Consider the following 440,796-nt stretch of genomic DNA (forward strand, 5'->3'; position numbering starts at 1 on the left):
TAGAAAGTCATACAGAGGCAAAGTACCATGTGTGAATTAAGAAATGGCTAAGAGACAGAAGACAAAGTTAGAATTAACGGCCAAGTTAAAAATTTAACAGTAGATGCCTTTAGATTTCATATTGGCACTGGCATTATTTAACATACCTGTTAACAGCTGGAACAGGAGACGAACAGTGAAGTATTTCAATGTGCAAATCACAATATATTATTTACATAAACGAGATCTGGCTACCATTTCAGGGATTCTCAAAGAAATTTAACATATACAGGTCTTAGCTTAATGAACACCAAGAAGTTCACCACTGAAAAATGGAAAGTAATACATATCAAACTGAAAGAAATTGAGTTACACATACAGCATACACTGTTTTAAACTATGTTAGGAAAGAGATTAGTTGCAATTGTGACCATGTAACAAAGACTCTGCTTGCAATTAAACAAGCAAATGCAATTTAATAACAAGAAAATTCATAATGCCAGTATATGAAATAATGATGTGCCATTATAATCTTGTATCCAAACAGACCCTGTTATCTCAAAAAAGTTATTAAAAATTACATGTTCAGAGACAGGTTGAAAATCATTAAGAGCACAGAGGTCACGAACGTAAAATCAGAATGAAAAGACTGGGATTGTTGACTTTGCAAATTAGAAGACCTAGAAAGCCTACACAAAAGCATATAAAATAATGAATTGCTCAAAAAGGCAGATTGCTAGCTCTGTTCTCCTTTGCCAATGAGACATTCAATGAAAATGAAAGATAATCAATTCAGAGCTGATAGAAAGTAATAATTTTTCATCCAGTACATGATAAGACTGTGCAACTCCCTGCAGCAAAGCAGTCATGAGATCAATAGCCCAGTAAAATCCAAAGAGGAACCAGCTTTCTTACTGACAACAAAAATATCCCTCCTTTTAACAAATTGACCAAGTATGCTAGAAGGATTAAATATTCCAAGGTTTAAATCAAATTCGGGTGATTATGGACTCCCTTGAACACCTCTCCTACAGCTTTCCTACATGGGGGAACATTGACTCAGCTGGCTTTGGCCCTTGCCAAAGACAAAGATGGTCTGAATGGATCCCAAGTCCAATCTAGAAGGGCAGTTCCATATATTCCCATCTTTTAAAAAATAAGATTAAAGAACTTGCCTACACATAAGTCCCTCAGTAGGACTCTAGCAAATGTGCAGTGTGATTACTTCCCAAGGAGCACTTTGGCATTTTGGGGTGCAGTCTCCATGATATGGCTCCTAAATAGTCCTTCCCATGCTGCTTCTTCCTTTACAAGTCAGACTGCAGCACCTAGTGAAGTCAGAAGTTTTTGTATTGTCAAAGAGTTCATAGGGTGAATTTCCTATCTCTTCTTCTCATTGTGATAGATAGCACAACTCTCCTTCCTCTCATTTACAAAGATTTTTCTCAAATGAACTATGAATAATTAAAATCTAACTCCATTTGTTCATTTTTTTCTTAATTGAAGAAATTAAAGATGCATGTAGTGTGACTTCAAGGACTGCATATGAAAAGATATACATTATTTTATTCAAGTATAGCACTTTAAATGGCACAGCACATATTTTTCTACTAATTCATGCCTCATTCAAGTTAAATATTTGCGCTATATGTGGCAAATTAAGCTAATAAAAGCAATTTTATTAGACACTGGTGTTTTTGTCACATCTGCAAACTCCAATTTTTCCATCCTTGTGCTCACTGAGCAGTAAAAATTTCTTTCCTACCCTTTGTTCTCCTTTTTTTAACCCCAACATTGAGTTATTGCATTTATATTATTAATGAGACTGTCCATAGCTAAATAACTGAAATACAGATTCATTATGGACATAAGCCCTCTTGCTGCAGGGCGCAAGTACAACGCTGACCATTTGGGGTTAAGCAGAAATCTCCCCAAAGGTCTGATTGTTACAGTTATTCATTAGGAGATTAGCTGCATCCTCCCTAGATGTATCTCATTATGATGGCTTTTGGAGTGTGGATACTGGAACAGACTAATAATTTAGCAGGTTCTGTGCTGCTGTTCCTCAGATCCTAACATGCCACTGTTAGAAAACTTATGGGAGACCATTACTGGAGGCAAAAGAATAAGCAAAACCTAACAGGAATTATTTTCCATATGGATCACTTGCTAATTAATTTGATCTGTGGATAATGAAATGATGGTAGACCATTAGATCATTGGATCATTGTAAAAATTTGTTTGCAATTCATTCTTAAAGACTTTTTTCTTTTTTTTTCCAATAAACACGTGACTGTTAGAATTTGCCTTTCATTCTATTCCATTCTATTTTTAAGCCATCAGCATATTTATTACAACTTCAGTTAATTACACAATACAAAACATAGAAGAATAAGGTTTGTTGAACAACGAATTTCACAGTGACGTTTCCAAAATCCCTCCCATCAGAATATTTGCTGTTCCTCCTCATCTTTTGAAACATACCCCTACCACAATTCCCCACCATTTCTTACAGAAAAAAAATCCCTCTCAATTTCCCAGAACCACCTTCAGACCCCCTTTCTCAACTTTGCTTGCCTAGTAGGCAGGTGAAAGTTGACTTGGGCTGTGATGAGTTCAGCATTTCTGCACAGGGAGTGGCCATTTGGCCATTGCCAGATGGAACAAATAAATCATGGATTGAATGGTCCTTGACACATCTTCAGCTGGAGCAATGATATATATCTACCAAGCTGTCGATTTTCACAGAATATGTAGGAATGTAGTATCTTTGAAACCTCTACTCCCCTGTCAAACAGAGCTGAAATTGGCCCCCAGGTTCAGAAGTTAGAAGGAGGGAGCTGACAGACAGCATGATGGCACCAGTCTCATTTCCTTAGGAAACTTTGCTAAAGATGCCAAACCTTAAAAGCAAGAAAATTAAGTGCAAAAGACATCATAAACTCTACAGTGCTCTCATGATAAACAATAATATGTTATCCTTGCCAAGCACAATGGAATGAGATTTCACCACCACATAACAGACTGTGAATTGCTGACTGCTGGTTGAAGTCAATGGTCCAATAAGAAAGTGACACACTAGTGAGCTGGCAACACACTTAACTGTTCTGCTGGGAGTTATCATAAATTAGTGTCTGTATGACCTGACATGAATTGTTGTTCTGATCCAGTTGCTGGCATTACAAATAGGAAATGCAGGTCAAAAGCTCCTCTTTAAGCCTGGCCTCAAAAACGTGAAGTCTTTGGTGCTATTCACCTGTCATGAAGTTAGACACTTTGCTGGAGGTGCTCAAGTTACAATGCTGGTCATCCAAGCCTCTCACTATTGATTCTGGAGAAAGACTGGCTATTCTGAAGGGAACCTCAAATCAGCTGCTGTGCAGATTCATCCTTTGAAGGAATTTCTAACTCTCTACTGGTCAGCAAAAAGAGGCTTTTGATATTCATCTCATAACTTAAGCTCCAAAGATTAGTGTCTAAAGCTAGATGGAAACACCACCAACCTTTAAAATGTTTGCAAAATGACAGGGGTTTATTGACACTTCCCCTTTCTACTTTTTCTTATCTCTGATGGCACATAGAACAAAACTTCCTCATTTATTTATTTCTTTATTTAACAACAGTATCACATATTCCTTTGCACCTTGAAGAAGGTCTATTAGTTGGCCACATTTCCTTTTGCTGGCTCTGTGAAAATGGAGATCAAGCAATGTTGATCCATGATTCATGAAAAGTGAGGTCTTATGTGCATCACTCAGGCTCAGCCTATATCTGTTACAGCTTTGAGGAAACAACAAAATGGTGGGCAACTCAGTGCCCAGACCAATTAAATTAAAATAATTATTTCTAGATCCTTCAGCACTGAAATGATTAGGGCCTGAAGTTTTTTCTGTGAAAGCAGTAGTTTAAATAAAATATTTAGACCCAGAAGAATGCATCTCACCAGTATAGAACAACTGCAAGGCTCGGTGCTCTAAACCCATTTTGAGTCTGAACCAGCAGACTGGATCAATTAAAGGGGCAATAACAAGAAGACTAATGTGTTGTGGCCAACCTTCTAGAGTGCTTATTGATATGAAGGGGGGTATGATAGCTGGGCTTCTATGTTCCCTCAGCAAAGTCTAAACCCCAATATCAAATGGCTGCATATTTTCAAAATTATCTCATGCATGCGTCAACAATTTCTTGACTTTTAGGCAAGCTATCTGACCAACAGGACTGCACCTAAGTGGTTAATTCTACTCAGATTCACAAAGGACTAAACTGCAGCTTCACCAGGAGCTCAGGGGAGGAACAGTGGGATAATTCACTGCCAAAGAGGGGAAAGGGAAACAGACTGTTTTTCAGAGGCCACAATCTTTTCCCCATTTCCCTCCAGCACAACCATCGCAGCTCCATTATTTTCAACAGCTTTTTTCCCCTCAGGCTCTTGCAATGCCCAAGCCTGCAGAGGTGCAGAACCATGACATAATCCATCACCTCCCTGTGTCCATGGGGAGGTTATTCCTTCAATGAAGTTGCTCTCTGCAATGCACGGGTCACGCCACAGCAGATGACGGGAGAAATTCTGCACATGTTGCATTAGAAGCCATGAATTAATGTGTTTAGGACAGTGCAAATAAAGATGAATGCCTCCTTTTTGCCTCCATGTTATTAAACAGTTTAGTTTAGGACAAACCAGGCTGATAGCCCTGAGGAAAACCCAGCACCGTGCCTGCGCCTTTAGAACAGACCAATTCTTAGAAACCATACATTCAGATCTAATCAAAGCATCCTAAAAGTCCAGCAGGTACCATCAGGATGCAAGTACATTTTGGCATTTCTACCTCCCATTAAAATCCTCACTTGCAAATGAAAAACAAGTGAGATTCTCATTTATGGAAAAGTCCCTTTACATTGTAGAGTGCTATGAATAGGTATCAAATATATTGTGTTGCATATATATAGCTTTGCATGTGTGCAGAATATCTTGTGTGAAAGGAAGCGCTTCAATATTTGCTCAGTATTTCATCTCCCAATATAATTTCAATATGTAAAACAAATGTTACTTATACAGCACACCCTTGAAAGTCATACAGATGCAGTTCGTTCCACCAGGCAGATTTTATTAGTCACAAATCCTAGCCAGCTTGTTTCTTTTTCTTGTATGTTGTAGTGTTCATAAGACAATTGAGTCTGGGGACCGGAAAACATCCTCATATGCAAATTTGCATATAAAGCATACCTTTTAATTTATTGTTTGGATATTAGGTGCTGTGACAAGATAAGTCATATGATGTGTAATTGGCCCAGTGAGGATTTGTTGGTGTGTATAATGTATACACTTTTATTAAAGTACAAGAAGAAAATTACTTTGTCAATCATTTCTAAGATAAAAAGGGCCTGGAGAAAGCATTAATTCTTCTGCTGTCACTTCTGGCACTGTAGTCCTTTCTATGCACAACTACATTTTAAAAAATATTGCTACTGTACTTTAATCTTAAATAATTCAGAAGTTTTTTGATTTCTGATTTGATGCGAAAGATGGTCAGATGTGTTCGCACAGGCATGCACATGCACTCACACAACAGGCACCCAAGATCTGAGTTAATAATTTATAATTAAAAATCCAAATAGATAAAACAGATGGGAATGATATTGCTGTCCCAATTTTGTCAGAGGAGAGGTAAACCCCACCAACAGGTAAAAATCAGCCCAAAGCAATACTGGCACTTGCAGCACACAGATGTTATCAATACACAAAACCATTCTGTATCTGTGTTCATGTTCTTCCACTTTGCTGGAAATAAGAAGACCTATTCAATCATCATCAGAAATAAAAGTATTTCCTTTGCTTTGGTTATATTCCAGCCTTGTCCACAACAATGTTATCTTGCTCACAAACATCTAAGGAAAATGAAGGGAAGGTAAGCCCTTTCCCCTTGAAGCACAGACCTGCTGTCCAAACCCTTTCATTTCCATCCATCACTGCAAGCAACAAGGTCTCTCTTCCTGCCTCCTTGCTTCATCTCCTCTGTCAGCTTTTATTTGATTCTACACTGTTCTTGGGGACTATGGCAAATTTTGTCACAAATTATCCACAAAAAAACCACACACACCAAAGAGGAAAATGTTCCATTTTTGGGCATACATGGAACAGATTAACCTACAGATTGACTGGAATATCTGCTGGGTTTTTTGTAAAGGAAAAGAAAAAAAAACTTGACTTTAAGAAAAGCTAAAGTCCATCTCTGGCTTCACAAGCTTCTATGTGGAAAGACCTTACAGTTAATAAAGTTTACAAAACACTGTTTCACACCATGCAATCCATCCTGAGCCACCACCTTTTTAGCACTCAAACCTAGTTCTCGTTAAACTAAACACCCATTTGGACTGCTCAGAAACTTTGAAATATAACATCTCTCCTCAAAGGCATTTCAATAATATAATGAGCCAGAAGATTCCTAGGATAGCACCTCTTTGGGTCAGCTCCCAACCGTGTTATTTACATGTGCATACACAATCAATTGTTGATCTGTGTGCAGTCTGGGGAAGGGCTTTGCAGAAGATGCCAAGCCAGTCAGTAACCAAATAACAACCCACTCATTTTATTGACCACCCATTTTGTGGTCCATTCACTCAGTGCCTGAAATAAGCCCTGCCAGGAGGCTGTGAGCCCATGCCAGCAATTCCAACAAAAAGCATGAAGCCCAGGGAGTTCCCCAGGTCCAGGTCTGCTCCAGGACTAAAGAGCTAGTGGCCAACACACCCATCAGACTTCTCAGGATGTCTCCTGAGGGCTGCAGCTCACAAAAGCACAAGCATTTGTCTAACTCTGCTGTCCTAGGGCAACTCTGACTAAATGGCAGAGAGGAGACAATCAGAGCCATACCAAACAGCCTGGCTTGGCATGGCCCCCTTTGCTCTCTCCTGCCACATCACCTCCCTTTTGCAGCCAAATACTCTTTTCCTGTGGGTTGCTTTTTTTGTATGTAACTTCTGAAGCATTCATGAACTTGAGTTATTTACAAGAACTGTAAAACAAGACAGCATCATATTGCCTCCTGTACTCTCTTCCAGGCTGGCAGAAACCTGGAGATCTGCTCCGTTTAGCATGCCAGCAGAGACAGGAGAGTGGCTGATGGTAGCCCCTCTCTTTCATCTTCTGGGTGCAGATGAAGGTCAATAAATGAGTTGGGTTTTTTTCCAATATGATTTAAAGACAGGCAGAATGGGATGGTTCATTTCAAAACAGCACACCTTCCCCACCACCCCAAACCCAGAGGCCTACACAAAAATACCGCTTGCAAACAGTCCCTGACACCAAGGCTAACACTGGGCCATGCCAGAACAACATGTGGCAATGTGGTGATTTATGCAGGCCGAAACTGCATCAGGGCCCAGGATAAAAAACATAACAAAATAAAGTACAGGGCTCCGTGTGCCCTGACGCTGACCTGCAGGTATAGCAGGCTGTCCTTGGAAAACAGGCCTTGGAGCAGCCTGGCCTAGTGGAGGTGTCCCTGCCCATGGTGGGGATTGCAATGAAATGATCTTTAATCTCCCTTCCAACCCAAACCATTCTGTGATTCTTTAAATCCACAATTCTACTGAATACCTCCTCCAGGGCTCCTCTACTGATTCCAGGTACTGTTCACACATCTTCCCCTTTTTTCACCAGGATTTTTCTACTTTTCTCCTCCATTTTCAAAGCACAGCTCCATCTCTGAGCTCCCAATCCCTATGGCTGTGTCTATTTTCCTCCTTCTGCTGAGTTTCTTGTCCCAGCCATTCGTGCTGCAGCAGAGCCCAGCTTGCCCCACATTCTCACCCAGGTTGTTCACTGGGATCAAAATCTTTAGGACCTAAAATAACTCTCCAGTGACACAAAAAAGCATATAAATATTTTTCAGAAACTAACAGTTTGGCCAAATGGAGGTAGCTGTATGCAAGGACAGCACTTCCCTGACACACAGGCAATCTATCTGCCAGAATTCCAGACCTCCTGAATTAATAGCTAAAAGCAGAACAGGCAAAAACTTGCTAATAAAACAACTGTAAGATTTTTGTTTTAATATTGGCAGAAAAACATATTTTCCCTGACCCAGTTTTAAAAAGTGCTGATTCATTTTTTTTAAAGCTTCCTAAAATATTCAGCTAAACACAGGCGCTTTTCACATTTTTGGAAAGTTTTAATCCAAATTATTACAGTCTGGCGAAGTTATAAACCACTGAAAACAGAACTCAACAATGATAAGGACTAAGAAACTTTAATCACAGGCTTTGCAATGGTGGTTAATCCCCAGAGGGGGTTATTACACCAATAATAATTTTTAAAGATTATGGAATTATTTATTTTTTTATTTCTTGACTTGGAGAGATTTCTGGTCTATAATTTTTTTATGTCTAATTGTGATAAAGAAATACAGCAGTAAAAGTTATTACAGCTCTCACATCATTTAGACTGCTAGATTTTGTTAAGTAAAAAAGCTTCTTGGTAGAGGGAACCATCGCAGAGTAGCAGAGACCTTACTATTGTTCCTAAGCCTGGATTTTCTTCCACAGGATAATGCAGTCACTAGTAAGCTGGTAACAAATTCACATTTCTGTACTGGAATACATTATTTTGTTATATTTAAACAAGAGAGGGGAAAAAATCAGGAAAAAAATATATGTACAATAATTTTATGGCTTTTAAGCATGATGCTGTGAACATCATCTCTTAACCAGTAGAAAGATGGGCTTCCCCACACCATTACAAAAGAACACACATTTCAGACTAGAAAGCAGAGAAAGTGATAAATCTCCCTTCTGAGTATCAGTCACCATTTTTTATTGTACCAGGCAAATGCATTCTGGTTTTTAAACCTTCACATTAGAAACAAGGAATATCTGGTTTAAACTTTGTTTTAAAGATGGCCAAGGTTATATTTGCTTATGTAAGCTTCATTAAGTTCCAGTTCCCATCTGCCTTTATTTTAATACCATTTCCAAATCCTAAATAAAAGCATTAGTCCTCTCTGCTAGTTATAAAAAACAACTCTTGTCAGCTATTGCTCTATCAACAAAAAAACCTCCACCCTTAAGACCTTAGCTGATAGCTCTTTAAAAAAAAGCAACAATACTACCAAAAAAAACACCAACAAAAAAGTCCCCAAAAACCCAAACTCCTGGCCTTTTCAAACAGGCCAATATATTTGTAACAACATCTTTACCGAGTTCATGTATCTTCTTTATTGCTCTTCATAAACAGGCTATTGGATCCTTCGGACTTCCAACGTGAAAAATGAAAGAATTTCCTCCCATTCTTGCCTCTCTTATCTCATAATTGTTTTGTTCAGAGCAGTAGGAGAGACCAATATAAATGTCTCTGCTATTTATTTGCCCTTTTCAAGCTCATTCATACTTTTCTTGAGGGCATTTTTTCTCTTTTCCTTTTGAATTTGTATCTGTTTATTGCTCTGTACACACAAGCAAACAAAATTGTTTGAGATTTTATTCCAGAGCCTTATGTAATGCAGATAACAGAGCAAAATATTTAACACTGAGACTTCACTGTGTTTTGTAATGATGGCAGAAGGTAAAAAATTTAGGGATATGTTCAGCCCCAAGGAATACTTGTACAACAGAACTTATGTTCCCAAACCTGTTAATCTTTTGAACATGCAACATCAGTCATCCTTCCAGACATCCTGGGCTATGTTGTTAGAGCCCTTGTTCTGAGCTCATAAAGAAAAGGATGCAGGAGACAGCTGGATGCCAACATCTGAAATCTCTGTCCTGCAGGAAGGGTTCACAGCTCATGCTTGTCTTGAGGTATGGCAAGTGTAACTAGAGAAAGCAAAGAGCTGTTTTTAGGAAAGACAGTGCTTTCTCATGACTTTAGGAATATAAATTGTGGTGTGGAGCTTCAAAGAAATCCCAGGACAGGGTACCAGTTGTGTGGGGTTTGCATGGCACAGCTTTTGCTAGTGGAAGTTTTACAGGGGTGGCTCCTATGGGGAGCTGCTGGAAGATTCCTCCATGTCCAACAGAGCCAGTGCCAGTCAGCTCCAGGATGGACCCACCAATGGCCAAGGCTGAGCCCATCAGTGATGATGGCAGCGCTTCTGGGATAAGAGTTAAGAAAGGGGACAAAAAACAGCTGCTCAATCACAGCCAGAGAAGTGAGAATGTGTGAGAGCAACAGCCCTGCAGACATCCACATCAGTGCAGAAGGAGGGGCAAGAGGTGCTCCAGGTGCCAGAGCAGAGATTCCCCTGCAGCCCCTGGTGCAGCCCCTGCTGAGGCAGCTGTGCCCTGCAGCCCATGGGGCACACAGGGGAGCAGAGATCCACCTGCAGCCCCTGGAGGAGTCCACAACAGAGCAGGGGGATGCCCAAAGGAGGCTGTGACCCCACGAGAAACCCACACTGAAGCAGGCTCCTGGCAGGACCTGTGGCCCCTTGGAAAGGGAAGCCCATTCTGGAGCAGGTTTGCTGGCAGGACCTGGGACCCTGTGGAGGGTCCAGGGAATGCTGGAGCAGTCTGTTCCTGAAGAATTGCACCCCATGGAGCAGCTCATCAAGAACTGCAGCCTTTGGAAAGGACTCAGAGAAGTTAGTGTAGGACTGTTTCCTGTGGGAGGGACCCCACACTGGAGCAGGGAAAGAGTATGAGGAGTCCTTCCCCTGAGGAGACAATGTGTGATGAACTGACCACAGCCCCATTCCCCATCCCCTTGAGCTGCTGCGGGGAGAGGAGGTAGAGAAAATCAGGAGTGAAGCCTCAAAAGAATGAAGGGGTGGGAAGGTGCATTAAGATTTGGTTTTATTTCTCATTACCCTACTCTGTTTTGATTGGCAATCAATTAAAGCAATTTCCCCAAGTTGAGTCCGTTTTGCCCACAACACTCACTGCCCCTAATTCACAAACCTTTTGTTATATTTTTCTCTGCTCTGCCCAGCCAAGGAGGGCAGTGATGGAGAAACTTTGGTGGGGACCTGGTGTCCAGCCAGGGTCAGCCCTGGCACTGGTAAAGGCCCATTTCCTGTGGCTGAGCCTTCTTGCTGTATAACTCTGTCAACCAAAGTAGACAAAATCTGCTCCTGCCTTCCTTCACATCCCTACTCATATCTAAGGAAAATCACTTTGGGTGCCTCTAGCAGGCAAAGGCTTAGACAAGACCATGAGTCCGCTTAGTCTTATGCATACATATATATATTTTAAAAAATATATATATATATGAATATATAGGTTAATAATTTGAAATTAAAATTCTCTACCTGACTCTAACATTCTCCCATAACCTTTTCCTAGCTGAAACTTAGCACAGCATAAAATCTGCGCCTGTGTTTTCAGATGACAGCCAGTAAGGTGTAAGACTGGTATGGGAATAAAGGTGATATGCTATTAATTATACAACAGAACTTGCAATGAGAATCTAGACGAGGAAGTGTGGAAATGATCTCTTAAGGGAAATTGTCATTTGGTGGTTTTTTCTCTCCTCTTTTTTTGCTCTGTAGGTTCTTGTACCACGCTCACATCTGTAGCATCCAGTGAAGCATTAAGCAATGTGACTAACATCTGTCAAACGTGTGCTGTCTGCTTGTGTGAATACTTACTTGGAGTGCTCCCGAGGCTTGGCAGCTGGTTGTCTTTTGTGATCTGGAAATCAATCAATGAGGACTTGTGCCAAATCAGAGATTTTTACATTCTTCTCTGTAGTAATCGCAGCAGACATTCCCTCGCAGCAGACATTCCCTTGCTGAGGTAAAGACCAGCAAGTTGAGGCACTGACAAACAGAAGTTCCCAGAGACCCACCTTGCTCAGGATGCTTGGACAAGGTATGTCTTCTGGGGACTGCTGGGGAGCAACACCCTGTGCTGCCTCATGAGATGAAGTGAAACTGCTTTAACTGGCCATGTTGTGAGGGTCTAGGGACATTTTTATTCAGGAGCTGGGAAAAATTGCCTGAAGTTTTTCATTACAGAAGTTGTCCAAAACTGACAATCCTGCCACTGCACGATGTGGGTGACAGCTTACATTCCCATGGCCAGCTCTTCAGTGATCATCAGGCTGCTGGGTACGGCAGATCAATAACTGCTTTAATAAGACAGAATAAGAAGAGGAACACAGATAAAAAATAAATCTTACATCCCTTTTGTGCCAGCACCCTGTGTTTGTGCAGCATCACACACACCCTGGCTGGAGTTTGCCATGGCCCACTGTGTGGAGTGGATCCCATCCAGGGAAATAAATATCCCCATTTTGGTTATTTCAGCTAATATGTAATTTTCTTAATAGAAAGCCTATTCACAAAGGATTTTTGCATGACAGCTTCTCACTGTACTGTTCGATAAAAGCAAGGCTGAGCAAGCAGTGTAATTGCTGGTAGCAGGGGGAGCTGCCTGTGGGATCTCTCTCACAGTGATCTGGCTGAGGCTGTCCTGTGAGCAGGGGATTTGTGCAGCACAACACAGCCTGGAGGCCACCCTGGCTGTGCAGCACAGGCAGCATGGCACAGGCTGCGCAGGCAATCGCTGTGTGGGTCACCAACAATCACAACATGCAACCATGTCCCAGTCAAGATTGATATATTCCACCCCTTGATCCATAGTTTTCCTGTCCCAAGTAGGTTATAACTTACAGAATATATCAGTAACATATGGATTTCTCAAGCCCTAAATACAGTGGCCAATAGATCCTGGCCTGGGCAGGATCACTAATTCCTGAAATACAACACCTTCTTGCACAACTCTCAGTACTGGCAGTAAGGGACGTGGGTTTGGGAGGTTCTGGCAGGGCTCCCCACAAAGGCAGGAGGGTTAGGTGGCTGGGTATAGCTGCTGCCCCAGGACAAAATGCTATCTCTTGTGGGTTGTTTCCTCCTTCCTGGTCTCCATTTCAGGTTCATTGTGAATCACAGAACAGATGCCTCTGCCCCAGACTTGCCTTTTACCATTGACAGCATCAAGATACATAACTCAATTTTAGTCACTTAATGGCCCTGCTCTCTGGTGAAAAGGTATCCACTGCCTTTTTATGGCAACATAACCTTGGTCAGCATTGCAGGAATGAGGATTTAGTCACCCCAGATTCCAGATTCAGAGCTATCTAAATCTCTAGTAACACTGTTGAGAGAGAGGAATCTGTGTGGGATCATATCAGTGAGAGGTCTCCTGACAGCAGTGCTGTTTCCTGTCAGTGTCTGCTGCAACTGAGCCTTGCAATAGGTCTCACACCATTTAAGCTCTTTACCCTGGGGCTCACAACCTCCCCAAGACAAGCAAATGCAGCTTGTGGCTAGCAATGTCAAACATAACAGAGGGATCCACAAGTATGAGAATGGATGTTTGTTTGCCTTCTGTGATGCCCGAGAAATTTATTTCAAAAACTGAACTAAACATTATATCAGATAAATTTGTTTCTATCATTTATGAAACACTTAAAGAACAGATACTGAAGTACACTTACATAATACAATACTGTAATAAAATACCTAATAAAAATTAGCTCAATTAGCTGAAACATTTTTCTTTCTACCACTAACCTAAGACATATGTAAAATTTTATTATGTTTAATGGCTGTCTGGGCTCCTGCTGTAATGACTTCAAGCAGCTCACTGAGCTATGATGTTTTTGCCACATGAAGTTTAAATGGAGGGCAAGACATTCAGAGGGAAATTTCAGAGAGAAACGCGACAAGGTGCTGGGCTTGATGGAGGCAGGGAGGTCAGGAGAGAACAGGTAGATTTGTAAGTCATTGATGCAAAGCAGATAGCTGAAGCCATGTGAGGCAGGAAGCTCACTGAGAGAAAGGTTTTAAATGAGAAAAGTGAGCCAAGGACAGTATCAATAATCTGCAAGTAATTGCCTGGTTTTACATGTCATGTCAGAGACACTGTGGGAGGTGCCTCCTGGGATTCACCTTAAATACTGTAGAGGAACCAAATGCGCAAGGAGACAGAGGGTGTTTCTACAGATCCACTTTAGCTCCATTCAGGACTGTGTGCTAGAAGTAAATCTGATAAGTAAAGAAGTAAACCTGTTGGCTCATAACACAAGTAATCTCAGAGGAGGCAAACTGGACTTTTGGATGGTTGGATTAAGCCAAAGGATGTGCACCAGGTGCAATCCAGCTGCCAACAAAAGTTCATTTCCCTGGGTGAGAGCAGATTCAGTCCAAAGTAAAGCCACCAAACCAATTTTAGTGTGGATGCCAGGTCTTCAGCACTGCTGCTCTGAGTGTTACAGCTCACTCCTGCAGTGCCCTGCTACTTGCTAATGTAAGCACTGGCATGGTGGAATTTTTTTACAGCTTTTCTGCAGACTTCCTGAATGGACTCACATAAATCACTACCCTTCTCACTGTCTGTGTCCTTCATATACGAAATACTCTTAATACCACATCCTGCGCTCGCTGGGACATGGAAAGGGTAAAATTGTCAACATACATCAGGCACTCAGACATGCTGGTGACAAGCATACCTCTACAAGGTAGGGAAAACACTCTGAAACAATATTTGACTAGTGTTCAGTAAATGAGATGGGGACCTTACCCTGCCCACTGAGGGTACACTTAGGGACCAGACTCCTCAATTCAGTGACTTCTTGGCATGCTCTGAAAAATGGGTCCTGAAAGAGAGCATGACATAATAAAAACAAGGAGCTGAAGGACAGTGCTACCAGCTGAGAGCTGTGGGTACCTCACCTTGCTGTCTGCACACTCTTTGGAGATACTCTGGGATGTTCCTCTGCTATGAAATTGCGTAATGTTTTGCCCCTGTTTCTTTCAGGTGGTCACAAAACCCAGCTCACTGTACAAGAGCAAGGGAAGTCTCTCCACATATTTATCAAAGGTCTCCCATCTAATCTCTTTGCTTAAATTCCCATCATCATTTTTTGTTGGTGTTCTTGAGGTTGATTCGTTCCTGTATTTAACCCAGCTGTGTTCTGTTGCAGAATCCATTGAATTCAAACCAGAAACACTGGTCTGATACCACACAACCTTGAAAGATTTTACTGAATAATTCTACACTCAGCAGAACTGCTACATTTATGTTCAGTAGCAATCATCAGCGCAAAGGCTACTGATTTAAATGTAAATCAACCTTTTCACAAAAGGAGTGCTATTCCCTCTTACTTCAACAGTATTTCTTCCTCAAAAACACCCAATAGTACAAACACCCCAACAGGTTCTGTTTCTCTTGCTGTCAATAACTTCACCACAGCTGCAAATGCTCACAGAGCTTTAGATAGCAAACTGCTCAAGCCCTATATTAAGAGGCTGTGCCCTACCTAGAGAGCTTCCTATTTAAATCAGTAAAACTCCTGAATTAACTCAAAAAGGACAGTTAGATTTCTGGAGCATTTTCTTTGACACACTTTACCAGCTTCTCTGGGAGAACAGTTACATTATCCAAAGATTTTCCCAGCTATTGAATTTATGTTTGTTTGCTTGTTTCTGCTATTTGCACACAAATATCTCTCCACTACACTTGAATGACTGAAAAGGGAAGATCCACACTCCCGACACCATGTTGTAATAGCATAAAACATTTTTCTGCTTTGCTGGCACATCACATTATATAGGCTGTCTGTAATCTTAGGAGAACAGACAATGAAAAAAACCTTCTTGCTTATATCAGACCTTGTTATTAAATTTATATCCATTTCTCATAATAACATACATTTTCCTTTATCAGAACTCTGAAAAATAACTCCTTGTGCAGGACTTCAGCATGGCATTTGATACAGTCATCAGAGGAATTCTGATGTCCCGTCTCAGGGCCATGGCAGGGGATTAGTGGGATTGAGAGAAGATGGCTTCAATCATTCCTCACAGACAATACTCACTGAGTCATGAAGACTTTCTACTTCCAAAGCTATCACCCATGAAGTTCTGAAAGAGTCCACCTAATTCAGTGTTTAGAAGGGGACCCTTAGTGTGAAATAGTTTGGACTAAAAGACAGGTAACACACCACAGGCATCCAGCACAAGCTGGAATTGCCTCTACAGCTCTGTGCCCAAGGTGGCACTGCTGGCTGAGGAGCTGACAGACAAGGGGACCTGGGCTGCCAGAAGGGAGCACCAGTGACCTCACTGCAGCCATTCCAACCAGGGACAGCCATCCTTTCCACTGCTCTGCAGCCCCAAAATCGTGGCACTGACTGTAAAACCCCATCTTTGCATGGCAAACAAGAAGGATCAGTCTCCAGTTAGAGGGAGTGCTACAGAGAGCCTCTAGCTTTGGCAGCTAGGGACTGCCAGATCAGCCTCCCTGCTCTCAACCCTGCCTCGCCTTCTGGCACCTCTTTCCTGAGATACGACTAAAGACATAAAAGCCAAGTGCTCAGTCACCACTCCACTGCTCAGAGGCCTGGAAATCTTTTTCCAGTCGAAGAAAACCCTCTGATCAGGTACCTTCTCCTCCTCAGCCCAAGTCTAGGAATATTTATGCAGAATATTAATATCTTCATTCACGGGGTTTGCAGATAATCCTCTGTTTTTTGTCTACAGAACTTCAAAAGCACGATTAATTTTAAATAATGTCATTGAAACAAAGACTCAAATGCATCTGTAGCAGGGAGAAAAAATGAAATTTCACTGCAATGTGTGCAGAGAAAGGCAGCTGGACTATCCATGTTCTGTGAGAGTGATCCCTTGGCATCCAATTGTCCAATTTACTGACTAATTAAAACTGGGATATAATTTCTTTCATGATACTGCTCTAAGATGAATGTTTTTAAAGACTTCTTCTTTGCCTAGACCTAAATATACGTCCTTCTCACTATTTTACGCAGCACAGCTATTTCAGAAACTCTTACTTGGAGTGCCATATATAATGTTATACCTACCAACACAAGAAAAAAAATTTTCTTCTTTGGAATAACTTGCATCAGGGATAATACATTCATGCTTTTTAGAGGGATCACATGGATGTATTTCTCTTTATTTTGCAGACCTGGTCAGCACAGTCTGGAGGCAAGGTTAGATACCAGAGACACAAAGCACTTAGTACTTTCACATTACTTTAGTAAGACCAAATAAAAACATATTTTTAAAGTATTTCTAAGAAATAATATATTCATCCAGACCAGCCTTTAGAGTTCTTTTTTGCTAGAGCTCTCTGGTGACACAAAAATTATTTTTACCAAAGACTTGCTTAGAAGGAAAAGGAAGAAAAGGCCTCCAGCATTCAGCTTGGATTTGTGTGATACTTTTAACCCTTCTGCATGTCAGAGGGAGTTCACATGCTTTCCAGTTTATCCCATGTGCCTAAAATTTGCACCCTGAGCTGCTGGGTTATATTCTGACTGTATTTTACCTTTTAGAGCTCAGCATAAGCAAGCCCTCTGGAACCAGGACAGTCTATATTCCTGATGTTTCATAACAATCCTGCCCAGTATCTCCAAGACAGGATAATGGTTCGTGGCCCTCTAACATAACTCTGTCACAAAAGGGATTGAAAAAAACTTACTTCTCTACACACCTTCCCACTCACATCTACAAAAGCTTTCATTAATCTTCCGAGTCTCAATTTCAAGATGAATCAGAGTAATTGAGACATCCTTTCTCCACTTCGCTTAAGATTTTAAAGTGGGGATTTATTCTTTAATATCAGGGTACTGAGCCAGTTGTCTGGATGGTGGAAAAGTGATGACACTGTTGCTTCATGAGCATTTGCAAGCAGACGGTCTGGCTTCCCAGTCTGCACGGAACTTCAGTAAGCCTAATAGGGTCATTATCTTTACTAGCCTAGTTAACACCTTGGCTAATTTAAAGACTCCAGAGTAAAATAGCTCCCATGACTCTGTAATAAAACTGCAGTCCCTTGACTATGAATGTTTGTGCAGCTTAAGTCAGTAAAAATAGCTAATTTACAATGACATCTCCTTTGCCTTATTCACTGTCCACTGAAGGAAGCTAAACTCCTCAAGCAAAATAGTAATCTCATCCTTAAATAGTTCATTCCTCACAGTTAAGATCAAGTTTTTAGAACAGCCACACTAAATGTGAACAGGTAGTCAAGGGTGGTCTCTGGGCTCTGAGTTTACAAAGCAGACCAGGTGAGAAAAGAAAATGTTACCCTCCACTGAGGGTAAAGTGAGTCTGAAATAAAGTGACTTAGCATGAGGAAGGATTCCTCACAGCCAGAAATTTAACTGAGATCTTCTAAGGTGCAGCTCAGCACCTTAATTACTGCATCATCTGTCTTGTATTCTCCTTGGAAGCAAAGGTTTTTCCATATTATAAAATTCTTCCTGCAGGTCTAAAAGGTTAAGCTATTTAAGAAATGTGACTTCTTAAACCTGGCAAGATTTGTCCACATAAAAAATATAAAATAACAGTAATAAAGCATAAGTAGTTTTTACATCTCCAAAGCAAAGCAGAAAATATTAGCTAATTCAACCTTACAAGACCCCTATGAGTTAAGTACAGGCTACACTTCTCAAATATGCTTTTTATCCCTCGCTCTCTCTTTCTCTAAACATGCAACCAAAATTATAAACAAGGTGAATAATCCTTCTGTGTGGTAACCATGGAAATCAGCTGTATCAACTACTGTAAATGGCAATATATCCAGCAAGTCTACAAAAAGCAGACCCACTCCACCCTCACAGAAGGTTTCCTACATGCAGCCACCTAATGTCCTAAAAACTACTTGAATATTTTTGCTGAGCAACCTGTTGCAATATTCAGGAACTGCCCTTTATAAGCTTCTTTTAGAGGTGAGTAACTAATCACGGATTGCTATGGAAAATCCAATCCCAGTGACTATCCATGCTTCAGACACTCTGGCCAACACAGCCCTGGCCTTTACCCTTTCAGACCTTGTACCCTAAACAGGACAGCCTGTTCCATCAAACTCTTTCTATCCAGATAAAATTAGCACCTAGACTGTTAATAAAGATTATGACTCAGAGAAGAGATAATACATAAATTAATGGGGCCAGAAGCACAATATCTCAAGGTTTTGGTTTCACCAAATTTTTGCATTTCCCTAACAACATTGTTCTCTTCATTTTAAGCAGATGTGGTTTCACAAGAAGTCACTGGGCATTCCCTTTAAGATACAAACATGATTTCCAGCCTGCTGCAGCTATAGCACATCTGTACAAGACTGAGTGATGCTCAATTTTTTTTATTACTTCAGCTGAAGAAATACAAAAGCCAGTCCTTTCCTCCGAGTACACTGATACAAGATTACAGGCACCTCTAATTCATATAACCTCTACCCTTTTATGTGTCCTACCTCAAACTTTTTTTATTAACCTTGTTTTCTTTCAAAAATCAATTCCTGCAGGTGCTTTCTGGCCACATGATGACTAAGCCTGCTTAGTTTAATAACATCAAAAACTTTTTATGTCCTTTTTGTCCCATGAGGTTAAGACTCCTCTTACCTGGAGATGTAATTTTTCACATAGAATCACACTATGGTTTGGGTTGGAAGGGACCTTAAAAATCATTTCATTCCAACTCCCTGCCATGAACAGGGAGAACTGTCACTATCCCAGGTTGCCAAAAGCCCCCTCCAGCCTGGACTTGAATACTTCCATGGATGGGACATCCACAGCTTCTCTGGGCAACCTGTTCCAGGGCCTCATCACCCTCACAGTAAAAAAATTTCTTCCTAATATCTAATCCAATCTAAACCTGCCCTCTGTCAGTTTGGAGCCACCTCCCTTGTCCCACCATTACATGCCCTTGTAAAAAGTCCTGCAGATTTCTTGTAAGCTCCCTTTAGGCACTGGAAGGTGTTGTAAAGTCTCCTTCAAGCCTTCTCTTCTCCAGGCTGAACAATCCCACCTCTCTCAGCCTTTCCTCATAGGAGGGATGCTCCAGCACTCTGAGCATCTTCATGGCTCCTCTGGACTCACACCCAGAAGTCTGTCCTTCCTAGTGGTCATCTGAGTGACCACTTCATAGTGGTCAGCCCGCTGTATCCAGCAGGTTGAGGAGGGACTTGGGCAAGCTAAGCAGAAATAATTTAAATCCAAACAAGAGTTTGTGACAGACAGAAATGGTTCTGCTGCCATTTGATGTGCCGAAACTCACCTTTTGGTCTCCAAAAGCTTGTACCAATAAATGCAGCATACCTGTCCGGTTCTGCAAACCCTCTTGGTATTTAGACAAGCATTACAGCTGATCTCAGTGAAAGCTCAGTCTGAACCTACACTGCATAGGTCTGTGCTCTCTTTCAAGCAACAATTTGCATAACCATGTTCATTCCAAAAAAAAAAAGCTTTACTGGCTTTATACCCACAAGGCCATCTCTGGATGGAGAAGACAGGAAAACAGAAAGCAGAATGTTGGCCACCTGCAGAAAGAAAGGAAGATTTGGACAGTACTGACATTTGGGACTGAAACCCTGGGTTTGTAGCACAAAGATCATTGGTAAAGAGCTACACAGCAATGTTTGTCATTGTCTGTGTAATTCTGAATCTCCAATTCTGATGAGCTGGGTACCAGACTGGGACCATTCTATACAGAAGTGCCCAAACCTCAGTATTCAGGTTTAATTCTGAAGATAAATGCAAAGTACTTTATTAACTGACCCATGAATCCTGGGAGATTCAAAGATTGAATTAAAGCTACTAAATATATACCTGCAATTCTAACAGTTGTTTGCAAACGGACTCTTAAAACACTTCCCAGCAGCTCCCTCATGTTCCCCCATTTCCCTAAACAAAGGGAAATTGGCACATTTTAATTCTGTTCTAGTCAAGGTAGTTTTGTACTGCCCCTTGCTCACCAATAGCACTACCAGTGACATGATAAATACTTCTCAGGTATCATTCATCTTCTCCTTCTTGTTATTAAGGTGAACTGTGTGTGCAGCATAACATTTTGTTTTAAAAGGACTTGGGATTTTCACAGGAGAAAGGAGAAGATTGATACAATTGTCCATTCTTATTTTGGAGAAGGCAGGTGAGAGAAGCCGGTGCCCAGGAAAATGGGAGGTGATGAGGTTTACAAAGGTCCTCAGTCCCTGAACGCCTTTATTTAGTATGGAAAAACCACACTGTAAACCCATTAGTGCCAGATGAACAGCAGGGCACGGGAGAGGGAGGCTCAGGGTGTCACTGGAATGATCTGAGGGATGTGTTCATGTCCCTAACGCTGAATCTGGGAAGGGACACGCTGAGATCAGCGCCCATGGGTGACGGGCAGTGAGTGGCAGGGATGGACAGCGGGAAAGCAGGGTGGACAGCAGGCAGGCAGGGATGGACAGAAGACAGTGGGGAGTCAGGGATGGACAGCAGGCAGGGATGGACAGCAGACAGGGACAGGTCAAAGGACAGAGGGCAGGCAGCAGTGCAGCAGGCAGGCAGGATGGACAGTGAGGAGCAAACAGGCAGTATGGACAGTGGGCGGGCAGGGATGGAGAAAGAACAGGGATGGGCAGTGGACAGGGATGGACAGTGGACAGGGGTGGACAGCGGGCAGGGATGGACAGTGGGTAGGGATGGACAGCGGACAGGGATGGACAGCAGACAGCGATGGACAGCAGACAGGAATGGACAGCAGGCAGGGATGGACAGAAGGCAGGGATGGACAGAAGGCAGGGATGGACAGCAGGCAGGGATGGACAGCAGACAGCGATGGACAGCAGACAGCGATGGACAGCAGACAGGGATGGACAGCAGGCAGGGATGGACATAGGACAAGGACGGACAGCAGACAGCGATGGACAGCAGACAGCGATGGACAGCAGACAGGGATGGACAGCAGACAGCGATGGACAGCAGACAGGGATGGACAGCAGACAGCGGTGGACAGCAGACAGGAATGGACAGCAGGCAGGGATGGACAGCAGGCAGGGATGGACAGCGGGCAGGGATGGACAGCAGGCAGGGATGGACAGCGGAGCAGCAGCAGCAGCAGCGCGGCGCACGCCCTCTGGCGGCCGCAGCCCGCAGTGCGCAGCGCGGCTCTCCCCACGTGCCGCAGGCAGAGGCAGAGCAGAACAGAGCCCAGCAGCACCAAGGACCATTCCAGCCTTTCTTTACTTACTATTTGACCCTTTTTTAGTTAAAACTCGGGCTTTGCACGCACTCTGAAATGCCCCCAAATTGTAACAAACACGAATCCTTTCATTCTCCTACTTCTGCAGAGCTGTAAGGTGTATTGATGAAGCCTAATTAAAGCAAACAGTGTTCCTCTTGATCACTTCAAGTTTATGCGTTTGAATTTCAAGCTTGTGACTGAAATGGGCTTTCTAAAAAGCGGATACTTATGACATCATTTAAATGTCACCGAATGTAGCAGAGATTAAGCAAGCAGAGTCCAGACACAGGCAGTGGTGACTGCAGCATGAAATGAGGAAAACAAAAAGAAAGAGGAAATTATAAACGCTGTATTTATCAAAGGCAGCAGCATAAGAGGGATCTAAAAATGAAAATTTTGGTTTGTCTGACAGTTTTATCTGAAATTAAAATATATTTAACCATTTATAAAAGGGAACTGACAGCACTTCTGCCTATAAGGGGAGATTTCAGAAACCTGAACATCATGTTTATGAAACAGAAAGGTGAGGGAAAAATCTTTTCCAAATCAGGAGCACTGTTTCATAAAGTATCTCGTTGAAAGAGAGACAGTGCCATATTGCTATAAACAAGGGGTATTACAAGGTGAGAATGCTGACCACTCTCATACTCCGCATTGTTATCTATAATTCAAATAAATATTTTAAAATACATCATCTTAAACTCTGTCAAGTTTTTCTGAACATTGAGCCCCGCTAACCCTCCAAAGACCTTTATAGGATCTGGAGAGATCAAGAAACCAAAAAACAACAAAAGCATAGTCCCTTAACTTTACTTAGATCCTGATTCTACATATGGATACATACAGAGACAAAAAAAAATTCATTTCAGAACTGTAAATATTCATGTTTGTGTGTCTCCCACAGCAAGTCCATCTCAGAAGGAAAGTTCTTAAAAATTGAAAGGCACATTAAAACCCAAGATGTTGCTTATACATAGTGAGGTTACAAGTTAATGCAAATTAAGGACCATTGATAGTGGGAGCACAGCTCTGCTGCTCAGAACTCCTTCACACAGAAAAGCAGGATGTGTCTCGTAGAATCCTGAATTCTCTTAAATTCAGTCATTTCCCTTTTCAGTACCTGCTCTATTCACCATGATTTCAACTAAAGGCATCTGATGTTAGACCACAATCACTGTCCCACAAAAAAATAATTCCAGTATTGACATTTACAACTCTATATAAATATACACTATTAAAGGCATTTGGGTAAAGGGTGGCAGGTAAATAAAGATGATGACACAATGGTGCATGCAGTGTTTAAAGCAAAAAGGGAGGAAAAAAAGCTGCATACTGGCTCTTGGTAAGATTAAACATCCTTCTCTTAAGGAAAGAAGTGAACCAGAACTGATCGGAGCTGGAGTCAGCGGAGTTTGGGAGAACTGCATGTCTGTGAGGAGGGTCATTCCAGTTCTTTTGGAAATCGATTACATTCCCCAGCCACCTACTGTTATATTGCACCAGGATATTATTGTACAGTCTTGCTACAGAGCCCTCCACTATAGAGCAGCTCTATTGGCATTTCAATGCTCAATGAAGGCTAGAATTGCCACAGAGGTTTCAATTAAAGAAAATTCAAAATGAAAATGGAGAAGGAAAAGAGAAGAAAAAAGGCTGGGTTGAAAGTTTCCAGCAAAGGTATTTATGGCTGTCTGTCACCTTCTCTTTTTTCTTCCTGTCTCCTGAAGGGAAGTCTAAAGCATCCATTTAAACTGACATGGGTTTTGCAGAATTTTTGGGAGGAACCCTAATGGCATCATTCCAGTGGTACAGTAATAAATAAAAAATAGATATCCTTGCCCATTTGGTATAAACTCAACATAGCCTGGGCTGGAAGGGGGTAAACTACATTTACTTGTATTCCCCCTTGGCTGCATCACTGCAGGATGCTACTAGGATATATCAAAAGTAGTTATTCCATCCATAGCAGGCTGTAATCACTATTTTTCCTAACTCCTAGTCTGGTTCAAACACCCCGTGGTACTCACCATAACCACACAGGACTCCATACATCCTTTTCTAAACTGAACAGCCCAGCAGAATGGGTGTTTACTGATTCCTTTATACACATCAACATACAAAACCAGAGCACTCCCTGGACTAGCAGAGAACATAACTGAATGAAAAATATGGCTTAGGTTTGCTTCTACTAAGGTTTGATATTTTTTACGTTTTATCTTTTGTATTTATGGTCTGAACAAATTGGGTTAATTGCTTTATTGGCTGTACCAGACCCTATATTTGAGTTCAAGATTAACATTGCAGCCAGTTTCCAAGGTGATGGCCATTTAATTATTGTTTATGTAGAAGTGATTAACTAAATGCCAAAAAAAATCCTAGTTAAAACTTGAAAACAAGGAGGGTCTGTAAAAAGCTGAAAAAAACCCTAAAGAATTCAGGCAAGCATGTGAGATCCTGTCTAAAGAGGGTTTAATTCCCTTAAACAATTTGATGTCAAGAACACCTTGCTGTTTACAAGGAATTTACAAATTTTTAATTGCACTTTCACCGTTCAGTTACATTCTGTAAAACTTTCCACAAGACAGGTCTGGAGTGAGAGGCTGTCGTGGAGGGCAACAGCCATAGCTGAGAGGGTTCTTTTCATGCACAGGTCTCTCTTTAATCCTTATTTTTACATCTTGATTGCATTTCACAATAGCAACCAGGCACTCCAGGCAGTGTTTTTAGGGCAATTACTACAATTCTTGGGTGGTCACTCTGCATTAGATTTCATGCCTTATAAAACAACATGAGGTGTGCCATAATGACTTAGAAATATACAGCCTTTCATGTCTTATTGCTTAATTAAGGAGGGTGTTTTGCAGTACAGATATTATTGCTAGTCTGTGGTTTTTAATTTTACTACACAGTAAAAGCCCCCTAATTCATACCAGGAATGGGCAAACCTGCAAATTAGTGCATTTTCTGAATTAGAAAATAAGTGAATAAAACTGCAGAAAGAAAATCTAAATGTGAACATGGCAATATTAAACCAAATGTGCTCATTTACCCTGGGAAATACAGCTGAGTCTCATTCTGTTGATATTTAATAGCCTAACACCTTGTATTTTTTTTACCATAATGACGCTTCAGACCCTAGACCTACAATGAGCTCCCTGTGTGCCAACTCCTGCACAAACACGGATTTCAGCAAGGCCTCCCAGGAGAGCTGTCTGAGCATCACTTGTGGCCGTGCCGAGAACAGGGTAACAAGATACTGGAAGGACTTGTTGAGACAGCAGGGTTTTGTGGCAATTATCATTTCTGTGAGGTGGTGAAATAAAAGCCAGTGATCTTCCAGTCACTTTTACATTAGAGTAAATACTGTAACTTTTAAAGCTATGCTTAATTTTTTGAGAGGCACTGATAAGCAGATAAATTGCAAAATTTGACCTACTTGAATAAATATCTATAATCTGACCAACAGTGTGCTGTAATCTCCATCTCCCTCTCCCTTCTTTATAAACCTACTGGCTCTTTTGCTGGCAATGTAAAATGACCAAATGCACAGACAACACATGGAGTAAGTGCACTCACTCACCTCCATTCTCCCTATGCCAGAAGTTAACAAAATATCGATCCAAATCTTCACCCCAAATTATTTTGACTCCAACAACTCTCAAGATGAGGACAACAAAAAGCACAGTTTCTAACAAACACCAGTGGTGCTGATGCCCTGGGTTCAAAGCCTAGGGTTTGAAGGCAGTGGGGCAGCAAGTAATGAGTAATGGGGCTGTGCAGGATTCTCCAGCTAAATCCAAACATTCTTTGTTAACTTGCTGGTCCTTGCTGAAGACCAGTTTTCTCCGTCACTTTCCACTGGCCTTGTCTGGGCAGCTCTGCCTGCCTCATCCCTCACATAAATGTACCCTAACCCACAGTACTTTTATGAGCTGGAGGAGCTGAATAACAACCACCTATTAAAGCTTTGGTCAAGTTAGCCAAGTTGGCCAAAAGAGATTGTTGGCCAAATTGTCCAGATGAGATTATCAGCCAAATTGACTGAAACACCTTTCAACCAAGGCTCTACACAGCTTTTTTGACTCATTCCAGCAGCATACTCCAAGAGCTCAGCCAGAATTGTAGATTTCATCCTGCCTGCAGAGAGTTTCAGCTCACCAAACACCTGTCTGCACCTGGCTAGCAATCATTAACACTGCATTATTGTCCCTAGTCTGGTGGAAGCACATCCAGTCAACAAAGAGCTAATTGCCTATCTACTGGGTAAGTTCATGGGGTCATCCTTACAGCTTCAGACAGGAATCCTAAACCATCCATAACTGCCTGGTTCCTGGTTTGCTGTTTCTTTCCAAGCAAATTATGCTGATATCACACTAGCCTGCACTGGCAACTTTTGCACAGGAAAGTGTTGTCCCATGGAGAATAAGGGAGTTTTTCACCTGTCTGGGAGCCAGGTTTCACCCTAGGGTCCTGAAGAAGTGTGTGATGTGCCTCCTGAGAGTGAAGAAAGACTGTACTACTGCCAGAAGAATTATTCACTGCTCTTCACTCTGAGACCTGACTATTTGGGACCACGAGCCCCAAAATTACTGAATACTTTTGAAAATTACTTTGTGTCTCTGACCCACAGCAGCCATTATCTTAACAGCCTGTCTACGGTGCAGTGTGAGGAAGTATTTCCTTCCATTGACTTAAAATTTATATGCAACCTACTTCAATGAAATTCACTTATTTTTCTCTTCCCCTTGGGAAAAGAATGGGGGGAAAAAAATAAATAGCTGCTCCAGTTTTATTTATGTTCTCTGTAATCATAAATATCTGCATTTAGTCTCTCCTTTACAAGCAAAACAACACTGCAATCTCTTATGCCAGGCCCACTTCTGCTGTCATTTCAGTCAGTGGTCAGAGTTCATATGGATCTCACAGGGAACCAGAGTAGGCTGTGTGTATAAGCTGTCCTTCTACATCTCACCATCTGCACTGAAGTAAACAAAAAATGCCATATTAACATAGCTGGAAACAGAAGGAGAGAAGGATATACCAGCATTTGCTAAATCTAAAGTGATAAACAGTTTTAAAAGGTGTTACAAATAATGCATGGCTTTAAAAAAACCACTACAGCTGCACTATATGTGACTTTCTTAAACAGGCCCATGTTGAGACTCTTGTTTCAGTGATTATTGCCTTTATTAATATATTGTAGCAAATAATCTATAATATTAACAGTATAGACAGCACTATAAAAAATTTAAATTATTGATAATTTTTCACTCTTGCAAGGAGAAAGATTTCATTACAGCCCCAGCCCTGTCATGAGCTTTGTGCATGCTCAAATTTGCACAGTTTCATTTAACAGAGAGCCACACAAGCCCTGGGATTTATCCCCAAAGATTTTGCTGAGGAGTGACAGGTTGAGAGTCTCATTCTACAAAACACAATGATGTGGCATAGGCTTTAAATCAGTAAAGTACCCCTGTTTAGGAAAATACACCTAAGAGAAGAAGCTGTAGGCATGTGCTTATGTGCTTCCACGAATCAGCCTGATTGCTGTACTTTCCCTGAGGCAGAGATAAGGTTTACAGACACAGGTCCCAAATTTGGGCCAACCCAAATATTATTTAAATACCTCTCTCTCCTCTACCTCTTTTTGCTGAAAGAGCTGGGCTTGCCACACATCTTATTCCTATCTGCCTCTATTAAGCTTTTTATAAATGTGCAAGAAAAAAAAAATTATTCAGCATCCCAGACATCTTTTTGGGTTTAAGATCTTAACAAATGAGGACACAGCTGGGCTACTTGGTCTGTGGATTTGCTAGCTGCAGGATTAAGTCCAGCTGAGCTGAAGTTTATAAACCAAGTTATTGACTTTAAAAATTCTCATACCGCTTATCAAAACACAGCACATTGAAAGAACACCCTTCCCAGAATCAAATGTGGCAAAGCTTTCTCAATTATAGACAGCCTCTCCCCATCCAGGAAGGCTCCCTCTCCCTCGCCCTCACCATAACCCTACTAGTCTCCTGCATCTATTTTATTTCAAGACTCACTCTCAACTTGCTGTTAAAAAATAGTCTTTTCTATCTCCTATCCTAAATAAGCAGGCTCTGGGCAGCAAGAGGTTGGTTGCATATAGCCCAGCACTGAAAGTGGAAACAAATAGTGCCCCAGCAGGCATCATCCTCCCCTGGCAAAGCCCAGGCTGCCATTAGGTGCCACTCACCTGAAAGGATTTGTCTCTAGTCTGAAGTCAGCACAGTGCCTTTGTACATTGCTTTTCACTAAAGGTCTGATCCAGCTGCCATTAAAATCAATGAAAAGGCTCCCATTGACTTCAAAGGAGTTGAGATACACAGTATATTGCAGCAGATGAAAAATACCAAAGCAAAAGAAAATCTGTCTTTTAGTATATACTTTCAATTTTTATATAGTCTTCATCAGAACAATGTTTTGAAGGAAAGGGATGGAAAATTTTCCAAGTCTGTCAATGCTGAAAACTAGAGGGGAAAAAAAGAAAGTTTTTGACAAAAAAAGATACTTTCCAATTCATTTCAAACTGCATTTTTCTGTCAAAAATTGTTTTTAGTAGCAAATATGTGACTAGTTTAAATTCTAAACAACCAATAAAGCCAGGGAAGTATTTTAAAACAGACCATCTTTGGAGCTATACACTTACTCATCAGTCACCAGACTTTCTGTGACTTTGGAGGCTTAATAAAAAGAAAAAGTGTCGAATATTAGTGCTTTTATTGCTTGTGTCTATAGGGAGGATCCCTGTGCCTGACTCAGCCCAGCACTCTGTGACAGACATAAGATGGGATAACACATAGAGGAAAGAGAGGGATTTATCTGAGTACAGAAAGCTGGGCCAGAAATCCAGCTATGAAGCTTTATAGATGCATATATTTAAAACACCTTTCAGCAGCTTTATATACCATTACAGTTATTGGATTTTTCATCTTTGATTTAAACATGAATTATTTAATTAGAAATTTCAATACCTGCATAACTTTGAAACCATTCCACTTATATTCTTACTTAAAATATATATATATATATTTGCACCTAAGAGAATTTTCCAGCAGTCAAAACTATGGAAAGCAGTAGTATAACTGAGGTAGGCTAGATTATTTAGGGAATTTGGATCAGGCCACACTTTGGTTCAGATTACAGCTGGCTTTCCTTAAATGTAATGACCCAATATTTGGTTATTGTTTTGTAAATACAATTTACTACCAAATTATTCCCTCTGGATTCTCTGGAATCCAACAGAAAACATCTTGAAAGCATACAGACATTTTAATTTTTTAAAAAAACTCTCATTGCAATTAATTCTCTGGTTTTAAAATATTTTATAACTCCAGTAGGTTTTTCTTTTTACCCACCCCTAGTAGATGACTTTGAAGGAACCACAAGCTGCTGAAACTACGCAGGGCATTTGTCCATTATGGAAAGGAGATCACAAAAGTATTTCACATCCCGCTGTTCAGAGAAAGAACAAGTCTATTTCTACCTCACATGGCAGGGTCGTGCACATGGTGGGTTCAAAGAAGAATGATGGAAAAATGCTCTGTATATCAGATACAATTATACAAGACTTATAATCGACTGCACAAATGTAACTTCCCCAAGGGAATCCTGCTGACCCTCTCACAGAATGGCTTCACCTGAGGGATTCCCATCCACCAAAGGGTTCTGCAGACAAAGGATCTTTCTTCTGGGGTTAACCCCTTGCACACACGGGAAACACAGCATCCTTCCAAAGCACCCCAACAGAGGAGCTGTGAATTTCTGACAAAAATGTGATGTGCCTGCATGTGGGATGCTGCTGGGAGGGCAACACATGTACCTGAAACACACATGGAGTTCCCCCCTTGCAACCACTGTGCCCCCATCTGTGCTCAGCAGGCCACTTAGATCTCAGGGACCTGATACAGGTCTACAGGATCCACTGTCTGTGCTCCAAGGGATCCCACATTTCACAGCTGATCGCTGGTCACCCTGTCCTCACATGGGCACCACTGGAATACACTGCACTGAAACACACTGGTTTGTAAAACATTTTATTTGTGACTACAAACCTACTACTTGGAGCAGGCAGAAAACATACTAGACTTAGCATTTGGAACAATTTAATAATTTCTTTTTCTTTTTCTTTTTTTCTTTTTCTTTTTTTTTTCACCCCAGAAGGGAACACACCTGTTTTATGGAAATGTATCCAGCTTGCCACCAGTCAGAAAAAAACCAAAGGTTTGGGTGAATGACTGAACAGCTCAGGGCCACAGTTAATGCAGTTCCCACAACAGCAGCCCTGGCACCAGGCAGGGAGGGAATGGCTGTGTTAAAGTGAAAAAACCCTGATGTGCCTGTTTGATTTGGAGTCTTGATAAATAATTAGTGTCACAAGGAAAGGTAACACAGTAGTTTTTTCACTAACGCTAATGTCAAAATGTTTGCTTTTCCAAAACTCTGCTTCGTGGTGGAGAAAGTATCGTGTTACCACCTCACTTTTACCAACAGCACTGTCCTGAGAAAAGCAGAAGCCGGAAGCAATTCATTTTGGGACTCCAGCCCCAGACAGGCTAACCCACGTGCCTAACTCCACATGAGTAGCTGAAGACCAAGGGATTACTCCTGAAAGTCAAGTGACAAATGTGTGCTTTTCTGGCTGAGGGTTTCTGACACAAAGGAATCCCAGCTTCCCAGGACAAAAGGATTAGGTTTCATCCTTAGTGCCTAACAAGGTATTGCTCTTTAAAAACAGTCATTGGTGCAGAGGAATGGGAAATATAAATGCCAGTTCTGAGAGAGGCAAAGATTTTTTTTGGTGTAGTAACAAATATCCTGAAATAGTCTGTGCTGATGAGTGAACAGAGGATTAGATTTAAATTCAACATCTTAATGTACATTTCTAATCCTAAATTTCAAAAATGATTAGCCATTTATAGTCTGAATAACAGCTTCTGCACTCATTTTAGCTAGTATAAAAATCATAAAGGTTAGCAAACTGTGTGGATCAGAATATAAACTAATCGGCATCTGGGATTAGGAACAAATCTCCTCCAATTCATTGGTAAAGGCTTCCTCAAATACAGAACAGAGCCCATTATTATTTGGCTGTTAATAACTCAAGTGACATTTGCCATATGCCATCAAAGAGCCCGGAGTCAATACGGATTTTATCTCTGTTAAGGTCTGCAGATTCAGCCTCAAATTGTGAGGCCACAATTCAATAGTGAGTCGAGCATTCCCATTTTAAAACAGTTTTTGAAAATGGTGGGGATTACTTGGAGATTGTGTGATGCCAAGGTGCAAGGGAAGAAGTCACAGAGGAGCAGAAGAGAAAGGAAAGAAGCAACACAACACCCAACCCACCCCCCACACACCCACCAAACCCCCCCCACCACACCCTCTCACCGGCCGGGGAGCCATAAGGCTAACTCTGGTTCGTCTGCTTCCACAACCGGCGGTGATAAAGGAGGCGAGGAGGGTCTATGCGTTGTGTCCATGGAAGATGTTTATTCGCATGGTGCAGCAGAGGCCAACGTCCTCTCGAGGGCGAAGGCCTCACATGCACAGCCACATGTGGAGCATAAACACACGTGGAGCATAGACAGCAAGATGGCGGAGGGTGAGGGGTTTTATAGGGAAACAGAGAGGGGCAGGGACAGCACACAGCCCCAGTGACCTCTGGGCACAGGGGAGGTACAGGGGTGGAGTTAGGGTACAGGAACCAATAGGGGAAACCCGAGGGAGTGGCCAGGGCCACGTGGGGTTAGGGTACAGGAACCAATAGGGAAAACTGGGGGCGTGGCTAGGACTATGTGGAGTAGGGAAGGCAGGACAATAGGTGACAAGTACAGTCGTTAAGAAAGGGGTGTGGGAAACTTGCAGCTATTACACAATATTTCCCCATTTTTTACTAAATTAAAGAGGGAAAGGCTTTTCCTAAAAACTTTCATAACAAATTTTTAAACAACAGGAAAATGGTAAAACAACATAATGTAAAGCAATAACAAAATTAGTTTTGCTGTGAGTATGGGGAAAACGATGATGCAGCTGGCTGATTTTGATGTTGGAATTCAGTACAGGCTGAATTTTCGGACTGCAGTCATGTTTGTAGTCTGTTTTTCTTTTGCTGAGGCTGCTAAGATGAAGGCAGGGTTTGCAGCAGCAACGGCGTTGTCACCGAAGTCTTTCTCAGCTTAGGAGAGGGAGAAAACTTTGGATGCAGCGCAGCTCCACTGGGTGACACACAGCTCTTCCCTGCTGTGGCTCTGCCAACACACACCCCACACCCAACCACACACCAACCCCACACCCACCCCCACACCCCACAACACCACCCCCCCACCCCCAACACCCCCCACAACCCCAAAAACAAAACCCCACAAAAAAACCAAAACAACAAAACCCCACCACCAACACAACAACACAACACCCAACCCAAAAACAAAAAAACAACACCCACACCCCCCAAAAAACACACACCCACACAAAAAACAACAAACCACAACCCCAAAACAAACAAAACACAACACCCCCAACAAACACACATTTCTGACAGAAAGAGAAACAAACCAAAAGGGTTTTCTTTTCGTAGTTAAAAGTACATTAAAGGCATGACCTTAAAGTAAGGCTAATATTCAAGATATTCTCCATAGTTTTCTTCTGGATTAAGTTTTTATGGCCTTATATAGGTAGAATTAAGCCTCAGTTTCATATGCTTTAAAACCTCTAGAAAAGTCACAGATTGTGCTAGAAGGGATCTGGAGGAAAATTTCAATATCTCTTTCTTAAGGGGCCATCTCTGCCACTTAGAAGTAATAAGATATCTTCAGAGGTGATGGTAGTCCTTTCCCAGAAGTATAAGCTTTTTTCTAGAGCTGGCAAGCATCCCAGCTAGGAACAACCCTCACTCCCTGATGTCTCTTGCTGAAATGTCTGCATCCCATGACCCTGCAGCACAGATCTACTGCCTTACCTGCACCTCCAGACAGCCTGTTCTGTCCTTGAGGAAAGCTGGTGGAAAGATTATAAAGTCATAAAATCACAGAATGGTTTGGGTTGGAAAAGACTTTAAAAGTCACCTCATTCCAATCCCTTGTCATGGGAAAGGGGCACCTTCCACCAGACCAAGTTGCTCAGGGCTCCATCCAATCTGGCCTTGAACACTTCCAAGGATGGGACATCCACACCTGGGTTGAAAAGTCACATTTTCCCCAGAAGAGTCCAAGCCCCAAAAGCTTTCCTCAGGCTTAGCTCACCATCTAAAATCAGAAGTCCAGCAGAGGCCAAGGGAGTATGCCTAGAGAAGAACACAGAACAGGGAGTTTATGCAGGAATACCTCACTAGCACACTTTCCCTCACTCCAGCTAATTGCAGCTAAAGGATTTCTTAAGCCAGTGACAATGCCTCTGTGTTCAGCATCTCTCAACTGACATTTTGCTTTCGGGAATTCACCCAAGCCCTTTCTGAGCCCAACAAACTGCTGGCACTGAGTGCACTCGGTGCTGAGAATGTCCTGCACCAAGAGGCTGCCCAGCACAAATCACGAGCACAGCTCCCTCGGGCTGTTTTGAAGCTGGCGCCTGCTGCTTGCCTGCGCTGGCCCCGAGTGCAGAGGTGACGCTGTCACACGCCTGGAAATGCTGCCAATCATGACGCCTGCCAGAGCAGCCGAACATGCTCCATTTTCAGGAATATCAGAGGTTATTATGGTTATTTCTTAACACTGACTGAGGGTCTGCAAGCCTACAGCCCCTGTACTATGGGAAATAAAGCATTCCCAGAGGTTCTTCCTTGGGCTCCAGCCAGCAAACACCTGCTCTCACACAAAACTCTCCATTCAAGCCAAAAGGACAACACCTGTGAGCACAGTCATGCCTGCCATGATACCTGCCTGGCTTTCCAAGCAAAAGGAAACCTGCTCTGAGCTGCACCAAGTGCCTGATGTATTCCTATTTGATTCACAAGTCATAAATCTGCTTTGCTCATGTGCATCTGGGGTAACAGTAAAACAACCACTGAAGGTGGAAACTGCCACAATTTCAGCCACTGACAATGAGTAATAAGTTACTGTAGTTTGAATATTTTATGCATTACTGAATCAAAACTTAAATTAAAGGCAACTTTTACAAGACACTAATATGACAGCTGAGCCTCTGGGTACCTTCTAGACCTTTCCTTTGAGCACTAAATTTTTAGCTGTAACATATACAGACCTGATGTTGTAAAATACAGAGAGTCCTGACCTGTGATTTCCAGTCACTATTGAGAGCTTTCTGCCTGGGCTTTACATCTACATGCAATCATTGCCAGAAACCAAGGTGGGTGTTCACAAAAATAATTTAGATTACTTCTGAAAATCCCTAAGATATTTGGGATCAAAGACAGATTCCTTATAGAAAATAATTATAGAATGGTTTGGGTTGGAAGGGACCTTAAAGATCATCTCATTCCAATCTCCCTGTGCTATGGGCAGTGACACCTTGCCCAGACTACTCAAATTCTCATTCAACCTGGCCTTGAACACTTCTAGGGATGGGGCATCCACAGTTTCTCTGGACAGCCTGGGCCAGGGCCTCACCACCCTCACAGTAAAGATGTTCTTACAATGTCTATTGTAAGACATGTTATTATTGTCTGCTTCTTCTAATGTCTATTACAGAAGTAAAGAGACAGATTTACATTAAACACTTACTCTAAAGCAGTGAGATTAGTAACAGACCAGACAGAAGGAAACTTAACATCTCCCAAAATACCCAGACAAAGAACAAGATACAAAGAAAAATACTTCGCAGAAATATTACTGCCTCTTTTTTGAGGAGTGTGATGGAGAATGCTCAGATAGGATGAGTCTGTCCAGCCACAATGCACAGAGAATGTAATGGAAAACACAACAGACAGAACTACTTGTTGGCAGCACTCATGCCTAATTTATCTGTATGTGGAACCCCTGGAATACATCTGCTTCCCCAATATTCAAATACAAAGGGTTTTAAGATGCAGAAAACTTGCATCCAAGTAAAACAGGAAGGAGGGTGTTCCCCTTGTCTTCACTGAACAGGCTATGGGATTTATTGCATTGTATTGTGCCATTTCAAAATGGTTGTAAAAGTCTGTCCCTAGGCATAAAACCTGCTCACTTACTTTGTAGCAGTGCATCAGCTAATGAGCTCTTATTTGCCTTTCCAAATTAAATTATTCGTTACAGGTAGAAGGAATTTTGCAGTGGTGGGTTAAAAGTGAGAGAGTGAAAAAAGCACATTAAGCAACTTTTCTAGTCTGTTCTAATTCAAAGGTACTTTACTGTTCTTCTAACACATAAGTACTAAACTCACACATCAAGAAAAAGTTGCTGGCAAACTCTCAGGAAAGGTGCCCTTTTCTTTCACCGTCGTTCAGCGGCAATGCTGCCGTTTTCCTCTGCCTCCAGTGGTTATGTCATCTCTGAGGTCAGTTTTCTGCTTCTTGAACATGACTTGGCTGTTTATGAAACGTGAAATCAGCATCAACAACCCATAGCATCTTCAAGAAAGAAGCCTTGGGCTAACAAATAATAAAAAAACTCCTATTTTTGCCCACAATGAGAAAAATCTACAGAGCCGCTACCTAAGGGCTTTCATTGCCTTCGGCACAGAAGGAATTCACATTTCGAGAGTGCAGCCTAAACATTTTCACTCTCTGAGCTCATCATTTATTTCAGTGGCAGATGTCCCTATGTGAGACAACCTCAGCAGTCATCAATCCCTCTTTAGATTAAACATGAAAGGGGGTCTATCCTCCCATCAACACAGGGGAGATGTACTAATATGGCCCAAATTAATGTCCTAATCATTCCCTGACAGAACAGAATTTAAAATATCCCAACTCTACCACTCCAAGATCATACAGCCTGAGTCTGATCATTTGAAAATCACTGTTGGTCATCAGGGATCTCAGATTTCATCTGAATTTTTTCAAGGTATTGGCCACAACCACACACATTATGCTGGGGGAGAGGGGAAGAGAATTGAAAGGGGAAAGTCAGGGGACCTCAGTGAAAATCCAAACACAAAGCAGTTCAGCCAAACCCCGACTTCTCCCCAGTTATTTAGTTACAGAACAGAATTTCTGTCCAAGAGAGCACTCACAGACAACACCATCTTTGCGCATACTTGCTTGAATACACACTCGCGTGGGTTTTCATTCTCAGTGTTTACTGGGGCCCTGGTTATATTCTCCAGACAATTTACTCATATAATGTGTTTTTTTCTCCCTCTGGCTACTGTGAAACAAAGCTTCAAAAGAGAAAAAAATTCCTCTCACTAATGTTTTTCTCTCCTAAATGCGGAGGAATTCTAGTTCCCTGGCACCATTCTCACTATTTACATGCGTGTAGCTGTGTACATAGCCCAGCTTACTAACCCATGCTCTGCACAAAGGATATAACTGAATAGGGTTATTCATAACCAAACCCTCATACAGCTCAGCCAGTGCCAGGATTTTAGTCTATGCTCACGGGGCTGTGATTAGTCCTAGAGAACATTATGAAAATCAACCTGGCTAATTATTACTCCAAATAACCGAGACAGGAATGCAATACAGTTTCCAGGAAATACTATAAGAGAAGTGAGATTTGGGTGTTTGCATTTGTTTGTTTGTAAATGTTCTCATTAGCTCATCTGTAAGATTTATGCTCCATGAAAGAATTACCAGGGGAAATTCTATAGACTGTTCAAAGAAAGAAGGCAGAGAGATCATCACATCACTCTTTTTGGATACAAAAGCCTCTGAATGTAAAAAATTTTGTGCAGAATATTCATCACAACATTGTTAATCACATCCTTATTGACTATACAAACCATTTATAGAAAATTTCACAGTATTTAAAAACAGAGCTGAGGGCCTGATCGCCTATATATCTCCAAGCAATATGTTTTATCCCTATTTTAAACCCCCAAATTAAAACACAGCAGTTTAGTCCTTGGGAGAGGACATTTATGTACAAAACAAAAAGAATCTGTCAACAATCTCAAGACCTCTACAAAAGCACAAATAGCCTAAATAAGAAACATCTAGGGGATCCCAGTATGTACAGTGTGCCTCATGCACTGGAGAAGCCTTGTAACCTTCAGGACCCCTCCCAATCTGACACGAGGCAAAGGACCCAATAAGTTTAACTACTGGAATAAATTTTACCATAAATATGAAAGGAAAATACAGCACTGAGACACCTATGATGAGAGGAAGGTGGGTTTGCACCAGAGCAGAGCAGTGGTAAAAAGCCATCCAAGGCCACCCATTCATCTCTGATGCTCCAGATGAATGCAGAAAAATGAAACAATTCCCAAATAACCAAGATAATATGTGGCCAGTTTCATCCAAGAGAAAAAAATAAATCCTTCCTGACAGTCTGCAAGACCTCACTAAAGCCACAAAATGAGAGAGTGATTATTTGCTAGTAATTATTCTCTTTTGAAACTGCAGGTGTCACGAGGATGCTGAGAGCAGCCCTGGCAGTGCTGGTCCCTGGAGCCTCACGAGGGACAGAGAAATAGCAGGAATAACAGGTTCTCAGAGTGTGAGACAAGGAACTCCCACCCACACATGCACAGAAAGATGTACAGATTTTTCCACAAAGCATATGAAAGGAAGTATTTAAAAATACATATTTAACATCCTCTTAAACATCGCTACCTGTGACAGCTTTTACAGGGCAAACAGTGTTATTATTTAGGGCTCTGCAGGCTAGGAAAACATTTCTTCTTTTAAAAGTGGATTTGTCTGACTTAAGCTGGCAAACACTGGGTCCTGTAATGCCTTTGTCAGGTAGATAAAGTGGCTCCCCACTCCTGGGTATCTTTTCCATGGGTCAGTATCTACCTGCGGTGACCAAGTCACTTCTCAGCTTCTTCCCCGATGAGCTAAATAAGCTGAGCTGCTTATGCCTCGTGTTGTCATGCTTGTTTTCTGAATCCTTTTTCATACCTTTCCTTTGAACTTCCCTTACTATTTCCACATTGCTTTTGAACTGCAAACACCAAAACTGGACATGGTTCCTAACAGTAGCCTTACCACTGTTGTGCATGCAAGCAACGTCAAATCCTCTTATCTGCTTGATTTTACTCTTTTTTACATCTCAGGATTGCATTACCCTTTTAGCCACAGAATAACAGTGAGATTTCATTTTGAGGTGCATATCCAGAAAGAATCCAAAATCTTTTTCGAAGTCCTTGTTTTCCAAAAAGAGCCCCTGCCCTGCATAGCCTCTTGTCTTCATACTTTATTACACTGTCTTGCACTAAGCTAACGTTCAGACTTTTTTCATTTTATTTTGACCTCTTCATAAACTGAAACAGGGTAAGTTTAAATTAGATATTAGGAAGGTATTCTTTACTGTGAGGGTGGTGATGGACTGGCACAGGTTGCCCAGAGAAGCTGGAACTGTTCAAGACCAGGGATGGGGCTTTGCACAACCTGATCAATGGACGGTTCCCTGCCCATGGCAGAGGAACTGGAACCAGATCATCTTTATGGCCCCTTCCAACACAAACCATTCTGTGATTCTATGATTCTATGATTAAGCAGTTCAGGTCACTCAGCAATAATAATTTGCCCCTTTATTACTTATGCTTCCATTTGTTCACCATTAACTTGCGCTATGCGTAAACGTGATTCTGTATAATTTCTTTGATAATTGATAGAAACACTTGGCCTTTGCTCAAAACTTGATTCCTAAAGAAGTCATTAAAAAAGAGTTTTATATAATGTTCAGAATCTGTGAAAAGCCTTAACCAAATAAAACTGGGAGGACCACTGTCATTTTAAACTGACTTTTACAAGACTTTAAGTAATTATTAAGTATAAGGGAGGAAGACTTCTTGTTATAATCAAAGTAATGATGCCACCTCCTTCCAGGGTGTTGCAGTGAAGCCCTTGAAGCCTGTAAGGTACTGAAGGGACAATCTGTTTGCCTCAAACACCTACCTCATATGTAAACTTTGGGGTAAATCAGTCCTTCTAAAATAGGTGTCGATAGATAAGTAACACCCCTGAGTGCCCCCAGGCTCCAAGGCATGCTGGCATGCCTCCTGTACCTCAGTTCTACTCCTAGGAAAGCCCAACATATCATCAACCTTCCTCTATCAAGTTTTCTATGGGTCTGAAGGGACCTTCTCTGGTCAGTCTGGATAGAAGGAAGACAAAGACTGTGGAGTGTGGCACTGTCTCCATCTTGCTCCAGAGCCTGGATGTGATTCCCTGTATTAATGGCAACTAATGCAGGTGGCCACTAAGTCTTCTGAGAGGCTTCAGCAGAACCTGCTTGTCTCATTTTCCTCTCTGGGAACCTGCTTCTGGATCTTTCCACAGTCAGGTATATGAGGTATTTAACATTTACAGGAAAAATGCAGTATTTAATTAAAGTGAATTACATCTCAGCATTGTGCTGATTTTTTTTGGAGGCCATCTAAATATACAGAAAAATTATGTGTAGCTGCTGAACTAAAATATTCTAGCATATATTTGGGTCTCTCTACTAAATAACAGAACAGCAACATCTATTCTTCATGTCCAGGGTGTGATAACACTGCTTCGTTCAGAGCTGAAATGAATTATTTACAATTAAAATTACCAGAATCACAGAATATTCTGAGTTGGAATTGACAAGAACGGGGGGCATGATGCCTCTCCTAAAGGAAATGTGACTGAGTCATTTATATTTTTTGTTCTCACTCTCTGTTCTAGTTATGCCACAGATGGCAGAAAATAGGAGTCAAACCAATTTAATACAGACATTCAGTTCAAAATGGCATGTATTTTAGTCTTCCCTGTATAATTATGAGGAATAGGTGGAAACATATTGTTACTGTTTTAGACAAACAAATCAAACAACACAACTCCCTCCAAAATCACCTTGAAAGTCCAATTCCTCCCACATCCTCCCTCATAAACCAGTGTAGTGGAGTTACTCTGATAAAACTCAAGCAGCTGATGCAATGACTTCAAGTGCAATGAAAATGCCTCTCCATGTGACTGAGTGGGACTAGAGGTGACTGGAAATAAAGTTGTTAAACAGAACCTTCATAAACTCTCAAAAAGTCCAACAAAAACCTGACTTCTCAGCTATCCCTAACCATTAGGGATTTTCAAATAATTCAAGACAGTGCTCTAGACTCTGCCAGTATAGTGAAATAGATCTTACTTTCATTACTGCCCATCAGAAATCACAATCACAACTCCAGCAGAACCCACTTCTGTCTTCTGGGGGAAGTTTTAGCAAATGGTTCTGTCATAGCTAAGAGAAATCAACTCAATATACTGCTTGCTCTTAGAGGATCAGACTCTTCTCATTCCCTTGACAAGTCAGGGACAAGGACATTTTGGCTCATACACCTAAAATCACACAAATCTTTATTTCACCAATTCCAAGCAAATGACTTCATAACCTCTGCCTGCAGAGCTGTGCGTGTGTCTGCAAACTGTTTGTGATCAGGTTAAAAACCTAAATGCCTGAGGGAATCAGGGATATGTAAAGTTGGAGAGTTATAACATAATCCTCTTGGGAAAAAAATACAGGAATACGGTCAGATATTAAGGAGATGAACACATATCTTCCTCATCTCTTGGTACAGTAATTTCAGTCCCTCTTATAGGTTATCAACCAAACAGTGATGATCTGACACTCCTCTTCTTGCCTGAAGGTTGATTCTTTCACAAGAATAGTTGCCTGCCTTGATGACTACCCTGTAAATGACACGGAGGTGGGCATGGTTTGGGATGCATGAAGGACAGAATCCTTTTCTAACCAGCTCCCAGTGACAGGACATTGTACCTGCCAGCTCTGCCTTCCCACCCCTGTTAGCAGCTTTGGTTATTTAGCAGAAGATAGACAATTTGCTCAGGGAAGGAGGTATTTCATTAAACATGGTGTGCCCATAGAAGTCAATGATGTTTTTCAACAACTTCCACAGGTTAGTAGTTTTAATCCATCTTAAATTCATATTTTGGCAATTAACTCAAGCTGCACATATAAAAATTACTTTGAATGTCGTTTCCTGCTTCCTTTGGGCATTATCTTTCTGTTAAATGCTAAGGCTGATTGTAACAGATATGTACATATGAATGCTAAAGTAGCAGCAAATAGTCTTTATACTTCAAATGAATAAAAACAGATGATTGAAAAACCCCTAAGATATCTCACAAATCTCCAATGACTTTTTCAGGACCCCTAAACCCTGTGAATATACAAAGTATCTATTACCATATTTTCTAGATATTCTACCAGATCTATTAACATTTTCAGATGGCAGAAAATTAATGCATTGACATTAGAATCTATGTTGTAAACCTGTAATTAAGGAGATCTTCATTAGCTGAAAGCAGAAGATAAACTTTCTGGTTCAAGTTTGGGTAACAGACATTCCTCTGTGGCTATGGCTTACAGAAATCTCATGCAACAATTTCAGAAACGAAATGTCCTTACCTTTGAAATGGCTTAGCCTGCATAAGAAAAAAAGAATTCTTTAGTAACAATCTAAAGAATTATATTTTAAATCCCTTAAAATAAATAAGATTTTCACTCTCTTAAGCATGTACAACCTTGGGGGATAAGTTTTACCATGAAGTGGGAAATATTTATAGGAACCCCTTTGCAAAATCCTGGTACCCAAATACTATGCTGGTCCCTGTGATACATGCCCACAGCTAATCTAATGCCATTGCCATCAAATATTTTCCAGACTAAAATGAAATCTCCAATAAGATGAATAGATCTGTGTGTCTTCTAATATTTTATCAGAAGATGGACTTGATGCTCTGACAATTCAGGATGCCATTAGTTTTGATATGATCAGCAAAGAAAGGGGAAGTTGTATTATTCTCATTCTAATACACGCCTTGTAACATCATGATCTATTGCTAAAAGAGGAAATCTCTTCTTTCAGAGGAGCAAGCTTTACCAGCCACCGAAGTCTTGCAGGCTATCAGCTGCCTAATCCAAAACTGGGACTCTTACAAACAATCCTCAGCCTGTCAAGCACAACCCTGTAATAGATTCTATTTAAAAAACCACAGCCCCATCCAAATAAACCTTTCACCCCAGAGTATTTGTTTTCCTAGAAAGAGATTGTCTGTTTCATTAGCACTCAAAGGATCCTTATTTTTGGTGTTATTATATGGACATAGGTTTGCCTCCCTTAAAACATGAGTTAAATAAGAGGAGCACAGGATTTCCTGAATACTGAGAAAGGATATGAGCTGCAATGGATCTTTTCCAGTGCCAGGAATATCATGCCAAACACCAGGGAATTTCTCCAGATCCAGGTATTAATCTTAATTTTTAAAAAACTTGCAGACTGTTACTTCACCAGGAGCAGGATGCCCCCAAATAACTTTTCAGCTCCCTGACCCTCTCTACAAAACCTGACATTTTTTTTCTCAGAATCAGAGCAGAAAAAAAGGAATTAAAAAAATAATAAAGTAGTTTCTTCTTAAACTACTGAAGTTACTAAAATAAAATTGGAGCAAGAAAATTAAAGTATAATGGTATATTCAATGTAATCAAATGCTTATTCTTCAGGAATATGAAATTGTGATGCTAATTCTGTGTCGAACTGGTTTAGATCTAGAGTAAAGTCACCGAGGATCAAGAAATTCTTTGAAATTCATTACCTGTAACTGAATGCAGATTCTGACCCTATGTCAGCATTTGTAAATCAGGTATTTGACAAAATTTGATGAGAGAACTAAAGTCAAGATTTGAACTCTATCTTCCTAAAGTGAAAGAGTACGACAGTACCTTCCTAAAATATAATATATATAATAGACATATAGAGCTTTATAGCTTAAAAGTGCTGTCCAAATATTAGCTAAATCCTCACTATAAACCTGTGAGGCAGATAAGATGGAAGCACTTATGCTAAAAATAAATAAAACCTAGAACTGTCTCATATAACTGTAAGATTTTATTAAAAATAAACAGGGCTGGTCAGTATCCTTAACCTCAAGGTCACAAAACAAAGTACTAGGCACTGGAGGATAGCAGCAGAAGCCAGTACTCCAAAATCACTGTGTCTAATTAAGGATTCCAAAGAATCTCTGCTTTATGCTCTCTCCTGTCTTGAAGCATTTGCTGCGAGAACATTCAAATGCCACCGGGAGACTGACATGCTACTTGTTAGGTCAACAGTCCCATTGAGACTCCTTCTCATCGGCTTCGTCAGATTCTGGGTCAACCATATATGCTGGGCAAATAACACTGCACCCGGGCAAATAACACCGGGCAGGGCTCTCCTGCTCAAAAGGGAGAAAACTGAGGGGGAAAAAAACCTGCGTGGAAATCAGAAGTGTGTGTCGTGTGTGCATGTGCTAAATAATTCAGATTTAAACTGTTCTGAACTTCTGACCCTCACACTCCACTGTGATGTACACGACTGGAGGTTTCAATGTTAATCCACGACGTGTTAACGACAAAAATGTATGGAGCCTGCCTGCTCCAGCGTGAGGCCATATTCTGCTAAAAGCATTCTAATATTAATGATGATGGCTGGGTTTAGAAATGTTTTAGTCCACTGCAATAATTTTCATTTGTTTACGAGGCTGGGAAGAGAGAAAATGAAATTGCTCCGTTAGTGCTGCACCCTGCTTCCTCCAGGCATTGGGCAGCGTGTGTCCCTTTTCCAATAAAAACATGGATTTGCCTATTTCTGTGGGTTGTGTGCTTCCCTCCCTTCCCTTTGCTGGCATTTGGCACAACTGCCTTACTTCCAACACGTTTGAGCCTAGATGCGGTTTTTTTAAAGCGGCAAAGTAAGGAGAAAAGAATTTGATTAAGCTTATTTTTATGCTTACAGGAAATATAAAAGACAAAGTGTTCTATGTTTAAAACTACAGCATATGCAGCTTGTGTGCACATCAGAGAGATCCCTACAAAGCAGCACACGCAGATACAAGATTATACAGAACAGAGAGACAGATGCAGATTTCCACGCGGAAAATCTCTAGTGACTCCAAACGCGATGGATATTGGAAAAAAAAAAAAAAAAGAAGTGTGCTGTTGGGTAAGAATGGTACCAACGTATTCCAACCCTCCTGTGGACTTGGAAAGGCCCGGGCTCACGCCCTCGGGGAGCGGAGATTGAATAGAGCGGGGCAGTATTTCTTCCCAAGTCCGCGCTACTTTCCCGCAGCGGCGGAGCGCGGTGACCCCGCCAGGAGCGCAGCTCCCGCCGGCCCTGCCGCGGCCCAGCGAGCTCCCGGGGCTCCGGCACCGCCCGCACCTGCGCCCGGCCGGGCAGAGCGGCGGGTCGGCCCCGCGGGGCGGCGGCGGCGCGGCCGGAGCTCCTGCCCTGCCTCCCTTCCTCTCTCCCTCCCGCGGGGGCGGTGCGGCGGACGGGGCGGGCCGGGCCGAGCTCCACCGCCTCCCGCCGCCGCGGTGATTGGCCCGGCCCGCCCCTCGCCCCGGCGCCCAGGCCGCCTCCCTCCCCGGCTAAAGCGGGCAGTAGGTGAGGGGAAGGCGGCCAGACGGGAGCATGGTCGCGGCTCCGCAGCAGCCTCCGCCGCCGCGCCGCGCCTCCCTGCCCGGCCTCCAGCGCGGCTCCCGGCGCCCGCAGCCGCGCGGGGCTCTGCGTTAGCGGCGGAGGCTGCGATGCACAAGCCGCCGCTGCCGCCTCCCGCCGCCGCGCATCCTCCCGCCGCCTGAGGACGCGGCCGCCTGCGCCCCCGCGGAGGGAGGTAAGCGGCCGGCGGTGCCCCGCGCCCGCCGAGCCCCCGCCGCCGCCCGCCCGCCGCGCCGGGCATCGCCGGGCTGGGGCTGCCCTGCGCCTGCGCTCGCTGCCCGCATTAAAAACTTCCTGCGTGCCTCCCGCCGCCTGCGGGGTGCCGCGCGGGGGCCGGCGGGCCCTCGCAACGCTGCCGTGATGGTTTGGGGTTTTTCCCCAGGGTTTTTTCATCCTGGCGTGGGGCTCCCCGCCCCCGCCGCGCACCCACAACTTCGGGCGCTCGCTCGGGGAGCGGCGGCGGCCGCGCGATCTCCCCCCTTCCCCAGTCCCGGGGACGGCGGTTCCCCCCGGACCCCATCCCTCGGGGCGGCTGTCCCTGTCCCGGCGGATCCTCCGTGCCATCCCCGGGCCCGCCGCCGCGGAAGTGGCTGGCGTGGCTCGGCGCGCAGCCCGCCGGCAGCCTGCTCAGCCTGCTTGCCTCGCTGCCTGCCTGCCGAGCGCCTCGGCCAGCCCCGTGCTCTCCTGTGCCTGCCATGCATCCCCGCTCCCCTTCTCGCTTCTCCACGCGTGATGCATACCAGCAACTTCTAGGCACGATATTGCTTGCTTAAATATATATATGCGTGTGTGTGTGTATGTATTAAAGCACTTCGTACGATTCCCATGCCGGTGACATGTCCTCGCCTGCGTGAGGTTTGTTTGGCTGCTACTGTGCTTTTCCGTTGATGCGTTCCTTTTTTTTTTTTTTTTTTCTCTTTTTTTTTTCCCCCCCTGAGGGCTGTTTTCCTGTAACTTACCTCCGAACCCAAGTGCTGCCTGGTCCCGTTCGGAGCACAGAGATGCATCCCTTGGGTACCGCTTTTCGGAAGGTCTGGCTTAGGCTGGGAGGGAAAAGCTACTTTGTGTTTTGACATTGAGTGGATGTGGCGAGCTGTCCTTGTCGTGTGAGGATGCAGGTCTGTGATCCCCGGGATTTTGGGTTCAGGTCTCTGTGCCTCCCTGGAGGGTGGAGAAAGCTCTGGAGGAAGGGACTTCTGGGGATGGATGGTGGTGTTTGTTGTACACTTCATAAACAGTGTGTGCTCATCGTCTGCAAGATTATTTTATTTTTCCTCCTCTGGTCTCATTTATTAAACTGAAAATATTCCGTGAACGCTGGAGATAAATCTATCTCCCCACCACAACCAAAAATGATGGAGTCCTGGTCATGTAGTTGGCTGCTTATTTTTTGTTACTGTATATGAAAACTGCATAGAAAAAAACCACAGCGTTCTGGTAACTAGATTAAGGGGGATTTAATCACTTTTCCTTCAGTGAAGGAAAAAGCCATGCATGTTTGCTGCAGGCTTATTGCTTGTTTAAATGGAAGATTATATAGAGTGTATTTCTGATAAATGAAGTAACTTTCTTTTTCCTCATAGTCCTGAAAACAACTGAGCAAGTGTGTGTGTGTGTGTGTAGGCACGTGTGAGTCCCTTGCACCGATTTAAACATATTTATCAGGCTCCTCTTTTGAGGTACTTAAAAAAAACCAGACCAACATAGCTTTAAGGTGACTGCAGATAGCAGTATTATAGTTTCTTATAATTAGCAATCTGCTGAAACTTTAAATCCTTCTTGAAAGATATGATCTGTGTGAGAAAAGGGATAGTATTCCAGCAAGCTTTATTCTCTTTTTATTGTTTGCCTCCAAACCAAAGCAACAGTGTGTCTTTCTATTATTGTTGTATTCTAGTTTAAACTGCTAATGGCTTCTATTTTTTTCCCAATGTGGGGAAAAATCAAGTACGGCAATATTTTACTTTGACATTTATCTGCGTCAAACTTTAGTTATGCTCGGGAGGTTGTTTAATCTTCTCTGAATAATGTTCAGGATTGGGGTTTTTTTGTTTGTTTGTTCTTATAACCTGTTCTTATCGTGTGTATTTCTGGAAGTTGTCTTCAATTTAAGATGATATATAGGAGCTATGCAAATAATTTAGTGACCCATCCAGAATAAGACTTAGCCTGCATATGTAAACTATGCTTTTCATTGCCTTGTTTTGTATGGCTGTTTCCTTCCATAACATCCATGTTGATATTTCCTAATAATGCTTATAGTATTTTAATTGAAAATTAACATTTGGTGTTTGAGTAACTAACTCTTTGAAAATAAGGGAGTATTATTGTGATTGATTTAAAAGTGGAAAAATATCCTGTCATACCAAGCAGTTGTCTTGCAAGTAATGACCTGTAACACTCAATTTGGATGAATTTTTGTTCGTGTTCATTTTGCTTACAATAAAGAGTCTTAAATGATCTCTGAAATACAAACTGGGCTCTTGGTCTCAAACTGCCTGACTTCCCTGCATTTGTTGCCTCCAGTAGCTTATGAAATGTGTGCACAGTGTGTCAACCTTTCCCTTAACAACAAAACCTATGAGCAAATGTTCAGTGTGAATTATATTACCGAAATAAAATATTCTATAGTTGTCATGGTTACAAATAGAGGCAGGGTTACTGGTTTTCATCTGCAAGCTGGGGAGGGGGATCTAGTTTTGTCACTTTTTAATTACGTTTCTGATGAGTGATGGTCATACTTCAGGTACCCAATGTATTAGATACATGGCACAGTGAATTAGATTTTGTCAAAGTCTTGCTGAAAAGAAACAAAGTGGTGGTGTGCAGGAACAAACCCTTGTTCATTTTTTTTTTCTAAGCAGAAATCTTGAGGGAAGAAAGTAACCAGCTCTGTTTTGTCTCCGATTCTAGATTAGCATGCTGCCAGGGTTGCTGCTCTTCTTCAAACAATAATAAAAAAGTATATAGTGTGTATGTTGACTGGAAATCTTCTCAATGAAAGGAGAGGAAGGCACGGATCTAGGAATTAGATGTGATTTTTGGGTTTACTGAGCCCTGTATCTGGTGCTTTAGTGCCTGTTTGCGAGGAGAATTCGCAATGCCCAGGTTAGCTGTGATAGTCTCTCCAGCGATGCTGCTCTGCTCCCACGCCTGTTCCTCTCCCCGGGTGTGATCCGTGGTGTCCCTGGAGCTGCTCAGGTTCACACTGCTCTGGCAGCCACCAGGATCGGGACTGTGACTATGTGCAGTTGTTGGTGCTTATCCCAGTGCTGTGTCTTTGCTTCTCTGTGCTCATCTGCAATTCAGTCTTGTCCATGCCTACTTGTTTTCCTGACCTTTTAATTTAGTTCCGAAACCTGATGCACCCAGTTCTTCTGAAGCACAAGGAGGGGAAAAAAAAAAAAAAAAGATTAAGGGGCCAGAAAATATTCTTTTTTTCTTCCTTTTCTGCCTCTGTGTGCTGTGGTGGGAACTCACACTTAGCATTAAGGTGGGAAAAGTACCCCTGGATCTGTAAATGGAGAGAGAAACTCCAGGCTGTCTCATCTTGTTTAACCCTTGTGACTTACATCATATCCCTTTTGTGCGATTTATTTTTTAATCTTAAAACACTTTTTGGAGTTTTTTGTTGCACTTTAAAGTTTTGGTCACTCTTTAATATTTTTGTTGGGTTTATCATCCCTTCTTTAGGTTGAGCATAGCCTTGAGTTCTTGTAATGACTTGTCCACTGAACTCCATCGATGCACTTGGATTTGCTGCCGTAGGCTATGGACCCAGGGAGCCCAGGCAGCTGAAGGCCTGATCCCAAAGCTGCTGTTTGCAGAGCCTCAACTTCATGGTGCAGCACTGAAGTCTACATCATTTTCACATCACTAATTCTTTGTGCCGCAGTCAAGACTTCTAGCTAGCTAAAAATCTCAGTATGGCTTAGTGACTTACTTGGTCCTTCTGCTTTTTTTTGTTTTCCCTCCAGACCTTCCATTTTGCAGAGTGTACTGATTCAGTTACCTTAAATATGACATAGTATCGTTAGATTTTGTGATTTATTTGTGTATCTAATCACTTTCTTAATGTACTCACTACTCTGCCGAAGAAAGACAGTGTAAAACCTATATCCTAAAGCCCATAAACATACAAATTATATAATCTTGCCTTGAATATACCTCCAGGTAACTGAATTACTGCATTAACCCTTTGTCACGTCTTCTAAAAATTTCTGTTCTGGTTTCATGCTGGCTTACCCAGTATGGGGAATGGGTTCAACATCCCTCTGTGCGGTTAACTCTTCCATAAAGTTACTTGCAGGAAGGTGGAGTCCCATGTGAAGGCTTAAGATGCTCTTCCCAAGAAGTAAATTGCCAATAGCAACTCCGGGTGTGAGGCTGTATGAAACATAAACAGCTTTGACATGCTTCTGTCACTTCTGTGTTTCCTTTGTTACCAGAAGTACAAAGAACTCCTCCTCAGCTATAAAGAAAGACATTAAAAGGAAATAGATTAGAAATCTCTTATGGGAACGCCTTTCTGTCAGGTTTTTGCAAGTCAACAGTGTTTCCCAGGGTTTGAATATGCATCGTTTACCTGGTATGGTGAAACCAGACCTGGTGCAAGCAGTGCCCAGAAACCTTCCCGGTGCTGTTGTTATGCAGCCACTTACCTCTGTGCTGTCTTGACCATCTGATAAATGACAGTAACTGAATTCCTAGTCACACTCTTCCATAAATAATTTTATGTTGTGGATTAGAATATGTGGAACATGGGACCGTTTTCTCTAATTTTTATGTGCTGCTTTCTTGTTTTTTTAAAATCCGTGATGCTTAGGTTTAGGTTTTCAGATATTCTCAACATGGATTTTGGCCATAATTGACATTAACATCAGAAAAACACAGGTTTTTGGTAGTCTTAAATTTCAGGTAATTTATAGTGCTTGCTTGCAATAATAATACTGATTGTGTGAAACAGTCTGCTGAAACTATAGACAAAGACGTAATTTGAAAATTAACTCAGTGTTCCTTTTGTAGCATTCTGTGATTTGTGTTTTTGTTTAATTCCCTGCCATCCATTACAATATGCTGTGTGGCGTGTGATGTTGGATGCTGGGATTTCTGTCCAGGTTTGGTTTTTCTTGGGTTGGTGTCCACTTTTAGAGCTAAACTCTGCATAAGTACAGGTAATATGCAATATGATTCAGAACCAGATTATATCTCAAGGTGTGCTTTGGAACTCGTTCAGTGCAGCAGTTTGCAAGAAAATCTGCCACTGATAAAATTCCTCTGCAGCATTGCTGTTAACTAAAATCTGTTAAGTGTGCCATGGTAGGAGTAGTGTTTCTTGGACTGTCAGTGTAGTTGAGAGATACTGTGAAGAATCCTTCAAGTTGATATAGAGGTATCTGAGGCTCTAACAGTGTCTGGTAGCAGGACTCAAATTCAAGATGGGCCTAATTTGTTTAGCTGGACTCTATTCATGTGTCTATTGATATTTTTAAATCTTGGAAAGAGACTCATTGTCAGTCTTCACTCCTGTTGTTTTTAGTTTTTTTTTTTTTTTTTAAAGCCCCCCCAAACAAACCCAAAAACCTGTATTCCAAAATTCATGATCTGCATGGTAGTGCAGACTTCAGAAATCCTGGGTTTAAAGTGTGATTTAAGGGCTCTTGCTTCAGAGACTTCTTGAAGTCCATGCTGATGAGTAATTAATATTTAAATCAGATAATTCTGCTCTAAGATATGCTTTGTCAGACCTTTTGTAGGATTTTGTTTTTGGTCTGCAAGAGCAATGTTGGTGGATTCACAGATAGCAGCATGCTGTAGCTACTCAAAGGTTTATTTTCTCAGTCTGATGCTTTTCCCCTTAATTAGACAGAAAAGAATTTAAATGCTGCTAGCTTTTCCAACCACAGGTAAACCCCAGATCAAAAGGAAAGGTGAAAGGGTTCAGGAAGTTCATTGCAATAATCACACAACATGGAATAACTTTAAAGTGGATGCAGCTGTGTTTACCTGTGCTTTGAAATCTATATGTATTGCAAAGTTTGGTTGATTTGTAGCTTGTTGAGCACCTGAATTCATTAAATGATTCCTAACATATTGTATACTTCAAAAACTTCATTTTTCACTTTCTCTTGATTTTTATTGTCTCTTGCTTGCCAAGGGTGGAACAATGCCAAATTGGAACACTTCATATTACAAAATGTTGTTGCGTATATAAATGTCTGGAAAATACTTCTGAAACTATATGAAATGCTACAGAATCAAGTTAAATGATATCTTTTTGAGCTTATTCATTAACCCTTTATGAAGCTTAGAAATACAGTGCCAGAGAAGCTGCTAATTCTGTATGAAGTTTCTTATGTTTTAGTACAAGCAGTAGAGCACAAAAATATACATGTATGTATTGACCTATACACAATGAAATGGCTCCTTTACACTGCTTATGTTTTTAAGTGTATCCTTAATATGGATATGGCTCAGCAGAGCTATTTAGCATGATGCTGTTGCTTGGATTATCCAGGCTAGGAACTCTGACAGTGGAAGTTGGTTTTTCTGGCAGATTTTTTTTTTTTTTTTTTTTAAACTTTTGCCCTCTTGCTTGCTTTTTAGTAGAATGAGTTGGAGGCTGTAAGGGCTATCTCGGAAGACTCCATGCGTGAAAGAAGGGAAAGGATAGAAGAAACTTTTTCTAAAATTTTGCTGGTAGTCACTGGAGTAGGTAGAAATTTCTGGAAGGTTGGAATAAGTGGCTGCTTGCTTATGTAATACTGATTGTATTATAAGGGTTTTATTTGAAAACTGGATCATATAAATATCTGCTTCAAAGATGCAGCTTGTTTCTTCCTTATCGTCTCTCCCAGTTGGGGATAGGAGTAGAAGCAACAAAGCTTAGCCAGATGTTCTTCATGACACTGGACTGCTCTGCAGTGAGACCCAGGCAGTGGGTTTCTCCCTGGTTGTGCAAACAGCATGATAGATTACATCTGAAGAGCCTCTGTACTACCACAGACACTTGGTAATCTGTCCTACTTGGAGTAGAGAAGTACCAGGTATATTAAGGATATTGTGTGATGAGAGGTTACGAAAATGAAAAATGTGGTGCTTTCTTCCTGTAGAAAAGTGCAAAAAGTGTGTGACTAACACTCCCAGGTCATCCCAACAGACATGCTAATGAAATGCAAGGCAAAATGTTAAATATGCTGCACTGCCCTCTTCATTATGCTATTTTTGGCTGATCATATGAGGAAAGTATGTATCATTTAAACAAAAGTCACTGCTCTGTCTTCCCTTCCTCTCTCCCCCACGTTGTTTCACATTTCTAAACATTGAGCATACCAATCAATATTCCATTAAGAGGAGAATTAACTTGGGAGAAGCTTGCATGTATTTGCATGTAGTAGCTTATTTCTTGGTCTGTGGCTTTTTGTTGCCTTTCCCCAGTGTCATATTTTTTTTTTTTTTAAAGAACACTCCAAATATTTGTGCAATTACGTCTAGCAGTGAGGTTTGCTGTGCCCCATCTTAATTTTGTCAATATGAACTGCTGGTCGAGCTGTCTGCAATGCCCTCCTTTCAGGCAACATCAGTTAAATGTTTGTAGTTACCTTTTTGCTTGCTTCTGTTTTACAATAGTTGGGCATCAAGGTACTAGGCTTCAGATCAAATGTTGCCCCCGGTTACACACATGTAGTTAACAGAAATCAATGTTGCATAGGCGTAAATGAAAGTTGGGTTTGATCTTTGGTGAGTTAACTCTTATCTCTTTTACACTGATGCTAGTCTGGATTTTCTGCAGGCTGGATTGAATGTCCATTCTCAAATTCAGAATTCGTGAGGCTTTGGCTGTCTGTGCCAACATTTTATTCCTTATGGTCTTTGCATGAGACTGAAAGTAAAAACCACCCGCTTGCTTTCTGAGGTCTGAGCCTTAGGACTGCAAACAAATGTAATGAGATGTGATTAAAAGCTGCCTGTAGCATATAAGAGTGTGGGCTGTGGCTGCGCAGGACCTCCTGGGGAACCTCTCAGTTGATCTTGATGTGTGAATTGTCACAAGAGCTGCTGAACTGTGGACCAAATCCTGATCTAGTTAACACCTGTGGAGCTGACATATTCCAATATGTATCTGATGTTGCACAGTGCTTCTCTACCCTGAGGAACAAATCACTTGTGAAATTCAACTGTGAAGGTCTTGAGGTCGAAGAAAAAGTCTGCAAATCTCAGTAGATGACAGCAAATGCAAGAGAGGGGGAAGGAAATATTTGCTAGTCTCTGGTTTGTATGGTCCAGGTGCTTCAACACTTTTCCTTCTTTCACCTTAGTTCTGCATTATATAAAATGGGCCAAATTTATCCTTGGCCCAGATCTGTGCAGTTAAATGAAGTTATATTTGGGTACCCTGAAAACATTTGATAAATGTTCCATCCATTCTTTAAGTTTATTGAATCTCCAAAAGTAAAGCCTATTTCCTGGTACATTTTTCTTTTTTGGAAGAAAACTGTGTAGTTTTATGATTAAACTTCTGGGCAGTTAGTTTTGCAACATCACAACCTTATCTCTTGAAGTTGTGGCCAATATTTGAGTTACTTGTGGGAGAAAAAACAGCATAGAAATGGTATAGGAATTAAGGAAATAAGGCTTGCCTGAAGTCCCTAAAATGTGAGACTGACTTTAAAAGTGGTGCTTGGGTACATAACTGCAGCCAGAGATGAAGAGGAGAATTATGATTGCCATAATACTCTTTATTTTGGTTTCTTTGTTTTTCCCCTGTCTCAGATAGAAATTTTGAAAGCCCATTTCTGTGTGTGTAGGGTATGTTCTTGCTAAAAAAGAAATTGAAGCAAGTTTTCCTTAAATTCAGTGTTTCAATATCACACTTGAACAGTTCACAGCAGCATCCTTCAAGCCTCCTAAAAACTATTCTTAGACAAATATTGTTGTTGCAGCAGCTAAGTTATTGAAGTATTGTATTTCAAGAATAATACAAGTAAAACAAAAAACCCCAACCTTTGTGCCATGCTGGCGTCTTTATTCAAAGAACTGCTCACAGCTGCAGAGTTAAGGTAGCCTGGGCTGGAGATCAAGAATGACACCCAGCTGGGTCAGGCTGAGAACCTTAAACACTGATTTATGATGGAAGTGCAGGTGCAGCTTAAGGTGATGGTTAACCAGGGCATCATCAGGCATTCGTCAGGAGGAACTGGAGCTGCTTAGACTTTGCTGCATGTAATCTGAGTGAAGTCCTCATTAACCATTTCCTTCCTACTTTTAGGCTGTACTGTTTGTCAGGCAGTTGTTCAGCTTCAGGAAAACATGAACAGGCTCAGATTTCCTCAAGGTATTTACTAAAATGACATCACATATGACAGCAGATTGTAAGTCTTTCCCTGTCTAGATACTAGCCTGTAAAATTAGAATCTATCAGTTCATGGCTTTCAGTAGACCAGTAATCTTTTGAATTTGACAATAGCCACTTCAGAGTTTAAGAGGACAGTTCCACCCTAGCAACAAAGCATGGACCCCTTATTTTTATATTAAAAATAAGGTTGGAAATTTAACAACAATCAGAACTGTACAGCCTTTGGCCATCTTCTTGGTTAGACAATGGAAAGATCAAAACAAAACCAGGATTAACCACCAGGATAAGATCCAAGAAATGTTGGTGCTCATTTTACCTAGGCAATGTTACTTTTAATTTTAGGCAAAAAATTAAGATTAATGCCTGGGCGTTGTGTGTATAACTATTACATGCACAAATAGACCATTTAGTTTTGGCTTGCTCTAATAAAAGAAACACTTTTCACTGTATCTGCAGTCAATATAGTGTCCAGAGATGCTTGCAAGAATGATGATCATAAAGTTTATGCAGGAGAACACCAAGTGACAGCATTGCTCTGTGAAACTCATGGCCTCTGTCTTCAGAAAAAAAGTGGTAAATGTAACTCTGAGTCTCTGGGTGGGCTGTTGACAAAGAGGAATTTTAAGCTAAAAATTTTCTGATCTTAACCAAGCCCAGAGCAGGCTTTAAGCATTGGTGTCTGACCTGGCTGCCACTAGAGAGGGAAGGAGCTCTATACAGAGCAGGAATGCAGGACTTGAAAAAAGGCACGTGTCAAATAAATGAGTGTGTTTTGACAGTTTTTGTTTTTCTTTCTGAGGGCAGAAAAAGAGGGCATGAATGTTAAATCATATAATGTTTTTATACCCAAGAACAGCTTCATGAGCAAAGTTTTGTTGCCCAGAAACATCTATAAAAAGACAGAAATGCTTCACATTCCATGTGTAGATGAAAGTTGCAAATATTTTTGACATAAAACAACAGTTGTACTGTGGAAGCTGGAAACAAATATCTAACCATCCTGGTGAACCGGGAAAGTGCCATATTCTGTATGAAATGGAAGCACAAAGACTTTCCAAAGAACTCTGGAAAGCAGCGGAATTCTTCCATTTTCCTTCATGTGGCCTCAGTGTTCTATTCTGCCTTTTTATTTAGCTGCCACTCCAAAGCTTTGCTGTTGCACAATTAAAAAAAAAAAAAAAATCCCCTAGAAACTGTGTGGGGTCAACTTGAGTTCTGTGTGTAACTGCAGCTTTTTTTGGCTGTGTTAGGGTCAGGCTCGTGCAGTCCCATCTGCCTGGTAGCTCTCTTCTTCCAGTGTCGCTGGTTTGCCAAAGCAGTCTGTTTTTATATATATATATATATATATATATGTATATTCTGTGAGTAGCTGTACATGCACTCTGCCCGCAAGTTGCTGCATTATCTCTTTTGTCACTGCATCTGAAACCTCAGCTCTCTCTTTTTGGATTTCTCATTTCAGATTAATGAAAGCACCACCCACAATTATTGAGTATCTGAAGGATAAAACACATCCTATTAACTTCAGTTTATATTTGAGGGGGTTTTTCCTGCTTTGCTTTTTCTGTTTAGGCAATAAACTCTTCTGGAACAAGGGCTGTTATTTTTTTCCTGTACAGTTAGTGCTGCCTCCCTAGTTGTGCCTGCTGCTTTAACAGGACAAAAATGATTCATAAGCTCTGAAAATGCTGTTCTTCTCCACCCCTCCTTTCTCCATTTCAGTCGACAAAGATTCTGTTATGCTGAGGCAAAGCAGAACTTAGTGCCACTTTCCCGCTTCTCTTAACTGCTTATTTTTAAAGATGAAAATATATCCTAGAGAGGTAAAATGAACATTAAAACATGTCATGATTCCTAAAATTATATTAATAGGATTTTTTTTTTTAGCTTTGAGATTTTTCTAATCCAGAGATACTTAGCAGTAAAATGGGCTTGGTAGTCAGGGGTGTATCTGTTTCTTCTGGAAAGCAAGTATGTGCTTTGTCTCACTCCATTAAAAATAGTAATCCCGAGAATATAGCGAAGGCTCCAAACTATTTCGGAGGTGGTTGTTGATGTAGAGGTCCACAGTCACGCCCACCAGAGGGCATTTTATCACCAGTTTCTTGGGGAAAAAGTTTTTTTTCTGAAGTCATGAGTAAAGTAGTAAATATTGGATGGGAAAGCAATGTATGAAACATTGTACAGATAGCTTTTTTGTTTATATATAAATACATATGCTTATTTCCTGGCTGTATTTATATGTAAATAAGTAATGATGTCGGCTTGAATGGTTGGGTTTCCCCTCTGCTTCCTGAATACTTTCTAATTTTGCTTAGGGATAATCTGGGGAGAGAGGAATTCCTTCAAGCTCTCCCACAGCTGGTATAGCCATCATTTACCAGGAAACTGCTGTCCCCAGCACACAAGTGCAGCAGATGCTCTGGATGATTGCAGTGTAGCCTTGCTCCCCCTTTGCAGGGCACTGGGAAGCAGAGGCTGCTGTTCAGAAGCCCTGCTCATTTAGGAGGCTGGAATTTGCGAATGTAGTTAATAGCAAAGCCCCTGGATCTAAAGGAAGCACTTGGCAGCTGGGGAAGTGTACATCTGCCAGATGGACCTGACATCTTGTGTTTGGCAGCAGTTAATGCTAAGGCATGATATGCAAAATCCAAGGATGACAGCTAGGAAATGAATTGATTTTGGTTTTTTGCTTTTTTTCCTCATCCGTCTTCTATTATGAAATAAAGCTCTGCAGGAAGGAAAAAAAATCTGCTCCTGAAAATACCTTTTCTGGCCAGTTGTCAGGGTGCTTCCTTGTGAAGTTGACATCTGTGCTGAAGGTTGGGCTGCCCTAGTTCAGATGTGTGACCTTCATCAGCCTGATACAGCACATACGATGTGATTAATTCCCTTCGATTCCCTATGGTTAAATATATTCTCCCCAGCAGAGCCCCTATGACTTGTTTGCAGCCTCAGCAGAGGCTTGGGGTCATGTGAGACCAAACTGCAAACCTGGGCAGAGCTCTGAGCAGCCTGTGCTCGGATGTGTGGGCAGAGCAGCCATCAAAGCCTTTCTCTCCATGCAGGACACTCTCTGCACGTGTGTGGGACGTGCTCTGAATGATTTGAGTGGAGATTTGGAGACTTGGTCATCTTTGAGAATCTGGCCTTTATCCACAGAGTATAATGATGTTGTTAGGGATGAAGGGAGGCAGAGATAGGGGCCAAGAGCAGTTCTTTGGAGCACAGCCCCTGGGCAGATGCCTGCAGTTACTATGGCTGCACTCTGGTTTGTGTGCTCTTAGTGGGGAGGCACAAGATGCTCTGGCTTCCCTTTATTCCAGGGGTTTCATGGTGCTCTGGTCTGAGCACTCTTCTATGAAAAATAGGGTGAAGACCCTCAACAAATGGTGGTTGGGGAACTGTGGGGACACAATTGCTCAGACCTTAAAATGACTGCAATGAAAAAGTGGGGTGAATGATTAATCAAGACTAGCTCTTGCCTGATCAGCAGCAGGCAGTCTCCTACTAAACAACCTCAATGTTTTTCAGCCTCTTTATTCAGATGATATATCCTTTAGCCGGAAAATATTTTTTTTTCCAGCAGAGCTAGTGTCTCTGCAAATAAATGACCTATAAAAGAATTTTATTAAATCTCTAGGACTGAAACTTTGAATAACATTTTTAGCTAGATAAATTTGCTTTCTAGAACTGTCCAGATGATTTGATAAAGACCTATGTCTTTGCCACCTTGTCATCTCTGAATTTAGTAGCTTAATATCACCAGGGGTTGTAAAAGATATATTGTGGTTAAGAGTTGAGGGAGTTGTGGGGTTTTATTAATATTTGAGGACTCAAGTGTAAATTAGTGTTAAAAGGACATCAGATGTAATTCTGTATTTTATTTCCTTTGGTTTTAATTTTGCCTGTGGTGATGAGCTGGACCACATATAGATGTGGGGACCCAACTGTAAAGACTTAAGTGAGAGAATGTTGTCTTAGTGGCTGAGTTAGTTTGCTAAGAACTTTGCTAGGATAAAAGACCCCAAACGTGTTAGGGTAAAAAAAAAAGTAGATGGCAGCACTAAGCTGTTCTGAAGGAGAGAGAATTTGAAGGTGAGAAGGATGAAAAAGCCTGTTAAATCTGCAATTATTGCAACAGTGCAAAGCTCCCGCAACATGATAGTAACTCATATTAGCAAAAGAACCTTGCAATCTGGTTTCCCTGCTGTTACACTGGGAGTAGATACTACTGTGTCTTCTCATTTCATTAGTAAGGACCGTATGAGGTCTCAATGCAACTCTGAGCTAAAACAAGCTCATATCTAGGTTTCCTGTGGAGTGACTTAAGGATTTGACCTGACTGCTGCTTGTATCTTGGTGCTAACTTATTAGCACTATTGTTATTGTATCAGAAACAATTCCTTTACTTCCGAAGTATGTGCAAAGACCTATCTAATTTCAATATATTTTCATTGTGGCATGTAGGTCTTTGGCAGAGTTCTGAATTATTTGTTCTGTTAGTAAGACCATATAGGCAATCGTGTTTTTTGACAGAAGTAGCCAATATCGGACTGAAATCTTATAAAGGTGCTGATTATTCTGTATTTGAATTAGTATTTAATATTAAAAAAACTACTTGTCGCCTTGCTTACTTTGCTGCTTTGCTCAGTCTGGTGTCAAACACTGATTAAAGGCACCTCTGGATGGGGGAGAAGTGCTTGCATTGGAAACAGGTGACCACCTTGCTTGAAAACCATTTTTGAGCAGTGAAAGACTGTCTTTGCATTTCATGAACTCCAAAATAAGGCAAACAGCAAACAAGTTCACTATTTTTGTTGTTGTACTTACGCTTTGAGGCAACCCATCCACCAATAAACAGAGGAGCTGGCAGCCTGTACGTGGGGAAGAAACTTGGATACATTCAGGACATTCAGCTTTGAACAGAATGGGGGAGAATCCATGTGTTTTTAATTACCAAACCAGCTGTTTCCAGCGTTTTGTCTGACCAGCCCTCTCCTTAGGGAGCAGGAGAGTCTGCAGATGGTGCAGAAGGTGAGCTTCTTGGACTCCTGTCAGGCTTGGTGCTGTGACAACTTCCCTGGGGAGCTTGTTTTGGTGCCCAGGCACCCTCTTAGTGAGGAACTTTTTCCTAATATCCAATCTGAACTTCTATTTGATCAATTGCAAATTAAAAACCAGTTGTGTGGGTGGATATTTGATGTAGCTAATGAGAAACCCCTCAAAATAGTGTAAGAACCAACAAATCAACAAAAAGAAAGCAAAACAAGCAAAAAACCCAACCAAAAAAACTCAACCCAGGAAGCTTTTACATAGGTTGGTTTGTAGCTTCTGCACTGAAAGTAACTAACTTTATATGGTGGTGATTGCATGTATTGTTTGTTATTATAAGTATTACAGGAATTTGGCAGAGTTTAAGACTGCTAAAATAAACAGTTATTTTAGGAAACAGCAAGTAAGTTCTGCTTCTGGAGAACTGGATATGTTTTGAGAATATAATTTTTAATATTACAGTTTTTGTACCTTCCTGAGGAGCTAAAGTGGTTAACTGATATACATTAGGAATGGAGAACATGTTTATCACATGGACCTTATTGGCCCAGTTGTGATCTCAGAAAGATAGGAAATGTGATAAATTTTTTTCTGAAGTTTCTGTGATACTCCTTTTTAAAAAAAATCACTTTGTGTTTTTCAGGAAAAAAATTCCAATGTCTTCAAGGGCTTACAAGTGTTGTGTCCAAGTGAAGCTTAAAAACAGGCTGACCATGGAGCTGCCAGACTTTCAGTCCATTTAATCAAGTACCTACTTCCAGCAGTTCTCAAGGCCAAGCATTTATAAAAGGAGAAATGATGTTTTGATTGGGCTGTTGTAATTATCTTTGTCTCACAATACCTTTCAGGGATTATCCCAGAAGTTAAATACCTTGTATCAAGATTTGTTTTATCATACACTCTTAAATCTATTGATGTTCTTAATCATATGTGTCTGCTTTGGGGTAATTCTTACTTTTTTTGGCCTTGACAACTTCTGGCTTCAAGCTCTGCAGTCTGGTTTGACATTTTTGAGACTATCTTATTTTTATCTCTTCTATAACTTGTAGCTTTTATTGAATTTCCCTTTGTTATGCGACCAAGAAGAGAGAAACTGAAGTTATGACTTCTCTCTGCTAGTCATGATTTTACATTTTTATTTCATCTCTAAAGTCTGCTATGCGGTCTTCAGTCTGCCTTCAAATAAACTTCTCCACATCCAAAATACTGTTGTTATGGTCCTTTGAGTCTTCTCTGAGTCTCCAGTATTTCCCATGGATTTGGGTGTCTAGCACAGAGTAAGGAAGCAATACTGTTGATTTGATAGTGGCACTTCAAAACTGCATTTTTCCTCAAACTAACACACTGAAGGTTTCTTGGTATTGTTTTCCCTGCCTCACTGAGCAGTTGTTTCAGGGTTTTCTGTGACCTCTCTGGAATGGTACCCATATGAATTTAGCTGAAGTACTCTAAGTCTGGACTGCTCTCCTTGAGATGAAATTACTTGATCTACTCGATTTCAATATAGGTTATCATTGATGTTTTTAAGGTTGGGAGTTTCCCTTTTGCTAAGATCAATGGCTCTTCTGAGTGGTTTTGCAGATCAGGGCATTTTGGGGAATCTGAATTGGATCTTATTCTATCTCTAGAGCTACACTAATGTCAGGAAATTCTCATTTCTCACATGTGTATCAAGGGTCCTGCAGTTCCACAGGTTTCCTTTCTTTACCAAGCTTTGCATCGGCAGGAGCTGGTGGCTTGCTGAAGTCTGGCTGTTCCCTTACTGTGCTCAGCATTAGACACTAAGTTTTGTCTCTTTCTGGTTTTCCTCTCAGGGATAGATCACGGAGAGGAGGGGAAGGATGAGCAGTGTGACTCAGTGTACAGCATGCCCTCTCTGTCTGACAAGCTGTGCAGTCCCTGAGGTTTCTGTCAGCTCGGGCCAGAGCAGTGGTATCTTTAGTGCTGACAGACTTGTGTTTGAGTCCTCCAGGTCTGCACATCCGTGTGTGTTGGATTCCCCCAGCTGAGCAATGCTCGTCTCTGCTTGTGTGTCTCATCCCCATCCCACCTATTTTTCTGTGTTGCCTTTATGAGTCAAGTTGAATTTCTTAAAAAAAACTTGATAAAAAACACCGCCTCAAACTCAACTTCCCTCTCTGGCTTTGGCTTCTGGCTATCATTTCTCAGGTGTCTGAACAGTTGCCTCAAGGCTTCTACTTCTCTGTTAGTTTGTGCTGATTTAAGCTGAACATGGCTGATTTATGAAATATGTCTTAAAGTTGGCTGAGTAGCAAGAATAGCAAGGTTTTGTTTCTTCCCCCCCCCCTTCATGGGAACTTAATTACTGGGGGGTAGAAACGATTTTGGTGGCTGGTATTTTTCTGTTTTTATTCAATTTTCATGAAAATTAGATCCAAACATAAGTACTGTGCATTTCCTTCACGCTGCAAATTCTAAGAAAATATCACTTATAAACACTGAAATAAACAAATAAAAATGTATCCATTGCTTGTTTGCTTTGAAGTAATACTTGTATATAATCAAATGACTCCAGAAGCTGGCAGGCAGCTTTAAGAACACCATCAAATGTGATTAAAGCAAATACTCAGCTGGCAACCATTGGACCTTTATCACAGTTAAGGCTTCTCAGCCTCAGACTTTCAGCACTCCTGACACTGCGAGAATGAACAAATAACCATCTTCAGAAAATCGGAGACGATCACATCTGTTTGGCCCTTGTCGTGCCATTTCTGCTCCGTGCCTTTCTGCATTTCTACATTCCTGCAGTGCCTTGTGTCAGGCTCTGGAAAGCCGTAGGAACAGGGGAGCTGAGATGCAGAGAGGAGAAGGGATTTGCCTGAGGCGCTCAGATCAAATGCGCTCCCAGTTCTGGTGGCAGAAATCGCGACTAGCACATTTCTCTCTAGGCTCCAGCGCTCTGTTGTCCTGTAGGGCAGCACTGTTTGTTTGTGTCAGGGCAGACTGAAGGTGACCTGTCCCCAGGGGTGGCTTGGTGGCTTTTGGCTGCCATGGGAGAAGTGAAGGCTTTGCCTGTGCTTTGAGCAGGTTGTAGTGCTGATAAGAAAACCATATCTGCCCCACTGCCAAGGACTTGGTTGGCCTTGTAGAGATGAAATTTACTGCTAGTGTGCCTGTCCATCCTAGTCATCATAGAACAGACAGAGACAAGACAATAGTATTTTATAATTTTTTTTTTTTACTCTCCAAAAGTAAAGTGGTCCTTCACCTCAAAAAGATTGAGAAATCTTCTTTGTCATATGCTGCCACAACAATGCCTGTGGCTTTCAGCACTTGAATTTTGCCACTTTATTTTATGAAATACTTTTTCTTTATTACGCTGGGCTATGGGATGTGGTAGGCTCCTGTAGCAATGCCTTCAGTCTGCCCCATTATGCCTCTGTGATGGCTGACAGTCCCAGAGACCTTGCCAGGGAGCTGGTGAACACAGTATGCAAAGAAGTAGCAAAAAAATTCCTATGGAATTGAGCCCTAGCAGGCAAAAAAATTATTTCAGAGCTGTGACTGAGGCAAATTTTTCTGAGCTTGGCAGAGGAGGCTGAGATGAAGGTTGCCTTGGAACTGTCATCATGCTGAAAGGGAACTCACGGTCTTTGGCTTGGGGATTATTGGATGTTAGCACAGATTAGAGCCACAGGGTCCTAAATGGTTTGGTTGTCTTAGATAATTTCTGCTAGTGTGAGTAGTTGAATTGGGGCAGCTACTCCCAACTGCTCGATTCTGTAAATGAGCTGCCTCTTGCAAGGAGTCAGCAGTGTTCTGGTAACCTGTGGGTGATGATCTGCAGTAAGTGCAAAGTCAAACCTCTGGCAGCAGCATTGTGCAGCAGCCCTAGCACTGGCACAGCAATGAATGGACCTGATGGACTTGTGTGCAGAGCCATGGTCTGTCAGAAGCTGTCCTGATGAGTAGTCCTCATCCCATTGCTGCTGGATGGCTGTGGGGATTATTCTGTATTGCCCAGAGGTGGGGTTTTTGCTTGTGAAAAGTGTGATACATGAGGTAGGAAAAGCCCTTCACACCATTCTGGTTGTCTGATGCCCAGAGACCAGCAGCAGCTGCCAGGAGTCTCTCTCCCCATAGCACAGAAAAGCCAGGGCTGTGGGGCAGGACTGAAACTCTTCAGCACAAGGGTGCTTAGAGCACAGAGCTGGGGCTCAGACCTGAGAGCAGCAGTAGCTAATTCTGCTTTGTAGATAAGGGATATTTAAGTGGGAGGTAGAGTGTTGGAAATCTGAAGCATTGTCCGGAAGGGAAACATCCACGAAAGGAAAGTGGGATGTGCAGGAAGGAGATGATAGAGCTTTTCTTGTTTGCACTTAAAGGAGAATTAAAAGGATAATTTGCTGCAACAGCTGCCAGGTGCCTCCTGCACTGCTGCCATAGTGATGCACCAGTCCTCGCCCAGCACCTGTGGCTGCCAGCTGCTGATGGAGGGATGCACCCATGGATGGCCCAAGTGGAAACACTACTCTTTTTGGAAGAAGGAAGAACTTGGCTTGTGAAGAATAGGAGAAAAATTACAGAGAGCAAAATGCTTCCTTTCTGCGTGGAGTAAGTGACTTCCAGTTAAAGATGGGCTGCAGTATTTCTTATGCAATTCTGAAAAGCTTCAAGAAAGGAAGAAGTAACAATTGAAGACATTTTTCATAACTAATCTTGTTGCTGAGACCTGTCAAGCCTTTGCATTACTTGAATTGTTTTATTTCCATATTTTAAAACCATCTGAGGAGGAGATTACTGTCCAGCTGTCTTCCAGCTGTATTTTCATAGTGGTTGACCCTGCTTCCAGCCTGAGAATATGTTGCCAATTACCTCCCTTTTTTTAGTTAGTTTCTTTAACTGCCTTAACTCCTAGTTCTTGACTTGATGGGTTTTCTCCCCATCAGTCATGAACATACTTAAGCAGGTGTTAGGACAAATCTTCAAGCTTGGAATGGTGGTTGTGGGAGAATACATTTAAAAGTATTGCACCCTTTTGTGGAAGCATGCTCTTTCTGAAAGACTGGGCCATCTTCTTTTACTCCCTGTAACCAAGCCAGCCCTGCTGTGGTCTGGCAGGACTTGCTCTGACCTGAGGATCCAGAGGTCATGAGGTCCCATTTCCCTCTGTGGCTCTTTGTATTTGACTGCCACTTGAGAACTAGACTGAGAGGCTGTCATAGGGCAGCATTTCATGAAGTGACCTACTTCTTTCATCTGGCAGTGACACCTCACCCAACCAGCAAAGCTGTATGTGCCAAATTATGTCTGTTTGGTAGCTCCAAAGTCCAGACCACAATCTTTTCACAGAACTGAGGCCAAACCCTGGCTTAATGGTCTTAAAAAAGTGCACCCAACATCTAATGTTAATAATTTGTCTATGCAAGCTTTCACCTTCATCTTATCTAAGAGACAAAGGTTTGTGCTTTCAACATGAGAAAGGTCAGGGTGTACACTGTGTATAAAAGCTTGTGGTTGTGGACTAAAGTCCTTGCTTTTGATGTAAAAAAAAAAAAATAAATCAACAAAGTAAAAACAGTTGTTCAACTCTCTGAGAAAGTATCCTTTAGAAACCTGTTGGCAGTCCAAAAAAAAGTGTGATGCACGCTTGAAAAAGAAAGTGCTGAGTGTTTTCAGAAATGTCGTGTGTTAGTGGCTTTGGGCATTTCTGGCAAGTTCAGTAGTTAAGCAATATTCTAAGCAGGGCAGCAGTTAGGAAACTCCCACAGATAGAGAGCTTGCTTAAACTTTCAAAAAACTTAAACTAGTCAAATCTTTACTTAAGTCAGAGGAAAATGTTGAAATGTGTTCTTTTACAGAAAAGGATTCCCTTTTGAACCCAGCTGGACATTTTTAGCTTGAAAAGAAAATCAACAGCACAGGTAGATACTAAATCTGTTTTGCAAAGACCTGTTAGTCCCACTGGAAAGATTCCTGAATGAAAACTTCTCCAGCACAATGACGTCTCAGTAGTGGATCCCTCCCTACAGTGGAAGTTCAGAAACAAAATGTGAAGCATCAGTCAAGCTATTTTCTTGAGGTCTTTTGCTACCTCATTTCTCATGAGAGAGGGCAGCCAGTGTTTGCTGTATCAATTGGTTTTAGGATGGATTTTTTTGTTCTTGTTTTGGTTTTTTGGTTGTTTTTTTTTTTAAATTGTGTTTGTTTTGTTGTTTTTTGGGATTTTTTTGTAATAGTAGCTCTGAGGAAAAGCATAATAACAATGAGAGTTCAGCAAACTTCAGCCAAATAGGCTAAGTACTCTGCTAGGAAGTATCATAATTAAAAGCAAACGGCATTTGTCAAAATAAATGAACAAAACACAGTTCATGGTACATTAACTTGTTTGCTTACTTGCACATAACCAAATTCTTTTGGATTAGCAATGGGTGTACCACTCATTAGTGAATGTTAATTAGATTCTATTGTGATACCTATTGGCAAATTTGAGAACAGGAAAAGAAAAGGAAACAAGTTATTGGGACCAGGCCCAGTAAACTGCTAAGCACTCTTTGGCTTGATTTGAATTTAAATCCATTATTTAAGCCTTCCTTAATAACCAGCTACCTGCAGCCCACCAAGACAGCAGCAAACTTGTGTTGACTGTCACAGCCCAGTTGCTCTGTGCTTCAGGTTTGATTTTTTGGAAGATGTCAGAGGTGTTGCAGACCCTCCTGTGTGGCCAAGCCTGGGCAGGGTCTGGCTGTCACCTCTCCCTGTCATGCTGGGGGTGAGCAGTGCAGCTCAGCTGCTCTTGTGTTCCACCCTTGGGAGCTGCAGCTGCCTCTCCTGTTAGCACAGCTTTTCCAGAAGGTACAAAGTGAAACTGGGGCGAGTCCTGCCAAATCCTTTGCTGACTCTGAGGCTGGGAATACCATTAGTGAAAACTGACTGTAGAAGAAATTCTCATGTTGCTGTTGGGAGAGGTAATGGCTGTGGCTGAAGCATTTCCATGCTACCGGCATGAGGAGCGAGGCACTGGTTTGTGTCACAGTCACCAGCCAAATCCCTGCAACAGAGGAGGTTTCTACATGTGTTTGAAGGTGGCAGAGGAGCTGGTTTGGCAAGTGCATTAATTCTTGGAGAATGATTAGGTGGGGTGGAGTTCTTCCCCCTCTGTGTCAAGGAGGTTTCTCTTGATTGTTTAATTTTTTCTGAGTAAGGTACAGGAAAGAAACTGCATAATTCGGTGAACTGTGTTTTAATCAGATGTTAGCACTTTGCAGTTTCATGTGTCGTCCTAGGTATCTCAGCAATTTTTTTGGGGTGACAGTAAAACATGAATCATGCCACTCTTATCTAGTCTTGCTTCACCAAGCAGGACTCAAATGAGGAGATGAGAACAGTGATCCTGAGCCAAGAGCCTCAGAGGTTTTTAGCAGAGCAAAGACTGCAGTGGCAAAGACACTGATGAGGTGAAGTAGCAGAAGTTCCTTAATGTTTTTAACAGCCAGAATGTCAAGGAAGAAGACATTTTTACTTATACCTGAATGTTTCTTCATCATAGGTAGCAGATAAAGAGCTTGCTGCTCTCTTTGAGAAGCACTTGTTGGTCAGTGTCTTCTGCAAGACATAGATGTCTGTAGCATCTGTGGTCAGGGGTGTATTCCTTTATATTGTCCTGGTAATCTCGGCACAGAATTGGTGCTTTCTTGTATACACTTAATTTATCTAATCTGAAGTGAGCTTCTAATAAAGTAATTCTAAGTTTTGTCACCAGACTCTTACTTCTGTTAGAAATATGACTGGCATATACATTCAGTGATATTTTTGGAAGAAGTTTCTTTATCTAGAGAATTACGATGAACAGAACCAGATTGAAGGAGTTGGTTATACTTGGTCTCTAGTGCACCGTTAGCTGCATGCTGCTGGCAAGTTTGGAAGATTACAAATAGCTATCTTTGATGCTGCACTCCTTATTTTCAGGGTATTACAACCTGAACTCTAAAATGCTGAAGTACTTCCAATGGTTTTAGAAGAGGCACAAGTTAATTTCAGAAGCTGTGGTAAAGCAGATTGATGAGTAGCTTGGGGTAGCTAGAGCACGAAGAACAATGGGATGTCATAACTGCCTGGAAGAGTCATCTAACTGAACTCAGGATGATGTCATACCTCAAGCCATTCTGTGATCACTGAAGTCTGCAGAGATAGATTTTCCCCTTTGTTGTCATGGGGAATCATCTGAATCAACTCCAGGCTGGAACTTGCTTGGACCTTCTGGTCTCTGGCTGAGAATTTTTTTCAGGCATACTGGAAACATGGTTCATTTAGCAAGGCTTATCAGCAAAGCCAAGAGCTGTGTTAAGGTTAATATTCCTGCCTAAGAGAAGGTTTCTTGCATTATTTCTATATGAGTGTTTTTATTTTGCTGTGGCTGATGGCCAGTGCTTAACTGGAGCATCTTGGGTTACACTGAGCTGAATGTTTGAATGCTGAGCTATTCAGGTGCATAGCCAGTGGTTTAAATACTAAGATTCAAATTAGATACCTTCATGCTGAATGCAATTCAAGGAATCATAGAATAGTTTGGGTTGGAAGGGTCCAATCCACCTGCCGTGGGAAAGGACATCTACAACTACATCAGGTTGCTCAGAGCCCCATGCAACCTGACCTTGAGTGTTTCCAAGGATGGGGCACCTCCCACCTCACTGGGAAATGTGACAGTATTTCACCACCCTCATTGTAAAGAACATCCTTATATCTAATCTAAATCAACTCTCTTAGTTTAAAATTATTTCTTCTTGTCCTATTGCAACAGGCCCTGCAAAAAAGTTTGTCCCCATCTTTCTTATAGGCGCCCTTCAAGTACTGAATGACCACAGTAAGTTCTCCTTGGGGCTTTCTCCTCTCCAGGAGGCTGAACAGCCCAACTCTGCTTTTCCTAAACAGGAGAGGTGTTCCATCCCTCCAGTAGTTTTTATGGCCTCCTCTGGACCTGCTTTAGCAGGTCTGTGTCCCTCCTGTGCTGAGTAGAGGGGCAGAATCACCTCCCTCTCAGTTCATAAGAATTCCTGAGCTCAAGTCCTTGAGATAAACTGGACACAGGAGCAGTTAAATAAGTTCTCTCATTGTGCTATGGAAACACTGGAAGTGCCTGTCTTGGTCCAGTCAGCAAGTGGAAAAGTAGAAGTGAGATTCTTCTAGGGTGTGGACTGGAGTAGCATCAGCCTTTTGGCACCACTTGGACTCAGCTGGGCTTTCATTTTTGTACCTGTCATTTAAAACTTAAACACTGAAGAAGGACATAATTGCAAGAATATTATATTAGATTTTTATAATAAAAGCCATTGGAGCTGGGATTCTTAAAACCCATTCACTAGGGGCACATCAGTTCTGTCTTGATCTAGTCTCTGGGATTTTTTAAGCTGACTTTATTCTGTGTAAATTAAAACCAAAACTGAGACCAAACTGATTTTGAGGAAATTATTAGACTCCATAGAATTGAGCATCGTGCTTCTGGTCTTGTAAAATTATGCTTTCAAATTCCATAGCAGGAATATCGAGCTGGGACTTTTCCACAGTCATTTAAATCTTGCTGTGTGCTTTGAGTTTATCAGCAGAAGTGCATCGTGTGTTGTTCCCTTTCTACCCTTTACCCCCTCCCACAACTTTTTATTTCTTCATGATTGTGCCCTATTGGGTATAAAATAAACACGCTGGCTCCAGAAGGCACTGCAATGCAAGGAAGAATAGATATCTGCTCTTCCCATGGTGACAGAATGCCTAAATAAATAGCTGCCACTATGAGCAAAGAAGCTAGAGCAATGGTAGTTTAACCATTAGGAAATGTGTTGAAAGAGCTATTGGTAGAAGAAGAAAATCAGAAAAAAATAAGTCTGCTCCTTCCTAATGTTGCATGGTCAGTAGAAGGGAAATATTTATCAATTTTCTATACTTTTCCCCCCATTATTTGAAAATTCTTATTCAATGGTGTAAGGGGATTGTCAACAACTAGGTGTGCAGTTATAAGGGTCTTTTTTCACCTAGTAAAACCACTTTTTTAATTGTGAAATATTGAATGTGGCTGCCTTCCTGCAGGAGGATGGAAAGTGCAGCAAAATGAGATCTCACTCGCAGAAAAATGTGTGCCTTTGTTTTAAAGACAGCAGTAAAAGGATTTGTTTTGGGTGTTAAATATGTCAGCATTGTAAAGAGCCAGCAACCCACTTTGTTTTTAAATGTTTAAATAATTGTTCGTATGCTATGCTGCCGTGAATTATGATTAATTATACAAGTCACAACTTGGTAAGAACCAACCCATGAATGAAATATTATATTCAAGTGTTTGCTTTTCTGCCCTTTTGTTTTTTTAATTTGTGTGGTTTTTTATTAAAAAAAAAAAAAAGGCTGGCTAAGAGAGGCCAGCTGGCACTATTATAGAGTGATAGGGGAGAGCTGTGAGCATCGAGGAGGCACAGCGTGACGGAAGGCAGCCAAAAGGATTAAGGTATCTTAGAACTTCTTTGCCGCAGGCTTAGTCTGATGGCAGAGGGAACGTGTAATTCCTGCTTTATTTTATTTGTGGCACAAGTGAGGGAAGGGGGTTGGAGTTTTGATGACACAGTTTGCAGGATGGAGCTGCTGCTGGGGCATCGTGGAAGTGCAGAGGGACAAAATGGGAAAGATGTTTTAGGTCACCTTTTATCTAAAGCTGCCTTCCTGTGGGTCTGTTGGCATAAAAGGATAGTGAACCGGGGTGTCCAAATGGCAGAGGTTTCAAGGGAGGATTGTGAGTAATAAAAGAGTGCTCTGCTTCAGTATTAATGCTGGGTTGGCAGTTCTCTGCAGATAATTTCAACTATTTTCACTAGACAGTCAGGGACTACAGGTGCCTCCTGTCTTAGACAAATGTCTGTTTTAAACTGGAAGAGAGTAAGCGACCTTTTATTTCTCCCCTTTTTTTTTAATAAGCAACTATGAAAGTAGTAGATATAAATATCTTTGAAACTTGTTTTTGTGAAAATTCAGGGACTTCATTTTACGTTCCAGAGACATCATTGATACCAGCTTGTATGTGAGGACATATTTGCATGTTTATATGTACACATACGTGTATTTATATGTACACATACATGTATTTATGGGTGTATATGAGTATAAGTATACACTGAACACCCACAAAATTAATGATAAATTTAACGAGGTCCAAATTCTAGTTTAAAGTTTTGATTTTTTTTTATTTTAAGGATCCAGGTGTGAAGTTGATGGTGTCACTTTAATACTTTCACTGGCAGTATCTCTTAAATACTTCCATATTCAGTTTTAAAACATAAGTACTTGTGCCTCTTATCTTCTGCGGCCACTGTTCTAGGAAAGAAAATCAACATTCTTTGTAGCTATTTTACTTTCAAGGTATTGAGCCCTTGTGCCCTAATCTCTCTCGGAAGGGATTGTAGGAAGTGAAGTGCTGACTTGCTGCCTGTATTTAAATCCTCTTTGAGAACTTTTAATCTTTTTTATTTAATATTTTCAAGTCAGTTTGCAGCACAAGACTGCTCACAACTGCAGGGAGACTGGCACTTTGGGAAGGTGAGAACAACCTGTTTTGTGATGATTGAGATCTGGACTGTGGCATGTTCAGCCAGCCCTCAGGGTAGAGCTTGGCTGGACCTTAGGAACAGCCCTTAAATACACACATTCACCTTGTGTAAAGCTGCTCATACTTCTGGAAGTACCCAGTGGCTGTGCCAAAAGGCTTATTGCTGGCACTTTGGGGTTGACTAACATCATTGCCTTAGCTGGGCTAAAGTGCGCTGAGCTAAATGCCACTCAACCCTTTGAATGCTATTTACAAAAGTAATTTGAGGAAACTTGAGAGCTGACAGAGATGGGCACATCTCAGAATGCTGGCAGGTGAATGCTGATGCAGTAGTTCTTTTCAATTCTGGGTTTGCAAATCCTTGGGGTTTGCCTTACTGCAATCATGCTTTTGGGAAGGAAATCTTTCACTTCTCCTACACTTCTGGGGCATTCCTGGATCAGAGCCTTCAGTGTTTTATTTAATATATTTATTTAATTTCTAGGTCTGGTTGAGGTTTTTGAGTTCTGGGTTACTCTTTGTTTTTTTTCGATTTGTGTTGGTTGTTAAGTGACAAAAGTACTTTTTGTTCTTAGTGTATGTGTACTTTATAGCTTCCTAATACAATCTAAGCACTCTTTAGTGCAACTTGACTGGCCAAAAACATAACAAACAGCAAATGCTTTTATTAATACTTTTTTCTCCTTATTAAATTGCCGTAATTGATGCAAGATGAGCCCACACCTTAGCAAGAAGTAGAAGAAAATTGCAGCTGCCATGGTTAAAGCCTAGTCTGAAGTGAGTGTTGATAAGATAGATGTGAAGAGGGAGGCCATGTTGTCACTGTGGCAGTGTTAAATCTCTCTCCCAAAACAATTGCATGTAAAGCTCCACCTATGTGGCTAATCATGTTTGCATTGTTGAATGTTTCGATAGCACAGCAGTGCCTGCATGCTGCTTTGGATTAGATTAGCTGCACACTGCGTTGAATTGATAGCGTTTTGACTAACTGTGTATCAAATGATACAGCCACTATGAAGTGACTAAAACAGCATCTTCCCCCTGCCCTACCCAAACCTGCAGGCTTGTCTCCATGAGGCCATTAAAAATCATTAGAGTCAACAGCAGAGTAGGGCTGACCAGAAGAGGGGATCTGAAAATATCTTTTTTTTTCTGTCTGTTGGAGAGGGAGACTGTTTTACTTGTAGAAGAATACTAATTTTGAAAAGCAATGGTTCCCAAAATCCACTTTGTCCCTTACAAAGGCAGAGCATCACCATTTCTGTTGCACGGCAATTTTGTGATCAATTCCTGGATGTACAATCCTGCATTGTACATAGACTAATATCTGGAAGTAGGTTATTAAAGAGAAGATATGTTTTTCTTACCTAGATGCTTAGGTCCTAATTAGAGGTTTTTGGGGTTGTTTTGTTTTTGTTTTTTTTTTTAATGTAGATAGCAAGGGAGGTGGTGCAGTATGAGCAAGGTGCACTTTAGTTCATGCAGTAGTAGCACATGTTCCTGTGGGTACAACTCTCTCAGAGGTGGCTGATGTGGGGATGTCAGTGTGTGCACATCTATCTTCAAAGTATCTCAGCAGTTTGTGGATGCCTGTTGTTGTATAGAGGCAAAAATAAATACACAGCTGTGGCAGTATGCCTTGCTTGACAAGGTGAGTTTGTTTCCAAAACAAAAGCCTCTCCATTTGCTTATTTTTAGTGGGTGAGGGCAAACTGATTAAAATTACTTTGGAGGAACAGAAGCCTTCTAGAGCACTTTAAAGCTCTACTGACTGCTGCTCGGATGGACAACTGCCACTGGTTTTCTTCTTAGTACATTCACAGTGTCATGACTCAGGCAAGCAGATACTCAATTATTAATGACTTATCTACAAAGAAAAATAATTAAAAACAAACCCAAAGCAATAGAGCACTTAATTAAGAGTTAGTGGTGGGGTTTCCGCTGTCTCTTAATGGAAAGCTTCCAAGAACAATTTACCTTCCAGAAAGAGTACCTGCATCAGCCTGCCTCATTAAAAATGCTTCCCGTGTAAACCAGAACTTGGATCATACTTTTAAGCAGGCAAATAAACTTATTGATTAGACACTAATTGGAGTTCTGCAGAGCGGAAGGGAGCCTGAATATATTTCAGAGACTTCATGTAGGAACTTGCATTGGTGTTGCATTGTTGATGATCCCAAGAACAGTTTATAGGAGCCTGAGGAAACTTTGTCCAAGAGATGAGTTTGAGGACATTTTGCTCTCTGTCTTTTATGGCAACTCTTGGTATTTGGTTGGCTTGGAACTCCCTTGGGCACTTGGGCACAATGTCATTGTTACTGTCCTTGCTTTGTGTAGTACCACAGATTCTGTTGTTGTTCATACCTTTTCCACGTCTTACAAAACAAACCTGTAGCAAACTTCTCCCCAAAACAGAAGGAAAATCTAAATGTCTTAAGTAGAATTAAGGTCTTCTGAAAATGCAAGTTAGCAGTACTTACTTGTGAGATGTAAATCTCTTGTGGAAGACCTGTGTATGCAGCATGTGCAAATGAGTCTGTTTATCTCTCCCAGAGGACACCTCCAGGCTGGCCTGCCTCCTGCCCTGTTTCCCTGGAATTCTCTCCCCCAGCAGGACTCTGAATCTACTCCAGTTTGGAGAACGCAGGCTTACCAAGTCTTAAAGCAGTAAGACTTGCATGAATAAAAAGCTGTCTTGGTCTTAGGAATTCAGTGGTCCCTGTTCGTGGGGCAAAAAGAATATTATTAAATAAAATCAACTAATTGCAGCAGAATTGAATTTCTGAAGGTATTTATTTCCTCACATCTCCATCTGGTTTTGTATGTTGCTGTATGCTTGCTCCTTTTAGGGTCCTAGAATGGTTCAGGTTGGAAGAGACCTTCAAGATCAGAGCTTCTTCCAGCCTGGCCTTGTCTTTGGTGTCTTTCTCCCTACCCTGTGTTTCTATGATTTTTTCTTTTCTCTCCATGCATCTATTGTAAGGTTTTCATCTTTGCTGCCCTGTTCTGTTCCTCTTCCATCTGTGAATGTGTGTCAGTAATTCCTGAGGATGCACAAACAGAAAGCAGGCTAAGTAAGTCTCTGATGCAATTTGGTAGCTGGAAATTAAGAGCAAAACCAGCAGGATGTGACCAGCAATGGCTTTGCAAACCAAAGGGGTGAGTGTTGTGTTAAATGAAGTCACAGTCCTTTCTCTATTTTTTGTTTTGAAGTGCTGGCAGTTTCATTGCTGGAGGGTTTTATTTCCCCTTTAGTCCCTCTGTATGCTGTGTTAGCTGACAGTAACTGGCTGATGAGGTAAATGATCTCATGACATTGCTGTCTCTGATGTTTTTGTTTTGCTTTTCCTTCCTCGAGACATGGTATGTGGGAGGAGGGCTTTAATTTAATTACGTGGAAAGAAGAGACAGTGAGTGGTCACTCAGGATCTTGCAGAGGTTTTTAACCTACAACTTGTTAGTGTGACTTGGTAAAAACCCCAGCTGGGCAGGCAGCCTTTTGCAATCAGTGTGATCATCTGCTTTAATTATGTTACTGTGTTTCCTATACAGAAGTAAGTAGCCAAAATTAAATTCTATAGGTAAGCTGTTAATGAATCTTTAGTCATTCAATTTCTGACTTTTCACTTAAATTACAGATAATAGTTGAAACTTTGACAGTGTTTGTTCTAAAACTGGTCTCTGGCTCAGCTGAGCTTTCTCAGAGAATTTGAGGAAAAATTCTTCAAGCTGCAAGTTTTCTGTCCTTCGTGTTTGAGTTGTGTGGGTAACAGAGGCTAGACAGTGGCAGGATGCCCTTTACATGGATGGGTCGAGAAAACAGTATTTGAGACATTGGTCTCCTGTGTTGCATCAGTGATGGACCCAAATTCAGTGGCACAGAGAATTGAGAAAGGAAGAGTTAAGGACATGTTAAGTGTCATCCCTACCTGCAAGATGACTTTGGCAGCAGTGGTGTCGTGGTAGTCATGCCCACGTTGCCATTTTTGTTCTCTGTGTTTATGTAGTAAAGTTTTGTTTTCTCGGAAGGCTCAGCTTACCATAGCCTTTTGGCACATGCAGGCTCTGGGTTGGCACAGCCAACAAAGCAGGCACCTTCAGCAGGGCTTTGTCAGAGAATGCTTTCCACAAGTGAAGATACTGAGATATTCTTTTGCTTTTTACTCTAGCTATTTCTGAAACTTATTGATCTATCAAAACCTGTATACTCTGAGTTTCTGTAAACCACCTATGATGGGAAAGCTGAACAGGGCTGCTTCTGCCAGCAGCTCATCCACTGAAATGTGGCCCTCTATTGAGAACATCATGTTCTCCCTCTCGAGACAAATAAATACCTTTTGACAGGTAACTTGCTAACTGTGTATTTGTGTATTGTGTTGCACATGATTCCTGACATACCTAATTGCCTTGAAATTACAGATGAAGGTCCCTTTATACTGACTTGACAGAAAATATTTTTGTTGCAACTTTTATTTACAAGAACGTGGTGCTTTTAAAATATATTTTTAAGTAAACCTAGTAATTCTGTAAGTGCAACTGTAGTACTGGTTTGAAAGAGGATTGTTGATAACCCTTAAAACTACAAGACAAATTTTGGTCCATTTGAAGAACTTTGTGTGCATGATAGAAAACAGTCCAGCTGAAAGCATGTGGAGTAGGTGCTCCTTTTCACATGTAGGATATTTGTCAGCAGGGGGTTGTTTGGGCTTTTTTTTTTGTCTTTGTGATTCTGTTACTAAATGTTAGAGGAAGCTTAAGGAAAATATCATCTGAATTTTTAACCTTGCTGAACAGCCAGCCTGCTCTGAAGCTCCTGATTAGTGCAGAACTTGATCACAAAGCATGATTGAGAGTAGCAGCTTGTCACTGTGTGTGATTAATGACAGCTCCACCTGCCATGGAGCTTCCTAAGTGGTAAAAGCAATCCAAACTGGAGTGTCCTCTTCACTCAGTCGCAATTTAGGTTGCAGATTTATTCCCTCATCTCCTCCCCCCTGAGCCCCCCCGATAGTGTGAAGCTGAAAGAAATGATCAGAAATACCTGCAAAGATTCAGGATTACAACAGGAAACTGCTGGCTGGTGAGGGGCAGTAGTGGCTCTGAGCAGTGCAGGTGTGTTGGTGCTGTTGGAGGAGGGTCAGTAGAATGGATAAATATGAGTGTGCTGTGCTGCTCCTGGAAGAGGTGCAGCTGGTGCAAGAGGCTGCGCAGGGCAGTTCAGGTACACTCACCTTGCCCAGGCAGGGTGACCCGCTGGGTATTGAGCCTGTTCTAACTAGATGTTCGCCATTTTTCAGGCTAGTTATGTACTAAGTGTCAATGAGAACTCTTGCTACTTTCTTTCTTCTTTTTAGAATTTTTGTAACATCTGCAACCTAGCACCTCTCCCCATCAAGCTCACGTTTGACCTCCACTGACCAAAACCTTCACAGCAGTAGGAGCAAGCCCGTATGTGCCCTATTTGGCATTTGAGAGCAAATCAATTTGGTACCATACCTGGAGAAATGAAGGTACCTGAAATATATTCCTCAGTAGTGAATGATTTGTGCAGGACACACCTAGTCATCCTGACTGATCTCACTAATGTCATTATGGAGCAGAGTCTTTCATGGGGCTGTGGTTTGCACCACAAGCACAGATTATAGGGACCTGCCTGGGGAAAGTGTGTATTTCTCTGTAATTGGCAAAGAAATTAAACTTCTACAAGAAACGAAGCTATCATTAGTGGTAAGTAATGTGCTTCAAAATTGCATATCAGCGAGAGCCTACTCCTTTGCTCTCCTGCCTCTGGTAAACACTCTACATAAATGATGCTTACAGTTTTATAGCTGACAGATCTGAAATAAAAACACATTAAAAAAAGAAAAAAAAATTTATGTTTTTCTGACATTCTGCCCCAGCTGCAGGTGGTTTGTCCTGGTAAAGAAAGCAGTTGTTGGTCACAGGGATGCCCAGGGCAGTGATGATGTCCCCTGATAGGAAGCACAGACAGGCATGGGGAGTCTGTACCAATGCTGGAGGTCTGGAGGAGAATTTGAGAGGTGGCCTTGGATTGTGAGAATGACTCAAGCACATTCTAGCACTGATCACCTTTCTTAAAATAAAAGCTGTTTGTATTTGAGGCAGTTGAGGGTGGGATTTGTCTCCCCTTACCTCAGACATCTAAGTTTAAGCTCCTTGCCCCAGGGTGCCTGCATGGACAGGAGAAAGAAATAGATTGCCCTGTCTGTGTGCCTGTTGTGAAGCTGTTGGTGCTGAGTTAAGCTGGCGTTAGCATCTGTCTCTCTTGGCCTGTTTGTGCTGATAACCTGTTCCCTATTGTTCACCTCATGGGGTTCAGCAGGGCCAAGTGCAAGGTCCAGTGCGATGGTCAGGGTCATCACCAGTGTCAGTGCAGACTGGCTGATGCCACCTGAGGGTGTTGGTCAGTGAAAAACTGGCAACATGTGCTTGCAGCCCAGAAAGCCCATTGTGTCCTGGGCTGTGTCAAAAGCAGCATGGCTAGTGGGTCCAGGGAGGGGATTTTGCCCCTCTGCTCTCCCTGGAGTGCTGCATCCAGCTCCAGGTCCTGGGTGCAAGACACACATGGAGTGCTTGGAGTGGGTCCAGAGGAGGGCTGTGAAAATGGCCAGAGGGCTGGAAGAGTTTTCTTTGAGGACAGCCTGTGACACTTGGGGTTTTTCAGAGCAGAGAAGGTTCTGGGGAGATCTTATTGTGGTGTTTCAGTGTTTAAAGGATGCTCACAAAAAAGCTGGAATGAGGCTTTTTACTAAGGTCTGTAGTGGCAGGACAAGGAGTAACAGCTTTAAGCTGAAGAAGGGCAGATTAAGATTGGACATAAAGGAAAAAAAATTATGATTCAGAGGAGATCAGAAAAAAAAAAGGTGGTTTAGAGAACACCACTCTGGTGTCAGTCTGTGGTCACACTGGAGGTAGGGCTGCTGCTGCATTTGGTACAAATTCAGCATGAAACTTTCTGCTCTGGCTGCCTCTGTGCTGCTGCTTGCTTCCAGCGAGCCTTCTCGGTGTTCTCGGCAGGGTAAAAGCTTGACACTTCATTTTAAACAAAAATATCAGTTTCCAGAGCTTCTGTTTTGAATGCAATATGAGAGAGTGTGTATATAAATACTTTCTCTGGCTCATGCCTCTGTCTGCAGTATGAATTAGCATCAGTGTTTTGTCTTCACAAAAATGTTACCACATTATGTTGTTGCGTGCCAGTATGACAACCTAATAGGATCACTGCTTCCAACTTTTCCCCTCTCCTTATTGCAGGAAATAATACCGATTTAGCTAATGAGGAACCCAAATACAGTAACTTGCAAATATTTGTATTTTGGCAGGCTGGTGTCTCTGCAATATATGGGCCTGTCTCTCCTAGTCCTTTTGTTGCAGGAGATGATACACCAGTTATTTCCATTTCCTGTCCTTACCACAGAGTCTAAAGAGCAGCATCTCTTAAAATGCAACATAGAACGTAATGTCTGGAGTAGTGTTTGATTTGATTTGCCTTAAAAATGTGTGTTTGTGGGCAAGGAAATACTAGGAGATGTTTGGATGATAGGGAGTTTTATAGTGCTTTTATTTATAGGTTGGCTAAGTGTGTGAACACATCAGCTCATCCTTTGAGGTGTTAAGGAAGTGTTTCTGTTACTTAATTTGGTTTGAGGCCAGCAGGGAGACTGTGGCCTGGCCCAAAATCCCACAGATCTTGGTAAGAGAGGCAGCAAGAGCCCAGTCCTGTGAGTTCTGTGATGTACAACATCTTGAGCGTGTAGAGGCTTTGAGACACCATGGGTATTCTTTGGTGCTGACACAGTGCAGGTGATCCTGCCTGTTACCAGGCCAGGTGACAGTATCATCTTGCCTGTGGAGTTCCATGTGCAACTTGCAGCATGATCAAGGGAATTAAGCTCAGAAGACAGCAGTTAAAGACTTACCTTATTCCCTGCAAGCTAAGAGGATACAGCTGGGAACCTGTCTTGCTGACATGTGGTGACTTGCAATGACTTGCACGAGAATCTGTGTGATTGGAGAAATTTAATAATTTATGCTGCAAAGCTAATGATATTTTTGTAAGCGGTATGAAACTGGTGGTAGTTGCGGGGTTTTATTCCTTTATGGGTATTTTAGTTTGAGCAGTTGTGCTAAACAAATTATATTTATTTGGCTGATACCAAAATATATTCCTGCTCTGTAATTTTGATCTGCTTCCTGATACATAATTCAGTTACTGCCTTAGAGGCAGAAAGAGCTTTAAGTGCACTGTTGTTTACTTCTATCAAAGCAGGAGTTTACCTGCTGACCTATGAAGGACTCTTAAAGTTAGCTTTGCTGTACACGGAATGCTATTCAACTTAGATAAATTTAAGCAGAGTGAATATGTATGTTGTGAAGTCCCAGTGATGTGCAGAAAATGTAGCATAAGTATATGTTAAAGTTGCAAAATAAAAAAAAATAAAAGCCCTTGGTAGAATTTCCTAGCTGATAACTCAGGAACCAGATGCTTAAGTTGTTCAGAAGCAAAAAAATAGCAGCTTTAATTTCTAGAACAAGTATTAACATAACTGCTGTGAGAAAGAGGATTGTAAAAAGGTGAAGTCTTGCTCGGCAGGTCTGTTTCTAGCCTGTATTTGAGAGTCTGTTCTACTTTTCCCCCTTCCTCCTGATGCATCTTTCTGCTCATGTTGGTTCTGCAGAGCTAGCACAGCGCTGATCCAGGGGGGCTGGCAGCTGCAGGAATTGGAATTACCAATGGCTCTGCCAAGCTGTGCCCCGCTGGCAGCTGTGTGACCCTGTGGGGACAGTGGCATGGGCAGGTGTCCCCATGCATGGCTTGGCCTGTGATCCCAGGGCTACTGGCAGTGATGGGCAGTGAGAAAAGACCCCAGCATGACTTGGGAGTGTACTGTGGGAACGTTGAGAGACCATCTTTTCCTTGTAGACTGAGACTTGAGAAGCCTGGAAGCACAGTAAATCTGGAATATCACATAGCCTCCTAAAGTCTTTTTTTACTTCCTCGTCCATGTAGACTCTAAAGAAATCTTGTTTCCAGCCCATTTGGAAGAGGGATACTTGCTTGTAATATGGAAAGAGAATAAGAAAAAAGCTGAAACTCTAGTTTCTTCTATGTGGAATGTTCCATTTTGTGAAAATTGCCTCCAATTGATAAGGCTGTGGAGCAAGTTCTTTGTGAATTCAGGCCATTTTGTGCCTTAAAGGCTTCTCCCTCAAGAAGCAAAAAAAGAAAAAAAAAAAAAGAATAAAAATAAATCCAACCATCCAATTAAATATTGGAATTTTGAAAACCCAGACATGGCAATTAAACACAGCCCCTTCCTGCTTTTATTTTTTCCGCCTATTCTAAACAAGCCCAAAGCACTTTGCAAGCTACAAATGGAGGTCATACAACACAACCTAGTCCCTGTGGTCATTAGCCAGAAAACTGAAATACAGATGTCTCTGGGGCAAAACCAAGTAGTTTTTAAGTAGGACACAACTTTAGGACAAGAAAAGAATGTCATCGAGCTGAGCTGAGATTTTTAAGGTAACTAAAGAAGTTGAGCCCTTAGGTTGTCATTTTAAGGGTCTGCAGACAGCTGGCAGAGGGACCACAGCCTGAAATATGTATTTATTGTTGCATTTACCAATGTTTTCAATGTCCTTTCTTGCCCCATCTTCCCCTTGATGCGTGAAGTTTAGTTTGTCGCATCCCATTTTAAAGTCATTACTTGGAAATTTTGTGGTTCTTCATTTAAAATGTCACAGGAAGGTTGAAGGACTTTCTCCTCAGCCAAAGCATAGGAAATTTTTTCTTAAGTTAGAATAATTTCACTGCTGTGGTAACTGGGGAAATAAAATAATCCTGCAGAACCTGCCAAAATGGAAGCATAAACAGAGACTTTGAAAGCCCACATTTCAAATGGAAAAAAGAGCATGTTCTCAAGCTGTGATGGTTGATAGATGTTTGCAGTATTTTGACAATAAATGCCCTAAATTCTACTTAAAAAGTAAAGGAAAACATTGCTTTTTTAATAACTAGTATTTTTTAAAAAGACACTATTTTGCTAGATTCCATCATCTCACTTAACTGTTTCATTAAATTACCAATATTCATTGTAGCAATTACAATTTTGTTTATTTGTTAACTTTAGCCTACAATGATGGTATCCTCGAGGTTGCAGAAGAGTGCCCAAAGACATAAGTCTAATCAGTGTTGTTGTGAACATGGGGTCTTTAACAGTCTTCCTCTTCTGTTCAAGGGTTTTTCAAAAACTATTGATGATTCCACCATCTGGGGACTCATAATAATTTTCTGAAGTGTGAGGAGTGGTCTCTTTGGTCCTTCTGCATAGAAAAACATTATGGGAGGTGTGGTGCAGCTCTTGTACTACAGCAGGGTGGTGGTGGGTTTACACGAATTTAGTGGCACTTTCTGGCAACAGTCTTTACAAAACTGGCATGAGACCCAGTTATGAAATGATAGATTTGCTTGTTGGGATGTTGATGAAGGCCATGCTGCCTCTTTCCAGAATGGGTGGTCAGACAGGATTCTTTGACTTGCTCTGTACAGGTGCCACCTTCTTGTATTTCTACCTCAGGCTGTGGTTTGGTGAGCAACCAGACCTAATATTTGGGAGCTGGGGTAGAGCATGCAGCCAGAGTCTTAATAATGAGGTGAGTGATACTAAATACTTCTTACAGAGCTAAAGTAATGCATGCTGGTAGTCCTGGAGTTGTATGATGTTATTTCAACAAGTGTCATGCCCCCAGCATAATGTCTGTGGGAGGGAATAATGATATTAAATGGGAAGAAGAAGTGGTACATGGTCTTCCTCCATAACCCACCTCCAAATATGGTGCTCACCATAAATCTCTGGCTGAGGTTGGTTCTAATATTAAGCAGGACTCTGCATTTTAATGGCATGAGCATACAGCTGAGACATTAGCTCATGAGTCTTAATCCACCACTGCCTATGATAATTCATTAACTTTTCTGACTGTCTGGCTTTGAAGCTGTGAAATGGGTAAGTTCATAATCCCTTCCAGAGGAAACTCTAGGAAGGGTTCCATGGCATTAAATCCTACCCAAGGAGCAACCCAGGGGAAGCTCTTGTTCCAAGGATGCTGCAGCAAGGTCCTTGGAAGTAACATGTTTTAAGAGAGAGAAAAGGACCAAGATCTGTATGAAGTTCACTATCCAGTAGAAAAGTGTGGAGGTTGTGGATAGATAAATACCTGGGGGTGGCCTCTCCCAGCAAGGGCTAATGGGAAGCTGCCTGGAAGCTGTGGGTTGGGAAGAGGGTGTTGCTCTGGAGTCCTTTCCTTTAGTCTTTCCACACAGATGGGAAGGCTATCTTTTTTTAACATGTTTTTTTTTTTCTGGCTGGCTATCTTATTAACATGGGTTTTACACCTTCCCTCATCCCCCCTGTTCTGTCTTTTTTTTTTCCCTGCCATTTTTGTTTTTTTCATTGCTTCAGGACCATCAAGACAAAATAAATCAGGATTTACAAAATGATGCCACCCACGTAATGCTTGTTGCCATTTGTTTTTGTAGGGTTTGCCTCTTTTTCTGCACCTGCTGCCATCCCTGCTATTTTGATGGGCTTTGCAGAGCAGGCAGTGCCAGTTGTGCATTGCAGATAAAGCTATACAGTGGTTTGTCCCACATTATTTTAACATGAAAATAAATAAGTGCATAGTATTAACTAAAATCTAAATAATCATGAAAAAACAAGAGGCAGGTCCTCTCAGGTGATGTTTGCCACTTCTCTGTTCAGCCTCTCCTACTCATCTGCAAGGTCGTTGGGGAGGTCCTGTGAATCCTGTGTTTAATTTGATGATTTAACTTTGTCTAGATGCTTGTTGTTCAGGTTTCTTGTTGCTGTGGCTGTTGAAAGTGATCCTGCTGGGTCTGTGAACATCCCATCTGTCTAACATGAAGTCTGAGTGGAAACATAGGTAGCAAATGTACAGTAAACCTGGCTGGTTGCTGGATATGTTTGTTTTTTTCCTCTAAGTTTGGGTTTTATGCATAAGGATATTGCAGTAAAATCACTGGAGCTCTTAAGGGCTATCAGTCTTTGACTTCAGTGTTTTAGATGAGCATTGTTTTAGGAGTGGTAACCCTTTACTGATCTTTCTGATTCTGATTTCTGATAAATAATGCTAATTTCATGTATATTTCTATTAATATATGTGAGGGGAGAGAGCAACTTCTCACCAGAAGCTCAAGCTGAAATGAATGTGTTGCACTGACATTGCACTGAAGAGAATCATGGGTTTGGTTTGGGTTTGGTTTGGGGTTTTTTTTAAAGAGGTTTTGACATAATTCTTTCAAAGACAGACTCTTTGTAATTTAATGTCTAGACTTTTTTTTTCCTTATAGAAATGGGAAAACTGTTCTTTCCTCCAGCTATTTTCAGTGAGCCAGTTCCTAGAATTTTATAGGGAAAGGATAATATTTAGGTCATAGGAAGAAGGCTGTTGGAAGTTGCCTTCAAATGTACTGTAAATATCATAGCAACAGTTATAAAAGAAGGAAAATTGTAACTTCTCACAGTATTAAAAATCAAGCAGCTCTGCTAAGCTATTAATTAAAACTATATGAAATGCAGTGTAGTGCCACATTGGACTCTGTGAATGAACCAGTAAGATTTTCTATGGAAGAGAAGTAACCATCCAAGAAAAGTAAAATCAGGGCAATTAAAGCTGGAATATTTTAAAATTTAAATAGAATAAACTAGAAAGGCAAAATAATAGTTCTGTTGTCCACCAAAAAAGGCTTATGTAGCTTTTCAGAGGACAGCCAAATCCTTGGGACTGAAGAGCTGCAGATGCCATCCAGGCATACCCATATCACAGTGCTGACAGATTTGCAAGGATAAATAAAAATTGAAGACCTGTGGATGTAAAAGCCTTCCTGAATGTAATATTTCTTCCTATAACTGAAAAGAGGTTTTTTAAAAGCCTGGGAATGTCTTGACAGAAATTGTCATAAATTAATAAGTTTGGAGGGTTTTTGATTGTTTATACTAAAGTTTTGCAGTATTAAAAAAGAATGCTAGAAACTGGCCTAGATAAGGGTTCAGTTGAGTACAGAAAGTCCTTCAGTGGCACCTGGTCAAATGAAGAAGTTAATCTCTTCTCTCTCACAGGCTATCAAACATTACACTTTGGCTCGTGGGTTAGTGCTCGTTAGTGACTGGGAGCTGCTGGTATTGCTTTTCAAGGGCCTGGAGAGACATTCTCTGGGGTGTTGTGCCTCTGTCAGCTCAGGGAATGCTCAGTCAGGCCAGAAGAGGCACTGGCATGGCTGTGTCTCCTCATCTTTCCCAAACAAGGGGGTTGCTTGAGCTGCTGTATGTCTCTAGGGCTGCTGATGTGGGGCTGTCCAGGCAGGATGCTGCAGCCTTGGAGCTGGCCAGGCAGAGAACATCATACAGGTGTCCTGGAAGAATGGGTACACAATAGGTTTTCCTTGCATTTTGCCTCAATCAAGCCCTAAGCATGTTCCTGAGGAAGAGCAGACAGTTGCTAGGAGTTTGGCCACCAGCCCAGCTTTCAGGCCACTCATAGAGGGGGAAGATGTCTTCTGTGTCCTGCAGGTGGACACTGTGATTTGTCTCTGGCAGTTGTATGGAACAGATACAAGCAAGGGCAGAGTGCTTGGGAAGTTACATTTCCCTGTGGATGGTCACTCTTTGGAAAAATGTAATGTGTGATGTGAGAGGTGGGAAGCAGAGGGGTTTTGCTAACCTTTGTTTTAATATAATCATCATTTCACATTAGTGTCATTACAGAGGGGTTGTTGAGGCAGTATGCAGTCTGCACTCTCACTGCTTTTTCCTTTGGAGGGGCAGAAGGAAAATGTTTGGTGTCCTATGGCTTGCTTTCATCTTGCCCGACTTGAGGCATGTGTGGTTCAGCACGGAGCTGCCTCAAAAACATCTGTAGCTGGGAAGTGGATTGTGGGTACATGGAATAGATGAAGCAGACTTGAAGTTCCTTGAAAAGCAATTAAATTTGCCTGTCACTTGCTATTTAAATGAGTGCAAGTGGTATGTTGATGGGTTGGTTTTGGCCTGAAGTGCTGTTTTGTAGAGGAAGATGCAGAGCTCTGGTTTGATGTGGTGGGGTTTTTTTGGTACCTGCTAAGAGTGCCCTAAAGTAAAAGCTTATGGGACTGAAAAATGGATGGGTTGAAGCATACCCTCAGTAAAGCAGATGTGTGAGAAACTCTAAAACAAAATCTTCCCTTCTTCTAAACAATCAAACTGAGGAAAGAATTCAGGAAAACCAGGATGGTCTGAAAATCAAGCTCTCATATCATAAAGTACCCAGTTGCAGCTTACCTTTCTCTTCCTGCACTGCAAACATTGATGGGACTGTAAATGGCTCTCTGTTAAATGTATGCAAACCAGATTGTACAAAGCAATGATTTAAAACAACAACTGTCTTTCATCTTTGGTGAAGACAACAAATATTATAAAATCTAAATTGTCTGGAAAAAGTAGTTTATCTTTGAATCCTGACAGCATTCAACAGCTGAAATATATAAATGCACTCAATTCTGGCTTTGGAGCCTAGATTTAATGAGATGCTCAGAGGGAAATCTTTGGAAGGGCTTATATAAATTGTAGAAATGGGCCACTGTGTTGTCACAGATAACTACTTTTTTTCAACTTTTGATCCATTTTTATAAGCAATCATTTTATCAGACAACACTTGGGTCTGCGCTTTACCTGTCCTGTTTTGAAAATAATTTTCAACAGTAACAAATAATCACAGGCTGGAAATGGAGTCCTGTCACTGATGCTACTGAATAACAATGGACAATGGCGAAGGGGAGTGTGAGCTGCTGGGCTCTGCATGGTGCAGGATGCACCTACCTGCAGCTCAAACCCAGTCCTCCAGTTTACAGCTATGGTGCAGGAAAAATGGAGGGGAAAAAGGGGAAGAGTGTGGGTTAAAGCAGAAAAGAAAGTACTTTTCTGTTGCTTTCTTACCCTAAAAAAAAAAAAAAGTATACCTGATGTTGAGAGGTTCCAGAGCTCACGCTTCCTCACAACTGACTTTATTCTAACACAACAGTAATTTCGTTGAGCAAACTGCCATTCTCATTTACCACTTGGTGTTGCTCAGTGATGAGAGATGTTATCTGGCTTCGTTGTCTTCCATTTAGTTAGGAAACGACCCAGGATGTTTTTAAAAAGAAAGACATTCTTACATTAACACGAAAACAAAATATGTTTTGGCAAAGATACCTTGGTAGGAATGGACACGTTTGGAAATGCTGAGGGTTGCATCAATCTTAGGTGAAAGTTATTAAATTTGATCTGGTATCTGCTCACTAATTTCAAACTGAAATTTCTGGGAGCCAAGGAATGCCCTTTCCATTTTCCCTGTTGTTGACAGCTTAAAATAAGTTTGGCTAAATTAGATATGTTCCTAGTTTCCCTTCCAGTGTGAATGTGAGCTATAGGTACTGGAGTCTGCTGCTTTTCCCTCAAAGGGCCATTGTTCTGGTGTGTATCAGAAGAGCAGCTAGGAACCACAACCAGCACTGAGTCCAGCTGTCCATTCTGCCTCCAGCTCAAGTTCCTTAAGGCAATCCTTCCCCCAAATGGGCAAATTAAAAGCATGGAGAAGGGAACCAGAAACCTACCACATACCTAAAGCTTCCTTTACATCCTTCTGGTGTGAATCTATTATCTGGGTTATCTAAGCTTGCTTCTTTTGTATGCCATCAAGGCCAAAATTCTTTGATGTGATCTGGTTTCGATTTGCCAAATAACAATCACTTCTTAGGTACCACAGAATTATTTTTATCAGCCACTTCTGCATTTTTCCACAGTGGCTTAGCCACCCATCTAGATATTGGCAGATGTTGTGGCCTTATCAATATGACAGATTTTAAATACTTTCATCCTTTCCTGGAAAATATCAATTTTGGTGACTCTTGTTTATTCATTGATTTCACTTACTTTAATACTTGATCCTTTCCAGGGGATTTGTTTTGAAGGTATTCATATGTCCAGTTGTAGTTTTAGATTTTGCCTTCATTGCCAGACAGTAAGCTGGAAATAACTTTAAAGTCATCACCCTTACCCCTCCTCCAGTGACCAGAACATGCCAGCATGTGTCCTGTCTGTGCTCCAGTGGTTTGTTTTTTCTTGATGATGAATTGTTTGTGCATTTGTATTCTTCTCCCTTCTTTCAAAATGTTTGACTTCAGCCTGAGCATTGTGTATTGCAGCCAATTAATGTTAAAAAAAATTCGAAATTCAAATACAAAAATAAATTCAGTTAATGTTGGATGGGTTCCCCTTCCCTGAACACTTCAGTGTTTAGTTCTGCATTGGCTGAGTTACTAGTCAGAGAAGATGCATGTATGAGTAAATTGCAGTCTTCTAATCAGAATCACAGATTGGTTTGGGTTTGAATGGACTTTTAAAGATCCAAGTCTTTATGCCTTTTATGTCTCAAGACTAGCCCAAGTCTTCTGTGAGCCCCTCCCACTAGCCCAGGTTGCCCAGAGCCCCATCCAGCCTGGCTGTGAACACTTCCAGGGATGGGACAGCCTGTGCCAGAGCCTCACTCAGTGTGCTATTGAGTGCAGTAGTGGCTAATTTTCATATATTTTGGAGTGAGGTCTGGGATAATAGTGCCTTTCTGGTGGGAGAAGGGTATGTTGGGGCTGGTTGGCTGTGTGGGTGTTAGGATTTGGCACTAGTAACTATTTTAACACTATTTTTAGTTTAACTGTGCAGGATATATGCATACTGTGGTATTTTACTTTTGTTCTATATTACAACAACACGAGGGCATCACAGGGTGTTATCCTGCCTCTGTTGCAGAAAAGAGGGAGTATTTTCCATTTTATATGCTCTTGTTAGATTTTGAGCTGGAAGACTGTGGGTTAACTATGGGCTTGCTGCTTCCTTTTCCAGTGGGAAAGATGATACTGGAGGAAACTTCTTGTTTACTATTGGAAGGAGCATAATATCTCCTTAGGTCATCTTGGGTTAATATTTTGAGTATAATTTAATTTTCCTGTTTTTTCTCTGTGTGCTTTTCCAGATCTGGAAGAATTTGGGGATTTTTTTTTTATCAGTCATCTCTTTATCCCGAGTTTCAACATTTGCTCCAGTTGGTTTCCACTGGCAGCTTTCCCTTAAGCTGCTGTTATTGTATCTTTCGTGCCATTGTCTGTGGTGTGAAATGTTAAGCAGCTTATCCATGACTGTTTAATTTCTCTGTTAAAGCTGATGTTTTTAAATAGACTTGGCCTGCTTAGCACCTCTCCAGAGCTAGTGGACATCCTCCCTTCCCACTTTAGGTGCAGGCTTTCACTTTGTAGGTGATGGCAGATTTCTGGGTCAGGCCCCTGAACTTTGAAGGCATTTTGTTTTAGGTTCTTTCAAAAATTACTAGTTTAGTATAGTTAACTACATAATTCTTATTTTCAGACTGGTTTTTTTTTCTTTTCAATTTATTCCTCACGTCAGCTGCTGATTTCCCTGAACCTGTGTGTGAGAATTTAAATGTGTTGTATCATCTTTCCTACAGAGATATCTCTTGCCTCTGATTTCTGCGTCTCCAAAATTCATTTCCATTGTGGGAAGTGATTGGTGTGCAGCCTAAAACATGTCAATTCTGAATTGTGTTGGATATGCATCTTGCAGTCTATAAAATCTTTTATTGATATTGATCTGAAATTGCTGCTGTAATCGTATTTAGTCCTCCAATGTGGATTTCTCTCAGTACTTTTTATTTTGCCTTTTTAAAGTTTGGGTTTTGTTCTTGCTTTGCATGAAGAGTAATCAGATCAGATGTCAGCTGCACTACACACTTTAATATCCTGGATAAGTTGAGCTACGTTTTCATTCCAGTAGACAGGTTTTTAATCTGATCTATGGGTGGATATCTTACTAGCGGAATGAATATTCCACCAACAAGAAACCCCAGAGTGATTCTGTCAGTCTTTTGCCATCATGACTTTTTTATTATTATTTTAATTTATTTATTTACTTATTTATTTCCAGGCATGCTTATGAATTTCATGCTGGTTGTTGTCAGGCCTCTCCAGTGTAAGCAGGTGTCGTGGCTGAGGACACTGTCACAGTTTGCAGCAAGCTGTGGGCTCAGCAGCACAGTCATTTGCCAGTGTGTGGAATCCTGTAATCGTTATTTGCCTGTATCACATGTAAAATGCGCAAGTTGGCTGTTAATTGGCTCCCAGTCCTCCAGCAGCATTTCAGCATTAGAAATCCTAGTTTAATGTTCTTTCTGCAGGGAGGGAGAGCCATTTTCCCATCTTGGTTCATCATGTCTATGATGAATTCTTATATTTAGTTACATCTTTTAACCTGCTCCTCAACATCAACATAAGCTGTGGATTTTGAGAACACACTCATCTGTTTTCTGTTACTTGGATAGCTTTTGACCTTGCTGATTTCTAGTATTCCAGAGAACTATAATTGTAGCTGGTAGAGAACCACTCATTTTGGAAATTGCTGTTGCATTTGGAATATGCTACCGCCACTCCTCTGTGCCTTCCCCAGCTGTGTGGTGCTGTGCTGCAAGTGAAAGGGGAGATGGGAGCACTCCAGGATCCATTTTTGTCAGCCAGCCTTGCCTGAGAAGTCATAGGAAGGGATTTGACTAACCCAGGCAAGGAGAGGCTTGCAGAGTGCAGTAGAGATGAAAACATTACTTGACAGGTAACTATTATGAGTGGCAGAGCACAGTGCCTGTCTTCAGCTGCTTCTGAACGTCCAAAGGCACAACTGACTTGTCAGAGCATCCCTATCCAGATAATTTCTCTAAAGGCTCAATTTTTGAGATATTATTCTAGCATGGTTTGTTGTAGTGTCAACCTTGTTTGGCTTATTGACTTAACCTGTCCTACTCAGGTACCTCTCTTGGCTTGACAGGTCAGCTCACTCCTGAGGGTGACTGGAAGTTGGTGAGTCTGAAACACAGTAAATAACTTGCTCTTTGTGTGATCTTTACTCTTCTTAACCTGCCTGGCTTGGCTTAGCCTATACTGGAGAAAGTTGCAGCTCTTGGTGTAGCTTGCAAGGTTCTCATGATGTTCTCTGCTCTCTTCTGCTATATCCACATGTAGATCCTCAGGAAGATACTGCTGGCCCAGATGATGTTGAATTCTAAATTATATCTTTCTCTACTTTGAGATGGTTGCTTTCCTATTCTTGTTTGTGCTCAGTACTTGTATACAAAAAGTAGATATTTTTGACAGTGGCCATGACTGCAAAATTTTTATATTTTTAAAAATTGTTATTATTTTTAGATTTAGCTTTGTGTGCAAGGCAGGAAAATACCTGCTTATATTGCAGTTGTGAAATTTATCTGTTGAGGGAGTCCAAAATGATACTTGATTTGCTGTCAGGTAGTATGGGATGCTGATCTTCAGTCCAGTACTACGTGTAGGTTTCTTGGCTGTCATTCTGAGTCTGTAAATACATATAAAGCTATATATACATGTCATATATATAAAAAATAGAGTGTCTCCTGAATGCAGCAGGAGTATTATTTGAATGTCTTTTTCATTTATATGACAGGGAATTGCAGTGGAAGAAATGCACAGGCATGTATCTCCACTTTCCTTGGGATGTTGGACAGTGTTACAGATTAGTGATAACACATGTAATCACAGGTTGAGATTCTGCTGCGGGGGATAATCTCTTGTTGTTTGTTACATTGAGTGCTTTTTCTTTTCTTAGCCTGCTTTTTCATGGTCCCTTTCTGAGGCAGGCTAAGCCTAGTTGTCCCTTTATGAAATCCCAGTTGGTGATTGCTATTAGCAACACGATAACACATTTCCACAAGCTCGCACCTGGTTTAAAAAAAAAAGCAGCATGTGCTGCTTTGTCTCATGGGTTATGAGGTTCAGTTTGAATAGCTGCTTCCTGCTCTGTGCTGAGGTACTCAGTACTTTGCCTCTGAAAGAAGCTGAAACGTGTTTTGTTGTGCTTTTGGGTCACTAAATTAAGTAATTTGGAGAAGTTTTAAATGCAGGTGTCTTCTGTCTGTTAAACAGTAATGATGTACAGTTGTCACAAATGAAAGGCAGAAGATGAGGTGCCACTGTGGGTGTGACGATTTTTGCTAAGAAATAAAGCTCGCATGCTGGAGGATCCTTCTAGCTGTAATCAGTTAATTGTTTGATTAGAACTTGGATTCTTAAATCAACTTTGAATATCTATGAATTGGTTATTAGGTCCTTCCTAGCAGCTCTTCTGCAGACCAAAAAAAGCTGTTAAAGCTGAATCTAATATTCCTTGCAATCAGTGAAAAGGGTGTTTTATGTTTGGGAACTTTGGATCAGGTCCTATGGTGCTAGAAGTGATGGAATGAAGGTGCTAGAAATGAAGTGATTTAACAACTTGGCCTGTGTTCTGCTTGTTCCCCACCACTTAGTTTGGATTATTAATTTTACTAATAGAAACTATATTGACTTTATATAGGATTCATGATAGTATCTTCATGAGCTTCTAAGATGTGCCAGCAAGGCAGAATTAGGGGAAGCTCTAATATTACAAACTGATGTAGAGAGGGGAAAAAAATTGAATGGCTTTTTAGCACATGACCTCTGAAATTTCAACATGTCATCTGGAGAAAAGGTAAATTTCCAGAGTTTACATATCTGAGTCTGTGCATAGTCTTCTGATTGACAATAAATAGCATTTCCATATTCTAGCACTGTTGAGAGTACACATGTTTTTAGGAAGCAGAGTATATCTGTTCTGGCTGAGAATATACAAGAGGAGTTGTACTATGTCAGTTGTTCGGGTTAAGTTCTTCTTAACTATCTCTTGGGGAAAAAAACCAAGCCACAACAATGTAATAAAACAGATGGAGAGCACTGTTTCTTCATATCTTTCTGTGACAGGCAACATTCTTCTAACAGAATTACCTATATTAAATTATGGATGAGCTTTATTGCAAAACTAACACAAGCTTCTGTATTTTCCAGCCATTCTCCCCGTGTTTGTCCCAAGCAGCATTTATCTATAGATATTCGTGTCATTTCATTGTGGTAAAGCAAAACTATACTCTCGTGCAGCAAAGCTCCTGATGATGGGATTTCAGTGAAATGAGTGGGAGCAAGTCACTCTAGATCCATTCTCTGCAGCCCTCAGGCAAATATTGCAAGAAACTTCTTAGCACTTGCTAAACTTCTTGGGGAAAACAAAAAAAAAAAAAAAGAAGGCTTTTCTTGGTGAATTAAGTTGCATGTATTTTATGTGGAGGCTAGCTGGGAGTGCCATCTAGGCATAAGAGACTGTCACCCCAGCTGCTGGGGAGATGCTGTGTGTGCTCCCTTGGGGCAACCAGAGCCTTTGCCCAGCAGTTTGGAGATAGCAAGGAAGAAAACAAGATCGGTGCTAACAAGTTCCCGAGGGGGATTTTGCTCAGCCCTCTTGTGTAAAGAAGGTTGTTGATGTGAACCAATCTTCTGGGTGAGAAGCAGCTGGGCCAGGGGAGAGAGAGCAAAGGGGTCCTCTTAGAAGAACTCTTAAACATAGATAATGCCCTTATGTAATTAACTCCCTTCCCTGCCTGGTATGTCCTGCAAGAAGTGGGAATATTTCACAGGAAGTGGAGCAGTTGATCACAGCAAATGTGGGGTTTGAAGGGTTTTATTCCTCACCCAGTAGTGGCCTCATTAAATTATAGCACAAGACTTATGACAAAGGAGCTGAGGGAGTTTAGTCTGGAGAAGAAGAGGCTCAGGGGAGGACCTTGTCACTCTGCAGCTCCCAGACAGGACGGTGTAACCAGGTGAGGGTTTGTCTTCTCCCAGTTAGCAACCAAGAGGGCAAGAGGAAATGGCCTCAAACAGCACCAGGGGATGTTTAAATTGACGACTAGAAAAAGTCTGTTCACTGAAAGGATGGGCAGGCATTGGAACAGACTGCCCAGTGAAGTGGTGGAATCATTATCCCTGGAAGTGTTGAAAAAAGATGTGTAGAGGTGGTGCTTAGGGACACGGTTTGGTGGTGGACCTGGCAGTGCTGGGTTAGTGGTTGGGTTCCACAATCTTAGAGGTCTTTTCCAACCTTAATGCTTGTAAGCTGCAGCTGAAGCAGTGTGGGCTGAAGCCCTCACTTGTCACTTAGGCCATCCAGGTGCTTGCTGTAACAGCCCTGTTTAGGCTCTGTATTCCTGAGGTTGCTTTAAATGTTGTAATTTTAATTTTAGCTTGACTCTGTATAGCTGCATCTCTGTTAGTAAACTAAACAGGGCCAGGGCACAGGCTCAAGTGTATTTGTGCATTTGGGTGATGTTCACATGCTCTTGGGCCAGGTTTTGGATGAGAGATTTCTCTAAACCCCGGGTGTGGGCATGTCTGTGGAAAGAGGCTGGACAGAAATGCATCCTGGAGGTGAGTTTGGGCAGCTGCAGTGACAGCTACAGCATACCAGAGAAGTGGCACTGAGCTTCCTGCAGCTTCCTGGTGTGATATATTTATTAAGGCGAATAGCTTCTTTGATGTTCTGTTTTGGTGTTTTTTGGATGCCTGGAGCTCACAAGTGTGTGTATGTACATACAGGTGTGTGATGTGAGATGGCAGAGCTGTTTCTGCCCCATGTGGGAGTGCTGTGGTGGGGAGCAGGTTTGCTTTCTTCCCTGCTGGGAGAAGTGGGAAGGCTTCTACATGCATGCTCACATCCCATAGCATGCTTTGATAGCCTGGTGGTTGTAGCTGCCTCCTGGGGGCTGATTTCAGATTTCGGGTGGGATTTCAGGTCTCAGGCAGCAGAGAGGTTTGAAGCACAGATGTCTGTGTTTAAGGCAAGTGCTTTAACCACTGAGCCATTGAAGGGAAGGGGAATGATGCTTTCTAACGGCTTAAGGGGAAAAGGGGAAAAAAAAGCTCCACTTCTTATTGCTCTCGGCAGAGGGGAAGGGAGATGAAACAGAGCAAATTCCAGTAGGGAGATCACTCCTGGGAAACGGAAGTGAGGGTTTTACCTACCTTTAGAGGGCCAGATTTCATGATTTATTCCTCTCCATAGTATTTCCTGGGTTTATGCTAGTCTGCTGCCCACCCAGCATCCCATGTTGTGCAAGCCCTGCCCTGGTGTGCCTCACATGGTGGCTGGCAGGGAGTGGAGCACTGCACTGCCACAAGGGAGGTTCCTCTCTGGTTCTCACTTTCTGCAAACACTGAATCATCTTTTGTGATCTAATCTGTTTTAATAGCTACGAGTATTAAGTCTCATTCCCACAATGTTTTGAAGGTGGTGTATAACTACAGATCAGTGTGATTTTAATTTTTTTAAAACATACTTTTTCTGATGTTTATGTTAATTCCTCCTTAATGGTCTTGAGCTCCAGTCTGAGCTGATTCTGTTACTTGGTCAAATCCCATTTCGGTGCTTCAGAGGTGCTTTTAAAACATACTGGTGGGTTTTCACCCCCTTTTCTGGTATGGTATTAATTTCTGACACAGTTCCATGAAATACAGCCTTAAGTTGATGAAATTAACTTTTCTTGATCCAAGAGATTAAATGTGGCTGTAAATTTTTAAGCAGAACCAGTTGCTGCAATTCTCCATCAAAGAAAATCTTGTGGACTTGAACGAGTAAGACTTAGGGAGAGCATTCTCCAGGGGAAGCTGATTAGTTAATACTTCAGTAATATCTTTTTCTTTCCTCTCCCCTTGCATCTCCAGACCTGAAACAACAGAAATGATTCCTAGATCAAAAGAACGCTCGAGTCCCTTTTATCGGACAAATATCATAAATGGTAGGCTCTTAACTTTTCACTTGAGTAACAGCTCAGGCTTTCACAATTCCTTTAATAAATTTAAAGTAGGTCATAATACCCACCACTGCCTCCTTAAACTGGTATAAATCTTGGTTTTCAGAGTTTTAATTACAGTGGCTGCTCCCATTAGGTGGTCTTGTTTCATGGCAGGATGCTAGACAGCTCTCTTGCTCTAAGTCATTTATGTGGACTGCGGGTATGTCTGTCAAACCATAATGAGCAATGAAAGAATGAGGAATGTTAATTTAACCGATGCTGCTTTTGCTGTTAACGTAAGTACCACCAGCTGCACCTCGTAAACATTTGCTGTTTGCTTCGCTGTTTAGCGAGGCCTCGAGTGATTGATAGAGGCAGAATCAGACTGATGGCTGGCGTGCCGCAACTTTTCCGAGGCGCTACTTCTCTGAATGCCTTTTTGTTGCGAGAGACAGCTCCTAAATTTTAATTGCTTTTCAAGCTAGCGAGTGCTGCTCGTGTCAAACGCTGATAATTGTTTTATGACATGGAGGTGCTATAAATTAAGGAGAGGTCAGCGTAGATAATGCGTGCATTACCTGCTGGAGGAGCGATGGTTGGGTGGAAGTGACACGTAGGAGATGCTCACTTTGGCGTGCGGGGGTTCTCGGTGCTCTCACACAGCTTCTTAAACAATGGGCCCTAATAGGAAAGGACTGGTTGCAACAATAGCAGTGCTTGAAATCACTTTATAATTAGAGAAATTACTGAATAATGCAAAACTCCACAAATGGCTTTTTCTCCGACCCATTAAGCGTTCAGGTAAACGTTCAGAATAAAGCTGCAGACCTCCATTCACCTGTCAGTTGTGGTGTGTGCGTGGAAAAAGCACATATTGTTCCTCTGGTGGGTCATTAAGAGGGTGATGGACCCCAAGAATTTGACACAGGCCATGTGTGCTCCAGTGCAGCTCATCCAAAAATATCTTTCTTTCCTGCTCTTGCTTCACTGATTAAGGTGCTCCTGTACTTCTTGGCACGAAGCTGCTTCTTATTGACATCCTGTCCAACTTTTTCTTCTTTGCCTTGATGGTTTCTTGAAGTGTTTTTCATCTCTAGCATAGTTCCTTTCTCTCTCTGCCCTGATATACCCAGTTATTTTAGAGATGATTTACTACACCTCAGTTTTTACGCCAAATGTATGTCAGGGTGAAATGCTCTAAATCAAAATGACTGCAGTCTTTAGGATTTAAATTATTGAGGGTTTAAACCAAGGAATACTCATATAAGTAATTTATTTCTTTTTGCTCTGTATTGCATATAACTTATTTTCATAATATATTCCAGTTAGTAATAATTGAAATGTTATGAGTTGCAACTAAATACCTTAAATTTATACCATTTCTTCGCTAATTGTAATAATATGCTTTTATCTCTGCACACTATTAGGTTTTAAAGCTTCATATTCTCAAAGTAACAAATAATGTACCTTTATTAAATTTTTAACAGATTAATCCATGGCAAGCCATATTTTTTTTGTACAGCTGCAATCAGTGAAACTCTTTGTTTTTAGCAGAGATAGGAGAGATGCAGAACGAGGTAGAACTGGTGGTTATGACTCAGGACCTGAAGGGTATGGCACCAGACCACAGACCAGGGTCTCTTTCCTGCTTCTGGAATACTCCAGAGGGAGGAGAACTGTAGTCACCATGGATATAAACTCGTAAAACTTGCCAGAATTGTGTATTGGGTACCAGTGTCCTCCTTGGGTCAAAGCCTACCCCATAGCCTACATGTATCTAGACTTTAGAGTTAAGCATCGCTGATTTCAGAGAATTACGTTTATGTAAACTTCCATTGTATGTGCACTGAGATGCTGTAGTGAGATTTTTTTTTTAATGCTTGCATGTAGTTCTAGGGACCCAAACTGGTTATTTTAGGGATTCATGCCTGTTAGGCTTTGATATTCGGCTATATTATCTTTCTCTCTCACTTGGTTCTTTTTTTCAGCCTGTGACTGAGAAATTAACTTTCCTTGGTCTTACATTCAGTGAATTGGTCCCAGTAAAGAAAACACTTTCTGAGTAACAGCTGGCTATGTTGAAACAAATAAAATAAAAATGTTCTGCTGGACAGCCAAGGCTGAGACAACAGACTTCCTGAGAAAGATTACCAAAGGGAAAGATGAATATATTTGCAGTTACAAAAGTAATAATATAACTGCATACTCGAGCTGTACATTTTAATACACAAACATGCTTGAGTTGACCTCAGATGGCAAGGAGATCTTCCATGGATGTTTTTTGTTTAATTTCAAGTTGTTATCTTTTTGCTCATAATCTGAAGAGAATTCACTGATACAGAATAATAGAATGGTTTGGGTTGGAAGGGACTTTAGAGATCATCTAACATATCCAATAAAATTTTCTTTAAACCTTAGTCTGTTTAAACCCTTATATTAAACCAAAGTTTTAATACTTTGTTTTTTAAATTAAATCTGAAATTATTACATTTTAATCTCATGCAACTGAGAAATATTTGTTTTAATACAACTTAGTATGAATTTCATTATGCTTTCTTAAGGGAAAAACACCCCAGCATTTTATTGTCTTGTAACAGCATTTCCATTTAGTGGACATCTGAAATTGTTTAATTTATAGCCACTAAAAATAAAAGTATTTGTTGCATAACTCAAAGGATTGTTTTAGTGGGTCTGACAAAAAAAAAGCCATTAAAATTTCATATCAGCCCCAAAGCAGGATGTTTCCATTTGCTATCCATTTTTTTTCTGGTTACTTTTTTTTCCTGCCCTCTTGACTATGTTGTGAGCAAACAAAGTAAGGACCATGTGGGTGTATTCAGGTCCTGTTTCCACTGTTCTAATGTGTAACTTCAGCAGGAGATCTGTCCTCCCCCTCAGTGTGGATTCCTCACCCTCTGTCCATTGGCCAGCACGAGCTTTGAGTTGATCTAGGGAAGCAAATCTCAGTTCCTCAGTCCATTTGGCTCCCAGCAGCTTTTCCAGGGCTGCTTTTAGCAGCAGCCCTGAGAGCAGCTGGAGACTTGAGCCTTGCTAGGAGGTGGCAGTGGTTAATGCTGGTTCCTCTTGATGCAGGAGTGATTTGAAACTCACACCTGACAGAGTTTGTGGAAGTGAAGAAGGGATAAGAGGCCAAGCAAGCTATGAGTGTCTTTGCCACCAAGTATTTCTTCCATCTGGTTTCAGGGTTTCAGAGAGGCTGATGATACATTGGGGGCTATAGTGGTCCATAATCTGGTGGTATTGCTAATCCCCAGACAGACACAGAGATACATGCTGATTTTTTTATTTTTTTCCTCCAGGAAGGAAAATGTTGGGGCAGTAAGTATAACTGGGTTGTGTTGACCTTGTTTTTGAAGGCTGGAGATGAGAAAACGAGCAAGGAGATATTCCAGCCTTCCAGCTCTTCCTGTAACCTATGGGGAGTCTGGATGAAGAGTAGCATATCTGTCCACATGGAAGCCATAAAGGTGGGATAAAAAGGTGAAACTCACAGAATTCCATACTTCTCTCATGAGTTGGTAGCAACATTTCTTCCTCCAGCACTGATCTAAGTTTTTCTTGAAACAGATCTACTTTGGGAAGAACAAGAGTGCTTCAGTAGATGAAATATTCCATGTTTAAAATTGAACGGGTGGAGAAAATTAACTTCTGTTGGGAAGGAAAAACCAAACTCCATGACTTCTGGTCTTCTATTAGAAATAGCTTAAGTCAAGTCAGGCTGCATTAAGCAATCAACAAGTAACACTTTTGTTTTTGACTTCACGTACCTCCTTGTAATTTTCATCAGGATTCCAGACGATATACTACTAACCATTATTTTCTCACCTAGTTTGCTCACTACTGACAGATAATAGATGATCCTATTACAAATAGATTTGACACTGCATCCATGACAATGTGAAAATTGGAGTCTCTCGTCATTATTTAAAATGTGTGCTCACTCACTCAAATGAGGTATAAGAGTCTACTTTGAAGATAAAGTAGTCCAGATTGCTGGAAAGGCTGCTCTGGTGTCACCCAGGTTAATGTAGATGTATTATGTATTTATATAGCCTATAGGAGGATAACTTTTTAGCAAATGATTTGGACTGAATATGCACTTGATCAGGACTCTCATTAATAACCCATGGCCACACTACTCTCATGGTAAGGAGTTACCTTTGCAATCACAAAGATTAATTTTGTGTCTGTCTATTGCAGTTTGGGAGAATGAGTCCAAAGAAATGGGTGAGTTGTATGAACAGAGATCCATATAAACTGAGCTATAGATTAAGATCCTGCACTGTCCCTGACATTTTGATTAAAATGGCCATTTTTCCAGTCACACTTCTGGAATTTGGAACAACAGTGTTTTTCTCTGAAGGTGATGGGTGCTTGCTCACACTGCATCTCAGTTGAGGGCCTGGTGTCAAACTGTAGCTTCTGTGCTCAAGATATCAGAGATAAATTGACTTCTTTCCATTCGGTGTGAGGTCATGCCCATGTTTCCATAAGGATTGCAGTAATGTAGTCAAGAGTTAGTAACTGATGGATTGACACACACAGTGGGATTTGATGTGAAGGAGGGAAAATATGGTTAAACATGAGACAAGAAGCATTTTCTCTTATACTAGTGACTGGATTTCCCTGTTTGATGGGTCATGAGAGACCAGCATATTTGAAGTTCTTTGGAGCATAGACAGCATCCATGGACTGTTAAAAAATTCATTATTTTGCACATCTCTGGCTCCTGGTTTTTGCACATCTATGGCTCCTGGTTATTGCAGAAGCCATGCAGCTCAACGAAACAGTTTTGATAGACTTTCTCTTCAGCAATATGTACCTCTAGCATGGTGTTTGTGGAAGTGGTTTAGGACCAGAGAATTGTCTGGACTAATCATGTGAAAGCAGGGAGTGTTATGAGAGTCTCTGAATTACACATATGACAGATGTGGACAATCAGTGAGGATGCTGAGTGAGGAGCATTTGGATGAAGGTGATAGATGAGATGGAAAGCTTTCACCTGAAAAGTGCTTCACCAGAGAGCAGGAGCTGGAGAGAGAAGGCTTTTGTACTAATCCTGACATTGCTGTTGGGTTGTGAGTTAAAAAATGAGGATGTAAACAGCAGCATCCCTGGGGCAGGAGCATGATCATCGTACATACTCTCTGTCATCAGCATATTCTCTGTGTCAATAAATGGGTGTGTGGTAGTCTTACTCAAAGCCTTTGATGACAGGCTGCAGGACACTGCCTGAGGCTGTAAGACAAATAACAGTAGTCTTCTCCATGGGTGCTATCTGACTTGTAAAAATGAGTACCTTCCTGCCTGTGCCAGCACTGGTTTGTTCAGACACAGGCAAGCTCTCTGCTATCTGTGCAGGTGCTGAACTTGCACAAGTTTCAGCCAGAGCTGTAAACAGAAGCATCAAGGGAAGCACTGTGCTTTGCCTCCACAGATATGACAAAGCATGAGGAAGATGGCAGTAATTTAATGATGTAAAATGACTTGCTGTAAAGCCTTAATTCAAAGTAGTTGTGTGGAGGCTGTCCTCCAAGCTTATTGAGGAAGCTTGCTAGTTGGGAGGTGCTGGAGGTGTCACTGATGTGTCAACCACCAAGCATGCAACTGAAAATGCGTGATGGCCAGGATAACTTAAATCCTCTACGAAAATTCTTTTTCTTCACTTATCTTGTATGTAGGCATCTGGATGACTGCAAGCAGTGCTGACTCTCCTTAGGGAAGGTTAGTGCTCAGGCTACCCACTGGTGAAAGTTTCTTGGCACCATATGTAAAAAGCCTAAACCCTATGTTTTTATATAACCTAATTCTTAAATTGAATCTAGCAGCTCAATTTTAACAGCATGATCTCCTCATGCAATTGAATGAATTCTGTGATGGTCATATGTGCTAAATTCAACAATTTGCATCTGGAGAACAAATTCTCGCTGTGAAGGAATTGCTTCTTTTTCTAATTATTCTCATGGAATCCAAAGTTTGATTGACTGTAACCTGCGCACCTCCCACACTTCCTCTTCTGTCTTTGCTTGGTTTCTTCTCTTTTCTCTAAAGGGGATCTTTTGTAACTGATCTGTTTGTTCTGCTGTTTCTTTGGGGACAACAAATTAAACCACAGGTCTTTTTTTAGTCTTGCAGTTGGGAGGTGGAGAGAGAGAAATTAGAACTCCATTACTCTTGTGTGCTACTGCCTTTGGAAGTTTGGTTCATTCCTTTGGAAGAATGGCCTAGATCTGTGCCTCAGAGGTGTGAGGGTTTGAGGGTTGTCATTTTAATACTGAATTAGGGTGTAATAAATAGGACAGCTGGTAAAGGGTTGAGTAAAAGAGTTATAATTAATGCCAGTCAACACAAGCTTCTGGAAAATAGATCCTGTCAAGCTAAGCTGATACCTATTAAGTATTTTTAATGTGATTGCAAGTTTGATATTAATGGCTTCTACAAGGCATTTGACTTGGTGACACCATTTTGATTAAGAAACAAGAACAATATTGAAACACAGATACAATTTGATTTGGCATGTGTGAAGGATGGGAACTGAGCTTGCCCGGCTTTAGCCATTTACAATTTTGCACCCTCTCCTTGGCTAGTTTTCTTGGACACCCTCTGAAGTCAGTGGAGAAGAGAGAGGGCCATTGCTCCACCCCTGAGTTGAGAGTAGGGGAACATGAGCTTGTAGGACAAAGCTCTTGTTGTCTGTGTCAACAGTCTCTGTGTAGATCTATAGGAGAACTTTAGGGAGGCTGTGCTAAATCTGGGTTTGACCATACTGCAGACACTCCCAGAATGTTGTGTTCAGGTCTGTCTGCATCTCTAGGAGGTGGATGAGATAGTGAGTAGAGTAGATGTAGAGTGATGATGGTGGCTAGGGGTGGAAAAATGTGCTTTTCAGCCACTGGGATTTCTTGCAGACGTTTGTTACCCTAACCCAAGAGAAAGAAAGAATTTATTAGCTTTTCTATTTGATAAAGTTTAAGAAAAGAAGAGTCTTCTGTCTGTTTAACAAAAATATAGCAAGATTCATTGTCTAGAAATTAAAGCCAAGAAAACTCAAAATAAATAACAATTAAAAAAACCCAAATAGGTTTTGACAGCCAGAATAATTAATCACTAAAATCTTTTGCCAGCTCCCAGAAGGCATCACTAAAAAGTTGGTAACTATAACAGTTTGGGGTTTTTTCCTTCCTGTAAAAGGCAACAAATCAAGTCCTGTGCCTTTATCATATACAAGAAAAACAGACTGAGGTCAAAAAAGGACTGCTACAATTATGTAGTCTGTAAAATGTATGTTGGTCCCTGTGAAGAGGATATGGTTTTCCTTGTTCTGCTCAAGCTCTTAGACTCTTTATAAAAGTAAAGCCTGTATTTGCAGAATCAGAGGTGATGTCTCTCAGTCCCTCTATATCCAAAGGGTAAATCCTCTAGGCAGACAGTCACAGTTTCAAAAATCTTTCTGGGATGCAGCATGTTGCTGGTCATACTACAGTGTAGAAGTGTTCTCACCTTGGTTGCACTTTTACCTTTCAGACTACTTTGTACCTAAATATTGCACAGGGCTGTCGCCTTCCCTTGGCGTATGGCAGCGTTAGTTCAGATCATAAGAGAAATGGTTCCTTTTGCCCTTTTGAGCACAGGCTGTTGTTTCCAAGCTATGGTACTGTGCTCTCCCTTTCCTTTCTGCAGCATCAGACCCAACAGAATGAGCTGTCATCATCCCTCATGTCTCTGGTACATGATGAACCAAGTGCACTTCCTGCTCGGGTTCTTGGCATTGTGCAGGGTTTCACATAAGACAAGGAGGGACACAAAGACTCTGAGGAGCCAAGTACTTACTTTGCCACCATCCTGAATTTTTTTTTGCAGCAGCCTGATCCTATCCTGCTGCTCTTCAGCTGCCTAGTAGCATTTCTCCCACACTATAAAAGGCAGGATCTGGCTGCCTTTACATCACCTGCAGTAGGTTATGTTACCTGACTCCCCAGCAGTCTCTGAGAGTCTTACTAGAAGAGCAGGACTTTGTATTAAAAAACATCAGGAAATGGCAAACCAACAGGTTTTGTTCTGCTTCTACTGAATTTTGACAAATATCTGGAAAAGACATTGAACTGCAGAAAGTCAGTTCATGGTGTCAGAGAAGTTGAGGTCTTCTCAGTCTAAAATGCTTCAGTGCTTTGAATGTGAGTCTCTCCAGCTGCTTCAGTGAAGCACTGACATTGGAAAAATATGTTAGTCAAGCTGTCCTAAAACTTTCAGTCTTTTAATCTCAATGCCTTCAAACTATTTCAGAAGAAAGTATCCTTGCTGATCTTTGCTTCAATAAAGAAATAAAAGATGCTTCAACAAATGTACTTACTTGCCTTCTACCTTTAAATTTAAAGTTTATAATAGGGCTTTAAACTGAAGTTGCCAGTGAAGGAGAACCTCAGTCCATCCCACTCCTCTCAGTTTGATGGCAGTTCCAGCAAGAGATGCCCAGAGCCTGGAGAGGGGATTGCAGGTCTGCAGGAGAGCACCTGAATCCAAGCCAGCTTCCTCAGGGGCCCAACTTAATGCCACTGTGCAGATGTGTTGTGGGGAATAGACAAGAGGAGTTAGAGATGTGCATGCCTGCAGAGCTGTGATTTTAGTGGCATTGTGGAGATGTGCCAGGATGGTTCTTGTGGCTGGAGTGTTGGAATAGAAGGATGCAGGCTCTTTAGGAAGTACAGGAAATAGAGATGAGGAAGAAGTGTCAATGGCCAGCTGGAGGGCATGAAGCTCTGCCTGGGGATTGATGAGAAGCAGACTGAGGGCTTATGGGACAGGATTAAAGGGAGGGCAGGGACAGGTGACTTTTTCTGCCTGGGTTTTCACTGACAGGTGTTTCAGCCACACTGCCTGAGTTGCATAAGGCAAAGGCACTGATTGGGAAAATTAAGAACCACCTGCTGTAGGAGATGATGAGGTTTGAGAACATCTAAGGAAGCTGCAGGGGCACAAGTCCATGGGACCTGATGAAATGTATCCATGGTTTCTTATGGAATTGTTGGATGACATCACTAAACCACTATCCATTATGCTTGATAAGCTGTGTCAGTCTAGTGAAGTTCCCACTGACTGGAAAAGAGGAAACATACCTCCCATTTGAAAAAAGGAAGACATGGGGAACTATGAACCAGTCAGTCTTATCTTGGTGCCTGGCAAGGTCACGGAGCAGATTCTCCTGGAAACTATGCTAAGGCACATGGAAAATCACGAGATGACTGGTGACAGCCAACATGACTTCACTGAGGGCAAGTCATGCCTGACAAATCTGATGACCTTCTCTGATGGGGTTAAGAGCATTGGTAGATAAGGGAAGCACAGCTGATATAATCTACCTGGACTTGTGCAAAGCATTTGATGCTGTTCCATGTGACATTTTTGTCTCTAAAATGTGGAGACATGAATTTGATTGCTGGACCTCTTGATGGATAAAAAATTGTCTGGCTGGTTGCACTCAGAGTTGGGGTCAGTGGGTCAATGTCCAAACGGAGAGCAGTGTTGAGCTGCATTTTTCAGGGGTCAGTCTTGGGACTGTTTAATGTCTTTGGCAACATGGCCAGTGGGACTGAGGCACCCTCAGCAGGTTTGCTGATGACACTGAGCTGGTGATGGTGACACACTGGAGGGAAAGGATGCCATCCTGAGGGACCTGGACAGGCTGGGGAGGTGGAACTCTGGGAACCTCATGAAGTTGAGTAAGGCCAAGCACAAGGTCCTGTACCACGGATCGGTGCAGTCCCAAACATAAAAATGAGCTGGGTGGAGAATGGATTTAGGGCAGCCCTGAGGAGAAGGACTTGGTGGTGCTTGTGGATGAGAGGCTGGACATGACCCAGCAATGTGCACTGGCAGCTCAGAAAGTCACCAAGGATCTTCTTAAAACCGTGATGATCAGAGAGCTGCAGCATCTCTCCTATGAAGAAAGAGTGAGAGAACTGGGGTTGTTTAGCCTGGAGAAGAGAAGGTTGCAGGGAGACCTTGTTGACCCCGTTTCCTACTGGAAGGCAGCAGTAGGAAAGCTGGAGAGGAACTTCTTACAAGGGGGAATGGCTTTAAACTGGAGGAGCAGATTTGGATTAGGTAGTAGGAAGAAATTCTTTACTGTGAGCATGGTGAGTTCCTGGCACAGGTTGCCCAGAGAAGCTGTGGCTGCCCCATCCTTGGAAGGTTTCAAGGCCAAGTTTGATGGGACTTGGAGCAACCTGGGCTAGTGGAAGGTGTCCCTGCCCATGGCAGGGGGTGGGGCAAGATGATTTTTAAGGTCCCTTCTACCCAAACAATTCTGTGATTCTGTGACCTTCATCCAGTCTCCAGCAAATCCAGTGGACTTCAGTGAACTGCGAAGTTGACTCTACTTTAAGGCAATCTATTTTTTCACTGGACTGTATGTATTTGTCTTCTAAGAACCCTCACTATTAGGGTTAAGGATTTTTAACTGAATATTTATGATATATTAGAGCTCTGTAATTTCTGAATAAACAGTCTTTTCAATGCTTTGTTTTTACATGGGAATATTTTGTTTTTGAAGCCCAGACATATTGGCAGCTTTCTTTGAGCTCTTAATGGGAAATAAAAAATAAATAAACTTGGAATGAGTTCGAAGTTTTTACTTGCATCTTCATAGTGATCTCATTTTGAGTCTTAACTACATACTAAATAACTTAAAAACTTAACTTAGCATACTACAGAACTTAATGTCGTCTGGATAAAGCAATCTATGTTTAGCATGGTTTAGGGGAGGGATAGTGAGTTACATGGTCTGAGGATGGGCTGCTAAAGTGTCTATCTGCATTTCTTTCTGGAACTTTGTTCAGTTGGTTTGGTGTGTATGCTTTAAATTCATTTACAGCATCAACTAAGTGCCATTTAAAGAAAAAGGTGGGACTTGATAGACTATTAAAGATGGATATCTGATCTTCCAGGTCTGTAAACTCATTACTAACCTGTAATATCTGTACATCTTTTAGTGTTTTGAAAACATTTTTTAAATAAAAAAGTGTCTGTAAGTTATCTTGGCAAACTTTGTCATAATTGCTCATTGCGTTTGAGTTTGCAAAAATAGCTTTGTTTACGATGTGGTATTTTTAATGGCATATTTCACTGTTTCCATTTAAACTTCGAAGTGACATCTTTGTTTTTCCCCTTTAAAGAGCAGCATAATCCAGATGTCTGTCAAAAGAGTTGTTGATGTAGCATTTTATGAGTAATCCTTCTGTTTGAGGTTTTTGTTTTGTCAGACTGTTTGCCAAGCTCTTATAAAGCTCCCCATGAATATTATTGATGTATACTTCTTTTAAAGAAGTGATTATCCAGGCAGGAATACAAACTCAACAGCCAGTTCTAAACCACAAGTGTTTTCTCAAAAGTTATGGGATGTCATAGGAGGAGTTAATTTGTCCATGTAATGGAACAGAGGGGTACTGAGTGAATATTATTCTCCCCTTCCCTTTCCACTTGGTAACCCTTTGAGGCACAGACCAGCATTCAGGTTTGGGGACCTCAGCTATTGCACAGTGTGACCTCAGGGTTACTGTCTGTCTAAATCTTTGATGAAGAGATGTTCATAGTTCCCAGCCTGTTTCCAGAGAGATGAGTGTGATTGTGAGAAACTGTAGGTAAAACATACCAAGTAGCCTTAGGTATCCAGCAATTATAATTTCAAACCCAGAACTGATAGAACAGTGATGCTCTCATTTGTTGATGTTAAAAAGTTTTACATAAATATTTGAACATTATGCATGTGGAGACATCCTTCTGTAGTCACTTCTTCTCAGGTGAAAAACTAGGAGCTAGGTAAACTAGTTCCTTAGTTTTGGTGGCTGTGGCTTAAATTCTTTGGACCTTAGTGAGCACTGGCAGCATTGCCAAGCTTTTCCCAAGCATTTCAGAATCCTTATGGCTTGCAAATGCCCTGGGATCTGCAGACCTTGCAGCGTTTTAGCTTGCAAATTAGTAGTTGGCTGGTTGTCAGTTGTGGGAAAGAGAGATCTGTAAATTCTGTAATAAATAATATATTATAACAATAGTATTCTGCAGACATCGTGGTGCAGAGCAGTCACTCCTTCCCGTAAAGTCAGGTGGGACTGTAAAAATGGATGCATCCTTCAGTTCCAGCCCTGTGTTTTATTTTTTGTATCCTAGCCTATAACTCTTGGCTGCAGCTCTGGCGAACTTCAGAGCCTGTGCGGCTTCTTGTGGGATCTGTAATTACTCCCTTCTCAGACCGCTTGTTTGGTTTCTGGCAACAGCAGGACAACAGGTCACACCAGGCTTTATAGAGCTTTTCATGCTAAACATGCTAAAGATAACAGATGAGGACAGCAGCACACAGTTGTGTCCCTGACCTAGCAGCACTGACAGCTTTGGGGGTGTTGGTCTGTACCTCCCTCCCATGTCCATACAACTTCCCAGCCGTGCTGAGCTCAGCTGTTTGAAGTGACTGATTGTAATTTGGCAGATACACTGCCTATAGCACCCTTCTGCTGCCTATAAAACTTTTACTTAGCCTGCCTAGTAAGTGTTTTTATTTTATGTTGCAGTCCTTATTTTTTTCTCTGTCTGATTTGCTTTCCTTTGCCTTGTTTATTTGCAAGGAGAGTGTGTTCCCTGTCCAGTATTTCGTTCCTGTTCTTCAAACTGTGCCTTTGGCTCTTGTGCCTGACATGAGGGAGGTTGTTTGCAGGGCAGAGCATCTTGTAAAGGGCATTTTTAAAGTACTTTGTGCTTCAGAGTTGATTTAGGGCTTGTCTGCACAGGCAGGCTTTCATGGAATATTTTTGTGTTAATTTTTTTTTCTAGTTGATTAACCTACAATAACTGTGTCCACATCCTTGGCTTTATCCTTCTTTTCTAAATACTTTTTTCAACCACAAGTGACACGTGGGCAGGCGCTGCATGAAGCATTGCATCTTCGCTGAGTTCCATGTTGTGCACTCCTGCTGTTAAGTGATCTCTTATTCAGGGAGGCTCTGGAACAATGAGTCCCTCACTGCAGTACTGAGGTGCCAGATGTTGCTGCCTGTTGCTTACCTTTCTTCAGAACTGCTGTATTGTTTTTGGCTACTTTGTCTGTGACAGAGAAGCTCTGAAACAGTGTCTTGCTGCATAAGCAAATTGGGATTTTGGCTTGACATCATATGAAATCATTGTTGCCCTCATCCTCTCTTGCCTTTTGGAAGCCTCTTTTATAATTTACTACTTAAAGCTGAACTTTCTGCTTGGTGTTTGTGCTGTCACTATATCTCACTGTTTGCTGGTGCAGCTGAACTCTTTGTCCAGCCCAGAACTGCGCAGGGGAGTCCAACTGCTGCAGCTGCTCTCTCCAAAAGATCCAGGCCTGTTTTCACTGACCAGGATTTTTATGCCAAAGGCACTTCTGATTATTCCATCCCTTCATGAAGATGTTCATGTTGATGGGGTAGTGAGCTGACACCATCTTCTTATATCATGGCCTGCAGCTGATTTAAACTGAAGACAGAGCTTTCTCCTTCATGAAGGAAGAGATGCAGTATCTAAAGGAGATAGCTTTAGATCCACTTGCTTCAAGTCACTTAATTTAGAAGCTTAGGCACAGGACAGAATACTTACCCTGTCCATTTTGAAGTAGTTAGACTCCCAAAGGAGAGATAAGGCTGTTGCTGTAGGGCACCTTCAACATCATAAGAATTGATACAGGAATGGGGGTTTTACCTCTGTGCAGGGTAGTACACTATGATGAGAGACAACCTTTGGGTTTGCTGTTGAAAGCTTCTTGCTGTGTTTCTGCTTTTTCCAGTTTCAATATTTTATTTCAGTGGTTCAGAACAGCCTGGCAGGTGTTGCTCCCCCTCAATGGAAACTGCAGTAAGGTTTTGGTAAGCTTAAAATCCTTTCCTATAAACAGCCAATTTTTTCTAAAGCAAAGGAAGCAAAACATACCCAAATACTAGTACATAATGTAAATTGCAGTGTGTTAAAGACCATTAAGTCTGTCTTCGTATTTCCCCAAGGAATTTTTGCACTTCTCTGGAACTGTATGTCCAAGAGTAAGCAAACAGATTTTGAACTTTGGCCTGTCTTTGTGTACCATTTTCATGGTGACAAATAATTGCCTTTCTTGCTCCTTTTCCTTCTGATTCTTCTTTCTTCAGATAGCCCATATCCAGCTGTGAGTTCTGTTTTGCCTTTCGATATTACACTGCTGTACAGAGCCTGCAATGTGCTTTGTAAATATTCTTCATGTCTTTCTTTATTGACATGAGAAAGAAAAAGGTTTCCTTCATGTAAAACTGTCATTGGCTTCTCAGGCTTCTTCCCTATCTGAAACCCATTTTATTTTTATTACTGTTAAAGGTTTTTTTCCTGTTCTGTGAAATTCTGAAAAGAGCCATCCTGAGATGGCTTTGAGAAGTGTTTCCCTGAGGAGATCTTCTAGAGTAGCTCTGGTCTAGTGTTGCCCTTGGAGATGATGGGGTAACTATGATATGATGAGTCACTATGCAAAACAGAAATTACTCCCTTGAGTAATTTCCCCTTTTTTCTTTCCTTTCCATAAACTGCTTCATGAAAACAGTGCTCTTTTCAACAAACGAAAAGCAAAACAAAGAAAAGATTCTATTTTTGTTTGAGCCTTTTCAGGCCATCCATGCTGTATTCCTAAGTCATCTTGTGAAAGTCAGAAATGCTCAATTAAAAAGTCACAACAATGTATTCAAGAAGTGTTAAATACATAAATAAATAGACCAGCTATTTGAAAAGCCTTAGCTCCAAAGTGAGTCTAGCCCTGTAAAAAAGGCTCAGGAAGAGCATGGAGCTCTGTATAATGGAGTGAACTCTAATGATGAGGGATGATGTGGACAAGATGTTTACATATCCACACCTTCCCCAGCCTTTCATGTGCTTCCTCTTTTATTATCTTATGTTTTCAAGAAACTAACCTGCAGCTGGCTGGAGGTTAAACAGCACTCAGGTTTTCCTGCCTGTGAATGTTCTATGTGTTTTATTGAATCATAGAATGGTTTGGGTTGGAAGGAACCTTCAAGGTCATATAGTTCCAAGCCCCCTCCCATGGGCAGGCACCTTCCACTAGACCAGGCTGCTTAACCACCATCCAACCTGGCCTTGAACATCTTGAGGTTCCTTAGATGGATTTGACCCTGATCTTCTACAGTGGTTGGTTCTTCATTCCCCAATCCCTGCCTGCGACTCAGATGGTGTGGGTAGAGCGCTTGTCACTGAAGACTGAGGCAAAAAAGCCGCTGAGTATGTGAATGTTCTCCATATCCCAAGTAACTAGGTTTCCAATTTCCTTCTGGAGAGGGCCAACATCTTCCCAAGTCTTCCTTTTTGCCACAAACATACCTACAGAAACATTTGTTTTTGCCCTTGATGTCCTTGGCCAGATTTAATTCTGTCAGCGCTGTAGCTTTCCTAACCTGATTTGGGATGTCATTCATCTGGCCCTAATCTCATCCTTTTAAACTTTTTTTTGTGGTCTGATCTCTTTTGTTCCCCACTCCTTTCTCAGGCTGATGGTGCATTGTGCCTCTCAGCCAGCTCTCATTACAGATCATTCATTGCAGCATGAGCCATTTGGTCAGCTAGTCAAGCCAGAGTTGCTATATGCTTCATTTGCAGAAATATAGTAGGAATTTAGCAGTTTTATTAAACTCTTAATGGGGCTCATTGCCTGACTGATCCACAAAGTGACCTTGGATAAGTAATTTAGTTTTCCTGTGTGCTTTTGTCTCTTGTACCCTTACCATCCTCACCTTCACCACACCTCTTTGGGCTGTCAATATTCAGCACTGAACCAGTTTCAGGCTTTCACAAGGGAAATTATTTGGTCAGGCTGTTCAAACATGGCAAAAGTCATACAAATATTCTGAAATAATATCCTAGCAGGGTAGGGAGATAGCTTCCAAGGAGATGTTTTGCATGGTAAACTTTCCATAGCTAGCAGGTTAGATTAGTGAAGTGTTACTCTACCACTTCAGAATTATTCTAAATACACGAAACATGAAGTGTATATGAAATGAAAAAAGCCTTAAGCTGAGGCAATGGGACAGAAGCCTGATTGCATTGCAGAGAGAAGTGCACTGTAAACTTCAGATTCAGATTGTATCAACTCAATTACATGTATGCAGCAATCTTGTCATTGTAAGAATCTTCTTGGTAGAAACTGAAACTCCAGTGCTAAAAATGTGAAATCAATAGGTACTGTTACATCCACTTAAAAAAAAAAATTGTATTGATTTGCAGATAACGACAGCAGTTCATTCTTGCAGGATTACATGCCACTTCCTGTCATAAAGATTACTTCAATATGTATTGCATCTGAGATGGAGAATGTAGGGATAAAACTGCTTTGCTTTAATGAATAGTCATTTTACTCTGTGCATTAAAATGAGATATATTCCTTTAAATTTATCTCCAGGGATTATTTAGATTTCATGGGCAAACTCTGTGTTACCAAAGACTCTAGAACACTATTAAACTTTTAAATAGTCTTAGATTGCCTTGTTTTTGAAAGTGCTTGAACTCATCCTCTCTTTGATAGCAACTAATTAAGCAAAATATCGTGCTCTTTCTGGTCTCCTCCACATCCTTGATTAGAGGGTTAACACCATGTTATCTTGGGTATTAGATGTTCTTTGCTAAACCCCAAGTGTCTACCAGCATCTAACTCTCCGTGCTGTAACACGTTTGCTTTGTAACAGATTTTTGTCACCTTCTGGGGTTTAAGTTCTCCATGCTGATCATGGTGGTCTCCCATTGAGCAGCTTTCTTTTTTTTTTTTTTCCTACTGCTGTGATTTATTTTCTATTATGAAGCCTGTTCTCATTAAGCAGAGGTGATTTCATCTTTGTGTGTTAAAGTTACTGTTTTCAACTTTTTCTAGGTAATCTGGCTTCCCAGAAATCTTCTGCTAAATGCAAGGGTTTGCTGTCCTGTTTACTGACTGTTACACCTGAGGCTGATTTTGATACAGATTCTGGATATCGAAGGGTAAGTGTGCAGATTTCTCTTTTTTATGGTTTTTCTTTAATGGTCTCTTACTTGCTTGCACAAACACAATTTGGGGTTTGCTTTTCCTTTCAGTAAATGCAGCAAGTCCCTATTGCAGCACATGCAACTGAGCATCTGCATTATAATAGAAAAATATTGTAATATGATAAATGCTAGTGCTGTAAACCTGATCTGGAGTATTTGAATTTGGTGGTGTAGCTCCAAGAGGGAGCAAAGATTTTTGTGTATATAGGCCTAGACTCATGGGGCCATATCTTATAAAACTGTAAAAAGCTGTAAGAGGCTTATTTGGGTGTAGTGAACTTTGAGTTTTAAGCTGATAAAAGTGCATGTACTTTTATATTACAAATGAAACATTCTTCATAATGTGCGTAGTTAAAATATGAAGTTTGCAAGATTGAGTTCAAATATTTGGAAAAGGGAGATTAAAGGTTAGTTGGTTTCTTGGGGGCATGGGAAGGGAAAAGAAAGAACTGATTCTCTCTCTTATCCAATTCTACTATGCACATTACAGTAGAAACTTAAATACTTGACTTCATTGTTGAAAGACTCTTGTGGAATTTTTCACCTCCCTCCTACAGGAGGAAAGTTCAATTTTGTGAACACAGACTTGATTTTTCTTATTTTTTTTCTCTTCCTCAGTCTTGATCCTCTGCTTTCACCTTCTATTTCAACCTGCTTTTTTTTTTTTTTTTTTTTTTTGCTTATTCTCTTTTCTAGCTTCTTTTTTGCACTCCTCTCTGTTTTTCCATTGTGGAGCTAATCCTGTTTATGGTGTTTCATGTCCTCTTGGCCTTCTTTGACCAGCTTTCTTTCTTTGACCAGCTTCTCCCATCCAGATACTTAATTTTTTGGGATAATTCAGGCTGGAAAAGACCTGTGCAGTTGTCTGGTCCAACCTTCTGCTCAGAGCAAGGTCCCTTAAAGCAGGTTGCTTGATGGCCACATCCAGTTGGGTTTTGAATATCTCCAAGGATGCAGACTCCAAAACCTTGTTAGACCCCTGTTACCATGTTTCACCACCTCATGAAAGCTATTTTCTTCATTTCTAGTCTGAATTTTTGTTGTTGCAGCTTCTTTGTTCTTGTCATGTCGCCACCCTTTCAAAAATGGGCTCACTCTGTTCTCTTAGCACCTTCTCTTTGGGGAACTGGAAAACATAGTGAGATCTGGGGGAGACCTCTGTTCTAGCCACTTGTCCTTCACTGAACTTTCTCCAGTGTGTCAAAGCCTTCTTGTTCTGGAGGGCTCACCAATCCCTCCTGAAAGGAGAGGATTGCTTCCCTGAGCCTGCTAGCTATGCTCTCACCAACACAGCCCAGAATGGGCACTTGGGTTTGTTTCAAACCAATGTTGCTGACTCAAATTGTACCTGCTGTCTGTCACGACCACCAAGTCCCATATTATTCTATTTTTCATATTTTTAGTCTGTTTAATCTTTCTCATACACAGTCATGCATTCTGTACTTCCAGCGTTTGCTCTTCCTTCATGGAATTCCTTGTTGAACACCTCAGTATCCCCAGTGCATCTTCATCATAATGTTTCTGGCAACCTCTTCCCATAAATGTAGCATGAGCTACACTTTGGAAATAGTGAAACACTCTTGGAAATGGGTTTATTTCCATGAGCAGCTAGCTTAAAGCTTTCTGTGCAGCTTTCATAATTTAAAATCCTTTTTCAGTTCCTGTCATTAGTATATTCACAATAGATGAAGAAATTTTGTGTATGCTTGGGTGTGTACAAGTGTGCATGAGAGAGTGTATTTAATCCTTTCTTCTCTACTGCCAGTACACAGTTATAAATAGTGTATATAATAATAATACGTGTATGAAACTGTTGCTGGAAATTGAGTCTGAATTATGAATGAGACTTGTTTTATATTCCTTCTTTATGTTTGTCCCTGCATGTGTGTGTGTGTGATGCTACAAATTGCAGATGCCAACAACTGTAATTGTAGTTGTAGTTAAATCAAACATTCTACTCTTTCTTTTTTTGGGTGGCCATCACGATGTGTAATGGATCTGCTTTTGCTATATTTTAATAGAGCATGTATGTTGTGGGAGATATGCCAGAGAAGAAACACTCAGGAATACAGTCTCAACCTCCGCTTGACATGATGATCAGATGGTCCTTGATGAAAGGAGACATAGTCCTGTGCTCCTGGAGCTTTGCTGGCTTATGCTTTAGGGGAAAGACCAAGAAGGCATCAGTAGTTCAGTGCTGAGATCATAAACTAGTTTGGCCAGGGTGGCTGGAGCTCCTGTACAAATCCCTCTGTTTATATCTACCAGGGAGAGGAACAAAAGAATGCATTGGAGGGACAAATGGAGCAAACAGGGTTAAACATGCTAAGTCAGGGGAAAAAATAATTGAGCAAAAAATAAGTAAGAGAAGTGGAAAGGAAAAGATAATGTACAGAAAGGAGCATAAAGACTTCAACTTGCGACAAAGTGTTTTGGTTTTAATTCAGAGAAGTGTTGTCCGACTCGTGAAGAAATAGCTACACTAGTGCAGCTCATACAGTGCTGAGTGACAGTTTAATTCACTTTCTGTGGTGGGGAATGTCTAGTAAATCTGGCTTGTGATAAGTTGCCACATTGCCTAGTCACATCAGTATGAAATGTCTAGGATAATCTCAGGCTGAATATCCAGTTACTGCAAAGTGATTCCATTGGGCTGTGGGATGCTCATGGGTGTTTCTGCTGTGGTGGCTGTGATCTGGTTATATAAAATATATGTAACACAAGAACTAAAAAAACTGGTAATTTGGAAATTAGAAGCTAGGTGTGTCCAGGCTTCCTCTTGAAGGCTTCCTTTACATGTGAGAAGTTGTCTGAAAAGGCCTCAAGTTCCAGGATGGACTCTGTCTCCTGGTAGCAGGCTGCATGTAGGAGTTGCACAATTGACTTTCTCACCCGTTTTTGGATATTCCTATCTCAGCTGTTCCCCTTAAAAGGCCTTTTAACTCAGTTTTTCTGAAGGATATAAAAAGTATTTCTTCTGACTGTAGCCCTGTATATTCTGAGTCACGTGTGGTTGCAGTTTTTGTATTCTAGTTGAAGAAGTACTTAACCTCAGTGTTTTCTGGTTCAAACTGAATTAGTTTTCACCATATGCAGCACCTCTTACGACAGTGTGGGTGGTGGGGAGGAATTTGAAATGAAGTTGAGAGCTGTTTTGGTGATGAAGTTATTAGAATAACTGTGGGTCTCCCTGCACAGCAGGCTGATTGTTTTTTGGAGTATTTCTTAGGAGGAGAGAGGGTCAGGAAGGTGTCTAAACTCCAAGGCAGACCTCAGATGACCACGTGTCTTTAGGAGCTTGAACACAGTGATTGTGTTTTGCTTTTCATTTTTCACAGTTTTCAAGTGGGTGAAAGCAAAGATTTGGATTTGTTCCATGTTATCCCTTTCAGGAGAAGGAGCAAGCTGAATAAAGTAGAAGTTAGTCGCAGAAATCTGGGGTCACACTTCTTCTGTGAATTTGTGATAAGCTTTGGGATTATCACAGAAAAACCAAACAGCAGCCTCACTTGTCTTTGGGATGGTATTCAAAGAACAAAGCAGTTTGGGAGTGACCTTGGAGGGGTCATCTTGTCCAAGCTCCTGCTCAGTGCCGCCAAACTGCAGAGGCAGGACAGGTTGTTCATAGCTGTGTCCCTGTCCAGGCAAGTCCTTTAATACCCCTGAGGCTGAGGGCTCTGCAGCCTCCCCACACAGCCATTCTGCTGCTTAGCACCTGCTCTGAATTCTTCCTTATCTCTTGCCAGGCTTTCCCTGATGCAGCTTGCACCTGTTGCCTCTCTTACTGCACACCCTGGGGAGATTCTGGCTTGCCATGTGCTCCAGACCTTGAACCATCCACTAAATCATGACAAACTGGAGATATGTGATTATGAAGAGCTCAGATCAATGTTTCCCAAGCACCTATGGATCAGGCAGTATTTTTTTGTGTTTGAGTCCATTTAACAGCATCTGTGTTGGGGTTTGGTTTTTTTTTTTTGTTTTGAAAGAGGGCTCTGATTTTACTGTGCTGTTATTGTCAGGGAGCCCACAAGGATGGAGTGAGGCACAGACAACGCTTCACTCTAATATCTCTGTAGGTGCCAAAACAAAAATGCCTGTGTTCCTTTTTGCCTATAGATCATGCATGTCAAATAGATGTGAATTTAGTCACAGAGCTTGAAGTTGGATGTGGTTCCTGTTCCTGTTTCTTCCACAGCTGTCTAAGTAATAGTTGTGCCTCAACTTCTATGCCTTTAAAATAGAGGTTATGCACTCTTATTCATAAGAGTGCTACAAGTTCTGCAGTAACCGTTAAATGCTTTTAGTTACTTGGGAGAAACCTGCTATAAAAAAGGTTAAAATATGTATTTTTATGGTACAAACTATATGTTTGTAGTTGCACAGGTTTGTGTTTAACTCCATACTCTTTGTAGGCTGCTTTTAAACCTAAGAAGTGTTATTCTGTAATGCGTTGTGTTACTGTACAAATTGGATGCTTTTATCCAAATTACGTGGTGGAAATCAAAGGTGACACGCACAAGGGTTGTTAGGATAGCCTTATTTTTCACACTGAAGATTTGGAAGTAGAAACAAAGCTTAGAAACTTGGTTCTTGTAAAAAGTAAGTCCTTTCATAAAAGCTGTTAAGTATTCTTTCTGTCAGCTTTAATAATAATGAGCTTTTTGGTGCAGGGATGAGCGATAATTGCAAATGGCAAAAAGTCATCAGAATGTTGTTGCTCAGATTGCAGATTTTATTAATCGTAAAAGAAATGATTCACCTAGAAAGGCTGTTTTATAAGTGCTCATTTACATGAAGATTTGCTGCCTAATTTATTTTGTTAAAAAAAAAAAACAACCCAAAAACCTACAACCAGGAACCTGTACAAACTTAGTCCTGTCCTTCAAAATCCTGATTATTTTGCCCTTCCCATCTAGTTTGTTTGTACTATCATCTGTGCTTCTGCTTATCAGTGGGACCAATCTTATTTTTGCCTCTTCTTTCTCACAAATGTATCTGATGCTTCTTGGAATTATTTTATAGTTGAGTACTGTGCATCTTCCCTGCATGAATTTCCTCCACATTTAAAAAGGATGTTTATCTTTTATGAATGACTTCTTGGGTAGATTAGTTGTTTGGCCCTTTACATGTTTCTGATCTCATGAGGTGTTGGGATTTGCAGATGTAAATTAAATTTTTATCCGTTTTCTCCCACTCCTTTTATGTTGTTTTCAACATGAGTCTTGAGTTAGTAAAAAAATGGAGCACATCCTTCACTGTAAGAATACAATTAGAGAGTGAGCCTGCCCTATGAGCTTAAAACAGGGTACATACTAAAGCATCTCTTTAATTGGGGTTTTGGATGGTAAACTCTTTGGGGTAATGGTGCAGCCTTTACATGTTCCTGCTAGAGAATTCATACAGAGAGCATTGCTATGGCATGAATATTTAACAGCTGCCTGCCCCTTATTCTTTATGCTGAAATATTAATAGAGCAGTGATTCCTCACCTAATCGTGCCGAGATCAGGTGTGTGTAAGTTATCCTGCTGACTATTTCCCAATACCCTGCATGCACCCCAGCCTTACTGTGGGATCACACCTTCCTGGACCATGCTGAGCACCAATTGCTCTCAGTAAATCCTCAGCTGCTGTTGCTGAAATAATGATGGGCTTTGCTCCTGGCTGTGTGCCACCAGGTCACCCTCTCAGCCTGCAGAAGGATAATGACTCCAAGGGGGCAATAAAGCTGCTACTCATCGTGGCAAAAGGGAGTTCAGATGTGCGGATGGAGAAGCATTTTACTGTCATACCCATTGTGACAAAGCTGTCTTTGAACTTTGCCAATACCAAATTGAGATCCTTTGCCTGGCATTGTCATCACATGGACTTTTTCAGGATTGGGTTGCAGGAGAGTTTGTGGCAAATCCTGTAAGGAAGCGCAGAATTCCTATGCTCTGCCAAGCCATGGGCTGTTACTTGAAAACAGGATTTCACAATTGATACGGCAGACTTCTCAATCTATTTTCTAAACTAATATTTAAAGTATGCCCCACCAATTCTGGTCTCAGAGCTGGCTCTTGAAACTCTAATGTATTTTAACACAAAACTATGCAGGCTAAAGTGAAGTTTGGTATGGTAGTGGAGCAGATTCTTCTGTTTCATGTATATTTGAAAGCTGAGAAAGCTTCTGCTGAAGTCAGACAACACTGGCTTGTCAAATTGCTCACGAACGAAAAGATTGCTCTTGGATGGAATTAATTTGCAGTATCTCATTTACTATCTTAGTTTTGTCATGAATTTCCACTACTCGGCAGCCTGAAATGCCAAGTGAAAAAGTGTTTCAGTGGGAGATAATATAATATATTAAGAAAATGTTATTGATCACAGTATGCTTTTACTGGAAGATGACTTTTTCTGGCCGGAACACAAGGGACTTTGCCTTGTTATAGTAGGAAAATGTATTGTAATATGCAAACAGGATTATTGTTAAGGTCACAGCAACTTTGTTTTTACATTCCACTTCCTCTGGAAGCAAGCTTCTCCACAACTAATGCTGTCAGCTGGGCTAGGGTGAGAACAATTTCAGTTTTGAACTTTTAAGCAAGGGATTGCAGCAAGTGTTCTTGGTTTTTGAAGTAAGGGAATAAATACTGTTTTCCACATCACCAAAGGTCATAACTATAATTTAGTAGAGATTACTGTAAGCATTTTGTTATGAGGATGGACTGCTTTGTGGTGCTTCTTTGTCAGAATCAATTAATGCACATTGCCTCATCACATGTGTTTTATACATACCTCACAGGTAGAAAATATTGCACATTTGGGTTTAGAGTGGGTTCCACACTCAAGGACCCTGAGGCGCTTAATTTTTCTACGTCATGTGGGAAGATTAGTCAGGTGGAAGAGTCCATGTTGCTCACAGACATCATATGTGGGTCTGTGGATATAATTGCTCTGCAAGGCATGAAGGCATAAATTTATGATGGGATGCCCAGTACAGGCAACTTTAGAACAAGGACACTTTTAAACATGTTTGATTTAAAGAGGGCTCCCACTGCATAAACAGTAACTCAGAGCCATTAAAATCCTGCTTGCAGTGAGGTTGCTTTCTGCTGAAGGGCTCAAAATTTCCCCTCAAGGGTAAGCATGTCATTAAGATGATAATTCTGAAAGTTATTTTGAGCTATTTTTAATGAAACTCATCCAAAGCACATTCTGCAAAACTTCACTCTTCACCAAACCTTATCTCTGTGTGATTTAAGTTATAGTAGTATGAGCCATGTTAATTTAGACTGGAAACACAAACTCACTTGGAATAAATCAGTGAGGGTTGCACTGCAAATCCAAGAATATTGTATTTTCAGTGTTGGTTTTCCTTTTGCCCTGCTCCACTTCCAACTTATCCCTCCAGTGGTTTTCTCTGTTTTTGTTGCAATAAATCTCCACTTCAGTGAATTTGAAGATACAAACCTGACTGCAAAAATTAATCTCTGGTACAGTAGTGGGTTACTAACCTGCTCAAGGTTTCCACATGGCAAAATGATTTCTTCACTTTAAGCAACCATTTCCTACACAGGCAAAGCACTGCTACTAAAATGGTTGTTATATCCTGAAATTTAATTGTATTTCTTTGCTGCTTTTTCTAATTCAGTTTGTACGAGAAGTTGTTGTAAATCAGAGCAACAGACCTTGATTTTGCACAATACCTATTTTCCTGGGCCCTTCTGCAGACTCCTAACATGCAGGAGAGAGACCACTTGTGTTATTAAAGCAAGCAGAATGGAAAGGTTTAGATTTTGACTTTTAAGAGAGTGAAAACAAAACAAAACCACAAGTCCCTAGACTTTCTTTTTGCCCTCTTTAGCTACCAGAGTTTGGTATGGTTTATTTAGCACAAGAAGCATGACGTGACATGCAAGTGTAGTGAAGGTTAATTGTTGGACTTCCCACAAGACTAAATCCATTGTTTGTGCTTAGGATGTTTAAAAATACACAAAATACTCCCTATTTGCCTTCATGGCTTAAAGAGAAGCAGAGTTACTACCATCACTTTCCCAGTCCCCGTGGGACTTTGGTTTAAGGCAGCTTGGCTCACAGGATCAGCTCAGCTTGTGTGGATGTCTGCCCTGTGGGACTCGTGCTCCTAAAGATGCTTTATGTTGCCACATGTTTTCCTGCTGCTTGGCAGGAAAACCATGCTCAGCCTTTGTAATTCTCTCCATCTTCCCAAGATGTGCCAGAGCTCACTCTGCTCACAAAGCCTCTCTTGTGCAGACATGAGTCTCCAAAATGCAGTGGCAGTTCAGGACTGCAATGTGTCCTGTCAGCTGCGTTCAGTGAGGATAGGTAGAGTTTCAACACGTGTTGTTTAAAACAACTCTATCAACACAGCTGTTCAGCATTTCCTCACAACCTTTTGTGACTAGCTCTCCAGAATGCTGCTTAAAATACTGCTGGAATCAGCTACATCTGGCCAGCCCCTTGGATGAACTCAGGTATTAGTTTGATGTGCCTGAAAAGATGAATTATTTACACATAAATCCATTTAGTTTTCATGTTCCCTATCTTCATCAACTGAAAGATGAGTGGAGGGAGAGAGGAAAAAGAGAAACCCCATGGGAGAACAGTTTGTGCTGCTGAAATCATAGCTAAGTTGTTTTATTTGGTTTCTTTTTAATGATTCTTGGTGGGCACAGTAAACACAGGGAAGGTATCGTTCACTTTTACTGCATCTTGTGCTGAGTGTGAGAATTCAGTAGTAAGCAGAAAAGACAACAGTCTATAAAATCCCTTTGGATGTTTGTAGGAGAGTCTGATATAATGACATGAAAGATATCTCTTAATCTATGCATCTCATTGTAATGCAGTAAAGAGCAGCTTCTCTGCTTATGAGTATGTGAGCAAAAACATTTACGCTGAACATTTATGGGGACACAGAGAGGTGGTTCTTCAAGAGCAGAAAAGACTTTCTAATTTGTTTTTCCTGCTTATAGGAGTTTGTTTTTTTTTTTTTTTTTTTTTTAAGAAAGCCTTTTGCACAAAAGAGATAAATTGAAAGATGCAGATAAATTGAAAGAGGTGGTGGGGTTGTAGTGGGAAGATCATGGCCAGATTTCATTCTTTCCTTGCTCAGTCATAAGCCTGCTCGTGAGCTGCTTCACATCCCCGTGAGAGGAGGCTCTATACAGCCTGAATTTGAATAATAGAGTTGCCATTAGCGTCCAACATAAAAAAGATGATTGGTTGTATGCTTGATTTACGGGAAGGCAGAAGTGGTGAAGTATACAGTACACCAGGGGATATTTATGCTGCTAATGCTTAAAACACAGCCTAGTGTTCTGCGCACTGTAGATGTTTTCAAATGGTGAAAACAAAGGTGCAAATAGCAGTAAATCCAGTTATTCTGATAGTTGAATGGCCCCAGATCAGGATCAGGCTGTGCAGTCTCTTCAACATGCAGAGCAAGTCTGGTAAAGCCCCTGTTTAGTTACTGCCTGTTACAGGATTATCAGCTTTGAATCAAAGAAAATAATTTAAAATATGTTAGGATTAAGGGTATATTGTTTCATCTTCATCAGTTTCTAATGCAAGAATTATTTTTTCCAATTTATGTGCAAATAGGCTTCCAAAATCTGTTGCTGTGAACTGAGATTTTGTCAGATTTTCTTCCTTCATCAAATTACTCCTGTTCTGCTAATAACTGTCAAATTGCACCTCAACTCAGCATTTTCTTGATTTATCTTCCCTGCAGTAGCTAACAGTAGCTCTCTGAGGTGTATCACTTGGCTGCTGTGCAAACAGGCTGCTCTTAAGCACTGAGCTGTGCATTTAAATTTTTTTGAAATGTTACAGCAATTATATTTGATTCTTCAAAGAAGAATTCATTGTTGACTCAAACTGGATGAATTTTTCAAAATGTAGAGGGTTTTTTCAGGTGTTCATAAACTGAGCGGACATTTGGCATTTGTCATTCTGCCGTGTCTAAAACAAAATATTAAGTCTACATTTTTAGTCTGGTTTTTTTCCCAAATAAAATATTAGTCAGATCTTTGTGCTAAATAATACATTCTGCTCCATTTGCACAAATCCACCCCTTCCCACACTTCTCCAGGAAAATACTGTACAGGGAGGGAGGTCCTGGAGAGCCCCTGGTTTGGGCTTGGTTAGTAGCTCCCTTAATGTAAAGATGTTAGTGAGGGTTAACTCTGGCTGCTTCCTTTCTAAAGGTGTTTCTAATTAAAGAGCATTTGCTGAGCTTGGATTAATTTTGTACGATACAGAAAATTCACCTGTATTCCCTAAAATACAATTTCTAAACAATTTTCTGCATTTCAAGCAATTTATTTCTCTCAACCCACTTTTTGGGGAAAACAGCTACAGGAAAAAACCTGAGTTGTCTACTTAAGCCTCTCCATGCAAAGTGCATACTAGCCCTTCTCCACTCATGAAAGAACTTAAAATTTTATAGACATTGCTTGATATTAAGAAAATGCAGATGCACACCTGTCTCTGTGTGCTGTGTGGACTTGAACCAACAAGATCAATATATCCAAATTACAGTAGCTTTGTCTAGTGTGAATGAGATGCTACTTACGTTTTCAGGTAAAAGAAATCAACAACTATTAATTTGGCAGAATTATTTATTTCTTACTGATGATATTTTCAGTGTATCTTATCAGAGCACTCATGAATAGAAATGAAACAATTTAAATAGAGGCAGTGTACATTGTATGATCTTGTTTTCTCAAACTGTTCCATAATGCAGTGAATAAATTTATCTGTTCTCCTGAAAAGACTTCTGCAGAAATCATGCACAGTGCTTTCACCTCTATTATTTAATACAACTGTTTTATAACTCTTGTAAGATGGTTATTTCTACTGCTACTTCAGGCATCTGGAAAAAATGTTCATTTGGGGCTACAGAAGGGAAAAACAGACTTAGAGAATCTGAAAATCCAGGATGGTGCACCAGGAACACTTAACAGCAAGGTGTGTAGAAAATGATGAAGTGCTCTTATCCCATACCACTCCCCAATCCTTGGAATAGCAAGGTCCAGGTTTACAGAAGGTAAACTAAGGAGTGAAGAGAGGCTGGTCTGAATCAGCATCTGAGCTCCTTGGAGGCACAGGAGGAAATGCATCTGTGCAGAGCCACTGCCATGAAATGTCTTGGTAGCACTTGAATTTTACTCTGAATCTTTAATCTGAATTTTATCTGAATTGGATAAATTTGGGACACTGTGGGCGAGAGACAAGTTTTAGGTGGTCTAACCACTAACCAGCTTTTGGCTGTCCATCTGGCCTCTTGGGAGCTGGTGGGCTTTGCAGAAGTCAGCATTCTCCTCGAGATGTGCTGTGCAGTGTGGGGTGGTGGTGGCCAAGCTGCCAGCAATGAACTTTGCAGTTGATACTGATGAAGAACACTCTGTCATAGGGAATTTGACCATGATGCTGTGGTCTGCACTGGTTAAAATGCCCTTATAGTAAAATTTTCATCCAAAATTTAAAGTAGCTTTTTAAAAGTTAGTGTTTACTTTGAGGTCTTTGCAAGCCAATTTTTTTCTCTGTTATTTTTTTTCCCCCTGGGGAGTTTTCTTTTGCACACTCCAGATTATTTTGTGTGGGGAGCTTTGTTTATCCTGGGTAACTAAGAGCATAAACAGATCATAGAGGTGAATCTACACAAGCTGGAAACAAACTAGGAGATCAACATGTCATCTTATCCTTCCTGCTGGAAGGATGCAGATACAAGATGCCATCCCCATTTCTGTTACAGTGCCTTTAAAAGCTGTAACCCCACTGTGTCCAGGCAGCTTTTTGGTGAGCAAAATCTCCTAACCCAAATAGGTTGTAGATTGCCATAGTTCATTCATAGGTGCCAGAATAGAAACACTTGCTTCTCCTCACTAAAGCTGCCCTGAGACCATTCAGTGTAAGCCAAGGCATATATTTCACTCTTCCACACTTTTTAACTCTCCTAATGCTTGGGAAAGGGTTGTGGACAGTGCAGGTGGAACTGGCTGCTGTTTAGGATCTATCCTTCTTTTTTTATTTTTTTTTCACTTGAGGAATTTTAATCCCAAAATGAATTCCAGCACTTACATGCTTTTAAAACCTTACTGGCAACCATCACCTCTTAATCTTTTTACATTTCTTGTGATTAGCAGTGCTTTCTAATCCTAACACCAGACCCAACAGCAACTGTTAACTGCACTACTTGTTTTACAGCTAAATCTAATCCTTCTAGTAGTCTGAGGCCAACATTATATTTATCACTCTGAAAATACTAGCTGTAAGATGTTGTGGCAGTTCTTCAGTTGTTGGGGTTTTTTGGGGGAGGGGGAGGGTTGGTTTTGGTGGGTTTTTGGTTTTGTTTTTTTTTTACTTTTTCATTCCTTGTCATGGATTGATAAATACAGCAATTAGTGTATTTCCAGAAAAAGATGAAAATAGGTGCTTTTCCCCCTTCAGTCTTTTTGTTCTTTTCCTTCTTCTCCTGGTCCTGGAGGAGCAATTTGCTTTCTACCTGAGTTTATGATTAGCAGTGAGATGTGTAGGTGGAATGTGTTTTAGTGGCTTTTTTCCCCCTCTTCCTTTCCCTCCCCCCACACCTATTAATATATCTGTTAGTAAGCTAATGCTATTAGGTTATGCAGACTGCTCAGTGTGCAAGGAAAGCTAAGACAGCCATCAAATCCTCACACAGCCCTGAAACATCTCTCCCTTGTGCCAAAGGCTCTGTGTGTGTTTGTCTGTGAGACAGCAACAGATTTTATATCCAGTGACTTTGCAAAGAAAGGGTGAAGCAATTGCTCTTGTGGATTTACTGGTGTGAGGTCTTTTTACCTTTTCCCCACCTGCAAAGTTGTGTGGGTGTTTACAGTCTCTACAGGAACTGCTCTGAATTTGCATTAGGAAAGGGGAAGGGAACATTAGAAAAGTGAAAACTTCTCTTTGTTGCTGCTTGTTTTTTATTTTTTTTCCCCCATGGGAGGGGCCAGGGAGGTTCAGCCAGGAGCACACAACCCCCAGATGACCCTATTTACTTAAACCCTGGAATCATTTTCAAGGTGGATGAAAAGAATGGCAAGGAGAGGCTGCAGAATAAAAAATAGTATTTTTCCATAATCACACTAGGTAATAGCTAATGGCAGCTACTGCTACTACTGGGGTCTTCCATGGCTGTGATTTTCTTTCTCCAACCAAAGGAAATTCGAGCTTTATTTGTTATTGGCAGCACTGAGAAAGCATTTTGGATTTTAAATCAAGGTAGGAAGTTTTTATATTTGTGTGTATATAAACACGTCCATTTGTGTTTATGTATTTAAAGAGCAGTGGTCCTTGCTCTGTGAAGATCTCATGTCTGCAGGTCCTGGTGTCTGACAGCTCATCTGTATTCTCTGTCAATGGACTAATAAAAGATGGTAATTCTCTGTGTTCTTTGCCTTGCTTATATCCTTAATGCCATGTCAGACAGCTCTGGCAAAAAGTGCAACTTTTGTATTTGAAATGGGAACAAAAATGCAAAGCAATGTGTAGTTTAAAACAATCAAAATGTAACTGTGTCATTGCCCTTTTCACCTTATTAAATGTATAGTTACTTAAACCACTTTAATCCATTACTAGCAAGATTGTCTGGCTGCTGGAACAGGATACAGGGCTTTCATCTCTGCTCACACAGAGCTGCCCCATGTCTCTGCTCAGGGCAGAGCAAGTCGATGCCTGTGCATCTGGGATGTCTTCTTTTTATATTGAGCAGCCAGGAAATTTCAGGGAGCTGCATCTTCCCCATGCACACATGTGCCTATCCAACTGTTCTCCCTGCTCTGGCTGTTTCCTGCAGAGAAGCTGTGGTTGCCCCATCCCTGAAGTGTTCAGGGCCAGGCTGGATGGGGCTTGGAGCAACCTGCTCTGGTGGAAGGTGTCACCCATGGGAAAGGAGTTGGAACTGGGTGATCTTCTAAAGTCCCTTTCAACCCAAACCATTCTATATTGCTGTTTTTGGTTTCCCAGGGTTGTTTTTGGACTCTTCATGCTTCTTCTAACAGTTCCCTCTCTACTTCCTCAGTTTTTCCCCACATACTGGAGTTCAGTCAACGTCCCTTTTGAGTTTGTACAAGCTTGTGAAATACTTCAGCTGTGATTAATTTAGTCTTAACTTTCCAAAGGGATAAGTGCTTGTAATATATGATGAAATCAGGTTCCCACCCTTTTAAGTTATTTCTCTGCTTCACACCTTTGAGTTCCTTCTCCCAGATAATTAAATTTGCAAGGTGGGGCAAAAGTGCACAAGTCAAAATCAGGCAAAATCATTTTCCCAAATGCCCTGGGAGGGGGGAAGCTGGGACACTGGCTGGGCTTTCCCTGGCAGCCTGGCAGGAGACACTGATCCCTACTGCTCTTCTGAGCTGCAAATACTCATGGCTGTGGAAGGAGGGGATGAAGTGAGAGCCAATCTGGGAATTGGCAATATTCATATCAGGTCTAAAGTTACAAGTGCAAGTGCAGAGCTCTTGGTGCAGAAAGGAGAGGTTGAGGGGGGAGCCCTCAATTTTAGGGTCTTAATGTCATCTTTAAGTAGAAAAGTGGCTTAATAAGTATCTTCTGTGAATTAGGAAACTGGGATGATTAAACATTGGGGTGAAAAATACAAGAGAAGCATGAGGTAAATAAACTATAGGAAAAGCTAAGTTGGTACTCTGCATAAAATGTAAAGAAGTCAGGGTGATGTTTTCAGACTTGCTGTGGTGTTTCTGATGGCCACAGAGACTTTTGAGCATGAGTGCTGCTGTTGTTTTACTCTGTTTACCTCCTTTTAAAAATTCCTAAAGAGAGAGATTTCCTGAGCCCTGCCTGCATAACTCCTCACTCTCCAGTCAGTGCTCCTATTTCCTGCACATCATACCTACTTACAAAAATCACTCGAGTTAAAAAGGAAAGCATATTTATCAGACAATTTTCTATTTTAGCAAAGGCAGAATATCTGTTCCTTTCAAGTCTTCTGACTGAAAGCCATGCCAAGTTGATTTATGTAAGAAGTTGGATCTTCCACCATCTCTTTTTTTAATTCAGCTTTGAGCTCCAACTACAGAACACACATGGTGGGAAGCAGGCAATCCCATTACCCTGCTCCTCCTTCACTATATCTGGTGAAAACCTTTTTTTTCCGGTAGGTATTGTAAAAATCAATATTCCAGTTGCTGGGAAGGAAGGAGTGCTATGCAGGTTGATACTGAGGGATCTGCAGTCTGTTAGGTGTGAGATTGCTTTCTCCTTGCTCTGGTTACAGTCTTAGTCTTACTGCTTACACATCTTGGGTTTATATACATAAGACAGATGCTTTTATGTTTTTGTGGTAAGTTTCAAAGGAGCAGAATTGATCAAGGCTGCTATCATGAATAGTAAATGTTCAGTCCCATAAAAATTGCTTGTATAAGTAAATAGTGTTCCAGAAGGTGACAGTCCTAATGCCTTACATTGAATTTCATTCATTCTTTTACCTCTTTAATTTTTTCAGCAACTTTTGAGGCTTGGAAACTAATAACTTTCAGGCTACTCTGTACCTTGGAAACCTCTCTACCTCAGAATAGCATAAACAGTGACCAGTGAAGCTGAAAGGCAAGAAGATAGTGATTAAAAACATAATACAAATGTGTGGAATGTGGAAAGAATCTTGAGTTCAGAAGACGCTGAGATTCAAGAATGAGAAATTCTAACACTCATAGGGCCCTGAGCTCCAGCAGGACAGCAATAATGATAGACACAGCAATAGTTACCTGAAAAATCTCTTTTCCTACCCATCCCTCTCCTGGGTGCCAGCTCAGGTGTTGGGCTGGGGACAGAGGTGGCTCTGGCTGTCATCACTGCGGGTCCTGTGGGTGGAAGGGTGAATCAATATGCAAAGCATGTGTTTAACTGCTTGAAACCCAGGGACATGCTGTACCTGGCCACAGCCTATTTCAAGGTCTGTCAGCTTTGAGGAGTCAGCGAGCTGGCGGTGTCTCTTTCTGAACATGCCCATGAAAATAATTGTGAATGATTAATTTTAATTACTGCTGGCTGAGGGCAGATCCGTGGCTGTGTGGATGGGTTTTATTATGTTGTGTTGAAGAACTGTGTGAGCTGAGGAACTCTCAAACTTGTTGCTGTACGAAAGGTGTGTTGGGGAAAAGGTGTATCTGCAGGATGCTTTCTTGCCATCACTCAGAATTGCTCAGTGGTGGTGTAGCAGCTGCAGCAAATGCCCATGGGGTGTGTCCTCCAAAACAGTCCTGTCAGAGTTGCTCAATGTACCTCCTGGAAAACCTAATCTGAGAACAGTGGACTCTTTTCTCTGTTTCTGGGATGTACCTGAGAAAAGGAGTGATCAGCTGCTGCTTTACTGAAATCTCTTTGGCTTTCCCATTGTTTGTGTGGTATCCCAAAGGCTGTTGGAGAAGGAATAGGTTTGAACCTCCTCTTACTGTAGCAGCTAGTTTCCTCCCAGGCATTAAACCAAAGTGTCTTCATTCTGGTTTAGGAAGGTTTATTTATTTATAAGGTTGGAGTATGCATTTAGATACCCAAGAGCCAAGAGGAGGTCTGTCAGGTAAGCTGCTGGCCTCAAACTCTGAAATCTACAGATGAAATCATGAGCTCAACTACTCCCAGCTTTCCCACTAGCTTGCTTTTTGGCATTGATCAAATCATTTGACCTTTTTTTCTTCCATTTTTGCTTTTCTATTAAAAACATACATCTGCTGGGCAGAGTCTGAATTTGTTTGTTTATTCCTTTTCTTTTTATATTCATGTACAGCATTAATAGGAAAAACTTTCAGTTGGGAGTGTGTAGATGAGAATTGAAATTGCATGCAGAAATATCTTCCAGTCATTATTAAAAAACCCAAAGCATCCCTAATTTAGAAATGTCTGCTCATGGAAATAGTTATTCTCAGCCAGTGAAATTCAATTTTTTACTACTAGACTTTGAACTATGAGAGTATGCAGATCAGCAGCACTGATTTATGTCCCTACAGAGTTTTAAGAAATATTCCTAATCCAAGAATGGTTTTCAGAAAGGTTTCCATAGGAAGCTTGCTGCTTCTGATTTGAGTAGAGCCCTGTAGACAGCTGAACTTCTAAGGCCTGAGCTCTTTATATATTCCGTAAAATTTTATCATTTTATTATATTTAAATATTTATACAGACCTTATAAACTTGATATGACCTTGCTCTTGTAGATGGAGTCAAGCACTACATTGCCCTAGCAAATTGTATGATGGTATTGGGAGTGGAGCCCAAATCACCTGAAAATCACACCAGTGTTTGGACCTAAATAATGCCACCTTCATTGCCTGGGCTGGAGGGTGTATGTGACTGAGCTGTCATTGCAGCACACTGTGATGGGAGATTTTCCTCCTTAAACTGATCATGGTTATGTTCACAGCACCTAATGTGGTGCCAGAAATTAGCAGACTGGGCAAAAGCTAAGTCTCATTCCAGCCCATGGGAATGGCTGGAAGATGTCAGCTCTAAAGGTTAGCAAGGTGGGCTTGTTTTGTCCTCTTCCTCTAGTTCTGTTTTTTGTTCAGAGCTAAGATACAGTGATTGTGGCAGTCTGCCATTGTATTGTCTGTACAGTTTCCTTTTGCCAGTATAATCATCATCTGGACCCTCTTTTAATTAAATTAGCTCAAACAATGAACCATATGAAAACTGCATTGGGACTTCAATGCAACTGCTGCATTCTTTTGGGTAGACTAGCACGGTATTGTTTGGTTTGGAGACTGATGAGGAGGGGACTTGGCTGGGCTTGCAGAGGTGGGGAGGCATTTCTTCATACTTGAATTTTCTTGGGCTGAAGTCTTCAAATTGGCAATTTGAACAGGAGTAGGCTTTTTAATAGGCTATGTCTGCTTTTGCTGTTTCTCAGAGGAAAGAAATATTGTAAAAAAGTGCTTCCATCTGAAGATTTTTCCTGTATTTCTAGTTGTGAAATGAAGAAATGAAGTTGGTTGTTACTGGTGTAATTGTTCATATCATAACTGGTCACTGGGAAATCTGCTGTTAATTACTGACTTCTTTTTCGTAGTCTATAATTTTTCTTAGCTCGTATATGTTTTTGTTGCTTTTTTTCATAGATCAGTGTACCATTTTTTCCTTTTCCCTCCACTACTACTATCTTCACACTTCTTATGGCACCCTTTACTTATTTCATGCATTTTTGTCTTCCCTTCGTTTTTCCTTTCTGTACAGAGAAACAGAGATCAAAAAACATGCTTACAGAATATACAATAAAATAGGGAACAAATGGAAGAAGAGGGAAAAGTCATGCATACTGTATTTAAAGCATGCAATTCCTTTTTGCCTTTCCTTAGGCATTCCTGGTGTGACATGACTTGTTGGGTGACTTGTAATTATGCAAACGTCTTTATTTTTTCTAATGTTCTGTATGGACAAAATGTTAAGTAAATGGTCTTTTCCATTCCAGCATACATGGAAAAGGTGTATTGAGATCTTGTACATTTGTACAAGAGGAGTGTTTGTTCCTGCACAGCCCAAGCAGCACTGAAGGTATCAGGAACCCCTTCCAAGTCATCAAGAAGTTTTCAGACAAAATTTTCCAGTTATCTGCCTGCCTGTTTGTCAGGAAATGATGGAGAAGTTGTGCAGGGATCTTTGTTTGCAAGTGCATTACACTGGAGCCCCAGCTGCTGGTTTGTTTCTGTCTGTGTGCATTTTGAGGTGTAAAGCATTGTACACAGAGGCAATGTGATTTATCCTTGCTGAAGGATTTTGCAAAAGGGTGGATTCCATTTTCTCTAGAGCTCTGTTTTGATAACAACGTCAGTTACACTTCAGCCAGATATCAAAAAAACAGCAATGTAATTTCAGCACAGAAAACAGAAGTCAGAGGATGACTCTTAATCACCCTTACATGTCCAAAGCAAGGATAGAAATGTTTTAAATAAAGCACGTAAGCAAAGTACTGTGGTTTCCATCCAAAAATACAGCTGTGCTTACCTCCCAGGTGACAGCTTGTTCTCTGCCACCATGACAGTGGCTCTGGATGCTACATAATGGTCTCCAGGAAGTCATTCATGGAATGGAGAATGTACAAGAGAGCTAGGGGATGCAGCTTAGCTGCAAACAGCACACCTTTATTTAGTGCCAGGTGCAATGCAGTACCAGGGTTGTGCACTGGAGATGGTGCTGCATGGATATGGAGAGGACAGCTCGAGTCTGAAACATTTGGGAGTGGTGGTCAGGACTTTCTGAGGCTGCAGTGTCATTGCTTTCCTCCAGGCTGTGGGCTGTGTGTAGCTCACACAGCAGGTGCCCAGTGCTGAGGATCAACAGGGCAGTGTCACCATGCTGCCCTCACACTGCATCTAACCACCAGTCAGCTGCTCCATCGCTCCCAGAGCTGCCATCGCCCTCCTGGTCCTCCTGAACTTTCTCCAGAGTGGCACTTGGATTAACAGATAGCCATGTATTCCTTGCAGGAAGCCTTGAGTGACCCTCAGGAGATGATTGCCATTTACTCTTTGGTTTTGAGGGCTGTTTTGATGAAGTGCCCTGCCCTACCACACAGGGCAGCTATGTCCTTGCTTTTGTTTGCTGAATGATGGCTGAGGATTTGTGTCTGCATGAACATGCTTCGGTGTCTGCTGCTGCTTTCTGCAGTGCCAGCACTACTGTGGTGAAAAGAAGCTGGAAAAAAAGTGAAACAACCCCCTAAAAAACACAGAAGAAATAAAGAATCCATATTTCATTTTCAATAAGTCTCTTTTTTTTTTAATAATGGCCTGATTTCTGATTTCTTTTGTTGTCTTTTGCTACTTTGAACTACTCATCACTTGCCTCTTATTGAAGGATTTTGCAAACTGCTAGGTTCATATTAACACACCAGCTTCACATTAATAGGAAAATTATGCAGTTTTTGTACAGTTCCCTTCCATCTCTTTCTTCTGCTGTTTTTTTCTAATTAATGTGCAACAGAGTCCAGCTACATCAGGTAATTTGCCATTTGTCAGATGCAGGTGAAGGTAGTTTGGTGCAAAAGGCACTTTAATGACATCTGTGTGAGCTTCTTTGCTAATTGGGTTGCAACATATGCGTTATTGCCCACTTTAACTCAACAGAATCATTTAAATCTGATTCCTTCACTGTTATTTTACACTTATAATTTGTGACATTCAACCTTTTTTTTTTCCAAGGAATAAATATTATTTAATTATCAGAGATTCACAGGACCATTGAGGTTGGCAGGCCTCTTGTAATCAGTCCAAGCAGTTCTGCCCTCAGTCTCTGCATGGCCTGATGCTTGGTTCATAGAGTGGCCGAGAAAATCCAGAATTTGGTGATCTTATTGGGAGAATACTATTTAAGGTTAAAAAAACCCAACGTGCCTTGCTTATTTACTATATTTAAGTTCTGGTTTACACACATATCATCCTGCATCCTTTATGGAAATGTATGTGCTCCCTTGACCTAGGACACCATTTATGTCCTTTATGCCAGTAACTGTAGAGTATCTTGATTTTCATAGAACCATGTATTTTCTTTCTCATCTCAGATTCCCTTTTCTACCCAAAAGAGAATTACCTTTTCTACCTGTGGGCTCTGCTGCTGCAGCAAGTTGGAAAACAGAATGCTAAAGGCATTTTGTAGGTACTTAGTGAATATGTTGATGTTGCAGTCACAGAGGGAATTGCAGTGTCATGTAAATGCACCCAGTCTAACTTGGTATCTTCAAATACACCAAACCAGGTTGTTCCGAAGCTCATAATGCTCTACCAACAGTCTGATGGGGTTCATAATAATCTTGTGTACCCTGCTGCTGCTTCAGCTGATTTCTGGTGCTTGCATTTACCTTGCAACCATATGACCATGTCATAGAATTGTTAAGGTTGGAAAAGACCTCTGAAGAGTCCAACCATTACCCTGACCCTGCCAGGTTCACCACTAAATCATGTCCCTAAGTGCCACATCTAGATGTTTATTGAACACCTCCAGGCATGATGATTCCATCACTTCCCTGGACAGCCTGTTCCAATGCCTGACCACCCTTTTAGTGAAAAGTTTTCTCCTAATATCCCATCTAAACCTCTCCAAGTGTGACTCGAGGCCGCTTGTCCTATCACCTGTCCTTTACTGCTGCATGACAAACTTGTCAGTGGGTTGTTTCCCTAGGAGAAAGCCTTTCTTAAAATTTTGCACTTCAAAAGCCCTTCTTTCTAAGAACTTATATTTTGGTCAGACTGGAGTAAGGTTAAGTCACTGACCTGGTTCCCTTGGAGGCACAGCTGTTTCTGGCATGGATCTCATCCCCTCCCTGCTGCAAGGGTGCTTGTGAAGAGAGTCTTTCAGGAGAGCACTGTCCTGTGTTTTAATTTATCTCATTTATGTCAAAAGCATTTACGCCTATGGGGCACATTGGGGAATGCATAACCCCCTTTTTGAATCATAACCACGGTAATGCAGTATTGTCATGCAAAGGAAATGAGAAAAATAGATCATCGGGCTGGAATTATTCAGGAATTTACTCCAGGGGGATCCTGACATGCATAGGTGGTATTTGGTTTTCTACTTCCAGTGCAAGAACATACTTCCAGCAGCCCAATAGCCCTATGCCTGGGGAGTGGTTTCTGCGTGTCCTTTTAAGAGAGCAGTGATGCAAAATGCCACGAGAAGCATCTTTTGTCACTGATAAGCAGTTAATGTTTCTTAAAAACTGCAGAGTGTGCAGGATTTGGCAACTTCACAGAATGTGGCAGCCTTGGAGCAAGCCAGGATCTCGTGATGTGATGGGATCCACTCCTGGCATGCCAGCCTGCACCAGCTCGCAGCCCTTGTTCTAATTAACATTGCTGTTGCACATAAATGCACAGAACCACTTCTTTTCGTCTTCTGCAAAAATCCCAGCTCCTGCACCGTGAGTTGTTTTGACAGTTGGCTTTCCATTAGCAGTGGGGAGAAGAGCGGAGAGCTCCCGTCTAGACCTACTTGCAGAACTATTATGGTGAGAAGAATTATGTTACAGGAGAAGTTCCTATTTCCAGGACCTATTTGTACATTCTGACTCCTCTCCGTATAATAGGATTACACATTTCTTATCACAACCACAAACTGGATGTGAGCCAGCCATAAACTGTGCACAGTGTAACAATATGATTGCAGGCAATCTTTTTTCCCCCCTTCTCTCCTTTTTCTCTCCATTCCTTCTTACTCTGGGTTAACAGGAAAAAAAATCATATTAGACAGTGCAGGATGAATCATAAAGCGTCACTTAAAACATTCCTATAGCCTGATATATAGAAGCAAACCCACTTGACCAATGGAAACTAATTACAGACAAGAAGTGTGCCTTAGGAGGAAAAGATATTGATGTTTGAAGTGTTTCCTGAATGCATACATTTGAATCTGGGGAGAGAATTAAGATTCTGTTGCTTTGAGGGGATCTTCATCTATTCATATGGTAAACGTGGGAGTGACACTTAAAGCTGAATGACTGTGGACTGGCACTCACTGCATTACTGATTTCTTTAACATATGGGTTTGATTTACATAGTACTGTGGCACTAATCTGTCTGCTCTGAAGTGTACCGGACTCTAATACATTGAACAGATAAAATTTGTTTGGCCTGAGTTGTCTTAAAGCTAAATAAATTCTGAAAGGGGAAATCTGAGTATGTGGTGACTATCTTTAAATAGGATTAAAAAAAAAATAAATGGTGGAGAGGAGTAGCCCACCCTCTTAAAAAAAAATAAAAATCATGCATAATTAGAAGTGGAAGTCTTTTATGGTTCCTACTGTTAAGTGTTGCTGTAGCTTTCTGCAGGGAAATGTGCATTCCTGGAGTCTGGCCAGACTTCAGCATCGTTCTGTGAGGAGAAGACGACCCAGATTGCCCTTCCCCACGTCTGTACCAAGCACATTCGCTGTAGCTATTTTGGGATTTTTAAACCTTAGTCCGGGAAAGTAGGATGAGCCGTAGCAGTCATTTCAAAGGTAGAGCCTCTGTTGCAGCTGGGCTGAGCGATGAACGAGTGTGGCAATGTTAAATGGTGTTTGGGATCTGCTCTGCATCTCGAGGCTGTAACATAGAAATGTCTGTCACTTGCTAACCTCCATTTCTGAAATATGTTCTTGTGAGAGGTGAGCGGGTCATTGTTCTCTTGCTGTTTGGACTAGCTTGCAAATTTGGGCAGAAGAAGAATAGCTTTTAAATAGTTTTGTACCTTCGTCCTAGTTTTGGAAGGACAAAGCTTTAAAGATATTTGCTGGGTTATGTCAGCTATGAGGTCTTGTGTTTGTCCTGGATCCTTCTTTTAATGCATCTCTTCCTCCCTGAAGCAAATGTGAACCTGAGAAAGGAGTGTGTAGGAGTGAGGATTCTGTACTGGCAGGGATGCTGACCTGAAGGCAGCTGTTGATGAGGGGAACTGTAGGGCTTTCTCTCCCTTTACCCCTATGAATTAGGGTGGAAATGGTTTGTGCTAGGTATTTGCATTTGTTAGTGGAATGGTTAGTGGAAATGGTTTGTGCTAGGTATTTGCATTTGATGTCTTACTGAGGAAAGCCTGCTCACTGAGTTGTTGGAAAAAAGAGCATTTTTAACTGAATTTTGCAGGCTGTTTGCAGGAGGTTAAAAGAATTTTAATCAGGGTGGAAATTCCTTGCTGAATGCGTCATGCAAAAAGGGTTCTGCTCAAGTTGGGTGGGAAAAACTCAAGTCAAAAAAGCTCAAGTGGTCACTAAAGGCACCAAGTGCTTCTCAAGCAAGTGTAGGTGGCATCTTGGCTGGGGCAGCTGCTGCTGTGTTCTTGGCCCACAGACTTTATTATATCAGTTACAGAAAAAACTTGTCAAATGAAACTGTATTAGTCATGATTCTGAGGAGGGCTTTGGGAAGGGTGGGGAGGAAGGCTAACACAACATGAACAGTTCCCTCTGGGTGGAGCTTTTAGGATTTCCAACTCCCCTTCTCCCACGCTGAACCTTAACTGTGTTGTGTCTTTTTGAGCTCTCTGAAGTAATTCTGGAAGTTGTTTAGGTTCTAGTCAAGTATCCATAAGGTTTCTCTAAATGTTAATATGCAAGGCTCCAATTACATGTGCTGTTGGATTCTGCACACTATGATTATTTCAGTAATTGATTTGGAAGCTATAGATGTGAGGTGGATTGATACATTGTCTGTAAATTGTATGTAAAAATTGGCCAAAGTTATGTGCATTTATTTCAGTATTCAAACACTGTCTTGCTCATTTTTTTTTAAAGCATGGGAAATAGGAGTTAAAAAAAATCCACCACCACCAGCAGAAGACAGTTAGCATGAAGCTTTACTGGGAATTTAATGTACAAGTTAGGAAATTAAAAGTTCCTGCAATAAATGCAACTCTCATATTACAGGTATACGGCAACATAAATTTCCCAGCCTCTACAACAACACTAATTTCTGAATATGTGCAAGATGGTTGACGTAGAGTGGTTAGGAGAATTACAGCCTTGTTTTTCCTAACTACTTCATTTAAATTCTCGACCTTAATGTTCTGTTAGCCTTCCATTTTCTTGCTAATCTGCTTTAGGAAAATAAACATAGTACAAACCTTAAGTATCTTGCAACTCAAAGTGATACATACCTGGAGGGAGAGAGATAACATTAGATTGCAGTAATTTTTTGTGGCTTCATTGGTGTTGAATCCTTGACCACTGGTGTTGATGCTAACGTCCCTTATCTTCATGGAAGTTGTCAATGGACCTATTGGATCTGCTCTCCCTGAGACTGAGAAAATGGGATAGAAAGCAGTTTTTCATTTGGAGAGCGTGTAAAGCATTTTTCTGTCCAATGTCTTGCTGACTGATCTCCTGCTGGGATCACTGCTGTGATATTATACTCTGACAGTCGTGATGTGCAGCATTTTCATGGTGCACTATTTGCTCAGAGCAGGACATTCAGATATCTGAGCTTCTGAGGGCTCTTTCCCAGTTCTGCAGAGCTACAGTAAATCACACGTCTCTGAATCGCAGGAAATTTGGTACCCTCTTTGCTGAGCCCCTGTCAGCAGTTAACATTTACTTTGGGGCATTGTACAATTTCCCACTTGTGAAAGGAGCTAGTGCACAGAACTGATGAGGAGTCACTTCTGAATGTGGGTTACCCTTTGTGTGGCACCAGGCTGTATGTGGTGCTGGCAGAGCTGAGAGCCAAGAAGGACAAAGTTTCAGAATTAGCATCTGCAAACTAGTTAGAGGCCCCTGGGAGATGGAAAAGTGATTTTGTAAAATAAATCTCTGTCATATTTCATATGCAATGCAATACTAGTCTCTTTTTGAAATATCTTGTGGCTAAACACTTCTATCATGTCCTTACCACCTGCTGCAAATCCAACAAGAAAACAAAAATAACTGAATCTTAAGTTGTAGTATCTGAACCCATTTCAAATAGATCGTAAAAGCTATTGTTTACGATAAGTGTTATCTGATTGCTGGCAGAACCTGTGTTTATTGCTTTTTCCATTGTACAGAGAGATTTGTAAGTAGACAGAAGTCTATAATTATACTTAGTGGGACTGGAGAGCATATAAAGCATAAAATGAAATTGCTTGGTTTTAATCTGAAGAAGCATCACATCAAATTTTCTCCTTTTTTACATATCTTGGAATAAATATTTTTCTTTGAATAACATTGGAGGACATTTAGGGACTATCAGGAACATACTCTGTGCAGACTGTTTCCATGTAGTTGATGTTTCAAAATGTTTGCACTGAAAGTCAAATAGAGTGCTTATTGTGCTGGTGGTCATGAAGAAAAGCAATAAAGTGCAGTCTGACAAGTGTCAATGACTATCCAGAGTGAATCTTTCATTTCAGAACAGTTATTGGTTCTTTTTCCCACTCTGATTAAAGAAACAACAATCAACAAGCCAAGTGCAAGTGGATCGTACAGTTCATTTTTTTTTCCATGTTCTAGCAGTCCACTTTAGAGCTCATTCCTTTCTTTTATTTCCCACATGAGGAATGAAGCACAGAAAAGCCCAAATTATAAAATCCCAAGTTGCATCTGTAAAGTCTCAGTTCTGATATATTCAGCTGTATATTTTTGGGTGTGCTTGGCTTAGTGTCTTTATTATTTATTTACAGTTTATAATATATTAACTTCTTTTGTGGGGATAGAAAAATACGGATGTAATATTTACATCTTTTGATTTTCTCCAGTAGTGTCACACTTCACGCTTTCAGAAAAGTCAACAACCCAATCCTCCTGGCAGTCCCAACAGCCAAGAACAGCGGAGTGTGAGCCACTGGAAGCAGGGTTTAATTTGATGTTAGGTGAGCCTTACTGCTGCTCTGTTCTCATTTTTGTCCTGGTGGTGCTGGCCAAGGCTGGTGGCTGTGACATTTCTGCCAACTGCCTCAGTCATAGAATCATGAAATGGTTTGGATTGAAAGGAGCCCTAAAGATCCTCTAGTTCCAACCCCCCTGCCATGCCAGGGACACCTTCCACTAGGAGTCATCCATGTTCATGCCATTTAGACACAATGAAGTGAATCCTTAAAAGTTTGAGTTGTTGACTCAGTGGGAGCTGCCCACCATTGTCCAGGAGAGATGGTTTTAGTTGTGGGTAAAACCTGCATGTTACTGTCCCTCTAAGACGAGGAATGAGGTTACTCACCAAAAGAGGGGGTTGATCTGTGGATTTTGTCTGTTAAAGCTGTATCTGTGCTGGGAAGGTCAGGATTCAGGGTAGGACTAGGTAGGAGCTAACCTTGGTGGTGGTGTGTGCTGGACAGCCATGAGGGCAACACCTTCACCCTCTGCAAAAGCAGGGGAGGGAAGGGGAGGATCGTTTCTGAAAGGACCATTTTGGGAACATGCTGAAAGCACTTCTCTGCTTTTAAATCAAAAGCAATGAAGGGTAGGCCCTGTGAAAAAAATTTTGCTCCTCAGAGTTTCATGACCCAAATTCCTTTGAACTCAGAATGCTTCATATATTACAATTTTAGACCATTGTGATAACTTGTCTTAAAATGAGAGATTTTTGTGGAACTTCATCTAAATGTTCGCTTTCTTATAGTATGTGCATGTAGGAGCATAGTTGACACAATCTGAATGTCAGATCTTGGAAATCCATTCTTTCAGTATTTGTCCCCTAGACTGGCACGTGCCTGGTAATAACACAAATTATATTGAATCATGTGATCATGATGCTGGGTCAAGAAAAATGTACCAGCCTGTCCAAGAGCAAGAGGAGCAGGTTGGTTTGGACTCTTACCAAGCTTGACTAGCATATCTTTTGAAATTGCAGCTAAAGCTGATGGTCTAGGTTGGAGGCATGGCACAATGATGTTACCTGCTCAGCTGGGTGGAATTCATTTCACACATGCTTGTGCATCTTCTGGTCCCATCAAAATGAAATGGTACTCAGTGGATAGGATTTTAAAAACGTTAGACTCCTCAGGTACAAGACAGGTATGCCAAGAAATGTAAGGTCACAAGCCACCATGTAGACTGAGTTCTGTGCAAGGTCAGGCAGCAGCTGTCTTACACATGCAGTCCAGAGGTGCCTGCAGATGTCCACTCTCTGTCCCTTCCTCCATGGTATTAGCTGCTAAATTTATCCCAATAATTTGGAAAAATATAAAGGCTTAAAACCTAGAGTGCACCATGCCCTCTGCAAAGAGAAGCCCTCATGGGTTTGCCAGGTTTTGAGGCTCCTGGAACAGGCAGGAGCTGACCAGAGATCTTGTGGTAGACCAGGGGCCGGACCTGCTGTATGCTTTTACTTGCCCTCTAGAGAACTGAAGAGCAGGGTGCTGCTTCAGCTCTTCTTTATTTTCAGTGTTAAGGACAGATTTTTCCTTCACTTTTCAGTTTAAATTAGAATTCTTGCATGATTTCATTCTTCCTTCTGCTTTGAAATGCTAGATTAGAAAAGTAATTAAAAATTTCTTTGTTGTATTGGCCAAAAAGTCTCTTCCACTGTTTGTTTCCTTCTGGTCGTTTGCATCTGTGTTCCTGCCTCTGATCTGTATACCAGACCTGCCAGGGTGAAATTCAGATGTGGTTTTGAGTGTCTCACCCTGGTGGCATGGTCAGCACTGACAGCTTTCTTCATCAACCTGTAGCAATAGTTTCACATGCTGAAGATAGGGAATAAATGTCTGAAAAGCAAATACAGTTGTAAAGCCCAGTGACAGAGACATTAATTTCCTCTCTCTGAAAATGCACCATCATTCCCATTTCAAAGATAAGAGAACGCGTCCGTAGAAAACAAAACCATCTCATTCACTGTGTTTCTATTGGGAGCATTCCTTGGAAGCATTGGCCTTTTGTGGTATATTTGGGAAACCAGAAGACTTTTTATGGAAACTGTTGTCAGTAACTGCAGGAGGGTTTTCTGTGTTGCACAGTCCAGTTTGCTCAGACTGGGTGATGCCTCTCTGCTGAGACTGCCTTCAAACCAGTGGGTGACATGTGGGCAGCACCTGGGAGCTGGTCAGCAGTCACTGGAGGCCACTAGTTTAATATTTGGAGAGCGGTAAAATTGTACAACAGTGGGATCCTTAGATGGTCTGTTTGATGAAACCTTGAATAAGACTGTTCTTTCAAAGTATTTCTGTTACATCTACAATGTACAGCCACAATGGATAAGAGGATAAGAACAAGAAAGGTTCACCAAGTATGTGCTATATATGCAAAAGATACATGTTCACTATTCTTAAAAAAAAAAAAAAAAAAAAATCCCTTATCCTTTTACTAATGATGCAGCTGAAGTTTAGCAAAGATGGGCTTGTAGAAGTTCCTACTAAATTGGCCTCTGGGCTCTCCTTGCCCAGCACACTGGAGAGGTTTAGGCTTTTTGCCTTGAGTATATGGCTGCCTTCTGCTGGTTGATAGAAAACTATAGCATTAAATATAGCATTAAATCCATTTTCCTCAACATGTCAAAGCTCCAGGCATTCACATCCATCTTCTCCTAACCTTATTTTTTGGACCTTTCCCAAAGGCAGGTTCTCTACTTCTCTGTCCAAAAATCCAAACTGGCATGTGATGTTCTTTTCTTTGTTACAAAACCAGTTGTCAGCAGCTGAGGTTCAGAAGCCAGCAGATGCTTTGGTGGGTAAGAGCAGTCGGTTCACTGGTAGAGATGCTCAGAAATAAAATTCAGATGCAGCTGTGGAGTTTTGGAGTTCATAAGACTTTGGTTAGGTGAGTCCTGTCGGGGTCGTAATAATATTGCAGATGTAGGCTTGAGAGGCTCCTTCCTTATTCTTTGGGGCACTGAAGAAAACTGACAGGTCAAGGAGAACTCATGGAAAATGTATGGATTTTCAGGATGACTGAGGTGCCTGTGCTGACGTGGAGAGAAGCTCTTGCATGTGGCAGAGCTCCCCAGGGCTCAGGCAAGGCAAAGCTCCCCTGAGCCCCAGCAGCACTCCTGGCTACACCCTGCACCACCCTCCCGGGGCACTCTAGCAGCCCTTTGGATGTTTTTCATGATCTGCAGCAATGTTTTCCCTAGGACCATATGTTTTCCCTTTTGTATAGGGCTCTGCTTCCTTGCCTGAGGAACTGTTGCAGACATCTATTTCCCTCATCCTTTCTGAGCCTTTTCTAAGCTTCCTTCCCTTCGCAAGTCTTTGATATATTCCCTTCCCTTCCTGATCTGAAGACTGGTAAGCACAGCAGGTGAGGAGTGTTAGAGCTGCATCTGCTGCTAATTGGGCTCACAGGCTCATTCAGAGAGCACTGGCAAGTGATGTACTGAGTTAATCAGGAGCTGGGTTTGTAGGAGAATGTTCATGTTATGTAGGGTAAGTAGTGATTTGCATGTCAGCTTTTAAAATGGGAGCTTACCAAAATGAGCCTGGCTGCTGCTTTCTGTTGTTGGTTTCCCTATGGCCCCTGTTTACCTGGGGTGTCTCAGCACCTTGACTCTATTTATCCCCTCCAACAGTCTGGGAACGTGAGGGATGTTGCTATCCCCAGCTAGATGATGCCTGGGAATCCAGGGTTTGGGGAGGAGGTTAAACAGTGCACTGCATTCAGTGCTGGTGCTGGTTTCAGCAAATTCCTGGCTGTTTCTTCCTCCAGACAGCAGCAGGTGAAGTGCTGACATATCTTTTCTTCTGCTGCCCTTGGTAGGAGGGCAGCCATCCCTGCCAAGGGGGCTGGAGAGGCAGCTGAGGAGAGGGAGCCACGTTCATCCAAACACCAGAAGCTGATGCTGTTCAAGTGCATCTGGCATTGCTGAGAAAGTTCTTTCACCAGTCTTGGATGGCACTTTGTCTTTGCAGCCTTCCTCTGCTTATTCCAGCCCCTGTGCCATCGTGGATGGGCTTGTCCAGCTTCACCTCTTCTGCTGCTCTAGCTGGTTGATTGCAGATCCCTTAGTCAGTCCAATGCAAAATTACCCTTCTGCCTGTAAAATGCAACCAAAACTTGCTTTTAACATCATCCTGTTCAGTGATTTGGTTTACAGGGTAGTGCCTGTGGGCTCTTGGGGCAGCGCAAGTGTGGAGGCAGCAAATGGCAAGCTGGGGAAGGCAAGAACTTCTTAGGCTGACTTTGCCTTTGAAGCCAAGGTATCTGCTAACTACAGCTTCAGTGTTTTTGCCTAAGGTCATGCAAGAATGCTTGGCAGAGCAAAGAACTGAAGTGGGTCTCCCCAGATCCAGGTTACCACTCTAACCCCAGGACTGTTTTTCTTCCAGCCCTTGAAAATGGTCTAAACCTCCCATGAGGTGCTTTGTGAGAGCATTTTAGGCAAAGATTTTGCTCTAAAAAAGCAAGACTGTTTTGCTTTGAAAGGGGAAGTTCTTGTTCCTGTTTCCTTTTTGATGTAGTCCTTCTGTTCTTGGCTTGCTAACATGATGATGTCACTCCCCATGCACTGGGCAAAAGCTGTTTTCCCTGTATTCAAAGAGCCAGGAGGAGCAGCTGCTATCCTTCCTCTAATCTCTAGTTCTTCCCCCACTCCTGTGCCATGCCAGTGAGAGCTAGGACCAAGGAGCCATGTGGAGAGCACAGATGCAGAAGTGAATTTGCTGTGTCATCCTTGGGTCTCGCAGGCCAAGAAATGGTTCAGTGATGTTTGTTGTTGAACAACCCAAAGTGTGTGCAGCGTGTCCAGGGATTAGCAATCCCAAACTGGCTGTGGAGCACACCAGGCTCTTTGTCAGAGCCACCTGTGGCACAGGAGGTAAGGCCCTCACCACCTGCTGACTTCCCTGTGACACAGTGTGGGAAATGAGATCTTAGTGCTTTCCAGCTGTTGCCACAGAATGCCCATATTGGAGCTGTGGGTACAACAACTTCTTTTGGCTTGCCTGCATGCTGTGGAAAAACTGTATGAGAAATTGATCTCACTTCCTTACAGGTGGCTTTATTCAGTCAGGTACTCTGACCCCCTCTTCTTCCAAGAGGACCATCGTCCACTTGGGTCCTTGGTGCTTAACTGCACTGATTTTATGTGTTCAGAAAAAAATTAAACTTGCTCCTTTTCCTTTATGTCCTTTCCTGATGATGATATCTCATTCTTAAAAAAAAATAGAGTAATTGCTTCAGCACTATCCACAGCTCAGTTGTGCAGGTGCCTGGGTAAATTATCCCATGCATGCATCTAGTGTTCACTCCAGCAGTCTTCCGTAATTGACAATTAATTTGTGAATCTTTTTCCATGCTGTTCTTTCACCTTGAGTGCTGGGCGTACTGGATCTCTGCCACCTCATATTTCTTGGATAAAGTCACTGTGGCTTTTTGTCTTACAATGTCTGACTCTGAGCCAGTGCAACTTGTTGAAAAAAAAAACCTGCAAAATATAGTGTGCATTGGAAGATGCATTTAAAAAGGTGAAGTAGTTGCTGGAGAACAGTCTCTGTTAAACAAAGAGAAAGTTAAAAATCTTGATCTGTCCAGAGAAATTTCAAGAGAAGATATTTACCAAGTAACATGATTAGGCAATGCCTTTGTCACCATTGCATTCTTCATTCTTTTGTTGTGTGAAGAGGGGATGATATAAATCATTTTCTGGGATGCCTTATGTCCATCCCATTCAGATGTATAAAATTCCACTGTGGGGTGCTTTGATTTCTAACCTTTAAAAGTTATGAGCTATGACAGAGAAAATTATAAACTCCCATTTGTTTTGTGTGCTTGTGTAGGGAAATTCTGTCCCAGTCCAAGCACCATGAAGCCTATAGTGCCTTAAACTGATTTATGAAGCCTTTTTCTTTATTTGCTTGCAGCTGGTATGTGCAAAGCCAAATTCAGTTACCACACCTGCAGTAAATCAGCAATATATAAATGTTTTCTAACTTGGGAAAAAATCCATTAGTGGTTGAATTAAACCTTTAAAGGACTCTTATTTCCTGAGTGTTAGGCTACTATAACTTTTATGTGTGATTTTAACACATTCTGAAATGTTAGGCAAACTACAAAGAGCCAGTGACTATGTAGGTTGTTAATGTATTTTAAGAATGGCTTGCTTCTAATAAAAAGGGTTCTGTCATGTAAATGTTGGTGTATCAGCTCTAATGAGTGGTTTACAAAGCAATCAGAAGTTGGTGACTTGGTAGGATTTATTGTTTTCTTCACCTAAGAGACTATCTCTGCCTTTGTAATAGCATTTAGTTTTTATTAGGGACAAGGTAAAAGCTTTAGAGAATGACTGGGGAAATGACAGAGCATTTGCTAATGAACTTCCCCCTTTTCCATCTTCTGCATATCCTTCTTCCCTCTGCAGTCGCTGGGACCTGAGCAGGGAGCAGAGAGTGACCCACAGCCTCTGTCTGTGGTCAACCCACCAAAGGCTGAGGTGCACAGCCATGCCCTGAGCTGAATCCCAGCAGCCTGAGCATGTCCTGCCCCAGCAGAACAGCTCCCATGGTGAGGGGAGGCAGATCAGGCCAGGCACACACACAGTGCCCCATCAGCTCTGCCATCTCAGCTGCTCGCTTGGGCATTGCCATCGTGTTCGAACAAGCCAGAGCGTAAACGGTTCAAGCACAGCAAGTCTTGGATAACTAACCCATGTAATTCAGCTGGCATGCTGGTGGCCATATGGATGCTGCTTGCATGGACCACTGGGCAGTGGCAAAATTGGAGGCCTCTCCTACAATTTTCTCTTCTTTCTACTCCTGTAATTCCCTCTCTCCTTCCTTCCCTTTCTCTTTCCTTCCCTTTGCACCTCCCAGAGTATATTTCAGCCAACATAGCTGAGCAGGTACAGAGAAGTAAACAAGTTGCATCACTACACTAAATTGCTTTCTCTCTCCTTTCCTTCTCAAAAGCACAGAAGGGAATAGAAAAGAAAGATTAGTTGTGTCGGAATTCCATCCTGGAGCTGTTCCCGTGCCATGGATTGCTCAGAGCTGAGCATGTATGCTTTGTCTGGGATAAATAACACTGAAACTCTGTCTCAATTTTCTCTGCAGTCTCTCCCTCTTGCATTCATTTTAAAATTTCATTCCTCACTCTCATTATTGCCAGGCCTGCTGTTGCGTGCCCAGGGGAGCCAGGTAAAACATTTTTATTTACTTTTGGTTTGGTTCCACTTTTAACTTCCTCTCTCCAAAATTTTTTGTGGGTTTTTTGTTTTCCAGTGACTTTGGGAGGAATGGGGGCAGCAAGGAAGGAGTGACATTTATACCATGTGTGAGACGCCTTCAGATGGAAATCCGTCTCCAGTAGTGTTAGACTGCTGGCTAATTCTTTCCCTATAAAGTCATCTCAGTCTGGGCTTACTGTCTCCACCACTGGTTGTAGTCTTGATCTCAAAAACATTTACATGGAATGAAGAGCAACCAGGAGCTGAGGAAATCTTGGAATTCTGGATTGGATTGCTTAGATTTTTCTTGGATAATGGATTATTTGGCAGTATAGAGGTACCAGTCAAATGCCCTGATTTTGCAGTCTGAAAGCCTCAGTAGCAGCAGTGGTTTAAAGACTTCACCATTTTCTGTGTATTTATCCTCCCTGCAGCCTTTTCAAGTTGCCTGTTCAGTTGTGCTGATGCTGTAGTTTGAGACATGCCGTGAACCAGATTATCAACTGGTCTGGGCTAAAAATAATCCTTCAGCACAGGGAGGAGGGGAGGGGTGGTGGGGTTTTTGCTACTTGCATCAGTTCACCACTTTGCAGAAATGACCCACAGGTGGTTGGAACAGCTCAAACCAAGGGACAACAGTGGTGTGCAAGGATGGGAACAAGACACTAGAGGGTTGGGGAGGTGTACGAATTCCATAAAACAACTTTCCCTCAGGAATTTTGGCTTCCCACTTAGCAGCTGGGTTTTGATGCACCTTGCTGTAGAAGTTTTCAGATGTTCCCACCATGGGTCTCTATGACAATTTCTGTGTTTGCAGCAGCTGCTGTATTGGTATCTCAGTGCTGTTGCTCTGTAGCTGATAGATTATTTCAAGTCCACCTTTACCAGCAGGTGCTGTGGTTGCTGGGGCAGAGATGCACATCCCATTTGGCCACTGTTGATCTGAGAACAGTAACCTTTGCAGAAGGCCAGAGCAATAATGTTTTAAACCACAGACACTAAATCTGCAAAAACGTATCTGTCAGAACACCCTGATATAAAGGGTAACATCCTTCTGCAGGATTACAGAAGGGGCATCAACTGATACAGAATTTACACAGCGACTTCAAATTGGTGACTAAATGGCATCTGGGGTGAGGATGATGAGCATTTTCTCACCTGCGTGACAGATAAGTGAGGATGAGGAGGAGTTTGCAGAAGAGGCTCAGAGATGCTCTCTGCCTGGTTGTAGTGGAGGAACCATGGACAAGCCCATGTGGGTTAGCAGACCACTGGAGTGTCTAGACGCTCTTAAGGGACAAAGTTCAATCAGCTTTTATTCCAAAGAGCATTATCAGTGTGTTGCACTAATCCCATGTAACGGTACTCTAGCCTGACATAGGTACCGTGAAGTAGATTTTGGTGTCATGGATTGGCCATGCTGGCTTAGCAAAGACATTAAGATGCTGTCAAAGTTGACAACCTAAAAGACTTTCTTAAATTACTCTCCTCTTCTGATTGATGGCAACGAGGCTTTGCCCCAAGCAGGTTTCAATACTTAACGTGCTGTGAGCTCTATAATATTAGAATTACAGCCCAGTTATTTTTAATCCTCCTGACTATTTTAGTGTTTGGTTATAGAAATTGTTTTATTACCTTGAGGTGTTGCTTTTTTCTTTAGCTGTGACCATTGTGCCTTGAAGTTGGAAGTGTTCTGCTCGGTCAGTCAAGTATTTGTGTCCCTGTATGCACTGTGCCAGACTGGGTCGAGGTGACAGAATAGCCTGCACTCAGATAGTACCTGGGACAGATTTCAGCTCTTCCAGCTTCTGCAGTATCATTTTGTTTTTAATTTTAAAGCACAGGGTAGAGGCAGGAGGGAGTAATCTTAAAATATTCACAGATGCTCACATGCACAGACGGGTTGTAGCAGAGATTTCCTAATCTTTCCATTTTCAAGGAAAGACATAGAAAAAAACCCCTGCAGGTCATTCAAGGCTTTGCTCAAAAAACAGCGGATTTATTGAGTCTGGAGACATCCTGCTGTTAGGGCTGCTGGGAAGGCGAAGGGCCCAAGGTTCCTATTCATGCACAATAGTCCTATTTTCCCCCATTTCTTCCTTTTATTTTCCCTATGCCTTTATATTGCATTACCATGCTCTTGCCCCCCACCCTCCCGGCCAAGCATGGCTCTCCATCGCTGCACATTGTGTTGCTTTTCCCCTGCTGTGCCACTCTCTTGTGTGCAATGGCAGCAGCAAAGTAAAACTGACTGAAATGCTGATCTCCGAAGCCCTGGCACACAGTGCTTTAGAGATTAGGATTTTAGTGCATTATACTCAGCTGCTAGCAGAGCAGAGCGCTGTGACAGGGAAACACAATGCCAGAGCCAGGGGATATGGCTTTGGAGCTGAAGACCTGGTCCCTCCAGGCAAAGCTCTTCACACCTCTCCTCCTGCAAAACATCTTGGTGAGCATATGCATGGATGGGCTTGAGTTTACTCAGTAGATGAAGAGGGATATCCAAAGGCAAGTTGAGAGACTTTCCATCTAAATCATATCTATTATTAAGAAATAAAAAACCCAAAAAATCTAGCAAAAAAAAGATTTATGGCAAGGTTTTTCTCATTGTTCTGTCTACGTCCTCATTCTTCCTTTTCCTTTGCTGGATTTAGCTTTTTTGATTTCTTAGGAGTTAAAGAAGATGGATATTTTCCCACTTGTTCCCACAGACTTGCAAGCTCTTATTTCTGCTGTAGCAATTTGCTCTAGATCCAGGTCTCCAAGGTTCTTGGACAGTACAGGCATTTGGGGCAATGCAGTGTTGTAGGAGGACTTACAGCAGACTTGCTGCTTGTCCAGCTTCCAAGGAGCCTGACTGGGTTTGGCTGGGCACTTGCCAATTGCCCCCAGAGCTGGTTGGTCTGTGAGTACCCAGGACATCCCTGGAAGGTGGACTGTGGGATTTTTTTACACTTCAAAGAAGGCCATGCTAATTACTGCCCTCAGCTAGTGCCTGCTCTTCATTGCTTTTGAAAGGATCATTATTTAATGACATAAAGTAATTTTAAAAACTTGGTAATCTCTAATACCTTTATCAAATATCAGATAATCACACATTTTTTGGTGTATAGTTTTTCCATTGGCTTAAGGCCACTTAGTTGTATAAATATTAACACTTGCTGCTGCTAGGTTTAAATCCCATTTAAAAGTGCATCTATTCTGTATTCAGAAAGGGAAGAAATTATATCAGGTACCAGAAGAAGTTCTCTCTTCTGGAACAGTGAAATGTTTCTCTGGCATAGGCTGAGGTCTGTGCTGCCTGCAGATGCTGGTGAGCTTCTGTCTCTCTCTAGCTCTTGTTCTGTTCAGCAGCTTTTACTGCTGTTTGCTTCAGCATCCCATTCCTCCTCCTCCTCCTCAGCACCATGCTTGGTTCCCTTCCTTCTCATTGTCTTTGTCCCTTGGCACCACTTTCTCTCAGGGCTTTCAGTTTATTTTTCCTATGCCATTTCTTCCCTGTTTTTTTTCTGATTTTATTCTTTGACCTTGACCTGACCTTCAAACTGTAAGGAATTTTCTCTTCTTTGAAGCTGGCATCTTCTTGCACCTTGGTGTTTTAGCACACTTTGTTTTCTGATCTCCTTCTCTGATCCACGCTGTAGGTTTCTTTCCTGCATATTCTGTGACTTGAAACATCCCAGTCTCTTTTTCTCCTTTTTGCTCATTATAACTTCACAGCCATTCTGAAGTGGAATTTCCCCCTTTTTCCTCTCCTTCCCTGTTGCTGTGAAGCCACCAGGCACAAACTGCAGATTCCCCACTGCTTTCCTGCTTTTCACATTCTTGGTAGCCACTTTTACCAACACATTTACTTTCTCATCACACGCAGTCCTGCACTTTCAGCAGTGTCCAGTAACTTCTCTCAAATTCATGGTCTGACAGATTCAGAGTGTATTCCACCTAGCTGTAGTTCCTGTTCTGCTTTCTACCACATCTACCATTTTCCCAACTGTTTTATTACCTTTTCTTTCCGTTTTCCTGGGTTTGCTACTTTCCACTTACTGTCCTCTTACAACCTGTCTTCCTTTTTCTGTGTTTTCCATATAAAAGCAGAGTCTGGTAGCTTTGAAGCATCCCACAAGTGGCCATTTGTATTTCTGTTGTCTCTTTTTCCTTGTAAACATGAGAAGTCAGCACTCACCCTGCTGGGGTTAGGCACAGTGGGAAATAAAAAATGAGAGTCCTTGAGCTGAAGTCCTTCTTAGTGTGATTTGAAGCACACACCTGGCTCCTGTGCACACAGACTGGGAGCTGCATATGCATGAGCCATCCCATACCCCGTTGCTGGAGCTGCAGACATCCCCTCTCTAATCATTTGGAAACACTGAGTCTGCGAGCTGTGGTGGCTGCCTGTGATCTGCTCTTGGTCCCCTCTGGTCCCCCTGGATTCTGGCTCTGAAGAGCCTCCCCTGTTTATCTTCTCTCTTTGAGAAGACACTGAAAAAGCAGCCCTGGAAAGGGAAGTGAAACAAGGGTGAGGAAAATATCAGGCACAGTAAAGTGGCAGAAAGGTCAACAAAAGTAGGGATGAATTACAGCTTTTCTGCTTAGCCAGGAACAGCACAATGGAGACTGTGTGGGGTGTTTCTCCAGGGGGGGAACACAGGTCAGAGAGCTTCCAGCTACACACTATACCTTCTAAATAAATAAACCAGTAAATAAGTAATGTGCAGATGGCAGAATTTTGAATAAAACAGAAAATGCCTGAATTTTTCCCCAAATGGAAGTGTACAAGTTACAGAGCACTGCTTTTCACCAGAAGCAGTGGATTCTGGGTGAACAGTTCTACTGCCGGGGTTGGTCTGACTGATAGTCCACAGTCTGCTGCCAGCAGACACGTGACTTTAATGGTCAGTGAGCTATCCTGGACACTGCTTTCTTGGATTTAGTAGCATTTCCTAGCTCTTGCCTACAGTGCCTGTCCTGGAAGTGGCTTTACACTGTGTTCACCATCCTCCATGTGCCATGTTTTCCATGCAAAAGAGCAAGGACCCTGATGGTGGGTGTCCACTGGGGACCCATGGTGACACCAGATGTTTCCCCACAGTCCAGAGGCAGCTATGTTGGTGCAACTGTCTGAAAAGTGTCTGAAAAGCTTTTTTTCAGATCCCCATTTCCCTGAAAATGGGGATTTGCACTGAAATTTTGCTTCTGTGATTAAAAGATAGGAAAAATCTTGTAATTGAGATTTTTTAACATGTGATTAACCCACATCAGAGATGGTGGTTTTTTGTATGTTCTGTCCCACCTATTCTGCATGTCTGACCCATAAGGCTGTGTCAGATCCAGGGCAATACTATTGATATGGAGAAAGTGTTCATGGACAGGCTGGATAGGACTTTGAGCATCCTGACCTAGTGGAAAGTGTGCAGCAAATCTGTGTCTTCAGCAGGTCTCTTTGATCAAAAATTGGTACTGTTCTCTTTAAAATATGTCTACATTTTCTGTGAGCACCCTAACGTCCTTCATTTAGAGTTGCCCTGTGGTCAGTGCTGGTCACAGACCCGGGGCTTCTTTTTGAATGGGGGAAAGGGAGAAAGGAAGGACTGAGAATCCTGTTCATTTCTTTAATCTGTGCTTTCAAAAAGTAAGTGGTGCAATATTTGGACTAGGTAATGGTTGCTCAGCACTGGCTCTGTTTCAGTATTCATGCCTGGCTACCCAAAAGTGGGTTTTCTGGCTTTTCCCTTGGTCTCTTAATTTAAACGATGCTTTGGGAAGTCACTGCTCTGGGTATGGTGCAGTGCTTGCTCCATGCTTGGTAGCTGCAAGCCAAGAAGCTGGCATGCTCTCTGACCTCAGGCCAGCTCAGGAGCAGCTTAGAAATACCAGACACAGTGTGGTCCAGTGGCCTGAAATCCCAGGAGACAGGGAATAATCTGCAGCGAGACACTGATTCTCTGTGTGCTGTCAGGTCCTGCCGCCTGCTCTGCTGGGGACCTGTGGCCATCTGGCTGCAGCACAGCTGGGCAGCCTTGAAGCTCTCTGCTGCTTGCCAGTGCCCAGAGCCTGCTTTTACAGGGCTCTTGCTGTGTGGGAAAGTGGGGAAGCCCCAGGGTTTGCCTGGCACAAGCCACAGTGGTTCCCATTCTCGGCAGAGAGGAGGATGTCAGTGCAGAGGCTTTGTGCTGCACAGTAGGGTGGGTGCTGTGGGGCAGACAATGCTTCTGTGGGATGGAATATCCCATTGCTGTTCCCACTGTCACAGCACCTTACGGAGGGATGGAATATCCCATTGCTGTTTCCATTGTCACAGCACCTCTTGGGGCAGGTAGGATTGCTGTGCTGCAGCCACAGGGAGGCCAGCAGAGTTGCTGTTTTTACCTACCTGCTTTCACTCCACCAGATTTACACAAGGGACAGATTAAAGGCATGGCCTGAACTGTGCAGAGCCAACAGGTGTAGCCCCTGCACTGCCCCAGCTGTGTAAAACCAATATATCTGTGCTCACTTGTTTGGGTAGAGCAGTGTCAAGTTTGTGGGCAGGCAAACCTTGTTTTTCTGTGTCTAGGTGTAAGCTCTGGAAAGGGGAGGATAAAATCAAGGGAAAAAACCATACACATTCAAAATGTGACTTGCATGAGAGGATAGGAAAAAGATGCCAGAGTTTTCCAGAAGCTGGTGTGTTTAGGAGTAAGTTAGGGCATCATTGCTCCTTTCCCCACCAGGAAGCAATGCAGAGAGATTGGGGCTGCTGGGGATATGTAGCACTGTGCTGTTGTGCCACTTCCTCACAAGGTTTTCCTGGTGCCAGGCTTTCTGGTAGTGCTCTGCCTCCTGCCAAACCACACATGTGGTTAACCCCAGCTGGCAGCCAGTGGGATGGGAGGGGCATGGGATGGCATTCTGGGTGTCCCAGGAAGCCTCTTCAGTGCTCTGTAAGAGTTCACAGCTGAAAACTCCAAACCTGACCTTTATTCTAGTACTGTTTATTCACATACACTGAGGCACCTTTTCTTTTCCTGTGGAAGTATCCATTTGGTCAGCATCTTACAGATAGATGGTGTGCTGCCATGAAATGCTGCTTCCAGAGGAAAATCTTCTGTGATGGACAGGCAAGATCCAGATCAGATTTCACTGAGCTGAGGAAGGGTCTTGAGTGGTGGTCAGACCCACTCCAGAGTCTTTTTCTCACAAATGTGGTAATACAGCCACACAGAGGAGCCTTTTGCTTTTTAATTGCCAATTCAGGCTCTGTAAATAGCTATATTTATTTATTTTTAGTTTTACTTGTGTCATACACGCAGACTTACATATTAAAAAACCCCATCTCTACCAAGAAAATTACACTGGAGTGGGGCTCTTCAGGAGTTATTTTTCTCCTGCAACTCAAAACAAGTGCTTTAAGCTTCAGGTCATTTTTAGAAACCTCCAGAGCATCATCATCCTATATTTGCAGAGTAAGGCATCCTATATTTGTTAAATCACCATCTTCACGTGCTTCAGCTATGTGCATGGCCGTGATGGCAGCCACCAGTCGCACTTGCTTACTCACGTGTTTGTTCTTCAGACGTGCAGGGCTTTTATTCACTGTTGAGAGGCTGAGCGCTTCCAGAAGGGACTGTCACTGTGGCTGGGGCCCTACTGCAAGTAGCTGTAGTGGATAATGAGCACAAACCTATTAAATAGTGAAACATGAGATTCCCTATCAGATAACGTGGTGCTGCTAATTCGGGTGTGAGGGAGACGGTGAGGTCATGAGCACAGGTTGTTAGGAGATAGCAGTGAGTAAGCAGGGAGGGAATGGTCAGCAATGCTGGGGGTTTCATCCTTGTAGAAAAAAATACAGGCAGAAATGGATATATTTTTGTGATTGCTTTAAAAAAAAATCCGAAACGCAAACCAGCTGCAAGGCAGAAAACTCCACCAGAAAGGCTTTAAATATAGAGGGAGTTAAATCCAGCTGACATAGATAGACTCAGGTATGGTCATAATGGCATTTTCCCTTTTTAATTCCTGAGAGTTGTTTTTTGTAAACTTTTTTATTTTTTGGTGTTTCTGTGCAGACATTATATTACATTGGCATTGATTCACTGCATTTATTTGTCAGCAGTAAAAATGAATGAAATTCTAGATGCACAGCTTCAACCACCTGCTGTTGTTTACTAGTGAGACTACCAGTGACCCTTGGCATCTATAAATACTTAACTGTGAATTAAAAGCAGGGAACTATCCAGTAGTTTTTCTTATCTTTCTCAGATACTATCTTGCTTTGCTTCCTCCCCACATTGTTATTTTCAGTCTCATCTCTATTGCTTCAAGAAAAGCCAAACATCAGGCGGAAGATTTAATTTCTAGTGAACAGTAGACTTGGTCATTTGTTAAAAAGCTCACTGAGTTATTAGACTATGTGAAGGTTTTTCTTTGGTCTGTATGGTGCTGACTTGATTGGTAATGGCATTTTCAAGTGAAAATTCAGATTTAAAATATCTGAACATTATTTTTAGCTCTCCTGAGCTTGTAAGTCTTATTAAGGAGAAAGTTGTTTGCTTTCATTGATTAGTTCCAATTGCAACTTCCAAATAGCTTTAGGCAATACTACAGCAGGATTTCAGTTTATAATCTCCTTTTTCAGCATGGTCTTTTTTTTCTTTTCACTACTTTTGCAAGTTTGACATGAACCAGCAGGTTTTTTATTTTATCACAAGCCATTAAAAAACTCACTGTTTTTGCTCAAGCCTAGCAGCCTTATGAGCCACTAGGAAAGATTTTGGCCCTCTGTAGTCTCACCAAGTAAAATTCACCTGCTCCCTTTGTGTCATGAGCATCTCAGTCTACAAGACTATTACTTACCATTTGATAAAAGCTTGGACAGCATTGCCATCTCCACATCAGAGTTTCTCCAGGCCTTATTAGCTGCTGTTAGAGATTTTGGGCTGGTTGGATGTTCAGCTTTCCCACCTGCTGTGAGAGTATGCTGAGCTCACAGCTCTGGGCTCTTGCTGAGAGGAGCGAGGCTACAAATTTGACTTTTCACGCTGCCGAGCAGGGCGATGCTCCTTAGCTGGCTGTGGTGGTTTGGGCTGGGATAGAGTTAATATTCTTCAGAATAGCTGGTGTGGGGCTGTGTTACATCTGTGCTGAAAACAGTGCTGATAACACAGGGATGTTTTCATTATTGCTGGGCAGGGCTGACAGCATCAGGGCTGTTTCTGCTCCTCACCCCACCAGTGAGGAGGCTGGGGATGGACAAGGAGCTGGGGGGGGACCCAGCTGGACAGCTGACCCCAGCTGACCCCAGGGATATCCCAGACCATGCTCAGCAGATAAAGCTGAGGGGAAGAAGAAGGAAGTGGGAGATATTCTGAGAGATGATGTTTGTGTTGCCAAGTCAGTGTCACAAGTGATGGCCCTGCTTTCCTGGGGATAGCTGAGCACCTGCCTGCCCATGGGAAGGGGTGAATGAATTCCTTGTTCTGCTTTGCTGGTGTGCATCGCTTTTGCTTTCCCTATTAAACTGCCTTTATCTCAGTCCCTGAGTTTTCTCACTTTCACCCTTCTGATTCTCTCCCCCAGCCCACCATGGGGAATTGCTTTGTGGGGCTGAATTGCCAGCTGGGGTTAGCCAGGCTGTTGCCCTCACACCTCTGGAAGTCAGTGTTGATACTGTTGACACCACTGATTAAAATCTCTGACAAAGGGACAGTTCAGTGCCATTCATAAAAACCCCAAACAGCCAGACCGAGGTGGTTGGTCTGTGTGGGTCCTTGATGGGATGTGAAGGGAGATCTCACACCTCTTGCAGAGCACTGTGAGCACCAGACAGCCTCTGGCAATCTCTGCCAGTAAAGCTGTTCTAGTTTCCATACGGTGTATCTGCATTTATAGACTTGGAGCGAATGAGAGACTTCTCAGTCTCAGGATTAGGGCCACTGGTGTTGCTGCTGGCTGTTCCCCCACCTTTAACCAGAGCAGAGATGCTTCCAAAGCAGAAATTTGGGAAGGACCCAAAAAAAGGGGGCAGTTTTCTAGGAGCATCTCTATTTTCACTAAAACTGAGCCAAACCAAACATTTTCTTATAAAAAGAGAAAGCATTCTTTTGCCTTATGCTTTATGTTTTATTTTGGTTAGCCACCAATTTTGTCTCTAAACCCTGTTATTCATACAGTCCCAACTGCTACAGGATTTGAAGTTAATAAACTCCTAAGGAGAGGCAGTGCAAAATTTGTACCAGATCAAAATGACACACAGCAACACACTGTAAGCCAAAGAAAACACCAGGTTTGGGGTTCAGCTGTTTTTTGATCCCAGGCAATGGGGATTTTTCTTCCTCAAAATACACTTCTTGTTTTCTGGTCAACTGTTGTTACAGTCTTTTCTTCAAATCTTCCTACGGGGAAGTTTTTCCTGCTACAGTTTTTCTCTCTCACTGATGAGAGCATCTTTTGCTATCTAGAAATAGTGATTTTTATGACAGAGGAGCTGAAGTCATTTGAGGACTTAGCCTTGCAGTCTGTTCTCATTGAGCAGCCACACAACTTGATGAAATGGTTGAATTTGGAGATATGATCTCCAACTGTCCTCATTAATTTCCTGCATTAAAAAGTTAAAAAAACCTGCTTCCAATCTTTTCCTGATGAGAAATTCTCCCAAATTCTACTGCTTGTGTCCTGAGTACAAATGAGAAGCATTCTCTTTCCCTGATGATCTTTGTGGTATCATCAACAAGGACGAAGAGATGTTGATGTTCAGAGAGTTTTGCAGAGAAGCTTATTACTGTTTGCCAGTGTTTTAAACCAGGAAATTAATTCTAAGCTGTTTTGCCTAAATGGCTTAGGTTTGTCATTTTACCTGCAATTAAAAAAAAAAATCAACGTTTATTGAAGGGAAAGAATATAATTATATAGTAAAAATGTTGCTATTCTCTTTTTTAAAGACAAAGAAACACCCATCAGAACAGATGTGAATATGGAGACCTGTAGTAGTTAAGAATAATTGCTGTACCCATATAAGCCAGTATTTTTTTCCTCTGTAATTTCAGTGTAGTTTTTCTTGTGCATTTCCAGGTTGGCCATGCTTTTTCATTAGCTCTTTCATAGGCTAGTCCGTGTTTTCTGAGCTCGATTTATCCTTCTTTTTTGGAATTGGTGTGCTTTTATTCCCTGTGTTGTTATCGCAGCAGGAGGAAGGGGAAATGTGTGATGATGGAAGAATTTTAACGTTTATGTATGCCACACATGAAGTTAGGGATCCCATGAGATTTGTTTGTGTTCTTGTATATGTGTGGATGAACATCTGTGGAATGACAGCTTAACAACTTCCTTCTGACATTATAAAGGGGCCATAATGGTACTATTTTTTTTTTTTTTTAAGTTGGCTTTTCTTGTGTTAACACTTTCAGTTCCATGCTAATTTCAAGCCATGTTCACTCTGTAATCAATTAGAAAGTTGCATTCTTTGGGAGTCAATTAGACCTCAAATTTGGAATTAATGTCAGAATGGTATGCCTTGAATGTTCAGGTAACAAGGGTCTAAATCTGGGCTCCTTCCCTGTTATTTCCTATACTAACTTGCTGGAATGAGACATGATCTTTTTCCTTCCCCTACTAATCTCCCTCTCCATGGCCTGAGAACCATTCTGCAGGTAGTCAAATTGCCAATTACACCTCAACAACCTGAAGATGCAGGGGTGAATACACCTCACTGCTTTGTGTCTCACAGAGTAGACATAATTTTAAGCGAGCAGAGAGATGTTGAAGTTCTTCATGGAGTTTTCAGGCTGTAAGGCTTGGGAATGCCAGGTTTGGAAACACTCACAGGTCACTGTATCCAGTCACTGCTGGTGGATCTCCATCCTGTAATAAATCACTGAAATTTCTGCTTACACCTTGGCATGTTTTATGTCTTCATCTCAGCTATTTTTGCACCGTGTGAATGTTACTGGTGCACAAATGAGTATAAATGTATCCTGAATAAAGTTCAGACTGGAAATGGGAAATCAGATTTGAAAGCAGCATTTTACCAAGTTTCTACATTAACTTCCCAATAGGAATAATAAAGACTAAAAGGAAAAAACAACCCCAAAACCCCAATAACAACAAAATGCCTCACAATCTATTTTTGAGGGCCTGATCCAAATCCCAAAGCACAAACCTAATCAACATCCTAATGATTAGAAAGTCTAATGTACTTTCCTGGTAATCTCTGCCTCAAACCCTTAATTTCTGTCTGAGCTATAGCAGATCTTTCAGGACATTAACTTGTCTGGTTTACAAATTCTGAGCAATTAAAAGTCCACACCATCCTTACGGGTTTTTTTTCCCAGTGATTAATTACTACATGAAACCAACTGCTATTTAATATGTATTAACTATTTCTGTCTTGGTTTTAATTTTGGTTTTGTCTTCCCATTGAGTCTTCAATGGATTAAAGACCTGTCTTTAGAGATGCTGATCAACAGCCCTGTTAAGCTCCTTCTTGATAACATTGTGTTTCTTGAGCCTCTCCTTTATAAGCCAAGTTTTCTGTGCATTTTCAGATTTTATTTAGTGAATACTTTTTAATTTAATTTCTCTGTTTTATAATAGAGACAGCAGTACTGGCTTTACTAATTCTTTATGCTTTTCCTATATACTGAAGGATTTATTCAACTGCATAACTGTGACACTGCATAGAAATCTAATGCTCAGTTGGTAATTTATGATAACCCCTTCTTAGCAATGGAGTATTGATTTCCCCAGCCTCTTCTAAGGGAAGAAGGGGTGGCTTGTATATTAGAATTCTCCTACCATGATAGCTCTTTTTAATATTGATTAACATAACTATATAAACTCTTGAGATCTAGTTGATAGAAAGTTTCTAGAAACTTTGAAAAACATATAATAGCTTCCAAGTAAATAGTAGAATACCCAGAACTGATATTTCTTACATCAGGCAATTCAGCTCCTGCATGTGAGAAATACGTGTTTATGCTAAAAATCCTGCCATAATTTTCTGCTTGGGGAATTGAGACTTGCTACAAAAAGTTTAATATGCAAAGCTGAAAATCTACATTTTAAAGTCCTTTTTATGCAAAGACACAAAAAAATTAGCGACTTTTAATAAGGGAATGTATAACTTTAAGAAAAATGTGCACCAAGAGTGTGAGTTGTACAGGTGACAATCATTTGGCTCTGGAGCATGGCATGGCATGGCATGGCAGACACACAGCATTCCCTGGAGCAGCCCCCAGCCAGGGTGGGCACTGCAGGAACCCCTCCTTTAGCTGAACCTCTGTGAGGTTATCATCAGAAGGCAAATTTGGCCAGGATAGCTGGGGTGAGTGCTGCTGCTCCTGGGATAATTACCATCACCGTGGTGTTCACAATCTCTGATCAACAGCTCAGCTGAAGAAGAGTCTCAAAACCCTATTCCAGCAGCAAGCACTCAACAGAAGCCACCTGAGATAAATAACTTCACTTTAACAGCATCTATTTCTCCTTAGCAAATGGCTTTACTGTCTGCTGTGCTATATAAAGGCTTTCTGATATTCATTATGAAAGTTGTATGTAATGTATTTTAACGCAATCTAATTTGAGAAGTGAAATGCATGGAAACAGGCAGCCCGAGGAGAGCTCCTGAGTCTCCAAGTCCTGGCTAAGAGAGAGATCCATGTTGTGAACTTACTGTGCTCCCTTGTGAAACCCTTCAGCTTAAAACTGCTTTTGAAAAACTGTTCCCCTCTTCTCCTGTCTTGTGGTTAGAAGTTTTCTGGTTTCTAACCTAATTCTATTTAGAGGAGGTTTAAAACATGATCTCTCAATGTTTTTTTTTTCAGTATCTTTTGTGGAGTACAGTTGGGTCCCTCAATCCTAGATTATTTTCATCAGCCCTGAAAGAAAATACTGGGTTATGACTGAGAGTCCTTACCAGATTTACGCCTGCAAGGAATGTTTAAAATAGAGTCTGGAACACCCAGTACTCGGTTTGTAATGAAAAACTTGAGTTTTTGTTGGAGTAGAAGCTACTGCAATTACCAGTAATAGTTTTGCTATCCTAGCCTGCTTGTTCTGACTCCTCTCGTCTCTGAAGACCAGCAGCACTCAGAAGCCATGTATAATTCTGCTCTTTAAGGCTGCATGTTTCCTTGCTAAAGTTTTGAGTTTTGAGATGTGACTTCGTGACTCTGATGATAGCATTTCCCACTGAGACTTATCATGAGGCTTTACCCAAACATCTTATTCAAAAACAAGCCCAGTTTTCTATTACGAGAAATTTTCTTTGCTGGTCTACAAAGTGAAAGGTGCTTTAGCCAATCTTTTCTTGCTGCTCTGCAGACCTATTATATATAATAATATGTATTCATTTGATCCTGCAACTCCATTAAAAAAGCTCACGTGTTTGGATTTTAATCATGGAAATATGTGCATCAGAATATCAAGAATATGGAATCAATAGTCATATTTTCAGTGCTTAACATCCCACATTTAAAGTCAACATCCCACATTTAAAGTTGGGTTCAGTGGTGAAAGTTGGTGATAAGGGATGTTTCATTTTACCCCCCTGGGATTCTGGGTTTGTTTTGTACAGAAGTTTAGTATGCAGTGGCATGAGGAGGTTATTTAAGAATACTCCTGGTTTCAGCTGATTTCCTTAGCAAATAATTTTGTGTGCTTCACTTTGCTCTAGCAATTTCCATAGCCTCTCGGATAAAATACTAAAAAGGATCACATAAGCTTTACCCCTCCCTGTAACATTTAGCCCGTCTCTTTCATTATAACAAAATATTGCATTTTACATGCCAAGTCTTAAAACCTTCCTTCTAAAAATGGTAACTGTATTTAATAACTAATTACTCTAATGATCCTACAGAAGTGCTCGAGACCTGTTTTAGTAGTGGTGTCAATTACAACCATCTGCACGATGAATAAAGGAACCGTGGCCCAGCTGTAGAGTTGAAACATGTTGGCATTTTCCTACGGGCAGCCATATGGTACTTAACGAAAGCGAATTGTTCACACTGCAAACAGCTCTGCTCCTGATGAATGATAACGTTTTGTTCTGGAAAATGGTTCCACAAACACCGGGAGTATTTTTAAATGCTGGAAGTGTGTCTGTAAGTGACAGGCTATAAATGGGAAGGTCTTTGGAAGGAGGAGAGAGGGTTGCGAAAGGAATTGTTTTGATTGCCTAGGGGTGTTCTAGCACAGCCTTCCTGTCTCTAATAGCAGTATCTTTTTTGTGCATACATAGCCCTGAATCTGTAAATTTTATTTATTTTGGTAAGGAAGAAGATAATTAGAAATGTAACTCTCATTTGCCATCAGCATGCCCAAGCTTGAAGCTGGTGTGAGCTTTAAAATAGCGAAGCTGAAGCTGTGAAGAATTAATAACTCTTTGCCTCGCATATGTGCAGACGTTTTCTTACACTCAGAAAAGGAGGCTCAGAGTTGTCACTGCAGTAAGTATGTGAGCACACAAGTTGGAAACAGGTCTTGGCTTCCCAGCACTTGGTGTTAGTCAGGGAAAAAAGGGCAGATAACAAATCAGCTGTAGAAAATGTCTTCCGTTGCTTTTTGTTAGGAACAGAGGTAGGTTTTTTTTCCCCCCCCACATGACTGTCAGAGAATGGCTCAATGAATTCATCATGAGACTGATGACTCTTTAACCCCCAAATCATTAGCCCCAGATCTGAGCTGAATCAACAATAAGTTGTTCCCATTTTATGCTTTATAGGTAACCATTTGGGTAATGTGTTTGGTCTCAGTTCAGTATCTGTCTTAGAGACCTAACTGCTGCTAATGACCAGGATTGATCATTTTATTAATCTCAGAAATTGATTTTTTCCATGTGGCTTATTGCTTCTGTACATGATATGTAATCAGGAGTCTTGCATCATCCGAATTCCTGTTTGGTTAGTAAATGCTTAATCTGGGGATTTTTGTTTCGTCCTGTGTGTCATAGCTGCAGGTGGAGGTTGATGGTTGTTCCTGAGGTTTCATGCCCAGATCTCACCGAGGTGATACAGCACTCCTCACAGTGAGGTACCCTCTGCATTTTGCCAAGAGATGATGGGTCTTAAGCGCCAGCACTCTGTATGTTTTCAGGCATCAGAGCTGCTTAAAACCTCTTGATAGATCTTGCAGCAGTTTTGCAGGAACAGCACAGTAAAAAGCCTCACCAACGAGTGCCAAGCAGGTTCTCATTACGTGCACCCAGAGCTATTTGCAAAATGCTCAGCAGCAGCACAGGGGCTACAGCTCTGAAACCCCCTGCTTTTGGTCTAGGAGCATCTGTCACTTGAGCTCAAAGCAAATCGTCCTTAGCTCTCCACAGCACACGGTGGATCACACTGCTGAGAAACCCCCAGTAATGAAACCATCGGCTGCGACAGCCTCCTAACACTAAGTGTAAGAGTGAGCACCAGCACAGGAAATTGCTCCAGTATCAGCTGGGGTATTTTTTTCTTGCAGCCTTCTTGTAAGACTGTGGTTTTATCTGAGCCTTCTTCACAAGTCATGATCTTATATCTGCAAGCAGGCAAGAAAGCCAGTGGTGGTGGGGTGCAAGCCCACCCTGACACCCATGAAATACACAGGGCTGTGATCTAAAAGGCATTAAGCCTCTAATTGCAGCACATTGTGCTCCATATCCTTCTGCTGTTTGATGTGTTACAGCAGCACTGTCTAATGCAATAAATCTTCCTCACTTTTAATTAATAGCTGTTCATCTGTACTGCAATAATTTCAAGTAATGTTTACATTAAAAAGAAAGCATGGGGGGGAAGGGAGCGGGGGTAGAGAAAAATATCTCCAGGCAGGAGCATAGTAAAAAAAAGCCTCTTCATCCAAGTGAGAAGCAAATATTGTAATTTGGGAGCAATACATTGAGTGTGTGTTTTACAGAAGGAAGGCATAGCCCTTCCATAAGAAGCATCGTGAATCAAACTCAGATGTCTCAAAGCTCTGCTGTTTTATTTAACGTGTAATTCTGCATTTCATTTCCTCAAGGGCAGGTTCTGAGGTTCCTGCAGCTCTTGTGTTGCAGTTTGCAGCCTGTCCACCTTCCTCTTCTGCCCCCTCATCCCTCCTGTGCAACCTCTCCTTTTTTTTTTTACACCATATCATAAATTCCATCAGAGTGATTAATTTGACTTAAGATGCAGAAAACAAAAAGAAATGTGGACTCGTGGTATCTAAATGTAGAGGTGTGTATGAACTTGAAGGCGAGGTCATGAAGTTGATAACTAATACTTACCCAATGTGTAGCTCTCTAATCGTGTTACAGGTTTCCATGATGTTTGCTCCTGAGGGGAATGAATGAATGTAAAAGTCACAAGGCACAGATTCTGGACTGCAGGGCCTGCTGGTAGCCCACAGTGCTTGCTCAAAAGGCAGTCTGCAGAAAGCTGATTAAAAGGAAATATGGTGCTAATGACTGTGTTCTGGCAGAATGTGTTGGAGGACCCAGCTCAGGATGCTTAAACCGAGTCTCAATTTTTTGTGTATTTGTTGCTGTTGTTCACTCTTCTGTATTCCTGTGGCTTGGTGCTAAAAATGCATTGGTGAAAGCTGGGAATTTTGGTTTATAGCCATGTGGTCATGGAATGGAACTTAAAAATGTCACCCTGTAAATAGTATAAGCATAAGAGCATTTGAAATAAATAAATGAGTAGTTTCTGAATCTGACTGCTTGTGTCCCAATTCAGTTGGCTCAACATAGGCATCCAGTGCCCTTTAAGATGCCTCAGGGTCTCCTGTGGTGCCTCCAGCTTGCCATGCCATATGGGTATGGATTTCCTGTAGGTCTGTTGTCATACTTGCCTTGCTGGCTCCGTGAAGATGTCTCAAACACCCTGGAGGGTCTCAAATGGTGCTAAATGCCTAACTGTGTTTAGGCAATGGAATCAGCCCTTCATCTTCGAGAGCTGTGCAGCCTATCTGAGCTGTTCTTATATTCTCAACATAAAGGAAACCTTTGAATTTCAGGTCCAGATGATGGGCAAATTTGAGAAATTCTGTTTAAACCTGGAAGAAACCTTTTACTGTGAGGAGGGTCAAATGCTGGAACAGGTTACCCAGAGTGATTCTCAAGTCTCCATCCTTGGAGATGGTCAGAGCCTGGCTGGACATGGCCCTTGGGCACCTGCTGTACATGACCTGGCCCTGCGTGGCACAGGAGAGCTAAACTGTGTCCAGAGGTGCCTCCCAGCCTCTGCAGTTCTGTGTTGTGTGACTCTCACTCTTAAGGCTTAGTCAAATAAAGGATTTGGAATTTAACAGCTACTGCCATGTGTCAAAGGTCATTCCAGTGATGTGGCAGTATTTCAAGCTTTTCTATGTCCAGACTTAAGGAGTTCAATTCTTGCAAAAGATGCTGTGATCTTTGGTATAATTCCCTCACAGCATCTGCTGAATGCATCAGGAATGGCAGTGATCCACCTCTTTTTCACAAATAGTGTTAAGCTGGGGATGGAGAAACTCCACCTTTCTCACTCCATAGCAATGCCTTTGTGGTAATCCAAGAGAGCTTTCCTTCCTTCAGCAGGGGAGGCAGACAAATAAATGTCTCTGCTGGAGTATTGAAACAGCCACGTTCAGTATTTTGGCCCGCAAGCTTCGTTTTAATCATTGAAAGTCCCTCTTCCCACTCACAGTTTAAAAACAAATTTTTAGCAAAATGGAAAAACTGGACCAATGGAAGATATTTAGTTTGGACTTCAGCAGTTTTTCCACATACTAAAGAAATACCTTCTCTGATTGAGCAAGGGCTCTCCTCCAGTTTCCTTTAGAAAAATATTTACAATTGTTGTTTCAGTTTGGAAACCTCTTCCATATTATAGCACTTCAGCTACATTAAATATTTAAAAAAATTAATGACTGTAGAGCTGTGCCATTGGATGAAAGACAGAAACTGAAACCACTTATGAATAGAATTGGAGCAGAGCAGTGTACTTTCCAAGCAGAGTGAAATGCAGAAATGAAACATCTAATCAGTACTTATCCTAGAATCATCCTTACTTTTAATATGTGTGTACACACCCCAGAGTATTTTAAAGATAAGAACTCAATATTATATTTATTTAGTAAATCTGAGTTTATTTAGAATGCCACAGTGTAGTACTGGGACAGACAAGCTTCCATTCACTCGTGAATTTCTGCTCCACTTTTTTTTTTTTTAATTTTTGTCTTTATTTTGAAGACAGCAACAATACCAAGTCTACTTAAATGAGAGGTGTACAACATTTAGATACTGGGGAGCCACTGTGGTCCCCAAGCCCCTGAGCTCTCCAGCTCCTCTGTTTGCTTTTTTTTTGCAGGGGATCTCAGCACAGTTTGGAAACTCTGTAGATGAGTCTCACAACAGACACACAGTGACTCCTGAGGTAGGATAAGACAGAACTCAAGGAAATGGCACAACACTGAGTCAGGGGAGGCTTAGGTGAGATATCAGAAAAAAGATTTTCACCCAGAGGGTGGTTGGGCACTGGAACAGCTCCCCAGGGCAGTGATCACAGCACCAGCCTGACAGAGCTCACCAAGCATTTGGACAATAACTTTGGGGCACATGGTGTGACTCTTGGAGTGTCCTGTGCAGGGCCAGGAGCTGCACTCTGTGGTCCATGTGTGTTCTTTCCAACTCAGCATATTCTATGATAAAAAGTGTTTAATACTGGGGAGCAGCACAAAGTAACATTTAGTTGATCAGCAGAGATCACTGTAGTCAGTCAGCTGCTGATGGAATTGGAGTCGTCAGAACTCCCGACTGCCAGAATGGATGCTGTGTCCAGAGAAGAATGTTAAAGTGTTGTGCAAAAGGGTCAGAGGAAGGTGTCACCTGCTCTTGTTCAACATGTTTTTATTAGTAGTAAATATAGTTGATTATATATTTTCTTAATCCCACAGAAAATCCCCCAAGCCAGGGTCATGGGTTCCTTATATTAGGTGGTGTGCACATGGAGTAAAACCAGCATTCAGGCTCCCTAAAGTACCCTGTGTGCAAAATGTAATGCAGGAAAGATGGGGTGGGCATGGCCAAGGGTGGCATGTGAGATGAAGCACAGCAAAGCAATTATTGGACAAGCAGGAGCCAGAGCACACCCTGCGTCGGATTGTCACATCTTCTGAGCATGGCACCAAACATCTTGAAAGGAGGGAGAGGTTTTGCATTCTTGTGCCCTGGAACGAGCTGTTCTGTGACTGTGGGCTGCAGATGAGTGGCACTGGAGCGCTGTGCTGAGCTGGAGAGGGCTGACATGGCTGATCAAAGGTGGAGTCAGCATGCCAGGGGCACAGAGGGGATACCAGCCCCAGAGAGCACGGAGAGCTGAGATGCACATGCTGATAGAGTGGAGAACGGGGAGGGCAAGCAGTGAGGGGAAGTAATCTCTGCACAGCCGTTTGAAGGATCACCAGGCTCCTGCCTTGCAGCCCTTGACCTTGATAAGGCTTGAGATTGCCAGTGAGACAGCCCCAGTGACACAGCTGTAGCTGGGGGAAGGAGACTTTGGGGGATGTTGTGACTTTGCTAAATGAGCCAAGCCGCATGCGCTTTCATCCCAGGAATGTAAAAAAACTATTTAAAAATTGATGTGCATACATTAGACCTGCTCACCAGCCTTTCTCCCCTACCTTGGGTTTCACAAGTACTGACTGAGAAATCAGTATAAGATTACTTTGAAGAGAAGGAACTAAAAACCACTTCAGCAGATCAGAAATAGCAGTATCACTTTTACAGCATTCGGACAAAATACACATAATTGACACAGCGCAGTGGTAGCGTGAGCCTCATTTTTAATGCACTTAGGGAAGGAACCTTGACATCCCCTGGTGTGATACAGAGGGAGTAGACTTGTTAATGCCAAAGCTGTATCCAGGTTTCACAAACCGCATCTGACCCTATTCTTCCACGACCTCACATAGCTTTTACTAGGAAAAGAAATATTTCTGTGAACACTGCCAAAAATTACTAGAATTTGTCTTCAGATTTCAAAGAAGATTAAAGAGATTGGGTTTTATAGTCCAGTTGTCTGGTAAAACCTGCAAGGAGCAAACAGTGGGATGTACATTGTATTTTACTTCTTCGTTTGCTTTATTGTTCAGCTTTCAGTCTGATATAATTGTCAACTAGACTGGCCATCCAAACCTCTGGGTGTCCCTGATGTATGTTGTAATATATGGGAATGTTCCAGATACAAAGTAAAATGCTTGTGAAAAGGCATGTAAGAATAGTTTGAGGGATGGTTTAATTTTCATTTAAAGCAGATATTTTTAGTGTCTTTCCATGGCAGAAGCAGATAGCTAGCCCATACTAGAAACTGTAACTGGATGCCTGTTGTAAATGCAAATTACTTCAAGGAAAGAGCTTTCCAAAAGGTAAATTTTTCATTTTTAATTAGTTATAAAACTAAAAGCTGATATGCAAGTATTGTCACCAAAGTAATTAAACTGGACTTCAAAAAATGAGTTTAATTATAGTTGTGCAAGTTTGTGTATGGATGGCCTTAATTTCAGAATAAATATAGCCTGTATTGAGATAGTAAAAACCCACTTTCCAAAAAAAAAAAAATTGTGGCCAATTTGGTTTTGAAACCTGAATGCCCACCTGCATTTCCATGGCAGTAATAAGGGTGGGAGGTTGTTTATTTTCAATTTTTTTTTTAATACTGGTTCTAATGTATTAACTGAAAAATTCATTTCAAGCATTTGCAGTTTTACTCCCATAGGTAAAATGTTAGAAGCACATTAAAAAAACTCTTGGACCTCCTTGTCATTTTTTCTCAGATTGTCACAAGTAAAAAGGGAAAAGCAAAGGTTAGACTTCATTAAAAATTAAAAAAAAAAAGAAGAAGAAGAAGAAGAAAAGGAACAAAAAAGATTCAAATGTATTGCATATCTTGCTTTGATGAAGTCCCAGATTTTCCTGGTGAAATTAAAGTGGCTGGTATAAAATGCCTGCTAACTCTGTGCTTGCCCTGGTCTCCATGTTTTCCAGACCCCCACGGCACTTTCCTCACAGCCTCTGCTTTTGGAAGGTTTCTGCCTGTTGGTGATAATATCAAGGAGAACTTCATAACACCTGAACACAGTTGTTTTGATTTTTAATTTTTTTTTCCTCCCTGAGGGTCTCAAGCAGCCTTTGCTTACCACAAATCTCCTGCAATCTCTGAAAATGAAATTTTGTCCTTCTGTATCCTGGTTTCTGGCTATGTTTGCCCATAGCCATCCCAACATGCCTGTGACGAAGTAATCAGGGAACTCAAGTTAAAACTCTGGTTTAGAACACATAATTTGCTTTAGCTGTCTCTGGTTTGGGTTTGGTGGTTTGGCTTTTATGTTCTTAAAATGATCTTAAAAGCCCATTAGCTGGACTGACAGTTGTGGACAGCTGAGATGGGAGAATGGTTTCTCTCCAGCTCCTCCTGGGGCAAGCTGCTAGGAGAGTATCCAACAAATGTTTTGGAAAGTTCCCTTTCTTTGGCACCTCAGAAATCTCCAAATGGAGCCATAATTCTCCTGCACAGCAGGAATTAAAGCAAGGAGCTGTTCATGTCTCTTAAGTCTCCCTTGTGCTGTGAGATATTTAACATACAAGTATTGACCACGTCAGATGGCAGATAAGATGGTGTGAAAGTAGAAATAATTCCTCAGACAGTGATGTGACACAGAGTGGGATGTCCAAAGGATTCACAGAACAACCAAATGATTAGTGTCAAAGGGAAGTTTCTGTTTAACCTGCAGGGAGCTGCCACAGCCACCCCTGCTGCTGCCAGGATGTAGAGGGAGAAAAGGTTGTGGTTAAGGTTGGTCCTTAATGCTTGTTCCCCTCCCAGCCATTCACTGACTTGACCTCCAGTCACGGGTGGACAACAAAGAGAAGTGTTAACTGGAGAAAGGAGCTGAGAAAGAATTGAAGTTCCTGGCTTTCGGTGTGTCATTGTAATTATTGTTGTCCAGCTGGAGGTGTCAAAAGGGGGACTTCTACCTGAAACCCAGGGTCACTGAAGCCCTTATTGGAACAACAAGGAGCTGCAAGTTTTAAATACCTCTTCAAGCCTGGCCCAGCAAAACAACTCCTGCCTTCAGTCCTTCTCCAGGAGAAAAAAAATCCACATGTATTTATAAATCTTTCAGTGGTGTTTTAACACTTTTATTCTCAGTGCTTTTAGTATATGCTGCTTAAAATGGGCATGTGTGCAGCCGCATTATCCACCGCCTGAATGACAAATGGTTTATCAAGCCCTGACAGAGCAGCCGCTTCATGCTGAACGGAGCAAGGCAGCGGCAAGGACTCTGGCTTCAGAGAGATTAACTTCCAGATAGGAAAATAATAATAAACAACAGCCCATAAGCAAAGGACTAGAAGAGAGGAATCGAGACCATAAAGCGGAATCGCAACGATCCAAACAGACAAAGGAAAGCGGATTTGTATATCTGAGCTTGAAATATGATAAATGAGTGGCAGATTAACGTTGCTAGGCTCCATGATCGCAGCGAGATCTGAGAGAGGGAGATGTGGGAAGGGCGCTGCAGGAGAGCAGCAAATCTGACAGCAGCCAGTGAGCAGGGAGAGAGGGGGAGGCTTGGGTGGGGGTGAAGAGTTCGTGTCCCCAAAGTGAGCCTGGGGAGCTGCAGCCTCGTGGAGGGTTTTGCAGGAGAGGATGGCATGGTCTGAGCTCTGAGGTGCATGGCATGTATGTCAGGGGGGTTTAGGGCTGGAAGAAAGGTGGTAAGAACGTCCAGTTTAATAATTTCAGCACTATAGTTCATAGTGCCTAAACTATGAAAGCCCTCAGGATTTCAAAAAAGGGGCATTTAGAGGATATCTGAGAGTTCATACTTTCACACTCAGTATTGGCATTTACATTTCTATGGATATGTCTGGATCCGATTTTTCACCCTCATGGTGGAAATTTCTTTTGAATGATTTAAGTCGTGTGACATAAGATCCTATTTGGACCTGGAATTCTGTGTTACACTGGGCAGTTACATGAGTGATAGAAAGATACTGCCCATCTGCTTACTCAAGAATGGCTCCCCGACTGCTCCCTCATGTTTAGGGTCCCTTATTGCTTGGGGGTACTTGTAGTTTGGGTGTAGCAGGCACTGAGCATCAGTGGTAATTCCCAAGATTATGCTTGGGCATGAGTGGCTGGACTTGAATCTCAAACCTCTTGTGTCACTCTGTCCATCATGTAGTTTGGGACTTGAGTAGGTCACTCACTCCCTGCCTCAATTTCTCCATCTTGCCAAGATCATAATCTACTCTGCTTTTATGATATATTCCATGCTCTAGAGCTGAAAACTTTGCATCCTTACTATATTTGGAAGAAGAATGAAATGCTGGTGGAGTGACTGTATTTATTTTCAAAGGATTTGATAAAGAACTACAATTCACATACTTTGGAGTGAATGTGCCCTGGTTTTTTCACCTCTGCTGTGAGATGGCATCATGCTTGGAGAAATGTTTGGATAATAAAATACTGTGAAATGACACTATTGCCAAATGAGATTGTGATGAATAGAGCATTGTAGTATTAAATCCATGGGTACTTTACATTGTTATGACAATAATAGTTTGCACTGTTGTAATAAGTTGCACTTCTTCTTCCTTTAAAAAATAAATTTAGTTAGACCTTAATGCATCTTGGAAAACATACCCTCCACCGAAATCAGATATACATCTCTTGGAATAAAATTGCTTTAAACATATATAAATGTACATTGTATGGCATATCATAGGCAATTGTGAAATAAATGATGTTTATCAGTGTGCCTTATGTAAAAAGACTGCAAATACATGTTCCTTTTTGTAGTTCAGATTTGATACAGTCATTGCCATAATTCTTCTGCTTTTAATAAACAAGATTACATTGCAGCTGATACTTAAAACTCTCTTACTAGAAACCCAGGTACAAAGCCCTGCAGTGAGGGGCTGGGGGGTTAAACAGAGTGTTCTAGAGATTTTATTCTCCTTTCCCTAATTACAGATAAGGGGTGCCATGCTTACAGCTCAGCTTCACAGGCCCTTGAAGGATTTTATGATTCTGCAGCTGCCAGTGCAGTTTGTTGAAAATCTTTCATTTTCATAACGGGAGCTGGGATGAGACTGTATTCCTAAACCGGCAGGATAAAAGTGCTTTGACTTAATAGGTGCCATCCGTGTTAAAAGGATGATTTTGAAGATTATTAGCTGGCATGACTAAGATTTATGATGCAATCTGCTTTTTTCTCTTCCTTAGTACAGATAAGGGGGGTTATTATTGTTAGTAGAAATACCTATTAAAATAAACCCCATGAAGCAGTTTCAAGGATTTGATAAAAATGAATATAAACTTGAAGCTCCCAGCTTATCTTTAACTCAAGTGATTTTCATGGGGTTATAACTCTTCTGGCATGGGTTGAGGGAGCAGGAGTGTGATTTTTATCCTCACTCTACAATAGAAGGGAAAACCAGATTTTTTATTCCATTCATTAGCACATTACTGCTCATTACTGCTCAGGTTTGCTTCTGCAAGGGAGAGTTAACAGAGATTGCATGTAGGTGGGAACGAGTTGGGAATTTGCATGAACGGCTCGTTTTCAGGTTTCAGTCAGCAGTGTCGAAATACCCATTTCTGCAAGGAGTTTTAGGGAGAATCTTTCCTGCCAAAGTCGTGCTCAGAAGGGCTGGAGAAGCCTATGGGTGGGAGAAGCTTTAAAGCACTCCTCACATGATGCTTTTTGCTGTCAAATATATCTGAGTTTCAGGCTTCCACTTTTGCCTGCTGAGTCACCTCATCCCTCTCTCCTACTTGTTGCTCTCCTCTTCCATCTTAAGATTACCAGGGCTTGATCTGCCAGTCCCGAGGAGTCATCAGCAGCATCAGCTGTGAATTTTGGCAACACTGTGTGTTTTTATGTCTGTGTGTCCATCCCAGGTAGAAGGGAGGGCATGGTACTGAATTTGTGCAAGAACAGCAAGACATGGTGGTGATTTTTTCTCTTGACTTCCTAGCTTTCCAAATTTTTTTTGTGTTTCTTATGCTAGATTTCAAAGGCAGATAAGCCACTTCTCATGTTTCTTTTGCACTTGTTTTTGGGGCGTGTGCATTTTACTGTTGCTGGTTTATTCACTCACAGCCTCATATTCTGAAATGATCTTCTAAACAGCACCTAGTGAAACAAAATGATTACTTTCACATGACTAAAAGATAAAAATTTTAGGTTTCCTTTTCTTGATTAAAGAAAAAAATCAATTATTTAGAAAACATTTTAGAAAATATCATTGCTGAATATTAAAGAAATAATACATAATTTGTAATTTTAAGGGTTTTTTTTCTTCAATTAATACCTAATTTTCTTTTTTAAATTAATTTTTTTTCCGTTTATAGGCCTTTCTGAGGGTTTCGGGGATATGTGTGAAGTGATGAGGGTTTTTTATAAGTATATATACCATTTGTGCTATCCAGATTTTAAATGCTACTGACTTAGACAATTAAATTAGTTTGGTAGCTTCCCTCTGTGCTGAGTAAGATATGTTTGCAGGTTGTACAGCTGAGTGTGATCTTGTGTCCCCAGCAAGGCTGGGGAATGCTGCATCTGCAAAAATACTCTTTTGGCTTCTTGTAGCCTGAAAACTTAACCTGGAGTCCAGTGACATTGGTTTTACCAATATTGTTTTCTCTTGGCAGTGTGTTTTTTTTTCTTTATCAGGGGATTTTGTTTCTGGTTGAGTGTTCTGCATACTGCTGTTCAGGATTTGCAAAAGCAAAGGAAGTGTGTTCCTGTGTGCATTGGTAGAAGAGCATGGGGATCATTCCTCAGCATTCAGTTACTGACTGAGAAAGGAGAGATTGTTACTAAAATCGAATTTGAGTTTTCCATCAGTCCTGTGGCAGAGCACAGTGGGCCCTCCAGAAGCAGATTCTCCAGTGCAGGGATTCCTGTCTTGGCAGAGCTCTGGGATCTTGTTAAGAACATCAAGACCTGGCTCTGTCTCAAAAGCCTTTTTGTGTCTTAGCCAGGTGGTGGCATGTTTTGGATTAAACTTCCAGCTGCTTGAATGAAAGTTTCAATGCCAAGTATGATCCAGTGATTTCCTGGAAGTGGATGCAGTTTCCTCTGGGTAGTTCAGGCAGGGAGGTGGATGTGGCATCCCTCAAGCAGGTCACTTCAAGCAGCCCAGTACCGAGACTTTCATTCTCACTTCCTTCACATTTATTAGAAATGACTAGAAAGAAGTTCAGAACTTTTGTATCTGACATGTGTTACATCTATTATGGTGTCAGACAACTAAGAAAAAAGTCACTGGCTAATGAGTCTTAATTGTAACAAAACATCAAATCATTGTCACTTCTGCTGCAGTAAATGGCATTCATTAAATTAATCCACTCCATTACAGAAGTATTTTGCAGAGAATACCATGACCCAACTGCTTCTGTTACAGTAATAAGCTGAGCATATCACTGTGGCACTATTAGGTATTAGAAAGCAGTTTGAAGCATGGCTGCATGACCTGAAGCAACATCAGCAGGTCTCAGGTAGCATGTTTGCAAAAATAAGCTGCCTTAATTAGAGACAGGACCAAAGCAGAGCCTAGATGTGAACATTCCTGTAGCGTAGCACAGCAGGAAATCAAAAGCTGGATCGAGAACTTCTTTGGCTCCATTTGTAGAGCAGCACAAGCCAAAACAAAACTTAGACCTTGAACTGGGAACAGGGAATTAAGAAATCTGAATATTGCTGCTTTTTCTCCGTTCTTATGATCCCCTTTTAGCTTCAGAGCTAAACCCACCGTGCTGTCTCTCCCCTTTTCACCCAGTATCAGAAAACACAGAACAGCATCATGCCCCAACGTCGCTTTTACAATGCTGCCATCAAAAAATTCTGGCAGGAGTTCCTTTGACTTTTAGCTGCATTCAATTTCATACCATATGTGTACATACACCCAAGGATGATATAGCGCCTTTGTAGCTGGGGAACGGCCTGCTTTATTAAACATCCCCCTTGCCAACGGGGAAAATGAGCAGCCACAGTAAACACAGATGCAGGGAGGGAGGAGCAGTCCGAGCCGTGTCGCGGCGCATTGTACCTGAGGAAAAGCGTCAGCCCCTAATTGGCGCTGAGCGCAGCCCACCTACTTAGCGAGAGAGGCTGCCAAGAGCAAATTGCCCCGGTGCTCCGTGCGCCGTGCTGCCTTCCCATTGAATTCACTCAAATGGCAGCCTTTTGCCTTCATTTTCAAAACTCTCCATGTGTTGGCAAAACGCTGTCTTGGGGAGAGGCTCTCTGTCTGGAATAAAAACCTCCTGAGGATGTGTTCCCTACTTTGCCTCCTCCAAGGGTGGTGCCACTCCAATTCTTCTCGAAAATTGAAGATGACTGCGGGGGAGGGAGGGGTATGTATTTGTTTTGGGAAGAGGGGATTTATTTTTTTTTTTCCAGGAAAACACATTTTGGCCCAGGAAGAATGAGCAAAATGACAATCTGTCTTGGAGCTCTTAAGCTACTAAGCACAACATTCAGTGCTTATATGTTGTCACATTGCCAGCAGCGGCTATGCAGAGGCAGTGCAGAAGAGAATAAGTTAATGTATGCCATCCTTAAAATGATTCTATTGAGAGCCAGGGCTTTGTTTTTACCTACAAAATCATAATCTCCTGTTTTGGCCCTCCTTTTGCACCCAAGCACTGAGATGTGGCAGGGATGCTCCTGGAACAAACTGCGCTGTGGGATTAACTCCATGAATTCCATCACAAATAGAAATGGTTGGTCGATCGGCAGGTTTTCCTGCTGGTTGCTTACATTTTCCCTTCTAAGCTAATAAAATTAATTGTCCAAAACTAAAGTCCCCTGCGAAAGGTTAGCTGTAGACAGCTGAATTGGAACAGAATGGAGTTGCTGGTTCTCTTAAAGGTTTCTGCTCAATACCTTATTTGGGAGGGAACTTTTTTTGCCCCTGGTTTTTGGATGAAACTACGCTTAGAAACTTAATAAATTATAAGCTTGTCACTTCCATTTTATCACCACTACATTCCCTCCTGCTTCTTCACCTCAGTTTTCTCCTCTCTACATCTGAGAATAGGATACAAATCCTTTGTTTCTTTTTAATGGTGTCAGCTTACCAAGCTATTGGTACATCAGGTCACTCTTGCTCACCTAATGATTTCACTTAGGGATTTGAAGTTGGAAAAAACAAGGTCAAAAAGGTATGAGTACACAAGTAAAGAAAGTTTTGCAAACCACCTATTTGAGTCAATCTTGTTTCAGAAGCAGGGAAGGTCTTCCTTGGACATGAAGCAAGGAGGGAAAGGGACATGGACATGGTGGAAAGGAAGGTGGTGCGTAGAAATGAGAGATGTGGTGAAAATACAGGGGAAAAGTTTATTGAAAGATTATGTAACCCTGGGGGAGAAAACTGGGAAAGGCAGCAAGGGGCTGCAAAGCCCAAATTTTAAACTGCATCTGAAGATGGGGTATTGTTGCCCCTTCACCCTCCCAACTCTCCTCCAGTCTAACTTGGGATCTCCTTCACTGAGCTTTCCTCAAGCCTTTCCTGTCCCTCTGGGGACCCACTGCTGCCAGGAAGGAGAGCCCTGAGCTACCCTCGAGTTGTGGCTTTGGAAGAGTGGGAGGTTGGGCACAGTACCTTTGAAAGGGCTTGTAGGGCCAGCGAATATGATAGTCAAGTTTTCTTGGCTGCTTCAGAGAGCCAGTGGTTCAAGATTAAAACAAGGTGGTAACGGCAAACTGTGTTTTGTACATTCCTGAAAAGGACTTTAATCCAGTGGTATGTGGTATTTCCCTAGTTGTGACAAGTGCATAGTTGTTTTTCTCATCTAAAAAAACCACACGGTGACTTCATGAATAAGGTTTGGCTTTCATTCCGCAAGGAATTCAATCTTGGCTATTTTGCTAAGTGTATTAAAATGCACCAGAAAATTGTTGTTTCTTTTTCCTTCCATATATGCATTACTGACACAATATGACTTTATGCAGACTTTCTTGTAACCTGTACTTTAGCTGGTCAATGTAATTTAAAACAGAAAAGCTACATATTATAATGCTAGAGCTTTCATAATATGTGTGTTTTGCCTCCACTCTGCTCTTTCATGGCAATGCTACAAAATATTTTACCAGAATTTGTGTAAATCCTATAATCTTCAAAATTAAATGGAAAAAAACCCACCAAAAACCAAAAAACAAACCAGCCTTCATTGGAGCAGGAAGGAAGAATCATGTACTTCATGCAGTAGCTGAGCATGGGGTTGCCTGAGGAAGGTAATGGCACACTTGCTGAATTGCAGAAGCACCAGTGCCCTCTCTCATGAGCTTTGGCTGGGATGTAGGGGTTGGCTAAGCCTGCCCAAAAGCTCTGTTAGAACAGTGGTGGGGACATGGTGTTCATTTGGCACATTCTTGGTTGTTTTTCTTATCTCTCTCCAGCAAACTCCAGCGCTCTGTTGAGCCTCACCCAGAGTCACCCAGGACATCTCAAAGAGCAGAGGATTATACTCACTCCTTGTCTTGGGTCTAAATCTGGACTTAAAAACCGGCAGCACCACCTGAAAGAGAGCTTTAGCCCCAGTGCTGAGCATGGCCATGCCAGGTGCATCAGCATCCAGTTCCTGGCATGGAAACTCTGAGCCCAGCAGATTTCTGTCATGCCTTGTGCTTGCGTTATATAGGGAGCCAAAGCTGGAAACCTGATCCCCTGGCAGGATGAGTCACGCTGTATTACCTCCCCTTGGTGCTCTGCTCAAAGCATCCCTGTGTTTTGGAGGGGCTTGTGACATGACACCACAGGATTTGGGCATTGGTACCTCATTTGGGAATTTCCAGCATTCCTGCAGTGATAAATGGCCAAATGATGTTCCCTTTGGTTTATACAACAGCAGGAAGTTGGGCACCTAAATAGCTTTATTAGCAATAATGTGGTTTACTGCAGACTCTGAGGTGCATAAGCCCAGAGGGGTTATGCACGTGTTTGAATTGGATATCGTGTCTGAGCTCTGCTCTCCCTACCTAAGGGCATCTTCTCGTTTTGGTCCATATTCTTTCCATCCTCAGCTCACCAGCTGAAGAGGAGGAATAAGAACAGCTCTTGTCCTGAGAAGATTTTGTTATGGTTAAACAGGTGTCAAGGGTGTTTGGATCTGGTGGCACTGGAGCAATGTAAGCAGCAAGACAGAACCCAATGGCACAGAAGAGTTAATTGTGCAATATGCAGATTTATTTTTTATGTTTGGCTCCTACCATTGCCATGTTTCTCTAAAGTTCTAAATGTGTTTTTTGTACTGTTGATCTTGCACACGTGCCTGCATTTTGCAAGAGAAATTTTAAAGAGATTCAGTGTAATGTCAGGAGCATGTGAGTGGTACTGTGCTGTTTCCCACGTGTGGTAGCAAAGGATGCTCTGGCACTCAGTGTCACACTGTCTGAGGCTGGATTTGGCTTTCCATTCATCCAACAGATGATATTTCCAAAAAAGAAACTTCTACAAAATGGGGAGTCTCTGGGAGATAATTACGTGGTTGTATAAATAATGAGTGAGATATTATCTGCTAGTTCTATAGTCACATCCACGGAGAGAAGAGATGAGCTTTCTTCGAGGGCAGTAGAGTTCTCTCAGCTCAATTAAATGGACGTATAGTACCAGCCTGACACTGAACGTTTGTTCCCATAGGAGCCTGTTAAAGGGAAATACAGTTAGTGTTGCATACAGCCTGTGTTTAGACCTCCTGCTTGGATTATGAAAAATGTTAAAGCTAAAAAAAACCCCTCATTACATGAGTTCCAAAAGCTGCCTGGCTCCTGCATGCTCCCTGCAGCAGGGCACACCTTTTGCACTGCCCGATTAGCTCCGTGTTATCTAGTTGCAAATGCCTGGCTTCACTGTTCCCGTACTTTCTTTTAAAAGGCTTTTGCTGTGTGCAATTGAATATACTGTAATCTTCTTATCAACTACTGAAGCTCTTTAGTGATGCCATTTTGAAATGTACTTCAGTTTTTAAACTGCAAATTCTTCTCTGGCTGGAAGGTCTCTGTTCTTGGTTTAGGCAGTGGTTGAGAATATATGTATGTGTGTGTGTGAGTGTATGGCTAAATATCAATGCCTGAAAACATGCTGGCCCCTTTCCTGATAATGTCCAATTGTGGGTTTCCCTCTAGAACAAGGGAAGATATGGATTACAAAGCTGGTAGTTGCCCTCTTGGGTCATTTTGGGGTGTTTTTCCTGTGGGTTTTTTTTTGTGTTGTATTTAGAACCTCCAACGAAATAAATTCTCTCTGAACAAGAGCAAGGTTTTTCATTATTATTTGAATTATTTTAAGTGAAAGAACAAGGCTGGTCTAGTTCTGAGTACGGGACTAAGAATTGGAGCTCATATATTCTGGTCTCACATCTGTCAGTAACTTGTGATGTGACTTGAAACAAAATCACTTAACCTGTGAGCCTCTTTCCCTACCTGTAAAATGGGGTTGAGAGTAAGAGGGATGCCATGAGCATTAAATATTTAATGTTTGTAAAGTGCTTTGAAGACAAAGAGTGCCACATAAATGCTTATCATTGTCTTAAAATACAAGGAACTGGGTAACCTTGTGTGGGAAAATTTTGCTAGAAACTGTAACTTTAGGAATGAAGACCAAAGCAAGAGAAGGAAGAAAGGACATCTTTCAAAACTGAGTATTAAGAATTTTGAACAAAATGCACTGGAGAGTCTGTCTCTAAAGAATTAGTAGAGGCAGTCTTCAGGAACACTCAAAACACCTTCAGAACATCATAGGATTCAGTGAAAAAAGTTGGACTTTTCTGCTAATACAGAAGAAAAGAAAGGAAAGTTCTAAACAAATGGCTCTGTTTAGCCTGGCCACAGTAATCAAGGATGTAATGGGACCATCATGTGAATGCTAGGAAATATGACACCTTGTTATAGACAGGCATTATTTTGAAGTTTATGTCTAATCCATCCTCAGTGGATGTGACTACTTTCCTAGAAGATCAAGGAAGGGGTATGGATATGTACTTTATTCAGGAAAGCAATTGGTAGAACATTCCATCTGTGAAGATCATTCAAAGCAGCTCGTTCACTTACGTCAGCTTAGAAATTGTTTACAAGTGGATAGGCAAAAAGATAATAATAGAACACATGGAAAAGAATTTCGAAGGAAACTGGGAACACACATGTCTGCGAAGCATGAACTTAAGTAAAACCCAGCCTTTGAAATTATGTAGGAGGTCTTCTCCGTGGGGTCTTTCATAAATACTCTAATATATTGAAGATACAGAAATACTTAGTCCTTTCTGTCCCTCCTCCTTACTACTACAGAGGATGGATGTGTGAACTGCCTTGGGAGATTATGGAAAAAAACTTAAAAATCTGCAGGGCTGCAGTTCCTCCAGATAAACCTGTTCCAGGATGGATCCTCCTCCACAGACTGCAGCTCCTGCCTGAATCCTGCTTCAGAATGGGTTCCTCTCCATGAGGAGAAATTGTGGGCTGCAGTGTGGCTATCTGGGGGGTAAAAACAATGCTGGGGATGGACTTTTTACAAGGGCATGTAGTAAAAGGAGTAATGACTTTAAACTAAAAGAGAGTGGGTTTAGATTGGATATTAGGAAGAAATTTTTTACTGTGGTGAGGCCCTGGCACAGGTTGCCAAGAGAAGCTGTGGATGCCCCATCCCTGGAAGTGTTCAAGGGCAGGTTGGATGGGGCATGGAGCAACCTGGGATAGTGGAAGGTGTCCCTGCCCATGGCAGGAGGTGTTGGAAATAGAGGATCTTTGAGGTTGCTTCCAATACAAACCATTCTACAATGATCAGCTTCCATCATGGTCCTCTCCTTGGGCAGTAGGGTCACCCCTGCTCCAGTACTGGAAGCACCTTCTCCCCTCCTCCCTCTTTGACCTTGGTATCAGCAGGGCTGTTTCTTACACTTTTTTCCCCTTATTCCTCATAGCCTGTGCAGTGTTCCTGCCCTTTTTTAAAGGAATTTTTCACAGAGGCCCCACCAGTTGGCTGCAGGGCTCTGTGGTTCCCTGCCGTGGGAACATGGAACTGGCTGTGGGCAGCACAGGGCCACCCCTGCCTCTCCCTTTGGCACCATTCCTCCAGCCTCCCCAGGTCAGGGAAACTGCTAGGAAGAAAAGTGTTGACAGGTACGTTAGTTCAGTGATCAATAATTTTACATTTTTTTCCCCTTTTTGAGAGGGAACTTCTGTGGCGCTTACGGGCAAGCTTAGGCATGTATTATAATTTTATGTGCAACACTCCTGGTCCCTGTTCGTGCCCGGCAGGCAGGCTGCTGGATGAGCCAGGAGAGCTGTGCTGCTCAGAGTCAGACCAGAGCAATTGTAACAGCCTCCTGCGCTTTTTGGCCTAAAAATCTATAAATTCGTAAGACTAACAGGAATGGTGTGGTGACTCATCCGTGCGGCAATCAAGGTGTCACAGCAAATCAAAAGTTTCCATCGCTTCTATGAGACGGGGATTCGGAGAAAATGCTGACAGTAATTAAAAGAATTGCTCATCCCTGGCTGTGAAACTGCGGTGTGCCTCATAAGATATGCGTCTTATCTCCAAACTATTTATGGCTCTGTCTTGGGTAGTACGTGCTGGCACCCAGAGCTGGGGAGCAGGACGTGGCTTTCCAAAACTGCTGGCGCCTCATGCCGCATGGGGCTGGATTTGGCATTTGATGCTTTTCCTTGGTGGTCAGAGCTCTGACTTTGTTCTCTCAAGTGCCATCATCTGTTCGGATTATTTACTGGGAGTGCAGTACCTGTGCCTGATCCTCCTGTGCCTGCTTCTGTCAATGCCTAAGAACTGCTTAGATGATGGTAATTCGCAGTCTCAGCCTTTGACCACTGTTTGTGCCTTCACAGAGAGCCTGAATTTCTAGCCAGACTGATTAGTTAAGCTGCAACTGCATCGAGAGGATGCTTCTCATAAAAGCTGTAAGGTTTGCACGTGAGGAATAACTGCTTGTAGTGATGTCTCCATAATACATTCATTTATGTCTCCTTGTTATGTTCTAGATCTCTGAAAACAAACTCTGTAGTAAGTTTTGTAGCAGTAGTAAAATAATTTGCTTCAACATCTCGCTATTAGATGTCACAACATACTTTTGGTTATCCTTCTCGTGTTTATAGGGAAATGGCAATGTGAAGAAAGATTAATCAATCAGGAAAATGATCTGTTATTTCCCTTCTCTTTTCATCTATTCCAAAAACCTGATGGGCTGCGAGGCAAAGTGTCTCTAAGCAATGCATATAATGTATGCGGTTACTGCATGCTCAGCAGCCAAATGCAAACATTGCAGAGTAGAAACACAAGGTTTATCTAAAAATAAACAAAAAGGAAACAGAAATCTCTACTTCAGATTCTACACACAAGCTGTTCAAACAGTCAGATCTTAATAGTAGATTTAAAAGTGTCAACAGCAATGGCCTTGTGTTTTTGCATGGTTAAAACTTGTCAGCAAATGCAGTCTTTTGAGTGATAATAACACTAAAAGGCTTACAACAGGCTGTCCTTGGTGTACTGCAAAACAAGGAAAAAAACCTCACAGGAACAACAAGTATCTGTTGACTTGGGGTCAGCATGGGAATCACAGGTCACTGTTGTAGGCTGAGAAGCTTCTTGAGGAAGGAGCAAAATCCATGAAATCATTGCATTGCTTAACCACGTAAGTGGAAGGTCAGAAGTGAACAGACCTCTTCAGATTATATTTAGTAACTATGAAGATTTTGCTTCTAGTAGTTGCTTTGCACTGCATAGTATTTTTCCCACCCTCCTCCCTGCTCCTCCTCAGAAAAATCTCATCTGATCCAATCCGGAAGTAATCACATACTCATCAGCAATTTTTCAGCAGACCAGACAAAATTACTCTAAAAGTGAAAAACAAATTAATTTGCTCTACATATGTTTATGGACAGATGAGCCAGGCCGGATCGGTTCAGGAAGATGCCGGGATGGGACAGCAGCAAATAAATATGTGATGCTTCCAAATATTAAACTGTCCCCTGATGTGCTCCTGTAAATTGAAGTGACTACTGTTGCTGTTAAGGTTGGCTTTACACATATTTTTTGCTGGTGTTGACATCTACTGGATAAATTTGCTACTGGCAGGAGGAATACGCTCTGTTTCAGAGAACAGGAGAGTGTTATCCCCTCCTCTCAGGAAGCTTGCACTGCACAGCTCTGTCTTGCACAGTCTTATTCCCTCACCACTGCCTTTTTTTGTTGTTTTCTTTTTGTTGTCTTCTGTTCCCAAAATCGTCCTGTGAGCAAAAATTCAATTTAAAGATAGTAAATGGCAAACACATTTGGGCAACAGACTGATGAAACAGCTGCTGTCTTTCTCCCATAGACCTGGAATTTTCTGTTTTGCCCAAGGCAGTAAAGGGAAATTAGTTTATTAGTTTCACGTTGGTCACTGGTGAATATCATCCTCCCTCACAAAAATAACACTTTAATTCTGCTTGATTTGAAATAATTGACCGATCAGGAATGAGGCATGTGAAGGGAGCTACCAAGACGGAATTACACCGTTGGGCTGGAAGATCAATTGTTGGGGAGGAGAGCTGAGACACTGCAGCCTTATATTACACCTGCCTGTTTATTACACTTGGCCTGAGGGGAAGGCAATGCACCATTCTGATCTGTTGCCTCGGAGAAGTATGGATGTAAAATGAATGCAAAATAAGGGAACAGCAAGTTGGGTTTTTATGTTAATACATTTTATATTGATATTGAGGACATTTCAGTTAACGGAGCTTCTAGTTTATAGAACAGCATATGTGTTTTTCCTTTTTTCTGTGCCAATATTCTTTCCTAAATGTGGTTTAATTTTTTTTTTTTTAGATTCTCAATAATACTTGTAGTGATTGACTAGTAGCAGTAGCACAAATACTTAGTAAAATTAGTCCCACTGGAAGATTACTCAGATGCTACAGCTCTTACTCCTCCTTCCTCCGCTCTTTCTGCCTGTTTTAATGATTTCATTTTAAGAAAAACGACCTGAGGCACAGCAGAGAGAGAAAAAAAAAATAGAAGTCACAAGAAAAAACAATAGATAGACTTATGCTTTGGCAAATCCTGGAACAGAAGCCAGTCCAGATGTTTGCTATACAGGCATTTGGCATGTATATAACAGCCTCACTACAAGACTGCATATAGAGTTTTTGACAGCTTTGGTGGAATGAAAATGAATGATTGCTATTCAGAATAAAATGCAAACATTTTGGCCAATGCTTGCAAATCTAGTAGTTTTCAAGTTATATTCTTAACTAGATTCTCAGTATTCTTAAATGCATATTTAAGTAGGTGCTTGCCAAACATGATTTGATTTCTCTGTAGTATTTAAAAGTTCTACATCACCTAACATATCTTGAGAGGGACATGGTGAGTGGTTCATGATTTGTAACTTATTTGATCCTGTTATTTCTAAAGCAGCTAATTAAAAGCTGCAGACCTGTGGCCCAGAAAAGGTGGAATGCTGATTTCCTGCATTCAGCAAACAGCCTTCATCCAACAGCTGAAAAGATAAAACATGAGCCACTTGGGGCAATTTTAAGTGAGAAGCAAGAAAGGGTGGTAGAAGAAGTGGTAACAGGAATAGCTTTTGGGAAGCAGAGGAGCAAACAGAGGTGCAGTTAACTTTGATACTGGCTGTGGTGTTAATTCATTAGGATGGTGGCACTGTCCCTCTGGTTCTTGACGCATCGCCTTTCAAAACAAAACAAAAATAGCAAGTGGATGTAAGTGATACTTACTCTGTTGAACCAGCTGAAACTAAAGTCAATCCATTTTATGAAGCATGGTTAGGCCACCAGAGGTGATGAGCTGTGACTGCAGATGGGCAGTTACCATGGGCTCTGGCCAGCTCCAGTGGCACTGAGAAGGGGACGTTTCAATTCGAAAGCCCCAGGAGTCTGCGGGTGAGCAGCTTAGTATTTCCAGCCAGGAAAAGAGGTGCCTGGTTTTGGTGGTTTTGATTGGCCCAAAACATCAGCAAGGTATCTTTTAATATCTCAGAGAAATTTCAACCCCTCAGAACCTGTTGTGGTAGGCCTGGGGAGGTGTCTGAGGGGTGGGGAGTGGCACAAAGATGGCTGTTGTGTGTCCTGAGGGAAAGTTCTGGAAGTTTTTACATCAAGTCCAGCGGAGCCAAACAGTGATAGCTCTGAAGGCGATGGACATGCTACCAGCCAAGTCTGGGCCAATTGGAGGTGCTAGTTACGCCTCTGTGAAAACATAATTAAGAAAAAATCAAAATAAGGTAGGCGTGCACTTCTTTGTAGTTAGAGGAGGAGGAGGTGGAGGTAAAAATATGGGAAGAGAGAACAGCATGGAGACACCAAGGTCAGTGAAGAAGGTGGGGGAAGAGGTGCTCCTGGCACCAGAACTAAAAACCCTCTGCTAGCTGTGGTAAAAACCATGGGCGGAGCAGGAGGTCCCCCTGCAGCCCATGGAGTCCATAAGGATGCAGAAATTCACCCACAGCTCATGCCAGAGGAGCAGGTGGATGCCGGGAGGAGGCTGTGATCCAGAGCTCCCTGTCATAGAAAGGGTTAAAGCTGCAAAGGCCTTGCAAGGGAGGGAAAGGCCTTGCTCCTGGCATGGAAGCAGCCTGGCCTCGGCTCGGGAGGGTCTGCACCTTACGGACTCATGTTGCAGCAGAATTCGGGTGGGATGTTGCTCGTGAGATTGGACCCACGCCAAAGAAGTTCCCAGAGGACTGTCTCTCGTGGGAGGGACCCCATGGCTAAGTAGAGAACCCCCTTCCCTGGTAGACTAACCAGCAAACCCCTCACCCTGCCCCCTGTCTGTGTTGCTAGTTTGGAAAGAGGGAAGGGGGGTGGGCATAGAGGCTGCTTCTTAAGAGGGTCGGGGGTGAGAGCAGAAAAACTGTCTGGAGACAGAGAGAGATAAGTAGAGATAAAGAGTATTTGTAGTGTAGTAGAAGAATTGTGGTGATGAATAGATTTATGGACCTGCTCTATGGACTAAGAAAATACCCACACCCTGCCCAAGCTGTTGGTTAGAAAGAGGGAAGGGGGTGAATAAAAAATGGATTCGTAAGAGGGAGGGGCATGAGTGAACATAGTGTCTAAACAGCTTATTTTTATCTCTCATTTATCCTCCAATTCGGTTAGATAATCAAATCAGTTTGCGACTTTAAGTTTAGAGCCTGTCTACCCTTTGTTCTGTGCATCCTGCCATCAGTGTCCTATCTCATTTAACTCATGAATTTGGTGTGTTTAACAGTTTTTTTTCTTTCCCCTCTCCTGCACATCTGCAACAAGAGAGAGCAAAAGTGGCTGGCATTTAGTCAAAGTCAAACCCCGACTCTGGTACTGACAGACTGGTACTAACGGTACAAGAGCCATGAAGCAAAAAGATGGAAATGTGCAGAGAAACTCTCCTTTCCAGACTCTCCACGACCTCTAAAAGTACAACAAGAATATAGGTGTCTCCTCAAAGGAGGAGAGAGCTTGTGAAGCTCTGTGAGTGGAGGCTAGTGCCAGTCACACATTTAGGGTGCCAGAAACTGGAAAAACTAGTTATTCTCTGTGAGTCAGGGATCTTGCATAGTCTCTGGGAATTCACTTTCTTACTGGAGGACTGGGATAACTGCACCTTCGTACCTCAGTGTGCCACAAATCGTGTTGAAACTTTGAGGGTCTTTGGATGCCTGTTGCTATGAGCTGTACTAGTCTCATGCTCAGTAAATTTAAAAGACGTGTCGATGTGGCACTTTGTGTTTAGTAGTGGCACTGGTTAATGGTTGGACTCGGTGATCTTAAAGGTCTTTTGCAAGCTAAATGACTCTGATTCTATGATTTAGCGTTTCTCTTTTTTTTTTCCTTTTTTTTTTTTTTCCCTGAGGCATTTTGCATAGAATATGCTCTTTTTATGTACCAGATGGTTAGGGACTGTTTCGTGCTGTAGGTGTACATGTCTCTTGATTTGGGGGAGTGATACGTGTCTCCTTTTAACAAAATGTGTGTCAGAAAATTCTCTGTGTGGTCAGAGGACACAGTCCTGGAAGGGAAAATCTATTACTTCACCTGGTGCTGGCTGAAGCTTTTTAAATGTGAGCAGTGATGGGGTGGGATGACCCAAAAATATCCTCTAAGAGGGAAATTTGAAGTACATTTTCTTTATTACAGCATTTTGCAGCACTACAGGTGATCCAGAGATCTTATGCTGTAAATCACGCTGCATTTAACCCTTACCTTGGCAGAGAGCTTTCTCCTGTAATAGTTCCGACTGATTGATCAGTCTTCCTCAGGGCCTGGAAAATGGAGAATAGCAGTAAATAAAAGGAAATTTCTCCTGCCTTGTCCAACATATAGTTTGAAGACCTAGTCCCTTTCTCCTCCTGCCCCCCCACCCACCCAAAAAATAATCCCCAAAAGAGCTAAAATCCTGCTAATTAAATATTGTGAGATTTATTTTGTAACATTTGGCAACACTGACAGTAGCTTCTTCTACATTTCTGCTTTATTAACTCTGAAGTCTTAGGGAAGATTAGGTATGTCAGGTCCTGGCAGCCACTTAATGCATTTTGAGAAGATGGCTCATTTCCCCAGAACAAATCCAGTTGTGTCCCTGTCTCTGGTCCCCACCTGTCCCCAGCAGGCACCCCTGGACCTTGGCCACAAGTTGTCATCCTGCCAGCCCCTTGGCCACCAGTTGTCTTCCTGCCAGCCCCTGTGCCGAGGTGCTGGCCACCAGCTCTGCTGTGCAAGTTTTCCTGCACAAACCCTCCACAAAGTGGCCTTTAACACGGCAGCTCTTGGCATTTCGTTTTCTTTCGTTTGCTTTTCATGCTAATGAGATAATTTAATTAGGGAAGTCAATGTTTTGGGCAGTGTTTTGCAAGCAGGAGTGTTACAGAGGGACGTTATGTTTCTCTCTCTCTCCGTTTTTAACAAGGCTGGGTTCCAGACACTGCCAGCTACCCTGAACCCTGCAGAGAAATCTGAGGAAATTATTATGCCTTTGTGTAAAGTTCTGGTGGATTTTCATTTAGAAATTTAGAAATTTAGAAATTCCAGTCTTGTCGCTGTAGAAGGACCTTGGAAAGACCAAGAATCTGCAGCAAATGGCATCTAGAATTGATTTTGGGGACTGAAGGATGGTGAGAGTTGAATTTTTCTCTAAACTTTTTTTGTAAGGGTGCAGGATGGTTTGCAACAAAGCCATGGGGGAGAACCAGAGCAACTGAGAGATCATACCAATAAAATCCTGAAGAGAGAGAAATAGGTTTAGTAGGTTTCTCCTGGAGTTAGGAATTTTATCCAGATACATATCCCAAACCAGTATATTTTGACATTTTTTCTATCAATTTATAATTGAGTATATGCACATCTGAGGATGTGGATGGAAGCCTTTAAGAATAGTCCAAGAAACTTGTATGGACAGGAGCATCCCCAGAAGGAAACCCATGCAAGTGGTGTGAACTTCATGAGTTTGTGTGTGTCCAGGTTTGGCAAGCAACAGGATTCAAGATGGGACTTGTCTTCATCTTCTGTTCCAGCAGTGTGAACAGTGGGACCACTCTGAATCTTTGTGAACTTTTCTCTCCCTGCCAGTGCTCATGATCCATGAATTGAAGGATGTGTTACCCACTCCACTCAGATTGTAAAAAAATTAGTATCTGGAAAGCAAATTACTATATATAGGAAATTATCATATTGAAGATAAATTTCCTAGAAGCTTAGTAATAAAACATACACTTAGAGATTTAGAGATTTTTTAGTAATATGACATTCCTTATTTAAGAAGGTCATATTCTGTCAACTGTGAAGGAAAGAAACTGTGAGGTGTGGTTTCACTCACCTCGTGGCTGGGTTTTTCTTATTTAGTTGGATAGTCTAGTTATCTTTTTACTTACCTAAAGGGAAGATTTCCACATGCATCTGAAGTACTCAGAAATAAAAAGTGCGCACAGTTTTCTACAATATTTTGAGGTGGCAAAGCAAAAGTCTCATTTTTGCCTCTTGCATAGTGAACTTTCTGCTGAGAAGACACTGTTGTGTTGATGCTCAGATTTTTTTTTAATATGTCCCAAAGCATCACCTCCTCCAGCATATATTTGGAAAATTAAATCCTATATAATCTCTTAAATCTACTGCTCCTTTATCACTTACAGAGTTAGGATTTGGGCTTTTTTTTCCTTCCTTTTTTTTTTTTTCTTTAAGATCTGATTGTAGCAAAGCAGCTCAAGTCTCTCTGCCTTGTCTTGGATTTTACTAGAGCTTTACAGCTGTTTACAAGACTAAATCAGGGGTTTAAAAAAAGTGGACCTTGCTTGATAATAAAGTTGTTTCCTTGCCTCTCAAATATTTCTGGATCTTATCTTTCTACACAGCTGCTTGTAGTTCAGCTTTACAGAATCTCTTGATTGGATTTCTTCTGCCTTTGTCTAACAAAGAGTTCTTTCACAGAAGTCACCCAAACAGAAAAAAAAAAGAAGTTAAGTCAAAACTGTGAAAATTGATTAGTCAGATCCATGTAAGCTTGTAGCAATGATTCCAGATGTGTCTAAGAAAGTTTTTGTACATTATAAAAAATGTTGAGCTCGAATAAAACATTTTGCTTAGTACATTGCTGAAGTGAAGAGTTGCTCTTGAAGCTGCCAGGACTGCTGGTACCATGTTTACTTTTGATTTTCTTAGAGGTATGTACATGTATGAGCTGATGATTGAGTTATATCCAGAGTTTATGGTAATACTCATATATTTTAATGTGATTTTGGTGCCATATGCATAAATTATGTCTTCAGACCTGTGCCTGGGGAGAGGTTGTTGTGTCAGTAGGCTCTGATAAAACTACATGCCGTAACATTTCCCCTGCAGCGTATATGTGAAATCATTCAAGCTTAGGTACTCAGACATCTTCCTTTTTATCGGTTACAGTTCTTCATGATAGATCTGATTCCAGCAAATCTCTCTTCTTCTTTTTTTTGTGTGGATCTCATAAAATACTTAGGCGTTACATGCACTTAACTGCTTTTGAAGCTCTCTAATGGGCTATTTTACCTGTACTTCCATTTATCCTGTCTGAAAACACATAAGATTATTTAGCTGCTTATTTTAAAGTTTCAGGCTCCCTCTTTCTCCTTTTCTGCCATTTCCCTAATGACCATGTATCTACTTCCGTCGCTGTCTCCCAACCTCTCTCGCCTATCATGTTTCTGTAATGTTATTATTTAAAAGGTAAATTTAGAAACAAATGCTTACCCAGGAAAAATTTAAATTAAAAGCTTGACCTTTATTTTTGAAGTCACTTAATGAAGTTGACTTATAGTCTAAGAAATCTGATTCTCTAGCTTCAGACTGGCTGAAAGCTTGTTTTTCCTTATATTTATATCTGTGGGGACAGGCGTTTTAAGGAGACCTTGACTAGATAAGTGTGGAAAGCAGGGAAAAAGCTGCTCCAAGGCTCGAGCCGGACTGTCATTTAGAGGAACATGAATAGGAAGCATTTTTTCTGCAGAACAGTGAGTGTTTTGGGCTTGGGGGAAGAAGGGCTGTGTTTAAATGTATTGAGCATAAAATGAAATGTTAACCACTTGAGTTTAATAAATCTGCAGCAATGATCTGTTTGAACCTGCTAAGAGGCCTGAGGACAGCACGCTGCTATCTCACACGCCGCTGGTCTTTTCCTTTCCTCTGTGTGTGTGTGTGGAAGCCGTGGAAACCAGGAGCAATTGAGCTTGCATAAGAGATGTGGTAAAAAATGAATACCAGGAGGAAGGTGCTTTTGTGCTAAGAAGGTAGGAGGATTTCCAAATGGCCAAAGTGTTCAGGGTAAATTTGGAGGCTGGATGTTGTCATCTGGGTAGGTGCCCTACATTTGAGTCCCAAAGACACTCGCATTTTCAGACAAACTTTCTCAATTATTAATGTCGAGCAAACTGTAAGTATGAGATATTTCTGAAATTCCTGGTTGTAGAAAAAGCTATGTTCTCTAGCAGGGGTCTGCTCACATTTTACTTTCCCTTGAGAGGGATAGATTTAAAGTAATATCTTTTTATGGTTTCTCTCACCTGCTGCATTGCATGCTTTGGCCTTGTAGGGCTGGGAGAGATCCTGTCCCATTCCTCAGAAGGTGTTTGGTATTGTTTCATCACCCTGTTACCCTTCCCTGATCTACCCTCCCAAACCCATCTTTCCCTGAAAGTTAATGATGGGGGAAGGGGTCAAGTGTGTGTGTACAGTTCTCAGACCCAGCTCCTGCATAATCCTTGTCTGAAACAAAGCTGGCTGTGTTCTGGCATTCTCTTTGCAGCACATGCACAGTGATGCAGTCTTTGGGACTTTTTGCCTTGCCATATCACTAAATCTTGTTTCAGATTTGTCATGGGATTTCTATTTACCTCTGGTTGTTCGATCTCTCTTCTTTAGCTTATAGCCCTTTCCGCAGCCTTCCCTTAATACCAATTTGATCTCCTTTTTTGCTTTGAATTTATCAGTTCATCCAGAACTGCTGTGGGTTTCTCTCTCTTCTCTCTCTCTAGTAGGGTGGGGGATTTTTTCCTCTTTAAGAGAGGTTTTGTTCCTTTTGGCTGCACCATAAAATCCTTTGATTCTGACAAACGGGAACACGTTTCCTTTCTAGTCAAGATTAAAGACACCCAGCTACTCCAGTGATTACGTCTTGAGTAGAGGGTGAGGGAGGGCCTGTCTCACTGACTTCACCACCTTCACAAGATAGTATGTCAGCTGAATTGGATGTACAGAGGGATTTTCAGCACTTACAGCATGCAGTATGCCTCCTCATGGACTGCTAGTCTGAGATGCACAAATCATACATTCTTTCTGTTGCTGGCTGTGTCTGCATCGTGGTTTTATGGTTCTGATGTAGGGTAAATGTATCTGAGAGAGCTCTAAGCTTACCTGCTCAAGTACTGGCTTCTACATTGGCAGTGTAGGCATCATGCTAGCTGAAAAATCAACCCCACAACCGAGGTTGATAGATCTGTAATTAGCTAATTTCAGACACAGCTCAGGCAGTGTCTGAAAAACAGGGTAAAAATCTTTCTCTTCCCCAGTGCTGCTTAGAGGGATCTAAAGCTAGTCAGAGAAAATGCCTGCACATGAATGTTGAGGAAAGCTTTTCTTAAGAAGGAAGAAAAACCCTATGAATTAATTGCAGCTATTGATGTTGCTGTTTGTAAGTATTAGGCATTGATGTTTCTCCTTCTCCCTCTCTCCCCAACAGAAGGGAGTTTTTTGTTTTATTTTGTTTTGTTTATTCTTGGGAAAAAATAGTCTCAAAGAACATGTCTGGAAAACTAGCCTAAAATCAGGTATTGTGGAGCTGGTAGTGACAGGGTTAGGGTGGTGGCTGAACTCTGATCTTAGACATCTTTTTCGGCCTTAGGGATTCTGTGATCTCTGACTGTAGTGACTGCTGCCCTCCCTGTGTGAGGTTTCCACTGGCCTGTGTCTCTGCTGTTTCTCAAGATGGTTTATGCTGCCCTGTGTCAAGTTCTGTGCAGAGGAATGTGACGATTGAGCTTGACTCGAGACACTGCTGGAGAAGTTTTTCTTATGAGTACAGAATATGTTTAAAGCATTATTATTTTGATGATGATCATCAGCAACAATAGTCTAGACAAAGCATAAACTCTGGATCTAAAAATATATTTAAAAATTAGCTAGTCTGTTCACAACTCATTTCTTACCTCACCCAGCAGCTATTTATGAAAACATTTTCTATTCTTTCTAATTTTAAATAGCAAGCACTAGCAGTTGAATACTCATTTATTAGATAGTTATCCCCTCTGTTTTTTCTGCACATCTTGTTGCTGTCAAGTATCTTTGTACCCAGCCAAAAATGACATGTTGAAACAAGTAGTGTATATTTAATGCAGTGTATTGGAGGGGTGAAAAAAAAGAGCGATGTTCTGCCCCCGCTTTTATTTTTTCATTGGAAATCCAGTTGATGGACTGAGAAGTGAATTTGCTCATGAAGAGGGTAGTGGGTTTTAAGTAAACTTCTTAATGCGTGGCTTAGTCACAGGCTTTTTTCCTGCTTGTTATTGACGTAATTGCCTGTCAGTCTCATCTGATAGTACAATTGCTGGGGGCAGGGTGTCTTGGATCGTGTGGCAAAAACTGCTCACTATTGACTTGTGTGCATGTGTGCCGCTGCTCTCCACTGAATTAAATGTCAGATGTGCTCAGGAGTGTGGGTGGGTGGGGGAGATGTGATTTGGTTCTCCCTGGTTGCCTTGTCAAGCAGTACACTAATACAGCTAATGGAGATCCTCGAGCTCAGAAGGAGAAGGGCATTCAGTTGACAGCCACCAGCCAAACAGTCACAAACGACGGCTTCATACGGCGGTGGAGGCTGTTGGGATTTAAAAGAAACTTTTTCAAAGGCAAGGGATAATAAAAGGATATTTTGAAATTGCAGCTTGCAGTTTACAGACTTCTTTTTTGCCTGACTTAGCAAAATGGTTATAAAACAAATGAAAGTGGGATTATACCTGTGGAATTTCTAATGTTTAAAGACACTGTGTTTAGCTACTGATTTTATTCTGAGATAGCTTTCACTGGAGATAAAGTTTGCTTTCTTCACTTCTGTTAAAAGAAAAGTTTCTGTTTTCACTGGAGCACCTTTCACAGCACTGGTGTCTCTGGGTTTTGCTGTGGTCATTGTACAGCTGAGCTCACATGGTCCTCTGGAAAATACAGAATTAGCCTTCTGAATGAATGTATCAGATGGCCATAAAAATACAAGAAAGAGGAATCTAAGTAAATACCAGAACATCAGCCCTCAAATCATCAAGTCAAACCTTGCATCACATTCTAGTGGAGAAAAAACCAGTTGGGTTAAGAGGAATGTTAATTTTGTGGTCAATACCAGCAACACTGTGGTGTTGTCCCCAGTGTAAGCTCTTGCTGGAGTTGCTCATTCCTGCAGAGGGGCAATGTAACCATCAAAAGTGCTGCTTCTTGGGAGACCTGGTTTGACCTTTTGTTGAACATAATGATTGTGGGAAGGAATTTGGCAAAGTTTTGTAATACACATTTATATTATTGAATTTTTAGCTGAGGAAGAGTCTCAGTTGTCTCAGGCTAGTAGCTCTGTAGTGAACCAGGTGAACCTTTCATCCTTTAGACATAATGATTGGTTTTGTTTGCCTTTTTAATTTCTACCAGGTGAATAACTAACATTGTTGATAGGCACAGTGTTTTATAACACTTCTAAGTTTTATCTCTCTTAAGAAGTTTCTTTTCTTTGGGTTTCTGGGTGAGTTTAGTTCTGGCTCCATCCACAGTCCTAAAATAAACAGATATTCTTACCATTCATTTTTGTATCTAAGAATCTGTGAAGCAACATTGCTTCCACCGACCTGATGTTATTATTACAAAGAGCTTAGTGGATCGTGTGATGCAAATAAAATAAATCAGGTGCTGCAGTGACCTAGATACTCATTATTTATTTATGGAAATAAATACATTTAGCATTTATTCATACTGTTTCTTCTATTGCAAATGCTGTCAACTTTCACTTACTCAGAACTCTGCTGGGAAAATAGCATTATTGCCACCATTTTGCACATTAGGAGACCTTGCCAGGAAGACTTCAGTAACTGCTCTAGGCTATGTAATATATAATTATCAGAACTAAGATTAGATGTTGGGAGTCTTGACTCCCAACATTGTGTTCAGACATCTCTCCCGTGGCAGATAAAATCTGTGGATAACAAAGACTGAGGGATGATAAGGACAGGATGATCACACAGAACAATGTGGTCATTTGATCACCTATGCGTATTAAGTGTTTTAAGTCTAGCCAGAAGCACGGACGGAGACAGGGCATGTTGGCCTGCCCTGGAGCATCCTTGCTACAGGGAGGTGTCATGGAGTGAAATGTTCCTGTAGGATCTTCCAGTGAGGAGGTCTAGCAAAAAGGAGAGAAGGGGGCTGTGTGAAGCAGTGTTTGGCTTTGAAAATGGAGAAGTACTTGGTAGATTTAGCAGGTAGATGTTTTTTCTCTTTGATCTTTAGGATCAATATTTGGTCATGTGTCAGGTGCAGGAAGGAGGCTACAGAAAGGATCTGAAGGCTACTGAGAAAACTGCACGATGGAGCTGTTGGGAATGTTTTCCTGGTATCAGAATACTGCATTGTGACTTCTAACTTGGCTTTTCACAGTTTGCATGCTGTTGCTTGTTATTGTGCTGAAGAGTTTGGGCAGATGGTGTTTCTTCAGGTCTGTGTGACTGGGCTCTCCACTGCATCCTTCTGCTTGTCCAAACTCTCTCATTTGTGTTCTAGATTAACATTCCCTTTGACACTGTTCTCCTAAAGCAGAGGAGGCACCACAGGGTTTTGCCCTGGTGGTTACAGAGCACAGTGCTGGGACCTCATCCCTAACTGCTCTTTGTCTTTAACCTTCCAGGCAGGCTCTCGAGTTCCCTCTGAGACGAGGCTGCCCTCCACCGAGATGTCACGGCACCACAGCCGGTTTGAAAGAGATTACCGTGCCGGCTGGGATCGCCGGGACTGGAGCTCCAACGGGAATCACGTCGGCAGCACCAACTGCAGCAGCGCCGCCAGCACCACCAGCAGCTCCCGGCCAGGGCTGCTGCCCCTGCCCATCGTCCCCTCGCGCCTCCCCACGCCGGCCACCGCCGCCTGCACCACCGGCAACAGCGATGTCATCACCAGCCTGGTGGCCAACTCTTCCCCAGCTTCCAGTACCAAAGTAAGAATGCAGCTTGTTTCGGTTGTATGGGGTTGATCTGTTGAAGGGATGGTAGAGATGGAGCGTCGCCTGCCCCTTTGTGAAGCTTGTGTTCGTGGGATAGCTAAGAGTAGGAAAGTAAATTTCTGTGGGCAGTCTGTGTCTTTGTTATTCTTTTCTGTGTTGTGCTTACACTAGAGTAGGTCTTTCTTGTTCCAAGACTGAGTGTCCTCATGCTTCTGAGAGGCCCAGGCAGAGGAAATGTCTCCTACCTTTCAGCACTTCCTACATTTGGGCTTTCTGTGGCTTTCCCTGGGACATATTGTTCCCACTTTTCTTTTGGAAATGCTCTTCTCTGTTGACCAAGGCAGAGCTGTGGTTGACAGCAAGTGGATGTGATTCTCATCCAGAGGGAGTAGAAAGTGACTAAAGGCCATAATTTTAGCTGAATGATGTTTTTTCTTCTCTTTAGTTGATCGTTTCCTATAAGGTTCTCAAAGCCTCATTCTTAGTGCAAGTTGGATTAAAACAGTGGAACTGCTATAACCAGGCTCACTCATTTGTGCAAAAATGCACACTGAGGAGTAACAAAATGTTAAGCACCAAAGAATTGAAATCACTAGTAAACCATTGGGCTTTTTTGTTCCAATACATTATTGGAGGGAAGAGAGTGATTTTTTCCTTTTAAAGAAAAAATTAAAAATAGTTCTTTTAGATCTGCAAAGTACAAGTTGATATTCTCAGGGAAAGCTGAGCTTTCTTTTTGCATGCAGATTCAGGTAGAACAGCTGGGGAACAGAAAGCCCTGGCAAATGGTGAAGGTGACCACAGCACTGGCAAAGTGAGACAGAAGCGTTGCTGGGTTTCTTTTTATGATATTTAACATATTCTTTCAACTTAGTTTCATTTTAATAACTGGTAGTGCCAAATACAGCAGATGTAGACAGAGGGAAAGGAGACAATGAAGTTATTTAAAGTAAGCCAAGAGCAAGCTGAAATTTTGCTGCAGTACCATTATTATATTGATTTTTTTCACACTGTGAAAAAACAAGGTCAATGCTGCAGAAGGAAACATTAGCCCAAAGTGTGATTGGTTGTAAAAATTTGCCATGGCATCTTAAAATTATTTTCATTTGAAAGAAACCACTCAAATTCTGATCAAAACACTTTTCGAGTTCTCCAGATGCTATCCACTGATAGATGCATTTCAATCATGCTTTGTCTGGAGAAGATTGAGGCAATTTTGGAGCCAAAGCAGTGGTTTCATTTATCATGACCTTTATTCCTGGGTCTGCCCAGAGTCCAACAATTGTCTGGAGCTGATCAGCCCTTTTCCCAGATGTTCAAAACCATTTTGAAGCTTATCAGTGCTAGTAAACCATGTGTTTATTGTGGGAGAGGAGGCAGGAACAGCAAGTTAAGTGCCTTTTGATCATATGCTAGATGTGAACTGTCTTCTAAATTACCTTATTAGACAATTTTCTGATGACTTTCATTAGTAAGAATGTTTTGGCATGAATAGATCAAAAGCAATAAATAGACAAGAATGGAGGTAACAGGAGACACTTTTTATTCTGAGAACTGTTAATCAGCTGTGTAATCTCCCATAAAATAAATGTGTAAAAATGCATAGATTTTTTGCCCCAGCTTCTTCTGCTGTGAACCAGCTAAGCAGCTCTAAAAATTCAAACTTGCATGTATTAAAGAGGAAAAAACTTTGAAGAACTTACGTAGGTAGGTAGGTAGGGTGAACAGAGATGTAAGGATATGGTGCCTAGCAAGCTTCCAATAATGTGAAATAGTGTCACAAAAAATATCAGGTGCTCATACACACTCCTGTTGACCCTGCCTGACTGTGTCTCTCTCCCCACACAGCAGATTTATACCTGTGGTCAGCAGTGTAACCAGACAGGGCTTTTCCCTGGTAGAATCCAGCTAGTGGCTGGGGCATAAAAAATTACATCCATATCAGGAAGAGATCACAAGTTAGAAAAACAACATGGTTACTTGGTTTCTTTTTAAAATAAAAACATAAAAATTAAAAATATAACAATATTTTGTAAAATAAACCAAGCATGTGCTAAGTTGCCTTGAGCTGTGGAGAGATCACAGGCTACCTACCCTTAGTAACCATTTTTGTCAGCATGTTTTTGGGGTGCCAGCTCATGGGGGACAGGTGTCATCTAGCAGCTGGATTTCTTAGTTCTTTTCTGGGAGTGGGATATTTGATTGTTTAGCTGCCCTTCTGCAGGCTGAACCTTCCCCAGCTTTATGGCAGGTCATTAAACTCAGTGGCAGGGGTGTGCCCCACACAAGAGGATAAGGTGCCATGAAGCAAGAAGATGGATAAGCTGATTCCTCTTGTCTCATTGTCCAAGGAGATGGGTACAGCCAGCAGTGTTGGCCCAGGCTGAGGACAGAAGGGCCTCTCTCTCCCCTCCAGTTACCAGTTTGGATTTAAGCATATCTTCCAGAGCTGGTCTGGAGATCTTGAACCATAGAGAGCTACCATCTGTAGCCCTTCAGTTTGTGCTCCTACTTACCAGTTATCCTCCCACTTAAAAGGTTGCTTCATTTTTTTTTGTAAATCATCTAGTCTCTCTTCAGTCCTTTGGTCCTTTGTTCCTCTAGTTTCCTGCTGTTGACCACTTTCAGTAGCCTCCAAATAACTGTATCTTTTGCATCCTCTCCATTGTTCATTTACCTTTGAAAATAAGGGTGGTAAAACCACATAGATACCCAAACCATATGCATCCTTTCAGCATCAGACTCATCATTCCCTTGCATGGGGATAAAGCTGCTCCCTCCCTTTGTTTCCATGTCTGTACAGCTAATAATTGCTCCAGACTTTTTTGCCAAAGTGCTAAGTCAATAGTTATTAAAAATACATACACATGGCATCGTCCTCAATTACAAGTTATCAAACAGCCATTGTCTTGCCAAAGACTGAAGTCTGTTTGACAAGATCTGTCTTCTGGCTACCTGTATTGGCAGATATTGGTCATATTCCCATCCCATTCCCCCAGCTCAAGGTTAACTGAATCCTAAAGTGACAAATTCAAAATGGAGGAAAAACTTCTTCATCTACTACATGTAACTGGACGGTATGACTTGCTGTGTGGGGGAATTGTTCAAGGAATTAATAGATAAATTGTTTTAAGGACCACTAGTCTACCTAATCTGGCTGAACCATGGTCTTTAAAATTATGTAAATGTATGTAAGATTAAAGACTTTGCCACAACTGACGTGATATGAATAGAAAAAGCATTGGAAAGGAGAGAAAAAAATGAAACCATCTTAGGGGGAAGCTTAGGGATATGTAAGACTAGCTGTGAGGGGTTTGGGTTTGGTCTATGTTTTCATGCTTCTGGAAGAGTTTTTTACTGCTTTCTGTGGAGGACTTTAGAAGGTTTTTATTACTAATTATTAATGTGTAGGAGAACTTTAGAACTAATTATACTTTGCAGACCTTTGAAATTTATTCTCAAAGCATACCTGTAACCTTCTTACTACAGATGCTTTGGTACAAATCATGCTTAGTGGATCTGCCACCTTTAAGTGGTTACGGATGTTTGGTCTGAGTTATTTAAACAGAAAAGCTCTCTTTTCCCAAGCTTTATTTTTTTTCTGAACAAAATGACAATGAGACTTTGCACTGCTATAACCCATTTCATTGGAGGCTGCCAGAAAATACCAGAACTATTTAAACCTCATCAACTTGTAAGAAATAGTTTGAAGCTGCACATCCAGTATATTGACAGGGAAAGTGAGGCACTCAGAGATAGTGATTTTTAAGGTTTCTGCTCATCCTGTGCCACCACGAGCAAAAGTTTCAGCTCTTTTACTCAATTTGTTTTTTCTACCCTGATGCTATACCCAAAGAGTTGGGCCACAAACCAGCACCCAGAAGCAGCACAGTCTGAAGGGATGAGTCCTTTGTTGGACATACTTCTCAACCCTTCTACCAATAGTAGACAGGAAAGTGCAAATGTTGCCAGTTAACTCTGTGTTTGGATCAATTTGTCAGACTGAGCTCAGCCATGTATGGTGATTGAGATCAGGGTTGGTACTGTACATGGTGGGGGTTTTGGGTTTTTTTTCTGCAGTGAGGTCATTTATTGGTTGAAGGAAGCTATTCAAGAAATCCTATAAGACCACAACACTGCTTAAGATATTGGCAACAAAACAGTCTGAAATTCATTTAAGGATGCTGCACACCATTCCAGCTATGTTTTCTGTTCATCTCAGCAGCACCTTCATTCTTTGTTGCTTTTCCGAATTACTTTGCGAGTTACTTGTACAATTTTCTCCATCAAAGCTCCTGTATCACAGCTTCAATTTAGAAGTGTTGTCATGGGCTGTAATTTGAAATTTTATTACCAAGAGATTTTTTGGTTATAGAACATTTACTTTTATCATCTCTATATTATTTTTAAATGCCTGAAAAGATTGATACATCAACAGAATCTGTGCACCACCAGGCGAGATCTAGTATTTTTTTCGACCTTAATTTAAAAAACCCTTTGCTTGGAACATAAATTGATTCTTCAGCCCCCCAACACTTAATGATTTGTTATTCTCAAGGTTAAACCTATGACAAATTTTACAAAAACACCAGTCTTCAGTTTTGATAAGATTTTCTATAGTTGAGCTCAGGGATAGCTGTGCAGTTTTAAGTCTTTAAATAGTGTAACTGAGGCGTGATCGTGGCCCCCTGTTCTCACAGTACTCCTGTAGCATTTAAGGCTTGTGTGTTTTTGCTACCAGAGTTTATCCCACTGTGGTTCACCACAGTTATGATGTGGGAGGGAAGACAGTGATGATAAAACATTTGGATGTCTCTGGAAAGTCAGGCAAGGATTGCAGGGGAAGAAGTAGCCACTACTGACTTTGTGTATCAGTGCAACTAAATAGCATTAAAAAACAAGTGGGGAAGGAAGAAAATTCTTATGGTAAAGGAAAAACAAGTCAGCATGGCTGAGGAATGCACCGTAAAAAGGAATAAAGGGAAACAGCACAGAAGTAAAATGTTATATTTTTCTTTCCTTCACGGGCCAAAAAAATGTAGCTCTCTTAACAGCAGCCTGTCAGATGCAGATGATTTGCTGTAGGTTCCAGGATTTGTGTTGTCTGTTCTTTTTCTCTCGCTTTGGAGGTGGTGATTTCCTAAGTTGGAGTATGGCTTGCACAAATATTTAAAATATTGATTAAGCAGAGGAAGAATAAACACGAATTGTTTTTCAAGTTACGCCTTATGTTGTACATGACTAATTACATACAACAATTTGCTCTGCTACGGTAACTGAAATTTATGTACTCTTTTTATTATAAAACATAAGACGTTTGCATAAAGAGAGAGATTATAAATATTGGAATACAACAGTTGCTAGAAAACAGTCAAAACATGTGGTGATGAAATATATGGGATTTGCTCTTCCAGCTTCTCTGTGAAAGCTGTTCTTCCTCTTCCCTAGGGTTTGTACTGAGAGTTGGCATATTTTTGTCACCATTTCAGATAGTAGCAATCCAGCCCAAGTGCAGTTGTGGCAAAAGATAAAGATCCTCAGATTCTTTCGGCAAATTATTGTGTACCTTGTGTGGTACACAAGGCTTCAGTCGCTGAATGTCAAATGGTAAAAGTGATTTTTTTCCAGGAGTACATTTTTACCAGTGGATAAATTTTTAAAATAGAATAAGGTCTAGTTTCATTGGTAAATGAGATGCAAGCCTGTTCCCACCTAAGCAGAGACTTCTGATGCACCTGAAGCTGTGATTATGGCAGACTATTACATGAATGTTTAGGAAATCAGAGCAGTGCCCAGAGTATATAACACTCAATGGTTTGTAACAGAACAAAAGGACAGGTTTTTCCTGGCACCCAAATCACATTCTCCTGGTTCTTTAGACTTGAAAATGCAGTGAGCTTTGCACAATTTACCTTTTGGGGTGACACACCATTTAACTGGATTGCAGCTTCCAGACTGAGCCTTTTGTGAGTAGTCTGCAAGCAAGGAGAGAGACAGAGTGTATGATGTTGTCCATGATGTGCCATCACACCAGCCCAGCCAGGCTGAAACCAGCAGGGTGCACCACAAAAAAATACCATTATAATATCATCCTTATATCCTCAAATAAGGAAGTTCCATTAAGAGCTGCATTTGTAGAATCGACAGCTTGTACCAGGAATGAGAGGAGGAAACAGATAGATTTGGTCATTGACTCTCAGGACACTTCTTTTCTTTCTTCTAAATACAAGTTGACCAAAAATGTCTGTGAATTGAACTGAGCAATGACTTCTGCTGAAGTAATCACATTACGCTACTACAAAAAAGTTACAATTTCTGGGAAGTATTTGTACTACCAGGGGAGAAGAGAGCAAAGGGTGGGTGCTAAAATTGGTATGATGAAGGCACTGACGTACAGGAACCAATTCTTCCCTTTGAAGGAAGTGGAGATGTCTCAGGTGTTTTTCAGACTCCACTCTAAAAGGTTGTTCCTAATGATCTGCAGCCCTAGGGAGGTCTTAAGCTGTGCTGATAATCTGCCACTTCCTCTTACCACCTTATTTCAGTATTTTTTCTCAGAGGTATCTGTGCATATTTTTAATAGTGTAGAAATTGAAACATACAAAATGTGGGTTTAATTTGTCAACTTTCGCAGATACTTTATTGGACCAAAATGGGTTGGAAAGTCTTGGCATGCTCATTAATCTGTAAAGTCATAAAAAGCTGCTTGGATTTTTTTACTCACCATGTGTTTATCATCTGTTGAAAGAGCGAGGAGGTCTGGCCAGTTTCTAGGTCCAGTTGCATTTGAAGATGAAAGGCCCTATTTTTGAAGCACTAATTGACATCGCCAAATACTTACAAGGTCACAAACATGACAGCTTTGGATGAAGAAAAAGGAGTATTTCTGGGCTTTGGCACTTTGATGAAAAAGTCTCTTGACTTCCAAAAGGGATAAATATCATTCATAAAACCTAAATAAAATTTGTGTTGGCCAGGATTTAAGTGCTTGATTCTTTGAAATTATTTAGAGTTCTTTTTTTTTTTTCTTATTTCTTTCTCAGCATTACATGTATTAGTTGCAGATTATCCATTCAAAACGTAGCAAAATATATACTTCTGTCATTCAGGAGTCATGGGTGTTTCATTATAAAATTTGTCCCAGCCTCCTGTCAGGCTAAAAAAGCCTGGGAGCTGCCTTGCCTGTGATTTGATGTGGGTTACTAGAGGGTTTATTTCCAAGGAGCAGCACTTCTAAAGGAGGGCAGGTTCTTCGAGTCATAGGTGCATATAATCCTGAGCTCGGTTGCTGTCATTTAGGAACATAATGCTATTGTCACCATCAAACACAGCCACAGAAAGAATTTTACGAGGAATCACTTGGTGGTTTCCTGTTATTTTTGCTGTCAATGCTTAATAGGTAGGGCCTGGAAATTATTTTCAAGAAAGCTGATCCTTGCATAGCAAGGTAATTTCTGATTTTGGTGTTGCATGAAGAGGGTAATGTCAGAGAAATCATTGAGGGAGGGGATGACTTGATTGAGGTATAAAGGCGACTGATGCAAATAGTTTGTTAGAGGGCTGCTCTACTGCTCGGGTGGGATGTCTGCATACCGTAATTTTTATTATAATAGGAAAACAATGGTAATTTAAAAAAAACCAGTTTTGATGCATAGCAGAAGGAAAATGCATTATATGACAAACATAATATTATCTTGATGGCATCGGTTTCCTCAGCTTGCAAAACAAATGAACCTAATGAATAAAAAGAAAGAAATAGAAGGGAGAAAAGCTTCACCTCTCCCTATGATTTCTTTGGGCTTTGAGTTTCTGCTTGATACAGCACTTGTCTGTGAAGCTGATAGACACGAAAATAAATTTGTCCCTGGGAGTGATAAACAGGACATTAAACTCTGTTTGTACTGGGAATGCTGCACCTTCCAACCCTGGACAGAGGCTGATGTGCTCCGGGCATACCGGGAAGCTCTGATCAACCAGGGCTCACACTCCAGACTGACGTTAAAGCATCACCACTGCCCTGTCTACAATCCTGAAAATCCTCTTGAAAAAATGCCCAGGCCTTGAAGAGGAGCGTGAGGATCTTGTGACTCTGTGGCACCAAGTTTGGGCAGCCTGGGCTGCTCTGGGGGCAGCAGTACTGGGAGTCACAGCACAGCAGCGATGTCCTTTCCTGTCCTGTCCTGTCCTGTCCTGTCCTGTCCCCATGGGGCACACAAGGTGCAGACATCTCCTGCAGAATTCCTTGGGAATGGGCAAAACAGAGGCTTATCGTCAGTGCCTGTGAGGGCACTGAAAGGGAGGCCATGGAAGGAATTCCTCACACGTTTTCCTGACCCTAGTTTCAGTCTGTAGAAGCAGCTCTGATGAAGATTTAAATCTAACATTGCTTTTAAAAGAAGCATGTGAAGGATAAACCTGTGGGTATCCAAGTTGTTTGGTTGGGCTTTCTCTTGGCATTTGAGGCATTACTAAGTGTTCAAGTGATGGTTAGCTGCTGTAACACTCTGTTCTTGGATGAAGTGGGCACTTTTCAGGAAGCAAAATGCACGTTTACTTTGGTTTGGAGGAACTGGCTATTCCAAATTCCTCCAGAAGCTGGTCTGCCTCTGCTGGTTTTGGTTGTTCTCTGCTCCTGTCAAGCTGAAGCATATGTGGTTGTTACCCACTACAATTTAGCATGACCAAACTGGTTCACTTTGGAAAACAAAGCTTGTAGAAGTTCTGCAGAAAAATATGTGCTGTCTATGAAGTGGTGTTTGTGTGTAAAACGATAGGCACCCACTGTATAAATAATGAATAATAACTAGTAATAAATTCTTCATATCATAGCATTATTTCTTACTGTTTATGATCCCAAGTCTTTTATGGTAATCCTGAAACAAAGCACTGAGAAGTATGTGAATAGTTGTTGCACAAACAAGTTGTTGCACAAACATGTCCAGAAAAAGAAGCTTTCTTGGCTGTGCAATTTGAATGTTTTAAGATTACACACTGTTTATATTATAATGTTATATATAATTAAAGTTACCCTTTAATTCAAAAGGAACATAAAGTGTTATATGAAGCCCATGCATTCAAAACCACTGAAGTAGTGTATCAAGGAACATTTGTCAGCTGGCAAGAGAAACACCTCTAAAGATTGATGCTGGGCAAAATTTGACCACATGTTCCCCTGGAAATCCATATCTCTTTTCAGAAGTGCCAGTCTTTATAAGAGGAGCTTACAGAGGTGTTGTACAAGAGCCTGCAGAAGGATCCTGCAGTTCATCAGTGACAACCTCCTGCTGGCACAGGAATTGCTCTGCTGCTGTACAAGAGCCAAGCAGGCATGGCTGGGGGCCATCCTGCCTGAACATGGAAATCCTGAGCAAGCTCAGATGAACGAAGGAAATGTGTGGGAACAGGGAGAATCACAGAATCACTGAGGCTGGAAGGGACCTCTGCAGATTGTCTGGTCCAGCCACTTTGCTGAAGCAGCTTCACCTTGACCCAGCTGCCCAGGACTATGTTCAGATGACCTTCAGTACCTCCAAGGAAGGAGACTCCAGGCCTCTGTGGGCCACCTGTACCAGTGCTCTGTCACCCTCACAGTAAAACAGTGCTTCTTGCTGTTTATAAAACCACAGAAACATTTAGGTTGGGAAAAATTTTTAATATCGTTGAACCCAACCATTAGCCCAGCACTACCAAATCACCACTAAACCATGTCCCCCAAATGCTACATCTACTCATCTTTTAATACCTTCAGGGGTGGTGACTCAACCACTTCTCTGGGCATCCTGTTCTCAATGCTTGATAATCTTTCCAGTGAAGAAATTTTTCCCAGTATCCAATCTAAATCTCCCCTGGTGCAGCTTGTGACCATTTTCTCTTGTCCTATTGCCTGTTAGGTGGGGGAGAGACTGATCCCCCCTGCCTGCTACAAATACAAGCTCCTCCTGTTTGCTGCCCATGCTGTGCATTAGTGTAGGTGTCACTGCACATTAGTGTAGGTGTTGGGTCCAAAACTGAGTAAAGTCCCAAAAGAGCTGCAGAACCTCCATAGGAAAGGTTCTGCTGTGCATGAACAGAGACACTCTGATCTAACATCAAAATGGGCCTTGTTTTGAGCAGGAGGGAGCCAAATGGTCTGCAGAGGTCCATTCCAACCAAAAGCATTCTGTAATATCCTGACACAATCCTAGAACTGAATCAACTCTTGAATATATTTCCCAAGGCAGAGGTTTTGATGGTTTGCTTTAAAACAATACCCATTATCCTCATCAGCCGGTAAATACCAGAACTTCGGATTTATTTTAGGTCTTCTGAGCCTAACTCCTATCTTGGCATAGTCATCACAGTTTTGCTTTTGAACAGCTTGTTTCTTTTAGAATTTTTGCCTCATGCTGGGATGGAGTAAGACTGAATAATTTATCTTCCTTTTCCTCAAAAGCTGAGCAGTAGTTATACCCCACATGGACTTGAGACATTATTATCTTTCTAAGCTTCCATTAATTATCTTTATCATCCCTTCTTTTAAAGGTCTAGCATTTATCTTTGCAAGGTTCTTCAAGCTGGATTATAGAGGAAAATTTGAGTGTATTAATTCCATTCTTGCTTATGAAGTTTTAAACTCCATTTCACAAACATTTTTTTCCACTGCTCCCAATAATTCTTCTGGTAGTTTTCCTGTGACCATAGTGTCTGATGTGTAGGATTGGTGGCTTTTAGGGTCATCATGCACATGAATAATTATCTCAGATGCACTGCTTTGATTAAGACACAGATGTGTACAGGTTTTGAAGATACGGATCAGACATGCTTTGTTTGCCACATACAAAGCTGTCATTCACCTTATTTCCTCAGCCTGCTTAGAAATATGAACTGCTCTACAATAACTTTTAGCTCAGGAGTAGTGCAGGATAATGTTATCTCAAGCTTTCTTACATGTCATCGCAGCTATCATTTCTACAGCTGTTTCAAGTCCTATGATAAATCCATCTTCGTAGAATCCTAGAATGGTTTGGGTTGGTAGGGACCTTAAAGTTCCAAACCCCCTGCTATGGACAGAGACACCTCCCACTAGACCAGGTTGCTCTGAGCGCCATTCAACCTGACCTTGAACACTTCCAGGGATGAGGCATCCACAGCTTCTCTGGGCAGCTGTGCCAGGGCCTCACCACCCTCACAGGAAAGAATTTCTTCCTAATCGTTAATCTAAACCTACTCTCTTTAAGTTTGAATCATTCCCCCTTGTCCTGTCACTCCATGCTCTGGTAAGTAGTCTTTCTCCATCTTTCTTGTCAGCTCTTCAGGTACTGAAAGGGTGCAATTAAGTAACACCAAAACCTTTTCTTCTGCAGGCTAAACAATCCCAATTCTCTTAGCATTCATTTCCATTTTCATGTTAGGTAGATAATTCCCAAGTTTAGGTAGATAATACCCAAGTAAGTTGTCAATGGTTGCTTTGCAAAGGGACAGGGCAGCCCAGGTCTGGTGTCAGTGCTCTGTAGAGACTGGAGGTGCTCTCGGATGCAGTGCACAAAGTGGGGTGGCAGAGTACCCTTCTAAATAACCAGAAGTCAAAGAGTAGAGCAAGACACCTCTAAATTCACCCAGATAGACCCAAACTGACCACTTTACTTTGTGTTCCTCTTCAGTTCCCTGTGGGCTATTATTCCTCGGGTGCTAGGTGGTTGTCCTGTAAAATAGTGCAGTGGAGTATTCTCAGGAGTGGAAGTGGAAAGAGGAAGGACAATGCACACAAAAGTCAGCAAGGGAATTTCTGGTTAGAAAGAAAGAAAAAATGTCTCACACTGAGGGTAGCCAGATACTGACACAGGTGCTCAGAGATGTTGCTAAACACCCTGGAGTTACCCAAAATTCAAGTGGACAAAATCCCAAGCAACCCAGTATTGTCTTTGCCTGCTCTGAGGAGGGATTGTACCCACTTTCCAAGGCCCCTTCCAATGAAACCAGGCTGGTTATTCTCTGGTGGTGAAAGGGTGCAAAGAGCTGTGGAGAAGTCTTGGAGAAAAGTCGGTCTAGACTCTCCTGAAACGTTTCCTTCAGAGAACTGAGAGGTAACACCTGCCACACAAAGGTAGTTGTGGAAGGTACCTTGACCTTGATTATAAGTCTGCAAAGGCAATCCTGCTTACCTCACCTTCTGAGCTGTTGGTAAGGGAGTGAATTTGCTCTGCAGCAAAGATCTTTTGTATGATTCTTTTGGTATGGATCAAAGAAAGTGGTTCAAAATCAGAGAGAGAGATAAGGCAATCACAGCAGTTGTTGAGCTGTGTGCTTTTTGCATCCAGCTCTTTGAACTAGGACACAAAGCAAAGCTTAGGCAATGCTGCAAAGTTTGTGGACCAATTAATTTCATTCACTTATCTTTTCACCTTTCCAGTTCAGTCTCAACATCTTCCTCCTCCTGCCCCATTTTTCATCAGACGCTTGATTTAAACTCTTCCGACACTTCCCACAGCATTCCTGACTGTACTGGAAGCACCACTTCTTCTTGGCAACTGCCACTGAATCATGGAAAGAAATGAAACACGCTGGGCACTTATCACAACTATTTTGACCTTCTGTTGTTTTGGCAAATGGAATACCTCAATGGAAAAAAGGCTGTCTGGAAAACAAAGGGAAAAAACACCCCAAAAACAAAAACATAAGAATAAGGAAGGGAATCATGACAACGCTTAAAGATTTTAAATTTGGTTGGATACTCTTTTTTTGTCTGTGTTCCAGCCAGCTCTGCTCACAGTACAACTGTGTTTGGCGAGGTCTCCCTGAGAAGATCAAGCGGTGCCAGGGCACGAGCCCAAGAGCTGGAACTTGATCATCTATACCATTAAATTGTTAGCACAGCTCTGCCTTGCGCTCAGCCTGGACAAGCTAGTGCTGTCATAAACAATTCCCAGGCATGGCCTGGGGATTAGCAAGAGCCAGCAGCCATTCCCAATTGGCAGTTTGGATATAGCCACCTTGTTTTGGAGGGTAAAAGTGTATAATCCTGTGAACGTGGCCAAGCCATATAATTTGGCCTTAGAGCCATATAACAGGTCCTGGCCCCGTTTTGTCTTCTAGTTATTGGGATGATTCTGTGTTTGAGGCAAATGTAATTGGTTTTACTTGACTCCACAGTTTCACACTTGACTACGTTGTGTCTGAGCAATAAGGAGCACAAGCACATTTCCACTTTTTCTCTTTTTAGGACAGTGTACCTGTGCACTGAGATGGTGTGGTCTGTTCCTGCTATAAATTGTTGCAGCAACTTGAATAGTTTGTGAACTCACTTCTCCATTAAAAATAGAAATGCATAGTCTAAGGGAGTCTAGATGTGTATCTTCCAGGGAGTTGTTTCAGCTGATTTTCAGAAATCTTTGTCAAGGTTTTGCACATGGAGCACCAATTCCTGGCAAATTGAGTTTCTGTATCAGAATGAATATGTTCTCTAGATGTGCCCGGTGCCAGGAAATGATTTTTATATTTTCAGTTGTATCTAGAAATAAGAGATTGTGTTAGACACTGGACAGATGTTTACATGCATCTGCTATGAAAGATCGTGATAGCCATTAAGTGTAGAAGTAGAAACATCTCTCACTACCTGCACAGTTGTTTTTGCACTTACTAGCCTGTCTCTTTTCTTCTTTTCTCACTACAGCAGTGCACAGAAAATAATACTGCTTTCTACCAAGGAAAGCCCAATAAACCGGTGCTAGTTGCCAGGACTGGGGAAATTCCAGAAGTGTGGTTAAATCCTTTTGTTCTGCCCTGTTTTCATCCTCGTATTTCCATTTCCATCTGCCTGAGGTGTAGTTATGTATGCATCTTGATTTTTTTTTTTTTTAGATAAATTACGAATGCCTTTTATTAATGGAAGTTGTCTTATTACATGAGCAGAAAGCTCCAGACTGCCTTTCAGGCACATGTTACTAGCACTGCAACTGAGGTTTTGGTTTACCTTCAGCATTTGAGTCATCATATGAACCAAAATTGGTGTTTGCACATGTGGCGCTTTCAGACCACACACTCCATCTTGCACAGCCATAGCATGGGCAAACAAAATTAAAGCAGCACACTTAATATGTGTGTCTTCATGTGGGGTGGATTTGGCCTTGATTTTCCACCAGTGCTGACAAATTTGAAGACTTTTCAGTGCCAAATATTTTATCTGGAGCATTTCTCATAGGAAATGTCTACTGATCCATTTATGATGGCATCTGGATAGAAATCTATGACCATATGTTATATTTGGGATAGTTCCCCTCAGAAGAAGCTGTAGAAACAAAGCTTGGCGCACCTCACCTGTGGTGTTATATCTTGAAGACCTCTGGGGGACTCACTTTCTTCATCCAATCAGCCATAAAATCTACCAAATCTGTTGTACCTTTGTAGAAGAATAGTTCACGAGTCTGTCTGATGAACAGCTTAGGGGTTAATAGTGGGGTGTTTTGCCAGCCAGGTTCAGTCAAATGTAACACTATTAGCCCCGGGTAGTTGTTCAGTGCTGTTGGAAATGAGGTTCTTTTTCTCAGCTCTTTTCCCTTTGTGTTTCTGCTTCATTGTGTTCAGTGCCCTGGCTGTTTGCTTTTCCTTTGGAGGTGAGTGTTCCTGGACAGAATAAAAGTACAGAGATGCACAATGTGCAAATGTGCATTCCGCTGCTGAAACCTTTTACAAGAGCTACGCTGCTTTGAGGGGGAAAGAAAGGAAGAAATGCAGTTGCAAGAAGCAAATCTAAATAAGCTCCCACTCCACCTTTTTCAATTTACTGGAGGAAATATCTTCCTTCATATCATTTGACTTTTTATGGTTAGATCAAATTGAGCCAGTTGGAATGAGCCCTGGTGATCAGAACACAAGACCTGAAAACCTCTGTTTAGCTGCTCTCTGGTCTTTGTGCAATTGGTTTGCTTAAATTTGCTGTAATAACCTTTTAAGAGTCGTGTACGCATTTTTCACTGAGGACCCTGCTGTGCATTGTGATTATGTTATCTGCTGCCTCCCTGAATGTTTAACATGATCAAAGTGTTGTGTTGTAGGGCTAGGTTTGGGGGGAAGGTTTTCTTTTTGTCTAGGTCTGTCCTGTGTCCCCTGTTCCCTCCAAGCTTTTACTTTCAAAATATAAAGTTATGTTGCTTGTTATCTATTACTGTCTGTGCATCAGTTCTCCTTTTCTTCCCTCCCTCCCCTTTCCTCTTTAAAGTATCTGCTTAGTAAAGTATAGAGCAAGCATGCTGAGTAGCTCTGATAATTGGGCAATTTGAATTTGCGGATAGATGTTGGATGTTAAGTCGTGGGATGGAGGCTGGTTGTGTTAGAAGGCCATGAATTCTGTTTCTGGGTAGGACAGAGTGGAAATGCCCTTTCTCTCAGAGCCTCTCAGCAGTTAGCCAAGGCGAGAGCATTGAACAGGAATGTGATTGCATGGCCTTGCCTTCCCTCTTTCCCAGGGAAAGCAGCAGATGCTGACAGTGAGCACAGTGAAGTGCAAACGGGTAAAATAATGAGCTGAAGTGATAGCTTAATGGAATTATTAATGTAATTTGTGTTCAAATAGTGAGCAAGGATTGATTTTTATTAACACAGCTTTTACACATGTAAACTTATGCAAAAGATTGTACCCCACTCATTTCCCCTTCTCCAGCAGAGTGTTTATAGAGTAGGCTGTGTGCTCCAAACTTCTTTAAATATTGCCCTTTCTCTCACTTATCTACCAGTGCTTTTCACTGTGTAGCTCTTCATCTAAATCTGTATAATAGACCCAGAGATTTAACTGAACAACGAGGAAACCTTGGAGTGAAAACAGAAGTAGTAGGTGTTCAGTGGGAGTTTGATGTTTGCTTGTTCATTCTCCCCAGAATAAAAGACGGGAACATGACGGAAGCTTGAAATGCTAAAGTGCAGCTCTCCACGAAATGCAAGGCCTCTGCTAGAAGGGGCTGTATTACCTACAAGATGGTGGTGAAGATGTCACAATTATGAGCTGACATTTAAAGAAATGTCAGAAGCATTCAAACAACCCCCTACTCTGCTTCCACCCATGTATCTTTTTGTGTCCCCAGTCCTGCCATCTGTTTTCCCAAGGACTCCCGTTTTGATTACCTCTTTGTTTGCTTTTCTGATAAATGCTTTGTTTATCCTCTGTGCCTGGCTTGCGCTTCCAGAGATTGTTTGCAAGCCCCTCACCCTCTTTGTACATGGATTTCTCCTAAAGAACTGTTTACCACCATGATGCTGGCAAAGACTAATCCTCTGATTATGGCTGGATTGTGAGTATTTCTGAATGCATCTGTACTTAGGAGCAGACTTTGCCAAATACTTGTTTGGGAGTGTGTGTACAGAAACACACATGAAACTACTCAACATTGTTACCTGTCATCTACTTGCTTGGTTCTTGTGTTATTTTCATCACGTCGTTCTCTTGTCATTTTTGGATAGGAGCTTTGCAGGGCAGGGACCAGACCATTCCTGGCATTTGGAAAGCTCTTTGTTTCATTTAATAGATTTTTATTGCTACATGTCTTTTGAAAATCAAAGAAAAATGCTATGTTGCCCTTCTGCCCTGTTAGTGCAAGGTCTGTGCAAAGTTCATTGGTGACCATTAAAAAAAGGATTTTTTTCCAAAGAAGCTGCCATATTTCACTGGTATTGTGTTAATGTTAAAGCATGTTTTATGCTGCTAATCCTAAATCAGTTAGTAAATGGTAAGAACAGTCATGGTAGGTAAGACTGTGCATTTATACAGCTCAATACTCTGCCTCCAGTGGGATTGATATTGTAGATACACTGTATGCATCCTTTCCCGGGATGTACTGCCCTCAGCTGCACCTTGAGATTTCATTTACCACATGTATCTTTGTTTTTATGCCATGTGATAAAACATGAAGCATAGGCTTACCTTCAAGCAGGCAAGTAGCCCCGTTGAACTCAGGATGGCTATTCCCATCTCTACTGTTTAGTATGGCTATAGTAATTTAGATGGATTGATACTTTCTTAGGGAGAGATATCCACGGCAGGGAGCTGCTGGTGAGCAAAACGAAAATATCTGACGTGTGCTTGAGTCACCTGATCCTTAAAATCTGTTTTCGAAAGGGAGAACAAGTTCTTCAGGCTCACATCAGTGTCTGGAGACACACACAAGGACAGGACTTGTCATGTCTGTCCATCTGGTACTCCCTGGACCAAATGACCAAGTGATTTCCTGGGCAGAGGAGGGAGAGCCTGCTGAGCCAGTCTTGACTTGCTGCTTGGGAACCACAGCTGGACACTTCGCTAATTACTGGCATTTTAACAACCAAGCTGTGTCAGGGGAGGAGGACATTGGATATTAGGAGAAAGTTCTTCACACAGAGGGTGGTTGGGCACTGGAGCAGCTCCTCAGGACAGTGATCACAGCATCAAGCCTGTCTGAGTTCACAGTGTGTTTGGACAGAGCTCTCAGGCACATGGTGTGCTTCCTGGGGTGTCTTGTGCAGAGCTAAGAGTTGGATGTAATCATCCATGTGTGTCTCTTCCAGCTCCAGGTATTCTGTGATTCTGTGACCACAAATGTGCATGAATTATGTCTGATGATTCTGTGAAGTCAAATGGATGCAAGGTTGAGGTCAGATACATAGTGATGCAGGAAGACTAATCTCTGATGGCTGTAAGTGATTTCCATTTCTGAAAAAAATGCTGACTATGGGTTTTTTTTTATTGTAGAATCACGTTAGTCCTGGGGTAGAAAATATTGGGTAAAATATATTGTACTCATAATTCATATTAATGGAAATTCAGTAATGGCAGCCTGTCATTCAAAGAGATTAGAAATGAGTCCAAGTGTTGTGCTATAAAAACATTAAAAAAGCATTATGAATTACAATCTATTGCACCATGTTTTGCTTGTTATAAATAATGAAGGGAAAAACTAGTCCTTGGAAGTTTTTGGATTGTCCATTTTGAGAGAAGCCAGCAATTACTTTGTAGAGCTGACTGTGCACCATTGATCTGACTTATGGATTTCATAAATGCAGTGGTCTGCTAATTTAATAAACGTGCTCAATCTGTTTTTAAACAGAATACAGAACTTTGAAAAATTATTTCCTTTCAAACTAAAATTAACTCTTATGGGTTTTAAATATTAGACTGTGATATTTGCTTCCAGATTTTCATTAAAATACCTTCTGGTTTCACATTTTTCCTGGGATGGGCTCGGTGCTTGCAGCTCATGTTTTATTATATTAAATACTCATATTTCACTTATGCTAATTTGGCATCGAGTTATGAATTGGAGTTCTTAGGCAAACCTGTATTTGGTTCTACATTGTCAGGAAAGCTTGCAGTTGCGTAAAAAGTTTGCCACTGCCAAAAGCTTAGATAAATATGTGTTCAGAAAACTAGAACTTGCTGTATATGGGGAAGAATATTGATAGACTACTTGTGATATCTCGTCTAAGTAGTTTGTATGTAAAGCTGCAAGTTTTGGGGGGAAAACTTGCAGTGTTTTCAATAAATTTGTGGCAAACTGAGTAAAAGGAGATTTCCCTGTCAATTTAATGTGTACTCTCAAGCATGAGTTGTGATTATTTTTGTCTCTAGTCTATTTTAGCTTTTGTAACTGCAGTAAGTCATAAACCAGATCAAGCTGCTCTTGCAGTCTGGCTGCTTTTGTGAATCTAAAATATACCTGTTGGACTTTGAAGTAGAAAGAGGTCAAACAGTGTGATGGCAGTGTATATCAACTGATTGTCAGGATTTGCTGATAGGATACCCATTAATGTCCAGGGAATCCTGTAATCTGAATTCTTTCCCCCTCTGTCTGAGACTCACCCACTGTGTTGGAGAACAGAGTGTTACTAGGGACCAAAGTCTTCCATGTTAAACAAAGTTTGAACTTTATACACTCTAGATCCATCCTTCCTTTCTTTCTCCAGTCTATGCAAAATGTATGGTATTCTGAATTAGCATTGACAGGGTAACTGAAGGACTTTTGGTCGGGTGCCAGGTTTAATTAATTTGTTACCAAGACTGAGAACTGGATGTGACAATGACAGCAATAATTATCTTCTTCTGTAAAGAAATGCAATACAAGCTTATGCATTTTGGTTAAAGGGGGGATAAGGAAGAGTAAGGCAATTATACCTATCATATACTTTTGACCTGGTTTTTTATCAATGTTGACAAGCTTAGAAAGTCTGATGGTACATCCTGGCCAAGGAACACCTAAATTCAAATAAAATAACTTTCAGCTGGTACCATATTTGTACTGCAGACTGATAAATTGCTTTTTCAGAAATCAGCTCTGTTGAATTTTTTAATAAAGCTAATGGGCTAGGACAGACAATAGTGGGTTGCTGTCTGCTTAGTGTATTCTGGACACAAAATGAAATTCCCTCAGTCTTATTTAATATTACAGGTTTGGGGTTTCAGAGGAAGAAAATGAAAATCAATGACATTTGCAACACAACACAATATTGGAGCAGCAGGATTCAGGGAAAGTAGCTAGTGACTGTCCTTGAGGACTCCCACTAATTATATTTTTTAGCTTCCACCTCCTGCAGATACAGGACTAATATTATTTACTTTCCTTTATTCTGGCTCTGCTGGATTCCTTGAGCAGCTCTTGCAAGCTATTTGAATAGGGACACCTTTGAAATTCATGCATAGGCAGAGGTCCAGTTCCTGCTGATATTCAGACCATTTCAGGGTGTTTCCATCCTGGAAGATCTTTTGAAGAGCCTGAGAAGTGACTTGGCACAAGCACGAGCATTTTGAAAAATTGACTTGAGGAAGCAAACTTCTACTTGACATAGGGCAGGACCACAGTCACATAATTTTAGATATGGTTCTGTACATTTGGGTACTGTTACAGACTTTAGAGCCTTGCTTTGGAAAAGGCTTGTCTAAAACTAAATGGAGATACTTGGAGGGAAGTGTCTGTGAAAGTACAAGTTTGCAGAAGTACATTTGTCCTTCTGTGGGGGAGTATAACCATGTCAGGTCAGTGGCAAAGCAGCAGGGCTCCATGCCGTGCTCTGCTGCCCAAGCTGAGCTCATCAGTCCTCGGGAAGTTGAGAAGTCAACTGAGAAGCCGACAGTGTCATCAAGACCAAGTCCTGAAGGCCTGACCAAGAGGCTGTGTCTGTCAGCTGAAAGACTGAGCTGGTGGGCTGTGCCTCGTGGTAGAACGAGCAGCCTTGGCAGTGTTTCCCTGGACAAAGCGACATTCCTGCAGACAGCAATCTCTCTGCTGCTCATTGGGCCATTCGGCACGTCTGCGTCCTCTCCCCCGATCCTGACAAAATGTCCCTTCTCTCTGCTGAGTTTTCTCCTGACTCATCAAGTCTTTCAGCTGTATTTGCGCTCTTCCTAATGAAAAAGAAAAAAAGAAAATAGAAAAAGCTGTTTCTTTTTAATGAAATTTCTTGTTTGAGATCAGAAAATCTCAAATTGTTTCATTGATCTTTTTTGTTTTGTTTTATTACTTAAGCACTAAAAATGAAATGGATAAGACATAAATGAACTGGCTCATCTGCTGATTCTTTCCTGCTCTTGGAAGGCTTTATTTTTTGTGCCTACTATACAGATTTGTCATATGTAATGCACTTTTTTGCTTCTCATCTATTTCCATGCTTCTCCATTTATTTCTCCATCCATTTCCATTTATTTTGCCTCCAATAGTGTGGGGTACCTGAAAGCTCTCTGTTGCATTCCTGGGAACAGGCTAAGTCCAGCAGATGAGGCATAAGGAGAAGTTTAGGGAAACAGAGCCTGATCCTGTTGCACATGACAGCTTCTGTTGAATCCTTGAGGCTTTGATTCACCTCATGCATCTTTATCCATCCAAATGTTAGGCATCTATAAACAGCTGGCTTTAGCCCCTCTTTTTATTCAGCAGAGAGGATTAGTGATCTCCAAGAGATGATTTTTCTCACCCTTCACTAGGTGGTTTGAAGGTCTCCTTTGGTATCCATTTTTGTTCCCATTGGATACAGAGGGACCCTGTAGATCACTTTTGGAAGTCCGATATCGAAATTAAACCTGTCGTGATACTCTTTATCATTTTACCCATCTGTGGCAGCAAAAGCTATGTAAGTACTTTTAAAGCTGTAAGTACTTAAAGCTCTAAATATGAAATGAATGCATGTTCTGCAAATGGTTATTGATACTGTAAGTATTAATACCAGTATTATTATTATTATTACTATTATTATTTTTTTATTATCCACCTGCTGAGGGAGACAGAAAATCACATCTTGCCTATACTGAATAATTTGAGTGCCAGAAACTTTGTCCAGTGTTTCACTGCATACATTTATTTCCCCTTTTTATTTTGCTTTTCCTTTTGCTGTTTTTCATTAATGCAAATTTTTCTCATTTGTGATGCTAGTAGGAAGTGCTTGGCCCATTACACATGACTTGGTCATAAACAAGGTATTTGCTCTTTCTTATGAACAGAAAAATGTCAGGAAATTTCATTCTGGGTTGTTGGTGACATTATCACATTGGAGTTTGCTTTTAGAAAACTGTTTTCTCAGCAGATACAGCACTCAACCTCAAGATTTTGAGGTAAATCCACACAAACAAAGCCGTTTGCCATCTCTGATCAAATTGCTCATTTTCAGTTTTGTGGGAACACTATAAAGGAATATATTAAAGGAATAGGAGAATCGGTAGAGGCCATGGGGAGCTGGAAAATTATTGAAAAAGAACACTGGAGTTTTGAGGCTATTGTGGAGATGGGACACTGATTTCAAACTGAGAAGGGACAAAAACAAGCCAGACCATTGGGTTGGCTTTGAAGCACTAAGGAGGGAGCGCAGCTGCAACAATCACAGCTTGTGCTTCTTTCCAGTGTGTTATCTCACAGCCCAACATGCGGAATAACACTTGCACGAGGCACAGTGGTCTGTTTTAAATATCTAATCTCCATGATTATAAAGGCAGGTAAACATTTTCCATCTCTGTTACCTAGTAGTGAAGGATCCTGAATGGTGCAGTCATGGAGTGGTGAGGAGATCTGAGGGGTTTTTCCTTAGCTCTTGACTATGTTCTTCACAGATGGCTTGGTCTTGGGCAAATCATCCAGGATGTGTGAAAACCTATTGCCTCCTGATTTCACTAAAATTTTGGTGTGGACAGCTGTGGAGCTGGACTTCAGTGTTTTGTTTTGGTGACTGTAAGAGAGGGGAAAAGCAGCTACATCAAGGAGATACTTATGAGGCACCACATAAAGGTGATGAGGGACTGCAAGGCTTCATCCATGCTTGTACTCTGAATAGTCAGAGAGGGCATGGGCCCAATGTTTTCAAATTTTTGAACAGTGCAACAACAAATTGTACTAAGCAGCATGAAGGTAAATCAATTTAAATTCTACCTGATGTTATGGATTGATAATATATCACCATTGCTAGGAAAAAACCCTACAGTTCACTGAAGGGAGTAGGGAAAATAAAGGGACATAATCTGGAATACTCCACAGTCCAGGAGAACACAAAATAAGACAGCAAGAGCCCAAGACACTATCATGGCTTTGGGTTGGTTCTGTTTGCAAGAACATGGTTCTAGGCTTTTGAGACTTTGGGAAGAGTTTCTGAACTCTGGGAGGCACGGTGGCACCATTTTTAAACAGCTGCCTCAGCTGTCTGCCCATTTGCCAGGGATTCCCTTGGAGCAAGGACCACAGGGGGAGGATATGTAACTGCAGCCTGGTTGCCCATGCTGGGGGTTTGGTTTATGAGTAGAAACCCATCTTTCTGCATAGAGCTGATCTGCTTAGCTGCTGTGGTTGAAGTTTGAATGCACCTTCTGTTTGCTGTCCCATGAGATGGACTTTGGAGTCAGCAGCACCTTAGACCTCATGGCTCAAACCAGGAGACTTCTCTCTTAAACCCTCAGGAAAGGGCATCAGAGGTTCCTAGATAATCACCTCCAAATTAGCTGTCAGTATAATGGGATAATTAACGAGGGCCAGCAAAGACCTTGGTTGTATAAAAGGAGAAATATCAAATAAAAGTAGTGAAAGTTTTTTGATTAAAGTCTATTCTATTAGTAAGGCTGATGCTTAAATACTCTGCCCAGTTCTAACTTTCATGACTGAAGAAGATGGAAAAATACTGAAGCAGTTCTTAAGGAGGACCATAAAAACTATCCAGGCCTGGAGAATAAGCCATAAAATGTGTTTCAGTCTATTCAGTTTCTTAAGGGAGGTTAGAAGATTATTATTTAGGAGCCGACAAATAGAAAAATAGCTGAAGTGGAGAACATGTAAACCTTGTAAACAGTACTGAGTGACTCTAAGGAGCAGTGAGATGGTATTGGGAAATCAAGTAGTCCCAAATGATCCTATGAGTTCTTCCAGCCTTAGGTGGTGAAACTAGAAGAACTGGAACACTTGATAAAAACTGCACTTTTAAATTACTCAAGGACCACAATTTTCCACCCAGTACTGTGGTGTCTTCTGATACCCTCTTGAAAAGTTTCCCTTTGAGTAGGTCTTCACTTGAAAGATTTATTTTGCAGTAGTAATAAATGTTTAGCTGATTCATTTGGAATACAGTCAGTTGCAGAAATCAGGGGGAAACAACTTTTTTTTTTCTTTAAACCATGAAGATTCTTGATTTTAACCCTCTTACCATTCCTTCTGGAGATTTCAGTGCATACACTAGAGCACTGTTTTTGTAATGCTAAATTATTGGATGATGTGACCTCAGAGAATCACAGAATGTTCTCATTTGGAAGGGACCCACAAGGATCACCAGATCCAGCTCATAAGTGAATAGCCCATTCAGGCATCAGTCCCATGACCTTGGGATTGTCAGCCCCACGCTCTGACCAAATGAGCCAATGTCAGTGGGTGAAAGTCTTTGCAGGGAAAATGACTGAAAATTAAATGCCTGTAGCTGAAGCACTGTTAGGGATCTAAAATTATGGTTAGAGAAAGATGATTGCTGTGTTCATCCTACTTAGCACTTTACCACACTTTTTTTTACCAGGTCTACTGCAAATGTCAGGTCCTCAATTGCTAAATGTCCACATCTTTTTCTTCCTTTTGTTCCATTATTTTTATTTATATAATACTATTTTCTTCCCAGTTTTTTCCCTGCCTTAATGGTTGTTAAATATTTCTTTAATCATAGCACTCATTTTTTGTAACTATCAGTAACATGGTGACTAAGACTACACTCAGTTAACTGTTAACATAATGTACAGTTGCTCTGATTGCACTGAGTGTTTGAGGATCATTCCACTACAGGGCACCAGGGAGACCATTCCTTGTGTCTGATAATATGTAAACCCATGTGGGTCTTTCTGTAAGACTTGGGTACAATAGGAGAGGGCTGTTAAAACACCCTGCATGACAGGTGTTAGATGCTGTCACGTCACTGAAGGCAGCAGTGACTGACATTTTGCGGTGTTGCTGAGCTGCTGGTGAACTGGGTGTGCATGTTCCCATGGGGTAGCATAGTTTGGGGCTTAGAATGCTTCATTCAGCTTTTGGATTTTGCCTTGTTAGCTCTCTGTATTTGGCCTGACACTTCTCAGGTTCAAACTTAAATGAGCCGTTAAGGTAGGTGTATTGTGACGTTAAAAATATGGACTTCAAAGTCGTGACAAATCTCATTTAGTCTCATAACAGTGAAATGTTTACATAGTTGTAAAACACTCAAGCATCTGCCCTTTTGAGGTACATGTTGCTTATCTGTTTTATCACATTTTTCATCCTGTTAGCATTCCTGATTTCTAGTGTTGCCAGCTCCAGGTGTTCTGATGTTGTGACAAAGTTGTCAAAGTCTTAAGATTTTTACAACATAATAAATTTAGAGTTGCTTTTGTTTCCTTTATGGCTTCTGAGGCTTTGGAATATGGTCAGGTTGCACTTCACATTATTCCTTGTAACAATCAAGGTTGGGAAACATTGTTTTTTAAATTAAAACAGAGATGGCTTTTGGGAATCATTTGTAGCCGTGTCACTTCTAGTCAGCCATACAAGAAGGCACTGCTGAGGGGATGGGGGAGAGGGGAGCCAAGTTCAAACACCAAAATCCAAAGTTTTAACACTAAAATTTCCTGCTGCCAAACCCAGGGGTAAGTACAAGCTCTGCAGATGCCTTACTTTTTGAAATTTTGGAATATCCTGACATCTTCAGCTAGAAATCTGTATGTGCAAACCTGTTCCTACCTTACAATTAAACTTGTGTGGGATGTGGAAACCAAGTGGTGCCTAAAAACAAAACAACAAAGGGGCATTTCTCAGAGTATGGCTTTCAAAATAAAAAAAAAAAAAAAAGAAAAAGAATTTAAGGAAATCTGAAAACAAGACTTCAGGTCAGTAGCAGCTTTCTTTTTTTGCAAACAGCATAGCACCAGGAGATCTTAAAACTGTCAAAAATGGTGGGGAATGAGGATTTTGGATAGAGCATTCCAAGTGGCAGGTTCATCATCTCTGCTCTGGGGTCAGGTTTGTGCTCTCTGGAGAAGCTTTTTCCTTCAAGACCTGGCAGTTGGATGCTCTGCTCATATTTAAGAGGGAAAGGAAAAAGCCAAGGTCTGAAGAAGAATGAAAGGATATGTCCTGCATTTGACAAAAGGAAGGGAAGCCAAGCTACATGCCTCATCCTGTTGTTTAAAAAACAAACAAACAAACCAAACAAACAAACAATGAAAAGCAAAACAAAACAAAAAGCAAACAAAGAAACAAAAGCAAAAAAAAACCCAAAAACAAACACCAAAAACAAAGCAAAAAAACCAAAACAAACCCCAACAGCAACTTATCTTTTGTATTCCTGGGGTAAGGCTTCAGACCTACAAGGCAATTTTGGGGTTCAGATCCTATAGACAGTGAAATAGAGGTAAAAGTATTGAGTTGTTTCTTGGTCACTCAAAACTGATATGCCACATAACTTTGTAGTATTACATTAAGAAGGGATTTTGCTGTAATTATACATTTAATTTCAGTTGGCTGTGGTGAGTTTTGTATAAATAAGATTTTGACTTAGCAAATAATGGAATAACACTTGTGGTCTTGCAAAAATATCCTTGTGATGTTTTCACTCTCAAGTCAGTCTGTTATTAAGTCAGACTGAAGCTTGCAAATCCAGGATGCATGTGTCCTTTGGAGGTGAAAAATCCAATTACATCGGCATGCGTCGGGGAACCTGCAAGCCTGGGAGGTGAGTTTATCTCGGTCTGAATAACGAGGGTTTGTAAGAGAGCTGGCATCACAAGTTGCTGGGCCCTGGAGAGAAGCAGTTCCCTGTAGATAGAAGCCAGGCTGCTCTTGTTAGAGGCAGAGAAGTTCTCAGTGCACCAGTCAAGCCCCAGATTGTTACAAGTACTGAAGCAGTACAGAAAAAATCCTTTAATTTTATAAAATAACCACCGTATCAGACCACTAGCTTATGAAATAGAAGAACTACTTCAGTTGCCTCCTCAGTTTGAGGAGATTCAGACTTACACTTCTGAGTCTCCAGGGCTGTTTTATAACAGCAACATTTGCGAACAACATTCAGTATTCTAAGAGTGAGGATACAAACCTGCCTTTGAGCTCCCCAAATCACAGTGGGGCTACAGAGCCAAACAACCCTAAATGAAGTGCAGGAGGATTTGAGACTCACTCCTTCCCCCAGCTTTCCTGTTGGGCTGCAGATACTTAATGAGGTTCTTGTCTTTTGGGAGTTTTCATCTCAATTTGCTGGCTTTTGTGAGATATACATATGTGCATATGAATGTACAAACATATGGTACATGAAGTCCAAATTCCTGACACAGAGTTCCGGGCTCTTCTTGGATCAGAAGAACATATATAAAGCAAACATGGTCCAAAAATCCTGTGTCCTTCCATATAAGATGAAGCCACAGAAATAATCTCCAATTCCAAGTCTTGCACATCTTCAGCAGTGCAATTCTAAAGCTCTGCTTTCAGAGCTTTTCTGTTTAAAGTCTGCAGCAGTATCAATAGTGCCTAGAAGGGACTGGAAACAGGCATCAGAATCTTTTGAGGGATGTGTGTGGTTACCAGTTCAGCCCTGCTGGCAGTGATGCAGGTGCTCACCAGGACAGGGTAGCAGGTCATGGGTGAGTGTGAGCCACTGAGCACTGGATAAGGATTAATGGTGCTACTGTGAAGCTAAAGGTTAAGAATACTTTTGCCTCTGAATTTCTGTTGCTTGGGATGAAGAGATGTGAGCTTTGACTTTTTGCCTCATTTTTCGCATTGTTTCCATTCAGATCTTTCTTGGGTTTATTTAGAGGGGTTTTTGAGAATAGTTTTAATTGGATGTTAAGAGGATCTCTTTCTTGGCCCATATTTCTGACCACGGGAAATAAGTCTTTGAGTCTTATTAAAAACTCTACAATGTGGTGTTTTAAAACCACATAATTCAGCAAGCAAAGCTGAATTATTCAGCCCTCTATCCTGCTGCTGTCACCACTTCCACTATGTGAATAGATTAATCAGTGTCTTTTTTTTTTTTGCTTTTTGGCTGTAAAAAATTACCTGAGCTATAATTTCTCATTGACTTTCTATTTGTGTTTTAAAGAATAGTGTAAAAATGAAGTCCTGCCTGTTGGTTTTCTTTCCTGTGTCCTTACAATTCTTAATAATTCCATCTCTATCAATGGAGGCAACTGGCAGAGGAACCTGGTCTAGTGGAAAGTGTCCCTGTGCATGACAGCAGGATTGAAACTAAAGCATCTTTAAGGTCCTTTTCAACCCAAACCATTCTATCATTCCATGATTGGCAGGGGCCCATGTACAGCACACTGTCAGGTAATAAAATTCTGGTGCAATAGGGAAAAAACCAAACTTTTGGCAGAATCACTTAATACAAACATCTTAATGTTCCTGTCTGGAGTAAACACGGCAGCTAAACTGGTTGAGGGATATGGTCAACATTTCATAAATTGAAAATTCTTCAAGCAAGTCCTACTCTCTGGCGTTCACCAAAAGATTCTTAATACAGCTGAAATCAAATAAAGTAAACAGGCAGGGGTTGGGGGAAGCTCAAAGAAAGCCCATCTGCTGAGGTGCAGGGAGGTCTTGTGTTTTGTAGAAACCCACAATTTGTTGCAACCCACTCTAGATGCCTTTGATGTTATAAGGTTGTGATGGTGAGAATACTATTTATTTTGGTACCTAAATATGGCCTTTGGTTATTCTGGGCCCAAGCTTTAGTATCTAACCTTCAGAGCCTTTCATGAAAATGCAACACCAAATGAAAACTTTAAACAGTTTGTATATCATCCTGCTAATATTGGTAAAACCAGTGGATTCTCATACAGAAAAGACAAGGGACTACACAAGAAGTTTGGTGCAGGACTGAGATGGACAAAGCAGTAAATATAGTAAATTGGCATCTTGCTGCACTGTTCATACAGCAGCCAGTCCCATATTTTCCCAAGCAGGAGGACTAACGTGGTATTTAGAAGGTGAGACTGAAGAGCTACTAATGCAGTTGTGTAAATATACGACAATATGCCTGGACAGGTCAGAAAGGGCAATGCAACACAAGTTGGATAAGTGTGAACAGAGGAACAAGCCCATGAATCATTTGAAAGGATGGAGTGTATGACAATCCAGTCTGTAAATGTAGCTCAGTTGTGGGCTGTATCATCTTGTACCTTGGAGAAGGTTTGTGTTAGTATAGCATGTACTCAACAGATAATGTGTTGAGGATTTCACTGAAAATTAACTTTTTTTTGCCTCCAATAGAAAGGATGAGGCTCAGTTTCCTTAAAAATAAGTTCCTACAGATATTAGAGATGCAGTGGGCAACCCCACCAGGTCTTCAGCTTCACAAGGGTGTAGATCTCCTTTAGGACCGTGCTGTGTCATCCAGACTGCTGCAGATGTGTGAGCTACCTCAGGCATTTAAATCAACTTTAGACACTAAAGTATAGGCAGCTGAATCTCTACCACTGGTAATTTATTTAGTACTAAATTGTGAAGCCTTTTGCAAAGGCAGCAGAAATGCAGGCAGTCAGCAGGTTGTCGGGATGAGTGAGTCACAGAGCAGTGAGGCACCCGCGTGTCCCCTGCGTCACCCATCGACCATGGCCATCACTGTCCTTCACACAGGGGCAGCAGATTCCCCCAGAGAGTGGTGGGATTTTGAGGACTTAAAGAAAAATCAGAAAGGGGACAACTTCAGTCCAAGCCAGAGGGAAAGCAGCTAACAGTGAGCATTACTGTGATATGGAGGGAGCCCTATTACTCATGACTGCATAATTGGGTGGGTTATCACTGAAGAACCCATATTAGGAGACAGTCCTACACTGTCAGTGGGAACTGGGTAAGCTGATGGCTTTCTAGCTGGAATGTGCAAAAAAAAAGGAATTACATAGTGGATTTCATGGAAAATTAAAGCTTTGTGTTGCTGTACATTTCGGCAGTCTTGAGTAAATCTAAACCTGTGTGTATTTTCTTCATTTTTTACATTTCTCTTTCTAAATCTTCAGCCAAATGCAGTTCCTTACATACAATTTTTATTTCATTTTTATTGTACAGTTGAGGCAAATATTTAAGGAAAAGAAGTGGGGGGTTGGGAGAGGACCAAAAGTTAATGTTATAGCTTTTTAATTAGGAGTCTTTTAAATTACAGCAATTTTATACTCTAGTAAGTTTTCAGGGCCATTTAGATTCTAAAATACCTGCCAACTGGGAAACCAGCAGTTCAGTTGTTTTATTTTTCCTCCATTACATCTGCAGCAGAATGTGACTTTTATAGACATTTGCTTTTCCCCCAATGTTTCCTGCTGATGCGTTTGTTTGTGCCACTGCAGTATTCAAAACGCTGATACCATCTCACTGCCGTGTGTTCAGCACCTCTAATCGTCTTTGTTGGGTTTTAGGTAAGGAATTGGTTATTCTTCTGGGTTTGAGGTGATCCATGACTGCAGGTCTGCATGTACCAAGAGGAGGAGACATCCATTAAATATTCCCACACACCCATCTCCCTTCACTCTTCTCCCTGAGCCCTGCCCTTGTGCATGGAGGTCTTCTTCCCTCCTTGCCTTGTTTGCTGGCTCCTGGAAGAGTCATCTGGAAGTGGTGACATTGCCATCAGTGCAGCCCAGTGGTGTGCTAAATGAGAGGCAAGTCATGTTAACAGCCCCGCACAACCCTACGCCTCATGAATATTTTAGTTTACTGGCAGAGCTCCTGTTGTGCTGTGCAGTCTGTGCTGCGTGGAGCTGCAGTGCTCTGGAATATAATTGGTGAACAGGGAATAAAAGAGTGCTTCATATTTGGAAATTTTCTGTTTTTCTTAGAGATAAGCTTGGTAAATTAACGTAATGTTGACAGGAAAACCACGGGGAATTGATTTCAGGCAGGTCGGATTCATAGGGCATCGAGTGGGGTTTGATATGGGAATAGGTCAACTCTACACTGACCTATCAAATACACATCTAAAGTAAACCAAATAGTTGGAAATATTAAAAATCAGACCCAGTTATTATCTCACCCTGTGTTTTAATGAAGAAAAGCACGTTCAAAAGCAAACAGGCAAAAAGCACCCTCAACAATTTGCTATGGGAGTTTTCTCTTTTTTTAGCTTAACAAGAATTTGTTTCCCTGAGGATTCAGGGGTGTTTGGTTCTATTCCTTAATCTTCAGAAAGTGTAGATGAGGCAATGGGAAGTACTAATCAGAGCACAGAACCCTGATCTAAGTAGATCAGACGCTCCAAAGAGCCTCTCGTTGCATTCAGCAAATGCCTACAGTATCTGTCAGTGCTGGTTTGTATTAAAGTGCTGCCTGACGGGGCTGGGATGGGACGTCAGGGAAGGTTACAGGACGCTGGATGATAAGTGTGAGGCCACCTGTTGTATCTGGACAAGACAAGATCTGACGTGAAAGATAGCTGGAGGTGTTCCTGTTGTTTCCCTGTATTACATTCTCTCCCCGGTTTTGTTTTTTTTAAATGCAGTTATGTTCTGACAGAGAAATACCTACATTCTGGTTTTGTCTTAGTTTGTGTTTCCCAAGTGGTGTGTGTGTGGGTGTGTGTGTGTGTGTGTGTGTGTGTGTCAGAAGAATCTCTATAGTCTTCCCTTATTTTATTTATAGCTTGCTGGGTTAATGTTGCTGCTGTTGATTATTCATAAAGAGTTATTTTATCAAACTGTTTTCAGCTAGGTAAAATTGGAGTGGGAAAAACCTATATTTAATTATTGATGTGGCCAGTCTGGTTTGTAGTAGATGTTGTTGATGTGTTTTCTAGCACACAGGGAATACCTTGCTTGAACACTTTTTTGTTCAGTTTCTGGGCTGCTTTCTCAAACAAGGTGCCTTTTGCAAGTTTCGTACTTCGAGGTTATGTGTGTGAACCCTGGCTGAAGGCTGACTGCAGGGATGGACTGTGTTAACAGGGTTGAAAATGTCCCCATTCAGTAAAATGTGACTCTTGAAGAAGCCCCATCAGCAGGCTTGGAGCTGGTCACCAGCATTTGGGGGAAGGTAGTGGGCTCAGGGTCCAGCCTTCCCCCAGGAACATGGTCAGTGCTCTCCCTTCCCTCTGCACACCCTGACCTGATTTTCTTTGCTTTCAAGCTTTTCTGCATCGTAACACTGGAACAAAAAAACCACCCCCCCCAAAAAAAAAAAAAAAAGTTATGCTGTATATCTCCCTCAGACTCCTAACCCAGAGGTAAGGGTCTCTCCTGGCTGACTGATGTCCCTTCAGCCAGGGATGAATTTTAAAGGGTCTGTGTGGCTCAGATACATCTCCGGCTGACAGCTCTGTTGCACAGGGTTGTTTTAAATGCGAGTTAACTGTCAACACTGAAGCACACGGCATGAGGAGAAAACTTAAGTAGTAAACTGAAAGTTTGGCCACGCTGCACTTCCAAGGCATCGCCTGGTGCGCTCTGGGACACACAGCAGCCAGAGCCAGCCAGCCATGGCTGGGTGAAGCTGCAACAAGGCACTGCCTTCCTCCTGCTCATTTCTCTGCTGGGGGGGTTTGGCTCACATGGCCTGAGATGAATGAGAAAATTTGGCAACTTGATTGGCAGGTCACCCTTGAGAGGCAGCCAAGATCTGCAGTGGTTATCAGGCAGATCCCGGGCATGGCATCACCTGCGGCACACAATAAACACAGATGTGGCAAAGACAAATAGCGGGCAGAGAGGAGAATTCGAGTGGGAAGCAAAAGCGGCTTTTGCATAGACGCGTGACTGGAAAATTTAGTAAACCAAGCAAATTGCTTACCAGAAGCTTAAATAGGATTCCTCTGGTATCCAGCAGGATTCACGATGAGTGAGTGATTTATAAACCAGCACATCCACAAAGAGAAATAGCCTCGCTGAAACCAGCCAGCCAGCGCCTTAGTGATGCAGTGAAATCCCTTCAATAAATAACTTTTTTTTTTTTAAATAATACTTTAACGCTCCAGATTGTTAGCAGCATATTTGTGTAGCCTTGAACTTCGCAAGTGTGTTTTAAAGCAAAATATTTAAACAGCATTTTCTGCGTTTGTAAAGTCCTGACTTGAAAGTGATGCTGCATCTTGTGCAGGGCTTGATGAATCACCAGTGCCCAAGGCTGCACAGAGGATCCAGGTCAGCCTTTGTTTTAGGTGTTAGTGATTCATCAGTAGGTTCTGGGGAAATAAACTGGAAGTCTGGTCAGGTCAGGTATAAGAGACTTCTGGTTCATCTTTTAATCCTGGAAAATAAAATAGATTTCCAACTAAGGGGAAAAGAAAAAAAAACAGCAAAAAAGTATTGCATAAAAGCAGTGGAGGGAAGATTACTCTGAACTCAGCAGAGGAGAGCAGTTATCACTTGAAGATAAGCAGTCGGTAAAGGCAGACTTAATTTTGAGGCTTTTTAGAGTACTGAACAAAAGAGTTACTTGGCGAGATCAAAGGTCTGTTCTGAACTGTAGCTTGTTAATTGTTGTACTGGATGTTGCTATTTAGGTACCAGTTTGGTGACTATTGAGAATTTTTCCAAAGATGATGGAAGTTTACCCAAAAAGTCTTGCCAGACCAGTTCCACTCGGTATCGATGTATTCACACCTACAGAAATCTCCATGGTGAGGAGAGTCGGGTCTTGCACCCCATGACTGAAGGACTTTTGCCTTCTGTAGCTGGAGTGGGAGGTGAGAAGGTGCCCTGAGCAGGGAGCGAGGTTTCCTCTGTGTTTGTGGCTATAGCTGACCTTGGCTGCTGCCAAGTTCCTTGAGCGCTCCCCATCTCCTTGGATTTTGTGTCCTGGTGTGAGCTGAGCTGTAGAAAGCGTCCTGGGTTATTCCTGTGTGCTGTGCAGTGCTCTGCAACCACACAGGGCACAGTTTGGTCTGAGACAGCAGATCATCCCTCCCTTCCCCATCAGCCTGCTGTGTAATGGCCAGGCTGCCCCAGCACCGAGTCAGCAGATTTAGAGGCACTGAAACAGTGGCACCACATCTTCAGTTTGATACAGCAGATCGTTTGACATGAAATACCAGCGAGGCAGTTGTTAGCACCAGCCCTGACTGAAGTGTGGGAATGAGTCAGCTGTTGGGAATGTATTCATATTTAGTTGTAGCTGTTGGAAAGAAGATGCATTTTTCTGCCTGCCTTGTTTGTTATAAACAGTGCACGTGTTATCCTTGTGAAACAAAAGGAATACGTCTGCCAAACAAAGTGTTGAGAGACTGAGCTCGACAAATGCAGATAAATTCAGAAATTAAGCCTCGATTTTCAACACTGAGGGCAGTTGACCGAGAGTTCAACATATAAAGAGATTTTTGCACTAAATCTCCATCACTGTTGATTTTATATGAAGATTAGATGCTTCTTTACAAGGTACACTATAGATCAAACAACAATCAATTCAGGGAAGTTCTGTGGCTTCTATTATGGAAGAGGTCAGGTTGGGTAATTTCAAAAGGTCCCTTCTGGCCTTCTCTATGAAAAAAATACCATTAAAAAAAATCACAGTTTATATAAAATAAAATTCTCCTCTTGCCTGATGCTAAGTGAATTGAAAAAGCATGTTTGAAGAAATCTAACAGATTGTTCAGAACACTGTTAAGAAATTGCAGCTGCGCTGAAGACTGAGACACACTGTATTTTGAGGTTAAGCAAATAAAATTTGTTTCTGGTGGGCTAAATATGTATTTATAACCCACGTGGTTACAATTTATTTCACTGTCAATGTCTTTGAGGAGAGAGTTTTAAAATAGAGATTCAAACTCCTATGTCACTTAGTTCACCTGTGAATTGTTCTTTTATCTCCTGTACAGATCCCACTGCAGTGTTGGGGAGCATGTGCTCTGCAGTGCTATGGGGCTTGTTTGTTTACTTCATCTGGTTTACTTTGGTGTCATCTCTGTTGATGATGACAAGGGTAAAGAAATTCACCCTCCACCTGGAACTTGCTGTGGGATGAGTAGTGATGCTTTTCACTGCCCTGGAGAGGGGCAGGATTCCCTTCTGCAGCTCCCTGGCCATGGCACGTTGCCTTCACCTGACAAGCTGAGCAGTTGACTGCCATCCTCACTCAGCAACTTGGCTCAGTCTTTCAAGTTTTCAGGAACAAGGCTCTGGAACAGCTCAGACAGGAGACACAGGGAGGATGTGTTGGACCATCCTGGTGATGGTTGGTTGATGTTGCCTGTGGTGTGCACAGCAACCTGAGCTGCAGCCACGGCTGCAGTGCAGTGACCCCAGGGCTCTGAGCCCACTGCTCCCCAGCACAGAGAATTTGGTGTTGCTGCAGGTCACTCCAAGTGTGAAGTGACTGGCCTGGTCCTTGTTGCCCTGAGGCTGAGTGGAGGATGGAGAACAGCAAAATTCCCTGTGGTTTTACTGTCACTGCATGCTAGAAAGAAAAGTCCATGCAGAAGAGTACTGCATAAAACAGAACAGGATACACGGTGCAGCCCCAGCATCTCTTAATCATTGTTTTTAGTATCTGTAGTCAACTAACAGGTTAGGCAATGCAACTTTTTTTTTATTATTTATTTATTTTATTCTTTGTTCTCACTTTGGTCCTTTTGTTGTTCTGCTCCCTTAAACATGTGTTTTCTAGAGACAGTTTTGTGGATGCTGAGGAAGGCAGTGCAGAAACCCCACCTCAGATCTGAGAGAAATGCAGACTAAGGTTCATGATTAGAGACACATTTCTTAGAGACAAAAAACATAGTAACAGGCATATGTAATATTCAGGACTGTAACCACAGTAAACACATTTTGATGATTTCTCTCATGCATGAGTACATGTTAATAATACCTCTTGTTGGTTTTGCAGGACTTGCTGCTGTAGAACAGCCAAGCTGAGTTTCTTCCTCTCATGTAGTTCAAAAAAAGTCCAAAATCAATTACTTTTATTAATGATGTTGAAGGTTCATCATGCAGACTATATGGGGTAGGGTGGGACCAGGCAGCTCTTACATGTGTATCACACATGGCAAGTCACAGCACCTGTGTGCATCTCCTTCTCTGCCATCCTCTCCCTGTCTCTTCATTTTTCTGTAATTTTTTTGAGCTAGAGACTCCCTCCTGAGGCAGGTACTTTTTCTTATGTATTCCTGGTGTGTCTAGCCCCAGCTGGGATTGTAAGATGCTGCTGTAATACAAACAAACAAATAATAATAACTAGAGATAAGAAGAAAAAAGTATCCAGCTTGAAATATGGATCCCAAGGTGCTTGACAGAGAGAAAGCTAAGCAAGTCTTACACAGAGGTCATTGAAGGAAAATAAATAAGTGTGTTCAGCTGCCAGGTTTACAGGCTCCTGAGAAAGCTGCAATTAATAAAATACATTAATTGAGAAGTGTGAAGAATATCTTAAAGCTTAATGCATGGAAAATATGTCTGTATACCCCGAGAATAAACATTACATTGAGAAAAGGCAATGTTTATATTGCAGAGCATAACCAAGCTCAGAATGACTCCTGTAACTAAGTAAAATTTATGATGCTCTGACATGAGGCACAGAACACATTATCAGTACGTAATACATTAGTCCTGATGCAGTACTTCACTGTTTCTAGGGGAGGCACAAACTTAAAACATTTTAGAAACTCAGTATGGGATGGCTGCTTGTGATTATATTTTTATCAATGCAGCTAAAAAGCCTTGAAAGTAGCTGTGGTAGATCTTGAAGCTGTAACTGTTATTTCCACATAGATATTTCACTTTTTCAGAGCCTCCTGATAAATGTGGAGGGTTGTTTTCTTTCTTATCCGTCAAGCATTTCTTGTTGCAGTTGAACATTTAAATTGTACCTTTCCCTACATTTCCTGTGGAAAGAGAGAAGAGGGGGTTGGTACAACCTAACCTCTGTGTCTTCCTTTCAGTCAGTCACAATTTCTTTACTTTGTCATCATTGAAAAAGATATTTTTATGCAGATCACAGTGCTGTTTATCATCTGGTTGATTGATTCCTATATATTCCTTATATGTTTTCTAGTTTCTTCAAATGGTTCAGGATTGGGACTTAAGACTTTTTTAATTAAGTAGATTTATAATATCTTTCATTTATTTTCTCAGCTACATGAATTAAGCTTCTTGGAGTGATTTTCATAGATTCTGTTCTTTAATCCTGAAAGCAGCTTTGTTCTCTCTCGTACTTTAACATCAGTTAAAACATTTGTTGGAAGGGGAAAGAGGAAGGATTCAGACTGAAAACAAGGCTAGGACTTGGCAGATCCAGGAGAGGATGATGATTGATCAGAAGGTCTTGTCTTGATAGTGTGATGTTTTATGATACAGCTTCTCTCATTAGAAGAGATAGAGTAGGTCACAGAGATAATGTGTCCATCAGTGTTACCATGAATTCACTTCATTAGCGTCCATATCTTACCTTCTTCTGTCCCAAAATTAGTAACTTGAAAAATGTGACTTCCAGCTGATTTGCGAGCACGACTATCAGTCTGAACTCTGGATGCCTTCTTGCATTTTAAACACAGCCTATAACATTATTCTGAGTGTGCTTTTTTGTGATGGACTGGTTTTTTGGCTTTCTTTTTGCATCTGACATTGGTGCCTCAGCCCTCTGCCTCCTGGTTGCTCTGCTGTTTGACTCTTCCCTCACACTGCCATGGTGTCTGCAAGAGTGAATTCTGCTATTTCTCCAGGGCTCTTTCAAAGTCCTTCTCGTGGTCAAGTTCAATTCCATTTAATTTTGACATGTGTTTCCTACTTCAGAGACTGCAGTGCATTGCTTTACATTTCTGTCAAACTTTGTTTCACAAAAACTTTGTGATTCTTCTTCATTGTCCCTCTTTCTGCTGCCAAGCACTGAAGTCCTTAATTTTTTTACTTTTTTTTAATATACATGGCATCAACCACAGCCCAGTGTAGAGGGTTAGGATGAAACATCTATACCCCATTGTTATCATGGTGGTGAAAAATTGCTTCTAGTCTATTTTTTGTGCTTTTTCCTGTGATTCATATCGTACTGTGGTGTGAATTTCACAGCATGCTTCGAGACACTCAGGTGCATCCCATTCAACTTCAGACACTTAAATGAGGTGCCAAAGTTAGGATGATCCCCATATAATCAGAGGAGGGTTCCCAGTGAAGGTCTGACCCATCTCTTCCTTGACCAGAGGGGGAGCTTTGGGAATAACATGCCTTGGACACTTCATTCACATGCTTAGGAATTAAATCCAAGCCGAAGTTTCCCAGTTTCAAATACTGGAGTACATGAAATCACTTAATTTCTTGATCATTTATCCACATGATTGCAGTCCTTTTACATCAGTGCCCCTCAGCCTAACTTCACATAAATTCTGTTACAGATTTCAGTGAATTAATCAAATGTGCCCTTGAGAATGGTGGACACTCTGTGTCGTTCAGGAGTTTGTCCTTGATGGGAAGAGGAAGGAGAGCAGTGACATTGTCGTTCTACCAGGGACCATGGCAGGTGATGAGCAGGGGAAGAGATGGGGAAGCCAGCAGGAGAAAAAGAAGTCAGATTTCTGGGAGTGGATTATTTTGCAAGGAAAAAACTAAAAAGATGGAAATATTATTCCATATACCATCTTTCTTCCGAGTGTTCTGATTCAGAAGTAGAAGTTGCAGTGGAAGGAGTGCCAGAAGTGAGATACAATTATAGTTATGAAAAAGGAAGAAGTGAAGGGCTGTCACTGAATGCTCACATAGGCAGTGACATTTGGGCATAGTCATCCAGACTGAGAAAATCAGAGTTCTTTTCCTCAAACCAGCTCTGTAGCCTTGAAAAATTTGCCTGACTTCTGGCATTGACACCTCCTCCCGGGAGTTATCCATCTCACCCATTCAGGACAGAAGGTCACTGGAGTTGGGTGGCTTCCTGCAGTGCTGTGCCAGTGCCCAGCACGGCTGGGATCACATTTGGACCCCAAGCCATGTTGCAAGCAGTAATACTTTAATACACTGCCAGCCTAGGCAGGAGGAAATCGGGAAGCACTGTGTGAAAACTCGGAGTGAAATAACTGCTTTTCTCCCAGCAAACCACCTGGGACATGTGTTTTGTTTTGCTTTGATAGCTTCTGACACTGTGTCTTATATTGCGACTTGTCAAATTATGTCAAAATTGTGATATGCTGCCGTGTTACAAACCGTATTTATTGCTAATTTCACACTAAAATGTTATTTCATATCACTTCGTAATCTGGTGCCATATTTACTGATTTCTGTGTTCCATCTGGAACTTATCAGCCTTTCCATGATGTCTGCCAGTAGCCCAAAAGTTCCTTCCTTGATCTTCTCTAATACCCAGGGATAACTTCCATCTGGTCCTAGAGATTTGTTGCTTTTAAATTCCTCTAGATTATTTTCTTTCTGTCTCACTGGTGCTGAAATCAGCTCAGATTGTGGATGTGACATGGGCATTTTTCCTCTTTTTTTGAAAGGCGTTTACAATATACTAATTTATTTTTAGCTTTTTGGATATCCTGCAGTTTTCTTCAATTTTCTCTCCCATTCCCTCCCATGATTTCCATTCTTCCCATGATTGAAATTCTTTTGTAATTCTCCATTAGGAATTAGTAAAACAGTAAAAGCAAGAAATTAATGTCCCTAGCCCATGGGGCTTTTCACAAAGTTAGATGAAATTAAAGCAAAATAATGAGTAGAGACACAACTGAGTTTTTTACGTTCTTTGATTTTGCTTTCATAATTTATGTAGTAAATAATTTTTTCATTCTTTTTTCTTTTCTTTTCTTTTTTTGAGATAATGTGACTTGTTATCATTTGAGTGAATTTACATACCAAATGGATTTTCATGTTGTTTTGCTGCTTAAGGTCATGACATGTATTTATTATTTTTGAAGCACAAGTAGTTTTAATTATTTTGGTGCTACTCATGTAATTCTGGATAGCTGCTAGCAACTGAACTTTTACATTTTTGTTCGTGTTATTAATAAAGTATTGTTTTTAAATTTATGAAGGTTTACTGCTATTCATCCATGTCAATTAAAACAATCATTTACAGCTTTGGTTGTACTCCAGGAGAGTCCATTTCACATTTCTTCCAGGTCATATGCTTGTTCTCTGCTTTAACCATGCACTTCTGTCAGTTCAAAGCTACCCTTGTAGCTGTGTCAGGAGGTTGGATTACAAAAATGTTTCCATAGCCTGAATATTAATAATCTTGATAGCCTCCACTTTTCTTTTAATTCAGGTTGCCAGAGAGCCAGCAGACTCTACATCCCTTAACATAAACACTGCTGCCTTTTGATTTCATATTCAGTCCTTTCATGTCTCCACAACCCCAGGAGACAACACAGAGTCCTGCACCTCTAAAAAGCTGCATTTTAGCAGGATGTACCAGCTCTACTGCTTGCACCAAGGGGTAGCCCTTACAGCTACCTTGCATCTTGAATCAGTGGAATTTATCACTCTGAAAATCAGCAGGAGAGCTCAAGGGAGTGAGTTACTCCTCATCATGAGTGAGCTTGGAAGAACCAATGTCTAAACTGAATTTTCTCTAGGAAATAATGTTTTCACTGTTAATCTGAAGTTCCAGTTGTCACCTCTGCAAGGAAGGTGGTCTGAGACATTAGGAACTTCTCTGCTGCTGAGCTCCCCATGACTGAGCCCCTCAGAACACTGCTCTGGACATTTGTGGTCCAGAGGTAGCAGATGTGGTCAGCTAAATGTCAATAATTATCCCTACTGGTAATAATTAAAAGATGCAATTCGTACTATTTGTCACCCACATTTCTCTTTATTTTTCTGGAGACTCACTGGCTGAAGCACAGCAGATTCATCACAAGTTGAAATATAGCTTTTTGTTATTAAAAAGGGAAGGAAAAGGATTTTCAAGTGAAAGATCAGAAGACTGTTGCATTCCCATTTCTTTGTTGGAGACACTTCACGTCTCTTTATTAAAAATTCTCCAGTAGAGATTACACCTTAAGCAGAGTCTAAATTAACTTATATTAGATCAAAGTATCTTATTTCCAAAATCAGCAGTTAATGCCTCCTCAGAATAACTCACTGTTATTAATTCAGTTAAGAATGACAATGGAATTTCACTTTGTTTTTTCCTTTGGGTCAATATTTTCTTAATCAACTTTGGTTTAATCCAGATTAAATTTCATTGCAGAGCTTCTTTTTTTTAATGAGTTCATAAACAGGTAGAGGTAAGATAACTTACAGAGACTGAAGGAAGTTTTTTGAGGGAAGCATTGAAACAAGCCTTTGAGATAGTCAATACGCTAATAATCTTATTTTTCAATAGGTCCTGCTCTTCCTCCCTCTCTGAGGATAATAATCTGTGCAGCCTGGGATTTGACAGAGAATAACAAAAGCTGCTACTCTGTTAAATTGCAAAGATATTTCAGAATGCCATTATAAAAGCAGTGAAAAAGAAATTAAAAGTAAATGGTTTATTGGAGCTTACAAAGCTGTTAAAAAGTGGGGAGGGGAAAGAGGAAGCAAAGAAAACCCAAACTAAACAGAAGTGCTTCAGTGAGTGCCTTCTCACCTTGAGTGATACTGAAGCCTAAGTGTTCTTAAGGAGGTGCACAAGTGCTGGAGTTGCTGATTCCTGGTGGTGCCACTGTGAGTTTTGTCCTGACAGTTCCTTGCTGCAGAGGATTTGCTTGGAATGAGCCAAGCAAGGAAAGCTTTGATGAGGCAGCTACTGTTCCCTGCCCCAGTTCAGAGAGAACTTCTGCTGTACAATCACCTGTCAAGGTGGTGCTGGTGGAATTCAGACCCAGCCATGCCCTTGCTCTCCCTCAGGTTTGGTTCAGCAGCTTCTTCCACTCCTGGATATGGTTTGGAAGGGTGAGTTACCAGCAGGGCTGGAATTGCTTTTGTTCCTTCAGTGGAAAACTTTCTATCTTTTCATTGACCAGGGCATTTTCAGAGTTATCCTTTTAGTTCTCTCAAGAGTAACTCAAATCAAACCCCACTCCTATTCCCTCGTGTTAAGCATGCGTCTCTGAAAGTAAGATGTCTAAATTTTCCAAATTTCAACTCAGCTATTTACTCAATATTTTAATTTTCTTTTTTCCTTACATCTCCTTGCAGTCTTATTTTCTTATCTTCTTAGTCTCTTGTCTTAGTTTCCCAGTTAACACAATGTTTTATGCTCAGATGGTGCCTCATATTAGAAATTGTTTATAGCATCAAATAAAAACATGCATAAAACATCTTAGCATTTGTGTAAATGTAATCAAGAAGTTATAATATGGAAAGTCTCTATCCAAATAAAAGTGTTTGCAAATACGTATCTGAGGAAGAACTTGCATAATCCTTAGCATTGCAAACAGTAGTAGTTGATACCCCCTGAGAAATACAGTTTTAGATCTATTAATGTTTTTCTAATTGTTGTAGAAACACAAAGTGCTTAGATATGGATATTTTAAGGGAGTTTTGGTGTTTGTTTCTTCGATTTTTTCTTGGGTTTGGGTTCTTTTCTGCGGTTTAAATAGGAGGCTTATTTTTCCTTGCTGAAAGAAAAGACAGTTTGTAATTCTAAGGTGCATCACCCCCTTCTTAATAAGTCTGTGTAAACAGGTTCTAAAGTTCTTTCTCATCACCAGGTACTTTACAAAGGTACAGCATCTTTAAAAGTTCTTATGATAATCTCCACAAAACCAGTATGTTGTACATGAGGGCTGTGTGGTTCTCTTCTGATAAGATGCCCTTGTTGGTTTATTTGCTTATTGTCAACATGATTTCTGGATTCCCTGCCTGCTACAGAGTGTGATTTGTAATTGAGGATGCCTCATATGAAGTAACCTACAGAAAGCACCACAGTAACCAAGACATGCAAGTATTTTAAGGTCAGGTGTAAAAAAATACATAATATAAACTGTTTGTTCCAAAGTTGCATTTGGGATCCTCTGTAATCTCATGCTGTAGTAAGAAACCTGGCATTATGGCTAAGGAGAAGGTCTGGTCTTTGGCACTTGTAGTCTGTCTTAGATTGGTGGAAAGAGATCCCCACAGCTTCAAGATTTTATATGACTCCACAAACCCAGTCTGGGTGAGCCCAGTGCTGCATGAGGAGATGCTAATGCAGTGTTAATTCCCTAGCAAAATAAAAATAATTAAAAATAGTTGTACTAACACATATATTTGCACATACCCAGGTTTCCATCAGCAAGTCGGATGCAAGTTCACTCCAGATTTTTTTCCTTTTTCTGTGAATATTTATGTTTTTGCTTGCAGAAGGAGCAGCACATAAACAAACACCTTTCTGTCCTTATATCCTCTACTGTGTTGTGTTTTGAAAAAATGCAGTGTGCACATAAATGTTTGAAAAAAAAATGCCCCTCAAGCTTTAGGTTTCTGCCAGACTCTCAGTGATAAGCATGACTCTGCTGGAATTTGCCTGTCCTTTTTGCAAAAGCTCTTGCATGGGTAAGATAGCATCTAGTGAACCTCTGGGAAGGGTATATGCTTGTTTGGCTTCCTCTTGTATAATGCAAAGCAAACAAGGAGATGGAGAAGATATCCTGTGTTTGCAGGAGCAGCATTGGGCAGAGGGTGTTTACTGCAGATGCACAGAGAACTTTTACCTTGCATATTTATTTAGCAATAATGCACCTTCTCTTCAGCACTACCCAGAAAGTTAAAGGTCATCATGTGTGGATTCAGGGCTGCAGGAATGAGGATTGAATACACATTTGTAGTCTTCGTCCATCTGGGAGTGCCCTCAGAACCTCCATATCTCCTTATATATGTAGAGTTAAAAGCTGGAGGTGGCTCTGAAGGGTATTTCTTCTCTTTCATCAGTAAGCCTGGTTTTGCTGGCAGCAGCTGGGAGGTGATACCTCCTTAGCAATGCATATCAGGTCATCTCTATCCTGCCTGCAGTGCAAGGTGCATTTCCTCTGCTTGTGTTTTCTGGTGTAAACACACATAGCCACAAATATAATCACAACAAATCCAAGCGCAAGGGAAAAAAATTGAGCAAACCAAATAAACTCCCCAAACCACCTCCCACACTCAGAGTAAATCAAGATGTACCAGTGCACACACAGCTTTTACTTGAGTTGTGCTACCTGCCTGTACCAAATATGAATCACTGCTGAATGGTCTGAATGCTGGGAGCTACACAGAGAGGTGTAGCATGTAAGAGTGGTGAATATTTGGGATGGTTTCAGATGGTTTGGATGCTTTAGGATGGACTCTTCAAGGATTTATGTGTACCTTGTTGTTTTCACTGCAGTTTGTTCAGGCTAAAACAAAACCCAGCCCTTCCCTGTAGAAGTGCAGTCCCAACCCAGCTGGATTCAGTGACTTGGCAGAAGTCAGGATTTCATCCCCATGTGTTTGGGTGAGCACAGAGAGACCCTCAAAGTCTGAGTTACTGTGGCAGGGTAGGAAGAAGGTCTCTGTGCCTTGAGTACATGAAGTACACCTATTCATAGTCTTATTAGAGGTGTACGTATGGAAAAGTTGCATAATCTTTAGAAGGGTTCCTGAAGAATGTTTTTCACAGTAGCAACACTATCATCCACAGTAGTGAATGAAAACTGAGATTATGCTGGGCAAAACTCTGTAATTCAGCAAATAATGTAATTCTTTGAATGGGAACGTTCTCCTTCCAACTTCAGGCTACAAAGAATTCTTTTACATGAATTATGTAAGCTGCAGAATTCAAACAATGGCAGAAATGTTCTTTTTTATACCATCAGATTTGGATGATTCCCTTTTCAGGCAATGCAATAAGTAAGTCGGCTGCTATTGTCTGCTTCACCTGTCTTATTTTCTTTCTTGTTTGTTATTGTTCTTACCCAGATAATCCTACTGCTTGATCAGTGTCCTCATACATGGTTTGTTTTTATGCACCTACTTGGAATACTTAAAATATCTCGGTGGCACTTGAAGAATAAATTTGGAGTTAATTTGATTACAGTGGTTATAAGATGTAGCAATTAAGTGCAATAATTTTTAAATAATATGATTTTATAAACATTGAATGAACATAATGTAAGCTGCAGATAACTCCTCCAAATTTATAGTAAACAACTTCATTGTTTATTTTGACAAACCTTCTGGAAGCTTGAAATATTAATTTACATTTTTATAGAAGTTGTTCATACCAATAAGAAGAGAGAGCCCTGTATGTACTTTAAAGACTGCACATTTACAACAAGAGATTGAGTGTTTTCAGGAATTTTTTTGACAAACTACTCTAGGTTTCTTAAGCAGGATATAAAATTTCAGTTTTGGGATGGCACTGGTCTTCTTACCAGTTTGAAATTTCTTCATTGTGTATTGTATAGTAAAGGAATGAAAAACTGTTCAACACAAACCATAAACAGCCATCTCAGTGAGAGACATGCAGAATTAAATGTACTCTCCAAAGTGTCTTTGCTGCCCTTTTTGAAATTCAGTAGTGAGATCTGTGCCCTGAGTAGCTGGAAAAAGTAATCAGAACAAAATGGGGCTAGGAGAACTTGAGCAAAATGAGAAAGCAGCTCCTGAATTAGGAAAGGCATGTATTAATTATTTGGCTTATTTGCTTTGTTCACTTTGGGCTGATTTTTGTAAGCCGTCGTTCTCCAAAGGGAAAGACAATAGTCCATTCCCTTCAGGTGACAAGAAGATCCCTTGTTACTGCTCTAATTCTTCACAGTTTTTCAAGCCGTGGGCATACATATAAATAAAAAATGAAGAGCCCTCTAAGAGCTTGCACATATAAGGACTGCAGGTAAGCAAACCTTTTTAAATGAAGGTTTTTTTTGAATAAATGAGGCAATAGCAGAGTCTCCTAATTCAGTGCTTCACTGCCTTTCTGTTGAGGCTGGTTCAGCTCCATTGGGAATTTGAAGCCACTTTTTAACCTGCCTCACTTTTAAAGGCAAACAAGTTGGCTTAAGTTTCAAACGTACATGTGTGGCTCAAGCTCATTTTGCTTCTCCAGAGGGGCACACTAAGAGAAAATGATGTGTTACTGCAGCTTAGTTGTTGTTGTTTTACAGTAACTCAATTGCTTGTGGTCATCTGTGTATAACCTTAGTCCTGTGTAGAAGAATTTATTATGATTCCAGAAAATTCCATTAAATTCTCATTTCAGTTCAGCCTTTGTAGATCTGGTTATGGTGCTGTTTTGCCTGTATTGTGTGTCAGTCCAAAGGTCTTCCCCTTTCAACTTCACGTGTGTGTCTGTGCTGTCAGTTGGGTAAAAAAATAGAGGATTGACATGGAAGAATTAAACTGGAATGAGACATACTGGTTAATGAAGATCAAGGATAACACAAATTGTTTTACAGGTAAAAAAATATCTTTGTTACTGAAAGTTGAGTGCCATAAAATCTACATTACTAGGATTTCAGATTTGATAACCAAAATCTTAATGCACAGTTTAAAAAGAAAACTATTATAACAGCTTCCAGCTGTCAGACAAATATATTTTCATTTCATGCCGCTGAGTCTTTAATGTCTCTTGAGCTCAACCCATGTCCCATCCGTGCTCATCCTCAAGCAGGGAGGTAGACAGATGTCCTGAATGATGGGCAGTAGTAGAAGTCTTCTAGCAAGAGACCATTTTTACTTCTGACTTCCGCCTCTTTCTTTTTTTTCTAAGTTTCATAGCAGCAGAATGTAGAAAACAAGAAACATGTTTTGACTAACTACATCATGTGAAGTAAAAATAATACATGTTCCTTATCACCTTTATATCAGAGGGCTTTTGAAGGCAGCATCTCTGTATTTAGGTTGCTTTATTCTGCCCTCAAATCCACAGTGGCTTTGTCCTCCTGATGCCTTGGCTGCAAACATAGTCTGTAAAGGCATAAACCAAAAGGGGTCTTGGGGTTCTGTTTGCTTCCATCATATACAGCAACCCTAAATTTGGACTTGGGTAGATCACCTTCACAGTGTAAATGAAAAATCAGATTTCTTCCCCTTCTATTTTCTCTGGGGTTTTTTGCAATGGGTCATTGAAAGCCTGGAGGGACATTCTGGAATGCATTTTTCTTCCTCCTGTCTTATTTTGTACATTTGAACTACTTCAGCAATTTCTCTCCTTTTGCTGGACAACTCCTCAGAGAAATTAAAGAATTATTTATTTATGATTATTAGTTTCCTTTCAGCATTTTAAAAAATGTCTTCAATGTTTGAAGCACCCCAGCAGGCATCGCAAGCAAAATCTGTAGCAAGGAAAACAACAATATAGCAAAAATAATGACAAATTCCATCCGAGGAGAAGAAGGGAAGAGAGCTGTTCAGCAACAATAATGAATCAAGTTTCTGCATGCTTGAGATGCCTCTGGAAACTACCTGATAAATTGATGGGGTTTGGGGTATGCCCTGAAGATGGAAAAGCCTGAGCTGTTTCCATCCCACTGAGAAGGAGAGTGGTTAACTCCTAAGCCTATGTGAAAACTGTATCTTCTTATAAACTCCTCATTAGCAATAAAAATTAATGTTAATCACGTTTATCAAGCACCGTCCTCTGAAAATGCTCCCATTTTCAGGCAGGTTTCAAGAGCTTTTCCTCTTGAAACCAATTGGAGAAATACTGTTCCATTCTTCAGTTTCATTCATTCTGGGCTCTTTCAGTATTTACAGGAAAATATGAGCTCTGCCTGCCCAGCCTTCCTGCATCATGTCAGCAGTGGAGACACATCACAGGGCAACATCTCTGAGCTGTGTGAAACACAAAGCTGTTACCAGCCTCCTTAATTCACTTCATCTTGTCTCCTGATTTAATCTTGTAGTATTTTCCCTTGCATGTGAAAGAAGTGGGGTTATGCCTCATCATGAGAGAGTTTTGAGCAAAAGGTTTTGCCTTCTGGGCTCCTTCTACAGTCAGTGCCTCCTGGTCTGTTTCTGGTGGCAGCTGCCTAATCACAGCGGGAATATAAGTATGAACTCAGGACAACAAAGGACAGGGGATGCTGATGAAGACAAAAGAGTATCACCATAGCCTATCCCACAGTCTTAGCCAAAAAACAAGACCGAATTTTGGTTGTTGGAGCAGAGGCTGAACTGCATCTTTCTAGAGGCCTTGGTCTCACCAAAGATCAAAGATATTAACAGACCCCAGAGGGCTCTGGACTTCTTCACCGTTCATTAGCCACTGAGGACAGGATACAAGGGATAAAAATCTGTGATTGTCATTTCCTTAGAATATCCGGAAGCTGATGTGTGGCCGTCACATGTAACAAGAAACCAGCCTTTCTTTAAATCATCTCCTTTGTTTCACCAGTTGTTTCTCCTCCCAGGATCCAGCATCCCTGTAAGGAGTGCAGCTCTGTGTGGCAGTTACTGTAGAGGATACATAGAGGAGCCACCCAGTGCCAAAGGCAAACATCCATTTCATAATGGACCTTTCCTTTCCTGCAGACTGTCTGAACTGTCAGATGAGCAGATTCTCTCGTGGTAGCAGCAGAAGCTCCCACTAGAGCTCCTGGCCTTCATGGGTCACCTCAGAGGTCCTCCTTGTTTCTGATCTTTTCATTGTTTAAAAAAAATAATTTTTCAAATCTTTCTGTTCTGTTTCCTTTGAATATGCCCTTCAGATATTGCAGAATAATCTTATCTTTTTGTAGATAAGGCTATTCCATTGAGAAAGCTGTGGGTGATGGCTTCCCTGTGCTCCTTTAAGGTCTTGATCTTGGTTTTTTGAAGTTAAATTGCCAGAAAGGACCTTCCGTAGAGAGCACATGCTGCATTTTTTTCCCCCTTATATTTCCAAAGAGGTCTGCATATTCTTTTGAAACCTGTGGGTTTTGTGGTCACAGAACATCAGTTACCCTAATTAAAAGAAGATTTTTGTAATGTCTTTTTATTTTAAACTATGCAAAAATTCTGTGGTGAGATGAGGTAGTGGGAAAAAGCTTGAGGAACAATCCTAAATATGCCTATTGTGCCAGCCTGTAGCCACATTAAGTCCAAGCTGGGCTTACTCTGGCATTTAGGAGTATTAAACCATCTAAAGGGAGTTGCTCTCTTGGTCATGGACCTCCATTTATTTTTATAGAAACTGGTCTAAAAGTGTTTTAAAACACAAGATTTTTTTTCCCCCATAAGATGTAGGCCTGAAAAGGATCTTTGTTCCTTGAATCTAAACCCTTGACATTGCATGGAATCGTGTTATTTGAAACACTATGACCAGGAGGAGTTTCAATCCTCATCACTGGCTCAGGAAACCCTTTCAGAACTCCACTTTTCTGCTGGTGTGTTCAATGACAGGTCATAACCTTTCTTTATCAAGAAAACCTCATTTTTTTGTTTACCCCTTCTATTAGCAGAGAGCAATTATACAAACTCACGCTGTTAACTCTCTCCTGTCAGCTTCTTTGCCATGTGTTCCCTACAAGATCCACCTTCCAGGGTGCCAGACTGAAGCATGAACTTATCTCCAGTGGAGAACAGTTTGTAGCTTTTAGATTGAGGTTATACCTGTTATAAAACAGTGCTATTTAGACCCAGTGAGCTCAGCAGGAGGATATTAAATAGATTATCTAATCTGTTTGTTTCTCTTCCTCCTGTTGACATCCTGTCAGTTTTGTTGTTAGTCAGAGTTATGAAAAATGGACCTGAAAGGAGCCCACAGCGTGAGAGCTACAGCATGTTAAGAAGAAGGTAAGAAAATTACTCAGGGTGTCCTGCATAGAGATTTCTGTGGATGAAGAAGAGGAGAAAAATCCTCTTGTGCCACGTCTGAGTGTGCTCTTCTTTGGATTACTACACAGCCAAAAGCAAGGTGTAACTCCTTAGAACTGTAACTGAAAGCAGTGCTGTCCCGAAGACAGAAACAAGGAGAAACACTTTTGAGATGGTTGAGATATTTTTTCTCTTCCCTATTCCTACTCCTTTCAGTGCAACAACCGAGCAGACTCATGGTATGTGTGGTGCCAAGATCCAGAACAGAGCAGGAGAGCCTGTCCAGCAGGGGAAGTATTGTGAGGCCAAAGCAGATGTGTGTGTGCACATTCCTGGTCCCCCCATGAGTACAATTACAGTCCCACTTGGTTTTTCTGTAGCTCAGTCTGTCCTTGAAATGACCATTGGAGGTTCAGCATTTAAAGTGTGTCCAAAACCACAGCAATTAAGCCCAAGCCAGCACAAGGTGAAAGACCTTTGAACACATAACCAATACCATGGCAAGCATGAGAGGCTGATATCCCTGTTCCATAGATTTAAGGACTTTCTGTTCCCATTTGTGATAAAATGAAGCCCTGCAGTTTTAGCTAAATAAGATTTGAACTACTGGGCTTTTGCTTGTTCCTTGTAGACTGTTCCAAGGCTGGTCAGGAGAATTTGAACAGTCCTGTTCTTCCCTTTCAGGTGAGATGAAGGGACAGAAGGCCATCCTGCTGCTGTTGGTCAGTGTGGGATTTCATGTCATACTGCCTTGGTGCTGAGCTCATAGGGTGGTAGGTGCTACCAGAAGAAAATGCAGTACATGGGGAGGGTGTCTGTGTCTATATCCAGACAGATACTCTGAGGAACATACGACCTGACAGCGATCGCTTTGGTTCCATCTGTTTCTGTTCTCCACCCAAACATGCATACTTCTACCAACGAAATAAAACATTAAATTACTTGTATGGTCTGCAGCCGAGCTACCAATAGAACATACATATATATATTGCATGAGCCAAGCCCTACTGTTCCCAGGCAGCTCAGCTTCTTGCCGTCATTTCAATTACAGAGTTTTGTTTTACTGCGAGATGAGTAAGAATCGTGAGTTTTGGCCCGAGACTGCTTCAGCAGTTATGTGTCATGCTTAATTTTACTGCACAGCAGTTTGCCAGATATACCATATTGGAGACGTGTTGATCTTTGTCGTTTCCAAAACTGACACTTCCTTTTCCAGTCCTGCCTGTTAAACTATTTCAGTTGGACAACACTGAGTTTTTGGAAAAGGCTGATACTTCACCCCTTTTTGATACTGCATTTTAATTCAAGGGCTTAGTCAAGACTTACATGCCAGTTCAGGTTGTGATTTTTATTTTATTAGTAAACATAGTGATGTTGGGATGAAGCCATATTACAAACACAGATACACCCTTGGCTAATCTAGGGATGGAGAGGCATGCCAAAACCTGTTTTGCTACCCATCAGCTCTGTTTCTGTGTTGTTGCTAATTTTTATGAGAACATTCTGGCTTTCTCTTTAGTAGAAATTAGTCCTGGTCATACCATGCTTATGGCAGTACAACCCTCCAGTACAAGCAGTGCCATAGTCTGTTTTAAAGCCATTATGAAAGGTCAGGGAAAAGTGGTGTGAAGGACTTTATCAGAGAGTTTTAGAATTAGGGCCATGGCCTAGCTGCTGGAATTTCAGTCAGTAGGGCTTCTACCCAAGCTGGCCAGAGCCTGAGGATGTTTTGATTCCTTGCATGCTGAATTTTTAATTTCCTTTTAGGTCTCAGGTGGGTCTGGCAAAGCAAGGAGGAAAGCAGGTCTTTATATAAACTGTAACTTGAGATAAATGAAGCAACTGCTGTTGGTCTTCGGCCTTGTTATCTCTGTGCATTGTTCTGTGTATCTGCCCTCTGGATAACATGGAACTGCCGAATCATGGAATGGTTTGAGTTGGAAGGCTCATTAAGGGATCACCTAGTTCCAACCCCTTTGCCATGGGCAGGGACACCTTCCACCAGACCAGGCTGCTCCAAGCCCTATCCAACCTGGCCAGGAACAACAGGGATGGCTCACTCCCAACCTAGAGTTGTCCGTCACATAGGAGCTTACAGTATCCCCCGTCTGTCTGAATGTATCTTCCAATTATCCTAAAAATGTATTAAAGAGCAAACGTACAGAGACAACTCTTTAAGAAATCAACATGTGGAATTTTCATGCTTATGTGATTTTTTTCTTGTAGAATGAAATGAGGACAGCCTAATTTCATTTCGTTGTCCTTAAAAAATCCATTTTATAGACATTCCTTCTTTCTAACATAAGACTCTTGCATTTATTTGTGATTGTTTCATTTGGGACTGGATTAAATCAGTAAGTGACATCGGTTTGTTTATCTACTGGGATGTGCACATGAAGTTCTGTCTTCTTCTGTGTAGTGGTTGTTGAAATCCAGAACTGCATTTATTTTCAGTATGAACACAGCCAGAGAGAGAAGTTTATCCCAGCATCTTGAATGCAGCATTACCTAAAGGCTGATGATATAGAAATAATTGAAAGTAAGTACAGCAAAGTTGTTGAGATAAATTTTGACATAAAAATGTAGGTTGGTTCATAAAAAGTTGCAGTGACAATAGGTTATAGTGACAGCTTTTCAACAACTGTATAAGCCTCCAGATGGAAGGGAATTTGGCTTAATGAATTATAGGCAGTCTGTGTAACACAAGCTCCTTTTATAGGAACAGCTCAGAATAAAGAATAAACTTATTCATCCTGGCATGTGTTAAATAACATCATTGTTAAAAACATGGAGTTGAAAAGAGACTGAGAAATGAAGGAATTTTAAAAAAAAAACAAACCACTGTTAATATCTCAAGACCTTCGGGCTCCTGAGCAGGGCACTGACTGCTTTGTTTCAGAATGATCTGATAATGAAAGTTGTCACTGGCCAACTGCAGAGGCTCACAGCCTTCTGGTGACGAGGTGACCCTGCTGCAGAACCTCCTTCTTTGTGCATTTGCTCTGGGGCTGGAGTAGCCCGAGCTGGTTAAGGTTGTTACTTACACCTGGGGACAGATAGTCAGAGCTCCTGAGAGCACTTAATTCCCAACCTGTGCCACAGACAGGCTGCATGACCTTGGCAAATTACTTAATATCTGCTTTCCCATCCAGAAAATGATGATGATACTTACCTGCCTCCCAGGAGAAGCATTTGGGCTTCATTAAGGATTAGGACATGCTTTTAGTTTAGTTAGTTGTGTTGAAATGTGCTTGGTAAGCAAAAGTTATTGTTAAATAATGAATGAGGAGAAATGCTGTCAAAGTAATCTAAAGGACCAAGCCAGTGCTGAGAGCTGTATCCGAATAAAATCACATGCGCCGTGATGTCAGAGCAGGGGAGTGCGACTGAAAACTAAGAATAAGCAGCAGATGTCAGTGACTCATTAAAATAACAAACTTGTATTTCTAATTTTGTCAGCGTACCGTGGCACTTTCGATAGGACGGATTAACCGCTGATGAGCTTGTAGGATTTTTGACACACGTGGTGGTGAGTTAAGGACATGGCTGTAGCCTTCTGCCTGCCTCGCTGGATCTGTCTGAGGCTGGCGTACCAGGCAGGAGTCAAATCCACAGATCGAGGATTTAGAAATGCAGGAAATTTCTGTGAAGCTACTAATCGTGGATGTGTAAAATAGTTGAGGTCTCTGGGTAGGGAGTGCTTTATTTTGGTAGGGAGTGTTATTCTAGCAGGTCTGTGACTTCGGAAATTTTCAGGCAGCCTGTTTTGTATCTTCCAACTCAAGCCAGAAGCCATGTCATGGACAAATGCATTTACTGTGGAAGTGGAACCAATACTGAGTATTAGGTATTTTCTTAAAATTTAGCAATAATCATAGACGTGCAATTATTTATCCCACTCCCTTTCTCATGAGCACAGGAATCTTAATTGTGGCAAAGCAGATGTGTATGTTTTGTCAGTGCAACTGGGTGTTTTTGATACTGCATCTCCTCAAACTCTGTGAGGGCTCATTTTTCTCAGCATATTTTATTCTTAGAAGCACCTGGATCGTTACCCATGCACCTCATGAAGCCTTTTTCTAACTCATTTTCCTAATTAACAGCCTGTCCCTGCCTCGTGTGGGTAATAACACTTTCATCCGTGGATAATAACACTTTCATCCTTGCACAGGTGAAAGGATGCTCTCCACAGCAGTCTTTTTTTTTTTTTTATTCCCTTTGCATCTCTAAAACAGCCTAACATTATTTTGGGGACTGGTTTTTGTATGAACCCTGACCTCTGAGACACACTGCAGGTCCTGCCAAACCCTGTTGAGGAGCTGCTGGAAGAGAGATTCTGGGAGAAGATGGAGCCAAGTGGCTTAGGCAGCCTTTGCCTGGCCCTGGGCACTGCAGCTCTCCCAGAGCACAACAGAGCCCTGTCCAGCACTGAATGACAAGCAGTTTTATATTAAGGGAAACGTGGAAACACGGCTTATTAGAAGCCACAGGGTTGATTGAAAGCGTAATAAATGGCAGCCTACCAACAAAGATTGTTGCTCTGGGTAGATAATCTGATTAGTAAATATTTATTTCATTACAAAGTCTCTTTTATGGTTTGATCCATGTTCTGTCAACAATTCTGAGTGACCTCTTCAGCATTTTAAATGGGATCTGGAGGTTCTGCCATTTGAACCAGGGATACCATAAACAAATAAAGAGTTTCAGTGTTACTGGAGATAGTGGCATGAAATGCTATAGTATTTATTTAGAGAATAAGTGGCATCTGCTGTTTGATTAGGCAGTTTGTTTACTTTGAACTCCTAACTTGTTTAATCTTAAACTTTGAGATGATACAGAAATATTGTACTCATCTGGGGAAACTGAAAAACATTAACTCCTCAATTACTGCTGTGTGGACATTCATTTCACTGGTGCAGCTCACTAACAAATCTCATAACCTAATGGCCTGCAAATTGTTTGTACCTGAGTTTTTCAAGCACTGTAGCAAATGCTTTTTACCTAGACATGCCTGGTGTAATCAGCTATCACAAAGAAAGGGAAAATACACAAATTTTCATCAGCTTTGCTGGTGCATTATATGTACCAAAGGAAAGCAAACAAATCTGAACATCAAAATAGTAGCATTATGCATATATATTGCTCAGTCTTTGTCCTCAGAATTCTTCAATGTATTGTTCAAGGTCTGCAGATATAATAAAAGCATATTTACTTTGTCCAGTGTATCAGATAAAGGAATGCAGATTTAAAGGAGAAGAGCGCAGTACTTTCTCCCACTGGAGGCTGTGGGTTTAGCTTTAAATTCAGAAAATGCTTAAGAGAACCTTATGAAATGTAATAAAGTTCTCTTTCCCTGAGCTCACACTCTCAATCTGAAATTGTATTGAGGGAATTTGGGTTTCAATAGTGTCCTTACGGAGCAGCTATGCTTATTACTTAGATATTAGAGATGCCCTGTTGATGTACAAGCGTTTGAATTCCAAAGGGAAATAAAGTCTGTATTTTCAGCTTATTATTGTACGATATTGTAGGCACTCTGCAGTAAGCGTCTGAAAAAAACTGTTCTTTTTTCCTACTAACTTTCACCACCTAACGTGCTGTCTTGGCTTTCTACCTCTGCTGCAAAAGAAAATATCAGCTTAAATTTCCAATTCCCTAGTAAGAGGTTACGTACATTATAACACTATTACAGCTAATGTAGTTTATGTACTTAATTCTTTGTGCTAACAGTGGTGGCCACAGTTTGAAGTTGCCATGCCACCTAGGTGCCCAAGGAAAAGACTAAAATTCCCCAAGAGCAGGCTGAGAACCAGGCAGCATGTCCTCTCCTCCTTTGTCTATTCCAGCACTGGCTTTTAACATGCTGCAAGTTTGCCCTGTAAATACAGTGAGCACAGCTGTGGGATGGCTCACTCAAAGAAGCAGAAGCAAAACCATGCAGCAGGCACATGAGGGAAGTTGCGGCTCCCTCATCCCTGAAAGTGTTCAAGGCCAGGTTGTATGGGGCTTGGAGCAGCCTGGTTTAGTGTGAAGTGTCCCTGCCTACAGCAGGGGGGCTGGAATGAGGTGATTTTTAAGGTCCCTTCCAAACCACGCCTTTATATGGTGATTTCTGTGTACTCAGAAGGAGCTGCTCTGGGTAAAAATGCCTTGTCACATCCCTCACCATCTCATTTTCACTTGCATATGCTTCTGCAGCGTTGTGGGAATACCTTGCTTACAGCCTGGCTTGTGAATGCCTTTCCAAATCATCCTTTTTCCCACCCATGCAGCAGAAATAGAAAAAGGAAAGCTCTCGGCTCTCTCTACTCTCAGCATGAAACAGAGCATGGAGGGTTGCTCCAGGCAGGCAGCAGCTCCAAGTTAACTGCCAGGTCAACAGGGAAGGCCAGGAGCTGGTCAGTGTGCTCCCAGTGCAGCCAGGGTGATGCGCCCACGTTTGTAATGGACAGGATTATTTATAAATGGCACACGGAGGGATTTTGAGGTCTGCAGACACCACCAGGGCAGCATCAGAAAATGCTTGAAGGTATTAGTTCAGCCAAGCTCCTTGGCCATGTTTTCCACAGCCTAAAATAAGTCCCAAAATGAGTTTTACTGGGTCTCAGAAGAGCTTTCTCTACTTCCAGTCATGCAGCCATTAAAAGAGGAATGAGCAGTGCTGTGCATATATCAGGAGAGCTCCTCTTCTCTGTTTTGTTTCTTTCTCACCCCAGCAACTACAGAAATCTTGCTGCTTCAATAAAAACTATTTGTCCAGCTGAAATCAGGAAGCTTTGGCATTGACTTCGGTCAGGATGGTTGGAGCTAAGCACCCACATGACTTGTGGTTCATGATTCCTATGGGCAGCTTCAGCACTTCTGTACATAACTGGTCCACTTTGCATTTCATTATATCTATTGAAGCTATATTTTAACCCCAGATTTGGAGGGCTGAGCCCCTGAGGTCATTTAGTAGTGGAGGAGAAAAGTCACTCTTCAGTTGTAATGCCTTTAAGATCTTCCTGATATAGCAAGATAGGAGGCATGTAATAATTCATTGCCATATTAAATATTGATTTATTATTTTTCATGGCACATTTATTCCAAGCTTCATGCCATCAGGTTTGCACCATCACTCTGTGTGTGTGCACATGTTCACACATCAATACTTATTTAATATGGGATGTCCTGTCAATTCCCTAAATTGACACTGAAGTGGACCATACATTTGAAAAGGGTGTATTGGCATTTAAGGATTGCCTGTATCAATCAAAGGTTTTTCTGCCCAAGAAAGGAAGAACCCAGCCAAATAAAAAAAAAGTCCTTCTGAGATGTGCAGTCTTTACTGCTGAAATACTGAAAGAGATTTTTTAACCTAAAGTGCAATTCTTTGCAAAGCCTGTGGTACACAATGCACTGAGCTGAGCTGATGGCTGGAGGTCATTTTGTGAGGATTTCCACCCTTAGTTTCATGGATTGCTTAAAAATAGCAAGGAAGCAGCTCTTCAAGTTGAAGCTCCATACCCATGGCAGCAACCTGCAGAGCCATGGAGATGATGAGGCAAGCTGGGGGAGCCCAAGCACACCACTCAGGCAGAGCAGATTGAGATAACTCAGTAGTTACATCCATTCCACTACAGCCTGATGAGCCAATTGTGCTGCATTTCTCCAGCAAAATGCATTTGTATGCATTATGGCTAGTAAATACACTGGACAAATTCAAATAGGAGCTAAAATGTCCATTTCCAAGGGAGCTCATTGTGGAGAGAACTTCCCATGCTCTTTTCCTGTGGTTTAGTTTTAGTTTTGTGGGGTGAAGAGGTCAGGTCGCTGATAGTGCATCCTGTGAATTGTGGGTCCTCTGCAGATGGTATCCAGCTCTGGGATTGCTTGCAATCCAAAGCTGGGAGTTGTTTTTCAGCAGGTTGGCAAAGAGTTTGCTGGAAAGAAGTAATTGTACAAATAGCTTATTTCAGAACAAAATGGGTGGTCTGACTTGGACACCAAGTAGTTGATAAGCAATTGCTGGCAGTGGTCAGCTGATCACACCACTGGCCTCTGCATCCTTGGGCAGACAGCCTGACCTCACACAGCATTTCCTTCCACTGCAAGTACCTGGTAGCTCCAAAATTGAAAGGGTTTCCATAAAAAAACATCCTTGCATGGACATCAGGACTCATGTCTCAGTCTCCCTGTAACATTGCCATTTGTTCCCACCTTCCGCAGTTGAAATTTGAAAAAGCCAAACTCAGACTCAAAAGAGTTGCTCTGTAGAGTGTTGCAGCCCCCTAACTGGTCACTGGCAAAGTGCTTCATGATGGACATATCCACTGTGGGCCAAATGGTGATGGAGGGCTCTCAAGGGATCCTCCACATGCACTTTGTCTAAATATAGATGATGTAAATTAAATCCTGGATTCCAGAAGGATTCTAAACTGGATGGGGGCCCCATGTTCCTGTGTGGTACCCTGTCCAAAGCACTCACAGCTTCACTAACAGCAAAGCCTGCCAGCCCATGGCCATGAAAGTTTGCAGGTGGTGTCACCCATTGCACACTTGGCTCATGGGTGACATCAGACCTGAATTGAGCTCCATGGTCAGCATTGGCCACCACTTCAGTTGTGTCACACTGACTTCTCTACCATCTCTTTCAATTACACTCTCTGTTCATAGTTGTTTTTAGTAGTTTCTTTCCTAACTTCCTTCTGTTAACAATTCCATACTCATATTTTTCATTTTTCCCCAAATCTGCCTGCTACCTGCCTATTTTGTGTCCTGTTTACTGTTGAAACTCCTTTGCATTATGTATTCAGTAAGAAATGCCTCTCTCTACGAAATGCCTTCTGCCTGCAAACACCCCATTTCCCTTAAGACTTCCAGCAATGATCTCTGAAAATATCCACACCACTTCACAGAGAGCTCGTCTCTGGTGTATTCAGATGTCAAACTGTTTGTGTCTCGGCTTGGAGCAGACACTGTCTCATTTGTTTGCAAAGCCCTACTGTGCACATGGGACACTTCTCAATAAATAATAGCACCAGATTTGTCTGCTGCATCCTATAGTAAAATTGTAAAATAACCCCAAACTTTTCACAGTAGAGGACTGTCTCTCCTCACTTTCTTCCCTGCATTTTAAATTATGCTTTTGCTGTGCTTCCATTAAGCTTTTGCAATTGCATTCTTCAGTGTGTGAGAGCTCACCTTGCACAAAATCGGACTCAAAATCAACTACAGATTCCCTGTGGAGAATCTTCCTGGAAAGGGTGGAATTTCTTTTGATGAAGAAGAGACTGTAGTCTCTAATGCCACTTCCTTTTCTTAGCCTGGGGACTGGGTGAGATGGAGGGTGAGGTGAGGAGCAGGAGGAAGGCTGATGCACTTCATGTGAGCTGAACCCACCATGGTTGTGGGGGATCTTACACCATCCCCACAAGGAAGGAAAGGATTTGTCATTCTCTGACACAGAGCAGGGCCAAGCAGGGCTAAACTAAGCACCATGTACTGTTTCCCCCGAGCCTTCTTGCTAGGCTCACCTCTGAGGTGTCCAAACTCCTGGCATTATCAGGGCATTGAGCAGTGAGGTGGCACATTGGTCACATTCCTCCTCCCCTCCCACCTGGATCCCTGCTGCTGTCCCTTTTCCATTGTCTGAGTTGCATGAAGCATCCTGGGATTTTTGCCCAATGCTAGCAAAATAAAGCAAAATGGGGTATTTTATGTCACTGTTGCAATGAAATGAGCTGCATTGTGGAAATCAGCAAGGCAGTACCAGAAGAGCATGAGCTGCAGTGGAGCCAGGCAGCCCTGCTCTGCCCATGATAGGGTGGTTTTGATAGAAGTGTTGGTATTTGCAGGGCAGGTGTGTGTGGAAGCAAACAGGGCTCTGAGGGGGCTCGAAAGAAGGGATGTTGTAAATTTACAGTAACAGCACTGTGCTGCTGGAGGTGCCCACAGGCCTATTTCACCATCCTGCTTTTCTGCCTCTTGTCCCTGCTGTTCTTGAACAAGCAGGATATTTAAATACATGAAAAATTGCTGTCTCCAAGGGACATTGCCTACTTAAAACAGCAACTAATCTGTGAGGTGACCAACCAACACCACCACCTGAGAGTTTTGGGTTTGTTTGTGCTCATGAGTGTGTCTGCACATCACAGCTGCTGCTCTGCTCAAGAGCCACCAGAGTATTGTAATATTGAGGAATCCTGCTCTTGCCCAGAAGCTGATTGCAAAACAAACCCTTACTGTCCTGACCTGCAGTTTGTACAGTGGATGGCTTTAAAATTAGGGCTTGGCAAATAATAGATCCATCTGGTAGACTGCCAAATTGAAAAATACCATCACCAACACCAGTTAAATGCTCCTAGGTGACTAAACAGCACTGGATCTGTTTCTTCTGATCAGCACAAGAGTAGCAAAATGAAGAGGAAAAAGAAAGTACAAGGAGAATGAGGTTTTGCTGTCAAACAAAGGAGTTCAATGCTCTCAAGAAAAGGCTTAGTCCTTTGAAGAAAACTGGAGGAGAGAAAGACAGATTTCACAGCGGGTGAGAAGTGCATGGCTGCCCTTTCACCTGGTAACTCAGCGATTCAATTCTGCACCCAGGGTGGCACTGACCAGGATTGCCATCCCCTTCCTGCCTGGATCCATCCCCCTGGGAGCAGCCAGCCTTGTGTAGCCACTCTGCTCCTCCTCCTGCCCCTCTGTGGGTCTGGCTACTCAGACAGCAATGGCATTATTCACACCTTCATATTCTCTCTCCTGATGAAAAATGCAAATATTTCCATCCAACAGACTTCACAAAGTGAATTAATTGCAGCCACATGGGAGTTCAGACTTTTTCTTGGAGAGTGGAGGGCTTGATTTGTGTCCACCTCGGAGCTGGGCTATGGCAAGGCTTGAGCCTGTTTCCCACCTCTCAAGAGGACTATGTTGAAGTTGTTTTCCTTTAATCTCTCCCATTTCACATCAGCCCTCCTGTGCACCAAACACATAAAACATGCTGTACATATAAGTGCCACCATACAGCAGTAAGTAGAAATTAGCAGATGTTCTTGCAACTCCCCAGAACAGAGCAGTGGGGCATTAAGAAAGAAGGAAAATTAAAACAGGCAGGAATAGCCCACTTGGCTTGATGATGTACTGAATTTTTGGAGAAGAAAGCAGCTAGAAGCTGGGAAGCATGGTCAGGGATGGGCCCCTGCCATCAGAGTCCTTGGAGTGAGAAGACCTGACCTCAATCAGAATAAACTGGGAGGCCCCAAAGGATGGGTGACAGAGAGCCTTGGCATTATGTGACATGAGAGAAGGCCAGCAAGGTATCTTGGGCATAAATTGTGGTTGGCACTTTAATAATCTTGAAGCCCTTGCTTTGGCAGACTGATAGATTTTTTTAGAATCAGGTGGACATTTGAAAAATATATTTTCTGGGCTAGATTTTCATTTAGGGACTGATCAACTGTGGCACTGTCCTTTCTCTTAAAAGAAGGTCATTGCCACGTCCTTAGGCTGTGGAATACATGCCTCTCCCAAGTATTCAAGTCTCTGAAACACAGTGTAATTCATAGTGTTGTAAATATCTTCAAGTTGGCCAGTTCCTGTGATTGGATTGCAAGCTTTGCAGTACTGTGTGATTTGGAAAGGGTAAGAAAGAATGATGATTGTTGTAGCTCTTTTTCATTTGGCTTGAAAATCTCAACTGTGAAATTGTGAAGCTATGAGGAGATGTGTTTGGTTGGCATTTTGGTTTTTTTTTCCCCACTGGCTAATACCAAAGATCTATTAGAAGTGTCCTGATTGTGGAGTTTTTTTCTGAAATATGTACGAAAAGCAGTTGCATGTGCTAAGAAATACATTTCCATGGCTCAGGTTTGGTACCAGGGAGCCCAGTGGACTCATCACATCTGAATGTGTCACAAGGTCTGAAGCCAAGATCCCTACAAAGACCTGTGTTGTTCTTTCATGTTGAAGGACAGTTGCCCATCATTGTATAGATGAATCCAAGCTGGTGCTTTCCATCCTCTTACTTCATTTAACCATTGCCATTCGTCTTCCTCATACAACTTGGATTTCAGCCCTGTATGTCGATGAGAACAGGTCAGCCATATTTTCAGTTAGTTGGGCATGTAGGAATCCTTAGATCTTTTTTCCCCAGGAACTGTGGCAGAGTCTTCTGCTGCTGTGCATGAAGTTCCCTGTGTTCAGTTGTTTAATTGATCCCAGTCCTTAAGCATTAATAATTTCCTTTTCTCTTATTTATCATCTCTGGTGAAGTTAGAACTCTTCATGCAGATACAGATGGTTTTAATAATAAAAATAGCAGTAAAAATAAGTCTTGGTGCTTTTGCTGTTCTGCAACAGCTTTTTCTGGCTGGAAAAGTATCCTGCACATACATCAGGGCAGTCCTAAGCACAACTCTAGGCTGAGTGGAGAATGAATGTGAAACACGTTGGAGCGAATCCAGAGGATGGTCAAGGGCTGGAGCACCTCAGCTGTGGAGACAGACTGAGAGAGCTGGGTTTGTTCAGCCTAGAGGAGAAGAGGCTCCAGGGAGACCATAGAGCATCTTCCAGTACCTAAAGGTGCCTATGGGAAGGTAGGTTTAGATTATTGGGAAGAAATCCTTCACTGTGAGGGAGGTGAGACGCTTGAACAGGTTGCCCAGAGAAGCTGTGGATGCCCTGGAAGTGTCCAAGGTCAGGCTGGATGTGGCTTTGAGCAACGTGATCTAGTGGAAGATGTCCCAGCCCATGGCAGAGAGATTGGAACTAGTTGATCTTGAAGTTGATCTTCCAGCCAAACCATTCTGTGGTTCACTTTAGACCTTTGTGTTTTACCTCAGGCTTTCATAGAAGTATAGAAGTATAGTAGTTTTCCTTTTCACTCAGTCATTAACCTTTAGCAAGAAAGAAGGTTGAGGGGAGGTTAGAAATCCAAAGAGGTGATTTTTGCTGTTCTTTTTCAAACAAGTCTGTGGTTGATCCAGTGAGCAAGTGAGGATCCAAGGGGATCCAGTGAGCAAGTGAAGCATCATTTCCCCTGTGCTAGCTCTCCTTGGTCTCTTTTCTCCCTGCCTAAAATGAGATTAAAAAAATAAACTCATAAATACTCCTTCTTTGCTGCCTGCATATAGTGTTTCTAAATTTCATTCTTCACATAGATTTCTTTCTTCAGATCTGCTATTTGGTCATTTATGCAGGAAGCCTGTCACCATCGTAACAGAGCCATTGTCCTACAAAGCCATTTTAAAAGTGTCTTTTTCTGTGAGCAGAACAAGAGAGGTTAATGCTGATAACTTCTGCTTTATCTCAGATTTTATGTATAGATTATGGTGGACATTTTATTTATGCGTTTCTGCAAAGTCAAATAATTTCCCATTCAAGGTTCATATAGATTTATCTTAAAGACTCGTGAAAGCTGTAGAGCTCTAACAGGCATGTAACAAAAATGAGCAGGTCTAGTTCAGGCAGGTTTAGGGTGTGTTTAGTTTCACAACTCGAAATACTATAAATATTCACAGGCATTTTTCAAATAACATCATATCTAATAGATTATGTTTAAAGTTACTAAACATTAGATGTGTTATTAAACTGATCTTCTGAAAAATACGTTCTTCTTCTCTTGTAATTAATCTCATTAAAAAGTCTTTAGCTGGTATGGAGAAATAATGGTTCTTTAATGTTTTGTTTGATATTGAAAGCAAGTTTAATAGTGAGACATTAAAAAGTAGTTTTAATGTGCCACTCAGCATGCATGGTGATCACTCGCAATCGGTGATGCTTAATGGAAAGGTGATGAAAACTGCAGCTTGGGCCAAAAAGCTGCATGAGAAATGTGCTGAGGGAGGATGAGAGGGGTAACTTGGCACCTTGGGACCAGCATCCTCCTGCTCTGAACAGAACAGCTCCAGGGAGAAGCAGCTCATCTTGCATGTCAATAGTTGGTAGTTCAAGAAGTCACATATCCCAGGCTACCAGTGTGTGGTCCTATTTTATGAAAGATATATACATGTATTCCAAAGTTTTCTTTTTTATGGTAGTTCTCATAGTTTTTAAAAATACTAAAAATCTGTCATCTGAACTCTGCCTGAGGAAAAAGTAGACTCAATGTTTATCTGCAAGCCAAGTGAGAGTGGCCACTAAATGTCTCTGAAATATCTTGTAATCACTGGAAACAGTTCAGCTGGATCTTATTCAAGCAGATGGATCTTACTCTTCTGTGGATCTTGTTCAAAAAGTTTCCCTGTCTATTTTGGGAATGGGAACTACCTATGACAAATATGCACAGACCCACAGGATCCTGTTGGAAGCAGACTGTGAGTCAGCCAGCTCCCTAAGGAGATGGTGTTGGCAAATCAAAAGCTTTCAAATTAGGAAAAAAAAAATTGGAAAAAGGAAATATGTAGTATAGTAATAAACCTTTAACTGAGAGTAACTTAGAGATACTTCATTGGGGTTTATTGACAGAGTAAAAGACCAACTAATTCTGCTTGCATGTAGCAGGGTGTTGGGCACCCTCCAGCCAGTGAGAAGGAAGGGGTGAAGGTCATATATTGAGACTTGAATAAGGTCTGTGATGTGGTCACACGTAACATCTTCTCAAGTAAACCAAGGAAGAGTGGTGGAGCTGAGAGGGCAGCACAGCCCCAAGACAAGACATGGGCTAGCCTGGGCCAAGGCTGTCCCCTGCTTGTCTCATGGGCATTCACATGTGGGTGATCACTTCACAGGGAGGAGAATACAGAGGAGGCTTTCTGTTGTTTGTTTGGTTTATCAGTGCAAGGCAATTCTATACGTAGAAGTGGAAATAGGAAGGAAAAATCCCCACCCAAATGCACAAATCTAAAAGGGGATTTCACTGGCTGGGAAGCATACTGAAATAGGAGCTTAAAGTCAGCTGGTAGGAAAGTCTGGTGACAGATCCAGCTAAACACTGAATTAGGCTACTTGGTAAGGTTTTGAATTGTCTTCTCAGGAGGCCTTTAAGAAGTTGTAGTGATAGGACAGCGGGAAATGGCTTTAAACTGTAGGAAGGCAAATTTAGATTAGCTATAAGGAAGAAGATCTTTAAGGGTGGTGAGGTAATGGCACAAGTTTCCCAGGAAAGTTGTGGATTTCCCATCCCTGTAGGTGTTTGAGACCGGGCTGGATGAGGCTTTGCGCACCCTGGTCTAATGGAAGGTGTCCCTGCCCATGGCAGGAGGGTTGGAGCTAGATGATCTGTAGGGTTCCATCCAACCAGAGCCACTCTATGATTCTGTGATGATAAGATGTGTACACCAGGGTCAGGCTGTGTTTGTGGGTACAACCTGTGAGGTGTCTGATGGAGCTCCTTCCAGCTTTCCACTTGTTCTATTTTCAGGTAACACCTTGCAGGCTGGGCTTGTATCAATATCAACCTATAATGGGAGAGAGCTGGCACTGTGCAAGCTCCGCCCTGCACCTCCATTCCTGCTGAACTCATCTTCCTTAATTTGTAACATATTTCTTGACAAATACTCTCTGGACACAGAATAAAAAAATACATATGACAATTATGATAGAATTTTTGTGCCTGTAGAACCACTCTGGCAACATCTGCTTTTTCTAGCATTTAGATAGAAAAAGCATTACAGGCTTTCATTTGCAATTTAGGTAGCTGGGAGTTCAGGTGGAAGAGCCCTTGTATCGTCCCTGCTCATTGCTAAAAAGACATGGGGAAATTGGCAAGGAAACAACCTGCTTAATATTAAGAAATGGGACTGAAGGTGCAAATTTTCTTGGCTCTGTTATAAGCTAATTTTGGCAAGTCATATATCTCTTCACTTTACATAGCCTCTCTGAGGCTCAGTCTGATCTCTCTTAGGAAGTTTTGGAGTAATTTAGAGAGACAGAACCATATAAGTGCTAAATACTATTGTTGCTCCCATTTATTCCGTGAACAGATTTTTATCTAAATGCTACATTTCTGTGTCTTCCTTTAGAGGATTACAGGGACATTTTCTTACCCCTTTCCCTATAGTTCACGTAAGTTTGTATAACAAGTTTATTGGTACAAACTGGAACCTCACAGATTTCTCATTGCTTCTAAATAAATTGCTACATTACATTGTCAACATGTTTGTAAAGAACTTATATGTGTAGAAACTGCAGGTAAAATGTGTGGGGTCAGGCAGATTGCCTGTTCTTCGTGCTGATACTGAATACTGTGGGCTAAGAAATATTAAGTCACTGCGACAGTGCTGAACACAAAGGGATAACTTCCTCTTTCTTGTGGCACAAAATCAATGTATAGCGTCAAGACTGTATATTGACAGCTTGATTATAAAGGACACTGAATATACTTGACCCTGGAATAACACCAGAATGGAACAGAACAAGACATTTATACAGCACCAACAAGGGTAGCATGCATTAAATCCTGCCTGCTCTTCTCAGTTACATCAGATATTTTTAAATCATATTACCATTACTCTTTCTTTTTCATATATTTTTGCTTTCTGTTTGCTTTTGTTTAGCTCTTTGGCACCAATACTTCCTCCACATGCCTAGCTGGCAGTTCAGCTCCGTGACTAAGCTTTGTCACAACACATCTCTCCTTGCTCTCCTGACACATCTTGCATAGGTTGTAGGGGGAAAGCTTGCCATTGAAACTGGGTGAGAACCAAATTTTACATGAGTTTTGTCATTTTTATTCCTTGTAGCAGAAGTAAGGTTGATGCCACGGGGAGGTTGGCAGTGTCCACACTCAGACTGGGGTCAGCAGGAGCCACAGCAGCAGAGCCCGTGGGTCTCCATCAGCCTGCTGAGAAGTAGTTTGTCCCTCTGAGCATAACAGCAGAGGAGCAATCCCCATGGCATGTCTCCCTCCCTTCCTACGTATATTTTCTGTCTTGTTTCAGGTGTTATGTCCTGTCTTAACACCAACTGTGAATTAACTGGGCAAGAGTGCTGGTTATCCTACCCACTTCCAGCTGGAGTATAAGACAGGGGACTAAAATGAAAGACTGTAGTAAACATTATGATTCATTTCATCCAAAAAGGACAAAATGCTAAAAATGGTAGCAAGAAAAATCTCTGCCTTCTCTATTTTAACTTGTGGATAGCTGCAGTTACTAAAAGTGTATTAGGCAGTTGCAAATGAGGGAGAAATTAGTCTGCAGGGTAATTGCTAAAAATGGATTTGGCACTATAAAATTTGTGAGACATTCCAGTTTTCACAGGAGAGTGTAACCTCCTGCTTGTGAGTCACTTCTGTGGCTTTGCTTCCTACCTCATTACTGCCTGACCCTGAGCATTGCAAAACTTGATCTCTCTTTTGCCGCAGAATAAACCACAGTGACATGATCTGCCACCTCTGCTTGACGTATTCTGCTTCCCATTACTGTTTTCTCTGTCATTTCATTGCTGGCATAGTTCTCATAATACTGTTATCTCTGTTGCATTGCTGTTTCCCTTATTTTCCTTTGGCAGTGAGCACAAATTCCATGAATTTCAAAGAAATGAAAGCTATCTCAGCTGTTTCCCCAAGCAGAGCAGTCCCACCAGCCTGGGTATCTGATACACCCATCCCAAATGGGATTTTGTTCACCCTTCTCTGTACATTTCTTTCTTCTTACCATCTTCATTTCAGGAATGACTTATTGATGGGAGAATCTCTCCCAAAGCCAAGGAGACACAAGAAGCTATATATATATATATATATTTTTTTTTTTTTTAAGGGCTAATATTTAGAGATGCATCATTCATATTTCTACACTCAGTAAGCAAAAGTCACTCTGTGCTGTAAACAGAGCTGTTATTGTGGTACAAGTCAGGACACCATCCCAGCCTTAATCACAGCAGCTTGCAACAAAAACAGAGGAGGTGCAGCAGGATAAATATCATCTGTGGCTCACCATGTGGCTCAGCATCATGCTGGTACCCAAGGAGCTAGAGTAACGGTGGTTCAAATTCTGCTGGAGGTGCTGCAGTTGTAATTGCTTCTCAATTACGGCCCAAATATCTTCTTTCTTTTTCCCCCCCTCTTTGCAACCCATCAGGAAGGAATAGAAGTGTTTTAACTGAGGTGGGTACTTATCATTCCCCTCCCAGTCTCAAGCTTTCAGGCAGACGCACATTCAGCAGGGAGAAGTTGCCTTCCATGATCTCAGTGATTGTTTCTAGCAAATTTAAGCAGGGTATTAGATTGCTGTTTTACATTCTTGCAGAGCTGCTAAAGCACAGTGTGGATAAAGTTGAGTGCACATTCGTCAGGAGAGGAAACATTATCCCCTTTTTTTATTATTTAGAGAATATTGGTGCATACAGATGAGCTTGGCTCTGGCAAGTCACTTAGGGAGAAAAAACCTTAAATCATTGGAATCCACTTACCATGTCATTCTCCCCCTCAGAGTAACTTTCAGTCCTAGGATCTTTGTAGGAAGCAGTTATATAAATTAGGGACTGAAACATGTGTTTATGTGTACGTTTGTGTAGTATCCATCACAAAATGCAGCTGTCTCAGAGAGGGATTTTGCAGTGCTTAAGAGGTGCACCACATCACAAACCAGATGACAGCACGCAGGGAAGAGAACCTTATGCAATTAGAAGTACAATTTGCTACAGAGAATAAATCTGGCAAACTCATCCCTGTCAAGTTGTTTATCTGTTTAGCTCAGTTGCATTAACAAAGAGAAGCCCAAAGCACTGTCTCCTGTTGTGTTGGGGGTTTCAGCACACAGCCAGAAGATGGTCCCTAAAATCAGTATCTTATGAGGTTATGATACAGGAGAAAAAGTGGATGAGCAAACAGATGGAGGGAGCACAACCGAGACCTTTACATTTAACATAATAAGCCATGGTCACACCATCTGCCTAACTCTTCTGGAGTGTCTTGTAGTCAAATTCTCACCTAAAACACCCCAGTTCTTGGGAAGATTGCCATAAAACCTTTACTGACTGCAGAGAATCAGGATTTTAACTTAAATCACATTTCTGGAATACTGTTACAAAATTGCACTTTTGAACATTTTATCCATGGCTTTGGTCTAGAAATAATGCAGCAAATTGTGATGGGATGCATGCTGTTATTAGAGCTGATTTTCCTGCTCTTGTTTGTTGTTGTAATTTGTGGAGAAAGGCCATAAGTTAAATCTCTAATTCACAAGTTTTAATGTAAATCATATCCCATTACAGTGCATCATAGTGATATAATACAATATGTTAGTTTGCCCTAAGTGGATGTATTTGTCTCTATTTTCTGGCTCAGATAATAGTTACCATCTGGGTGTGTGTTAATTTTTTGTTGTTGTTTCTTTTAATCATTTGTGTCGCTGCTTGTTTTAAAGCCGAAAATGACTAAAATGTGAAGCTGATTTAGGAAATCGCCTGAAGAATATCAAAAGGAACATCAGACACTTTAAATGTTTCACATTTTTAACCTATTGCCGAGAACATTACAGTAGCCTTGAGGCAAGTTCCTCCCTTCTTTCTCCAGTGTCTGTCTTTGGATATCTTCTAAAAACAGCAGCAGTGGGGGTTGAGCACGAGAGAGCACCGCAGAATCCTAAACTTCAAACCCTTTCTTTTATCTGGATTTAACAAATATCAGATAGTGTTGTGAAGGGCTCTGGTGTCCCCCTCCCCATGTGCAGCATGCAGAGCGAGATGTCCAGCCTGACTCCAAATCTGAGTGTTCCTATTTCTGGCTGCTGTTAGCATTTGTGCTGTAGTCAGTTCTGTCTTAGGAGTCTGTGCATATAGCTGTAACATTCATTATCTGTATATTTTTATATGCATGTATTTTGTACATCCTTCAGGCTGTTTTATTCAATCTCTTGCAACTTTTTATGCCAAGCCAGTAACAGCACATCATATGAATGAATGTAGATGCCTAATTTGCACCTAAATTTTATGTTCTGGTGAAGATGTCCCTGTAAAGTAAGTGCATAAATTCCTTATAAAGTCACTGGGGAGAAACAGTTGCTTTGAAGGCTCCCAAAGAGCGATCTTTTCCTCCTGACTTTGACACTTAAGTTGCTCTCAGTAGTGCTGTGATCTTTTTCCTTCTGATGAAATCTCAGGGATTTGAGGCATGATATTTTTTTTCTTACTCTGCTCTGGTGCAAGGTGACTGTGGTGGTCAAAGATCACAAAGAATACACTGAATTGAATTTGGCCTCTGCTGGGGAACAAAGCATGTCTATTCAGTTTTCTGGTTTGGGGCACCTATGAAAATATTTTAGATGTCCATTTGGAGAGCCTCAATGTAGGCTCCAAACTCGCACACATTTAGATAAGGAGTAGATGCTTCATATCATTACATTTGCCTTCTGACTGGTTCCTCATGCATAGGCAGCAACATGGCTGTCAAAAGGTTGTGTTTCAAATCATATAACTTTTAAAACCTGGACGAATACAACTGTGTTTATTCTGTGCACCACTGTCCATAGGGCTGTGCCCAGGAAATCTGTGGCTGCCCCATCCCTGGAAGTGTTCAAGGCCAGGTGGATGGGGCTTGGAGCAACCTGGTGAAGTGCAGTATGTCCCTGCCTGTGGCAGGGGCATTGGAACTAAATGGAAGCTTGGATACTTTTTGGACTGCCTTTGAGCCCCTTACCCAATTTAATTTTTCTCACTGCACACAGAGCAAGGGAGAATTTATCCCAACAGCTTTCCCAGACAAAAAAATGTGTAAATCATATTTTCTAATTACTTCTATTCAGACATGGAAATCCAAATCACACAGTCCCTAATGATGTTACATGCAATGAAAGGAAGGGCCTTTACCCAAATACTTGACTTTATTGTGTCATGATTAGAAGCAACAAATAAATGAGAGAAAACAAGAGTTTGGTTAAATAGAAAAGTCATGGCTATTTTCTCTCTTCAAATTGTTTTGATATGATAAACTGTGGAAAAAGAAATTACACAGGAGAAAACACTTGAAATTACTACTGGTATTGTCAAACAGTACCGTTTGCTTGAATATCTAACGTTCAGACATCAGTATTCGTCAGAAGCAGTTGTTGAGATCAAATCCTCTGAGGATGACTTGAGATGAGTCTGAGAAGCATATTCCTTTGCTGTAGAATTTTGTTATGTATAGTGTGCCTCTGATGAAGGTTTTTGGGTATAACAAGATTTATCTGGACCAAATATATGGCCACATGATAGTAGTATATACCTCACCACCAATACAGATAAGAATCCAAACTGGGCAAAAGGAAAATAATTTGAAAATTAGATTGTTTGACACCTCTTCCAAATTAAATTCTTTTGTTTGTTGTACATACTAGAGTTAAGCATGAATTTGCCCATGCTTTAGGCTCTGTCATCTCTTTTGTATTTGACTGTATAAAATATATCAGATGGAGTGGTACTGTTTATTCAGAAGTTCAAAGGTGGGGCACAAAAGCCTCATGTATCTGCATAACAATGCTTCTATTAAGTGGAACCGGCCATACTCCAAAAGAAAAAGTGGCCAAGGGCCTTAAAGGAAATTAAAATGAGCCATAACAATTGGAATTCACACAAGAGCATAAAGGATCTTCCGAAGATAAATAATACATGCATTAAAAAGCGTTGAACAGGAATGAATGTGATAATGGAGATTATCTCTCAAATGCAAAAACAAAATCAGAAAACAAAAATAATAACTTTGAGTGAAAAACAAAGCTCTGTGACACCATGCCTAGGAAGGATTCATGGGGAAGGCACACCTCTGCCTGCACAGTCTCACAGGACCTCATTGCATTTTCATTACTTGGCCCTAAAATGGACTGGGTTTAAACCTGTGTCTGACTGGTACAAGCTGAGCTGGCTTAGGTTTGAATGCAACAGAAAGAAATGTTCTAATGCAACTGTGAGTTAGGGGTTTGGGTTAAACAATTACTTTTTTCCCCTTTTTATTTTCTTCTCTTTTTTCCCCTTTTTTTCCCCCCTAAATGCACAATACACGTAAGACTAAAGAGAATCAGGGGAACAGCCCAATCCCTCTGTATATTGGTAGTGAGGTCATAGGCAGTATGTCCCTGTTTACTCCATGGGCAATATCCTTAGGTTGTAATGGAAATAAAGCCATGGAATGTGTTGTATAACATAGGAACACATCATCACTGTCCTAGACTTTTGCAACAACAAGAAGTTTGCTAGGTGAATACGTGCTGGCATTCCCATAAAGGACTTTGCACTGCAATAAAGAATGCAAGAAAAGCCATCCCTGTCTGATCAAAGTCACAACCAATACACAGATCTCTGCTCAGCTTTTGAAACCACCCTCCACCACCCCACCTGGAAGATTATCCAAATGATGTTGGAAAAGCTCTGACTCATTGGTGCTAAAATCTTCAAGGGCTTATCCCAAGATCAGCTAAGGTCAAAGGCCATTTTTATATTGTTTATATTGCCTTGATGAGTTTTTTGGATCAGACACCTTGGCTCTTCACACGTGTGACATCCAGCTCCCTAATTGTGTGTACATAAAAAGAGAGAACGTAAAAGCTGTTGAATTTCTGTGCCCTGTGATTGTCCTCAGTGATGCTTGGTATTCATTTTCCAGAAGAGCTTCTTCTACCTTCTCACTCTGGGCTGTTTTGATGATTTAACAAGGAAAAGCTCCTGCCATCAAACAAAGCTCATCCAAATACACATTTTTCTTTGATGCATTTCAGGTCTCGAACTGAATTTCTTCAAAAGCAATAAACAGAAAAAAAGAGAAAACAATTATCATCTTTGTGTGTAGACATCTGAGCTTCTAAAACAAAGCTTGCTTTCATGTCTTCCAAGTGTTCAAGGCTGGAAGTAGGCTTTTGACCTGATTCTCCAGGGAAACTCCTTTAGAAAATAACTTGCTCTTTGATTTCTTGTCAGGGTTTTATTTCATGCCAGTCTTACTAGACTAATATTATAAAAAGGACCATTTCAGGAAGTAGGCTTGAAGCTGTAGAGAGGATGCTGATAGTTCCAGAAATAAGGAAGTTGTGGGTCAATTGGAGAACACAGAATTAGCTAAAAAATTCAGCATCAGCAGACATGCTGGCTGTGTGTTGTGAAGACAGTTTCTTCACACTGGTGGATATGATACACCTTTTGTTCACATTACTTGTTACAGTGGTTGTCAAATTTATCCCCACCAAGGACAGCAGGAGCTTACATGCTCAGGGATGGGAGTAAATACTTTACAACAATCATTTTCTCACATTGTCATATTATTTTATTTTACTCCTGGAAATGCATTTTTCATCCAGCGGATTCCCAAGTTGTAAGATGCAATGGAAATATTTCATGACTGAAAATAATTCATCCTGCTTACTATATTTTATTTTTGAACTTCCTTGAGAAGTAGCTCAATTCTGAAGAATGATGAGCACATTAATGCTCACATTGAAAACCTGGACTTGAATGAGTTTTACACAATTTTTTTCATTTTCTCTTTAATGCTGCCTATAATTTACTCAGACACAAGTATTTGTAGATGGCTGACATGGAACTCAGAGCCATAAGACCTGGCTGTACTTCTCAAACCACTTTAATTCTTCAGTCAGGCATGAAAGAACTGAATCTTGCAGACAGGATCTTTGCATGTCTTTATGTGATGACCCTGATACACAAGGAAATATTTGAGTAACGCTGCTTCACAAGAAAACAATAAAAAACAAATGCATTTTCTTCTTTAGCTTGCAGAAAAGAATGTAAGTTCTATTTCACATAAATGTTAAAATTGCTAAAAATTATTTGGGGGTCAAAGGAGAAGGTACTGTTTCTGCAGCAGAAGTTCATCACTCAGTATTCCATTGCTAGAATGCAGCTCTCCAAACTTTTTCCTCTTCAGACCTATCACAGCTTTCCACTGTACTTTACTAGCCCAAAGCCAAACTTATCCACCATTCTTTTCAATAAAAAGCACTTGGAAATGAGCCCTCTTGAAGCCTGTCAATGGTGTTTACTAATAGTCTATTGTTTTTCTTTTACCATTGACTCTGAAGCCTGTGACACATTTTTATTTTCTCATAACTAATTAGGCTAACATAGAAGAGATTCTGTTCTTCCATATATTTGTAGAATCTGGGGCCTCAGATGATGCCTGTGATTACCTTCTAAAAGGCAATACAGTTTGATCCAGTGATCCTGGCACAGATCCCACGCTTCATGATGGAGAAAGAACATGGCTTGAAAATATCCTTCATTCTTAGTCTGATTCACGATGGACAATCCTCCTTGTTCCTTGACAGTATGTTCCAGTGTTTAACTAATGTCAAAACCTCCACCTTTTCCCCCCTTTGAATGTACCCTTCTACAGCTCCCAACAACTGGATCCCTTTAGTCTTTGTCCCTCGTGTTAAAGAATTAAAAGGCTTCTCCCATCATAAGGTAGCACTAGGCTTTGATAAAGTCTCCTCTTATCATTTTTAGTGTTGGTAGATATGACAGAGGAGATACTTTAGAGTCAGCAACCAAATAATGTAGCCTTTGAGGATGCCTCTGAGGAAGCCATGAGCTGAATTACATGTAATTGTTTATGTGATGCAATTTCAGGGACATGACAGTCCTTTAAGTGTCATACTGTAAAGATTCTTACTATGCCCTGGAGGAAAACCTGACAGAAGTAAGCAAAAAAAGTTATTAATCACAAATCTGGGTGTTTTTTCTTTCTTCACATAAAAAAGGTGTCCAAAAAAAGCAATAAAACTCCTCATTTGTTCCGTTATTCCCCAGGAAAGATGCAAACTGCATCACCCACGCAAATCGTACCTACGTTTATTGTGCAGAAAAGTGGTATTAAATTCTAAAATGGAGCACAGATAATTATCATAGATAATCCAGCTAGTTCTAGTGACAAGTCTATTAAAAAAGGTCTTTTTTTTCTGACTTAACAAAACTAAAAATGTTTGCGAGGAAACAGAGTAAATCCCAGGAAGCTTTGTAATGAGAGGAAATCTTTAATTCTATGACTTGATGAAGCAGCTCTGAAAGTTTTCATTTAAAACCTCAATATAATTTAACCTCCAGTTTGTTTAAAGAGTAGCTTGAGACATAAAGTTTAATGAAAGTTAAGCATTTTAAATTCAACTTAGATCCTGCATAGACTCTGTCTTGCCCTTGTTGGCCCACATTGTCTGGCTGTTTGGGGGTTAATGCAAAAAGCCTTTGATAAAACTCAAGTTACAACAACATCTTAATACTCAACTAACAGCAATATCAATTGCATGTAAAATTCTGAAAGTGCCATCATTTTTTCATGTCTGGGTCTAGGTGCCAGTTTGTTTTCAAAAGTGTTGTTGGATACTTTGGGGGCTGTTTGGGATCCTTCTTTTGCCTCTTCTCTCTTAAATGTATGGTCAGTGGTGAGTTCTCTGCTTGCAGTGATGTATTTGAATTGGGCAGTGGTTTCCATTCCTAATTCACCGGGTTCTGAAATGCCTTTGAAATTTTGTTTTGAAAAACTGTATCCTTTGCAATATCATTGCAGTCCATAAATTCTTAAGCTTGACATTCTTAAGAGCGCTTGAAAGTTCTCTCACTTGCATTAAAAATATAGATTGTATATATCAAAGTCTCCTGGCTTTATAGATAAAGTACTTTGAAACTTTATATTATTAGCATGGCACACTAGCTTGAAGTACTAAAATAGTCTTTTCAAGTGTAGCTTCTTCTATTAAATCCTTCTGTAGGATTCGTGTAACTTAAAATTTTAATTAACATGTTTCATAACCCTGCCAAATATTTAACTCCTCAGTTATATACTCAAGCAATCCCTTAGTTATTAAACAAACAAAATATTGATTACTTGTAACAGAATCTTCCTCTGGTCATAAAAGCAGGTACCTGTCATCATCCAGTTCAAAATAACATCAAGGTTAAACCACAAGCAAGGTTTAAAGCTGGATAAATTATTTTCTGTTACAGGATTTTTTTTGTTTTTTACAAAGTTTAGAGACAGAAAAAGTTTGAAGGGACTGAACACAGGTAAACATGGAGGTCATCACCTCTAAAAGAAATAATGAATTGACAGTAATAAAAAACCCCCAGCACTTGAAGTTTCTCAAATCGAGCATTCTTTTGACATCCTCTTAATTCTTGGTAAGTTTGCAAAAGACACCAGTGTGTCATTTATATGATCATTCATGATAAGACATTTCTTCTGAGGAAAAACTGCAGTTTAAAATTACATTGCTGTGCAGGAATTAGGTGGGCTATTTTTATGGATGAGCTTATGGCTTGAAATAACTGAGGTTGCTGCATGCTCAGTATACTCAATTAAAGAGTTAATTTGTTGGGATCTTCTAGGATAATCTTATTTTGAAGGGGAGAGATAAAATTGTCTTCGGTAGAGTCACAGAGTCACTCTGATTACAGACATCCCTCAGGAAAGATTTTTGCTTGTCTGGCTTGGGAAAGTTTTAGCGCCTTATTAAATTTAAGTTTATAGTTTCAAGTCTCACTGTGGATATTTTATATGTGACAAGAAAATTTTTACTATGTTTAGAGTACTTGGGAGTTTCAGGGGATGTCTGTGTCAGAACACAGAGTAATAACCAAGTTTCCTGAACTTTTACTGTCCTTTTTTACCTTTTACTGCTTACTCCCATTTCACTTTATTCACTAGAGGTTCTAATTCTTCCCAAATTGCTGTATTGGAATCTAATTCCCTCATATTGCTGTGCTTTGAGAGTCTTTACGTTGATGAACAAAATTAGTCTTTTTAGCGAGTAATTACTTAAATTACCTTAATTATATAATAATGTAAGGTCAGCAACAAAATTATATATACTTTAGCTGAATTGTTATAATGCTGATGACATTAAGTGCCAAGCACTAACTTCCATCCTGTCTCTCCCAAAGCCAAGGTTTTGTACAATCCCACTGCAGTTTATTCAGTATAATTTAGTTTGAGGTGTTTATCATAGTGGAGATGGCCAAAAAGGTATTTGAGATAATTAGTTAAGTGATTTTGTAATTGCTGAAACATCTGTTGGAATTAATTCTGGCAAGGCAGACATTTTATCGAAATAAAAATATTCTCATCATACTTTTGGCAAAATAGCTCCCTTGGAGTCATGGAAATGGCTGTGGGGAAGAATTTGGGGCATTGAATTAGTCTTTGGGTGCACACTGCATAAACTGCCTGCCCTTCTGTCTCTCCAGCTTGGGAAGACTTTGCCAGGCTCAGTGCAGGAAGTTTTCAGCTGCTTATATGAAAACTCTTCCAGTGTCTTCAGCACTGTGGTTCTTCTGCAGAGTCTGAACAGTCCTTGTGTTCATGGGGTGTTTTCTTTGTGTCTCTGCTGACCTCAGACATGGCAACACCACAGTCTTTTCACTTGTTAGGGCTCTAATGAGAATCCACAGACCTGTTTGTTTCAAGGTTTTGTTTTTTGTCACTTCAGACAGCTGTAAGCCTACACATCCTTTTTCAGAATCCATAAATGAAGATGAGCTTCTACAAACACAGCTATTATTTAGACCATTTTTAGAATTTAACAGCAGCTAACATTTTGAGAGCTTACATTTTGGAAAATGACAGTGATGCTTGCAATAGAGGATCTGTGATAGAAAAAACAGCCTCATGGTAAAAACTGTGTGTAGAGACTAAAGCTTGTAAATGTACTTCTTTAGTAAGTGCACGTGGCATGTTTGTCATTAGGTTAGGCAGGGCCAGTGAACAGACACAATCTGGGTCCATGGCACCCAGTAATGCTCAGTTGTCTCAGTTGTTCTTGGTACAATTTCACCTTGACCCAACTGAAAATGTAATTTCTGCACAAAAAAAGGAAGCGATGGTGAGTGGCAAGAAAGTACTCAAGCAAAGTGTCCAAAAAATAGCATTGCATCTAATGTTCTGAAATTTTCCATAAATATATTGGCAAGGTGGGGCAGTCAATGGACAGTGATATTAAAGACGGGGAAGAAGAAAAGAGCTCAGGAGATGTATACCAAGGGAAGAAGAGCATCCAGCAAGGTGTAAGTGGTGGTGGAGAGGACAGGATGGCAGTGTAGAAGGGCAAAGTGTATTAGAAAGTAGTTTGTATTTACAGTCATTAAGATTAAAAGAATTTGTGTAGCTCAATAGTGCAGAGCTGGTGTGTTTGCTCTCACTTTTACATTTTAGAACAGACAAGTTTAGTAAGGACTGGTTACTTCAAAGGTAGCTTAAAGGGATTTATGGACTTGTCATGTATCTGAAGTTTTCTCACCTCCATGAGAAAACAAGAGAATTTTTAGCTCCAGGTCATTTTCTGGAAGAGTGGAGGGATGGCAGGGCAACTGGTTGGTTGTCTGCAGGGAGCAAGACCTGCTGTAAGGCAGCTCACTGTTTTAAATGGGGTGAAAAGTATTTGATGGAAGTGGTGTGAAAGGCATTCAAAGAAACATCCCAGGGTACTTCTGCTGAAGTGCTGGATATTTTCTCTTTTTCTACATCACAATTATCACTGCTGAGCAAGACACCCATGTTCCTCCATATCTTTCTTTAGAGAGGGTAAAAAAAAGGATACACAAAAAGACATTGGAAATCAGGACTTTTCTTTCCTCTTTTAAAAAATGTTAAGTTTGGGGTTTTTTTCCATTAATATGTGTGGCTGATCTTATTTCAAAGTCACTTTGAAATTTTGGAGAAAAAGGAGGCTCAGGGGGGACCTTATCTACAACTCCCTAAAAGAAGGTCGTAGCCAGGTGTGTATTGGTCTCTTCTCTCAGCTAACAACTGACAGGATGAGAGGAAATGACCTCGAGTTGTGCCAGGGGACATTTAGATTGGGTAGCAAAAATTTCTTCGCTGAAAGCATGGTCAGGGATTGGAATAGGAAGTGGTGAAATCACCATCCCTGGGGGTGTTCAAAAGGTGTGTGGATATGGTTTAGTGGTAAACACAGCTGGGTTAACTGTTGGACTTGATCTTGCAGGTCTATTCCACCCTTAATGATTGTATGACTGTAGAGGGGTATATGATGGATGAAAAGTTCATTGCAAACGAAAAGAACTTTTAAGTTGAAAAAAAACTGAAAGAAATGTTGAATTGTATTGCAACCAACAGTTTGTTTCTCACCATTTTTATTGATACTATTTTTATAGTAGAGATACTTTTTTAGTGGGAAGTCTTGTGGCTTATGATATAACTAAAGCCATTTAGAAGTTTATTCTTCTGTGACTAAACTTTCATCTGTCAGAATGTGTGTCAAAACAGAAACATTGACATCTGGAATGCTGAAGCTTGTGAAAAATCTCACCATTTAGCTGGAGGCAGAGCATGCGGTTAAACTTGTTGAATCAAAGTTTGCAGTAGGCAATCAGCATCACCTCCATGGTTGTAAGAAGTAATTTGTTGGTGTTCAATAAAAAAAAAAGTAAGAAAATATTAGATACAGTAAGACTCTGCAGGTGGTGACTGTTTTTTTTCTTCTCTAAATCCATTTGTTTCCAGAGAAAGGTGTGGCATTTGGCAAAAGCAATACAGGCAGTACAACTGTTGTGTTTAATACCGAGAAATTGGCCAAGAGTTAATGTTTAGGCAATTGCAAGTTTGTAAGTGACAAAGGAATATCTGCTGTAGAAAAGTGTAGTTTACCAGGGTTCATTTGCCTGTGTTAATACAGGTGTGTGGGCAGAAGCACAGTGGCAAACAGCACTGGGAACCAAAAGGCTTTCCTCTTGAAAGGAGTAGGGGAGCCTTCAGTTAAACTGTGGAGCATCTTAAAACTCATGAAAGTCAGATAAGGTCACCTAAACTCATCCCTGACATTCACAGCCATAAATTACCTTGTTTTAAACAGTCTGTTATGCATTTTTTCCTGTTCTGATTTCCTCCACTCAGTCCTGTGCCTGCTTTCCCCAAGAGTCCCACAGGGGTTGGACTTTAGCATTGCCAAAGGAGCAGCACAGTATGGATAAAAAACATGGGGGATGGTTATGCCTTAGTGCCCACACTTCCCAAGGTAGAGATGTGACCAAGTGATACAGAGATTTCACCAAACTACCTGATACTCAAGTGATTTGCTGAAAGATTTCAGGCTGTGTGTCCCATGGTGCTTTTTTCTCTTCAGCAGACAGCGGGTAATAGTGCCTTTCCTTAGATATAAACATCAGTATTTTTGTCTCTGTAGATGGGTGTTATGTCCTTAGAAATCAGGGAGCTCATCAAGCCCAGACTAATCTCAGATTTTGCCCAAGAAACTCTCACACAGGACATATTCTCAGAGCATGAGAACATCTGGCACTACATCTGAGGATGGTCTGCCTCAGCTCTCCCTGGCTCCATTCCTAATGCATTTGGAGAACTAAATTACTATCCATGGCCGAAGAACATTGGATAGGAGTCACTTATTCACCTGGATATATACCAGCCCACAGGCCCAGACAAAGAGAGCAGTGACAGTCACTGTGACCTAAGCAAGGCTTTTGACAGGTCTAACATAGCACCCTTGTATGCAATTTGGAGCTGTTATTTCCAGATTTTGGACAGATGTATTGTAAGGTGGGTGAAAAATGTACTGGAGTACGAGTCTTGAATGGCTGTGATCATGGCATGAAGTTGGTGACTGGCTCCTGAGAGTTCCTCTGGAGCCTGGCAGAGGCAAGCTCTTCTCAGAGGAGCACAGCAGGAGAAGGGGCAACAGTGACAAGCTGCAGCAAGGGCAATTTCATTTAGACATTAAAAACAAAATTATGTGGTCAAATACTGGAGGAGGCTGCCTAAAGAAGGTGTAGCATCTCCACCCTTGGAGATATTCCAGACTCCACTGGGCAAAGCCCTGAGCAACCTGATCTGTCTTTGAGGTTGCCCCTGCTTTGAGCAGGAGGTTGGAACAAATGGCCTTAAAGTGACCCTTCAAACTTAAATTGCACTATGATTTTATAAACCACAGGACAAAAATTGTATTTAAGAACATATCCAGTAGTCTGGCTCCTCATTTTGATGTAAAACACTTAGCACTGGCTTTGGGGCAGAGGAGGATCTATTTTAAAGTCTCTTCTGTTCTTTTGTGTCTGGGGCCACAGTGCCTGCAGATACCTTCTTGCAGTAAACTGTGCTGCTTTAATGGACTTCCCAGCAGTGTAGGGGATGGGTGTTGAACCAAGGACAGATGGAGCAGCATTCCAGGGCAGTTTATTAAATACCATGTCCATAAGGCAACCTGAGTGCTTAGAGCGTTTTACTCACAAATGAGGTCTGAGATCTTTGGTTGCCCTTTCTCTCCACTGTGCTCTGAATTTGGCAAATAATGAGGTAGGCTGAGCGTGATGATGCCAAGCCAGCTGGAGGGCAGGAGGAGATGCTGATGGGTGAGGTATCTTTCCTGCTGTCCCTCGATATAAAAAGTTAACATTTAATTGTTGCAACTGCTTTTACTGCAGGCTCTGATGTTGGGCAATTACCTTATCAATTTCTAACCTTGTACCTGGAGCCTGAGGGTCAGATCTATACTTGGTAGTGCTGCTGCCTTCACTAGGTTTCTGCTAGGGATTGGTTTGACCTGAGCTATGCTCTGCTGTTGTCTAGTAGCAAAGTTTAAAATTTCTGGAATTGCTCAGCAGTGCAACTGCTGCACAGAGGATTACAATGGTTTCAGTGTATCCTGCTTTGCTGAAGGCCACATCTCACCTGGTCAAACAATAGTTAAATGGCAAAGCCAGTTTTGAATGTTCTATATTAAAGGTGCTTGAATTCACCCTGACCAGTTTCCGTTCTTGTTGAAACTGTGACCTTTTCTTTGTTCCAGAAGCCAACTGGGGAGGGGAAAGATCATAGAATCATAGAACAGGTTGGGGTGGAAGGGACCTTAAAGATTATCTCGTTCCACCTGCCCTGCTGTGGGCAGGGACACCTTCTACTAGCCCAGGTTGCTCAGAGCCCCATCCAACCCAGCCTTGAACACTTCCAGGGATGGGGCATCCACAGCTTCTCTGGGCTGCCTGTTCCAGTGTCTCACCCATCCTCACTGGGAAGAATTTCTTCATAACATCTAATCTAAGTCTCTCCTCTTTTAGTTTAAAGCCATTTCCCCTCATCCTATGTCTATCTGCCTGTGTAAAGATGTGGCAAAGATTTTAAGGGACTGTTAGAGAGCCCCTGGAGACAGAGATTGAACACTATTTTCATAATTATTCCACGGACTAGTCTGCATGACGTCAATGTGATTCATGCAAGGTCATTGCAATATATCTTAGTATCTGAGTAGAAAATGGGAACAAGATACTGGGGGGGGGGGGACCTGTCTGATTTTGGTATAAAGTACAAACAGAATCATAAATACATGGTTAGGTTCTGTCTTGAGAAGTTGGGGTGAAATAAGGGGGAAGGCACATTTAGAAAACCCCATATTTTCATGGGCCATTTTCGTGTTGTTTGATACAAATTATCTATAAAGCTACAATTTGATGATAACCAGCACAGCAGTAAAACTGCATAATAAATAACAGACAAAATACAGAATGTTTGGTATAATTGAAACAGGCAAACATTTATGACCTAAAGTTTTGTTAATGCCTCTGCCTCTTCTAAGGGGAGCAGTGAGGATTGCCACCTATTTCTAAATGCAAATATTTTGCAGAGTGATTTCTTCTTGCCTGCTCCCCCCAGCACTTCTCATTGCATCTCTTATTCCTCTTGAATGACTATATTGCATTTTGTACAATAAATGGCATTTGAGCATGTATTGGAAATGACCAGGATTGGTATTAGAAATTAAATAAAATATTACCTTTTTTTTCCCTTTTTGTAAATTGCTCCAATGGTAGCAAATTAACAGTAAATTGATAGAGAAAGGTAAGCACAGATCCTTTAAATCATAGTGAAGTTTTTGGCATTCAAGCTAGAAGTGTCTCAATTTAACACATCATTGGTTTGTATTATTAGAAATTTCATTGGTTTGTGGAGCGTATGATGGTTATGCTCTAAAATTGAAAGTACATAGACTCAGGACTTCCACAGTAGGCTGAGCTCTTACGCGGTTACTGATCAGTGTGCAGCAACTGCCATGGCTTGTTAATAAGCACAGGCAAACCACCATTAAAACCCTACTTGCCACTGTAGAGAAAGATTTTTAACAGTACTTATTTTCTTGTTTATAGTTCCATATCAATCATGAAATGGGAACTGAGAGACCAGTAAATGTCATTTGCCACTTTTCGAGTGGCATGAATTTATCATCTTCATTGCATTTCATCACATTCATCTGTTTCCTTCCAAACGGGAGTAGGGGATTAGAGTGGAAATGTGTCTTGAATCATTAAAAGAAACTCTGCTTAAAATAGTAGGGTAAATTAAGCTAGCAAACTTGATTCAGATAATACTTAGTCAGTGTGATCCAAACTCTTCTTGTACTGTTTTGAGCCTTGCTCCCTGAAAATTATTCTAGAACCCCCTCATAATAGGGGAAATACTTGGTTAAATAGTAAAATATTTTTAGATGCTTGCTAAACTTTAAGAGGATCTTTATTTGCCAATTTTTATGGCTGCCTTCTCCACGGTATATTTGGTGGGCACTTAACAAGGGTTTATTATGTCTATAAAGTCCTAGCATGATATTTATTCCTTGTCATGTGCAGTCTATGTTAAATGTGCCTTCTGTCACGATCGTGAAGCTGGTTTTATTCAGATGGTGGTTTTCCCATCTGTGGGGAATGAGAATTTCTCCACTTCTGTGTGCTGCTGGGAGGTAATTACTTGGGGCTTAAGATCTGGTCTTTGCCTTTTCCCTCAATGGGTTGGACTCATCTGTTGTCATCCTTTTGCTCTTAAAGCCTGACGTTCTTCATTGTTCCTTGCTGAATAAAAATGGCTAAAATGCTTGTGCTGATGTAGCAGAAGCAGCTGATGTGTCTGAAGCACAGGTGGTTTCTCTGGCTGGCCCCAGTGGTGCCCCATTGGCAGTGCAAAGCAGCACGGGCTCTGCTGGGGACACGCCTGGTGACACAGCAGCTTGGGGACATGGTGTTTGGAATGCTCTGCGGTCCTGTAGCACCATGGGACATAGGCATGGCTGTCACCAGGCTGAGTAAGGACACAGCTGTGCCTTTAGCAGGTAATTGCAGGTCTTAGTCACGGGATGGGAGAGGGTTTGCAAAACACTTGGGAGACCAACCAGCAAAGGAGATGCCAGATTACTTCTTTCTCATTTCTGAAAGCTCCCAAGAAGAGCACAGCTGGAGCAGTTAGCAAGTTGGCCCTGCCCTGAAGGTTGCAAATTAAATAGTCTCATTTAATCTATTCCATGTGCTAAAATACCTCCACAGTTGAGGATGCTCAAATCCAGCCCCAGTATAGGCAGACAATTCATTAAGTGGTGCAAATCCTACCATGGTCATGCAGATATATTTGGTCAAGGACACTGTGGTTCAGGGCATTGCTCCTTTAGCACAAAGAGTATCTGCACCATCTACACTCTCATTGAGACATTGCTCTGCAAAGCCCTTTTTTTAATGGAGCCAAAACTGGGATCTGAATGAGTTGTACTTGAAAGCAATTGTCTCTCTGCTTTTAATTAATTAGTACTGGTTGAATACTACTGGTTGAATAATGTATTTAATGAATAATGCTGTTGTCCATCAAATAAATTATTCAATTAATCTTTTTTTTTTTTTTTTCTTGCATTAGCTAAACACTTCTATGGAAGTTTGCAAATATCCGTTGAATAATCTATTAGAATGATGCATTGCTTCTCAAATATACAATACAACAAATAATTTTATCTAGTATTCAGCTAAGTTTTCCCTTAATTAAAATTTGCATGTATATAACAACTGTGCCTGAAGAATCACAGAGACTTTAGGTAGTAGCAGACATGAGGTGGAGAGAAGTGTTTCTGTTATTTTGGGTGATTTATGTTTTTTAGCTGCTGTGGTATTGCATTCTGAGAGTATGTCAGGGATGGCAAGAGTTCTGAAGAATCTCTTCCTTTCTTTCTTTTTTTTTTTTTTTCTTAAATAGAGTTACTTTTAGACTGATCTCCAAATAAATTATATACATTTTACCAGTGAAGTGCAGCCACCCTTGCAAGAGAAGTGGTTGGCAGTCAGTTCATTGTACAAGGGTAGAGAATGAAGAAACAGAGACTGAGGAAAAGAGCCAATTCCACCACGGATAGATTCACATGGCAGATTCTGAGATGCAGAGAGCTCTCACTCCTATCAAACAGCTCAAGGAGGACATCTCAGAAGGGCTGACTGAGGGTCCATAACTGTGGGAGGCTGAGGACCAAGCCTCCAGAACTGATATTTACACCAGCAATGTGCACAGGTACATCAGATGCCTGGACAGTAACAAAAAGATTTGGCCAAAGCTCTAATAGAAGTAGGGTAATGGCTGCCCACTGCCTTGTTCAGACATCAACACCAAATCTTGTGGGAACACACAGATAGTGGGGCTGGGAGGCAAAAGGGAATGTGCCCAAACCCCCTGTCCTACATCCTCTGTCTCATTTCTGTTTACATTCCAATGCACCCATGTCCCATTTTTGGAGGTGACAAGCTCCCCAAGTCTGGTTTCAAAGGCCTTTAGGTGCGTCTGGGTTTTCAAGCTTCAGGTTTGGCCACCCTAACTGCATCTCTCTGGACCTGGGCAGAAATCAAAAGCCCTCTCTATCTCAGTACCTGTGGAAAACCCTCTGGTGCTTCCCTGTGTCACTAAAGACACCTGACTACCCCTGAAATGTGGCCCTGGGAGGCACAGCCAGCTGTGGTGGTCAGCCTGGATGGTCCCACACTGAGGTGCTCTGGGAGGTGAGGTTCCTGTCCCTGAGGAGTGACTCAGGCAATGGGAGGCTTTAGCTGTGGAAGAGTGGAGCTGTGGTACACAGGGTGGCCCACTGGGCATTTTACACTAAAATTCACCTAAATAAAGGATGAAAAACCAGTCCTGGTTTGATTTAGAAGGGGAAGTAAGTCCTTTACTCTTGCAATTACATTATTCTTTAGCTTCCAGTTAGTAAAATGAAATAATTTAGAGGTTCAGAGGATCCCCATGAAGTATGAAATAACTCAGCCACTGCTGCATTTGGGGACCTTGAAGACAGTCAAGGAACTAGGATTGAGGCCATTAAGGTCATCTGGTTTTGTCTCAGCAAAATCCAGTGGGTTTTGATGTTTAGCAACTTGGTAAAGAATGCTTTTTAAAGGGAAAAAGGAAAAAAAGACATTTATTCAGGAATTTAAGTCCTGGGCTTTATTGCCAACCCTTGGGAATGGTTTTACAACAGCTCACCGTCTCTCTAGTTTTGAGTGTCTCTCAAAATGATGTAGGCTCTTGATCTAGCCAACTTGCCTGTATCTTTATATTAAAGTTGTACTTCTTACGATGGTGGATTTAATTTAATGCAAACGGAATTGTGTCTAGGTGACATGATCAGACTGTGTTATGCAAACTCCTACATTATGACATTCCTCTCACACTAACTAAAAGCTTTGTTGCAACATATTAATATAGAAGAGGTTATTTGTTTTGCTGGTAATAAAGGCTGTATATTTGCTGTTTAGAAGTAGTAATAAGGTTGACTTTTACACAACCTTGGGGAGAAAGTTGCGTTATATATTTATTTTTGAAGAGTTAAAAATTAAAAATGCATCTTGTGTATGTTCAGCTGAGACGAGAGCGAAGGAGAGTACATACAAATTCCATCAAATACAATTAGCATAATCAGAGGCTGGATGAGAGCTGCAAATGATTGCACAAGGGGAAAAAAAGTAGTTCCTGGGATCTTGGTATATCGCCTGAAGCTGAAAGGGACACAAAGCAGTAGGAACTATTTTTACCCAAGGGCAATTTTTGTTGATACTGCCCTTGCAAGCAGTTCTTATTTTATTATTTTTATAGATTCTTTTTCTGCCTTAAATTTGTATACTGAATTATCCATGAGGATAAATGTCAGAGTGGATTAAGATTAAATTAGGAACTAGATCAAAACAAAAAATATCCCTCCTTCCTATGTACTGTTTAGTTTAGGGGTGTTTGCAGGGGGAGGAGATTGGCTTTTTTCCCTGTAGATGCACTAGACTGCAGCTATATAGACTGTAGTTTCTTTTGAATCTTTTTACATTCAGTTTTTCTGCACAGATAATTTAACTTCCAATATCCCATCTTCTTTGGTTTAGGTCATCATTCTTTTCATAGAGCTCCTGAATTTCTTTCTTCTGCTTGTAATATAGCTGGATGATGTTCTTTGTCTTTTTTTTTTTTTCCCTTTTTCCCTCTGGTTCTGCTGCAGTGCACATAGGGGCATAGTCAGAGAGTTTACAATGGCTCCTACCATCCGGAGAGTGATGAGTAATTTAGACCACTTGTTATCCAGGGCTGCCAGACTCCAGCTTCTAACAGAGCTGATGGAGAGAAGTAGGCATGACACTGAAATTAGGTACCTGTATTACACCATTTAGCTGCTGCCCCTAGATCTTACCAAGTTAGTTATGATAACCCTATTGATGTTAGTGGATAAAAGCTCAGTGTTTAAAAATTCCCCCCCATGTTGTACACAGAGGCTTTGCCTATCTGCAAAACAATCTTTTCCCTCCCTGCCTCTTTTTTTCCTGAACCAGTGCTTTTTTTCTGTCACTTTGTGTTTCATCTCTTGTTTTCTCATCATCTGCTTACCTCCTTTCCACTCCCTCTGACACATGCAAATACTCCAGAATACATTCATGCACTCATACTTTATTAGTCTTTCTCATATGCATACTTTCCTGGTTTTCATTTTTTTCTGGGTTAGTTTTGTTTGGCATTCTTTTTACATTTCAATGCAAAATATGCTTAAGGGTGTCTATTTAAAATAGCAGTTGTTTAAACATTCCAAATGGTCCCTTTGGGAAGGCAGAGGAGTGCAGGGAATGCAGACAAAGGCGCCCGATGATGACTTGGATGTAGCACATCTTCCTTTGCCCACAAAACCATGTTTGCAGCATTGATCTGACCAGTTTCTGGCTCAGAGCAGCTTCCAACAGTTGCTTAGTCTTTAAAGTATTTTTTAAAAACGTTAAACCCCAGTGCTTTCTCTCACTCTGTGTGTTCAGAGATCATCCCCAAGAAAAATTCCAATGAGCAGGAGTCAGTCAGTTGAGCACTACCAAGATGTTTTTGAGAAGCAAAATTGCAAGCACATAGAGCTGGAAATGGAGCCCTCTTCCCATCGGGGAAAGGTCTGTTTTCGTAATATAGGAACGATTTTGGGAGGTTTTGAAAGTGTTTTAGATACACCATTCTTTCCCTCTGGTACTCTCCCAGTTCAGATAATGCTACTGATGTCCCTGGGCTTACAGCTTGAGGTAAGATGCTGTGCTGGGTGTGTGACAGTTTTTCCAGACATGGAAATGTCACAAGTTTAAAACCTCCCGTTTTATGCCCTGTGCAGCTGTAAACAGGAATTGTATTCCACTGAGAAAGGCACAGTTTTAGTTTGCCGGTGGAGTTAGCTCTCCTGGCTAGTTCTGAAAGGGCTTGAACTCCCTCAAGCTCAGTATTGAAAAGCTGTAGACAGTCACATTTTATAGCTATTTTACTTTTATTAGTGAAATTAAAAAAAAAGGAAAACAAAACCGATACCTACCTAGTTCAACCTTTGGTAAATAATTTCAGTGTACAAATTTACTCATGAAAGAGAAGGAAATTAAAATATGTCCCAAGATAACGAGTTCCAGAGGCAAATAAATCATTTTTAAATAACAGCAACAAGAGTATCTTACACTTTTCACCTCCTTAAGAATCCCAAAGCTTTTTAGGCAGCATTGTGTAAAATACAAATAGGGAGAGCTGTTGCCATGTGTCAGCTTGGTGCTGACTGTGGCCGTGATGCAGTGAAACAGTGTGGGACTGGATGAGAGAGCTCCCGCATCTCCTCAAAGCGACAGGGGAATATTAGGCAGGCAGAAATGTAATTACTGGAGTTGAAATTGGGCCAAGACAATGGGACTGACAACACATTCTTGGGAAATGTGCTCTTTGATCGTAAATATCTGTGAAGCACGCTTGCCAACTGTATTGATTTTGGCAGTGGATTATCACTGACAGCCAGGATCTGCTGCCCTCCTTCTCAAAGCAGTGCCCTAATAGGTTTTTAGACAAGCAGCCAGGGCCGTACGTAGAGAACAACTCCCAGGATATGTTCACCCCATCACAGGGTCCCTGAGTGTGTCGGGGTGGCCACTGGAGAAGTCCTGTCCAGGTGTTCAGTGCCAGGGCAGCGAGTGCTGCATGTCTGGGAAGTGCTGGAGCCACCCAGACCTGGTACAGGTGCACTGAGGAATGTCCAAGCCGCTGGCATCAGCAGCTCTGGGCAGCTGCCCACCCTTGTGCTGAGGCAGATCTGGCTCTGCTCCCTTTCCATCATGAGCTTTGACCAAAATGAAACCTGAGCAAAGCCTGACCTGCGTGACAGATTTTTTCCTTTAAACTCTGCATTTGGGAGACAGTTGCTGGCTTTACCAAATGTAAGACCCAAGTTTCAACAGCCAACACATTAGGCAGTGATACTTAACAAGCTGCTGGTGCTTTTGTTCTTGAATGAAATTGAGTATACCAATGAGGAGGCTGTTGGTTAAAATAATGAGATAAAAATTGAGAAAATGCAAGATAATACCTGCACATCATCCAAATGATCTTTGTGTGTGAAATGCATAGAGATTGTGCCCTGATCCTTAACTGACAATTCCAAGTCCTACTGTAATACAAATAATAACCAGATATTTAGGATAGATTAGAATTTACTTTTGGATCCATTAGCATTTTTGTTAAATCTGACAAACGATTTAGAAAATCTATATGAATTCAAAGAGCCTGCTCATCATATTTTGTGACAGCTGGGTGAATACTTGACATCTTTGTGCTCTTAAAAGAACATATGCAAAGACTCAATTTAATTTGTAGGGTTGAGGGAATTTATTTGCCTAATTTTGAGCCCACTAGCACATGATGGATTTCAAAGTTCAGTTCTAACAGGAGTATAATTGGGTTTTCGTTTCACTTAGGAGAGAACGTGATAGAAAGGGTGAGGAGAGAGATAGAGACATGGAGAAAATAAAGTAAGAAAATGAAACGGAGAATACTCATGAAAAAAATTGCACTGAGATTGAAAAAAGAATGTAGCAAGGCAGAGCATGAGAAAAAGCCTATACATACAAATAAGTTACTCTTTAAGGGGACAGAAGAGATTAAATAATACATTCTTAATCATAGTGCCAAATGTCTTTTGGCTGAGAAGAGCTGATGCTTTAAATTTACTCACTGTCATAGCTGAAAACAAAGATAAAATATTAAGTCTTTAAGTTGTTGGAAGGGAGAGATGAATGTTTCTCTAAATACTTTCTCGAGCTCAGTGAATAAAGCAGCTCATCAAATGTTCAGTCTGGCAAGGACAGTCCTTCAGCATCAATACCTGGTGCAAACAATGAGCTGCAAGGAAAGGACACATGGCCATGGCCATTCAAACCGGATCCCATGGGTGAACATCGACCTTGCTGACCAGCAGTTGTTGTCTCATGTCTCCGGTGGTTTCATTTGGGAAAAAGAGCATCTCACACTCCAGATGTCAGCTACCACTCACCAGAACACTTAGCTTAGTCTGTTCCTGCATGCAAAGAAAGTCCTGGGGCGATCACAAGTGCCTAAATCCTGTCGGGTGATGTCTGCTGGCAGCTACTAAAGAGAGCACACCTAGAGATGGAAGTGGCACTGTGGCAAGTGGTGGTTGAAGGAGTCTTCCTGCACAGCTCCTGAATGCTTCAGTAAGAGACGAAGACCTGGATTTGTTGATTTGGGTCTATCTGCTTACACATGCTTTGCCTTTTGGTCAGATTACAGCAACTCCTTTTCTTACAGTTTTTGAAAGATGGGTAAACCCTGTGCTTTAGCCCCCAGTGTGCACAGTGGGATCAGTGGCAGTGTGGGTTTACTCTGTCTCTCTGCTGCTGAGTATTGCTGCCATGTGAGTGGCACTTCCAGTCCAGTGTCCTTCCTCATCCCACATAGCATGTGGGGCCAGGATTTGCAAGCAGCACAGTGTGCCAGCATTCTAAAGTAGCTTTATTAACAGTCCTTAGGGAATACCTCTCCACATCCCTCATTTATCTTTTAAATGAATCTCTTAGCGGAAAAAGAGGGCAGGAATTGAGTTTGGTTTCAATCTAACTCAGCATTTATGTTTTCCGAATTACTTCCAAATGAGCTGGTCCTGATGTCCCCAGCCTTTCCTTTGCCTCACATGTTGCACAAAGTCTCTTTGCAGCTGGTCACTGACAGGTCCACTTGAACCAGCGTGAGCCCAAGGTATGTGAAGGTAAATCTCTATCCACTGCTGTAGGACTTCGTCAGCTGCTCGAGGTTTAGCTTAGTACACAACAAATAGAAGTACTTCTCCTGTGATACCTGTATTTACTTTCATTTTTAGGTAAGAACTACATTTTCAGCTGTACCACTGGCAACTTTCATTAGTGCTCCTTGTTGAACAGTAGCTTTTTCATCTTTGTGCTTTACTAACGTTGTAGAATTAAATGGGTTTTTCAGTCTTTTTGATTGTATCCTGATATTCTGTCACCTTTTGATCTCTGTGTAGTGCACATAGACTGTAAACTCCTTGAAGTACAGACTGCTAGGGAAGGAGGGTGTATGGGGGTGTATTTTTTTTTAGAGGGTGTCTACTGTGGCAGAGCATCGCATACTGTGGCATTGTGAAGAATATATTATTATTATTATTATTATTATTATTATTATTATTATTATTTCCACATTACCTTTGTAATATCTAGAAAACTCAATTTTGTTTAAAGTGTTTTGAGAATGCTAGGAGGAGAGGTAAATGGCAACCTACAGACACAGCAAATGGCCTGAAGTACTAATACATTTCAGACTTTATACAGCAACTTCTCCTTAATCCGATCACTGGTTAATTTAATCCTGTTTCCTTTGATTGGATCCCCTGGAACCAAATAATTTGTATTGTGTTTTAGTCTGGTATTTCTGATCATTGTCTTTGTTAATTTGATCAGGATTGATTGAACCAGTCATTGAAAATAAATCATATGATTAATCAAATGCAGCATTGGAAAAGCAGGCCCTCAGCTAGTGTGTTAGCTTTTGCCTCTTGTTTTTCTTCCCCAGTACATGAAGCTTGGACTTCCTTTAGAAAGAAACAGATGAACAAACAGATGAACATTTTATAGCATCCACAGCTCAGTAGTAGAAGGGTAAATAGACACATATACACCCATATACATATGCTTATTTAACTGTTAATAGAATAGAATAGAATAGAATAGAATAGAAAGAATAGAAGTGGTTCTGCAGAGAGGGACCTACAGTGGTCATCTAGTCCAGCTTTATATCTCCTGTCAAGGCATCTTAATGTCACAAATTCTGTGACCCTTTCTGAGACAGGCGTGTTTGGTGGAAGATCTTGCTTAATGGCTCAACTTTCTTGGTTACTCAGTGATTTTAAGAAAACCAACACGTGATCTATGTTTGAATTTGTCACAGAATCATCAATAAATGTAAAAAATGAGATATGGCTCAGTGCTTTGTTCTAATAACATCTGGATAGTGTGGCACAATCACTGCTTGTCTGAAGCTAAGTCACTCCAAAAACTGTGCCATGGGTGGAAGGGAGATTTTGGGTTCACAACAAAGATTATTTTGATCTCCACCTGTTGTGTGGAAAGCATCCCTTTTTGGGGTTTTTTTCACAGTAGCTGTGTTGTCCCATTTTGTTTCTCTCACTCTGATCAATACTGGTGACCAAAGCTGGCCATTTTGATCTGCACTGTTAGCTATTTATAGATTTGTGTTCTAACTGAAACTTTATTACAACAAACCAAGGTTCAGGTTTGTCTTCTAGAGGCAATGGTTGCACAAAGAACAGGGAGAGCCCCCCTTGCCTCTTGTGAAAGCCACAGCAAGTTCAGCAGGGGACAGGCTGTCTCTTAAGGGGTATTACCTGCAACGACCCCAGGCTGGCCTCCCTGGCAGTTCATCCTGGTGGGATGCAAGGGCACTGTCTGCCCTGCACCCATCCTAGCAGGAATAGCAGCTTCTGATGGACCATGACCTGCAACAGTGGAGGAGGAGAATTAAGAAGATCAGATAATGACTGCTGTTGTAGGTGAGGTATCCCGACCAAAGGTCATTTAATTTTAGCTTGTCCTTCCCTTCATGGCTTATAGAACCAACCTGTGTTATTTAGTGCTCACAATAACCCCTCTCTCTCTCCCTGTGACCTTGAAGTTTCTTTAGTGGGAGATTATTTTTAGAGGTGGTTTTACATTGTGTTAACTTTCCAGGAGCAAAAAGAGTGTGTATGCTTTTTGTAATATGAATTTTCTTTAAAGATACTTAAGAATGAACTTCCAAAAACAGAAAAGTCTTTGGCCAAACTCCCCATCCTTGCTGGATTTCTTCTTCTTAATTAGTCCAATGGCTCAAACTGGATGCCTAGAAGAATTTATTCTTAAAAGAATAAAAAGTAAAGGAATGTATATCAATCAAGGCAATGTAAGCTTAATCATGGTGGTGCCCATTTATCCTTGGATCACAAAGGACTGTTTAGCATCACGAGTTGCCACAAACAGAGTAATACTGAAGGATCATCAGATTCACACCCAAAATGAGAATGAGGTGTCTGGGAAAAACGTGTGGCAATGTAGCACCGTTCTGACAGGCGTACTAGTAACGCTAGCCTGAGCTATACCATTATCAGTTTTGCTTTAAATCATTTGTCTGTGGACAGCAAAGTATGTCTAATAGCCATTTGGTAGATTTATATCTTGGGATGCAATGTGTTTGCCATAAATCTTTTAGAAGGATGGTGGCTGAGGCACCTGAGGCAGTCATGCTAGTCCACAAATCCATTCTGCTGAAAGAAAACAGGAGAACTGGGCAGCTTCCTACTGGTAGCATGGAGATACGGAAACAAAATGAGCAGGAATGCTTTGATGTAAAATCTACAGGGCAGAAAAAGTGGAGAAGACTGTGGCTGTGTTTCCAGCAAAACCATATATTAGCACTCTGTTGTAAATCAAATTAAATGACTGCCTCACTGCCTGATCCCGCGCTGAACTTCTTGTGTTGTTAAAGCTCTGAATCTGAATGGAAATAGGGTTGTATCTTGAGACCTCCTTCCCAAAAAGTATCTGCCAGTCACGTCTGGTCAGAACAGCTTGGGGAATGTTTACCTTCTTTTAGGAGCCAGCTGGGAGATTGATGGGTTTGAGCTGGTTTTGCACAAGCTTTTTGAGTCTTAAAAGGCATTTTCATCTGTCTGCACAGAGAAAAAGATTTTAATAGCAGAGGAAAAAAAGGTTTTAATAAGAATTATTGAGATACAGGATTTTGGATTAAAAGGGAATGCAGTGTATTATTGTAGTATTTTTTACTGTGGAATACATTTTTTTATCCCATACAACCAAAAATTTTAACAAGACCAGAGCAATTACAGGAATACCCAGATTTTTTATGTTATCTTGGCTGTAGAAAAAGGGATGAATTGTTAAAGTGTATAGTCTCTGAGAGAAGTAGCACTCTAATGCTGTTTTTCACATCTTAATTTTAGTGACTGCATAACTTACCTTCATAAGATGCTCTTAATTGAACATTTCAATAGAATTTGAATAAAGTCTGATATATCTGGGATTCCTCCTCCACTCCTAAAAATATTATGTGAAATTTATTAGTCTTAATGTACATATCCCAGAGCTAATTGTTTTATCTTGTAAATCAGTTTCTCATGTTTTCAGTGGCTTTTACTTTCAGATATAAAGAATAAATAAATTCTTGATTGAAAAGGCATTTTTGTTTTGCAGTAGAAAAAGGGGGAGGGGGTCAGCTTTATAAATGCAAAAGGATTTTTAGTTCTTTTTAAATTATTTACAAATGCTGAATTAAAGGACAGCAGAGTTTAAATTATGCATTAAATTAGCATGTTACTGATGGAAGACGCTCAAAGAAAGTTGAAATTTTTTAATTGCTGTGAGCCAAATTCAGCCACAATTTAATAGCTCCATTGATGTTGATAAACTTAAGGCAGTGATAAATTCAGACCTATAGGCTTATTTTTCTTTTTGCTATGAAAGGTAAGCATGCTGTTTCTACAGTACTGACTGTCTTCTTGTTTGAGAGTTGACCGAGTATACTTTGATCCTTTTTTTAGAAAAAGAATTCTCTGTTCTCCCTTAAAGAAAGCTTCCTGAGACCTGGATCAGATTATGGAAACTAAAGTGAGCACACGAAAGTGCTTGTTAGAAAGTGAAATTTATGTGCAAACTAAATGTGCCCTTGATGATAGCCTTATTGATCAAGCCAAGTTAATAAATCAGTAATATCACGCAGCACTGTTCAACACTCACAGGCTTATATTGGTTTTCTTTTTTTTCCTTTCTTTTTATGTGCCTGCTGTGTAGGCAGAGAACATGCACTTTCCTGCCACGGAGTATGTACTACAATTGAAACACTGAGTTCAGAGGGCTTGAATGTAAAATGTCGGCATCCAATACAACAAAAAAGAACTTTTATAGCAGTAACTTAATACTGGGATTGGAGCCTTTTACTTTCTAAGTATTCCTCTCTTTCTTTCTAATGCTTCAGGCCCTGATCCAGAATGAAATTTGGGGTCCTGCTTGGGTAATTAAAAGAACTCCATGGGAAATTTGGCATGAAAATGCCATATGGAGTGACTTCTGAACCTAGCAATGCCCAACATTTGCATTCAGGATAAATGTTTCGTTCTCAACAAGTCTGCCTTTAGGTTGTTCTTCAGTAGCTTTGCCAGTACACAAGGGCAACATCCTTTACACACCCTTGGGATTCTGGTCTGACAAGCACTTATTCCATTATTGCCCATATTTCCTTAAGCCCTCTGACAAAAAGCACTTATGATGAACTGGATTTATCTGCCTGTGCCATGGGATGCCTGCGGGATCTCTGAGAGCCCTCGCGTTGCGCAGTGCATGTTCTCTGTAGCTGCCGCCTTGTTCCCGATGCCGCGCGTTTTCTCCTCCGTCGTGAGATGATTTTGCATTCGTAGCTTTTGCTCTGATTTGGGGTTGATCTGCATGCAGACCGTGTTAGCAGAGGAGGTTCTGCTCAGGCTAAAGTGGGGCTTCTGTGCTCGAACCCAGTGTCGTGCGCTGATGTCCCTGGTGTCCTGGAGCAGCAAGTGTCGCAGCCGGGACCTCGGTTCGATACCTCAGCTCCGTTCCCTGATGTTCTCGCTGAGAAACGAAGGCAGCTGGGTGAGTACCTGAGCCTCTCCTGGTGCAATTTGACAAGACAGAATACAAAGTAGCATTTACACAGCACTTGTCATTCCATGGTCCTGTATTCATCCCTAGCTAATGACTGGAGAGCTGGTGTGAGAGCAGTGGTTGTACTGGGCAGTGAGCAACCAGAAAGAAATAGATACTACCTCTGGTCAATTCACAACATTTTTCTATCCCATCTTTCTCTCTCCTTTTCCATAATCTCATTCCTTCTCTTTCCTTCACAAACCTGCAGCTAATGTGGATGGTGAGCCTTAGAAAGGGTTAGTGAGGCAGAAGCATTTTTCCCTTTCCCAGTATGGAGTTATCTTCCATTGCATTGTCAAAGCTTTAGAATTTGGGCTTTCTTATTTACGAGAGTAGCCAAGGCTCATTCCATGAAAGCTGGGGTTGATTTTGGTGGCGGGAAGAAGCTGATGATGATCATACATGTGCCTTCTTATCAGCACACAAAGTGGGTGGTGAGAAGCTCTGCTCTGCATGGAGCCAGGATCAGGGCTGGGTAAAGATTCTGATGCTGTGCTGGTCTGGGACTCCTGCAGATGGATGGAGTGCCCCTGACTCAAGAGAGAAGCAGCAGTATGTTTCATTGAGTTAGTTCAGTAAGTTCAGTGGAATTTAACAAAGTTTAACAGTGGTTTACAAAGGTTAAGTGAGTTTGATGGCAAGGTTCACCTTATTAATTACTGCACAGAAGAAGTGCACAAATGCAAATTGAGTTAGAATCAAGTTAGATTGTTTTGCACCGAGACTAGAGATGCAAAAGGGTAAGGAAGACTCTCCTGAGGAGTCATGAGGTACAGAGTGGTGGAACTTAAGTGCAGCCACATCCAATCTGACTTAGAAAAGGGTCTATACCTAACAAAAGAAATACAAAGAGTACGGGAGAGCCTCCTGTTGAGTCACAAGGCTCAGAGTGGACCCACTTCCTTTCTAAACTCCTTGTGGAGCCCTGGTGCAGTTAGGTCCAATCTTAGTCTCAGACTTGGTCAAGAGGTTATTTCTGATAGAATTATCTATAATAAGTTTATAGTAATTAATATTGAGTAGCTACATGAATTAGTAATGTTTCATTACTAATAATTTAGGTTCCTGACAGATCTGCCATTGGTTAAAGGTGTCTCTGTCTCAAGGAGTCTCCTTGAGAGGTGTCCCAGCTCAAGGAAGGATCACCACCATGTATCCAGGCTGCCTGGCCAGAAGAGCTCAATAAGGCTCACTTAGGCTGTCAATTTTTTTGAATAAAAAGGTTGGCTTATAGACAAATTGCATTAAATGGAATAGTTTCCTTCCTATGATTGCATGAGTCTCCTTGTACCCACAAATTTCTTTGCTCCTTGATTAATGAGTCTTGCAAAAGCCACCAGCTATTCATATGTTAATCACATGATTAGTGTTCCAAGCTCATGTGCATCGATGCTCACCGTGTCACTGTTTCCTCCGTGGTTTTTCAGAGAACATGTTGAAGCTAGAGAAGTTCTTGGCCTGGACACAGATCAGACCTTCACTTTCTTTGCAGCCTGTACCAATTTGGTTAAGGGGTGGAGTGCATTCATCACAGGGATGTTGGCCCCCTGCACTCATGGGTTTCTCCAAGCCTGTGTTATTAACCTTGATGTGGGGTGTGTTTTTAAATCATCTGCAAAGAACAGGTGCAGACTTAACCACACTGCTAAGCCATGTGTCTCTGAAGGCTGTCGTAGTGCTCCAGCGCTCACACTGACTGGTGGCTCCTTGCTGGATGGTGTTTAAGGTGTTTAAGTATTGAATTATTCTCTCTGCTCAAGAGGGAGCTAGGACTTCTTTTATCTTTTATGCAGGGTAGTAACATTTTTCCTATGAGTTAAGTGTATTACTCTCTTTCTTGCTGCTCCCACATTAGTTTTGGAAAGAGAAAAACAACGCTGTGTCATCTCAGAATTGCCTGGTGACAGGAACTATAAGGTAGATGAGTTCTTCTCTCCACCCATGAGCAAATTCTTGAATGAGGTTTTAACTGCAGGACTGTTCTTTCTGTTCCTCTTGCACTCTGACCTGTCAATATCTCTTAGGTTTTTAATACATTACAGTACATCTATCTCTTAAAACAACAGTTTCATTTCTGTAGCCCAGCCACACAGCCAGTGCTAGGGTGATATTGCTGTCATCACTGCATCTTTGAAAGCTCTGCTTCCATCCTTAAGAGCTTCTTTGGCCATGGACTAAACTCAGAAATATACTTGGGTGCTGTCCAGCGCCATATAGGAATTTACTCCAGATGAAGATTTATCCCTTAAGGGTTCAGATTTTACATGCGTGCCTCATGCACACAAATAATACCTGTTTCATGCAATATTTAACAGTGTGAACTACAAATTAAACCATAAACCCTTTGGTACAGAGACTGCTAATTTTTTTAGAACACCACACACATTCAGACTTTAAACCTGAGCAGGGCCACCAGTCATTACCAGTCAGAGGCATAGAGAACAGCTTTAAAAGGAATTCCCTCATTAAACTGAAGTTGCTTTTACCCATGACAGGCCATAAAAACTGAATCTATGAGAGGTAATGTTTGCCTCTGTGCATGCATGCATCTTAACCTTTTTATTTTCAATGGGGAGAGAAAATAGACTGGGTTGCATATTGGATACGTTATCTTGGTATTAAGCTGCCATTCCCAATCTCTTTTGGAAAATTGGAACAGAGATTCGCTGCTTCTCATCCATCACTTTAAATGAAGGCCTTAGTGAAATAGTTTTGATTGCTGGAAACCACAAATAGTACCCCCTTTTCCACATTAGTTCATTTTTGCTCATGAAACTGTTAGAACAGGTCTTAGCACTCTGAGCCATAGCAGGATGTATGTCAGTGGTTACATAAGCTCTGAGGAAGTTGCTCAAGGACCTCCCAGGAAGTGCTCGGTGGTGTTGAGCATGGGAAAGATTGTATTGGAATTTTTGTTGTTGGATTTTTGTGGTTGTTGTGTTGGGTTTTTTAAGTCCACTGACATATTCTTTGATGCCATTAGTAGTATGATAGGTTTTATGTTTCCACTGATGTGAAAAAGGTCTCATTAAAAGTTTAGGTCTTATTTCATTAAAGATTTGTAAAGCTTAGGACTTAAAGTCAGTCTTAGTTGTAGCTATGCTTCCTCAACACCTTATGGTAGCCCTGTAAACTGATGCTGTATAGATCAAATCACTAATTCCCAATCTTTAGCACCAGCTGATGGCTGTGAACTCATGAACTTTCTTGTGGATGTTCTGGAAAGCCCCATGAATATGAAGGTTTTAATGTTTTAATATAATAAGGTTCAGCAGACCCAGCTGTACAACAATTACTGTTGCCTATGGGCAATGGTTTATGACTGCTTGAGCTACAAAAAATTGACAGTCTGGCAACTTGTCTGTGTTAGTCTCATGTAATTCCAGAATTGTTCCGTGTTGCTCTCTTCTGCCTGTACATCTGTATTGCAGTTAATTTCTGTAAAACTGGGAGACTGCTCCCTGCAGGAGTTCAAAGTGGCAGGTGGTGAAATGAAAGACTTCAGCTGAACATTTTATTGTTTCTTAATGGTGGCTTCTAACTATAGTGGGAAAAAATGCTCAGATTTGGGGTTGGGGTACTCTGTCCATGACAAAGAGCACAAATTGAACATCTTGCAGGTGCTAGAAAGATGCTGATGATTCCTTTAGTAGTCTTTGTAGTCAGCCAGGAATTTCAGGCAATTAACTAGCCAGTGCTACTGTTGACTAGTCAGGCTTCAACAGACCTTTCAGAAACCTCTTGGTCTTTTCATGTAAATAGACTTTTGGCAGTATTTTAAGATGTATACCCAGTAGATTTTGTAATGCATTTCCTTTTTTCATGTGTCCCATGTTTAATTCAAACAAGCATCTGACATGAAAGCTAGAGATAAAAGTGTAACATAGTACAATTAGTTTCTGTGAAGTCTGTGGATCACTAATGGAACACAGCTCTTCCCCCTGCACAACTAGCATAATACAGGCCATTTTTTGGTCATTTGTGTTGTACATTAAAAGCATCAAATAGAGCGCTGTCGTGGGCATGAGTGAATGGACAGAAAGTTCTTTTGTTTGATAACGCTGGAAATAATTTCGCTTTCCAGAGACGCAAATGGGTAATTGCTGCAATCAGATCAGAGACATGTAGCACTTGTAATGTAACCCTTCATGTATTAAGAAAAATAAAGCAGGAATTAGATCAGAGACCAGAAATATGTATACGTTTTAAAAGGAAGTTCAGTAAGCTGTTTCTCTGTTTCCACCACCATTGCTGTCTGTGTTTCATGGACGTGTGTCATGATTTCATACCAACTGATTGCTAGCACATTCTGATCAAACAAACACAAGTTCGGGAGTACAGTTTGAAAGTAACCTACTGAATTTGTCTATTTAAATCCACTGAGCCTCTTAAGAATGCAGGGTTTGTGAGCACGTTTAGTGAAACAAAATCTAATATTTAGTGAAGGAGAAGTGTTTATTGACAGGACACCTCCTTCCTCTGTTTTAATGCTCAAAGTATGGAATTTAGATCTAGATTGGCTGCAAATTCTACAATTTTCACATGTCTCTGGTCAGGTGCTCTAGGTTTTTTTTGGAAACAAGTTCCAAAATAGACAACTGGATTTTTCTAGGATTAGGAGAGCTGTGTCACATACTCTCTTTTTTTACCCATTCTGGACAAAACATATGGGTTCTTTATAAATTGTAGCATGTGTGTGGTTCTGTATTACTTAAGGTAGAGTAATTTTTTTTTCTAATTTTAGATCAACAGTTTTAAAGCAGCTTGGGATTGTAACAAAGTTAAACAAGATGCTGCCTGTCTTGACAATGCCACGCAATAATGAGAAATGTGTATTTCAAACCCACTGGTAAGACCCAGTTCATACAACAAAGAAATGCAACACACAGATGCCACGTGTGGAACACACAGGCCATGATTTGAGTAATGACTCCTCCTTTCGGTTCCTAAAAATGTCCATTTCTCTATATCGCATTTACATTTTTTTAAGCTTTACTTTAGAGTAAATATTGGTGTTTCTGGCAGAAGTATTTTAGCTGATATACAGGCAGAGAATGCTGGTGGTTCTTTTATTCGTTTTATTTATTTTTCTACTGCAGAGTGTGTTGGCTGCAGTTTAGCTAGATCCAAAGGGATTCTGCTAACATGAACTGGTAAACCACCAGCAGTGTTATATCCTCCTGTGTCAAAGACCTTGTACAATGTAAAAGCTAAAGGTATTTAGATTAATCATTTTCTCAGGGCAATTTATAAATAGAGAGCATTTCAAAACTGAGACTTATTTCTTCCCCTCCTGCCCTTTCTTCATCATGAATAGAGCAGAGCTCTTAAAGCTCTTGACGGTCTTCATGTCTTCTCTTTATGTCTTTTCTGATTCATTTTTATTTCAATTACAAAAGTTATTGAGGTAGTCGAAATGGTGCGGACAGAAGTGAATGTGAATCTAAAACCAGAATATCATTGTCCTTGGTGGAAATAGAATGGGAAGAAAAATCCAGAGAAATTACATTAAAAAAAAAACAACCAAAAACCAGAATCCCCAAACTCTGGAAAAGAATAAATTGATGAGTTTTGAAAAATAGCAATCATAGGAAAAAAAACTACTTAGAATCACATTTCCACATGAACATCTGCATTTAACGAAGTATAACATTTCTAGTGGGGGAAATATTTCTGTTGTGGCTTCTGGGAGCAAAGAGAATCAAAACCCATGTCTTATATCAAGGTCTGCACCCAGAACTCCCAGCTCCAAGAGCCCACCAAGGATAAACTTTAGGTAGAAAAAGGAGTGGGTGTCAGGATATGTCAGAGGCTCTTGGGTGAAGGAGGAAACAGTGGAGCATGGCAGGTGCTAGCGGGGCTGCTAGTGGGGAAGAAGGGAGGGCAGGAGGCAGCAGGCGCCTCCAATGGATTTAAAGACAGGAGGAATGACTGATTGGTTTGGGGAAGGTGTGCATGTATTTGCAGAGGGCATAAATGGGTCTGCTAATGACTTCCTTTCATGGGGTGATTGAAGTACTCGTGATGGGCGAACAGGCTGCTGGTGTTGACAGAGATTTCATTGGTACAGCGTGACCCAGGGCATTTATGGAGCTGCTGTACCCCCATCTCTGAGCTAAATTACTTCCCAGATGTGAGGCAAACAAGCAATCGCTCAGACTGGTCTCCTGTTCTTTATGGCTTCACTCTTCAATACTCATTCAGCGATAGGCAGCTGGTTCCGTTTGCTTGGTTTAGAGGTTCTGACACCAGTAAAAACAAAACAGAAAAAAACTTTTAATCTTCTAGCAATGAAATACACTGCAGACTTAAAATAAATGAGACCTGTTGGAGCACCCTTGTTTTCTACAGGCATTTTCTCAGTAAAGGCATGATTGTTCAGGGAAGGTCCCCTAAAATTGCAGCAGGGGTCTGGTGTAGCATTTAAATCCATGTCATAGTTTCTTCATCAAGAGATCTCTTTCAGATCATGTCTGCTTTGATGATTATTCAGCCCAATTCCTTCCCCTACTTTACAGTTATTTTAACCTCTCTGAAGACCTGCCAACATACTCACTTTAGCGGCCAGTGATGTTATGCTGCTTTTTTTTATTGGCATTCAATTTTAAGGGTTGACAGACAGTAAATACGAACACTTCTCTTTATTGTTCTACAGTAATTTGTCCTATGGTTGTAAATAAGTCTCTCTTGTTCTGCCTCCTGCTAAACAAAACTCACTATTTTTGGAAGAGATTGAGCAAACAGAAGATTGTCCCATTTTATGTAGCTGCCACTGAATGGATTGTTTGCCACTGCCACTGGGTTGTTTGTTGGGGTTTTTTTTGTTTTCATGGCAGCTTATTTCTGAAAATACTAGCTTGTTGTGGATTTTTTTCTTAAGATGGATCTATTAAATGTCCAGAAGCATTTTTTTCAAATGTATTGTATTTCCAGACAGATGTGTCACGCAAGCCTGGAAGACAATCACAGAATCACTGAACTGTTAGGATTGGAAGGGACCTCTGGAGATCATGTAGTTCAACCCCAAATGAATGATATTTAAAGATCTTAGGATATCCTCTTGGACTGTAACAAGCAAGCAAGCTACTAGTTATGAGGAACTGTAATTAATCCCAGTAGTCAAAACATTTTTATTCTGTATTTTTCTTTCTCTCTGGTAGACACCTTGCATTTCCAAGACTGAAAATCAGCCTCAAGGACTTGCAACAAGCGTCAGGTGGGGACAGACACCCATCAATCAGTCCACACCCTGGGACACTGATGAGCCTCCATCTAAACAGATGAGGGAGAATGAAAACCCAGGTATGTCTCTAATCTTATTTGTAATTCTACCAGGGAAAATCGTTCAAAGCAAATTCAATGCACCATCTCCATTTACCTCCGTAAATTAGACTTCACTGTGAGCCCTTTCTTTATTCTTTAGCAGGGCCTTTCCCTCATTGTAAAGACCCCTTAAGTTTCTTCTATGCTGGGGTTGATATGAATGTATTAAGATGCTGCAAGTTCATTAGAGCAGGGTTTTTTTTCTACTTCTCTGCCTTCACTAGAGGGAAAGGCACTCTGTAATACTTTAAGACTTCTTTTATGTCCAGAACTACCTGAAATGATTTCCAGCTTCCAGACACATATCATACATTGTGCTACTATGCCAGACGCCTAATTACAATGTCTTTGTAGTGGCTGGAGCACCATTATTATACACACAGAGTGTTTGTCAGGGAGCCGTGAAAGCGCAGCGGGGAAAGAGGTTAATTTTCTTGGAAGCGTGCGCTTAAGCTGCATAAAGTGCAAAATACATAAAACCGCAAACATGCCGCACGTCACCTGACGGGTATTTTAACAATTGCGCTCACATCGCTGCAGCAATTTTATGCACTTACTGCTTGGGAACGGCTCCAGATCCCGAACTGCTTTAGATATTGTGCAGCGGGACGTGTCAGCACCATCGGCGGGTGTGGGAGGGGAAGGATGAGGGTGTTGATGTCTGTTCTCCCCCATGCCGAGCCCACCGCCATTGCCGGCCTTCCTTCGTGCCGCAGGTGCAGCGCCCTGGGTCACCACGGTGGCAGCGGGCAGCCAGCCCGCCCTCATCACGCACTCCTACGGGATGACACAGCCGCCTACCTTCAGCCCCGCCGCCAATGTCCAGGCCCCCGTCATCGGCGTCACACCTTCCCTGCCGCCCCACGTCACCCCCCAGCTCCCGCTGATGCCGGGCCACTACCAGCTCCAGCCGCAGCCCTCCCAGCCCCTCAGCAACATGGTGGTCAACCTCCAGAGCCAGCCCTTGTACACCAACAGCCAGCCCCTCAGCATGTCCTCCATGAGTGGCGTGGGCCCGGTGGCCCACCCGGGCCCCGGGGCGGTGGGCAACGGCCACCTGGCCTGCCCCATGCTGCCGCCACCGCCGCCGGCCCTGCCCTCGGCCGCCCTGCCCAGCGCCGCACCCGCCACCAACGGGCAGGCGGCCGCCCCGCTGCCCCCCAACGCGGCGGCGGGCGGCCCGGACAACACCAACGGGGTGCAGATGCTGCGGACGATCGGCGTGGGGAAGTACGAGTTCACGGACCCCTGGCACCCCAAAGGTAAGGCGGGCCGGCTCGGCCCCGCGGGGCGCGCAGCGGGGCGGGCGGTGGCTGACCCTCAGCATACCCGCTGCTCTCTGCGGCCTGCCAGCCCAGCCCCAGTGCTGCCTATGGGCTTTTCTGAAATGCTGAGCTTTAGTGAGCTACTGACGACCAAAAGCAGTGTGTTAACAGGAGATAGGACAAGCTCTGGGCAGAAATTAGGGCAAAGCAGCTTTCAGGCCTGTCAGATGAGCCAGTGTTCCCAAGGGTAAAGCAGCCATCATCCCATGCCTCTCCCTGTGAAATGCACCCCGTTTCCATCTGACCACTGTTCTCCTGGCTGCAGTTGTGCATCTGCCACAACAGTGACCACTTTCTCCAGCCCTTGTCTTCTCCCTGCTCTGGTAGGAGCCCAGGGCAAACACAAGTCAAGCTGACTGCAGCTGAATGACCCAACACGTTCAGCGTTAAGGGGAAAACTCTTCATTACCAACTTCATTGGGCTCAAATGCTGAAAAACACCCTGAATAGTCATGAGCATTCTGAGAGGTTGACCTTTTCCGAGGAGTACTTTGTAAATGAGCCCCTCAACCGGGTCACAGTGGAGTGTTGTTTCTGAGTGTCTTACCCCAGACACTTCAAAACTACCTACGCTCTGTGTGCTGAGTTTCTAATTGCATTTGCAGAGTTTTCCCTTCCTCCCTTTGAAATCACGACTGGGCCACATGTACAGGTAAAGCAAAATGGAGCTTACGAAAATATTAATGCAGGCCTATCAACAAAATCAATTAAATTGATTTTGGAAAAAACCAGCACCTTCATTAAGTCTGTGATATTTTATGTATGCATTTGTATTCAGACACAATCCATGTGTAAATTATTTATTTGCCGCAAGCTATTAAGTTCTGTTGTGTAGCTCTGTATTAAAGACAAGGAATCTCTATTAAAAATGATTAGGCCAATAACTCTTCCTGCTCTTTACATAAATTGTACTTTGGTATGTGTAAATCTTTACCAAAGTTCTCTTGAAAAGGAGCTCAGATACAATCTTAGCAGTACTTTTCTAAAACTGAATATTCACACTGCGTTTAAATTTTTAGCTCTAAATCCCAAATATGATGAGGGCTCTTGCTGGATGGTGATCTTCTGAATTTTTTTTGAGCCCTCTCCAGATGGGCTTTAAGTGACACCAGCCCCGTTGTATAGCCAAAAATTAACCAACAATTATAAGAGTACTGTTAATTCTTTCACAAAAAAAAAAAAAAAAAGAAGAAAAAAACAAAATCCACAGAAGCAAATTGTCAGGTCACGTTTATAAGTTACAAACCATTGATTTTGTAGAAGGAGAAAGGGGAGAGATTTATACTCTAATCCTGGTAGACTGAGTTCTGCTGGATGTCTCTCTCCTCCGTAGAAGCTATCTGTCTTCTAAGGGGCATCATCTCCACTTTCCATAGCCACCTATCCCAGTTTGCTGCACTGGGTACTCGGATGCATGATCAAATTAACGCAATTTAAAGGATTACTTGGTGTCACTGGAGACATGTGCAAATATACAATACAAGGGAAAACACATAAGCTTAAACCACTTTCACGGCAGTAATTTGATCACATATCTGAGCCCTAGTGACACTAACCTAGTGAGACAAATGAGCACATCAGTGACTGCACACTTGAGGTTAGGAATACTCCTAAATGCCTTGCATACTTAGGGCCAGCAGCATCAGCTGTTATTTACTCTTCCTCCATCAATTAACCTTCAGCAGATCTCTGGCTAGCAGATGAAGTAAACTTCAAATCAAAGCCTAAGTAAAAAGATCGTAAAATATTTAATCAGTCTTTAATATTTAATTTACAAATTCTTAGTCAGCCTTCTTGCTTAACCTGCTGTAAACCCCAGTCTAGCCTAATAGTCTGAGCACCCCAGAGACCAGTCAGCCCAGGAGATGCTCATTAAGGTGCAGAGCAGAGTTCCACACTGGAGTATGCCAGGCTTGCCAGACCTAGCTCTGCTCCTGTGTTTGGAAACCCCTGTACCTGGGAGAAGGATCATAAGGAGAATACTAAAACAAGCAGTATTTCTAATCCATGGCAACTGCTGACACATTAGCGGTACTGTACCTTATAAACTGCAGGCTAGACAAGTGTTTTTCCAGGGATTAGGGAGCTTCTCTGTGACCATCATTGAGTTATTCCCACAGTGGTTAAAAGCAAACAAACAGAACAGAATGAAGCATGCATACACAAATGTCTCGTAAGCAGGACCTATTTTATAGAGGTAAAGTAATCCCTTCCTCTCTTTCCAATCTAAAAAAGCTCTCACATCTGAAGCCATAATTCTTCATGACACACCTGAAGTCAGAGAAGATATATGTTGGATTTGCTTGTTTTGAATGAGAGAGAAACAATCAGGAAAGGGGAGACAACTAGGTGCTGACCCAGACCTTAAAAATCTCACTACAGTAAGATTCTTAGTATAAACTCTATGAGTTTCAATGTGGCTTGATTTTCTAATTATTTTATGTTTTAATTTCTGCCCTCAGGGATTTCAGTCTCAAAAGCCTGACTGATTTCACAGTCTTGCATGATAGATACCTTTCTCTCCAGGAATGAATGGAAACTAGGAGATAGTACTAAGCTGTTCAAATATACAAGTTCAAACTAGTTCCCTACAAGTTTCATTTAAATACTCTCTCTTTCTTGAGGAACCTTGGCCAGTATTGTAATAAGAGCCACTGCTAATGGCCTTGAGATCCATCTCATTATCCCATGGAACTCTGAATTATTATTTCACTTGACAATCCAGTCTTGTCCAGGTTTGAATAATTACCCAACTATCCCTTCAGTGCAAAAGCAGTTCTTGCTGGTTAATATGATAGGGTTTCTTATATTTTTAGACTTTCTGAGGGAGCTGATTTGAAACATCATGTTTTATTTCCCATAATTATCTTTCCTTTGGCTGTGCATATGTTTGGGCCATTTTATACTGTGTTCATGCAAAACTAGGTTTCTTACTCAGCAGTTTCTAAATATACATAAACAAATAAGTTTCCAAAAGTTAAAGGCACTGCAAGTGCATCTCATTTGCAATAGGTCAAGAGATCTCACTTACATGGCTGAAAGAGTAATTTCCATGCCTCTACAAAAAATGCATTTTGATAACAAGAACGATGATACAAAACAGATATGTCATTCTCCCATGTTACAGCTAATTTCTACCTAATTCTGTTGAAACTACTTGTAAGAAAATTTGTGCATGGATTAGAGAATCTTCTTGGTCAGGATGCTTATAGTCTTTAAATACAACTTAACTTTAGCTACATGACCCATTTACTTAGTGAATTTTAAAAGTTGTTACATTACAAGAGACATAAATAAAGTTTCAAAGTAATTATTTTGTTTAGCAATGTATGAAGAACTGTAGAGCTGCCTTATGAAATGCAATGGGGTCTTTTATTATACACAATCAACAAGGGTTTTGGGAGGCATCTGGTTTGGCCTGTAGTTTTCTTTGGGTAGGATGTATGCCAAATACTCCTAGCTGACTTCAAAAGCCATGACACCTTAACACAGACATGTAACCAAATATTTTAGAGCAGAACCAGCCCTTGTTTTCTATCCACATCCTAAATCTTGTTTTACAAGCCAAAGTGCCAGAGCAATTAATAAAGCAGAATATTCAGAAACATAAAGATGTTCATTGTAAATGTTTTCAGGGAAGATCCACTGAAGTTCTCATAGCCAATTTTATATGTGGCTTCTTCAGAAAATACAGAGTTGCAAAGACTATTCAAACATATTTTCAGGATCTTCAGGCTACTTGATGTGGCCAGCACAAATTGTCACTTGTACAATGTGCCTGCAGGGAAGAGAAAAAAAATCATCCCTTCATTTTCTGTGACAAGGTACCAGTGTCCCATGCCATGGCACAGTGAAAAGAGACCAATGTCTGTGTGCCTGCCAATCCAGCTGAGCCCAAACAGAGAGGAATTAATCAGTCTGATGAAGGACTGGAAGAGATTGGTTTCCTTGCAGACGTAGCTGAGTAACTGAGAGTTAGTCCTTGACTGTTTCCTTCCTGACATTCAAGATTTGTTGTAAATCAAAAACCGAACCCTTGGTGGATAGCTCTTACATGTGTAGAACATAAACATTCCAGCTTGGACTTAGAGATCTGTTACACATTTGGAAATACACTCTCTTCATAAACTTGATATACTTGAAAGCATAGTTGCTAACACAAAAAATGAGGAAAATACAGTATTTTATTGCAGTACTTATTCCTGCAGTGTAAAATTAACCATGGACATCATGGGGTTTAATTTGTAGATGTTCATGGATAATACTGATGTTTGTTTCCATAGTATTTTTGTTCTATAATTCTTTGGTTTTCAGTCCTTAACTAGTGGGAAAAGAAAGCAGATTCTAATTAGTGTTCAGAGTGTAATGACTGTGGAAACATAACAATATCAGAAATAAAATCTGATTGTTAATCCTTGTAGCACTAATTTCTTAACACTTCATTTTCAAGCATCAGCAAATAGCATGAGCTAAACAATAACAAAAATACAAACGAATACTGTTGCATCATCACGTATTGATTGCACCTTTCACACTTGACTTTATTGCATTGGAATTCTCATTAGGCCTCAGACAATATTTACTTTCCCTAATCATGAATAGTAACAAGGCAGAGTACAACATTTTGTCAATAGCTATCAACATTTTCTTCAGAAAAGGCTGAATTTTCAAAGGGATTTCAGCTTGACCTGCATTTCTGTGAGTGTACCTAATTCTAGACATGAATGCTGTGGGGGTGGAGAGTCCTTAAGTTCTACATGTAACCTAACATTTGTAATTCTAGTAACATTAGTTAAAGAATATTGTGTGATGAAGACTCTAGAAAGCTTCTTTTCTGTTCTCTACCTTGCACCAGACTACATGGCCTGTCTAACCTTAGGAAAATCTCCCTTTTGTCTAGAAAGGTAGAGAGATAAATAGATTATAAAAATTACAGACATAAAATTATACATAAAATTCTATAGTGTGTCTGCATACATGTATATACATACAAATGGATATGTATGCATATAGTTGTAGGGGAGGAAATCTACAATAGAAATAACTGCATTCTGTCCTGGTTTTTGTGGGAGAGTTAGGTTAGGATGGAAGTGTTTGTCTGAGTAGAGGGGCAGGGTCACCTCCTGTGATCTGATGGCAATACTTGGCCTAATGCAGCCTGGGATACCACTGACTTCCTTAGCTGCAAGAGCACAATGCTGGCTCCTGGTCTAGCTGGCTCATGCATAGTAATGAACTTAAAGCAAACAGGTCCTCTAAAATCAATTTTTTATCAAGATTAGTTACCATCTTCCTTTATTAATATAATCCTAACAGGATTGCAAAGCTGATGAGGGTATCTAAGCCATCACTTGAGTGATAAAAAAATACATTTCACCTTTCTGTGGTCGAGGTGGGGTATTTTCCATAATTCCTGTCCTTTTAATGTCACTGTCGGTCAGGTCATGACAGACAGTGATTTACTGCACTGAAAAGTCAAAGAGGACTTGTAATAGTCCTAGAACATCGCTTTGCTAAACATATAGCATAAAAAAGGTGATTGAATTCCCTTTTGATTGACATCTCTCAGTATGTCAGTGACTTGAGATTTCCATGTTTCAACTGGAGGAGGATCTTCTCAGCACCACCAATATTTTATGTGGATTATTGTTAAAAAAAAAATGGGACATTGCTGAAGTGAATTAAAACGCACTACAACTGCTCTTAAAAGTCATCTGGTCCATGCTGCTATTTTTTATACCTTTTTTTTTTAAATAAATGTCATGTTTGCAACTGTAGTTTATCTGTTGCAAATACAAAGCTGAAGAACTTTGTTTTTACTGTTGTGTGACATTATGTCATCATTTGCGATCCACCTAGTTAATTAGACAGTGATATATTTGAAGTTGTCTTGAATTCCTTCCCACTCTGTAGTCTCAAGATATGGTCTGTTTAGAATGTGGTTTCTTAACAAATGTAGTTTTGTCCATGACAGTGGCCATCAAATGCATTCAGCATAAGTCTGAGAGGCGGCAGAGTTCTGTTGAAATACTATTTTATGTCCTGTCCACACAACACTTGTTCACAAACTGCAAAATTTCTCAGGGGCTGGATGATAACCAAAATCTAGGCTTCCTTTTGGCACAGAATACATATGTTGCAACTCTGTAAATACAGATCAAATATCCAGGCAAGCACCTGTCCATCCATCCATCCATCCATCCATCCATCCATCCATTCATCCAAATACTGTTCCAACAAGCCCTTACAGGTAGCTGGAACTGCATTTGGATGTTCTAAAAGTTATTAATTGTCCAAAACACTCAGAGTTGTCATTCTCCTTCCAGAACTCATGTTTAATATCTGTTTTTTCTGACCTTGTCTTCCCTTGGTCCTCTGTCTTTTTAACTCTTGACACATATTTGGATGCAATCATTGTCTGCATCCATCCCTTTGGGTGCAATGATACCAGTTCCCTTCACCTTGCCCTCCTATGCCTGGGGCCACTTTAAAGCTACCTTTCCTGAACATTCAAGTTGCTCCACAAGTTTGGCTTTTCCTAAAATTTGCCACTAAGATTTCTCCTTCGCAGCACTTCTTTTGATATCATTACTTAAAATGTGGACAGTCATAGTTACTACAGTGTCAGAGAATGGAGACTTCATGCTCAGTCCAAACTGAACAAGCTGGGTCCAATCACAGCCAGACTGTGCATTTATGTATATACTTAAATGTTCCCCAGATGGGCTATTCTGTGACCTCTGGAGATCTCCAGAAAGAGATATATTAAATTGCAAAGGTGTTTTGATTTCCTTCCAAGAAAGTAGAAATGCTTTTTATTTTTCAAATCAGCAGTACTCCATGGCACAGTGTCTAAATTCTGAATGAAGAAGAATCATTTCTGTCTCATGGCATTCAGAATGAGAATTACTCTGTCCCATGTTAAATTAAATCGAAACATATTTGTGAAATGCAAACATTTCCAAATAGTGACTTTTCTTACCCTGCTGTGCCTTGAGGTTGCTGATGATAGTATCCAACAGCAAGGCGGGCTTTGAGCCATGGTCAATAATAACAATAATAAAAATAATAAAAATAATAATACGTGATTACATAAACACCTTGAATCACCGAAGTGCTTTTGAGGGCATAAAACTTGTGTCATTAAGTTCATTCTGCATAGGAGGATTGGTCAAGCCTTTTCCACTCCATCCAGTTAGTGTTAGGTTTCTAGTTGTACCAAGTGAGGGTAAAAAGATATTTGTGTGTATTTCCACTTTAATATTTACAAATCGCTAGATTAGATAACCAGGCTAGATATTCTGGAAAGTGTCATCAAGTGACGAAATCATCACGAGGAAGGGAGTACATAAGCTTGCAGAAATGATTACTCATAGACAAAACTTCCACCACCTAGATAATAAATATAATTATCTTTTATAATAAAAGATATATGCAAATAAAAATAGCATGAAGTTTTGTCGTATTAAATTCAGAAACTTACAGCATTAGTGTTGTATTTACTTACTACTGTACTGGAAAAATCTCTGGGCTGCTGAAAAAATCAGGAAGTTCAAGAGAAGTACTTGACCAGGACTATTTAAGTCAGAAGTATTTGCCTGGAGATGGTGCCAAGATGCTTAGTCAAGTTTGCTCAATACGACTTTCCAAGATGTTATGACAGATCGGAGGGTTTGCCCCAAGACCGTACATTATATTTTGCACAATGCTCATTGGCATTATGCAAAATAAATTAAAAGACAAGAATGTAGGATTAAAGAGAACATTATGTTTTTTATTCATGACTCCTCTGATATTTCAGAAAGAGACAAAGTGTGTTTTGCTCATCAATCTGCACACTGAAATACTTGGGTGAGGATGAGGAAGATGGTACAAAAATTGGCTAAAGTGGAAGAAGTCTTAAGAGCAACGTGGGCTGGCACTCCTGTTCAGTCTGACTGATTTATATACAGTATCCAAATCCAACATAAAACCTAACTCTGTGTGGCCTTTTCCTTGTGAAGGAAGAGGGAAATGTTCCTTGCCATCCCCAAACTGTGGATCCTTTAAAACAAGGTTCATTTTGCACAAAACACTACCATCCTGTGGAAAACAGATGGAGGAGCAGTGGTAGTAGATTCCCATTGCCTGTAACCTAGGAAATACAAGATTCTGCTCTTTTCCTTTTCAGGCATGCTGTGTGAACTTTGTTACAGATGTGGATTTTCTAGATGGCTGAATTTGCTGAGTTAAGATTTTTTTTTTTTTGCTAGATACTCTCCTATCATGGCCACACTGTGCTATTTTAAGAACAATCCTTTTCTTTGAGGGTTTTGTTTGTTCTTCTGTAGGATTGTTAGAGCTCTGATTTGGAAGTCATGTTGAACATCCAAATAGAGAAGCACTTTACAGGAGCATTTCAGAAGAACTTTTGCTAGATGGATAGCAGGTACCTCCAGCAGGAATCAGTCAAATGATTTCAGGTTTAGACAGATGCAGATATTTAACCATCAGTATCTAAAGAGCCATTGCACTCTGAAGAAATACATGAATCTCTCTTTCATTTGTAGAAATGTATCAAGAACAGGGATTCATATTCCTTCAGCTCCAGAACAACGTGTTTTTCATGTATTTTACTTGCTGGAACAGTACAGGCAAATTTGACATCTTGTCCAGGGATCAGCTGTTCAAGGACAGTCAAATCTGCTCGTGAGGAGAAATTCAGTACATTCCAAGAAGAGCCTATCTGTGAAAACCCCACACCAATAAGAATTTCTTCTTTGAGAACTTAAATGAGTTCCACAGCCCTTTGCTGGAAGTGCCCTCATGTCTTTGGATAAGCCATCATTACTTCTTTTATTTTTTTTTCTTTCTCTCAGAACTGCCATATAGGCAAACCTTGTACAGTGTCTTGGTGTTATCAGTCAGGGCTGCCTTAATTCACTTCCAGGGAGATAAAGTGGTGCTTAGAACACGTCTTGCCTTTAAAGGTAAACTCAATCAAGAATTTTACTAAAGCCAGGAAATTATTTTATCATGTATTTTTGTCCAAAATTGTAGATGTTGAAGTAGTAGATTCAGTATTTCAGTAAGATTTGGTATTTCCTCAGACTGAATCTTCTTTTTGTGTTTTAAAGAAAGTAGAGAAGGGCTGCTTACATACTGAAGATCTATATCTGTCTGGAAATAATGTGTTCACATTTAGAAGACAAATTCTAAATATCAAAAGTATCAAAGTATGTTTTAATAGAAGAGGCCTATTTAAAAAATGTGAAGTCCTTTTGCATGTATTGAGTTGGTAACATTCTCTGATTTCTGCCCCTTCAAATGCACGGAGAGAATGTCGGGGTTTTGATTTAACTTCTCACTGGGTTGGGAGGTAACCATCTCTGGAGTGGAGTGGGACCACATGTGTACCCCCAAAACAGGAGTACCCATATTTTATCCAATTGAAATAAGAGAGGTCATTTTAAGGATATAATTTATAATTAACCAGACTGGATCTAGATTATAATTACATAGTCTGGACCTATGCCAAGACACTGAAATTAATATTTCAAGTTTAAAGGGAAGAAAGATGAGCTAGTGGTTGGCTGGGTTGGTAGTTGTCTGTCAGCCATGAACTGAGGACCAGGAGAGTTCAAGTAACCTCCCTTGAATCTTGAATTTATGTCTCAAAAACAGATGAAGAGACTTTTACTTAAAATCTTAAATGGAAAACAGAATATGTAAAAAAAGATCTTGTAATAAGGAAAAGACAGTGAAAACATCTTGGATTGTTATTATGTGGTTCATAAATGAGAAACACAAATCATTTCTATTCAAAACCAAAGTCTTGGTTTAAAGAGCCCTAACCAGCATTCAGGTCTGTTATGTAAGATTCCTTCCCTTACTTAAATTTAGAAAGTGAGCACAACACTCAGTTATTTAAGTGTGGGCAGCTAGAGTCATGTAGATCCTAGGTGTGTTACTACATCTTACGTGGTTGCTTGGTCCTGCAAGAGCAGAGCTCTTCCGTAAGTTCTGGCTATTTGGGAGGAACTTGGCTGTCCCAGAACATGTCAAAGGTCACCAGGGACCAGTGTGTCAACAGCTGCACTGAGCTCCTCTGGTTGCCCAGCTGAATCACTCTTGGTTCTTTACTGTACTAACTGGGTTTCCATAGATATGATATAGGCACTTCGACACTTAACTAGCTTGAAAGCACTTGCATTTAAATATCTTGCTATAACATCAATCCCATTTTAAATTTCAGGAATAGGATCAAGAGTCTCAGCAGATGAACAGCTCAGCATGAACATAGCTCCTCTGTCAGAAGTACAATATAACAAAGTACAATTTTTTATTTATTTTACTGTCATTGCCTTAAGAAGGTATTTTGATATAATTGGTTCAAGTTACCTAAAATTAATACGGTATTTGCCTGTTGGGTGGGGTAAGCAAACAGATTTTTGTGATCAAGATGGTTTTCCTCTTCTGACCATGGAGAGCTACTTCTGAATGTGATGCATCCAGTCATTCACCAGGCATCATTTCAATAGCACCACTAAAGCCAATTTGGGCACATATTGTCAACAGTTTTGATTCAGGGTTTGTTAAACTTCTGCTTACACAGTTATCTCACACAATTTCCAGTGCTGTTTTACACTGTTTAAAATATTAAGGCCTGCTAAGAGGGTTAAGGCTGAGAGAGAGGCTTATATCCCTCATTCAGGAGACCTCACTTGCAGTGGCGCAGTGTCCCACAGGGGGCTTAAGCTTTTCGTTCAGCAGTGACTCAGAAAAGGACGAGTGCCATGCTCGCGGTTTCCACCAGCGCTTGGTCTGTTCTCAAAGGCTTCCTCACTAATTCCCAGCTCATCATGGTCCTCATCAGCCTGTGTAATGTGCTCATCACACGCTCATTTTCAGCTTTTGATTTGGCCTGGCTGTCTGCTGGGGAAGGTTTCCTCTGGTAGAAGTCTCCAAGTGCATGAACAAGTGAGCTCTAAGTGTTACTAATAAAAAATCCTTTAATCCACTTTAACAATGATAAATTGCAACTGAGAACTCGTCTTACTTTACAGATACATTCAGTTCAGAATTTCACTTAAGTCAGGAAATCATTTTATGGGCAAGAGAAAAGTCCTAAACACCCCGATGTGGACAATGGGAATGAAAGGGCAGATGCTTAATTGCTCTTACAGTATCTGAAGAACCTACTGATGACTGAAACTTCCACTGACATGGCTGGTTCATACAAAATTCACTAGTCTTTGCCATTATTTTTATTCTTAATTCACCCTGTAATTTCCCTTTTTATTTTCCCCACATTGTAGCTGGTGCACGATGAATGAAAATAACTGATCTGGGCCACAGAAGTTCAGGCTGAGCAAAGAGTGATTTAAAGTATACTTTCTGGATTTAGGTGGATTTGCTACATTACCTTGGTAGTAAGTACCTCGCACCTAAAATCTGTACTATTATCCACCTGCTATCCTATGTTTTGTTTTGTTCCTATGTTAAAGAACATAGCATGATCAGATACAGTGAAAGACGAAGTCTCTTTATTCTTCTCCCTTCCCAGAGGCATGGGAGTTTGCACTAAGGACTCTTCCACAATGGTTTGTGCCTCTCATAGTCCCTACGGATCTCTGTTTCAGTAGTGGCACTTGAATATTTCTCAAACCCAGCTCACTGCAGCATGACTTCAGGCACGAAGCAGTGTGCAGGCAGCAGAAGAGCCCTTGGAGGGGTGTTCATCCTGCCTGGCCTTACTGTGGGGCTCCTTGCTGGGCCACCTCAGGTACCTCCTCTGTGCCATCATCTTAAGTGACCTGGTCAGGCTTCAGGAAGCAACTCACATCCCAGTACCCTTTTTCCAAACATCCATCCATTATCTGGCAGCAAATGTAGGCTCATTGTTTCATGTCTGATTTTGAAAATCTGGCCCCAGCAGCAGGTTTCTGTGCATCACTGTACTAACATCTGGCTTTTACTGGCTTGGCAGACTGTCTGTATCATTAAGTAGAACGAAACTGTGCATTGATATGGACGGAGATGATCCTGCATCAATTTCCAAAAGGACGGTAGGGCTATTGGCAAATTAAATAGTTGAAGAAATTCTCCATCTCTCTTCCTTTTCATGATGTATCAGGGAATAAAATTGAGGGGAAAGCAGAAAACAAACTAATGTGAGTGTAATTCCCAAATTTCAATCTTCTGTATATTATGGGTCATTACCCGTTAATTTGCTAAATGGCAGTTTCCTATGAAAGAAAAGTTTTGTTTAGCTGTATAATGATGACAGATGATGTAATTAGTATCATCCCCGCATTGAGAATGATAAAAGCATTTCTTTTGTGTGTCACTGCTTTTAGACAGTATAATATCAAAAATGATAACAGTGTAAAAATTGGACCAGCCGCCTTCATATTGTGCACATAGAATACCTCAGTAATATGATACAAGTAATGACAGGTACTTTGCCATGTATTCATTTTCTCCACTCTCTAGCCTTTATATTACAGTGAAATTAAAGCACAGCACTAAGCAGACCAGACGTGCCTAAATGCAGACCCATCTGATGAGCCTGTAAACGGCCAGCGTCCCTTTACTATTGCTAGTTATGATAATTAAGCAATTATAAACAGGGGTTTTGAGGGAGGACATTGAATCATTTTTCAGTTAAAGAAGTTGGGGGGTATTTTAATTTCAGGCCACATTTGTTGCTTGAATTAGTTTTAATTATATTCTGTATAAGTACTTGCCCCATACCCTGGTCTTGATAGTGGTAGATATTCTCATTTAAATATAAATAAATGCCAAACTTACTTAACATGGAAAAGTGACTGCTGTGACTGTGTAGTAACAATTTTCTCTTTGTTGCCATGGTTTGGATTTTTATATAAGCTTTGCAAATATAATAAACCTAATGGAGCTCTTCATCCAAGGAAATGGGTATATTCAAGAAAATAAATTACATTTTGCAAGCTAATGAGCTCTACTAATTGTGTTTATCCTTGTGAATTAATACAATTTAAGCAAATCTATCCCCCAAAATCAAGCATTTGATTGCATTTTAGCTGCGTGGAAATCAGAACATCCGGATCAAATCTGGGTTTACTGGATATCCAAGGGGTAAGGGGTAAGGTTAATTTTTGTTGACTTGTACAGCTGGTGCAAGCTGCTAGTAAAGCAGGAAAAGTTAGATTTTGAAAGTTCTGACTTTCGTTTGTTAGGTTTTTCTTATTCAACTACTTCCCACACAGGCAGAATTCCCAACAAAGAGTTGTGTGTAATAAATCCCATGTAATACAGCAGCAGGCATGTACAAGTCATGGTAATTAGCCCACATGCCCACAGGACAGGATAAAGGAAGGCAGCAAAAGGGAATAACAGTTGTACTTTCTAAGAGACAGCTTGTCTTCATCCACTTCCCTCTCTCCCTCCCTTTTCTAACACTTCCCTTTGCCAACATTGGATTTCTTTTTTTTTTTTTTTTCTTCCTATCTTTCTATAAACAGGTTTTCAATTCAGAGAGGCATTTTGGGAGATGTAGGACAGATTAGAAAACTCTCTGTATATTCTGGCAGCTTTTAGGTTATTCTCCCAGTTGGCTTCTTGGAAGGATGTCAGAGAGTAGAGAAAATGGTCAGTTTGAACTCTTGAAACTCTGCAAACAGGCCTGGAAACTCTCAAGCAAACTGTGTTGATCAGCAGGAGCAGGCAAGCAGGTGCTGGCCAGAAGGTTTGTGCTTGAGGAGGGTGACAGCAGCTGTCGGCAATGGTCCTTATGGAGGCAGTTTAGCTTGCCACGTGTTGGGTTGCTGCCATTTTTAACACCGTGAACGAATGCATGCCTGAGATGAAGTCTGAGCCTGGCTGACTCTACTTCCTTGGTCCTGACTGCTTTTTTATCCTGCCAGATCATTTTCAGCACTGATGCAGGAGTCCCAGCAGTTAACAACCGTCACAGATTCCTCAGATAGAGCTGGTGTGAGATCAGAGCTCTCCTGTTTCTCGGCAGCAGGCCCCTCTTCATTTAAAACCAGGATTGGGAAGCACAGCCAGCCTTCTTTTCTCAGCTTCTGATCAAATACCATCTTAAAGATGGATAGCAGACACAAAATGGGCTGAGAAGTGAAATTGTTGGTTTGTTTATTACAGCTTAGGTAAGAGCCAGGCTGATCTTCCCCAGACCGTGCACTGAAAAAAATACATTTCTTCTATCTCTGGTATAGAAGTATTGAGAAGGGCTGTTAGGACCTGTCTTCTAGAAATTTGGGATTAATTGCATTTCTGTAGTGAGAAGAGCACAGCTCCTCAGCATAGATGCAATTGTGCTGTTACAAAGATGCTTAGAGTGACTTCTTGATGAGTGACAGGCTTCACTCATAAGAGGGAAGCAGCAATGTGTTGATATAAAACAGTGGTTTTAGAAAATTTAATAGTAAATGTAGCAGTGGTTTAACAAAATGCAGTGGCAAAGTACACTTGATTATGTGCTGTGGAGAGGACAGGGTCAGACAAAATTGTCAGGAAGATCCTGTCATTCAGTCATGAGAATCAGAAAGGACCCCCTTGCATTCTAAACTACTTTTCAGAGGGGGTTTTAGGTGCTGCTGGGTCCAGCCTTAGTCCCAGCCTTAGTCTCAACAGTTTATGTCTTAAAGAGTTATCTGTGTGCAATCAATCCTTTGTATCATGTAGCTGAGATTTCAAAGTTTAGCATGCCATTAATCACTTACCAAGAACCTCTTGTGTCAAGAAATCTTTCAATTTTGAGGAGTAACCTTGAGAGGTGTCCCTACTCAAGGAGAAATCGTGGTGTGCAGCCTGCTGCCAGGCAGGGGAGCTCAACAGGCCCTGGGCTTTCCATCTTTATGGAGCAAGGTAATTGACTCATAGTCACATTTGCATACCAACTACATGTGTTAACTTCTCCCAAATTTTCCTTGAGTCAGACCTTGTTCAGGACCATGGTTAGGTGGATGCACTGCTCAGATTAGCCCTTGGCTATTGTGTTGTTATCAGTGTCCCCTGAATCCACTTTGAGCCACATGCAGCCACCCTGACCAGACAAATCCATGATGACCCCACTGGTGGTTTGCAGTTGGGCAGATTTATGGGAAATAAAGGTCGGGCTGAAGAAAGGGGGGAATTACACCATCATAGGAGTGAAGAAGAAAAATTGAGAGTGATAGTATGACTGCACTGGAAAAAAATCTAGTGGAAGAAATATTTATATAAGTAAGTCTTGATGCACAGAGCTGTTCTGAATTCCGCAGATTTCAAGCTCCTCAAGGAGGCATTGACACAGGCCATAGTAACTTCAGGGATGCATGCAGATAGATACATAAGTATAGGGTCCCAAAGTACACATTAATGAAACCATTATCTTGTCAATGATACAGAGTGCAGAGCTATCTTTAGCAGAAGTTACTATGATTTTTCATAAGAGAACATGGAATTTAGTGACATTTTTATTATTTGACATCACATCACTGTTAAAAAGTAAGGAGGAAGCCAGAAGAAAGATAAAGTACAAAAAGCTTTACATGAAAAATATTGTTTAACTCTGATGGAAACTATAGGCAGCTAGGTGAAAAGAATCTGGAGGTTTTTTCAGTCCTTGGCATTGAAAAATTTTGATAGGAGCAGTTTAAAAGTTATCCATTGCAGCAAAACTGCACCTCAGAAATAAATATGGCTATGATGACACGATAACTTTGGGCTGCTGACTTACTGCACAGACCCATGCGTATCAGTGAGAGTTAAAATCAAAGTGGAACCTCTGTTTTGAACTTCCTTTTTCTGCAGCATTTGAGTCAGATCTTCAGCGTTTCATGTCTCACCGTGTGGGGTTGTAGAGGTCGCTTCTCAGGCCCCATTGACCCCATGCAGATTTATTGTGGAATTGTTTCAGTGAAAACAGAACTTTGAAGCATCATGCAGGTTGCCTGGTGATTCCCACAAAGTGGTGACCACCCCAAGTCTGAGGGAAGAGATTCCTGCACAGAGCCGAGCTCTGTTATGGGTTATAAAGCTGGGACAGGTTTGAATGATAGAAGGAGTTCTGGCAGGCTGTTAGCTCTCACCATCTGGGAAAATGGGAATGTTTATTAATAAGAACCTCTGACATGAAATGCATGATATGTGCCCTCTGTGCTAGGCCCATGATTAATAATATTAATTATGGGGAGTTCATTATAGTCTCATGGGGATGTGATATGTAATTCAGCCAGCGTTTCATTGTAAATTTGCATTAATGTCCACTTTAAGTACAGTAGCTATCTATAGCAATGCAGAAGGAGCTGCAGTCAGTATGTACAATAACATCACCTCCTTTTTAAATGATGGTAGACTTTTATTTCAAAGAATTATAGACCTATTAGCATTTCTCTGACGTTAAATCTTTGCTGTGTTTGGCACTGTAATATCTGTTGCAACCTACCTTCTAGTACTATTAAAACTTTCCTTGGTGCTGTCAGAAGAGTCCAGCTCCTTGCTGTTTTGAAAAAGGAACCAGATAATTTTGAAATCCGGTTGGAAGTAGTCCTGATTGCAGTTTCATTAGCAATTAAAAGAGCATGTAACCTAATGGGTTTTCCACCCCGGTCCAGAGGAATTATGCACAGTGGGCAGCTCTTCAGTTGGTGTAAACCATCAGCAATGTAATGAAAGCAATGAACCTTCACTGATTTGTGCTGAGAATCTTGCCTGCTCCAAATTGTTCAAACATATGCCTTCCTGAGGCTATGCTTTATTGTTAACTTGTTTAATAATGAAAAAATAGTTCATCTTACTTGGAATTCCTTTTCCCTAGTTTGCCTTCCAGGAATCCCTTGTGAAACTGCCACTGTCGGGCCTCAGTTTCTTCTGAGCCACACATGCTGATTCACTTACCTTCACACAAATGACCCTTATATACAAACACAGCTCCTTTTCATCCTTATGTAGCACCTCAGAAACCAGCAGGTACTCAAAGCCACTAGTGGATCCTGGGAATGGCTGGGAGGGCCATAGCCATGGTGGCCCCAAGTATGTATGCTTTTAAGCAGCTGGGGAAGCAGTTGGTGGCACTGTGGGAGGCATCAGCTGATGCCAGAAATCAGCTGAAGGACAGAGTCTTCATTAAAAGACTGTATGTGTGTTAAAATACATGGGTGTATAAATAGGAATTAAGTCAAACCAGAAAGAATAGGAGAGAGTGGTACAAAAACAGATGTTTTATTTTCTTTTGGAGTAAGTTGCAAAGTTGATGAGATATTATTTGTTTATTTGGATTGCAGAGGGTTTTAGAAATACAAGGCTGGAAGGGGCCTCCTGGGTTGTTGTGTCCCATCTTCTGCAGTTAAAGGTAGCCATGTGTGAAACGTCTTTTAGGAGAGTCCAAGGATCACTTGCCTTACGTTCCAGTGCATGCCAGAGGCCACAGCATCCTTCCTCTCAAATCTGTCACCTGTAGTGAAAGGTGAAAACTGACAGCTGTACTGTGCCAAAGGAAGATAGGGAGAAAACTCAAAATCATCACCAGCAGCTTAGATCCTCAGAGTTTTCCGTTTGGTACCTTGTTCAGTTTTGTTGAGTTGCTTACCCAGACCAGAGAATTGTAAATCAAAGGGGCTCTGTAAATGCCTGTCCTAGAGAACTGGGTAGCAGCCTGCAGCCATTTGGCACTGAAGGATGCAAGTCCAGATCCAGCACCTGTCGGGCACTAAACACTTTTCTTAGAATCTACGCAGCTGACCAGCTTCTGGGGAAAAGACAGCAGCTGCTGGATAGCAGTGGTTAAATATAGGAAATTAAGAATGCCACATCCAACTGGAAAGGGAAAGAGAGAGACAGGAATCTAGCAGCACTGAAAATTCTTATTGATGAGGAGGGCCTTGGAGTGGTCAGGAATTGGAGGCATTTACACCCTCTGTTTTCCCTCTTGTCTGTGATTGCACCTACACTCACACACTACATCAGCCTCAGATAATGCTCAACATAGTTTGGCACTGCCTGCATTAATGAGTGTCATTTCTGAAATGTTTTGGAGGAACATGTGAGGGCCATGTCTCTCGCTGCGAGTCACATATAGTTGCTGAGATATGTTGTCCTTAATTTGACTTGATTCTTTGTAGCACTTTTAATAGCAAAAATGCTGTGAAAAGCTTAAATATGAAGCTATACAGATTTAGCACAGATGGAGTTTGAAAAGGACATTCAACCTTCTCTAATCTTCAACTGAGATCAGCAAGTAAAGCAAAAGGAAGGACAACCTGAAAGATAATATTTTTCATTGTGATAATCTGCAGTACTTTAATTTCACCAAGGCATTTATGTGGCCCCTTATTGAAGAGTCTGAGTGTTCCCTTTTGCTTTAGCTGAAGGACTGTTAAAAAGAAGCAGAAAAGCAAACCTCTTTGCTTAGCCAATCTTCAAGGTGGTGCCAGATCTCCTCGCAGAGAAGACAACAGGGTGAAGTCAAGGAGGCTCAGCTGCAGATTGAAAGATTATCCCTATTCTTCAGACGAACAAAACAAAAGAAGGTAAAAAGAACAGGGAGAAACACTCCTGTTTTGCTTTATTCACCTGTTGCATATATACCCGAGAGAGGCTTAGGGCACACAAGTACCCACAGCCACTAGCCCTGGTGTCCCTCTCTGTTCCAGGAGGACATCTGGCCAGCACACACTCCTCTCCTCCCACCCCTTCTCCTTCACACTGGGCTGCAGCAGCTCAAGCTGGCTGAGCCTGTCATAGTGATGATATCATGCAGCTAAATTAATTCCAAAGCTGGTCATGCTTGGAATTAGTTAGACAGGAGACAAAAAAAGAAGCTTAGAAAGAGAGAAATATGGACTAGATGTGAAACACCATGCAAGGAGAGGGAATAGTGGGTGTGGTCTTACAGGTGCCCTAGGATTTGGTTTAACACAGAGGGTCTGAGGTGACAGGAGCGCCACAAGCCTTCATGGATCCCTTGTTTCCATACAGGGTTTCACTAACTGCCTCTTGGCCATTCAACCATCCAGAGCTCAAGAGAAGTGTTCCTTTCCATTTCAAGGACAACACTTAGATGGACATAAAGTTTCTTCATCTTAATATACAGCAACCATCTCACTTTACCTCATTCCCTGACTTGACCTTGCTGTGGAGCATAACCCAGGCCCAGGAACGAGCAGTGCTGAGCAAGCATCATGTTCTCTGTTCACAACCTCAGCATCTGCTGCGAGTTTGGGCCAATAAATCACAAATGCTGGGAGGAAAGGACCACCTCCTGCTGCATGTCCTGACAGCAGTTCCCACAGTGGGCATCTGATCCTTGACTGAACCTCAAGGCACTGCCATATGCAAATAGTAGTAATCTCTGGTTTGTTGTTCCTCCAAAGGCAGATGCACCTGCATGTGTCTGTCTGCTTGGAAGCTTAAATAAACCCAGTTGAGGTTTGTTTGCTTGTGCAAGCTTGATTCATCAGCTTGGTTTTCAGAATGTGTAAAATACTTGCTCAGAATGGCTTTTTGCTCTCTTTCTCCTAAATTTGCCTTAGAGAAGACTTTTTAAAAATACGTAGTTTTTAGTCTTCTGATATCATTGATGCTGGCCTGTGGTAAAAGAGTTGACTTCTAACTCTGATATTTGTGGGTTTTTTTCATTGTTTCCAGCACAACAATCTCAGAGACCCCATGAACAATGCACAAAAGAGTTACATTACAACTTTATGGCACATGGTGTAACTCTTGGGGATGGTCCTGTGCAAAAGAGGGAGTTGGACTCGATGATCCTTATGGCTCCCTTCCAACACAGTATATTCTGTAATTCTGTGAATTTTGTATGTTGAGCCAGGTATAAGGAAAGGAAGGAGGACTTCAGTACACCACGGTATTTTAGGTATTTAGGCTTTTATATAAAGCCACTCAGACAAACTTCTATATAATAATCCCTAGCAGGGCCATCAAAATTGCAGCCTCTACCTACTTTTACACCTTGCCTGCAAGTTACCTTGGGTTTTTTGTACAGCTGCTTTTTTATATTGTTGTTGCATTATTTTTGCTTACATACAAGTAATTTACAGCTAACATTTATAACAGAGAGGAGAAAGTAAAAGGTGGCTGCACTAAGCAGTCTGTGAATTATGAGTGCCCCTCTGGTCCTGCAGCCAAAAATAGTGCTTTTCACTAAAGCTGGTGGACTATATCCTTCCTAAATTGCTTTACCTGATCAAAAGCATTTGCAGAGCCAGGACCCACACTGTTACACGAGACTTCAACTACTTCAGCTACAGCAGAGAAAATTATGATTAGGTCCTCGAGTCTGTTTCTAAGTGCTGGTCCTAGCTTTTCCAGATACACTATTAGCTCTTGAGTAGCTCACCAACTGGTCTCCATCTATCATCAGTGGACAAAAGCATTGCTGCAGGACTGGCCATCTTCTCTGTTGATTGTACAGCAAATTTTTGTGACTGGCTTGGGACAGAAGTGTGTCATTTGGATGCTGAGCTCCAAGCCTGGTACTTCTTGCAGACTGCCTTGCAGATCTCAGTTTCCTCATCCATAGTTAAGGGGAAGAGGTGCTTTATGGTTATTTTAGATTTCAAGTGCTTCTTTCAAAATGCAAGACTTGGGCTTCTGTATTTCTATTAGAAGTTATTTGAACAGTTCAGAGGTCCCTTCAAACCTAAATTATTCTGCAGTTCTATGAGTCTAAATTTTTGAAGAGTTTCTTAAAATTAAGATTAGGTGGGGAAAAGCATAACTTTCAACTAGTCACAAAGCTACTTTAAAGCTCTTCTTTGAAAGTTTCCCTTTGGCTGCTCACTGAATTGTGCACAGTTTGCCCTCCAGGACTCATTTGCTCTCTCTTGACCACTCAGGTTCTTAGAGAGGTGAAAAAAATGCTGGGAATATTTGGTGGGGGAGGGGGATGAAGGGGTGGGGCTGCTGCTCAGAACACAAATCTCATAGACACTGTCTTCCTATGTGAAAGCCCATTAAATTTCCTATATGTTCCTGTATGTAGCTGGTATGTTTGATGCTGAAGTCAGTACTATGTGGATATTTTCAGTTAATTAAGCCCCCCAGACCACATCTACACTAATAAATTAAGGATGTATGTGATGGGTCCCTGGTACAGACATCCAGCTGGCACAGAACACCTTGCATCCTTCTTCTTAAAATTATGCACTCATCGAGAGAGGGTGCCTGAGTGTAAATGGTCTCTTGGGAATGATCCCTGTCCTTTTAGGAGAATGTTATTTGGCCCAGACCAAAACCACATGAGTGGCAGAGACAACTGTGTTCTAGTGCAGAAGAGTGTTCCCTGGCAGTGTTGACATTACTGGTACAGATGTATCTTTGGGGAGCCCATGCTTACAAACTCCTTTTCATGAGTTCCAAGTAAATGCACAGTCTTCCCTCTTCTTTGTGCATGCGTTTCTGAGTTGTTTCATTCGTCTGTGGGTTTTTTTGTTTTTCTCCCATACTCACTCTTAAAATGGTTTATTTTTTGTTCTGTTCAAATTCTGCTTATTACCCTTTATTTCATAAGGTCTCTGATGCTTTCCATCAAATCTTCCTAATTGATTAGGACTAGGAGTGACAGCATGCTGTTCCTTCAGCCCACATACGGACAGCATCAGATGGACAACATCCTCTGTAATACCATCTGCCAGTAGAGACGCTGAACCTTTAACTTCCAATCCTGGCTCTTTGCCCAAATTGAATAATCAAGTGTAGACTGACCACCATGGTTTCTGTGATTCAACTGCTAGAGGGAAGCAGGAAAGGCTTAGCTTACTTTATTTTTACAGACTTCGCACTGTACAAAATTTTATATACTTTAACATCCAGTTTTTGTAGTGCTTTTCCATAAACTTACACCAGTTTTTATACTTGTTGCATCCTTACTGGGGCATTGGTTACGGACTATTTATCACAGACACTGTCTCATAGCTTTGTTTTTATGGGACAGTAAACTGTCACCATGCTTGCAGAATATATTGCATTTGCGCCTGATATGAACTATCTAGTAGATTTTGGGGTACATTTCACCCAGAATTCTCAGACTGTTCCTCCTCCATAACTTTACATGCAGTAGAAGCAGGCAGTCAAACATTCAATGGCATGTTATTTCATGCAAGAGGTTTCTTTCGTGCTTTCAAACCTAAAAAACCACTGCCAGCAGTGTGAATTGATCAAACCGTAACATTTGTGTGCAACACCCTAATAGAGGCTATAATGCCGTTAGCCTGGCTTACAACATGGCAGCTAGACAGGCATATTAGCTGCATCCTTTTACATGCAGACCTTGCTGTTAAATCGTGTTTGGCTAATCTTCCCTTAGGGGAAATTGGATTTCAGCCCCTCTCCCAACCTCAAACCCCACTGTTAGATATAAAATTGGTTTTTAGAAGTCTCTTTTTCTCTAAGGCACTTTAATTGGCATAAGGTAGTTGCTCCTATAGAGAGACTATCGATTAGCATTTTTATTTTGCTATACGTTAAAGTGCACCACTTTCAAAAGCGTTTCATGAGCTACCAAGGCAATAAACCTTGCAATAAAAGGCCAGAATGGGGACTGACTTGGCTCGCTTACTCCTGCTGGTCTCATTTGGATTATTTTTTTGTTTTTAAAATTGACAAATGTCTGAAGCTGTTTTTCATCAGCCTTCTCACTATTCCTTGAGTGTAAGCCAAACTGGACATGGGAGTTGAGATTGAGTGCACAGCCAGATTTGCCTCTGGGGTTGAAGGACCCAGAGTTCCAGGTAGCTTTGTCCAGTGCAGCATGGTTTTCAGTGCCTACCTTAGGGGAAAAGAAACAGGCACAGTCTGTGCTTAGTCCTTCCCTCCTTCCCCAGGTTTGGAGTTGCTGACAGTACTGTGACACTAACCCTGAGGAAGTGGGACAAAGTCATTAGAGAATATAGATTAAGGGGATTTTTCCCCAAGAAAATATGCATGTGTCTTAGCATCTCATTTGATTTTTCCAGCATATTTTATTAGACTTCCTGAAAAGTCTTTAATGCATTATTATATCTTTGAAAATATGTTAAAATGCCTCCTTTAGTCCTCAACACTTATTTTCGGCATGAGCACATTGGTGACCACTCTCAGGGCTTTGTTCCTTTGGGCTTTCTTTGTTCCCAGAAATTAAATAAGTTACCATTTTAAATGTGAAAGTCCCTCAAGTTAAGTCTGTCTCATGTCTGTGTCAAACTCAGTTTTCTCTTAGTTAATGGGTTACTGACAGCCTGAAGTCAGGAAGTTATATGCATTCTAGCTGCAGAGCATGTCCTGAATGCCTCATTTTTTCAATTTATCTTTTGTCTCCTACTGCCTGTCGTATACTAAAAGCAAAAATAACACTTGGCCTCTTTCTGTTTGCCATCACCAGTGAAAATAAAATTTAAATATGTAGATGGCAACACTATGTGTTTGGAAACTTGTTTATTCAATAAAGCAAATACTCAAGTTGCCAGAGCTTTGTTGCAGTGGAGTACATGAGTACTCAAGAGCAAAAAATGTTGAGTGAAAACAATTTGGTGATCCCAGTCCAATCTCATTACATTACTTATCATCAAAATCCAGGTCTTGGAGGCAAAATAATTTTGACCTAAGACAAAGCGTTTGTGTATTTACTCTGTGATTTCTTTTATAGAAGCCATTGTAGGGGTACATTGCTTTGCCTGGATCTTGTGTTTAATGGTACTTTGCATCCATCTATGCCACTGAGACAGATTTAATTTTAGAGTGTTTCAGAAGTGCCTTTTCACCAATCAGACATTAGCTGTACAAAATCACCATGAACTACTTTGCTTTCTCAGCGCGGCTCGGCTTTATCCTCAGTCAATAGACATCTTATCAATCCTTGTTCAAAGACATTCTCTTGCTTCCCCTGGGCTAGTGCTGGTGATAGATAAAAAGTCTGCAAGCTTGGGTTGTGATTTGTTAGTCCCAAGTTATTTGAGGCAAATGGATAATAAACAAATTTTGAAGGTCCACCCAGTTCATTAAAACTTGAAGCAGTCATTTGAAAGTGTGGTGGGGTTTCTGAGGGCTCTCAGCTTCACAGCATGGCCCGTGATGATGCATGTGCAAACCAAAATGTAATATAAAGTACATGTCTTTCATCTTCACAAAGAGGTTTTATCATACAGCCTTAAAGACCTTTAGATCTTTCTACATCTGAAAGGAAGATCCAACATATCTTGGAATTTCTCAGTATAGATTCAGAACCTCTTTAGTGACTATTCCTTTGAATCTCTGGGTTAACTCTCATTTTTGTTTTCTGTTAAAGTTTCTTCTTTTATTACTTTTATACTTACAAAGGTCATTAGAAGATTATCCCTAAACTTCAGATTGTGAGCCGTTTCTGACAGCTCCTGCTATTTCCCTTCCTATGGTTAACTTGACTTTTCACTTGTACCAAAAAAGAAATTCTTATTATTGCTTTATCTTAATTCTAAAAATTCCCCTGAAGAACATCTTCAGTTTTCTTTAGTGTCAGTGTGACAGCCTTCCATCTCGTATCACACAAATGAAAGGTTTAATAAGAACAATTTTTCCTTGTTGAAATTAAGAACATTCTATGTCTGTGAATTAAGTGTATGGTTTTAGAAGTAAATCCATTGGTAATTCTACAGCAATTAGCTGTTACTAGAAAAATCACTGCATTTTTTACAGATTGGTCTGTGGGTACATGGGAAAAACATAAGCAAAGCTCCTTTTTTAATGAACGTAAGTATAAAATGGTCTCCAATCAAAATATACTCTGTGAATAACGAATTCTAATCTGTGTGTGTGCCCAAGCAGCTTTTTCTTCTCATCCACTAAGCTTTTAAGACAGCCATTAGTCTAAAATAAACAGCTACTTCCAACAAGGAAAATTACAAAGAACTTCAAAGAAGGCTGGACCATCTGAGGATGTTCCAGTAGAAGAAGGCAAGCGTGGGAGCATTTAAAATGCAAAGAGCTTTTCTGTTGTAGGCCAACATGCAAAGGACTGGAAGACATTAATGTGTATCACACCAGTATGAGCGTTTATGGTCAGAATGCAGTGATGGGAAAATTGCAGGTAAATGCAGGTGAAATGTGGTACATCTGCCATCTGGTTTGGCCCATCCATTTCCTAGAAATCCAAGTATATTGTCATGGAGAAACTGTTCTGCTGCTGCTGCTTTACTTTGCCATTACTTTGGATGAAAAGCTCTACAGGCAGATCTGTGTGATGTTAACCAGTCCTGAATGCCTGGTGTAGGGCCTTAGATAATGTAATTCCCCCAACCTCACAAAGGTTCCTGAAGCAGAAGAGGAGTGCCAGAATATTTCCTGACTTAAATTGAAGAGTTCTGACTGTGGATTCCTCCTCCTTCTCCTCCTTCTCCCCCTTCTCCTCATTCTCCTTCTTCTCCCTCCTTACCATCATTCTCACTTTTTAGAACCCATCATGCCACTGGCTGCAAAGAGATTTGGAAGACACAGCTCTCAGATTACAGTTTCCATGTCGTTGTTCATCAAAGGTTGCAATAAAAGTCTCCAGAAATAGACTGATGGGGGCAGAATTCTGGAAGGCCCCAGTCTGTCGGGATACCAGAGGATCAGGAATGCCAGTGGGATATAAGCAGATCACAAAGAAGTGATAGGAATTCAGCATATAACACTGGAAATGCAGCTGAGTGAATAAATACACTGTCTTTCTGCCAAATTATTTATGGTTATTGAAACTAAGGGAGCATTTTACTGGAAAAATTTCATTATAAGGCATAGAGCTATTATAGTCCTACCTAATTGCGCAGGTGATCTCATTTACAATTACGAGAGGTGGGGAAAATGCCTACAGACACAAAGGTTTTACTTTTGTTTAGCTGAAGGAAGCAAGGCATATATGGGTATAAGTCTCAGCAGCAAATGTGCACAAAAATGGACGCATGTTTACAGGAATTATGTATGTAAACTTGACAGTAATGCATGTGGCAGATGACTAAAGACCTAAGGGGTAGCTTGCATATGCAAAATTATATTTGGACCCAGTTTTCACACTTTGATGTGACCAGATTAACTGCCACCCCTGTGGAATTGCAATCCTTGGAGGCAACTATAGGGTTTTACTGTTCTGCGGTTCTGTGATTCTCTCATCTCTTTAAACAAACATTCTATTAATTCAACCTGTGTTACACATAAAAAACTTAAAGGAGAGTAAAAATAGCTAAGTTGAAACAGTGCTCTGATCTGTCTGCATTGCCATCATGTCTTGTACAGTAGTTAGATCTGATTTTTAGAAAAAAAGTAGAAGAAAATCTGCAGGAAGCACTTGTAGGACCTTTCCTAGGCTTATATAGCTTATTGCTTTCATCTGAAATCTCCTTCTATTAATATTTCATAATTTCAGAGTAGAAAGAAATCCTTATGGCAGAAGGATGAGAATAACGGGATTTTCTCTTTGTTTACTTTTTATGCAAGGTAGCTGAAAAGGTAAGTAGGGTTTCTCTGGGAGTAGGGAGGATTTCACTGATTTTTTTATAAAGGTTTTCTATATTATTGTCATTTCAGCATGTTCACTTTCATCCAAAATCTGTTCATCTTGTATTGAGAACTGAAAGATTTCTAAGACTTCTGTAAGGTTTGAAACTTATACAGAGTATTTTGATATCAGTGGGTCTCACAGTTGTTCCACTGTTTTTTAATTTGGTTAGCCCATATAAGCCAAAGTTTGCAGAGTTCCTGTTCTCAGAGACTGTATTTTTTCTCCCAGTTTTATTAAATACCTGATGAATAGAGAAGAGAGGATTCTACATTGCGTCATATGTTCCAGGGAGGAAATGTGGAACATCTCAGAAGCATTAGGAAAGCCTCATTTCTATCAGAGTGTTCTTGAAAACTGGAAAATGCAACCACAAGACTCTGTCCCTAGAAAATCATCCTTGCGTGCTCCCAGACTGACATGTTTTTCTTGGCTGAATGTCTAGTGGTCCAAATGTTGCTCCCCCCTTCTTTACACTGGTATACTGAGTGAAGCATTTGGCTCGTTGACTAATAAGCATAAAATGCAATTAATTGCAAGGGTTCCAAGAAATCTTCGTTAAGGAAGAGCAATGCAGCTTCTTGAAGTTAAGTATTTGCAGAGAAAATACTTTACCATGATTTGGGCCATCAGATTTTTAGGTGGGAAGCAGTTTGACAGGGCTGACACCATGCATGGCCCCAGCACACTCACTGGCTGGAACATGTCCCTTCCCACTCAGTCCCCCCTCCTGAGACAAGGAGGCCAAGACACAAAGTTGTGGTGGCTTGCTAAGGTTCACAGAGCAGATCTGTCACACAACTTTGAATCACAGCACTTGGTCTTGGCAATTTGTTCCTCTTTTCTGAAATGAGAGTAATACATGCTCACACACACACTCATTTAGATCTCAGTCCCTAATGTTGATTTACCAAGAAGTTTTCAGCTTCTCCTAACATTATTCCCACACATGCTCTGTTTTTTCCCCCACTTAGGACAGAGTAAGTGCCATCACAGTCCTGCATCACCCCCTAATAGCTCTGCAGGCATTCAGCTTGGCACGTGGGAGTTCTGCAGGGAATGTATGTTTGTGGAGGATTAGGGACTTGAAGTAGGTGGCACTTCATGATTTTACTGACCAAATGATTCAAGCTGCCTTTGCAAACTACCCATCAGGATCCTGCTGCATTTTTCTGGAGGCTGCATTAGTTTGAGTAATCTTGAATGTGGAATAAATGTTCATTTCTCAGTCTCTGAAAATGTTTTCTCCAAGGTTTGATAGTTTCTGCTGGTCTGTGATGCTAGCATATTATGTTGTTACCATGTGCTTATATTTTTATTCTAAAATGACAATAAATAAAAAATCTTCAGTGTAGAGAATGAGGACAAGTCAGACAAGCCTGCCTGCTAAATTACTTTCCATTCCTGTGGTGGTTTCTCCTTGATTGTATTAAAAGAGGTTGTCAGTGTATGTTCATCCTGTCCCCTGGCTAGGTATAAATAAAGGCTTGGCAGATCCTAGTACAGCATCTTTTTTAACCTCTACAAGTACCAATATTTACTCAGAAATTTAAAACAATGCATTCAGCCTTCTCTTACTGGAGGGCAGCAGGAGTACAAAGTGGCCAGTCATGTCCATGGCATGTCAGCAATTCCCATGGGCTTTCCCTTTCATTATGTCTTGCTGTCTCCTTTTGTTTAATGTAAGAACTGAATTATGAACTGCTCGGGAATTCCAGACCCATTACCACAGCCTGCTTTGCAGAGAGCTCTCTTTAAGGTATTCAGTGATTGCTTTCTCTTACATCCCAGACTGGAGCTAGAAATGAAACATGTGCCATTCTATATTTTGCAGCAGTTGGGTATTGTAATAGCCACACTTACAGATCTGTAGAGTTGTGTCCATGCTTTCGTTATGCAAATCCTTTCCTCTGGTTCCTCCAACTTCTGCTGTTGCCAAGAGTGCAATGGATTTGATTATGTGTGTGGGTAAAACAATGTAGAAGAAAAAATTTGGAAAATCTGTGTATTTGTAAAAAACAATTTATTAAATTCAAAATAAGAAGGATATTGTACTACATTTCCCTCACATTTTCTTATTTCAAAAAGGGATCAAAATCGTTACAAGGGTCTGCGAATGGGGTTGTTTTCTAAAAAGTGAGGTTTTCCTTAAAGAGAAAAAATTGTTTTCTTCTGAAATGAACTTTATCAGTCAGCCTGGAAAGAAAATACACAACTTGAGAGAGCCACTGACTATGCAGCAGCAAAAAAAGACATTGTAGTACCTCTGCATGGTCTAGATATTGAAGCAGACCCTTCTGCCCATTCCTTTGTTCCCTGAATCCCTAAAGAGCATTCCTTTGTTCCCTGAATCCCTATAGAGCCTTGCCTCCTCTTTTCACTGTGACACTTCTGCAATCCCTTTGAGCTGCTGAGGCTTCATCCCAGTCTCAGTGTGTCTCATTGCTGCCCTCCAGCCCTGGCACTGCAATTCTCTCTGCTTGTGTTCATTTTCTTTTACCCTGACCATTCTCTGTCCCCCTGTCCCCAGAGAGGCTTGGGCATTAGCACAGCAATGCACCAGAGTCACTCTGGACTGCAGTTAGCAGTTCTGAGCTGGGCTTTAAGGATAAGAGATCACAGGGGGTAGCTGGCACAGCAGGGTGTCACACGTAGGACAGGTAATAGGAAAGAACAAAAGAATTGGTACATCTAAAATGTCACCTCTTTTGAAGGCCTGGATTCCTTTTGGAAACGTGGATTCACACCTTCAAGCTCCACATTTAGACCTTTAATTCATGTATGACCAAGTAGAGGGGAGGTGGCAAGGAGGGGTAGACACTTTACCTGACAAATAGCAAACCCAGGCTCAGTCCCCGCCTCTGTGTTAGAGACTCATGTCTCCCACCTCTCCAGGGAGCAGCCAGCCTTGGTAGTCTGAGGGCAGACACTGTTGATGTTACATTGTTGTGTGTGGCAGTCACAGAGTTAGAAAATCAAGCAGGAAGATCCATTGTGGCCCATTAAATCATCTGTGAGGGCGGGAGAGAGCCCTCTTTGGAGCTGTTTGATTTGTTTTGTAGAAAACAGATGTTACAAGGAAGCTGCTCCCTTAGGACCTCCCTCATGGCAGAAGCAAGCAGGAAAGCTGCACAACTGACAGCAAAGGAGAAAAGCACAGGCCTGTGTTTAAGTGCAGATCACAAAGGGGTTTCCTGGAGCAGTGAGACAAGAAGGCAAGAAATATGGAGATGTGGGACAGTGTATGGTTATGGGGAAGCAGCAGGCCCTTCAGCCAGGGGCCTTCCAACTGGCTATCCAGGAACCATGCTTGAGGGTAGATCTAGGCATCCTCATCCTGCTGGTTCCCATTAATGGTTGTGACTGTGGTGCCATTTCCCTTTTTACCCTCACTAATGATCCAACCCCTCAGGGCATGCTGTGCTGTGTGCTGGATGTGTGCCCAGTTGAGTCCCCCTGTCATAAATCAGGCTGGCAGGACCGTCTGTGAGGAGTCTGGGTATCACTCTCCTGCTCTTTTATCTGAACTTCTTGGTGATATTCTCAGTATCTGTGCAAGAAAGATTTGATGGAAAGGCTAAGGCTATCATTCCTTGAAGATGAAACAGGCTCCTAGGTGACTGTCTGAGATCCTGTCAAACTGACAATTTTAAGGCTGCCAAGATTTAGTTTAATTATATATACTGTATAATTAATGTAACGTGAGATACGTGTATATATTTAATAGTTTTAAGGATGTCTTGGGTCTTGTATAAGTTAATAGATAACCCAAAGTAATAAATAAAACAATCACATGAGGCTATTCATAAAGAGAACTAAGCAGCAGAAGGAGGGGGCTGCAGCTTTCAGCATGCACAGTTGGAAGAATCAGATTTTGTGAATTCCCTGAAAAATGCTTGGTCGTAGGGGTGAGTTAAAACATTCATAGTGATCTGTGATGCCCTGTGTGATTTGTGGTCTAAAGGAGACCCTTCTTTTATGTGTGGGCATCACAGCTGAAATTAGGGGAAGCATTTCTGGTGAAGATTTCGGAGGCAGAAAACTGGCACACTGCAGGTTGCCTTAAGCGTTGCCTTCTGGAACATATTGGCTGGAAATGAGATCAAAATGTCACATCTCTGTGTGATGGGGTTGTACTTGGGCTGCTTTCAGGTCCTGCCTCCTAATACGGGTCTGTTACAAAGCTTGTTGAACAACTGCAGGCAGTCTGGGAGCAACTGTAAATCAATTTGGGAAATACAGCCTAATCTGCATACTTTCTGCTAAAGAGTTTTTTGTAGTTTAAACTTGTTAAGGCTCAAAATCTGTTAACAATATATAATACACAACCGAGATATATAAATTAGTAAATTCACTATATCATTGCCTTTATTTCCCAGAATGTCAGTCTTGTCCTGACTACTTCCAAGCTCTGTTTATAAATCAAATGCATGAAATATCTGTCCAGCTTTCCTGCGGGAAAACATTCACTTCAGATTTTACTGTTGCTACTGAAGAAACTGTCCTGGTTATACTGACAAAGCAAAGGGGAAGAAAGTTTTAAAGGTGCTGCTAGACCCTTGTTGTATTCTCCCACATTAAGACTGAAATAGGGGAGAATCAAAAGGAATTTTCAGTGTTGTAGAAAGCTGGTCTTAGGAAGCTGTGCAAAATTATGATTCAGAAGGGATGGCTACTTCACAGCCATGAGCAAAGGTCCTTCAGACCTTCTGGCTAAAAGAAAATAGATTCAACTCCAGTATCTCTAAACAAACAAATAAACAAAAAAAAAAAAAAACAACCAGAGCAAGTAAGCAGAACTATATTTAAAACCAAAGGAAGAGATGTATGTGGGAGATGGGGTGTGGAAGGAGACCACAAGGCTGCAAAAGATCTTTGCTAAGAGTAGCAAGAGGAGAAAAAAATAGATATATCCTCTGAAATCTGCAGTGTGTCACCACAGGTCATGTTTTATGGGGATTTTATTGCATGCTTCATGTGTACCTCGTAGAATAAAACCATATGCATCTGATTAGATTACTTAGTACTGGGAGTGTAAGGTAAGAGCATAAATTGAATGCAATTATTTTTAAAGGAAATTATATTCCTGCTGCTTTCTGTCTGTCTGCTGTCTTCTTTTTCTTTTTTATTGTCTCTTTTATCTTGGTTCTAAGATGGCTCTCACACCATATCTACCTTGCAATCCCCTAGTTTGTGTGAAGGCAATTCACAGCTCAGTGCACTGCCTGTCTCCCCTGATTGTGTACAACTGGTTTATTAACCAGGCTTTGTCTTGGACTATCTGTGCTTCATCGGGAGGGAGTGGGAGAGCACAGTTGTTCGTTTTGCATTAAGCATGTGTGCTGATGTGGAAATAGCCACCCATACCCCTCAGCGGAGATATCTGTGTTAAAATGAAACCAACTTTTATAGGAAAAAAATTAATTTATTACCAATGCAAGGTTATTACTTGGACCATATAACCCAGTGTAAGTATATGATATTGCCTCCACCTAAGAATCCTGTATTCCTGATTAAAAATTGCCAGAGGGGAGTATATGCCTTGCAACCACTTATCTGCCCCGTTTTCAATTTCACCTGCTACAATATTCCATTTGAACTCTTTCTTAGAATTTTCCAGCTGAAGTGAAATATTTGACTTTCTCATTGGGCTTCAATTTTGGGGTGAGAGGGCAGGGGCTTGAGAAATTTCTTCCTTTTCCCTGCTGCTTTCGTGTTCCTTCCCCTAAAAATATGTTGCCATAAGTGCCTTTGGCAAAATAGTGATTAGCTATAATGAAGATCTGTCTGAGAGAGATTACTGCCTTTATGAGGTGGCATTTTTCAATGTGACTGTGCCTGCACCTTCCAGGCAGTTTGCTTTCTCTGGACACAATTATATTTATTTGTTCTATAGTTTTAAGTACCTAGGCTAGGCCAGGCTGATTTATTCACGTTATTTAAGTAGACACAACACATGATATATTGAATCTCATGTTCTATCATGATGTATTATCATCCTTGCCATCTACAGCAACAGATCCACGTGTAACTGTCCACTTGATCCCCAGATTCCCAAGAAGACACTGCAGCAAGATTGAAAAACTGTTAAGAGGTGTATCTAATCTAATGATTTTCAGATCTCCCCTGGCTCTAGACATGTTTCCTGGGTTAAGGTTCATCATACCTCACTTCAGGGAGCTTACAGGGTGAATGTTAGCATTTGAGGTACTTATCAGGGCTCTTTTTTCTGTCAGTGGAGATCTAGACGAGCATTAAGGGAATTTGTGGCAATTAGTCTGATCCACAAATTGTGAACTGTGCATGTGACTCCTTTGGCTCTGCTGGTTACATCTCCTCTGTCTGTTGAGAGCCCAGCTTGAGATATCTACACCAAATCACAAGGGTCACAGCCTATATGTCCTACTAAAATCTTGGCCTTTAACTCTGATGTCTTACCATCAGTTCAAGATGCTTTTACTCAAAAACGGTGATTTACTACCTCAGTTACTTTGTTGCTATAAGTCACAATATCATCTCACCTGCCCTTTGCAGATACCACGTTCATCATGTGTGCTTTTTTCCTTGCAGTCTGGTTGAATTCATAGTCTTGCTGCTTTTTCTACCCTTTCATGATACAGGCTTTCTACATCATTCTCACAGCCTGAGCTCTTTTCATGTCTTTCTTAATCTCATATCTCAGCCACTAGAACTTCCTATTCTTTCACATGGACATGGCCAAGCTTGGTCCTTTCAGAGATTTCAAGAAGGCTATGGGAAAGGCTGTAGACTTGTTCATCAGGTTGCCTAACTTGATGAATCTCTCTGTTGCCCTCACTTACTCTGGTTCATCAAATATGTCACCTGCATTCACAATAAAGGTCCTTAAAAGTCTATGTTTTTCCTGTCTATCAATTTTTGGTCACTGAAGAAGTTACTATGCTCAGACATCATACATGAGACACCATCTCTTTCACTTGCCACCCGGCACTGTCTTTTCTCATGTTGCTTCTTGCAAACTAAGAGCACCACATAGTTTTCCAGCCAGTTCACTGGGAAAACTCTCCTCCTTCATCTTTAGCAGGGGCTCATAGGCAGCTCTAGGTCTTTTCTTAGCTGCATTCCCATAGGGACACCTCCATGTCTGTTGCTCACACACACATCCTTTGGGCTGCCAGTCTCCTTGGAAGAATCCCATCATAGGAACTTCTCCCCTCGAGCTAGGCAGCCTTTTGGCCATATGCAGGGTCCTTATCTACGCTTCAGTTTTAACTGAATCTCTGTAGGGCTCCATTACAAGGTCGGTGCTCATGTTTCCCGTTGCTTGAACAAACTTTCTTCTGACTTGCGTTGCCCTTCTCAGTGCTCACCCATTCATTTTCTGAAGCAGCACTTCCCTCCACCACACATTCACACCCACACACGCTGCAAAAAATAAGGAGAAATAATTTACTTTTTCTTTTAAAACACGGCAACATGCAGGATTGACCACTTCTTCACCTCTTGAGAGTATCGCTTTGTTAACATCATTTTCAATAGAAGTCTTTATCTGTGCTTTTACAGGTCTAGCCTTTTGAACCCTCAGCAGTATGTTCTTGGACTTTATGATTTTAACCAGGTCCATTATTATCTAAATACTTGGGGAAGCAGGCAGGGGAGGGAAGAGAGAATGACAAGTGACTTCTTAAAGTGCTGTTCTCGGTAGCTCTTTACAATATACATTAGGAACAGCAGGGAGAAGAGCTTTCATGGTAGATCTGAGACTGTTAAAAAAAGAAGCTATGGTGCATAGTCTCAAAAAAAAAGGAGGGGCTGGTTCATATCTGTCACCATCAGGCTTGGCATTTCATGTTTGCATAGGGTGAGTCTGTTGTGCTCAGTCTAGACAGAGCGGTGTCAGGTTTGCCCCTGCTGCTTTATAGTCGTGCTGGCTATAGTTTGCTCTTGAATGAAATCTCTTTAGGTGTTCTGGGATGCACAAGGCTTAAGATCTTTAAATGCTGCTCTCTAGAGTGTGTGTTCCTATTAATGGGCCCATAAAGATCCCCTTATTTATTATTGTTTAATTATATGCAACCTGTTGCTCCAAAATAGCTGCGCATAATTGCTATTTATTTCTGGGCTGGCTTCTCTGTTCATGTATTTAAAACATACATTTTGGGTTTAGTGAGTCCTGTGTTACTGATTGTTCAAAGTGACTTTATTTTCTGTTGTCTTTTCTCTAAATGTTCTTTTGATATTTAGAGTGTTGGTGATGATATTATTACATTGCTGTTAGCTATTGAATGAATGATTGCTGTTGTATTCTGGATGTGCTGATGCTGAAAATCTGTGATATAAATAAACTTCCTCTGGTAACATCATTATAATAGCACAAGCAGCAGAAATTTATGGAAAGAACAGATTAAATGCTTAGACTTAAATTCTTCAGTGTGCAACTCCGCTTAAACTGCTGTGTCTGAATTTTGGGTTGCTGAATCAGGTGGAAAAAATCAAACTGACACATCGCTTGTCTGTGCATTTTTACTATGATATATTATGTTACTAAAAGAAAAAGCTCAAAATCTACCATTGATAATCCTGGCTAAAACTTGGAACATAAATTATTAAGATCTGTAGTTTCTTTTCAAAGTGGCCTGGAACTTCATGCATATATCACAGCAAAGAAATGTAACATCAATATGTACTTATGCATTATAACATGAGACGCTTTTATGTGTGTAATAAAGCATTCACTGTGTAACTGTTTATCTAAGCAACCGATAGGAAGGTTGAGAAATTCACACAGTTAATCATATTTATTTAGCTAATTAACAGCTAATAGCATTAATCATAAAATGCATGAATATTTAAAAAGTAATTTATTATTGAATATGAAAACTATTTTCAAACTTGCTTTCCAAACTATGTTTTGTTTGTTTATATTGATAAAATCTCCCAAGATACCCAGTCTTGGTATTTCACATACTCATCCTGTAAATTGAAAATGCAGGATGCAAAGTACTACACCAGGAATTTACCACAGATCCACACACCTCCACTAACCATCTCCAATTACACTGTGTAATCACTCCTGGGCTAGGGAAATGAGACTCCCAAAGTCAGGGGTGCTTATCTCCAGATTGCTACAGACACCTACACCTTGTGTGGAGCCTCATGATTTCCCAGAAATGGGTTGAAAAGTAATGCTATAATTATGCAATAAAACTAGTGCACTGGTTCCCCAACCTTTGCTGCCCCTTGGCAGCAATACTGAGCAAGTAATGTTGTACAGTGGGATCATAATTTCTCCCTGTCAGCCTTAAGTGTTAACTCCTCGATTCCCTGTGGCTCGGAGCAATGCTGTCTATTAACAACCTGTGGGGAATTAGTGAAAAAGCTGAAGACATCACCAGCATCTGTGTTTCTAATTCAGTAGGTTTGTTCTCTTCTTTTCGATAACTTTTTTATTACAAGTTTAATAGTGCCCAGTGAGACTCACTAATAAATGAATGAGTGTTCATTTCCTGTGCAGGTTTTGTCAAATTTGCCCTATTATCTCCCAAGTCCAGACTAAGAGTAATAGAGTGACAAGTCTCATTGAAAATTGAGGAGAGGGAGATGTGTCTCTTTGGGGGAAGAACAGGAAGACGTGCATACAGGCAAAATTAATGTATAAAATTGAAAAATAAAATAAAGTAGCATTTTACCTATATTTTTGAAACATTTATTTGTAACCACTTTTAAATTAATTGAAGTAAATTACTGAATTCGGCAGGTATGTGAAAGACAAAATTATAACCATTCACAGAAAGCATTACAGCAACACATAAGCAGTGCTATGGGGATGGCTGTGTAGGAGGCATTTTCATACCAAATCCTTTTTTTTTCTAAAGTTATTTTTAATTGTTTCAGGAAAAAACTACTTCCCTTCAGGGCTTTGGCCTGTAAGAGTGGGTGCTTGCTTTCTTTATGATGATGCATTTTAAAATGCACCATGTTCCCTATGGTCATTTTAGAGTTATCACAGTGTGGTACAACAGGTTTAGACCAGCTGAATTTTTTTCTAAATTATGTTTGTCTGGTTTGGGGTTCATTTTCAATGAGCTGAGTATTAGTTTACTGCAGAAAGGAAAGCTTTCAGTCAGTAATTGAACTCCAAACTGACTTGGACCTTAATCCTGCAGTGATTTATGCAGATATTTAATGTGTCCATGGAGCAGCCAGTGGGCATGGAGACTGTGCTTTATGGGACTGCCTTCCTTTGGAAATGGGAGATCTGCTGATGACAATAACTTGAAGTGCTCACTTAAAGTGAGCTGCAGAGTGCACAATTAAACACATGTTTGAGTCTCATCATCCTGGGAGACTGTTTCCAAGTATTCAGAAATTACTGGGGTTTAAATCTCATACAAATGCTGTTAAAGATGAAGAAATTCAGTGTAAAAATAATGAAACTGTATATTTGTATGCACGTGTACAATTCAGTATTGGTTCATTTGACTCAAATGCTGAACATAAGTTACATTTCTCTCTTACACATAAAAAAGGAAACTGCAATTCAGCCATATTATGATCTAAGTTTATACTAATATATTGCAATTTGTGTGCTCAAAATGGTCATTTTAGTTGGCAAGTATTTGCACATTTAAACTAATGTATAATATCATATAGATAAGCCTATAAAACTATAAATTATTTTGGTCCAATTGGATTATAAGAATTATGAATTTCTTTTAAAAGTATATGTGCTTTTGTCAACTTCTCAGGGTACCAAGTTTGATAGAGAATAACATCCTTTTCTGGGGGAATGAGAAGAGGAAAGGGAAAAGTTTTCATCCATTCTATAGAATACTGTAAAGAGATTTTAAAGGAGAAATTTTAAATTATATAGAAAGGTTGTAATTTTCTGTGAAGTCATATGGAACTCAGCACAAAGTGCTGATGACTTATTTTCATGTAAATTCTTCATCTTGATGTAATTCACATGGCATCAGCACTGATAAGTAATCAGACCTTTCTGATAAAACCTAAAGCACAGAAGAATAATAGAATGCCATACATTTAACTCTTGACTGTAAAGCCATAATGTAACTTTGGTTTCAACTGTATAATCCATAAAATATACAAGAGACATGTAAACCAGGGTGACTGCAGTAAAGGTGAGCCTGGCAGTCACTCACGGTGCTGTAGAGCACAGGATTGCTGCTGTGGGGCACAACCCACTGTAGCCACCCCAGACTGACTTCAAGGCTGCTTGAAGCTCCTGCCTGGCATGCTGACCTCAGCCATGGGGCAGAGGTGTTTTTAATACATAATTAAAGTTATGCATGCAAGTAGGCTTTTGGACACCCTGCTCACTCAGAGCTGGGGATTCTTTGTTCAGATCCCAAATGAATTTTGTTTGTGTGTGTATCAGTGTTCTCTGCTAGCCAGGGACAAAGACATATTAATACTTATTCAGTCTTTTGTAATATCCTTTGCAATCTTCAAATTAAGGTTCCGTGTAAGTATATTGTGGTGTTGTCGGCTGTTCGTGTTATTAATCCTGAAATAATAAAATGTGTATTAGATAGAATCAGGGCAGCTCAACAGTATATTGCAGGCTATAAGCTTTCATTAAGAGCTACAAGAAATTTTTTGTTAACTCAATGTGTGTAGAGACAGGGAGGGAGCTGGAGGGAGTGTGATTTGGGTTTGATAAAGAGAGGATAAAACAGGAGTAGGATTTGGATTCTGGACAGCTCTGGCTGCTCTTCAGCTTTTTCCATCAGTTGTCTTCTGGCAATACATTGTGCTGCTTGCTCAAACATAATAATGGTCCTTTATAATGGTCTTTTAAACATGTGTTTCATGGGCCAGGTAGGTTAATGTGCAATAGCTTTTTATTTTTACCTTTTTTTTGCATTGCTCTCAGCAAATAGGTGATTGCAGAGTGCTACAGAATGCAGCAGCTTTGGAGATTTTTTTCCACTATGATTAAGGAATAGTTCATCTACAACCAGAGCAGATCTCAGTCACCAGGAGATTGCAGTGGCCAAAAGGGGTATTTAATCATCTGGCTAGAATCAAATCTGGAAAGAAAGGCCATTGTTATGGCTGCAATCTGACTGCTGAGGAGAAGCAGCCAGAAGTGAACCGCCCGCTCCTACTTCCATCCATCTGCTCCCTCCTTTCTCCATTTTTCTAAATATTTCTTTTGTGCCACTTCTATTATGATCAGCAGAGGCGCTTGATAGAAGCTCTTTGTTCCGACAGGTGTGTTGGGTCCTGTGGTTTCAGCACTCCTCTGTGTGGGAATGGTGGAGGAGCACTACAGAAACAAGAGTGAGATGATAATGCACACTTGGAAGGACAGGCGTGTGTTTATTTCCCAAATGCTTTTGGCTGGAGTGGCACGTGAAAGCAAATTTCTCATGTTGATGTGCAGTGCCTGGTGCTTTCATGTTCCTCAAAGGCATCTGATGCTGCTGAAGCATCATGACAACTTGGCTGTCTTTGGGATCAGAGGGTTCAGCATCTCTTGGGCCTGCTGCATCTGCTGGTTCATTTGGCAAGAGAAGCAGTGGTTCATAGTAATGTCTTCCACCTCCCAAGTTAAGCAGAAGAATATATTAATTGTAGTTATGTGTTGTCATCTGTACACTCGGGAAACAATTAGGGAAAACCTTCCTAATTTTCAGTGCAAGCTGAGCCTCGGGTGTTCAGTAATAAACCAGCAAACTGTGACTTTGGCTCTTGGATGTATTGGAACCTTGCATGACTGCTGAGCTAAAAATGAAGCTATTCTTTCTCTCCTTCCTTAAGTCTGATTTCAACACTGTATTTTCACCGTTTTCTGAATTTCAGGTTTCTGAAGTTTCCCCAAAGTAGCATTGTTATGTGGCTTAATAGAGGCTTTTGTGTGGGATTATATACATTTGAGAAAAGGAATCAGTGGATTCTCATAAATGAACAGTGCTACATTTCTTTAACAACATTTCTCCTTGATCTACACGTTTCATTTTTTTCTCATCAGATTACAATGAGAAATTGAGTCAAAAAAGTTGTGGCCACTGCTAGACAAGGAAACAGCACATTTTTAGTGAGGGAAGGTGGAGGCTCAGTATGTGGTGCTTTGGTTTGGCCCAAAAGAGGCTGCAGAGCTTGTGCCAGCTCCGGGTGCAGTGCAGAGCAGCACATGAGTGCCCTGGAGTGTGCAGTTGAGTTGAGCTCTGCCAGTTTAAGCAATCAATCAGACCAGTCTGCCTTCCTCATCAGTTAATGCAATGAATGAGGTTCATAATGTACCATGAAATGAGAAGCTTTTCTATGGAGGTTTAAAAACAGAAATGTGACTGCTTAGATAAACGCTATACAATTGCCTTCAGTTCCAAATCACATGCTATCAACTTCAATTAAGTTGAAAACTATCAAGATTTTACTTTTGCATCTGGGCAGTGTCTTAAATTGGGGTGTTGGTCATAGGTAAATACAGTCTGACCACCGAAACGTGGCAGAAACAGTAGGAGACTCCACCGAGACATTGCAGCTAATGACAGCTCCTAAAGCTGCAAGGCTGCTTTACCAGCATTCATGTAGATCAACTTCTTTGTCGTATTTTAGGTGTTAGAAATTCTGTTATCACACCGCTGCGATTAAAAACTCCCATTGCAAATGGCAATCACATATTGTAGGATGTCTCAGATGCCCCATCCATGGTGCTGATGTTGCTTTAGTGCTAATGGCAATGTAACTTTGTCAGTATTAACAGATGCAGTGGCTTATCTAAGCTTATCATTATGGTAGCCATATGCTTACTGGGAAAGTGCAGTATCCTATTTCACAGAAAGTTAAAGAATTATTGACAGTTTAAGTGACAGCATGGTATATAAGGAGATGCCATAGTGAAAAAGTTATCTGATGGCTTAGATTTATTTTTTCCTGTTGAGTTTAAATTGTCAACACTCCTTGTAATAATAAAACTCTTTGCATGGAGATGTCTATAATTTAATTTACTACTGTGAATATTGATTCCTGGATAGTACATTCTTTATCCTGCAGATGACCTAGATCCTTGGTTCCCTAAGGGTTTTGAATAATAACAGCAGCAAAACGGTCTGGATTACATAAGAGACTTAATAGAGATTAGTTACTTTCTCTGCTGACATTTTAATTTTATTCATTTAATTTCTTCCTCGTATTCTGTGTCTTGCTTTGTAAGCTGGAAACCATTGTCAGTGGATTGGGGTTGATGAGCATTGAGTGTTTTAAACAACATTCTTCCCAATCAGATCAAAACTTATGTTCAAAGTAAACCAGAAAAGGCCACGTTCACTTCAAGACTTGATTTCACACTTCATAAATTGAAATAGTGCTCATATCCTTCCTATATTGGGAAGATGGTTGCCTTGAGCTCCTGACAGAATTCCCTTATAGCAGTCGTCATGGTGAAGGGTTGTATCTTCTTTAGAAACAGTGGGGAGTATTCCCACAGTGCAGGCAAAACTGGTGGAGTTCCCCTTGGAATCCACAAAATCCCCTTTTTCCAACTCCTGCCATTACAAGAAAGGATAAGAGCTGCAAAAGTGATATGAGATTCTTGAAAAAATTAAGGAAAGGTGGGAAACAAGGCTGGTGGAAGGAGGGAGAGAATAGGGGAATGAAAGGGAAGGAAGGAAAGAAGGGTCTATCAGTTACTTTCTGAAACCCCAGTTGAGGGTACAAGTGGATGAAATATTCAGGTTTTTGAAGACTGTGTTGCCACAGGGGCCAGTGATCAGTCAGATTTTTGGGAGCCTAAGAGAATTATCAGGTCTCTCAAAATTCCCCATCTACCCATGGGAACGTAGCAGAATTCTGTGTGGAAAAACCAGAACAGAGCACGACAAAGTGGCACAGTTTCAGCATAAAACAGGGGTTACTTCAGCGGGTTTTTTAGCAGTATTTCCTTTGCCCAGTTATTTTGAGCCACTCTAAGGCGATTAGAGCGGCTCGTTACCGACACTGAGGAGCTGAGAAGGCGAGTTGTGTTCCCTTTTGAGAAAACTGTCACTATCTCTGCGTGAGCTCAGATGGAATTGAATAAAAGTCTGTTTTGTGCTCAGAGTAGCAAGTGAGCCCTCTTTTTGCTTTCAGTGGCTGGGGGTTAATACACTCAGCTCAGGGAATCTAAAGCCTGTTTGCTCCGTCTTGCAGACGTCTGCTCTGTCAGCTCTACTGCAACAGGAGATACTGTGTATGCACATTAAAGACTATTTTGCCTGTCCTCTAAGCATTTCAGGGCTGCCCACCAAAGAAGCCTTTACCTAATTTAGTGACTGTTTTCTGCCCAAAACGCTTTCTAGTCAAGGACCTGATTAAGTAATACTTTAAGTTTACAAAAATCTTTCCACCACCATTATTAGGAAGAAGTAGGAAAATGTAATTGCCTGGTCAGGATTTGTGATGGGCACATTTATTAGCATAGATTATTTCGTATCTATAATGGATACATAAAATTGCTTTTCTATAAAAATAGAATTCTAAAAATGTTGTTAAGTCCCTGAAAGTTATGTTTTAATTTTATCTAAGATGAGACAAAAAATCTGACAGTACAGCTGTGTATCTGTTATGGACATAAAGGGAGAAAATTACTGTATGTGGGAAGTGATAAACCCTCTAAACCCATCTCTGTCTGGCACCACGACAGAAATACAAGAAAGAGGTTCTTGAAATAATTGGAAGATATTTTTGTTGAAAATAAAATTTTAAAGTTTTAGTAACAGCCTTTTAGGTCAGGTTATGTGGTTTGTGTACCACACACAAACCTGGTTTGTTTACCAGGAAAACCAGGATACTTGGCCACAGGTTCAGCTTCCAAGTAGATAATTACCACAAGTATTCTTAGGAATAGTATAGGCATTTAGGAAATGGCAGAATGAAATCTGAAAAGAAATTTAGGATGGAACAGCCTGGTTCTTAGTCATAACCTCAGCCATTTGAAGCAGACGCAGATTTTATTTCATTCAACACAGTCACTGCTGTTCCTTATATATCTCCCACACTTCATGTTGCACAGTATGTTCCTAATGCACAATCTTCAGGCACAGAGAGAGAAAAACTAATAGGTTTTAGATAGGTGTGGTTTCTTAATTAAGCATTGCATTTTAAATCATCAAATATATTTAAATTTAGTCCTGGAAATACTCAGTGTTATTATTAGGACTCAAAATCTAGGTCAGCCTCTCAGAAGATTCTGGGATGGGGGCATGTCAGCATGGGCAAAAGCATTAGCCATTCAAGCTGCATGTGAATATGCAGAGCTTCATATGAATTTTTATTACATTAAAGAAAAGGGTTAAGGAAAAAGCCAGAAGGGTTTGGCAGAGAAAAAAAAATCAGCATTTGTAAGTAACAGGATTTTGCAATTTAGCCCATGTGTTAATGGCAAAATGAGCCCTTAAAAGTATTTTTTTCTACAATACTTCATTTATGGCGACTAGTTAATAAGGCTACTCTGATTTCAATAGTTGCCTTAATTTAAAATGCTACCTTGATTTTCACAGGAATGGCTCTTATTCCATGAATAAATTATTACTTTGTCACTGTTTTTGTCAGCACTATTAACTATGGAATATATTCTGGCTGGTCATTTTAAGTGTCTTTCTTATCAGTATTGTGCCTGGCATTCATTATCCTCTTATCTCTCCTCCATTTCTCTCAGTAGAGAGGTAATGGATTGATTACTTTCACTGCTATATTGGTCAGGATGTACAACAAATTCTCTTCAGCTCTACAGCTCATTCATCATGGATATCCTTTAATCCCCTATCCCTGAGTTTAAACGTTTCATTCTCTTCATATATATTGGATATTATTAGCAAAGACTAGAATCCAAGCAGTGCATCTTTTATCACTCCTTTACTGTAAAACATGGTCACTGAAAATGTATGTGTGGGGGGCTGTCTCTGTTATACTGCTCCGGGGGTGTTTTAGTGCCACAGAACCATTAATTCAGCAGCATTTGCATTTTCAGAAATACTGAGTTCTGTGTTGCAACTGGAGAATTACTGAAAAGAAAAACCACAAAAAGGGTTCTTTGTGGTTTGGTGCTCCCCTATGTGCTGCATATATGTATGGGTAGTAACAGAATCTCTACTATATGGGTGTATATTTTTAATTTTTAAATAGTATTTGAAAATAAAGATCGTTTTCTTGTAAAAAATTGTGTGCTGTATATTGTACATTCATATTATATGAAAAACTCTGTTAGAGTGACTGAGTGGGCGTCACAGGGTTTCCTCTCTGTAGCAAGTGGAGAACAGAGAGTAGGAGTGCTTTCCTTGGATTTTCTAAGAAACTTGTTCTTCCTGGCTAAACTGTCACTGCAGAAGTATCCAGAAGGCATCAACATTTTGCTTGGAAGGGCCAAGACAGCAGAAGAACAATAGGACAAACTGAAACTGAAATAATACACAAAGACTCTTCTAGAGACAGGGAAAGGAGTTGTCCCTTCCTGAGGTATATGAGGGGCACACAAAGCCTCTGTGCTGCACGGGAGGTTCCCCAGAATGTAGCCATGTGTAAGAGGTATCTCTGTATCACTAACTGCTCATCGTCTGGGAGTTACATTTGCTTTTCTGGTCACTGGCACTGTTCCTGATACTGATGCTTATCAGTTTGGTCTGCACCCAGGCACTGATGTGAGGTTGTATCAGCATCTCCTGTGCAGAAAGGGCTTAACTCATGCTTTTTGAGGGCATCAGCTTCATCCTGGAAACAGACAAATCTTGACTCTAGAGCAAATAGAAGAAAGAAATATTCTTAATCTTCCCAAAAAGTAGTAGTCAAATATGTGGAAAGGCACCAGTCACTACAAGTTATGTAACTCAGAAGCAAACCCCAAAATCACTGATAGTCCCGTGACTCAGTCTCTGTTAGTCAAGCCCTTCCTGAGTCTCGTGCTGATGAAGGCTTCTTGTAGTACAGTGAGGTTCACAAATGGCCTCTCCAATGCTCTTGGCTTATATATATGCCCTAGTCTCATTCTCCTCATCAATAAATATTAAGATCTTCTCAAAATTATCCCAGATGAGTTAAGATCGATAGAGAGCAGGGGAGAAATTTAAAAAATTACAGCCATATGGTGACCGGAAAGAGCAGCAAATCCTTTCAGAGGGTGGTGGTATTCATGCATTTGTTTTTAAACAGAAGAGAAATCATGTCAATAAATTAGAATGATGGGTCATCTTGAAATGCTGCCAGTATTCAGGTGACAACAGCCATGGTGCCTCTGAATGGGGAAGAAGCAGGGAGGAAGGAGATCCAGGCTATGATTCTCAAACTGTGTTTGAGCACATATCTTACAGTGCTATAACAGACTGCAGAGAATAGACCAAGTGCAACTGATCCAATGTTCAAAGATGTAAAATATGGAAATTTAGCTTTTTTATTTAAAACATAAACAGGAAAGCATCAAAGCATTTCCAGTAGATTGTCTGTCCAAAATAAACCACAGAACCACTGCATATTTTCCCTCAAGAAGGGGGAGAGTGTACTTGCTTCTGATGACAACAAACTTCGTAACATGAGGTTTTGCAAGAAAAATATATCACCTCAAGATACTTTAGAGCTGTCCTCTTAATTAAAATTTTTAAAAGCCTGCTTATCATAATACCTGTATTCAATCTCTGCAGATTCATCCAGAAGGAAGATTGTATTGCTGCAGCTGGGTACTGAAATCTCTGTAAGCAGCCCCTTACCTCTTTGACATCTCCTCTTAGATGTCTTGTCAGAGTCTCTGCCTCTGACATCTCTTTTCAATGTCTTTTGTAGTTGCTTTAAATGGAACATGGCCAAAAATTAAGTTCTCATCCTTCCCTCCCCCGTCCCTTTTATTGTTATCAACAGTGCTATTATCATCTCCATCTCTCAGCAGTCGGCATGTTCATAGTTACACTTCTGAATGTTTTTCTTGCCAGAATTTGTCTGGTCAGATCAACCAGGTTTTTGTCACTGCTCTAGAAATAATTAGGAAGGACAGATTTCTCAGCAAGAGAAAGGCACACAAGCAAATCTAGACCCGTGTTAGGATCCATGAAGGTTACTGCATAAAGGGATAAGATTTTTAGTAGGGCAGTAGAGCCCAACAGAGGGGAAAAAATCTTTCTCTCTGCGCTGTTTTAATTTGTACTGAAACTATTAATAGCCCAGGCTTTTCTCATTTCCTGTATTTTCCCAGTGTGTTGTCCCTTTCTGCTTTTGCTCCCATCAGACTGAAAGAAAGAGTTATTTGTTGTCTTTAGAAATGTCATTTGTCCTGTAACACAGTATTTGATTTCCTGGCACCTTTTGCTCAGCTCCATGGTTCACAGTGGGGATAATGTTGTGTCTCAGCGACCCCATCATATTGTAGTACAGCACTGAAATTCTTTCAGGTATGCAGGAGAGGGAGAACTGCTAACAGTTCAATGTTGCACTCGCCCACAGAGAGCACTCTCTATTTCAGCCCATCATTTATTTAACATTTGACAGCCTCCAAAAGGAAGGAAGGATTGTCCACAAACTTAAATGCATCCTGGAAGGGTGAGATTCAGCCTATATTACTGTCAGCCAATCTGCAGATTGACTAATTTCTGCTAGTACTGTAATAATTTCAAAAACAACCCTTGCAGAAGTCCCTACTTTCACTCTGCCCTGCCTTTGAATGCAGGCTTCAGTATTCAGCCGGAAATCAATTACTCATTGTCTTTAGAGAAGATTTCCCCCTGACTTTGCTCCTCTGGCCTTGGGACAGGGCTGATGCCATACTGGTTTGGTTTGGGCAGGGACTTGGGACTGAGAGCAGGAGTGGTGTCCAGGGAGCTGCAGCCTCAAAAGCAAAATTCCCTGTGAGTTTTTGGGTGCTCCACTGTCAGGCAGTGCTGATGCACACACTTTCTATGTTACACTAGACCTTGTGTCCACCTGAGTCCTCAGGCAACTTGAATCTTGTCCTTGGCAATGACATTTCTGCTTGTCCTGGCTGAACTCAGGTATCCTGTTTCTTTTATCTGTACCAAGATCACTTGAAGCTCAGCTGCCATCCTCTATTTCATATCTGGAGGGCACCCACCAATGTGATATTTCCAGCTGACTAGTGCAAATTAAGGTTCTTTTCTGCTTTTTGGGAGTCAGGAGCTTTTAAATTATCATCTCTTCTAAACTGCTACTTCTGCCAATGGATTACGTCTGTGACCTGACTTTATTTAATAACTGTACCAAAAACATATTCAAATAGCTGTGTCAAGTTTGTCATCAGGACCCCATAGTACTATTCTTAATATACGAAAATCATTATTCAGAGATTAAACATTTTTCTTCCATATAACTCCTGTGCACTGATTTGACTGTTTTGATTACATATTTCTGTTTTTGAATTCTTGTGAGTTATATGACATCAGTTTGCTGAAACCAGATATAAAATGTAGCATAATTTCAGACATTTAATAGCTGAAGAAATAGCCCAATTTCATTGAAGGTACATAATTGTCAAGAAAATAGCTTAAAATGTGAAATATTTCTTTATCAACATTTATATTAAAATATGGTGCTCAATTTCTGTTTGTTTCAATTCCGATTAGAAATGCTAATTCAAATAAATTCAAGCTGAGAAAACAGTTTTGAAAACTAGCAGTTACAAAGAGATCCGGAACCATCACTGAATAGGATATTGGAGAATTAATGCCATCCTTCTTAAAGCAGGTTGAAAATGAAAGCCTGAATGAGTATTAGCTCTATTCTTTAAAAACATGCAATACAATATTCATTAAGTTTTGATCAAATGTTTTATAAATGGAGGATGATTCAGATCTTTTTTATAAACTGATTTTATTGTAGGAGCATTTTACTATTAGATGATTTGTCTTGCTAGGAAAATACTCTCCTCTTATTACATTCAGATTAGACTGAGACTTAGCTTAGGAGATTTTGAGATTTTGGTTTTTGGTTTCCTAGAGCTATCCAGGATAACTCTCCTCCCGGTTTCACGAGAACAAGCGCTGCATTGAGTGTTTGCCATGGGAAGTTTGAGAAGGCTATTATCAAACTCTGAAAAAAAAGATCCTGAACTTCTGCTTTATAATAACTTTTTAATACAGTATCAGAAAGATGCAAAAGATCTGCCCGGAGACTGACATTTAGCTATTGTGCTCTTTTAAATTAAATGACAGCTCGTACAGGCGTTCCAGGGCTAGGTGTAGAATCCTGTTATTTAAACATTGTCAAAGCTTGGGTTTAATTAACTCTAATTCAGTGTAGTTTCCCCATCCTTGCATATTCTTTCTGTCTTTCTTTCAGTCCTTCTCTGTATTTTCTTTCTGCTGGCCTTGAAAGGCTTTGGAGCACCTGTCAGGGTTACAGCGGGATTTCAAATGCCTTCGTGCCAGTTGCTGGGTGGAAGGAAAAATTACGTCCTGGCAGAGCAGCAGCGAAGCATTTCATTGTCAGCTGGGAGATTCAGGTTGCAGAGTAAAGCTGGAGTGCTAAGTCCCGAGCTGGCTGGGGCTCTTAATGTTCCAAGTGATGTATGGGTGGTTTCTGAGGCAAACAGAGCCACCCTGCTTTGCTGATCAAAAATGTGGAGGAGGCATTTGGACTTTCAGAGCCAAAGTGAACACGGCATTTGTCAACTTCAACATCAAATGAGGGGGCAGAAATTCCCGTGTGCCTGCCCTGGAAATCACACAATCATAGGTTTGGGTTGGAAGGGACCTTAAATATTGTCTCCTTCCCAACCCCCTGCCATGGACAGGGACAACTTCCACTAGACCAGGCTGCTCAAAACCCCATCCAGCCTGGCCTTGGACACTTCCAGGGATGGGGTGTCAACTTCTCTGGACAACCTATTCCAGTAAATAATTTTACCAACTTCACCAACATCACAGTAAATTTCTTACTAATATCTGGTCTGAATCTACCCTTTTTCATCTTGAAGTCATTCTGCTTGTCCTGAATGTCGCAGAAGGGGCTGTGATGCCAGTGTGGTCTGTGGCTCTGGGGTAGCAGCACGTTGAGGATCACAGCCCAACTGCAGCAGGGATGAGTAGCAGCTCCTGAGAAAATCAACCAGTAGTATGTGTCAGGGGATGGGAAAGCCATCAAGTGGTGGGGTGGCACAGAGATCAAAGTCTTAAGTTGCCTTTTGTTCAGTGCTCATTCAGATTATTATTTTTTGGCAGAAGTAGTTCAGATTAAAGACACCCATTCCTGAATGCTTTTAAAGAAATAAATGGTCTTCTATGCATACCTAGCTCTCTCCTCTCCTTGAAATGCTACTGCAGTTCCTCGGTCTCTATGGATATGTGAATTATTAGTCTATTTCTCCAATGTGATTTTGGATGACAAATATTTCTAGGCCCTGAATGGCAATTTTGTAATGAAAGTTACACTAGAATAGGCCAGGAACCAAACAGTACCCATTAAGGTTTGCTTTATGTAACCACTATTCAAAAGCAGTCATCCAGCCTTTGGGTGATAACAGTTTTCCATCTCAGTTATGCCCAGTTCAGTAGCTTAGTTGACTAAAATAAATCCTAAATTTCCTCCTTTTTCTATTTGAATCCCCTTTCCTTCTTTGCATTCAGTTCACATTCTTTTTCTTTCAGAGCTTTCAGAGCTTTTATGGCTTCAGAAGCCTCTTTAAATTCTCCTGGCGACTTCTCAAATAGTGAAAAGTCACCTGCTGATTTTCCCCAGACCAGAAGACCTCTTTTGGTCCTAATCAGCTGCCAGCATGTGCATGGTGTCCTTCATGCCAGTGGCTCCTGTCCCTGGTGCTCTCCAGCCACTGGGAGCAATGTGGGCAGCCCTTGGCAATCTCTGCCTTTCAGTAGATGAGTGTCAACCCAGCTGGATCAAAGGAGCTGGAAAATGTGGACAGCTAATCAAAGCTCATCAGCTCCCCTTCTTTTGTACTTAGTAGAGAGAGATGGACAATCCTGGGGGAAACCCAGCTGTGCTGAAACAGATGTCCGAGGAAGTGAGAAGAGTCCCCCACTGGAGCTGCCTGTTTCTGTCTCCAAAAGGAGCCTAGAGACCAAAATTAAGGCCAAATGCCTATTACACAGCTAAATGTAGTTTTGATAACATTCAGCCCAAAATATGTACCCTCTGTAAAAATATGCAAGTGTGTTTATCACAATTCAACTTCAATAAGCAGTATTTTGAGGAACGCTCTCCTGTCCTCTACCTGAGGGACTGGTGAGGAAAGCAATCACATCCTCAGCCGTCTGCTGCAGTGCTAACAGAGGTGGACTGAAACAACTGTCAAAGCTGACACATCAAAGATCTTTCTAGCCTTGAGAAAAAATAACCTGCTCAGATGTTTTTCTTAAAATTTTTCCAGATTTTTTGAGAACAGTCCTCATTTTAAAAAAGCAAAAATGTTTTAATACAGATAATGCCATGATTTTTCCATCACTCAAGGATTGCTATGATTCTTCTTATTAAAAACATTGATCCACGTAGGACACCATTAATACTGAAAATAAGACACTTAACAATAAATATTGCCAGTGCATGCATAGGGTATATATGAAGTTACAAACTTGAAAATGGGTGTACAAAATACACATGAAATTGATAAAAGGGCAAAAGGTGCATTATGTTCCAGTCTAGTAAAAATGAATACAGAACATTGTTCTCCTTTGCTGGCTTTTAAGGCACAAAGAGCAATTTGAGGTGTAGTCTTGCTTTAATGCCATTTTGATTCCTCCCACAGTAATGTCAGTGCCTTCCATGTGTGTGTGTGTGAATGCATATATAATGTTTCTGTAAAAAACTTAGTTCAATTCTGGTTTAAAATGTTTTGTTGTGTTACCATATTCATGCAAACTCTAAATTTTCTACAGCTCCATGAAAAGAATGCATTTAAGGTTTATTGGAGAAGTTTCCACCAGCCTATCATGGCCAATGCCTTGGGCCATGTGTGGTGCTTGGTTTTAGATGCCAGAAGGGTGACTTAGTGCAGTTGAGTTCAAGGAGACTGAAGACAGGGGGTCAAACTGTGCTGTACTATGCCAGGAGGCCTTTTTTGTTTCAGGTCCTAGTGCAGGCTGGTTACCCCTGTGATCTGTTGGGAATGCTGGAGGTCATTCCCAGAGGGATGAACTGTAAGCTCAAGCACAGACCAGCCTGAATTCAGCCCTGAGCTAGCGATGCCCACACACTGCCACGCTGTGTTGGGCTGTGGTTCTGTCATGCCCTGGGGATCCTCTGGAAGCTCAGTGCTGCTGCCTTGCACTCCCTTCTGAGGTCTGGAGGTGTCCCATGAGCTGATGCAGGTCTGGAGGTACCCCAGGAGTTGACACAGGCAAGAGCGTTGGGGCTGAGTGCCTTGAGCATCGCATCATTCAGAATACAAACAACATCCATCTCAGAGGAGGTGAGAGGGCAGTTTGCTTTGTGAACTCAGTGCTTTGATTAATCTATTCAAATATTAACATGCCTGGTAAGGTAGACCAAAATATCCACTGGATTTATAAATATTCATATACTAACATCTGCCACATCTGCATAGTTATAACTCTGTTTTCATGGGAGGAAAAGCATCTCTTTGAGGAAGGTCCAAAGTAGCAGAGGGCTTCTCTTCTCATACCTGTCACTTAGCAAGTTGTGCAACTTTTAAAGATCTCTTACATTTGCATTATTTTAGAGTTAGCCTGGTCTGCAAGGATTTAACTCCAGAATAACTGCCATTAATGTCTCTGGATCACCTTTACTATGTGTATGTGAGGTAGTATATATTTTTCACAACATAAAACAGCCTCTTTGATTGTTTGCAGGCTGATTTCTGCCACTGGCACAGTCCTGAGACAGGCATGCTTTGCACTGTTAATGAAGTCAGATTTTCCTTATAGTCTTGACGTCTACCTTTGGCACTTAAAAACATGCCTTCCATTTTCTCAGGCTTAGCACAAGCCCTCAAAATTCCATGTCCTTTCTTTTTCTTTTTTTATTTTTTCTTGCTGTACAGTTCTACTGTATTTATGGTTATTCTGCTCCAAGATATCTTTTCACTAGGTTTACTCCTATCTTTGCTCATCTGAATTTTGCCTCTAAGTTTACTTGGCCTTCTTCTTCCAAGAGAAAATGGAAAATAACCCAAAAATATAATCAGCAGCCTTTTTTGATTGTATACAAATCTACAGCAGCTGGCTTACAAGTTTTTTAAAAAATTACTTTTTTTTAAAGTTTGGCATAATGGAAATCTTTCTTGCTTCCAAGTTTTTTGGCATAGGGAAGGCATTGTTTCGGTGCACCACCAAATAAGTGGGGGCACAGCAACCATATTCCCTTTTTCCTTTCAAAAAGAACTTGAAAAGATTGTTCCTCAAGTAGATTCAAACTGAGTAATTTATTGAATGTCTTTTTTTCCTTCCAGAAGCTCTATTCAATACTGTACAGTTGTTTTTAAGGAGTTATATTAATTTTTCTCATTTATGGAGTGAATACCAAGGACCGCAAAAGAATCATTTGGGCTATTTCGTGGGTCCATCAACTACAGAGGAAGAAAAACATAAGAATAACTAGAGTTTGCACTTCCAGTTCTGAACTTTGACTTCTTTTACTTGAACCAGTTTTACAGATTGGTGTGAAAATGATGCAAAATTTGTGTGATTAAGGCAAGAATGGGATAGTCCCCTACAAAAGGGGATGTCTTGCTTTTATGCGAAGTTGTCATTGCAGACTATTCCCTGCAGAACAAGCAGAGATTTAAAGCTCTGATGAATGGCTGTTTTACAGAGTACATTCTTGCCTTCCTGCTCTGTCTTTTTAACCTTTGATACTACTTTGGTTAGTCAAAAGCAATTTGACCCTATTATTTCCAGAGAAATCATTGTTTGTCTTTGTGACAAATTACAGATAGGATAATTTTCAAGAGCTGTTAAGTCCCAGGCTGAGAAGTTACTCAGGCATTTTGAAAAACTTAATCTACATTTTCTGGAGTTTTGTTGGGTTTTTTTCACTTCTAAGAGTTCTTGCAGACAAGGACCCCAGAGCTTCTGCTTCACCTTCAGTTTTATTTTACATTTATAGCACTATGAATCTTTAAAAATAAGTTGCAGCCTATCCAAATTGCACTTCAGTTGAGCAATTTGGTGTCCTTAGGAATGCACTGAATTATCTTAATCACATTCTCAATGATAGATACTACCTTTAAAAATTATTGCCAGGAGAAAATCACAAGTGTATAAGAAGAATAGAAGTGTAACAGTTAAAGGAAAAAAAGGAAGACTAAACAAAAGCCAAGACATAAGTTAAGCTGATGAGAAAATTAACATTAAAAATCAAGAAACCAAGAAACAATGTTTCTTTGGTGGCATTGCAAGTGTGTTTCTATCGCTATAATTATTATACAGTACAGCAATGAGGACCAAATTCTGCCCTCAGTTGAATGGGTGTGTTGGTGAGAGCTGGGAAATACTCAGTGTCACTTCAAAGGGCTTTGTGTCAGTTTAAGTCCACGAGTCACTGCACAGGCACACTGCTAAAGCAAGCTCTGATTATGGCTAAGCAGGTACCGCCTGATGGAGTATTGACAGTGTCTTCAGTGAAATAAATTGTCCTTGAAACTATTTTTTCCTGTAAAATGCCATTTCAGTCAGTTTTTTCCAAATCACACTAATTAGTAAAGTCATTTAACCATCATTAACAAGGTACATATTTCCAGAATTTGTTATGAGAGATGATGTTGTTTCAAAATGTATTTTATATTTGTTATCCAGTTTAATGAAATTTAAATAGCAAGTTGATATGATAGTTCATTAAGATGTAAAATGGTCAAATACACTATTTTCATTTTAAAATGTCATGCTTTTAATTATGTTGTTGCTTTTTAGTACCATAAAAACGTCCTATTTTCTAGGTCAATGTTTCGTATTTGTGTTATGATTAAAAGAGTTTGGCATTTTGAATAAAAATATACTAATTCGTTGTATTAATTAAAAATAATGACCTCGAAAAACGTTTCCAAACTAACCTAAAGACGTCAGCACAGTGAGACATGACAGTTGTGCCATATTGTCACTATTAATGACAGCAGCAAAGTAAAAATGTACATACAAATTAAAAAAAAAAAGAAATTAAGAACAATTTTCATTTTTAAAACTCTGTCCATGAAATCTTCGGTCCACTGAAAGGGTCACAGGTACTCGGAAAGACAAAACCAGCTTTTGAAATATTGACATTTCATGTGAAACATAAAGGGCAGCTTTTGCACAGGTAGATGTTTGTTCTTCTTCAATACATGTTGGCCTTCTCAGAGCGGAGAGGGCAAATACACGAGAGGTGAAATCACAAAGCCTTTGAAGTGTAGGCATAGATTTTTAATGAGTTTGTTCCCAGGTTTGGTAATTTGTACGCATAAACTGCTATTGCCATATACTTAATTAAAAGTACCACCATTTTCATTGTGTGTGTGTGTGTGTGTGTGTGTGTGTGTGTGTGTGAAAATTTATGGTTTGGAGACATGAAAAAAATTAATTAAATTATAATAATTACTTCTCCTAAAACTGGTTCAGACACACAGCACACACTGATTAGAGACATCAGGTTCTACTCTGTGTCATAGGGCAAAATATCATTGAAAACAAAGTGAATGATCACTAACTGTTTTGTTTCTGAGGAATGCAAAATAAAAATTCAAGAGACCACTGACAATAAATGGTGGCTATTTCATTTCCAATTCTCTATGTTCCTTTTTGGAGCTTTCATCACTGAGTTTGAGGCTTCCCTCCTCTCTAACTTCATTGTAAGTCCTGGGTTTGTATGTCACAGATCAGTGAAGTAGCTTATGGATGAACATCTATCAATTCCTATCAAGAATCTTCTATCTAAATTAAATCCTGTTATTTTCTGTTTGCCTAAAGCTGTAACATGTCCCCTCTGCAGAATCCTCATGGTTTAAGCAGCAGTTTTCAAAGATACCTCCCATCCCTCCACATCTCTTACATTTCACTGTCTTGAATGCCCAGATTCAAAAAAAGTGGAAACAGTTAATGCTTTCCTGTGTATGTGGCTTTTCAGATCAGTGCAAGTGGCTTTATGGACCCCTGTAAACGTGCAAACTACTCTTGGGGAGCTCTTGTTCTAGATATTTCGGTCATTAGCAAGACGAGCCGCAAGTACCTTAAATTAAAATAGATCTTTGATTTCCCACTAGGACATCCAGAGAAGAAATTTACTTCAATTCTTTCATGAAACTTTACAACTCTGTCTCGCCAGCGCGGGCTGGAGCCCTGGTGAGGCTGTCATTTGAACTGGAGCTGAGTTGCAGCCTCTTTTGTTCTCTGCTCGCCTCAGATGCCGGCTCACTGCCTGCTGGCGTGCCGGAGCGAGCGGGATGACTTGTGGTGACAGCTGTAAAGTTGCGGATGGGAGCAGAGAGAGGATAAAAGCCCTTGTTCAGTTAGGAGGGGGGGTTATATCTCTCTGTTGCCATAACTACACAGAAGGAGAAAAACACGCTTCTTTCATGCTTGTCTAGATTCAAAATTGCCTGTTGTCCTTTCATAGGTTCGGCACCTTTGTGGGTTGGTTGTAGTAGCATTTTCGGATTATGAAATGATTGTGAAATTTGTATATTGCCTTCACAGTTGAAATTTTGACTTAATCACCGTGCTTTCTGAGGTGTTCCTTTGTTTTCGTTTGTATTTGAAATGTTTTAGCCAAGTCTTATCAAACATCTTCATTATGTGAAAGCCATTCAGCTCTCAAAATAGTCTTTATAAGCTTGCTTAATTCTTAGAGAACCCATAAATTTTAATACTCATTAAATAAATCTTTGTCCTTTAATCTCAACAGACTTCTTAAAAGTGTCTCTTTTTTTTTTTTTTTTTTTTTTTAATTCTGAGTTTGGTAAGGCAGCTACTTAAGCACATCCTGATAACTTAATTCTCTATGAATAGAAACAACATTTGCAGTTAAATGGTTTCTTACATTATCAGCTAGTTATGTCTCATATTCTCTTGCCATACTGTACAAACCCCCTGCTCAGGCAACATGGATACTAGGAAGTGACTTTACTAGGATTTATACAAAGTGCTTAATATTAACAGCAATACCTTCCAAAAAGTTTGCTTACAAATAAAGTTTTCAAAATCAAGGTTTGTGCTATTACAGGGAAACGTGAGTTAGGCAGAAGAGGGAAGGACGTTTTACAAACTGTTTCCTAAACAGCTACAACACTGTTAGACTTTGAAAACTTTACAGTGCTTAAAAATGTAGAGGGAAAAAGAAACAATTATAAAGTCTTTCACATCTTCAGGACAGATAGAATCTAGAGATTTGAAATTATTGTAAGTAGGAAGATGTTCAAAGGAAATCTTGACACAAATTACGGCTTTTTTTACGTAAAATACCATGTTCTTAAAGCTCAGGGGGCCCAAAAAATAGCTTATTTATCTTTTTTTCCAAACGTGTAGTCATTTATGATTCTTAGGTAAGTTAACAGCCCTGTGTTTAACTCTTCCAATAACTTCTGTAGTCGGGAATAGTCATGATTGCAGATCCCCACACCTGCTGAAGCTACAGAGTAGGGAACCAATTGCTTAAGTAGAGTCATTGGGTTGCAGAATACCCCAGAGAGAGCCTAGATTTGACAGGCAGTGGGTTTTGGTGGTTTTTTTGGTGTTTTGGGGTTTTTTTTGCAATATTTGATTACGCTTATCTATTCTGATAGTGTAATGAATCACTAAGACTCATTGTCAGAACACAGTCTATACCAAAGAACAGCTCTCTATGATATGAAATCTCCACTGGACCAAGAAATGCTGTCACATGCATTTAACCCAGTGCATAACACATGCCTGGTACTAAACCATCCACTGAGTATACAGGCCTAAATACTGAGATTTAATACTTTGTTATTTATAGATGATGTATAATATCTTCTGAAAGGGTGAGATTTCAGTGCCCAAGATTTGAGTTGCTTTTATTTGCTTTCATTAGGCATCCTGTACTGCAGTATGGGAATACTAGAAATATGTGTGTTACCACTGGCCAGTAAAAATGTATTAATTTCAAAGAATTGTGTTAATTACACTTACATAGATTTTATGTAAGCCTTGCCTCTGTTGAAGCTGGTCAGCGCTGCTTTGTTTACAATGGGCAGAGGAGCAGCCTCATGCTTGCTAATTAATGTATGTTAAGTGCTTTGAAGTCTTTGATTGTCAGGTGTTACACCTTAGAGTTGTGGTGTTTTGGGGTTTTCTTTGCCCTAATAGATGCAATTTGCTCTGGATACATCACCAATTTATTTTCAGAAACCTGTATTTTTATGTTTTCTTCTTTTGGAGCACAAGTGTTTTGTTTGCCAGCTGATGGTGCACATGTTCCTGTGGCTCTGCTAACACACAACTGGCACCAAACCTGGTCAGTGTTCCCCTGGTGCTGCCATGTCAGGAGCCTGTTGATGATCACATCAGTTTCACAGATGGGTGCTGCTTGTTCAAAGCCTTCAAAATTAGGAAACATTCAGCTAATGCCTTGCACTGCATAAAGAGATCAAAAATGTCCAAAAGCTATCTCTTAGTCTTCTGCTACAAGCAATTAGGATAATACTGAATCCATCCCAGACCACGTAGTAATAAATATTTTAACCTTCTGTTAAGTGTGGATTGATATTCAGGGCTGCCTGCCGGTAAACAAAACAATCAGAACTAAATTTCCCTTTGAATCTGGGCTGTTCTGTGTTTCCAGTGCTCACAGAGTATTTTTTTCCCTTCTCTTTCTGCCTGTCTCTCTCATTTTGTCTCCAGAGAAAATTATTGTCTGCCTGGAAATCAAGTTACAGTGCTAACTGACATAGTGGCATGTTATATGTGGAGAGGGGACCAGACTGGCAGTTTGCTGGAATCTCCTGGGCTTTGTTTGCCTTGGCCACTATAGAACAAGCTGCAGCCAACTTTGTGTTTAAACAGGGGTGAATCCTGAAAAAAACCCCAGCAGATCCTGATATGGGAAGCTGCATTTTTATCTCAACATCTCAGTGGGTATTTTTATGCTGGGTCCTTTGGTCTTGCTGCCTGTCCTTACATGGATCACAGTCTGTGTTGAGAAATGAAAGAGATCAAATAGTCACTGTATTCTATTCTTTGCATCCATATATGTAATATAAATGCAGTTGATTTTCAAACCCGGTCACATACACTCACTGTGCATTTCTAACCCTGTTTGATTATGAATTAGCAGGCATGGATACCATAGAAGACTTTACCTCATAAATCAAAGCAGCAAAGGCATTCTAGCCCCTAGACTCCCTTTTTTATTATTTTAATGCATAGCTGTGGTACCAAAATCTCTAAAGTTGCCTTTAAAGCATTTTTTTTCCTACAGATTAAGGGTGTAGTTCATCTCTGAATAGAATCACAAAATATGTTGAAATAGTTCTGTGGCCTAATATAGGGAAGTATCAACTCTGTTAATGTGTGATGGCAGCCTTGAGGTACTTCCTAGTGTCAGTTCCAGTGATAATAACAGTCTGAAAATTAGTTTCAAAACATGATATGGTGATTTCCCTATGTTTTCAATATATTTAGAAAGATTCCATTTACACATAAAGTTGCAGTTGTCTTCCTCAAGTGAGTAATCACCACAGCTGACTTTGTTGACCCTTTCTCATCATAAGGTGAGAAGAATTTGTCTATGTGAACAACTAAAAATTATTTAGCAGAACAGGGCATCTCATTGCCAACAATCCTTTGAGTAGAATTATCATATACAGCCACATACGTGTTGTTGAGCAGGATTTAAAAATATTTTCCAACTCTCCAGCATCTGTTACTGTTTTCTTTAGCAGCACAGGTGTCTAACAGTGTCAACACAACGAAGATCTAGACAGGTTGGTCTGCACTACAAAGTCCTACTGCCGTGGCTGTATCAGCTTGGAGTATGACAACTTCACACCTTGCATTTCACATTGCTGTGCTGACAAAACCCAGCAGAAGATGACTCTCGTTGTCTTTTGTTCAGGGGCTGGTGTAGCTGTGCCAGCAGCGATACCTCTCCATCAGCATATGCTCTATCTTCACCAGGGTGTGTAGCTGAGTAGCACAGGCTCAGCAGGGCACAGCCTCACAGTGCTCCTGCAGTCAGTATTGAGCTTTTCTCAGTTCATTTTATCTGGCTTAAGGGCTTAGGAAAGCAAAATATGCAGGAGATAGCCATAATCAGTCAAGCACTTTCACATGCTTTTGGAGCAGGATGGTGTCCTGGGGAAACTCCATAATGAGTAGAGGCTGTGAGAGGAGGACTGGGCACACCAGTATCATGCAGACAGTATTTTGCACCTCCATCCCAAGCCTTTAGCAGCCTTGGCTCTTTGCAGTGCAGTACAGAGTGAGAGTGCTTCACCATTTGTCTGCCTCCCCCATCTCTCCAATAAAGGATCCTTGCACAGGCAGTCCCCGCTTTCTCACGCCCCCTTCTCCTTCTGCTCTTGATAAAAAAGTTCAACTAAAATTGAGATCCAATAAGAAAAAAAGATGAACGTATTTATCTCATTATATAATGAGAACACATTAGTTCTCACCTTCTGCAAAAAAAGAAATTACTGTCTGTCCGTATTAATTATTTAATCTCCCTTCATAATCCCTGGGGAGAGCAGTGCATCTTGCCTGTCTAAGCACAGAACAGGTTGGGTTGTGCCTGAGACAGGTTCTGTCACTGTTCGACTGCAGAGACAGTCCAGGTAACTGGATGTATAATCTTCAGGGTCCAGGAAGGAAACCAAAGATCACAGGGTAGTATTGGGTATTAAGAAAAAGTTCTTCACCCAGAGGGTGGTTGGGCACTGGAACAGCTCTCCAGGGCAGTGGTCACACCACCAAACCTGACAGAGTTCAGTAAGTGTTTGGACAATGCTTTCAGGCACATGGTGTGATTCTTGGGGCTGTCCTGTGCAGGGACAGGAGTTGGACACAATGACATTTGTGGGCCCCTTCCAACTCAGGATATTCTATGATCTGAAACATCCTCATCTCTTAATGATTCTGGCCAGGCTTCACTCATTTCCCTTTTCCTCTAGTATTACCTTTTAGGCCAAAAGAGATTAAAGGACCTCTTTCTTATCCTGAGTCCCAAGTAGAAAGCTGTTCTCTGTAGGTGTTTGCTCATCTTCACACCACATGGAATATGCTGTAGCTGATTTTTGTATTTGTCAACTGGAAAATAACTAACGCCCATCCTGGGAGACTCTTAAGGGATGATGTTCATCCTGGTCTGCCAGGTCAGGGTGAATGGAGGAGTGGAGAACAGCATCAGCCACTGCAGTGCCTAGTATGTCTGCTTAACTTCTTCAGCCTGACTAATGAGGTAGTCTGGGCATTGAGTTATCTCTGTGCAGCTTCTTCAAGCCATGGATCAACAGCATGAGGGTACATTCAACAGGTGATTGGGGCACTCTCCAGGCTTTGGGGTTCTCTGTGTGTCTGTGGATGTTGTGGTGAGGAGAAAGAGAGACTTGTCAAACTGGAAAAAAGTCCAGAGCTCTTGTGTGGTTCATGTAAGAAGGGTTTGCCATGGTGAACTCCTTCCTGTCCCTCATAGCTCCAATTTGACTCCTAGATCTTCTGCTTTGTGATTTAGTTTCTTGTATCTGCACATACTCTACCACTATCAAACTAAGCATGTGTGGGCAGCATTGGCACTTAATGGTTAAAATTGTTGTTTTGCATAACTAGAGCATAACCTTGTGAATTAATCTCCATACTTATTAAGGCAAGAAGGTAATTGGATTTTCCTTCTGGTAACTTTTCTTGTCTTTCCCACATTTTCTGTCCCAGTCATGAAAGCATGAGCCTGTATAAGCAAGCACTGGTCTCTTGCACATTCCTCACAAGAATAATTGGTGATGTTTCATCAGTTACCCTTTGCAGTTTTATAAAAGGTTAGCTTTTCTAAGAAAATTTTTTAAAAAGCTGTTTGTAAAAATTGTTCTTACATGTTTTATGGCTCATTATATTTTAGCTCATGCTGCCCCCTTTTAAAGTTTTATCTACTAGAATTTAAGTAAAGAGTTCTTTATTAAAAACTGAAAGAAACCTGAGAGCTTCCATTGTGCCATGGGACTGTGCATTAGAGAGGGTCTTTAAGTATCTAGTCTCCACTGTGCTTAAAATACAGAATAAATAAACTTTGGGAATAAGTTCCTGGTTCATTTTTATTTCTGATCGTAAGTAATTTTAAAAAATACTCACTGTATAATTTCTTTTCCCTTTACTTGGTCTACACTATTACACAGTTGTGCTTGGTCCTGTATTTGATCCAAGGCTTGTGGGCTCTTTAGTTTAATTTGTAATTTGTCCATTAATTAAGAGGGAGAAAATGTGGTGTGATGGCTGGAGCTGGGGACCAAGAATCAAAGCTTCTGAGTTCTTCCTGGCTCTGTTCCTGACCTGAGGAAAGTCACTTACACCTTCTGACCTATATTGTCTCTGGGACTCTCAATATAATTACATTAAATGCCCCCAGGCAATGATACCAATGATAATGGCAAGACAGAAAGTGCTGCCTTTCACAAACTCCTCAGAGATGTTCAGTTGCAGGTTTCAGGTCAAGTCCCCTTTAGGTTTAGCCACCACATAGCTCATGTAATTTTGGGGTGTCCATTGTGCAGTTCTTTATGAAGAAAGTATTCAACCAGTCTTTCACTGAGAATGATTTAGGATCAGCACTGATGAAGGACACAGAAAGGACTGGCTTGGTTTCTCTCATCCCAATGTGTGTGTGCACCTGTGGCAGGAAGGGAAAATCCCTTGCACTAGGGTAGAGCACTGGCTGTGATTCACTGAGGAGAGGGAACATCAATGCTCACCCTGCTGAAGCCTTGCACCTTAACTGTCCTTGCACTTCATTTCTACCTGGATCTCATAAAAACGTCAAATGAGGAAAAAGACCCAAACAAAAAAACCAAAGTCTGTTAGAACAAAGAAATGAGAGGAATAAATAACTAGTAGGAAATTCCCAGCGCATCCCTTTTTGAAGGTTGCAGGAAATTCCATTTGTTGGAGGAAATGCTGAAAATTAGGAGGAGCCCAGAAGAGGGACTAGCAAGAGACAGCTGAGGTCATTTTTCACTGCCAGGACTGTACTGTGTTGTCTCTTCTTTTACAACTCATCGGCAGGCATTATTACCTGGTGAAAAAATTTGTTTTGCAACTCATCCTGAGTCCTCATAAATCATTAATGCCTGGCTAAGCACAGTGTGAGCATTACAAATACTCTGAGAATGAGGGCCCATTCTGATATAACCTTGTGTCCAATACTAATGCCTGCTAGTTATTTAGTAATACAAAGGAGCCTGAGAGAGGAAGATCGATGAATCAATGCAGTCTCCTGACTTCCTTCTCCTCTCCACCTGCCTCTCCTCTTTCTAGTTCAGATTCTGAGCTGCAAAAATTCTGGACAGTTCGTAGTCATCTCTCTGCAGACAGCACTGTAACAATTTAGGGGAACAAGGAGGGAAGCACGGCCTCCAAATGTCTGTAGGACAAAGAGGAGCTTTGGTTTCTGATTAGAACTTGTTCTGATTTCTGGGTTTTTATGAGCCAAATTGCACCACTGCTCCAGACCTGTTTTCTGGTTTGCATTCCTGAATGAATGCATGCAGCATAAAGCACACTCAAGTGTGTAAAGAGCATAGACAGAAGCCATGCCCACAAACTGCAGGACTGAGTGTAATTAAAGGGTGCTCAGCGAGTCCAAATAATGAGCCCATTAGCTGGGGCACTTAGATGCTCAAATCAGCTCTCACAATACTGGAGGCAGCACAGAGAGCACCACATCAATAGGTGCAGTGGCTGAGCTTTGGGTCTTGTTTCTCAGTAATCTTGGCCACAGTCAGAAGTTCAAGAATGGTCTGTACTGTCCTGCTTACCCTGAGCTCGCTTCCCAAAACCCCCAGACCATTCAAGAGTACAACTAAACTGTTTCCTCTCCTCTCCTCTCCTCTCCTCTCCTCTCCTCTCCTCTCCTCTCCTCTCCTCTCCTCTCTTCTCCTCAGCACTGGATCCATCTGTGCAGTTGCTATTCATACAGTTGTGCCCTTTGAACCCCATAATAATTGATCATGAGCTTTAAAAGAGGGAGATGGAATGAGGTGAGGTGGAGATTGACCCTTTGTGTAAGCGTAATCTTAGACTTGTATGACTTAGTCGTGGATGGAGCCCTTGTCCTGAAAGGCTTCTGCAAGGAAGGTTGTAAAGTCACAGATACAAGAGAAATGGAACTTGAATAGAAACTTAGGAAAAGTGCAAATGGGGGTGAAGGACAGTGGTTGGGTAAATTTGAAAAGGGGAGAGAGTATCAGAAAGTTTAGAGGGAAAAGTAACAGTCTTTAAGATGTGAAATGATAGAAAATGGGTGTGAGGAAAATGGCATTGCTGTAAATGAAAGTCGGAAAATGGACCAAGACAAAAAAGGGGAAAAAAAAGTTCAAATGTGTAAAGGGACAGAAAGATGCTTCCTCCACAAACACATGCAACTTATAAAACACCTGGTGCAGTTCCTGTGAAACCAGAGACCTCAGTCACTGTGGCCCTCAATCAGGTAGAACACCCCTTGTGCCTAAACCATCCTTGGGCTTTAGCTGAGGCCCAAAGTGCTCATTGTGCAGTGAGACTTCAGGCATCACACCTCCAGCAAAAGCCTCAGACTTTCCCACAGAGGACTGAACATTCAGATCCCATTTTAGGTTTTGCTTGAAATGTATCATTGTGCTTTACCTCAGCTGGATTTGTTAAAAATAGTCCCTGCTATAGCACCCACTGGACAGAGTGGTTTATTTTCCCCTATTATAGATCTGACAAAAGCCTGCTGTTATTTCTGTGCCCTCTCTAATGATCTGCTTGCTCTCTGGAGAGCACTGACCCATTTCAGCGCAGAATAATTAGCCTTTCAGACACTACTGTGTTTCCATTAAATAGACATAAATGTGCAAGGTGACATTTATTTACTTAGGCCTGAAAAATATGCACCACAGATGTTGGGGCTTGGGAGAGCTTCAATTTCTTTTCATGGAACAGTTGTATATTTGCATGCTTTTGTGTCATTAAACACTAGTGCTTTGCTGGAATAATTCCTGTTGAGTTTCCTTGGGGAAGCAGGAGAGCACAGGGATTATTTGGGTCTGGGTTACACCATGAGGCCCTTTGGTAATGCTTTGGCAGCTCCTGCTCAAGCCTGACAGTGGCTTTGAGCACAGTTAGAGTTACACACCCTTGAGGTCCCTTTTATTCTGTGTAAGGACGCCATGTAAGGAACTGTTGTTGATTTACAGATCCGTCTGAAGAGGAATGTGTTCAGGGTGTTACACTGAGGAAATGAGAACCTTGACCTATTGCAAACATAAAATAAACCCAAAGTCCTTTAGTATTTAAAATCAGCTCTTCTGTCATCTTGATCACCGGCTTCTGAACAGCCAGGCTATTGCCCAGGTGAAAAGTATATTATTCATCTTGATAGCCACTTAGGTCTGCAAAGTTGGAGGAAAGTCTTACCCTTAAAAGTCCAGGGAGCATACAAAACATGTAGGTTGCTTAGTAGCTCACATCTCCACATGGAGACGTGGCATGCTATCATTTCATTCTGTTAGCACCAACAGGCTCAATAAAAGGAGGCATCACACAAGGTAGGTGCTTTATTGCAGGATGGAAACACTTTCATAGGTTATTTTAATCATTATGATTCTTTCATGATGTGTGAAAGTTGATTGTTGCTGTAAATGAAGCCATTGAAGGCTAAAAAATAAAAATGCTGTGATGGTAAAAATCCTTGGAGTGCAAAAAATGGGAATTGCTATAAAAGGCAGTAATTTATTCTCTGCATGAGATTATTTTTTATCATACGGATGCTTTTAAGCTAATTCGAAACATACACAATTGTAGTCTATATCATTGAGGTATATTTCAAGGTGCATTGATAATTTAGCTAATTTTTTATGCACTGTAATTTATATATTATTTAGAAGTGCTATTTTATTCTGTTAACTGAGAGGCTTAACACATTTTTACTATGTTAAGGATAAGTTATTTTTGCAGGTCTTGTGGTTTTATTATTTTGACCCATATCCAATTCATATTGCATCATAATACATTTTTACTAAAATTATTCTAGTATGTTCAAAACTTATTTCCATTTGGATAGAAATTCATTAGCTCTTGATTTTGATTATAACAAATTATTTTAACTTTTCTGTGATAATGCATTCTCTGTGTTTCTGATTTGCTAATGCTGAAATACTTTATTTTCATTTTTAACCCTTCCAAATTTAGGAATTGTTTTTGCTTTTTTTCTGTGTATATATATTTCAGTTGTTTAGACCTACTGGTTCCTGCTTTTTTCTTTTTCTTTTTTTTTTAATATGTTATGTTTGTAACTTCTGACTGTCTGTGTTGAGCCAATCTTACCAACAAAAATATCAATTGTTTCCTGTTTCTCTACTTCTTTACAAAAAAAAAATGAAAAGTAAAACGTAAAAATAAAAAACTCTTAATGGGAACCCTGGCACTGTCTGTCTTCTCTGTTCTGCAGAAATGTTGAAGGAGTTGAACCAGCAACGCAGAGCGAAAGAGTTTACAGACCTGAAAATTATTGTTGAAGGCAAAGAGTTTGAAGTCCACCAAAATGTTCTAGCTTCCTGCAGCTTGTATTTCAAGGACCTGATTAAAAGGTTTGCCTTCCTTCCAGCTGTGATCTGCTCTGTTCTTTTGTAGGGCGCATTTGTGTCGCTTTTTTTTCCTCCCCTCTCTTGCAGGTTTATGAAGATTGAATCTCCTGTCACAGAGCCAGTAGCCATTCTTTCCACCTCCTCTGAATGTATTTCCAAACTGAGACTCAGATCCATTTGTTACACATCTGACTCGTACAGTGTAATTATTTCTGATGAGTAGAGGCTGGTTTTGGCCGAAGAAAGTGTTCCACCAGCTGAGAGATCTAAGATTTAAACTCCACTGCTAATGGTGATTCAGTCCACAACTAAAAACTGCTGCTGTCGATGTTTGCCAGGAACTCTGTCACACACGACAAAAGTCTGTGCTTCAGGCTGCAAAAAGCCATCAGTGTTCAGGTGAACGGTGCTGAGACATCGTGCAAATGAAGCTTTTGGAGTATTGTAATCCCTTCACCCTGAAATCTTTGTTACATGCTTTTGTGTGGCTTTTACGGGCAAAGGGATTGATATTTTTATTATTTGGGGACTTTTAAAAGAAGAAAAGACAACTGATTAATTTCTCTAGTAAAGATTGGAAATAAGATGATTTTCTGGTCAAAATGTAGCTCAGTCTGCATGTTGGACTAACAGTAGCTTTTTCATACAAACACTCCAGCCTAGGGAAGGTACAATATGTACATTTTCTAAACGTCATGTCTCCACCTTCGCATTTTCCCCCTCTGTTTCTAGCTGATTGATTCTAAACAGTGCATGATAATCTTTTTTTTCCATTACATTGATTTTTCAATTTGTATGCTTCATATACTTGCATAGGAATAAATTGGTACTCTCGTATTATTAGTAAGTTAGAGTAGCAAGTAGGGAGAAAAAAACACGAGGATAACTTTCATTTTTCTCTCAATCATCAGCAAATTAATGCAGCTGCTGATTTTGCCTTGCAGTATTTTCCTGAGCAGACTGAGCCTGGACTGTGCTAAAAAATGGGATTAAAGAACATTTTGCTTGCTTGAAATCCTGTATTTAAATTTTGCCAACTAACACAATAGTGACTGTATTTTATTTCAGGATGGCATATTGGCTGGTATCTCCTTTCAGTGTATTGTGTCCTTTTGCACAAAGCTGGTTCTATAATTATGGATATATATTACATTTCTATGATATAACTGTACTGACTGCCTTATCAATTATTCATAAAAAATATGTTGGCCTAGGAAGCATGTCTTTTCCCCTCTGTAAATCTAATGATTGCTAGCAGTAGCTATGCCAGATCTCTCCTGTCCTTTCTCTTCTGGCTGCTCATTATTATTTAATTGTTAAGGCTACAGTATATGCTTTTCAGGGTGATAAAGAGCAGAGTCAACACAAAAGGAAGAATCTTAGAACCAACTTACAGAAATCAAATCACTGACTGGCCCAAGACTGTCATTTGGATTTTGCTGTGAAGACATCTGCTTGTGTGCAGAAGTCACCAGGCAGCATCTATTTCCAGAAGCACACTGATAAATTTTGCTGCTTTATTACTTAGTTATCAAATGGACATATGCTTTAGATTGAGCACTGCTCTGCTATGAACTTAGTTAAAACAATAAGAAAAATTAAAACCCTAGATTTTGTGAAAGTAAAACCCTAGATCTCAGCATCATTGTCTTTCAGCTGTCCACATAAAGCTTGCATGCATTATAAGAAAAAAATAGTGCAAGGTTTAGCATGGTTGCTAAACTCACCACTTTTTGCCTTCTTTCACATCATCATCAGCAATAAATCTTCCAGAGGTCGATTTGTGTCCACCATCAGGTCTCCCCATCCCAGTTGTCTTCCATATATAACCTCGGTTGCACACATGTAACCTTGATGGAGGCTAATGGAATTGCACAGGTGTATCCAAGGCAAAAATACCTTTATTACTGATGATGACGCTTGAATAAGATAAAATTCAGGTTGATGTCACATTGAGTTTGCAAAACTGTCAGGTGAGAAAAATAAATATTCACCTGTAAACTGAGCAAATGTATCTTTGCGAGACAATAAACTCAGCTGAGGCTGTGCAGTGGAATTTCTAAAGACTTGCTTTTTGTAGGATATTTGCAGGTTAAAGCTTTGTCCTTTCTGAAACCCCACTGAAGTCAAGGGCTCAAGTTGCAAGAGACACTCAATTTTTTGTGGGATCATGCCCTTAATAATACAGAATCATTATAGTTCATAGAGTTAGAATGTTTATAAATACAATACATCTAGAATCCTCTATGATATTTGTTAGCAGCTCCTTTGAGACAGCACTTAAAGCTTTATGTGATTTATACTGCATTCCTTGTGTTATTACAGAAATCCAAACAAGAAATAGCAGTTTTTCTTAAAGAATAAAAGAGATCTCTTTATATTAAATATAATAGAAAGGCCATTTCAATCAGTTCAAGCCAGGGTTAAACCCTAGTGTCATTTCAACCAAAGGCACCGATGTGTCACCAGAAACATCAATGAGAAGATGATCTATTCATGAAGGTGCTGTGTACATCTATAGAAACATGCAGAAATAGAATCTTTCAGAGTATTTACTTCAGCTTATTATTTGCTACAGGCTGGTTATTATTAACCTCATATTCTGCCATTGATTCCACTATGTGTTCAAGTTGGTATCTGATGGTGGAATAGCAAGTAGTGTCTCAAAAGAATAAAAGAGAAATGTTCAAAATCAAATAAGATCAATTATTTCCTTCTCAAAGTAAAACCAAAATACAGATAAAAAACATAATAGAACTAGAGTTATTGCTCATCTTGAGGAAGGCTATTTGATGAGAATTAGTCATAGCAGGGAAGAAAATATGTTGTTTTTATTGCACTCATAAAAAGATGATAACCAGGTTTGATTGTCCAAAATCATTCTAAAGTTATTTACAAAACAAATTTGGTAATGAGAGTGCACTTTGAAACCCCTTTAGTTTCTCAGAAAATGGCCAATTTAAATGAGCATTCTGTTCCTCACCCAGAAAATTCTTCATTCCATGTGATTTATCTTTCAAATACATGAGCCCTTTTGAGTTTGGGTTAGTCCAGTCCTAGGCCTGAGCTCTGCACTATACCAGGCACCTGTTTTGGAAACAGGTTATCCCCATCAGAAGCTGCACAGCACTCAGGCCTAGGACAAGACTTGGTGTTCATCTCCCTCCCACCAGCAACTGACCATGGAAAGCAATCTCAGCCCTTTTCAGTGCAAAATAATCTGAAAAGAATTGGGTGTCTTAGGAACAGCAGGTGTGAAATGTTCCTGATATCTGCTCCACATGACTGTGTGATGAGATTCAGGGGAAGAATGGGGATCCATGCAGGACTGCTGCAGTGTAGGGCTTCAGGAGAATTTAGATGATAAACAGCAGCTGAATTGGGGTTCTGTCCCCTAAATGCCATCTTATATATTTTGAGTGCACTGTCAACCACATTGTCTCCACCCTGCTCAACTTTTGCCTCTAATTTGCACCTATATTTTAGCTATTTAGGGAATCAGCTGTCTCAAAACAAGAGCTTAATTTAAGGTACAGACAATGAAGAGAAGAACCTTGAAGGCTTCTTGAAGCCTTTTTCTCCTAATTCAGGTTCCTGTGTGCAGGCAGTTGCTGCACAATGGTGATTATGAAAGGTGATGAATCACAATGAAAGGTGATTATCTCTGGTGTTAGGTAACCAGCATTTAGGTCCAGTGTTAGCATACAAGGCATGTTGAGTGTAACGTCACCTTCTTGACTGTTACTGCAGTGTGCAGAGAGGGAGACAGACTGTCCAAGAGGCACGTCCTCTCCCCACAAAATAGGTGTAGAAGAGATGAGGTGAAGGAGGAGGCCATCTTCCTTTACTGTAAAAGAGAGGGGTGATTTGCATAGGCAGTGAACCTATGATGGGTGTTCCATTGCTTCTCTCAGGGGTCCAGCCTAAGCTGGCTGTCTAGACTTCTCTACAGCTGGGACAAAAGATGGGAATTTCTGCAGGACAATGCATCCCACCTTTCGATAAATAGCATGAATTGCCTTCTGGAAGTGCTCATTGTTCATGACCCAGAGAGAAAGACCAGTCACCCAGCCTGAATCATAGCTGACTAAAAGGACATGAATGATTTCTTATGGAAACTAGTGTTTTTCTAATGGTACATAGTTATGCTTATGTGTGTACAAAGAAAAAAAGACACAGATCCAGATCCATCCAAAAAACCCATCTCCAAAATGTGCCTCTTGCAGAGCGCAGATTTTCTTATTCAAAACATTCTTGGTTTGGGGGAGGAAGGAAATGAGCTCTGTTTTTGTATCTGCCCTAGAAGAAATGGTGGAAAGTGGGTGTGGGGGTGTGGGTGTGTGTGTTCCGGGAGGAAGGAACAAATGGAAAATCCCAGGAAGAGCCATCTTTTCTATTTCCAGCTGTATTTGGGATAGACAAATGCAGCTGCTGAATAAATGGAATTTCTGATATTTCCGTGACAAAGAAATGTTTCACCAGAACATTTTAATCTGCTGCTTTCTTCTTCTTAACCCCGAGTACTGGAATCTCTACCAAATATGACATTATTTAAAGACAGCACTTGATGTAAAAGTCTCTTCTTGGCCAAAAGGCTTGCTTTTATAAGCAGGCTTTTACCAGTAGACTTGTCTCTGGTCAGTTACTAAAGATACACAGATCTTGTCCTACAAGCTTTATCTTTTCAAGATTAGATTTTAATGATGCTTTCTAATCTTTAAGTCATCTTGGGTGCCTGATTCCACTGGCACAGAGCAGTAAGTCACATGTACAAAGAGATTCTGTCACAAAAAGCAGTGTTTTGGATGCATTGTAATCTGGCCATGCTATGTTCATCCTTCTTTTCCTACAAAGCAGAGCCAGTGACTTCACGGCCAAATTGCTTTTCCACAATACCTTGCCTTTTTTCAAGTCTTCAGATTTTTATTTGTTTTTCCCCCTAAAGTGGGGTTGTATATATTCTCTGATGGCTTGAAGGCAGGGCAGGACAAGTAAAGCATTTAGGGTGAGAAGACCAAATTCCTCTTGCTTTACACCTACGCAGAAGACAAAGAAGTCATTCTGCATTTTACACCGTTGTGTGGAAAGGGAGAATTTGGATGCACAACAGAGAAACCTGCCACTATCCATCTGAAACAGCCTGACAAAACTGCAAAAGCATTTAGGTGTCTGGAAAACAGACTGTCTGGTTTGTGTTTACGTTCTAAAAAGCCCAAAATGAGAAATAGCAGATGAAAGAAAAATCTACTCTTAGTGACCCCTTCATGTTTTCCTGCTTATTAAGAATCTTGCTTTTAACTCTGGGAGAGGAGCAGGCAGCATTTCCACATCTGCATGCTTCAGCTCCATTGTAGAACAGAATGAATGTGGAAACAAACTATAACGTAGCTGAAAACAAAGAAATAGGGAGTTAAAGATACGATGTTCATTTCAGGTGCCAGGAGAAGTACATTGTGCCTGGAGAGAGAGCGCCAAGGGTTTCTGTTAAACCATTTAAACCTTGAGAACAGGAGGTCGCATGGGAGTGTAAAATATCCTTCACCCTTTACTGCCAGGGGACAGGTGTGAATTGTGCTGTGGACAAGGTTTTTCTCTTAAACGAGGCAGTGATAATTGCTGTGTGTTGGGCAGAAGATGCTGGCATGGGACACAGATCCCTGCTCTCGGTGGCCCATTTCTGTGAGCATTGCGCTCACTCTGCCTGCCCAGCCCCTCAGAGCTCCCTGCTGGGCTTCAAATTTCGCAGCTGCCAGACCTTGGAAAACATGTTTTCATCAAGCAAAATGTATGGTCTTCTACATAAATGAATGGCAGTTTACAAATATTCAGTGGTGTTCTGGGCTGCCACAAAACCCATCGCAGGTGTCACAGCCTGGCTGTTTCTAGCCCAGCAAGCTTGGCTGTGGATTAGGAGGGTGAGTAGCTTGGGCTGGATGCTGCTCTGAAAGGAGGGGCAGAGCAATGTGCCGTGCTCTGAAGGGAAATCCTGGCAAGGAGGACAGAAAGGCTCCTTTTCAAGCCTCGAGGTGTGGCACAGAAATTAAGCTTCTGCCCTATAATGGCAGCACTTCGCAGAGGCGCTGAGCAGATCCCTGAACCTCTCACTCCTCTCCCTCATTGACAGCATCTCTGTTTACAGTAGCTGGGGCTTCTCACTCCCTTAATTTCTAGACTCAACCCCAGATCCTGCAAATCTTACTCATGGAATGACAGGCTAATCACCTCTCTGGCTCCAGCTGTACCCCTCCACGAGCCTTGCAGCTGTCATGCAGCATCTCATAAGGTGCCAGTGCAGGTGACCTACCTATATTTACTTACATCTCACAGCCCTGCCTGGTCTTAACTCTGTTAAAATTTAGGGGTGAAAGGGAACAGTTATCTAACAAGGTGCAGTTCAAGATAAATGAATCAACAACAGAAAAAAAATTTCCATGGCATAGAAACAGGAGCTATGTTCTTGAAAACTGTCATTTTTGGGCCAATTCCAAAAGCCAGTCTTGCCCTAAAATGATGGTAATCAAATCTCCAACTCCAGCTTGCTCATAGTAGCTTCGGGGATCAGTAGTTCACTCCTTTCATTTAAATCATCAAGCATTAGCCACTGCTGGATTGGGATAATGAATTTGAATTAATATGACCAGGTTATGATCATATCTGATCACAGTGCCCTCTTTTTGCTTGCACAGTGCTGAGCTTTGGTGCCTGAAATACTCAGAACAGTTCTGCAGTGTGTGTGGGCAGGGACTGATGGGGTGGGAAGAGCAATGTGCCCTTTCCTGCCTATACTGTGGCCATAGGTGATGTGCTGTAGTGCCTTTCATTGATGTCTCTGAATCTATAAATACTGTCAAAAAGCACTAGCAACACCCTGTAGCTGAAGGAGAAAGAACCAGTGCCTGACAGAATTAATTCTAATTACTGAAATGCTGATTGGGATCTTTGGGCACTGCCATAATCATAGTAGTAGTAATAAATAATAATCGTGGTTATCATTATTTTATTATTGTTTTCCCTCCAGACATTGCAATGATGAGAAAGAGTCTTGGATAGACTACCTAGATAATTACTTGTATAAATTTCACCACATTCCTAAGAAATGGATTTATTAGCTACATGCCAGCTCTGTTCTAGGCTGGTTTTTGATGGTGTAATAAATATCATTAAAAGAAATCAGATAGGAGTTGGGTAGGGGTTTGAGCTTTAAGTTTGATGAGAATAAATTTTTTATTCTGTCAACTTACTTTTAATCTTCCATCCTATATAATCCCCCGGAACCGGCTTGCATCTTTTATTTACCTTTAGCAAATAGTAGCTCTCACCCAGGTTGTTTTGCCACTGAATTAGGCTGCCAGAGATACTTGCAAACAAGTTAGATCCCACACTATTAATAAGTTGGCCCAGTTTTTTTGCTTCTCCACTAGTGCCTTGCGAGATGCAGTTTATGCTCAGTCCCTAGCAAAAGTCTAGGTCATGAAATGCTGTTCTTCCAAGGGCACTTGCTATTCACTTCTTCATTCACTTGCCAGTCGTTTAAGCCAGAATCTTCAAACTCGTCATCCTCTTTCTTAAATCTCAGCAGGGAGCCAGATTTGTGCCTCTGACTGTGATCTCCGACACTGTAGCGTTACAGGCTGCCGCTGATCCTGCCTTTAGAAATGGTCCTGGCCGAGCATTTAGATTGTGTTCCATCACTGAATGACATTAAGGGTATATAGGAAACGTGGCTCTTTTGTTTGCTTTATTTTATTCTGGCCATGTTGTCCGTGAACAAAAGAGTTTGCTCTTAATCCTGTTGCTCGTCTTGGTTTGTAATGATCATTTCTGTGATGGTGAATTAGCAGGAGCTGCTGGAGCGTGCCCGAGCTCACAGCCATTAATTTTCCTGATTTTCTTCTGATAGAGCAGGTGCAAACTGGCAGCATTTGACCCTAATAAGTTACACTAGTCTTGCCAGATTTTGTTTGCCTGGAACAAGGAACATTATTTGTATCAACATCCTGATAAAAAGTGAGCAAATGGATTTGGTGGTCAGGTAAATTTTCCTGATGAATTTGCAAGCCTGTCTTTAAACAATGTAATTTATTCGATCTTGTGATTTTACTAGTTCTTTATTGTAATCATACAATAGCACCGTTCCAGTACATGTTTTCTTCTCTCATGAGACAGATGGATAGTGACTGAGGCTCAAAGATAATGTTTATCTACAAGATAGAATAACGAAGGCAGAGATTTGCAAGTTAATACATTTTGAGCTGATAAAACAATTCCAAAGGAGAAGCGATGCTGGGGTGTAATTTATTTTTTTCTTAAATCCTGTTTAATAAAACATTCAGTGCCTTATGACATATGTATTGCAATGATGTTGCTCTATAAATGTCCCTTCCTGTCATCATTTACATGATTGATTACCTTGCAGCTGCATAAACTTGTATAACTCAGTAAATAACCTATTACCTCAGTATGCACATGTTTCTTGGTGCATGTCATGGAAATATATGTTGTATGTTTGAGCATCTATGCTTTTATATCTCATGAACACGTAATTATGATAAATCAAGATAGTACAAAATATGACTTTCCATGTAGAGTGCTCTGTCTGATCTGTACATAGCTGAAGGTTGGCTATAATTTAAAAGTTTCTTTTTTGCTTCTCCCAAGATACATAGACATGTGTGTTTTGAACCATTAATGACTCTGAAGATGATAAAAAATCCAATAGTGGACAGTTAAGATGCAGCATCATTGCACTCTCTTCTTTGCCTGGAGTTTCAGTGCTTTAAGGATTAAAGTAAAAAGTTAAAGTTCCATGATAAACAAGATGTTCAGTTTAAATTGTGTCAACTTGAACAGCAGTTTCTAATGAGCACACAGCTAACAGACTCTTAAGCCTCATGAGAAGCTGTCTACCCCAGTCTGGAGTCCTTTCTTTGGTAATCAAAATAATTTGACAGAGATAAAAAGAAGTAGCTTTTCTTCAGTTAAGTGCTTCATCTTACATAAAAACCTTGGATTTCCTGTTTTCTGGAGTCCTAAATACTGTCCAGGGAACAAAGCAATTTAATTCAGGGAGGGTTTTTTATTATCCTGTCTATCTTGGTAGGAAATATGTTGCTCTCATATAATGGGAACACAATTATTGAAGGGTAAACATTTATATTGCTAATTACGAAAACAAACCAGCAAGATCAGCATGTTTGTTGAGCTGATAGGGCAGATCCTGGGAGGGCATTGGGGTGGAGAGGCTAAAAGGCAGCTGGGCAATGGGACAGGCCATTACTTTGGTCCATGCAGGGAAGGGAGCAGCCCCAAAATAGGGGCTTCAGTTTCCTCAGTCCAGGGTGGAGCTGGAGCTCCTGCCTTTCGCTAGCAATCCTGCAGCCTCCCATCAGCTCAAACACTTGTTTTTAGGGATGAGGTTCAGATCCCTGAGTTGTATGAGACCCTGAGCCGTGGATAGTCAAAGACAACTTTTTTTTTTCTATTACACTACCATTATGAGTGTGTTTTCCTATTTCTTAAAGATAGATTCTGAGTGAAATATGAACAAAATTGAGGTTATATTACGGAGCTAGCTCTTTGCTGCTGTCTCCTGCTGGGAGAAGCAGGTAGTGTTAGCAGGCTTACAGATGGAACTTGAAGAGACAGAAAGAAAGATACATGTCAAGTCCCGCTTGTCCAGGGAAAGATCACAAATAACAATTCTAAATGTGTCTTTATTTTAAAAGATAATCATTTATTTCAGTGCCCTTTTGGAGCACAAAGCTTAAATATACGTCATACCTCTGAGTCTACGGCGCAGTGAGTCATATGGCATCGAATGTAAATAGGTGTCACAAACTCTGTCAGTCCTCCTGTTCCCAACCAGGCAGCCTGGGCGGAAGCTGAACCAACTGTTCCTAGGCAGTAATGTACATTTACATAAAATGTTTCACATTTTTCATGTTTATTCCGTGCAGATGGCTCCATTTTGAACATCCAGAATTTGTTTTGACTTTGTGACTGTAGCTTGTAAACAGAGCGTTGGCTGGCATCTGCACCGGGTATAGGTAGCTTTTCGTATTTGATCTAAAATTGAGTGAAGCTGTAGCCAAACCATTAGTCAGTCAAAATAATGTTGCAAGCCAGTTAAAGGCAGCATATCCAAACCATGAGGGAAGGCTGAATGAGAGGCAGTAGCACTGTCCATAAATTGACAAATTGATGTGCTCGCGGTGTTTCACTTACACAGCTACTTTAGCCAGACTCTAAATGTGGCTTTGCAAATCAAGGCATCTCACTATTAAATGTTTTGAACAGAATCACACAGACGTTTTGTTATGGGAACGTGTGGATACAAATAATGCAGGAAAAATACATAGATACACATCTATTTATAACTCAAGATGCAGAAAACTCAGTTGCATCACTATTAAGCATGAAAGCAGTGCTGCTGATTTTTGTCTGTGTGTATTACATGTTGGAAATTATTTTCAAGGACAAATGAATACCAAAAAATGTAAATTTCTCTACTTTTTCTTTTGTCAGTTCCACTACTATATCTTGCAGATGAGGTATTAGGGTTATTTTTCTTGCTATCAAGTATTTAAACATTTTAGCTCTTTCCTATATATTAGTTAACAGAAAGGGACACTGATTCTGATTTGTTATTTGAGAGTGTAATCGAGCCATCTTTTGCTTTAAAGAGTTCCCTGTGCCTTTGTCTTCTCTAGTTGAAGCAATTAAGTTGAAGGATAAGTAGCCAGACTATGTTCAAAGGCATTGGCGAGATTTTCATAGACTTAATTATTTCAGACAATGCAGAATATTTTTCAGTAACTCCCCCACTTACCCATTCAGAGTATATCTGTGCTTTTTGCTTATCTGCAGGTTCAGTTCTGCTTGCACATTGCTCAGGTCTATCACCTTGCTAGAGAAATACATGATTTGTAAATCTGAAAGAATTCCCCAACAGCTACCATAAAATTAAGCTGTTAAAGAGCTCTTGGAGCTTGTTTAAATGTAGACCTAAACAAATCTCTTTGCTGTTTAGCTCAAGATAAATCTTTTTAAAAGTCCTGTTCTAAATCACTTCCCAATTTTAATGAGTTTATATATCAGCCTTTGCCAGATTTTTACTGTAGCTTTTCTCCAAGATTATAGCCATGATAAAGTAAGGACTAAAATTGTTTATTATATATTATTCTTCAGAAGCAAAACTTTTTCCCCTAGAGGCTGTTGGGAGAGTTATTGATTTTCTGCCACAATGTGAAATGTGTGACCTTTATAATATGAGCAATGATTACAAGGCCAATAAAATGACATCATTCTGTTTAAACTTTAGAATTCGCCGGGCAAATAGCAGAATGTGCCACATTTAATGATGTCCATGGACGATAAGGGTACATTGACTGGCCTCAAGTGAGACTGAAACTTGAAGGAGGCAGGCTCTCAGTCCCCAAAACGCCTCATGTTTGTGCCTGGAGGTGGGGAACAGGAGTGTATGTACCAGGTAGAACTGTGACTTTTCCCAGCTCTTAAGGCAGGAAGTTGGGGCTTTTCTGGTAACAGACTTCTCTAAATGTTTGCATTTACTGATGTCACCGACAAAACTCCTCCTGTTGTGACACAGGAAGAGCTATTTGGGGCACAGCTCTATATATTGCTACAGATTTTCCCAAATCCACTGCATATGCATTTACAGGACTAAATTCTATTCTTGTCCAAAACCTAACACAGCTTGAGCCACTTCATTGCAGTTCCTCTAGAGGAGCCAAGAGAAGACTTTGTCCCAAATAGACGAATTATAGCTGCACAGGGCATATGATACTCTGTGTGAAAACAAGGAACACAGAAACCTTTAGTCAGGCTTTGAGGGGGATGCTACAAACTGATTCACTGAAATAATTTCGTAAAGAAGTCTATGGAATTTCCCTTTTCAGTCACATCAGTCTGTTTCCCCACATTTTGTTCTTCTCTTCCTTCAAACACTTACTTTTGATCCATTAGGACCTGCTTCAGCCAATTACCTGCCCATTCTCCAGCCTATAGCAAGCCAGATCCCTGGTGTGGAAGCCAGGGTAGCTGTCATTTCCCTACGCAGGCTGAATCCAGCCTGTATTTAGTATTTGATCCAGGCAAACGTGGAGCCAAAGGGCTCGATGCTTAGAAAGCACAAGCAAAATAGCACAACACATTCAAGGCATTGCAGAGACAGGAATGGGGATAATTTTCTTTCCCATTTCTGGCTCATTGTGTAATATCAATAATCTCTGTAGCTTTGTATTATACTTGCCGTAAGTGGCTCTAGTGATTGATTAAACACCTTAGCTTTTCTTTGGCATTTAATCAATTGCAGCAGCAGTTTATTGCTCGGTGTATTACAAAGTAAAAGAGATTATTACTTAATTATTGTGAAAAATAGCAGCTTGCAGTTGTTGCTAGCATGGGTATGTGTCTGTGCTGACATTGGTGTCACATCATCCTTTCCTTTGTGCCTCCAGGTCTCCACGCTGGGTGCGAATGTGTGATTCCCAGTGGATCACGCACAGTCCTTCCCGCAGCCATCACCAGCATAGGGCAATTAGCAGTGTTAAATAAATAATTACTTATGGTAGGGCTTCCCACAGTGCAAAGAGCCCGACTCTGTCGCTTGCTTGGTGCCGCCAAACCTGCCTGAAATTTTAGGCATTGTTTTTATGAACCAGCCTGTGTGAATATGAGCTGACTGTCGCGTACAAACCACTTTTGGGAGCAGTTCAGCAAGAGTGGCACTGGTACCAAGAGGTATTTTGACAACCCAGAGTGCAGCACCAGATGTATGTACAACTGGAAATAAATCAGATATGGGGAATATTACTGGGGGGGTGGGGGGTGGAGTGTGAGAAAGAAAAAACCCAGCATTTTGTGACATCCTCTTGAGGATCTAGGAAATGGCAACTCTTCTGTGTTGACACCGGAGGTTTTCTGCCTTGGCTGCAGAATTGAATCCATATGCAAGAGTTCAGAAAGAATACTGTGGTGTGATAAAGCATTAAGGATTCAGGGCAGCATACACATCTGTGCTTTTAGGGGTATAACAGGTGTCATGATCAGTATGTGTTCTCAGCATCTGCTTGTGGCATAGGGTCTAACCCGCCCGTGTGGCCATCCAAAGGGACAGTTCAATATTTAGAATTTTTAAAATAGGGTTTAATTCCTTGGTTTGCTCCTGACTCTCTGTGATCATGGGCAAGTGGTTTTGCCTCCTCCTGCCTCAGTTTCCTACTGTGAAAGGGAGTACCCATTTTTCTCTACCATAGAGAAGACTGTGAAATTAGGGACTGTTAGCTGCTTCTCTGTTGAAAACAAACCTTCTTAAAGCTTCGATCCTGCAGGGATTCATATGAATTAAAGCTGTGCCCTTGACTTGACCAGCCACAAAGCATCCACTGCAAATTTTAAGCATTTTCCCAAATGACTTTAGGTGTTGTTGGGGTGGGTGGTTGGGGTGTCATGCGGGAACAAAACTGAACCTCGTATGTTGTTTATTTTTCCTCTGTGATGGTAGTAGAGGTCTGACCATTGCCTTTCTAGGCAGCTGTGTGAACCCAAGAGGTTGGTAGTGCTCATGGTAGCTTTTGCTCGTGCTTAAAGCTGGCGTTGCCTGTGCATAGTGATGCTTTGGCCAGTCTGTATCTGTCACGCTGCATCGTGTGCGGTTTTGTGTCACTCGTGCAAAGGCTTTGCAAGTACTCAAGCAGACTTGGAGCGAGCAGACGTTGACTGTCCAGTGACAGACAAAAAGCTCATGTTTCTTTGAGAAGGTGCTGGATGGTCCTAACCATTAAAAGAGTTTATTTTCTTACTCCAACAGATTTCCCCTCCCCTCCTTGATGTTACCAAATTTATCATCACTTTTGTCTTTCAGGTGTAACCTGTCTTTAGTGTTGCAGACACATCAGCCATGCATTAAGAACTGGGCCCTTACTTTAATTCAGTATGACTTTCTTTTTGTCCAATAATTTCACAAGCACTAATGCACACTTCAAATGCAGGAGATACTTTGATCCCCAAATTGTTCAGCACTTCATGCAGGAAAAACCATAGGCCACAGTCATGAAACTCCTAGAGGATGGCTGCTGGCTTCCTGTGGCAGAGCTGATTGTTGTTTTCCCCCCTCTCCCTTCTTTGCTCTAACCATTTTGTCTGTCTAGCTTGTCTTGTATTCAGTTTTCAAAGCAATTGCCATGAAGGGCTTCCTTTTTTTAGTGCCTAAAAGGGAACAATAGATTTTTAGAATAAGCATATATTATATTTTATATGACTATCTGTGTACCATAGATATCATATTGATCGTATCTGTAATTTAATATAACATACTGAGAAGTTCAAGCTAAATAGAAATTAGTATTTTTTATTACTATATTTTATGAAAAGGTCTTTAAATGTATCCTTAAGTGCACATGACATCTAAAATTATTCCATGCTGGATTCTTGAAAAAGTAGATGACCTTTTCTCTTGAAATTGGAGAGTGGTTTTTCCTTAACAGTTATATTATGCACAGAAGATGAGATGTTAACCAAGATGTTAAAATGTATTGTTTCCCTTTGAAAGCTAATCCTGTTCCTCATTTTCATTAATGTTGGATCATTCATTTTCCTTTTTTTTTCTTTTCCTTTCCTTTTCTTTTGCAACTGTTTTTGCATGAAAATGCAAAGTAGCAATAAACAAATTTTTTGTAAGACTTGCTTTAAGACTCTTCTCTTTCAGATCCAGTTAAAGTTTTTAAGTTCAGTTATTTTAAAATTCATATTCTTCTGTTCCGTTAACAAAAGTAATGGAGAAATATAATGAGGTGCAAAGCGATTTTCTAGCCCTCACTAATCAATAAATGCCAATAAAATGGGGATGGTGTAATGTCCATAATTTAATTGTCTGCTGTTACCAGGTCACCACGAGACAGCAGCAGAAGCGGGGAGAAGCTGGAATTGGCCATGTCCAACCTCACTGCGGACGTCCTGGAGTTACTCCTGGAGTTTGTTTATACAGGTTCTTTGATCATAGATTCAGCCAATGCAAAAACCCTGCTGGAAGCTGCCAGCAAGTTCCAGTTTCATACTTTCTGTAAAGTCTGCGTTTCATTTCTAGGTAAGAATCTCTGCCTCTAGTAAGGTTTTAAAATCTCGTGCTAAGGTTTGTAAACCTGTCTTTGAACAGCTCTTAAAAGATAATTAAGAAACCCAACATGAAACAGAGTAAAGTGAAGTAAAGCATCAATAATCTGATCTGTGATTTGTATTTCGAATGCTTACGTGATGGCTAGTGGAAAATGGTCTAGAGAAGTGTAGCCTGTTTTTTGAGTGGCAACAGCTTTCACATCTTGGATAACCTGTTTTGTTGAGTTTCTTTTTATACTTGGAATCTTGATGACATTTTGTTTCCCAGAGAGTGATCTCTGCATAGATACCAGGCTGTAACACACAGGTTGTATATAACTGTGACGGCAAATTTTGGGTTCTACACCAGGCCAGCTTGGTCAAACACCTAAAGGGTGTGGAGGTGGGCTCAACAGTGGAAGAATTCCTGCAAATCTGCAAAAAAGTTAATGACTGCATTGCAGTATCTGCAATTTTCTTGCATTTTTGAGAAAGTCCTTCTTTACATATCCAGTGTTCCAGGTTGAAAGTTCATGGGGTTTGTTACTGCATACAGAGGTATGGCCTGATGCCATCACAAAGGTGGGTGGAAGGAAAGGTTGCTGTGCACACCCCTGGTCACTGCTGTGCCCTGTGTGCACAGGGAGCATTTCCTCAGTGAGAGTCTCCAGAGCAGCATCTTCGCCAGTGCCTTGGTCCATCATCTCATGGCTACGAGAAATCTATTCTTGTCCGGAGCACCATAGCATCCTGCTCCTTTCCCTTTCCCTCTGCTTTCCAGCACAGAGTATTTCAAAACAGTACAAGACTTCCAGCTCAGCTAAGCTGTACTGGCCTGAACTGGAACCAGACAGACCCATTTCTGTGATGGCAGAAGGGAAGCCAGAACTGGAGCTCAGCTGAAACACACTGGTTCAAATTCCTGCCTGTACCACAAGCCACTCCTTCACTGTCATAGCTGTAATATCAGTTTATGAGCCAGTAATAATTTAAAAATTACTAACACAAATTTATTAATACAAAAAATTTGATCTTGATATTATATGACTTACTTCCCAGGTATAAGTACCAGATAACCTTTTTTTGACATCTGATTTCTGCTTGGGCTTCCTTAACTCCCAGCTTGGTGTGGGAGACATCATTCTCTCTGAAGCCCAAATGAACTGTAGGTTCTTCTTGGGCAGTTCTGATTTAAAATTGACATCTACTATTGCAAAACATGGAAGATGAGAGTTTAGAAAATGTTGCACTCAAAAAACAACAAAAACCCTCAAATGCGTCCAGTTTACTGCTGTGTTAATTTTCACTGCTAAGCCAGCCTGCTGGCAAGATGAGTGGTGTGACTAGGCTGGTACAATGCAGGCATCAGTAAAGAATCGCTGGCATTGTATTTTCCTTTCCAACGTTTTATATGTCCCTTATTTCAAAGTCCATTCTCAAATGGGTGGGTACTGGTGATGTGAAATTTATGTTTTGCAGTCCCACCATGTCGACTGTGCAATTTGAATGAGTCTATGGCTCTGGCATTGCCTTCTTCCAGCTTCCCTTCACCACTTTTTTACAGTGAATAGATCTTGCAGCCTTTCCAGAAACACAGGGTGTGTTTCAGTTGTGCTATCACTGAAGATTCAGCCACAAAACCAAAATACATTTATTTCACTAAATCAGTGTGAGAGTTCTCTTTTCTGATAGTTAATATTTTAATTCAGTGAACCATGTTATGGTATGAAATAGCAGAGTTGGTTACAAGTTCAGTGATATATGGAGAGTCACTGGAACTTTGTATTCTCATTTGGAGAATTCACAGAGTGTAATTGCTTATTTTTATTTATAGCTGTGACTCAATTGCACTACAGAGACAGCAGAGCATTTGCCATCTGAAAAGTTTGGGGAAAAGCATTTTGTCTTCTCTGTGGCTGTGTTTTTATTTTTCACCTCAGCCACCTCTGCTCTACACAAAGTAAAAATCCGGTAAAAATCGGGTTTTTTTCCCAAAGGGTCTCTGGAGGGTTCGCCAATATAAATAGTGAATCTTTCCCATCAGTAGCCATGTCTAAATAGGGAAAGAAGGGGAGGGAAGTTCAAAGAAGTAAAACCCCCAAATTATTAACTCTGTTCATCATAACACTGCACAATCTCAGAGGAAGTTCAGGTCATCCTTTTTCAGCCATGAAGATCCAGAAGGATCCTGTCTGGTTGATGTCCAAGCAGTTTTTGTGTGTCTATCCTGGGCCTCTCAGCAGCCTTGAGCAGAGACTCAAATTTTCATGCACTTTCTGGTGAAAATATATGGCAAGATGTGTTAGGAAAGTAGTCTCATTTCAATGGGAGATTTCTTAAGTGGCTTCCCTCGGATAATTATAGCCACGTTCTCTCTCTTCCCCACATGCTGTCTCCTCGGCTTTTGTCTAGACCATGAGAAATGACAACAGTTTTGTGCTGACTGATGCAGTGATGGTGACAGGTTCATGCAGGCACCGTATGATAACTGGGAAAATGTTTGCAAACTGGTCAGCTTATCATAGGTATTTCCTCCACCCATATGGCAGAAGACTTGAGCAGTTTTTTCTTCATTTTTTTATATTTGTTTTACACTGTCATCGCTGTCATGGCTCAAATTGGGTTTCAGGTGATCAATCAGTATCACAGTTTGGGTCCATGGTGCATGGACACCCATCACAGCAGGGAACACTTTCTGAGCCTCTACTTCAACCTGCTGCTGATGAAGGAGAAGTAGTCTTCTTTAAGTCTAAAGGAGTTGGTGGAACCTGGTAGTTTCATGGACCAGAATAGGAAAGAACAGGAGCTCTGAATTTTCTTAGTCTCCTGAGCACAGAGCACAGAATTAATGTTGGAAAGAATCCTAGATGGAGCAGTGAAAAAAACTGAACAATGGACCAGTGTTGAGATCTGCATGAATAGACACCTGAGGAAAGAAGAGGCGTTTATGGTCCTTATGAATTCAAAAGAAAGTATTATGGGCAATTTTTTTGTTCATCCAAGTTGGAGAATTTTGAGCCAGCTGGTGAACCTCACTGCCCAGCACTGGAGAAACTATAATATATAAACTTCAACTATATCTGGAGATAGGAGAAAGGAAGAATACTCTCACAGGAGAAGGGAAATCTTTTGGACAATTCATTAGACAATGAATGCATCCAAAAGTCTTCCACCTGTCTCCCATCTTCACATGTTTTTTGACACCCATAGGAATACCTGAGGAGTAAGTTCCCCAACAGAATGTACACAGAGTATCACAAGGAAGTACACATTTTGTGCTATTTTTAGCGATACCCAAGTCATCATCTAGAAAGCATCTCTAAGTGAAAATGCAGTGCTTAATGTACACAAGAGGGGGTTTACAACCACCACTGAGCTTCCATCATACTGTTACCAAAATCTCACAGAGTAATCCTTCCTTCCTGCACACAGTCTTTCTCTGGCTTTATCTCAAGTCTCCCCACTCCCAGAAGTGCAGTTGGAGCAGTCTGCCTGGCTGATTGTCTCCTGATGACTCTGCACAGGATCCAAATTCACAAATAACACAGTGGAAAATACCAGCTGCTGATCTGCATTATCACATATAGGAACAAATATGCTAGCCAGCACTGTTTCAAACAAGTGAGAACCTACTAGATTACATCTGATATCCTTAAAGTCCACTCACGAGTCTGTTACAAACTGTCCTTGAGCACTGGGAATATTTTAGCAGTCAGCATCTGTGTTCTGAATGGAGACAAGGTGAAACTTCACAAAAATGTGTTGTTACAAGTCCAGTGTCACTGTGACAAAACAACAATTATTGTAAACATGCCAGTGTCCAAGGAAAAGCAGCTCAGGAACACACAGAGCAGAACTGGTCCTTAGCTGTCTTTGTCATGCCAGCATTGAGTAGTACCCTTGGATTGCAGTCATTTGGGAGCTATATTATATAGCAGATGTCTGTGTCTAAGTAGTCATGTAGATTCCCTTTATAGTCAGTGAGGAGTGACAGGCACTGGTAAGGCAGGGTTCTGCTCATCCTGAAGTGGTCATGCAAAGTATTACCAGATTAATCCAGAATATTACCAGATGGCTACTTGGAATTGCTTGTTTGTGGGTGTACAGGGACATTAATGTAAATGCACAGTTGCACCACAGACAGCTGGAGTCAAGAGACATAAGTCTTGCCCCCAAATTTTGAGTCAGAGCTGAAAAATGGGGGATGAGGTGGTGTTTTTGTTCATAGGATAGAGATTTTCCATATCTCCTATAGCTGTTGCCCCGAGCTGTTTTGCTCACCTGCAATGAATCCCTCTAGTTCACATGCCAGCTCTCATCCTAAACAGATGTTGCTGTGCCCACCTTGCTGTGTGCTCATCCCATAGAAGTGGAGTGCGGAGAAGTGTGTCACCAGCCTCCTGCACATCCCCTAGTCCCACATCTGGGACCCCTCTCCCAGGGGCCTCACGATCATTCCTTAACCAGACAGGGACAACATCCCTGGCATCTGCCACCGAGGGGTTTCTCAGGGAAGAGGAGGGAGTAAAGTTCAAAGAGCCAACATGGACCTGCTTGGAACAGTGTGCCAGGCTGCATCAGTCACCCAGTATTGTAAGAGGTAGAGAAACTTGTCCAGATCTGAAGACATCAGTTGTGAGCAGTGTTTTTTCTGCCCCACACCACAGTCTCAGCTGGAAATGGGATGGGGATCTCTCCTGAGAGTGGCAAACTCAGGCCCTTGAAGGCAAAGTCTTGGAAGTCTTTAACATTTTGTGCTGCTTAATGAGTCAAAAATGATTATTACCTTCATTATTAACCCTGTGAGGATAATGTGGAACACTGTCAGATTGGCTTTTGACTTGAGAGTTTGCCAAGAGATGAAAAGAGTTTTGGCCTCTGTTAGATGATTATTTTACCCCCAGCTGTATGTACACCATGAAACTGTGCCAGCAGACAGAAGCAAGGAACCTGGAAGAAGTTTTTGGTCTTTTGAGGGTTTTTTATGGGTTTTTAAATGGTTTTTTATGGGGTTTTTTAATGGGTTTTTTTCTTTTTCTTTTTTTTAACAGAAAAATTTGGTAGCTTTGGGCTTCTTAGCTATCAGTTTACAACCTGTCTGTGGGCAGTCTTTGAGTGACAAAATCTACTGACAGCAAACAGTGCTGCTGTTGCACAGTCAGCTTGAGGAAATGGGCTCCTTGGAGTCAGTACAATCAACTGATGCAAAATGAGATAACCTAGTTTTGAGACTGCTGCATCTGTAAAAGAAAATAAGAAGACTTGGGAGGGGAAGAAAGCAAAACAAACACACAAAACTCCTAATCTCATGTCAGGTTTAAAAAAATAGAAAAAGGTGGTTCATAATCCCATTTTATTAAAAGCCACACATAGATAGTGTGCAGGTTTTCAATCTGATGAAGGCAGAAGCTGGGTGTAGGGAAGAATCCTAAGCATTTCCAGTATAAGCAATCTGATGAGAGTTTTGTTTGAAGAGATATGGGGCTACTGCACATTCCTGTCCAGTGCTCTGTCATAGTGCACTAGGATATGACTCTGCCAAATGTGATAGACCTCTCTGACAGCACAGGAGCTGCCACTGGTACTGATGCCTTTGTCATCTATTGCGGTCTATCTCTTATTATTTTCTTTTTTTTAGTCCTATATCTTAAAAGAATATATTCTGCTTATTAGTAGTGGCTTGGTTAACAAAAGCTGTGAAGAATCCGAGAGTTCCTCTTATAAATGCCTAAAATTGGTGGGCTTTTCTTCAGAATAGCTGGAAAGGAAAAAAGTACAGTCAAATGTATGGTGTAGCACACTTCTAACGCAGAGCTACACACTGTGCTGCTGCTTCTGTTTGCTGGGAAGGAGATAATGCTGTCTCTCCTCTGTGCATGATTTTCTTTGAAACTCACTACACAACGTTTAACAGAAGGCGTTAGTATAATCTGTGTTTTGCATAAGGGATGTCATCACATTCAGCAGCAACAAAGTTCCTTTGAAAAAAAAAGAGGGGGGAGGATTTTTTTTTTTTATTTGAAGTAGCTTAGTAGCTGAACAGGGCAAAAATTATCATAAAGTGACTGTAGCATTCTCAGAAATGTCCTTAGTGCTGTTTGCATTTATTCTTAAGTGTCTGCACTGGCGTTTACATCTTTGCTGTTCCTTAAAGCAACATTGTAGGCGGTAGGAACAGCGGCAGTCTCTTGGCTGGGTTCCCATCCCTTGGGAAGCCCCAGATCCTGTTATGTCAGTAGGTTTCCCCAGTGTTTTGTGGAGGCTTACACAAAAAGCCAACTCAGAAAGTACATTTCTCTCCCCATCCCCAACTCACTTGTTAGGCAGACTTTGATTTTTGTACTTTAAACCCCAATTCTAAATTAACTCAGGGTGCTGCTTCTAGTTTACTCCCTGAAATTAATTAGGGTAGGAGGTTTGTCTATGACACTTATTTTTCTCATGATCTCGGAACAAATGTGAATCCTGCTTTAATAATTCTCAGTTGCCTTTTTTGTTTTGTTTTTTGCTCATTTTAGAAAAACAGCTGACTGCTAGCAACTGCTTAGGAATATTAGCCATGGCTGAAGCCATGCAGTGCACTGAACTATACAACATGGCCAAAGCTTACGCCCTGCAAATTTTCCCAGAGGTGGCAAACCAAGAAGAGATCCTTAATATCTCAAAAGATGACTTCATTTCCTACATGTCCAATGACAGCCTGAACACCAAAGCAGAGGAGCTGGTGTATGAAACAGTGATAAAGTGGATTAAGAAGGACGCCGCAATCAGAGCTCAGGTAAAAATAATCTCAGCAGCCTCACTCTGCTCTGTTCCCATGAATGCCTCTTTTAGAATAGAAACCATCTCCATGCAATTTTAAACATACGGATGTGTGGGAGATGGGATGGGCAGTTCAGATAAAAAAAGACAAAGGGAATGCAGGCTATGCACAAAATGTATGTAATTTCAAAATCTGATCCCTGTATCTGATCATTTAGAATTAAAATCTCATTTGTGACATGCATGGTACAAAGCTGGGGCCTCCAGTTGTTGACTGCAGGCTCAGTCAGAGATAAATTGGGAAGAATTACAGTTGTGTGAGATGCTGCTTTAAGGGGATGCATTTTAGTAACAGCAGGAAATAAAAAATCCATCAGAAAATCTGTATTTCTTTTGATGCCACATACTGAATGAGTATAACTCTAGTTCATAAAATAAAGATTCTGTATCTTTATTGGCTGCTTAGATAATCCCCTGAGTTTTATATATTTATTAGAGTTAGCCTTTCCTCAACCATATGAGCTATGCAGTCTGCTCTTGCCTAAAGAAACTGAGTCTGTAACTCTGCCTGGCACTGTTTCCAGATAATGCTAGAAGCAATGACTGGATGGTGGCAATTTTCCTTGGGACCAGAAGTTGTCCCTGGTGATATCTAAAAAGCTGCTACTTGCCTTGATTCAATTCTATGTCTGAACCCCTGACCTCTCCATCTGGAGGCCAGTTCTCTGCACAGACCCTGTCAGGGCAAGGTTGTTTTCCTCTGTCCCCTTCTTTGGAGGCCAGAGTGGTTTCTGTTGACCCCCAGTCACAGTTTTGCCTGTTTTAAGGTGGACAGTTGCTTATGAGCCAGACTGGATCTGAGGGAGACACTTGGCCATGTTGCCAATGCTGTCCCACACCATGACAGTCTGTACCTTTTTGGCTGAAATGTGAATTCAAGCACCTAAACGTGCAGTAGGATGTTAAATGTGTCATTGGATGTGATCCAGAGCAGCTGCACATCCACACCTCACCTCTAAAGTGGGAGCAATAGGAATTGCTGCTCTCCCCAGGCTGCTGGATAAGGGCATTAAGGACTGTGGGGTACTGCATGCCAGGCCAAGCCTTGCTGCCTGTGCTGCTCCACCAGCTGAGCCCCTGGTCCCTGCCAGAGCCTGCAGCCCCCAGGGCCTTGCTCCTGCCCTGTGTGCCCAGGAGGTGTGGCTCAGCAGGACAATCCTGTGCTGGGGACCTGCCCCACGCTCTGACCACCTCCTCCATGTGCCAGCAGTGCCATTTAGCATTGCCCAGTGTTATTAGTGCCTAAAACATTCACACAGTATCATGGATTTACTGAAATGCACCCCTTTCTGGCTCTCACTGGCTGGAAAAAGACACTGTTTTACAGAATGTTTCCCTGAGTGCTTGAAGTTTGATGGCTCTGTGCCACTCTGAACTTAGTGTGACCTCAGGGACTATTCCCAGGGGCCACAGCTCAGGAGCCCTGCAGCAGGAGCCTGTTTGCCTGGTGCCAACAGAAGGTGTCACTCACCAGACGCTCTGGGTTACATTCTCAAAACTGTGGTTTCAAATATTTCCTTCTGCATCCCGCTGTGGCAATGTTGGGAATTTGTTTTTTGAAGTGGTGGTTTTTCTTGCTGCCACCTTCGCCATCCCCTCCTCTCCTCCTTTCGTGTTGCAGTTGAGTTGCGTTTCTGCTTTTTTTATTCCCAAGTTTCCTTCCCCTCTGTCCTGGTTCTGCAGTGCTTTTGTAGTGTATGATAGCAGTTTTATCTACTTCTCCAAATTTCTCTATGGTGCTTTGGTTTCATGCTTTACTTTACAAGAGCTTTTAATTTTTAATTTGTATTTATCCAGAGATAAGGGTTTTGAATAAATTACTATTAAAGATACCAAGAAGAAACTATTTTCCTGCCCAATCCTACTACTAAGCTAGTTTGTTTAAATAGTAGCTGTCACTTTTCTTAGTACTCTGTGCACTGCTTGATCTATTATAAAGCTCTTAGTTAAATAGGTACTTATTTTTTAAAAGTAGGAGCTCACACTTACCATGAAAAGTACCATCTTTACAGTAATGACTTCTGCATTTTCAGAGCCTGGGAACAAATAGCTTCCATGGTGGATAGGAAGGAAGGTAGACCTAAATAATCTTATTTCTAATGAAGATGATGATGAGTAAAACTTTGTGGATGGTGTGCAGTATGGCCCTCCATGCCAGGAACTGCCCAAGCTCCTGTGAGCTGCACAGGCTGCTCAGAGCTTTGGAGAACTGGGCAGCTGTGGCAATACTGAACACAGGATGAACCTTCCTGCAGGAGCTGTGCATGGATATTCTTATTTTATTCACAGTTTGGAGACAGATTTTATGAGCTGCCTTTAGACTCTTTGGGGTGGAGAACATTAGGACTGTTGGGGTCTCTTGGGAGGGTTGATGGATGCCATGAATTGCAGTAGTCCCAAGACATAATTCCAGGTCTGCTGCACTCCTCCTCACTCTGGTTATCCAGTCTGGTTTTATTTCTCTCTCCCAGAGGTAGTGCTGGCACTTAAATCCTTCAGGGCATGGATTTCCAGAGCTCCCACTTTTTTCCTATCTCCCCATCTCCCCTTACATTGACAGTTCAGGCTCTATTGTCACATTTTTATTTTCATTAACTCCAGTGGCAGGTGACTAAAATGCCTCTTTGGCAGCTTCTTCCAAGCCCTGCATTGGTGATTCTCCCAAAGGTGGAGGTCTGGCACAAACAGAGAAAGGTCTGTGCTCTTCATCTCACCTGCATGTCCATCTTCCCTGGCAGAGCCTGGCAGGGGCTGTCTCAGCAGAGACATCCCCGCAGAGGAGCTTCTCTCTGAATCAGCACCCTCTGCCCCCAGGGCAGCTGCAGCCCTCCAGAACTCCTTGTGCTGTAATGGCTTTGTGTCACTCTGCAGAGCCTGGGGACAGTAAATCTCACCACTTGTGTTCCCCACTGCAGCCTCATGCCGTGCTCTTACAACAACTTATCCATCACTGCCTCCCCTCCTGCCCGATCCCCTGCTGAAAGCCTCTGGGAAGGAGATTTTCAACAGAGCCTCCCATTCTCCTGCAAGGGCGTTGTTTGCTGTCTACCTGCTCTTCTCTGCCTTTCTAAAAGCTTTTCTTCAGGTGTCTGACTGTTTCTGCTTTTGTTAATTCTTTCCCCACCAGGCTGGAGGGCAGTGACAGGGAAGGAAGCAGAATTTTCTTGCAAGGCAAGTTGAAAAGCTGCGCCCTGGCTGATGTTTAATTGTGCACATTGTGTTCATATGAACAGTGCTCATAAAAGTGCTCTGTGGCATTACAGAAGACAGCACCTGAGCCTTGTTACAAAGAGAGAACAGCAGTGCTTTAAAGGTTGCTGATCATCTGCATAAGACAAAGAGGCAGTTCAGAGAGTGACATGTTAAATCAGGATTTGGTAAATAATTGTATCTCCCTAGTGCGTTGGAGCAGTGCCCCAGCTCCTATGGTAACATTTATGAAGCTGGTTTAGTGCTGCTGGTAGTGCAATTTAAAACTGGTCTGACCAGAAGAAGCAGCCTGTGAGGTGAGGTCAGGATTAGTAGGTAATTTCCTGTGCCAGTGGACACAGAGCAATGGTTGTAGGAGTCCTTCTGATTGCTGTCACTGAGTGCAGAGCCTGCATCTGACTGACACATCTGGGAAAGCTGCATCTACTCTTTTTTTCTGTTTATTTCTCTTCCTGACTGATGGATGAGATTGTAGGGTTTATCCTAACAGTTATCCCCTTGATAAGCTTATTACAACTCCAGCGAACTCATGCAAAAAATATATTGTATAATGGAGGCTTTTCTGTCTGAAACGAGCACAGTCTGAGCTGCCCAAACAAGGAAAGATTTCTCCCAGGCCCTGCATAGTCTTCACCTGAGCATATCCCCCAGCTCTCTGTGTGGCCTTGGGCAGGTTGTTTCACCTTTTTGCCCCCATTTCTCACACCATAAGCTGGAGGGAAGTGATGCCTCCCATGGGGGCTGTTGGGAAGATCCAGTGGATAATGAGCCATATTGTCCACAGGTACTGACGACTGCCAGAGCTGCTCAGAGCTGCAGTCATGCCCAGTGTCCTCAGAGGATGGGAAAGATGGGAAGTTGCTGGATGTGTAGCAATTTGCTGCCTGTCGAAAGCAGAGACATACCAAAGCTCATTGGAAGCTTTCCCACTTTCTCGTCCAAGTCCAAAGTTGTGTCTGTTTTCAGTGATAGGAAAAAACATAGTACCATGTTTATTAATGACAGAAAGCCTGGGAAAACAAGAGTTCCCATTGCATGAAGCTTCCCTCTTACTCTGAGAAGGGTCAAGACATGAGAGAGGGTAAATATTTCAACAAGTTGCACAAGAAGTGCTAGAAGGGAGGCAGATACTGCAGTGATGAGTGACAAACAGGAGGCTCAGCTGACAGTCACCTTTCGTTGCACTCTGCAAGGATATAATCATGTGCCCTTTTTCCAAACCTTTTAAATCATTGTGTCCAGCAGCAATGCAAAATGTCTCCACCATAAAGGCATTAACAAGCTTTCTATGAACTTGTGTCCTCAGAGGCAGATTTATCTAAACAGCATCTTCATGGTGTCTGAGAACCAGAGATGCGTAGACAAATTTGAGGTAATTTAGAGAAGAGCAACACAAATGATTAAAAGACTGAAGGAGCTGATGTGAGAAAAAAAAAGATTAAAAGATGTGAATATGCATGACTTGGCCTAATGACAGCTAAAGAGGGATAAATGTCTACAAGTGTTTGAAGCCCCAAGGAGGGGAGTTGCCTGGAAGGATGCATGGGAATAACAACAGTAAGGACCACTGGGAATGAATTTGAGACTTGGCAAATTAGTCTAACACTAAGCAAATTAGTCTTACACTAAGCAAACACAAAGCCCACCTGTAAGCCCTGTATCTGTCAGCAAGGGTAAGGAAAAGTGATGGAGAGAAGGAGCAGAGGATTTATGTCAAAAAACCTACAAATGCCCATGAGCTATATTTTGGCAGTGACAGAGAGTGGCAGTTCGAAGGCAAGACACTACAGAGGAGAAAGGGTTGGTAACTGTGAGAGAGCAGATGGGAGATCCCTTATTTCTCCAGCACATTTTAAAAAGCCTCCATGCAGAAGAGCAGTTTGCTTCAGGAAAATGGAGAATCTGACAGGTAACAATGACAATTCCAACTCTGCTCTGCAATGACAGGGAGGTAATGATAGAAGCTGATACCCAATACCAGCATGTACAAATTACTTAGTTCATCATAATAAGAAATTAATTGATCAATCAATGTACTCAAGGGCATTAAGTTTCAGGAAAGAGTGTTGGAATAAATATGAAAAAGGATGCTTCCAAGGGAGGCTAAGTGAATTAGGCACTAACACTCTATAACAGTTCAATTAGGCTTCTTTGAAAAGCCCACACTACCCTGGTGCTTTGAAATCCATTTGTGGGAAGAGCAGACAAATGCAGAAAGATGCCATAATGAAAGTACAAGAAGCTTCAATTTCTGTGAAAGTGAAAAATGCAAGGGATGAGCAGTAACCCCTGTGATTTCCCGGGGATGGGCTGCTCAAAGAGCTCCAATCTGAATGAAGCTTTTGCAGACACTCAGCTCCCATATGGGCTTACAGAGGGAGAAGAAAAGGCAGCAGCAGGAATGGAATCAGTGCAGGAACATGCCCTTAGCTATATATTGGAGGAAGAAACTGCATTAAATAAAAAAGAGGATACAGGTGACATTAGCAGTTCCTGAAATTCCCTTTCTACTAAACTTTTAAGTTTTTTTTAAAGGGATACCCTTGACAGAAAGTCTACAGAATTATTTCTCTGAAGTTTTAATTGGTTTGAGGAGCTCCCTTGTCTCTCAGTCTGCTCGGTCTCTTCATTTGTGGCTTTTTCAACACATTTTCCTGTTTTTTTACAAAATCTTTCTCTGCTGTTGCTGAAGCAACAGCCTTACAAAGACCCACATCCAAAAGCAGCTCCTCACAAGTACTCTCTTGCCTTGCCTTGTGCTGCGCATGGCTCCAGCACTCAGGACCGACCTCCAAAACAAAATCATTTTATATTGTAGGCATGAAGCATTTTGCAGACTTACTGCACATGGATTCATGTGCCAGTGTGTTGTAGGGATGGAGGCATCGGGAGTTTACTTGGAAATGTGAAACACCTGAGAAGCTACAGCTGTTTTGTTGCTGGCAGTGTGCTTTTGAGGTGCATCTGTTTGCTGTGTTTGGAGAGGTGGCTGCCCATAAGCAAAAGAAACACCACTTACCCCTCGTACCCTCTGGGGGAACTTGAAGGGATTATTTCATAGAGTTTAGTCAGCAAGCTAGAGAATGCATGGTAAGAGTAAGGCTTTTTTTAATCCTTAGTATCAGGCAAATTCCAAGTGTGATGGATCAATGATTTATCTTCCTGTGCATTTAAAAGCCTCTCATCATATTACTGCTGGAAATACCAACCCGAGAGCTGCTTTGCAAACAGCTCAGAGAACAGGACAGCCACTCGCTGGTGACATTACAATGTTTAGTCAGCTGTGCTGCCATAAAGATGTCATGTTGAAACCTGATTGCAGGAAGACAGAGGGGCTGCTCTTTCCTTCTTGCTGGGCATGAGATTTATGCACGTGGCATCCTGCCATCAAGCCACCAGCTGAACCCAGTGCCTGCAAACCAGATTTTCTGCCACATGTTTATCTCATGATATTAGGAGGCTGTCGGCTGACATGCTACTGAGCCTTTGGGTTTAATCTGAAGGCAGCATTGCAATTCCAAGAAGTCAGTGTGGGTGATTAGTAAGTACTCCAAGCGCAGCAGAAAGCTTAGTTGGGCTTGGGAATGACCTTGGGTGTAGGAATGTGCAGGAGTTTACTGGAAACACAGTGTGCCTTTGTAATACCCAGGGGTTATATGTATCAAAGAAGTCCCCTCATTACCAAGGAGCAGGGCAGCACTGGGAAAACCTAGCCAAAGAAGGCTCTGAATATGGCAAAGCACTGGACCAACCGCTTTGGCTTGCCCAAACCAGCCAGTTCCCTGTTGGGCTTGCATTTGGAAACTCGGAGCCAGCAATATTTTGAATATCAGGTTGGGTAAGCTGTGGGGTAAACCTGGTTTGGGCTGCAGATGGTGGTAGGGAAGGACCACTCACATCACCTCTCCAGCATGCCACATCTCCAGTCATCACCATCAGCACAGGTCACTGGGCAGTTGGTTACCTGCCCACAGCCAGGTGGTTTTTAATTAGCATGTCCTGTTCTCATTTGAAGTAGTCCAATGCAGTGGGGTTCTGCTCCAGATCTAGCCCTGATGGCTTCCTCTGTCCAAGGAGGTTCTTGCTCTCACACTGGGATGGTGCATGATGTGAGGCTACTCTGAGCCCAGGGTTCACATGAGACAACATAAATCTCCTTCAAGGCTCTCAGATGAATCAAATATATTCCTACTTCATAATGTTTTGAAAACTATTGCAATTATGCATAAAGGGCTGAAACAGCAGTTTATTGAAGCAAGACTATCCTAATGTGGGTATTCTACCTTCTGTATTTGCATTTCTAGCTGAAGCCTGTTTCTTTAGGCAGAAAGTACAAAAGGGCCTTTGTAGGGATAACAGTAAACTAGAGAGACAGATTAATTATAAGGCATAAGGGAAACATTATTTTGACCTCTTTGGGCATTACTTCAAAAATGTTAAAAATCTTGAGAGCTTTCCAGTGGAGCATTTAAGGAGCAGGAAATATTACTCTGTAGCAGTAGACATACATCCTTTAAAACCTAACTGTATACTGTTTTGGCCCAAGTCTGTGCAGGAGTACAGTGAGAGTCCTTTTGGAGAATACTTGTGAGGATTTTACTGGATTAGAGATTTGAGAATAAAAAGATTATTTTTAATGTGATAGTGAAGTGGGTTTTGTAACTGAGACTGTGACGATGCCAGAACAAAGCCCACTTGCAAGCAAGCGTTCATAATACTGATGTAATCAGTAGGAGAAGAAATGTCATCAAAAGTTTAGCAAAGTAAATGTTCTCACTCAAACTACCAGTCAGGAATAAAAAAAGCATTAGAGGGTTTTGTAGTCTCATTTGCTGGAGCACTGACCTGCCTAATGAGATGGGAGTAACTTGTGTGTGAACAGATTATTAGAGAAAGGTTTGAAAGGGTCAGCTTCAAGATATAGCTGGTCGTGTTCATCACATATTTCTCTAAGTCAATGCTGACCCAATGATGACACTTAGGCTTCCTCACAGTATGATCACAACCTTCTGAGCACAGCACCCAGCACAAATGGACACAAAAATTCCCGCCAGAGGGTAGAATTAATCACCCTCCAATTAGGATTGACATGTGGTTGTAGACATCTTAGTGTGCTGTGGTCTGAGGAGCACACTCCATTTCCCAGGAGCTGATGGCTCACAGTTCTGGCCCAGAAGGGGACAATGATATTCTCTGCTTCTCCTGGTACTCAGTGCATCCTCTCAGCTCTCATTGTTCTGGGGACTGTTAAGTGTGTTGACTAAATCTCTATTAATTATAACATGAGTTTACACATGTCTGGCTGACAAGTAAATACTTGGCTCTTATGCACCCATTTAGGTGTCTGAATCTAAAGCCGAATCTCTTCCTGGAAATGTTTAGGTAATTAGGGAAAGATAAGATCTCTTTAAGATTTTTCTCTCCATGTTTTATATGAAATAACACCTGTGATTGCAGGCTGCTGTAAGATCCTGCTTGCTTTCTGTTCAGCCACTGAAATCAGTATCAGTGAAACAAGTGCCTTGAAGCAGGACAGATAGTATCTCTCAGAATTCTCTGCTCTACTGTGTCCCAAAAAGACTTTGCTCATGTGGCAGCAGAATCTTGTGGCTCCTACAGAATCACCCTGGCCATGCACGGGGTATCTGGCAGCATCACCACTCAGCAAGGAGTGTATGGATGAGATCTTCTGCTAGTTCAAAACCTGACCAGCTCCCTTCACCCAACTGGAGCTATGCTGAGGTTCACATCATCTGAAAAAACCAGTCCTGGATGGTATTCAAAAACTTTCCTAGCATTTTAAACAATAAATTCTTTAGATTTTTGCATAATAGTGTCCATTCTCAAGGAGCCTGAGATGTGGTCTCCCATGTTCATGAGTTGGTAACTCCTAATTGTAGGCCCAGAAGGGACATTAATATTCTCTCCTTCACACTGGCATGTGATGCAGGCTGTAGTCATAAGTGATTCCCAGCAAAGACCTGAGAAATATTTCTACTTGTCCAGCCAGCACCTGCAGCCAAGCAGGGAGAAGAAAACATCCCCAGGGTTACAGGCAGAAGCCACAACTCCAGGGAGCCAAGGTGGATGAATTTGGCAATGTGCCCTGTGCATGTATTCTGCTGCTTTAGTGATAACTGGTAACGTCAGGAGGTGCAGTAGATGTTTCATAGCTGTGTAAGGCACAACGGAAAGACAAGAGAGAATGGAGAGCAAATAACAGATGGTAAGGAGGTTGAAATGCTTTATGGTGCTTATTCCAGTCTTAAATGAAAAGGATAATAGTAACAGGATATTTAGTACAATCATAGCTAACGGAGCTGGGAAGTCTTCATAAGGGAGAATCCAAAAGAAAAAGGCTGCTGATTGCCTAAATCACTTGAATATTCTTAAATCAGTGAGGCTAAATGAAATTCACCCTTGACTATAGTGCTTAAAAGAGCTGGTGCGAAAAGAGGTTGCTTTATAAAAGCTTCTCCTGTCTTGTGGAGACACTACCATGGTTCATACTCCTCAAATCCCTTGGTGAAAAACACTGCAATTCTATGTACCCTTCATGCTCTCAGCACCAAGCCCTAGTCGTGACTGCGTGTGGTCTTGCACACACACACAGAGCCAGCTTTCTGTAGCTGTTTGAGCAAAGGGAAGAATAAGAGTGAAAAGTGACATGGGTTTTGATATGTGACATCAGCTTTCAAGCTGATGAAAGGGAGCAACATGTTCTAATTATTATTCCCCTTCAAAATAAGCCACGAGCTCAGACAAAAGAGGAGAGAAAGGAGGGGGGGAAATCCAGGAGAGAAACAGAATCACATTTTCTCACTTATCTAATTAAAGCAAGGTGGGCGAGTGAGAGGGAGAGCTAACTGTGCTCAGGCAGCAGTGCTGCCCCATTTATTCAGGAAAAGGTCAGAAATGGAGGCAGTAACTCCACTGGGCCCATGGGAATCGCCCCATCCCTGACAGAAAGGGGCTGTTCTCCCAGTGCCAATTCACAGTCAGCTTTGGGACATGGTGGTGCCTGTGGAGCCCCATGTCCCCATTTAGTGGCACAGCTGTTTGTGCTGTGTTTGGCATTGCTCTGTGTGGTGGCTGCTTTCAGTGCAGAGCAGCCTTGGGAGTGTCCCACTGAACCAAGGCAAGGTGCTGGCTCCCCTGTACACCTCATATATTTTCCAATTTTATTTAAACTGCCCTTCAGTGACTTGTATTGCTTCCTGAGCAGCCTGTAGTGGGAATTAACCTCCCCTGTGGGATTGTCTCGCTCATCCCCAGTGTACCCTCTCTCCTCATTATTCTCCCGTCCCGATGCCACGTTTCCTCTTGGCACCCGTGTAAGGTTAAACGCCTCCAACCTTCTTAAAAAAAGCACTTCCTGAAGTCAGAGCTTTGCCACCCACTGCCATATGTCCACTGCTCCCTCTTTTACAAGGTAATGACATTAAGATATCTGCAGCCAAGTGCCTGACGTTTGTGGCTCCAGGGAAGGAGCAACCGTCGTGCCTCCTAGAAAGTGCCTCAGAAATGTGTTTCAGCAAGGGAGGGAGGAGTGTCTTCTTTTTTGTTTTGAGGTTGATGAAGTGATCTCAAGCCCTACTCGGCCCTGTGCCACACCAGAGGTAATAGCAAGGAGTCAGGAACTTACTGATCAGAGGGTTTTTTTTTTTCCCAGAAGAGAAGTACTGTCAATTTTCCAACCCTTTTGCATCACCAAACAACTTTTTTATCTCCAAGCAATTGCCGAGAGGCCAGGCTTCAACTCTTCAGGCTGTACCTAAAATTGCCAGCTCCAGTGTTGAGGAAAGCTGGTAAACAGGGCACTGGGAGTCAGCCTGTGACTCTTCATCTCCTTGATCAGAGATCTGCGTGAATCTGCAGGTACTGTGGGGTTCAGCTCCCCACAGGTCGTTGCATTTTTGCTTCGACAAAGCTTGCACCAGGCTGATGTGACTCTCCAGTAGAGAGCAGAGTAAATTTGGAGAAGACATCCTTTTTTTTGCTTCTAAATTAAGCCTGCTTCTTCAGTTTGGGTGGGGAAAGGGGAAGCCCTGGAAGTGCTCGCAGGTGCTGCATCCTCCACCTGCTTGGCTAGCCCATTACCCAGTTCAGGCCATATCCCTGCCTTTCCTTCTCCTTATACTCCTGCTCCATTCCCATCCCTACCCCTGCTTCTCCTCCTGCTCCTGTTCCTGCTGTGACTTGGCTGTCACATGCTGCAGGGACACACACACTGCTGAAAAAGAAAGTAAGAGCCAAGTGGCTTCTGGAAGACCAGGGGCATCTGCAGGCCAGCAGATGCTGCTGGCGCCCAGTGTTTCTTGGGACCAGTCGCACGGACCTCAGGAATATTTATTTGCATCCTGGCCTCAATCCCAGTTGGGATCTTTGGATGCTGCCGCTGTATGAATATTTATTGCAACAGATGATTATCCTTTCTTTCTTCTCACCCTTAGTTTGCATCCTGTTTGTGTGCCTTGCTTCTGTGTTTTCCCATTGCTCTGCTTTTCACTGTATTCTCGTGCAGTGTTGTGATATACCCAACTATATATAAAAAGAATAATCTGGGGATGGACTCATGCTTTTTCAATTGCAGTTTTCCCTCTTGGGGTTTAGTTCTCCTTTAAACCGTGTTTGGTGACAGACAACTTAATTTGCTCAGGTATCCTTTACCTTCTGAGGTTTAATGTATTTGTTTAGAAGATGAAACTTACTGTCAGTATTTCTATAGCACCCTCTGGAGTCAGACTTCCCTAAAAGCTAGAGCTACATAATTTGCTTAACCAACAAATAAATTCTACTAATTGAAAGATTTTTAGCAAGTCGGTTGACATCATTCAGGCTCTACCACACTGGTTGTTGAAATCCACCCTATTTACTGACTTCTGTTTCACATTTGTAGTGCCAGAAAAGACTTGATTTGAAGTTTTATTACAGTGCAACAACCATACTCACATTCCAAGTACAATTCAGATAACTCAAATGCTTACTCCATGTCTCCTCTGCACAAGGTGTTATATTCAGCCTGAGTTCAGAATGACCTTTTACTTCCAAAAATTCCTCCACGCAGTGCTGTATAACAGGAGTTGTCACCTTTTGAAGATTATTTTCAGTCTCTGGGACCAAACCCAGCCTGGACCAGGGAGCTCTGAGGGCTGCATTGTCTCCGTCTCACCCATTCGCTAGGCAGGGTTGTATGTAACATCCATGACAAGTGTCTTTCCAGGCTGGATGACAGGGGATGGTTTACAGGGAAGGAGGTGGAGATGCCAAGTGGCTGAACTCTGACATGGAGGCTGCACGTGTTGTTATTTCTCCCCCCTCGCAGTATGCCGCGGAGCTGCTGGCAGTGGTGCGGCTCCCCTTCATCCATCCCAGCTATCTGCTGAATGTTGTTGACAATGAGGAGTTGATAAAGTCTTCGGAGGCTTGCCGGGATCTGGTGAACGAAGCCAAACGTTATCACATGCTGCCCCACGCCCGCCAGGAGATGCAGACGCCAAGGACCCGGCCCAGGCTCTCTGCAGGTAAAGCAAAATGTCCTTCAACAGCACCAGCCCCTGCTTCCACATTTCTTGGACATGGTCAAGATACGCCCTGAGATGGGGCACAGACCTTGGCTCCTTCTCTTGTCTCTTTCCCAGAATCAGGTGGTATTTTCCACTCAATTTTCCACTGTTATTTTCCTTAGGCATTTAGGATCCTCTCTCAGTGGGTGGACATGGGTGTTTGGATGTATGCTTCTGAAACAGGATTTAAAGAGTTATTATCTTTGGCAGAGACTGTAATGTTCCTCTGTTGTCCTGAAAGTGAGCCTCTTGCCCTCTGTGTCTCAGTTTCTCTAGCTGCAGAAATAGTTGAATAATTTGATTCTTTGCCATGTATGGCAAAGAGGAGGATCTGACTAATATTCACAAAACAGCTTCACTTTCACAGCCCTTTGTAAATATAATATTTTTATATGGTGAGGCTGGTGTAAATACAGTATTTTTGTACTGATGAGTACCACTTCAGGCTGTTTATTGCCTCCAAAAGAAATGGATCACACATAACATCTTCCCTTTTAAAAACCCAGCAGCTGCGGAGAACTGAGTCTTTTTAAGTTTCACACCTATTTTTCATTTTTGGAAAAATGCATGGGAAAACCCCAAGTGCCCACCTTGCCAGCTGAGCCCATCACCATATCATGGTGATGTGGGAAGTATCCTAAGTATTCACTGAACAGAGAGTGCAAATACCATGTGGGAAAACTGCATCTAAGAAGGAGTCTGATGAAACAGGTGAATTGTTTTAACATGCTGCCTGTACTTCTGCCTCCCATAAGTACAGCAGAAAGCCAGACAAAACTTTCTGTCACTGCCACTGATGCTAATGTGGCACGGAGATGGCATATCAAACCACGGCATTTTCAGCTTCAGGAGACTGCCTCATCAAGGCACCTTTCAGAAGGACGAAGTGTAGAGGACTTTCAATAACAATCCACCCTAAAAAGTCTTTCATTGAAGACGACTAATGGTGTGATGTTTGAAGGGATTTTTGAAAAGTGCTTATTTTATGTATATAAAATTGTAGGTGTAATGTGATCCATTTCCAGAAGCTTGTTGATGAGGGAAAAGTGATTCTCTCAGGGTAAAGGAGGGTGATTGTAGTTTTTTAGGTCAGAGTCTAATTATATAGAATCATGTTATTTTGCATATCAACGGCATTCATGGAGGCACAAAGGATCTCTAAACACCCTTTGTGGACTCGCTGCTGCGTGTCACATGCCCTCTCGAGGTCATTGATTATAATCAAGTTATGTCTTGCACAGGTGATTAGATTTTCTAGTACGGTGCAAAAATAATGATCTCTTGTTACTGAGAAATATTTATTTAAACCCGTACAGCACTTTATCTTAATAACTTTTAAGAGAGTAACCTTGCTTGAATGACACAAATATATTTTTTGAAAATGCTAATGAAGAATGACGATAATCCATTACTCTGCAGACGCATTTCTCTCCACTGCTGCTCCTAATCCCTCTCGCTGGCAGTCTTGCTCCTGTCCCGCACCTGTGCACACTTATCTCTGGGCTGGGAGCTGTAACACATCACAGCAGTGGCTCCAGTCAGGAGACAGCTTCTGAAATGGTGATTCCTTCCAGCTTGTGGCCTCCTGGTCCTGCTTCTGAGCCTACCTCTCCTGGCAACACATTGCACAGGGGCTTCCAATTGCTGCAGAAGGGGTTTTAACACTTCAGCTAAATGCCAAGTCCAAACTATCCCCAGCACTTGACTCTTAGATGGAGCCAGGAAACATCCCAGGGTTACATTATGGCCCATCTCTGTGGAAGTGAGTCTGGAGAGGAGTCTGGAATAACACAGAGATCAGATATGACTCAGCTGTGTCTGTGAAGTGGGAATAAAACTTCAGAGATATGGACTACAAAAGTTTTGCATGAACAGAGAGTTTGGCTTTCTGGACACTTGGTGCATTACAGGCTTTGGGGAGCTGTTCAAGTACAGATAAATCTCAGTTCATAACTATATTAAGGCAGAGGCCATCTCTGTCACCTTTCCTAGCACCTGGTAGACCAAGACCATGATCCATGACTTGAGCACATGTTACCTAGGTCTGGGAAATCTGCTTTCTCTGGAAAAAGCAAAAAACACCCAAAAATAACCTACCAGAAAATTATATATATATATAGAGAGAGAAAGCATGCAGAAAGAATATCAGGATGAAGATCCATAACCATAAACTTTCTCCAGACATTAGCTTTTAAAAGCATGAGAAGACTTTCTTTACTTTAAGGTCCAAACATACTTTTCCTGGATAATGACCAAGTTCCAGAGTTATCACAGTCCTTGAGAAAATGCCCATTTTCTTCAATGGAGGAGAAATTTGCTACCTGCAGAGATCACTCAAAGACTGTTGAAATGAATGGACATCTTTACATGGAACTGCCTTTTTACTTCTTTCCTCCCAAGTTTTGCCCAGATGGCATTCTCCCTCCCTAGTTCTCCCAAGAGTGTTCATCGTGTCATCCCTCACCCACTGCTCCCCCTACACACACATTCCTGTTTTTTCTCACCCTTCGCAGTTTGATTGCAGACTCTAAACAGATTTATATATGATACATTAAAATTACCCTGACTGATGAGTATTTTTGGATGGATTCCTGCCTGGTTGAGAGATGCCACTTTTTTATAACGCTGTTTTTCTCGCTTGAATCCTAGGAGTAGCCGAGGTTATAGTCTTAGTTGGGGGTCGCCAGATGATTGGCATGAACCAACGAGCTTTAACAGCAGTCACTTGCTTAAATCCTCAAAACAACAAGTGGTACCCTTTGGCCAGCCTGCCTTTCTATGACCGAGAATTTTTCAGTGTGGTCAGCGCTGGAGACAACATCTATCTGTCAGGTAAGCAGCAGATTCCATAGAAGCAGAACCACAGAAGAGTTTGGGCTGGGAAGGACCTTTAAAGGTTATCTCATCCAACCCCCATGCCTTGGGCAGGGACACCTTCCATGAGACCAGGTTGCTTCAAGCCCCATCCAGCCTGGCCTTGAACACTTCCAGGGATCCAGGGGCAGCCACAGGTTCTCTGGGCAACTTGTGCCAGAGCCTTACCAGCCTCAATGTAAGACATTTCTTTCTTATGTCCAATCTAAATCTACCTTCTTTCAGTTAAAAAGTTTTCTATCTGACCCTGTCACTACAGGCCTTGATAAAAAGCCTCTTTCCATCTTTCTTACAAGCCCTCTTTAAGTACTGAAAGGTCATGGTAAGGTCTCCCCAGACCTTTTTCTTCTCCAGGCTGAACAACCTCAGCTCTCTCAGCCTGTCTGTACAGGAGAGGTGCTCCAGTGCTCTGCCCATTTTCATACCCCATCCCTGGACTCAATTCAACAGGTCCATGTCCTTCTTGTACTGGGGACCCCACAGCTGAGCACTGTACTCAAGGTGGGGTCTCACGAGAGCAGAGTAGAGGGGGAGAATAATCTCCCTCAGTCTGCTGGTCACACTGCTTTTGGTGCAGCCTAGGATACAGTTGAGTTTCTGGGCTGTAAGTGCACACTGCCAGGTCATTTCCTATATTTTGTCCACCAGTATCCCCCATTCCTCCTCTACAAGGCTGTTCTCCATCCATTTACCCCCTAGATTTACTGGGCTGGGAGAAAGTTACAATACAGACAGCCCAAACAATGCAGGACCTGCCGGAGTTTTACCCAGCTGCTCCTGGGGATAAGCAAGGAAAAAAGAGAAGTGGGAGGGATGTTGGGAGAGAGGGATTTCTCTGCTTTTATCATTCTCCATGTCTCTGTGGTGTTAATGTTCTCTCAGAGCAGTCAACAATAATATTTTGCAGTTGCAACGTGAAGAAAATAGGTCTGACAACCATCAAGCATGCAAAGAGGTTTCACTGCCATAGAAACACAATTTAAAATACTGGCTGTAGTTGAATCTAAATGGTAGGTTATGGAATTTGAGACAGGCAGACTGAACTGCTGAATATGTGACCTACACTTAAAGTATTTGCTTACAGGAGCATTCATGTTTTGTACTTGTTGAAACCTCTCCTTTGACAGTAGTCACTAGCCCTATAATCTTCTTCGTTTTGATGAAACTGAGACCATGCTCCTTAAAAGGCTTTAACTCCCAAACTACGTGTCGATACCGTGCCCTGAGCATCACAGTATCTGGATTTTTGCAGTCTGTTGGTACCTCTGCTTGGCTGGAGAGGGAAAAGCAATTCCCACCAGACAATGCAAGGATGCTCTGATGGCAGCTGAGTGGAGGCTGGATGATTAAAAGAGGAGGTTGGGCAGGGAGGTGCGGATGTGTGTGATCCGAGGATGTAGGGGAGCACAGATGCACCTGGCATCTGTACCAGTAAGGGGTTACAGCTGTTGCCTTTCCCTTGCTGAGCTCTCTCACTGCATTTTCTGCAGTAAATTGCTGCCTGTGGTGTTAAATTCCATTAATACTGCATAGAGACCCTAAGAATTGATTGGAAATTATTTCTTGATGTTTTTTTCCCCATGCTTGTTTGCCCATGCTTGAGAGCAGCTGGAGCAAAAATCTTCTGGGGAGGCTTTTGTCAGATGTTGGCTTTTAGTTATTCTTAGCTGAGGTCCCTTCCAATATGTACAGACATTTTAGGCTGTGCCATACCTGGGCACAAAAGCTTGGAATCCTAATTTCAAAGCTTATTTCAGCTCTTGCCCTTGAACCTGGATGAGTGACCGGATGGTATTCTGTGGCTGCAATAGGGAGAGCTGAAAATGTAGCCAAGAGTCAGCTGATGTTTTGCTTTGCTCAAATGTAGAAGACACAGGAAAAAGGGAAGGGGAACCAACACAAGTGAGCATGATCTGCTGCAAGCTCCAAGTACTGAACTCTGCACTGCATAGCATAGGTTTGGAGAGCAAAATGCTAAGGAGAAGTCTGGTTTTCTCATTAAACCATGGAACTGTGTCTAGTTCATTTTCCTGGCTTGACCACTGACTCATAGTGTGGTCTCAAATAAATCATTTCACCTCTTCGTGTTTCAAACCAGGACAGTAAAACACCCACTAAGTGGCTACCTTGGAAGCTTCAAGCAGAAGTCAAAAAATGACCAATATAAATATTTTACAAGATCAGCTTGAACTGTTTCACAGGAGTGGTACAGCTGGTTCTGTCTTTTACCAGCAAATGAAAATAAATAAGAAATTTGTCCCTGAAAATTAGAAATTAAGCCTACAGTGCAAGCACTGACTTTATTCTGCCCATATATTTGCTGCTTCAATCCATCACTGTATTAAGCATTTTAGATTTCAGGCTGGCCTGTGTCTCGTAAGCCAAGATAGACTCGGCCTCCTGACACCTTCTTGCAAGTGTTGCAGTAATTTAATAGACTGGAAGTTATTTATGAACACTGAGAAGGGTCTATCCCCTTATGTATGTGTCCCTCGTAGTCTGACATCTTGATTTCTTCATGTCATCTTATTAAAAAAACCTCAGCCTTTGGGGCGCATGAATAAATGACACAGATATGCATCATCGGAACAGATGCTCAGTATTGAGGGTGATTTATTTTAATTAGTCAAATGTCATTTGAAGAGTTTTTACTTTGTAACTGGCTTTGATTGCTGTGTGCAGAGCTGCTGCCGTTCCAGGATCTCACGTAACTCTCCCCTTGTCTCTCCCCCGCGGGTGCCAGGCGGCATGGAGTCGGGTGTCACGCTGGCTGATGTCTGGTGTTACATGTCCCTGCTCGATAACTGGAACCTCGTGTCCCGCATGACAGTGCCGAGGTGTCGACATAACAGTCTGGTGTACGATGGGAAAATTTATACCATTGGAGGGGTCGGTGTGGCAGGCAACGTTGACCATGTGGAAAGGTAAAAAAAAAAAACAAACTAAAAAAAACGTGCTATTTGCTGGAGCTTTTCCTTCATGCTATGCTAAAGGACCGTTTGCCTTTTAAAGGACACATCAAATGGACTGTGTGTGTTAAAATAAGTTTTTAGAACAGCTAGGAGAGTAGGGAAGTGGGCAGGATTAGATTTCATTTAAAAGCTTCAATGGAAAGCATTGTTTCAAAACCAAAGAGGAAAGTTGCCAGCTTCTCAGTTTGCTCAGGGGAGTGAAGAGAGGAATTAAGCTTCTTTGGACATTTTTCCAGGTTATACAATGAATTAATAAACTCTCTTTGAATTTAATACTGATGAAAGTCTTTACAGACCACAATAATACTTTTTTTTTCTTTTTCTTTTAAGTGCAAAAAAAGCAACAGCAAAGTTTCTTGTATGTATTTTCCTGGTAGAGCACCTCAGCCTTGACCTGGCTGGAAGATCCTTCCCTTGGTGGTCTTGGCCTGGGGCTGGGACCTGCCAAGTTCAGAGTAAAACAACCAGTAAATGAAAACAGTTTTGAATTCCTGGCTGAACAAAGATGGGAGAGAATGGAAATTTCTCTTTTCAAGTTGACTCCAGATGTAATTTTTTTATTTTATTCACATGGAACTTAAAAAAACAGGAAGGAACAAAAGTGCAACAAAAATATTTCAACACGTACAATTCTAACCAATTTCTTGTCACCCATGGCATTCAGTAAAGGCATAGATTTTATATGTATATCAATGTTTTCATTAAAAAATAGAATTCACTTTGAGAAGCAGTTTATGAGAATATTCTATTCCAAAAATATTGATACAGTGCTAGCTTTACCCAAGTACTTAATTGGGACACATTTTTTGGAAATGTTTTTCCTAAGTGAATGTGGCAATCAAAAATATTTTTGTCAGTTTTAAATGCTGAATTTGAATACTTCTTCAGCAACATTTTGAAGCATGCATTTTCCAGTAAAAGTTGCCTTAACAGGCAAGACAAATAGGGATAAGTCATTAAGAAGGATTGAGGGAAAGAAAAAAACAACACATTTTTCAAAAGGTTAGGAACTGGTGTTGGTGATGATTCTCTCAGTAAATAAGGGAAATGCAGAGAGCAAAAAATGAATGAGAAATCATAGCAGTGAATGCAACATGTGAAGGTTGCTTCCCTCCTTAACCCAGAGTTTAAGGTGGGCACTGCCCACATGACTTGCTTTGAAGCAAATATCTCCCTTTTCAACAGATTTGTTTCTAGTATCTGAAGGTATTTGTCCCACAATTTAAGTCAGTAAATTTCTAACTAGTGGAACTGTTCTTGTGAACACAGGAAGGAGAGAGCTCAGGAAAGAGATGTTATTTCATTCCAACTCTCAATGAAGATGAACAGCGGAATAATACTATTGAGAATAGGAGTCTGAATAACTGTCATTGATTAAATTATCTCTTTTCGATTATCCTTGGGCCTGATTTTTGTCTCTGCTCTGATTCTCATGATCTCTCTTTATCAAAGCATCCAAAATGTTGGGCAGTTGAATGGACCCCAAATGAAGCAGAGTCCCCCCGCTCCTTCTCTGTCATCTCAGTCACCCCAGCCCTCACCACAGATGACATTGCAGCCTGCAAAGTCACACTCAGGCCCTCAGCAGCCCCTGCTTGGCTCAGGGAGAGCAGCTGAGCTGGTTTTCCTTTGTCACAAGCCCACCAAGAGACCTGGATGTGGGAAAGGAGCAGATTTCCTCCCTATCATTTCTGCGCACGCTGTTTCAGCCACAATAAGGATGTCTTGTCATGGGGATTTGCTAAACCCATGGTTATAATTAATCTGCTGTTGTCTGTGGAGTGACTTGTGAGCAGAGCCATGGAAAAAGTGCAACATGGCCTCCTTTGGGCCATGAGAGATGTTTGGGGGGGGTTCTTTTTTTATTCTTCATATTAAAATGACAGTAGGAGGTGACAGAAGTGAAGCACTGGCTGAAGCTGTGTTTTGGAAAGGAGGTTTCAGGGTCTGCTGTCAGAAATGCAGGTGAGGGAAGGCTGAGCCTCCTAGCTGTGCTGAGCAAAGTCAGGCCTTTTCACACAAAAGCATTTCCCATTAGGACAGGGCAAGATACAGGAATTTAAATCACTGCACCCATTTTTGCAAGCAATGAGGCTTTCTGAAATTGTATTGCAATTTAGGAAAAAAACACAGTAAAATGGAAGCTAAAATCACTTAAACTGCTGAGTTGGCTGCTGTCTTATGAGTAGTGAATGCCCAGTTCTTGACTGTTCTTCCCCCCCATCTCCCCCTACAGCTGCAAGAAACAACTTTCTCCCACCATATTTCTGTGTGGTTTGCACATTCCTCTTCAAGTACTGTGTTGGTTAGGATGGGACACTGTGGTACAATCTCTCAGTGGGGGCAAAACCTCTCTGTCCCTCCAGCAGGTCATAGAAAAGCACTAAGTTAAAATAATGTCTCATCAGGTGATGCCAAAAATTACAATTTAGCTCTAAAGTTATCACTTGTCCCCTCAGTGTGGAATTGCAGACACACGCTCCCGGGGTTTGGGTAGTTTTTCACCTCTTAGGAGCCTCTGGGATTACAGCCCTGTTATCCCCCCAGATGGAGGTGCAGAGGCTTGTCCAGGCTGACACACAATGCAGTCCTGGGCTGTGCCACCAGTGTGAAGGGCAAGGCACTGAACATCGTCCCTCGCTGGGCCACCTACCACCTCCCCTGGTGCACATGCAGCTTATCTTTCCCAACCACATTTGCTCTCTGCTTGCTCAGTCAGACCAAGCGTGACCATGGCCAGCTTTGGCCAGGTTCTGACGTGTGTCTGCTGGCATGGTGAAGGGCATGTCTCCAGTCCAAAGTGACCTATCCTGACCTCACCAGTTAGCAGACCCAGAGCATGAAGTCTACAGGGTGTCTCACCACAGTGGGCCTTTGAAGACAGAGAACGTAGCATTTTCTCACCTGTTTCTCATGGAATTCTTTTAATATTTGATCCTAAGTGGCTAAAATCTTACAAACACACTTTTACAGCATTTTGCTTTTTAAAAACGAATGTCAGACCACCTTAGCTATACATGATGCCACCTGCTTGCACTTAATACATCTGCTGCACCATTACAAAGCACTAAAGCAAGTAGGGACCACGAGACTCCTAATGATTTATGGCATCAGCTCCTGTGTCCCTCTCTCCATGCTTTCAGTTGTGTTGTTGGGGCTGAAGGGTGCAGCTTTACCCAGAAATTCTGCTGCCACTTAAAACAATGGGTGTTTTCCCATCAAACTCAGCAGGGCTGAGATTCTTTACCCTTATCTGCCATTTGTCTTTAAGGAGGCAGCAAAAATTCCGTCTCGATGGATAATATTATGGGACTATCAATCACAAACAGATGAATAGGAGTCATTCGTTACTCATCTTAAAACAATATGCATGTGCCAGAGGGGCTGAGTTATAAGTCCATTTTTGTGGCTGTGCATGGGTATCTGTTCAGGGAAAGTTATGTTTTTGCAATGAGTGTTTAGGGAAATAACAGTGTGGCTGCAGTTCTCCATCAAGCCCCTCTGGCAAGGTTCAGTGTGACAAGAAGCAAGTCATTAGGTGTTAGGCGAGAGGGTATTACACTTTCTGTCTTCTCCTGAGATATGAGTTGAGTTGGGAGCTGGCGAAATGAGGTGGATCCACGAACCAGGTCTTTAGATAATGGATGGGCCCTGTAATATATGCAATTTGAGAGCCGAGAACGCTGCGTCTGCTGACAAGACAATGTATGTAACTGCAAGTGTGGAAATGTGGGTGCTTTGTGGTTATTATATGTTTGAAGGACAGAGGAAGATTAATCCCCTTGACCTGACAGCACTTTTACAACAGGGTTGTCTAAAATTGGGAGATTACTTTTGTTGGCAGTGCATACTTTGAAAACAGTCTAAAAAAATCAGTGTAAATAATAAGCTTTATACACTTTAGAAACTGCCTGAGAACCTACTCTTTTACTGAGGCATGGTCATGGCAGGAATTAGGGGTTCTCACCTAAGGAAGGGGTAAATTTCATCACCAGAAAGATTCCCAAGCACTGGAACAGGCTGCCCAAGGGAACGCTGGAGTCACCATCCCTGGAGGTATTTAAAAGTCATGTAGATGTGGTGCTGAGGGACATGTTTTAGTTGTGGGTTTGGCAGTGCTGGGCTAATGGTTGGACTCAATGATTTTTAAAGATCATATCTTACCTAGATGATTGTATGATGGCCTTAAGAAAATCAAATATATTGCCTTGTCTTGGGATAGTTTATAAACCCCTCAGAAGAGTCAGGAGAAAAGAAAAAAGGGAAAAAATAGTAATTCATTACTGTGATTTCAAACATGAGAATCATCTGAAGAGCAGTTCAATGTGACACGGTACAGCTTTAGTTTAAATAGAAGCTTTCCTGCAAATATAATTAAATAATGCTTAAATAACGGAAAGATTTCTTGCAAACTGACAGAAATGGTCAGTGTGTAAATGGCTGACCATGATGTAAGGATCTTACAATGTGAATAAATGAAGATACACATATGGCTGTTTAACCTAGCAGGAGAGAAATTAAGAGACTGAGAAGAAAAAAAATACTGTTTTCAGGTACTGAAGAGGTCAAAAGTCAAGAAGGCAGTGAAGCGAGTGGCACAGCTTGAAATGAAGGGTTTCTGCTGTTAATACTGAGGTGGTAGGGAAAGAGCAAGGAAGGAGGTGTTGAATTAAATGAATGAAGGAAGGGGAAGATCAGGCCCACAGATGAAATCCTAAGAGTTGGAGAGTTGTGGAAATGAGCAAGGTTATTTCTGCATGTACTCTCTTCAAGCCTGAGCTGTATTTTGTGCTGGGTTCAGATGATTTTCCATATCATGGGTACATGAATTATCTATATACATACATATATACATTATATATACAGATAATGTGCATATACACACGTATAAAAACATATACTGTATATGTACATAATACATAAATCAGAAGGTAGTGACTGCACAAGGGTCAGATGAGATCCCTGTGCTCGGTGTGAGCGACACATGAAGTGACAGGTGGGGACACACGTGTCCTGCAGGGCCAGGGACCAGCAGATTGCTGGGGCAGAGGGAGAAGGAGTGTGAGGGCAAGGGTGTAAAAGCACACGTGAGTCCATAGCGTGCAAGGACTACAGAGCAGGAGTCAGTGTGTGAAAGGAGATGTCCTTGAAGAGTCAAGTTCAGCAGATTGGATGGGCTTGGTCGGCCCAGAGCCAAGGACAAGCATGGACACGGGAGGGAGCGGTGGAGGAGAGGCAAGAAAAACCTTTGCTTGGCTTGAAGCCAGCTCACATTATGTCTCCATCTACGGCTTCAAACAGGGGATTCGAATGCAAAGCTTGACTAATGGAAAGAGATCAAAGTGATTATTCTTTAAATCAGTTTCCTCCCTGCTGGCCCTTGAGCAGGGCTGGTGTGACAGGCAGCCAGGAGCCCCACGAGCACCAGTGGCCGTGGTGTGATGGCAGTGCCAGAGATGACACAACAGATGGAAAAGCCCTAGGGCAGGGAGGTAAAGCAGGTGTCAGTATTTTCTGTCCTGGAAGGTTACAAAGGTTCACCTTCATTCATTTTTAAACCAATTTAGTTAATCTGGTGCAAATCCTTGTGTGAACACATTAAGAGCTGACTTGAGATAGACCAAAATGATGGAAACCTGCCCTGCAGAGACTTAAGGAGCTTAGACTACTTAGTTTATCCCATAGAAGGTGAAGAGTTGACTTTATTATTTTCTGCACGTCCATATGTGAAAGGGAGAGATTTGATAGCAGACAGCTTTATAATCCAACAGGGAAAAAGAAACAAACTTTCTGGTGGGTGGGAACTGAAGCAAAACAGACTAGAAATCAGGTCTACAGTTTTTCAAGGAGGGAGTGAACTAGGGGAATAAATTCCTTGGGGATGGAGGGACTTGGTGGACAGCTATCAGGAAGCCTTGAAGGCATCAGTTTCTTTCCTTCAGCCTCAGGGCTAGGGTAGACACTCAAGAAAGTTGCTTCCCTGAGCAGCCCATGTGAAACCCACATTAGATGCCCATGTTAGGTGGACAAGGACTTGCTTCCACCTGCTTTATGGTTCACTGATTTTTTAAACCAAATTACCTTCAAGAGTGTGGTTTTAAGCCTTACCACAAGCACCTGTTTCCAGTAGATTTTCAGCCTTTGGCTTTCAGCAGATGAAGTGAAACTGGTCATTTTTGGTTTCTCAGTGGCAGATGAAGGACAGTAGGAGAAGGAAACATCAATTCTGTCATGGTAGAGCATAAACAGAGAGCAGTGAAGGTGGGTTAAAAATGGGGTCTGAGGGACCTGAAGCCCCAGTAAGGAAATTCATCCAGAAAAAGGATGATAGTTTTTATAATTTGAACCTTTCTCCAGTATTCATACAGATGTGGTATTCAACCACACCCAGCACACAGGATGTATGAAGAATATAAACTTTTCTTCTCAAAAACATTAGGACAGTCAGAAAGTCATTGCCAAGAATATCCTTGTCTTGGGAGCTGAGGTGTGCCAGGTACTTCTGCCAGCAACAGGGAAGGCAGCTGACTGCTCACCACCCCCATCTCAGACCACTTTGACTGCCCACAAATGTTCCTGGTGCTAAATATACAGTGGATGCTGTGAGACAGAACATATCAGGCGATAGGTAGACTTTGTCCTAAAGGAGGAACAAGAGAAGGAACACTAGGTCAGTTCTCAGCTCTGTTGTTTTTCCCATTCTCTAAACAATTATAGCAATTTTTTTTAATGAGACATCAAGAATTAGATTACCAATTACTGCAATAGCTGACTTAGCAAAGTGTGTCCAGAAGCAATGTGTGAAACTTTATATTATGTGAGATTTTTTTGCATATCTGCTTGGGTGGATGTGAGTGCTGCTCCCTCTGAGTGCTGTGGGTGAATGCAGGAGATGCAGCATGTGGTGACTTACCTGGAGGAGCTGCTTGTGCAGTCAAAATGCATCTGCAGGCTCAGGGTTGGTACAAGAATCAGACCAGTAAAGGTGTGTCGCCTTGAATGCTCCTAGAACCATGTTGTTCAATCTTGTTATATTTCTTCCCTTTGATCACTTGTTGTAGATGAATTTAATTTCTCTGTAACTAATTTAGAGCATCATACAAGGCAGTTCTCCATGCTCATTATAAGGGACTTTCCTAATTTTTTTCATTTAAAGTTTGCCTCCCTCTTGCTTTTGCTTCAGTTTTATGAGTGTGTTAATTACTTTCAGTTATATTACTTGGAAACTCATTAGTGAATTTTTATTAAGCACATTATTTTCTGCTGTTTCTGCCATTTGTACCATTCCTCCCTTTTATTTTCCCCAAGTTTGAGCTGTTAAAATTTGAGGGACATGTTACAGAGGGAAAATTCTCCTGTTGCCAAATCATATTTTGCAGATGGGTTCATGTTCATCAATTCATTTCATGTTTGCATATTGCATATCACCACCATTGAGAGCAAAAGCCCTGAATGGGTGATGAGGGCTTCTGTTCTGGCAGTCAACAACTCTGAAAAATTACTATGCAGGAAACTCCTGTTTGACTGCATCTGTCATTACATGGAAATATAGAAAGCTAAAAATCACATTATTCTCCACTGTCTCCAAGACTCATTTAAAAGCAGCTATTTGGATCCCTGCCACATTATCTTTAAAAAAAAAGGGATGCCTGTACTTGTGATATTGTCTAAAATGAATCTTCATCCATGGATTGTTAACTGCACATCCCTTATGGTCAATGGCTTAATTAAATCAGATCCTGATGACCTTAAAACTAATTTAGCACTTTCATGCATACTCTTCTCTGTTTGATTCATGTCAAATACAAATGCAATGGTGAAATCTTACTCCAGCATTAACAGTTGCAGCATCCTGAAATGAAGCACAGTAGCTTGGTTTGAGGAATGGAAATTAAATGGAAGCAACTTACTCTGGCACAAAATGTGTGTTGCTGGTCAGTTAACTAGAGTAAAAGGAGCCATCATGTTGCATTACATTGCAGATGAGATGTGTTCCACAAGCTGAACAACTGAAGTATATTAACAGTTGCCTGCCCACAGTCACTATTGGATATCTCTGCACTGATTAGCAAGAATAATCTCATTGTATACTCATTAAAAGAAATTAATCAGTGGAAGACATCTCAATAAAGATGTCCCGAGTTTTTGTACCTTGGACTATAATGAGATTTGAGAGGCATATACAGAAAACAGAACCAGCTTTCTCAGGGCTCCTATCAATATTTTAAAACCTTAGAGAAAAGCATTCATTACACCATTTACCAAGTGGCTGAATTTGTAGGATGTTAAAAAAACCACATTTCCACTACTGCTTTTCTTCTACTTGCCAAGCTGCCTTTCTGTGTGCCCCAGCCTGCTTTCTGTGCCTGTCTGTGCTGCCCAGGGCTGCTCACCCTCAGCTCACTGCGCTGCTGTTGTCCCCAGGTACGACACCATCACCAACCAGTGGGAAACCATCGCGCCCCTGCCCAAGGCTGTGCACTCAGCTGCAGCCACCGTGTGTGGGGGCAAGATCTACGTCTTCGGAGGGGTGAACGAAGCCGGCCGAGCCGCGGGGGTCTTGCAGTCCTACATCCCTCAGACCAACTCATGGAGTTTCATAGAGTCCCCGATGATTGGTAAGCCATGCGTGGTGTCAGAGTAAATCTCTGTTGCAACAGGTATCTTAATGCCTTTGCCGAAAGCAAAGGAGTTGTGGGGTGGGGGGATTTGCTTATGTTGTCAGGAATACATGGATATACCAGAGAGGCAAATATCTGGATCTCCACTGAAGGCAATTGTCACTTGTTAGTAGAGACTAGTTACCGGCTAGAAGTGATGAGTTCAAAGCAGAGGAGAAAGTTATTAAGTATGAACAATTATCCATTTTAGATTAAAAAAATCTCCAAGTATAGTGAAACTTCATGCCTGCATCATGTGTTGCTCCATGTGGGTTCACAGCACTGCTCAAGTTATAGATTATCCCTCATGGGTTTGTGAAAATGCTGCCTGTCCTGTGGGAAGTGACAGGCATTCTGAGGTGGGATTTATCAGTGGTGTCCACAGGCATATGTGCTTCAGAGGCTGACATCTTCAAGACGTAGTTTATTAAAACTGTGTTTATTAGTTTATGATGCCCTTCAGATCACCAAACATAAAGAGCAAGACAAGAAACCAAATTTTCCAATGTACCAGCCAATGTCAGAGGTGTTGACTTCCTTCCAACATTAGAACAGCGCTCATAAGTTTGCAACTTACTTGCTTTGTGTAGTGATTTGCACCCTGAGTGTTTAGGCTGCTTTTGGAAATGAGATTTAGCGTTCAGCCTGGTGAGGATGCTCCTGCAGGGCAGCAGCTGACCTGGGTCATCTGCTCTGCATTGGGCTGTGCCAGTCTGCCTTCGGTCTGGCTGCACCCAAGTGGCCAAAGAGACAACTGGCACACAATCGTTGCAGAGAAACTGCTTTTGGAGTGGTTTGCCTTCACATCCTTGTTCAGAGAATTGTACAGTGGTTTGGGACCTTTAAAGGTCACATAACCCAAGCAATAAGCAGACACGTCGTTCACTAATTCAGGTTGCTCAGAGCCCTGTCCAACTTGACCTTGAAGTTTCCAGGGATAGTAGCAAGTAAGAAATTACAGAAGGACAGTTGTAAGGTATTCAGGTAAGGCCTAAGCATAATCACAAACTTAGAATAAGCTGCTCTTTCTGTTGCAGCAGCAGTGATTCCAACCCTTTTTTGGGGGTTCCCTGATAGATGAGGATGGGAGGAGCTGGCCCTGGGTGGCCACAGGCTGCCCTGCCCAGGCAGTAACACAACATGACATGCGTGCGATGCAGCGTGCGGCGCCCAGCAGGAGGGTGTTAGCGGTCAAAGGCGTGTTTATGTAAGACAGCAGCACAAACAGCCCCATTGCCTGGCTTTTTCCATCACGTGGCTACAGCTATTGCTGCTCCTTTAATCCACTGACTGACAGGATGAGGTTTTCCTGGACTCACAGCATATTGCAAAAATGAGTGCATTATGCTGAGTTGTATTCCTTTTCCTTGCCATAACAGTGCAAGGGCCACAGGAGCTAAGGAATCATCCCCTGGGCTCATTAGAGTCTAGCAAGTGTCAACACCATGTGTGTTTAGAAAAAATAATCTTAACCATGCAGAGCTGGGTTCATTACCCCTTGTTCTAAGAGATTTGTACTATTATTTCTTAATAGTACAAAAATACGTGAAAGATACTCATGAAGTTAAAAGATGGTATTTATGTTTTCTTGGTGTTAGCAAAGTTCATTAGGTAAGCCAAAAGCATAAAATATATGATAAAACAAGGAGTTCTTTGTTGGGTAATGTATAACGTCAGTTTACTTGCAAATAACTTACAATAACACAGAGTCTGAAAAATGGCACCCCATGGAGAATGTCTGGGAATGTGAACTGATGTGATGCCTAATCTTCACTACAAGGCAGTGAGAATGTTGGAAATACATTTTAGTTTCTCCAGCTCTACAGAAACCATAGCATCACCTGTATTTTTAAAGTATCCCCCAAAGAACTGGAGGAAGTGCCAGGTACAGTACGGTCTAAAAGAAAGAGGAAGTAGAAGGAGCCTTTTGCAAAATGGAGCTGGGATGAATCCTGACATGATCACTGCCAGGGTGCCTCTGACAGCCTCAGAGCCTTTTTGTGTTGATTTGTGAATTCCTAAGGTGTACCTCTGAGCTAAGGCAACTGAGATGTCTGATGGTGAGTTGTTACAAAGTCACCTTAGAGATCAGTGAAACCTGTTTGACCTCAAATAGGACAACAGTTTATTTAAAAATGCCTCAAGCATGCTCAGATATGCAACAGTAGCTGCAGGTATTGAAAGAAGCCAAGGTCTGTGGAGATTTTTAGATCAGTAGTACCTGTCTCAGTTCACTGTGGTGTTTTATGATAGTGAGTTGAACACAGCCTAGCACACATTTGAACCCAACAGGTCCATCTCTTTCAAAGCATTACATGCCAGCCTAACCCAAGGCAACAACTGGCATCAATCATGCCTTGTGTTTTGTCCAATCTGAGTGGAGGTGGAGCAGGCTGGACACTGACATCCTGCCTGTGCAGAGGAGATACAGACTGGGGACTGATAGCAAATCCAAGCAGCTCAGCCTCGGAATGGGCAGATGTTCCTGCAGCAGTGCAGCCCACAGCTGGATGCTACTGGGATAATGGAGCCTCATGGGGCTTTCACACTGCATGTTTTTGGTAAACCACTTTGCACATCCCCTTCTCTTCTTTTCAGATGTGAAAACAAAAGTCCTACATGAGTAAATGAACCTGGGCTATGTACTTGCAGCACCTGCCTTCCCATTTCTGGCCAAGCTGTCCTATATAGCTGTGCTAAAAATGTATTCCATGCCCAGCTTCCTGAGCTTTGTCTTATTTAACAAGATGGCCATAGATATGCTGAAGTCAGGGATTCTAAGTAAGCCTAATTACTTGGTCACTGCCTTTTAGTTCACTTTGTGCCTTCATGACAGGGCACTGAAATATTCCTTTTTCTGATACTCGGAACGATCAGTGTGGAATTAGAAGTTTTTATTTATGTTTCTGGATTGTAAGAAAAACAGTATTTAATTACCACCACTATTAAATTTTAAAATCTGGTGAGAACTAGAGAATAGATATCTAAGTTCTGTGAGTATTTTCAGTTTCTAATCCAAGTATCTAGTTCCTCACCATACCATTTACTCCTGCAGTGATATGTCTGACCAAAGTGGGACAATCACAGACCTAAGAATGCAAAACATAACTGGAAAACAGCACTGGAAGCATCTGTACATTTTTACTGCACTGTCCCGTGGCTTATTTTGGTTAAAATGCATAATAATGATAATAATTTATTTTTTCACTTTAGAGAGAAAATCAGATATATGTCTTGGCCCTCTTCCAAGACCAATAGTTTGGTACTTCTCAGGAAATGTGTCTGGCTTTCACCTGAAAGTCCCAAAGCAATGAGTGTTTCATCTGATCATTCAGTGTATTTTTCTTCCCATGTCCAGTTCTTAGTGGTTTTTGCCCTGCTAATCTTGAGTTTTTATCTCACCTATTTCTCCTCTGTATATGCTATGTCCTCCCTTCAGAATGATTTTTTCCACTGCTCAGTGTGTTTCCCTGTCTATTCTCTGCCCTCTGCCCAGCAAAATCAGTATTTTTGTGTTGCTGTTTATCTGATGTCCTCCTTTTCACTCCTACCTCTCCTTCATCTCCATGGCTGTTCTTTTTCCCACTCTCTCCAGTTCATCAACATCATGCCTGTAAATTTGATGCTAAAGCTGCCCTGCAGTGGCAGGTGGAGCCTCCTGCTTTGGCATGAGCCATTCCCGCCACACATACACAAAATGTGGTGTTTGCAGGTGAAGACACTCAACTTTGGGGTCTCCAAGGAGGGTTTGCTCAAGGGTCAGTGGGGAATCCAGTTGTGTATTTGGGAGAGATCAGCTCCCAGGAGAGCTCCGAGCCGCAGGGTGACATCCAAACCCCCGCTGTTCATGCAGCGTCTTCACCTGGGCTCTGTTCAGGATCAGACCACAGTCTCCTGATTATCCTATCCATGGCTGTGCCATTCTTGAAGTTGTCTGCAGAGGGTTCAAGGAGAGGAAGAGGCACTTACTTTTAAATGCAGGCTTAGTTTGTATTAACCAGACTTCTTTTCTAATCTGCACCGTCAAGTGCATCAACCTCCCCATAGAGCAGCCACACCTGTCAGGAGACAATTTGGTTGGAGTTCTGCCTGGACTGGTGGCACACCTGCCTTTTCTCCTCCCTGTAAAAATGTTTAACTAGCTTGTTTGTAACAACCTTTTTCCATATGAAGTGCTGCTCCCATTCATTGCAGTGCCCCTTCAGTCCCTGACCGAGTGCATTACTGGAAGGCACGGTAAGATCTCTGAGCAATCACAGGAGGGATGGCAGGACTGTGCTGCTTGGCCATGTAATGTGGGGAGAGATGTGAGAGCCACGGGCACACCCCAGAGAGCAGGCTGTCCTCCCTAGGTGAGGGGCACAGCAGCAGTTAAATCAGCAGCCCCACATGGAGTACAGCTCTGGCTCAAGCAGAGTGCACACTCCTTCCTCCTGTGACCTGTCACAGAATTAACCACTTTTCCTGTAGCAGCAGCAAAGGACAGTGATGTTGCCATGTTATCCACTTGGAGAGAAGATTACCTTTTACCTATTATTTCATTTACATTTATTCTGCCTTCTAATCTCAAGTGTGTTTGCTGACCTGGACAAATCCCATTTAAGATTTTCCAGCCTGAAATGGATTACAGTATCCAACAGCCTCGACACTTAAACTTTGGAGAGGAAGGAGATTGCTTCTCTGTTTCCATGCTTTCTCTCCCCTCTCCTCCTTTTCTCCAGCAGTCTTTTGAAACACCCAATGGCCCTGCTGTATCCCACAGAAGCTCTGACATGTAGAAGTCATGTTCACACCCAGAAGTATTGACTACCTCCTCTCCAGCTTGGTGCACATTGACCAAAACCAGAACCAACCAGAACATGCTTCTGCAAAATTATGCTCCCCACCAGCTGCCTTGCACTGTGACCGTGTTAAGGACTTCAAAAAGCAACAGAAATTGGAGTCTTCTGAGAGTTTGCATGAGAGTACCAAGCTCTGAAAAAGACACCACCATAGGCAGAGAGAGGGTAGCACCTGGGATGAAGGGAGGTTAAAGATTCAAGGTGGTTATCCACATCTGGGTATCAGGAATGATGACTTGAGATTTCCAAAATCCCAGTATTTGTGAACAATTTCTGTCCCTATGGTAACAAAACAGAAATAAAACCCACTGTTTCCTCTCTACACCTATTGAGGTGTCCCTCATATCTTTTTGCCATATCTTCATCAGGAACGAGACTTTTCTGTGAACTTCACCTTTCCTGAAAGAAACAGCAAATATTTTTCTGTTTCTCTATCAGACTTACTTGAGACCAATTTATGAAATTATAGCCAAAGACAAAAGCAGTAAAAAGACAACAGATAGGAGATGTATTGAAAAATTTATAAGAATCAAACACAATTGCCTCTTAAAAAATGAAGAGGAATATCAGACTGTCTGCCTATCCAGAAGGGGAAAAAAAAAAAGCCACTATAAAAATACCCAAGGGGTTTCCCTCTCATTCCTTAACAAAAAGAAATCTGAAGTCAGTGATTCAGTCCCCCGAGAAGTCACAATTTCTGCCATGAGGGAGCCCCAAATAATTTCCCTGTGAGATTTGAGAGCTGAGGGTTTTTTTTTTAATGCAAGAGTTTCATTCTCCTTCAAAACAGTGCTAGTCAGAGGAAAAAAAGCCAAGAAGATGTGATAATTAAATATGGAAAATTTCTGATGAGTGTCTTAAGTGGAAAAAATGTCACATATGCAAGTCTGATTTGGAAAGGGATGCAAGCTGGGTTGTTAGGACAGATAAGCCTTTCTGATGAATTATAGTGGCTTAGTGGCACCACGAAGAAACTGAATACTCCTTGTTCTATTTTATGGATGAATTAGTTTCTTCCCATCTGTTCCCAAGGATCAGTGACATTTTCCTAATACAGCCGTGGTTTTTTGACATATGCCTGTAGATACTCAGCGTAGTAGGAGCTCAGCTTTAACCCATCACATGGGCTCTGTCTGTTTTGCTGCCGGGTGCTGCACCCCTGCAGGTCCCCCTGGGCATGTGCCAGTGTGGGGTGGGATGAGCTGAGCCAGACCACCCCGTGGCCATGCTGGGACAGAGGCAGACAGCACAAAGCCATTCTTTTCCTTCTAGTTTTACTAGTTCAAACTCAATTAAGGAGATTATCTCTCTTCTGGAGATGTTCATCAGCTTTTGCTTAACTCCTGTCAAATTAAATCTCTGTTAAATATTTAATGGAATAAGGTAGTTGTAGAAGAACCTCAGGGTTACAACACATCGTGCAAGAGGTAAGCAAATCCCAAAATAAAGCTGCTGGATCTGGTTTAAGCCCATCCTTTTCTGTGTTCCTAAAAGGACACAGTAATAATGCTGTAGATTTGGGAGGAACATATAAACCCCTTCAGTGTTATGTAGAGGCTGCTAGCAGAGATATAAGAGCACAGTAAAGATGGCTTCTCACCTCCTCTCCAGTTTCTGCCCCCAGGTCCCCTTGGGAGGAGGTTGCAGGGGCTGAAACCAGCAGAACTATGTCCAGGCTGATTCCCTGTTGGAGGTGCAAGAGGATCAACGTTTCCTGAGCATACGAAAATGCAGATTTTGGAAAGGCTTTAACTTACAACTACAAATGGAGAATTTTTATGTGTCCCCTGACCCCAGGATGGCCTCCCAGGAAACATGCACTTCACACCCTGAAGGGCTGAGCCAAAGGGCTGAGGCTCCCTCTTCTTAGAGAACTGTTGTGCGGCTTATTTTAACTCAAAGCAATGTATTTTCCCATCTTTTGTTCCCAGACACTGCTGATTGGTTTCACAGAAATGTTGATTAAAAAAACTGTATCTCATCAAGACAGGCATCATCATGAGAAATTTCAGCCCAACTGGCTCATATTTAATAATGTGCATATGGCGTGCTAGCAGCATAAGGGACAAGCCAATTAATTAGATTAGAATTATTTTATTCAATAATTTATGATTAGTTTTACTAATATTTCTAATAATGCTGCAGCTAACAAGAATTTTAAAGCATCCTCAGAAAATCTGATTGAACTTGACTCAGGATGAGAGAGTTGCTTAATTTCAAACTCCAACCTCATACAGTTTGTTGTTAAATTACAGGACTGCTTGGAGATAGACACACATCTGAAAATAAAAATGCAGGTGAATTTGTGAGACAGATAAAGGTGAAAAAGAAATCAGGTCTCAAAAAATTTTCTGGAAATGTGTGGGTGACCTTCCCAAGCAGAAACACAATATAAAAGAGTATCAACTATTGGATATTATTAAGGGGGTCTCTGTGCTGTGGGTTTCTGCTGTACTTAGCTGCTGCAGAAGCATAGGAAGCATCTGAGCTAAAATTTGCAGCAAATCAAAATTCTGAAACAATTTGACATCTTAATTTCTTGTGTAACTGTGGAAGTTTTGTGGTGACTCCATTAGGCTTCAAGAGGGGATAATTGTTCTTTACCAGTTTAGAGGGAGGCACATACTGGGGGATGAAGAAGTGATGAACTTTAAAAGTGCCTTTGAGAACTTGGAGAGAGGAGAACAAAACCAGGAAAGGTTTCCTCATTTTTCTTTCCCTAGCCTTGGAGGTTTAGAGAAACGTGACTTACCTATAAATAAGGGGAATGTATAAATAAAAAAACAGTCTCCAAACCTGAGCTTAAAACTGATCTCAGTGTTGCTTTCCATTGACAGATAACAAATATGCTCCTGCAGTCACTCTCAATGGGTTCATCTTTATTCTTGGAGGAGCTTATGCACGAGCAACCACCATCTATGACCCAGAGAAAGGCAATATTAAAGCAGGTCCCAACATGAACCACTCCAGGCAGTTCTGCAGGTGAGAAAAACCATTAAAATGGAATTACCGGTGCCTTAACATTTTCTGTGGATAAATAAGCTACTACAAGTGAAGGGGAGAGGGGAAGGGAGGTGTGAACCTTTTGGGGTTTTCCTCATCTCTTTTCTGTACGTGTTCAGGCACACAGCATTTCCCAAAGTGTACATCCAGCAGTCTGTTATGGTTCATGTGTCTCCTCACATTCAGGCACGATGCATCATGGGGAGGGATGTGTGTTGGGCTCCTCCAGTGATTACAGGAATGCTGCTTTCCTCAGTTTGCCACATGTAACTAGAGGATGATGAATGCCCTCTGTAGGAGAGACCACCATAATGTGGAACATGTTTTTGCTAACCAGCTATAAGATCCTTGAAAAACAAAGAATACTGAGTAAGCACCACACACCGATATTAATTACTATTATTTATTAGGTGCTTTTGATTGCTTTTAGGGCTCGCTTCCCTGATTGCGGTCATGAGTTGAACAAATTTCACAAATTGTCTGACAAAAATATAACTTGGCACCCATTGCAGGTACTGGCAGAACATAAAGCCTTTTTAAATAGTTTTACATGGCTGCTACTGAAAGAGGGGCTTGTTTCAGGCTGTACACAGCCAGCCCTTCACAGAGCAGATTCCCATGCTGGGGAAGGGCTGAGCGCTTCGTTTCCCTGGAAAAGCCACAGCTGTTCTCCAGAAACTGCCATAGGCACCAGGTGAGGGTTTGTTATCCATGTCTGGTGCAGCAGCACCCTGAGGCACTGAGCCCAGCCAGCATGCAGGGGATGTGCCAGGCAGTGTCCCAGCAAAACACTGGCTGGGGCAGGAGGAAGAGCAGCAATGGGGCACCAGCAGGGCCCACAGCAGAACCACATCTTCCAAGTATTCAGCCAACTGCACCTTGTTCCAGGGGTGTCCCTGGCCCCCCTCCTACTGTTGGAAAACACCTCCATGTTTTAGCTTGTCGGATTTAGCTGCTCACTTTGAGGCCGATGAGAAAATGCCTTGTAAGAAAGCATGCTCACTCTTTCTCTTTTTGCTGGTTTTTCTCATTTTCACCTTTTTTTCCCTTCCTTTTATAAATTTAAGGGGCGCCCTCTCTTGGCTGCTGGAGCAGATATTGCTGTAAGCAGAGGGGTTGGAGCCCCAGATCCATTCCAAGCCAGCTCCCTCCCAGTGGCCGCTGCCTTGTTCCCCTGCTCCAAGGGCACATCCTCCTAGTCCCTCCACTTTAGCAGGAGGCAAACAGGACGAGGAGTGCAGTGCTCAGGCAGCATATAATGCTATTTTCTCCTGAAAACCAGAAATAACAAGTACAGTACCACTCAGGATTAGAGCCCTAAACTGTAAAATGAAACATGAGGGATGTGGACATTTGATACGTTCCTGCATCTTCCCATCCATCAGAGAGAGGGATGAGCTGCTCTTTGAACATCTTGGGTTTGTGAAAAATAACAAAATCTGTTAAATATGCAAGAGAAATTGCACGGCTGATTTCAACTGCTGGCTGAGCACCTCACCTGAAAACTTCCCAGGATTTCTGACATGAAGGGATGCTTTGCTCTGCACCCTGCAGAATAGAATCCAGTGGGAGACCTTGCAATGCCCCAAGGAAAGTGAACTGGTGACCTAAATATCACGTGGTGTTTAGGCACCATAATAAACTGTCTTTGTTTAAGTAGAATTTGCCACCTGTCTATAAAAAGTAACTTCAGACTTTTGGATTACTTTTTTTTTCTAATGCCTAAAGTGATAGTGGACAAGAAACCTACATTAATAACAGAATAATCACCAAAATTAAAAAGTACATATAATTGGATTCAAAAAAGGCATCATTTCAAAGATTCTTGAATGTGCTGGGAAACAGTCAAGGAAAAATATTTCAGCCTAAAGGACATGTAAAGCCTGTGACAAAACCTAAATAAATCAGTAGGTATGGAAATAGGGAAGGTGGGAGGGGCAGCAGTAACAAATAGGTTAAAAACCTGCTGCTGCTACAGGAGGCTGAATGAACCAGTACTGAGGGCTAACAGGAATAAAAAGAAAAGCACTTTAAATCTTTGGGGATCAAATTTGTAATTTTAATCAGTTATAAAACTACTGCTGCTGGGACTGATGAGGTAGAAAAGTAAAATACAGACCAATTGGGTGGGTGTTTCTCATCTGTGTTTGGAAGGCAACAAGGAGGTTTGGTTCCATATTTTGCTGTGAGGGACCAAAAGCAGTCACTGTTGTCAGCAATGAAAGATGGGAGTTCTGAAATTATGTTCTCAGATTCAGCAGCCCAGCTGTCTTAGACACAGGTGTCTTTAGAGACTTCATTGAGAAGCTGATTGAACCACTAATGTTGATTTTAATAACGTTTCAAGTTGAGGATGGATCAGGGCACTGCCAAAGTGTTTCCGTATTTCAAAAAGGTGAAAAGGAGAATTTCAGTGCAGCAATTAATGCTGCAAAGTACCAGCATCAAGCTAAGTGGTCTCACTTAGCCTCATGTTGGTCCTCTGCAAAATACCAGAGTGGTTAATTTGGGATTTCATCAACAAATAACTAGATGCTAATAAAATAATGAACATCAATCAATGCACTTTTCTGGAAAATGAGGTTTGTTAAACCACCCTGTTGTCATAGAATCATTTAGGTTTGAAAAGACCTTCAAGGTCCTTGAATCCAGCCATAAACCTGACACTGCCAAGTCCACTGAAGGTGTTGGGAAGCCTGGTTCTTTGTTTTGGTTTGTAATACAGCACACCTGGCTGCTAAAGACAACTGTGATGCTGTAATATACTGCAATTTCTCCGAGGTATTTGGCTGGCATTATATGGAATTAACAAGGCGCACAGTAGAGAGATTAAATCTGCTTCACTGACAGATCTCAAAATGCAGTTGTTAATGAGAAGATATCATTGAGCAAGGCCACTGGTAGCAAGCATTTCTTATTCTTCAATGCTATTTAATACATCTACCAACAATCCGGCTAATATAAAACCTCTCCTGATAAAGGCTGCAGGTGGCATAACATTTGTTGGGTACAAAATATTACAGAAGGAGCCATTTTAGCAGCAACTTGAATATCTCAGTTCAGCTGTCTCAAGCTAGCAGGGGTATTCTAAATACAAAGTAAGACATGGAGGAAGCACACTCATCAGCCCTGCTCCCTTAAAAAGCCAGGCTCTCAGAGGAGGACTTAAAGGAGGTCACTCAGAGCAGCACAACATGAGCTGGCATCACAGTGCTCTGGATAAAAGGTCAGTGCAGTATTGGAGATATAAAACAAGCCCTAACACCAAAATGAAAACAAGCTGAAGCTGGGCAGAGAGAGTGGTGCTGCATACAGCACTGGAGAGATGAGCGCAGGCCCTGGGTCCTGCATCAACATGTGAAAATATCAGCAGAAGTTCAAAGGGAAGCTGCCAAAATGACCCCAGATTGCAAACCAAACCTTTGACTTGAAGCTCAAGGAGTTTATCAAAGAAAGGCTGAGAGGTGACTTGATCACTGGGAGCAAATGGAGAAGATTTCAGTCTCACAGACAAAGGCGTCGCAGGTTACAAGGGCTGGAAAGTCAAGCTACACATCTTGGCCTTGAAGTGAAGCACTTTCCCAACAGCAAGGATAATTAAACAGAGGAGCAGCAAGGGAGGGGGTGAACTCACCAACACTCGCTGTTTTTAAGAGGAGATTAGATATGTTTCCAGGAGAGATGCTGCCTGGGGAAATGTCCATGGCCTGCGTATACACAAGCTCAGATTAACTAAGCACAGAGGTCCCTTCTGACCTTAGCCTGTGCATCTATAAATTCCTCATTCCACTCATTAGCATGGATCACAAAAAACATGGTTTAAAAGCAGCAACATAAACAACTTAAAAATTAACTGCATGCTATTGATCTCCTCTCACCAGGAATCACTCGATAGTGAATTTGCTGGGAAAAATCTTGACCGCATCACTTTTATTTTTATCTGCTTTGTTTCTACATGTTAGTGATGAGGGAGCATGATAGCCTCGAGCAGAGGGAAAAGAAATGTGTGTGACATTCCCTGCCTGTGAAAAATTAAAGGTCTGTTCAAATGGTTTTAATATCAAGTTAAATTACTTTTAATGAAAAATGAAAAATAAATGGTTCGGGTCTCCAGCTCACAATCAACAGAAGAGCAAATTGAGGATCATTTTCAGATTAAGCCCAGCGATGGAAGTCAATAAGAAATTCATGCTGATGTAGAACTAACCCTTTGAAAGATGGTGCTAAATGAGAAAAGAGCTATAACAGGCCTGGAGCATTTTAAAATTCACTGAGAGGTTGAACACCTTCCACACAACAGGTGAGGGAAACATTTGACATTTCCCAAACATCAGGCAAGTGAGAGCTTTTCACCACACACACCCATCTCAGTTTGGCAGCCTCTGCTCATTTGCAGAATCTTCAGATGGTGAACAGCAGCCAACAGGAATGAAAAGCCAGGATGAGAGGATCACACCTTGCTCTGCCAGACACCTCCCTCCAAAATGACTTGCAGATATCACTCCCCTTCAGCATGGCAAGGCCTCCCTTTGCAGACAGGAGTTCTCCCTTCCTGCAGTGCCCTTCAAGGGTTTATTTTTCCACAAGTGAAAAGAATACCAAATGCATTCCTGTGCATGATTAAAAATTCCATATTCTGCTTGCTTAGGATGCAGGCAGTGTGCAAACAGGCTTGTGCTCCAGAGAGCCTCCACGGGGCAACAGCAGCAACATGGTGGTGCCAGCAATAATTCCAGAGAAGCTAATTTAGTACCAGCAATTCCCAACAGACACCAGAAAAGCATTTTCCTCCTCCTCCTCTGACTGCTAACCAGTAAGATTTATTAGATGGTTCTGCTGAATGGAAATCTTTAATAAAACTTAGGCTGAACAGCACAAAACCAGGGTCAGTTTGGGGATTATTTTGCCTCCCACCACCTCTTCTTTCTAAGTAAGGCCTTGTTCTTGAACAGCAAAGCATGGTGCATTCTGTGCTGACCTGCCAGGCATTACTGACCTGCAGCACCAGCTACAGCCTCCCCAGGCTGGCTCCTTTCCTCCTTGCAAAGTTCATGGTAACTCCAGGCACTGGAAGGGGTCGGAGCACAGCTTGTTTGGATGGATATTCACAAGTGCAGCTATTATGGAACAGAGTTCCTCAATGGCCACGTGCTTCCCAAGCCTACAGATGTGAAGGTTGGTGTAACAGGCAGCATTTGCAGCTGGAGGCATTTGTAGTCCAGAAGGGAAAACCAAAATCTTCCAGCATATCTGGAAGGGAGCTGTAGGCGTGGGCCTGTGCTCCATGGACAGCAGTGAGAATTGCTGCAGCAGACTACAATAATTTCTGTAGGAGCTGATGACATGAAGGACTGTGGTGGGCATTAAAGCATAACTGATACAGACAGAGCACTCAGGCCATTACTGATGTGCTGTGGACTTTGGAGTAAAACACTGCTGGTTTTCAGCAACAAGTAACGATGCCACATGATGGGTTTGGATCATTAGCAAGGGAAAGTGCTCACAGAGTAGGGCAGAATATAACTGGAGCTTGGCCAAAACACCCACACTAATAATCCTGCTCCGAGAAGGGGCATGATATCCTCCTAATTGACCATGACTAATCTGGACCCTCATTTATCCATCTCGTTGTGAGGATGACACTTCTGGCAGCAGACACAGCCACCCGAGCTCAAGCCTTCACCGACATAACAACCTGGCTGCCAGCACAGCCCTCTCAGTGCTGGGGGCTGTCAGCACTGCCACCAAACTGGGGACAGCGCTTTGGCTCCCGACTGCCACCACCCATAGGCACAATGCCAGCGCTGCCTTCTGCTCCGGCACTGCAACCCTCCCTGCAGGTGTCTCAAAATGGTCCCTGGTTTAAAAGAAAGCTGAAGGGGCACTTGCAGCTCTGCCTGGCACTGCCCAGAGCTGTGTCCCGTGGGGGCTGGAATTCTGGAGGCTTCCCTTGTCCTAACACCACATCTGCCCAGCTGATGAGTGTCTTGGAATCAGAGAATGTGCTGAGTTGGAAGGGATGCACAAGGATCATCAAGTCCATCTCCTGGCCCTGCACAGGACAACCCCAAGAATCCCACCAGCATCATTCAGTTCCACCTCCAGTAAAGCCCTCCTGAAATCTTACGGCAGGAAGGAAATTCATCCACTAATAAATGCAGTGATTCTTTTTTTTAATTTCTTTTAAGCAGATCCTGTGTCTGCCTAACTTCAAATACTCAGTAATATTTGTGGAACTGCTTATTTGTGGAACTGCTCCAAATAAACGAGTGTGCTTGTGCATGCATGGCCAGGAGTGAAGAGGGAGAAGAGCATTGTTTGAGGCCTCAGAAGATACTAAGTTTCAGGCAGTCAAAAGCGTACTATAATTCAGCCATTTCAAATCTTTTGCAACCCTGAGAGCTACAAGACAGAATTTTTTAAAATTATTTTTTAACATTTCCTAATGAGGTTGATGTGATCCTTAGGATTGAGCAGGAAATTTTAAAGCAATAATAAACAAAATTAACATTTGTTGTAGTCCCACTGCTTGATGATATGTCCAGCATGTCATTGGGAGAGGGAAGTGGTGGAGCAAGAGTATTCATCTCTCAAATGTACAGAAAAATAGACAGTGACATCCTCCACTTCCAAAGCTTACTGCCCATCAGGAGACTTTCATCTTCTCACTCTACTCAGCTCTTGTCAGGCAGCACTTCTGGTTTCCACAGTTCAAAACAGACACAGACAGACTGGAGAGGGTCCAGAGGAGGGTCGTGAAGATGATCAAAGGGCTAGAGCGCCTGCCTGATGAGGGAAGACTGAAGGAGTTGGGTCTTTTCTCCCTGGAGAAGAAAGGCTCAGGGGACCCTCACAGAGTATTGCAGCACTAAAAGAGCAGCTACAAGGAGGACAGAAACTCTCTCTTCACAAGAAGCCACCGGGAGAATACAAGCGGCAACAGGTATAAGCTGCAGGAGGAGAGGCTTCATCGTGATGTAAGAATTTTTTACAGCAAGATCAGTCATTCACTGGAACAGCCAGGGATGTGGTGGAGTCTCCATGACCAAAGGCTTTCAATGTGATTTCAGGACGCAAGATAATCTCATCTGGTGTCCCTTTCCAACAAAAGGTTGGACCAGATGATCTTTCACTTCCTGCCTGGGTTCTATGACTTTTTGGTTCAGTGATTCAGTTTGTCCATCAAGTCCTTTAACAGGCAGCTGTCAGAAAGAGATCTTGTCTGCCATTTGCTCAGGCTGAGCAAGGACTGAAAGGTGGATAGGCAGGGGAGATGCAAAGGGTGTTTAGATTACACAAGCACACCAGTCACAGACAGCCAGGTCCCCACTAGCCCTTGGCACCCCTCAGCCTTTCTTTTTTTTTTTGCATGGGATTTTCCTGGGAGTGTGGTCCAGAGCTTTGTAGAGGCCAGCAGATGGATAAGATGACCCATGGCAGTGTCAGGGGACAGTCACAGTGTGACCTTCTGACGCTGAGCATTGTTTGGGAAATGAAGGATGCCCAGGCACCTCAGGAGAATCAGTCATAGGGCAGGAGCAGCCTCTCTAGTGAACAGTAGTAATTACCTGCAGAGTAGAAAGCTGGGTCACTCATTAGCCTGCATGGTAATAATTTGCTGAAACTCATTTTTTTGGAAGGAGTGCTGAAGTGATCTGGATTTGGATGCCCATTACCTTCACCCCGAGCATTCTGCTGGAGAGGTGGCTCCACAGCCAGGGAAGTCACTGCCCCGAAGCCACCAGAGGGTTTTTGTCCCTGCAGCAAAGCTCTGTGGCACAGAGCTTCCTTCCTTCTTTTCCCAGGCTCTGACAGCCTGTAATCATTTCATCTCTCAGGATTAATGGCACCAAGCAATAAACTCACATCCTAATTATTGTAATTATTTCTTTCTTTGTATGTCAGCCTTGGTAACGATGTTTTTACAGCTGATGGGATGGAAGGGAGGGGAGAAACGAAATATTGTCACAGTAATGAAGAAAGAGCAATGAGCATACTCCTTTCCACTCTTCTCAAGGTTTTAGAACCCACTTGAGTTTTCTATTCCCTAAGGTTCCAGAAATTAGCAGTGATTGTCCTAATACTGCAGAGTAGCAGCACTTTAGGATTAAATTCCTAATTATCTTAAGCATCTACCTGCCACTTTAGCCCCAGAGATGCCCGAATGTCTCCAAAGTCCCCTGCACATGTAAGTACCCACTGTGTGCTCAGACCTGCCTATTTCTCCATAGCAGGAGCAGCTCACTGATTTGCTTAACCTCAGGCATGACTCACAAGCCAAGCATTATGCCAATCTTATCTCAGGGAGTTGCATACGGAGAGAGCAGAAGTTGCTCTAATCACCATTTAAAATTCATACAGTCTTCCAGAGGGTGGAATTCAGCATCCATTTCTTCCCCACTGTGTTAGCACCATGATGGGAACTACAGGGATTGAGCTGCTTGTCCCAGGTGCTGGGCAGGAATTCTTTCCAGGGCTGTAGCCCAGGTTCCACAGAACAAAAGCAGCACTTTCCCACTCACTGTAACCCCAAATCCAGAGCATGGGCTGGGGAGGAGCCCAGACCCAGATAATTTTGGGAAGGTTTGCTTGGTTGCTCAGCTGCTCTGTGGCAGCTGCAGCTCTCCCTCAGAGTAGCTCCTACTGAACATGTCACAGAGGAGACTTCACTGGAAGGCACATGGGTGGTTAAGATGCCACACAAGAATCTGCAAAGCACCCACGTCCCTGTTTAGAGGGAATGCCAGAGGGAATACCAGCACTTAAGGCTGGATTTCAGCTGTGCAGCACAGAGCCAGCAACAAAGGGCTGGTGGATGCTTGGCTCCTGTTCCCATAGTCACCTGCAGAGTCTTCCCTCTGGTCATTCCATTATTCCCATCCAGATCAAAAGCTCCATGCAGGGGAATATCATCAGTTAATGAGCAGTGAGTGGCAGACCAGCCCTGCATGTCAGTGTGACTGAGGACTGAGATCCTCTCTGTGTTGGTGTGAGGTGCTGAGGTGCTGCCATCTACACCAGCATGTCCACACCAGTAAATTAAAACTAAGGCCATTCGTGGGCAACAGATCTTGATCATCAGCACTGATGGAAACTGCCCCAGGCACTGTGCTCCACACTAATACTTGTTTCAATTGCCCATTACTGATACTTCTGCAGACAGATCTTCTTGGGAAATCTTTAGGAGTTTATTTTGGTTTTCCCCCTTGATCCAACAAAATTGATAAATTAACCCATTTGATTTTTTTTTTTTTTGCATCAAGCATTGTGTAGAAGTACTGTTTTAATTAGTAATCAGCATTTCATTAGAGAACCAAGGCAGCAGAGCTGCTTTGTAACGCAGTCCATCTCTGACATTAGACCCTCTTCCACATCCCAAACCATATCCCAAACAAACAAGCATTCACCTTCTTCAGCTTCACAATCAAGAAGGAAAAAAACTGAAACAAAACCAGCAACCACTATCCCAGGACCTCATCTCTAAACTCTCATCCTGCTTATTTCAGCAGCCCCTCCACCACATCAGGAGCCTGGGCTGGGACAATCCTTCCCCCTCTTCAGGCCAGATTTTGCAAGCTGTAGTTCCAGTCTGCTGAAATAGTAACTCGTTCCAGTCCAGAGATTGGCTTCCCATCCTTCAGCAAATATCCTAAGTCTAAAACTGTGATTTAATTTGCACATTTGTCTGATTTACTGGGTTGGCTGGTCCTGCAACCTCTGCCTCCTCCTGGGCATAGGGACTGAGCCTTGGCAGGAGCTCCTGCCAGGCATCTCTCTGCCACCAGCTCTGGCTCCTTCAGAGGTGGGCTCCTTCTCTTTCAATGCCATCTTTCAGGATGACACTTGCTTTACTCAAGTCCTTATTCTTCCCCATTTCTCCCTGACGTTTGAAAAATAATTACCCGTGGTTCAGTAAGTTCATTAGCAAACTCCCTCAGGACCCTGGGCTATGCATCATCCAGCCCTGCTGATTTGTGGATAGGCTCTAATCAAGTGTTTCAAGTCTCCCTCTCCTTCCTCCTCCTTTCAGATTAACAGTTATTTTGACAAGATTCTCATTATTTCCTATTTCCTGGCGGTACCCAGGGACTAGGCTTATTTGAGTCCTCACTGTTGTCATTGTGAGTTTATTTTTAACCTCAGGCTCTGCTTCTCCACAAGGACATCAGAGTCTTGTGTTCTTCAGAAGCACGTGGCTGTCAGTGCCATTTTAGTCTCAGTTCATCCTGTGTCTTCCAGCACTCTCTGGCTTTTGCCTTTATCACTTTTTATCCTTCTTCTTCCCACTACTTCAAAATTAGCCAGACAAAATTAGTTTACTTTTACCAAGCCTAGAGGATCACTACACTTCTTTATATCAAGGCCACCTTCTTGGTTACAATTAATTTGTCATCTTCCCTCTTTTTCTCCCTGCCATCCTTTGGCGGGTACATACTCTCTGAGTCTCCATTTTCCTTCCCAACACAATCATTCACCAGCTGCTCTCCGAATGGGCCCAGCCACCAGAAAAGCCACCAGCAACCCCATCCAGCTTAACCTTTTTGAATCAACTTGGAAGGCCAATCTGGGCTTCGTGGCAGACGAAAAGCAGAGACACCCCCACTTTTGGGTTCTCCCCATGCAGTGGGAAGGTGGCATGGAGAGCACGGCAGGCCCTGCATTGGCTTTCCCCACCCAGATGCCTCTGCCATGCTCTGCCATTCCCAAATGCACACATGGGAACACAACCCCATCTTCACCAGCCCAGTGCAGTGTCCTGCCTGTGCCCAATTGATGGAGAGGCTGAGGCATAAAGTGGAAAGTAGAGGAAGAGATAAGAGCAAGGGGCAATTTTTCTTTCAAATACCTTGCCCACCTATGCTCCTTCCCTCTTACCAGGAGCCTATGGACCTTGGATTAGCCCATCCCCATTATTCTTGATTTACAAGAGATATTTGAAGTCAAACACTTTCACTTTAAGAAAGCAGTAAGGTTTTTTGTCTTCTTTAGATGCCCACAAACAGCTGCCCTGCCATTCCCTCAGCTGCACAGCCCTGATTGTCAGATCTTTGTGCCCCAGATTTGCTTTCCCATGGACAGCTCTGGGGTGCACAAGGACAAAGTCAGCAGGACCTCCAGGCCACCATGCCAGGGCATGACCACAGAAGGGGCTGAAGCAATAGAACATATTTTGAATGTTTCTACCCTACCCCATCCCCCTATTTTGCTGATTTATTAACCAATTAAAGAGGTAAGAGCTTATTCCAGCTGAGGTAGTGGGAACCCCAGATTGCTTAGATTGGTTTTGCATGTGCAAAGTATTACAGGGACACACCAACCTGCTGCTTTTGTTGCAGATCCCATGTGTGGGCTGGAGAAACTTCTTACTTGGACTTACTCTGTTGTTTACACTAGAGACAAGCTACCTACCTGGCAGGAACACAAAAAGGATTAATTTTGGGGAGAGAAAGGGAGAGGGAAGAGAAATGCCCACGCAGCTTTGTACAAATAAGAAGTGTAGTCATTGTTTACCTCTTGTTACAGAAGATTGGGTTTGTTTTAAGCCTAAAAAGAAAATTGCTCAGTAAGACAACTAACTAAAACTTACTTTTTTTCAAAAAACACAGTGCTGTGGTTCTGGATGGAAAAATCTATGCCACTGGTGGGATCGTCAGCAGTGAAGGACCTGCCCTGGGAAACATGGAAGCCTACGACCCTAAAACAAACACGTGGACACTTCTACCAAACATGCCCTGCCCCGTTTTCCGACACGGCTGCGTAGCAATCAAGAAGTACATTCAGAGCGGCTGATGTTCCCAGGAGTTGGATGGAGAACTGTTTGTACCTGTTGAAAGCAGGCAGGAGGAATGCTATGACTTAAGGAACAAAAGCAGCAAAGCCAGTCAGTGAACATATTGCTCTAAAGTCTTGAATAGTGTCTACATTGAATGTAGAAAAATCATCCTCACCTTTTGGTGAACAAGGAGCAGAGAGCTCCGTGCTATGTAAGATATTGTAACTTAATAATGCAAGGGTGTCACTAGATGTTATAGTGGCACTTGTTCTGGACATCGGCTTTTGGTCAACCCAGGTGCAATAGAATTTCTCATATTTTTTAAGCTGGGGAAGAGAGGAAAAAATAATCTGCATTTTACTTTAGAGCTCAAGCTTGATTCTTAAAATAACCATGCAGATTAGTTTTACTATTACACTTTAGGCATCAATCTATTTGAAAGGTCAAAGTGTCCTTACCACTTTGATTCCTACATTTGTTTTTAATACATGCTTTTCAATACCAATGACCGAGAGAAATCTTGTGTGACAGATGCTTACGTTGATGTCAGTCTTCCATCAGATCAAACAAATCTTTCAGTTCTCTAGAGAAGAGCCCAAAAGCGGGGTGAGGTGGGGACTGGGAAGAAGAAGAATAGCCATTGGTAATAAATTCCATGTAAAATGATGAAAAAAAAAGGTATGTTGGGCTGGATGAGTTTCTGCTCCCGGTGATTCTCGTGTGGGCACACATGGCTGTGCCCATTGTGGGGTGGGGGCTTCTAAACCTTCTCCTGTGGGTTTCTGCTGATGCACTTGGCAGGGCTCAATTCCCACAATGCAAAATGGAAAAGGTTCAATTCCAGAGGCATTCTCCTGATAAACCCACTCTTCACTCCTGGCTGGAATCACAGCAAAACGCACAGCATAGTGTGGGTTTGCCACGTGCTCATCAAACACAGAAGATGCCTCCTGTGGCTACACACTCAGTTTTGGCTCTCAACCAAAATTCCTTATGTTGGGATACACGCCACTATCTTTTATGTAAAGTCTGAGAAGTTTTTTTTACTTTACTTTATTTTTCAAGTTCCTTCCCTAGGTGTGGAAGCCTTATACTTCTTATTTACAGATTTTAAACACATGAGTTTAAAGCCCATGGTAGAAAAATGCATAGACTTAAGCCCAGTGTAAGAGACTTCAAATTATTACTATGTAGAGTTGTAAGTATATGCACAGCACAGGGGTTATATTTTTATATATATTAAAATATTGTCTATCCAGAGAGCATTGTGATGTGGAAATTCTTTATAAATTTATACATCAAAGGAACAAATGGGAGATGGACCGGGTAACATAGAGGGGGCAGGGGAAAGAATCTTAAAATTCACCAGTAGGAAGTAACCCCAAGCTAAGGATTGTCTGATTTCCTTCCAAGTGGAGGGAAAAAAGTTGCCATACTTGCCTTTGCAGACTCAAATCCCAAATGCCATACCAGTAATTCAAGAAGGAGGGTCCTGTACAGGGTGTGGGTGAGATCTTGCATTCAATATCTAGTTGAATTTCATACCAAATACAATAGCCTTTTTATATGGAGGGAGGTCTGCCTACAGCTTTGGGGAAATCAATGCAGATGGTTAGCTAATCATCTTATTTTATTAATAATCATTTATAAAATAAAATTTAAAAAAAAAGAAATTTGTATCTTGCAGTATTTAAAGAAAAAGTGCTCGAGTCAGCTGAGTCAAGCTATAGGGTGACTCAAGCCTCTCATTTTGACAGTGAGGTTCCAGCCTTTGTTATGCAGTTGTTTTATTTATTCTTTAAAGAAAAGAAAAATAATAAGCACAACAAAATTATATACTAGTATGTCATTTAAAGTATTTATGTCAAACAGGGTGCAAGTGTGAACCTAAAGATTGGAGCACAAGTTTCTAACTGCCTGGGGCAGGACTAATTTTAGTGTTGGTGTGTGTCTACCTCCAAAGGAGGTGCTACCTGTCAACAAGACTGAAACACATTCAACATTTCCAATTTAGCTTATTTCTTCATTTCTCACACTGGAACAAAACTGGCTATTTCTGTGAATAATATTAAAAACAGGGTTATCTGTAATGGTATTGTATATAGTTTATGTTTACTGTTAAGTTCTTGTTATATTATAATAAATATATTTATAGATCTAGATTCAGCATCCAGATTGGATTAATTTTGTCATGACTGAACAAGAAAAACTCTGTACGAATGGGGACTTCATGTTTCAACCCAGACAGGGATGAAAATATACTCATTCCATCCAACTACTTTCTCTTGCAAATCCAAAAATTTATTGTTGATACTTAAATGCTCAGGAGCTTCCAAAGTACTTTCATTCTCATTTCAGAAAAGATTCTTAGAAGTAATTTTAGATTTTATTTTACAAGACTGTTTCTTCTTCATCCATTTTCCCAAGCATACTATTAAGTAAAGAACAGAATGGCTCAAGATAGTTTAGGAAATGATCTTGAAAAGAAAAAAAGAAAAAAAAAAACACTGATAAACAGCTTTTTTACTTTATTTCTTTAAATGAAAGTAACAATTTGTGTTGCACTGCTTCTGCAATGTCTAAAAGATGAAAGCTGCATTTGCCCTGTGGTCAAAATTCCCTTCGTATCCAGTGTGGGAGCTCTGTACCTCACTGGATACATCGTTCAGAGAGCAATTCCATGCAACAGTTCATGGTTTCTTTGATGTTTCATTAGGGTGTCATCTGGTAGTTGTAAAACTGGATCTGGAACAAAGATGAGCCAAATATAACTAGTCTCAAATACCACCACAGTGGAACATTTCAGCCGGATCTGAGGAGGTAATTTCTGTTCTGCACATTAACAGGAAGAGCCTAACATTTATTGAAATTGTCTCTGGTTCTTACAGAGTATTTAAGAGTGTGAACTGCAGTTTTTAAACATTTTAGTTTAGGCTTAGTGGCTCAGGTTGAATAGCCTGTGAAGATTACTAAAAGCCTTGCAATTCAATATTACAAAACCACGCTGCAGTAATCCAGACCAAGTAGGCTGAGTTGCAAACCTTTCATCAAGGCTCTGCAAGGATCTCTTACTCAGCACTAGTCAATAATACTTGGCGGGATGAACAAGACACAGACTATTTACTTTACTTGTATGTGGAAATTATTTTAGTTCCCCTCTGGGAAGCTGGCTGAGCACTTTGGCCAGATGAATCATGCGCACATATCTGCTCAGAGATTTTTCTTCTTAAAAGCTTTAAGAAATTTAGGGGACAGGCTGGCTCAGCAGCCTAATAATGATAAAAACTCTTTTGTTCACTCGTGTGACTCTCCCCTGGCTCACCTGGGAAGGAAAGTCATCTCCAAATGGGGCTGTTCTCCATGTTCAGGTAATCACCTACCCCTGACAATTTACACTAGTCATCCCCCTTTCTCCCGTTGTTTCATCTAGCAGCAAACACACTGCACTAATAAAACCTCAGCAACCCCATCTTTTAATTAACTGCAGGTAGGTGTTAAGGCTGAGCTTAGCACAGTGCAAGTGGAGCAGCTAATTAAGAGCATTGGGTACACTCCAGCTTGCCCTTGGAGGGGTCCAGACAAACCGATGGCCAGCGAAGCACCCTCGTTCTGCAGCTGCAGGGATTAGCCAGAAGAGCAGCTGCTCCCACCCGACTCCACCAGCACAAATAGGTTTAATCAGCACAGATGGGAAAGGCACAAGTGGCTTCAGGTACTCAACCACCCTCCCAGCTTCTCGTGAAGAATTTCTCAGGGAAAAAAGGGAACCTGTCCCAAAGCTTTTCTCTGCTGTTTCCAACACAAGGGCACTGCCTCAGAACGACATCGCCTCCCTGTCCCCACTGAAAAAAGGTGACTTAGTGTAATGTAATATCGGATAAAACTACCAACAGCGTATGCAGTGAGGACTTGGCAGGCTGCAACCTGTGCCAGGTCTGTAAGGAGACACTGACTCTGTGTCTACTTGGACATTTTTAACTTGTCATGCTAATACAAGCCTATTAAATTGGATAAGACCCTAAAGCTCACCCCTTAATGCCTTCTTTCCCATTTTAAGTCAGCTCAAAAACAGGAGCTGAAGCATGCTTCCAGCTGAGGTAGAGATGCCAGCACTTACAGGAAGGCAGCAGCAAGTTCCCATCATCGGCAAGTGTTCTGGGTTGATAACTTTAGACTGCAGAAAAAGCCAGAAAGAAAATGGTCTGGAGAGAAGCAGATGGATGCATCCCGGGCATGGTGTTCCCATCACTCATTACATTAAGCTGGACAGCAATACCGGAACAGAAACACCATTTTTCCTCCGAAAAGCCAAGCTGTTTGAGGCATGATTAAACACTCGCTGAGGTTAGAATTCATGAGAGCAAGAGCTTCCATCACAGGCTCCTCAGCTGAGCTCTGGAAGGCTGGAAACAAAAATCAGAGTGGCAGACTACCATGAAAAACAACTCTCCCTTTGCTGGGCACCAGTGTTCTTTCTTTTGATAGCACACACTACTTTTAGTAAGTCCTGTTTAGCTAGCAGATTTCTTACTGAGTAATAAATTCCAATTTTCTTTATCTAAACAAATTCTACTTCAGTTGGCAGCAGCTTTACATGCAGAATTAAGTGTTTTGGCTCAGTTACTACCTGGGAGAAGGAAGCTCCAGTGCTGCCATCAAGCCATATCTGCCTCTGAATTTTTTATTAGTGGTGGTCTGTACAATAAAAGTTTGAAAGGCTTCCTGCTTTTAATTTCATAAACTGTTGGTTTTGAGCAGCATTCTTTCTTCCTTTGAAGTTTGTACCTACCTCAGATCTTACACAGCAAGATTCATACTGGCAAAATACACTCAGTATCAAACACTTTCACAACCTGTCCAGAGAACAGCACTGGTAACCCAGGGCTTTTACAGCTCAAGAGGCAACTTCAGCATGTAGCTTGTAAGGAAATTAAAACAGAATTAGGGACTGTGATAAGAGGGGCTGAAGGTGAAGGTTGCCTAAAGCCATACCTCACAGCACAGGTGATACAAACACCTTTACTGTTGTCCAGCATCAGTGACTTTCCCCCACATTTTTGTGGCTAAAGAGCAGACACCTACCTAAGGTCACCTCTGACACTTCTACAGAAACATCAGCTTCTCACCTCATTAAAAACAGTACATGTTAATAAAAATAGCTCTTACAGGTAGAAATGAGCCAATTGCTCTGCACATCTTGGGAACTTTAGAAGTCTCTAATTTCTAATGCAAAGTCCTTGTGCTGGTGGACAGCATCCAAATAAGGATCAAGGAAATGAACAGGGAAGGGACACACCAAATGCTCTTAAGAGTATCCTGACCCTTATGCTCTACCAGAACTACTGTCCCTCTACCACAGAAACAATAATCACCTCTTACAAAGCAAGCCTAGGCTGCCAAGGCCACTGGAATTTTGGTAGCTGTTTCCAATAAAAGAGTCCATCTTTCAATAAGTTACATATTTTCATGTCCATGTGCAGTGCTCCATTACTTGTCACATCAAGTTCAACTTTACCTGCTTCAATTTAGGCCCAGCTTTTCTGCAAGTTGCCCTTCTATGCACTGGAACATTTCAGACTGAGAAAGTTGAGGCTGTTCAGCCTGGAAGAGGTTGCAAGGATACCTCATAGCAACATTCCAGTTCCTGAAGAGGGCCTACAGGGAATCCAGAGAGGGACTCTTCCTCAGGAGCTGCAGTAGTAGCAGCATTAGGATAAGGGGAAATGGGCACAAACTGGAAGAAGGGAGATTTAGGTTAGATATTGGGAAGAAATACTTTACTGTGAGGGTGGTGAGACACTGGCACAGGTTGCCCAGGGATGCTGTGGATGCCCCAGCTCTGGCAGTGTTCAAAGCCAGGCTGGATAAAGCCTTGAGCAATCCAGTCTAGAGGGAGGTGTCTGTGCCCATGGCAGGGGGGCTGGGACTAGATGATCTTTAAGGTCCCTTCCAATCCTTAACATTCTATGATTCTATGATAAAAAATCCACACACAGCCTTTCTGGGGAAAACTGAGAGTGGAAATGTGGCAGCCTGGGAATGGCACATATTTCTGTTTTCTGTTGGCAAGAGGTTTTCCCTATGGAGATCAATACATCCAGAGAGAGTATCAGACTTTCCCAACTGGATAAGGGGTTTTGAATTCCAGAGGTAACCTTACACTCAACCATCTCCAGAAAGCCCAGAAGTCTCTGCCCTGCTGACATTCATTTTTAATAACATGTGGGTATTTCAGGGAGCGCCAGTAATGTGACAGTTATCAAAGGGCAAGTGTAATGACTGGGTAATTACAGGGCATTCACCTGACATCAAGCCCAGGTAAAAATGGAAAGATGATATCTAACTAAAGTGATCATGAATCAAAGAGATAAGAAGAAATACAATGATTTTCTAGAAAATTGGTTGTATCACACAAAGCTGATCTCATTCCCTGACAGGATTACACATTTGATTGATAAGGTAATAGATTTTCAACAGCATGTGACAAAATACTTCAACTTCCTCACTGTACAGTATTCAGACAGCAAATATTAAATGGGCTAAGAAAAGGCAGATTAATTGAGGAATATCTAATCTGCTTGAGTAATTCTCAATTTAGTACTATCACAGTGTTTCTAATGGGGGAATCCTCTTCTCCTGAAGTTCTTGAAGGAAAATGTTGACATAAATCACTAGTCACAGACCTGTGGAAAAGGAGATTAGCTGAGGGAAAGATAATGAGGCCTGAAAAAGTCATTCATATGCTGCTGGCTCCTCTGGCTGGCTGGGACCCATAAAACAACTTTGTATAAAGCTAAGCAGGACCTCAGAGAAGTGGGAATGGGGAAGGCTGACATTCAGGATGGACAACTGCATCATGAAAAGCTGCAACTCTGAGAAGAGTCAAGCAACAAGGGTTCCCAGCCCAATTCCATTGTATAAAAGGCCTAAATTGATCTTTGGATGTGCAAAAAGGGGGCCAGGGAATAGGAATCAGTGATTTTTGTCTCTATAAATGGCACTGGTGGGACCTATGCTGGAATATCACATCAATTTCCTCTGTGAACAAATGTTTTAGAAGATGTTGAAAAATTGACCTACTGCAGAATAGAGCCACAAAATTGACTTAAAGGCTGGAGAAAATGCAGTGAGAGCCATAAAAAGCTTGTTCTTCAGCAAAAAGAAGATGGAGAGGCTACTTGAGAACAGTGCATTAGTGTCTTCATGTGGGGGAAAAGCAGGTATGAATAGTCTACAGCATAAAGAAAGGACAAGAAGCAGTGCCTGGAAGCTAAAGCCAGAAGAAAACAAATTAGGAGTGAGGCACGTGTTTCTACCCACGAGTTTAACCGCTCCACAAAAAGTTCAGAGAGCTGGGCAGATGTACTCTGCAGACTAAATGCCTTCCCCAAAAACACTTTTAAGCTATTTGGATGTTAGCAGGCCCTGGGCATGCAGGAGATTAAATCATACATGCCACAGCATCCAATTCAACAAACCAGTGTTTTCTGCTGGCACTATTCCCTGTGAATAAACCCAAATTTTTGTAACAAACTACTGAACATTTACCTCATCATTAGATGTCAGCTCATTTCAATTTCCAAAATTTATTCTCATGCATTAAAAACAATGTAAAATTTACTCTCAGGTTATGCTTTCATGGCTGTCCTCTGAATCTTGTGAAAAGGATGCTTTCTGTTTTTAAAAAAAGCTTTTTGCCTGCTGAACACACTTTAGATTTTAAAACAAGGCTCTGAAGCACTCAAACCCCAGTATAAAAGTGAGAGACTAATTTTAAACCAGTTACATCTCCAGTGCTTCATGAAAATATAGTCTTACATGCTTGTATTTATGGTAATTCAAATGTCTATAGAAAACAGTAATTTTTTACTAAACTGATGTTAGTAGTCACGTACAACATGTGACTATCCATGTTACACTTCCTTTATCTCACTAAACCTTTTGTAATGTCACAGAGAATACAGTGGGCATCACTTCAAAACTTACAAAGTTATATTCATTAAAAACCTGAAACATTTTTAGCAATTTGTCTTTCCCTATCACCAAAATCAGGTATTGCTGTTCTTCCAGGCAGCCTCCACACAGAAGGGGATTCCACAAGGTGCAACAAAGTCAAGAGAATGCCAGATCTTTACAACAAAACTGTAGCTGGCGCTTTGGAGATCACAAATAGGTTCTTAACTAAAACATTATTTTCTTTTCCTTCTACAACAGAAAGATTCCTTCTTATAAAACTAATTTAGTCCAAATTTAATGTAACATTTTAAAAATATTTAACATATTTTCTAGGAAAAATTAATCCTCTATATTCTGTTTCATTCCCTTTGATGAATAAATACTTCAAAGGGAATCCTTTTGAAACTTGACCTCAAGCCTTTCCTTCCTCCCAATCCAGAGTCCCAAAGTGCACAGGTCATCTTCTACAAACTCCTAGTTCCATGCAGACACAGTCAAGCATCTCTAGATTATGGCACAAATCAGATCTTACATTGATGCAAAGGGGTTTTCTCATGCCCACAACAAAACCAGGAGGGCAAAATGGTGTGAGCACTCCCAGCAGACACCCAGTCCAATGGACCTGCACATTTCTCACACGTACTCTACCAAAATCCTGATTGCTGAAAGACAGAAGCAAACCCAGCAAACCAGAGGAGTCCAGCACAGCAGAACCAACCCCACTTCATCTGTTCACCAGCACATCCTGGGGGCTGCATCACTGACACCCCAAATGTGGAGCCTGAACAGCCTCCCCCTCTGCCCCACTCGTGTCCCTGGATGTGAGGAGCCTTCCAGCATGTCACCTCTTGCACCTCACTCCTGAAAGCAGCATTATTCCACATCAGCATTCCAGACCAGCCAACCTCAATGCAAATGCCCAGGTTCACACTAATATTCCACTAAAAGTGATGAATCCATTTTAAATCTTAGCAGCTTATCGTATTTTTAAAGGAAAAGGACTTTTCCTGATATAGAAGTAAGGCTTAGTATGGCAAAACTCAAATGTAATTCTAAAATAAATGGAATTTCATAGTAGTCACAACCATCTACTGGCAGTGGGTTCAACCAAAATATACTCCCTATGCAAATAATCACAGTGGAAAAAATGACTCACCTAGAAATGGAATGAGGCTGAATTAATTAGTGTTAAAGTTTATAATCCCTCATTTTTACATAATAGTTACATGACCACAAGTGAAGCATAAAAAGAGGAGGGAAAAAAAAAAAAAAAAGAAGTGTTTGGCTTCATTAATCAGTTCATAAGTTTACTGATTTAGCTTGCAGAATTTATTCGCATGCAGTGCTGGCTTAAAACCCCATATATCACAAGTCCAAATCCTACCCAAGATACAGAAGGATCTCATTTTTAATTTATTTAAATAAATTATCTGAAGAGCTTAAGGAGGAAACAGAGAATGTGCAGCACTGCAAATTTAAGAAAATACGGGAAATTGCATTTCAAAACAACATTCAAGGCAGAAACCAACAGCAGAAGGAAGTAGCATTAAGCAGTGAACACTTGACAAATATGAGTGTTGCACAAGCTTCTACTAAGGCTT

At 41.4% G+C, this 440,796-nt stretch overlaps 1 protein-coding gene and 2 long non-coding RNA genes across 7 annotated transcripts; 2 read left to right on the forward strand and 1 right to left on the reverse strand.

The window, feature by feature from the left end:
• Positions 1–9,445: 9,445 nt before the first annotated feature.
• LOC146440353 (uncharacterized) lies at positions 9,446–13,312 on the forward strand. Its single transcript, XR_014851412.1, has 3 exons — positions 9,446–9,774; positions 11,463–11,784; positions 11,931–13,312. It is a non-coding gene; the product is annotated as an uncharacterized LOC146440353 (long non-coding RNA).
• Positions 13,313–44,385: 31,073 nt separating this feature from the next.
• KLHL29 (kelch like family member 29) lies at positions 44,386–433,401 on the forward strand. Of its 5 annotated transcripts, XM_085056972.1 has the most exons (16): positions 44,612–44,667; positions 111,147–111,253; positions 164,095–164,160; positions 193,191–193,496; positions 288,496–288,609; positions 295,824–295,965; positions 296,703–297,248; positions 362,269–362,407; positions 377,311–377,510; positions 384,037–384,296; positions 396,876–397,074; positions 399,766–399,948; positions 402,734–402,914; positions 411,387–411,580; positions 419,301–419,445; positions 431,073–433,401. In XM_085056972.1, the coding sequence occupies exons 4-16, from the start codon at positions 193,236–193,238 to the stop codon at positions 431,254–431,256; spliced, it is 2,748 nt and encodes a 915-aa protein (XP_084913098.1). In that variant the 5' UTR covers positions 44,612–44,667; positions 111,147–111,253; positions 164,095–164,160; positions 193,191–193,235; the 3' UTR covers positions 431,257–433,401. The 5 variants fall into 5 exon arrangements, with proteins under 5 accessions (XP_084913095.1, XP_084913098.1, XP_084913096.1 ...); XM_085056969.1 differs by lacking the exon at positions 164,095–164,160 and having other exon boundaries at positions 44,386–44,667; XM_085056970.1 differs by lacking the exons at positions 44,612–44,667; positions 164,095–164,160 and adding an exon at positions 58,722–58,884.
• On the reverse strand, positions 134,059–137,643 carry LOC146440355 (uncharacterized). Its single transcript, XR_014851413.1, has 3 exons — positions 137,462–137,643; positions 135,906–136,048; positions 134,059–134,359 (listed from the first exon to the last, which is right to left on the reverse strand). It is a non-coding gene; the product is annotated as an uncharacterized LOC146440355 (long non-coding RNA).
• Positions 433,402–440,796: the final 7,395 nt, after the last annotated feature.

Source organism: Lichenostomus cassidix, chromosome 3, assembly GCF_008360975.1.
Source record: "Lichenostomus cassidix isolate B80296 chromosome 3, HeHo_3.0, whole genome shotgun sequence".
NCBI lineage: Eukaryota > Metazoa > Chordata > Aves > Passeriformes > Meliphagidae > Lichenostomus > Lichenostomus cassidix.

Bases quoted from the DNA above. Each gene is read 5' to 3' on its own strand.
- KLHL29 (XM_085056969.1), top strand. From the start codon at position 193,236: ATGTCACGGCACCACAGCCGGTTTGAAAGAGATTACCGTGCCGGCTGG. The intron at 288,610-295,823 runs GTGAGTACCTGA...TCTCTCTGGTAG, and splicing joins TGAGAAACGAAGGCAGCTGG to ACACCTTGCATTTCCAAGAC. The intron at 397,075-399,765 runs GTAAAGCAAAAT...CTTGAATCCTAG, and splicing joins CCGGCCCAGGCTCTCTGCAG to GAGTAGCCGAGGTTATAGTC.